The following is a 576,716-nucleotide window of genomic DNA, read 5'->3' on the forward strand; positions in this document are numbered from 1 at the left end:
CATCACATTTTAACTAAACTGCACTGTAAAATTATAAAGCAAATTAAAACACAGAGTATTTATCATCTTTGGAAAATAATAAAAAGGCAACCAAAACATAAAAAAAACCCTGACAGTCATCATCATCATTACACTTGTAAGAGAAGGTTTTTCTGATTCCTGAAGTTCATCAGGTCATAAGACTGCAAATTGCAGTGAAACATTTTATATCCTCAGCACAGCTTCTGAAACATTTTGAAGACTTTGGAGTGCTAGTAAGATATATGAGAAGACTGCGTGGTACTGTCTTGGACATAAAGTTTTTTGGAATATATTTCTTCTCAAAAAACTCACAGGATAAGTCCCTGGCAATGTTGTAGTTGTGCAAGTCATGTTTGACAGAGAAAAGTCCATTCTTCATCTACAATCATTTTTGGTCTCCATGATAGACTAGATAATCAAGCACTGGATTCACTTTTAGTTGTGGGAAAAGATTCAATGACACCAGTACTACTTCTGGCTCCATATCAGATTGCTTTAATACTACTTTAATACTATGAATGGTGTTTCTGCACATGAGTCAACTACAGTAAGGACATTTCTTCTTTGACATTTCACATGGAGATGGGAGCGGAGAGGAAAGAGACAGAGGAAAGCTTCATACAGCTTTTCTGAAAATTAATTCACTAAGAATCAGTTCACAATGGAAGGATTATGAACATCCTATACAAGAGCTCAGGATTTTAAAAAAAATAATCAGAAGTAGTATCAGAATACACAAAGTTTTTCAATTTGTTTAATGCCTTTGTACAATGTTCAGCTACTACAATTTTCACATGTGACAAGCAGAGTAAGATAACTGTTCATAATTGGCTTCTAAAGAGTTTCAAGTCAGAAGTATTAATCTACGACTTTGAGAATTATTTTATTCTTTTACCCTAAAATGGGAGGTTGGTAAGGCCATAGGGGGGGGAAGATAATTCAACTTAGCCAATTTCAAACTAAAAAATAAATTCCAGAATATTCTAATCCCCAGTAATACTCCTGTCAGTAGATTTGGGTATGCTTGCACCCAAGTGTACTCAATACAGTATACTCAAAATGAATTTCAGTATACTCAGATATTGTCAGCAGATTTGAGTACACCAAAAGCTTGTTCTTTGCATTAAGTCTCTGAACAAAATACCTTGTTGTGCACAACTCAGCTTAATGAGGGGAAAAAAAAGAAAACTCTTTCCGTCTTGTTTTTTTTCATGATGTTTTGCACAGAACAGCAAGTGATATCAACCCTCTGACTGATCAGCAGCTGTTAATGAAGTTAACACTGAATTATTTCCATATTCAGGCTCTGGAAAAAATGCTCTCTAACAAATCTGTATGGATATAATACAGTATATCTAAGCATTCAACTGTAGCTGGGTCTGAGAAAGTTTCAAAGTACAATAGCAGAAATGAATTCCTCTTTCCAGGGAGAAAAATGTTTATGTCTTTTATACCTTCATCTTGGTGCAAATTTTGTCTTCATAACATGCAATGATTTGACAGATATGTAAAATTATCCCTTTCCTCTAGCCACATCCTTCTTTTGTGGAACTGGAGTCTCCTACCTCCTCTCTTTTTCAAGGAGTATTTTAAGCAGTTGAACTTAATTTGACTTTTTCAGTTTATCACTCCTGTCAGAAATTTCTTGTGGCACACTCGCCTGAAACATACTGGTGCTTCTAGATAGCTGCAGGCCCAGGTGTTAATTAACCACACAGTAAGTGTTATGCAGCTAAGCAGTACCAACAGTATACTTATTGTAAGCCATATCTAGCTATATTTATAGCACAGAGCCACTTCAACACCTTTGCTGTGGAAGCAAAATAGTTTCTCCAACATTATTATGTGAAAAAGTACACCAAAACCTATACTAGCATTTGCTCACTTAGCAGAACTATTTTAATGTAAATAAGTTAATTCAAATAAAAGCCTGCATGGTTACCTGTAGATGTAGTGCTGTTTCCGCCTTTTGAGGCAGAGGGGTGAGATCCCTCAGGTGTGCCTGATATGCCATAGCCTTTGTTGTGTACGGATATAGATTTGGGGTTATTATGAAATTATCAATTAACGCTTTTGGAAGTCTCATCTTTCAAGTGTTAAGGGTGGGCAAGTTGCTCAACAAGGGCAGACTCCTCACTATTACTTACAAATTTTAATATATTAATTGAATCCCATTAATGACATCCTCTGAACTGTGTAACTGCTGTCTATTCCCCATGACCCAAAATTGTCCTGTTTCAAATCCATTAAATTAAATTATGTGATACAAAGGTTAATCAATCATGCACACCCAGCAGCAGAAAATCAGACATATAAACAGAGTATTGATTTTGAAGGATTCTGCTGCCACCTGAAAACATGATGGAATTACCCAGAGGTGTGTTTCATGAGTGGCAGTGATATAATTAATAATAATAAACCCTGGCCTTGGTAGTTAATTAGATCAGCTATGGAGAGCATTCTACAAAAATGGTTCCAGGAGCTCGTGCACTATTTTAAAAATGGCAAGTCATTCCCTTTTTGACATGGATACAGTTTGGAAATATCAGCCATTAACTAAGGCAAGTTGGTCATCAGACAATAGTTTCTCTTAATAGTCCAGTGTAATAAAGTTGACGTTATAAAAATTAACATGCTAAAATGGTTCTATACTACCAATGTAGCAATATCTTACACTTCCTTTTCAAAATGCAGCAGTAGTACATTGTGCTTGACACAGTATCACCACTGCCACAAAACTCTTCCTTTACCACCCTCAAACTTATCTAACCAAAGCTCTCAAAATCCTTTCCATATGCTCGTTGTAAGTTGCAAAGAAATTTGCAGCTTGCTTTCTTTAGAAACTATAAATGTGACTATGTCCTATTAAATAGTTGAAAACGTTGGTTTATATAATCATTTAACATGGTTAAGGTAACACAAGTAGGCTATGTAGTTAACATCAGTAAAGCGTGCAATTTGAACTTGCATTTTTATACATGTATATACGTATACATGTGTACAAGTTGCATTATTTAAGACCACAGGTGTTGAGGTATATTAAAATACCAGTCATACACTCTGAATTCCTTTTCATTTTATAGCCTGCATTAGGCAAGTGGAAAGACATTCATGCTGCAGAAGCCAGTATCGTCTTTTATAGTACTCTCAGAGTTACAGTAAAGTGCAATATCCATTTGCAAACACATATAAACTCAACAGCACTATGAAAATAACTGCAATTCAGACATGTACTTTAAGACCTCGGTTAAGTCAGCGCCCTATCAAAGAAAAGATAAAGATATTCAGATAGGACTGCTCTCCATTTTTAACTTTCCAAGTTTTACTTAATTCTTGGAACCTTGTACTGTAGCTGTCTATTTTTAATGTTTCACTCTTGCAAAAGAAAGGTTTTAATTTCCATTACAAGGAATTTTATCACTAAAGAAATCTTAATCACAACAATGTCCTCAATCTGCCTAGAAATAAGAAAACTTTTAATGATTTGGTACTTTTGGAATTGGTTGAGCCAGTATAGAACTATCTCATATGGACTTTAATGGAGCTTCAGAATGAGATTAATGATGTGAGATGTATCATCTGTATTGATAGCAACAGGTGTCTATAGGAATATTAAAACAGGATCATGAGTGCTACACTGTGTTCAGCCCAATTCAGTTCCACAGAGAGTTTTAAGCCTCATTTTCAATGTTCCATCTGTCTCTTCTGGATTTGTAGATGACTGGAAAAGTCTAAGCTTCACAGAAGCAAGGCCTTCAATGTGCAGATGGAAAAAATGTTCAGATAGCTGAACTTTCAATATATGGAGGAGTGTGACATTACTGGAAGTCCAAATTTGTCTTGTAAGACTTCCATAGGAAAGATAAACCTTCTGGAAAAGATATGTAATCAGGGAAATTTGAAAATGTTTAGAAATAACATAAGCCTAGGAAGCCCAGTGTTTGAATGTCTTTAACTATTACTGAAGAGAAAATAAAAATACAGGTATTCCATGATCTGTAGCAGATGCAATAACATCCAAAGTATAAAAAGAAAAGAAATGAACTCATGCATACAAACAGTCCAGGCTGCCTAGAGAAAAAAAGCCTCAAATAGCACCTGTAACAGAATTTAAGGAGAAAGTGAATTCCTTCACAAGTCTTGCTTAGTCAGCTCTAGGCTGAGAGGACCAATGCATGGACCTACATGTCCCAGCCTGTGAAGCACACAGGTTTACTTTAAGCTTCAGTTCTACTAGTCTGGAAGCAAGCAAAACTCCCAGGGCAAGCACTAAGGTGCTTGATCTTGCACAGCAGTGTTCAAGTAGTTTCACTAATAAGGAAAAATTAGTATTTTTTTCTTGCTTTTGTTAAAGTCTTTTTGTCAGGGCTGTCTTCCAGGGAGCCAGGGACCCAGCAGAGAACCTGTGTTAACCTGCAGCCATTCAAAGCTACTTACTGCACATTCAGAAAAGTGTTCTCCCTGAACTGTAGTCAGTAAGCTACTCATGGACCTGGACTACTATGCAGCCAAAAGGAAAATAACTAACTGGTTAAAAATACTCAAGTTATAAGATGTGGGCATGGGTCAGGCTCCCTGCTCCCCATGTTATCAGCTTTCTTTTTTATTCACAAACCACCGAAGAAAGCACACATAGACACAGGAATAAAAGACACTTCTGAATCTTTTCTTACCTGCCAGGCCTTAAATACTTGGCTGAAGTCACATAAAATATAGCAATGGAACAAAAAAAAAAAAAGTTACATCTTTATACACAATGGCCCGGTTTTGTCAGAGGAAAGAATTATTTTGTCAGAACAGTTTTTGTCTAGGTGTAGGAATGTCAGGATTAAAAACTCCTTTTTACTTCCCTGCCTTACACTCCAAAGGCTAAAAATGTGGGGCAAGGCTTGCAGACCAAGGTTAGAAAAGACAAGTTGGTCATGAACTAGTTAGAAGACTGACAAAAGAGTTAACAGATAAACAGAAGACTTTTTCATTGTGATTTTCAATTGAAATTTGCCTAGGTCCTACATCACAAACTTAAGACCTTTACTGGATCTAACCGCAAACCCTTTTCCCCATATTTCCCTAATAACATAAAGAAACTAACCTTTGAAGAAGGACTATGGAATGTGAAAACATGGAAGCTAGAAAAAGAGAGGAACTCTAATTCTAGGTGTCACAAAAGATTTGCCAGTAAATAAAACTAAAGAGCAGAGTTGACATGATTAACAGAAAAAAAAAAAATGAGATAAATGAGACAATACTGGGTTCCATATGCAAGCTAGAGACTCAGAGGAAAGAAAACAAGCACCTATATCACTTCACCTGCTGCATAATTGACCAACTTTCATACCTGTTTGGAAGATTAGACTAAAAGTAAAGCCTACAGCTGCCTTCTAGCTTCAAATAAAACAAAATTCTCTCTGCCAGCAACTCAGGTTATTTCTGAGACAACCATCTAGGTAGCTTTAACCTTTGTGGAAAAGCAACCTTACTCCTAAATTAAAGTTCAAAATTTAATCTCTATAGTCAAGTGACATGTCATCAGTAAAATTACAAGTTACAGCTAGTGTTCCCCAACAGAAGTCATGTACTGCAGTGGGTTCAGCACTTTGTTTGAGCTTCTCTCAGTTGAGGAAACAGACATAGCCCTAGTAATTCATGCACAGACAATCATTTACACATGTTGTTGTTTCATATGCCTCAAGTAGTTGTGGTGTTTGAGTCAGTAATGTAAAGCATTAAACCTTGTTGCTAGACAAACATCTTGCTCTTGTTTAGCATTTCTTACAAGTAGGTGTTAAAATCTACACAGCACAATTATGTAAAAGTTTATAAACATTATATAAATATCAAAATTCAAGCAAACAAACTGAATCTTATGTTTAAATAGCTTCCCAAATGAATGCAAAAACCAGAAGTGCACTCATGCAAGAAAAAGAGGTAGAAGAATACTGATTTTTAAAGTTAGCTGTTATAAGCATCACTGAAGAGGATTAGCAAAAGTTGCTAATCTGTTTTAAGGCTAGGCTTCCTACGTAATCACTGCATAAAAATCTGAAAATACTGCTCTCCCATCAGTCAACGGCAATATGGTACTCATAACACTATATCCAGCCACATCTGTCACTTTTTAATCCTGTTGATCCATTTTTTTCAGAAAAAATGCTGTTACCTACCTAAAAAAAAAAACCTTAAAATAAATAGGACAAGCACAAAAATAACCTACAAATCATGAAGCACATCTTTTACAGTGTATTAGAACCAATGTGCTAGTATTTCTCAAACTCACAGTTAACCTTTGAGACTAAGATTTTCTGTGTGCAACTTATTTTCAGAAACAATAGTTGACAATTTTGCTATTAGTGGAAGCTGTTCCCTAACTACCACAGAACAGAGTTGAAACCTATACTTAATAAAATCCACACTTCAGTTAAATAGGAAGAGATCACCTTTATCCCACAGACTCAGAAATCAGGACATCTTTAGCCTGAAAACTTCCAGATGAAATTGCTTTCTGGCAGCTGCACAAGACAGTATAAGATGGAGCTGGAGGAGAAACTGTTTGACCAATAAAGCCCAGACAACTTTGTACTCCAAGAGTTGTGTTTAAGGCTCAAATTAATTAGTTCCAAGGCTAATTTCATCACCAGCATCAGCTGCTGTTAACCGCAGTAACTGCATTGCCAGCTTCCATAGCAGTGATCAGTGGATACACCTAGCTAATACAAGATTGAACAGATCTTGAACAACAGGATTTCAGAACTTCATGGAATAATAGATTAGTGAAAAATATTTTAAATTGCCAGAGACAAAGCTCTGAAAGACTAGCTACAGCTATAACTGGCACACATCTTGGCCCAATACTAATGGCAAATGATACACTGGCCTCTATTGCTCAAGCCTCCTCAAACTGTGCAGCAGAAACAGCCAGGGAACGCAGAGGTCTGTTTCTTTCTGTGTCTGAATTCCAGATTTTCTAACCATAGCAGGAGTGAGACATAGGAATGGAATTGGTTTCTATAAGATTTTCCAGGGAAAAAAAAGCTAATGAAAAATTGCTGGTGAAAAAGAAAGGCTAAAGAGTCTGATTCTATTAAAGAATGATGCAGAGACAATAAATAGTAAACTCAATGTCAGACCTTAACTCTCTCAACGTGCTACAGCTGTTACTAGATAAGCCCTCTTGGCAAAGGGAACACACCCCCTGCAAGTCATAAGGAGGCAGAAAGCAGATGTTGTCTGTATTGATGCAACCATGCACAGCATCAGGAGGAACAGTCTTACCTGCCACCAATTCAGACTCAGGACCATATGCAAAAATGCCAGGTAGGAGGATCAGCAACACGTTTGTCCAAAGTTCGAAAAAATATTTCAGCATTAGTACCACTTGGGATGTGTACATCTACATAAAAGAATATTTTCACTTTCCTTTTGCCTTAGAATCGTCTCTAAACACAATTAATAGCACAGTATAAACTATCCTGACAATGTTCATAGTCAAAATACAAATTCCAAAGTGGCAGACCCTGAGCTTAACTTCCCTTCTCAGCAAAGAGAAAATAAATCCATTAAAAATAGTTTAGACTATTTAAAGTCTGGGGTACTGAAGTGCAAATTGACCCTGCTCCGGCAAACACTAATGGCATCCCTCTATTGAGTCTTACAACTCAATATAGTCTGTTTTTATAAGTAGCTGCTGACAGAACATAACAGCTATGAAGAGACGGGCTACACCAAACTAAAAGGGGTCAGCATCTGACCTTTGTCATAGTACTATGGCTTTGGAGAATCAATATTTTTCATTTTGTTATACATGAAAGCAAATCTCTTGCCATTCAGCCAGAGACATAAGTGTCTAGAACCTTTATTTAATTTGCTTCCTTGACACATATCTTAAGAACATTCAAGTATTTACAGGATTTATCCTTCTTTAGTAACCTAAAACAACATAGTGCAAGAAACTCGACTTTTGTTCTGTGTTCAAGAGGTGTCTTTGGTCCATATTTAAAGGAAAAGTTAATGTTTTGAAGCAACTTCTATGGCCATTATGTTATCAGAATTCAATTCTCCTTGCATTATTCATAAGTTACAAGATATAGATTAAAGTCCAGTGGCTCTGGGGATCTTTCCACCTCAAGTATTGGAGATCTTTGGGAAAACAAATTTCAGATTCAACAGCCAGTAGGATGGTAAGCACCTTTCTGTTCAATAGCGTTACATATGTCTCAGAAGTATCAGCTCAGAAGAGATGTCATATATAGAACTTGTAGTCAGAACACTTATCCCGTGAGACCCTTGAACATGTAGTTCTTCATTCAGCATGCTACTTATTCTCACGTGCCCTACACAAAAATATATTCAGGACTAAAATGGCTAAAAATCTCTTTTCAGCAAAATTTTTAAAAAGTGATAAGTATGACTGCCTGTATAGTCTGGAGAAACAAATGTACATTCTCTCCAGAGCAGTTTATCCCATTTATTTAGGGCAAAAACCTCCAGATGAATCACCCTGACAGGTCTTTATTGATTGTACAGGTATCTCAGACTAGATGGCTAAAACTGCGGCAATAGAAGAGTACGTAAGGGTCAAACCTACAAACACCTTTTCGTGTCTGGGGCAGAGGCACAATATACTTGAGTTACTTGACTCAATTTCCATAAAATGCGAAGCCAAAACCAATTGGCATGATTCTACAGACCTCATGTCTCACTGTGAAAATGGCTTTTCCTATATAGTGGGCACATATATTGCCTATTGCAACACTTTCTGCCCTTCTTTTAAATCTGCACTTCTTTCAACCAGATAACATGGCAAGGCTTGCGTATCCACTTTGGAAGTGGGTGAAGCCTAACATTTCAGGAAAAAGCAGATTCAGCATGGAATTCTGTGGGCTTTCTTTTTATTTTTAGTGCTAGATTCAATCTGGACTTTCATACTGCTCTAGGTTTGATGAATCACGGCTATTTTTACAAATAGTCAGAATTCTTTCTTCTATTTTGGTTTCCATAAGTGCAGAATAAGTGATAAATTATCACAGTGCACCCTAGAAAATCAGCATACTCCCTCAAAAAGCTATGGCTATTGAGGTAAAAATATACCAGGAAAAGTGATTCTGTACATTCCTTAAAAGATCAACAAAGCAGGAATTAAGATTTGCCTCTGTTTCTCTCATGCTGCATCAATATAACAAACTCTCTGTTTTATTTTTTCAGTTTACCTTGTGCCAAGTATCAGTCTCCTTAATACTGCAGCATCACAGCCTGGCAGGACTAATTCGGAGCCATCTCCAGAATGACAACTTTGTTCCCAGTTTATGGAAGGATTTTATTAAATGTGCCAAGGGTATTAATATAAGGCTTAACACGGCAGTGAAATTTCTCATGCCAAAATATGTACTACTGTGTTCAGATATATTTTAGTTAAACATTGCAAGTGCTTATTAGGAAAACTGCACTTCTTTGGTTCAGGCCCAAGTCACATAAGAAAACTGTTTCAATCATATATCGGTTTGATTTTTATTTTTCTTTCAAGTGTTGGCTTATAGCATTTATAATGATTCAGAAGTGGTGCTACAAATGTTCAAGAAACACCGTAATGAAAATGTTTATTCATTTCAGCAACTTTCTTGGTTTTGTAATCATCCTGCCAAAGGTTGTTGCACATTTCATTGACTACATCCATCTGATTGAAATACATTGCCAGTGTCTTTCTCTAATGCAGAAATTCAGTTTCTCTACCAAATCATGCCATTAAAACAGCGAAAATTTGAATACTAGGTAGATACTCAGGCATTGAGTATTTAGAGGGAGGAAACAGAGGGGGAAAACAACCTCATTAACTATGCTTTATTTTGCTAGAACTATTTGATACCATGGTCATAAGCGCTATCTGCAAGTGCTCACACCCAGATCCTCCAAAAATGTGTGCTCTAGCTTCTGAAGTACATAAAGATCCCGAGTAAACATTCTATTCTGACAGCCTTAACTGATGGCAAGGTGACTATTTACCCCATCTTCTGAACCCCTTTTTTTTAAGGACAGGGGGGAGGAATAATTATGGTTAAGGCACCCATCAACTAAAGTACCCAAGTCTGGTGTTACTTAGCCCTTGTTCAAGGCAACAGTACAGAGAAGAGAACCTCAAAATATATATCTTACCATGTTTATCATCAGAAACTCAGAGGGTCCATAGAGTCCATCCACCATAGAAGTTCAAAATTGAAGTAAGTCTTACAACCAATCACTAAATTGAGATGCAAAAAACATGCCCAAACTCTTACTTACACAGCAGCAGAATACTTCCTCTCACTTTGCTATGTCTGGGGCACAAAAATAGAGGGCTCATATCTCCAAGGTACCACTCTCACCATTTGCAGTTCTAAATTACTCTGGCCAGGTCACAAGTTATTAAAAAAAAAAAAAAAAAAAAAAAATCTTAAGTCAGAGATCACTTGCAAAATTATCATATGAAAATAAATATCTTATTGACATCTACCTTTTGGAGAATAGGTTACTGTCCTGGTTTGAGCTAAAACAGAACTAATTCTGTTTGGTGACGTTACTTTTCAGTTAAGTCTCTTCTAAGTAACTGCATTTTCTGAAACCATCAGCCTCTTTTTCCAGACAGTGACTGCTTCTAGCAGTGATAGAGCCTGATGTTACAGTTACTGCCAAGGAAGGGTGTGCAGAAAGGCTCTTGCTTAGACTTGCTCCTGTAGCAACCAAGGTCGCTGCTGAATCTTGTGCCCCCTGTTGGGATCCCAGAAGTGAAAGGCATCATAATGAAGCAAAAGGTCACACCTGTGGGGACAAGCAACCTGGACAGGTGACCCATACCTGACCAAGTGAGTATTCCATCCCATAGACATCATATTCAGTATAAAGCTGAGAGATCAGCTTCTTCAACAGCCAACATCCAGGAGGACTCCATCAGTTCTGTCTGTGATCCCGATCAGTGCATTCCTGAATCCAGTGCCTGAATCCAGCTCCTCTATCTGACTCCTGTCTGCCACTGAGTCCAACCTGGGACTTCCCAGCACCAGCCCTGCAGCCCCAGTGATGACTATTGTGATCAGGGGGGTTGGGTTCAGTACTGGTTTCACATATATTTGTAGCTATTTTATAATTTTCTTATTAATATTTTTATATTTTCTTTTTTATTGTTATTGTTTTATTAAAGCTATTTTAGCTTTCTTTTTCAACCTGTGAGCCTCTCTCCCTTATTCTCTTTCCCTTCCCCTTCTGTCATTAGTTAGTGGCAGGCTCAGCCCTAACCCAGGACACTTTCTTATTGTGTGGGATGCTGGGGCTTTCCACAGTGAAGTTTTCTCCTACAACACACACTGAAATTCCTTCTTACTCTCTTACCTCCTCTAGCACACAACATCCTTTCCAGCACAACCTCCTCTCTGAATCCACAGGTCTTCAGTAACACTTCAAGTAAATGTTTTCTCATCTAGTATCTGCTAGAGAGGTGAAGCATGGTCTGCCAGCAGCCCTTTCAGAGTATGAGAGACACACGTAGAGTACTTTCCTAGTTTTGATGAGGAGGGTGATGATAGGGACACAATGGAGCATCCAAGGTGGGTGACCAAGACTGGAACTGTGCCAGTATCAAAACAGTGTTTTTCGACATTGCATTCATTGAGGCTCATGACATGAAATGGTACAAACATATTGTCCATTTTTAACATAGATTTCTTCTGGTACCTTTTTTTTAACAAGCTGGCTTATGAGTCTGTATCACAAAAATAGCTTCACATATGCAGTACCATGTATTTCATTAGCTTGAAGAAAATAATCTCAAAAGTGTGAGAATGGGAAAAAGAACATTTGTTACCAAATGCATGTTCCTTCCAAATAACAACACTGAATTTTATTAAATCTATAGCATTAATTCACAGTAAGATACAAACTGTATAAGAAACACAGTTAAGTAAAACTACAAACCCACAAATCAGAACTAACCTTCATTATTCAGTCATTTTAATTACTTAACAAGAAAGAGAAGTACATTAACATGTAATAAAAACCCAAGCACTACTGCATTCCATTTCCAAAGATGAGCAGAGGGAAATGGAATGTCCCAGCAAAGTATTCAGTTCTGTCCCATTGACATTCTGAAGACCTTTGAATAAACTATTGCTTGTTTGCATATAACATCACAACATCATAACTTGCAGAATCACAGGGGTTGGAAGCGAGCTTGAAACATCATCTAGTCCAACCCCCATGCCAAAGCAGGACCACCTAGAGTGGGTCACACAAATACACAGGTTTTAAACTTCAGAGTACCTGATGAATTGATATCTTTTAAAGAGTCAATATATTTCCATCATTTAGTCAATGGAAGCATTGAAGACTGTCATTCAAATAAGTCAAATGGGATACTTAGACTGTATTAAGATTTTATACCATTTTAGAAGATATAGTGCATGGTATGAAGACCTGTCTTGACCTCAGCTGCCTTAGACTGTAATGCCACTCAATTACAACAAAATTCTTTATCACACAACTTGGTTTAGCTTAGGCTTTGTGAATACCATGTGAAGCAAACCTTGGTAGGTACCGCATAACAGAAAGGTCTTTATAGTAACCGAGATTTGGGAACAATTCTGAGCCTCTTTCAGACTTCAGCTGGAAACACACCTGCCCACAAATATAAACACACACACACACAGACTTCACAGTCTTCCAGGTAACTGGTAACTCATCATGACTTCTCAACCTACAGTCTTCTGGAAGACTGCTTACAATAAATGTAACTACAATTAATGAGACTTTCTTGTAATAATTAGATAATTTGGACTTACTTTGATTGGATTTTAAATATTTGATCAAGAAACTCCTATAAAGTCCCTTACGAAAGGGATATGCTATTTTAACCCACAAAAAGGCCCCAACAATCTCTCCCATACCAGTCATCTTGAGCTGTCCTGTTCTTATTCAGGATTGCAATTTCCACTATTCAAGTACCTGCACAGACTCACTCTCCTCCCCAAGATTCCTCCTTGCATCCTTGTTAGTGTGTTTTATTATTGTGAAGAGATTCTTTGCTTCAAGAGGATTTGCAAGTGATTTCCCCCAGTACTTTAAGGTAACAGCATAGAACATTTGAGGTGTTGTTGCTGTGTATGTATATATGAGTAGAGCTATGTTTATAGGACAGGGCATGTTGTGTTTGCTCTGTATGGTCTAAAAGCAAATGCTTACTCTCCAGTTACTTTTTTCATAACCTCGAAAAAACTTATTAAGGCTTGCACTATAAAAAGCTGAAGTCTTCAGACCTGGTACGAACACATTTTAGTGCACAAAAGGCGAAACTAGCTTTTGGACTCCTCCACTTCTGGTCTAAATAAGTAGTCAATTTCAAAGTAAGCTAAAAATTTATGTCATCAGAAACATTAACCTTTCCATTTTCAGACCTACATACAAAGTCTCTCCAACTGTACTTCCTTTTTAGGTTGATAGCACCTGGCTCTTCAGGGACTAGATCTTTAGGGACCTAGTAGCATTCTTCATCTGAAAGTAGAAAATACCAGTCTATATCAGATAGAGCCTTAGATAAAATAAGTAGCTAGTCTGTCATGTCAATAAAAAATCTTAAAGCTTTATTTTAAAATAATATGGAAATATGTAACTTTTCTATTCTTTGTGTTTACGGTTCTGTTTCATGTATGTAACTGACCAAAAAGTAGTGTTTTCATACCAGACGTGAATGAATCAACATGTATCTATCTTAATAACAAGAAGAACCGTGGTAATTAAGAATAAGCACAACTGGATAAGTTGGATGCCAGGTGCCCACCAAAGCCACTCTGTCACTCCTCCTTCTCAACTGGACAGAGGAGAGAAAATATAACGACAGGCTCGTGGGTCAAGATAAGGACAGGGAGATCACTCAGCAAATACCATCAAGGGCAAAGCAGAGTTGACTTAGGGAAAAAACTTATTATATAATGAGAAATAAAACCAAATCTTAAACCACCTTCCTCCCACCCCTCCATTCTTCCCAGGCTTAACTTTATTCCCGATTTCTCTACCTCCTCCCCACAAGCAGCACAGGGGAACAGGGAATGGGGGTTGGGGTCAATTCATCACACCTTGTCTCTGCCACTCCTTCCTTCTCAGAGTGAGGATTCCTCATACTCTTCCCCTGCCCTAGTGCGGGGTCCCTCCCACAGGAGACAGTCCTCCATGAACTTCTCCAACATCAGTCCTTCCCACGGGCTGCAGTTCTTCATGAACTGCTCCAGTGTGGATCCTTCCACAGGGTGTAGTCCTTCATGAAAAGACTGCTCTAGCATGGGTCCCCGGTGGGGTCACAAGTTCTGCCAGCAAACCTGCTTCATCATGGGCACCTCTCCACAGGGCCACAGGTCCTGCCAGGAACCTGCTCCAGCACATGTTTCCCATGGGGTCACAGCCTCTTTCAGGCCTCCACCTACTCTGCCATGGGGTACTCCAGAGGCTGCAGGTGGATATCTGCTCACTGTTAACCTCCATGGGCTGCAGGGGGACAGCCTGCATCACCATGGTCTTCATCACAGGCTGCAGGGGAATCTCTGCTCAGGTGCCTGGAGCATGTCCTCCCCTTGGTGTCTGCAGAGCTGTTACTCCCACGTATTCTGTCTCTGCTGTCCTGACTGCGGTTGCACAGCAAGTTTTTTTTCCCTTCTTAAATATGTTATCCCAGAGGCACTACCACTGTTACTGATGGGCTTGGCCTTGGCCAGCAAGAGGTCCGTCTTGGAGACGGCTGGCATTGGCTCTGTTGGACATGGGGGAATCTTCTGTCAGCTTCTCACAGAAGCCACCCCTCTAGCCCCCCTTGCTGCCAAAACCCTGCCACGTGAACCCCATACACTCCCATAAGTCATTGAATCACTGGAGCATTCTGTATGCAAAGAACCTTTTTACAATCATTGAACTCATGCATACATTGAAGTGATTCTGGTAGGAATAGTTAAAAATTTTTGTCTCTGTTTTCTGGAGCTGTGCAACATAGCAGAGATCTGAACGAGATTCTGAACAGGAGGTCATTCATTTTATTGATGGTGTGAAGTTTTTGTTCTCTTCATTAAACTTATCTCACTGTAGATCATATGGTTTCAGAAGGGCCTGATAACACCTTTTTTGTAGATATTATCAGAGCTCTGGGAGTACTTTTTCCTTACCACCTTTGCTTCACCAGCAGCATATGCTTGGTTCTCCAGAAAACTTTGATCTTAAAACACATTAAAATAATATGTTTCCTCCCTCTGTGATTATGCAAAATAGATTCAAAGTCCCAGAGCATGTCATACACAATCAGAAAATTTGACATGAGCCTGTGATATTTAATTTTTCAGTAGTCCTTGATGTGAGAGTAATCCTAAAATGTTTAGGAACCCATAGAATATTATAAAGGACCAAATTGTTTACTTTTTACCCTACACATTATGCTGAAATAACGAGGAGAAGATAGAGCTAATAAGGCTACTTTCTGCTGAAATAATGAAAAAGATAATAGGAAAATTGTTGTATATACATTTACCCATACCTACAGCTTTCCTAATGGAAGATTAGTATTATTGTTCGGAAAATATATAAGTAGGTTTAAATGAATTCTGTCAGTTCTCTTTCATCAATTTCATTTATTCTGGGTTTTTCTTTTACATATCGTCTGTAATAATTAGGAACAATCTATTACATACACTTTTTGTTTACCTTTCACTAATTACCTTGTATCAGCAGTGATATGGAAACACAAATGAGCAGTATAAATCTTCTCAAATTATCATTTAAGATAGATTTGTAAGAGCCCTGTTTATGTGAATATGAAACAAATGAGAAATATGATAAAACCTGGGAGAAAAAAAATTCATCAGAGTGAAGCAGATCTATGTGATTTCATAAGTGATACAAGAATACTCAGAGGCTGGGAAGTCAGAGATAACATCTGATTATAGATTATAAACCAAATAACCTTTCACTCCAGCAGAGCCACTGAATTTTCTGACTAAGAGTAAACAAATTTCACAAAGGAAAGCAAAGCAGAAACGATATAAACTTACCTTTTAAAATCTATGCTATCTAGAGACAGCATGAACAGTCTGTCTTAACACAGATGGAGGTTGTTTTCCAATTGCATCAAGGTATCAAATAAGAAAACCATTTTACTTACTTGTAAGAACGAGTTGCATCTTTTTTTCCTTACCAAGGCATAGCCATAATGGCCATTAGTGCAGATTCTTTTTTCCTTGGGACTAATCTTCATGTCTATAATCCTAAAAGAAGCACCAAGCTCATGGCTTGGTGATTGCCGGGCTGTGTCTGACTCTGGAAACTCAAGATTTCACTATTGTTAATTATTCAGTCCATCTTTTCCTGGAGGTCACAAGCCTTTAGCAGACTGTGCAGACTAGAACTTGTTCTTTGCTCACAGTTGCCATGATTCACAGTTCAGTGTATCAGGCTACAAATACATTACAAGGCCTTTCAGGAAAGCATCATGTTCCTGCTGAAACATTTGAGCTGGTCTCACGTTTTGCTCTTTAGTGCCTTATGGCTTACAAAGGCTGGTAACAGCATAAGCACTCATGCCTTGATCATTCAGCAAATGTGATTTCAGGTCTTAAAAAGATCAAAAATACCCATTATTTATTAGCAGTGTGTAGTTTGTTAACTTTTGTAGTTGTGGTTCACAGAGGAAAAGACAAATGGCTAACTCCAAAGTGGTCTTTACTGCAACTCTATGGATGGACTTTCTTTCCTTCTAGAGCAAGAAGTCCTAAGGCTTGCAGGCTAGAAGGTCCACCTCTTCATAGGTGCCAGTCTTTCTTAAATGTGGAGGATTGAGAAAATTTAATAAACTGAAAGAGGACCCTGTCCTTCACTAACACATTTGTGATTGTAGTACTGAACTGCGTCCCCAATTGCAGATTGTCTGAGAGCCAACAACAGGAGCACCTGTAATGCACAAGTGTGATAAAGCAAGGAACTACTTTACCCCACAAAAAGTGGCATACTCATTCCTGTGATTTGTGGAATACTCACTACATTTAACAACTAATTGGAGCTATAGTAGAATTTCATAGGGAGTGTGCAACTTCATAATATACTAAACTTTTAAACTGAAACTTTAACTAAAGTTTTTGATTCTCATGTTGAGTATTCAGAAGAACAATTTTAATATTGTTGGGAACAAATTTGTGGTTGAAGCAGAATCTTAATACCTCCTCTTAAGTTTGACGTGTTTTTTACCAGCTTTCACATATGGTGTACACATACACCTATCTTTGGGTAATGGATACGCCAGCTGCATGTGAATCGATCGAACACTGTCATTGAAGATTTATTTATTTCCATGGATTTTTTCAAGTACAAATCATCATGTACAGAAGAGATATTTACTCAGAATGTCTAATTTTGGACACCAGATAAAGAATTTAAGAGTGATGAGGTGAAGAGAATCAAAGGTAAAACACTACAGACAAACAGATCACACAGAAAACTTTGTTTAAAATTGAGAGCACAAAAAATGCGTCCAAGTAATTTCCTTCGTAAGTCTATGAACTACATATTCTCTCTGCTCCTCACTGCAGTTTCTAGTGTTTGGTCAACACGGATTTTCAAGATTACAATGTGATGGAAGGAAATTTTCAGAGAATGGTAGCATAATTGTAGAAAGTTCTTTATTTATGCCAGAAGATCTATGTTTTATAAAGGGAGAAGATTCAAGACATGATTATTAGTGAAAGCACTCAGCAAAGATGTTTTCTGGGGATTTAGAAGGACAAGTGGGCAGAAAATCAAACTGAAACTTTAGCAAAACTAAGAATAGATCTTGCTAATGAGCCTCTTGTATGAAAAGTTGCTGAAGACTGGTCAAGACAGAGTAATACGTCTCTTCCTTAAACTTGTTGACACATGGGGATCAGAAAAAGAGCAGCTGAACTGTAGAAGCAGTATTAATGAGAAAAATAACCTTCTTAAAAGAGCTGCAAAAAATCGATTCCTGAGGCAACTGTGAATAAGAATTTCAGCAACCTACCTCGTTAAACACTGATGGATATGGAGGTTGCTCCTCAGCAGTAAACTACATGAGAGAAGCACTCACTCTTGGACCCATCAAACTCATGTGGATGCTCTTACAACTCCAAGGCTGTAGTAATTCAGAAAATTAAAACAGTGGTCTGCTGCAGGACAGTCAATGAAAGAAATACACAGAATATATACTCATACTATTAGACTGTCAAATGACATTGTTAATTACCCAGCAATAACAAATAACATTATGGAGCTAAAGAGGGGGTGTGTTATATCAAAACAGAACCATGGAGCACCTTGGAGACAAGGACCACGAAGCTATTCTGTTTCTGTTCTGTCTATGGATCAGACTTCCATAGGTGTATAGGTGTATAGAAAGTGTCAAGAAATTACTATTTTACCTCTGTAACTAGAAACACAAAGGATGTAACTTCATGATAATTCATCCAAATCACTGATAAAATGATTCAGAAAAGAGTTGGTGTAAGTGAAAAGTTTTTAAAAAAAAAAAAAAATCATAAATGACAAATACTTCATTGATATCAAAAGATAAGAGAAGTGCAATAACAGCTGAAAAAAGCAAGACATGAGGAGGTGGCTGAGGATATTGATGGGAAAAGACTTAATATTACATTTTGTAAATTTTTCTTTTTAGAGAAATCAGTAATAAGCCCCTTAGAGACAGAAACAGAGGAAGAAGTGAACTGTCTGAGGCTTGAAATTAATCATAATAAGGAATCTGCTGGGATTGAAGATGGGGCATTAAGTAAAGCTGCTGTTTACAAATACGTAAAGCAGAACCAAAGACAGAAAAGACATTTTCTATCAGTGAAAGTCAAGCTGGTTGTTGGATTTTTGAAGTGAGTCATGGCAGAGACCCTGCTGTCAGAGTAAATAGCCTTATAATCAATTAAACTGTTCTAATTAACTTTGAAGAAATGGTTAATTTATTACATTTACTATTCTCAATTAATTAACATATTATCTTGCAAGTGAATTTCTTTATCAGGTTTGTTTGGCTAAGTCTTGAGTTTTGAATTTTATTTTAATTTGGCTGTATGGGTGAAAAATGTGGGCATGGAAATGTAAAACAACATAGTTTGCCATTTAAAAAAATTTACTTAAAGAAATTCAGCACCGAAAACATCGATTCATTATTTCACATTTGTAACTGAAAAAAACAGCATAGGAGTTTCTGTGCAGAATTTGAGAAGTACTTGAATGTTTTAACAGCAGGAAAACACATTACACTCTCCAGACAATATTCTCTGATTAAAATGAAGCAGTATTTCCTTTCTGGGGAACGGGAAAAAAAAAAAAAAAAAAAAAAAAAAAGTATTATAAACATTTACTCAAGAAGCACTGCTGAAAACATTGGCTTTAACACTTATTCTTTATTGCTCCCCATCTCAGGCAGTACACTTCAAGTTGTCAGGTGGCTTTCTATGCCTTGGAAACAAGGCTGCATTGCTTCATTTCAACAAACAAAAGCCTTATTTTTGCATATGGTTAAGTAATTGTGTGGCCTGGCATTCTTGGACTTCTTTTTTCCTGTTTTCTGGTGTTAATATATTGAGGATTTTTCATTCAGTGTCGTCATCTAGAAGAAAGTGATGTGGCAAATAGCTGTTCTGACACTCAGCCAAGACTACAGAAAAGCCAACTCCCTTGCCTGGCTCAGTATAGTTAACAGGATTAGGTGGTATACCTTTAGATAGTCTGTGGCCCTCTGCTGGGATTTTATAGGATAAAAATATCTGTGTATCATGGTTGAGAATATAAAATTTGAGAATTTTTTATTTTATACAGAGAGATCTTATACTATCAGCCATACCTCTTTGTCATGTATGGAACTTGGCAATAACAATAAGTTTAGTATTTGTAAACAAAGTTTCTACATCCTCTTAAAATTAGGGAGAAAATAACACTTAAGTACCAATAGGATTTTAATTTTAAGATTTTTGTTTTTTCCAGAAATATTTCACACTCTAGGGAGAGTTCCGAGCTGCAAGGGGAAAAAATGCAGAAGGGGTGGATCTGAAGAAAAGTTAAACATGTATAAGACTGAACACCAATGACCTGGCATTCCACCAGAGGGTGGAAGATAAAATTTGAGGAGAAATGTAAATTTCTGTGAGTAAAAGGAATTCTAAGGGATTCTAATTCAGTGATGTGTTCACTCAGGAGAGTATATTCAGCTTTATCATCTTATCATTTCTTTTCATATTCATTATTATCACTATACAAGAAGTTTTGGTGAGTTTTCTTGCATTTGACCTCCCCTGAAAACCATTTTCCTCTGTCAAGATCAGCCACTGTTTTGTTAAAATGGGTGGGAATTGTCCAACTGGAACAAGTGCAGAGATGATCTGCTGCCTATTTTATAAAGTATACCCTGTGACAGTGGTCATGTCTGTACTGGGAGACAGCTACCAGTTTCCCCAGAATGAACAGAGTAATGGGAAGTAACTTTAACAGAGCCCAGAGCTCTGTTGTTTCTGTTTGTACTATACTGTACTATAATATCTTTATATTTTTATGAAAGTCTGGAAAAACATTTACCATTTTTGAAACCATGTAGATCAGTCCTCTAGAGTTTTTGATGGGGATGAGAACAAGATGCTTCCCATGACTATCTTCCTTGCCTGAGAGATCACCATGAGGTTCAGTTAACCTACGGAAACTTACAGAAACCTTTACTCAAATGAACAGCAACTCGCTCCCTTTGAATCTTTCTTATTCTGATGATTTTCATTTAAAAACTGATAACAGAAGACACAGATAAATCTATTTTAGACTACCTTTCTATCTATTGATAACTTTTGTACTCCTAATTTTCCTATGAATGTGCAATGTCAATTTTTGTGTATTTAACATGAATATTTTTAAATGTAATCATGACTCAGTCTGAATCAAGGTAGAATTTTATTCATCCTTTTAAATTTACCTGATTCTTCTTGTACAGCATGAGAGGTTGTTGTCTTTCCATTTCAGTACAATGTAAAGCAAATCCCCACAGTTTCTAGCCATAATGAAAAGAAGCTGCCATCATCTTATAACTGTGGTAGTAAACTCAGTGAAGCATTGTGAGACAATCCTTAGCTTCTGTATCAACATGTAAGAGCTGAGGATAGCTGAGATAACTAGCAGCACTGAAATCCTAGACCACAGCTGTGCTACTACCGGTAAGTAATCAAATAAAAATATCCTCAGCTTCCCAGGTTCTTCTTGTATCTCAGCAATTACAGCAAGTATTTTTGTATTGATTAGAATTGACCAGAAAGAAGTAACTGAAACCTTTTTTGACGTATCATTTTGCTGCACCATAATTAAAATTTATGGTAGAAAAGTACAAATTGGTTATGAAGTTTTTGAGTTAAAGGGCTTGAAATTTCAAAACTGTTTGTTGTAATAGCCTGTTTTGATACTTTTAAAACAAAATCTGTTGTTCATGTTGACATTATTTTATTTTGAAATATGAATTTAATGACAAATAAGAAATTTAAGCAACATCTTAAAGCAAATGGTGTTCCTAACGTCTTCCAGTTACAAGACATAATACATACTTGCAATTTCAATAATCTACGTACGTAATTAGTTAAAAACACCTCCCTTTATAATTTTCTGTACATTGATGACAAAACACTTTTTCCCAGCTGTTTGTGATAATAGATCATGTTGTTAAATAAAAATATTTTATTATAGCTCAGTAATCATTCTTTCTCTGTCTCACACATACACAGTGTAGCTGAATTAACCTCTTATTTCCACTGTGTTTTAGACATTATCTGTGTTCTCATATACATTGGTAAATTCTTACCTGTTCTTTTAGACATTTATTGTCTGATTTCTTGACTTAAAAAAAACACCACCAGTGTTTTCAGTGTCACAATAGCACTTTCTTTACATATTTCAAATAATTTTGTAACTGTGCAAGCATGACATATAGCAAAGATCTAAAGCATGATCCCCTTTATGCCATTACTCATGAATGTATCTAGCTGAGGATAGGAAAGCATCACATTTGCAAGGGTCATAAAAAGTATTAAGATTATCCATCAATACAAGCAAACTGGTGTGGAGTAAGTTCTTGTTTTTAAGCTGCAAATAATATTTACTTCTACACGGAAGACCCAGCTCAAGACCTATCCACCTCTTGTATCCCATTTAAGCTTTTGAAATAGGCATAAAAACTCAGATGATGAGAAATGATCATTACTCTAAGTCACATACCCAAAATCAATAATCATTTTCAGAAGGTCTTGTCTAAAAGCCTACAAACCATGGATGCAGTTTACAACAATATTTACCCAGGGAAAACTCATTCAGTTGAATAAAAGTTGAGCTTTTTTTAAAATATAATTGCCCATAGATTCATAAGAATTATTCTCCTGGGGAAAAACAAACACAACAAACCAAAACAAATCCATCCTCTATAAGGAATTATTCTTACATCAGATTTTGCATACCCCTTTCAAGGTCAGAGCTAGCTGGAATGATTGACTGAACTCCAGGTAACAGAATGTCAGTTGTGTCTGAATCCAAACATCTAAATCTGTTTTCCCACTATTCTGAGTTCTGATTTTTGCAGAAACAACATCTTGAGAAGGGGATTTGAAACTGAAAACATGTGTTCTCTTTATACAGTTACTGTATTTGAGCAATGTCTGTGTCATAACCTTCTGCTAATGTGCAGTAATGACTGCAGCCAGCCATCATTAGTTTACCATTTCAGAAGGAAGCGGGGCTGCTGTGTTTTCAAATAGCAGAGGCAAATACTATTTTCTATGGGAAAAAAAATTGTTCCCTGCAAAAAAAAAAAAAAAAAAAGTTTAGGTTTACATCTATCTCTGTAAATTCTGCTACATATAGATTTTCCAGTATGACAGAAGAATATATTTGACATGTTACATCTTTATTTTTTTCTCCAAACTTAAATTCCTCTAGAAAATTTTATTTTAAAAATGGCTTAACCATAATTTTAAAGTTACATTTATTGCAGTTTTCAGTTATTTATTTGAACTATCTTTAAAGAAGGATGCAATTATTATTTTTCCAGGGAAGTTGCTGTCTTCTTGTGCCATGAAACAATCTTTCTCTACACGATGCAAGAGTGAGTAATTTCTCATTTGATATCTTATTATGTTAGTATGTACAGTTGTCACATTCACATTTAAAAATGTAACATTAGACTGCAGATCTAACAATACAACTCTAATCCTTATTTTAGTGGTCCAGTTTCAAAGGTACCACTAAGATTCAGTTATCCGTATGAATATGTATATCCAGCTTCGACAACAGAGAGTTTTTTTCTTATGTAAAACATTAAAAATGTTTTTTACTTTTATTGAGAAGGTTTAGCTTGTTGCAGGAATTTGATACATGGAGTCCGAGTGAAACTGAAAGGCCGATTACAGATGAGAAACTGCAAACAGATTATCCAATTGGACATTGGACTCTATAATTTTGAAAAAGATGATGTTCAAGGACACATGTAGGATACACGTACGACTGGGGAAAGCTTCAAGTTGGGGTTTCTTTCATGTTTTATGTTCAGAAATGTTTCAGGACTGCAGCGTGTCTATGACAAAGAAGTGTGTAAGTGTTTGCTATGGCTCGCTGCAGCATTCAGTGTGAAAGCATTTGTTTAGTATAAGTGTCTGCAGACTATGGCAGGAACTGCTTGTGCCTTCAAATATAGTAATATTTGTTTGGCATAACTGTTTGCTCTAGATGTAAAAATCCCATTATTTTATGTCTTTATAATAATCTTTTCCAGTACGATTTTACTGAGTCCAGAATATAGGTTGATGTTATATGGTAAATTTAGGCAACATAGGTTCTCTTTACCTATTCTGGATGTTAGAAAACAGAATGAACTGCTGGATCTGCCTCACTTCAGTGGATCTAGAAAGCAATTTTAAACACATCATTGCAATACGTCCTATATTTTGAGCATGAGAAAATATGATCCAGATCCTTGCTCTTCAGAAGGTACTTGAAATTCATCCCATCATTTCAAATCAATATTCTGACAGTAAAGTTGTCCATTTTGAGCTGAATTTCTGTTTGTTTTCATGTTGTTTATATATACAAGAAAACAACAGTGAAACCTTAGAAAGTGATTAATAACTGGTAAGGCGTAGTCATCAACCCGTCTGTAGAAGGCCAAGCTTCAATTTATAAGCCAAAACAGAGAAAACAGGATTGTGCATAACTGCCTCCATCATCATCATCAATGGAACACCCTAATGATTTAAACACAGGTCACCACATCAGTCACAGAGATGTCTAGCTGATCTATCTCTGCTGATTTTCCAAGCAATATGAGATTAGCTGAAGAATTCATAAATCAGACACTGAATTGCTTACAGTTTGGCTGCAAATTCAGTAGTATTGTAGTTAAATAGATTTAGCTATCATACAGACAAAAATATGCTGATAGTATATTTATCTATTATTCATTCATTAAAAATGTAGTCTGACTGTTCTGGTATAGGACAAATCCCAGAGCAAATAACAAAGAAATCATTGCTCCTATTGCTAAATCTCCAAAGTCTAAAAGATAACAATTTAAGTTTTTTCTTTACCTAAATAAAAAATTAATAAATTAGGTTAAAATTAAGAAAACAAAATCCTCTTTATATGTTTTTTAGTATTGCTTTCATAAATCATATTCAATACTGTACTTTAATACACTACCTGGTGCATTGTAAAAATAGTACATATATTCTCTTCAAAATGGAAGTCTCAGGGGGATCTCAATACACAAGTACTTCAAAAGTATTAATGAAGTTCTAGGTGCTCCCACTGAAAAATAAACAAACAAACAAATAAATATATAAATAACCTTTCTCCTGGAACAAATTGTTGACAAATTATTTCATTTATTATAACTTCTATCTAAAGTTAGGAGTTAAAGTTTGACTGTTGAATGAGAGACCAGTGCTTTTTATTTTCAACTTCTAGATGTGATATGAAATCTGCAGATTGTTTTAGTCAGTTCTTTTATTAATGTGTTTACATTGCTTTATTTAGTATATCATTGGCCAAATAAATATTGAGTCACAACAGATTATTGGAAATGTTACTGCTAATGTCTCTATGAAAGTCATTTTTCAGTCTCGGCCTACAGCACAGACTTTGGAGACTAAACTTACTCTTCTTATAAATAGACTTATTTCCAGTAAATCTGGGTTTACTCCAGAAATTCAATTGCAGTCACATGAGCAAAGTATAAATAGGCAGAAATAACAGCTTAAGTACATACCACATATGTCAAATTTAAGACCAAGTAATGAGTGGAAGAGAGTGTATTGCTCTTCAGGCAAATTCAGTCTCAAAAATAACAGCCTTATGAATTAACCAGCTACAAAATCCTTATATATTTTGCCAATCAATCAGTCATGACACTTTGAAATTTCCAACTCAGTTTCCTTCTTTATGGTTGACAACCCATACAATTTCTGAGATAGAGTTTTTTATAAAAATATCTATTGGGGAAGGTATTTGTCTTCTTCTATATTTTTCAGATTTCTTTTTCTCGTTAGATGTATGTTCTTCTCTTTATTAAAAATAGTTCTTTGAAAAGTATCTAATCTAAATTTAAAATATCTGATACTGCTTCAAAATTATGAGAAATAAATTAATGTTTCTTCACTATTTGAGTGCAAAACTATTAAAGTAGCATAAGAAAATAAAAGCTGATATTCAACTCAGAAAATTGTATTTGTTAAATTAAAACAAAAAAACCCAAACATCACATGTCTTGAGATTTTTGCTGTAATTTTTAAAATCAACCTTCATAATTTATATACCTCAACATGTGATATATCCTTGGCATTGTAGCTGCATTTGACTAAGTAACCTAATTGAAAACAAGGAGCTAAAGATATTTCACATTGAATTGAAACACCATGGTATTCCACTGACACTGAGTTAGGTTTTTAAATCCAATTATTAGCAAAGTGTCTTCACTTACAGCTGATGACCATTTTTTTGTAAAATAATTATCCTACTTACATTATTGCTGCCTCTGTGTGACTGAAGCTAGAATTATAGATTCATAGAATCATAGAATGCTTTGGGTTGGAAGGGACCTTAAAGATCAACTAGTTCCAAGCCCCCCTGCCATGGGCAGGCACACCTTCCACTAGACCAGGTTGCTCAAAGCCCCACCCAACCTGGCCTTGAAGACTGTCAGGGAGAGGGCAGCCACAGGTTCTCTGGGCAATCCACTCCAGCTCCCCACCACCCTCACAATGAAGAATTTCTTCCTTGTATCTAATCTAAATCCACCCACTTTCAGTTTGAAACCGTTTCCCCTTGTCCTGTCACTACACTCCCTGACAAAAAGTCCTTCCCCACCTTTTCTGTAGGACCCCTTTAAGCAGCATAAGAAAATAAAAGCTGACACTCAAAAGCTGATATTACACCGCTGTAAGTCGTCCCCAGAGCCTTCTCTTCTCCAGGCTGAACATCCTCAACTCTCAGCCTGTCCTCAGAGGGGAGGTGCTCCAGCCCCTGATCATCTTCATGGCCCTCCTCTGGACCCGCTCGAGCAGGTCCGTGTCTTTCCTGTGCTGGGCGCCCCAGAGCTTAACACAGCACTGCAGGTCGGGTCTCATCAGAGCAGAGAAGAGGGGGAGAAGCTAGAGTTTAACCTTCTGTTCTAGGAACTGAATAAAAAAACTGTCTATTAATATGAAGAAAATGTTGACACCAGGAAAATGTACTACTGCATTACAGATGAGATATGCTGCAATCCAGACTAGGTAATGAAACCAGCCTCCAAATACTCACATACCACAGTAGCCTGTATTTGTTTAGGTTCCTTAAGTAAATACCTAATTCACTTATACATCAGACAAAAGACCAGAGTAATTCAAAAGCAAGAAAATGTCTCTTTAAACTTAAAATAATAATAGTAGACGCAATTTTTTTATTGTGGAAGTGTCAAAATTTTGTCGCCTTCAGAATTAATGTAAGAAAGTGTAGTACACTTACAAACAAAATTTTTGTCACTTTGACTTTTCCACTTCCACATTTAAAAAATGTTCATGTAAGCTGCTAGTTAACTCACTTTAAAATACTACCTTACAGTTCACAGTTTACCCCAGTATATGAATATTCATACAGTGCATTCCCATTTTACACTTTTTAGAAACATTCATTTCTGATTTAAAACCTAGTCAGAGCAGAATATTTTGTTTTAAATCATTAAGCAAAAGTTTCAAATATTTTGCATTATTTGACAGAAAATAACACAGCAATTAAGAAATATGATATAATTTCTAAAGGTAGCTTGTGTCTTTAAGGTATCTAAATCTACCTCAGTCCTTGTATTATCAGTAGTAACAGTGACTAACTTGCTTATGGTTATTAATGCTGATTAAAATTATCAGGAAGTAACAAAATTTTTTGAGCTGCCCTCGTAACAACTTTAACTGATCTCTTTTTTTTTTTACAAAGTTTTGTAGAGAGTTTACAAGCTGTGAAATATATGCTGTATTTCAAACTTCCTTTCTGTTGTGTGTGTGTGTGTTGGTGGTGATGGTAGTGCAGGTAAGCACTCCACGTTTCAATAGGACGTTGGTCTAGTGTATGTGATTCCATCTCGGGTATTAGCTAGATGTTTAATTAACAGTTGATATTCTCAAGTGAGAAAAACATTTAAAGAGGACAAAGACTGTAACTTGTCAAGTAAATAAAAATGCAAATCATCCCCTTTTCCTGTAGTCATTCAGAAATTGTGTCATTAATGTTACAAATTAAACAACTGAAATATATCTTTCATACGGGCAAAAGCAACAAACCACTTATTGATGTTTTCATTTATCAGGCCAAGTTCTAGACTTTTTGAACATCTTTTGTTAGATCATAAGAACAAACTGTGAATGCAAACATTAACAAACTTAATGAGACTGTAATTTTGGATCATACGTTTATTGTTTCTTGCTGTCCATATAACCAAATTAGATATTTATTCAGCTAGAAATGTTTTCAGTAAGTATTAATTTTAAGTTTATGTAAAAAATATAGGGAAGAGACCTACACTATAGCTGGAAATCAGCTGTAGGGGGTCAAAGCAAAGGTCTGTCTTCCCCAGTGTCCTTGGTAGAGACATGTAGGTGATGCTTACAGAGGAAGAGTAAGAACAAAGGAAGAATAAGAACAAAGAAAGACCCTGTCACCCTTGGCTTCCCAGCCCTTTCGGAGCAGCCAGCCCTTCTACTCCCTGAGCTTGGACTTTGCCTCATCCCCCTTGAACAGTCCTATCTAAACACATCCTGTGCCATACCAGGTCTAGGTTCTCACCCCAGGTCTAAGTTTTCACCTCACTGGAAGATTCACTGAACTGGGACGGATGCTCATGAGGACCTGCTCTTGGCAGTGCAGGGCAGATCCCCTTCCTCTTGGTGAACAGCAAAGCAGGGAGGCTACTGGATGTTCCCGTGACAAAAATCTTCTGAACGCATTACACTGTGCTTACGTATGTACTTGATCTAACTCCATAACAATGCGTCTCTACATCTTCTGAAGGCAAATGGCATTTTCTCTACTTTGGAAATACACTTAGAACTTTAGAATTGACCTTAAGTAGCCTTTAATATATTTTCTTCTTGAAGGAGAAAAACAAAGCTAGGATTAGATAAATATGATGTATTAAGTATTCACAAGTTGGTTCTCTTGTGTGTATATATGTGGGAGGACATTTATGAAATAAGGAACATGTGACAATCCAGCCTTTCCAGAGAATCCGAGCTGGGACGTACCGGAACTGCTGAAAGCACAAACAACTTCCGGTGCAGGGGGCATGAACATCTTACAGGTGCAGGAGAAGAGACAGCCGCCATTAATGACGCAGTTTTAATTTCTTGAAGAAGATGGGTGTGAACATCTGTGAACGTGACTTGAACATGACTCGTGATGTGGCCAATCAGGTTGGACTATGGGCTGTTATTTGCGATGAAGCCAATCAGTATTTATTGGGTGTGGTCGAGGGTTACAAATTGCACTGGAAACATGGAAATAAAGGTTCACTTGTTAGATCACATTGATTGTGTCAGTGTCCTCACGCAGCTCCCGCATATATATAACTTCTCTTAATCATAATTAAATATAAATCTAAAAGCCTATATTCTTACTAGCTTACATTTTTTAGTATTACATTTTTGAGTATCTCAATCAGGCAAGAAACATTAATCTGTACATTTCAGAATGGAAAATAGCAGCACATCCTTAAAAGAAGCCCCATATAAAAAAATCCATACTCAAAGAACTACCATTGAATATTCATTACATGTATTACATTGGTACAAGTATTTTTGATTAATTCGTAGTTTAGCATTTCACTTTGATTTTGATCTTTTTGAATAACTGCATAGTTATAAATAAAAAAAAAGTCTAAAGGTAATTTTGAAACAAAAGTTTTGAAATGGTCCAAAACCCCCCTTTTTCTATTTTAGAATTGTCAGCTTTACTTCAAAACCAGTCAATGATCACTCTCAAAATGAGGTCTTCCTTGGAAAACAGATAGAAAATCTAAATTACACATGAAAATTGAACATCATATTAAACATATTACATCAGAATGTAAAATACTCTATGATTAACATGAATTTGGTTTAAAAAATTGTTATACTACTGCTAATGGACTAGTCTTAATAAGTGTCCATTCACACTGTGTTACAGATGTCAGTTCTCATTGCTGATTACCCTATTTCCTTCAAAAGTTACTTTTATCTATACATTTATATCCCCCTTCCTGAAAATCAGGTGGTTTTGCAGCCAAGTAGCACCATTTGTCATATTGTAGATATTCGTGGGTTTTCCTTTTCCATTTCACAAACTGCTTCTTCCAATGTCACTCATTGACTGCTGCTGCTTCATTCTCGCGTCTCCTGATGTACGTGACTCTTCAAACGTGCCATGCGGCAGTCTGTGAAAAAAGCTTCCAGTAACACCTGTGGTCCAGAAGAAATTATGTCAGATCAGAATGACTGAATTTATCAGACAGTATCATTTAAAGTGCAGCATGTTTAATTCATTCAATGCACACATCAAAAACCTCATCTTGACTTATCTACTTTCAGAAGTCTTTTTTTATTTTTTTTTTTATTCTTATGCTGAGCCCTCTGAGTTGAACTGTTACTTGCAGAGTGGAGCTGGCTGGGATTTAATGTAAAAGTTTTATTTGCTGAAAGTATAGCTTCTGCAAAATTGAAATTCACAGTGGAGAAAATTTTTGTTTCATGGTTCTTTCTTACACTGTGATAGATTTTTTCGAGGGCAGCATTATTTATACATGTATATGAATTTAGTAGTGTGCCTTGTTTTGGGCTTTTGGGGGTGTTTTTTTGGTAAATCAAGTTAAAACTCCTTCAGCGTTTAAGTTTTCAACCCCTCCTACTGGTGTTTTGCTCTCTTTTTCTGGAATACTCAGTCATGTAATGCAGATTAGCCTGTTCTCAAGTTATTCTTTACAAGACCATAGAACTTTACACGAAATCACTATTCAACTCTATAGAGGAAAAAAGTCAAGCTCTTAACATTTCCTACCACCTCAGGGCAAGAAAAAGACCTTTAAAACATTTTATAAATCCTGGGTTGTTCAGACAAAGATGGAATTTTAAATTAATTGGTCAGTTTCAAATTCAGCTTATGTCAGAGGGTATTGGGCTCGTACAATCTGAAATGAACTTCACGCTCCTGGTCCCCCTCTCCAACCGTGGGCTGACCCTGATGTGTTTTCTTTCCAAATCATGTTTTCAGATTTCCAGGCTATAGAAAGCAAGATTCAAAGCACTCTTCCTTCTGATGTAGAGTCCAGACAGAGTCACATTCCAGAGGCTGAAATGATTCTGTGGAACAACGCTTTTAGATGCATATAGATAAACAAGAGAAACAAAGAACATTGAAATATTTCTTCCTGTGCCCGTGTTAGAGGACAGTTGGCATGGTGTAAAGAAATCAAACTCACTAGTCCTCATACATAAATTTAGATTTTCCAAAAGCATTCATTATTCCAAAAAACACCACAGACACAAAGTTTTTCATTTATGACCTATTACTTTAGAATATTTTGAAGGCACAGGTAACCATGAAATTGACAGCAATCTTGTGATAAAGAAACTATCTTTCTATTTACAATAAGAGACTTGTAATCATTCAGGAATTACTTTTTAAAAAGCTTTCAAAGCACAGATCCTTACTTGCATCATTTCCAGCTTTTGGAACATTTAAAATGAAAATGGAAGGAGACATTAAGATGGACTATTTCCAAAGAGTGTAGATTTTTGCATTATCTCAAGTTTTTCCTTGTTTTAAAACAGAAAACACAGCAAATCAAAAATTCTGCAACATTTTCAGTGGGTGTAAAAGACAGTAAAGTGCTTCAAATGCTTTTGAGCTTCATTTTTATCTCTCTTCAAAGTACAGTATTTTATAACATAACTTCATGTTTTGTGACAGTATTAATGAAAATATCAAAAATATTCGTATAGATAGCTAGACAGAAGAAAAGGCATAAGAAAATTACTGTGTAAATGTGTAACACCTTTTAAAGATGAACTTATTAAGAGTTCTTAGGCTTATGCAAAAAAAAATGGAGCAGTGACTGCAGTGAGTTTGAATTTCAGATATTTGTAGCTGCAGCTGGACTCTTTGTCCTCAGTGTCTGAATAAACAGAAAGTGCATTATTAATGTACAAGCCACATTTCATACATATTGATATACCCAAGCATACTGCATACATGCAGAAACTTTATAAACAACAAAACTATATGCTTGGTTGTATTTGAACTGAACAGTATTTACTAGTTCATTAGTCTTCAGCCTAAATTCTGTTCAAATTCTAAAAAAAAAAAATCCCCATAATTCTTAACATAAAAAAAAAAAGGTTAAAAAAAAAAAAAAAGACCTTGTGTGACATTCAGAGCAGACATTCTCAGTTTGGATCAGTGACTCTAACATGAAATGGTTTGAGAACTGAAGCTAAAATTGGTTAACTTTACATGACTAATGCGATTCAAATTACGTGATGTATGGCAAGCAAATATGTTAAAGATCAGATACGTATTTCTGGTCCCCATTAAGATTTCAAGTCACAGCAAAGGGCAAAATAAGAATTAACAACATCAACAAAAACTTCTTTTACAATCCTTTTTGCTCACAATCCTTCTAAGAAACAGAGGATCCAGATTCAGAAAAATATTTGTATTCCCATATGATCCTAAACCTGAAGCCAGTATTTCTCTAAGATTTTTGTTCCAGTTTCCAGTGAGTGTTAGAAGACAGTATTAGTTCTCAGTTTGACTGGTAATGTATCCCAGACACTAAAGTCCTTACAGAAAGGAAGTGCTGAGCAGCTCGTGGAAAGGTAAAGCTTGACCTCGTAGGTTGCCAGAAGGTAGATGCTGGTTTGTGTTCTTCATCTCCAGCGGTACACACCCATATTTTTTTTAGTTTTCCCCACCTAAACTCTTTCTGAAGAAACTTGGGTGCATTAAATTCCAGATCACTGGGAAATCACTGATCAACAGGCTAAGGCTGCGGGGGCACAGCATACTCATAGTTCTGGCCAAAGGTGCTCAACTTTCCGTCAAAGCATGTTATTACAACCTACAATATTTTGTTAAGCAGGAAAATGGCCTAATCACTTCAAAATTGTGCTCACTTTCTCATGTTTAATTTTTCAGAATTACTATGCAACTGCTGTATGTTGAACTGCTTCAAAAAGAGAAACGAACTATATCTTTAAATACCACCTGAGAACATCTTATAAGATGGCATTTAGGGCCCTGTTCTTGCAATTGGGATCAGTGAATACAAAAGTCCTCAGGCAGAGGAGGCACCTAAGTTCAGGGCTTAAATCATGGGTAAAACTTGGGTGTTGTGTTGGAAACAAAATTCAAATTTCTGTATTTGTGCACTCAGTGCACTATTGTTCAATAGAGAGATTTGCAGCCTCAGATATTCCAGACAAGTCTCTAAGCACAGACTGCTTACACCCTTTTTTTGTTATGATTTTTTGACTGCCTACAGAGCATGTCTTCACAAAATGTGATATGACAAAAACACAGGCCAGGTAAGATTATATAAGTTTTCCATTAACACCGAACAGAAGATAAAATTAAAACAAGTAACAGATATATACATAGATTTTTGTAATTTTCCATATCTTTTTTAATAGAACTCATCTTTCAAATCTCCACAAGTTTTGACAGACCACATTCATCAATTGACAATATTGAATTCATTTGAAGATCATAACTTTAATTAAAGCTGCTCCTTCTGTTTTTCGTTACTACCTATAACAGATCCAAGTCACTCAAGTGCAGTTATATTCAACTTTGACAGGTCAGTGTATAATTATACAGATGTTACATTAGAATACTAGGTAATTGTGAACAGTAGTCTTGGAAAAAAAGCACTAAACCCAGCACTAACTGCAGATGTTTATGCACACTATGCTTGTAGAATTCCTAGTCTCTTGGGTACTGCTTTGAAAATATAGATTATGGGGTTGAAACAAAATTTTAACTTTGGTGCTTATGAAACCTAAAATTCTGATTTTTGGAGGCCAGTTAAGTTACTGATGTCAAACACAAATTCATCTACACATATATACTGTACACCATAAGATGAAAAACTCATAACTACCTTTCCTTTTTTTTTTCTTTTTAAACAGAGTGCTCCTGTATTAACGTAATAAGAACATTAGTCTGAGCATAATGCCTGATGACTTTGGGGTTAGTTGATATTATTGTACCATTATTCTACCATATACAATTCCAGAAATTTCAGGTACATTGAGAGGAATTTGGGTAAGCATAATATAAATTTGTGGGTTCTGAGTCCTTAAGACTCTTTTAAATTAACTAAGAGACAGGTCCTCGAGAGTATTTAGCTACCACTGGAATGGTATCTAAATCCACTAATCCCACTGAAATCAGAAGTTATGGGTGTATATCTCTTTGATGATATGAACCCAAGCAGAGCAAAGCTACATGGCAGCAGCTCCATTTAACAAGAACTGAATAATCCCCCTGAAGGAAGCTGAACAACACTTTGAATCAAGTGTTATTCTATTCGAACAACGATATTGTAATCTGGACCTTTTTGATTCCATCCTATTGTAAGCTATAATGAAAGCAGTAAGATACACACATTGGAATGTGATGAGAGTGCTTACAGCTGCAGTATCATTGTGTTACATACCTCACTTGATTTTCCAGGATCTCTACTGACACAAATAGAGATTCTTTCCTTCTTTTTTGAAGGCTTCATAAAATATCGAGAACAGAAATAAGATCATGAATGGACAACAAACAGACAAAATCGTAAAAGCAGTTCTGAGACTAAAAGAATACATTTTTCCAATTTTACTGTATATTTTATCTATTACTATTAGTAGTACTACACTGTAGTTACAGTGTCAAATGTAGTTATACATTTGTACAAAAAACCTACAGTTTCAATTTATTTTAAGAAAGAATACACAAATAAAAGGGTGAAATTAGTGTAAAATGTAACAAATCCTTCTCCCACTACAGGTGACAGCAACCCATGCCATTACTTTGCTTTTCATTTGGTTTCAAGACTGTGTAGAAAGCATCTGATTAAAGCCTGAAGTGAACCATAATCTTGCAGGAACATTTTATAGTCAAGCACCTCTCTTTGTCTAGACAGTGTTTTCTTTAAGGCCTTTGAAAGTGATCCAATAGCTAAATAATTTTTATGAAGCATGCATACCATATATACTTTATAACTTTTTGACAGACCTATAAAAAATTTAAGTCAATTAGTAACCTCAATAATTGTTCAGTGACCTTTAGCATGTCATAAACCTAGATCTGTTTGCCATGAGATGTGACTATCCTTTTCTGGAGCTATAACGAGTGATTAAATCACAGAAACTATTACATAGAAAATAAAAAAGTCACCAAATTTCTACGAACAGTTATTTATTATATGACTAGAATGTGTATGCGAGTATGCGAATAGTGAGATGAAGTATCTAGGGTTTTGCCATGCCTCTTAACAATACTTTGAGTTGCAAAACTACACACATTCAGAAATTTTTTAATAATTATTGATGTAAGATATCTTTACAGGTAAATGCAACACACAGAATATCTCATATTTAATGTGCTGATAGAATGATGACAAAACATACAGTTCATCTCTTCAGTATCAAAGCCAATATAATAAGTGGCAGAGATGGAATGGGAGTTACATTTCTTTCTTTCAGTTACACATCCTCTGTCATTACAGAGTCACAGAACGGCAGGAGTTGGAAGGCACCTCTGGAGATCGTCTAGTCCAACTTCCCCGCCAAAACCGGTTAGCCTAGAGCAGGTCACACAAGATAGCATCCAGACAGGCTTTGAATATCTCCAGAGAAGGAGACTCCACAACCTTCCTGGGCAGCCTGTTCCAGTGCTCTGTCACCCTCAGAGTAAAGAAGGTCCTCCTCATGTTCAAGCAGAACTTCCTGTGTTACAGCTTGTGCCCATTCCCCTTTGTCTTGGCACCACTGAGAAGAGCCTGGCCCCATCCTCTTGACACCCGCCCTTTAGATGTTTATAAGCATTGGTAAGATCCCCTCTCAGTCTTCTCCAGGCTAAAGAGCTCCAGGTTTCTCAGCCTTTCTCTCAGCCCTTCATTGATCTGGCTTCAGAAAATAGCTTTTTTTTTTTTTTAAAAGCATAATGGACATAATGGACGAAAACAGCTCTCCTGGTAGCTCTAGGAGACTCAGGAATTCACCCTGTGTATGAGTGTGAACGTCTTCTCTCCTAGGTGCAGATATGATGCTCACAAATGCTCATTTTTCTCATTTTGATCTGGCAAGGTAGAAGCAGGTGCTGTTTTGCAAATCTACACCCTTTCCCACACATATCAGTGTTTTTCCATTCCTAAAACTGAGATATCTCTCTGACATTTTGATGTTTTTCATTTTGCTAATTCCTGTCTTTTTGAGAAGAGTGTTTTTCAGGAATGACCCCTCAGCTTATCCCCAACAGAAAGATGAAAGTGTAACTCTGCCTCTAATGACATTACATATTTGAATCCCAGAGCCTGTTTCTGCGATAATAGGTCTCATTCTTCCCTCCCTTTACATTTTTTGTAAAGACTGTATTGTTTCCTTCATTATTCTAGGTCCTCAATTCTCCATCTCAGAGTGAGAATTAGACTTTTGAAAAGCTACATGATGGACTTGAAGATCACTTTCTAGCAAGGGTGGGAAGGAGTTTACAAAGTGATCCTTTGCAAAACGGCACTAGATTTGGGCAGAGGATCCAATAGTGTCTAACCCCCCCGATGTAGACACGGTAGTATGTGCACCAGCTATGTTTTATGACAGCAGGGAAAAAGCAAAGTGACAACTCCAACTGATAGAAAGAAATGCCATAATGCTACATATTGTTCTGCTGAATCTGTTCTGTCATCTTCTTCAAGCACAGACTGTCTAAGATCTGTGTTAACACAGCGTGACTGCAACGAGAATTTATTTTTGTTTAGAATTTGGACTTTTCTGCAATAGACATGTTTAATAAGGACAATCTGTAATGGGTCTGACTGAGATGCAGCCCTCACCGTGCTGTGCAGTGGTAGCTAGATAACACACTAGTGTTTTGACTACTGCTGAGCTGGGCTCACACAGCATCACGGCTGTTTCCCCAACACTTCCCCAGCAGGCTGGAGGTGGGTAAAAACTTGGGAGGGGATATAGCCAGGACAGCTGACCCAAACTGACCAAAGGGATACTCCATACCACATGAGGTCTGCTCAGCAATATAAGCTGGGGAAAACAGGAAGAAGGGGGGACATTCATTTTGCGTTTGTCTTCCAGAGCAACTGCTACGTGTACCAGAGCCCTGCTTCCCAGAAAGTGGCTGGACATCACCTGCTGATGGGAAGTAGGGAATAAGATCTTTTGTTTTGCTTTTGCTTCCGTGCGTGGCTATTTGCTTCATTAAACTGTCTTTATCTGACCCACGTGCCCATTGTTATATTTTCTCTCCTCTGTCCAGCTGAGGGGGTGAGAGTGATAGAGTGGCTTTGGTGGGTACCTGGCATCTGGCCAGGGCCAAACCACCATACAATCTCAAACCGCCTTTTGCTGTGTCTCCATGTTCAAATCTTCTGTTGACAGATTCCTCACCTGGAAATCACTCTGAAACATGATTTTCAGCTGGACTTTCAAATAAATTCATTAACATGTACTAAAATAGCAAAATCACTTGCTAATGATGAGAGTTTTTTTCTTTAGGCACAGAATTACTTTGGCAACTGCTCACCAGGTGATATCTCACAGACTTGTGATTTTGTTTTCTGGTCCTCTGATCATTTCAAAGCTTTGTTCTCATCCAGACTAATGACCTTCAAATTCTTTTGAGACTTTCCTGATTCTCTTGATTTTCCATATTAATTTGGGGTCCAGAAACAAATTCTGGCCTTTATTGTAGTCAGAGGAGTATTTATAGGGGCTGCTGAAATACAGCCACAATTTTGAATCTGTTTTACTTTCCTATTCATCTTTCTGTCCTGCTTAGGACCTGATGAATGATATATTCCATTATACTGTGGGCAGATCATAAAATGTGCACTCTTCTTTTTAATTTTTTCCTTAATATAAGGTATTCAAAACAGTGATGACACTTAACTTATTAAAGTTAATAAATGTTTATAGGTGTTTCTGAAATATAAAGTGGACGAATTTCGATCTGATTCTCAAACCCTGATTCATCAGTATGAAATGGAAAAACGTGAGAATTTTCCTTCAATATTTTATAGATGCATTTTTCAATGTAAAAGTAATTGTCCAAAGGAAGTCTTTCCAATTGGTATCTGATCTTTGGAGTAGATAAACAGAAAGCTCAGTATCTCAGAGATGGTGACAATATGTTGTTTTAATATATTTTAATATTTTAACCAAAAATATGTTATGATAGCTATAGTACCCTTTTATTGGGACAGAGTGAGAAGAAAATACGGCAAATCAATGAAGACATTTTAACCTATATATTTCTTGGATTTTCATTTAATTACTTACTTAGTTCATTTATCTTGGCTTTTATTTTATGTATCCTCTCAGAGCAAATAAAGATGAAAATAATTTTGATAACATTAAGCAAAACAAATAAGCTTTCAATATTTAGGCTGTCCTATGCCACAACACTGACAATGTAGAAGCACTAGAAAATCTAACTGTTAAGCTTCCAAGTCCTGGCTCAGCACAGGCTTTTGGAGTATGAAGACCAAGACTCTGTGAGCTCCAGATTCTCTGTCATATCCAGAAGTTTTGAAGCTCAGAATTTCATACTGATTTTTCTAATTGTGTCAGACTTTTCCTTCAGCAGAATAGTCTATTTAAATTGTCTTTAATTACTTTCATTTTTTCAGCAGTTCTTGCAAAATGAATATTCCAATACGATTTTCTTCTCCTGAGGCAATCAAAATTAAAAAAAAAAAAAAAAACAAAAAAAAACCCACAAAAAAAAAGTATTTTAACAGAACAGCCAATTAAAATAAACATTTTCAGTATTTTTGGGAATTCAAACAGTACTGAGGGCTGAACATGAAAAATTGCTTTGGTCATTGTTAGCAAAACAGTATGAAAAATTGGAAATTAAATACAAGATTTCCAACTTGGCTTCTGTTCTATCGTTCTCCAAACATAGGCAAAACTGGAAGCACTACATATTCCTCACATTCTCCCATTAAAAAATGCAATATTTTTGAAAATAGCAGACTGGGACCTGATATGAAATTTGATAGAGTTTCACACCACAGAAAGATATGCCTCCTGGGAGCTTCCAGTAATTTACTGAGTTATACTACAAAATAGTAAGAAACTGAAAGCATTTTTCAACACCTTTTGAGTCAAAGGTGAGTTTCTTACATACTTCAGAGTAAGGTAAGTGCATTTGTCACTTGTAGTTCTAACAAGTCTTTTAGAAGAGAAGTAAATTGAATTTTTGAAGTATCTTTTAGCAGCTATATCTGGAATTAATTTAAATAATAAATATGTAATTTTTCTTCCATATTTTTATCATGATCTTGTCAATGGATGCACCAAATCATATGAGGGGGTAACAGTGCTTCCTGAATGGTCTCAGAAAGAAAATAAATTCTATGTATCTGACTATCTGAAGGAACATATTGATATATCATGGTGTTTTGATTGTAGTGAGGAAAGTCAAGAGTGCCACAATATTTCATTAACTTTTAAAGTTCTACAGAGCAGAATTTATTTAGCTCCTGCAGTAGACAAGAAGAAATATTGCTTAACTTTTAGCCACATTTATAAAGTTGAAGAGAAATCACATCATAGAAAAAATACTCTTCATATTTATCCGGAAAGATTTTGACCATTTTTTTTCCTTTACTTTCCTGAGTGAAGAACCCGAGAGATCTCTGTGGCTTCGATAGAGTGCAGTGTCCTTTGTCTATGCCACAGGCCTCTCCATCAACTGCTAGAAATGTTCAGAAAACACTTAAGCATTAACATTTTCTCTCCTGTCATTGCTGTACTCCTGTGTTTCCATGCTATCCAGTCTCCGTAAGCAATTACCACCTACGTTAACTAAAGACTGAACTAAGTTCAGTATATTTAGAAGACGAGGATCAGGAATTGAGTTCATACTGAAAAGAACCAGCCGTTTTATTTTTCAACCCAAATCTACTCAGACTTCTGATACTCTAACCCCCTCAGGACCTGTGCTGAAACTCAGCAGAAGCATCAGCATAATTATGCTGTATATAGTTGACATTCAGTCTTTCATTTTCCATCTAGAAGTGCAAATCAATGTTACTGCAGTGCTATAGTGATCTAAAACATGATTTCAGACAGCCAGAATTTCTCTTTAAATAAAGAGCGGGTTACAGATAACACCAACACAGTCCCTTGTCTCTGAAAGTAATACTCAAACATGAGAGCAGAACTTTTTAATCTTCCCAGTGGAAATACTTTTTTATCAAAAACTTAGAACCAGAATCTACCACATTTGCATTAAACAGAAGTCTTACGTGAGACAGAAAAATATCATGAACAGCAGTAAGTGGGATTTGACTTCTGGGAAAAAGTAAACCAGCCTGTTTTACAATCCTGATATTATAAGTGACTGTTCAGCCTTACCCCACCACAATTCTCTTATACAAATTCAGAAAAAATTGCCATTACACGCATATTTCTTTTCAAAATCTTGTTCAGCATCGTTTGAGATTTGTGCAGAATATTTATTTCTTTTTCTGCCTTGAGCACTTTTTTCCATAATATTAATTCAATGACTTAGAGCATCAAAAAGTTTCAAAACCATCGTTAATCCAAAGAGCTGTTCTCTCTGCCTTATTCCTACCCAGGCTGCTGTAAAACTTGATAGAATATAAAAAGAAAAAAAGAAAAAAGAACCTATCACCTTTTCTCGTCCCATCACCTGAACAGTTTTGTACAAACTGGATTAAGGAAGGTTTCTTAGGTCATAAACTAAAAGTTATGGTCAAATGCAGCATTGCAAAGTTAGGTTGAACCATGCTGGAATAACTGAATAATAGTGGTAGAGTGGTAAAAAGTTCCAGGATGAAAAGCTTGATTTACTTGGGAATTTTGATCAGACTCTCTGGATTATAAAATAGAGTGGGACACAAGCATGTTACCTAAGTAAATTTTATATAACCCCTTACAGAAAAATAATAAAAATAATAAAACAAGCACTTCTCTTGGCAACTTAGAAGGTAAGTGAGGGAGTGGAATACTTACTTTTTTTTAATGGTTTTTTTTTTTTGGTGATTCAAGCTATTATTTTAGAAGTATAAAAATACATATACAGTAGTACCTGGAAAGACAGGTATTTCTAAATTATTTAGAAATATTTATTTTATTAAGATACTTTCATCCATTATAATAGAGATAACAAAGTTAACTAGGTAAAATACTGATAATAGTTCTTCATCATGTTAGGTTTCTTAGTTTTTGATTATTTTAAAGGTGGCATCAAAGTTTTATACTTCTTTGTTTTGCTTTCAGCGATGTATTATTCTGACGTCATAAGACACAATGAAACCATAAAATCATCAATCATAAAAAAGTGACTTGCCAATTCTGCCTTGAAAGACACCTTGTTATGAATGTCCTGTGCTACTGCAAAGATTTGAAAGACTAATTTAACCTTTTCTTTTTTTTTTTTTTAACAAACAGCATAATGTGTCAAAATGTCAAATTTCTCATTTCACATTTATGTAGAAACAGAATTAGATTTAGTAATTGCTCTCTTTGCACTCATTATTTTAAGAACTAATAGTAGTAGTAGTAAATATCAAAGTATTTCATTTACATGGTCATTTGTTTGGTCATAACTTATACTATCATTTTGCAAAAAAAAATTCTGTTGTTTCGCTTTTACAATACAGTTATTAAAGATTCTGTTTTCAGTAATTATTATAATGAGCTCAAAAAATAAAGCTTCATACCTATATCCTAATAAAAAATATTCAAGGACTTAACTGAATAAAATTCATTATATTTATTATGATGAAGACTTACACTTTAATTTGAAAAGCAGAAACTTTGATTTGTGTGTGAGAAGATATTTCTGACTGAATTAAGTTCTACTAGTTGAAAAAAAAAAATACTTTTTTTAAAGCTTATGCCTAATTTAATTTCTTACATAACGGTTGCAGATCCCAGATGATAAGAATACCTTCAGGTACACCCTCCATGTGGGGACTTCAGGTGTTTCTCTGTGCTTATAACATTGCTGCTAGAAATTTTGGAAAAAAGTTAAAACTGAAAATTATAATTTTGAAAAGGCAACTTCTTAAAATTTTATAAATGTAATTTTCTTCTGTGAGTCTATTTTATGTTGTATTTACACTTTTATAAGTCTCAGCAAACACATTGCCATGTCTAATAACGAAGTTTGATTCTGCACTAATTCTGCGTTTACTTCACTTAATTAGTCAGGCGTCTACTACTAGTACGCGAGGTACTCTCAGGAAATCAATATATTGGAGTGCTAGTGATTTTTTTTTTTTTTTAATATTGGTGGATTCACAACACTGTAACAGTGTTATGAATTGGTGCATCTTGTCATCACTAGTCCTGTCTCAGAGGTGTCACTCCAAGAAAACCATTTGACTTATAGCATAGTGCAAATCCTAAAAGCACACATTTCTGAAGATTGCATTGTTTTATATGTAAGTAGTCTATACATCATCTAAATATGTACGAAACCCAGCTACATTGTGAAAGGCTTAAAAAACTCCTTTTTTTTTTAAAGCTACCTCATACTACATTATACACAGCATTCAAGTACTCAGAAGTGGTCTAATGCATCTTACATTGCTGTATATATGAATGCTCACAATATATGTCTTTTGAAGCAGAATTCCTCACACTAGGATGCAAGAACCTTAATCTCCACTTTCAATGTTAATGTTGAAACAATATCAAATGTAAGCTGTCAATTAACTTTTTTTCAAAGGTTGTTTCTAACATTAGAGAAAAGATTTCAGTAGCTTTGGCAGAGCAAAAGTACAGACAAATGTTACTGATTTTAAGACAGAGCTTGACATTTATAAGTATGATTTTTAAGATGGAAGAATCTGAGGGCAAAAGTTGAACCAGCTGTTCCAGAAAAAAATCTTCCAGCCCTCTACATTTAGTACTTTTAAGCTCTAAATTGTAAGTAACGAAGTAACCTCTGTAGGAATATCAGATGCCAAAAACTTAATATTATAAAAATTTTAAGAACTCTGTACTCTTATTTTACAGTCTTTCAGATCTTCACCATTTATGTTGTCATCAATGACTAAGAAATCTAAAGTAACTAAAACAAGTTAAGGTGACACTGTTTAAAAAACAGTTCAGAAACATTTTGAAACACAATATAAAGTTGGGTCAGTGTCAATTTAAAACAAAATGATATCCAGAAAGCAAAATTACGAAGTAGATTTCCAAAAGTGTTTGAGAGATCAGGAACCTTAATTTCATTACAATGGAGGTGGATATAAATTAAAGGGATCGAATGATAAAATAGGCAAATACCTAGATTAGAAATTTTAACTTGTAAGTCCTATGTATTTTGTATGTTGATATTCCTAAACAGATTTAAAAGAATACTAATTCTCCTTTTAAAGTACGGTATTTACAGTTGATACTGTAAAATATTTTAACATATATGAAATATAATTCACAGTAGCCACTGAACACAAGAGGATTGTTGTTTGTTGTTGACTTTTTTTGTTGAGACTTCAGGGTGTAAATGAATATTCATTAGAGACAGGAAAAAGCTCGTGGAATATCTCAGTGAATACTAGCATTAGTAAAAATTTTCACATATCAAGACTTGATATGTCTTCCTTGTGTGCCCAGACCTGGAAAACCAGGTGAATGGTGGTGTTAGCATTCTCAGAAAAAAAAAAAAAAAAAAGTGGTAAGGAACCAAAACTCTCCACTGCTTTTTTTCCATTCGCAAGGTCTCATTTTGCCAATTCATCACTGGGACATTCAGCAGATTTCCGAGAGACAAAGATGGGAAAATTTGGAAGAGAAGTTACAATTTAATGGCAGGCAAATAAAACTGCAGATAATCTCAGCAGCAATGAGTGTTGGAGAGATATAAATACATTTGACCAGTTACTTGAATGCTAATTTCAAATTTATACTTGTGTAGATTTGCAGAAACACCTTTAGTTTTACTTTCAGTGAAGCAGAAATATTCAGGACTGCTTACAGAAAAATATTCAAAATAAAAGTAACATAAAGAAAAAAGACGTATGATTATTTTCTTCACATGATAGAAATTCCACAGATAAAGCAAACTAAATGAAGCCTTATAAACAGAATTTTGAATTTTTGTTGTCATGAAACACATAAAATGTACACAATCTATTTGGTGTCAGTAGGGGAAGAAAAAAATTGATACATACATCTGCAGCTTAGAATAACTACTGCAGAAAGGTATACTCCCTGTCATCTTAGAAACAAAGGTAATTTGAAATTCCCTAAAAGTGAAAACTGGTGAAATGCAATCAATCAGAAAGGTTCTTACAGTAAACATGAGGTAATCTTGGGTGAGATTACAACTATACTCCCTGCAAATTCATCTAAGCATATTTTCCAACTAAGGCAATATTTTTCTTCAACAAGGCACTTTACACTGTCTACTTACATCGTCTTTATCTCAAACCTGCTCCAATTTAGACAAGAACCTGACTTTATTTGGTAATGCAGAGAGAAAAAAAAGATTTTTAGTTGATTTAGCTTTGTTCATTTATTCCAACACTGCCTGCCGTTTTACAAAACTAAGCATAATACTTACAGAAATGTTCCAAACTACCTCATAATTACCTACCGAATACAGCATGCAATGACTATACCCTTAAGTTATTTGCATCTAAACCAGAAGTCTGTAATGTGTTGCTATTGAGTTTAAAATGAAGGTCACCATAGACACCCTCCAACTGACATTAAATTGTCTGTGAATTCATTTTTGAAGGTCATAAACAAACCCGTAAACTCAAAAAAAAAGAAAAAATTGATCATGTCCCTTACATACTAGTATAAACATACTAGATGGGAAAATCCTTAGTCTCGCTGGTAGGTACAGAAACCACTAAACTCTGCTGTACTGAAATTCCATGCCATATGTAAATGTAAAAATTAAGTTGTCTTATATTAATATTTTCTCCTTTAAACTGCCTGCATGATTCTGTCCAATGCACAAAATAGAAGCTTAGTACTTCTGAGTTAAAGCAGATAATTTTAACCTGGCTTATTCTCATATCTGTTCAATTAACCTCTCAGAGCTTTACAACAAAAGTCAGCTTGACGGGTGTCATTTGAATTGAACAAATGCCATCTAACTGTCAAAGTATTGACTTACATCAGCCACTCCAAGCCAAGAACAGGATTTGAAACAAGATGGACAAACTATGAGGCAGTGGGAGCTAATTGTTGGCATTTCAGAAACCTTACTTCATAGACTACGTGAAGCTTGGCATTTGAAAAGCTCTTCCAGCTCATTGGAAGGTATGAATCTTAATATGCTCCATGTCTTTTGCAAAACAAGTATTTTGCCATCTGTCACAGATTGCTGGGGACAGCACCTTGTTCTGGTGACTGGCATTTGTTGTTCCTAACTGGGCAGGATATTCCTTGCTTCGTGTTCAAGGCATCAGTGTGTACCAGTCAGCAGAGACATCCGACAGCAGCTTTGTGAGTTATTTTCCATTCACCAGTTTTGCCTGTGCCTATGTACCATTTCACCTGATCCAAATGAGAGCTTTTTAGCAGAAGTCAGGCAAATCCCTTCACAGTTTTGCCAACACCAGAATGTGACATTTCTCACCTCCTCCAGGGGTGAAGGCAATTGAACACAGACTTTTGTGTTCACATTTTTTCAAATATATATATGACAATCAAAAATTAATTTAGACATGCTGGTAATCAATAGTAAGGCTCATGTTTAGTCCAAGGGGACCAGAATTTCAAATTTTCTGTTTCATCACTTAAGGTTCTGGATTTTATGTGGTGTCACAAAAAGTCGTGTGTCAGACACCAAAGATGTAAGAAAATTTTCTGGAATCCCTAGATTTTTGGTGACTTTTTGCTAGGAACAAAAAGTGAGAATAACACAAACCATGGTGGATCCCCTCCAAAGTCCATCTCCAGCATGCCCAACACCACCAGTGGGCAGTATCACAACCTCTGCAGAAAGTGGTAAGAAAATCAATATGGACTTATTCTATGAGATTAATAAATAAATAAATATAGATTTAATGAGTTATTGAAGTTTCCCCCTCATTCTTATCATAATGTTTTATCTAAAAAAAAAAAATATATTTTTATGTAAATGTTAAAGTCTTATCAAGGTTGTTGTAGACAGGGAGCAGCAGGAGTGGGCTCCACCAGAGGGGAAGGCAAACTACAGGCTAAGGTGGGCAGACACAGTCCCCTTCACCAAGAAGGGGACAGTCCCACAGGATCTGAGCAAGAAAGGTAGATCATATTTAGCCATGATAACTGGAGCCAGTCAAGAGTCCAGATCACCAAACAAGCCCACAGCAATAAGCCAAGCCCAGGTCAAGCCAAGAAGTCAAGTCAGTTTGTGAAAGTCAGGATTTACTCCAGCAATAGAAACAAGGGTCAGCCAGTGTCCCCATGGCCACCAGACAAGCACCTAGTAACAAAACAAGACACAGGGTGAACCAGATAATGAAGCCCATGGTTAGGGTGAGGGTCAGTGATTACAAGATCATCCCCCAACTCTTTCTCGCACAGCTTTTTCAGAGAACCAAAGTTTCATGGCTGAGCACTTAGACAGAAGCACCCAAATCCCCAGAGCAAGTGCTGTCAAGGCCAAGACAGGTTCCAACACTCCTTCAGGACATGTAAGTTAGTAGCTCTTTCTGTGTAAAATTGAGTTGGAATGACGAAGGGATTTTCTATTTTGAAATCTGCTTTTCTTTTTATTCCACATGAAAATTATTTAGAACCAAGTGTTTAAGCTTTATTTTATATGGTTTTGACAGTATTGGGCGCCTTTTGTGTTTCTCAGATTGATCAACCAGACTGAAGCATATGGAATTGTCAATTACTTTGGTTTCTCTTCACTTGTGACCTGTAATATTACAGCTTGTAAAAATCCCATCATTTGCTACCTCTGGCAGAGAATCCATAATGCTACTATTACAGACACTGTTTATAATGATATTTTATTTATTCACCATGGGCAACAACAAAATTCTGGCTAAGGATTGTTGAATAAAGAAAAAATGAACATCCGAGTTAGTGCAAACTGTATACTATCCTAAATCACTTCTATTTTTCTATGTCCTTCCAAAGGATTGAAGAAGTTGAAATTTAAGTAAAAATAAAAGAAAAAAATTATTTTCCATTTGAAACTTCTGAAATCTTGAACTCCATATCCAGAGCTTCTCTAAATGCGTTTGTAATGGAAAATCAGTAACAGCTTCCACAACAAAACAAAAAAAAATTCTCCGCGCAGAAAATCCCAACACACTGACAATGCATCATAACAAGAAATGGCATCCTATATCTTTGTTCTGGAGTCCTGAACAAAACTTTAGATTTACTGCAGTTTCTCCTGGGAACTATATCTAGAGCTGCAGATACCACTACTACTAAATTTCAGGAAAATGTTAATGGGTTTGGGTTTTGGGTTTGGGTTTGGGTTTGGTTTCGGTTTTCTTAAAATGTCAGATCATTTTGACGTCACAGCTGTTTATAGTTTTCCTCCATAATCTAACAGTTAGACAAAATTTCAGCCTGCGAAGTTTTCCATTTCCACACTTAGAGGGCATTAGACTTCAGCTGCTTGGAGAAGTTGGAGCTTAGCTAAAGATTCAATAAAATGACAATATTAATTCAAAACTTCTATAGAAAAATACTGATAGATTTTATTAGCTAATTATTGGTGTTTTGACTTGAAGGTATACTTTGTAAAGTACCTTAGAGTATCAACATAAGTTAAAAGCTTAGTTTTACTATATTTCTAATTGTAAACTGTCATCTGTTAAAAATAAATAAATGTAGAGTAAATGATGCTTGTTAACATGAAAATTGCTGGGACTCCTTGAGGTTCATGTCTTCAGTAAGTCTGAAACTGACCTTAGAATCTATTTGTTCCACCTTGTATTACTCTGTCATCCAGGAATTTAACTTGCACCTTCTTTCCACTGAAGTGAAAAGTTACAGTCTCCATGTAAAGAAAAATGCTACCTTCCTTTCTTCTGGTTTTGAAAATACCAATGCTTCATATACATATTTGGTACAAATAGTTGCTGTTGTACAAATATTGCAAATCAAAGTGATAAGGCTTCATTAGAAAATTGTGCTAATGTTAGAAAAGTATGGAGAAAATGCAGCAATATATCATAGAATAGCACACAATTTGTATGAAATAGGACCTTGGTATAAATGCCTGTTTATTTCAAATTGTCATTAATTAATCTGGAAAGTAAACACAGGGTCATTTATAAACTGAGAGATTACTAGATTTTTTGCCATTTCTTTACAGAAGAAGCATAGAAATCCCTGAAGAGATTTCCTGTTAACATGCAGTACTCCATCTGTGTAAACAGACAAATAGAGCTTGAGAGTGTAGCATTTAATTATAAATAACAAATAAGAAGAGTCACATCCAGAGAATGAAAAATAAAAATGCCTATTTAAACAATGAGGACTTCCTGCAAAGAGAAATGCAAACCCTGTCATTAGGAATGCTTTGTTCACAGACGTTATGAGTCCTAATATTGTTTATTTCCAGCATGTTTAGAATTAAGGTACAGGTGCCATGATTTTCAAGAGGGAGGGTCACTATCTGGATTTTGTCATGAGTCCCAGTGGCAGGCAAATATGCCCAGCACACTAAGAACAGTGCAAACAGATTTGTGTCTGCAAACTGTGATTTCCTACGATTTCAACTTGGCTTGCTTAGGATATTCTTACTAATTAAAATCCATATTGATGGATTTGCTTGATCAAGCAAAGCAGTCTATAAATTAGTTTTATCCATGTATGCTATATTTTTCATATTCCTTTTTTTTCTTTCTTCCCCTTCCTCTCCACTTTAAATGTCAGCTTTCAGAACTTGGCCTTCAAATTCTGTAAGTTTTGCCACTGAGGCCATATAGGAACCCCTGGAAGAACTACAAGTTATCAATTAAGCAGGATTCATGACCGTAACCTCACCAAACAGTGTGCCTGTGTTTGAAATCACGAGTTCAAATTTTTGAGGAGAATCTGGCACTGAAACTGATAAGCAGAATGTTGCTGATGAGAACAGGGGAGGAAATTCTCTCCAGAAAAACAGCCAGTTGTTCACCAGAGATTCAAACTCTCCAAAGAAGCATCATTGTGTTTGTTGGGTTTACCACATAAGACTGCTGTTTCATTCAGGGGCATCCTTCAATGAAATCTGAAAGAAAACCAATTCAGGGTTTATGTATGAAATTGAACGTTTCATGAAAAACTCTTCCTGTGAGCTCATGGGAAATTCATTCTGTTACCAAGATCCAAGCAAACACAGCAAGGCAGAAAGTAACACTCTGGATGGAAATACCAGATTGAACCTAGGTGCAAGAACTTGTTTCATTTTATTTCTTTTTCTGTTATGGATACCTGTGGCATGCAAATGCTATAAAGAAGGTGGGAAAGAGAAGTATCAATACATGAGCAAAAGAACAAGAAAGGCTAAATTTTCTGAAGTGGCTGCTAATTTTTTACTTCTGAGTAAAAGACAGTCTCTTTCTACTTGCTTCCATGTTTTTTTTTACTTTCACAACAAAACTACTTTACTTATCTACTTTCTTGATTGATTCTTCTGCAAATATAGAAACTATTGCAAAATCAATATGAAATCTTGGCCTGTGTGAAAGATTTAAGAAACTATAGAAATCTACAAAATATAGTATATCAAAAAAAAAGAGGTTATCTAATAATAAAATTAGATTAATAGTTCCCATATCTGCAGTACAACATTTTACATCTCAATAACCATAACTTTATTACAAAAGTACAGAACAGTAAACGTATGAAGTTTCCAAATAAGATCTAAATTAACAACCTTGCCTCAAATGGGAAACACAATCACAATGAACTGAAACTCCTAACATCACTTCTGTTGCTTCTTACTCCACTGATTTCTCAACACAGTGTCAGTGCTTTCTCCTCTTCTCCTCTCACTTTTATCTCCTGTTAGCTTTAAGGTAACAGTGGTCTAAAAGACTGTTCTTACTCTGAACCTTGATGCCTTCTAAAAAGGGAAGAAGGTAGATCCCATAATACAATAACATATTTTGCTTCTGCTTAAATTATTTCACACCCCCCCAAGATAAAATTCCTGTGCATGTAAGAATAGAGATCATTCAGAAAACACAAACCCTTCTCTACTTCCTTAATCCAAACATCTACAATTTCATAATTTGTTAATTTTTTGAAAGAGTACAATTTTAACTGTTAACTGGTTCTTCAAGGGAGGTAGTTTAGTGTCATTTTTAGCTAATTAGATGCCTCTTGTGTAAGGACACTGTGGTAGAACTGGGAGATTTGGCTCACTGGCAGGTTTTTTTGAACCTGAAAAATCATTCTGCACACTAAATATGTTGTCTCCCAGGGAGGATGAAAGTTTCCAAGGAAAATTTGAGGGAAAGTCTATAGAAAAATGATACGGAGGTCTTTGGATAGTGTATTTGAGGGCTTCAAATATAGATGAGCAGTTGTGCAAAAGAATGTTAACTTTTTTTCTGAAAAATATTAAAGCTTCTGTAGTTTCTGAAATCCTTGGAAGGTGAGCTTCCAGTCTAGTTATCTCTCATGGAGTAAAATCTGTTTGTGCAATTTCAGAACGTACACCTCTAATACTGCTTTCTTACGTTGCTCTTACCCTTCCACAAAAATGACAATGTGGGGGAGAGATTTCACTAGAGACTTCTGCTTCCTTGAAGAAGGGTTTGAGTGTTCTAGCAGCACCTAATTGCTGTTTTCCTCTAAGTCTCTTTCCCCAGCTTGTGTGTGAATGTTGAGCTACGCTAAGGTACAGGAAGGGACAAGAGGAAGCCAACAAGATAATTTACTTTGCTTGTCAGTCTTGCCCTAAAATATACAATACTCCACAGTATAGACTCATATAAATGTCTTGGATGGAGGCATAGGTAAATATGCTTGTTGTTACTTGTTCTTCTTAGTTTCTTTTGCAGCTTCCGGCCCATAGCAAGTGCATATTTGTGGTAGTGGAGCCTTGGTTTAAATTGATTGCACAAAGGACATGCTCTCTGTGTGTTGTGTTAGGATGTCCTTAGTAAGGGTTAGAAAGGTTTGTTGGTGTGTGCACAACTCAGCTTCTTCTTTCCCCCAGAACAAGAGAAGGTAGAAGAGAGGGATTGCCAAAGTTTTCCATGCCCTAAAAAAATAATTTTCAATCAATGCAAAATGAATGCACAATGCAAGTTAACTTCTAACTTGTTTGTAAGATGAGGATGGGGGTGGGGACTGTAGTTAATTATTTTCTCCAGATGTCTGTAGCAGCGTTCCTTTGTAGAACTGGTGTTGCGGCACAGGAGGTCACATGTTCTGTGTAGACTGCCAGGTAAGAAGTTCTGGAATCATGAATCAAATAAATAAAATCACAAGAATGTATTTAAAGTAAAAGTTTTATATTTGACAATAATCATTTCACGTAATGGTATTTCTAAAATTGTCTGGGACAAGGTGACCAAAACGGGTCATTTGTTTCCAAGACACACATTTCCTGTAAGCATCCATGTAATAACTAATATTAAATGTTGACTTTTATCTGGCTTCACTTAGCCCTAAACTTAATCTTGCCTCCCAAGCACAAAAGCTTTTGAATCACTTTGTTAGTAGGTTTGTTAAAATAAGACTATCAAAAACACAGGCAAACATGCTGCTATTCTTGCCCAGTTTTCTATACATTCAAATGGAGATGTTGCCACAGTGCTTTGGAGACCCTAAGGAAATTTTAGGGAAGTTTTATTCCATGTGTTTCTCAATGTCACTGTACAATGGTCTGATCTGGTTGTGAACAACAAACTGTCAAAACCGTATTTTCCTGTATGTAGTTAAATTCTTTTTTTTTTAACAGTATTTTAAAGAGATTGCATTCAGTGGTAATTATCTTTTATTAGATCAGATATGTATATATCCACCAAGAGAGTTACAACAACCTTTAGGCTGCCATTCCATTCAGGCATTAAACTGCAACATTTATTCAGCCTTGACATGGATGAAAGTATGCATTCATGTCATCTCTCTTTTAATACTTTTTAGGTACACCCACTATTTTAACCCTTGTAGTGTAATTACAGCTGAACAACTCTGCAGCCATATCTGTATAAAGAAGCTTTTGTCCTTATTTGGAAAAAGAACTGGGAGAACTGAAAAATGTGTTGACGTTTTGGGTTGGGTTTGTCCATTAAATTTATCTGGCAACGATCCTCTCTGAGGCTGGACTGAAGCACAATGAGGTCTTCATAGAAATGCTGGCATTCTTCAAATTAGGATTCTAACTCAGTCACTGTAAGTTCAGAAACTGAAATTGTGACTTAATGCAATAATTACTGCATTCTAAAAACGAGTTTGCAACATCATTTTGCAAAATCGTTTTTTGCCTTTGGGAGCATTAATACAAACCTATAGTGGTGTAGATAAGAGATATCCAAAGAAATACAAGAACAATACACACACCGTGTGTGACTGTCAATAATGCTCACATACAGCTGGAATATGTATTTATGCATTTCCGTTGATTGTTTTTTATGGTTTTGGGTTCTTACGTTTCATCAACACGCCTAGCATGGTAAAAATTACTGCGTTTCTATTCCTGTCTGTCTTTTTTCTCTCTTTTTTTTTAATTTTCATTTCCATTTATGAGTTTTAGGATTCAGTTTTGGGTTTTCATGGTGCTCACACAAAGACACAGCTTCAAAGAAACCTCTGCATTTTAAGGGTTAATATTAAGCAGAAAATAATAATCTAATTTCTGTTTCAACCTGTTTTTACAGTGCACACTTTGCTGATGCTCCGCTTTGATTTCTACACAACCCCTTCACCAGTCAGTTTATTTTTACTCTAGTGCTCACAGTAATTCAGTGTTATAAAGGGCAGTTTTGTTAAGTGGAATATTTGTAAAAAATGGTTTATAAAAAGTTTATTATTAGAGAAGAGTCTCAGCTTCCTTGCTGCACAGTTTGTGCAAAAAAAATGTAGAACAATATATTCTAGTAGTTGAAGGCCTTAGTGCAGAACAGTGATAGTGGAGATAAGCCTACTCCTGTTTCTACTGGTTTTAAAACAGTTACTCTGCAAAAATAAAGGAGTACACAACATAAACTTTTTTGAAAGGGATTTCAAATCTGAGGTGGTTTGTATGGGAATACTCTTATGAACATGAATTACAAGACGTGGTAACTTCTGGAATATTTCTTCCATTTTTCTTTCCCTTTCTGAATGTTTTTAAAATGAAAACGTGAAGATATGACTGTCTCATGCATCCTCTGTCATCTCTGAATGTCTAGCTAAATGATTGGCTTTGGCGGTTCCATATGTTTGTAATAAGTTTAGGTGGCTCTGCTTGAACACACTTACATAGAACATATTCACATTATTCCTACAATGTATACATCCTTTTAATAAGCCTCTGTACACTTAAGTAAGGAGATGGAACTAGGCATACATGCACTGTAAATATAAAGCTTTTGTCTGCTTGTACATTAACAAATGTACTTTATCTTCAGATTTCCCCCCCTCAAAGCCTAATGCATTGCAATTTCAGATAGCTGATTATTTGTATTTATATGTTTTCAAATGTATCTCGGAAGACCTGACTGGTTAGCAACCTTTCTATTTTACTTGCAGCTCTAATAATTTCCTATTGGATGACCAGCTGTGATGACAATTGCAATGATAAATTGCATTATAAAAGTTTTCATGATTTTTAACAGTTAATAAAGCTATTCTTCTTCTACAGCTTTATTTAAGCAGTGCTTCCTGGGCTCACAAGCAACTTTTATCAAAGGTATGCATTAACATCTAGGGTCAGCATCTAAAAATGGAGCTCTGAAAAACCATTTTTCTTTTCCAGTCTCTCTGATCTCAATCTGCAAAGACAAGCCTGTTTTTAAGGATTTTTTATTGTACTTAAATAAGACCTTTGTGTGCAAAAAAAAAAAAGCATTTAATTGTATGAAAGCCATACTTAGAAGTAGAAACAAATAACAAGAAAAAGTCCTAGAAAGTTGCTCTGTCTTCCAACTGTTTAAAATACTTCTCTGTTGTCCCAGAAATACGCAAAACCTGGCTCCATTTCTTCACCTGAGACTGCAGAGAATGCAGATACTCAGTTCTGCATTCAGTCTTGGTCAGAAAGGGCTCTTTCATTTTCAAGGTTTGAGGTTTTTTGAGCAGCATTTTAATTGTGTGTCATTTAGCAAATGGAACGCAACTCATCTTGATGAAGTTTTGTATCCTTTGAACTCCACCTAAGCGTTATTGCACCTTGTGAATTCAGTTGCCTGAGTTAAGCCTCTCAACATTATCCAGCCAGAAATATATGCAGAGCTCAGATGATCTTCATGTTCATACTAATTGAGTTGTACTGCACACATCAACTTTACAGGGAGTCAGTGTAGAGCACTTGCATTAAATCAGAGGCAAGTTGAATATGATGTCCTATGGAGCTTGTGATTATCAACACTGCTCATATGATAATAGTGCATATTGTAGTGCTAGCTTTATCTGGGATTTACCTGGAGGTGAATAATCAATGTAGGCTTTTCTTTAAAAAAAGTATGAACGTCAGGATCCTCTTTGGCCAAATTTGAATTCAGACTTTCACTATCAAAGTGAACATACAAATAAACTACTGTGCTCACTTTTACCAATAAAGAAATCTCCTGTTTCTGGAAGGTACTTCTATGTGCACTTTCTCATTCATAAGTGGAAGAGCCCTGGATCTGTTACTCCTATTGAAAATTTATGATTTTTAACTATTTCTATTACAAAATAACACTAAAGTAACCCAAGCAATTATTTTTTTCTGGAGTTTTTGCAAACAAATCTGTTTCAAGATATGCTTGTTTCTCAAAATGCCATCGTATCATTCTGTAACCCAATGATGGTTGTACTTGCTGAGCAAAAATTCTCTTAAACGGATGATACAAGTCTAAGACAGCTGTGCATAATATATAATGGAAAAGAATAGCACCTTATTTTATTAATAAGTCAGTAGGAAAAAAAGTAGGCACTGAATTTTTATATCAGAGTAATTTTCATTTCTGATCAATTAAGCCGGTAAATGGATATGCCTGAACCTTCTAGAAATGTGTATGTCACGGAGACATGTGCATTTGAGTTTTGAGAAGCAGCATTCAGAGGAAAGGGAAAATCAAGGAAAAAGTAGGTGGTAGAAAATGGGGGATTGGTCCAATGTCTTCTTGGGGGAGGAGGTGGACAGAGTGGGAATGAAAATGCTGCGTGAATAGTTGAAGACAAAGACAAATCACTATTTGTGAAACCTTGAAAATGGCCATGCAAGACCAACAGGAATAACAACCCAGGAGTAAAGAATGTCTTCCTTCCATTCAGCTTTTCTTATCACATTTCAAGAATATGCATGATCTAGCTGGTTTACAAAGACTTAAACTAGAAGATGAACGTAATTTTTCAAACATAGAAACAAAGTCTTGAAAGGTAATTTCATTAAAAGGGGATAATAAAGTGAAGAGGGATGAGGAAAAAGGAAGGTATTTACAGATTCTGGCCAGACTAAACTAGACTTTGGGCTAAACTGGTTTATACTGAGTTAAAGGGTCTTTTACCACTTCCACCATCTGAAGAGACTAGAGTCACAATGACATCAAGTGATCTAGAGCTGGCTTCTCCTGCCTACACCTAAAGTCTGCTTAGAGAGTCTGTGCATCCTTTAAGTTTCAGTGAAATGTGGTCCATGTCACTGGAAAACTGATGGATTTCAGTTTTGTATCAATTTCTAGGCTAAATAATTTTCTGGTGGTCATGTTTCTGAACCAGTTTTAGCTTTGACAATGTGTCTGCAAATACAATCATTTGTATTGCTTTAATTGTTTAAGCAAGTCAAGCAGTTTGGAAAAAAATTGTTGAAAGTCTGGAGAGGGAAAGCATATGTAAGTATTTATGCCATTTCTTTCTAATTTGGACAACATTTTGTTGCTTACATGAAGGTAAATATTGTTCCTTTCACTAGAATCCAGATTAAGAAAGGAAGTAGATTTGAGAAATAGAATATATTTATCTTCATTGTATCTCCATAGCTAAAGGTTTAAATCAAAGCGAGCATATAATTTTGTTTGAAAAATTAATCTGCATTGTATTTATGTCCAAGTTCAGACAGCATTTTTCCTCTGCCTCTGTTCTTCTGATAGTACCCCACTACGTCTTGAATGAAGAATAAATGCTACAAAAAACTTGCCGTCATAATGTTTCTGACAACAGCAGCTGGAAAAGGGAATAGAAATCTCACAGGGTTTTATTGTGGAAAGCCTGCTGCAGCCTCTGCAAACCTTATGAACTTCAAGGAATTAGTCAGTAGTAGTTTAACATAGTGTTACATATGCTCAGCAGAGTTACATACACAGATTTTTAGATTGATGTCGTGAATTTGTATTCATAATTTAATAGACTTGTGTAAAATGAATATGGAACTATTATTATAGAAACCACTCTGCATACCTTAAAGTCTACCATTAGCTTACACAAAATGACATTTCCTATTTAATACTTACTTGTGTCAATAAACACAAAATATTTTTGTATTACTATTAATGTTGAATAATAAAAGTAACTGAATTAAAAGCAATTATCCTGAAATTTTAACTTCCGTTATAATTTCATAAGAAAATGCAACCATGTGAGATGCAATAATTATAAATAGGAATTGTTTTGATATAATAGGTCATGATTGATTAGAAAGATTTGGAATCAGAAGTTAATTAAATTCTTTGAGGATGCAACCTTGATATTTTTTTCCCAAAAGGAAAGGTATTTTCTAACATAACTGTTTGACGTTTTATTGCAAGGATGATTTACACCATTTTTGAAATTTCTACGAGACTTTTTTTCTGAAAACTATTTTTAAATCATTAAGATGTTAAATCTATGCCATGGAATATATAATGCATGAGTTTCATGGTTTTTTATTGAGGTTCCAGAACAAAAGAAGTTACAGTGTGTGGGGAACGGGAAAATGGACTTGAGGAGTATGGATGTTTGACAGAAGGGGGAGGGGAACATTTTGATCATCACAAAATAATGAATAATAAATCCTTTCACCTTGGGATCTTGGATTAAGGTCTTTACTTGTGTATTTTATTAAGGTAAAGATGGTTATAAATTTCATTATGCTGTTAACCAAAAAATGAAGTAATACAACACTGCCTTTATTAAACGTTAGTGATTGTTCCCAAGTACTGTATGTAATAAATGTAGGTTTATTTGAATATTCACAATATTTAAAATACTTTACAAAACTTTTTAATGAGTATTCCTTCTATATGGTCTCTAAAGCCATATTTGACAACATCAGACTCTTCCAGCAGAACATGGGAGTACGTAAAGCTTTACTTCACACTCAACTTTCTTTTCACTAAAATAGTTTAGGGGTTTTGATTAAATCTTATCTCCTATTAAAGTTTAACATGTGCAATCAATGCCTGGAAAAAGCTAAGAACCTCAGAAAACAATTCAGGGGAAAAAAAATATTTAATGCCTATTTAAGACTTTCAGCTCAGTAAATATCAAATTGGACATGTTTCTAGATTTACCCAAAGAAAATTTTTCACTGTGTTAGTAAACTAATCTTCAGAATTCAGTAGCTAAAAGTTTGTCTTTTACCTTTGACTGCAGATGTTCTATTCAGACGCGGTTTTCAGGATCTGAGCCTTTAGATTCAGTGATATCTGTAGGACAAACTCCTTATTCAAAGCCAAAAGTAAGTGAAGACATTGAGAAAGGAATGCATTCAGTAAATATGTTTGGTTTATTTTTTTTCTCAATTAGGTCAAAATAAGAACAAGATCAAAAAAATTCTCAGTATCAATTCCAAACGTTCAATTAGTCATTTTGAGATTCCCTTTGACACATGCAACGCAACTCCTAACTTCTACAATACAGAATTCAAGATTTCATAACTGTAGTAGCAGATATTTCAGGGGAACAGAGGTGCTGTGTCAAAACCGCAAGTTTTTGCACGGCTCTGCCCCAACTTCTAAACTGAAAAGAAAGTGCTGGAGTTTTTAATATGTCAAGTCTCATAATGGGTTTTAGTTTTCCAAGCTTTAGTTCGCATTTCTTAAGGTTAAGTCACAAGCTACCTATAAAATAAGTAATAAGTTAATCTAACTTTTATCATTGTTCCTGTATGCTGCCAATTGTTAAGTGTGCCACTATTCCTACTGTCTTCTGAATTAGAGGATTGTTGCTTCTATGTGATACATTCCTTCATTACTGTTTGCTAATTACTTACAGAAATAGGAAGAGTGTTTGGGAAATTTAAGACTAGGATTAGGAAGGGAATAAACTTGCTTTCATATCCTCTTCTATACCTTATGAAAGGATTAAAACATGTCTTTTGCTTGGCTGGTTTTAAAATTGCTTTTTCTCATCCTTTTATTGATGTAATATCTCCGTGTGCGGATCTTGCTAACATCTTTAGAGCTCAGACATGCTATTTAATGCGTGCACAGAATATTTCCAATTGTCCTTGCTCATGTTACATAAAACATCACAATATTTTAGCTAATATTTTCGCTGTCTATTCAAACCATTTCCCGAAATTCTTTAGAACTTCCGTCTTCTCAGATGTACCTGGAGTTAAAATCCATTTTGAATGAGTCCAAATAAAGTTAATGCAATATTAAAGACTGATTTTTTTCTTTACAATTACCTCTTACCTCTTTAGAGTTACCTCCTTAGACTCTAAACCTCTTCAGAGTTCAAGCTGGTGTGGCAGTGGTAAAGATGTGAACCAGAGGGAACATAAGTTATTCCCTCATTTTGTGCAGGTGAAACAAACAGTTTTTGCATCTTTAGGCATCCAAGCTTGCAGTCTGATTTTATTACTTTATTTCACATATGTGTAATGAAAAGGCTGGTATTCCTAGGCTTGAATAGAATATTTATTTAATTAATGATTTTAATATGCTGCTTCTTTCCTTCAGGAAATCTGTTATTCTCTGAATAACTGTTCAGTCTGCTGAAACAATTGGATGCAAACGTCAGCATGTAAGATGAAATAAAACAGCAAATAAAGTGCTTGCTGTTTAAAAGAAATTTCTCAACCAAACTTGTCTGCCCTCCTGCCTGCTTGGAGCATACTGATTATAATTTCAAACCATTTTAACATTTGGGTTGCCTTTAAGCCTTGCTTTTCTGCTGAATGTTTGGCCAAGTGCTGTATGTGTCTTGTTCCAACTTGGTGTACCAAACAGATGCATCATTGTAATTAATCTTAAAGCAATTGAAAGGGCAGTGTGTAGTCACAAACAACAACAAAGCATTACTTTCCTAACTGCATAATAATGAAGCAATTCCACATGTGTACCATTTCAGGTTCTGATGAGACTGATAACCCCTGATTTTTCCAGGGATAGTGAATGAATCTGTAAATGAAGGCCCATGCTGACACTGTTTACGGTTCAGAATTGCTATGTTACATTAAGCAGCATTGTGCTTTTGCTCCTTACTAATTATGGAGCCGCTCACTGATTCTATGATAGTTTTTCTTCAACAGTACTGCTATGTGGAAACAGCTTCTTTTGAAGAAACCCGTCACACTGAAAGCAGCTCATTAACTTCAGTCTTCCTCTCTGTTTGATATGACAGACTTCCCTAAATAACTTTAGATGTGAGGTAATAAAATTTTATCTCTTTTCACAGTTATTCAAGACAGTTCATCATGCACTTCACTTGCAGACAGAAAGCTGAACAGACTTGAGCACATGAAGATTCCTCTGTACATCAGAAGGCCACAAAATTCTAATTTGAATTAGGAAAATTACTTTGACCAAAATTCACAAATGCTCATGTTGTGCAGAGGTAACAGTGTTTTTCACCCCACCTCAAATCTTCTCAATTTTGAATGTCTGAAATTTCATATCCTAGATTTTTTTGCCTCTTTACATGCTCAGTTCACAAGAGGCTGGACATCTCTCTAGGAGGTGTCATGTGAGACAGACAGAAGGTCATGAAGCACTCCCCTAACTGTAAGAATAGACTATTCCCAAGGGTATAGTGTAGTGAATAACAGAAGAACAAAACAAGAAAGGAAATTTTGTATTTCTGAACAAAAAAAAAAGATTGTAGACTGAAATTAGTCTTATTTGACTGTTTCTACTAGTGACTTTTTTTTCAGAGCAGTAGTGCAGCTTTAAACAAGTCATCTTACTGATTCCATTTACTAAATGGTGTTTTGCACCTCTGTTTACTGCAGGTGAGTAGTGTTCATTTTGGAAGGAACTCAGCCAATTGTTTTGCTCCAGAAGCTCATCAAGGGCTTAGTGGAGATGCTGCTTACAGATTGACATGGTGGTCATGAGACAGCTATGCCCTCCAGAATGTATCCAACAGCATGCCTGGACAGAAGGGGCTCATCCAAAGTTCCTGTGACATCCTGCAATGGTTCTCATGCAACATGAAGGGTCAAATGTTGTGCATGTCTTTCTAGCTGCTAGTTACTATGAGAATTTAAATTGCTCTTGGACCTTTCTCCTGCTTCTTCACCTTTTATCTAGGCTTCTGGTCTTCCCTTCTTTTCTTATTCTACCTCTACTGCTGCTTTGTTTTCAGAAGTCCTTATGTGTCTTGCTGAAAGATAAATGGATTATTGGTCCTTTATTTTTCCTTTTCCTCTTTCTAACCTTATCCATGTGCCCTGGCATTAGCTATCCTTGCATTAAGAAAGAAAAGATTCAGAAATCCTGCCTGAAGACCCAAAAGGATAACACCATTCTCTAATCTCTACCACAAAAGAACTAGAAGCATCTAGGCAGGAGGATGCCTTGTTAGTAGCATCAGGAAATTTTTAAGGTTGTTGCTGATGCTTGTAGTTCTCTTGTGTTTCATGGCAATGTTTTATAAAACCTGATGTGATGAAGGTGGTGATCCTGAACTAGAGCAACAACTATGTCAGAGGAAGCATGCCAGACCTGCACCTACCATGGAGAGTTTTCAGACTGTAGAGATCTTTCAGGCAGAAGAACACTACTGAGTCAGCTTCTTGTTTAGCTTTTGGGCTTCTGTCTCTTGGTACTGATATCTCCATATGGGATAGTCTGCGATTTCACTGCAGGAGGGGACACAGTGGCAGATGCCTTCACACATTGATCTGATCTTTGTGAAGGCAGGGAATAGAGTTAAAAGTTGGACATTCCTCTGGAGAGGAAGAAGCAGCATCTCAGGACAAGGCCGCATTTCCAGGAGAAGAGGGGGAAGGGAACAGGGTTATGTGACTGTTGTCAATAGGATCTTCCAGTATGTTCAAGATGGCTGGCAGCAGTCCTGATCTAACCAAGATACGATCTGGCAGAGGCTGAGGAGCAGGAGGCTCTGGGAAACTGGCAGAACCCATGTTCCTGCAAGAGACTTCTTACCTGGCTCCAGAGTTGTCAAGCCATGTTTGTTGGCAGCCAGTAACTCGTGCAAGCCCAGTGTACACAGTCACCATCCAGTTGTCTAAGCCCCAGGATTGCAGGTGTTGTGCCTGACATGTTGACTAGGTCATGTCAGCCGTGCTAGTTCCAAAGAAGCTAATTTAGAGGCTCACAGAGCCTTTCTGTCTGTCCACATCTGTCATTTCCATGTTTTTGTAAGTTTTCAGGCTCTGATTCAGTTAAAGGTTAGGACAAAATCTCAGAAAAATCCTATTGATTTGGTGAGAATAAGTTCATCATGTTTCCTAAAGACCACTGCTCCTAAGAAAGCCCTCCTTCACAGTTTCACAAACTAATATTGGGCCACTTCCTATCTCACACCTTCCTCTGAGCATCTTGTAGAATGTGGGCCACACTGTACTTGTAAAAGACATATTTCTGTTGTTTGAATAGTTTCAGCAACCCATTTTTACTCAGCCATTCTATTAGTTTAAAATTCTTTCCTTTCATCTTCTTGGTCATTGCCTGAAAATGCACTTTTTAAGAATCAGAAGAGGAAGAAATCAGAGATCACAGGGTGTTATGGCCCTGGGTAAGGTTTCACTTGCTCCCTGAATAACACCTTATGAGGGAAGAGGTTTAGAGCAAAAACTCATATTCTAAGCACTTCTTGGTTGGGAGAGTAAAGGCAGTTTCTGAGATAGTAGAAACCCTCTCAGGTACAGAACAGTTTGCCATAGGGTGTGGCCATCATAAGGCTGCAATTTTCTGCCAACTCCGAACAAGGTGCTTGACCTCAGAATAAGGACACATGGATGGCTTACATTAAAAGCAGAAAAGAGGAGAGTTATACAGAAACTCATCAATGATTTGAGGAACAGATACAGAGAGATTTCGTGCTATGCTCAACAGTGTAAATGCAATTAAAAAATACTTTTCTGCAAAGAGAAAGTAAAAGAGAAAAGACTGAGTGACTAAAGCTAATTGTTAGCAATATTTGCTTGATGTGTCAAGACTTTGCCCTGATAATCAAAATACATATTAAGAAATATGTCAGAGGACATAGCCATGGTTTTCTTTGCATCTTACTTTGAATCTTTCAACAATGAGCCCCTTCCTGCTGGTAGATGACTGCAGCAAGTTACTGTCTTTAGAGGAAGAAGAGTCAGAACTTTTCCATTTAAAAAAAAATATTTGTCTCTAACAAATTTTAGTTAAGCAGTTTGATTTTACTTCAGTTATTTTCCTGAGGCACTAAACCTGGTTCAGAAAGGATTCCAGACACAGTTGGAATTATTTTTGTAAATAACACATGGTGCAATTTATTCTTTTTCTACCAAACTGGCATCATTACAAATTGCTGTGAGCTTTCCAAATTATGTGACAACTTTTCTGATGCTTGGAAATAAAGAGTTCTTTTCTCTTGGAATATGAAATTATCTGTATTAAGCAGAAAAATGGAGAGCTTTTACACAGGGTTAACATACGCACTACCTTGAACATAGTGTGTCATACATTTTGTCACCCTGGAGTATACACCATATACTCCAGGGTGACAAAATGTATGACACGCTGTGTTCAAATTATTGCTTGTGATCCCATTTAGCTTGGAATAGGCCTGTATGCCCTATGCCTGTGTGAAATGCCATGTTATTTTCAATCTGTTCCACTTAAAAAATTGGCATTCTGTAGGAAAGCTAGTTTGATCATTCCTTACATGATCTTAATTTGCATAAATAGGAAACGTCGCTTCGTAAGTCTTTTGAAGGGTATTGTTTTTTTCCCTGTTCATTGCTGGAATATTGTCAAGCATTATAATCCTGCACCACGTTATAAGTCTGGACTTTTATTGACTTTTCTTGCTGTTTGAATGTTTCCTTATGCTGCAAGGAAAGGAAGTCATAAATAAATACATGTTCTTAATAAAACTTTTTTTTTTTCTTTTTAAAGTATGTACAGTTGTCGTAAAATTAATCAAAATTAAAGTATCTTGCAAACAAAACAGGCATTCTTACCAATAACACAAAGCATTGTATTTCTGCATCTTTCACAAAAAATTACTATGACTTCTTTAAAATTTTGCAGTCTGGAATCATGTGACTGTATGAGAACACTTGCTTCTGAGACTGAATTAATACTGCTTTAATCTTGTTAAACTAAACTTGGAACTGGTGGTCTTCAAGCAGCAATAAATATAGTTGCAGACATTATAGGGAATGAAGTCTAAAAAAAGAAGCAAACTTTTTGTCTATGGCATAATGCCTTCTAAGAAATAAAATACTCTTTGGTTATCTTTATTGAGAGCCATAAATTGTATGGAAATTAAGTAGTATCTTGAATGTAACATGTAAACAGCAGATTGGGCAGACAACTACAGGAGGTAGAAATGTCTCAGGAGTCAGGTTCTATGACACAGAAAATGGCTACAATACAGATTCAGAAACAATTTGCATTGCTGACTTCATGTATAACAAGAGGTAACAAGGTGGAGCTAGGTACTTCAGAGTGGCATCTACTAGTGATCAACTGATGAAATGGCTACAGTATAAACATATAGGTCTTCCTCCAAAATTATGTGGAGAGAAATCTAGGAGTTCTTCACATGTTCTGGCACGCTCTTTGATATGTCCTCTGGAAATTAGACCTGGAACACATTTCTTCTTGTTCATTTTTCAGCAGAGCAGAATGGTGGGTGCTTACTGTTGTCTAAGAGATTCTCCTTACTCCCACTTGGAATTTACAAGATGGTCTACAGAAGGCTTTAACGTATATACTGCTCCATTCTGTGAAAGGTGGGGCACTCTCTTTGAAAGGATTGTGTGGAAAAGTTTTTATTTGATAGACTAGCATTAAATCTTTTTTTTTCAAGAAGTAAAAGATCTGGATTCCTCTTAATTTAAGAATGACTTCTTTTCAGCTTAATTTGAAAATACTATTTGAGCTCTTAAGCACATAGTCTCCTCCTCCACAGCCACACCATATTTAGACCAAACAAAATTATTCTTATGGGCAGGATTTAAGCATCTGTACCTGAAGGAAGGGTACTATTCTTCAACCCATGCTACCACTTGCATTGATATAAAACTAGAACGAAATAACAAAATCAGCACTGAGAGAAATGGAATTAAATTCAGTAAAATTTCTTCCCATATCATTTATCACCATTAGTAGATCCTTTTCCATTTGAGACAGCATCTTTTTGTAGTCACAGGTCTCCCTCACTCATGGAGTGCTATTGTCCCTCTGCTCAGAGAAATACCTTGGGATATAAAAGCAGGACCTAAAGGCACAAGCGGAAGCTGGGGAAGAATATGATTTTTACATGTAAGAATATGTAGGAAGCTATTTGGAGAAGCCTGTACAGATTTAACCTTATTAACTAGACGTGTGGATCCTATCTTCCCTGTTATGTTTCATGAGAGTTGCAGCTGCCATGGAAATCTTGATTACTCAGTAGCTCTACATGAAGATGTCTTGGGGGTTAACTGGGAGCAAAGTCAATGCAGACAGCTAAATGTCATCATATGAACGGCTCTGGACTCCCAGGGATCTTCCATGGTCTGTAGGCATCAAGGCAGGCCTTCTTTCAGGTCAAAAAGCAAATATTGTAGCTGAGAGGACAGAGGAAAAAGACAGAACATCTATAAGGTTGCTTGCAGGGACTGTTAGATTAAATTAATTTTTATGCAATAACTTAAAAATCTGTTTCTATTCCTTTGTTCTCTTTTTTTTTTTTTCTTTTGTTCACTTCTTTTTGGCATTTTATTTTCACTCTTCTAACATTTGGTATTTCCACCTTTTGTGCCTGGCTAAAAGCCTAAAACTTGAATTTTATTTTTTAACACCTAAGAGTTCAAAATTCTATATTTGGTGAGACCTATTTTCTAATACTCAGTTAAATCTATTTAAGATTTATAAACAGCTTTTTACCTTGCCTCCTATCCATTTCAGGATCTAGTAATTACTATAAGAGCTAAAGGAGTAGAATTAACAAATAACAAGAAATGTCCTGAGAAGGAAAGGATAAGAGGCAGATATTAAGATTCCGCATTCTATAAATAAGGTATAAACTATGTCACAGGTATATAGTAAACATACTTTTAAAAGTCCATGCAACTTTCTTGGTAAAGACCAGATATATTATTAATGAAAATTATTTTTTTACTTTTCTTCCTTGAAGGGATATAAAGCACATATATTTTGACAAATTTTGCTCAATATATGGAATATAAATACCTGCAAATCTAAGTAACTCAAATGCAAACACACAAAACATCCAATTCAATAACATAGTATTTTCAGAACTATATGTGTCACATAATTAACTCCTGCAGAAACAAACGTCTGTGACTAGGACATATTTTTTAGCCACAAACCTCTGCTCACTGTGATAGATGAATATTGAAATCATACTGATAAGTCATTAATATCTTTCAAGGAACTATTTATATTTATGCAAGTAACATCTTAATATTCTTATCATGTCAACCATATAAGTAAGATTAAACTTAGACCATTTGCAGACAGCCATACTCAATTGCCATATTTATTCAGTCACCAAACCACTAGCCACTGGTGTATGTTTAGACTTCTTTGGGTCTTCTACTGCATTTGCACAAGGTTGCAAGCCTGGAAAAGAGAACCATCATCTCAAGGCTGGAATTATATGGATATAGAACAGCTCTACCCAGCACAGATGATAAGCTACAGCGGACTGCAAATACATATTAGGCAGATTTTAGTCACCTTACATGTTTTGTCTTTCCATATAAGACAAGGTCTTACATATATATATAAGCAAGTGTATATACATATAGCAAGTCAAGGTCTTTTAACACTATGTATCTTCATAGTGCAAATAAGCAATACCCACAAGATCTCACACCATTTTAATTCTTTGGCACTTGGACACAGGTCCCATAAGCTCATTCCTTAAAAAAACCTGAAAGGAAGAAGTAAAGAAAAGGGGGAGCTGAGTTGCAGTAGTTGCAGTAGTTAAGTGAAAGGATGGAATATCCTACAATAAATAGAAAAAGACACAGGAAGTGCATACATGATGTGCAATAACTGAGAAAAGCAATTCAATCCACCAGGGAGGGGCAGTTGATGTTAAAGATCTGTTTTTGACAACAAGGGCAATTTTAAATTTCTAATGTCTTGCTTGTTTTCCATTATTACGCGTGGATTTTTATTCCTGCAAAAAATCTAAGCTGTTACAAATTTTGACGAAGTTGTTCCTACTACTTTTCGTTAACTTCAGTAAACAGAGGTCTGCTTGTACTTCCACTCTAAGTGGCAAAGGTCTGCTAATTAAAAAGCTGAAAACAGCTGTTCTGATACAAAATATCCCCGTGTAAATCAAAGACATCTGGAAATTTCTATGCAGTTCTCACAGCTTAATAGCATAATAGTATAACTATTAATAATAGCCTAATAGCGTAACTAACACATAGACTTTCACTCTGAGTTAATACCTTCTGTATCTCTGGTTCTTCAAAATTAAAAGCATAGATGTATTTGATAAGTCTCTGACCATTATTGAGTTTTCCTTTCTCTAGCTGACAGATAAGTCTAAGGCTTATAAAAGCAAAAGGTTCTTCAGGCTTGCAGTTTCGACATCATAGATCATTATTTCCAAGTATGATTATACCATACTCACAATTCTATTGCTTCAAAAAAGCAACATCTATTCCATATTGCATATGATCTTAAGCTGTTCGACAGATTAAATGGTGCTAAGGAAGCTCCATATTCTTTTACTGTAAAAACAAAGAAATTTGCTATTTTGATGTATAGTAAAATTTTCCTTTTTATTTAGATTAATTTCTTTCATTGTGAGTGGCAGCCAAGATTTTTGACTCAAGTCTCTCTCAGTTGAGCCTTATGTTGATTAACATAAATTTGAAATTCCACAGCTCTATGGATGGTGGACATAGCAAGAAGTCACTATTTTTGTCTCACTTCCTAGAAGATTAGCTATTTGTATTTTTTTAAATTTTCTTTTTCTTCCCGGGTAATCATTTAGACCGCAGTGATAGAATCTGCTGATTTCATGTCTTTGCTTTCGGAAATCCAAAGGACTTATGAAGTCTTCACAGTTCATCAGATATGTACAATTACCCATTAGCTGAAACTATTTCATTAGAAATAGTATCTGAAACATATTGTGGTATTTGATAATAATGACTATAAGTAGAAAAATTATTCGTCCTGTTTACAAAGGGTAAGTATTAAACTTCAAATTTTTCCCTCTGTATATTGAACATGCCCTGTCAATGTGCTAGGGACACCATTTTTCAAGAACTAAGCCTAGTTATTAACTTTAACTGTGACTAGGGGTACTTTGGAAGATGAGAGGAAATATTACTGCCCCTCACTCTGGGAAATTAAGTCTATTCCACTGGTTGTAAACAAAGATATGCACAGATAGTATTTTTTCACCCTGTTTGTCAGGTTATTGACTGAGTGGATGGTGGTAACATTGCTCTATCTCATTTCTCAATTATGCCTAACAGTGCGCCAAAATATTTCGTTCAGGGAAGTAGTTGGCCGAATGTTTCTCACCCAGCTGCTTTCATCTGTCAGCAATGTTGAGGTTAAACTCTAATGCTGAGCATCAGATAAGAAGCCCCAATAATAATGAAATATTCACACAGTCTGAAAAGAAAATTTGATTTCTTCAAGAGTTTCTTTCCCTTGCTGCACCTATTTAATTTTTTCATGTCTGTTGCAAATCTGTAGGAGGGAAGGGCTACCCTAACATAGTTTTAGCTTAGTGTGCAGCTACTTCAAACCTCAAAATTAAAAAAAAAATTCATAATAATAAAAAGAATACTGTGTAGCTCAACTTCTCTTTGTGACAAAATGAGTTGAAGTGAGACTTTCAATGTCAGACTTCCATTGCAGTTTTCTAAGTTCCATAGCATGACTTCTGTTGCAGAACCTGCTAAGCAGGGAAAAAAGTCACTATTATAGTAGGTGCAAAAAATACATGGACAAATATTCTCATTAAAGAGAATATACTCTCATTAAAATTTACCTTTCTCTTTTGTGGTTTTAAGAAAATATAAGTAGATATTTGGAACCATAAAATTTTTCCAGAAGATTAAATAAGATTCACAATAAGACAGTGTTTTGGCTAACATTCATCAGTGTCCTCTTTGACATTTTTATATTTAGACCCAAGCCAGGCAGTGCTGGGTTTGGACAGAGTCAAATAGTATTAAACTACTAGAAAGAAATTATGAGATGATTCAGCTAATGGGGCATTTGACTTCCTTCCTCTGTCTTGAAGAGCTGAATGTTTTGCAGACAGCCATCAAGAGAATTGCTTCTCACTGCAGTTAGGTAAACATACCCCAGCTTCCAGCTTTTTATGCTTTATACTGAGTGAAAAGGATGCTCTGCTATTGGCATGTTCTCGAGAGTCCTCCATTGTCCTGCATCACAGCACTAAAGCCTCCACAGGCATCCAGGGGAAGAGAAAAGTTCAGTTTGCATGGGAATTCATCTACTTGAATGAACTTTCAATACCATCCAAAGGCATATCCTACAGCGTTACAATTGCCTTTGGATTTCCTCAAGGGACTTTAATAACCATTTCTGCAGAGAGCTGAACCTATAGCCTTTAGATGAGGGATTTTCATGATTCACATCCTCAAAGAATTCCCCAGGCCATTTTCTCCCTTTCTAGATGGGAAACCAATGAGTTGGAAATTATGTGAGCACACCTAATTTTCAAACATTTCAACCTTGTGCTTTTTATTGCTCTGGTAATAATTTGAAGAAATTCATCATCCTCTCTCAGATCAAGATTCCTGGGCACACATCACAATCAAACTGCTCTAATCCTTCAAGCTGACCTTTCAAGTTACATATTAAAGTTGATTGCATTTTGTGTCGTGTCAAGCAAATTAATTCGGTCAAGATAAGAACCTCTTCTGAATCTTTTTTCATTGCTTCTGTGGACCCAAATCTGAAACTTGGTAGAGGAGGAGGTTCAAGGCTGAATAATGCACTTGTTAAGGTGTCTGCTTCTTGTCACACAAATCTTTCCTAACTGCATTTTGCTGTTTCTCCCTGTTTACAAAGACAGGCAGGCTGGGCTGAGATTGCACAGTGCATTAGGTGACCAACAGGGAAGTCTGAACAGCGGCAGTATGGCATACTTTAACTATTTAGACATAAAAAATAATTTGTATTTTGGTATGTTTTTTTTCCCCTAAAGGCAAAGTGTCATCTGATGCTGCATAACAAAATGTTATTCCACCAGGTGCAACCAGTCATCTCTAATTTTTCAGCTTGTCCCCATAATTGCACCAAACACCATAACCAAAAAAAAAAAAAAAAAAAAAAGGGTAACAAGGTCCAGAACCCATAAGTACTACTAAGGGTTGAAGAAAATCCCTGGGCTGAGAGGAGGAATGAAAGTGCCCAAAGATGTGGAAAAAAATCACGTATTAGGAAATAAAAGAACATGAGGATATTGAGACTTGTCTTTCAAATGTGTGTGAGCATTCAAGTTTTGCAGTACTGAAGAACTATATGATATAATTAGTATGCTATTCATCGAACATTTAACTAAGTTATAGTTACCGCATATTTTGAATTATGCAAACACAAGCATTAAAGTATTGTGTTCATCACAGATACCATTTTTATTTAATCAATACTTTTAATATATCTGTTTCAGTAATTAACAACACTAGAGCTCGAGGTCTTATCACCACCTTAACATGACAGGTACAACAAGTAAGTATTGAATAGCTACAGGCAATGTGCGGATAAATCAGTGAAGGGAATCCTTTAAGGCAGAGAGTAGAGGAACTCCCATAGCTTTGAAAGCAATTTTCCAAGGCTTTCAAGTTCTTATAAAGGACAACATATGAAATTCTCCATAGTATTAAAATGCTAAAAAGCTGAGAAGAATCAGCTGTCTTCCAGGAAGACTGAGGACCAGAACAATTCCCCAGGGAATAAGCCTGCCCAAATAGTTCATGTGTGACCATATGTATAAGCAAGTATATACATTTACATAGGAATTTAGTTTGTCTCTCATTAACTTCAGAGTTTACCATAAACAAGATTGGTTTTGCCTGATTATGTGCATGTCTCTAAATTCTAAATGGAAAGATTTCATCTTTCTTCTTGTATCTCCAGATTAATCTTCATTTTGTGGAAAGAGAGTCACAATAGTTTTACTTTGGTTAGCAGTTCTTCCTTCACCTTGTTGTCTGTGTGGTACCCTCTTTTGATAGCTATTGCAACCAGTAATGGTAGCATGAAAGCAGCATTGTCCAGGGTTTTTTTTTTCATTTATCAACTTCATATTGTCAAGTCTGAGCACTCTTTTGTTCTTCTCCCTTTTAGGCCGAAATAGGTAGTATATTTCTCAGAATAACTTTAAGATCACTAAATCTTAATGATTACTATGAATCCAAATCAGATGTTGTGTTTAACAGGAGGTTCATAGTGAAATCAGTGGAGTTTCTGTCATTAGACTGTTCTTCCTCTTCTGCATTACTTATGTTAAACGAATCAGGATCAGAAATAAAAGGAACTGAGCAGTTTGTCACAATATAAACACCAATACTCGAGAGATTTTGGGGAGTACATGAAATATCAGCAAATAATTATCCATAATTCTTGTTCACACATTGCTTGTAAATAGTCATCTGCATATTCAGCTGCTATAAATATCTACATATAGTTTAAATGATATGCAGACAACATAGTCTAAGGCATAAGTTTTTACAAATAGCAACAATTACACACTCTGCTCCCTGGATTACATTTTAATCTACTAATCATCCACAGAAATTACTACTCAAATTTGTGCTACATTACTTTGATATCTCCTTTGAGTATGTTCTTGTCAACCAGAAAACATCAATATCATTAGAAGGAAATTATTTTCAGCTGTCATTCAATTACAAGCTACTACAAAAAAAAAAAAAATCCAAAAAAAAAAATCCAAAAAAAAACCCCCAGCACAAGCTACAAATAGAATATAAATGAGTAAAAGACAAATTCACTTTATTCCCCTGTCTTTGTCACCCTCTTGGGAAGAAAAAAAGGAGAATGGCAAAGTACTGGTGAACTGAAATTTTAAACATAGTTAGTTTCTATGTAAAATAAAGCAAATTAAACTCCACCATTCACTCATTGCATTCCTCCTCTTCTACTTAATCTCTTTAGACAGAGGACTTCCCTTGGAAGTGGAACTTCTGCCTGAGGCAGCCCCACCATCAGCCTTACTGATTCTGAATGTCAGACCCTGCAAAGAGCAAAGATCTGTCCTTAGCTCACTTATAAATCAAGTTCCATTTGTACAGCAGTGCACCAGAATACCTTGAGTTACTAATTTAAATCAATTCATCTTGGTGTATATCACATTTTTACACCCATTTAATGAAATGATTGATTATTACCCATAGGTCAACGTCTCACATAGAAAAAAAAAAAAAAAAGATTAAAAATTTCTTGTGTTACTATTGATCTTTACTATTTTAAGAACTGGATGGTCACACATCAGACTGCTGCTAAAAGAAAATGGTGTAATACTTAACGAGTCTCTAAAGGACATTCTGAAATCCAGCATGAGACTGCAGTTCATTCTTCTTAGTGTAGCTGAAAGATATGACGGCTCCAAAATATTAACATACAAACTGCTTCCTGAAATGCTGAAGTCTAGCATATTAGGCAGTTTAATTTTTACTGTGAAGTCTTATTGTTTAATAGCTCAAACAAGTCTGCTGGATGGGGTTACAAACACTGAAAGGAGAAAATGATTTTAAGAGAGGTAACATTAACAAAAGAAGTAAGTCTTCACCAAGTTTGAGTACTAACCAGTATCAGATTATTCCAGTTCAGACTGTATAATAAATAAATGACCAAAAATTCATGATACTGTAGCAGTAGCTGTTTGGTGTTTAATATGATGTAACACCTTCCACCACAAACAGTGTGATTTTAGCTTTCAACATTTTTCATTCAGACAGGAAAACTTTCATCTCCTGTTAACTTGTGGATACCTCTCAATATGTTTCATTTAAGGTCTAGTCTTAACATGTTCTCAGCACTCAAATATGGCTTCCTGGCAGTAAAAAGGTAGGAAGAATATTTGATAGGAATAGCTTTACATACCATTGGGATTTGTTCTTTGAAGCATTACCATCATTTAAAAGATATTTCTGTGCTTCAGTAGGACAGTATAAATCTTACTCTCTTCTTGGCAGAAGTAGCATGTTCTTACCTTCCCAAATATTTCCCCCTGACACCTCCAATAATCTGGATAAGGAGTCACCTCCTCTGGAGCAGAGTTTTGTGGTGGCTTCAGGATTTTCTTTCTCCAGAATTTAATGTGAAACAAAGATACCAGAAAATGTTGCCTTACTGGATAGCTTATCCTTTTACAATTAAGGACTGTATTGACTCTGCTGCAAGTGGACAAACCTTTTTATATTTTGTTGTAAACTGGAAATTCAATTTAAAAGTTATCTTCAACCTTTGATGCTGAATATTCCGGAGCCAAAGAAATTTAGAACGTTTGTAAAAGCAAATTTATTCCCATAAATGTTTACGGAGGGAGAAGTAATCTCATTACTGTATTGAACCACATTGAGACAGGAACAAGGAGAAGGACAAACTTTAGACCTACATGTTACTTGTGTCAAAAAAAAAAACCTCTCATGACTGCTGATTATGGGCAGGTGAAGAGTATATTGTATTTTCATAAATTGTGTATATCTGTACTATTTAAGCTTCAGCTCCTTCATGATTCAACTTCCTCATGTTGCCCTTGCTGAGACTAAACAGATGACCATATTGGAGTCATAGGAATACAAATCTTTAGGTTTTCCCTTACACAGATATGCAAAAATGAACAGAGGCATTCAGAGAAAAGAACTCCTGAGAAATGCATCCAAAACCTGGGGGATGGTGGGGATGAGAGCAGGTATTGAGCTTTGTAGACAATACGGTAAAATGGGCAATAAAATTATTAATTTTGTCATATTTAGTCACGTAAATCAAAGCTTCAGTCAGACAAACATAGAACTTTTAGACTGCATAGAGAAAGCTGGATTTCAGATCCTGATATCCTACAGTTGCCTACAGATTCATGAAGTAAAATGCTCTGGACATACATTAGAGTTCTTAAGAAGCAAAAAATACTCCACTCTAATTAAAGGCTATGGGAACTGTAGCTGTCTTTTATAGATGAATGATCAGGCATTTACCACTTTTACAGCCACAGCAGACTTTTTTTTTTTCTTTTAATAAATGAGTACTTAATCTCTTAAATTCTTTCCTGAACTGCTGGAAACAGCTGAATACTTAACATTTTAGAAAAAACCAGACTACTCAGGTAGGTACCTTTAAAAAGAAAGATCTAGAGTCTTGATATTAAGGTCCCACTTAGAAAGGAAATCTTACATAATGTAATCAACCTGTGATTATAATATTAATAAACTACTTCTCAAGGACACACTTTACTAATGTATACATTTGAACATGAATAATCGGATTAAAAGTGCAGCTGAAAAATACACACTGTATTTTTCTAACTTTGTTGTTAAATGTTAGATGTTCTGCGATATTTCAGTTTTACTTTCAAAAAAGCCTCCTCCATAACAGATTTGGAGTCATTTTTTGCCTGGGAGAGGGAAAATTCAAACTGTAACCACTCAACAGTGGCAATTTGTGACCAAGGGTGATCTGGCATGGATAGCAAGAAGGTCTGACTGCAGAAGAGGTTACACTGGCTCGAAGCAGGGATGCCAGGGGCAAAAATCCCTGCAAGAGAGTGAAGTTTGCTGGTCAGATAAGAAATGCCACTGTGTTTTTTCATAGCAATTGATTGGGCAATAAGAACACTCAGGGACCACCTTTAGTCAGCAGAGACAGTGCTAGGGGCTGAACACAATGCTGGGCTGATGCGATTGATGCCAATGCTGACATGACTGGTGCCGGTGCAAATGTATATAAGGAATTGGCTCATGCCACATCTTCCAGATCAGCCTATTGTGGTGGACTCTGTTCAATGCATTGTATTAAGTATATAAATTACCCACCACTGGCATATACAGACTACTAGATGTCCTTGTTTCTAAGGAGACGGTGCCCAGTTGGGACTCACTTGCCTAAACTTGCCAATATCCAGTAGTGCTGAAGCAGTGAGGTTTCATACTGCTATGTATCTATCTTACAGTGATCAAATGAAGGCAGGTCCACTTGGGGACCAGATGCAGGAGATGCAGAACACGGCAACAAAAGCAATCTGAATAACACAACTGCATGAATTAGTATTTTTTTCCTGCTAAAGAGTGAAGATAAACATGGCCATGCCTTTCAGACTCCCTCTTTTCACCAGGGATAAGACAAGTACAAATAGAAGTAAATCACAACCAAAGACATTAGAAGAAGAATGTTGTGACTGAAAGTCTAGCACAGCACTGAAATGAGTTATTTGGGGAGGTGTTGTAAGATATCTGTTAATGCAGATAACTCTTAAAATCAAGTTGAAGGCATCTTCTAGGAGTTCTGGACCACCTGGCTCCACCTTGGATATTCATCTGCTCTCCACAGTCCATGTAGTACCAATATATATTTATGACCAAAGTATAAAGAGCTCTTATCTTAAAGGCAGTCTTCTGAAAAACAACAGAAAGATGCAACACAATGCTTATTGGTCCAGATTGGGGAGGAGGCAAAGAAATCCAAGTGAGAATTTTGATGCCACTGAAACAGCAACTTGATCAAATTCACACATTTGTAAGTTTTAAAAGATAATTTCCTTTGTAAAAAAAAAGAAATTACACTCAATAAACTAAAATTGTAAATAGTTTTCACATTGGTGTAGAGCAGTGGTTTTTTACATGGTTTTCAAGGATAATGTAGCAAACACTAAAGGCAGAAGAAAGAACTAAAGAACTTTCATTGTAGAGATCTCAGTCTTCGTATTACTGCAGTAAGTCATCATACTGTGATACACTCTTTGGACACAGTTCACAAAATTACATTAGAAAAACAGGTTAAATAGGCTAGGAGTTTCATTTACATAATGCATTATATTCAGAAAGCTCTTCCAATTAATTGATCACTTAAGACTTCTTGCATTGCGAAATGGCTGCCTATAAAATAGTCTTAGCTGTCAAGTATTAGCTAAGTATAATTCAATTAAAAAGTAATGAAATCGCATTATCATGTTAAATTAAATATGAAGTGCATTTTTGCCAAGGTTGCAAATTTTCATTCTTTAAAACTTCCTAGTGTGTGACTGTCAGACTTTTTTATTTTTTATTTTTTTAGTGTGGGCAACATTTCAGTAGTTTGTATCTTCCAACAGGAAATATTCTGCACACTGCTAAAGCAGCTGAACAAAGCCTAGCTGTCTACTTAAGATTCCATTTCTTAATGGCAAATTATGGCGTGGAGAGCCAGCACAAAAGCTTTCTACTGCTGCCAGTCTCACATACCAGTAAAGGCAGAACTTATGGTGGAAAGGAGTCTGTTTTCCATTCTGCTATTATAAGCTGCCAGAATGACATCTTACAGCTCAGACACCATTGCATCAATAATCACAGTTTGGAGGCTGGATGGTTTCATGCTGGGAACAGGACCAGCTTTTGCATGACTTCAGGCTCTGTTCTGCCTCTCTCTCTAATTCTGCAATGACTCTAGTTTAGGGTGTCCAAATAATTTGCCCACATTGTCCAGATATTTATGACTCTTGCATCCATTGACTCTTTGCAAAAGAGAAGTATGTTAGTTTGCTTAAAGTACACTCATTTTTAACAGAATACAGAACATAGCTCTGAAGACATTTTCCTTAGAAATTCAAATTACCTGCTTTTTCTATAGGACTTTACCACAAAAAAGTATTGTTGATGATAATTTGTATTTTAAATAGACAGTCACATGACTGTGTAAAATAGGCAAATAATTGCAAGAACAGAACATTCTGAATGCCACAGATACTAAATTAACATTTATGTCTCAGAAAGTTGTATCAGAACAATATTTAGGAGACTAAAATAATTTCTTTTTCTGCTCAGTTGCACACAACCTTTTAAAGTACATGCTGCACAGATATAGGTTTCTATATGAATTGCAAATGACCTTTTAAGAATTTAAGCTGTAGCTTATCAGTAGTACACCTGCTGTAACATCTTTGCAAAGTTTATTACTTTTGAGTATGTTTACTCCACTTTTCTTTGACTATTTGGTATTCTTTTAAAATAACAGACTTACAAATCTGTGCATTTTAGAATGTTTCTTCTGTTCTAGAAAACAGCTCATTAGAAAAAAGAATAAACATTGGATTTATTGATTATTTTTTAATTTAGTTTTAATTTTTTCATTAAAAAATAAATGCTGTTAAACAGTGCAAGACATTGCATTTATCTAGTACCTTTAGAGGGAGATTCATGTAGTTAAAAATGTTACATCCATCTTTCCAGACTCAAGAGAGCTTAAGCCAAACAATGTAATACTTAAGGGTTAATTTTGCTTTCATACAAACACTGATACAGAAATGTCTCTCTGTATTGCTTGTGGTAGTTTTGGCTGATATCAGAGTCAAGCACTTAAATATTTAAAAAATGTTTTTCATTTTAAAATTCAAGTGACTCTGCTTTAACTATGCTCACTTGACCAGGAATATATTGAAATAAATTCTTCCTCTATGCTGAGACAAATAGCTGAAAGGCCCTGGGGACTGGAATTAGTACTACTTTGAGGCTTTTCAGCTGCTGAGATTATGTCTCCTTTATGTCCCTCACTGAGGAGTTAAAACTGCACAAAGTACACAGCCTAACTCTGTCTCTCAACTATTTACCTACATTTTTTCTGCTGCGTGTTGTTAAATATGAAGCTTGGAACAAAAGCTATTGCTTAACTATGTCAAATCTTGTGGCAGACTCCATATAAAGGACCTGATCAAGAATCTTGTGCTGTTACACAAGTGGGAAAGGACTGGCACTTAATGACAAGTTTCAGGTTGCTTTCAACCATCTAAGAATGAGAGGCTGCTCAGTGTTAGCACATGTTTATAATACAACTGTGTGTATTTTTCATAAAGACACGTCTCAAAATAGCTATTCCATTTTCTTTAGACTTTCCCTGGAATGGCTAACTTTCATTAGTGAACTTAAGCTTCCTTCCAAAGTGTTTCTGAAAAGAATCATGAAGACAAGAACAGAAAGCAACAGAATACAGGGATTCTGTGCAATCTTAACCATCAAACCTGCAGTGTAGAAAGTGTTCTAGAAAGACTTTGTGCCATGCTCTAGAATGATGTTAGCACTAAGTTAACGGTCAGATGCTCTCACCTTCTTCTACGGGCATGGGATAATGTGGGTACACATTATAGATCTATGGTTAGACTTACATAAATGAAAACTTTCCATTCCGCATGAACAAGGGAAATATACTGGGGGAAAATAAAATAAAATAAAATAAAAAAATAGTAATAAGAAAAAATTGTTCTTTCTTCTGGTTCTGAAAATCTTTATCAGCTATAGCAAGAAGCAATCAAGAATCTTGTACAGCACTGTGGATAATCTACATACTACTGAGATGACTTTTGTTGAGAGTGATCCCACAATGTAGGGGAAAGGCTGTTTCATCCCTCCAAACATTCATCAATAACTACTCATGATTTAGCAAACATATCTCCTATCTCTGCTTAGTAAATTACATGATGGTCACGTCATAGCTCTTCAGTTTAGATTGTATGAAAGACCACATTTTTGTCAGGAAGATATAAAACTAAACTGTGTCTGGAATGAAAAATAAATCTCTCATTCAATGAGTACCTGCACTATTTACTAGGAAAGACATAAGAGAAATTGAGTTCAAATTTCTATATCTCTAGTCTATTCCATAATCATTTTTTTCCTGCCAAATATAAAAATATTAGCATTCAAACCACCACCAGTGCAAATAAAGCTGTGACCTGTAATCATCTTACAGAAGCAGCAAGAATGTTAAGGTGGTAAAATTCTATTTTTTTTGCCAACAAAATATCATATTCTAGTTAAATTAACTACATTAGAAGCCTGAATATCAAGTAGCTCACTAAAACATGACTTTTCCAACAGCTTTTTATATTTCCAGAAAACAAAATTAATGCCTTTATGATAATTCCATTTATTTAGCATATTTAAGTAAAGAGTGCATTTGTCATCGGCTTTAGTAATTGTGGGAAATCACATGATCTTGTTCAAAAAGGCAAAAAGCCAGACAAGATATTTCTGATCTTTAGGTTCCAGAAATAACATCAAGGCATGAAACACTGCATGGCCTATAAGCACAGGAGATAATGATTGCAATAAATCTGACCATGTGTTGAATAATTAATGTTAGCAGGGTTTATGAGGGCTTCCCCTCCTCCCTTTTTCCTGATAGATAGTCAAAGCTGTTCTCTTTCAACTGTGTAGTAAAAGCAATGCGAAAGAATAAAAGCAAAACAAAAAATAAAGCCAAGTCTCCCACATTTTATTATATCCTCTTCACATTTAATAAAAGTGTAATGAGAAAATATCTCATCCATTGTTTTATCTTTCTTTGAAGAATGTTTTCCAACTTACTACTGTGTAAGGAATTCTTACCTTGCTTTGGCATTGGAAAGAAATTATTTAGTTTCTACCATGAACTCTACAGAACATTTGTTTTCATTTGCCTTATATTCTGAGTCAACATTTCTACTGTAAAGTTGTTGTTCTCATTTGAATTTTTTAAGTCAGGATCTTCTGTCTTGTATATTTTAGCATGTTTCCACTGTGTTTACTGGTTAGTTGTCTTTTGCCTTTTTATTGGCCTTATATATGGCATCCAATTTTAATTTCTGTGTAAAATTTGTCTAGAGTAAGATTTACTTGATTTCAGAACAATAAAGAAGCTCTAAAGAATGAATGAAACTTATTTTAAGGTCACAGAAATTATAGACAGACAAGTTTTTTTACATTGGCTAGTGAATTTTCACATTTTTTTTTAAGGCAAATTAATTTTTTAGTATATTTTAAGAATATCCCCCCAGTGTGCCCTTTCTCAGAAAGTCAAATGGTCAGTTACCACTTATCAGGTGTGTTCGTTGCTCCTGTATTTCTTAAAACTCAAAATATTAAAATCTTTTTCAAACATATGACTATGAGGTCATATGTCTTCTACATCTTGTCTTAGCAGCATATTCTTCTAGCACTTGATTTGAGAATGCAGATCCCTGATCACTTGCATGCATAACGCAGCTAAGAGATGTCACACTTAAAATAACCATAATAATTTTTTCAAATTGGAGCACTTTCCTCATTCCCTCTATATTTCATTTTCCTTTTAAGATACATCTCTGTCTATATTCGCAGCTTGGAGTTTTATCACTTGGACTGACCGTTGCCATGCTCCAAATGTTGTTACTGTACCTAGTTTCTGGAGACTAGGGGAAATAATGTCCAAATTCTTAATTCATCTTCGTCGTTTTTCCAATATATAAGCATAGAGGACCTTCTTGGGAGCAGTCATCAGATATTGCAGTCAACCATGTTTTTTTCTATTCTAGAAATGAAGAAAGAGGAGTAGACTCTGTCCAATAGAAAACATAACAGCTCATAAAATTTAAAATGTATTGAGAAAACAAGCAAGAGAAGGGAAGAAGAATATATAGTGCATTAAGTAGTATTTGAGAAAGTTAGAGACTTAGTTTCACGTAGGCCAACGGCCTGGCATTTATCCTTTATAGGCAGATAAAGGCAAACACTTTATTTCTTTATGGTAGTCTGGTTTACAAAAAGAGAGCTTAAACTTATGCAAGACGCATTACACCAAGGACTTGAAAATTAAATTTTAATTGAAATCTGGTAACGACATTACCAGTGTGAAAAAAGAGTCATACACTCATACATACAAAACCAAAACAACTCTCACTCTTTAAAGTGCACATTAAAAACAAATTATGTCCTCCAAATAGGTAATATGGACCATTCTCTTTTGAGGACAAATTTGTTTTTAATGATTGTTCTTGATTTTCAGCACAACAATTTGTTGTAACATTTGTAATGAATTGTAAAATGAAAATGTCTCTCAAGAATGGGAAGTAAAGAACAGGAAGTAGAGTCTGGCTGTGAGAAGAGCTTAATTTTCATTACACTAATGCATCATATGTGCGTTATTGAGAGAGATGGATGATCTCTGTGGGGTAATATATTGCTCATTTTATTGAAAGGCTGTGAATACTGAATATTTCATGCAGATTTCTCATAAAGACGAGTCAAACCCGCTAAATTTTTGGAAACAAGATGAAACTGTGTCCCTTTTCCACATTTGGTTACAAAAAAACTCTTAGGATAACAGCACATTTCAATTTTGCACCTCATTTCTGTTCAAGTTTCATAGACTATTTTGCAAATTCATTAAGCCTTAAAACAGCCCTGTTGGAAAGGTTTTTATCTCCATTTATATGATAAACAAGTAGTAGCACTAAGAGTTTACAAAAGTAGCCTCTAAATTTTTGTACCTTAAGAACATTAAAAATGAGAACAGCTTTAAAAAAGTTGTAGTAGCTCACTTGTCTATGAGTACAGCAAAATTCATTGCAAAATCAAAACTAATGGTCGTATGACTTGTTTGTTATCCCTCAGTTTTTACCTCATCCTCATTGATACATATTGATGTTTGTTCTGGCATCTGGTGGTATGACTGTGTGACTTTTATTTTGGACAGTTAGCACCTCCAAACCTTTGTGCCACATAAGCACAAAACCATTTTTACACTTTCCTAGGAAAATGTATCTTCCTGCTAAAACATCAGAAAATTATTTGTCTTTACGGTAATTTTTCTTTTGAAATATAAAGAATATGACCTTTGTATTGTATCTGTTTTCAGTGGTGCTTTTTCCCTGAAATGGAGAACTGGAAAAGTGATGACAACTGATGTAATTCTGTTTGATCGTCTGTGCTGTAGTTCTTATGCAAATTACTGGAATATATTTTTATTGTGGCTCTCTTTATGTTCTCTTTAAAATAAACCAGCCATATCTTTTCAATCTCTCTTCAGAAGATTCTTTGTGTATTAAGTCATTCTAATCATCTTCCTCTGGATGGCTTACACTATTCTGTTGTATCTTTTCAGAGTTGGAATATACAGAATGGTATTACAGATGATGGAAAGTCACTGATTTATATTGTGACATAATTTCTGCTGTTTCCCCCTCCCTGCTCCTTAAGCATCATTACATTTTGTTTATTTTTTTTTTACTGTTGCTGTACATTGCCCAGACAACAGTGCCAATCCTGGATCATTAGACAGTTTCTCTTACAACATCATGTTCACTGTATTATACCTTCTTGATATTCCCGCAGTGTATATCTCACTTTTTGTTGTTCTTGTTTTTGTTGTTGGCATTGTCCTTCCTGTCACCAGAACAATATGGAGTAAAGAATATAATTTTCTATAATTATTTGCTAGAATCTAGTGCCTCTTTACATTCTTATTTTTGACTAGTTATATTCAAACAAATAGCAAAGCAACATCTTTAGTTTTTGTTTCTCTTATGGATTCTTATTTTAATGGATGTGTTTCATATTTTGTTTTGTGTCCCATTGTGCTTAGATGCCTAATAATTACAATATATCTACATCGTCCAACAACTGTATTTTCCAAAGGATGTGTGTCCTAGAAGTTTCTCTTCCTTTGGTATGCTTGTGAGTAAACCTATTATACAGCAGTCAAAAAAGGAAAAGGTGCAGAGCTTTCCCACATAGACCATCTGTCAATGGAGTCTGAATATTAGTTAGTGACTAATCACGTGGACTTCAAAAATAAAAAATAATTGCTCATTAGTTCATGTCCTATAGCAGAGAAGTCCATCTGGGAAATGCATTAGCTACTCTATGACCAGGACCTTGAAATGATTGCTATAGTCCCAACAAGATGAAGCAGACTGTTATGAAACAATCAGAGGAGATTATCCCTTCCATTTCAGAATGTGAGGTAGAGGACAAGGCAGAAGCAACACCTTCCCACTCTAAAATGGATTATCCTAACAGAATGAGTTGCCTGTGATGCACTTAAGGGAATATTATCCCATCAAGGATAATGGCAAAACTTTAAGTTTCATGATTTTGCAAGGAATTTCCTTTATGAAAGCTGCACTCATATTATATTCAAAGAAGAAGAGAAGAATCCTTGTTTCCAGAGCGGCACATTTCCAAATAGTAATATATTTTATATAGAAATGCACAGCAACTGTGCAAACCCCAGAATTTCTTGCCTTTTCCCTCCTCTTTTGCTAAATCTCTCTTCTGAGTTCTATGTCTCTTTCTGGAGCTGAAGATTTGCTCCTTAGTACATCTCTTTCTTGCCACCTTACTGTGAAAAATGCTAACTAGTTGCTTCATATTTGTTTGACTGTGAAACCAAATTAAATTAAAGAACAATCCATATATGAAGTCATTGAAGCATACTGATGCCTGTCTTGCCTCTGCCATCTCACAGGCAGCGCCTCAGTAAACACCTAATAAAAGACCTTGCATCTTCCTACTTGCTGCAAAGAGGTGCCTGACATTGCTGTTACTGTCACCATCCACAGAACATCCAGTTTTATAGCTAAGAGGTGCCAAAACCACTGAAGATTTTGGCAACCCAAAGTAACATTTTGCATATTTGCACTATGTTCATTGCAGTGACAGCTGCTCAGACAGATTTCTGAGTTTTTTGCACCACTAGTGCTCCATGTATTTCTATCCTTGGCAATCCTTTCAAGAGGAGAAAATACCAGCTGTTACTCCTGGCCACCAGGACAGCAACAGCCTTCTTGCCTCATCACCTCAAAACAAATAACTGAGGCAGGCAACTAAATCTAGACTGAGGAATGGCTTCTGTTTCTAAATCTTAACTTAAAGGAGCTCTGTGAGTCCTCAGTGAAAACAACAGCAAAAACAAAAAGGATGAAAACGGTTGTGGTTGAGGGTTTTGGGTTTATTGTGGTTTTTGGGGTTTTTTTTTCAAAATACTTTTGACAGCCCATATGCTTTTTCTCTCCCTCCCACTATATACTCATATAAATCACTGGTGCAACAATAACTCATATCTATAGAAGAGCTAGAAAAATGTGTTTATGCAGGATCATCCAAAAAAGTTCATTGCAATCTCAAACCTAATAGTTTCACAATTCTGCAAATGCCTGTGTCCTCCCTGCTTTATACATCAGCAGAATATATTTTCTCACCCTTTATTTTTCAGTTTTCAGGTTATACTTGCACATTAAATACACTGTAAAAGACACCTCAGAACGTCAGTCACAACACAGGCATAACTGCAGGTAAAAGTTAATTTCTGAGTCTCACCACATAGAGCTGTTAGAGAAAAGTAAACGAACATAGCTACAACTTTCCTACTTTAATTCCTCCTTGAAGGTCCCTGGTTAGTGGCTGGGAGCACAGGGAACTGTCATCACAGCCCCAATTATTTTGATTCATCAGTGACATCTGCCTACAATGGGGCTTCTGTAAATCACCCTTTTAGGACTATTACGCCCTTCTGCTCCTGGTGAATTTTAAGCTTTGGCTTCTTTTTATAAAAGCTCAGGTCTTTCAGATAGGACTTCCCATTCATGATGTGTTTGCATGGCATTTTGCTCAATAAAACCCTAACTTGCTAATTAGATTTTACAGTAGCTATTATAAATGTGCTTTACTATTTGTTTTAGTAAGTATTTATTATTGCACCAATGACTTACATAGAAGATCTTTTAAGTCAATAGCCGTACTGATTCCAGTTACTGGACAAATAGATGACAGTAATTGTGCTAAGATGTTAAACAGACTAAGGGGATAGCAGGAAAAAATAGTAAGAGTGCATTTTGTTTAGTTCAGTTAGCTACCAAAAGTAATTTTAAAAGTAAGCGAATAAACTCTAGGAATCAGCAGAACCCCTCTATATGTACCAGTAGTCGCAAGAAGCATCTCTACCAGAGAGTCCAAGGGATAGTTGGTTAATTTTAGATGTATCTGCTATTCCTGTAACTCAAAAAAAAAAAAAATCTTCTAATGCACAGAAGCTGAGTAGCAGGTTTTCTTCAGCTTGAAGTTCTGCAATTCTTCTGGGATTAGAAACTGGCCCTGAAAATAGAGCATGTCAGAAGTCTGAGTCACCGTAACCCCTTCACACATGAATAAACAATTCTTCCCCACTTTCTTCACCTCCTTTTTTTACAGCACTGTGATGTTCAGATCTTGAGTCTATCTCCTGGCATTATACCATTTACAGGTTGCAATGTTAATGCATTGACAATTCAAATTGCCACTATTTGCTAAATCTGATTTTTTTCTGTAGTACATGTAATTCTCCAGAAACAGCTCACTCAACCAGAAGTTTTGGATTGCAGGGCATGATCTTACATTCTTATGCTGCTGGTAACAGGAAGGGGAGTATACTCATCATATACGTTGAAGCTACACATTTGCAATGTTTCTGCAGTGCTATCTGTTTAAGTGAGCTTCCTATTATATCATATCATTCAGTTCTGCTTTCTGTAAAGAGCTAAAACATTGTTAAATATTACCTGTTATCTACCATTTAATAGGCATTCAGATACTGTGTGATTAAGTGGTCTACAAAACTGAACCATTTTTTCTCATCATTGGGGACTAAGAATGGCTTTGTATTATTTCCAAGACAGATGCAGGGAAACTCAAATTTTGAATGTAATTTACAGAAATAAGTTCTGACTTAAAGTATGTACACCATGTCTGCTCTAGCAAATTCGTAATACTACTATTATGAGAAAATACATATAAAAAAGAATAATTTTTAAAAGTGGCACAATCTGCTTTTTTGCACTTTAAATGTCTCTTCTGGCATTGTTTTGAAATATGTATTTTTTGTGTATCAATTTCATTTCTTAATAATATCCTATTTTAAAATATAAAAATCTATCAATCGTTGCAGTATAAGCACAGAATACAGATTCAAAATCTAACTTCCAATTTAGCTGCTGTGTATCCTAACACACAAAAAGGCCTTTTCTCTCAGGAGGTGAAATCTTGATCCATAGGTATTAACAGCTAACTTAACTAAGTTGCAGGGTTTCATTATGTCTACCTGTCTCTTGATATGCAAGGTAACAGCAACCTCAAGTGCCACATGGATAATGTGTTCTGTCAATGCTGCCAGGAGCAGGAGACTGAATTCAAGAGTAAGCAAGAAATCTTGCAGATAATGTCCTTTCCCAGCTGAGTGGATGATGTAGTTAGTATTCAATAAGGCCAGACACCCGGCAATGAAAGAATGAAGGAGAGGGATAACCAGTAGTTGCACTGATAGAATCAAGTTGGTTTTACGCAGTGACTCCATGTAAAACATATAGCCGAGGAAAGGGAAAGTCTGGTGGGCACCTGAAGGCTAGTGAGAAGTTTGATTCTTGGTTTTCATACAGGTCCAGTTCTTTTACAGGATATGGCAAACACTTTGACAGACCTAATAATTTGTTTTATTTGTCACTATTATATGTAGTGGTTTGACTGTCAGTGAATTCACTGAGATGGAAAAAGAATTGTGACTGAATTGACACAGCCCTTGTAGATGTCTTCACCTTGGTTGTTAGCTCTCAGGAACAGTTAGCTTAGAAAGAACTATAGATTTAGACCTAGAGGCAAGTTTGTCTTGCCATAACTTCAGGGTGACCATGAAGGCTAAAAGACACACCTGAGAGGGTTTCTATACTTGTAGATGTCTATGCCATAGCAGGATACAGGGTCGATTTCTAAAAATAAACTGAAGGCTTTGTAAGGCAACTTTTACACTAAATGTCCAGGTTGTACCACAGTATGAGTAATAACAGCTGTTACTTATTACTAAGTTTAGTGCTTTCCAGCTTCTCGATTAAAGCCTGGTCTGAGCTTGATTTACATTCACTGCATATCTGGATCAGGACTCCCAGTTTGCCTCAAGCAGAGGGGCAGGAATTTGCATAGATTCCTGCAGTTACTGTAATGATCCAGATTTTGACATACCACAATGAAGATCATTTTAGAAATGCAAAGTTAAGCTGAAGTTAAACACGGAACCAGAAAAGGCAACCTAAACAAAAGTGCTTGCCCCAGAAAAATCAAGAAAGATTCAAAGAATAGAAAAAAAGTGAAGTTTAATAGGTTCTTCAGAGATGTGATAATGTATATGTAAATGAGAATATCTATCTTTCTTACCTTTATGACCAAAGATATGGGGTTATTCTCACTATATTTCATTGTTTTTCACTATATTTCACAAAATAAATTTGAAATTGCATAGTATTTATACATCTTTAATGTATCTTTCACAGCTTTTGAGGGAGCAGTTTAAAGCCCAGCCTTCACATGATCTGTAGAGGTTAAAATTGTTTGGTTTCTTCTAGTGTGAAAATACATGTTCTGAAAACACATCAAGTCCAGAGACTATTTTATGACAAAACAAATCTCAGAACTCTTTGACACAAGGAGCTTTCATATTTGAAAGAATAACAGTTGTAAATTGAAAGATTTCACAGACAGGGCTTATTTTATAACAAAAATATTAATATTAATAATAATTTGATAATATTTCAAGAAACTCAATTCACCAACCAAGGTCATGCTCTTTCTACATATAGACATGCCCATGACCATTTTTAGAAGCCATAATGTCATTTTAAAATTTCTTTTTGTTAATTATATGTTATTCAACCTGTTGATTAAGTGCTGAGCTGCACTTTTGGAAACAAGAAAAAAGAATTTTTTAGTCATGAGAAACCTCTGAAGTTACTATAGCTACTAGTTTTGCTGAAGTTCTAGTCATAGGAAGATTTAATGTCGTGAACCTGTAGTTCCTCAAAAGATTTGAGTCATAATATCCATATAGCTGATTTTTTGGAAAAAAAATCAGATAGGAACTGTTTGAATACAAAGATAGCATAGAAAGTCCTCCACATACTTTTGGGCTTTCTTATACAATTATGATCCCCAAAAAACATTATAAAAGCCATTGTCTGACCACATCTAGGTGACGTAACACTAGAAATAACTCCTTCAGTTTCGGTCAGTTTGAATTTGGAGAAAATTGTTTTCTTTCTTTTCTTCTTTTTTTATTTTTTTTTTAATTTTTTTATTTGAAGATCAGCAGCGAACAGATTTGGAATGACTGCAAAAACCAGAACTGTGAGATTCATAGAAGTCCTAGCTGGTGAGCTACCACTTCTTTGGGAAAAAAAAAAAAAAAAAAAAAAAGTTGTCAAAGATCAATTAAGCTTAAGGGGAGGAGGCTTAATCAGTTAGTGTAATCCCTGTGATGCTTGAAAGAAAAAAGAGAAATTCAAACAAAGCAATATTTTTGGCACAAAATTATTTCTTTTTTTTGGCACACCGCAGTATTTCGCTGTTTATTTCTCCCAGTTTTCCTCTCTGCAGTGTTTAGAAAGGACAACTCTTGAAGCCTTATCTGTGCAACAACAGTGGTGTTTTGGTGTTGCCCCAAGCTGTAAGAAACTTCTTACAGGTGTTTCATTGTCTGGCCATGAACAATTTGTTCCCAAACTTTGGCTTCACATTGCTATTTCTCACACTGATCTTTGCAGCTTCATGCAGAAACTTGCAGATCTCTCCAGGCACTGTAAAATTGGTGGCTCCTGAATGTCAAATCAGACTTTTAATTGCAAAGTAGGAGACAATACACATATCTTTCTGACCAGAGGAATACTTTGTACCTTAAATTGTAATCAGTCAGTGAAGACACCACAGTGTAGTTCAGGACTCCATAATTTGTATGACAACGGACATGGCCCTAACCCACATATTAACCACTATTCAGAAGTAGAGAAAAGAAACGTTACTTATTATCCATATAAAAGTAATAAAATTTATTTCCCCACTCCTAAACATTTCCTGGTTTTGATATGTTGTGTCACAAACCTATGAACAGAAACAAAAACTGGTTTAGGTAGTGTCCGTTCTTCGATAAAATTTCATTATGAATTAGGTTTCTGCCTCCAGGCATCACAAATAATGACTGCCCAACAGATAATAACTGAATATTTCAGGAGAAGATTGTTATTTAACAAATATTACAGGAAAACAACACTACCACCACCCCACCATTAACAGGAACTAGTTATTCTTTTTTATTACCAAAATCACAGATCATTTTTCATCACAGAACCATAGAATGGGTTGGGTTGGAAGGGACCTTAGAGACCATCTAGTTCCAACCCCCCTGCCATGGGCAGGGACACCTTCCACTACACCAGGTTGCTCAAAGCCCCACTCAGCCTGGCCTTCAACTCTTACAAGAAGGGGACAAATAACTCAAATTTTGTGTCTACCATCACATATCAAGACCATCTCATTACAGACAAATCACTGCCTTTTGCTTTGCACACATGCAGAACAGCAACACAGCGTGACCTTGGCTTCTGGTTCCACATTACCACTATTTGACTGGATTTAAGACGATCTCTGTCCCACCCCCATCCCCTCACTCGCTGCCAGCAGCTGAGTATGAACCTCAAATTCAGATATATTCTTGCTGAAACAGAGCTTACGTCTCCTTGCCTCCCTTTATGGTTAGGCACAGAATTGGCACAGGGATCAGGAAAGATTACTGCAGAGAAGTAATAAAGAGAGCCTTCAGCTTGTTTTGTTTATGATGCAATAACCCAGACTCAAAGCATCTAAGATTAACATGACTATACCATTATAGAAGTCTGAAGGACAAAACACAGAGACACCGTAGTACCTATGTCATAAAATTCCTGCCAGATTTTTGAAAGGTATTAATTAGGAGATATAAAAAAAGAGACACACAGGAAACCAGATGTGACGAAGCACTTTGATTAAAAGAATTTTTGTTTAGCATATTTATTGCAAACTTTGGTGCCTACATGATGGCTCAATTTTAAATTAACTGTGAATGTTACTGTTTCCTCCTTCTTGTTTATCGCACCAAAAGAAAGAGGAGTAACACAGGCCAGGGAAAAGGGAGAGAAAGGAAATAAAGGCAACAGAAATGAGAACTTCTTGTGCATGTATATTTAGGATATAGGCAGTAAGGAATATGAAAGTAAGACTGACTGACAGGTTAAATCACCATTAAAAGAAAGGGCTGTGGATGACAAAACCAACACTACACTAAGCACTTCTCATTCCAGCCCTGGCCAAGATTTCTGCACCACCCAAGTCCATTAATATGCCTGCAACCTGTATTAGCAGGCTGAAAAGTCAACTGCATATGTTGCTACAGACTTCTGTTCACCTGAGCCTTAGACCTTCAGACATATCCCTGACAAATTTACAGCTTAGAAAGGGCAATTTGGCGTTCCTGGCTTTGGACAGAGGGTAATATTTAATGGGTGCTGGAGAGACAGAGGGTCTTTTACTTCTAAATCCTCAGAGGTAAACACATGTCTGAGCTATGACATGTCGGCAGGCAGGCATAAAATGATGTCACCTGTTGATTGGATTTTGTCAGGTAATTCACTTCCAAGGAACACAAGTTTCTGTGTTGTCAGCACAGAAATTATAGAGCATCTTTGCAGAAATTCTGGGAGCAGCAGACAAGTAGATTACAGCTAAAGGTGGAGAGGTACAACTGTATTAAAGAGCATGTGCACTGAACAAAATAATATTTTTTGTATTTCTCAGGCCATGAGCATGTTTTCCCCAGCAGGGTTGTGACTGACTATAATAAGTTAGAAAAGACTGGTCTGGGCATCCCTTCCTGTTATCAAAGAAGGCCTCAAGGATGGGAGAGTCAAAAGAGCAATGTTGTATAAGCACTTCTCCTCTGCCTTCAGTCAAAAATGCCTGAATTATACAGTGTATTTTGTACCTAAGAATGAGGCAAAGCTTGAGAAGTCACATTTTGAATCAGCTATTTGGTAGGAAGAAAGCAGCAATATAAATCTGAAACTGAAAATTTATAGTACATGATTGTATTACTTAAAAGAGCTACCAGCTTTCATTTGCCTTATACAGCCAGTTTGGTGGACTAGAGCTTTCAGAAGGAAAAATATGAGAGTCCCAAAACTTCAGTGAGTGAATGTGTTCCTGCAGAATACCTCTGCTTGGAAAGCTTCCTTACCTCCTCTGAAAACACCAAGTAAATCATGCAACATGAATTACATGGTTTGCACTAGACAGGATTTTCTTGAGTTTTTAGAAAATCTCAGTGATTTGCAATAAAGTTATTCATAGAAATACTAAAGTTTATGAAAACAGAATTAGAACAAAGTTTTACTGTTATTAATTATCATTTTTACTTATTTGTATTATAACACAACACTGTCCAGATAGGGAATGAAAAGATATTTGTGATCTTGATTATTTATCTCTCACTGAGGTAGTCTAATCAATCAATATCGTGTTCTTCCAGGATGTGCACAAAATAGAACTATTTTCTAATCACTGCTTTCACATCTATCTCAGTCAGGCCTACTATTACGCCTTAAATTGCTGCTGTTCTGCTGTCCCTAGGGAAGGAAGAGAAAGAAAGGGGAGGACAGTAGTTCATTAACATAGCAAAATAAGAGGTGAAAAAAATCTTCTATGTGTACACTTATCATCTACTGCATTTGCTATTAGATCCCATGCTGGGGGAAACACAACAATTCACTGGTGTTTGAGTATCAAAGAGGTGAGTAACATTACTTTTGTTGCGAACTTGGAGAAGAAAGAGCTTTGTACTGTGACAGTAACATCAGTTGAAGATCATAGGCTTGAAAGTACTTTCTTAGTAGGGATCAAATGTCCGATAAAAATCTTGACACGGTTGCAAGGAAAAAGAAACAAAACCCAAATATCTATTTGATAATGCAATAATAATAAACAAGGCATGATGAGTGAGGATAATGAATGACGGTAATGCTGAACCTATAGATGAAAGTACAAGATTGTACTGTGAAGTGTATGGTTTGTCCTTACGACTTTCGTGTATCACTTCAAGTACTGACTGGTAAAAACAGCCCTGAGTCAAAGCCCCTACATCTTCCTCTCAGCCAAGCAACTCTGTAACAATGGCAATCCTTTTAAGTAGTGTATTATAGAGAAAATGAGTGTAATTGATGACAAAAGTTATGTATAACAAGCTATTTCCTTGCACAGAGTGTGAGGTGTTACTTTCCGAATTGTCTGGTGTCCTTACACTGAATGTTCATTCATCTATCTACTTTTTTATGTTCCTATAAAATATTTTTCTCCAACAGATGTAGATGCTACCAACATTTCTTTCACTTTATTCCTCCATCAATCTCCTTTAAAAGGGAAAAAGTGGTTCCAACTGCTTCTGACATCTGACGAACTCAGCTTTCAGAAAAGGAGTTTCTAGTTCCTGCAAAGAACTTGTGGCAATGAACTACAAAAACCCATTCAGGGTAAAAACAAATACACTTAGAAGTATAAATAAATATAATGTCTTGGACTTATACAGACATTTGAAGAGTTTTAAGCCCTTTTTTTCTTATTCAGAAATAATTTGCCAAAGGGACTTCATAGGGTGCACATCAAAGGTTATGGATTTGGATTCAAATAAAAAAAACCGTCAAAATCTTAAATGTCAGAAAATATCTGCATAATTTAGTGGTCCCATTAACCTCAATGGTTAAAATATAATTGTATTGAAGCAAATGGCAGCTTTGCTATTAATTTTTTTTAAAAGCAATATAATTAATTGGGAACTAGTGCAAAAACATCTGCAGGAGATGAACAAGTTTGATCTGAATTTGAACGTCAGGTATTCATGCTTACGCACTTTGAGAAAGCAAAATGAATTGGGGGGTTTTAGACCAGTCATGTGTTCTTTTTGACAGATAGGGAGAGTGATAAAATGTATAAAATCATGTATAAAGTAGTAATACTAACAGACGACATGGATGCAATGGCAAAAAAAAAAAAAAAAAAAGAAAAAAAAAGAGTTTATGCACTGAAAAGTCTTGTCTTTGGTCTAGCAAGTAATCTACCATTTATATGTGCAATGTACTTAATGATATAGGTTTAGTCTTTGCTAACTTGTAGAAGAAATAGAAGCAAAAGGAAATGAAAAGTTTTAGTTAAAAAAAAAAAAAAAAAGTCCTGAAAATAGTCAGGGTGATAGAGGCAGAAGAGCAGGGCAATAATCCATCTCACTGTTGTTACTGTTTAACCTGTTGGTCTTCCTAAGTTCGCTTATCATTGACATGAACCTGGAAAGAATGAAGTGATCATATATGATTTTGCTCTGTCAGACAGGAAGTGCCTTTCCTTGGTAATTGCTATCAAGGGCAGCAGTTGCTCCAAGGGAATGCAAAAACCACATCACCTCCCTAGAGGTCACACTGGCAATGTGACAATTTCAGGTTTCCGGCTTACTGGTGACAGGGTGCAGCAACGCCTACTACCCTCAAGGGATTTAATGGCATGCAAACTTAGTGACAGAAGAGATATTGAAAGACAAATTCTGCAAAGTATTTTTTAAAATATAAGCAACAACACTGTTCATTATAAAGTGATTTATTTTCCTAAGTGTTCCTAGTGTGGGGTTAAGCAAGACAGATGCAATCACCTCGGAGACAAAGTTTTCAAGGAAAGTGTTCTTTGAATTAGAAATGTTTTAAGATGAATTATCTGTATTGATAGATCACAGGTTTTGGGTTTTTTCTACAGGTTAATTCTTTTCTCCCCAGCATATGTTCAAGAAGATTTTATTGTTCATGAAAGTGAAGGACACAGAGTACAGGGTCCAGCTGAACACAGCTTAGGGAAATGAGATGCATAGTAAATGGTGTGCGTAATTCCCTGAACATTTATGCTAGTGACAGAGAATCTCAGGTGCGAAAACACTCAACAACCCATCTGTTCCAAATGAAGTCCTTTCCTGCAGCAAGGGAAATAGAAGAGTAAACACGCCTTTAACTTTCAGCCCAACTTTATAGTGCCATTTTTGTTGTAGGATTTTTTAATTATGGAAACAAGTATTTGATTTGGAGCAGTATGAAATTACTAAGAGCAGCTCAGGATCCATGCTGTCTCCTCGAGGGCACTGTGCATTTAATTCTTCAAAAATTTCTAGAAGATCTCAGAAGCGGTTCTTACTATGGGAATAACACGTGTATCTGTGTGTATCTGCATTACACAGTAGGAAAGGTTTGTGCTTATTACTTCGGAAAACTTGTCCACAGAGGTCTGGAAACTAACTCAATGCCCCTTAGCCTACAATGTCTAAGTTCAAGAGAGAAAAGAGTGCTTCTGGGCTGCAGTTGTGTATTGGCAATAGACAAAGATAATTCAAGGCAACTTAAACATGCTTTTCACTAGTCTCCTCTGAACTAAGAAGCCAGATCTTATCCAAGAAATAATCTTGTATCGCGAGTAGATTGAATACCTCACTCATCTTTCTTATGAATTCGAACTCCATACTAAACACTCGTAGCTGTTTCAGGCACCATAAGTAGTATAGATGGCTCATTATGCTTACTTCAGTTCAGAGCAGACAAGTAGTAAGCAGAATGTATTGATTTTCTACCCAAAAGAACCCTCTAAAATATTAAAATTTGTGTTTGTCCTTTCACTCTATCTACAAGATTAGATTTCAGTACATTTTCTCTTACTGGGCTGTGCTTTAGAATGGATTTGTTATCTACCTCAGGGTACTCAAAAATATTTGGTTTAATCAGGTTTTCTCTTTTGGCCAAATGCTTGGCTACAAAGCATCTTTCCTCTTTAAGAGCTCAAGGCAACAATGTACACACTCAACAACCCTTCCTAAATGTTTTGTTTGCTAAATGTATCTGAACAGGGGGGTTTTACTGATACCTAACCCCAGGCTGAGTTAGTTCTTGGCAGCAGAAAAGGCTAAATCATACTTGAAGACATCTTAAGAGTTTTTTGTTTCTCAGATTAAGTGAACAGCAAGCAATTGGGTTTTAATAGTAATTTTAGAGTTGAGAATCTACAATTCTGCTGAATCTTGTATTTGGAATTTAACTTTCATTTTATTATCTGGTCCAAAATCACAACTACATTTCTTGTAACAGTCTGCAGCCTAAAAATCACCCTGTTTTTAGTAAATTTGCTTCTCTCAGGTCTTTGAATAACAAAAATATTAGGAATAAACTATGTGAGAAATCTAGCGTTTCAAATGCCCATCTATTCCTAGTTAGTGTTTTTATCTCTCTGCCAAGTGTCAGACTAGAAGAATAGCAAAGGAAAATGCATGTTAAAAGCCATGAAAGGCTTTAATCATATTTTTAAACACAACAGCAAGAAGCTGTCTCTTTCTCCCATTTCAGGTATTTACAGAGATCTTATTTACTTCTCTTAAAGATGTGTTACAATTGTTTCTACAATTCTGCTTTGTGATTTTCTCAAAGGTCCTTCAGGGTTTTTGTAAGAGAACAATGTGATATCATTTTATAGTTTCATTTTTATGAAAAAGTACTAGTAGGAGATATATATACAAACACTCAGGAGAAAACTATCCATATTCAGAATTGAAGGTGTCATAAGTTAAATTTGGAAAATCAGAAGCAAACGTCTTTTAAGTACTAGAGATACAATTGTTTTACAATTTTTAGCTTGGCTGGAAGTCTGTCAGATCTGGGAAAAGAACCCATCCATCATACGCTGCAATCCAGAGTTTAAACATAAACATTCTTTTCTCTCCCGTTTATCTTATTCATCCCACACACACACATGAATAAAGCAGGAGTCCTAGGAAGCAAAAATATGTCATCAAGTAAGAAAAGGCTGTCTGCCAAGCTGGATTAAAAATGACAAGCAAATTTCATTCTAGGATCTGAGGTCTTGCTGAATAACAGGAATCATGAACCATATTAAATTAACACCAGTGTCTAATGTATTACTTGTCCCTGACTGACCAAACTTTCTTTCGTGCATGACCACTTTTTATCAGTCACTTTACCTGGATAACATTCACAATCGTCTATGAAACCACAATCTTCAGAGCTTGTTGTAGATGAGAATATTTAGAAATAAGACAGTGCAATCACATTCTGAATTGTACTGGCAAAACTAATATAAACATTTCAAAGCTTATGACATAACTAGCCTTTATTGATTTGAATTTCTCAAAACCTAAGGTGTTCTTTTTAACTTCAAGAACATATCCTAAAAAGATTTTAAATGTCAGACAGTTTTAAGCAGCTTTTTCTTTTACTTTTTTTTTTTTTCATGTTATTTTCTTAGGAAAAATAAAAACAACTAATCTAGGCTCTGTCAGAGAGTACATACCTGTTAACATCCCTAGCAAATTTGCTATAAAAAAAACTTTTTTGATGCTCTTGAAGAGTGGAGAAAACACTTGAACATGTTACATCTCATTGATTATGTACTGCTGTGTACTAGCTGGCTACAGTCTGCAAAAAATAATCTGATTATAGGGGTGAAATTAAGTGTACCTTCTACACCTGTCTGATTACCATCAACACCTCTCTATGTCCTCTCTTGATCCACTATGATGATGACTTCAAACTATGAGGTGAAATTTTGCTGAGAACTCTTCCTAAAACAGGAAATCATCCAGCAGTCTTAAATGTAGAAATCAGTGAAACGGAAGGAACAGAAAATACAAAAATTTCGTTAAATCTTTTGAAGTCTCAACATGAGTCCCAAGGAAATAAAAAGATACGTTTCACAGATGCCTGATATAAAAGCATTCTTAGATCTTATTAACATTGCTTACATGCATGAACATGTCTATTTAAAGTAAAAATGTACATCTTTCATATTTTCTCACTGCCCAACCCGTGTAAGAAACCTATGAGCATCTAATAAAACCTTGAAATATGAATTTTGTTTTTCTTTTGTGAAAAATAGTTAATATTCCTAACTTTGGATTTTATTAATAACTTACTGTAAAAATGTCTTGGTTTTTGTGTGGGTTTTTTTTGTTAAAGTCTTCCCAAGAAGTAGCTATCTCTCAGACTGCCAGTTTCTTCTGAAAACATGGTGAATGGACATTTTGTGATTTGGAACAATTACTTGGCAGCATGCATCACTTTAATTGACGTTTGGCTTTAAACCATCTGTTCTGCCTTCTCATTACAAACACAGATACAATATAATTCAGAGTTCTATCTTATAAGTGATTTAAATCCATGATTGTTCCCTTATACAATAAATAAAATACGCCTTTGGCATATTTCTTTGCTTGTCTTTCAAAATCAAGAGAGAATTGTTTTCTAATGATATAGATAACACTTTATGATTACAAAGATTCACATTTAGGGAGTTTATTTAACTATTACTTTTGAAAACAGCTCTGCTAAACATACAAGTATCCCAAGCATGTGTTCTCTTGTTTATTTAAATGGAGAAAGCCATGTCAAGGGTCCGAACCTTTAAGGGACTGGAAGAGCTAGAGATTGGACTGGTAAAGCTTCCTTTTTGTGACTGAAAACTTTCAATAGAGAAAGAAGGAGAAGAGAAATCAAGCAAGGAAATCATAACAGACAGAACACTACAAACTGGATTTGAGTTAGACTTTTTTGGGGGGGTCTCTATAAAGTTAATGTAAAATTCTCATCAAAGATGTGGTTTTTTTGAAAAAAGGCAAAAAAAAAAAAAGGCATAACACCATCAAGTTCAGAGGTGCAGGGAAGAAGACCAGCAGGAGATATGGCCTGCTGGAAAAAGAAGGAGCAGTACATTCTCATTCTTGTAAGTACAGGCAGGAAAGGAGAGTGCTGGTTGCTCTATAAACTGCCATGCTCCAGCTCACACCATCAAGTAGAAGTTACTAACAGGACGTTGCAAACTGGCACCATGAGCACCATTATTCAGATCCTCCTGAAGCCCTTGAGTGTTAGTATTTCCCTTGGCCTGCTCCTACTTCATTTATCACCTCTAAATCCACATAAAAAAATCCTCTTCTTGTTCTTCTCTGATTTGATACACATACTATTTAAGAAGTCCTGCAATGATCAGTGATGTCTGGAAGATGGGATCCTCCATGGCACCTGCATTAACCATGCACAGAATTCAAGTCCCCAAATCACTTATGCAATATAATTGGCTTATCTTCTATGCAAATATTGGGGGAGGGGGGGTTGGCTTAAATATGTGCTAGCCTGTACTCTTTGGTATTTTGAATTAGCATTTAAGTTGCTTAGAACTGGTTTTGTAAGTGTGTACACTGATTTTTTTTTTTAAAAAAAAAAGCATAAAGACAAAATTTTCATAACTTGAACTGTCAAATGTGAATTACAAAGCCAAGATTTGCTATAAAATAGGAAAGAGTGTTGTTATTATGTACTGTCTGATGTAGTCATCATAAGACATATCCATAAGTATGTATAAACATTAATAAATAAAATGCAATACATATTTATGCACGCAAGTGTATGTACAATCTACACACAATCAAATTAACTTTAGAGCACCTAAACCAGACTCTTTCTATGGTTAATGAAGTTTATTGCTAGAAAACGCAAAATTCAAGCAGCAGCACTAGATAATATATGGCAAATCTTTACTAGAAAGATCCTTCATTTCTCATTAGAGCAATACCCACCATAATGAATATTGCCCTGAGTATTTCCATATCCTTGTATTCTGCCCAAGTACAGTACTATGATGAAATAAAATGCTAACACAGAAGCTGGGTAAAATATCCAAACAGACTTAGGGATGCAACAGCCAACATTGGACACACAAAGTAACAGGTCAGATGCTGCACTACATTGCTGCACTTCCACCAGTGCCAGTGTACTGCATACCTGGTGAGACATAGGCAGAGCTTAAAAATACAAATCTTTAATGTTCCTGCATAAATTAGCAAATATCAGAAACATGGGCTTTGTGGGAGGGAGCAGGACCTACGTATGATTGACTCACACTTCAAACACTACTTGTCTCTAACATTCAGCAGTATCTTTCAGGCTGGTTAAGGATAAAGAGGTGTTACAATTCAAACATGTCTCTTAAAAGGATAATCAGGCACACAAATAAATCTGTACTAATTTTAGTCATCTAACTGGCTAACAGAGCTTAATGATAGAGGACATTTAAATGAAGTGCGGTTTTGTAAGGATTTAAAATGTGTTTTAGCAAAAGTCAGATTTTATCCATTGGAAAATAAAAGTTTGAAAAATCAGTGGCCACTTTCATCACATTTAGAACAAAAAAGTCTGGCATCCTTCAAAGCAGGACCATTGCACTAACCCGCAATAAAGTAATCCTCAAATTTCAAGGATGAGACTATTTCTTTGTGATAGGTGATTTGAGAAAATTGCAGCAATTCATTGTGCAATTGAAAGCTCAAGGCAGTATCTCCTTGTTTTGGGGCTTTATATCCATTGTCCTCTATATCCCAGCAGAGAGCAATACCTAGACCTGTACAAAAGGGACATTGGAAGGATCAAAAAAATATCTACTTCTCTCCTGTTCCACAGAAAATCTATATGATAGACAAGGGGGTGTATTTAGCCAGCTCTTGTTGCTATAACGCATTCTAAGATAAGTAAAAAATACCCTAAGAAGCATTTTTGCTATAAGGAATTTGGTGTGTTTGAAAGTATGGGCATATTTTTTCCTAAAGGATTTGAAACTTTCTACCATTTTGTACTTAAAAATTTGTCTACACTCAGATGTCTCTTAACAAGGAACTAGAGAAGTTAAGATGTAATAGGAACTTGTTAGGGATTAAATTAATGTCGAGGCAGTGAGTAGAATAGAGTAAGAATAGGGAGCTGAAGGAAAAAAAAAAAAAAAAAAAACAACAAGAAAAGCCAATAGATGGGAAAAAAAAGAAAATGCAAAAATAAAGAAAACCGCAGCAACATCATAAGAGGCTTCCAAAATGCTGCCAACTGTCTAGGCAGATTGGAAATAAGTGATGAAATTTCTTTTTCTTTTATAGAATTTCACTTTCTCAAGTACAACAACTTTAAATCCATCTAAGTGATAAAACCCAAAACTACTACTTCAGAAAACAGAAGTATTGTGCTGGGTAGAAAGAATATCCTGTGGACAATATTGGCAATAAGAAACAACACAGAAAAAGTGAATATTGTATATGCACTTTCCCCTTTTCTTTAAACTCATATTAGCATAGAATTTTTTTTCTTTTCAGCTAATGTAAAGAAAGATGTCTGTTATTAACATCCTTTGCTGTACTTAAATGTTTCTGATATTTTCTCCTGTCAAAACCCCAAATATTCTAAAATAAGCACATAAAATACAGAATTAAAATGTATTAAAAAGATTGGCAATTTAAATGACAATGTGTAAGACATGTATGTGAAGCTTATTCAGTGTGTTTATTCAGACTACTTAGCTATTGAGTATCAACAGCAAAGTTTCTGTGGTATGTTTAGCAGTAGTTTTCAGGCTTGATATCTTTCAGAAAAAGCATTTCTTCTAACACAAAATTGTTACAAAACTCAAATTATTTACAATTTCACTTTCTCATAATAAAACCAAAATCAGCATAGAATTCCATTAATTTTTTAACCATTTTCTTCAAGACAAACTTTGTAGATTATTTTGTGTCCTGTAAACTAGCCATCCTTCAAAGCATATAGAAAATAGAAGGGAACATATGGCAAAATGGCAAAAGCAATCTGGAGGAGGGATGGATGGATGTTGAAGAGGCAGATGCCTAATCTTGTTAAGCATAATTTTTCCCCTCCTTATTTCACTACAGTTGTCTTAGGTTGTCATGTTAATGCACACCTACTATTTTTAACTAAATATCATACCTAAGTAATTGCACCCATGAACATATGATCAGCTTGACCAGGAGCCTGTCTCTCCAAATTTAATTTCAAGATTGAATCTCATTGGACATTGGGCAAATTTTGCTGTAACTCATCAAGATGTGACTAACAAAACCAGACCTCTAAAAAGCTTAAAGCATGTATCAGAATGGACGTTGTAGTTCATGTTGCAATGGATGCAATGAATCCCACTACCAGGTGCATACAAAGCAGTATGAGAAAGACACTGTCTGCATCTGTACTGTGATTCTATAGAGCAGAAAGTAGGAGGAAACCTCCCATGCTCATTCATTTTCTTAGAATTTCACACTTAATTAATTTCTTAAAATTAGAGAAATTAAGTAAACTTATAAACTTACAATGCAAATGGTAGAGCGCTGGTCAGTGGAGTGCATGATATGGTAGGTGACCTCTTTTGGGTGCACACCCACCCAGGATGCTCACACATTCCTCTGTGCATGCACACCTTTCAGCATCTTCGTTTTCCAAATTGAAACTCAGACCTAAGACACTTTCCCAAAGAAAATGCCATCAAAATGTAGTGTGATGCTGCAGACCAGCACTTTCAGCAGAGGCTGTTTCATCACAAAATTCCAAACTAGTGCTCATAAACAACCCCGTAATTGCTCACGGCATGTCAATAAGCAAAGGCTTTCATAATTTTATTTTGGCATCAAACAATAGTGAGGAATTAAGTTCATAAAACTTGACTTAATTGTGGATAAAACCCTGGCATAAAATTCTGCTACATTTCAGAAGCCAATTAAAGTGTTTACAGATTAGTCAACATCTATCCATCCAATTCACATCATCAGTATGCAGTCTGCAATGGAAATGCTAAACAGAAATAAACAAATGCCTGTAATTTATAGTTGTAGAAAGTTGTCATTTGTTTCCCTCAGCTTAGTGGTCTGTCAGGATTTCTTTTCCAAATCATCATATCAAGGAAGTTTACATATTGCCTTAGAATTTCTCTGGTCAAATATTTCTGTAAACATTATACCCTTGCAAAGGCTGGAATATCATTAGATAAAACAAAGACCTTCGCACACTTGGACTGTATTTACAATTCAAACTACGTTTTTTTAAATCTTCTTTGAGATTCCGAAGTGATCTGATAAAAACCCTTTTCGCCTGATCAATATTGAACAGCACTCAAAAGGTCAGCTAGGTCTTTCTGTTCATAACAAAAAGCAACAACTCATTCAGCAAAATTTGAAGTCCAGGAATATGAAATCACTAATAGGAAAGAACCTGTGGGGAAAAAGCATTTACTTCGCCATTAAACAGCAGTATTTGCTGGCACAAGGTAAGTTCTTGAGAATATTATATGGTTCATTTAAGGATATTTTTTAAGTTGATTAAAATAAAATATATTATAAAGATTTTAATTTACTATTATTTAAAATAAAAATTGCAAATTTTAAGTAAGATATTTTTTAGTTTGTCTTGGTTTGAGCTAAACTACAATTAATTCTGTTCAGTGGTTTTGCTTTTCAAAATTTTTTTGCTTAGTCTCTTCTAAGTAACTACACTTTCTGAAATGAAAAGCCTCTTTTTCCAGACAGTGACTGCTTCTAGCAGTGATAGCGCCTGATGTTACAGTTACTGCCAAGGAAGGGTGTGCGGAAAGCCTCTTGCTTAGACTTGCTCCTGTAGCAAATTGGGGTCCCAGAAGTGAAAAGAGTCACAAGCACATAAAAAGGTTGCAGGGAAGAGCGAGCCGGACAGGTGACCCAAACCTGACCAACAGAGTATTCCATTCCATACACGTCACACTCAGTATAAAGCTGAGTGATCATGACAGTCAAGCTCTCTCTGTTGATGGCCAGCATCTGAGGAGGACTCCGTTTGTTCTTCCGTCTGTGATCCCGATCTGTGCATTCCCAAATCCAGCTGCTGTACCCAGTTCCTGTCTACTGATCAGTCTAGCCTGGGACTTCCCCGTGCCAGCCCTGCAGCGTCAGTGATGACTTATCATTGTTAGGGGGAGGTTGGGTTCGGTATTGGTTTTGTATGTATTTCTATATATTTCATTACTTTCATATTAGTGTTATTACCTTTTCTTTTATTTTTATTGTTTCATCAAAGCTGTTTTAGCTTTCTTTTCCAATCTGTAAGGCTCTCTCCCTTATTCTCTCCCTTCCCCTCCTGGGAGGGGCAAGGGGTTAATAGAGTCTGTCGTCTGTCATTTGTTAGTGGCTGGCCCAGCCTCAACCCGTAACATAAGTACTAGAACAGTTACCTTAAACAGTGATTAGTTTATATTTTTAAGAGGAATAACATTATTTCATTTGAGGACATAAAGCAATAACTAATGGAAAATTTCTCTAATGATTAATTAAAACACAAGGAAAAATCCCAACCTGCACAGCATAAGGACTTCAGATTCTGTTTCTATGAGGACAAAAGTTGTTCTGCCCGAGGAACGTCTCATAATCAAAGCAGTGTGAGGATTCATGAAAAGTTTTAGCTTACATTTTCATTTTGTATTGAACTGAAAGCACACACTTGTATACCACATGCTGCTGTTTGTGGGAAAGCAAAAAAAAATAAAAATAAAAAGGAAACCACATAGAAAAGTGAAATATTGGCTGTTTATCAAGGTTTTTCTGTGCGGAAAAGAGTGAATGTTCCATAGGTCACCTTCTAAAGAAAACTTAAGAGGGCATGTTCTCTCTTTTTGTGAATACATATTTACACAGTAGTAGCAGCTACACTCAGAGATGTAGTATGGTAGGAGACAACTTCATCCTTTCTACACAAAGACACCATGGATGTGAGAGAGACAGTTCAGTGTCCTAGGTGACCTCTCCTCCCACTTCAACCATGCCTTGGGTGTCGTGCCTCAGTACCAGTAATAGCACGAGTTTTTAGCTTTTCACATTCGCTCCCACAGAAAACTGACACTTCCCTGGAGCTGGAAAGAAGTAGACTGCACCAGGATAGCCAGAGTGAACCCACAGGCTGGAGGGCTCACGGGGAAGTTAAGAGTTGAGGTTTTGCCCTTACAACAACAAAAATCCAGCCACTTCTGCTGCAGGGAATGATAATCAGTCACCTGGTGGCTTGATCCACTTTCTGCAAATACACAAGTTATTAATTGGTTCCAGTGGAAAACTGGATCCAGTTTAAAAATAAAGCTGATAAATCAGTTGGAGAACCAAAATGAATGGGGCTGTTTCAGGCCAGCCTTCCTACACAGCCCAGGAAATTTATCTTACCTCATCTACATTTCAGTTCTCTATTATCTCCTGAAAATAATGGTGACACTTCCTACGTTTGCATTCTGAGATCTCCAGGGCAAAGGCTCTGTTTTAGTCCAAGATTGCAGAGCATCCTACATATAGAGGCTCATTCCTGCATGGGATCTATTGATGTCACCATGAAGAGAAAAGCAGTAGAGAGCAGAGGATGGTTTTGTGGGACTTAATAAACAGCATTTGCATGCTGTTTGGGTTGAACTTCTCTTGGCATGTCTGCAAGCCCTGTAGGGACCTTGCAATTTGTTTCTGCTGACTAACTGATGCAACTGTAGCTTGTTAACTTCGCCCTGGATATTAAGAAGATAAGTAGGTTTGCTTCAGCAGAGAGAAGCGGTACAAAAAGGAATAAGAAAGAAACTACTGGTAGTTTACAAAGTATAATAATTTACAGTGGTCAATATATGGATTTGTGTACTTAAATGAAGTTGTTACCACCTCTCAAATTGCTCATTTGAAGGAATAATACAATAGGTTGATCATATAAAAAGCCCACAGGGCATTTGTATTCTACTTGGCCATAATTTACAATTTAGGAAAAAAGGGTACTAAAATGCAAAATATATGGAAATGGTTCTAACCTTGAATAATACCAAAAAAATAAGATCACAAAAAAAAACATTTGAATTGGAGATGACAAAGTAATATTGATCTAAACATGGCTATTTAAAAACAAAAACGAAAAAATAGAAGATGGATAATTCAAGAGTTTAACATACTTTGAAAAGTAACCTTTGAATCAGATCTATCTGTTGGGGATTTTTTTTCCAGTTTTTTGTTCCAGCTTTTGAACACATTCTCAGGCTTTTTATATCAAACAAAGAAATAACCAAAGGCACAGAATGTGTAAATTCTTTGAACCATTTTATAAGGAACACAATACAGTGTCCATTTCTGCAAGACAAATGGAGAGAAACTGGTAACAAATTGCCACGTCTAGAGGAAAAGACACTAGATAAGCTTATAATAATTGCTGTGTATCTCCCAAATTTGCAGAAACCTTCAGAGCTAAAGTGACCTTGATATATCTTCATGTCTTGTAAATACTAACACGAAGATTTTTAAAAATCAAGGAATGTAATTCTATAATCCTGTTTTTCTATATTAAGGGGGCAAAAAATTATTAATGCATTACAACAGAAAAGAAAATATTATATTATTAAAAAAAAAATTATTTCCAAGAAATTTTTAACTTCATTAGTCATTTAGAGTTTTTATAAGAGTAATCTCTAAAAATTACTTTACATCTGCAGATAATTTGGAAGTCAATGATTGCTATCAGGAAAAAAAAGAATTTTTTCCTTCAGGAATTAGAAGACTAAAATCTGTCCTGTGCCAGTTTCCTTCTTGAAATTCTAGATTCAGAGTTAATTTCCTGTGGGTTTTCTAATCCTTCCATTTAGAACATTCTACTAAAAACATTCTGTTCAAAAGATGCTAATAAAAGCATTCAGTAAAAAAAAAAAAAAAAAAAAAATCCTATAAAGTACACAAAGGAGTATTTGCTTGTAGGTATTTAGACAAAAAAAAAATGTTCTGGTAGGTATGTGATTATTCACACTGTAATATTTTTATTATCCCAAAATAATTGAGAATTAAAGCAAAATGTAGTATTTAGAATTGTTTAAAATCATAGCACCATATCTATTACTTCTTTGCATATTTAGCTTTCTCTAGTTACTGAAGTAACTCATGAGTACATTAAGTTTTCTGCACCTTTGGGTCATGATTAGAAGATCAACTATCGATGAAAGTAGAGTCACAGCCTGCTCTTAAATACCAAAGATGCATTTCATAAGGAGTATTACACTTGTACAGTCAATACCAAAATAACAGAGACATTGGGTAATAAAATGTCATTATCGTTCAGATTTGTGATTTATTGTTGCTTAGATGGCTGTGGTCCGATGCCTATATGCCTGGATAAATCACCAGCAGAAACAGAAATGATGCAAAAGCTTTAGGTTTAACTGAAGGGTGAGAAATAAGAACAGTATGTAAACTTTTAGACTGAAGAATGAAAAAAGTAGAGTTCACGTTAAGGTACTGTAGTTCATTTTTGGAAGACATCAAAACATTCTGTGCTGATCTTTATTGGTTGCAATAAGCTGTAAAACAGTATTTATAAGACTGCTTTTATCTATAATTGACTATAGGACATATATTTCAGGCAAATGTGTAGGATGACATACCAAAATAATAGCTGGGGTGGTGGGAGGTTTAAGCTACCCTGCTTTAAATGTTGCATAGTATAGATACTTTATTCATAAACGATGGTACAATCTCCTCATGACAATTTTCTGATGTAGTAGTTCTGTCAACTCTTAGCAAGAAGAAAGTGTTAGATTCAGTGAAATGCGTGCGAGAGTGGTTTTATAGCCTTCAGGTAGTGGCAGCTACAGGCTTCTGCACCTCGGAGGTGTCCCTTTCCCATTCAGCACACACAAGCATCTTCAGGGTAGGAATCTGACAGCACAGTGTTCGTTAAAAACAGATAAAGCTATCACTAAGTCGTAAGACTCTATTAGGCACTTCTAACCCTTCCCCAGAGAGTCTTAGTGTGAGGAAAGATTATTTTGGCTGGTGAAGTGGAATGGCAACCAACGTACTACCTTAAAGACTATAAAAGTTGCCAAAATCTCCTGTGTTAACGATGTATTTAGTGCACTCAATGCTCTTCCTGATTATTCACTAGATGTTCTCAATGCAGATCCAAAACCAATTTTTGATTCTGCAACACCTGGAAGAATTAAATTGAAAACATGTGTTCTAGCTTGTAATTTTATCATAGAAAAAGAACAATAAGTTTCTCTCTTTCGCTACTCCGTATCTTGATCCCATGTCTGTTCATCAGTTGCCAGATCTTCAGGCATGTGTATGAATATGTCAGCATATCATTAAATACAGGTAGAAAGAATAAATATTTGACAGAGGTCTGCTTTGTCACTGGAGATAAAGTCCGACTTTCAGTTCAGCTTTCATTAAAAGTGGTTTTCTTTCTGCTGATATTAATTAGTCATATAGGAATCTACTGAAGGAATCATAATTTGTAAAGCTTTCTCTTTCTTTCTAACATTTGAGGTCTGATATGGCTTTTTCTGTATCTAAGGGGTAGCTGACCTGTTAGATATGACAGTTCCTTTTATGTGAACTCCATTGCAATCACTCACATTTTACCATCCCAAAGCCTAGATTACCAACCATTCAAATACAATGTGTACAATTACCTTAACTTGACATTCTATTAATCTCTTTGAAGATTAAGTTGCATCTGTGGAGATTTATGTCAACAGATTCTGCCCTCCCATCAGTCCAAATTAAGACTCAAATTTTATTGGTAAAAAAGAGAGGTACAATACTTATTAAAGGTTCCCTCATTTGGAAAAAAAAAAAAAAAAAAAGTATTTTGAAAAAAGATAGTGGTATTATGTTATTTCAGACACTTGGTTAAAATCTGTTCTGATGAGGGATGAGCTGATTATTCAGGCAAAAAAGCTGAAGGTTTCATGTTACATAAAAACTGTACGGATCAAGATGTTAGTGATGAAGCCTAAGCAATCTGAGGCCTAATCCTCTAAAGGGTTGTTCCCTGTAATCCTTTCTTTGTTGAGTGTGACAGCATACTATTTTTCAGACCAATATGAGCTAGCAGTACCTTATATTCCAGCTCAGAGGAACTTAAATTCTGAAGGTAACTCGATCAGCAGCAGAACCTACATAAACATAGTAATGAAACAGACTTCATATATTATGCCAAAAGCTGACATCTGGCTCTTTTGGGCAAGGTTTGTTTGCACCTACTCAGAATAGTGAGCTCACATTTACTTGTTGTCTGTTGTCATGTTTTGTTATGACTCCCATAAGGTTCCGCAGCAAATGTCTTCTATAATGGTCTGCATCCTCTGATCTGTGAGAGTCCATGCTGGCTGCAGTCAAGGTGGAGAAGTAAAAAAACTGTGCCAGCTCCTGTTCTTAATGGTTGCAAGCTGCAGTTTGTTGTTTTCTTCACCATATTTCTATTTGGTTTTAGTTTTTATTACTATTACTTTTCACAAGTTTGAATGCTTCTGATAATAAATTTAAAAGAAAAATCACCCTTTCTGATAATTTGTAAAATCACTGTAGTCATTTTAGTGAAATATTTCAATATTTCCATGCCTGGAACATGTACTGAAACACGGCTAGATTGGATATTAGGAAAAAAATTATTTACTGAAAGAGTGGTTGAACATTGGAACAGGCTGCCCAGGGAGGTGGTGGAGTCACTATCCCTGGAGGTGTTCAAAAAAACACATAGATGTGTCACTTCAGGACATGATTTTGTGGGCATGGTGGTGTTAGGTCAATGGTTGGACTTGATGATCTTAAAAGTCTATTCCAGTCTTAATGATTCCATGCTTCTATATGAAGTAGATCATGATAATTCACCACCAAAATCCATTCCTGCTTCTTCTAGAGTAATTCTTTCATTCCTTGATGATGGTAAATACCAAGTAAAGACATACTCCTTGACAGACAAATTCTCATGTAATCCAAATTTAGAGGCAGTTAGTACAAGCTGAACATTTTCTACTGTTCAGAGTTATGGACATTAAGGATTTTTATATTTCACACACATATAGCTCCTATATGAACAGAGTAGCCACCTGGCAGTGTTGAGTCAGAAAAAAATAGGCAGGGATTCTTTAAGGATTTAGTGTGAGAGTACAGAAAAACTTGAGGGAATGAGAAAAGAAGGAAATTTCTGAAGCACTTGACTATTAAAAATCACTAAGCCTGAGGATACAGATGAAATTTTGTTTATGCTAATGAATTTGAGCATATTCAAGCCTGCTCCCAGGAAAAATAGGATCAAGTGTTTGTCAGATTCGATTAGTAGAAACAGTCAAAAACTCAGCATTTACTTGAAACCTTACACCATCATTCTAAGTGCCTGTTGTAAGTCCTCTTTAGATGTATATTAAATACAACCCTATGTCATGTCATATTCAAGAATAAAGACTGAACTACAGCATTTTGGGCTTTTTCAAATTATGACTGTTAATGCAGTTGAAGTTACATTTTTGCACATTTTCTGCATGTAAACGCTTTTGTTATTTCATCTAATAGTTGCTCATATTTGTACCTCTTTGCAGAGATGCAAGCTACAATATACTAGGCATTTTACACTTCTAATGAAAAAGTACAGTAATAGCATATTCTTTATCTCAACGAGCTTGCACTCAAAATGTATGGCAACAGACAATAGTGTGTATGACATGAAGGATAAAATTACAATGAAGTTATGGTGATGATTGTGGAAGGACCTAGTACAGAACCCCTGAATTGTGTTTATTTTGTTAAATTCACAGATGTCATTTCAACACACTACTATTATAATATATTTTGGCCATGAGTACATTGAGTATTTCATGATGTTTTGGCTAAGACCAGATAGGATACAACCAATTTTGTTGTGTAATGAAACAATCCAGCAAATAATATATCCATTATATTGGATGAACTGGCACCCAATGCAAAGAAATACCCTGATAAATCTTCTGCCCCAAAGTAAAATAATTTCAGTACTGCATTACTTCTCTTTTTTCATGAACTATGGATCTGTGATTGTTTCTTACTGGTGTAAATGGGTATTTTTCATCATAAAGAATTTTTCTTTCCAAGTGGTGTATTCAGAAGGAAGAAAAAAGAAGTAATACATTGAAAAGGAACATAGTGTTGGAGCAGATAATATAAATTTAAATTCTAAGCTAAAATGATATACCAAAAACAGTGAATATGATGAAAAAAAGAATGAGATAAAGGTTTAAGGCAAACTCAGGTTGAGTGAAGTTAGAGTTTATTTTCATAGCTGTTACGAAAATATATGTTAGAAAATGTGTCCTTCATGATTTCAGGAGCTAATTTCATGTTTCAGCTGATAATCAACTTTGTATATAATATCATGAAGTTACTAGTCCACAGCAAGACCTGTGATTTTATACACGAATGTGTTTTTTTCAAATGATGTCTTAAGAGTGTAGCCTTGGATGTAGGGGTGGGGAGCGCAAAAAATAGGAAATATGGCTTTGAACCTGCAAGTTCAGATAAGGGGACTCAGATGCCAGCCTTTCCATCAGGCCACAATTTCTTCTTCATAAGTTTTAAAAAAAAATAAAAATACTTCTTCATTCTTTGCATACTCACAAATGATGGGATCACCACTTCAAATCCTGTAGCAATAAGAGATTTCTAGTGTTTAGCGTCTCCTGCTGAGGGGAGCTGGGAAATATTCAGTTTAAGCAATGTACTTAAGGATCTGTGTCTGAGCTGGTGAGAGTTCTCTGAGAGTACAACCCCAAACACTACGTTTTTTTTAAAAATCTACTTATATATTCTTATTTAAGACTTTGTTGTTTATGATGGAGTGACTGCTATTATTATTAATTTTTATTTCATGCCATTCTTACTTTATCATGTTCACCTCTTGCTACTCTATGCAGCCGTCCACACTGAAGTATATTGACAAATGAGGGATTCTGACAATGGCTTCTTGGCAGTCAGAGGTTTAAATAAGTTTTTTAGTTATCTAACATGCAACTGAGTGCTAAATTTTAAGGAAACTTTTCCTCAGCTGGTAAGATTATTTAGAACCCCAAATCCACAAAGCATCGATTATAAAACTAATACAAATGGGAGTGTTGCTGTGCTTAAGTTAAGCATGTGTGTAAGCACTTTGACAGATTGGGTTCTAATCAAGAAAACAGTGAAAAGCACCATCTGTTCAATGACATTTCATGAGACAGTGAAAAAATTCTGAAGTCTAATCTTCAATGCAGATGAAAAAGAGATCTGTCCAGAGCAACAAGCTATCATAAAATTGGTTTACCAACAGAAACAAGCAACTTCTCCACAGGCGCAGCTTCTTCAGCTTCTTCATATTAATTTTGTAGATTATAAGAAAAGTAAGATAATGTATCCCTGCTGCAGTCACGTTGCTCAGTAAGGACGAGAAAGAAGAGCAATTTTGGTTTTCCCATTCCATGGCAATAGTGGTGAAAATAATCAAATATCTAATTCTATGACTAATTTGCAAGAGCCAGCTTTGTCTAAAGTGAGAATGACATCACTGTAAGTTGCTGGTTTTTCTGATTAGTGAACCTTGTTTCTGAGAAATACCCATCCCACATGCAATCAGGTCTTCTTAGGAATGAAATCTACCTCAAAAACTAAATGACTGGGAGTCGAAAAAAACTAGGTATACATCCACGTGTTGCCAGACATTGTTATGGAGCAAAATGAAATAAATAAAATTACTAGATTGGATTAATGAATTATATCAAAACCAAAAATGTTTGAATCTCAAAAATTAATATGGGATCTACTTATTATTTTAATAATAAATTAAACAACTAAAACAAATATTAAATAAATAAATATGAGTATCTACTCTTATCAAAAGAAAGACGGCAAACAATAAGTATTACTCAGTAGTCAGATGAAAAACATGCCAAGTCAGTAAAGACTGATCGACATGCTCAGGTTCAAAATCTTCCCTTGTTGGTTAGCTGCTGGCCTAAACACTTCACATTTTTGCAAAAGCGAAAAGTTTCAGCAGCCACAGAAGCAGAAAGAAACCAGCTGGAACTTGGCAGACAGTTAATTCCTGTGACTCACTGTGTCTGGCACCAGGTGCCAAATGCAGACTGGAAAAAAAAAGGAAAAGGTGTTTTTTCTGGCATTTCTAACCAACCAGGCTCACTCATAAGCCATGTGTCATTCAAGATGTCAGCATATCACTAATAAAATGAAATATGCACTGAAGTATAAAGATATTTATGACATATTATTCTTTACCTTAATGCACTGAATACCATGCTATCAGCTGGGGTAATTTTTCTGTTTCTAGGTATGCTTGGTCATCAAAGAGATAGCTGTATTTAACAGATCATCTGAAATAACTGAGATCCAGAGTTAATGACATTAATAACATCACTGGGACAATTCACACCTTGTAGTGACTGTTTCTGACTGTTTGCTTGCTCAGGTAAATACCAATGAGCCCTTTTCTTCTTCCATTCATAACACAAATGTTTTCTTTATGACTATGGCCATGAGCTGGGATACCCTTGCTGAAATCGGTGATGGTAGGATTTACAAGACTGAGTGATTTGTTCTCATTTAAATGAAGGGTTAGGTTTTGAAATGCAGGATATCAAGTGTCATGAAACCAAGACTCAATTTTCTCCTATCCCTCGCCAAAATACAAGATATTTCTGCTCAACCCGAGCTGAGGATTCCCTCAAACCATTAATACTGTGCTTTCCTTATTACATTTATCCACATAATGAGCAATATTAATCTGGAGATTGAACAGCTGATATGAAAATAATCCACATAACATCTTCACTTGTTAGCATATCAATGATCCCTCACAAATTCTATAGCTGTAGCCAGCTCGTTCAAAACTAGGCAGAAAGGAGGAAAATTATGATAGATAAAATGTCTTTCCGAGATGATGTACCTCACCTGCAAATATGACAGCAGATCTTTAGCAGTTATAAGCTAGCAAAATGCTTAAATTCAGTGGAGATCTATGCCGATTGACTCAGTTATCACAGATTTGTTACACTTGACTGGTGGAACAAAGCATCAGGGTAAGACCACTTAAGGCTAATTATTTTGTAACACCACGATTTAATGGTTTCCAGATTCCCACATTTTTCACCCTTTACTGCTGAGACTGGATTTCAGGAGTTTGGAGTGAGAGCGTTCACAGCAGCTTCCCACACCCAGGAGGGTTTTGGCTGGTATACTAGCCCTCAGAAGCCAATTTATATAGCAGCACATGTGGTACTGTCTTAAATTGTGCAGAGGGCCTGGCTCAGCACAAGACGGACTGTCTTTAACTGAACTGTGCACTCCTGAACAACCACCTCTTGTCCCTGTCCTGCCCACTTCAGCTAAAGAGATCAAATAGTTTCTCTGTCGTTGCTTAGAGAACTGCTGTTAGACTTGCTAACAAGCTATGTGTCAAGGATATTTGAATAGAGTGTCCAACTCATCAGATATCTGTCAGGAATAAATGTTTGACTAAGACAAATCAAATTGAAAATAAAAAGATTTTTAGAATATCAACTATTTGCTAACTTGATCAGCATCATGATAGTTGATAAGAATCAGCTGTAACCTTCAGCTGATTGAAAAATGTTGCAAAGCATACATAGCACAAAGAAAGATATTTAAAAATATGTTGATAATCTTTTTAGCCCATCTGGGTATCTCTAAACCAATAGGGAAGGGGAGAACTTTGGATACGGCCCTTTAATACTTCTGGTTTTCTAAATGGAAAACATAATCTAAATTCTAAGATTTTAGCAGATATTGTACACTAACATATTTAGATTTCAAAAGATTAATCTCACTGTCTTCATTTTGTAAAGCTGCTGTGTTGTCCCTGTATTAATTTTCCCCTCTGACCCAAATATCTCAAATATATGGCCCTGGAAAAACCCCACAGCCTATATTGTAGTGGCAGAACATTTTTTTTGTGATTATTACTGACTATAGCAGTGGCTATTTAGTGACAATTTTATCCCCCTCATAACAAAACTAAACTTGTTCATATGCATATGATTTTGCTTACATAAAGTTAGTGACCTCATGCAGCATATTAACATCTTCTTCTTACATAGCAATTGAACATCAGTAAACAGTTGTAAACTATTATCTACAAGAATTCAGTACTTTAAAGGTTTATGGATAAGTTAAAACATTCATATATGACAATGAAATATCTTCATCTTTTATGAAGTTCCAGGTAGAAAACCAAAATCATGAAGTATTTGTAACTTTCAAATCATGTTAGTGTTAAAGCTGACATATCTGATAGATGTGCTATATCATGAGTCAAATATGAAAAAACGCACATTTTTACTACTTTCACTCTGGTGTAAAGACAATATAAAATCAATTATGTTAGCGATGTACCTTAAAATCACACTAGTTACCGACATGTCTTTATATATTTCTAAACATAAGAAATATTTACATTCATTGTGATAGTTAGGATGCAAAAAACTTTGTTTTATATGAAAGGTGCAAGAATAGTCCTTCATGCAGGACAGAGCCTCTATGAGTTGAGAGTGTGTCTCCTTCAAAAGGGTGAAGAACAGATGAGAATGCCACCACATGACACTCTGCATTAAGTTATGACAGAGGTCAGTCACACCTGACAGTCAAATATATGGATGTACAGATCCTTTCCTTTCCCTGTAGTTTCTATTAGAAGGGAATCAGAAGGGATCGTTGCAAGCTACAGTCTTTTAGCACTATGCTATATTGTCCTTCTCCCCCTCAAAATTCTTACCAAGAGCTTTGCCCTACCTAAAAAGATGTCAAGGGTACCTCAAGCTAGGGAGGAGTGCATATGGTCTTCCCAAACAGCATGTACTGGACATTAATGGATGACAAGAGTGATAGAGTTGACAGACTAATTTTAATATTCTAGAAATATTGAAGTATTGCTTGCTGTATTGTTGCCTGCCTTGGGCTGTTTATGAAAATATTCACAAATCCTTCAGGCCGTAAGAAATATGTCATAAATTATTATCCATCCAACAGCTTACACTAAAAGCATTGATTATTTACCATTCATCTCCAGTTTAAAATCTTACAGTCCTCTAGTCCTAGGACACAATCAGTGTCACATGAGGTAAAAAATCTGCAGTTAACAATTCTAGGTAGCATATGTTTAAAGCGAACAATTTAAGGACAATCTATAAGGATGAAATGCAATGTATATTTCATAGTGCTAAATAGATGTAGATTAAATGGATCCAAAATAGTTTATTAATTACTTTTCATATCTAACATCATCATCAAAATTGTTGGTTTAAGGTCATGAATGATATTATGTATATTTCACACTAATATCTTAAAGAGCAAGCTGCATGCCCTGAGAAGATATGCTGGTTTGCGAACAGAAAGTGCATCAGTTCCCAAAATGACACAAGGACTCATCCCAAATGATATGAATGAGAAATGGGATGGGACAGCACATACGAGTATGTTTGAACTGCAGTCAGAGGTAGAGGATGAGGAATTTGGGGATTGCTCCAGTCATTGAGCATCTACAACAAAAGCAGGGGATATCTGCGTCCACAAGAAGTGGTGACATTTGTTCTCAGTCCCACCAAACAACCTCTGAGCCAATGGCAGTGACAACCGCTACCTGTACTGAAGCCCTGCTTCCCAAGAAGTGGCTGGACATCACCTGCTGATGGGAAGTAGAGAATGAATCTTTTGGTTTCCTTTCCTTCCACATGTGGCCTTTACCTTTGCTTTGTTAGACTTCCTTTATCTTGACCATCTTTCTCCCTGTCCATCCTGCTAAGGAGGCGAGTGATGAAGTAGCTTGGTGGGCATCTGGCATCCAACCAGAGTCAACCCACCACAGCAATCCATCATAAAATCAGACAACCACAAAATACCAGGTTGGAAGGGACCTCAAGGATCATCTGGTCCAATCTTTCTTGGCAAAAGCACAGTCTAGACAAGACAACCCAGCACCCTGTCCAGCCGAATCTTGAAAGTGTCCAATGTTGGGAAATCTACCACTACCCTTCCAATGGTTGACTGTTCTTACTGCGAAAGAATTGACCAGTCAGAATCTCCCCAGGAGTTACTTGTTCCCATTACACCTCCTCTTTTCCATGTGACTCCTTGTAAAAAGGGCATCTCCGTCTTCCTTGGAGCCACCCTTTGGATACTGGAACATGGTGATAAGATGTCCTCTAAGCCTTCTTTTCTCAAGGCTGAACAAACCCTGTTCTCTCAGCCTTTCCTCATACGGCAGGCTTCTCTGTTCTTTCAACATCTCTGTGGCCCTTCTCTGGACCCTCTCCAGCCTGTCCACAGCTTTTTTGCGTAGCAGGGACGGAAGCTGAATGCAGTATTCTGGGTGTGGCCTGACAAGCGCTGAGTAGAGTGGGATAATGACTTCTTTATCTCTGCTGGTGATGCCCTTCTTGGTGCAACCTAGCAGCCTGGTGGCTTTCTTTGCCACAGCAGCACATCATTCACTCATCTTAAGCTTGTTGTTCACCAGGACCCTCAGGTCCCTTTCCACAGAACTGCTCCCCAGCCAGGTATATTCGAGCCTGTGCTGCATTCCTGGATTATATTTTCTGAGGTGCAAGACTTTACACTTCTTCTTAACCCACTCTTTCACAGCCTATACAGGTCTTCCTGCAGGGTGGCTCTCCCTTCCAAAGTGTCCACTTCCCTACTCAGTTTGGCAACTTCATCAGGCTAGACTTGGTCCCATCATCCAGATGACTGATGAAGCTATTAAGCAGGGTTGGACCCAATTTCAATCCCTTGGGGACCCCACTTGTCACAGGTTGCCACTTTGAAAAGGAGCTATTTACCACCACCCTCTGGGTGTGGCCTGTCAGCCAGTTACCCATCCACCACATGGACCACTCTCTAGACCGTAACACATCAGTTTCTCTAGAAGGAGGGTGTGGGAAATCATATCGAAAACCTTGGAGAAATCTGGGTACACAGTGTCCACTGCTCGCCACACATCAACAGAGCAGGTCACTTTGTTGTGGAAGGTGATCAGGTTTGTGAAGTAGGATTTGACCTTGCTGAATCCATGCTGGCTTTCCCTAATCACATGCTTCATTTGACTTGTGATAGCCCCCAGGAGGGTTTGTTCCATAGCTTTCCAGGGACTGAAATAAGACTGATGGGCCTATAATTTCCTGGATCCTCCTTGAAGTTGTTTTGGTAGATGGCAGCAACATTAGCCTTCTTCCAGTCTCCTGAGATGTCCCGTGATCTCCACAACTTCTCAAATATTATGGAGAATGACCTCACAATGACATCAGCCAGCTGTCTCAACACCCATGAGTGGGTAACACCTGGGCCCATCGATCCATAAGGGTCAAGCTCCTGTAATAGTTCGCACACCAACTCTTCCTTCACTGACTGTGGGTCTGTGTTTGCATCGACCTGGACTTTTGTTCCTAAGGCCTAGGGCCCAAGAGCGCTGGTAAAGACAGTGTTGATAATGTGTGCCATTTCAGCATTGTTGGTGACTTACTCATCTCTCCTGTTGAACAGTGGGTCAATATTTTCCCTCTGTTTCTGTTTGTTGTTTACATACCCGAAGAACCCTTGCTTGTAGTTTTTGACATCTCTGGCCAAATTCAATTTGAGATGAGCTTTTTCTTTTCTAACTGCATCTCTGCACACCCTGGCAATGCCCTCATAGTTCTCAAGGTATTTGTCCACTTTTCCATCTCTGGTACACTTCTTTTTGGTTTTGAGTAGACTCAGAAACTCGCAGTTAAGCCAACAGGGTCTCTTGCTCCACCTCATTCCCTTGCCTTCAAAGGGGATGGACTGGGTTTGTGCTTCCAGGGGAGCATTCTTGAAAAACTCCCAGCACTTGCTAGCTCCTTTATCCTCCATGGAAGCCTCCCACACAATCCCTCTCAACTGAGATCTGAGTGCGCTCAAGTTTGCTCTTCTAAAGTCTAAAAACTTTGTCTTATCACTAACCTTCAGCATGCTCAGCAGGATCCCAAACTCCACAATAATGTGACGTCTGCAGCCAAGGCTATCACTGACCAAGACATCTCAAAGCAGGTTTTCTTGGTTTGTGAGTAGCAAGTCTAGCAGGATCTCATTCCTGGTTGGCACATCTAACACTTGCATGAGGAAGTAGTCCTCTATGCATTCCAGGAACTTGATGGATGACATGCAAGCTGCTGTATCGTTCTTCCAACGAATGTCCAAGTAGTTGAAGTCACCCATAAGAACAGGTACGTTGACCCAAAGCTTGCTCAAGTGACCCAGCTGTTATTTTTTTGGCCTTATCATCTGATTTGGAGGTCAGTAGCAGACACCTACTGTAAGATCCCCTTTGGAGGTGACGCCTCTGATCTTGACCCAGAGGCATCGAAAGGGCTTCCACAATCACCATAGTTGACTTGTATACCTTCAAGGTTCTCCTTTAACATAGAGCACCACTCCTTTTCTTCTTCTTGCCTGCCTGTCTTTAAGAAACAGCCTGTAGCCATCCATTGTGATCCTTTAGTCATGTGAGTTGTCCCACCATGTTTCAGTTATTCCCATGATATCATAACTTGTTGACCAGGCACGGAGCTCCACTTCATCCTGTTTCTTCCCCAGGCTGTGTGCATTGGTATACATACACTTGAGGTGGTTAGTCTTCTGGTTCTCATCTTGAGTGGCAGCTAAGGAGCATTTGTTGCTGCTCTGGTTGGCCTGGCTTACTCTCCATTTGGTTGCAATGACATGAGCATTGCCATTCTGGGCTCCACCTCCCGAGTCCTTCAATTTAAAGCCCTCCTTAGCAAGTTAGCCAGCCTGCTGCCCAAGATTCCCTTGCCTCTTCTAGACAGGTGGATCCCATCCCTCCCTAACAGGCTGTGGTCATTGAGGAGTGCCTCGTTGTTGTAAAAGCCGAACTCCTCACAATGGCACCAGCCATGAAGCCAGAAATTGATTTGCATTATACATCTATTTCTGGCTGCACAGTTTCCTTTAGGTGGTGAAATGGAAGAAAAGGAAACTTGGGCACCAGTACTTTTTGCTTGCACCCCCAGGGCTCTGTAGTCTTCCTTGATTCTGCCTGGGTTCCGGCTTGCCTTGTCACTCCCACCCACATGAAAGTGTAGCAATGGACAATATTCTGTGCTGTTGACAAGTTGTGGCACCTTCTCTGCAACATCTCAGACCTTAGCTCCCAGAAGGCAGTGTACCTCTCATGACTCTCTGTCAGACCAGGCGATGGGTACCTCAGTGCCCCTCAACAGAGCCACCCACTACCAACACTCGTCGCTTCTTTTCGTGGTATCCCCTGTGTGCTGCTGGTAGAGATTCTTCTTGCAGACCTTGCTCATGGATGTCTACAGCTGTTAAAGCTTTGCATCTGGTATTGATTTTAATGCTGGAGGGTGGGGACTGAAGCAGAGTCCTGCTTTTGTGGGTCACCATGGTCCAAGGTACCTCATTCTCTGTGGCGTCCGCAGCAGGAACATGGTTCGGAAACTACTTATCTGTCTCCATCTTCACTTTTTCTCATGCTGCACAGCCTTTTAACTGTTTCCTGTAACTCAGCCACCTGATGCAACAGATCATCAACCAAGCGCATCTTTTCTCCAGAAGAAGAGTCTGGGCACTTGTTGCAACCCACCATCTGTACTGAAGTCTCCTTCCTTACCAGTTCCACCAGGGTGGAAGCGTCAGACATCTCAGGGGCACTCTCTGTAGAAACACTGGTTTTATCTCCGAGGCAAATGCCCACCATCCTGGCAGAGACCTAAAGCACTTCCCTGGGCTGTGGACCTACAAGCAGGGTGCACGGCCCTTCTTGTGTAAACCGTTGCGCCCCCTCGATCGCTGTTTGCAGGCTCTGGTCACAGCACTCCTGGTCACTGGCACTCCCAAGAGCTGTTTCAGTCTGCCATGGCTGCTCCTGGTAACGCCCAAGCCGTGTCAGCCTTGCTCGTGAGAGCTGTCAGCTCCTGGCTGGGCTCTCTGCTCTGCCTCGGGTGTCACCAGCTCCAGGAACCTCCCTGTAATCTTTGATCCAGTGCCCAGCCACAGGACCGACAATTGCCACAGCTGCATGTGTCACTGGCTGAGAGAATAAGATAATGCTTAAGTCATGTTGCTTCCAAAACTAAGATAACAATGCCCGTAACTAACTGCAAAAATCCTTCCTTTTATTTTTTTCCTCTTTAAAAACATGATTTGCTTTTACAACTTTGGCATATTATTTATTTCATTAACCTTTTACACAAACTGAATTTCACACTACATATATTCTTACATTCTTAAACATATATCCACTACATGTAGAAATTATGTAGTTCATCAGCACAATTCACACCCGTTGTTCAGAATTCAAATGAATGGAGCCACTTCCAACGTTTGTTAAGGAAAACTTAGAGACAGCAAAACCCTCTGCTTCCCCTAAACAGGGAAACCACAGTTTTAGTACTTGACCATTATAACATCAAGAGCAAGTAGCCTAAATATCCTCACGGGGGATCTGAAAACAGGTTACGTAAGAATATGTTTTGAGAAAATACAGTTTAAAGGATGCTGACACCCGTATTTGTTTAGTATGTAATATAACGTGGAGGAAGTTGTAATTCCTGCTTCTCTTATCTTTGACTTTTCTTGCTTAGCTAAACCACAGCTATTGTTTATAGCTTAGGTCTGACTGACTGGGTATAAAGCAACAGGAGTGTGTTATTATGCAGAATAAGTTCCCTAGAATACGAGAAAACTAACATTTTCCTTTTTGTTTTTCATAAATCTCATAATGTCTCACAAGGAGCAGGAAGAACACAGGGTCATACGTACAAGCTTTAAGTACCCGTGAACTTGTTTAAGTTTTCTGACTATAGTAAGCATTGATTATGTAACAATTTTAGCATAAATTAAATATTAACAAACTATTGGAATTATTATTGCAAATTAAGTATTCTGTCAGGGAGAGAGTTTAGCAAGTGATATTCTAAAGCTGTTAATCCTCAAACATGCCTCCAAAAATGATTGTTTTTCTAATTAACACTGTATACCACCCTACTGAATCTATATTGTGTAGAGAAAAAGAATTGTAATAAAAAAGTGCTTTCATACACACACATATATAGGTATTTATAGATGGGTATGTATATGCATCTGGATATTTTTATCTATGTGTGGATATAAAATAAAATATAAAACCAGAGAAGCTTTCTGAAACATACAGAGTTCAGTATTGTATTTCTTGTCAATATTCACTACTGTTAAGAACTGACCTGTTATCTTCTTTTCCTCTTTTCTTAAAGAGATATACAATGAGTGACACTGTTCTTCCTGGAATCCAGCCAAGCTCTTACAAAATTACCACTTGAACTTTTGCATGAGTCTCCAGACGTCTTAGTGAGATGAGCACAGAATGCTAGAATTTTTTTAGAAACACCTCCATCCCTTTCATCAGCTGTCTAAGGTTTCATCTTAATAAGAAGAACTTTTTTTGATCATTGAGAAAATTAAGATAAAGAATTGATTTCCACATCTATATATTTATATACATATATAGACACTTACACAAAATTTGTCTTAAAATGCTCCTAAACATGAGAGAAATAAAATTTGTGCCTTGGTCTAGTTTCCCACAGACCTGGAACTCTTATTTTCCTATGGGTCTTTCCAAACAGATAATTGCACAGCTCCCATAGAATGGACTAAAGAAATACATTCTCTTCATTATGAAATACAATTTATTTAAAGAAGTTTGAGCCAGCTCATGTTTAGCTTGTTACTAGGTATAAAAAGCTCAGATTTCTGTAGATAAATTCCTTAAACAATTACCTTCTCTTGTCATTTTTACAGCTCAATACTAAGGGCTAGAATTATTGCTTAATTTTACATTTGCTCAGATATTAGTCCTTTCCAGAGAAGATTTTGTTAAGGGTAACTAAGGAAATTTCATGCAATAAAATGCCTTTTCAAAATAATATCCAGATTGCCCAAGAAATTCTACCCTGTCATTTCTGTAAATTAAGGCATGGTTAAATGGATCACAGCTCTTTTTACCAAAGGGAGTAAAAATCATTTAGGAGCTGGATGGGGTGTTAGTAGCTTACAGCTTTCCAGAGTCTCTGCTGGCACAAGTATGGAGAGTTAGGCAATTCAGTATTCTGATGGACTTGAAGCTTGTCTTCTAGACCATTGTGAAAATATACAATGAAAATCAGCAGTTTTTACCAAACATCAGCAAGATGAAACTACACGAGGTCAGGGAGCAGTGGGGGCAAGCTGCTTGGTGAAAGAGTGCAAGGCCAGCACTACAGCAAGGGTGACAGTGCCTTTTTGGTAATACACAATTTTGTCAGATGAGGAAAAATAAGGAGGAGGATTCTTCAAATGTAAGTTCAAAGAACTCGACACACAAGAGAACTTGAAAAATGCCTCTGACTGCAGGGTAGTATACTACTATCTCAGCTAGTTTTAACTAACTGACTTATGGACTAGTAGTAATAGCTATAGTACAACAGAGCTTACTCCTGTGCTACAGTAATTATTCCTCATATGGATTAGACGCATACATTTCACACATTTGGAAAATATTATCCCAATATTTTCAGTTTTCACATATATTTTTGTAGGTAAAAATAAATAACATTAAATTAATTTGCACATATGGTCTAATTTCCTCGCCATCTTCCTTGCTGTTTTTTTTTTTTTTTCCCCAAAAACTACTAGAACTAGATTCAGGAAATCGTATTTCATTTCTATAAAATAAAAAGTTCAGTGGAAAGAAATTAAATTGCTGATCAGCATACCTGTAAATAAGAATGGGTAGGAAACATAAAAGATTTGCAAATTATAGTGAACTACGTGGCAGGAGGTATAGTCTGGAACAACAACTACCTCTGTCTTTTCAGTAGTACTTCAGTATCGTTGCTCTCTCTAATCTCTATTTCACGGTATAAAGTTTTCATTCTGGTTCTTTTAGGATATAATGTATCAAGGCGATTACCAGTTTACCAGAAATTCAGTCCACAGAGAGTTTTTCAAGATATCTGGCAATACCTGACTGATTTGAGTAGGATAATGTAAGGTATATTACAAATTAATATATAGCCATGTCTAAAATTACACAGGAAATATGTATAGAGGAGCAATTAAAAATTGCCTTGATTACCTGTCAGAAAGGATACCTACATATCTGCATATGGGTGTGTGTTTTATTGGTCTGTAGGGATTTGAAAATATTTTTTCACAAAATGCTTGAAGTTTGCATCTGCCTTCATGTATTGATTCTGTCACTTTTAGTCCCCCATAGAGTGTGTCATTCCATCACTTGGCCTCAGTGTGGCTGATCTTGGAACCCTGAGGCACTCCCCAGCTCTAGATGTACACCTTAGCCTCCCCAAATTTTACTTTGGGATCTGGGTGCCCACCTGCTCAAAGCAGGAATGTTCTGCAGGATCAAGTTCACTGGGGTATGTCCACTGTTCTGGATAACATAGACACTAGAAGGTATTTTATTTGCCAGTTTTTAAATATGCACTTTCACAGGATGTTTATAAAAACATATGGCACAGTAAAGTTGCATGACACTAAATGTAAGTCAGTAGAAAAAGGCACAGCACATAACACATTCAACCGGAATTCAATGCATGCTTAAGTTGTTAAATTCTATGAGAATAGGTTTAGGGCTTCTTTTACAGTTGATTTTGACAATTCACAATGAGAAAGCTGAAAATCCACTTTCTATGCCGGGGAGGGAACAGAACTAAAACAACTATAATGTCGACAAAAAACTCTCTGTTTATTCTAAAAAGCCAGGAGTTACTGGCTTTTTAGAAATATATGTGCTAAATAATATGAAATGAGTATCACTGCAAGCATATCTCCATAAACTCTTAGGGTGTATGGATATAGGTTTAAACCTACAGGTTTATGTAGCACCCTAGACGACGTAGATGGCAATTGAGAATTGAAGAACTAACGCGGGCTGCAAGAAGCATGGAAAAGATTTTTTGTATAAGTACTTGTAGACAGACAACTAGGTTGAAGACTATATAATTGGAAGTATCTTGAATCTTATTGTTAGAGTAAACGGCTGCAGGGACTGGAAGTGCCCCACACTAGAGATAAGTTCCACAGAAATATGTATATAAAATGATCAAAGAAATGCTGGCACACAGAAAAATTTTCTGAAACATTACAGATATTTTGAGATACCTCTAAAATCTGTCAAGATCACAATTGGGGGCGGGGGTGGGATATTTTTATTTATTTCTTAAACTAACCTGAGTTTCAAAGGACTTGGACTTCTAAATATACTGGCCAGGTTTTGGAAGCGTCTGGGGTATTGAACAGGATGAAAATATCTGGACAGGAGACTCCTGGTTGCCAGATTTACAACATCTTTGTGCTGTGAAAGAATCCATTTATAAGCTTGATATTATTACAAATAGTTATTCCTGTGTTTCCTACTAACACTTAAAACTTACAATGTGCCTGTAAGAAAATATACTGACACCTATATACACTGGACAATCCTGAGATACAAAGAGCTATATAGAGAATCTTAAACATTGCAATGACTCTCTATGCTGTCAAAAATTGCCATTCCTGTTTTCTTCAGAGGTCTACTGTTTTGTAATGTTCAATTACTGCGCTTTAAATATTTCTGGTTTTAATCTCATCCTCTCTGTGAAATCTTCTTTTTGGTTACCTCTACTGTTTTTTTGTAGCATTATGTTTTTCTACTCTTTACTTCATGATGCAATGTGTTACACTTCTTTTTATGCGATTATTATAATTCTTTACTTCCCAAGGATATTTTGAGGCTAAATTCATTAATATGTATGAGGGGCTCAAACTGTAGTGATAAGCACCACTGAGGCTCTGTGTATACGTGTGTGTATATATCTCTTCAGAAACACACATCTACACACACATATTTAAATCAAGGTATTTATTGTTAACTGGTACATACAACTATGACATGAATATATAAATACTTTGCATTTCCTCGGCATTGTTTTCTCCCACTGCCTGATTAAGGAGATATGTGTGTTATTGTATTGGCCATACTGTGTTCATTACTGTTATTAAGAGGCTGCACTGCTGAAGGTTATGTCTATGCAGAAATGTGGGAGCACACTATAGTGTGGCTCATAATCTTGATTCTCAAGACATTTCCACTGGCACCAGGGCCAGAGTTTATCACGGATTTTCTCCAGCCTGCCCACCAACTCACCCAGGTTTTGTTTTGTTTTGTTTTTTCCATATTCACAAAGGCATGAGGTGCCAGCGCATGTCTAGGGTTTGTTTCAGTATGGAAACTGCTGGACTGTTTACTAGACCAAGTGTTAGGGGCACCAAAACCCATAAATTTTTCTGTAGCCTATATGTTTCATTATGTTTGGACCTTGTTTTCCTAAGATTATACAAATACAGAAATCACAAACGTCTTGGTTTGAAAGACAGGTGTCTGCGGAGGAAGGCAGGAGCCTCCCTTGAAATGGAAAGTGCAACCCCCTTCCCTCCAAATTATTATAATTTTGAAATTAACGGGCCTTCAGGCAAAGATATGGGGAATAGGAATAACAGTTCTTTACTAATATATATATATATATATATATATAACACAAGGCAGGGAAAAACAAACAACCCACTGGTTTACACTGACAGAATCAGAAATACAACCTGACACCCTGTTAGGGTGGCAGTAGCAGTCCGATAAGATGGTGGCTGCAGTCCTCCTGAAGTGATAGATGTAGTTCTGTTGAAGCAGCGATCAGGTAAAAGAGTCTGGTCTTCCTCCGAAGGTCCAGTGGTAGGTAGGTAGCTCTTGTCCTCTGGAACTCCAGTGGGGGAAAACTCCTCTGGGAATCCAGTGGAAGAAGGCTGCTAGGGTGTTCGAGATCTCAGTTTTTATTTAGCATGGACTATTTGGCTCCTTCCCCCCCCGGGCGGAGCATCTCACAATGGGATGGGGAGTCGTGAGGCAGTTCCTTGATGGGCCATTAACAGGAGACAGTCCAGGAGCGAGTTATCGATGGGTCAGGCGATAAGGCATTGTTGTGCCCATTAACAGAAGATAGTCCAGAGGGAGGAGGCAGGGAGCACCGCCCCACCTGGTCTCAACAGCTCCTGAAGATGGTAATAGAATTATTTTTTTTTCCTTTTGGCACATTTTACACTGTAACCTAGGACAACAAGATATTCACAGACTAAATAGTAAGCACAAAATGTGAAATGTGTCTGAATTTATAGTTTCTTCTTCATAGACCTGACTCCATGTTTTCGACAGTAAAATTCTTTAGATGTTAATTTTATGTATTCACTGAATTTTAGGCACAATTTCCTACTGTTTAGACCTTCAGGCATGGGCCAGGATACACTGGTCATCCAGGGCACTTTTTAGCCCTGTGTTTGAGCTGAAGTGTATGACTTTGCTCATTAGAGTGTAGGCCTGCCTGAAGTTCAGACATCTGAGCACTGTTGGTTGTTGCATTTGCCCTAAGCCACCACCACATGGCTGATACCATCCAGGCTTTTGAATTAAATCTTGGAGTTCAGGCCAACGTAGACCTCATATTCTCTGGGCATCCTAAGCCCAACTTAAATACTGATTTCTAGCCCAGAACTAGAGAAACTTCAAGCAAGGTGAGCAGAGAAGCACCTACTGACATTTAGGTCTTGTTGGGATTTGCACAACAGATATCCTCAGCTCACCATGGCTGCATCCAGGAGGCAGTGCAGGGATTTCCGATAAATCCAATGCCACATGCTCAGTGCTCTCACTGGTCATCAACCTGATTTCAGACCTGTAATTCCTCAGACAGACAGACAGAAAAACAGTTTTGCAGATATCTACCAATATCTTTCACAGCTCTGTGTTTTTTCCTGCAGAAACAGAGCCTAAGGAGTCTGAATTAAAACCTAGTTAGCTAAAACAAACTTATTCTTTGTATCTGTGCCCACACATCTCGCCCTTGTTTCCTCCAAATAACTTAGTATATATGTAAATTTAGAATTTTGACACTTATTTAGAACTTTAATAGAGAATAATTGTAATGCTACATTTTAAACAGAGAACCGTGCATATTTTAATCCTTGTTTTACAGCACTATAACTTACGATAATGGTTGAAAAGAACAGTCTGTATGGTAACATTACCAAGAATATTTTAATTACTTGTCAGGAATATACCATTTGATTTCAATCATCTGGAAAGTAATACACTCAGAAATGCTTTGCAAGGTAAGACTCTCTTTTCCAACGTTTTTTTTAAGTACAGTTATAAACTGAGGTCTGCTTTTTTCTAGCAACTTGCTTTAAACATTACACATTATACATATAATACTTAAATCCAAGTCTGTACATCAGCTGTCAAATGCAATGAACACTTTGAATGTGAGATTTTGATACTAAAAATCTGTGTTATCAAAAAAAGTGATCTGTTTATTAATAATCCAAAGGACCAGATGGACCACATTGATTTTTGTGGCTCACCTGAGGATCCAGTCTAATCTAAATTCCCACCCAAGCAAAAAGCAAGTCAGTTGACACATTAAACCCCGTGATGCTGTGTGCAAATTGAACATTTGCAGTGACCTTTATGAATGAGCAAAGACAAGAGAAGATACTGGGAAAGCTGCAGAGAGGATCTGTGAACTTTCTAGAGAAAGGTTTCCATGATAGTATATATGAAACTCTATTGAGTTTGCATAGCAAGGTTTTGATATCAAAGGGGGCTACATGGGTGGCTTCTGTGAGGACCTGCTAGACGCTTCCCCTATGTCTGATAGAGCCAATGCCAACTGGCTCCAAGACAGACCCCCACTGGACAAAGCTGAGCCCATCAGCAACTATGGTAGCACCACTGGGATAACATATTTAAGGGGAAAAAAAACAACCAAACAAACAAACTGTGAAACAGCAGCTGGAGAGATGAGAGAGAATATGTGAGTGGAACAGCTCTGCAGGCTCCAAGGTCAGTGAAAAAGGAGGGGGGGGAGATGCTCCAGGCACTGGAGCAGTGATTCCCCTGCAGCCTGTGGTAAAGACCATGGTGAGGCAGGCTGTTCCCCTGAAGCCTGTGGAGGTCCAGAGTGGAGCAGATGTCCATCTGCAGCTTCTGGAGGACCCCACGGTGGAGCAGATGGATGCTCAAAGAGGGTCATGACCCCATGGGAAGATCGCAGAGGACCAGGCTCCTGGTAGCACCTGTGGCCCCATGGAGAGAGGAGCCCACACTGGAGCAGGTTTGCTGGCAGGATTTGTGACCCCTGTGGGGGACCCACATTGGAGCAGTCCATGAAGAACTGCAGCCCATGGGAAGGACTCACTTTTGAGAATTTCATGGAGCACTGTATCACATGAGAGGGACCCCACAGTGGAGCAGGTGAAGAGTGTGAGGAGTCCTCCCCCTGAGTAATGATGGTAATTGCTTAGTGATCTCCCTGTCCTTATCTCAACTTACAAGACTGTCATCATATTTTCTCTTCCTTGTCCAGTTAAAGAGCAGCAGTGATAGAGTGGCTTTGGTGGGCACCTGGCATCCAGCCAGGGTCAACCCACCACGGAAACCATGTTAAAGCCAAGGACCCGAGAATCCAGCCTGTGACAGCACAAAAATAATTTCCATCGGTGATCTTACTACTTTTTCAGTCGCTGACTCATTAGTAGCTGAAAATATCTCACTCTATTACATTCTTTGTGAGTGAACTAGATAACCGTATCTCTAGGTAAAGCAATAGATGAAATGTTACATATGAAGCAGAAAGTCTGCTTCTGAACAGGCACTATTTGTCTCCTGAAAAAGCCTGGAGCTTTGATGAGGTTCTTTTTTTTCTGAGATTATTTGTGCTTCTAGATACTTTATGCAGCAAAACTGTACATAAGCTCTAACCTAGTCTTTTCCCAGGCATCCTACTACGTGTCATTTAAAAAGAGAAGATGCTTTACAAAGTGTTGTATTTTCAGAAAAATATACTCATCTGAGAAGGCAGCAAATTATAATTCAAGGTAGTTGCAAGATAAAGGCACTGTGTTTCATATGACTGAATTCTCAGAGGTAAATGTGGTCATAAGCAACTTAATCACATGGTTAAAGTGTTAGGTTTTTTCCAAGCAGTGTCACCAAACAGTGACAGTCAATGTTACTGAATAAGACACACCTGAAGCAACCCTTTTCCCCTGCAATGACTATGGCACAGATATCTGGAAAGGAGGATCATGCAAGTAAGACATTGGAAGAATGAACTATTGTTCCAGAAAAATTGTCTGGATCACCGAGCCTGGTCTCACTGTGCAGCAGTCAACCATAGTACATATTTTAGTCCTCAATTTATCAAGCTGCAACATAAAGCTAATTAGGGTTTTTGTAACTCTTTTTTCTATATGGGTGATCCTGAAATGTAGAATCACATTTGTTGTTTTCATCCATTGGGGTGAGCTAGAATTCACAGGGTGTTTTCTGTTCCTAATAATCTTACATTCCATAGGAAAAAAATAATAATAACAGAACTTTTTTTAGCCTCCAAGTACAAAATCTATATAAGCATTTTACTTTCTATTACTAAACACTATCCCATTTTATTCCTCCCTTTCCATGAGCATTCAAATCTTACTGTATAATTTTGCAATCCTTCTTGCATGAACAGTTCTTCCCAACCTCATGTCACTACAGTTTAGCTATAAAAACTCCAGTTTGTGTGCCAAAGTCTAAATGAAAATGGTAAATGATATCCAGTAGTTAGAATCCTTGTGAAATTTACAACGCCTTTCAGTCACGCTTTTCTTTCAACATATTCAGTTGCCAGCCCTACCTTAATTTCGTCCCTAATTCACAATTGTTGTACTAACACTTCTTTTACTCATGTTCTTTATTTCAACAAGTAATCACCCAAGTGGTTTGTAAATATCTCAGAGGTTTAAATTTCTCATAATGGCATAACTCTCTTCAATATTTATTGTCTGTTATTATTGAAATAATCAAATCAAAACTTAGAAATTAGAAGAAGATTCATACATCCCCAGTAGAAACTCTCTCACAATTCTCCCTCAAAGAGTTTTGACCCAAAATATTTAAGTTTCTGTTACCTAACTCATTCATGTATAGTGTATATAATCATCTTTACCTGGATGTATTATACATGTATTTCAAACCTAGCTGACATTTCAATACTTTTCTGTTATATTTATTCATACCTTCTACCAGGAACAAAAATGGTTTCACTTGGTTTTCCAGCCTCACACAAATATCCCATTTTTTTCCTTTGGTTTCACACACTCTGTTAGGTTGATTAGTCCCTCAGGTCTCTTAGCTATTTGCTTGCCCCCTGCTCTCATCAATAGCATATTTATTGGCCCCCCCTTGAGGGTCAGGGAAGAGTTAGTGGACGAGGATTATTGATACTCATCATCTTGCACTATATTCCATCTCTTGCTTTCTTGATGTGGTGGACCTGACAGCTCCCAGGGCACCACTGCAGCATATCTCTAGCTCCAGCTCCAGCTCCATGTCCTCCCCATGTCTCAGTGAGGGGGTCAGGGGGTATCAGTGAGTGACTGACAGAATACAGTGTATCACCCTGAGAGGCCAGAAGAGTCCTTACTTCTTGTCACGTGAGGGCTGTTTCTGCCTTAGATTATTTTCAGTGTCATTCCTTCCCCTCATCATATTGATATTAACTTCCTATTCCTGTCGTTTTAGGGGACAAGGATGTGAAATTGGTCTTACTCAAGCCGACACTTCCCTTCTAGGTCTATGATATTTCTTTCATTACTGCTGCAGGAAAGTGAGGCAAGAACAGGAAGCGGGCTTCATCTATTGCTCTGACAAGTACACAAAGTGGACTTTTTTCTTCGTAAAAAAAAAAAAAGAGAGATAAAAGAACACTGAGAGAAAAGCCTCTATATTATTGCAAAAATGTTAGTATTGTTTGAAGTGTGAAATTCATCAAAATATCTGCTTTAATAAACATGAATAATTGGGCATGTGCTTGAGCAAATTTCCACAGAAACTCCACAGCTGTGTGTGCCAGAAGATTTGGTCTGCTCGTGCATTATTTTCTTTTTTAAAAAAAATTTAATTTTAACAGAATTCATCTTCAGACAGAGGGTCTGTATTCATTCCAGTGTCAGGGAGGCGCTGCCATCTGGAAATTCTCCTGCTACCAAAGTGGATATCTGAAACTGGAGTTTAAAGTCAGAAATAATATTCTGGTCAGGTCCTGTAAGCACCATGTTTATTTTAGGGCTAGAGTACCAAACGGCAAGTACAGTTGCTGCGTCTTTCATGCCAGTAAGTGACTGTGTTATTTAGAAAGAAACTTTGTAGCTCTAGAGAAGATAATTACTGACATTTGGGGTTGGGCTAACCAAACTCTAGACTCTAATCTTTAACTCTAATTAAAACAAACTTGATGTTTCAAAATCAGATTTTGAATTCTTTGCTGCACTGCCTGACCTTGAAGACTGTGAAAAAAAAGAAACAAATTTCACTTTTGTGGAGTTCCACATTGTGAGAGATAATGATGTGTAAGGAAAGAGAAGGTATTTTTTTGACCTAAAAATTGACTATCAAATATGCAGTATTTTTAACTTAAGTTGAGCAAAGTTCCTTGTTTGGGTTTTTCCAGTGTTGATTTCAAATTTAGGTTTGGCGAGTCAACTTAAGGCATCTGTAACTGGCAGGGTCTGGGTGTTTGTCTTGAGTGACTGTCTTGCAACTTTATATGCTGTTCCAGCATCATTTTCATCATGCATAATAAAACAAAACCAGAAAATACACATAATCTCCAGCCTCTTTTCCAGAATGTGTTCGCACAAATCCAATGCTGCGAATAGGTTGAACTGAAAAAGAATTTCAGTCCATACAAATACAAACTAGTTACTTTTGATTTCTTATTTTTAAAAAATTGAATTAAACTATTTTAAAGCAGTGCATTTTATTTTCAAAGGATTTTAGAAGTGTTTGAAGTGTTGAAAATTAAACTAATGTGTCTTTTCAAGTTGGTCACATCTTTTCTGATTTGATAATGCAACCCAGGATTTTTTTTGCTTATGAATCTATTTGTAGTGCAATCATTTTGATTTATAGATTCTCTAGTTTTAGACGAGAAAATAAACCACCTAGTTTTAGTTACCTATGCCCTTATAAATAAGGATAAACTCTACTTAATGGAATATTTCCCTAGATTTTATGGCTTATATGAGGCACAAGTTTCTCCAGAATTCTGTGAAGTGGCTCAAAAATTTCAAATATACCACAATTTTTAATAGCACTTTTTCCAAGTTCTTTCCCAAAAAAAAACCCAGAGCTACCAGCTAACTTGATTTGGTTTTCCTCATTTTACTTAATATGTAAAGTAGTTTCATTTTCTGACTCAGTGCTCTAAAGTTACATAATGGGAACTAAATAAGCTCATTCTTTAAGAAGCTCTAATAAGTCCCTGTGCATGCAAGCAATGAAAGCCTAACATCTGTAACTTTCTCCATTTAAGCTACAGGTCAGCAGACAGTGGTGTTATATGGGGAATGGCAAAAATAAGTAGAAATATATTCTGCAGCAAATGGACTTACTATGCCCGCATGCCCTGTTTGCTCTTAAAGGATAGTAACAAACCTTTGCTAAAATCCAAGGGAGACATAATGCACTGAAGCTTTCATTCCTGTGGTCACATTGCTTATATATTAATTTATATTTCTTAAAATTCATGCTAAAATGGGCCCCACTGCTCCTATTAAAAAAAAAAAAAAAGAAAGAAAAAGGAACAATAAATGTAAGGTGGTATTGGTTAAATAAGAAATTCACACTCTATAGATGAGAGGAAAATGTTTTAGTTTAGTATTGAGTGGGATACAGTAAGAAAGGGAATTAAATATCCAACGGAATTGTATAGCTTGACTGCAGAATTTTTTGTCAACAGTTGCATAAGAATACATACTGGAACGGGTAACGTGAATTGCTGATATGTATCAATCAGCTCCAGTCTAAATGAAGCTTAAAAAAGGAAACACACTAATATCTCACAGAAGTTCAATTGCAACATATGTCTAGGTCATTCAGTGGAAACAGAAAAACAGTGGTACAGAGAAATACTAGAATATACAGAAAAAGCAGAATTGTGTGGTCACTGTACTAATCTGAGAGCAGCTATATTAAAGTGCAATCAAAAGTTTCCCTGAGCTTGTATATTGAATCTATCAGGGAACAACTTTAGATGCTCAAAGAAGATTGTGGAAATAGACAAAACACTCTTAAATTTTCCTAAGTCTCCAAAAATTTTAGTTTCATTGGCAACTGAGCCAGAAGACATACCACTGCATCCAACTGCAGATCTTCTAGGGTTAGGAAAGAAAGCAGTAAAATTGTAAGAAAGATTTTTCTTTCTAGGCAGAAAAATATAATAGAGAATTCAATAGTTGATTAAACAGGAGAACACAAAACAGATAAATGTTGGTCAATGAAGGATGTACAAGTCAGCTTGATAGCCATTTTCAAAACAGGACAACTAGTTTATGTTGTATGAAATGGAGAGGTAAAAATTGAGATCAAATGAAAGTGCATTACTTTAATTATACAAAAAAAACAATTAACCTGTGCCCAATTCTATGTCATAACTGAAAATGGGACTTTAAATAAAGAAATACATGGACAATACAAAGTTCAACAAAATAAACACAATAAAACAGTGCAGTTTCTCTGCTAGACCAGCACAAAGCGAGGATGCTAAAGATCTACACTACTGTATGACAAAAAGGATCACCATGGTCCTACCAGTCAAGTCAAAGGGTAGTCTCGTTAAATTCATACATATTCTGCAAGAGATATGATCCAAAAACAATGTGTGGCGTGATAGTTTTTACAGTTTTATTTAATTAGTCACATTCAAAATATATTTACATATTATACTATGTCTAAGAAAATCAGTGGCAGTTATTATATATAAATGCCAACTAAATAAGGTATATGGCAGGATATAATATATTAATATAATACAACAAGACAGGTGATATTAAAATTTTCTGATTTTCAGTAGATTCTAATAAAAAGTAGAAAGGAAGGTGATAGTTATTTTCAAGTATTTTGAAATCTTGCTATTTTAATTCACTATTACAGTTTTGCTAATTCCTAGAGCAAAATGATGAAACCGTGCAACGCATGTCTTTTCTACTTTATCAGTACTAGTGAGTCAACAACAAACGAACATACAGCATGTTTGGGCTAATAAGCTACACAGGAAAATTCAGGTTTTGCGGTCGTGGCTGTGCATCTCCACATGCTTGGCTGCAATGTACACACCTGTATTCATATTTCTGATAGAGGAGAATGGTCTCTAGTATCTTCAGAGTCTCTTGGGCTTTCAAAAGACCAAAATGACTGTTTCCTAATCTTAAGTTTTTGGACAGTACTATTAACTCCGGAGATCAAAGTGGTTGTCAATGTGACAGAAGAAAAAAAAAAAAACATAAACCTTCAGAGACAATATTTAAATATAACATTTAGATTTAGGTGAATATTCTTTTTGTAAATGAAATATTTCAACTCTGTCTAAAAGACGGTCTGTCACAGGGATGAAATCTTTTCACTTAGGGAAAAAAGGAACACATCAGAATGAATTTGTACTACTGTGTCACAATTTAAACCCAGCCAGCAACTAAGCACCATGCAGCCGCTCACTCACTTCTATCTCCCACCCTTCAATGGGATGGGGAGGAGAAAATATAACAAGGGTCAAAAAAAGGACAGGAAGGGCTCACTCACCGGTTACGGTCATGGGCAAAAAACAAAATCAACTTGGGGAAATAACATCAATTTAATATAAACACCACCACCACCATTTTACCAATCAAATCACAAAGAACCAATAATACATTATTATTTTCAATTTTGTATGAAGTTATTCATCAACTACAGTGAAAGTACTAAAGAGCTTTGATTTAGGCAGACATTCCAATATACAATGGGATATAAAAAATGCTGCCACAGTGATCAGTGAAGCCAGTGAAATCTTTATTAGCATCAGAGTTACTCTTAAATGGTTATCACATTAAAATACTAACAGAAACTTGTATTTTTTACAAATGCTTATAATTACTTAAAGTCTCCTTATATAGATTTTAAAAATATTCATTACAAATGCATACTTTTTTCCATGGGGAAAGTCATATCTTTTCTGGTTTGCTAAAATCTTGAAAATAATCTTATTTTCAGATTAAGTAGTAAGTAAATAAAACAGTATTTGTTTTGTTCCTTTTCTTTTTCAACAAAAATATTCCTATTTTTAAAAATTATTTAATTTTATGTGTAAATAATATGCATGTCTTTATTTGCATTAATAAAAATCTATGCAAATATTTTGGCATAATGCAACTATTATCGACTTAAAGCTAACAAAATGTAAATATTTTGCATGTTTTCAATGAGACTGAAAAGAGAGTGGCTTTGATAATTGTGTACTATCAAAAACAATTCCCAAAATTGAAAAAGAAAGGTTTTCTGTGTTATTCATTAGCAGCCATGTGTTCCTGCATGAATAGGATTGCCTATTGTATGACACCTTATTAATATCAGATAGAACAAAGGCTGCAGACTGTGTGGTCCACAAGAACCTGTACAGCTGGCCTTCTCAAAAGCTTGGACGCCACTGTGGCAGAATAATACAGGAGGTGAAGAACTGGATGATGTTTCCCTTCATCACTTGCATCCCATCAGAATTTTTAGTTCAGAGGTAACGGTGCTCTACAACCCTTAAATGAGATGTTCATCTCAAGTTATCAAGTAAGTTGCAGAAACTCCCCCTTTCCTGAAAAAGCTTCTAAATTACAAAAAGGGATTGCAAACTCTTTGAAGGAGTTTCAGTTATTAGGAATTATGGAGTGGAAAAAAATGAGCTTTCTGAAAGTATACTATTCATTAAGGAAGAAATTTAGTCAAAAGTAATTCGGACAGACTGTATTATTAGCAATTCTTGAGGTATTTGAGTTTAGAAAGCAATCATTTTAACATAGCCTTCTCTGATTTTCTTGTCACACCCCCTGATCACTACTTATTTTTGATAGCTCTAAAACATTCAGCTCTATGTAGCTGAGAGGAAGTTGTTCAAGATGCCTTCCACCATCCTTCCCTTTGTGTTTAATATCTCCCATTACTCTAATATGGAGCAGCATCTGTTGTGTTGGGTACCATCTAGGGAAGCAGAACATGTATGTTTTGAACCTTTTGCAGAGAAAACAAAACAGGACTTATCTGACTTAGGTGGCGGTGGAATGCTCTAACTTTTCAGCTGCTGCACAGAAAGATGCTGATCCTTTTGCCAGGAAAAGGGTAGAATCTTCCTCTCAGTTCTAAAATAAAAGAACATTTAAGAAAAGCTTCAAGCTTGCCTAACTCAAATAAAATAACTCAAACTTGGGAGACAATTGGGATTTAAGGTGCTGTAATACCTCTCCTCAGCATTCTTCACAGGTTGTCTAAGCCAGTTCTATTTCACAGTCTGTTTTTTATGATACCTGCTTTGAAGCGTCTAACTCCTCTGTGTATTGTGGAGGCAATACTTCTGAACCCTGATCCTGAAATTCCATGAAAGACCTGATTATTGATCACTTTGCTCAATATCACAAGTTGTGATAGGAGCAGGAAGCCAAGGCAGGACTTTCAAATCCCATGCTAGTACCTGAACCGCTTTCCCTTTATCTGGCTTACATGCAGCAAAACCTTTATTCACTCCAATCACAAACATAGTAATGAAAAATAACATGGAGCATGAACTGACATGCACATGCGGAAAGATCAGTGATTCTCCCTTGACTTCTGTGGGATACAGAGCACTGGTAAAGGAACAAAACTGTTAAGGTATAATTAATGGTATACACCTAGGAAGTATCATTGTGAATGCCCTTGCTTAGTTTTTTTCTCTTCATATTAGGAATGAATTACACAGGGGAGCATGAGCAAGTGAGCAGATCCATCAGCCTGCCTCATGCTTTCCCTGTCAAAGCAGTAGCTCTGCAGAGTTGTCGTCATTCATCAACACTCTTAGCACATTCTTTCATCTCCCTACATCTCTCTTAAACATACAGAAGGGAGGTGATAACCTGATCCTTTGTGCACAGGTGAATATTTAAATCTCATGTCTTATGAATATATCTCATGTATATAGCTTCATCTCTGCCATCACCTGATGCATAAATTTTGTTCATCCATTTGAGGAGGAAGTAGCCTAACCTTCCACTGCTGGTTTGTACTGCATAACTTCATTCTTTCTTGGGGTGACTTTTTCTCTCACACTGTGAAAAAGAAAGTAACTGTGTAAACTTTCAGAACAGTACAGCAAAAATACCATAATACAATGAAGCTTTCATTTATCACAAAGTTCTGGTTACACATTTGTCCACTATATGCAGCGGATTAGATCTGTGCAGTGATACAGATGACTGAGTCAGTGTGGACACCGATTTCTCACCTGAGAATCAGCCCTGAAAATAATTACTCATGTCAATGACAATTGGTGTATGTTGAAGAATGCTGCCTGTTATTTTACACAACCCTCCTTCCCACATCAGGTGGTCTATCACCTCTTCAATTTCATTCCTGTAGTTTGCAATGAATGTTTTTCTTATGTACACTTTTGGAGAGCTGGAACTTTAAAACTGAATTGCAACACCTTTATTTCTTCTATGGCTATGGTTCTTGTCACCTCTCTGTTTCAGTACAGATATATAAAAATCATGATTTTGGCTCTCAGATACTGCAGTAATAGGAGCTATGTTGGTAATTACAATGGATGTTTCATTTTTCCATGAGTGTGTTGCCACTGGAATAAACACTAAATTCAACATAAATTTCTGAATTAAATTTTGTTGCACAAAAAAATGCCCATTTTTATACCTACACTTCAGGTGATAAAATAACATAGAAAGCTATATATCATGAAACGCTGTGATTACTAAAGCAGGCTTTAATATACCTGTTGATAATAATCCCCAGATCTCTTATATAACCAGGCATAGTTAATTTCCCTTGATTACTGTCTGAAGAAGCCCAGTTTACTTCAGTCTTTGTCCTAATAGCAAAATAGGCGTTTTTGAATCACACATTTCTTGTAAGCTTGGAAGCCAGTGCCCTTTTCCAAAATGCCATATGCACCACAACTCTGTATCTCAACTGAAAGCTAATTTTACGGTCTCAATAAATAGAAACAGAATCAATAAAGAAAGGTATTTCAAATGACTGCTTTAGAATCTGTCTATGACTCGAACAAAATCAGTTACAAAGAAATGCAATGATATACACATAGATAAAAGGAATGCGCCTGTGCTCATATAAAAAGAAACAATATCACAGAAAGCAATGGCTCTGAAAGGATTCAGATCGTAGCAAGCCAACCTTCAAAGGTCCTTCTGTTTTTCTGCTGGTAGAAGTTGATATCACATATAATTAATAAGAGTAACAGAGAAGTAATTGTATCTCTATTCATGGGGAAACCGCTAGTAGATACCCTGTACATTCTGATGTGTGTGGATTTTGTTTTTAAAAAAGTGGAAAGCTGGGATAAGAACACATCACAAATATTGTTGGAGGTACTGCAGCTAGTCATGTCAAACTGCCCTGCCTAAACCAGTCCAGAGCTTTCACATTCTTCCCTCTTTGGCCTGGAGTTTTTCAACCTTAGCAACTATTCTAAGACAGGAATTTTAGCATGGAGGTGACAGTTTGACTACATGTATTACTTCATAATTTCACTAAAAGTTTTTTGGTTTTTTTTTCTGATTTTGTGTATCTGTCCTAAGTCTCTCAATCTGGACCTCAAATCCCCACCAGTGCAAGGAATATTGATTTATGAGTCCATGACAATTTATTGACAGTCTTCATTGGCCCAAAATACAACCTTAGAAGTTTCTTATAAACGTTATTTTAATTGTAGATGTGGAAGTTATATTAATTGTAGATGTGGAAGTTCTAGGATTTCTGTTCAAAGATTTCATAAAATGGCTTTTAGTCTTCCCAGTGTCCAAAGAAGACACTCTATGAAGTAGTGTTGAGAAGGATATGCATGAGTGAAAGTTCTTGAAAAAAGACATGGTACTTTTTGTTATTTTGGGACAAACTACTTATAGATGCAGTAGCTTATAAAACAGACAGGAAAATGGGCAAGAAGCTTTGCTTTTGTGAACTTTATAAAGTAATCCACAGAAACAGAAACAAATGTATGAATAATTGTAGGAAAAGAAAGAAGATTTTTCATTCTATTTTAATTGTATTTTAAAAAGCACAATAAACCTTAATAAGGTCCCCTCTGCATAGTTTCTACATATATTACATACCCATCGTTCTATATTCTCACTCAGAAGCTCACATTTTACTGTTTTTTTAAAAATTATTAATATTGTTACAGTGTGCATAGGCTAGATGCCAACAAATGCTCATTGTGAAAAATAAAACAATTCAGTATTAGCTAGAGGAATACGGAAACATCTCATGCATGTAGCTTTTTGTAGCCCTGTAAATTGAGAATGCATTTCAAAATTTGTTTAAGAAAAAAATTCCATGAATTAAAGAGACCTTTTGTGGCATGTGAAATATCAGTGTTTCTAATAGAAATGCTGACAGACTATAACATATTATGGGCCTACTGGGCAATTTTCTAACATAACTTATGTACAAATGCTGATCTTCCTGATGCCATCAAAAATTCATTTCATTTCATTTCACATTTGCTGACATTTAAAGCACATATACTCAACAATTGATTCCTTTTGGGCTTCTAAACATCTTCAAATAAAACTAGTGAAAATCGATTCTTTCTTGTCTCCTGGCATGTCAATTTAAATCCAGTTATTGAGCCAAATTCTTGAAAATTAACAGATACTTCAAGGAAAATTAAAACAAATGTTTACCTCTAGAAGTTCTAAAGCATCTTAGAACAGTAGTCTTAAAAGAATAAATAATAACACTAACTTCTGTAGTTTCAAATGCATTTATCTAATTATAAGATGCCTGTATTTAAATAGTCTTATTCTGTGACTCTTCAAGCATTTACTTTTGTTTTTCAGTTTATTCAATAACATTCTGTACTGTGTATGTTTAAATTATGGTGCATCGAAGAAACAATATCATTTCTACCGTAAAAAATGGAAAAGATGTAGCTATTGACAGAAATATGTGTTACACATATGGTTTTACTTGGTAGACTTTCTAAATGCTGTGTGTTACAATAGGAAACTGTAAGAGAAAACAGCTGGGTTTGTAATCTATTTTTACTGACTTTCTAGAAAATAATTTTAAAAGGTTTTCAAATTCATTGAGCCAAACCTAGGAGGTTTAGAAATTCTCATTCAACCATCAGGACAGTAGATGAAAGAAGACAAATTCTCTTGGTGTGTCACACATTTGCAGAGGCTGTAGAACTTGTTTCAGGTTACTCTGGCTTTGAACATACTCTTCTTCTAATCCAAGGAGAGACTCACTTTTATTTTCAATGGAAAGAAAATAAATCAAACATTTCTGTATGATACAATCAAAATTCAGCAGGACAACATGCCTTTTTTTTTTTTTTTATCTATATGGTCTAACCCTTTCTAAAATTGCCCTGTGTCCTTTGAATACTCTGAGCTCTGTCAAACAGTAACAAAATTCAAAAAGTACATATATATTGTACCTTATTGTAGAATTTTATATATTCTACTATATTGTAGAATATATACAAATATATTCTACATCTGTAGAATTTTATTAAACTACTAGAAGATAGAAGCAATACTTTAGACAGAAAAGCAAGATGTAGTTGTAAATCAGCTTTGTCTAAAATCTTGCTCCGCACTCACAGATTTTTATTTACCAAATTACAGTTACTACATTTTTTTAACACAGTAATCATAACTAAAGTTCTGTAATTTTGTTTTCAAGCAGATCTTGTTATTTTCCTTCTTGATTTCAGTCCATTTCACTTAGGATCAAATTATTTTCAAAATTCCACAGAAATAGCAGTATAAATTTTCAGCAGCCCAAAGTGGGGGGTTTTTTTGTAGGTTGCTTTATCTCATAATCAAATCTTTCCATATATAAAATACTTAATGGTGTTGGTGGGAGTAAAGAAGACAAAAGTCAATCATATCAAGGACAAGAGGCAATGGGCACAAACTGAAATATAAGAAATTCTACCAAAACATAAGAAATTTACTTTGAGGGAGAACAAATACTGAATCAGATTGTTTGTAGAGCCTGAAGAGTCTCCATTCCTGGAGATATTCAAACTCTGACTGGACATGGTCATGGACAACATGTCCTAGCTGACCCTGTTTTAGCAGGAGAGTTGGACTAAACATCTCCAGGAATGGAGACTGTATGATACAATCAAAATTCAGCAGGACAACATGCCTTTTTTTTTTTTTTTATCTATATGGTCTAACACTTTCTAAAATTGTATGATTCTAAGAATAATCCATTGACTCCTGCAAATAATTTGAGTTGTGCAGTTCTTTCAGTGAGGGAGATATCTAATCCTGTTTTAAAGATTACAAGATCTCACTTCATCCTTGGAAAGTTCTTATTTAATTAATCTTGCTCTTGTTAGCAAAAAATTTTATTCCAAACATATTGTGTAACTTAAGTACTTGATATCATAACATTTTTCAAGAGATATTAAGGTAATTTAACTATAACTGGCATTACTTTCAATGGATTCCTGATAACATTCTAGGTTTCATAAAAAGAGAGGGAAGTGTTCTCATCATTCCATAAATTCTAGATGGTTGGTGATCCAGTCCCATCAATTCATACTATGAAAGACATAAACAACCACCTCTAACTTTGTACACACAAAACATAAGCATACATGCAGAATACACACATATATTCCAAAACGTTCTGCAAGAAAATATTTTGCATTATAGGGACTCAATAGACAGCAACTTCTCCATGTAGTATACCATATACATACCCTGTCTTGGCTGAGAGGACAATTGAGTTACTCTTGTCTCCCAATGTTTTCAAAATTAGACTATCAAACTGGTTCAGTGGATAGCTTCGGAACCACTAGGCTAACTGCTACCCTAATCTCCACTGGATTTTGAATTCTCAGAGCCAAAGGCCGTCCATTCAAAGGTAACATATGTTCTGTCTCATTTCCACTCTATCAGGTTCCCTGAACTGCTTTAGGTCTGGAAATAGTAAGAAATATATCAGTAAAAAGTAGCAAGTTACAGCTTTTCCAGACCTTAGATTCCTAATGCAAATCACAAAAATTAATAAAAGGTTTGTATTTACTGTATAATGGAGACACACATAGACTATATCCTTGCATCCAAACAACTGACTGACTATATTTTGAATTTATTTTCTACACACAGATATTACACAATATTTTTGAGCATGTTAACTCACTTTTTTCAATGGTACATCTTTAATTTTCTTTTAAAGTTCATTATAAACTTAGAAATGTAATTGCCCAGGTTCTGTTACTATACAGAAATAAGCCACAAATTAAAGATAAAGTGTGTAGGACAGCACTCTAGAAAGCTATACTAACAAAACAATCTTTCTTGATGGTGCTTATAAAACTTCATTTTTTCAAATTACTGTAGAAATATTAACCAACCAGTAAAAGAGTAATTTTAAAAGCAACTCAAGGTGTGGCCATTTTAAGAAAAAAATAAAAGCTGAAATTCCATAGAAAACATTTTTAAAGATGCAGAATGAATCAGAAATGCTTTTTGTAATGAGACTGTAAGACTATAAAATATTAGTAAAAAAGCTGTACTTTCTACAGAAGTAAATTCTTGTTACTACATTCCAGTTCAGAAAAACTTCAGCTCAGTACAGCTTCAGAAGAGCTACACTTATGTACACAACAGCTGAAAAACTGCCTTGGCTTATTACATTGTCTTTTTTTCTTTTTTTCCCTCAGTCCCACGTGACTTCTCATTAAATATTATTTTCCTGCTTTGGCACTTAGCTTTGACAACATAAAAGCAATACAGATAAGAAATTCATTTGTTAAGGATGAGAGATTTGCCTAATTGGAAAGGAATAGTCCAAAGAACAATGTTTCGTTGACATGGGTTTAGTACCTGACTGGCTTGATAAGGTAAAAAAGACTCCAAAAAAATCTAAAAGCTGCCACTATGTAGGCTTCACAAAGGATATGGTTGAATTCAGCTGAAGTATATGAGATTCTATTTTTAATTTCAAGAAAAATACGATTATCCTTTAGCACATCAAATGTAAGTGGCTGTAATCCACTCAAATGCTCAAGTATTGCTATGCTATAAAAAGTATTTGCCATCATCCATAGGTCTTTTGCCCTGCAGACTTCACTGTGTTCTTAAAATATGCTGTTACAGTTATAACCAAATGGAATAGGTCAAATAAAAGAAATATACAAATACATCTTTATGGGGGGTCAATCACTTCTTGTTCTTTGACCGAAAACTGTCCAAAGAACTGTAAAACAGTATAAATTAGAAGTTAAATTGCATGAGCTGTAGGACATCTTTTAGACTGAAAGTGAGCATTGAGGTTAGAAGTTTGAATGATTGCACATGTCATGCTTGTGTGCGAAAGGAGAAGAAAACCAAAAGTAAGAAAGTGGGAAAATATGGAAGTAGGAGAAGAAGAAAATGTTAGCACACTTGGGAGGAACCCAAGAAATATAAGCTACAGTTTCATATCAAAACAGTCAGCAGCAATACCAGCTTAAAGTACCACATCTTCTTCCTTACTGTGACTGTTTCTTTGTATTTCTCTACCATACTGCCACCACACCTATAATGAAGGAGAGGAAGGGAAGAAGTATCAATTGATTCCAAAAAGTCTAATTTTTTATGCTTTATGAAATAAAAAAATAGGTTCATTTTTCCAAATGACTGACTGAAAATGAAGATTTCTTTTCTGAAGCTGTCTCCTGTTGATTTTTTTTTGTGTGTTTCAGTCAATTTAACTTCACCCAGCCTACTGCAGTGTGGAGAATACCTGTGGAACTGAGATTCAGTATATAGTCTTTCAATTTTCCACCATTATGGAATTGTCTGGTACTCTTAGTTTTTAAATGGCTTTATATGTGAAAAGACTAAGTTATTGATGGTTTGGCTACATATTTTTGAAGTTTAGCTCTAAGTTTCTTTTCAAACCTTCCTTCTTAACTAGAAATAAATTATAATTTAAAATGCTAAATGATTAAAAATGAAATTATTTTCAAAATCTTGTACTTCTTTTGTTTTAGGAATGGAAGAAACTAAGAATTTGAGCTACAAGATCTAAATACAGATTTTTAAGCATATTTCTTTTGATAATGAGCCAAGCTTTCCCACAACAAAATAAGAAAACTCAAGACATAGATGTCCACGTACAAGGACCTGATTTTTAGATCAGCATTATTAGCTGATAAGTACATATTTTAAAATGCAGGAACTTGTTTGCAGATATCTCTGGCAGAATGCGCAAAATCTTCAAACCATTGGTGAAAATAAGAGTTAGGAGGGGGAAAAGATAGATTAATAACTTCAGCAGTAAAAGAGTGTCCTATTCTATATATTCCATTAACAAGAAAATTCAATTTAACACATGCTGCTGATTAAGGTGAATGTGTTTTGTACTGAATATCTAAGGTACATCAGCTCAAGTAATACAACCACTGCACCTGAAAAGGCTTTCCATACAAGTTGTAAAACGTGGCACTACAAGCTGACATTCAGTTTTACAACATAGTTGTTTATCAATATGCTACAGTTTTGATGTGTAATAAAATTCCTGATTTAATTCACTGGAGTCACTCTGAAGACCTGTGAAAGTGATGAAACGAACACTTGTTCATCAACACAAAGTGCAGACTACAGCTGCAGAAACCAACTCTCAATAGATTGCAGGATTCAGAATTGATTGCTAGTGTTATGATTTATCCCGACATTAATGGAAAAAGCCTTCTAGAGTGGACTGAAGGACTTCTTTACTCGTAAATCCAGACCTAGAACTTAGCAAAGTATTTAATTTTTTTTTTTTTCAAAAAACAATTTTCCTCTTGGCCCAATGCTTCACTCTATTATACAATTTGAGGCTTTTTTTTTTTTTTTCAAATGGGCTAGAGTTGTAAACAGATTAACTTTCTTTCAGAGATGGGAAGTTATACTGCGTAATGATTTGAGAACTGCAGCAATAAGGAGGAAGAAGGAGAACTGAGTGTTTTCACAGGTTAATCTCAACCACAAACACATGGAGCCTCCAAAATGTCTATGGTGTCAGGGTGCATGGGTAGTCAGCTGGCATGTGGGATGTGGCCAAGCAGGGCAGGGCTGTGGCATCTCACAATATCACTGGAGCATGGGCCTGATATTGCCTCAGGCTGGGTGGGATGAAACAGGGTCCTGGACAGTGGAAGTGTCCCTGGACCTTACATATGGAGGAAGGTAAGTCCTCACAGAGAAGAATTCAAAACACCTAAATTAAGCTACTTCTCTAAATTACCAGCCAGGAAACCAAAGCTTCTCTGTGCACTGCACAAGAGTTTAAAGAGGACTCAACCACAGTGTCTAAAGTTAACCAACTATAAAATATTACAGTGTATAAAATAGTTGAATATGACAAACAGCATTAGAAACAAAAATTTGTCAGGAAGATAAGTGAACATGACACTGAATACAGACTAAAAAGGCTTCATTCTTCTTCTAAATGAAAGGCAGATATCTCAATATAAGGATGAGAGGAAAACATAATTATTTCAGACTAATTTCTTAAGTCCAGTTAAATAGTGTTGCTGATGGTACAGTATTAGTGGCTCTATGGGACTCCGCTGTAGACGTCATCTCTCCAGAGATGCCACTGAGTGAGGCAATGGGCACTGGGAGAAGGGAGTTCACAAAGCAGGTGTTCGGCAGGCTGGAGAAACACGGGTTTCCTCTGGTTTGACCACATGGCATTTTGCTTTCTGGCAAGGACCTGACAAACAAAAGCAAGTGCTTCAAAAGTGCAATGCCTTGTTCAGTCCTGATTCATCCTGCCATCAGTGACTTCTGTGCCAGTGTCTTCACCCTGAGGCCAGAGTGCAGCTTTGTGCAGAGCCCTCTAGACATGCAGATAGTACCCAGCAGAGCAGGGTGGGATCAAGATATGTGGCCATGCCATAGAGTGCTCTGAGGTTCAGCACGGAAGGCCAGGTGGACATTCCCTATTTGGTGCAACTGGTTTCACGTGGAAAGTCAGCTCAAAGTGGGATTTTGAAATTGACCCAGAGACTCTGCCACTGCTGAAAACTCTTTGTCTGCTTCAGTCTGCTTCAGACTCAGGATTTTATCTTGGTTCAAAAGAAATGAATTAAAGGTCTTTTCATGACCTTCAAAAGTATAGTAATGTTATCCTTAGATTAATAATGTGTGTAAGAAAACCTTTAAATTGAAAAAAAAAAATACATCTTTGCCTAAACAAGAAGAAAAAAAAAAAAAAAAGTGGCTTTTTGTTTTTAACTTTTTCATTTTTAACCCAGGTTATATTTACCTCTAGGTCTGTGGTGGGTTAACCCTGGCTGGACACCAGGTGCCCACCAAAGACACTCTGTCACTCCACTCCTCAGCTGGACAGGGGAAAGACAACACAATGAAAGGCTTGTGGGTCAAGATAAGGACAGGGACAGCATTAAAATCACAGGCAAAACAGACTTGACTGGGGAAATTAGTTTAATTTATTACCAATCAAACCACAGTGGAGTAATGAGAAACAAAAAGAAAACTTAAAACACCTTTCCCCCACTTCTCCCTTCTTCCCAGACTTCACTCTACTTCCCATCTTCTCTACCACCTCCTCCTCCCCAGCAGTGCAGGGGGACAGAGAATGGGGGTTATGCTCAATTCATCACATGTTGTCTCTGCCATTCCATCCTCCTCAGGGGAAGGACTCCTTACACTTTTCCCCTGCTCCACCATGGGGTCCCTCCCATGGAAGACAGTCCTCCACGAACTTCTCCAGTCTGAGTCCTTCCTATAGGCTGTAGTTCTTCATGAACTGCTCCAGCATGGGTCCCTTCCACAGGATGCAGTCCTTCAGGAACAGAGTGCTCCAATGTGGGCTCCCCATGGGGTCACAAGTTTTGCCAGCAAACCTTCTCGAGTATGGGCTCCTCTCTCCACAGTGTCACAGGTCCTGCCAGGAGCCTGCTCCAGCATGGGTTTCCCATGGGGCCACAGCCCCCTTCGGGCACCAGCCTCCTCTGGTGTGGGGTTCTCCATGGGCTGCAGGTGGATCTCTGCTCCACCGTTAAGCTCCATGCACTGCAGGGGGCCAGCCTGCCTCACCATGGTCTTCACCACAGGCTGCAGGGGAATCTCTACTCCAGTGCCTGAAGCACCTACTCTTCACTGACCTTGGTGTCTGCAGAGTTCTTCCACTCACATATTATCACTCCTTTCTCCAGCTGCTGTTTCACAGGGTTGGGGTTTTCTTTCCCCTCCTTAAATATATTAATCCAGTGGTGCTACCAAAGTTGCTGATGGGCTTAGCTTTGTCCAGCAGGGGGTCTATCTTGAAGCCAGCTGGCATTGGCTCTAATGGACATAGGGGAAGTGTCTAGCAGCTTCTCACAGAACTCACCCTTGTAGACCCCCCACTACCAACCCATTGCCACATAAACCTAATACAAGGGCCTTGAAACCGGAATCAGGGGAAGAGGCACACAGGAATGGTGTCCTCTCTGGGAATGGTATGCACTTGGAGGGGAGGGAGGGACAAGGCCAATTGTAAGGATCCTGAGAGTTGTACAACAATTGTAAGACATGGACATTGCAGATAAATTCATATTTATTACTACAACAAATTAGAGACACATCTCTCAGGTCAGCTCTGTGGAATATTCATGCTTCCTTGGCACAATGTCCTGTTCTGGAGCCAGTTCACCCTAAGAGGAATTAACGCAGAAGGTGAGTGAGGACTGCTTCAGGTTGTGGCCATATACATGAACTAGTTGAAAAATTATATTAACGCAATGCCAAACTTGGGAATTTCTTTTCTTTTTGGTTGGTTTTTTTACACTTAGTGACAGATATATCCAGAAGGCTATATTTGTAAAAATTTAAAAGTAAAATGGTAAAACAGTATGTTGTTCCCCATCTTCAAAGGCACAATGACCATATAAAAGCGTTGCACGTTTCTTCTGAGTGTTGATTTGGAGTAGGTGGCTGTCCAAATGTTAGAAGATGTGTGAGTGATCTGCGAAGATAGTAGTCTATTGAACTGGTGATTTGGGTACAGAAAAGAGTTACACTGTGTGTGTAATAAGCAGGATACCACTAAGCTGTTTGAGGGAGCACATGCACAAATTTATGAGCAAATGTGATTGTTTGAAAAGAATGGTTACACTGAAACCTAAAGAGAGAGATGCTAAACTGGCAGCAGACTAAGGCTGTCTTTTTTGGGTTTGGTTTTTTTTTTTTTTGTCTGCATATTCAAGGTGTATCTGGTTTCCCAGAATTGGTCTGTCTGCACTGGTTGTTGTTTGTTAGGGTTTCTTTACCTCTTGCTCAAGAGGTTCAATAGTACTATCAAAAGATTTCTGAAAGGTAAATCTCTTTTCCAGGAACAGGAAAGGGAAGAAGGTTGCTACTCTGTCTTTTGGCAAGGGTAATGACCACAGCTATAGTGCAGCTGTCTTAAATCACAACATTCCCTCAGCAACGGTAAATAACTACCACCTACGAAGTCCATTAGCAAAATTGTCTTTGTTTCTGTGGGACTAGAGGACAAGGCTTGGAGAAATCAGCCGTATCATAAAAAAGCATATAGCTCAACATGTGAAGAGTCATTTGACATGCTTCTTTGTAAATTAAAAGGTTTTATTTTTCCATTCTTTCCTTCTGCATGTGCAGGTTACTTTCCTGAATTGAAGGAAACCTGCCTGTTCTGTTCGTTTATATTAGTGTTATGCAGATTTTCATCCTGCTGGTGCCCTGTAAAGCTCAATGTCTTTCACTTTCAGCTGAGCAAGTGACTTGACACTAATACGAGATTCTTGCTTTTTGCAGAAATGAAGCAGCAGAACACCTGCTTATGAACAGCCAGTGTTAGTGACAGAGTTCAGTCAGGTCCCTAAGGTTCATAAATGTTCACTGAGGGCAAAGCATTAGAAAATGAATGAGTTGATGAACTTTTAGAAGTCTCCAATGCCTAATTATTTCAAATGATGTCCCTGTCATAGGCTAATACTGGAGGAAGTTAACCAAAGTTAATTAACATGTACTTTGGCAGTCTGCTCAGTTTAATTATTTCTACATTCTGTTAGGGCAGAGAATCCAGGTAGTAACAATGATAAAAACGCCTTGTAAAAGTGCTTTCTTGGCGGAGGAGCTCCATACTATGAACGACTGCTTTTGTGCCACTGCTGCTCAGTGGTGTCTTTTTTATATGTTACATGAGCAAACTCTGTTGCTAGAGCTGCAGCCAGACACTTAACATCGTGGGAAACCAGGGGGTTAAATAATATTGGGACATATGATCAGCAATCTTGCTTAACTGGGTCAGTTGAAAGAAACAAAACAACCCCTACAATATTTTGTGTGTTGTAGTCTCTTAAACTAAATGGAAGAAAGGGGTGGTGTTTTAATGACACAGTACTTTATTTAGGGTTCCAGGAGATACACCGGGCCAAGATCTTTCTCAGTTAGCATCTTTGCACCACTCAGAAGGGTCACATTTTTGGGAAAAAGCAAAAGACTACATATGGTATACTATGTGTATACAGCTTAGGGCAAGGGGCAGCTAGTATGGCTGTTAGAAGGTGATGACCAATGTAAATCATAGCTGTGATTTTTTTTTTTTTTTTTTTTATGATATAAACTGAAATCTGTCTTTTTGGTATGGCTTTTTCATGAGGGTGAGAATTCAGACCAAATGTTTTTTCTGCCAGCCTTAGAAAAAAAGCTTGCATTTTTCTTTCACTGTGAACAACCCACAGAGAATGGTTTTCAATAGTTAGCAGTAAATTACGTATGAGTATCATTTTAGTAGGCAAAAAACTTAAAATAAGGTAATTACGGTTACCCATTTTCTTCTGGATCATATTGTACAGGTTGTATTGAGCTGAGTTCCTGGTTTCATTTTTACTGATGTAAATCAAAACCCTTGACATTTCAGACATACATTCATAAGGTCAGAGAATCACGCCATGTACCTGAAAACTCCCCAGGCAGGCTCTTTCTATGCTACATCTCTTCTCAGGGCAGGCAATGTGCTCATGTATCAATTATGAATGCTTACTATCACCAGCACATGTCTATTTAGACTAAAAGATTGCAAGACTTTTGAAGAAGCTTGGTCAGCTGTAAACTTTGCCTGGCTGGATAAACACTATCAAGTTTTGAATCTCAGAGGTTCAGTGTTGATAGTAAGTGTCCTTACTTGACCACTTTTATTTTCCAGTAAGAAATGTAGAAATTTTTATTTAAAAGATGTCTTGATCAAGTACATGAGAATTTCCTCAGTCTCTCCTGACACCCAAGCTCAAGTGACAATTTTTCTTTCCTTGCTGATCCCCAAAATGAAACAAATGAGGATTGCCTGCACATGTGACTTTGCGTGCAAGATTGAGGGCAGAATGCCAAATGGTGCTAAGATAAAGCTGTTCTGTATTGTACAGCAGTAATAACGGCAGGAAGGAAGTTAAAACTTTTGCAGTTATCATGTTACTACCCTTCAGAAATTAAAAACCTGCACATTTAGGGGATGGCAAAACCGGATCCAGATCAAAGCCTAGATGGTAATGAAAACATATTCACCACTGCATGGATTTGCCTTTGTCAGATCATTTATTACCACAGTCTGCAGCCATGAAGCCCAATACAGGTTTCATGTTCTACGATCCTCAGGGAAGGACTGTGAGAGAAGTGGTCTTATGGCTGGCCAGTTGCACAGCTCAATGCTGAGGCAGGACATTACCTGAGTAACATTTGCAACTACACTTAGAAAGGCTGACAGTAGTAAAGGCATGAAGATGCTAAATTACAATGACAGATCTGAATGCAAAATTTGCTCCATCTCATACTTGCTTCCTTGTGTTTTCTTTGCCATGTGACTCTTGCTGGGCTCCCTCTGAGTGAAGGGTTCTTTCACCCCAGGGTAGGCTCACACAGGCTTTTTCTTGTTGGCAGCAGTCTCAAGACTTCTGTTGTTATTTCTGAAATGATCAAAGAAACAATAAATAACCTGACCAGCTATTGCTGAGAAGCAGTGAGTACACATGTAGTCATGACAAGTGAGGAAAAACACCGACGGTAAGCCTGCCATTTTTTATTATATCATGAAACTTTACAAAAGCAAAGCAGGCAAGGCTGTGTCTTTGGAAATCAGGGTTTCAAATCTAAAACCAGTCCATTTATAAGTTAAACATTTATTGGAGAAAGTTTTTCTCATGGTCTAAGAAATTTCTTAATTAAAATATAAAATGTTCCAAACTTTTTTTCCATTCAAAAATACTGTTTCAAAGGTCTCTCTCAGTGAAAAGATGTCTCCTTTCTGCTTTACAGAGCTCCTTGACCGACCAATCCAGCACTTAGCAGCTAAAAGGACTTCTTTTGGAACATTTCTCATTAACTAGCCTGGGGATGGTTTTTGGTTTTTTTTCTGTATTTCAGAAATGCACTGCTCAGCTCTCACACTCACCCAAAATGTTTTCCCTTTCTGAGTTTGTCCCACAAAAACTGGAATGCATTTTACTCTTCTTCATATTCAGATCCTTTTTTCCATTTGGAATCCACTGTAATCTTATTTTTCTCATTCTCCATTAATAAAATACATTAGGAAAACCTCTGAATACTTTTAGAGAACAGCATCCATTTACAAACATTAACGGGAAAAAAATTATTTCTTTCTGAGAAAATAATCTCCTCTAAGATGTCAGACTGTTTTGACCCTGGTTTGAGTGGCAACCTTCTAACAATTACATTCTAAAAAGCCTCATTGATTAAAACCTGAATCCTCCTAATTTTGATTTGGGACTGCCACACGTCTCTTATTCAGTCTTTGCAACAGAGCCATTGAAAGCCTACATAAATACCCTTGTAAGTGTAGGAAGAACATGCTTGTAAATTTCCTTTGGGTCAAAAAGATTAATTTGTTCTATTAATTATCATTCAGACCACTGAGATTTAAATACAACTTGTAGAATGCTAAGCAAAGTAGTCTACCAGGATCTAATATCTACTTTGTTCTACTTGATTAAACACAACACAAGTGCCACTGGACCTCTTGGAACTACATAATATACTTTTATACCCAGATGTCCCAGTTTCTCCTTCATTTGCATTTACTCAGACTTTTAAACTACAGTACATGCCATCAAATCTCCCATGCAGAAAGAAGTCTGAAAGAAATTAGTTCTTTTCAGCTTTTCAGTCCAGTGCTTTTTTCTTCCTTTTTTTTTTTTTTTTCCCCTTTTTTCCTTTTAATTTTTCTATCCCTCTCTTTGCGGCCTAAAGCTCGAATTGACTTCAGGGAGAACTGACAAGCTGTAGTGTGGGTTTATTTGTATCAGAAATGAAGGGTCAGATTTTGTTATGCTTATTCACTCCAAGAGTTAGTTTAACACCTCTGTAATAATAAGGGACTTTACAGGGAATAAGGTGTTATTAAGAGCAAGTGTTATATAATTTGGTTCTTAAAATACAGTTCTAAAATAGTAACTTCCAAAATGCATAGACGATGGATGTGGAACACTGCTAGGTGCTTGTATATTTATTTTTCAGAACAGAATAGTAGTTAGACCTTTTATAAAGAAGATTGAAAAGGAAGACATATCATGTTTGCATTGAAAGACTTAATATCAAACCAGTGTCATTTTAAAACGAAACACTGGAATCATGGTTTAACTGAGTAAACTTACTTTTAACCCAATATCAATCATCTCTGAGAAGAGCTGAAGTTGTAGAAATATTATTCATTAATATTCCTCAAGACCTTAAGCCTTCATACAAGTAGCAGCCCAGAAATTAATATTAATTGTATATTAAATGTAGTTGTGGCAAGTCACTAACAAACATGTTGCTAATAAGCAAGATGCAAAAGGCAGCACTATTTAGCCAAATCACAAACAAGGATAAGCAGTGTATCAAATTTTCTCTATCACTAAAAATGAGCTCCCGTGTGTTTGTTCAAAATGCTCCATCAAACAAGCAGTTGGCATATCTCTATGAGAAATACCTGAGAAGGCGGCATTATTCCATCAACACGAGAAAGGTCAACAAGTACCTAGACATGAAATAACATCATTATTATCAAACACATATGTATGAAACCTTTCAGAAGACATTCATAAAAGAAATATACTGCAGAAGTACAATGTATGATCCCAATTAAACGACTGAGTTATTGAAACCTTTTAGAAGAGATTTTTTTTTCCAAAAATAAGTGAGATAATCTTAAGAACACTGATGAGCTTTGCAAGTAGAATATAAATGTGACATGAGTTCTCTGTATCTTATTCATGATTTGAACTTTCAGCTACGAATTTTGTATTTCTTTCCTGATGAAAGGCAAGTATTCTTCTCTGTATAACAAAATAGAGAAACTGAATTGCAAATAAAGTTACAGTCATACAAGACCTGATCGATGCTAGAGATGAAAGCAAAGTATTCCATTCAACCCCATTAGCTTCTGAAGAATGTATATCTCATAGTCACAAGCTCTTCTCCCTTGCCATGCTGTAAGCGTTTTCTGCTACTGAAAATGTAGCATCAGAAGACATTTTTTTAATAGTATCTCATTAAACATTAAATAAAGTAATTTTAAACAACATATTTCCTGTTCAAAACACAATTCAAAACCCAAACATGTATGTTTGTGCATAGGGAGGGACTTATGCAGTTACTTCATCCATGCACGTAATGGAAGCCTGGTGAAAATCAAAAGTTCTGCAAAAAGCACTGTATCGTTTATGATTTAAGGGAAGCATGTTCTCTCTATAAACTGGAAGTGTATTCTGTTTCTGTACCTCCTCAGAAATAACAGCCAACATATTGCTCACCATGGAGCCAAAGAGACAAGTAATATGTCCCGGTTCTCTAAGGTTTTTTGATTAGAGTTGTGCATGTCTGCAAAATCACAAGGAAATTGTTACCATGTTCATACTAAGATAGGGACAGAAAAGCAGAATGAGACAGAAAAGAAGTGTATGGGAAGTGAAGAGATTATTGTCCTGGGTTACAGTGTAAAATGTGCCAAAAGAAAAAAAAATATATTCTATTACCATCTTCAGGAGCTGTTGAGACCAGGTGGGGCGGTGCTCCCTGCCTCCCCCCTCTGGACTATCTCCTGTTACTGGGCACAACAATGCCTTATCGCCTGACCCATCGATAACTCGCTCCTGGGCTATCTCCTGTTCATGGCCCATCAAGGAACTGCCTCACGACTCCCCATCCCATTGTGAGATGCTCCGCCCGGGGAGGGGGGGGGGGGGGGAAGGAGCCAAGCAGTCCATGCCAAATAAAAACGGAGATTTTGAACACCCTAGCCGCCTTTCTTCCACTGGATTCCCAGAGGAGCTTTTCCCCCCACTGGAGTTCCAGAGGACAAGAGCTACCTGCCGACCACTGGACCTTCGGAGGAAGACCAGACTCTTTTACCTGATTGCTGCTTCCACAGAACTACACCCATCACTTCAGGAGGACTGCAGCCAGCATCTTATCGGACTGCTACTGCCACCCTAACAGGGTGTCAGGTTGTATTCCTGACTCTTGTCAGTGTAAACCAGTGGGTTGTTTGTTTTTCCCTGCCTTGTGTTATATACATATATATATATTAGTAAAGAACTGTTATTCCTATTCCCCATATCTTTGCCTGAAGGCTCGTTAATTTCAAAATTATAATAGTTTGGAGGGAAGGGGGTTGCACTCTCCATTTCAAGGGAGGCTCCTGCCTTCCTCCGCAGACACCTGTCTTTTCAAACCAAGACAATTATTCAGCAAGGACTCTGTTGATTATAGTCTCTTCCTATTCCTCTTCATATGAGAAAGCCTTTCATTATTTTCTTTTTATTTCTTTGAAAAAAAGTCAATGTTTCACCTTCAGATTCCCCGTCTTTCATTTACATATAACATAGTCAATGACTAGTGTTCTTTACCTATTTTTTAGTTGCATGCAGCTTCTGCTTGTGAGATCAGGTAAATCCTTTTGTTTTTTTCCTCATGTTTCCAGCTGTTCTACCTACATAGCAGAAATCTCTGCCCTACTTTATTCAGATTCCTAAATCCAGAATCATCCCTTTTTAACAGTGGGTGTAGAGATCTGGACAGAAAGAATGTACTGCCATAATCCATTGTGAATGCATTCCTGGGGACACATAAAATAGGCCAAAGATATGGGGTGAACCCCATGGAAAGTAACTGAAATAACAAATTACAGAGGACTGAGCTGGTGAGAACAATCCTGTTGACAGTAAGGACCAGGGTACGACAAAAGAAGTATGTACATTTAGGAAAATTTCTGAAATCATAAAAATGTCTTGTATTTGGAGAGTGAAAAAAGACTGTCTGTTTATAAATTTGACAGATTTAGGACCTTGTAGGGTTAAAGCTGTATTTGTACATTTTCATGCTCGTATACATCTATCTGTGATGCAGAAAATATCGTCACTAATTATGTTAACTAAAAATACATTTTTTAGTTTTGGAAAACGTAACTTAAAATGTTACTGAAACAAAAATTAATTTAATATTTTTAATGGTCTAATAAAAACTGAAAGGTGAGCGTCTCATCTACTAGACACTGAACTTGTCAATGAAGGATGTAATCACCACCAAGTAATCTAGGTTTCCCATGTGTTAGAACATAGAAAAAATTTTCCTTATTTAATTAACAATTCAGTCCTGTCAGTCTGAATAGGAAGTAATTTAGAGAAAACTGTAGTGTGCATATTACATTGTTCAGTGAAACTGTCCTTGGAGATGTACTCAAAAAGGCTTAATCTTAATGTTTTACTGGTTCCTAAAGCTGAAAGATAATCTGGACAAGATCTCAGCTAGTATAAATAGGTACAGCTCTATACCATCCCACTTGTGATCCAGTTTCTGGACCTGGGAAAGTAGTATGTTGCCTTCCACAAATCAATGCTTAAACCATTATTTGTGTGATCATACACAAAAATATTATGTTCACCAAAAAACAATATCCTTTTTGGTCTTTGAGAGTCACAAACTTGCACAAAACTATTTGTTAGATGTAAGCTTTTCAAGTATAAGAAAGTGCCCTTAAAGAACATACCCATTTTTTCCAGCTGTATATATTTTCATTCCACCAATAGCAGCTCGGTTAATCTACTGATCTTTTAATTTCACTTGCTAAAGCTAGCAAAAACCGGAAAATATTTATTGATGTATTACTATAGTCACTGCAGTGACAGCTTTAGTCATACTCTATGCTGAAAGTCATTAGCCAAATGGAAATCTGAGGCCAGAAAACATTTCTGATGTTCAACGAGACAGTTTAGTTACTTGAAAAAGCGTATAGCTCATCACGAAAGTGTCAACTTCTTTCCCAGCACAATTTGTTTTCAATCAAAACTTTAAAGCCATCTACCAAAAAAAAAAAAAAAAAAACCAACCCTAGAAAGTTTTAGAAATTAAAGTAGTGCTACCTAAGTCTGCTCATTGTTTCTCCATATTGAAATGGATTATGGCAGTACATTCTTTCTGTCCAGATCTCTACATCTGCAGGCACTGCACGAGTACAAATATGTGTTGCTTGGACACTCATATCCACTGGGTTCCAGTTCCACATTCTTACATGGTTTCAAACACGTGCAAGAGCAGACAATTAGACTAAACTTTACAATCTGCTGTAATGACCAGTGAAATTATTTGGGAAGCCTGTCATTCATTTCATGAGGGTTTTTTATTTGGTTTCAATATTGTTTCTTCATGTGTTCATAAACAATATCACAAGAGCATAAACTTCAGAAGAAGCATAACTAACAATCTGTGGCACCTACTACTATGCTGTTAAATTGCACAAGACTAAAACTAATCTGAAAAAGAAACAGGCTTTTGACATACTGTGCTGATATAACTAACACACAACACCTCTTCTGAGTGGTATTGATACTAAATTAATTGCATTACTCTATTTTCTGAAAATCCAAAAAAGCCTTTTTATCCCAGTGACCCCTGCCCATCCTGTCTTCCTTTGCAAAACTGGATGTTTAAATATCACAACGTTTAATGCCAAAATCCCACCTTCCATTCATTCCAGCATTTCAATACACCTGACCTTGAATGCAGTTGCTTGATAATGGATTCTATTTAAATTTAAAAAAAAACACCCAACAACAACAACAAAAAAACACCAACCCAAAACAAAGAATCTTTTTATCAAACAGTTTCTGATTATCATTTTCCTTTAAACTTTAATTATTCCCAAACCAATATCTTTTTTTTTTCTTGTCTATGTGTAATAGATTTTAATATTTTCACTAGAAGACACTTTGTCTTTCTACTCCAAAAATGCACATACGATTTGCACATTTGTACTAAGGAAATCATTGACCATGATTCCAGTAATCTGACTACTAGAACCTGTATTTTGCTTCAAGGTTAATAAAAAACAATTCAGGAGTCTTGCATTCTCCTTCAAACTAAATGTAGCGTGTAAAGTAAAAACATCCATAGGTATTCCCTTACCAGGAATCCAAGAATGCAGAAAACAGCATCTTTAAATTGATCAAAATTACTCATGTTTTTCTTTCCCAAGTTCCCTGGTGCATCGCATTCTTCAAATATATTTTTCTTAGCTAGATATGCATCTTTTTTTACCTGTCAGGAGTAATGTAGAATCACATTATGATTATGAACTTTGCATCACAGAACCACAGAATCAGAAGGGGTTGGGGTTGGAAGGCACCTCTAGAGATCATCTAGTCCAACGCCCCTGCTAAAGCAGGTTCACCTAGAGCAGGTTGCACAGAATTGTGTCCAAGTGGGTTTTGAATATCTACAGAGAAGGAGAATCCACAACCTCCCTGGGCAGTCTGACCCAGGGCTCTGTCACCCTCAGAGTAAAGAAGTTTTTCCTCATGTTCAGGCAGAACTTCCTGTGCTTCAGTTTGTGCCCCTTGTCCTGTCACTGGTCACCACTGAGAAAAGCCTAGCCCCACCCTCTTGACACCCATCCTTTAGATATTTATAAGCGTTGATAAGGTCCCCTCTCAGTCTTCTCTTCTCCAGTCTAAAGAGCCCTAGGTCTCTCAGCCTTTCAAGTTCACTGAACTCATTGCAGATGTCATTAATTCAGGTTATAAAACCCCCAAGATTTCTGAGTTAAGAGACTAATATGTTAATCCGTTACCACACATAGACTGTGAATGGGAAAATTCTTATGAATTTTCAATACTGATGAAAAATTTCTTCCAAGGTGGCCTTCTGTCTTGTTCAGAAAATTCCAGGAACTTCATTTCAGACGCGCTCCTGGGCTTTCCATATATTTTCAAGAAGCATCATAGTATGATCTGTATAAAATATTAACATTTATATTAGACCTCCCAAGCAAAAGAGATTAAACACTAAAACATCAGCCAAAATAAGAAGCTTAGGGTCTTATCCAGTAGAAAGCAGATGTTGGTCTACAAAAGCTTAGACTCTCACACTCCCAGGGCCCACTGCTCTTTCAGACAGACTTATTGCTTTGACATTGATCATATAATACTGTACTACTAGAGACTGAAAATCATTTTTCCCCAAGCAGTTCTTCCCCATTTCACTCACTAGGTGTACACATCAATTTATACTTGTGAATGAGGTAAATAGCATATCATAATACTCTAAGCTGTAGATATATCTTGGATATCATGTATTTTTGCACTGGCATGACTTTAAATGCCTTTAATTGTGAGGCTTAATAATAACTATCACAGGTTTGCAGACACTGCTGGTGAAAATGAGAATATGTTACCATCAAACTGGGAACCTACTACTACCCATGGACACAAGACAGAAGCTCCCAAACCCACCTTACCCACCAAGACACCAGACTAGACACAAATTTTTCTTTAAATGTGAAGACCAGAAATTTAACAACAGACTTCCACATCTTCTTTTTCCTTTCCAACCTCAAAATCATGTGTAAGCACCCCTCTGGAGCAGACGACAATGCAGATAGCTACTCAGCCCAATGTGGTGTGTTGTATCCTTTTCCATATATAATCAATGGTTTATTCTTCCAGTACTGTGCCTGGTACTTCACGTCTATATTTACATACTGGTCAATGTTCATAAAATGCTATTTCTTAGATTAGTTTTTCTCTGAACTAGTTTACACAAGATCAAAGCTTTCTAAGGTGAGAATTTCCATTTTATTACTGTCATCCATTTTCATTACTGTCAATTCCGAATATAACTGAGGGAAATAACTAAGCCTAAATAACTAAAAGACCCCCAGAATGTCTTATTTACTACTTTTGTAAATACATTTTAATCATTTCATGGGAAAAGGCAATTTTTACAGACTACATTCACAAAACTTAATCAATAGCTATTTATTTACAGTAGAATAAAAATTTGTTAATTCAGTGAAACACTTACCAATTGTTAATTCACTGGTTTATGTTAGCCTGCATAATTAGTAAACATTACTTAGATTATATTAGAAAATATTTTTCATGGAATGGTGTCATTGCTGTTAAAATTTGTTGAGCGACTTATTGGAAACATGTTTCTGAAAATAAAAAAAAAAATTGCTCTGCTATTAAAATAAGTGTCAGGGTAAAATTTGGCAGACATTTTCTTTATCCATTAGTGAATTTCCTTTTAACATTCCTTATAATTGGCTTGCTTATTATACTACTTATATTTTATTAATGGTTAAAATGCTTTCATTTTCCACAACAGAAGAGGCACATAAGACTTACAAAAAGCCAAAACCACCCTCAAAGAGAAGTATGCAATCCGGCTGATTTCAGAAGTAGCTGCAAAAACAACTCAGCCAGATATTGTGAGCAAAATGAAACTTCCACATAGGAAATGAAAGAAAATTCCTAGAACCTTGGTAACAGGGTGGTAAATTGAACAAGTTTAAAAGAGAAACCCTTAGATTTTCCAGAGTATATGCTTAAATTCACTGTTCTGATACCCTTCCAGCAAAGACAGACAAGAATTCTGCTTCAGAACCACAGGATGTTCAGTATTGGGCACAGTGGCAAATTCAGTATCAAACAGAAGTCAGCTTACAGAGCTAGTATTCACACAAATCTACCTAGTTTTTTATTTCGGGTTAGATATAGTATAAGGTTGAGAGTTTTTTACATCTCTGCCTGGGGATCTACAGGGAATCTCGAAGTGCAGAGATTTATGAAAATAAAAATTAATGAGAAAAAGTTAATCAAAATATGGCAATCTCCAACAAAGGTTTGACCTAGTTGAAGAAGCGAATGTTTGGGTCAGGCCAATCAGTTTTTTCTCAGCTGTGTAGCACATTCACAGTGCTACTACTTAATCAGTCATCCCTTGACAAAGAGTATTTTGAAATCTCTAATGAGGACAGAGATACAGGGGCTGTCAAATTAACATCCATCTATTTCTGCAAAACTGTCTAAATCAGCAGCATAGCACCAAAGGATCTCAGTTTGCAAGTGTACACAATTTATACTGAAGATAAAGATTGCACATTACATACTAAGCTCCAAGAGAGCACAGAGGCATTCTGTTGACTCATTTATCCCAGTCCTGTCCAGAAAAGCAGGTTGCTGCATCTTTTGGCATGCACCTACATCCAAACGCTGATGTCCCATCCCACTGCCTTCCCCTAGGCGCACCACACAGCACTGACCCTCTCCCCAGTGTTTGTACTAATCACACAGCTAGGTGCAGTCCTGCACGAGTGCTAGGAGAAAGCAGCTAATTTGATTGGTTACAGTCTTTGTAGTACAGATCACAGAAATAACCTACCAAGCCTAAAATGTTCTGACAGAGACATCATCTCTCAGGATGGATTTGGATTTCTTAAGGAAATGTGAGAAGAGGTCAGAGACTCAAGCGCAACTTAAAAAAAGGAGGTGGAAAAATAGTCCTATGTAAAGATGCAACGCAAAATAGTGACACCTCCTGGGCTATCAACATAAGATAAGGATGCTACCCCAAAATAACACAGCTGGTCTATTCTTCCCACATTTCTCTATCTCGAATTATTTACTAAGGGCCCTAGGGATTCACAGTAAAGCCAGGAATTGTTGGAGCAGAAAGGAATCACTGTCATCTATGTTTCATTTTCCCCCTATCCATAGCCCTTATAATTATTATTGATGGAAATGACATATGAGAGCATCTGTGACAGTCTTGAATATTTAAGAACTTTGCTACATAGAGGATACACTCCTGTGCTGTAGTGGTACTGTAAACCTGCTTTTGAGAGAATATTTCAGCATACTTTACAATAACATTGTCAAAATTTGCTAGATCATCGGGTAGTTCTTCAAGGCAGAGTTCACCTAGTTTTTGAAGTTAAAACATGTTTAGCATAAGAACTTCAGTTCCCATTTGGCACTCAGTAAAGTAATAAATTTTGAAATGTTTCAGAAGAAAATAAAGACTTTCAAAGAAATACAGTTACTTAATAAAAGCTTAAGTCAAAATATAGATTCAGTTAACGAAATCAAACATCTCTTTACAATAACATATTTTTGTTAGTTTCTCTACTTTTATAAATTTTAGCACTAGTTATATATACTTGAAGCAATGTATGTGTTTACACACAATTCAGAAATTATTGCCATTTTACATCCACTATTAACAGTGCATGATTTCCTCAGTGCTTAAACAATTTCTAGGTAATCTGTTGAGAACAGATTTTATTCTCAGGAAGGGAAGAAGAGAGTGAACTGGACTGTGTTCAACAGTTTTCTGGAAGCAATAATTTTTTATAGCACTTCAATTTGACTTAAGTGTAAGCTTAAACAAGGCAAATTATTCAAAATGGACTCCACGAAAAAACATGCATGCCTTATCACAACTAAGTTCAGCAGAATGAAGATGGTGTGTCCCTCAGCCACAGACCATTTGGCATACATAAGAAACACAGATTTTCCGATAATCCTATAAGAAATACAGGGCAAGGCACATGTGACTACTTAGCTACAAGATGCTCTGGCTTTCTGCTGAATGTCACACCTTCATTAAAGGGCTTTTATGCTCAGAAGTCCAGTTTCAGGAGATTCTGCCTCCAGCAAAACAAATCACCTACCTAGCTGGAAAGACACCTCACACCTTCAAGAAGATTAATGTCTGTCCTCTTTTACCTAGACAGTTAGTTAAAAAAAAGTGCTGCACAGACTACAGAATGAGGGCCTGATCCTCTATCAGGCCTTTTATGGCAGTAAGTCTTTTGTGAGAGTAGAACTTTTCTAGTAATGATTGTGAACAAGGCTTAGCTTTATACCTTTAAGGATGTGGCAAACATGTCTCTGTCTTGTTACATGACTTCGGAAAATAAAAGAGGAAAAAAAAAATAGTAGCCCCAAAAGTTTGTCTATAAAAGTTACTGTGTCGAACAGCAAGAGAAATGTCTAACCTGGTCAAGCTGGAGAGGTAAACCCACGTGAATCTCATGAGATTCAACAAGGCCAAGTGCAAGGTGCTGGGGTAATCCTCACAATCAATACAAGTTGGAGGATGATGTGATAGTGACCAGCCCTGCCGAGAAGGACTTGGGGCTACTGGTGGATGAAAAGCTGGATATGAGCCAACAGCGCGCACTTGCAGCCCAGAAAGCAAATCGCATCCTGGGCTGTATCAAGAGAAGCGTGGCCAGTGGATCAAGAGAGGTGATTCTGCCCCTCTGCTCTGGTGAGACCCCACCTGGAGTGCTGTATCAAGCTATGGAGCCCTCAATACAAGAAGGACATGGACCTGTTGGAGCAGGTCCAGAGGAGGGCCACAAAGATGATCAGGGGCCTGGAGCACCTGCCCTATGAGGACAGGCTGAGAGAGTTGGGGTTGTTCAGCTTGGAGAAGAGAAGGCCCCAGGGAGACCTTATAGCGGCCTGCCAGTACCTGAGGGGAGCCTACAGGAAAGCTGGGGAGGGACTGTTTACAAGGGCACATAGCGATAGGAACGAGAGGCAATGGTTTTAAACTGGAAACGGGTAGATTTAGATTGGATATTAGGAAGAAGTTCTTTACCATAAGGGTGGTAAAGCACTGGAACAGCTTGCCCAGAAAGGTGGTGGAGGCCCCATCCCTGGAGACATTCAAGATCAGGCTTGATGGAGCTCTAGGCAACCTGATCTAGCTAAGGAAGTCCCTGCTCACTGCAGGGGGGTTGGACTAGATGACCTTTGGGGGTCCCTTCCAGACCAATGCATTTTATGATGCTATGATTTTATAAGCGTGCAGATGTTTTTTTTTTAATTTGCTTCTCGTCCTAAGCTTGACCTTCTTCCCTCTTCTTTCATATTGTGCTTTGTGAGACTCCTTATAGAAGCAAAGTTTTTATTACCAGCAGCGGGAGCTGGGCTTAGGCAATGGATCACAGGATATAATCCCTTGTATTGTTCAACATGTATTAAATGGAGTTTTCAAGGGTGCTCCAAATGGGCTGAATTGCGAAGTCAGTGGAACGTTTATCATTGACTTCAGCAGCAAATGCCTATACTAAACTGAATCACTATGAAAATCCCACAGCACATTAATTATACACAGTAAACTAAAAGCTTTTCTTTTTTGGACAGGGAATCTTTTTAATACGCACATGTGAACCACACATTTGGACCCTCAGGTAGTTCTTTTGGTAAAACTGTAGTGAAAATAAATGCTGCTACTAAGAACATGGTCAAGAAGTTTATATTTTCAGAAAAGAAAAAAAAAAAAAAGAAGAAGAAAAATCCTTTCAGTAGTTCTATTTAGAATGACAAGAGCGACATAAATTATCTGTAGTAGAGGAATATACTGTGCTTTAAACAGTAATAAAAAAGAAAAAAAATATCAAAACAACATCATCATCTAGTCTACAATCTTAGTTGCAGAGTTCAAAGTACCTAAAAAAGAAAGACCTAATTATGTAAGTACTGAATTCTGATTACATCCCCACACTCTGAGCTTTGTTGCTTTCTTGTATTCTTATGCATGTAAGCAGGGCGCTTTCCAAACCATATTTTTACAAAAACAGTACAAAAGAAAATCAAAGACATTTCAGATTATTTAGTTTAAATGCTAGGAAATCTAGTTTTACCTATAAAATCTGGTATAAGATTCATCCAAAGCATATCATTCTTTCTTTTAAGGAATTAAGCTTAGTTATCACTGTGTGCCACATTGTGCCAAACAAAGACCAGTTACAAGTCAAATAACTCAAAGATTTTTATTATCTTCAAGATTAACAAGCATTAAAGAAATGTATTAAGATTTTGATTCTTGGGATAATGCATAAAAATGGATATATAAAGTTTCACATGCAAAGTTATTAATTAGTTACGGTTAAAAGCTTAAAATATTTTTTTCTTTTAGTAACAGCATACCTGAAATTGGTCATTTCCTTACTTACTCTCCAGAATTTTAATATCTTGGAGAAGAATTTGAACACTAACTAAAAGTTTCATATCAGAAATCATCAAGAATATATATTCTGGATATTTAAACCATTGAAATACAGAACACAAAATTTCATCTGAATATGTATTTCTCAAAAGCATAATATTACCAGCAGACTAGCATATAGAGGAAATAAAGATACCTTGCAATAGGTGGAACTACGGTCAAATTAGCATGTTTTCCATTAGCAAATGCTATTCTGCATTGCTTAATGCATAGTATGCACAGCCTACATGACTGCTATTGCTCGGAAATTTTCCATGTGAGGACATCTCAAGCTGAGTATTTTCTTATTTCAAGAATTTATCCAAAAGTAATGATAATTTCAAACCATAAGTTTAGGCAGAAAACAAGGCTTTGCCCACAGCAGAAGTTTCTCAAGTCATCTGAACCCGAGAAACCCCATTATTTGGGTTAGAACATAGAAATTTAGCAAGATGGTTGATCCGGGCAACAGGATGTGTAGAAAAACTTTCACATGTGACCATTCTGAAAGGTTGTAGCTGTCATACATAAAGTGTGTGTGCTATATATTAATTAGTGGAAAAGAAATGAACCCCTGTGTTCAGTCTGTGCTTACAGAACCAACAGCAGTAATTGCTTAATTTGGAGCAGACTGTGTCCACACTTTCTCTGCTATCTGTACAGCAGACCTGCACAAAGAAATAAATTTAGTGGCAGGTCCCAACACACACGCTTTGTGCGAATCCACCTGCAGTGCCCATGCTACACACCTGGGTGTGACAACAGGACCTTAGCAGCTGCTACTCACAGCAGAAATGAGAGCAGTGAGCCTGTCCTTTCTTGCTTTCAATATTGTCCTGCTAAACCCAACCCTTATGAGACAGGAAGGCAAACAGGGGTGGAGGGAGTGAAAAAACATCCTCGAACTGCAAAATGTGGGAGGATGGAAGAACAGTTTCAAAGAAAGACAGTTATTGTAGTGAGTCTTGTTGCTAGTTACTGATGGAACTGGTCACCTGGGAGGAAGAAATGGGGATAGTTGAGCAAAGAGGTGAGGAGTAGCCATGCAGAAAGGACACAGAGGCAGGCGACATGAAACAAAAGACAATGCAAGACAGAATAGGTTTGACTGGACAAGATAACCCTAGGATTACAGGTAAAATGAGATGTACAAAGACTAATTTTTACTGACCTGAGACTCACCAGTGTATGTCCTACTTGTGAAATCTTCTTTCTTCTTTTAAATTACTAGAAGAAAAGTTATCATTCTGATATTTATAAGTGAGCTGAGAACAGAAGAAGGATTTCTGAGGGTGGGATAATCATGCCTAAAGCACATTAGGAACTTAATTTTTAATTTAATTCCAAGCCATTGTGCATTCATTTTAAATAAGCTGTTTCTCATGGAAGAGTATCTTGCAGAAGAAAAAATAAAACATCAGAAGTCCTAAAGCCAAATGGTTTTAATTCAGCAAAGACATCAAGAGAAAAAAATATTAATGCAAAACACTTTCAAGTAAATGTGATAGATGTTAAGTTTAACAAATATTGTTCTCACAATAAGTTAAATATCTCCAAAGTTCAGGTTTGATATTCCAAAACAATCAACCAAACCTAAAATATGAAATTTGCTAGAGTCATTAATTCCATCTTAGAAACAAAGAAAAGAATCTCAGACTCGCAGATGAGCCCAGAGAAAGGGAATTTAAGAAGGATTTTCTAGATTTTATCTTCAAGGTTTTGATTGCCTGATTAATTAGAAAGGCAGCAAGAATTCAGTAATGATATAATGACCTATTTAAAAATCTTTCAGCATTCAGCTTTCCCTTTGTAGGATGATTGTTCTTGTGGTGGGTTTTTTGTTGTTGTTTCATTTTGCCTTTTGCTTTTCCTTTTGCTTCTTCAGATACAACTTTTGGTAAACATGCAAAGTTAAAGGGATGGGGTTTTTGTTTTGGGATTCTGTCCAAAGATTTCAAAGGAAGATGTATTAAACATCTGTTGAGTCCTATTAGTTCAGAACGACTGATGCTTTTCCTTCAGAGTATATCCCAAAGTTACAGTCAGGGAGAACATTTTGAGTCTGATCTTTTCTGAGATCTCTGGGGAACTCATAAACCTCCTTGATTCCCAGCAACTGCAGAGCTGGACCATGGTTTGTTTTATAGATTATTGCACATAAATAATGTGAATGACAAAATCTCCCTGACAATAATGGGCTTTGAATAGTCCTTTTGCCTGAGATTGCTAAAACGGATTCTAAAAAAAAAAAAAAAAAAAAAAAAAAAAAAGATTTTCCTTACTAAGTGCCTTTGGCATGCATTACTGAGATGAATATCACAACTGAATTTTTAGGGACTTTGCCAACGAGGAGAAACCACTCTGTAACATAGGCACAGGTGCCCTGGAAATGGATTAATGGGAATTAGCAAGGATCTGCTTTGACTTATCGATAAGAAATAAGGAAAAGTGTACATAAGAACATAAGAACGGCCTTACTGTGTCACGTCGAATATAAAGAATAAAGCCAAGGATGAACTATAAAAATAGCTAACCAAGTATCTGTAGTGGTTTGGCCCTGGCCAGATACCAGGTGCCCACCAAAGCCACTCTATCACTCTCACCCCTCGGCTGAACAGAGGAGAGAAAATATAACAACAGGCACGTGGGTCAGAGAAAGACAGTTTAATGAAGCAAATAGCCACATGCAGAAGCAAAAGCAAAACAAAAGATCTTATTCTCTATTTCCCATCAGCAGGCAATGTCCAGCCACTTTCTGGGAAGTAGGGCTCCGGTACACGTAGCGGTTGCTCCGGACGACAGACACGAAACGAATGTCCCCCCTTCTTCCTGTTTTCCCCAGTTTATACTGCTGAGAAGACCTCATGTGGTATGGAATATCCCTCTGGTCAGTCTGGGTCAGCTGTCCTGGCTATATCCCCTCCCAAGTTTTTACCCACCCCCAGCCTGCTGGGGAAATGTTGGGGAAACAGCCTTGATGCTGTGCCAGTCCTGCTCAGCAGTAGTCAAAACACTGGTGTGTTATCTAGCTACCACTGCACAGCACGGTGAGGGCTGCATCTCAGGCAGACCCATTACAATATCCTGCCTCTGATAGTAGCCCATAAGTTTTGCTTCAGAGGAAAGCAAAATCAGGTCAGGCATACAAAGGGCTTGCCCAGCTTTCAGCAGACAATGTTTAGGTTTTTTTTAAGGCAGAGATGATACTACATCTTCGGTTTTAAATTGCTTTTAATGAAGTTTTCTGCTATATATTTGTTCATGTTTGTTTTGGTTGTAGGGGTACCATAGCAGTCTCCCTTCTTCTATTTCATCCTAGGGTTGTATGGGTCTGTTGCAGTTTGAAGAATGACATTCAAAAACAAGCAAAATGTGTGAAGCTTTAACTTAAAATTCTGTGCACTGGGACTCACAGATAGGGTGATAACCCTATTCTCTGTCTTAAGTGTAAAGTGACCTTGCCCATCAGTCAAATATCCTAAGAGTAAGAGCTTTAAAGCTTCCTATTCTGTGTCTATATGCACAGATACTTAATTTCAGCTCTCATCCCATATTTAGCAGCTAATAATCTGAAAACACCTGACAGATCAGCATTATCTCTTGAATCTTGCTGGAATTCAGGTGATGAGCTGGCCATGAGGATTTCCTTTACTATAGACGGTGAGAAAAAGGGAACAATTCATCTCATCTTTAATCTAAAAGCTCATCTAACCTAAAGTAGATCAGATGATTTAGATGACTATGTTCTGCAAGTGACTATTTCTCTTTCTTGGCTAAAAAGCAAAATGTTAGTGTCTAACACTGCAGGCTTAAGTTGTGAATGTGCTGGGGACAGTGAAGTGTGGAAGAATGATCTATATTTTTTCTAAATCATTTTATTGATAAAAAAATTGTAAAGCTGATAAAAATAATATGACCTATTGCCTTTTTCTGTCAGCAATCTTACATTTTTTCATATCTTTTTGTATTTCTGGTTTGGTAAGCAGTTGTTCCCATACGTGCATGCACACAGACACACACACGTGCCTGCGCATTCACACACACAGCTGTATATAAAAATTATTTCTGGCAAAACCCACTTGATCCTAACATTTTTTCTCTTTTTTTGTCTCTTAACTGTTACAACAGTTAGTGTATTCTGAGAATAGAGGAAGAAATATTTCCTCTTAGATAAAAATAATTCTGATGTAGTGGTTTCAACATAGAAACTTGCTAATTATTTATTTTCTGAAGAAGTAGAATAGGTTTGCTTTAGGATTATTTTAGGTTAATTTTCTTCCCTGGATAAACTTTTCTAGAGGAACACATGCTTCTAGGGCAATAATGTCCTTTAAATTTTATTAATAAATCTACTTGTTATATCTCAATTAAGAATGTTAACAATTACACTCAGGGACACTATCAACAATTACGTAAGCTAGCACAGAATTTACCAGAGCTTGCTGACTTCGTAAGCCAAAGCTCAAGTCCATGTGAAGACTTGCAGAAGTCAAGGGAGATTTTCTGCCACAGCATCGGATGTTCCAAGCTCTGCCCATTACCGTTTGGTTTATGTTTTTCTCTTAAATCTCCTCTGCCGTGTTTGATATCACCCCCGAGTCCCGGTTCTGCAGGGAGAATATTTGTTCATTTGAAAATCGCTGGGGCTTTTGGTACTGACCTTTATGGCTAGACTTCTTATAACTGACAAATTATCCAAAGTATAGCTCTACTGTGACACATCCTGTGTCCTGAAAGACAAGCAGTCAGCATCTGATAACTGAGTTTTGTTTCCCAAACCCATATATTTTGTAGGCCATTATAACTTTTTGTCACAAGTTATATTCAATTTCCTGAGCCAACTCATAAAATTAAAAGGCCAATGTCTTGAATAATCCAAATTTTATCAGCCAAACAACTTTTACAATCCTAAACCAAAGCCCACTGAAGTGGATCTGCTTTGATCTCAAAGAAGACAGAGAGGGTCATATGTGGAAGAAACAGAGCAAGAAAGAAACTTCAGACCTACAAAGACCACAGAAGAAAAAAAGTCAGAAATATTCATTTGCAATAATTAAATAATGTAACTAACTAAAAAACCCTAATTTATTTATGTAAGGTTAATTTAATAAGGAATGAGATATTTGATCCTGTAACAGACTCTTTAGCATCATGAAATACATCTTACATAAAGTATTCTTGATTATTAAGTCAGTAAAAATGTTAAAGGGAAAAATGTAGACAGAACAGTGAAGAAATAAGCATGAAAGATTTTCCATCATAAAGATTCCTGACTGTGCATAAAACAGGGTGTGCTTATAATGCACAGTGTAGGCAAATCTGCATTGCTGTAGCAGAACTGCTTGTGTTACTTAACTCGTTTGGCATTAAATCCTCTAACACTACAGCTTCAGTATATACTGCAGAAACACTCGAAAAAAAAAATCTTAATTAGGGTCTGATTTCCTAGTGACATTTTTACCTGGCATAAGCACTTCCTCCAAAAGTTTTTCATTTATTAGACAGGCAGTAACAGTAGACTCCTCAGGATCACGACATATGGTCTGATACATACAATAAGCCCCAAAACCTTCATTAGTATCACTGAAAGCTGAACTGAGATGTCGTATTACAATTTCTAGATCATAAGTTACACTGAATCAAGTGTATTTTATTTAAAGTTATATCAACTTAGGTGTTAACAGCTAAGTTAACTGAGTAAGTTTTTCTCATTTATCAGGAAACAAGCCCTCTATTATATAGTTCATATAAAAATAACGCTCTTATCTAGTATGCTGTTTGGACATTTATTTCACAAATAGTTTTCAGAATATAGTTAATATCAGAGCTATTGCAAAGGAAGACTATTTTTCGTTTTCCTTAACCTCAGGACATCCTCAGAAAGTATTTATTTTCAAAAGTTACGTTCAAAGGAAATTGAACAGGGTATTACAATATATTTGAGAGTTTATTAATAAAGTCATTCAAATTCGGTGCTAACGAAAAATTAACTTTCATAAAAAATACCTTGTTTATTTCATCTCACTTTTAAAATCCAAGTCACAGTCTGCCATGACTTTTGAAACCACATCCGGAGTCCTGCCACTATAGAACCGTATGTTTCATCTTGAGAAGTGGTCTTTCCAAAACAGGGCAGATCATGCTAAAATTGTATCTGGTAGAACTTCTACTTCATTTATAATAGCAAAAAGGGACTTTAACTTCCCGTATTGACAAGGTTTTTTATGTCGGTTGTGCTTGCAGTGCTTCTGAGAAAATGAAAAGTGCATCAAAAAAAAAGAATAAAAAGGTAAAAAGACTTATTTTTCTAGTAATATAATCTGATTAAATTAACCTCCAAGTATGAAACCTATAAGTAGGCACTAATAGTATGTTCTGGGATTTTTAGGTTGCTGAAAATACATGAAAAAACATTTATATTCCACTGCATATTGCAAATAAAAAAATGCTGAACTTGGAATTTCCTGACAGCATAAATTCATTTCAGGCTACCTTCAAAAAATACGATACTCTGTTTCAATAACTGAGTTTAAGCTTATTTGCAATTATTAAAAAATCAGCTGCTTTCAGACAAATCAAATTAAAATTAACACAGGTGTGTACGTTTAGGATGGTATACAGTCTAAACCACACCCATCTTTAAGTCTTCCCTTGTGCTTAAGATTCTCAGAAGAGATGATGCTAACTTGTAGACTTTTCAGGACTGAGAAATGGGAATGGATCTGTGCAAACCAGTTTTATTCAACATGTGTTCAAACATTGTTCTTCAAGTAGTATCCAATTTTTTTCCAACAAATTCAAGAATCTACTTTAAATACACCTCTCAACAGATATGTATACCCCAGAAATGTCAATGCACCCTATGCTTCCCTTCCAAGACCAAAATTTAACCAAGAAAAGCATGACAGACTATGCATTATAAAAGTAGCTAAACTAGTTCCAAATCCACTTGCTAAACAACTTTCCTTAAAAAAAAAAAAAACAGGTTTAAGAAAAAACAACCATTGAAGTTGTTAATAGCAAAATGCAGCATTTGTACAAAAGGCCTAATCAACTTGTTTAAAACTGTCTGGCAGCTTGCCCCATAACCAACAGTTAACACCTTGTCCTTGTGGGTCTTTGCACAATTTTTTGGACATGTGTGTCCACAATCGTCCTATCATATGTTCAATAACAGATTACAATTTCAGTTTGAAATATGTACCATATCTTAAGGGGAAACACACTTAAAACATCGATAGGCACAAAGACAATACTCCAATTAGGTTTACATGGCCAGCAAGGGGCTGATCTTGCTCAGTCATTTAATATGAAATGATCAATTACCTAGACTCTGTGTATCTATCCATACCTTTAAACATCTTTCCACTTTTAGTGTTGTCTGTCTGCGGTGAAACGGGTGATCAGCAGCTAGTAGGAGGCCCAAGATAAACACTTCTATGAATAGATCATTTTCCTAAAAGAAGCTTGGTAACCCACAGTATCCTTCTATATGTTCTTCCTAATAACCATTTTTGAAATTACCTTAGAGGTTCTCAGCAGGAAACATTTATAGCTAAAGAATTATGCTGAGATGGATCTGGCTGGGATGGAGCTAATTCTCTCAGCAGCCCGTATGGTGCTGAGTTTTGGATTTGTGATTAAAATAATGTTGATAACACATGAGTGTTTTGGTTCTCACTGAACAGTAGCTGCACAGCATCCAGGATTTCTCTGTTTAACATTATTCTCCTCCAACAAGTAGGCTAGGGGTGGGCAAGAGTCTGGGAGGGGACACAGTCCAGACAGGTGACCTTAATTGTCCAAAGCGATATTCCATCTGTATAAAGTTATGCCCAGCAATAAATACTGAGGAAGAAGTTGGCCATACATAAATCCATGGGCCCTGATGGCATGCACCCATGGATGTGCTGAGGGAGCTGGCGGAAGTCATTGCTAGACCACTCTCCAAAACCTTTGGTAAGTTGTGGGGAACAGGTGAAGTGTCTGATGACTTGAGGAAAGCAAATGTCACTCCAGTCTTCAAAAAGGACAAGAAGGAGGACCCAAGTAACTACAGACCAGTCAGCCTCACCTCCATCCCTGGAAAAGTGATGGAACAACGTATCCTTGGCACAGTCTCCGGGCATATCAAGGATAAGAGAGTCATTAGAATTAGTCAGCATGGCTTTAGCAAGAGGAAGTCAAGCTTGACCAACCTGATTGCCTTTTATGAAGACATAACCAGGGGGATGTGGCATATCTTGATTTCAGTAAAGCATTTGACACCATCTCCCACAGCATCCTCGCAGCTAAACTGAGGAAGTGCGGTCTGGATGATAGAGTAGTGAGAGGTGAATCAGTGGAAGGAAAGAAGTCAGAGAGTTGTGGTCAATGGGACAGAGTCTAGTTAGAGGCCTGTAGCTAATAGAGTGCCTCAGGGGTCGGTACTGGGACCAGTACTATTCAATATATTCATCAATGACCTGGATGAGGGAACAGAGTGCACTGTCAGCAAGTTTACTGATCACACAAAACTGGGAGGAGTGGCTGACACACCAGAAGTCTGTGCTGCCGTTCAGTGAGACCTGGACAGGCTGGAGAGCTGGGCGGGGAGAAATTTAACGAAATACAACAAGGACAAGCGTAGGGTCTTGGCTCTGGGAAAGAACAACCCCGTGTACCAGTCTAGGTTGGGGACTGAGCTGTTGGAGAGTAGCGTAGGGGAGAGGGACCTGGGGGTCCTGGTGGACAGCGGGATGGCCATGAGCCAGCAATCTGCCCTCGTGGCCAAGAAGGCCAATGGCATCCTGGGGTGTATTAGAAGCGGTGTGGTCAGTAGGTTGAGAGAGGTTCTCCTCCCCCTCTACTTTAGTCTGCCCTGGTGAGACCGCATCTGGAATAGTGTGTCCAGTTCTGGGCCCCTCAGTTCACAAAGGACAGAGAACTGCTTGAAAGAGTCCAGCGCAGAGCCACAAAGATGATGAAGTGGCTGGAACATCTCCCTTATGTTGAAAGGCTGAAGGAGCTGGGTCTCTTTAGCTTGGAAAAGAGGAGATTGAGGGGTGACTTCATTAATGTTTGTAAATACGTAAAGGGCAAGTGTCAGGAGGATGGAGCTGGGCTCTTCTCAGTGATGCCCAATGACAGGACAAGGGGCAGCGGGTGCAAGCTGGAGCATAGGAGGTTTCACAATAACATAAGGAAAATCTTAGAAGCACTGGAATAGGCTGCCCAGAGAGGTTGTGGAGTCTCCTTCTCTGGAGATGTTCAAAACACGTGTAGATGCATTCCTGTGTGACCTGCTCTAGGTGGTCCTGCTCTGGCAGCGGGTTTGGACTAGATGATCTCCAGGTCCCTTCCAATCCCAACCATTCTGTGATTCTGTGTGAAGAGTTTGGTCAGGCAGAGAGCTATTGCTCAGAGACTGGCTGGGCATCAGTCTATTTTTGGGAGGCAGTGAGTGATTGCCTTTGTATCATTTGTATAAGTTGCTAGTTTATTCTCTTTCCTTCTTCTATTAAACTGTCTTTATTGTAATCCATGAGTTTTCTTGATTTTGCTCTTCCTATTTTCTCCCCCACCCCACTTCAGAGGTAGTGAGTGAGCAGCCTTGTGGGACTCTGCTTCTGGCTGGTGTCAACCCAACACAAAGAAGAAAAACTTCATCTTTTTCTTGGCCTAAGAAGTAAAGTGAACTATGCTATTTCAGATGTTTATATGGAATCAGGTTGTGTGTCTAGCATGAACTCTGTAGCCTACATATTCAAGATCATATTTTTCTTCGTATTCATCTGTAACTATAAGCCAGAGAGTTTGGATCTAGTTCTAACTGTCAAAGGAAAGAGAGAACATTTCTTATTCTTTTTAATGCACTTTAGCACACTACGAACTTAGTCAGTTGGCTAATTAACATTTCCCATGGAAAGTAATTAAAGTTTATTGGTTACCCGCTATTTCTGCAGGCATAGGAGGGAGTGAAACGGAAAGGAAGAGAAATCCTAATACAATATACTCACTGTTTTCCAAAGCCATTCACTGGATATTGGATGGTTCTCAATTTCCACAGTCATAATGACAGTAAGAAAGATTTCTGACCCATATCAGATTTTCTGCTTCAAAACACCTCATAGCTTTTACTACTTAATTCTACCCCTTACCATGAAGATACCATTAGATCCCAAAATCAGTATAAGGACATCAGGGTATCACTGTGTGTGAATAAATGTATTCTTCTGGAGTGTACATTAGCCCAAATTAATGGTATTTTATTAGCTTGAACACTGCATCGTTTAACCCGTAGCAAGGCAGTGTGCTGTTGTTGCTGTATTGCTTTTAGTTTGGGAACTAGAGTGGTGTGTTTCTGGATCGGGCACAGTGGGATGTCCTGTGTAAAAAGTAAAATGGTCTTGTGCTCGTCACAGCATTAAAAAGCTTACTCCAATCAGAAGCCAGAGCAGGTGTATCTGGATAACATCATCCCTACTCCGGAGCTTTCTGCAAGACCTGAGGTGTCAAGATGTTAGGAAGCATCTATTGCAAAAGCTGTATGACAGTATATAAAAGAGGTTAGGACTCTGGGATATCACATAGCTAATTTCTAAAGATCATTTGAGAGGGAAAAAGAAAGAGGACTTTTTTTATTAAAAAGAACCTACTCCAATAATTTACTTCTAATTATCAAAATATGATCTAAAAAGGAACAAATGGCAAACCGAAGCTGCAAGAGACTGCCATATCTTCTCTCTGTTCAATAAGAAATAGAAAACCAACTTATAGTACCATTGTAAAACATTTAAAGTAAGTAATCATAGTGTTTTGTCACTAAGATTCTTTTCTATTATACCCTGCATCACTGAAAATACAGACCTAAATCTTTTATCATTTCTATCCAAGTGAATCAGCTAAGTATCCTAAAGATCCTAGAGGGGTAAAAACACCTTAAACAGTAAATACATATAAAATTGCTCCATAGCGACTACTGTAGTCTCAAAGAGCAAGTAGCATCTGTTGTTCCAAAGTCTTCCTCCACAGGGCAACAGGAGGAGAAAATACTGTTTGGCACTAGAAATACTAATGCATATAGTGCTACTTTCCCAAATCTCAGGAACAACCCCAAATTGCATTTTGAACTCTCAAATTAATGAACAATTCTTTCATGTGCTTGAGTAAGAGCAGTCTTTAACGTATTTGATATTCAACTTCACAATATTAGGCATTTACAGATAACCTGAAACAAAATTCACTAATAACAATTCCTTCACACTCAGAGTGCACCCTTCAACGACCCTGATCCTCAATGTTTTACTGAAAAGTGTAATTCCCTATAAAGATAGCTAAGTAATATTTCTAGGACTACAGCTAGAGATCAAGCTCTTTTCCTGCACATATAAATAGTGGTTGTTGTTTATATTTTCTTATACAGAAAAAGTAATGCCTCATTAGACTCTGACGTCAGTGAAGACAAGAAATTTCCTTATCTAAGCACTCTGAATTTTTAGAGGCCTGGGAATTGTTTTCTAACCTTAGTGATGGAAGTGTAGCTTTTAGAAAATAAGTGTGATTCTCAATGAATTATTCAACGATAGGAAGGAGCTGATAAGTTTTTCTACAGATAATTTTAAGAAAAATTCTCAGGTTTTTTTCTTATCAATGGTTTCCAGGTTGCATTAATTAGTTGCTATTAAAAGCTTCCATAATCTTTTAATGTCTTCTGCAGAGCCAGTATTTCTGCTTTTATTGAAAGGACTTAGACTTTTTTCTCTTTTTCAGCTGCAGGGGGCGTAGATGCTTTTATGTGTTTTTTGAAATTTTTTCTGCAGTTGAGGAGTTACTTAGGCTGCATCTCTCATATGGTATAAACAGCCTTATATTTTCCAGATACTCACTTTCAATTAAGCCATATCCTCGTAAAAAGTAATAACTGTTTTTCTTTCCTTTTAGGGCAAGCATAAGTCCAGTATAAGAAAAAAGCAAGTTAAAAGGCTTAACTTTCCTTGAAGGAATCCATTTCTTTGTCATCCAGAAGAAAAGTGCAAAATAGGACAACATGGAATGATAAAACTTATGAAAATAAATGGTGTGAAACGGATTCCTGTACTAAAAGTCAACATGCCTTACATTTTAGTGGTTTATATGGTCCATGGGAGCATGTGAATTTAGAAGGTGCAACTGAGGAGGGAAGGGAAAAGACAAAGGGAAGGGGAAAGGGTAAGTCCAAGCATTAAAACAAAGAGATTGAAGTGTCCTATTCTTTTTACACTAGAATATGGTAAATCTCTGCAAAACTGTGTGTCTAAAAGATGAAGAGGCAAAGTTTGATGGTTCCTTCAGTATCCCTGATGGCAAACACCCAAACTCTCTCTTCAAATAGTGGTACTTCAGGTTGCTAATTCTTACTGCATCAGAGAAGTCTAAGTAGTTCTGCTTTGTCCCACAGAAAAACTAAGTTCTTTATCCATTAAATAATGTTTGGTTTGAGGTTTTTTAAGGGGAAAAAAAAAAAAAAAGAAAAAAAAAACACAGAGAAAAGGAAGGCTGGAGGTTGGACATAAAGTAAACTGTGAGAATCTGTAGTTTGTGTTCATACGTATGTTTTCAAATAATAATTACTGAATGCCTGAAAGAAAAATGTACAGGTAGCAACTTGTCTCATCTACACTAATAAGGTGTTTTTATGTTTCTCTGTTATTCAACTTCACGATCTATAACAAAGTTTACAACAGCACTGGATAGTTGGCCAATTTGAAACACTGTATAAGATTTTATCTTTTGCTTGTCTACTTTCATGTATTTTTCCCAGAAGAAACAAAATCCTTCAGAATGAGCAAACCTAATGAAGAACTATCAGCTCAAATCTAGTGTACACAATAACATGGTGAATGGCCTGGAAGTACCAAAGCCTCTTTACTGGAAGTACTTTCCTCCATTTCATAACAACTACGATGATCTAAATAAAAGCGTCAGTATCCTGTTCTCAAACAGTCCAGACCTGACAGAGAAATCATTTTTGTGCCAAGACCGCCATCTATTTCATAGTTTAGTACAAAATTTTTGATCTTGATTAATCTTTAGTCTTGGAAGAGGCATCCAAAAAAAAAAAAAAGGCAAAGAATGTAATGTTTTAAGCCACTTTTCTTTGTAAATCATTTAATAAATTTCTTTTTCAAACAACCATTTTTAAAAGTAATAGAAAAATTTGTAGATTTCATATTTTACAACATATTATCAACAGTATTTAGTTAATGAAGAACTGTTGCATTCTCTTCTGCCATATGTTCAACAAATAATGTACAAAATCCTTAATTGTTTGTTTATACATTTCTGAAATTGTGTTTAGCATGCTGTCTGCCTACAGTTTGACAAGACATAACAATGAATCTTAGAAATCATTAACTAAAAATACCTTGGACAGAAAGAAAGGTATTGTTACTAATGCATAAATCTGTCAACATTTTCTTCTGCAAAAATAAAAGTCTCTCAAAGAGCACAGACAACCTTTTAGCAACAAGCTTCCTTCATATGTCAAAGTATGGTCCTGAGTAGTAGCATTGTGCTACTGAGTATTGTGCTAGCGATAACAAAAGATTCATGAGTTTCACTCTAAATTCAATCTATTAAGTCTATTTCAAAGAAGCCACTAACTGAGGATTAATGTTAGTCTCTCTATTTAATGTCTCATTAAATAGAAATATAGGTCCTTTTGATGTGACTTGCTAGATGATACTTTCAGTTCAATATTTGACAACACTTCCAATGTTTTTCCTCTTTCTGCATCACCCCAGTCCTCCTAATATTTTTGCAATACATATCTATGAGAATTCATTTTATGTAGCTTCTGAGAGTCTCCTATGCATCTATTACACCACAAAGATCTTTTCCTGGTCAGGAATCAATATAATCACCATTTACAAAAAAAGAAAAGATGCATAGAGGATGCATTTATTTTGTCCAGAGCAGGGTGATTTGAGAACGTGCTACAGTACACTGGTCTTTTTGACCTTTATTTTGTACTTCTGCACTTCACCATAATGTGGTCGTTTCCACTGTAACAGCCTCCAGTGACTGCAGTGTGACAAGCAGCATGTGGAGGCAGCTGCCTTGCCCAAGTCATGTGGTTAAATGATGTTCCTAGAAAGGCCTGTGGGATATGTCATATTTGACTACACTATCTGTGCATCAGGAGAGCATGTATCAGTCTCTGTGCTCAGGAGTAGCATGGCTTGAAGTGGTGTTTCTTTTTGCACCCATGGCGTACCCCAGGTAGTTAATGACTGCACCTTAGCATGCATCCAAGCAGTGCTGATCGATTACCCCATTATGTGCCTGATAAAACATCACATAGAAGCCTGGCACTACTAACATTTGTCTCCAGCTTATTTCCTAAACACTGAATCAACTCACCTGCTGGAATCAGGGTTCTCCTCTTGTAAATTACCTGTATTAGAGACAGATTCTTGTAATAAGCAGCTAGACAGAAAAACTATATACAGACTACTTCGAAGTGCAGCATTTCCAGACCTCCTGAGGGAACAGAGCATGATGCATGTATAGTTATGCAAGAGATGCAGCATTAGCATACTTTTCTCCCATGTATCCGGCCATGACAGTTTGTCAGGTATGAGGAAGGAGCAGTCTCTTAATTTCCATCATGGAAGAGACTACTAGAGGTTAGTCAGAAGGAACTGGCAGAGGAATTCGGCATGAGCAGTCTGCTTTTAACACAGATTAAACACTCCCACTTTTGGGGCAAAGCAAGTGAATCAGGTGTGAATTAGCTCTAGAAAGCTATATTACAATATATTTCAAGCCTAAAAAAACAAAAGAGAGAGACCTGGAAGAGAAATTAATTTTTTTAAGACAAAATATTTACATGGCTACATAAATGTTACCTAAAATATGTGCATTTAAAGAATGTCAGTTATGTTGTTATCTGTAGGTGCTCTGTGGTCCTTGAAGGTAGGTCTGTAATCAGGTTAATAATGGAGGAAATTGTATGATGCTATCCTGGAAACATAATAGGGAAAGACTGAGCCAGGAAGCTAAACACCCACGACCTCATCTTCTGTAAAATGTCTATGAAGAAGAAATCCTGCCTTAAAAAACAAACAAAACAACAACAAACCTCCTCAAAACACCAAATAAATAAGTAGTTTGGTAACCTAACAAAACATGAAGTTAACTTATTAGTGCTATCTAAATGATTTTCATCTAAAAGACATTCTTGTTAAATGATGGAACTGGGACAAAAACTACCTAAAGTTTTCCTTCCTGTTGATTTTAATTAAGAGCTATGCTTGAGCACTTGCAAAGGAATGCAAAAGGGTCCTGGAGACTGAAATCCCTTTATTATCGCTCCTGCCACAGCTTCCAAACAGTTAGCACCTGTGTGTCTCAGAATTTCAGATATTATGGGAGTCTGTTCTACTTCACTGTAGTATCACAGAATGACAGAATCCCAGAAGAGGCAGAGTTGGAAGGCACCTCTGGAGATCATCTAGTCCAACCCCTCCTGCTAAAGCAGGTTCACCCAGAGCAGGTCACACAAGAACATGTCCAGATGGATTTTGAATATCTCCAGAGAAGGACACTCCACAGCCTCCCTGGCAGCCTGTTTCAGTGCTCTGTCACCCTCAGAGTAAAGAAGTTTTTCCTCATGTTCAGGCGGAACTTCCTGTGCTCCAGTTTGTGCCTGTTGCCCCTTGTCCTATCACTGGGCACCACTGAAAAGAGCCTGGCCCCGTCTTCTTGACACCCACCCTTTAGATATTTATAAGTGTTGATAAGGTCCCCTCTCAGTCTTCTCTTCTCCAGGCTAAAGAGCCCCAGGTCTCCCAGCCTTTCCTCATAAGGGAGATGCTCCAGTCCCCTCATCATCTTTGTAGCCCTCCGCTGGATCTCTCCAGTAGTTCCCTGTCCCTCTTGAAGTGGGGGGCCCAGAACTGGACACAGCACTCCAGATGTGGCTTCACCAGGGCAGAGTAGAGGGGGAGGAGAACCTCCCTCCACCTGCTGGCCACACTCTTCTCCATGCACCTCAGGATGCTGTTGGCCTCCTTGGCCACAAGGACACATCACTGGCTCATCGTCCACTTGTTGTCCCCCAGGACTCCCAGGTTCTTTTCTGCAGAGCTACTCTCCAGCAGCTCAGTCCCCAGCCTGTACAGGTGCATGGGGTTATTCCTCCCCAAGTGCAGGACCCCTTGCCCATGTTGAACCTCATTAGGTTCCTCTCCATCCATCTCTCCAGCCTGTCCACATCTCACTAAATGGCAGCACAGCCTTCTGGCGTGTCAGCCCCTCCTCCCAGTGTAGTGTCATCAGCAAACTTGCTGAGGGTGCACTCTGTCCCTTGTCATTGGTCATTGATGAATATACTGAATAAGACCGGACCCAGTACTGAACCCTAGGGAGCACCACTAGCTACAGGCCTCCAGCTGGACTCAGCACCATTGATCACAACTCTCCGAGCTCTGTTCTTCACCCAGCTCTCAATCCAACTCACTGTTCATTCATCTATCCCACACTTCCTAAGCTTACCTATGAGGATGTGGTGGGAGACATTGTCAAAAGCCTTGATGAATTCAAGGCAGATAATATCCACTGCTTTCCCCTTGTTCACCCAGCCAGCGATGCCATCATAGCAGGCTTTCAGATTGGTCAAGCATGATTTCCCCTTGGTGAATCCATGCTGTCTACTGATAATCTTCTTTCCTCCACAGGCCTACAGGTAACAGCCAGAATGAGCTGTTCCATCACCTTTCCAGTGATGCAGGTGAGGCTGACTGGCTTACAGTTCCCAGGTCCTCCTTCTTGCCCTTTTTAAAGAGATACATTGAAAATGTTTTGCCAGGTAGATGGATATCTCAGATCATTTCCAGGAGCTTCACAGATATTTATTTTCTCCATATTCAGGATGACTTTTCACACATCTAAAAGCTAAAAGATTGCAATCATATTTTTTAAACAATTACATCTTCTTAGTAGCTTTTTATGAGAACTATACAGCATAAACCAATTACAATGTTTGTGGTGCTTCATGCTTCTGGGAGGAATGACTTGCATTTCTTGCTTATGTTTTCACTCATGAGTAGGATAGCCATAGCAATTGAGGAACAATTAGGTCTTAATTCGCTGCACGAGATGCCATTGTGAATTCTCTCTTTCTAAGCTGAGAAAATCTAAAGATAATTAACTCAATGTACATAAAATAAAAAAAAAAAATAGAAAAAATTACAGTGAAAGTCAAATAATTTTAAATGAACTTTAGAAATTAATTTAAGAATTCAAGAAAAAAAAAAATCCCAAATTTTAAGCACACTAGGAGAAAATTGCTGTTATGTTAAAGTGTTCTTTTTTTCTTCTTTTTTTTTTTTTAATGAACTATCAGAAACTTACAACCATTGCTGCTTCAGCTGTAGTAAAGTATTCTTAAGGTGGAACACAAAAATTGTTGCATCAGTAATTGGGTTTGATTGAGTTGGAGGTGTTCGTGATGAAGCATTGCTGGAGTTTTGTAGGTTGTTGTGGAAGGATCTTTTATTTCTAATCATAGTTGAAGACAATTAGTGTTTAAAATGACAAATAATTCTTGTGTAGGGATTGGGAGTTGATGATACATTGGAATGCAGCAGAACTGAGAGTTTATCAAGTTAGAGTTATAAGAAGCATATATCACACATACATAGGAAGCAAGTATCACACAGTGCCCCTCCCTCTTCTGAATAATCCAGTTTTTATTGAACATATTTTCTTAATCTTGTTTTTCTGTAAATTTAGTTCCTGTCTATGATGGTTTCATGGAAAAAGGGAAAATACTGGCCACTCAAAATAAAGGAGAATAAATGTGAACCTACAGGCATTGTTTTGCAAATGCTAATTAAATTTTAAAACAAATAAGATATAAGATTTCATAATGCTATGTGGTTTTATAGCAGATGTTGAAGAATGCCTTTTTCTTTTATTAATATATTCTCTGTATGTTACAAGCATCCTCAACATTGTCTAGTGGAAATGAACTACAGTTTCCCACAGTAAGTTTGTTTCTATTGCTTTTTAATTTGGTTGAGTGCTCTGCACACATATTTTAACACCATGTGTTCTCATCATTTCTGTGTGGATTAAGAGATGACAAGACACAGGCATGTTAAGAGAGGCTATCAATCAACTATCGATTGATCAACCAATCAGTCAATCAGGCTATCTTTTAAAGAACAGCAGAAATAAAAGACTGGCAAATCATAGGTTTTAGTAAACACACACTCTCTGGTCAGGGTATTCTTTACCTTAGTGCAGGACTGTAGGAAAAATTGATTTGCTGAGTTACTACATCAGTGTACATTACTCAGGCAAAATCCATTTTTTATTCTACATTACTCCAGCTAACTTCCACGGTCTTAAATGAAAAATAATCGCCTGTGTTTAAATTCCAAGAAGAAGTTTTGACATTTTGTTACTCAGATATACATCTCTCATTTAGAGGTTTGGGTTGCTTGATTATTTGTAATAACACAGATCTCTTTCTTGCAATCAGCTGTAAAAGTATTTTAAATTTCAGTAATAGGAAAAAAAGATTAAAGATACAAATACTGTTTCAGTTCAAAAAAAAACCCCCCAAAACAACAAACAAAACACTTTAATTTTTTAATCAATGTATACTGAAGATACTCAAATATATCAAAGATATCAAAGATGGGAGAAGGCTGTTCTTTCAGACAGCAAACAAACACAATAATTGCTAATGTGTATGATATTGTACACTCCGAAAGATGTTTCTTCAAAATCTTAGGAATGTCCATATGACTCCAGCTCACTAAATGGTGTTGTCAAGTGAATTCTTGTCTTGGTTTGTTTACTTGGACTGCTGCCATTAAATATTACAAAGCATTACAAATGGATTGTAAATCACACTGCTCTTTGTACATTTTTGGTGTAATAAAGTGAAATTCCTGAGGAATGATGGCTTTGTGTTCTTGTTTATGAAGTTTCAGATTTTGTGAATTAATCCCATTACTACAGTGAAAACAAGTTACAGGAACTGTTCCTTCATTCATAAGAAAGCATTTCATACTCTAGCTTCCCTTTTTCCCTGATTTGGATGAGGGCATGGTGTGCACTCTTAGTAAGTTTGCAGATGACACCAAGCTGGGCAGATGTGTCGATCTGCTTGAGGGTAGGGAAGCTCTACAGAGGGATCTAGATAGGCTGGATTGCTGGGCCAAGGCCAATTCCATGAGTTTCAAGAAGGCCCTTGGGTCACAACAACAACATGCAGCGCTACAGGCTTGGGGAGGAGTGGCTAGAGACTTGCCTGGCAGAATAGGACCTGGGGGTGCTGGTCGAAAGCCAGCTGAACATGAGCCCGCAGTGTGCCCAGGTGGCCAAGAAGGCCAACAGCATCCTGGCCTGTATCAGAAACAGCATGGCCAGCAGGAGTGCGGAAGTGATCGTGCCCTTGTACTCAGCTTTGGTGAAGCCACACCTGGAGTACTGTGTCCAGTTTTGGGCATCCCACTACAAGAAGGTCATTGAGGTGCTGGAGAGGGTACAGAGGTGGGCTACCAAGCTAGTAAAGGATTTGGAGCATGTCTCATATGAGGAATGGCTGAGGGATCTGGGGCTATTTAACCTGGAGAAGAAAAGGCTGAGGGGAGACCTCATCACTCTCTACAACTGCCTGATAGGAAGTTATAGTGAGGCACGGGTTGGTCTGCTCTCCCTAGTAACAAGGGGAAATGGCCTTAAGCTGCACAAGGGGAGGTCCAGGCTGGATATTAGGAAGAATTTCTTTATTGAAAAGGTTGTCAGGCACTGGAACAATCTGCCCAGGAAGGTGGTGGAGTCACCATTCCTGGAGGTGTTTAAGAGACAGGTAGATGTTGCACTTGGGGACATGGTTTAGTGGTGTTGATAGAGCTAGTACAAAGGCTGGACTCAATGATCTTGAAGGTCCCTTCCAACCAAAACTGTTCTATGATTCTATGATTCTCAATAAAAACATACAAAGAGGAGATACCATGTTAAAATAATGTGCTCAGTGGGTAACCTTTTGAAGTGGATGGAAACAAGAAGTGACAAAACCAAAAAAGAAGCTGCAAACTGAATATAAAAAGCATTTAAAGTTCCACCAGAACACTAACTATGGACTCTGGTAAATCCTGGTCATCTATGTTGTTACAGTAGTATCTACTATTTTTATTAGAGATGATATCACCAACTTTATGTGTAATAGTTTTAGTCTTTAAAATTGCTAGCTAAATGTGTTTCTTGCAAGTGATCAAAGTGTTAATGTCAACATTTGTTCATGGATAGCACCTTTTATTATTGTCGATAAAGGCAGAGAGAAATGTTTATTTTGCCCTTTCTACAACCAATAAATACATTTTTTTAATGTATTACATTTACATTTCCAAAGCATCTATATCAAAAAGCAATTAAAAAAAGAGTTCCTTGGTAAGCAACAGAATTAAAATTAATTAAGCCTAGTTTTCTACTTGTGTTGTAGGGTCTTTTTGTTTGTTTTGAGAAAATCTACTGCAATATCTGCATGACACTTAAACCATGATAATCTCTGCCCTCCACTATAAAGTCACACTGCAGTGCCATCAGGTCACACCCTTCTAATAATTTATTAATACTTCTACTTCACATCACAGTATTTCAGTCTCTTCCAAAAGAGTTCACGTCCTCCCTTTCATTTTCCAATATTTGATGACATGTCTAGTTACTTTCTGTGGTCTTCCACTTTAAAGGAACTTCTTCTGCTTCCTGGGCTAGTATCTCTGTATTTCTTTTCATGGAGAAAGACCTCCTCACCCTTGTACTCTGATTATCCTGCATCTTCTCATCAGTGTAAGCAATTGCTGTCTAAACAATGTGTGTCTTTCTGTCCATGGAGAGACAAAAGTGGCTTTATTTGGCAACTGATCTTCTCAACGTTTTGGGGCATGCATCCATCTTTCAAAGAGCTAGACTCTAGAAGTTATTTGAAATGGTTGAAAAGAAAAATGTTGGACTTACTGTCGGAGCATGGTCTTCCAGAAGTCTCATATTCAACAGGAAAATGGGCTAAGAAATAAGGGTCACATGCTCTTGCTCAAAAAAAACCCCAACCCCAAAGCTCTAAAGGATGGAGGAATTTTGCAGGAACTAACTTAGTTAACTCAGCTAAAAGAGTAAAGCCTTGGATGACAGGGAAGACTTCTGGGTAGGACTTGAAGCCATTGAACACCAGATTTTCTAAAACTTAACAAAGAAATTCTGTGTTTGCAATCCAAACTGAACTTACTAAACCATGCAGATTTTTTTTTTCACCAATGAAAGGAATTTCTTATTCAGATCATCATTGTTTCTAAATAAAGTAAATTTTCTTCAGGCTTAAAGGTGGTAATTTTTTTTGTATTTCAGATGCAATATTCTAGTATTAATCTGAGGACTGTAGAAGTTAATTTAAACCTTGCCTAGGCTGAAGAAGTTGTTTTGGCACAGAAAAAATTCTAAGTGTAAATGGGTCATTCTAACCTGCATGCATATATAGGTCGAAAATCTGGATTTTAATCAACAACTTGTCAAAGGTTAATGATCAAAATGTTTTTGTAAAGTGTATCCTTTGCCACTCTTATCAGTTTCTGCCTTTTTTTTCTCTCATCCTCCCATCACAAAAAGAGGAATTTTGGGACTTAATGTTCTTCTTCTCTACGGCTACAGTGTTCTGATATTGGCCATTTGATTACCAAAGCTACAAAAACTTACTGTTGAATAGATGTTAGACACCGTTACGTCTCTGGTGAATGAATATACAAGATTTGTAAAAACTACCCTAATTTGCAAGATACTAAAATAGTTGACTGCTTATATTAAAAAATAATTTGACAAATAATATGCTTCCATATTATGTCCATCCATCTTATATAATTGAATTTCATAGCAGTAATTAATCTTGCCTAGTTAGCTGACTGGAACCAAAGGACTTGAAAGAAAAATACCTTTTTGAAAACTCTAATTCTTGAGCAGCACATTTAAAAATAAATACACAGAGAAATATCACTGATCATACTCTCTGCTTTCATGTTCTTGTGTAGGGAAATCACTTAAACAGGAAGCTTTTCCAGATTGAGAAAAATGGAGGATGGAAATTGCTCTTTAAAGTGTTCTTGTTTAAGAGACAAAACTCTCAATTATGAATATTAAAAAAGTTTTTGATGTGACAAAACCACCACTCAGGTAGCACTTCAGAATACCTAAAAGTAAAAAGCAGAGAGACATACATAAAAACCTTGGAAGAAAGAAAACATTTATGTGAAATATTTATATATTTTAATGCTATTAAAATTTATCCATAGTATTAGAAACTTGTAGCCCTGATGCATTACAAATTCTGTTAAATAATATGATCAATGTGCCAATCCAGTGATGACATAAACATTTGTTTTAACGTTTGTTCTATGTGCCTATACTTAAATACATTTTTGCTTTCTAAATTTATCTTTATTTGCATTAGAGGAATAATAATACTATTAATAACAACAACTACTATTACTACTACTACTTTTACTACTACTATTACAATTGACCGCTAGTGGGGTAAAACAGTACTGCAGCAACCTTCCGCTCCAAGGAGAGATGCCCTGATTTTGAACTCAAACGAGATGAGGTTGCTGGTGCTCTGGGACCTGCATGATCCTTAAGAGTTTCCTGTGAGGATGCAGATTTCAGTCTGAGGGCTGAGGGAGGTTTTAATTTAGACAACCCAAGCCATTGTTGAATTATTTCTTTCCCGAGACCTGTATCCGAATCAATTAATACCACAAATAGAAAAATAATTGCAAATAATTTTACTGTCATAAAATATTTTATTGGTTTACTTCTTCTTTTGCCCATTCACTTTGTGGTTTTGGCTATAATCTTAAGCAGGGAATCTTTCAGAGAAAGGGCTGTTGCTGCTGCGCCTTGGCAGAGCCTCTAATGTGGTGCAGCCTCAAACCTCAGCCTCTACAACAGCTGTCTGGAAAATATGTTTTGATTGTTAATAGAGATAAAATCAAATGAGACAAAGTGAAGATTTCTCAGAATTCTCATAAGAACCAGACTACTCATTGGAAAAGTGGAATCCCTGAGGGGAAGGAAATAGTAAAGGTATTTAATTGATATACCAGAAAGCCAGATGAAGCAGCTGTTTTATCTGAATCAGAGAGTGGGTAGGAGTCTCAGTATCTTGTGTCAGGCAAGTTTTCTGGCTGCTGTATCACTAACAATCTGAAAAGAAAAGAGGATCTTGTGTCTTCTTTAGATGAGTATGCCCTTTTCCATCTTGCACAAACATGTTCTACCAGTCATAAAAAATATTACCTTTCAGAAATTTAACTGCAACTAGCACATGTCTTTTCCTCAACCTTTTTTTAAATTTTTTTTGTGATGAATATCAATTTCTATCACACATCTCTAGGCCTTACCGCAAAAAAAAAAGGAAAAAAAAAAAAAAACTATTGAAAAAAAGATTTTAAAAAAAAGAAAAAAAAATAAACCAAAGAATACTTAATTTTATATGACAATGAAAAGTTCTCATACGTTGAGACAGGATGGCTCTGTCAGTTCACTCCAGAAGCATAAAAGTATTCCTAAAATCTCTCACATTGTTAAATTCCAACCTGAATTATTTACAAATTTTTGTGACAGGCTGCCAGGTCATCAGAAGATGAAAGAAAAAGTTTTGGTTGGTTGTCTTCTTGTTTCATACAATATTTGAAATCTATTAAGTGTATGTAATGTTGATTTGAAAAGCATTCCCCCACGAGACACCATATGTCAAAAGTCTCCTGACTCTAAAAATATTCTCTTATTTTGAAATCACAAGATCCTTGGCTCAGTTTGCAGTTAAATCTCTGAAATGCAGATGGCACAACTTCATTAAATACTTTATGGTGATTTAATGGTTCCTCCCCTGGGTTCTGAAATCCAGCGTGAATGAACTGCTAAAACTAACTGTGCAATATAAGTGCTGAAAGTAAGACAAAATAATCCTAAAAATTGTGTTCCAAATCTGTTTTTCTCTCCCAGAATAAAAAATTAACAAATATTAAAAAAAAAAAAAAAAAGGGACAAACTCTTCTTATTTATTGGAACGATCTGCAACAGCACATTTAGGGGAAAGCAGCCTCACACAGTATAAGAGCTGCTTACAGTTTTAATGTTTAAAGCATATTCTTGCTAGGATGTAAATATCTTTTGTCGGCATCTAAAGAAACTCTTTCACCAAGTTCATTTGTGAGATTGTCCTTGGAATTCTAATAAGAATAGCATTAGGATGCAGACTTTGGTGTAATACATTTAACTTTGCAAAATTGCCACTTCAGCACTTATGTAGCACAAAAGCAAAAAAAAAAAACCCAACAAAAAAACCCCACCCACCATCTTGGTCATTACAGATTTAAGGTTGGAACTTCATTTTGCTTCTAAAAAGCTGTATTTGGAATGCTATCAGCTTTCTTCTACCACAGCCCTTGTGTATTTTGTAGAAATTCAGCTTCAGCCTCATTTGATCAAGTGTTAGCAACACCAGGGAACACAGATTTCGAAGACTGCAACATACATTGCATGAGAATGAATCCTTGCAGGTTCTGCAAACCCAGCTTACTGGGCTGCACTTTATAGATGCTCCTGCAGTGATTCAGGGTGCTAATAGGTCCTAATATTGAGGAATGAGACTCAATGCAAAACTTTGCTAGAGATTTCAAAGAACTGCGATAAAAGGGAGTACAAACAAGCAGGGCAGAACAATCTTCACTACTGCAAGGCAGCAGGTACGCAAGTAGAGAAAACAGGAATCGTGCACCAGTGGAGAGAGAGATAAACTCAGAAAGGAAAGAGGTGTGTGTTCACTCGGTTTCGCAAGGAACTGAGGTCTCTTCAATCAGCTGGTCTCTCTTCCTCTCATTTAAGTACACATGTTCGCAGCAGGAAGCGAGATGCAGGCCATGGAGGGCACAGAAAGATAACATCCGAGACACCAGTCAGACTCCTCCTCATTCTGGAGTGCAAAAGCATTTTATAAGCTGATGTAGGTAGCAAAGCATGGGGTTAAACAATGTCATGGACACTCTGGGTGCTCATCATCCTCTCAAGAACTGTGAGTACCCCGTGGCCCTCCAGCCGAGTGACTTGCGCTCACTTGGGAACAGTAGTCTCACAGCATCAGTGCCTGTTGATGTAGGGTCTTGAGCAGAAGGCAATTTGCACCCGCATCAGGAGACCCACTATGTACAGCTTGCTGTGAGTGACACTTCATTGGGTTGCATCTTTGCCTTGTTACCTTAACATCAGCAAATCAGAGGAGTGACATTAATGCTTAACTCAGACCCTTCTGTGTAAAAAGCAGAGGAACCACGGGGTGTTGGTGATAAACTGTCTGTAGAAGCAGTGAACAGACATATGTGCATTAGCACTCACCATATACACGTCTTACTGCTGCTGAAAGAACTGCCATTCAGCATTCCCATAAATCTAAATTGCTAACTTTCTTCCTTTCACAAGTGGGCAGGGAATAATTTCAGCTGAAATTAATTAGCATGTAGTTCCACAACTTCAGTGGTGTGCAGAAGGGTATGTAGAACAAAATGTAGGAACACCTCATTTCAGGGGTCGCTCTCACACCTTAGCCTTGCGCACGCTTCTCCTCTTTTATGTTCTCGTGCGCATTACACATTCATATTATAGGTGGCAAAGGATTCATTTTTAAACGTGCTCAGATGTTTAGCCAATGCATGGGATTCTTAAATATCTGTCCTCTGCAGAAAAGGCTTATTTCCAAGATAAAAGAAAGAGAATCAAAACCAATTGGGGCACTGATTTTGTTGCCTCCTTTCTACAAATTGTCAAAAGTGCTACAGAAGATGGGAAGAAAAAGTACTTCTTTTTTTTTTTTAAACGGATTTTGAATGTTTCCCTGTGTTGAACAGCCACTGCTCTCCCTTTCCTGTGATACAGCATTACAGGTCACTTATTTTGAACCAGAAAGATTTGCAGGATGCAGAATCTTCCATGCTTTAGGCAGCAAAACCCCACGTTGACTTACCTAGAAACCTTGCATGTTCAAGAACTAGGGGATCAGGCTCTGTTTGGGAAGAGGTAAAAGAATGAATTGTTCCCTTTTTCAGAGGCAGTGTCAACCAAAAGAATAATTCTGGCAGTGTCGTGGTGGTGGTGATAGACAGATGTAGTATCTGTTCTTTTCTCTGAGGCAAATATATGCCAACGACTTCCAGAATCAGAGTAGCAGGTTACGGTGGATGGTGAATGACAAATCCCTGACAAACAAAGTACTTTTTAGTAGAAAACATTATGGAAAGTTCTACCACTTTGTGTGCAGCAGTGGCTTTTTATAGCCCTATTTATAATTGAGGTGGCAATATAATCTCTGCCTGAACACTCTGAGCTCTGAGCTTGTCCTGGTCTCTCACTTTAAGAAGGCTCGAATCTTCACAGTGCTTCGATGGGAGCCTGCGATAAAGCTAATCTCCTAAGCAAAGCTGGTAACCAAGATACCCTAAAGGTGTTATAGGGTAATTGATGGGTTACATTTGTGTTTACTAGATGACTTCTAAAACCGGCAAGAGGTTGGCGAAGAGTAAGGATAACCTCTTACTCTTGTACTACTGCAGTGCGTGTGGGAGTTACTCGGTTCACATTTTGCGTAACAAGTATTAGACCTTAAGTCACTACTGTTAAATGTTAAGCATTATTCTATTTCTTATGCTAAAAATTTGTTCATTTTGTGCACTAATGGCTTTTTATCTGAGGGCAGCGTGGCAAATGACGTGGCTGCCTACATTTCTAATGGCTAGAATATTTTTCTGTTTAACCTACTGCAGGACTTCGAAGGGTTAATTTCAGCATTTGAGGTAGGACAGGAAATAATGCAGACAAAAGACCGAGGAAAAATAAGGTACTAATGAAAGAAGAGGAACGAAAAACAGGGACATTACCAGCTGTGGAATAGCTCTTCCCCAGCATCAAAGAAGCTGACAATGTTGTGTTTTCTCTTTGAAAGGCAGCAGTTGATCTGTTTCTCTGCTCTACCCCTTCCATTCCGGAAGATCAATAGGGATCCTTAGCCTAAGCATGGCGTGTTGCAGATTTAGACAGTTTCCACAGTCCCTATCTGGCAAACCTGTTAGGCAGAAATTCCTCATAAACAATGCTGATCATGTAGATGGAGAAGTTACAAAAAATTGGATGCAAAAGTTCTTGACCTTGAGTGACTAGTAAACAAATAAAATAAATATTTGGATATTAGAGTGCAGCTAATTAAAATTCAGCAGAAATTATCCTGAAGGGTGGAAACGATTTGGAAAATGAAAAGCTGTCTTTGTGTCCTATGTTCATGCAATAAATGGCAGAAAAAGGAAGACAGGATGAGTAAGGATTAAAATTTAGCAGCTCTTGAGCCTGTTTTGGTACTAAATCCCAGAACATGAAGCACATCATGAATTCACATGACAGTAGGAAGAATTTTGCGCTACAGATAAATATCAAAATACAAATTAAAAAACTGTAATATTTATATATTGTGTATAAACATTAAAATCACATAAAAGGCGAGAATGTCAGCTTGAGCTGCAATGGCTTGCACCATGTCAGTCCCATCTTGTCCATATTTCAGCCAAGCACCTTCACTGCTGGGAAATCATTAAGGACTTGCAGATTCGTAAGCAAATAAGGGAAACAGAACCTTTGAAATGTCTTGGGTACTGGGATTTCCCGTATGAAAATGATGTTTACATACATAGTACTTATAAATGGTAGCAGAGTCAGAAGGCAGTTTTCCCCCCTGTCAAGTGAGGCAGTTACTTCAAGAAAAGGTGCATAAAACGAATGGCAAAAGCACACCATTTCTGAACTTGAGAGGACGACGAAGCACACCAGGTCAGCCACTTCACTGAGCAGGTCAGGTTAGGCATTGGTCGCTGTAGGCAGAGAGTGGTGTGACATGCTGCAACCACAACCCCAATAACAATGCTTGTGATGTAGTGCTAAAGAATTGCAGGCCCGTAACACAACAGCACAGGGATCTTGGGTAAAACAGGCTAGCAGAGTAAATAGGTTTGGCTCATACATACCAGAAAATCCATATTGAGAAAACTTAGATGCAAATAATTACTACATTTGAGTTGGGAAGAAGGAACAGTCTGTGCCTCGGAGCCATTCTCACAGCATCAGGCGTGAGCAGGGTATTGCATTGCTCTGCGCTAAGAAAAACAAATGGGCTAGAAGGAAGGTGCTGGATGAAGGGGAACTCCTGCAGCAGCATCCCCAAGCCAGGGTCCGTCCCGAAACAGAAGGGAGCAAGCAGGGCGAAGCGGCACACGAAGAGGAGCCCAGCAGAGAGAGGCAGCAAGAAAGCTGCAGCAAAAGTCTGATTACTGGGAGATAGGTTTTGTTGAATAAAACTTATTCAAAATCTGAAAACAAAAAGTCATTGCACTTTAGGTAAGAACCAAACATAAAAGCCTTTTGTTGTTTCATCCCTTTTGGCTGAATAAACAATGCCTGGCTTTGAAGAAGCTATTTCTGTGTCATTTTTAATCAGCTGCTAGTCACAGGCTCTTGGTGGAAAAGGGCTTCCTAGTACCAAATGTAGTTAGGCCCTTTAGATTTATCCTAATTGGGGAAATAAAGGGGCTGCATTACAGGATTATTCCCTCAAGAAAAATAAAAAAAAAGGCGAGCCTGCCACTTGGGGGTGCAGGCATGCTGGGCTGCCACAGCAGCTGAAGTGCAGCTTGCCTTGTAATTATGACAGCTGGATTCTTGGTTGTAAAACAGAGATAAGCGGTAAAATTAGCACCATTGTGGAGAAAGGATGCATTAATATCAGAAGCTTTGTTAAGGCTTCCTAAATTTCCACTATCTCTGTATTGATAGTAAAGCAACCCTCGAGGAGAAATAGAAGTATTTTCTTTCCAGAGAACAGTTCTTCAGGGAGCTCTCTGGCATGGAGACTGACGCGTAAAATCCAACTTGCTGTAGAAGTAGTGATGCAATCGCAGAGTACATCTGTGCAGCAAAACGAAGGCATGACTCTAGCCTATGTGAATGCTGCTAGGTGAATTACACTAGCACACGATAGTGAAGACAGTGAAAGTTTTGGTAAATGCTACCAGCCACTGCATGTCCAGAGAGATACGCTGGACTCAAGCTCGTGCTAACATATCTTTGCTACTAGCATGGGCTTCATTGGCGTAGGGGAGATTTTTTTTCTTTATCTATCCTAACCTGCTGGATAATTTTGCAGTGCCCCGCTCCTGCGGTCTGAGTGCCACCAGAGAGGCTTGCACGTCTGTGGTGGGCGAAGTACACGCTTGGTGTGTGCACCTGTGCTCTGTATACAAGCAGAAAATGCTCTGGGATTCTGGGTGTAAAAGGCTCTTTATCAAGGCGTGTTATTTCTGGTAATTTCATAGCTTAACCAAAAAGCTTGATCCTTTTTAATTCTTTCCTGACAATGCAATGTGTTGAAACTGAAATGCTTCCAATGTCACAGAAAAATGCGATTAATTGCAAGCTCAGATGTAAAACTAGAGCTCTACGGAAGGGCTGTCAACCTGCCACTTACAGGCATTTAGTGGTAGACAAAGGGCTTGTAAAATGAAATGCTGGAAACTACTGTGAGATGCTAGCCAAAGTAGCCAACAGATCAGACGACTTAACGGGTCGTTTCCACTCTTAATGCCATGATGTCTCTCCTTGTTGTCATGCAACCAGTCCGGACATTCAGGTTGTATCAACAGAAATGCTTCTCAATAGCCTAATGCCAGTAAGCGCATTCTCCTCTCTCAGCAATTGCATTAACGTTTAATATAATATTAATATAGGCTCTTTTACTGTGAGAGCATGTAAGAGCCGATGCAAATTACAAATATAAAATACCTGAAGAGCCTTTTGACTCCATTTGGGCAATTAGTACTTATTTCACTCTTGTAGCTGAATATACAGCAGGTAGGAAAAAAAAAAACCAAACCCTGTGAGGAGTGGTCTGACATGGGACCTTCCCGTCCTCCACCTTGGACTACTGAAATGTCACCACGTCTTGCATTCTTGCTGTGATTTCCTTTCAGTGACGGGCAGGATGACACCCTGCCTGGGGAGGGAGGTGGAAGAATGGACATTTACATTTCATCTAAGTTCTATCTGGATATTCAGCAAGGATTTTAAGTCAGCAGCTGAAGCAACCCGCAGCAAAGTGCAGGGCGCAGACGACACCTACAAAGACAAAAGTTTGCGGAGGATAAAATGACCTCTGTGAACCGCGTCCGTTCCCTAAGAGCAGAGGGCAGCCACCCACGCTAGACCACGACACACCAATTTGCCGCGGAAAAGGCACTCCAGGGGTGCAGCCCTGCGCCCGCTTCCGAGACCGCGGTCCCCGCAAACAGGACCCTTGGGGGTGGGGGGAAGGCAAAGGGGCACGGAGTGGGCTTTGAGGGGGAAAGCACTGGCACTTTGTTCTACAACACCGCCGCCCCCCACATCTCCCTCCGCATCGGCGGGGGAGGTGCGGCCATGTGGCGGGGGGGGGGGGGGGAGGGGCGGAGCAGGTGCCCGGGGTGTGTCGAGCAGCACCGCCCGCCGCCGGCGCCTCCGCTCCCAAGGAGCCGCTCGGGGCGCGCAGAGCGGGAGCGCGGCGCAGGGCAGAGCGGCCGCGGTCGCGCAGCAGCAGGAGGAGGAGGAGGAGGAGGCAGCGGAGGCGGAGGCCCGCCCGCGGGACGGAGGCGGCCGGGCGGGCCATGCTGGAGGCGCGGCGGCACCTGGCGGGCGCGCAGAGGCGGCAGGCGGCGGGGCAGCCTCCTCTCCGCTGCTAGGGCGGCGGCAGCGGGAGCCGCGGCGGAGGCAGCGATCGCGCCCCCCCATTTCGGGAGGGACCTTCGTTTCGCTTCGCCTCGCCTCGCCGGGCGGAGGCGCCGCCGCCCGCCCTCAACCCCCCCACCCCCGCCCTTCCTTCGGCAGAGGCGGCGCGGCCGCGGGAGAGGAGGACGATGAGCCGAGCGGTGCTGGCCTGGCTGGTGCTCTGCGGGAGCCTGGCGGCGCCGCGCCTCGCCCGAGGTGAGGGGACGGGGGACAAGGGAGCGGAGGGGACGGGGGACGGTGGTCGGGGCGGCGCCGGAGCGCTCGCAAAGTCGGAGCCGAAGTGCGTGGGGGAGCGGGGAGGCGCGACCGGCGGGCGGCTCTCAGCCGGTTGCCTCCGTCTGGGCTTGCCTTTTATTTTGATTTTAAAAAAATATTACTTATCTCTACATTTTAAATAGAAGCCGACGAAAGATCCATCCTCAGACATGTTCTGTTTTGAAACTACGCTTAATTAGTGGAGGAAGGAAATGCCGTGAGAGCTTAAATGTAATCCAGATGAGCGGCTGGGAAGAATTAATAATAGCCGCAGAGCTGTCCACATCTCTTTTTCCCTTCCTCCCCCCGTCCCTCCCCAATCACCGGTCTTCATTTTAGTTTGAAAGCTGTTAGCTCTGAGCCGGAGATCCGGCAAACGGCTGAACAGTTTGCAAACACATTCGAGGGCTTTAGCATCTCGGCAGCAGTGAACAGCCCTTGTCAGGCGACCCTTTTCGTGCCTCCCTCTAACTAGGGCATCTCCATCTAAAACACCCAACGGCGCCTTCTCTGTGCCCCCCCCCCCCCCAAAAAAAAAAAAACCCAAACCGCAAACAACCAACAAACCCGAAACAAACCAAAACCAAACGCAGCCCTACCCCAGAAAAATAACTTAAGAGCTCCTCGAGTTTTATTTTATTATTATTTAGAATAATTATTTAGTGCAGCCTAGATAGGTTTCCCTTCCTCGCATTAAAAAAAAAAAAAAAAGTTGTCGGAGCTCACCTTGCAACGAGCCGGACGTCGTGAGATGGTGGTGGTGGGGTGTGTGCGTGTGTGTCGGAGGGGACACACGACCGGTTCCACAGCAACAGCCCTTGTGAGGGCGAGGGGGCCGGGGGTGGCCGGGCTGCCCGGGGGGAAGGCGCCGGGGCCGGTGAGATTCACCTGCCGCCCGTCCCGTCCGGTCGCGGCCGCTCTCCCCGAGGCAGCCGCAGCGCTATCGGGGACGGAGCTCAGCCCCGGGCACGCAGGGACAGCCGTGGATCCCCTCCGCACCCCACCGCTCCCTCGCCCTACAGCGCAGTGTCCCTCCGTGGGCGGCCCCCGTCCCGCCTGGGGGGCTTCCCTCTGCGCCCCTGCAAAGAGCCTTTTCGCTCTCTGCGAGCTCCAGACGTGGCCCTGTGCCGGGGCTGTTTCTGACCCCGCTCCGGGTGATACCCGGGGTGGGGGGGAAGCTCTCTCGGGGTCGAGGACCTTTTCATCGTCCTGCTTGTACCTTCCCGAAGCTTGGCAGATCGACTGTTAGCCTAACGACTAACGGAGTATTTCCATTGACTTTTAGACCCATTCCCGTCACTATTCAGATTTTTTATTTTAAAATTAAACCCATGTGTCAGTAAAATTGAATATTTTATTAGATCTTAAATTATTCAGCACGGTGGCTTCTCAAAATCCAATAACATTCACACAGTTGCAGCGAGCATGTGATAGCTTATGCAATATGCCCTTGTACCTGCAGTTTATGCCCGAAGTCTTCTAATCAAAAGATGCTGGATCTGCCACGAAATCTGGACTTGTCATAAATACTTTACATTAGGCTTCTGTGGGACTTCTTGTAGTTCACATCTGAGACATATTTTCATTTAAGTCTGTGGTCTTGCCATGTTTATAGGTGACTTAAGACCGGAGAGAACTTCACAGATTTTCTAGAAGAAGTGAAATAGGAAGGAAAAAAAATCCATTTGCTTTGTGGTTGCTTAAGCTGTAATTATTCAGTTAAAGGTTTGTCCTTGGCTTTAAAAATGAAACAAAATTATATGGAGTCTTTTCTTATGCTGAAATGGAATAAAATGCTGCTTGACAGGTCTGATATACTGGGTTAATTTTGCTCGCTGTCATAACTTTTAGTTATGTCTACTTTTAGTAGATCCTCTGAAAGTTATGATGACTGTAAGTAACTGCAACTCTTTAGAGAGCAGGTTTTGAACAGTACAAAACTTTTTGTGCTTTGTTTGAACATTACTTCCTGATGAGTCCATTTGCTTAATGGTGTATAATGAAAACCTATGGTAGTGTCATCTATCTATTTCCTTCTTTTGGGGTAAATTCCAACTGCAGATCAAAGTTAAGTCATATAATTCATTACTGACCTGTGTTTCAAGTCTAACGTTAAAGCAAAATACCAACTGTTCTGTTATTTGAGCTCTGAAAAGTAATTATGGAGATCAAAATCCTCTTTATTCATCATGTTTTAAAACCCTCTTTTGCTTTTTGTGTTTGGAACACATACGTAGTATATCAGCAAGGATTTTTTTTTTTTCTTTTTAAAAAAGAGAGAGAGAAGAGGGAGAATGAGAGAGAGAGAGAGGTGATAATAATGATGATGATGAAAAAGTCATCCCAGTGGAAGACTGGAATTTTCTTCTTTCTGGCCAGTCTGATAAATTTGCAATCTCATGCACCGTAACAGGAGCATGATCTTCAGAGATGTGTTTATATGCATGTATATGATGAAACTAGGGTGCAAGAATGCAGTGACTTCTACCCCTTAGTCTGCAAGAAATATGTAGGTGCATTTTTAGTAAGGAAAATCCTTTTATGCATATTTCAAAACAGCTGTGAGGTTTTACATTTGGTGTTGTTCCTGGTCAATGTGGGCCAATCTAATGTTCTGTTGTGGAGTGGACAGACAGTAACTACAAGAGTGACTACAGAGATTAAAAGAGATTCTTTTGAGTGGAGGAGTGCATCTCATATGTAGTAGTACAGGTTCCCGAGTTCCACTGTATATTTTTTTGGGAACAAATGAGCCAGTAGCTTTCAGAACAGTCAATGAAGATTGGAATCCAGTGAAGAGAAAACATAACTTAGAACTTGTGGCCATGTTCGTTCCCAAATTTACTTCATGGAATGGAGTAAGCTGGTCAGGTATGGTAATGGTACTGTAAGTGCATAGCAAATGGTGTATTCCATGTCTATGTGTTTGTAACAGGCTCTTCTGAAGATTTACCATTTGAGTTGTCATTACTGTGAAGCTGATCCTTAAATTGCGTCATGCTTTTTCACTTAGGTTGCTGCTGAATTTCTGTGTATGGTTTACCTAAAAATGACAGTGACATTGACAAAAACAGTCGAATCTAGTTCTTTATGACTGTGTCCTGTCAGCCTGGGATAAATATTTTGGAACTTTCAAGGAACTGTTTCAAAGATCTTGCTTTTTCTCCGTTACAGTGGGAACCTTCACTTTCTCTGGGGCTTAGAAGTTTCTATAAAGCCTCTTTCTGCAGCTGGAATGAGCTGCAAGGAGTAAAAGTGCTGAGAAACAAGAGAGGTAAACTGTAGCTTTGTTCTCATGTAACTATACCGAAAGACTGAAAAGATCACAGAGACTTTTAAAGACCAAGATTCTTCTGTTTTACTGAGTGCCTTTGCATCTTTGGACGGTATCTGCTTCTGTACAAACTGCTGACAGTGTGACCCTGCATAATGATTTTCACTGTTCTTTTAACAAATTACATTTGTATTCAAATTGATTTTCCATGACTGCTGATATAGCCTCCAGAAAGCATATAGCAGATACGCTGTTGCATCCTCTGTGTGTCTGGTCAGACTAGGACAGAATTTGATGTCAAGCCATGCATTATTATAACTGGAATTAATAGTTCTGGTGGTATTAGTTGGTTTTTAAAGTGTCCAGCTTCCTCTTTCTCTACCCTTTGTGCCTTTATCCTTTATCATGTCTTTTTTTTTCAAAGGATGTACTTCATACAAGGTTGTGTATCAGTGGTAGCATAGTGGAAAGGGGCACTGTCTTATCTTCCCTCCTCCACATTTTTCCAATTATCATCCAGTTGAAAATCAAGGAAATGATCCGTTTTGGAAGTTATTTCAAAAGACAATAGCTTTTTATTAGGAGGTTGATTTTTATGTCTTGAATTAGCTGCTTGTACAGCATATGTCCATATAGCAGTGGTGACAAACTCACAGCCTGATATCCCTCCGTCGTACACAAAGATATCTGGAGAAGTGGCATTTAAGAAACTGAAAGAGTCAGAAATAAATCTGTGTTATTCTCAATTTATTGTGAGTCACACAGGAGTTAGCATGTTGCTGTTTTCCATTTTCTAGGTTTTTATACATTTCAAACTTACGTAAGCCACAGAGCCAAGAATATTTCTGGAATCTTAAAGGACGGTCAGCGCTCTATTACAAGGGGTATTTGGTTTCTTTGTAGCATACTTGAAGCCCAGCTGCCTTGAGTGTGAAAGAATATGGGTTGAACATCAGAACAGTGTTAGTTTATTTCAACTTTCAAAATGGGTTCACAGTGAAAATATGCATTTAATTTTTCTTGTTAGACAATACATTAGAAAATAAAAGGTAAGTTAAAAGAATCAAACCCAAATAAGAACCTTAACATTTGCAAACTTAAGACCTCTGGAAAATGCTGTCTTATATTGGAGGACCTGCACACATATTCCATTTATAAAGGGAGTGAAGGGAGAATGTAGGGGGAAAGCCAACATCAGCCTAAATTCAGTATTTTGTATCAGCCCAAAGAGTAGGTGATAATGGGTCTAGGTTTCCTTCTTCAGAGGAAACGTAGATTTTATGTTAGAGGGCGAGCTACTCACTGTGTGTAGTGACGGTAGGGTATGGCTGATTTCCTAACAATATGTTGTGTAGGGGGTAAAGCAGCTTATGTGCTGTCCGTATCTCAAGACCAGAGCATGGACCTGTATGGGAACAGTAACTGCAGTTGCAGACCTGGATGCTGGATATTACTGAAAGCAGGGACTGAGCTAGCAGCTGGCGTCCCAGAAATTTGTAGGTGCAGAATTTGTGCATGCCTTTTCATAGTTTGGGATTTTATCAAATCTCAATCTTGGTGTTGTGGGAATATACTTGCGGGGTTTTTCTCTTTGTTTGTTTGTTTGTGGTTTTTTTTTTTTTCCTCTTTAATCAGTAATGTGTGCTACCTTTCATCACAGTGGGGGTGTTCTTCTATTTTAAGTTTTAGAAGCTGAGAAATGAAACAGACCATGATTATCTAATAAAGTTTCTAGCTAATTAGCTAATAATTACAGTATGCGGTGTGTAAGTGAATGCATTATGATATGAAGCACATATGAAAACAACTTAATTTTACATACACTATAGTGGCTATATGCATACATACTGTATTGTGGGTATATCCACACTTCAGATAGCACGTAGAGGAATTACTTTCATTTACGTGCACACATCTACTCTGATACTTCTTAAAATTTTGGGTAATGCTGGATAAGACTTCATCGTCCTGTGAAATCGGGATGCAGAGCTCTGTATTTCAAGTCAAGATTTTTTATATTCAACAAAAGCAATGAACGTCTAAGCCTGTTTTCTGAGACTGATGATAGTATTCCTCACTCTACCCCATGCAAACTTTTTAATAAGGGGCCATTTGTAGGCAAAGGCTTTTTATGGCTATAAGAGTTTGGCGAAGTTTGAAAATATAGAAGAAAGTACTCATTCCTCTATGCCATTCAAATGTAGAATCCTGGAGTATTTTAGCTGTACCACTTGTAGCAGCAGAACGTAAAGTTTCCGATTTTAGGAGTGAGGATTTTAACCACAATATGTAAAGCAGCAAACTCTTTTAAGTATGCAGATGACAGCAGGGAGGAGCAGCAGATGGATAAGCAGGCGTAAGAAGATCTGCTGTCCTTGCACAGAGCCCAGGCAGGAGCTTTGAGCATCCCAGTGGAAAACTAAAGATTGTCAGTGAAAGATGTGTGACTGCTTCAGTTTCATGGGTCGTGTGTGACCTTGGAGGCCACCGGGAAGAGGGAGGGGGGCCAGGACCTCCACCGGAGGAGGTGGGAAGTTCAGTCTGGGTGCTCCCTGGTATCTCTTGTCCCAGGTGGTGCATGGGAGAGCGGGGCTGGATTGGAGGCATAACCTGTCCAGCATGCAGTGACAGCATCGAGTGCTGATTCTTGATGAAAGCTATTGAGAAATTTGCCAACCAAAAATTCTTTATCAGAACACTGCAATTCTGTTCTTACAAGGGTTCAATCAGTAATCAGTCTTCCCTGTCCTATTCCGCTGTTTAGCTTGCCCACCCGGGACATGGACTGCATGGATTCAAGTTAGCTATTAAGTGGTTCAGACTGGGTTTGAATCTGAGAGTTTCAAATTTTTTTTTATTTTAATACAGAGCAGGACTTTTTCAATGTTTTGCGAACAAACTTCTTTCCTTCTTCCTGTCCCACTCCCCTTGCAACTCGTTTTTTTCATAACTGTTCTCAGTTTTAAACAGCACAGGGCATTTGTGCATAGCCAGATTATGGCCCTGCTGTAGGATAAAGCTGCAGTTTAGACACAGAGGAATTTTTTTGTGTGTCTTTGAGTATTCTCACAATAGTAACTTTTTGACAGAGATAAAAAAAAAAACTGAAAGAGATGATTGCTTTGCCAATTTTTAGCTGCAGTAATTTTATTTGCCATGCTTCTGTGTAGGGAGGCTGACAAAATTTCTACAAAAACTGCTTTTTTCCTATCATTGTCAAGATGCTGTGTCAACCTGTATAATTATGGAGAGCTGTGACAGCAGTGCGTAAATAACAGTAATTTCTGCCATCTGATTACTCATATCTTAGGTTTCTACAACAGTGAAGCTACAACAGAAATACTTTTGGGTAAGACTTACATATGCCATGTGTGAGTGTGAAAAATAGAAAATAAAAGACATTTGATTTATTTTATTTTTAACATTCACATCTTTCAGTCTGTCTCTGCCTCATGTACGACAACCTCTATCACTGCTGGATACCACTGCACACAACCAGCCTCTTTAATCCAGGCTTCCTCTCTGCTTATTCTCTGTTACAGTCCCATAGATCATACTGCTTTAATCTATTTTCCGTTTTTTTGTTTTTCTAGTTAAATGTTATGTTTGCAGACAGTGGCCTGGGCTCTGAGACTGACCTTTTTTTTTTCCCTACTCACATCCTTTGCAGCTTGTGCTTTTTGAAGTAGAGACGGAGAAAATACTATTTGCTATGTAACTTGTCAGATTCCTTACTTGTATGAAGAATTGCACAAGATTGCCTTACAAGGGCTTTTTTAGGTTAAAAATGAAGACCTAGTAGCTGATTGCTTTCAGATACTATTCCAGAACTATTTTAAAACCACAGAACATCCATTTATTTGAACAATTTTAGGGGAAGATTAGGTTAATACTGTGAATAGTCTACAGTGTGGATGGGGAAGTTATGTGCTGTTGTCGTGGGAAGTAGCTAAAATGACCTAGTAGTTCTCTTCTGTGGTACATCCTATATGTATTTCTTTAATGATGCTCTTGTCTAATTTCTGTGATGTCTTTTTTATGGCTTACCTTCTGACCTCATACAAAATGATGCATCATTTATAGGTAGTTCTTCTGGATAAAGATCGAACTCTTTAATAATGGCTTTCATTTTCCTGGGTGTGATCAAGTCCATCCTATTGTAACCTCTTGACTTTCTTCACCAGGCTTCTCTTCAACCATGTGTCGTTGATCAGGTGCATATTTTCTTTTAGAAACTTCTCTAAGAAATGCTGCATTTTTGTACTGTTGCACACTTACACGTACATTTACATTCTGGTTCCTTGCTATGGTGTTTTTACTTAACCTCAGACTCTTTTCCAAGTGTGGGTCTTGTGGTTCAGCCTGTTTCTAAAGTCATAGTAGACAACCAAAGAGCAACAAAAAAAAGATAATTGAGGCAATGTCAGACATACTTGGGAATGTAGGTGGAAAAAAATCAAAGCAACATTCTGAGTAAGAATCCTGCAATCAGCTGGAGTAAAGTGTAGTTGACTATACTGGCTCAATAGTAAGACTACATCTGTATTACTTCACACAGCAAGAGCAGTTATTACTGTAGTATGCCTTGGTATCTTTCAGTATAGTTGAATAATTATGTGCTAATATGCATTTAAAATGCTGAGTATGAGTATATCACAGGTTGAGGCTGGGCCGGCCACTAACAATTGACAGACGCTGTGTATTAACCCCTCTCCCCTCCCAAAAGGGAAAAGGAGAGAGAGAAAAAGGGAGAGAGACCTTACGGTTTGGAAAAGAAAACTAAAACAGCTTTAATGAAACAGTAACAATAAAAGAAAAGATAATAATAAGACTAAGAAAATAGTGAAGTATATACAATATGTACAAATATATACAAATAGATACAAAACCAATACTGAACCCAGCTGCCCCCACCCTGATGACAGTACGTCACCACCACACTGCAGGGCTGGCACTGGGGCAGTCCCAAGCTGGACTCGGCAGCAGATAGGAACGGGATGCAGGGGCTGGACTCAGGCTGGATTCAGGGATGCACGGATTGGGATCGACGACAGAAGAACAGAAAGAGTCCTACTGGGACGTTGGCTATGGAAGAAAAGAGCGAGACCCTCATGATCTCTCAGCTTTATACTGAATATGACGTGTATGGGATGGAATACTCTGTTGGTCAGGTTTGGGTCACCTGTCTGGTTTGCTCCTCCCTGCAGGTGCGACCTTTTACATGCTTGCGACCCTTTTCACTCCCGACACCCCAACATGGAGTACAAGGTTTAGCAGTGACCTTGGTCGCTGTAAGAACAAGTGTAAGCAAGGGCCTCTCTGCATCCCATTCCTTGGTATGAACTATGAACATCAGGCCTTATCACTGGTACAAGCAGTCACTGCCTGGAAAAACATGCTGCTGTTTCAGAAAGTGCCATTAGTTAGAGGAGACTTAACTGAAAGTTGAAGCACTAAAACAGAATTAGTTCTGGTTTAGCCCAAACCAGGACAGAGTAGAAGTAGAGTAGTAAAACGTGCAGCTCTGACCTGTGGGTCAGAGCATCTTGGCTGTTGGAGGGGTCTAGTCTGTAGGAAACTTCGAAGTCTTCATGGTTTGTTACTGCTAATCATCAGCTGAGATGAGCAACTGCCATGTGAGACTTGACAGTATGGCCGAGCCTATCTGATTGCTGCTTGACACTGACTTTTCCCTAATTTCAGCGCTGGTTTTATACAGAGCATTAGAAAGCTTAATTTCTATGCCATGCTGTTTTTCTGGTAGTTTAGCCTGTTGGGATGACTTAGTGCAGGGCCAGGCAAGCCCCAGCACTGGTGCAAGGAAGGACTGTGGGAAGAAGGAGGGAGGAGCGAGTGGCATGGGGCTGTTGGACACCAGATGTGTCCTTACCTGGTTCCTTCAGAGGGAGGTTGCAGGTACTTGGTGACAGGTTATGCATTTTTTGCCAAGAAGTATGTTTGTGGAGCAACCCCTCCAGATGGTTGCTGGATCTCAGCGTGTGAATGTCCCAAGTCTGTTTTTCATTGCCAAACAGGTGAACTTAAACCATTTTGAGCAGGGAGACAAGCTCACTTGCTCCCCCACCCTGCCCTAAGGCACGAAACACCCCATTTGTTCCTGCCTTTTGTAGAGCTATGTATCACCCACTGTGGAAACCAGGTACAGAACTCAGACCTGTGAGTATGCATTGCCTTGGTGTGACTGTAGGCAGAGGAGCAAATTCTGCATTTCTCTTGCCATCTCGCAGTCCTGAGTATCTGCATGCTGCCTCACCATCCTGGGGCTAGTCAAGTTTTGATTGACTAAGCTGCTGGTAGGTTATTTTGATGAGCAGAGATTACATTGTTTTTCTTCCCTAATTATTTTATGCCAAATTTTTATCTTATGGATAAAGATCTCTCCTTGGCCATGCAAAGCAGGTGAGTCTCAGGAGCTTCCTGTGTGCCCTCAGTAGAGCAGGAGGAGCTGCCTGCCTTAGACATTCTGCCCTGGCATGTTTCTAAGCAAGTAAACTGCTTTAAAACTACTGGTGAGTAGGTGTGGTTCTAGCTGCTCCATTCAGACCAGCTGAAGGCTGAGCAGGGAGAAAGAAGCTGCCAAAATGAGTAATTAAAATGACTACATGCTTCAGTTACTTCAGGAGGAAAAAGAGAAAACAATTCAAAATGTTGATATAAAATTTTTTTGTTATTTGTTTCACAAGGACTTCATGTGTATATGTGGGTGCTGAATCTGGCAGCTGAATTCAGTTGGACAGTGCATCTTTCAGCAAGTAAACAATCTGATCAAGAAGTGTTGTGACCTTCCCAAGTGGCAGAGTCACTTTAGCCCAGCTTCACACACCAGCCCTATGGGACCCGTGTCTCTTCCTGGGGCCTGAGACCAGGGATTGCCTAATTTTGACCTATTAGTCTGATGCTTGCTGGTTTTTTTTTGATAGACAAGTTTTGCTTATTTTTTTTTAATTTCCTGTAGAAAGCAATAAATAATTAAAAATAGATACACTGGTTTCTTTTCCATTTCCTGAACTGTGGTTATGGCATTATACTGTATCCATTATACAGAAAAATATGAATAGAATTTTAAATCCCAACTAAAAATTTCCTTTTAAGGCAGAGGAGGAAAGAAGGAATATCCTAAAACTGTGCCCCAATTTCACTCGAATAAAGATCAGTCAGATTTAATTGTAATCAGTTTTCTGAACTGGGCTTTTCCTCTTGAGCAGCACCATTTTCAGAGCTGAAGAATTGTAGCAAGAAATACAAGAATTTTTCTTCTTTTGTGTTTTTGGAGATTCAGGAAGCTTCTCCTTCACCCTATAAATGTCCTAGCCTGGCAGATAATCATAAAGTCTTGTGCTATCATCTTTCATAGCAATCTTTTGTCTCTTGTGTCACATCAAACTTTTTTTTTTTACCTCCCCCTTTCTTCTTGGAAGTATATACCTTCCAGATGATACAAAGAGCATCGCTGAAGTCTGACAACAAAGGTCGATACATCACATAGAAAGGCACCTACTTTTAAGAGAAATAATGAGTTTTGATGACTTATGTCTGCTGAAAGCTATGGTGTTAAGTCTCCTGTAGTGCAAAGTCCTGCATTACAGCATTGCAGCTGCTTGCATATAGATTTCATTGTGTGTGAGAAGTGTTAGTATACAGGTAATATATACCCAAAGAGTTGCAGGGATCTCACAAACAGGTAATCATCTGGAATTGCTGTTTCAGGAGAACTCTCAGTTAATGTTATTCAGTGTTCTCACTTCATTACTCTGTGTGCAAGAGATTCTCATTTCTTACTCATTTTCAAAATGATGTGTTAGAAGCTTTTAAAATTCACATTGCGAATGCCCAGCCTGTTTACAGCGTGGTATATGTTTTGTAGCAGTTGGAATAATTTTTAAAAGCCTTTAATATAGGATCTCAGAACAGATTTTCTGTAGAAAAAGCAGCTTCAGAAAGGGTAGAGTTTTGTTCTGCCCCATTTTCCTGTTAAGATACAGCAGTAAAATTACTGAAGATTTTAGACATATTACATCTGTTCTTTGAAAGAGAACAGCATAAAAGACATAAAATTACTGTTCTAGTAGATTACAAGCTGTAGTGTGTATCTACTGAAATTGGCTTTACGAAAGACGCTTTGTCTTGTAGTTTAAAAATAAAATACTAACTTCTTTTGAATTGTATGCTCCCTGAGCAATGGATTAACTCTGTATCACCTCTTCAGCCACATAGGCTTTTCCCACAGTTAGTGCTTTGGGGAGCAGCCTGAAGGCCACAGGAGGACATCACTTCACCAGTAACTGATGAAGGAGCAGGGTCAGTCCTATGCCATGTACTTCCTATTGCTGTCTGGGTGGAAAGGGAGAATATTTAGTCTTGACCCTCTTTAATGCATAGTAAGTCCCTTATTTTCCTGGTGGAAATGAGGATTTGGAAGAAATTGCCTCTGCATGGGGTTTGTGGTATACTGCCAGTGTTGTTCATGGAGTAGCATAGATATGTCACCACATGATCCTATCAGAGCTCATGGGTAGTCTGGTTATAAATGACAGTGGCATGAATTGTGAGAAGGATGTATTAGCTGGGGACAATGGGTCATTGCTGTACTGCCATGCAATTTTTTTGGTGGCTTTTTCTGACATCTCTGTAAGTACTAAGACAGGACAGATCTTTATATAGTATTTACGTTCAGCAATATTCACCAGAAAGTAAAGAGTGATGGTGATGTTTGTAGACAAACAGGCTTCTGCATTCAGCACAGCTATCTCAGTCTTTCCAAAAATTTTCTGGGAGCGTTTCCCTGCATTAGAAATGGCTATATTTATCCTTGGTATCTGTGTAGTGACCTAGTTTGTTTATCACTAACTACCTTGAATTTTTAGACTATAGGTACTGTTATCTGGAAAGAAGAGGTTTATTTATTTATTTATTTATAAATTATGTATGTATTTGTGTGGGAAGAGGTGCAATTCTCTTCTGTTTGGCTGGATGTTTTTGTTTCTTCAAGCCTGAGGTTTTTATGAAGTCCTACTTTCTTCCTTTGCACAAAGCTGTATGTGGAGTTTTTCTCTTTTCCTGGAACTTTCCTGATAATTGAAAGCTTTCTAATAATTCTGAAAATTAGCAGTATTACAAACTGTAATGGCCAAGAACTACAGTCAGCTGCCACTGCAGTACACTCAGGGCAGTAAACACAGACAAAAGGCTTCACAGTGTCAAACACAGTGTTATTTGAAAGTGGTTTTCAGGTTTAGGATTTATATTATACCTTAACCCACTGCTGCTTCTCTCTGGACTATTATTTCATCACTTTTCTTTTTTTAATTCGTAATGTTGAAGTGACTTGAACTTCTGGGTTTTTGATTTTTCCAAGACCAAGGGCCCTGGTAAATGTTAATCCAAATTTGATGTTGCAGTTTGCTTTTCAGATTTGAGTCTTCCAGGAGAATGGATTTTCGTGGCTTCTCTTGTTTTTAATAGCACAAAGACATCTCTTGTGAATACAGCAGAATAACTTTATACTAAAGCTTCCTCTAGATTAATGTCAGCAGCTTTGCCAAAACTATCATCTATATTGCAAGCTATCACTTCATGTCGAAACTGAGTAATTAAACCTTTAAATCAGATGTGCAGTTTTTTATTATTATAAACATACTTTAGGATTTTATGGTTTCAGAGAACCTTTGGGAAAGAGCTGTTTTACAGGTCGTTAGAGAATGGGTTAAAACCTCTCTGAAATTTTGATTTGTTATGTTACATTTTCAGATTTTTTGTCTTTCAGGCAAAAACAGAGAGAAAAACTTCCAGCGCTGCATTAGGTGTGTTTGTGCCTTAATCACTGCAGCTCTCTTTATGATCTGATCTGGGGCCCTTAGTCTGGGTTTCTTGCCAGCAGTTATATAAAACACCTATCAACTTTTTTTAATACTAAATGGTGAAGTCATCCTTTTGTTGTAAGCCAGTTGTGTAACATCATGTATGCCTGAAATGAACACCACTGTCTTGCAAATGTAGGTGTTGTAGGTGGCCGTTCACTCTTGGGAGAAGATGGTTCATTTATGTTTATGTGCCAAACGAGACTGCCTCTGGCATGGGCAACTACCCTTGTACATTAGAGACCTTGAGGGAGGATGCTGCTGCAGAGATGTTCAGGGTGGGGATGGTGATGGATGGCCTTGCCTGCCAGGGTGTGCTGCATGCCATCAGGGAGGACAAAAAGGAGACTGACAAAGTCTTGTGGGAAAGACCCCCACAAAGCCAACAGCTCAAGTGCTGCATTGCAAGGGAGGAGGGAAATCTAGAGGATCACGGCAGACAAGCTGTGGATGGAAACTTCCTTGATGGAGGAAGCTGGAAATTCATCACTTCTGACATCACATCTCAGCCCTTTTCACCTCTGATTTTACAGTTACAGGTACCAAGTGATTGAGCAAAAAAAAAAAAAAAAAAGAGGATGGTAGTTAATGGAGACTCACCTGCAGGGAACACAGGCACCTTTCTGCTGACCTGATGTCTTGTCTTGGGTTCTTAGGATTGGGATGAGGCAGAGAGACTGTGGGCAGTGATAATGTCAGGGAGGCGTAGCAAATGAAGGGTCATTGTTCAGTGGGGTGGGTGATTTGTTATGACAACAGACACAGAAGGCAGAGGAACTAAACACTAACATTGCCGCAGTCCTCCATTGCCAGTCCTGCCAGACCTCTGCACTTGGAGAGATGGTTCAAGGAGAGAAATAACTAGCAGTGGATAAGCATCAAGCTGGGGTGACTGGAGACAACTTCACTGGTGGGCCAGTGAAACAAAATGGACTGCACCTGAGGGTACGGTGAGTTGGCCAATGCCCTTGCAGGGCAAGATATCTATAAGCTCTGCGAAGTCATCAAGATCTCGGGAGGTCCCCAGTGACTGAAGAAAGGTGAATGTTGCACCGATTTTTCAAAAAGACGAGAAGGTTGGCTGAAGGGGAAACTCCAGCCTTGCTTGGTCCCTGGGAAAATCATGGAGCATCTTTCTGGGCCTGTGAAGGAGAAGGTGACTGGGAGCTGTCAGCATGGGTTTACTAGGCGTAAATCACATCTGACCCACCTGATGGTCTTCTGGAAGGAAATGATTGATGTGTGGATGGGGGGAGAGCGGTGGATGTCATGTACCTGGGCTAGAGCAAGGTTCTTGACACTGTCGCTGTTCTCACATTCAAGTTGGGCCATGATGATCTGGGTGGATGGACAGCGAGACAGATGAAAAACTGGTTGGATAATGGAACTCAGAGGGCTGTGATTGATCAGTCATATCTGCCTGTAGCTTGGTAACAAATGGAGGCATTGCTGGCCTCTTTCTGAGATCTCTCCTGTTCAGCATCTTTATCAGTGGCCTGGAGGAGGTGACAGAGTCCTTGTCCAGCAGGTGTGTAGGTTTCACCAAACCGGGGTGACCAGTGGATGCCCTCAAGGGCATGGCTGCCACCAAGAGATGCCACGCTGGGGGAACAAGCCAACAGGAGCTCTAAAAAGGGACAAACGCCGAGTCCTGCCCAGGCCAGGGAGAGCCCCTGCAAGGGCATAGGTGTTTGGGTTTTGGACCTCCAGTTCAGCAAAGACCCGGATAAGTGAGCATGAGGTCAGGGAGACTAGGCACTGGTGAGGCCGTACCTCGAATACTGTGTGCAGTTTTGGGCCCCTCACTCCAAGAAAGACATTGAGGTGCTGGAGCATGTCCAGAGAAGGGCAACGAAGATGGTGAAGGGTTTGGAGATCAAGTCTTATGAGGAGCGGCTGAGGGAACTGGAGTTGTGTAGTCTGGAGAAGAGGAGGCTGAGGGGAGACCTTATTGCTCTCTACAACTGTCTGAAAAAGGTGGTGAGGTGGGAGTCGGTCTCTTCTCCCAAGTGACAAGTGATAGGACAAGAGGAAATGGCCTCAAGTTGTGCCAGGGAAGATTTAGATTGGACATTAGGAAAAATTTCTTTACTGAAAGAGTGGTCAAACATTGGAACAGGCTGCCCAAGGAAGTGGTGGAGTCACCATCCCTGGAGGTGTTCAAAACATGTGTAGATGTGGCACTTCGGGACATGGTTTAGTGGGTGTGGTGATGTTGGGTTAATGGTTGGACTTGATCTCAGAGGTCTATTCCAGCCTAATGATTCTTTGATTCTGTGTTGGTGGGGACTGGAGCTGCTGCCCTGCAAATAGAGGGACCTGTGGTACCAGGGCTATGTCGGCAGGCACCAGTGCAGCTTCAGGAACAGAAGAGCAGCCTCTGCTGCCCGCAGGAAAGGTGATCAAGGAGACAGAGACAGAACCCTCACAGCAGTGCATGGCAGGAGAATGACAGTCATCATCTGTAAATACGACCTGTACTGTGGGGTGAACACGAAGACTCATGCCCCACGTAAGCTCTGTTCTGAGTAGCTGTGTGAGATTAAGAGTGCTGTTCAATAGCCTTCTGCTGAATAGTGTTTTTTTTTTTTTTTTTTTTTGCCTTTCAATGTAAAGAATAGGATTGTATTTTATGTAGATGGTAGCGAAAATAAAATCTAAAATACTGAGGGTACATCTGGTGTTTTTTGGTTTTGTTTGCTTGTTTACTTTGTAATTGTTGCTTATCATTAATAAAGTAGACTAAGCAACATTAAACAAGCTGTGATTTTCAATGTTAATTTTTTTGTTTTGTTTTGCAGTTTTCACTTTATAGTCTTACAGTTGTATGGGCTGGCAGTTAGAATCCAAACCCAAAGATTTATTTCCATTATTAACTTCCTTTTATGTTTGTTTATGAAATACTGGTGGAAAAAATGGGTAGCAATATGTAGAGATTTTTCTTGAACATTTTCCTCCTTGAGATGGTAATAATAGAAATGTCTGATTTCCAGAGTGTGACAGAAAACCACAGCTTTAAAACATACTGGAATGAAGTTTTGAGTCTGCATTTTAAAATGCAATCTAGATTTGGCATAAGAGATCTCAGATGAAAACCTCCTGCTGAGATAATGAGATATATAGATTTAAGATTCAGTGATTGTGCAAAGAGTTTAACAACTCTGCTGATATGAGTGTTAAGGGAAGAAATTAAAATGAACTGAATTGGTGATTCATTTTGGTTACACTCTGGGGGAAGAATAGACATCTTCTAATAATTAATTATCTAATTTAAAACCTCCCTGTTTCTTGACTGAGGTAAGAAATTAGATATTTTGTATAATATAGCAGCTGATCTTTAAAACTAATGGGAAGTGCTGTTATATTTGTCACAAAAACTATAGGCACTTCAGTTCACTGGGCTCTGCCCTAAGAAATTAGTTTCCAGCAAATTAGCCAGTAAAATGAATGTACCCTGCACTAGTTTGGTAATAAAAGTGGTGTGTAAACATAGCTGATCAGTATATGGCAATCTGCATAAGAAGAGAAAAATAAGCATAAATTAAACGGTCTTGATTACTGACCATTGATCATGAGCTATGTTTCTCTTAGTTTGGAATGAAATGTTTCTTTTACTTGAAAAATGAAGACATTTCGGTTGAATAAGCTGGTTAGTTTTCATTGCTTTGATTTCCTTCATTGCAAATTGAGAGTGCTCAATAGAATTTAGAATAAAAAAGACAGAATCTTGCAGCACTGTGGATTCTGGAAAGTGTATTCTGAGATGTATTCATTTCAGTCTTTATCACAAAAGTCATCAAATGATGATTACGTTCAAGGGTAATGTTCAGATTCCTGTATTTTCCTCTAACACTTACACAAGTGTTCTGTCCCAGCTGCAGTGTGAGAGCCCCAAATTAGGATCATGCTTTCTAGTTTTAACTGTTTCACTAGGATCCTGAAAGAGTAACAGTGTTGCTCAAGTGGCACTGGTGGCATAACGTGTGCAGGATGCTTAGATGCAGGTGGTCAGTTGCTGATACCTATTACTCCTACTTAGTAACTTGCCTGCAAGATTAATGTGACTTCTATTTTTGAGCCATTGGCCTGATGTCCAGTTGTGCAAGTATCCTGTTGCTGCTCCTGTAATTTCTGATATAGAGCATGAAATTGCTTTATGAATATTGAAAGTGATAGTTAGGATAAGTAGTGCATCTCGTATCTTTTTGTAAGAAAGTATATTGAGTTGCAGCAGAACCAGTGGTATGGCAAAAGGTTTCATGGCAAGTCTTTGAAGACCACGGTCAAGTAAATCTGACTAATTCATTTTTCACAATGTCTAGGGACATACTGGCTGGCATCACAGTGTTGTATGTAGCCAACCATAAAAAGAAAAAAAAAAGTGTCCCTGAACCTTGCAGCCTCAGGATAAGAGAAAATGCAGCTTGAACAGATGGAGCCTAATGAATTAGAGCTTGTAATGGTCAAGGTGGCTATAGTACTTGTGATCCCCTGATGTAACTAAAGGTCAGCGATATGGTGTGACAAGGAGCGTTTTAAGAGTGGGTTTAGAGAAGATGAAAGGCAGCTTTGTTGAACTTCTTAAAAATGTCTTTCCAAAGCTAAAGGGTGACGTGTGAGAGAATGAAACACAGGGTGCTTTGGTGATGAATTTTCAAATACATGGAAGGTTCAGCTGGACTTCTTGTTACTGAGTAAGTGATGATACATTAAGAGAGACCCTTTGAAGGAGCTTTGAAAATACAGAGCAGCGACATATGTTGGACATGATAGGAATGGGTGAGAGAATGGATCTATGAAAAGACAGTAATGATCTAGTTAAAGCAAAAGGCTTGTGTAATGCTCCACAATAGCATTTGGAAAGTCACTGTTCCATTTCTGAATGCATGAGTGAAAGATGACAAATGAATGCAAACTCAACCAGATGAGAACTTGGGATGATTATCTGTGCCAGTGCATAGGAAAGGCTGTGTCTTAGGAGTATAATTAAGGAAAAAATTGGCAGACCATCAGCCAGCATAGCTTCTCACTCTCACCCCTTTTAGAATCAAGTGGCAAACAAAGTAATAGTGGTCAGTATTGCAATATTACTTTTATTCCACATAACCTATCGTAGTTCAGGATCCTTCATACACTGAGAGGAAATCAAGGTCACTGAAGACTCAGAGGGAGTAGTTGGCTTGTTAGTGTGCTTCTTGGAGAAGCTGAAGATTAAGGCTGAAATCTTTGTTCTTTATTCAGATCTCTCTTTTCAGAAGTTCAGACGTGCATCAGGAAGAGCTCTTTGGTCTGCCTATGGGGTGCAAATACATGACGTAAGTGGTGAAAAGGGAAAACCTTTCCCTAACACTTTCTGAAACAACTAGTTGAATGTGTCTAGCTGATTCTAGTCAGCAGTGTTGGGAATTAAAAACTATGTTATAGCCACACTGCTTGAGCTAACAAGGAGTGAAATGGAGGTTTGAACAAGATGTGATGTATCTGTTATAAAGATCTTGGAGGAGAGACCAGATTAATTCCAGTCTTAAGATCTAGTGCGTGTTTAACTTCAAGAAAATGTTATGCAGGAGAGAGTCTCTTCTCTAAAATGAGAGATGTGGGGATCTTCCGCATTCCCAGATCCAAGTGTATGTATAAGCGTTATGCTATGCTGGGCTGAGGTCTTAGACCCCTTTGCCCTTCATGCCACCATGGCCTCTTCTTTTGCACAGGTTTCTAAGGACAGGAAATCCAGATGCCTTGATCGGGTATGCTCCGTAATTACTCCAACCTAATGTGAGTAGCTGGGGGACTAAAGTCTTGGGGCAAGTCCTGTAGTAAACTGAGAGATCACTTCAGATTTAGTTCGAAGGTCAAAGTGTAAGGTCGAAGTGTAAGTCATTTGGAAAAACGAGGTAAAAGACAAAAGTATTTTTTAGTGCTATCAATGCAAATAGTATATTACACAGAATAGAAGGGCTGGATGTACTGCTGGAGACTGTCCTCAGGAGCCCCAGACCCCTGAGGTCCCAGAGGAAGTCAGGATAAAGGAGGAGTTTGACTTGGTTGATGAAGACTGGGTTAGGGATCAGTTAAGCAAGCTGGACATACATAAATCCATAGGCTCTGATGGGATGCACCCATGGGTGCTGAGGGAGCTGGCAGAAGTCATTGCTAGACCACTCTCCGTCACCTTTGGTAAGTTGTGGGGAACAGGAGAGGTGCCTGAGGACTTGAGGAAAGCAAATGTCACTCCAGTCTTGAAAAAGGACAAGAAGGAGGACCCAAGTAACTACAGACCGTTCAGCCTCACCTCCACGCCTGGAAAAGTGATGGAACGACGTTTCCTCGGCACAGTCTCTGGGCATATCAAGGATAAGAGGGTCATTAGAAGTAGTCAGCATGGCTTTACCAAGAGGAAGTCATGCTTGACCAACCTGATTGCCTTTTATGAAGACATAACCAGGGGGATGTGGCATATCTTGATTTCAGTAAAGCATTTGACACCATCTCCCACAGCATCCTCGCAGCTAAACTGAGGAAGTGCGGTCTGGATGATAGAGTAGTAAGGTGGATTGTGAATTAGTGGAAGGAAAGAAGTCAGAGAGTTGTGGTCAATGGGACAGAGTCTAGTTAGAGGCCTGTAGCTAGTAGAGTGCCTCAGGGGTCAGTACTGGGACCAGTACTATTCAATATATTCATCAATGACCTGGATGAAGGAATAGAGTGCACTGTCAGCAAGTTTACTGATCACACAAAACTGGGAGGAGTGGCTGACAGACCAGGAGGCTGTGCTGCCGTTCAGTGAGACCTGGACAGGCTGGAGAGCTGGGCGGGGAGAAATGTAGTGAAATACAACAAGGACAAGCGTAGGGTCTTGGCTCTGGGGAAGAGCAACCCCATGTACCAGTCTAGGTTGGGGACTGAGCTGTTGGAGAGTAGCGTAGGGGAGAGGGACCTGGGGGTCCTGGTGGACAGCAGGATGGCCATGAGCCAGCAATCTGCCCTCGTGGCCAAGAAGGCCAATGGCATCCTGGGGTGTATTAGAAGCGGTGTGGTCAGTAGGTTGAGAGAGGTTCTCCTCCCCCTCTACTTTAGTCTGCCCTGGTGAGACCGCATCTGGAATAGTGTGTCCAGTTCTGGGCCCCTCAGTTCACAAAGGACAGAGAACTGCTTGAAAGAGTCCAGCGCAGAGCCACAAAGATGATGAAGTGGCTGGAACATCTCCCTTATGATGAAAGGCTGTGGGAGCTGGGTCTCTTTAGCTTGGAGAAGAGGAGACTGAGGGGTGACCTCATTAATGTTTGTAAATATGTAAAGGGCGAGTGTCAGGTGGATGGAGCTGGGCTCTTCTCAGTGATGCCCAATGACAGGACAAGGGGCAAGGGGTGCAAGCTGGAGGACAGGAGATTCCACATTAACATAAGGAAAAACTTTTTCCCTGTGAGGGTGGCAGAGCACTGGAACAGGCTGCCCAGAGAGGTTGTGGAGTCTCCTTCTCTGGAGACATTCAAAACCCGCCTGGACGTGATCCTGTGTGATCTGTGTGGTCCTGCTCTGGCGGCGGGGTTGGACTAGATGATCTTTTGAGGTCCCTTCCAACCCCTACCGTTCTGTGATTCTGTGATAGTTATTACATGCAGATCACACCAGTATCACCAGCCTTCAAAAAGCAGTCTGGTGGATGATTTAATTGAACTGACTTAGAAAATTGTTTACCTTAGGCAATGTCCATGAACGTTTTCGATGATCACGTGTAATGATTCAGTGAACTGATTGGGTACTAGAGCATGCTTCGTGGGAGAAAGAGAGAAAGGAATGTGATTTTATGTTAGGCAACATTAGTTTAGTCCTGCAAGAGGAGAAGCACATCTCTGGAATAAATCGTGATGAGCAGAAAATCTTGGTAGTTTGAGGCACTGGTCTGCTAACTTAGGCCAAATGGAGGTCGTGTGTCCCCTTCAAAGAAACCTGCTTCTTTGTTTCTTTAGTTATTATACTTACAAAACTTATTTTTCCAGCCTTAGGAAAAAAAGTTGCACAGCTCCTTTGGAACATGAAAGAAGCCGAGTACTTACTGACAGTTGAGACCATGTAGGAGCATTTTTGTGAAAATAGATCTGTGTTAATTTTCTAAGTGCAGAGTCAGAATTGCCAAGTGGGAATCCAGACATGTGAGTTAATTTGATATGGGACCCTGGCTTCTGTTGGTGCTCTATTTGCAGAATCTATGTACTACCAAAGGAAGATGAGAAACTATCCTTTTTTCCTCTAGCTCCCACTTTTGAAGTATTATAGGCATCTTATGCTTAAATAGTATTAACAAAGCTGCATGTATTAATACTTAAAAATAATGGAATATTGAGAAAGAGAGAACCTCTTTACGTTGTGTCCCCTGTCTGCACAAACTGAGGAAGGGATCGCATGTTCAAAGGACTGTACATTAATTTGCTCAATTCTTGAAACAGTTTAAATGAATTTTTGTTTCCTCTGAAAGCTAAAAATGACTGGTCTTAAGCTAGAGCTAAAAATAAAACAGATTAAAATATTTGTAATTTTCTACCTGGCTTTTTGGGGAAAGGTGGTGAGGAGACCTGACTGAAACACAGCAGTCTTTTTGTGCCTCTAGACTTTTGAAATCCCAGATTGTGAAAAGATTTTAGGTGGACATTATTTACTGTCACGGTGAAAATTGAATGAAGACAGATCTTGCATAGGTTAATGTTTTTGTTCAGTCCTACTGAAAAAATAGAATGGCAGAAGAACATCTTTGTAGAAACAGTGATAGCAGAGTCTCAGAGGAGATGTGCTATAGAGGTAAAAGTAACTTAAGGTTTTTTATGCTTTTGTCTCCATGTCTTTCAGTCAGCAGTTCATGTTTTCTGAAGGAGCCCTGCTTGCCTCTGGTTGAAAGCCAGAGCGTGGTTCTCAGGCAGTTCCGGAGCAGCTCTATTTTTCACCAGCTGAGAGTTTGGCCCCAGGTTTTTGACAGAAAAGAGCACCTTAAAGCGTCTGCTGTTCCTGTCCTCTGTTTTCTTTTATGGGCGTGAATTGTGCAGTTTTGGTTCCTACATGAGTAATGACTAGTACATGCAGGAAAGTAATGTTTTGCTAATGATTTTTTTTTTGCTAATGGCTTCCCATAGCCATTTGTGTGATGCTGCCACTTGTGAGTGTCTGTCTAGCTCATGGATAACAAAAAAATATAAACAAATACTGTGTTCAAATAATCATGTGTAACCTTAAGAAGAGAGACTGGAAATAGGGTTAATTTCTGTGGAACATCAACCAATACTATAATAAAACCAAGATGCACTTGAGTATGACGATACTATGAAGTCTTACTGTATGAGTAGTGTTTCAAGCATCTACATGTGATAATTAGTAGTATCAGCTTGCCTGCGGAGTTTCCTGCTTGGGCTGCAATCCCTGTATTTTTCTATTGACTCTCTGTATTCTTGCTTCTTACTCATTTCTAATAAGGTTATAACTGAACTTCCTGTAACTCAGGCGCTAGGATACATTTGTCTTTGTCGTTCTTAGAAATTAGCAAAGGTGGATTGTGATTTAGTAATAGATGTGAGCAAAGCTGTGGATTGTCATAAAATGCCGGTGGTTTTTTTATTATTATTTATTAAAAACTTGTTTTAATGGTAAATAGTCTCTGCTTAAAAAAAAAAAAATATCTTGTTTTTTAATCATATTTCAGGTGGATTAATGTGACTGCTTCACACTCTAATGTAGCAAGATGGAGCAACCTCTCCATACATGTCATCTATGTTTTTGAGTTCATTAAGGGTATCAGGTTACAGACTACATGATGATGGTGTGCAGACAGGACCACATCAGAATATGTCACCCTACTGCTACTGGAACACTTGTGCTCTGGTCACTGGAATGACCTTTGAGATGAAATACTAAGAAAGATTAGTGCCAGGAGGCATCTGTGGAGGTTATGAGAATGTCTGTAGAAATAGGATCCCTCTCAAGCCAAGACGAAAGTCTCTCTCCACTTTTCCTCTGTAGGACTCTAGTTTTGTTTTGACAGTGTTATTATTGTTGTTTGTTTGTTCACCTACCTTTGGTAAAGATCACAGAATCACAGAATCCCAGAATGTTCGGGGTTGGAAGGAGCCTCTGGAGTTCGTCTAGTCCAACCGCCCTGCTAAAGCACGTTCACCCAGAGCAGATCGCAGAGGCCTGAGTCCAGATGGGTTTTGAATATCTCCACGAAAGGAGACTCCACAACCTCCCAGGGCAGCCTGTTCCAGTACTCTGTCACCCTTAATGTGAAGAAGTTTTTCCTCATGTTGAGGCGGAACTTCCTGTACTCCAGTTTGTGCCCATGGCCCCTTGTCCAGTCACTGGGCACCACTGAAAAGAGCCTGGCCCTGTCTTCTTGACACCCACCCTTTAGATATTTATAAGTGTTAATAAGGTCCCCTCTCAGTCTTCTCTTCTCCAGGCTAAAGAGCCCCAGGTCTCTCAGCCTTTCCTCATAAGAGAGATGCTCCAGTCCCCTCATCATCTTCGTAGCCCTCCGCTGGACTCACTCTAGTAGTTCCCTGTCCCTCTTGAAGTGGGGGGCCCAGAACTGGACACAACACTCCAGATGTGGCCTCACCAGGGCAGAATAGAAGGAGAGGAGAACCTCCCTCGACCTGCTGGCCATACTCTTCTCCATGCACCCCAGGATTCCTGAGGGCTAGCCTTATCAGTAAAGGCTGAGGCAAAGAAGGCATCCAGTAACTCTACCTTCTCCAAATCCTCTGGCACCAGGGCACCCACCTCATTCAGCAGCGGGCCCATGTTTTCCCTGGCCTTTCTTCTGCCGCTGATGTATTTGAAGAAGGTCTTTTTGAGGCTGTGTTCTGGTCAGTCTGATTGACTAAGAATTAGGATTGTGTTTCTAAGAGTTTCGCTAAAATTATTGAAAACATGTATTTCAGTGAAGAAGAAAGAAATGTAACCTTTGACAAATCCAAAAGAAGGAGCTTTCTCCTGTTTCTTTTTGAATTTCTGGTGGTGGTTCCCACTCGCTTTCACCAAAGTTTGTAAATCCAAGTAAAACCATAAAATTTCTAGACACATAGGATAGCTTTCAGATTAGTACCTGAAGGGATTATGTCTTTATCACAAAGACCAACAGGTTTCAAATGTTTGTCCTTCAACATTAGAGTTTTTAAATATACTCCTCTGATTTCAGCTATGTTACAGTTATTTTTAAGCCATTTCCCTTTTATTTCATTAATTTCATAGCTACTGAAGGTTTTAGGATTAAGAAAGTAAATTATGCTGATTACAGGCTTGCATTAAACCGAAATAGTAATTTCTGCACTATAATTGTGGGCATTTTTTGTTTTAAAATAATTAGATGTGTATAGTGAGTCAGCTTAAAATTTGCAATTAAAACCAGTGAGTAATATAATAGAGGAAATTCTTGAAGCAAATGAATTTCCAGACTTCCATACCTGTCTTCAGATGAAAACGAATATTTGTATGTATTTTTTTAGACAAAGATGAAACTGTTTTTCTTCGTAAAAAGCAAAGAGCAAAGAAAAGATGAGGGCTTACATTGAATGCACCATAAGAATTGGATGTTTCCTGAATACAGTGGCTAGTATCAGAAATTTTATCGCCTGTCAGTAAGGTCTTCATGATTATCAAGGTATTTCAAATACTTTACAAAGTAATACAAACCTAAAGAAAATTACTAAAATCTGAGTATATTTAATCATAAAGGTGAATGCATACATTCCTTCTCACATTTGTGAAGAAACACCCAGTCATTTCAGTATTCCCTGTGTTGTTTTTTTAGATGGAAGCTGGATTTTTGGCTGCACTTCAGCAGCAGCTTATTTAACTTGACAGTCTTCCGTGTTTAGCAGTGATGTGGCCATCTGAAATGGGAATGATGTGTTTTCTTTCACTAGTGTTGCCACAAGAGGATTTAAATCATCTGGCACCGTTTCAGACAAGGACTATTCCAGGAGAAAAGCCTAAGGACAGCAGAAGAATCAAAATGATAGACTAGAATAGAGAAGGGAAAAGAGGACTTACTGGTGTAGACAATAATATTATCATCTTAGGCATTTAAAGAGTAAGTCAAATGCATTATAAGCAAATGCAGTCCTTAAAATATGTATGCTGGTTTTTTTTGACTTTATCCAGAAACAATTGTAACTGTGTGTTGCAAACATATATTGAGGATGAAACTAAACCTGTTAAGAAAAAAACTCAACACCACCAAATGAGTCTATAGATACATTTGGTAGGTTTGTACATAAGACCTTCTGTAGTACTCCACTGTAATAAAAAGTCTGTCTTCTCTGTGTTTGTTAATAGATCAGGTGCCAGCAGATGGGGCTTAAGGTTATGCGGCTTTTATAGATTTTAGGAAGACTGACATTTCTGTTGTCCAGTGTGACTGCTTATAAAAATGGACTCTTAGCTGAATAAAAGTAAACTCTAATGAAATGCTAGTTGCATTCTTGGGATGTTCCATATTTGCACTGAATTATTCAAACCAGGGTAGTTGATGAAAATGTCCCTTCCCTGGTTGAGAATTGTATGCTGGGACTCTACTGTTTGCATCTGGGAGTTCTTTTTTGGTTGTGTTTATAAAGCATTTGGCATGATGAAGACTTACTTCATGACTAGTAAACCGTTTAGACAGCTCGTTACCCAGAGCAGCAGATGTGTAGAAACCATCGTGTTGCTCCACATGGTCTGTTTAGTGACTATAGATGCATGTACTGTGCAGGTCTTTCTTGTGTACTGGTTACTTGGGGCCTAACTTTGAAGAATATGAACTCTTGGATCTACTTGTACATGTTGCATGCCTTGATCCTAGTAAGTCTGCTGCTTTGTGCAGTCCCCAGCTTCTTCTGCAGCCAGAGAAAAATTAGGTGGCTTTGAGCTAGATTGACTCAGGCTACCAGTGTAGGCATGTGGAAGTGTTAGGGGAGTAAACTTAAGTCGAAACTCTTTTCTTGAAAGACTTTGTCAAAAATCCATGCAGAAGAGGTTGACCTACATATGCTAGCAGTTTTCAGTGAAGTTGGTTAGTGCTGGCTGCCCCTGTGCAAGTTTGCATGTGCACGTGGTGTATAGGATGATGCTGTGCAGTGGTACATGCAGTCAAAACCTAGCGCCATACCAACACAATGTGCACCACTGTGTCCTTACTGCTTTCAGGGCTGCTGTGTGTTCTCTTGCCTTCAGATCTATCTGAGCAGCTCTGGGCAGCACAGACCTGCTCTAAATAGTTTTTCATGCCTGATGCATGCATGGGGTTTTTTATGTACTTGAAAAAGTTGCCTGATGAAAAGAGGAAAATAAACTGGAAGATATAAATAACGTTTGCTGGTTTTTAACTAAACATTAACTACTGGCATTATCTAGTAACACCTGGACAAATATTTGACTATATTTAGCATGCTTTTTGACTTGTGTGCAGCTTGCCTGTTAATTAGCCAATGGTACAGAAGATCACGGTTCTGCTGTAGGATCCATCATGTCTGCAAATAGTCTGTGGGGAGCAGATCATGTCTTCAGAGAGCTGAGTTGTCATGGCACACAGAGGGAAGCTTTAGAGGCAGTCAAGTTTTTCCAGTTTGTTATTGTTTTGTTTTGTTTTGTTTCTTTTTTATATCACAGTATGCGTGCACACATATGTACACTAGAGTGGTTAAGACTATGCATTACATCGATTGAGTAGGAAGACTTATCACAGCCCTGCATATGCTATGAGTGCAGAGCAAAGAGTCTGGACCTGTTTAACCCCTCTGTTTTGCACTGGTCCAGCGCTGCTAGAGCAGTGGGTGATGGTGCTCAGCACTGTTTGTGCCAAAGGCAAATTGCACATCCCTGGAGCAATGAGGCAATGCAGAGGAAACAGTCTTCTACAGGGTGTGTCATCTGCAAAAAAGCATCCCTGTGTTACTCTTACCTCGGGGTACTTCTGTACTTTCTGCTTTCTTGTCCCTTTGCTTCCTTTTTTTCCCTGGTTCCTTTTCCTTTCCTTTTTCATCACATAAACACATATATCCTTGGTTTCGTAATGAAATGCAAAGGGTGTTTACTGGGACAGAAGGAGCTGGAATAGCATCCTGGGAGGAAATTTGAAAGCTGCCCTTTGCCAAGTACTTATAAGCCGTGAATCAGCAGGAGGGAGGGACTGTCATAAAAAGATCACCAGGCTGTTTCATCTTTGTAAAATCAGAGATGCTTGTCATGTTACTGAACAGTCAAGTATCTTTTGTTAATTCCTATAGTGTTTTGCTAGGTATTCTGCACTTAGAAAACTTCCCAGAATATAAAATATCTAAATGGCACCATCCATTTCTGTGTGAAATTACCTTTTTCTTGTTCGTTTGAATTGTCCAATTAGTAACTAGTCATTTTTTCCTGTTTACAGCCATGTTTATACTTACAGAAATTAATCCTAACTGTTATTGCAGATTGGCTTCTTCATTTAGAAAAAAAAATACTTAATCTGATAGTTAGGAATTTTTGAATTATATAGTCCTTTGTAGTGGAGAAGTGATTTGTGTCTTTTGAATATGTAAGACTCGTTGTTTTATTCTTGCCTTTTCAGTAAACTGATAGTCCTGGTCACCTGAGGGTTGCAATGTCAAAAAATGAGAGGAATTTAGTAGTCTGAGTGTGCTTCTCTCACAATCCTCGTCGCTTGTGAGAGGATGTGAAGTGAATGAAGTAAATATTCAGTAAAATTTTCTACTTTTAACATGTGGGATTTTTTTTTTTAATAATAGAAATCACAAAGTGAATTTTAATTGTTCCTGCTAGTCATGTCTGAAGCAGAAGTATTATTTTAGAAATGCTGAGTAACCAATGTGTAAGTTAAAGATGTCATTTTTGGGAATGTAAACCCTGCAAGTGTTACTGTATAGGTTATGTATAGTAGTCCAGGTAGTAATAATTGACTTGATAGAGCAGTTGTATCTATTTTAGGGATTTTGGAGTTAGGCATATGGAGGGAGGTTATGGAAATGGTTTGTATAGTTTGACCACTGCATTTGATGGTAGCCTTATGTCAAGCTTCGGATAAAGTCTTTTAAAAGTCCTTCTGTGCTGAGGGCATTCTGTCACTTTGTTTGGAAAGAGTGAAATTATTCTGGGAGCTAGAATTTTAGAAAGAGTACAAAATGTTTTGATTTGAGTTGTGCTGTCATCAGTCCTTAAATTGAAAGGTTTATGTAAGCCTTGCTTGTGAGGTTTAAATAGCACACATCCTGTATCTCTCCTTCCATGGAACTGGAAAGCTAATTACTAGGTCTGCTATCCATACCAAGACTGATTGTTTATGTGCCAAAAACATAATGTGTGCCCAATGAAGACTGGGAAGGTAAAAAGTACATGTATTTCATTAGGCTGTTCACTGGATGTGCAGACTGAATATAACATAAGAGTTGTAGATACTTTGGGTAGAGTAACTCTATGTTCTCTGTGCTGTAAAATGAGGACTGTAGTACCTACATTGGATATATTTCTTATTACATGTCTACCAGTTGCCTGATTAAGTAATTTCTTTGTATCATCAGCGTCAATAAAACGGCTTGGGAGTAGAGGTTTTGAAGGCTTTTGCTCATAAAACCACAAGTGTAAGGCTGTGTTCTCTAAAACATTGGACCATAATATTGAATGCATAGTAAATATAAGTTTAAGTTTTTTGGTTCCAGATCAGAGCTTCCCAGATCTGAAGCAAAATGATGCTTTGATATAGACCTGCTCCTTTTGCTGGTGTGTGTTTGAGATAAATTATATAAAATTTACTTGATCTGACATAAGAGAAATACAGTCCTGCCTTCCCTTGATTTGGGTAAAATGTGTATTGGCCAGTAATCCAGCAATTCCTAAGTCTGGTATTAGTAATCGTTGAAGTAATACGTGAACACGTTTTCCAATTATCAGACTTTTATGTAGGACTAATTTACATACATGAGTACTTGTGTCAGTATGGATAATTCAAACATATAGGGAAAACATCAGGAAAGGTACAGTGTTATGCTTTCAGTGTTCATTTATCTAAACAGTTATTCTGAATTCTGCATGTGTGGTAAGATCTCCACTCCTCTGTGCATGCTTAAATTCACTTTTTTTAGTGGCCATGACTGTACATAATGATCCAGATGAGACATCACTGAGATCTTACAGGGAGATACTCAAGGTTTTTGCATGTCTACCAGAAATACCTCATCTAATATATCCTTAGCATGCCACTTGCCTTTTTCATAGGGTGAGAATGGTATGGATCATATGATTGATGAGGTCTTTAAGCCCAAAGCTCAGAGCGACCTGTTAACCCCTAGATATTGAGAACTGGCATGTTATTCTAGTAAATGCTATCCCACCTGTATTATTGCTTTCCATGAGTTCATCCAATTATTCCTCTGCTATACCAGTCAGCCTCAGTATTGATAACATTCCCCAGCTTTGTATCACCAGCAATATTGCTAATGGAAATACTAAAAGACGTATTCAATGACACGTTTCAGAAGCAGTGCTGCTCTTTGCTGGAGTTAGTTTTTTCAGCGTGCTCATTATCCACATGAAGTCCGTATTCACCTTACATTTCCTCTGCTAATGATGCTGACAGGAAGCCCCACTAACACTGAGTTGGTGAAGGTAACTCCTCCAGCATGTTGCATAGAGAATAGCAGTTACAATTAAATCATATGGAGAGCAAGGATATAGTTGACCTCTAACGGTATGGTGTATTTCTGAGTCTGTTGTGAAGATGCTAGTTTTAGACATGCATTAGACTCATTAAAAATTCACTGCATGGGGTCTGAGTACAGAAAAATGACACTTCTAATTAAGCTGGGAGACATGAGCAGGATGTCTGTTGTCATGAATGTTGGCATACCTGTGATAGGTGGAGCGTGCGAGGCAAAACTGAGGGTAGCTGATAACTCTGGAAGAGACAGTATCCATAACATATGGCTGTGCCTCTAGGTGTCCTATGCAATTATGGCATAAGCTTGAGAACTGTTAGGAAAAAAAGGAAAAAAGCAATGCAAACATGCCTATGAATGCTGTTGTCATCTACATTTCGGTAGGAATGGTGTCAATATGAAAGGTATTAACATAATAAAAGTTTTTCAGAAGTGGTTTTGAAGGCATGTTTGAGACAGTGATACGATAGAATATCTTTCTAATCTTCATCTCACTTTTATTTTTAGCTTTATCTATTAGTTTGTTGTTTAGAGAAGAAAAGTCATGGGTGAAGTTGTGGGAGAGAAGAGAACAATAGGGTTCCTTTTCCAAGTGAAAGAATAAAGAAATTTGTGTAGAAGGTGGTTGTGAGCACAGTGAAAGACATCAGTTTGAAAAAGTGCTTAGGAGATTGTTAGATGCTCACTGGTCCTTTAGGTAATTTTGATCTTCCTTTTTGGGCAATGATAGAATTGTAAGGTTCAATTGTATTTCATTGACAACTCTGTCTTTTGCATATCTTCACCTGCCTATCCTGAAGTGAGCCACGTGTCATTTACAGAAAGGAAAAGCAAGGCAGAAATAGCGTAGTTGCGGTGCTTGAGCTAATAAACCTATGAGAGCTCAGGGAGAGTCCCATGGGGACACACTTGTAGGCTTTTTGAATTGCAGAGGACTGGTATTTGGCAGCTTGGAGCACAAACACGGAGTTTAAATGCGTGTAAGCAAAAAATAATGTACTGTGTGGTTTAGTACACTCAAACTGTCTAAATCATGTAGAGAATGTACTGACCAGACTTTTATTAGAATGTACTATACTTACATATTAAAGAATGTACTTTAACAAAGGTTGAAATAAAGATACAGCAGAGATCACATTATTCTTTGTTAATAAGTTATGCTTAACAGGAAAAAAAGGATATTTTTAGGCCAAGGAGTCTCTGGTCCAATAATACCTATAAGACCTATGAACATATATTTGTAGGTAATTTTATTTATGCATATTTGGTTTGTGTGTGAGTTTTGGTATTTCCAAGGCCAGAGTTTTCAAAACAGTGTGCTAAGGTATTCCAGGGTTTCTTTTGCAGGATTGTAGACTCTGGCTCCCTACAGCCTCTTTGCAAACTGCAGAAAGAAATAGTTTACCGAAATAGTTTACCTTAGAAAGGCTACAACAGCAGTGAATCTGGATCTGGGTCTTTCACTTTTGATGTAAATTTTCAGCATTTTTTTTTTTTTTCCCAGCTGTTTCTGTAGATTGTACAGCATGGAGTTCAGGAAAGGTTCAGGAAACATAGTGTGAGTGAAGTAGATGAACACAGACCTTCTATCTTCTATACTCTCATTTGCTTGAGTATGCTTGAGCATACTTTTTTTTTTTTACTCTTTTTCTGGATGGTAGGCTTTTTGTTTGGCTTCTGGCTTCCTGGTGTAGGGTTTTTTTTGTAATAAACTATCATGCAGAACCCCACTCACATTACAGATTAAGCGACTAAAGTGACTGATGTAAGGTTGATAAGCATATAAGCTTGTATCTGTGCTGTCATGGATGTCAGCCCACCTGTGATGTTGATTAACTACAAAGTAGAGGGTAAAAGACATTTTTTCTTTTCCTTGTATGTGCAAGGTCCACTGTTTCCTTCTGTAGCCCTGCACATTCAGTTGCTTTAGAAATGGTGATGTTGCCTAATTCTCTCACCTAGTCACTGAATCCTTTGCTAGCCTCACCTGGGCTCACCTTTTCCTTAGTTAAAACTGGGATTAAAAAGCAAAACAACAATTAACTTGGAAACATTAGCTCAGGAATTTTACCTGCTGAAACAGAACACATTTATTCTGCTAGCTGCTCAGCTTAATCATCTGGCCCATATCACTCTCACTGTGTAGGATTGTCTTCCTGCTGAACATGTATTAGTGCTTAATGAGGTAACTAATTTTTAAAATCTAAATCATGTAGCTGCCACTGGTCTCCTTCAGACACAGTTCCAAGGCTTGTTGTCAGCAGAAGTCTTTTGATTTAGCTCTGAAAAGACTGGCAGTTAGAGAAAATCTGCTTCTGGTCATTGTAATAAAAATGAAGAGGATACTAAGAATTCCTGTACACCCCGTGACTGGTGTTTCGTAGACCATTGCCAGAGAACTACTAAGTAGTTGCAGTATTTGGTTTGAGCTTGCATAGGTTCAGTTGCTTCATTTAGACATCAACAGCATATCCACTCCCATTTAAATTGTATCATTTAAAATATAATTTTGTGAGTATTGAATGTGAATGAATTATCTCACTTTTTTCCCTCTATTTTTAACCAAGAATGCATAGTGTGCATTTCTCTGTGTTACCACTGTAAATCACACTTGACTTGTCAGAAAGGGTTCTTAGAATATTTGTTTAAGTAGTTCAGTGAAAACTTTTCTAATGATGTTTTTTGATGGTAAGAACACATTTTCGACTGTTACTGGTATTTAGCATATTTATAAAGTGGGCTGGCTGATAGCTGATGGTGGATAATTTGGCTGCATATTTGGGTGTGGGGATGGCATGGGACATGAAACAAGTTGTCTATAGCCAACTGTTTTCACAAAACTTCTAAGAAGGTAATGATCTTTGAATTTCTTAATATTCTATGAAGTGAATCGATGCACTTTAAAAAATTAATTCAATTAGATTGCATACATCTTTTGTTTAGGAAAGCAGACAAAAACAGTCCCTGGAAGTCAGAGAGATGCGGGGGTGTCTGGCCAGCCATACCAAAGGAGAGGTGTAATTTATTGCTTGGAAGGAAAATACCCAAGAGGAGTTGTAAGTCTGAGGTTTAGTTATTTCTGTGGACAAGGGAAGTTACACAAGACATGGAATGAGTTCTGTTTGCGTTCCCCTTTCCTTTGCATTTAGGCTCTTTCCTGGAAGAGGTAGCTTAAGTCTGTATAATGATAAATATGGGTCCAATTTCCTCCTTCCTTCTTTCATCCCTCAGGAAGAAGCGCTATACCTGGAAGGAATATATGGCTACAAGGGTTATTGTCAGTTTAGTCCTGGGGGAAGAGGGGTGTGGAAAGAAGAGCTGAACTCTGTAGAAAGAGAGGGCACACCTTTCTGTAGTGCACCCTGAAAAAAAAAAAAAAAAGGAAGTCAAAACTGTTGTTTTCCCCTACATATATTTGATGCAGGAAAATCATGAGAGATTCCTCCTTATGAGCAGGGAGGTGTGCCAAGTCTACCCAAATTAAAAGTTCTACCTTGGAAACTTACAGAGAAATTGTTCAATAAGGAAAAAACATTGCAAAGAGGAGACCTGGATTCAAGCCACTGCTCCATCTCAGACTTAGAACAGAATAGAATAGTTCAGTTGGAAGGGACCAACAATGATTATCCAGTCCAACTGCTGCCTTCTTCTTGGTAGCTTCCTCTGTCTTCCTCCTCTGTTCTCTATCCTCACTTTTGTATAACTCAGATAACACTGCTTACTTAGTGCATAGTGATAATAGTGCTTCTTTAAACCTCGGTATAAATAGGGTTAAGAACATTAGATGTTTTCTCTTCTGCAGTAAAGAGGAGCACAGCCACACTGGGGATAAATTCCTTCCTACATGTGTCTCGTGATGAATAATATTTCCCATTGGAATGGGAACTAGAAAAACTAATATTTGAAAGCCTGAGAATAGTTTTAACTATCCTTCTGTTAACTTGAAGTTTGCCTTCTGATACAGAATGCAATTACTTACTTTCAGCAGCTGCAGTGGGAATCAGAGTTTAGAAATTCACTTTACTATTTAAAATGGCTTTGAGCAATAGACAAAGGTTGTTTTCTCTTTCTGAACTGCTAAAGTTAATAGCAAGTGCCTTCACACAATTAGCAGATTAATAATCAAGGATTTTAAGACTACTCAAGATTAGGAATTTATCTCTAGGCCTTTCAAGTTCTCAAATGTAATCAGTTTAATTAGTCAGATGATGCCACCTTGAAGAATGTTAAAATTCATTGAGCATTGGGCTGTTCCTGCTCTCCACTTCAATTTGCTTTCCTTCAGAAATGTGTTCTCAGTTGAGTGCTTCATTCCCAGTGAGCCATACAACAACAGTAAATTGTAGAGATTATTTTAATGGTTTCTAAATATTAGTCTAAAGTTAAGTCTTACAGAAATAACTAAGTTTGGAAACTGAGGAAACTTTTCAATTGTTCTGTTCCTGGAAGAAAGCTTTGTGTTTCCTATTATTCAGTTTCCTAAATGTCTCCTCAATTTTTATAGCTATTTGTAACATCTGAATTCATATATCTGCTTTCCTGTTCATCTGCACTAACGTGTGTGCTTAGGGGGAAAAAAAAAAAGCTTGTACAGTTTGCAAAGTCAGGCAAGCACTACAGAGGAAGGAAACACAAGAATTACTGTTGTCTGAATGGCCTTTGTTTAGCCCATCTTTGGCCTGTGATATAATACATGCTTATGTGCTGTTTTCTCTTGTTCTATAAAGGCAAGACTATCATGGCATAAGGCAGTGGTGGGTGTGTTCACTTAGTAGTATCTCTGCTCTTTCAGTAGCAGATAGCTCCTCAACAGCTGTTGAGCTGTTATGCAGTGGTATTATCTCAATGGTAATGCAGAATTCTTTTGAAAAATGCAGATAACTTTATGGTGAGTTGTTGTTCATTAGTTTGTTGAAATGTTTTGTATGACAGTATTATTCGAGCCTAAAAGGACACTGTCAGAGAAGCTGAGAGAGAAGTAACACAATGTCTACACACAGAATATAAGATAAAAATCATATATATCGAGCTTACAGATACAAGCTGATATTTATTCTTCATTTTCTTTCAAATATGTGAGTCTATGTACCTGCTGTTCAGGTAAAGTCAAACTTTTTTTGTAAATTCAGGGATTAAAAAAAAAAAAAGTTACCAAATGTTCTTCCTGGATGGAAGATGATCAAAAGGTTAAGCAGGGCTTAAAGATCTGCCAATAAAGACAAGTATGTGCTAACATGACAGAGTGGATTGGGTCATCTGTGTTGTGGGTCCACACCTTGTTTCTTTGCCAGTGCTCTCAGATGAGGTGGTCTCACCGTAACGCAAATAGATGGAAGTCCTTCTTAATGCAGTGTTTTGGTACACAGTACTTTGGCATGTTTTATTGCCACAGGTTTTGCTCAGATTCAAAAAGCAATATGGGCATATTCATAGAAGAAGAGCCCTTGCAGGATTTTTCCAAGTGTGAAGGCACCTACTCTCACTTGAGAAGTCTTTAATTTTAAATTGCTGGAAACTCAAAGAGTATAGCAGTACAGGATTACTATTCACTGGTTTTGTAAACCTCTGCGGTAAACTGCTGTTGTTAATTCTGCTGAGCTCTTTGGTCTGCCCCAATATGGCTGTTCATATACTTAGTTCCCTGCTATACATGAGCAGTCATTTTTCAGCTTGATCAAGAAGCACTTCTCAGACCGCCCTTTGGACCACACTTGCTATGCAGTTCTGGTTGGCAAAGTGGGAAGATGCAAGTTCAGAGCCCAAATGTGTATGAAAGTTGTTTTCTTTCTGTTATTTATCCCAGAAAAGAGTTACAAAAGGTTCAAAGCCTGTTTGCCTTGTAATCACAGCAGAGTTGAGCATTATTTACTGCATTCTATTCAGAACCTGCTCCTGAAAGAAAATGATTAATTTGTGTTCGTCCTCGTTGTATCTTTGCAATCTTCCTGAATGTGTCTGAAAACGTTTCAATAATAACTGTCTGAAATGAGATTATATCATTGTTTTTGCAGAAATAAGAAACTGAGGCAAGACACTGTCTTGTCTATATGATACTGTCACGGTATTCTGTTTCTTTAAAGAGAACTGTAAAAATTCAGCTCGCAGGGCTAACATTTATTGTAGATTCAAGTTCTCATCACTTTCGCTTACAAAATCTGGAGTTCACAAAATGAGCAGCAGAGGTAGCAACCAGTTACGAGCAGTCTGGGTGAAACAGGAGGTACATTCCACTGTTTTATCTATGAGATCGTTTCTCTTTTTCCTGTAATGACCTGTGTCAAACTTGCAACACTTCCAGTAAATGAAAAAAAAGTGGTATTTCCAGTATCTTTCACTGTACATTCCTGATGTGACCCGTGTGAATAACTCTGTTTTGATGATCAAAATGGAGAAAAAAGTTTTTCCTCCAAACAGAAATGTTGGTGCTTGTTTCCTGAAGTAACACATTATGTGATTTTGGAGTATTTCTCACTTTGCTAAGGAAACCACAACAATCACATTTCAAAATGAAGTTTTGTTTCAAGTTACAAATTGAAAATACTTATGCTATCTTGAAAACTGTCCCGTTTTTTTTCTTTTGGGAGTCCAAAGTATTTCTGAAATTCATTTGTAATTCACAATGTTCAGCTCAAACTGTAAGTTCATGAGTGACTGATCTGTTAATACAATATAACTCAGCTCGCTCAACCATGACACAAACCAGGTCCAACCTGTATGCCTTCACTGTGGCTAAACAAACATATTTTTCACTTGCCTCATTTGTATATATGACTTAAGTATTTTCTTTCCTTAAATATTGACTGAAGTAGAAAAGCTGGAAGGCTTCAGTCTAGCAGCAAGTGAGGTTTTAAGTCTGTGGATAAGTGATTAATCTAGCCAAAGATAGCGGGATTGCTGGTTGAAGTATGTAAGCCCCTATCTAATACAGCGTATCTTTTCAGAGCTGCTGTTGATGCAGACAGTGGAGATTGCATCATACAAATGATTTTAGCATGGAGAATAATTGACTGGCACACCTTCATGCTAAGTGCTTCTGCATTTCAGTTTGCAAACAATAACTTGTTAGTGTCAGGGAATTATGGTAAAGTCACAGCATCTCACCACCTTATTCAGATTCTTCTTTCTTCCATATATATTTATGACTTGTCCTACTTAAAATCTGGACTTATTTCCTTTTAAATATTAATTATCAGTACTTACTTGGCAGAAATTAATAGTTTTTCAAGGTGTTTCCACAGACTAGAAGGCTAGAATCGGCCTTTGGACTAATGTAGTGATGAATGTTATCCACAGCTTTTAAAAGCCAGTGGTTTTATTGCTGAGATTGCTGCCTTTCTCTCCTTTTATAGTGTGTTTCCTTGTGTTACCCTGAGATACCTCTGTCAAGAATCCCACACTTTAGGTGAGAATCGACTGTCTTGACAATCCAGACTTTCAGTTAATGGCACCGTGTCTTGGAGGTACTGAGACACCTCAGTTAGTTACCCACCAGCTTCCAGATTCAGAGCGTTGCAGCACACGGACCCAAACAACTCCAGAAGGTGAGGATGCAAACTCCTGCCTTTTCAGTCAGTTCAAAATATTGAACAACTACAAAGACAAAACCCTGCTGCAAATGGCAGAGCTCCATCAAAATCTTTTATGTGAAAGGCAGTCTGTGTTGCTTCATCCAAGTACATAAATATTTTTAATTTATCTTTCCACTTACCCAGCTGAGGGAGTTGCTAAGTGTTTTGACCTTGTAGAGGCTATGATCCCATAGTTGTCTAACTCTAGTGCCAGAGCAATACTAGAAGACAAGTAATATACATTTTGATTATTTGATGGTGAATTAGCAGGAGGTATAAAAGGTTATTAAAATCTGCTCTTCTTTATGCATATTTGACTGTGATGAGGCTTTAAAGGCAGATTTTGGAAATCCGCGTATTTGATACAAATATTTTCACTCATAGTAAGCAGCTCTAGTGTCTAAATACAGAACTAAGTGTTTATTTATTGCAATATATTTTCTTTCATCTAGCTATATACGTTTATCTCTTCTAGTCAGGTAGTACCAGAAGGGAATAAACCCCTGTTTTTTGAAAGACAGAAAAAAACCATGTTTCCCATCCGTTGAAATGTTAATAAGAATGGGAGGGATAGGGGAAGAGCTAAACTGATAACTGGGGTGCTGTGAGACTGGAATCTGTGAGTTCAGATTCTTTAAAGAGAAGGACGTGTTATGTGCTTTTTTTTGTGGGTACCAGCAAGCAAAACTTTTAGAAACGTCAGTGAAAATACAAATCCTGTAAAATTGCTTGGAGACTGCTATTTCCAACCTTTTTGTTTAATTTTACTGTGTATCTTATTTTTATTTTAAGTTGTCAAATTTCATGTTAAAATACAATGGCCAAAATGAAGTAGTAAACAAAATGTATTGCATAACAGATTACTACTTCCGCTTCATCCATGTAGAAAAGGTTCTTTCCGAGACTCAAGATGGACAGATATTTATCTTAGCATCAAGGGACATGAGTGTAAGAGTACAGAGAACAGGGAAATGCTATTGTGTCTTGTCATGCTGAGGAGTTCTCTGTACGCAAACTTCTATCACAAAAACTCTTGTAAATTAATTTGAAAGGGATCAAAGTGACCATGCATGGAGTTATCTGGGAGTACCTATTACAAGTAAACTCATGTGCTACTTAATCATGATGGACTTGCAAGTGCAGACAACCTGCGAGCTGTAGCAGAACCACTGGTTATGATAAGTGATCTCTTGCAATGTGAATGTGGTCAAAATTTCAGGAAGGTGATGCACTGTGAAAAAGGAAGACAAGGGGGAATGGTTTTAAACTGGAAATGGATAGATTTAGATTGGGTATTAGGAAGAAGTTTATTACCATAAGGGTGATAAAGCACTGGAACAGCTTGCCCAGAGAGGTGGTGGTGGCCCCATCCCTGGAGACATTCAAGATCAGGCTTGATGGGGCTCTGGGCAACCTGTTCTAGCTAAAGATGTCCCTGCTCGCTGCAGGGGTGTTGGACTAGATGACCTTTGGGGGTCCCTTCCAGACCAATGCATTCTATGACTCTATGATTTAAAGTAATCGTGGGACAGTCTGGGTGCTTCATGAGTAAGTTCTAGGGATTAAAAACAAATCAAACTGCCTAAAAACTCTGTTTTATTCTCAGGTGGCAATTCAGAGTGGTGCTGTAGCTATTAGCCATTCAGATATAGGACGTGCCCCTTCATAAATAATAATAATAAAAAAGTTAGAAAATCCAAGAAGGCTCTCTGCTGAGAAGGTGCCACTTTTAGAATGAAACTTATGGAGGTCTAAGGATGTCAGCCAAGATGACTTTACTCTGTTTGACTGGTCCGAGACTCAGGATTGAAAGGATTTCTTCTATATTTGGGCACTACCACCACCACCAAAACCCTAAATTTTAGAGTCTCTGCAAGGAAAAACTTGTTTTTCCTTGCAGAAAGAAAAGATGCAAAATGTAGGGAAAAATGTAATTTGCTTAGTAGAGATAGGAAATAGGAAAAAATATTAAATATCTAGAAGTTTAAGCTGAGGTTTCCAATATAGATTTTATGATAACCTCTAAGGCAGAGGACAAGTGTTCCTTTACAAATGTACTTCTTTCTGAAAAACCCAGCAGGCAAGGGCAGAGCAAGTAATCTGAGGAAAAAGCTATGAAAGCATTTTCTCTCCCTCCAAGGATTTTACTAGTGTCTATTTCGCTCGAATTAGCTGTTTAAGGATTCAGTCAGGAGGATGGAGAGATCTTACTCTGCACTCAATATTCTTTTTTCCGTGCACTGCTGAGATCTTTTTTATCGTGCATCATTTTGTTTCTGGTGACAGGAGGTGTCCAAGCAGGAACCTAATGAGCAAAATGAGAATAAACATAGTTATTAATTTTTTAAAAATCAGGTTGCCTTGAGAACATCATCTCCATTCCATATTTCATTTTCTTTCTCCCTGTGCCTTTTTTTGTTCGTGTAAACAGCAGTTCTGCCCATCCTATCTAGTAATCCAGGAGGAGACACAGCAAGAAGCGTGGAAGCAATCTTCTTGGTGTAGCAGCAGGAATGATTTTACTTTCTTAGACTTACTCTCCAAAATGGAAGGTTTGGGTGGATCAGTGTTTGATCTATGTGGACACCTGTGTAGAAGTTTCAGAATTTGTTAGGATACAGATGTGTGGCATACAAGTGGGAATGGGGACAGGAAGCATTGCAACGGGCTACTGACTTTGAGGTGAAGCCTACTTTTTTTTCACGCCTTGAGACCGTAACAACTGCAAGGATCAACAACCACTGATCTGAGAAGCTCTTGGAGAAATTTATACTTAAGCCTTTTTTTCATCTGCCCTTAATGAATTTTTCATGGCACAGAACCAAGCGTATGACTTTAATGCAGAGAAGATTTCCAACAATATCATTATTCAGGTAACATTTTAAAAAGCAGATGTTTCAAGGTAAGTTTGTATTCTTGAAGAGCAAGCAGTGACTAAGCTATCACAGTAGGATCTTCAGAGGAAAAATGCTTATGACAAGTAGAGAGTTCTCCATGGGTGGGTACAATGGTAAGCATGCAGTTTTGACCACCACAAGACAGAGACTAGGTGTCTTTATCCTAAAACCGAAGCTTATGAGTCTTGGAAAACCTGTGTTGGAAGACAGTCAAGTTACTGCCTAGCTGAAAAGCAGTGTGATAAAAATGTATGTTAAGCATTCAACAGTTATTTAGACAAGGTTGAGTGACAAACAATAAGACCCTTTTTATGGTTTGAAACTTTTCATTTTCTTCACCACTGTCTTACTTTCAGCTGGTAACATGCAAGGAAATTGTAATTAACGGTCATATGTCCCATATTAAATGTTTGTTGCCGGGAGCGGTTAAAAACCACAGACATCAGCTACTGAGCCCAGAATTTTCTAAGCCTTGTCTGGTTGTATCTGTCTTTCTAATTTATATCCCAAAGACATAGCATTTTAGTAGCATACAGCATTGTGTAGTTCCGTCTTTCTTCAGTCTTGTGGAAAACTGTTGTTGGTGTAGTGTGAGTGACTGTTGGTATATAGTGATACTTTTGAAACTTTTAGCTAGACAGCTCTTACAATGGAAACTAGATCTGTCAGAGGACAGGATCAGTATGGGTAGCAAAACAAAACCAAGTGAAGTACATTATACAGTTTTTACCTAAAATAGACTATGGTTTCTTACAAAACTGGAAGCAACAATTGGTATTGGTCTGTCCATATTTCCGTAATCATAGAAATTAATCCACAGCACTAGCATTTTTATAATTTAATTCCTGGAAAACTGTGTAGGAGACCTAAAACATCTTGCCTGTATGGATTTAGTACCTTCATGTTAACATGCTTGGCATCAGGTTTGAAGTTTCAAAGAAAAAGCAGATAACACATGTTGCTTGTGTGTGGATCTTTTAAAAGTGTTTGAGCCTCTTACTGGTCTGCCAATCGAGGAAGATTTTTAGAACGGAGTAAAAAAACTTCAAGCTTTCAACCTTATGGAATGTTGACTGACAAACCTCAAATCATTTGACTGTTCTGTGAAGTGGTTGTTCTACTTATGCAGATCTGCACACTTCTTGTGGCTATAAGTTTACAGGGTTGGTCTTTCTCCTTCAGATCACTGGTTTACAACTCTTGCCATCTGCGTTGTCCTGCTGCCAGATTATGTCTTTCTCTTACTACAGTTTTTTAACTGATTACCCATTCTCCCTACCGCCCATTCTGATTCGCTGGGGGTTTTTTTTGTTTTTCTTTGCGTGGGACTGGTGTTGCTGCTATCAATACCAGGCCACAGACAGTAAGACCAAGGAAGAGTAAATGATTTCACCATCAAGTGGTGGACTTCTGCCCCTTGTTCAGTGGGTGTGGTGTGGACTAACCTTCTTATCTCTAAAATCGTTTCTCCCAAAGGCAGTGTGGAGCACTCCCTGGGTGGCTGCTTTTTCTCCAGGAAACAGAAATACTGTAAAATCAACTTACTTTCATTTCAGTAGTAGTTTTCTACAGAGATCCTTAACTGTACTGGAAAAAGATGTTTAGGAGAAAATTGGTGAAGTAAAGGTGAATCTGGTATTAATGTAATTCTAAAGAGACAGCAGTGGCAGAGAAACTGGGTTTAGGACATTGCTTGTAAAAATTACTTATCTGTGCAAATATGGTTGCGTTCATAATAATTTTGCATCTTTCCTGTCCGCTAGCTGTGGTCTCTGTTATATGTGCTGTTTGACTGCCTTTGGATGTTGCATGTCTGTTGAACCGAAGGTATATTTAAATTGATGTCACCAATGCATTAATAATTTTAGCTGCATGCAGTTTTAGATTATTATCTGCTTATGTCTTCATGTTTGTGTGTTTTCTTGCAAATGGCATATTGAAAGAGTAAAGTTAAATATTTAGCAAGTATCACATCAAGCTGCAGAAGTGATTTGTATTCAGCTGTACTTTGACCAATCATCTGAAGACTTAAGAAAAGTGAAGAAACATTGAAAAATATTTTATTGACATCAATGATAAAAATAACAATTCAGCAGATAAGTGTAATTTATTTATTGGCTTTGTAATAGATAGTTCCTCTAGCAAGTGCTGCAATCTCAGTGCTGTGCCTGAATGCATGGTTTGGATTTCTTACACACTGAGTCATCCACTTGCATCCAGTGGTTGTTACTAGAAGGTAGAAAAAGTTATGCTTACACTATAATCTTCAAATAAATGGATTTTGGGGTGGATTTTTTAGATAGCAGCACCTGAACGCTTATTTTGACTGGTAAAAATATCCCTGAAAAGTCAAAGCAGCGATACAATGTGGAGTGACCCAGCTCTGAATCTGTTCTCTTGAGGAAGGGCAGACGTGTCAGAATTTTATCAAATGGGAATCTGTGGCGAGAGATACATGCTTCATGCATCAATTTTGAATCTAATAGTTTTGTTTGTAGTACAACAATTTTTTTCAAGTAGACCTTTATGAGTTTCTGTTAGTAAAAGAAGATTGGTTTTGCTTGTGCAGTGAGCCCCCCACACTCTTCTGTATCAGTTATTTTAAAAAAATACGTGAACCTGGAAGCTAGGCAGACCAATGTGAGACTTAAAAGGAGGAAATCCATTTTGGAAACTTTTCAAGATGACAATGATAACAATATTTAAAACCTATACATAGCTAGACTGTATTTTCTTACGGACCTGAGAAAGTGGTTATTACCAGAGACAAGTCCTCTCAGATCTTCTGTAAGAGCTATGTAAGAAGGAGTTGGAAGGTCCTAGATTTCATTTTAAGACCTCTCCAATGTCTTCCAGACCTGTCCAATCTTTTCCACAGTCACGCTTGCCCTTGCAAGTGAAAGGATGGTGGGCAGTGGCTGGTACTGTGGAGCCAGTCCTCATCTGCTCTTCTTACCTGCAGTTTTTGGCCATGAAAGAGGAGGGCCTGGTTGTTTTGTCTCAGGCAGTGTAGTGACTTATTTCCCTGTTGTCACTGAAGGAAAGCTATCCCAAGGCTCAGTCTTTCCTGAAACAGAGTTGTTACCAACCATTTAAATTTTGATATATCCCCGAATAATGTGTACTCCCAGTAAACTCCATACAGTGCTTAGTAGGAATTGCCTTTGCACGTACGTGAGAAAACATGTGCAATTTTACCCACTTAAGTAAAATGATGTTGTGTATACATTTTAAGAATAATTGTCTATTTTTAAAGCTGAAAGATTGACACAGGATACAATCCAGCTGAGTATCTGCTAATTAAGCTGATTTATGCGGGTCTGGAAAACTCCTAGGGAGTAGTTGGTTAGAAGTTGTGGACAACTAAAAATAGAGAAGTGAGTCCAATTTCATGTGTTTAACATTGAGGTATGGACAGGCATTGGTTCCAAGTAACTTCTGAATTTTAGTATGTAATTATTATACCTCTATTTGAAATGTTCAAGCTAGTATAAATTTGCCAGATTTCCTGTTTTAAGAGCAATCTTAACGTTTGAAAACGTTTAACATAAGTACATTTTATATGCTAATTTTTGTATCTCACCTAGGAATTACTGGTGGATATATTTTAAAAATAATATATATGCAACAATTTCTTAAAATGCCTTGATGAATTTTTTCACATTAAAATAATAAAACAGTTTAGTATCTAATTAAGACCAAGTGTTCTCTTCGTTTGCCACTCATCTCGTAGAACTCTCACAAAGTTGTTGCCCAAGATTTTATCATGGATTGAGTTGTAATTGCCTGTATCCTCTTTACTTCTTTCTCACTGTTCTTCCCCAGTGGAATCTGGTCTCTTAGCGTAGAGGAAAATCTGTCAAATTTGGTTTATTCATAGATAACATGTTTTGTTCCAATTAAAGACCACAGAAGAATAAGAAATGCTTCGTTTCCCATTAAAGAAGCTGGTTAACATCAGGTCGTTCAATATATTTTTTGGAAAAAACACAGCATTTAATTTTCTCTGTTTCAATGGTGTTAGATACCTAAAATTTCAACTGTAGAGGTAGTTAATATTTACATGTTTAATATAAATCTCACATTTAATATTTAGATCTTTAGTTACTTAAACTTTTATATCTTTTTCATTTCTTAGAAACTAGAAAGCATATTCAATGCTCTAAAAAATGGCAATTAATCTGTAGTACAAAACAGCATGTACAGCTTACATGTTCAGTATTTGCCGAGGGCCTGGGACCTAATTTCACGTCTGCACAGTGTTTGTGTACATGTATGCAACTGCCCAAAGTGAGTCATACCAATGAATTTGGGGCAGCTACTTTAATAAACTTTAGTTTTGTAACTACAGAAGAAACAGGCAAAGTCGAATCAACAAGAACATTCGGTATAATCTTTCATTGTGTATGTGACAATGTAGTGATTCCAAGTTTTGATGCAATTCGTTATTGTATCTTCATAACTAAGTAATGCTTAAAAGCTCACAAAACTTCACAGCCCGTCTGTGCTCAGAGTAAATTACACTTCTTGCCAGTGTTGGCCATTTTTAAGAGAGAGGCAATCACTGCTGAAGTGCTGGACGCAGGAGGGCCGTACTCTGCAACACATGCAGCACTTCAGTTCTGCCTGTGGATTTTGAGCAAAGTGTCAGACTTGCTGTCAGTTCTGGAAGCAAATTTTTGTTCCAGCTGTTGACTGAGGATGTTAAGTCCATAAGCACACATCCCAAGTAGGACTTGATGAACTGCTGTATTATTCTTTTTTACCATAGCTGGTTCCTGCCACTCTTTACTGAGCTGGCTTATCTGCTGCCAGATAACAGGGACAACAATGTAAAAAAATGTAATACATGTTTAGTTGTTCTTTACAGTATCTGTGTTTTACTGTGAAGCTGTTTTGCTGATAATGACCTGAAGTGAATACTCACATAAAAGTTCAAGTCCAAGAGGGAGCTTGGGACCAGTGACGTGTTTGGTGAATTTCTGATCCTAGGTTTTTCTTTCTTCTGATACAATATTTAAACAATTATAAGCAAAATTGCAGAGATACTAAAAAAAGAAACAATAAGTTAAAGTAGAAAATCAGTTAAGTTTCGTAGGTGTTCTTTGTTGCGAAATTTAAGTTAGGACAGAAGATAGCCAAATGATTAGCTGTAAACATTATAGCATAGACTTTTGAGGTTAGGTGAGGTGGGTAACGTCTTAATATCACAGAATCACAGGATGGTTGGGGTTGGAAAGGACCTCTGGAGATCATCTAGTCCAGCTCCCCTGCTAAAGCACCTTCACCCAGAGCAGATCGCAGAGGCCTATGTCCAGATGGGTTTTGAGTATCTCCACGAAAGGAGACTCCACAACCTCCCAGGGCAGCCTGTTCCAGTGCTCTGTCACCCTTAATGTGAAGAAGTTTTTCCTCATGTTGAGGTGGAACTTCCTGTACTCCAGTTTGTGCCCATGGCCCCTTGTCCAGTCACTGGGCACCACTGAAAAGAGCCTGGCCCTGTCTTCTTGATACCCACCCTTTAGATATGTATAAGTGTTAATAAAGTCCCCTCTCAGTCTTCTCTTCTCCAGGCTAAAGAGCCCCAGGTCTCTCAGCCTTTCCTCATAAGAGAGATGCTCCAGTCCCCTCATCATCTTCGTAGCCCTCCGCTGGACTCACTCTAGTAGTTCCCTGTCCCTCTTGAAGTGGGGGGCCCAGAACTGGACACAACACTCCAGATGTGGCCTCACCAGGGCAGAATAGAAGGAGAGGAGAACCTCCACTGACCTGCTGGCCATACTCTCCAGCACCTCAGGATGCCGTTGGCCTCCTTGGCCACAAGGGCACATCACTTGCTCATGGTCTACTTGTTGTCCCCTGGGACTCCCAGATCCTTCTCCGCAGAGCTGCTCTCCAGCAGGTCAGTCCCCAGCCTGTACTGGTGCGTGGGGTTATTCCTCCCCAAGTGCAGGACCCTACACTTGCCCTTGTTGAACCTCATTAGGTTCCTCTCCACCCAGCTCTCCAGCCTGTCCAGGTGTCGCTGAATGGCAGCACAGCCTTCTGGCGTGTCAGCCCCTCCTCCCATTTTTGTATTGTCGGCAAACTTGATCCAGGTTGTTAGTGTGTATATTGAATAAGATCAGACCTAGTACTGACCCCTGGGGAACACCACTAGTTACAGGCCTCCAGCTGGACTCAGAACCACTGACCACAGCCCTCTAATCTCTGTCCTTCAGCTGGTTCTCAATCCACCTCACTGTCCACTCGTCTAAGCTTACCTATGAGGATGTTATGGGAGACAATGTCAAAAGCCTTGCTGAAGTCGAGGCAGACAACATCCACTGCTCTCCCCTCGTCTACCCAGCCTGTCATGCCATCATAGCAGGCTTTCAGATTGGTCAAGCATGATTTCCCCTTGGTGAATCCATGCTGATTACTCCTGATCATCTCTTCCTCCATATGGTTAGACATTAACAGCCAAAATGAGCTGTTCCATCACCTTTCTAGGGATGGAGGTGAGGCTGACTGGCCTGTAGTTTCCCATATCCTCCTTCTTACCCTTTTTGAAGATTGGAGTGACATTGGCTTTCTTCCAGTCCTCAGGCACCTCTCCTGTCCTCATGACCTGTCAAAGATGATGGAGAGCGGCCTAGAAACAGCATCTGCTGTATCCCTCAGCATGCGTGGGTACATCCCATCGGGGCCCATGGATTTGTGAGTGTCTAGTTTGCCTAAAAGATCCCTAACCAGTCCTCCTCAATGAAGGAGTAGTCTTCCTTTCTCCAGACTTCTTCCCCTACCCCTAGGTTGTGGGATTCCTGAGGGCCAACCTTAGCAGTAATGACTGAAGCAAAGAAGGCGTTCAGTAACTCTGCCTTCTCCGAATCCTCTGGCACCAGGGCACCCACCTCATTCAGCAGTGGGCCCACATTTTCCCTAGTCTTTGTTTTGCCACTGATGTATTTGAGGAAGCCCTTCTTGTAGTCTTTGACATCCCTAGCCAGATTTAATTCCAAGTGGGCCTGGCCTTAGCCTTTCTCGTTGCATCCATGCATACTCTGAGAACATTTCTCTAGTCTTCCCAAGTGGCCAGTCCCTTTCTCCACCTGCTCTAAATTTCCTTCTTCTGAATTTTTCCAGAAGTTTCTTGCTCATCCAAGGGGGCCTTCTGCCTCCTTTGCTTGATTTCTTACTCATAGGGATGCATTGGTTTTGGGTTTGGAGGAAGTGGTGGTTGAATAGCAACCGGCTCTCTTGGGCCCCGCTATCTTCTAGAGCCCTAGCCCATGGGATTCCTCCAAGTAGGTCTTTGAAGAGACTAAAGTGAGCTCTCTTTACGTCCAGGGTTGCAGTCCTGCTTATTGCACTGCTTCTTCCACGCAGGACCCTGCACTCCACCATATCATGGTCACTGCAGCCAAGGCTGCCCCCAACCTTCGTGTCTCTTACCAGTCCTTCTATTTGTTGGTACAAGGTCCAGCAGTACACCTATCCTCATTGGGTCCTCCATCACCTGTGTCAAAAAGTTACATCAATGCTCTGAAGCTACCTCTTGGACTGTGGCTGCTTGGCTGTGTTAGGGCCTGTGATTGTGCAGCTGCTTTCAGCTGTCTGTAGAAGCCTTTGCTTCCTCTTCTGATCAGGTGGTCTGTAGTAAACACCCACAATAGTGTCACCCATACTAGCCTGCCCCTTAAGTCTTACCCATGAGCTCTCAACTCATTTGTCATTGCCCCCTAGGCAGAGCTCAATACATTCCAGGTGCTCTTTTGAATAAAGAGCAACTCACCCACCTTGCCTAGTTGGACTGTCTTTCCTAAAGACCGCAGGCCATCCATGACAGCATTACAATACACAAGCTGTCCCACCATGTCTCTGTAACTGCAATGAGATCATGGCCCTGGGACCCTGCACAGATCTCTAGCTCCTCCTGTTTGTTCTCCATGCTGTGTGCATTGGTGTACAGGCATTTCAGAGGGGTAAATGAGCATGCAGGTTTCCCCATTTCCTGAATGAGGGGTGCAGGAAGATCCACCATAGCCATACACATCCTTGAGACAGTTTACCTTCTGTTTCTCTGAAGAGGGAGCTAAGGAACACTTGTTGCTCCTCTGCTTGACCTGGTTTATTCCCCAGTGATATACAGTGATATACGATGGCATGAGCATTGCCACCTTGGACCCCTCCCCCTGAGTCCTTCAGTTTAGAGCCCACCTCAACAAGTTGGCCAGCCTGTTGCCAAAGATACCTTTGCCTCTTCAAGACAGTGGATTCCATCCCTTCCTAACAGGTTATGGTCAAAGAATGACCCATCGTTGTAAAAAAGAAAACCTTCATGATGGCACCAGCCATGTAACCAGAAATTGATGTGCATTATTTGTCAATTTGTGGTTGCCTCCTTATCTCTAACTGGTAGAATGGAAGAAAAGGTAACTTGGGCACCAGAATTTTTCACTTTCAACCCCAGGGCTTTCTAGTTTTCATTGATTCTACCCAGGTTGTGACTTGTAGCATCATTCATGCCCACATGAAAGAGTAACAGTGGGTAGTAGTCCATGCTCTTAACAAGCTCAGTTATATCTTGGATCTTAGTTCTCAGGAGACAGCATACCTCCTGTCACTCTGTCGGGTGGGCAGGTGTGCCCCTCAGTGCCTTTTAACAGATAGTCACCCAGTATGAGCACTTGTCATTTCTGTTAGCTGTTGTGATAGCATGTAGAACTTTGGATAAAGTCTTCATTTTGTACAAGTACATTTAATGTCATCTTGAAAGAAGCGTGGAAGCTTTCAGATTAACTTGAGTAACTGTGGTTCTTCATTCTCCACTGAATTGGAGAACAATAGATTCTCAACAACCATTTTCTGACTTTCTTTGAACTGCTTAAATCTGTGCTTTACTGACAGTTTCAAAGCCATGATGAGACACTTCTAATTAGAAAACCTACTTAATTCTCTTATGCATTTTGAAAAATCATGAATGCTCGTACAAAAATAGCAAAAAATCACTGAGTGACGTCTGTGGATTCTACTGCATCATATTGGGCAAAGTTCTGATGTTCTGGCTGGGGCAAATTTCTTCATTCCCTTAAGGAGTATCACTGTCACATAGATGTAGCTATGTGGATTCTGATGTGCATTTCTAACCAAAATGTTTTCCTTTTAAGAAAAGCTCTGAGCTTGTTGAAGCCATGCCTCAGTATTGTGGTATGCTGAGATATGTTGGTAATATCACATTCATATGTCAATAGATCTTATTTCTGTTTTGCTGTTTGTTCTTCTTTCTTTGATTTTTTTTGGTTTTGTTTTTTGTTTTTAAAAAAGACACTTTAATAGTGAGTTAATATTAATTGCATGTTAGTTCAGTAAGTTTTTCAGATGTTTTCTCCAGAGTAATGCTCCATGTGGATTCCAGACAGTCTGTGGAAGTCTTCAGTTTGCAAAAATAATCCAAGAAGCAGTATTTACATTAGACATTTCAAAATAAATGCTGTATCATAGCATGAAATAGACAGTGTTTGTATTTGTATTTGTGAGTAAGGTAACTTCATAATTAAAGACACTGGTCCTTGAAATTTACTATAGGAAAATAGTTTTGCAAAGGGGAAGATGCAAACCTCAAAGCAAGCTGGCAAAAATTAGAATAGATAAGAACAGTCCAATTGAAATGTCTAGTGCACAATCCTAATCCAGCCTGTAAGTCTGAAGCCTTGTCAAAACCTCATTAACTTTAATGACACTTATAATACACATTTGAGGAGACAGATTGTGGGGTTGTGGCTCAAATTAATACTGAGTTGTTGTATGACAACTTACTAATAACATTAATGACCTGTTCCGACAGGTTATTTTGTGAAGAAGACAGGACTTCACATTGCTTTCACTGGAGGAATTTTTGTCCTTGCACCTGATAGCCCAGGGAAGATGCGTCAGATTAACTCCTTGGGGCTTGTGGAGTCAGTATGTGTCTGTATGTGTGTGTGTGGTTGCATGGACATGGGGGTTTCTTTCCTGGAGGACACAAAGGTGTCTTGTGCTGCCTTTATGTCCTTTGTCTGCTTTCCTACTGGTTGACTGTGCTTGCATAAGTAGCGTGCATGGTGAAAAATATGTTTTGTTTTTCGCCTTTGAAAAGGAGATTTTTTTGCCGCAGAAAATGCAGGTCATGTGAAATGAATTTCCTCCTGCTGTTTGGCGTGCTGTTAATGTTGGCTCAGTCAGCTGGAGCATTCTGCATCGTGCTTGTGTGTTTTGTTAAAAGCTAGACATGTGTTTTCAAATAAGAAATGGCACTTATAATTGGGTAGAAGCCTTTGCGTTAATTGTGTAATGTAACATGTGAAGCATGGTGATAGAATGAAGGGTTCTACTTTTGTTTTCGGTAAAGTCAGTTCTATTTTTTTTGCATAAAGTAAGTTTTGTTTTATAGAAGGTTAGTCTGCCTGATGTGTTTTAATACTGGATGTCTTTGAAAACCACTTCATGAACCATAGTCTTCCAAGAAAAGTAGTTGGAAAGGGGTCACTTCAAGTGAGGCAAGAGAGAGCAGGAACAAAACACATTACCAAAATATATTCTGGATATTCCTAAGTATATGCAAATAACAAAATTTAATTGACATAATATCCTGAGAATTTCTGGTAACATTTGCCTGATAATTGGTAGCACCATATAATCAATGCCAAGACATCCTTTGTAGCTTTAAAGCAAATATGGGCCCTTTAAGGACCATCAGTATAACACTTAGAAGTCAGGATATGATCAACTTAATAATTTTCCCAGTTTTTCTGTTGAGTTTTTATTTGGCCACTTTTGAAATCTCTGCTTCAAAATGAGAAGTGCTGACCTGAGTAACTCATCAGTGTGGCTGCCTGGGTGAAATGTGGGATTCGTCAAAGCTGCTGACTGCGAACTATAGCTTGTGAGTTAGAAAGAACAGCTAGTAATGCAAGCATTACAAGGATGATTGTCAATTATTTAATCTTAGTTCAATCATTCCCAATATGCTCTTTTTTTAAATTGCCAACCATGTTTTTGCTGGTCATTGACTACAATGATGATTATTTAGATTTTTTGATCTGAAGAGAGAAAGCAATGAGTTCTGCAGATGTATGTTGCTTTCCTGTTTCCTCTTTAATGCAGTTTCAGTAATATATTTGCACTGCCTGTTTCATGTGTTCCCTAAATTTTAAAAATTGTTATTGTAAAAAAATTAGTGGCTGGCTTGTTTTAAAGTAATTAGTAAGAAGCAGGCATGCAAGAAGGTCTCCCTGTTGTGTTTACTGCTTGCTTGTTGCTGTGACTTACTCTGTATACCATTCCCTGAAGCTGTTACTTAATGGGAGTGGATGAGCTGTTAGATAAATTATATTGTTTGCGAAGTTGATTGTTTGTTTGTCTTCTTGGACCTATGCAAACACAAGTAAATTTCCAAATTTTTTGCCCTGCAAAAAATTAATGCCTTTAATTTTAAGTTCTTGGGGTTTTTTCTGCCCCTTTGGTATATGGCTGCTGTCATACTGCTGCTTCTTTGTATGTTTAATTAGCGCCAGAGAAGTTCAGTCCATTGTACGTAATCCATTGTACATCACCAATGTTTCTGGTAAAAATTGAAATTTTAATAGAATGGTATTCTCTGCCTTAAAGTTTTTAAAAAGTCATAAATTCTTTCACATCATAACTCAAGCTTAAGCCATGAGGTGCTTTTCTCATTTTGAAAAGCAGAGTTCTTTTAATGTAGCCTTGATTCTCTTTAGTTTCTTGATTCTCTTTATGTTCATTTTTGTTCTCCAAATTCACATATGAGCTGTAAACTCAATTTTATAAAGCAAACTGCCAGACATGAGAGGTTCACCTAATTTCTTACTGGTATTGAAGTATTTCAAGAAAACACTAAAACCTGTAAAATCTGGGACATACATGCTTGGTGATGCTATGTGGGAGAGCAGTCGATAGCCACAGCATGCTTTCATTAACTTGCTTGACAAAGGATTAAGTCATACCAGTATTTCAGCTTTGTCAAAGGGTGTTTGGAAGTTGTCTTGTTTGTTTCTTTCATGATTGCATTTTCTTAGGATGTGGCTTGAGTGTGATGGGATTTTTTTTTCATCCCACAGTACCACGTTCCCGTTGTTCTGTAAAAGAAGAAAACTGTCTTAAGAGGTTTGGCTTAAAAGGAAAGTTAAGATAGGCTTATTCCAAAACTGGTGTTAAATTTTTGTTAATCATGCAAATGCTTTTAGTGGTACGATCATGTGTGTAAAAAAATACAATATAAATGTAGTGTAATATCCTTGTCTAGAAGTATATATTGAGTAAGCGAACTGAGAAGAAAAGGATATGATATTTCTATTCCAACCTGCCTTTTAGGTTGGGTGGTAGTGGGCTAACATTAAAAGAGATTACAAATTAGCATTACTAGCTCCCATACTGTATCATGGACTGCCAGTGAGAAGCATTCACATGCAATGGATAACACAGGTTAGACTATTTCATTATGCGTTCTTACTTGTCTCTTCAAAAAAATCTCAAAACCAAACCAAAATAAAATCCTAAACCAGATAGGAGCTAACATATGCAAAATTAAATAGTTTAAAGAGTTCTACACTTGTATCCTCAAATCACAATCGAGTGTGTTGTGCAGAATTTCAAGGATTGGGAGGTCATATGAAGTAGTTTGAGTGGCTTAAAAATGTAGTTAATGCTGTGCTTTCATCTCACACATCAGGCTTTCATAGCAATCCTGGAGAGTAACGAATTTCATCATAAATTACTATGATTCATCATACTAATCATATTTCATCATAAATTACTGTGATTGTTAGTTATTTCAGCTGTTCATTATTTCAGCTGTAGCTTATATGTTTTTTGGACTTCACTGGAGATGAAATTACTTACAGAATGTCTGTTGTCACCCCTTATTGTAGTAATGATAAATTAAATTTTGGAGCCATTGCAGTGATGTGTTTGTACATTGGCTACTCTTTGCAGAATTGAAATCTGGAGAAAGCTAAGGACTTGAAAGTTCCCATAGCCTAAATCAGAGCCAGATGTTTGTGTCCTCTAGGACCTTATTTGAATAGTGTAGACATAAGGCAAACATTGCTACATTCTCAAGCCACATAAATATTTAGTACTTAATTATGTCTTGCAGTGATGCTGTTTCTGGTAAAATTCTGAGGTTTTATTAATTCAAATGGTTAGTCAGTTAGTTACCTTGAAAATTAATGTAGCAATTGATTTATTTGTATTTATAATACTACTAAATCAAAAACTTTTTCATTGCTGTGACACTACATATTCTTTACATACCAAGTATGGTTTTAATTTAATGAATTTCTCAGCAAGCTGATCATCTAACTAAAATTTCTTTTTGTTTTTGTTTATTCTTATAGTAGCTCTGAATTAATAACAACATCAACACAAGTTTAGAGTGAGATATTTTTTTCCAAAACCAACATGTAGTAATGATAATTTAATGTCAAGTTTAAGGGAGAAACACTTTTCCAAATCATTTCCATGTAGGACTTCATGATGACTGTGCATGAGGTACCTGGAGCAATATTGAATTAAAAAAAAAAAAAACGTCAGCTGAATGAATATTATGTTTAGCTTTATGTTGTGTTTTAACAACATTCATATCCGTGCCAACAAGATCTCAAAACAGACTACATAATGACTTTTCCCACCAGCTTCTGTGGGAAAACTTGTAGTTTGAATTTATTTTTCTTTTTAATAATCCTCTTTGACCTTTTAAAGGAACAGAGAGAACAACACGATCTGATTGCAGAAAGCAAACACTTTGGAATCTTTCCCTAACTATGAGCCAGATAATCCTTTTTGATTTTTGCCATGGAGAGGGTGGTAACAACAGGAAAACTATTAAATGGCTGAAAATCTATTGATACTCAGAGTTTGGCTTATCTGATGTTATCTTTTACTGGCTTCTGATTTTTTTCCTCTTTTTAATTTCTGTGTGCTTGGAGAAGAATTGAGATTTGAGATAGGAGCACAGATGAAAGAGATGTATTACAACTGAAAATGATGCTGTTGGCTCATGACGTAAGAAATACACAGGGATAGTCCAAATAATGTTTATCATAGTTTAATGCTCTGGCTGGCAAGTGTTCTTGGAGGGACCGAAAAAAGTGACCAGGTGCAGGTATGGCGAGATGGCAGCATGACTGAGCTGGAATAGGAGGAATAGTCAACCAGGTAGCGAGTAGCCATGCAGAACTCCTTTCTTCCAGCAAGTCCCAAGAACTTAATAATTAAGATAGTCTGTGTTTATTTTCCTGTGTTTCTCAGCTCCCCTGTCGTGAAAACAAATACTGTTTTATGTCTGCTGCAATTCCAAAAGGGAAGCTTGGGTTGGGTCTGGATATTTGCCTTCATCTAGCTTTTTTTTTTTCATAGAAAATCAAATTCCTGTCTTACTGTAATTGTCAGAAAAAACGTCAAATGGCAGTGTGCAGTACCCATGCAGGAGGGAGTGAGTCATTTGTCTGTCATAGTAAACTGGAGTCACAACCTGGACTTTGTTACAGGTTTCTGTATTTGTCCAGGTATTGCGATTTTTTTTTTTCCACTAAATAAGTGCTTAGTTACACTAATGAACATCTTATTTTCTCTGCAAGTGTTAAGAGAATGGGCCCAATTATTTTCCTCACGTCATGTTTATTCCTGTATCAATCCAGTGACTTCGGTGAAATTTTTTCCACTTTGTATTGATACAGAGACAATAAAATCAGACAGGTGAAAAACAAGGCATTGATGTCTAGAAAGTGCATGTGTCTGTATACATTTTGAAAGAAAAAAAATGTAAGGATTTACATTGGGCTCAGAAAAGGAGTTCTCCTTAGGTTTATTGAATAAGCATCCTATTTATAACTTAGGTGAATTAATTTATCAGGCTGTGGCTTGTAGGTACCCAACTAAGGAATCACTATCGTGTCCGCGGTGTATCCCCGAAGCCTTTTTTTTATAGAATTTTTTTGATGCCTTTGACCATCAAGTGGAAAGTAAGAACGGGCTTATAAGTCTATCATGTGTAGTCAGCACTTTCTGAATGTAGTAGTAATAGTGATAATTTTTTGCCATTTAACATAAAAATATATCCCGTGATATTTACCATTATTGAAAAGAAGTCTCACAAGAGTATCATTATTAAAAAAAAAGTTTCAAGAGAGTCTCACAAACTCTCTAGTCAGATTTTTAGTCTCAGGAATAAGTAATAAAAACATAGGCACTGTCTTCTTGTTGCATTTCATATTGAGAAACTACAATTATTATGACTTCTCCCAGTTTTTTAACATGCTAATCACAAAATTCCAGGAAAGCCCTGGAGGAGAAAATGTTATTTCACACCTACTACCTCCTGCCTTGACAATGAGGAGTGACGGCATCTCTTTCACTCTGATGTGTTCCTCTGGTTGCTGGTGGCTCGACAGTATGCTGTGCATGACGCACACACTGGACTCTCTCCTTTTGTGTCCCTGCTGAAGGCCAGGCAGCAGCAGACACAGAAACAGTCACTGTGTGCAGTGTGCTTTGCTGATGTTTTTCACAGGACAATTTTGTCCGCCATTTATCACACATTTATATGGAATGTATGCTCGGATCGCTGTGTATTCACTATATGGCAATAGGGGTTTGCAAGTTAAAGATGGTCTGGAATTCTTTCACAAAAGGGAATTTCATGGGAAAATGTCAGAAATTCAAAAATAAACTCTTTGTGGAAGTACCAGTGTTTCAAAAACGTTGATGAGAGGGCAAGGTTCATACTTGTTTGATTCAGGCTTAAATCTTGCCTCAGGTTAGACATGGAACTATAGCATTTTAAATCCACTTTGTAGTATTGCAGGTGAAGTGTGTGATGTGTTGCTTTTGAGGGAGCATGCTGTTGACACAATACCTAACTGTGCTATATGGTTTTCATTTGGACTGGTGGGAGTTAAGAAAAGAAGAGCAGGACAGAGGACGAAGGATGAGAAAATGAACATGTTCTCTCTGAGCAGCTTCAGACAGGAGCAGGGAGAGATGCTCTAAATTTAGAGATACTGTAAATTACTGATCTATAATACTGCTTACCAATTTGCCATTCCAGTACTATTTTTGGTTTTATAAACCTGAGTTCAGAATACAATCTAGCTTAAAATAAGCAAAACATGTTAGCCACATGAATGTTTAAAGAAAATCTTGATACATCATGGGAGTTTTGTTTTATTTAAAAATAAAAAAGCAGGGGAAGCAGGGAAGTGAGAAAAGTAATTTGTTATTGAATATGTGTGTGCACGTTCCTATGTCCAAACAGCGGGGAAAGATACTGGCATTAGCTAAATGGCCTGAATGCCAAAATGATAAGTACTAAATTTCTGAAGAATTATGAATTTCAGAGCTAATGTTAGTCATGTGTATATGAAAGTGGTTTAAATTGGGAGTACCTGTAATCCTGGCTTCCATTTAATTTGGTGTTCAAGACCTGAAGCCCAAAGCCTGCAAGCTGCTCTACATAGGGAGGCTGCTGTGGCTTTGAAGAGCCCCTTTGATGTCCGTGGAACGGATTACACTTAAAGTCAGGTAGATCTTTGAAATGTTAGGATTATCATAACCCTTCCCATTCAGAAGATCTGGAAATGGAAGCTAATATTTAAGAATAACTTCTTTAGGGCACAGTAGCATGTTTTATGAGGTGCTGTGCAGACTTAAGGTGATTTGCAGTCTGTGTAGAACTGTTAGTACCTGTGGTTATCACAAGGGAGAGTGATGACTACTTGCCTGGTATTGTAGTTAGTCTTCAGGTAGACCAAATGGTTTTCCTTTTTATGGGTCAAACACTATGGACAGCTGCTAAGGCATCTAAACCCTTGGATCTGTGTTTCTCAAAGACTTAGTGGGATCTGAAATATCATTCTTTGAATAACCATCTAGAATTACATGTATTTGGCTGTTGCTGGTATTATTTTTAAATTTTCTGTGAATTCTTATCAATTGATAAGATCTCTCTTTTCCTACTTGGATTGTAGCCAGGCAGTAGCCTGTCTCACAGTACACTGGCATGCAGGAGAACGGGCATGGTACACTGGCTTTTAGCTCTTAACAGGTGGTGTATTTCCCCATTACGCGCCTTAGCAAAAATAAAAAAGTTATTTGCTAGTGCTGCCATGTAACAATACTCAAGTTCAGCCACCATAAGTTTAACCTAAAAGATTCAGACTTTTCCCAGGAGGAAATGAGTACACGCATAGGAGGTGTTCTCACCAGTGCCCTGTGATCTCCTTTCCTTTGGGTTAATGAGATCTTTTGGTCTTGTGTTGACCTGAGAAATGGCCTGCGTAGATTCTCTGCTGTAGTCTGTCATTGAAAAGATGAGCGTTTGATACTTTCTTCTTCTATATTATGTTTATCTGAAACCCAGACATGCATGGTATTGCTGAAGGGCAGGCAAAAAAAACAAAACAAAAAGCTGGCTAACAGAAGACATCCAGGCACTTGCCAAATTTGTTTAAAGAGCAAAAATCACAGTTAAATCTCATTAAAATCTATAGGTTTCATTATATATAGCCTGGATAACATAGCAAAAGTGCTTAATACGCTGCTAGAAGAGGAATGTAGGGAGTGTCAGTCACTTATCCCTTCACCGCAGTAGCAACAAGAAAAATTGTAGATAGAATCATCGAATAGTTTGGGTTGAAAGGGACCTTCAAAGATAAGGTAGAGAGAGAGAGGTGGGAATCCAACTCCTCATCACTACCCCTTCCCTTTTGGCCTGTTGCTGATCTCTGTATCTCCAGCAGTGGAGGACGGAAGAGCCAAGCCTTCTTGTCCTACAAGAGGATCTCTGTTTTCTCTCTTTGTCTGATGGAGTAGTTCTCATTGTTCAGATGCTGATACCAGAGGAAAGGGGATTTTTGATGTCTTCAGAACCTACATAGCTCATAATGAAACAAGTCCACCATATAGAGCCAGGAACAATCCCACAACAGCCTCAGCTGCTTAGTTCTTGATCTTCTCCTTGGCATAGCTTTGAGGTGTATCAGCTCTTGGACAATGCTTGGTACAGTGTGGAGGATGGTGGGATTTAAAGACATGGTAGTACACAGATTGGATGAGTCACCTATGGTGAAAGAGTTTTATGGGCCTCATAATGTTTTTGTGCTTGATTGTTTGTTTTTTTTAAGGTGGCCATAGGCAAATATGTGTTTATTGGTTAGAACCAACGCCATTCTAACAGTGTGTAGACACGCCGTTTTTAATAATTATGTTTTTTTCTGTTTAGTCAAATTTGTATTGCAATAAGAGCTAATCAATAAGCTTTGGACCTGATCTATTAGAAAACATCTGATTTCATTAGGACTAGTTATCTGATGGATTTATGAGGAAGGAGATGATGATGGAGGCAGTCATAATTTTCCTGTTAAAAATAGAAGCAATATAGTACCCCAGAAAATACAAATTCATGCAACTTGTATTTCGTGCTACACGATCGCTAAGCATTTTCAGCAAATGCTTACAGCTACGATTTTCAACCAGTGATTTTTAAGGTAAACAGAGTTCTCCAGCACTGATAAATACTGTGCTTTCTATGTTTTTGCTTTCTTTTAACTACTTTGTGATCATGGTTTTTACTTTATATACATGCTAATATTTGTTACCTGAGAAGATCTATTGTCTTCATTGCACTTGACATTGCACTTTGTGATACCTGCTGAATTTACTTCATATTTACTTTTATATATTTATAGCATGTTTCAAGAAAATAAAAAACGAGTGGAGGACAATAGTGTCTGGCCTTGATCTATAATTATTCAGGATGCTTTCTATTGTGGTGCCTTGTAGATTGCTTTCAATAGTTAAGCTTTTTGGACAAAGTTGTTAGGCTTGCTTGGCATCTGCTGCAAGGAACATATTCATATTACATTGTCTTCCTTTCAGTCGTCTCCCAGGGTAGATATATAAAGAAGAATCAGGTTGCAAAATGCTGAAATTGCTGTTTGAATGACTTGTCTTGAACTGTGCAATATGCTGATACTTTGAATGCAGTTTTCATAACCTAAATCACTTTATTTCTGGATAACATAGCAGGAGACTTCAGCAAATACCTTTGTCCAGAGTAATAAACTTCTGAACCCTTTTAGGCTTTTTTGTATAACACAAACGCAAATAGAGGATAAACATTTTTTATTGATTTCTCCAAATTGTCTTACATACATCTTGCATGTTTGATTTAAGCAAGACTAGCAGGAGTGATTTACAGCAATTTCTGGCTTAGTAAGCCAGCAACCAGAAACACTACTGAGGCAAAACTGATATGCCACTAGAACACACTAAAGGGCTCAAAAATTTCTAGACACTTCTTAAAATAATAGCTTTAAAGTACTTAGCAAGAAAATTGTAGCAGATAAGTAACAAGTGGAAAATCAGAAGGGGCTGTACACCAATTGAAAAGCGAACACTACCATCTGAATGAAGTTCAAATAAGAATAAATTGGGCTAAAAAAGGAAGAACTAATCAGAAACTTATGAGAAATAGAAAATATGGCTTAACCGTTGCAGGTTTAAAAAATAAATGAGACAGGAAATTGGAGGAAGGGATAGAAGCAATACTACAAGGAAATAAAATCCTAAGAAGTTGTCTTAAAAATTGTTTTGGTGGTACAATATGATTAAGCAATGGAGAAAACAATTCAAATACCGCTTCTGTTGATAATATCAAACAGGAATAATGCCATCAAATTAATGGAGTGACTTTGGACTTGCACAAGAGTGGTGCAAGTAGCATTTGCATTTAAACAGATTCTGCTGGTCTCGTTAGAAGTTGTTGTGTAACAGCTCCTGACGTAGAGATCTTGAGCACCAGCAGTTTGATCCAGCTTTTTGGAATAGTTTTGCTTTTAACTTCCCTGGGAGATTTATTAGGCCTTAAACCTGCAGGAGCGCCAAGTGTTATGCAAATAATGCTTTTATCATTCAGGATGTTCGGCACTGCTGTGTGTTATAAGCTCCTTCTCTTTGCAGGTAATGAGGCAGTATAATCCAGTGAGCATTGCCTGTGCCCTGGCTACAGGGCTTGTGTGAAACAGCAGCTTTGCCTTCAGCTCTGATGTAATTTAGAGCAGAGATAATGTCCTAGCCCCATAGTCGCAACTAACTGCGTAAGTGCCTCGTGGTCTGGGCCAACTTAGTAAAAAAAATATTTTCAGAAGGTTAGTGTGAGGTCAAGATCAAAACAAAGAAATGTCAGCAGTTAACCCGTTGCAATTCTGGTCTGTGGCATGGGTTCCTGGGCCATACAGAGGCAGGTGGACGGCTAGTGGCAATACTTTCAGTTTGGGGAGGAGAGGGATCAATAGCTGTTAAAAAAATCTAAGCCTATTCTCAGAGAAAAAAAAGAAATTAAAAGTTCCAGTGGCAAATACACAACTACAATGTGCACAAAAAAACATGTGATTCCTTTAAAGAAGCCCACAAAGAGAGGGAAAAAGAAAGGAATTCCTTGATGAGTCTCCAGGTTGCTGTTAATGGCTTCATTTGAGAAGAAATACATTGAATTTCAGACACCACTGTTATATTGTATTTATTGGTCTTTTTTATTGTAGTCCCTTTGTCTGTGAAGATTAGGCAGTAGCAGTCTACTTGTGTACCTGCAATAAGTCTTTTGTATTTCCTGTCGGTGAATAATGAGACTTCTCTAATCACCTGTTTGTGCTATAACTACTGTGTCCTTTGTCGTTGCCATAAATTGCTGGATACCAGTGGCAAATGATAAAAATTAACATTTGTAAGTTAGAGCATGGGACTGGAGTCAGGAAATGGTCTGCATTTTGTGCTTGGGGAAAGACAGAAAGAAAATAAAATGAAGTTAATTGTATGAACACATCTGAAAATAAGTTGGTGTACACAGGCAGAAAGAAGGAGATGGATAGTGATCTTGCCCTGCTGTGCAGCTCTCGCCAGTCACTGTGGATTAGCAAAATAAGCTGCATTCAGTCCTCTGGAGTTTTACACTTCTATAAAAATATGTTTTCAGTCCCCCGAAGTGTACACTCTTAGACTTAAAGCTTTATACTTTTGTATGCTTTTTCTCCTAATTTTCCGTAGGTGTCCTGGCAGAAGAATTGATGGTGACTCGGAAGAGAGTATTTTTAGGTACCTTCTATATAATAGAGATGGCATGTGAGAAAAAGCAGCTGTTCTCATTAGAAAACAAGCTTTACTTCTCAGGAGTATTCCACAAAACATTTTTGTGTCAGCAACTGTTGGTTTGTTGAAACTGCAAGGCTTCGTAGATGTGTAATACTTCATTTTCTAAATTTTGATTAAGAAGTATTTTATTACCAGTATTAGAAACTCAAATGTATCACTACAAAGAGTACTGGATTGTCTTTTAAAATAAACTTTAATTTTCAGATTTTTTTTTTTTTGTAGAAACAAATTCACTAAGATTCACCATCTGCATTCCCAACTGCAATAATTTCCATAAATAATTACTGAGAATTGAACAATAAACTCAAATGCAGTTGTGAATTGTATATTTGAAAATGTTGAACCCCCTCAAGTTCTTTCAAATAATGCTATTTCTGTATTTTACAGGTTTGAAAACCCTTTAGAGATGTTAAAAAATCTAGAAATACCATCTGTACCCTCAAATTTAAACTTGTTCTCTCAATCTGAATTATTCTTTTTTTTTTAATGTATTTATTTCCTCTGCTACAACGATCCAATGGCTTGAGCAGCCTTCCACAGTAGGATCCTAATGCTTTGTTTTTAAATGCAATAAATTTAATTTACTTTTATCTCAGACTTAATTGAGAAGTTAAATCATCATTCTTTCATCTTTTCAACTTGAAGGGCTCTGAGGTTTTGCAGAGCAAAGTGAATTTTCCGTGATTTTTTTCCATGAGAAACTGCTCGCATAAAGTCTTCCGAGTTAAAGGATACTCATGTCCATGAGTTTTTTCCATTCTCAATTCTTTATTTGTTTCTGAAGATGGTAGTGATACAGAATTTTATTTTATATACTTTACATATGGTGTACTTTTAGTATTTTATATGCATATCTATATGTGTATGTCTGCATAATACACGTGTTGTATTGGTGTAGTGCTAGCACCACACAACCACGTGTAAAGACCTTGTTCTTACTTTAAAAAAACTACAGTCTTCTATTGTGACATCCCATGTTTACAAATGATGGGAGTGTGGAAAGTGGAAAAAGATCAGAAGGCATTGATGCACAGTGGCAAATGCTTACGACTTCAGTTGTACCTATGAAACTGTAATCACTTTCTTCCCTTTGTTACTCTGCGGTTGATGAAAAAATGCTTTGTTTTTTACAGATTATATTTATTCATTATATATGTATTCATAATATTCAGTATTTTCACCTCCTTTTTATTATTTTTCCTCTTCCTTTGGTATTTGCTCTCTGCCTAGTCCTGTGTTTTTAAAGATATATGCTATACATGCAGACTCAGGACTCTGTTAAGTGCCAAAGAACAGCAATCACATTTCAAACAGGATGTTTTACATGTTAACATTACCTGGATGAAGTTAATAAAGCAAACTTGCAGATAAATTGAAAAAAACAGTTAGGCAAACCCTCCTTTTTCTTTTCCTACTAATTAAGCCAGAGTGAAAGACCAGCTTTATTTTCAGGTCTGCTTAAGACATGCTGTTGAATCTGGGATATATCTGGGATGTTGAAGGGCAGGTCAATGACTTGGGACTTAAGACTAGAAGCGATTAGAGTATGCTTCAGTTCTCCAGATCAGATACTTTGGTGGTCTTGTGATGCAAGACAAGAAAACAGTTGTTATAGGAACGTTTGTCTATGTTCAGAAGCTGAAACAGAATAGTTATTTAGCTTTATAATCAAGGATCTACATGTACCTTTATTAAGATAACAGTTAAGGTCCCTCTTACGATATGATGTCCTAAAAGCGTTGTATTCTCAGGCACTCCATTTGTGAATATCTTTCCATTTATAGTGATCTGTGCCAGTCTTTTTTCTTACTCATCGTTTTTCAATTACTATTCTTAGTTTTTCATTTTCAGATCTTACTCTATACCAAGCAACAAGCAGCAAGCGCATTCAAGCTGCTACCCATCTTTATTAGGTTTGGTTTACAATTTACACTAGAAAATAAAAATAAATTAAAAAACACTGCCAAGAATACAGTTTGTTAGTGCAGTGTGGCCATACAGAGGCAAGGTTTTGACGTAAACAAACTGTTTTCTTGTTAACATTCCCATAAACGGTCATATAGTAAAGTGGCTTTTAAAGTCTGAGACAGTCCTTGCAACATGGCTTTGAGTGCTTGGATGGCCACTGTGAGAGAAAAACTGGGGAAGGCTGCAGAGCTGTGAGGCTAGGTGGCTTAAGGTCAGGACTGTGCTGCACAAGTGAGTACAATGTGGATGTGTGTGAAGCAACTGTGACCATCAAACGATTTTATGTAATCCAAATTACCACCTTGGCTATGTTCTTGTTTTAGGTGTCTTTGTGTCACATGCTGCTGCATGGAGTAAGTGCTCTCAGAGGTTCACGCTTAGCTCTTACCTGATGCCTTTAGTTAAAATGTGCCTGGTAGATATGTTGTTTTATCTAATTTTATATTGTATTTGGGGAAAATCTAGGGCTAGAAGAAACCTCTTTTGCAAGTAACAGGAGCTATACAATCTATACAGGAGTCGTTATATGTGCAAAAGTTTCAGATTTTATTCTATTTTGGAACAAGTTTAAACAAATAAAGTAAAAATCACAACTGTTTGTCTTTCCAGAGACTCTTAGCAAAAGTTACCAAAAGGGTTTGCATCGTTCATCCACAGAGCTTGCATGTTACTGCCAGCTGCATCATCTAAAATAAATAGGCTCACTTCTTTATTGTAGCTGACAGGTGTAATGCTCTTATTATTTCAGATCTTTCACAGGAGAGACACATACCTTTATTTCCTAATTATTATTCCGAGTGCGATCAGTAACATCACCTTCCTGTAAAGTCAGAAAGAAAATGATGAAAACCAGCAATACTGTTGTATCTGTCTCCTTAGGTGACATGGCTTTATTGATGATGACAGAACTTGCATGATGATAGATTTAAATATCCGTGTGGCCAAAAAATGCATGAAATGAATGCAGTAAGATCAGCTAATTATAAAACCAGAAACTTACAGAATATTTTGTTTTATTCTCTTTAGCTGTAGGGTTTGATATAATAGAAGAGAAGAGCTCGTTGTAAAAAAAGTTCGTGTAGAAAAGTGTTCAGTGCTGGCATGTCTGTTAAAATGGTCTTCCAGTGTGTCGGTGGGCTTTGGAAGTGAATCCCTTGGTGGCGTCCACATCCTACGCTGGGTTCATTCCCAAGGACATTGGACTAGAAGCTGCAGTCAAGTGGAGACCCTGGTGGTTACTTAAAGGTCTGAACCAAAGACTGGTCATTTGGGCACCTTCAGATCACCTGGGGGGAAGCTATTAAATCTGAAACAAAATCCACAGACGTTGTGTAATGTAGATACAGAAGCCTGAGCGCTGCACGCTTAGAAATACTGGTCTGCTCATGTTGTGCCAGGCTGTTTCCTTATTTAGACGTAGCCAGTGCTGACCTACCTCACATGGCATATTTTCAAATATGTTTTGCAGTTTGGAATATTGCTTGAAAGCAGAAAATAGTCCTCCACTTTCAGTATGCATTCCAAATCCGTTGATGGAGGTGAAGGTGTGTGTATTTTTTTTATAAATGTATATACGTAGGCATACATTTAAGGGGGTTTATGTGATGCACTTGGGGTCAAAAGGATTTTTAAAATTTTGAAAAGTGAATTATAAATTTGTATGTTCCATATTTTGGATATCTGACTTGGGATATTATATGCTGCCAAATTCTTCAATAGTGTTGATACTTCTTGTAAAAAATGTGACTAAATAAAGTATTTAAGAGTGGATATCCAAAACCAGAAGTAACTAGAGATTGGTCAATACTTTTCAAAGTATAATGAGAATATGTTTAGAATTTATGTTACTTTAAAGTGATTCATTTTGGTGAAGATATCATGAAATGTAATTAGTTTTAAAAAATGTTAATGATGACTTTTTAATTGCTCAGCTTTTAAATTTGGATTTACTTAGGATGGGAAAAGATAAATTCACTAGTGCTGAGATTAATAATAGCCTAGCAACTGGAGCCTGAATATGTCCAACATACAGCAAACAAAGGGAAAACAAAATGTTTTCATTTTCATATATATAAAGTATGTATAAGTATGTAAGTATGGAGCTAAATATATGTGTGTGGGATGTGATGTGTAGATGAAAATTGGGACTCTTTATTTAAAAGTGATCATTCCACAATAATTTTTGTGGATTTTTTTGTTTATTTTGTTTGGTTGGTTGTTTTTTTTTTTAGCTATCTTGCATCACTGATGATGTGAAAGTAGAAATTGGAAAGTTAACTATGAAGACCAGTAAGAATATGTACACCTGAATGCTCTCAGTCCATAAGGAACAGAAGGAAGGAAGATGCTACTTGTGTAGAGGTCATAAACAATTCTGACTGTTTATCTTAAAGGGCACCCTTTGGGCTGTGCTGCTGATTTGACTTTCTCTCCATAGAAAGCAGGGGATGGGCAAGAGAGAAGCTGCTGTGTGTCTGACTTGTTTCCTGATCAGAGAGTTGAGGCATTTCCAGAGCTTTGGGAACCACGACTGTTTTGAAGGAAGATTTAGGAAGCACTAGTGATCCAAAGGTCAGTGTAGGTTAAGTCAAGTAAGAAATCTAGACCATCTGATTGTCATGGATATAGAAGTGGAGCCTACTAGCAGTTAGTGAAGAATCCTGCAGGAGCCCAGCTGATCTTTGACAGAAAACAGTGAAGCCTTATCAGGAGATGTGCAAAACATAGTAATTTCTATCAAGAAATGTGAATATTTTGTTAACTGAGAAATTTCAAGTGAACATACTGCTAAAAATCTCCTGATCAGCTTTAAAAACAGAGGACAAATGACTGGAAATGTTAATGTATTCCTCTCATGACTTGATATCTCTCTGAAAATTTTAATTGAACAAAACAACTTGTGGGGAGACAGTTTAGCGCCTTGTACAGAAAGTCGCAATTTGAGCTCCTATGCTTTCCTTTTTCATAAACCTCTCTCACCTCATAGATCTGAACAGGTGCAGAAATACAGGTTGATTCACATCAGTGTTAGTAAGTGGAAAATAATTGTATAAACACGGCTGGCATGAAAGACAGCTGAAATCAAAGGAGTACGTGCAGGGAGTGCCTAGGAAATTTTTGCAAGCTTTGTTGAGCATGCAGAGGGAAAAGATGTTGTGGAAGGTTATGTTGATAGGGATTAGGGCATCTTCATTAAGGGTGTTCATCAGCTGTCTTCCTGCTTGTGTAGGAGACATCATTGCTGAGGTCAGGTGCTAGGGATGGTGTGCCACTGGTACCATCAGCTGATCAGTTTGGGGGAATATATCTCTTTTCCTTTGATGAAAAAATGTCTTGACTGATGATAGCTTTCCCCAGATCCTTGTGACAGTGTGTGCATGAAATTTTTCCACAAGTCGTGAAAATATTCAGAAGTGCATTATATAACCATATTCTTCCTTTAATCACTTTTGATCCATTTTTTTACTAATAAAGATTTGAAATGACAGGAATAGTTCATCTTTTTCCCTGAAGAGCCGGTTGGCATAGAAATGAACTCTCTGCAACCTATGAAAGAGAGAAGAGTTTACTTTTAATCTGTTTTCTGTTTCTACTTGTATTTCATTTTGTCAAACATCAAATGCTTAAAAAGACTATAGCACAGCAGGCTGAAGTACAGTGACCTACTGCTCTTTCACATTCAAATGAATAAAGTAGCTCATACTGTAGACCTTTAGAAAGGGAAGAGATTATAGTTTTTTAAGGCAGAAGGGGATTTATTATGATAGAAATTAATCTCTACAGACATTACTTTAGGACTGTATTCTAACCCTGAAAGCAGGGACACACTTTTACAGTATTGTACTATTAGACTAAATCCAAAGCTTAAGTCTGCACTTCATCTTCACCCAGGATTAATGTTTCAGTCCAGCCCCAGAGTGGTATTCGAATGAGAATTCTTTGCTTAGAATAATCTGATTTTCTGTCTGTAATACCATCTCAGATTTTCAAAAATCAACTGGTGCATCCCCTCAGATTACCAGACTGGAAAAAGTTAAATTTGAATAAATGTTTTTGCCTAGTTTACACAAGTGTGTTGCAGTTCTTCTCCACAACAGGCTACAGCTTGTTTAAGTGCATACAGTCTCTTGATCCCGGAGGCTTTCAGAAGAAGAAGCAACTGCCTCAATTTTCATGAGACCTGTGATAAAATCATGAGTTGTTTATTCAGAGATTTATGTTCTCCTGTAAGTTTTCTCATCACATTCATATGTGGACATTTAGAGTTGATGATACCAGTTTATTAATTTTCTAAAACCATTTAAACAGTGTGCCATGAATATTCTAGTTAGAAAGTTAGCTAAACCTTCTACATGCATAGTAAGCAAATCAGCCTAGAAAATAAGCAGAAGGAGATGGAGAGCTATTGGTATCTAGAAACTTTAACTTCTCTTCCAAATACTAAGAGATACAAGTTAATTATGCAACTGTCTTTATACCTTAGAAAAAACAAATTAGCTACCTCACCATTAAATCTGTTAAAAACAGCTTACAAATTTCTTGGAAGAACTGCAAAGCTCATCTGTTTTCATGTTCACATTTTGCATCTCTGCACAGGTGTGTCTTCAGTATGATTTATGGTTCTGCTTCTCAGTAGTGGTTCAGCTGTGGAGAAATAGATTTGAACTTGGACACTGTACAGATGATTCTGTAAATCAGAAAACTATTAAAGCTCTTTTTCTGAAAATTGATTTTAACGTTAAACTGCTGATGGTAGCAAGTACCTTTTCAGTCTTCTTCTGAAGTTTAGTTGCTCTTCTGGGCTTCAGAACTGAGGCTCATTTTTTCTGTCCCTGGACCAAATTTCTATTGAGTGGATGTTTTCTGGGCTGTTTAATCTTTGGTGCCACCTGGAGATTTCTTCTTTGTAACAAGTTAATTCTTATGAAAAGGAATAGCTATTCATTTTATTTCTTTAGAAAGAGCGTTTAAAATAAGGAATATTTCGTGTAGCAATATAGGTGATTGCATAAAAATATAGCTGCTCTTTTAGGTAGGAACGATGGTCCGCTTCTTCCCCATCAATGGTGACACCAAATGCTTGATACAAAACGCCCGTTATGTAGCATACCAGTAAAGAGTGCTGTACCTCCCTAACAGCTTGCATGGCTAGCACCCTGAACTCGTATGTCATTATGTTTGAAACTGTTTACCTGTAGATTTTGTCATGGCTTTTGTTTCAGTCGGTGTCAGCATCTTCTTGGACTCCTGCAGTATCAGGATGTTTACCTCAGTATCAGGTTCTGCAAATTTCACTGCGTCAATATGTAATGCACACTAAATATATTTGTATTTATGTTTAATGCACATTATATAGAAGAATAAATAGGGTTGAATTTTTCTATGCATGCTTTCTATTTCACGGAATATGCTTTATTCTTAAATTATGGAAGAAAATGTGCCCAAACACCCGAATCATCTTTCTGCTATCGCTTCTTTCCTTCCAGTTTTGAAAACATGTGAATCCATGTAATTTTTTTGAAGTCATGTTTCTTTCTTTGTCATCATTTCATTGTCTCAAGCAGGTCTTACAGTAACACTTCTGCCAGAAATTGTACCAGTTATTCTAGGTGTTACAAAATAGTTGAGGGAAATTGTGTTCATTTCCATCTAATGATTTTGTGCATAGGGGCTGAAAAGTTTCTCCCGTGCCTATTTCAAGATACTGTACCTTAGCTTTTGGCAAGTATTCCTATCCCTGGAGCTATAATGTTAAAAAGTAAATAGTTTTAAGTTGGAGTAAATAATTATTTCTCTTTTTTTTTTTTTCTTTGACAAATGTTAGTGACCTGCAGATTGGTTTGCATATAGTAATGGTAGCTGGCTCGTCTATGTGATTTTACAACAAAGTGCTTTATGAAGTGGTGCGTGCGGGTGGTTGTGGATGGTACTGTTCTGTTGGCACAGTGCATCTTCTTTAGCCTTCATTTCACAAAAATTGTTTTTATAAACTCTGTGAGTTTCCTTTCTTGACAAGGATTGATGGGCTAACCCATCATGGTGTGCTGCATTATTTTTGCACAGCAATTGGGTTCCTTTTTTCAGGTTGTCCTTTGCTGTCAAGCAAAGTATTGCACTCTTAAGTCAAGAATCATGTAACATTTTGGGGGGTTTTATAGGATCAAAAACTATGCTATGTGAAAGTGTAAACTTTGACAAAGAGCAGATTTACGGTTTTTTGCCCTTCTCTCCACCATTACCCGCTTGCGAAAAGTATGGCTACGCTTGGCTTCAGAGTGGTTATGTGAAGGTATGTCAGGAGCATGATGGACTCACAGAATAGTTCCTCTCCAAGTGCTTTTAATAAAAGACATCCAGGTTCAGTGATTGAGTTATTCACTATGGACAAAACCTGTCGTAGTCTTTGAAAAAAGGCTGATTGTTACTAGGGAACAAATATATCACCATTTTATTTGAGTTTTGCTATATATTTTTTTTCTGAGTTTGGAGAAGTAGTGAGGGTTCTTAGTTAAAATCCTGATTTTGAGTATGTAGGGATCTCCACTTTAATTTTGTTCTTTTTGTCTTCCTTTTTTTATTCTTAACCAACTATGTTTTTCAAAAAGAGGATGGACAATTCACTCAAGGACTTGCTTGACTTAAGAATGTTCTGAAGAAAATAAAGATATGAGGAAAAAGAAAAATTAAAAATCCCCCAAATTTAGTATCCTCTAATCATGTAAATGTTTTGTCTGCTCCTCAGTATAGTATGGTCTGAGATAATGTGGATTATATTTGTATCCTAACTCTTCCATGCATGATGTCATGCAAACAGGAGGAAATATGTATGTTTATGTACATATATATTTTATAGATATAAAATAAGCCACATATATAACATCACTTCAAAGCAAGGATGCCCTAAAAGAGGTAAATGCAAAATGGTCATGAGTTCTGGCAATCTGGGAGGGAAGCATGTGAGTGTATCCTTTGATGATTCTGTTTCACAGATCCTTGCACCAAATCTCAATAGATTGATGCAATGAAATTTTACTGTCTGAGGATTTTCCCAAGGATGAAGTAAAGGCAGCAATAGTTGTAGTACGTATTTTATATACAATCTTGAGACATACTTTAATGCTTGAATAGGCATGTAATGAAAAGTGCAGAGTTAGTCAGACATAGTAAAGAAAAATATGAATTATTGTTTTTATTTTATTCTTGCATTGTTACTAGACTCCTTTCAGAAAATTTAAATAAAAGTGCAGTATCACTTGCCTTTTGATGTCTTTTGAAATAATGCAGTTCCTCTTAAGAGTGCTTCTTTAATTTGCAGAAATTTGACTAATTGCAGAGTCTGTTGCACAAACAGCATTATTACCTATCACTGTGGAAAGTCAGCAGCACAGAGCACTGTTCTGTAAGAGTTACTGTAAAGGATACAGTTCTTTCTTTGGGTTTATTTTACTCTTCCATTCACCATGACTCTAAGGTTAATTCTAAAACTGCTGTTGGGCTAAAAGTTGTGTCATATGCAACATAGTATTTTAATGGTAAAAAATATCTTAATCAGTTAAGACAAAGAGCACCTACATAGGCTTTTCTTATTAAGAACAGAGACTTTAAAATCAAATTCTGTTCATCAGACTCAGTACAATGTATAACAGATTTCAATATTTCAATGTGAATAGCCTCTCAGGAGGCACAAAATGTAAATGAGGGACTTATTGTTGATTCAAAGGTGATACTTATTTTGTTCTGCACAATTTCACAGACACTAATCATAAATAAGTGTGCTAACATTTTGCTATGATTTAACCCTAGCTGACAACTAAGCACCATGCAGCTACTCGCTCGCTCTGCAGTCCCCGTGAGGGGATGGGGAGAATAATCAGGAAAAAAAAGTAAAATTCGTGGATTGAGATAAGAAAGTTCAATAAATAAAAGTAAACTAAAATAAAATAGTGACAACAATAATAAAATACACTACTACTACTACTACTACTACTACTACTGAAAATTAATATAACAAAGAGAGAGAGAAATAAACCCAAGAAAAGACAAGTGATGCACAATGCAATTGCTTGCCAGCTGCTGACTGATGCCTGAGCACTGGTCCATCCCCACACCCCCCCGCCAGCTCCCTCTAGTTTATATACTAAACAAGATGTTCTGTGGTATGGAATATCCCTTTGGCTAGTTCTGGTCAGCTGTCCTGACCTTGCTCCCTGCGCAGCTTCTTGTGCACCTGCACACTAGCAAAACATGAGAAACTGAAAAATGCTTAACTGGGGTTAAGCACTACTTAGCAGCAACTAACACATCAGTGTGTTATCAACATTAGTCGCACACTAAATCCTAAATACAGCACTGTGCAAGCTGCTGGGAAGAAAATTGACTCTATCCCAGCCAAAAGCAGGACACATTTTAAGTGAGTTTTGCTAATTTAAGTATAGAAATTTGCGCAGCCTGGTATCTAGTCTTATTGCTCGCTTGTGTCTATGCAGTTGCTCATTTCTCTGACTGCATTGTATTTGATGTGATACTATGGTATTATATTAACTATTGTTGTTCAAAGTATAGATTTTCCCTCTGTAGCCCTCTTTAGCATTATGTGAATAAGACAGGCTAAGTAGTCTTTTTTTGTTGGAGCTTTTTGTCTTTTTCTCAGTTTGTTTTTTTGTTTGTTTGTTTTATTGCTTTTTTCCTGTTTCCTTTAGAGGTGTGCTGTACTCATTTTATTTCCGTGATGTGATACAATAGTGATTAAAAACTTACACTAGTGACTGATGGTAGAATTTGGGCCAAAGAGGTGGGTTGAAAAAGCGCTTTGAGCAGTTATTTTCTGAGCATGGAAAGAAGTGACTGTTGCTAGAAGACAGCAACTGCTTTATTAGTCCCAGACTGCAGGTTGGGTCACTTGAGACTGAAAAAGCCAACACAAATTTTGAGACAAGTGAAAATGCACTCTGTGGTCATAGTAGGAGATTTTCAGTTTCTGGAAACACAATGGAAAACTGGGAATGCATTCTGCTTGTCAGTCAAAAGAAAACCTACCAATGGAAACAGCATTTGTCTTTTTATCTTTCTTTTTCTTTCTTTTATTGCATAATTGAAATCAAAAGAATACTGAATCGGGAAACGTATGGTAAAAATGTCCCCTCTCATTTTAATCAGAATATTCATGGCAATTTGCATAATAAATGTTTCCACTCCAGATGCTATTTAATTTATTAATTTAATTAAAGGTATGGAATATAGTTGTCAGAGCATTCAGTTAATAGCACTTGTTCTTTCACAACCAAATGCCAAAGCCCCATGAAGTAAAAGACAAGCATCCTTTGCTACCCCAATAATTCAACAAGCACTGAAAGTGAGAAGTCTTTGTTTATTTGAATTCAGTTAGGAAGACAGATATTGTCAAGTCATTAGACAGATAATGGTTTATGTCGTAGACTCGTTTCAAATAGCTCTACTTCTCCATCAGCTGGACAATCTTCAACAGTCTTGGTTAGCTTCAAGTACTTAAGACTCATGAAGGCAGCTTAAGGCTGACAGATTAAAATCAAATAAAATTAAAAATAACCCAGCAAACTACCACACAACTAGAGTTTGTTGCAGCTAATGCACAGAATTCATAAGGCAGTTTTGTACATCAGTTCAATTTAAGCATTGATTGATAGATTGGAATTCTCACACCAGGCACTAATCTGAAGTCTATGTGCTGGAAAGGCGTTGAAAGTATTTTGAGTTCCCTTACCACCACTATAGTACAAAACATTATAGTGTCAGTACTACTGAGATAAACAAGTGGATTTCTACAACTCCTTACAATTACATATCAAAAGACTTGCAACTTTTCAATTTAAAAAAGCATACAAAATAATGTACTTATTTTTTAATAACCTATCTGCAGCTATTGCTTTAAGTTGCATTTGCAAAAAAATTTTGCAAAACTAAACTTTACTGCACAAATTAGTAGTATTTCTAAAAACGATACTGAGCAATAGAGAGCACAGATTTGTCTCATAAGATGGAGCTTGAGATAAATAAAAATACATTTAAATATATATTTAATTGTCTGAGAAAATAAATCGAAGCTCAGAGAAGCCGAGGGCATTCTTTAGTGTTGCTTCCAGTTATCGCATTGGGGACAGGTTGGAATCCTGTATTTCCATATATTTGTAGACCTGTGTGATAGGGTGGTGTTTTTAACTCAAACTGAGGAATTAAAAGAATTGAACAGACAATCTGTTCTCTCTCCTGAAGGCCATTTCACATAAGATTACGTAGCAAATCACAATAATGTGTTGCACACACGGGTAATACTGGAAACATGTTCACGTTCTGAGCATATGAAGCAGCCCTGTGGTGGATCTTTCAGAGTTTATGTCTTTCTGCTGTTGATCACCTCAGCACTAATTGACTGAATAGAGTGTCTTCAACTGCAGAGCAATTGAAGGATAAACAAAATTCTAGTTTTTATCATTATCTAGGCAGGCTGGAGCTACCCACTGTGCCGTTGCTTGCCCTGTGTCCCGGGCAGTTTTGAAGCATAGCTGGTTTTGAAGCGAAGCATAGCTTTGTTTCTAGCTGATTTGTTCTGATTCTGCAATCAAAGTGAATTATGGGAGAACTTGACAAACTCCCTTGGAACATGGAAGGAACTGTCGAGGAGCACTGAAGGACTGTGGCTGCTCAAGTCCTTTGGCCACCATCCCTACCATGATGTTGGTGGGTCTGTGGGTCACAAGTGAGCCACAGTGAAAGCCTCCCTGGGGGCGCAGTGTGGACATACAGCAGCTCTGGTCATAGGACTCTACGTCAAAAATCGTTGATTGGATGTAATCTTAGCATTAGAATTAAATTGCATAAAACACTTAAATGGCTTTAGTCTGTGCTGTCAGACTTTATTCTGGGATCACATATAATTGGTCTTCATGTGACTGACATAAAGCCAGCATAGAAGCACACTGCTGGCCTGAATGCCATGCTCTGTGTTTAGCAGAAATAAAGGTGCATGCCAATGCCTGATCTGGATCAAACCTGTGCTGTTGAGTGATTTAAGGATGTGTAAGCCTGGAGCACATGATGATGTAACCACAGCTATAGTTTTTTGCTTATGAACCAGGTGATAAGCCAATAGCCTGAATCGAAACACTGTCCACCTTTCTGTTGAAGGGAACACGGGTAAAATCCTGGGTAAATTCCTTTCCAAGTATGTATCCTGAATGACTTAAAGTGAGATAAAGCAAAAAATCATTTTTTGTTAAATTTTACTGTCTTTTGAGAGTGAATAGTTGTCAATGCGTGTAAGAGAATCACGTTTTGCTGAGTAGAAGATATGGGGAAGATGATTGCACAGAGGTGTGCTATTAAATAAATATAAAATGGAATTAGCCAAAAGGTATTCAAAGGACATAGAGGTTGTCATTCCTGTCTTTTCTTGCTTATCAGCAATCTGCCATGCTTAGACCTTGTGCATAACTTTTGGAGAGTTTTATTCGGGAATCTTTCTGCTTTAACCCACAGGGGATGTGTGTGACTCCAACCCATGCAAAAATGGTGGCATCTGTCTGCCAGGGCTGAATGATGACTTCTACTCATGCGAGTGTCCTGAAGGCTTCACAGACCCCAATTGCTCTAGTGTTGTGGAGGTTGGTAAGTGGAAACTTTAAATGCTGGAATAGTTATTTGACTATGCTGTTAGTCTGTGGCGGGCCAACCAGTGATAATGTCCACAGCATTTTGTGTAGTCCTATGGTCATTGCATTGTTCATTATTGGTTTCTTAACCTTATCTCTATATCATTCATATCTATATCGTAATTAACAGACAGTTAAAACAGCATCTGACAAGTGTATCTGCAGAACATAACCATCCAGAAAAGTTCAGTGCTCTGCTTCACAAAGAGAAAAGATTATAGTTATGACTTAAAGTGACCAATGTTTTCTCAAAGATCAGTGTAATTAGATATTTCTATATATCATTCTGTTATCAATGACCATTTTAAGCTTGGTTTCTGACAGTTTTATGCCTCGGTCCAGAGTAAAGAGTAGTTACTTAAACAAGTGAAGTTACATAAACAGTTCTAGGAGAAACTAGAATAACACATAGCAGTCATTTGTTTGAATTTCAAAACAACTACCCCGCTGGAGGCTGTAATTAATCATTATATGATTACATAGAGTGCAAGTCAAAGGTGCTGAAGTTTTGTGATGTGCATTTGACTTGGAGTAAATGTAATTATGAGTGGTAGCTCCAAAACACCCAGAAGGTCAGACTTCCATCTTAAGAAAACTTTGTAAGGAAATTAAAGTGCAAGGGAAAAGATTGTAGACAGCTCATTGTGTAGCAGGCCATCCCATCATTTTTGATGGAGCAGAAGAGCTGCAAGCTGACCGTGCTTTTACATTATCCTATAGAAGGTATAAAAGTACGTATGGTATAGCAAAACAATAAATAGACACTGCTGTTTAAATAGGTACTTTTTCTGCCTCTTTCCTAGAGTTGTGAGAGTTAGGATAGGAAGGTAAAACATACAGAAAAGCATAGACTTACAGAAGAGATGGCAGTGTTTCTTACTTTGTTCGTATTAGGAAAATGCACAGAAGTGGAGGTTCTGTGGCAGTACCTCTTATCTGAAGGCTTTGCATGCCCTGCCTGGATTTTGTCTGCTGACAGGCAAAGTATTTGAAAGCAGTACGACCCTTCAGGTATTTCATATCGTACATCTGTGTCTGTGATTCATCAATCTGGGTTGCACTAACATGCTTCAGTCTGTGACAGATGAATAGTGCTCACACATTTTGCTTTTGCCAACTGTGCTGTAGGACACCAGCCTTGGGCAGAAAGGCAATGCCACCAGCCTTGCTTTTACAGATGTCTCATTGAAACTGTCACAGCTAGGCTCAGCACCTCTCTAACACTGCAACCATCCTAATTCTCTGTGAGTTTAATTTTTTAATAAATAATAAAGGCTACACAGGCACAAACTGAATACACTGTTCTGGGCTTTAACTATACCCTGTCTATTATGAGATAAGGTGACCAGCACTTAGTCCAGGAACCCAGGATTGGGTTGATTTTGTTTTCTGTTTTTCTTTTCTGGAAACAATACTACCATTGTTCTGGGAGTGAATTCTAAGTCTCCACAATGCAATTTACAGGAATTTGGGTTGAATTTGATTTCCCTGAAGATAAGTTTTGTGCAGACAAATGAACAACTTTCTGTGAGAGAATGACCAACTTTGGTCAGACACCAACTGCATTTTTTTCTGACTGTAGAATGTCATAGTAGCTGGTTATTACCTAACATTTGAGTTGCACAAGAAACTGCTTGTTCCCTTGGTGCAGTCACACAAGAAGCTCAAGACACTTCCTCAGAATCCTGTTTTCCATCCCTTTCCGTACCGTTTTTATGCATGCTTGAAGGGTCTGAATTTATCCTGCAGCTATGTACCATGCTACCGTAAAATGGCCTTGACATGGGTTTACTGCAGGAAACTTTTGGATTTATCATGTGCTTGGTTGGCAGGAAATTGCATTAGGTATAACTGGGAGGGTGCCAATCATGAGTGAGTCTGAGATAAAAGCATATTGTGATGATTTCTGCTGTAATTTACAACTAAATATTAATAAGGCTTTAAGAAAATACACATATACTTAACTATAGCCTTCAAAAGCTTCAACAAAATCTCAGTTTGGTAAACAGAGTAAAGCATAAGGAGATAGAGACCTTGAGAATATGAGGTAATCACAGTGCTTATGCAGGCAGAATACTACATTTTTAGTTTGCAGTCCAGAGGAAGTGGTCAATATTGGTTAAGTAAAGGACTTATTAAGACTCCTGTATGAGCTAAAATCCCAAGTGTTAATTTAGTTTGTGTTTGTCTTGTAAGAACATGCTACATGTACAAATTCAGAGACTAGCCATTACTTTTTGAAAACTTCAAAAAATAGTTTTTGAAATAATATTTTACTTTTTAGTAAAGTCTGTCTGAGACTTATTCAGCATTATATTCCCATACATAGAGTCATATAAACCACTGGAAAAAATGGTATTTCAAGATAATATTTTGATTTTTCCTATGAAAATGATGAATAGTGAGCTATTAGTCAATTAGACTCCATTAATTCAAACACTGGAGTGTTTAAAGTAAAATTATCAGTTGAAAGGTGGGTCTGTGAGGACCCCAGGAGTGCAAGACCCCATATGATCACTTCTACCAAGAGTCTTTATTAGCAGATGTAAGAGTGGAGAAGGAGTGCTAACAAAGATTACTTCTCTTCTGCTTTTTAATGAGTTATTGCCCAAAAGCTATTTTTGTTAATCCTTAGTATCTCCAAAAGGTTTCTTGACAATTTCCTGTGTAGTTGAAAACACTAAGTTGGTTGAAAATTGCACATTTAGGATTTCAGGGCACTGAGTAAGAAGAAAAGAGGAGGGTAGGGGAAAAAAACAACACAGAGAAGAGCCTATGTCAATCTGTCTCCCCTCAAATGGGCTGTACAGCAAATTGTAAAAGCAATTGAGTGTTCTGTGTGGCCCTCTCATTAGATACTCCACTATTAGACTTTATTCAGTCCTGATGACAGCATACTGGTGATCTCTGGACACTAGCTGGAAAGTCACAGATTTTCAAGGAACATATCTCAGACAGGAGGGTTTTGCAGTAAAAGGTAACAGTGATTTCACTTAAGCACTCATTAAAGTGGGTAAATAAAGCCAGTGCAATACAGATAGGAAGTTACGAATTTAAGTAAAGGAAAGAAGATAGATGCATAAAGGTACGTAAAGGTAGGAAGACTAAATATTTAGGCAGAAGTCTTACCTAAGTTGATCAACGAAGACTCAAGACAGTTTGGGAACTGTATGAATAGTTCAAGGACTTAAGAATGTAACTCCCGTTATTATCTTAATATAACTAAGATGTAAAATAACCCAACATGATCATAACACCTTATTTCAGTCTAAGAAGATTCATTATTGCTGTTTTGTTTTCTAAATTTACCCATGGAAAATTCTGACTCCTCTGCCATACCTCTCCACTGTTTATGATCCTGTAACTTTGACTGTATCTGAACCTAAATTTTTGTAAAATGTTCGTAATAGTAATTTCTATATTTTAAATTACTAATCCTATTCTGATCCTACTCTTTCTCTATGGTAATCCTGCCTTATTTCCTATGACTCCTTATACTAAATACTATACATAGTCATGCTTAAAGAGTCGAGATTAGATGATAGATCAATAATACCACTGTACTTGTGTGGTCATTTCAATGTTCTGTGTATCCTAACAGATTCCAAACATCTGATAAACTGGCAGAGAATAAGATAGAGGCAAGCAGGAAAAAGTACATTGTCATTCTTTTCAGTATAGCACATTCTCCAGTGAGGTAGAAAAGGATTTAGCTAAACAGATAAGAGTAAAAGGCAGTTATATAAAGCTTCCCAAATAGCAGGATGTTTTTCCAAAGATAACAAGGACGCTATGGCCTGAGTTGCCTCTTTAGCAGACTCCTCTTTATATCTTTGGAAACATGAATTTTAGCTTAGATTGAAAAATTCACGTGTAATTAACATTGGTATTGAAATGCATTACAGACAACAAGTTGACAGACTTTCTATCATTTAAATAACTCATAAGGGATTCTCAGAAGCCGTGCAAATTACAGAAGTACCATAAACTACAACTGTTACATACAATTGACAGATAACTTTAATACATACTGTTCAGGAAAACTATTAACGTGTGTCTAATCAACGTGGGTAGCTGATGAAAGAAAGGTCACTTATCCATATACAGTGTGTGAGGGGAACAATGACAGTGTGGCTATATACACTGAAATTTCTTTTTATGTAAAAATTATCCCTGTTTTGTTTGGTGTATGCATAGGGGAAAACAGGGAGAGAAATACATGACTGAAGATAAAAGTTGAAGAAAGAGCAGCTAAGTTTAGTATGCTGTAAGGCTATCACAGTATGTACTGTGAGTGACCATGTTTTTCACGTTCGAAAAATGAGCAACTTAAAACTATCCAGTTTTGATCTTCCAAATCTGAAATTCAGTAGCTGTCTGAGAGGATAAACTGGTGAACATGTTTAGCTTATATAAGTGGAAAAATAAATGTACAATGACAGGGAGTGTAGAGGAGCCACAAGTACATTAGAGAAGAGCTGGGAACACTCTCCAAAGCTGCATTCAAATAGGCTGTTGGTACCCTTTTGGAAGGTGTCTCTACTTTTTGCGTCAGCTTTCAATACTCAGTGAGAGGAACTCATTATTGAAAAACATTGTAAAAATGTCTGTGTGCATTTTAGAAGGGTGGAAGGGCAAGTTAATGATCTTATACACATAATACAGGAAACTTGGGTCTCAGTGCAGCACAGTAGCTGAGAGAAGGGAGGAGAGCTGAAAGGAAAAAAAAGGAGATGCCAGTTTTGCATTACATCTTTATTCTGCCAAGTGACTAAGTGATTGAGGGGTTCCTTGTTTATCACGTTGCAGTGTTTTCTGTATCAGTTTAGTCTCTCCAGTATCCAGGGAAAACTATTTCTTTGACAGCTACTGTCTCTGAGCCTGGGACACAGGAATCAAACTGGTTCTTCCCTTTTCAGGGAGTTAAATAAAAATTCAGTAAGATAAATTAGACCCAGAGTGCTATGTTCTGTTGGCTTTGTGGCTTTCTTCACACAACCTGAATCTCTACCTTTGCTGTCCTGGCCTCTGCAGTGAGAGGGAAGAGCTTGTCAAAAAAAATGAGTAAGGATAAAATTTATGTCATTGTTTTCCAGTCAGTGTTACTGACACTTTTTAATGCCATGAGTGGAAGTGACTGAATGATTTCAAAGATGTTTTTATAATCCTATAATATGATTTTTTACTGAGGATTGTTTGCACCACACATTGAACATATATACTAATGGATTACCTCTCTAAGGTAGAAATAATGAAATTAATCCATTTGTACAAAAGAATTCCAATGGCTTAGTGTCATGTGTATCTAATAGGCAATTGATGTGAATGTAGCTGCCTTAGCTTGGAATTGGGTAGCCTGCAATAATGCAAATTAAAGCACTGGTGATCACAAAATCGTAGAAGTTGAGGATGGGAGGCACTTCCGGAGGTCTGTAGTCTAACCCTACTTCTCAGGGGAGGACCAGGGCCACAGGTTTATCAGGGCTGTGTCTGGCTAGGTTTTGAATATTGCCAAGGATAGAGACTTCACAGCTTCTCATGGCCATCTGTGCCAGTGTTTGATCACCTGCACAGTCAAAAACCAAGCAAACAAACAAGCTTCAAACCCGAAGGCCCCAAATATTTTTTAGTGAATTTTCTGAATTTTAGTTTAGCTCATTGTCTCTTCTGTCACTGTGTACCACTGAGAACACCCTGGCTCTATTGCCTTTATTTCTGTGAGTGACTTTTCTTTTCCAGACTTAACAGTCTCAGCTCTCTTAGGTGCTCCTCATATGTCAGATTCTCCAATCCCATAGCGATTTTAGGGAAATAATCATGTTCCTTAGCCTGCTGACAGTGCTCTACCTAATGCAATAAAGTACTCAGTGCAGATTGCCCAGGGTACTGGGAAATAGAGTCTGGACTCAAGATTTCAGCATCTGCTGTCACTGCTATATATGTAGTGTCACCCAAATTGACTATATTTATTGCTATTGTGCCAGAATCTACCTAAGTGACTTATTCACCATGTTTTCTTATAGCCAACAGGGAGATTTTATTATATGGCTGTGAGCTCTTCTTCAGTGAAGTGTCATGCTTTGCTCTTGATACTGATTTATTATTTGGAAAATTGCAAAGGAAAGGAGTGTCTGTTTGTTTATATTTTTGTTCTTGAAAATAATTTCAGTGGTTTTCTTGGTATAAAACTGAAACAGCAGAATGGTGAGTTGGGCCCATGTTTATTTGAATGTAGGAAGCAGGTTTCATGGTTGAAGGTTAGTCTCTTCTGGGAAAAGAGTGAGATGGAGTGGGAGAGGGGGGATAGAAAACAAGTTCTTCCTTCCTGGGCTTTGCCTATGATACCTGTTTGGATTCTGTTCTTTTATTTCCTTGTGGGCAAAGAAGGAAAGTGCTAGTTTTCTTGAGCAACAGCTTATTGCTGCAGGGTTCTTAATAATGTCCAGGTTTCCACTTCTGAACAATGGAAGCAGTTGTTAAGTGGAGCCCTATCAGCATGGCACCTGATTAAAATTAAGCTGATTTTGTGTGAATCAGATTTTTATTTGTGTGGTTTTAGTGGGAAATATCCCTGAGGTATTTGCTAAAATACTTGATGTGCACTCTTGTATTACTTTCCTTATGAATAGAATTTGCAGTATGAGTATGGACTACTACATTTCTTCTTAGTAAGGCTGTAGCCGTTGTATGTTCACTGTGTTGAGGGCATTTCTCAGTATTCTGTCCTGAAGTCTACAGCTTATAGTTTCACATCTCTGTTACAGCAGTGTTTTACATGGAATTCATTATAAAACAGATTTTTAAACAAGAGCTATCATGTAATCAGGGCACTTTACTCATTAGGTGACATTCTCAAAGGTTGTGGAATTCTGTTGAAAGGCAATCAATAGATACTAATAAAAATAATTTCACAAATTAAGTCTTAACCTTTAGTTTCTGGGTAGCCTGAAAAGTGCATACTGCACAGAAATCTAAATTCAGTAGACTAAATTCATGTGAGCAGAATGGCTTAATAAATGGCATTAATTGCAATGCAGAAAATGTTGTTAAGTGATCATTGTAAAATGTTTGTGCCGAAAGAATTGCCTTTGGTGTTGATTGCTAGTAAATCTGTTGTGAAAATATAGGCTTAGGTCAATATTGGTGAGAATACTGTGAATTGGTATGAATGGACAGCCTAGACAAGACAGCCCAGCACCCTGTCCAGCTGAATCTTAAAAGTATACAGTGTTGGGGAATCCAGCACTTCCCTGGGGAGATTGTTCCAGTGGCTGATTGTTATCAGTGTTAAAAATCTTCTTGTGTCCAGTCAGAATCTCCCCAGGAGTTACTTGTACCCATTACACCTCCTCTTTTCCATGTGACTCCTTGTAAAAAGGGTGTCTCCATCTCCATTGGAGCCACCCTTTAGATACTTGAACACAGTGATAAGGTCTTCCCTGAGCTTTTGCTTTTCTAACTGCATCTCTGCACACCCTGGCAATGCCCTCATAGTTCTCAAGGTATTTGTCCACTTTTCCGTCTCTGGTACACTTCTCTTTTGGTTTTGAGCAGACCCAGAAGCTCACAGTTAAGCCAAGGGGGTCTCTTGCTCCACCTCATTCCCTTGCCTTCAAAGGGGATGGACTGGATTTGTTCTTCCAGGGGAGCATTCTTGAAAAACTCCCAGCACTCGCTAGCTCCTTTATCCTCTGAGTGAGCTCAAGTTTACTCTTCTAAAAACTTTGTCTTATCACTAACCTTCAGCATGCTCAGCAGGATCCCAAACTCCACAATAATGTGACGTCTGCAGCCAAGGCTATCACTGACCAAGACATCACAAAGCAGGTTTTCTTGGTTTGTGAGTAGCAAGTCTAGCAGGATCTCATTCCTGGTTGGCACATCTAACACTTGCATGAGGAAGTAGTCCTCTATGCATTCCAGGAACTTGATGGATGACATGCAAGCTGCTGTATTGTTCTTCCAACAAATGTCCAAGTAGTTGAAGTCACCCATAAGAACAGGTCCGTTGATCCAAAGCTTGCTCAAGTGACCCAGCTGTTATTTCTTTGGCCTTATCATCTGATGTGGAGGTCAGGAGCAGATGCCTACTGTAAGATCCCCTTTGGAGGTGACCCCTCTGATCTTGACCCAGAGGCATCGAAAGGGCTTCCACAATCACCATAGTTGACTTGTATACCTTCAAGGTTCTCCTTTAACATAGAGCACCACTCCTTTTCTTCTTCTTGCCTGCCTGTCTTTAAGAAACAGCCTGCAGCCATCCATTGTGATCCTTTAGTCGTGTGAGTTGTCCCACCATGTTTCAGTTATTCCCATGATATCATAACTTGTTGACCAGGCACGGAGCTCCACTTCATCCTGTTTGTTCCCCAGGCTGTGTGCATTGGTATACATACACTTGAGGTGGTTAGTCTTCTGGTTCTCATCTTGGGAGGCAGCTAAGGAGCATTTGTTGCTGCTCTGGTTGGCCTGGCTTACTCCCCATTTGGTTGCAATGACATGAGCATTGCCATTCTGGGCTCCACCTCCCGAGTCCTTCAGTTTAAAGCCCTCCTTAGCAAGTTGGCCAGCCTGCTGCTTCAGATCCCCTTGCCTCTTCTAGACAGGTGGATCCCATCCCTCCCTAACAGGCTGTGGTTGTTGAGGAGTGCCTCATTGTCATAAAAGCCGAACTCCTCACAATGGCACCAGCCATGAAGCCAGAAATTGATTTGCATTATACATCTATTTCTGGCTGCACAGTTTCCTTTAGGTGGTGAAATGGAAGAAAAGGAAACTTGGGCACCAGTACTTTTTGCTTGCACCCCCAGGGCTCTGTAGTCTTCCTTGATTCTGCCTGGGTTCCAGCTTGTGATGTCATTTGTGCCCACATGAAAGAGTAGAAATGGCATTGAGTGATTTCCCTCAGGGGGCTGTATTGAGACCAGTTTAATACCTTCATCAATGACAGAGATGGTGGGATCGAGTGCACTCTCAGCAGGTTTGCAGACAGTACCAAGCTGAGTGGTGTGGTCAGCATGCCTGAGGGACAGGATGCCATCCAGAGGGGCCTGGACAAACTTGAAAAGTGGACCTGTATGAACCTCATGAGGTTCAAGAAGACCAAGTGCAAGGTCCTGCTCCTGGGTCAGGGCAATCCCCAATACCAATACAGGCTGGGTGATGAAGGGATTGAGAGCAGCCCTGCCGAGAAGGACTTTTGGGCGTGTGGGTGCATGAAAATCTGGATATGAGCCACAATGCGAGCTCGCAAACCAGAAGGCCAGCCGTATTCTGGACTGCATCAGAAGGGACATGGCCAGCAGGTTGAGGGAGGTGATTCTGCCCCTTTACTCTGCTCTGGTGAGACTCCACATGGAGTACTGTGTCCAGCTCTGGTGTCCTCAGCAATAGAAAGACAAGGACCTGTTGGGGTGGGTCCAGAGGAGGGCTATGAAGATGCACAGCACCTCCCCTGTGAGATAGTGGGGTTTGTTCAGCCTGGAGAAGAGAAGGCTCCGAGAAGACCTTATTGCAGCCTTTCAGTACTTAAAGGAGGCCTGTAAGAAAGATGGGGAGAGACTTTTTAGCAAGGCCTGTTGGGATAGGACAAGGAGTAATAGTTTTAAACTAAAAGAGGGTAGACTAGACATAAGGAAGAAATTTTTCAGTGAGGGTGGTGAAACGCTGGAACAAGCTGCCCAGAGAAGTGGTAGAAACCCCATCCCCGAAAACACTCAAGGTCAATTGGATGGGGCTCTGAGCAATCTGATCTTGCTAAAGGTGTTCCTGTTCACTACAGTGGGGTTGCTCTAGATGACCTTTAATGTTTCCTTCCAACCCAAGCTATTCTATTATTCTATGATTCTGTGATAGTAGTCTGTGCTGTTGACAAGTTGTGGCACCCTCTCTGCAACATCTCAGACTTTATCTCCCAGAAGTCAGCATACCTCTCATGACTCCCTGTAAAGTCAGCAGATGGGTGCCTCGGGGCTCCTCAACAGTTACCCACTATTAATACTCATCGTATCTTTTTACGGTCCTGCACTTGGGTCCCAACAATCCCATGCAGTGCTACAAGCTTGGGGAAGAGTGGCTGGAAAACTGCCCCATGGAAAAGGACCTGGGGGCATTGGTTGGCAGCCAGCCAAGTATGAGATAGCAGTGTAAAGAAGGTCAACAGCATCCTGGCCTGTATCAGAAATAGTGTGACCAGCAGGAATAGGGAGGTGATCGTACCCCTGTACTCGGCACCGATGAGGCCGCACCTTGAATCCTGTATGCCGTTTTGGGCCCTTAACTACAAGAAGGACATTGAGGTGCTGGAGCATGTCCAGAGAAGAGCAGTGAAGCTGATGAGGGGTCTAGAGCACAAGTCCTACAAGGAGTGGCTGAGGGAACTGGGGTTGTTCAGCCTGGAGAAGAGGAGGCCGAGGAGAGACCTTATTGACCTCTATAACTACTTGAAAGGAGATTGTAATGAGGTGGGTGTTGATCTCTTCTCCCGAGCAACAAGCAATAGGACAAGAGGAAATGGTCTCAGGTTACATCAGGGGACATTTAGTTTGGACATTAAGAAAAATTTCTTCACTGAAGGGGTTATCAGCGTTGGAACAGGCTGCCTGGGGAAGTGGGGGAGTGACCATCCCTGGAGATATTTGAAAGAGGTGTAGATGAGGCACTTCGGGACACGGTTTATTGGTGGACTTGGCAGTGCTAGGTTAACAGTTGGACTTGATCATCTGAAAGGTCTTTTCCAACCTAAATGATTCTATGATCCACTGCGTGCTGCTGGTACAGTTTCTCCTTGCAGATCTTACTTGTGTTTGTCTACAGCTCTTAAGGCTTTGTATCTGGTTTTGGTTTTGAGGCTGGTAGAGTGGACTGAAGCAGAGTCACCATGGTCCAAGGTGCCTCATTCTCTGTGGTGTCTGCCACAGGAGCATGGTTCTAAAACCACTCTCCGTCTCGGCCACTCTCATACTGTGCAGCCTTTTAACTGTTTCCTGTATCTCCACCACCTGATGCAACAGATCATCAACCCAGGCACATCTTTTGAAAATTATTGCCTTTTCTCCAGGAGAAGAGTCTGGGCACTCGTTGCAACCCACCGTCTGTACTGAAGTCTCCTTCCTTACCAGTTCCATCTGAGTGGAAACGTCAGACATCTCAGGGGCATTCTCTGTAGAAACACTGGTTTTATCTCCAAGGCAAATGCCCACCATCCTGGCAGAGACCTAGAGCACTTCCCTGGGCTGTGGACCTACAAGCAGGGTGCATGGCCCTTCCTGCACAAACTGCTGTGTAAACCTCTACGCCCCCTGTTTTGAATTGGAGGGATGAAGCTTTCAGTGGTAGATCATCTTTAGATTAAAAGCTCCAACAGCAATGCCAAGACTTGCATACAAAAATGTTCAGAAAAGCGTGCATGTAGGTCATGGAGAAATGTCACAAAATGATGAGGTGTGGACTCACAACCCACGTGCTGTTTAGCTGGAAATTCCAAGTATATAGAGTCTACTGAAGTCATAGTCCTCCAGAAACAGGACATGGCATGCTGCAGGTCAGACCTGCCCGGGCTATGTGTACTGGAAGGGAGGCATCTCCAATGAGCCATGTGTGTTCCTGTCTGCAGCTGACCAGGATTTTAGCCCTGCTTTAAGGGGCAAAGGAGACAGAAGAAAGAACAGAAAGTAAAGAGTGATCTCCATAGTAATGTGAAGTGTCTGTGGCCTGATAGGTTTTAAACTGGCTTCAAACAAGTAGGTAGACTAAGCCGGTTCTGTTTTGCCAGATCCGCAAGTATAACAGGCAGCACATAAAAATCTGTGGAGAGCTTATGTTAACAGGCAAGGGAAGTTGCTCTTTGGATAGGTACTCTAATGTTGTCTCGATAAAGAAGCCTGCAAGTAATTCAACCACTTTGAAAGAAAGAGATCTTGGTGGTCAACATGTGTAGATTAAGGCAGCTGAATCCTGTACATTGAGATCTAATGCAGTAAGTACTCTGGTACACAACTTCATGCACATTTCGCATCATTAGTAAAGCTGAAGTAGTCCAGGTGCCTGCAAGACTTGCTTATATTGCTGCTAGGCCATTTGTAGTCAAGTTCCATGTTCTGTTGACTTTGTTATTCAGTATTGTTTGGTTTTGGCTGGTGAGGAACAACCTGGAGACCTGCAGTTTCTATGAGGCTGTTTGGTTACAACAAAGTTGTGGTTTCTGCAGAGTCCCATGTTATGCTTGTCAGGTGCCCATCAGCTGCAGCTCAGACTTGGCCATGTCCTGGACTCCTTGGTTCTATATGAGCTCAAAGAGCTAAGTATTTAAAATAAGTCTCTCACTGCGATTTTTTCTTTTTATTTCTGTGTTTAAAAACATGCAAAACATACAAGTTTTATTTTTGAAATTACTAATAGATTGTTAGTGCCTTAAGAAAGTTCCATGCATTAGGTCATTTTTATTTGTATGCCGTTATCTTTGCCAAATATTAAATCAGAGATGTGTATGTTCTCATCCAACTCGTAAGAAATGAAAAGTTGCAGAACTTTTTATACTTTTAAAATATACCACTCATTTAGAATTATCAGTAAGGTTCAGGGATTAATTACTCTTCTGTTTTGCTATAAATGGGGTGGTAGCTTTATAGATTCACTTTCTTTTTCTTTTAGTTTATTGGCTAATATAAAGTTAGTAGTTTTGATGTTTTTGAAGAGACTAGATGACCTAATTTCCCATAAAATTTAAGAAATAAATGTTCTTAAAGTACTGCTCCTGTTTGTGCTCCTATTTTATATAATATAATGTGCTCCTGGATTTTTATGCAGAAGGATGTGACTCAACAGCATGGAAACAACTTACTAAAATAAAAATGCCAGAAGGAAGCTAATTCTTTAGCTGAAAAGGCAAATTGGTCTTTAATGAGATGATAATTCTGGCGTCCTAGGGGATTCAGATTAGAAGATTTTAGACTTCTTAGGCAAAAACGATCAGATGGCAAACCTGGTGGTGTTAATGCAAGTTCTAAATGCAGTGCAGTTCTAGAGTAAAAGAAAAAAAAATTAAAATCTGAATATTGAAACCCAGAGACAGGTGGACATTACTTTTCCCCTCTTAAGTTATTTTCCAGTTGTATTTTGCAAAACTATTATATAAAGGATTTACTAAGTGGAGCAAAATTAATCATGATTTGGAATCACATTTGCTTATCTTTTTCTTCCCATGTATATTTACTTGTGTTTAAAATAATGAATTAGGGAAACATTTTTTTGATACTATCAAGAGATGCAATAATTGATAAACCCTTTTTTTTTTCTCCAGTAATAAATATACTTATGCTCAGAACCAGAAGAATAAGATTGCCATAATATTTCTCTGACTAAATTTAATCTTCTAACTGGGATAAGTTGTATTAGTAGCACAGAAATTTATTTGAACTCTGTAACTCTGTGGGATCTGATGCCTTTATATGCTTGTTCACTTTTTATTTAAAATCTCTATGAAAGTCATTTGCTTAAGGGTGCAGGAGCTGATCATTGCTGTTCAGGACTCCATTTCAGATGGAAAATTCTCTTAAGTGTTTAAAACAATGTGGAATAATGTATCTACTCTACTTTTTTACAGTTTTTCTGTGCAGTTCCAGAATACTAGATGGACTTGTTAAGATTTAAACTGGAATATATATAGGTATTGTCTTGAACAAATATACCTTGTTCTTATTTGTATTAAAGACTGAGAACTGTTGAACTGTTGGTAGAAGTAGGCATGACTCTGAATGTAGAATCTGTGTACACCACGTGAGATTTTTATTTTACTCTTTTTGGGAAAGGAGTACCCACAGAATCCTGTTTTACGTGGGTAAGGGGAATAACTAAATGTTTTAGCTCTTAATTGGTTTGATTTGTTGTTGGGTTTTGGTTTTGGTTTGTTTGGAGGTTTTTTTTTCCAAATATAAATGTAATTACAGGAACTTCCTAATAAGTTTGTGGTTGAAAGTTTTTCCTATTAGGCTACTGAATAAATGCAGGATTTATTGCAAGGAGTAAACAAAACAGGGGAATTACATGAGATAATCTAATAAAAGGGAATTAGAATTTGAAAGACCAAAGTTCATTATCAAACTTCTATGAAAATTATCAGTCAAAATAATAGGAAGAAAAAAGTCCTTTCAGTTCTGACAAACGCTTTTCTTCGATAACCCTTCAGTGTAAGTTAATGAGATGTTGCAGTAATCTGGATAATGAATGAACTGAAATGGTGCTGCTACATCCCAGCTCTAGCTGGCTCATAAAGAGCCATCTGAGGGATGCCTCACCGTTCGTACCTCATGTCAGGGTAAAGTCAGCTTTTTATCTGGACTTGTTGCTATTTAGTCAGACATGCCTGAGCTGCACCAGCTCATGTCAGGCTGAAGGACCTCCACTGGTTCCTCTCCTCTTCCTTCGTTTACCTGGTAAATTGTCTGTGATGTATGTTTTGGGAGTGAAAAGGCATTACACACTACCAGCTCATCTTTACGTGCACCCACAGCTACTGAGTCTTGGCACACGTCAGGAGAGGTACAGCCGCTCTGGTGTGGCGCTGGGTATTATTCAGGAAAGTTTTTCACACTTCAGCTATTTAATGGTAAGACGAGTCAGGCATCATTTTTCTTTTATTTTCAGTTTGGCCTCAGAATGGATAATGAGGACTTAAGTGAACTGCTGACTGTATGAAGCATATGTATAATTTCATTTAGAGATACTGGGAATTTTTCATGTTGTATCACAGGTGTACAGCTTTCTCAATTTGCTGATGCTATAAAATAATGATTAATAATAATTCATCCGTATCTATGTTATAATATTAATGACTAAAATGATTAAGGCATGAGATTCCGTGCTAAATTATGGTTGCAGAATTAATATTTCAAATGTATTACTTGAGTTGTAATTGAGAGAGAATTGAGAATTGCCACTGCACCGTGAGTTAGGAGAGTCAATATATTATTTCCTGTATTAAAAAAAAAAGTAATCTATGAGATTAAAATTAATAGTTTCATCTGTTCCTCTCGGGCTTTGTCTGTAATACTAGAATATTAATTTGAGATATAAACTCTCCAGTCATCATCCATACCATCTTAATTTTGAATCGTGCACTGGTCTAATTCCACTGTGAACCAGGTAATTCTGAAGTCTTGAAAAGTATGTGCAAGGGAGTGACTGGGACATGAGCTTGAATTTTTGTCTCTGAAACTAAAAAGGGTGAGGTAGAACTCAAGCTATGTGATTTGGTGAAGCCACACTTCAGCTTCTTTAGTATTTATTGTGCTATTCAGTTTATGTGTCTCTTCATGCATAATTGGTTCAAATATGCATGGTTCAACTCCTCTGATCTATGCTTTCAGCAAATACCTAACTGAAATATGCATGAATGCATGCAAGTTTTTAATATTTTTTTTTAAATGGATGGGTACAGGACATGCATCTATAATCTACTTTGTTTATTTCTCCGTATGCATAAAATATCCTACACTTATTTCCTTCCCGTTTCTGAACAGACTAACAGGGATGATCAAAATAGCCTGGAGTATTTAGGTTTGCCATACAAGTATTTTCTACATAAAGAATGGGGTACAAATGCTTAGACTTCAGATCGTCATGGAGATGCTTCAAATACGGCATTTCAATTCATACACATCTCTTTCTTGCCTTTCCTCTCTACATCAGTGCATCCACACAAACATATAGTGTAGCAGAAAGATGTGTAACTGTCATCTGAGTAATGCATTTATTATTCCTTTTACCAACCAAAAAGAACATGGAAGAAGGTACAGCTTGCAGCTATTTATCCTGTGTAACATCCCTCAGTCAGGAAGATGGTGTTGGGAGCAGTGCACGTGTGCATAGATTCAGAGCTGTTGTAGAGGGAAAGTCCAGTGCCAGAGTCCTTTCTCTAAATTCCAGCCAGTATGTTTTGTAGTTCTTCATGGCTTTGAACAGCAATAACTACTTGGTTTCTGTTACTATGTTTGCTCAACTGGTCTTTCTAATTGCAGATGTAGGAAAAACTTGAGAGGAAGGAATAGCTGCTGCTGTACTAACTACCTTGAAGTTAATTTTTCTTCTAAACATACTTAACAGTTTTCATGGAGTCTGGTGCCTTTTATTGTGTAAACAGAAACAGGACAGAAGTAAAGTTGCTCTTGTGCATACAGGTATCTCTGGATCTGAGTGGAGTGACAGCCATGTTGTGCGAAGGGCTTCACTCTTCAGGTTTAAATCTGGAAGAAAAGAGTTGGCAGCACAAGGCAGACAAAGCACTAGCCAGAACTGAATTGATTCTGCTAAATAATGAGAATCTATGACAAATCAGTAAGCCAGGTATTGCTACAGTATCTTACTTGCTGGTTTCTTCACTCTATCAGAGGAGGCCTGAATTTTAACCTCAGTTGCAACACTACCAGTTCATTTAGCTGTTAGAGGTTGGCCAAGGTGTTTTCATCCAGTTAGAACTCGTTCATGCAAAGTATATTTTTCAAACACAAAGGAAAAATATTTTTTTTAAATGCAGTATAAGTCATTTCTAGTATGCATTTATTAAGCCTTTCAGAGTACAAACAATGTGAAATATGTTGAGAGTTATTAGAGATTATTAACAGAGGAAAAGGTATGAATGGTTTGTTGTGAAAAAAGAATAGAGACAGTACAGTGACATGCATGTAAAAGGTGAACAAGTCATGCAATAGAATGCTGAGTTTTGAAGATTGTGTCTCAACTCAAATTGTGAGTTCTTTCAATTCTTTCTTTTTTTAATTCTTTTTATGTTTTTAATTGACTTCTGTGTTTGTGATGCTAACCTTTAGGAATACATGCTGCCAGTGACCTGTTCTCATTTCAAAACTAGTCAGGACGCCATTAAATGCGTATTTAAGGCTAAATGAATTGCCTATGAATCAAAAATTAATGTGCTTTATTAAAACAAAACAACCAACCAACCAAAAACACCAAAGCAAGGCAAAAAAAATGATGGTTTTCCCCAGACTGTCAGATGTGGTGTAGCAAAAGCCATCAGTGGGGAAAAATATGACTAAGGTATGTTCTCATTCTCTTTTGCTTCTCTGGTCTGAGGAGTTGTGGGAGAGATTTGATCCAACCATATGAAGAAGCTGTTGCTGTGGGATCTTGGGCACAGAGAGCACTGCTTATCCAGTGAAAGAAAATGGAGGGTGTGGAGGCTGGGACTAACCAAACCAACCAATTCTTATATGTCAGGATACTTAAAAAATCCTTCATGGAAATGTTTCTTAGCTTCAGGTTTGATTTCACCAGGAAGAAAGGGCATGAACATGTTAAGTTGTGCTGTTTCAGAAGTTTATTCTGCAGAAATGCCTGTATTCCTTGATGTAACTCGCAAAGAATTAAAGCTGTAAGCAAAATTAGACTGTGTTAGCTGCGGAACTGGTCTTGTGGCCTCTGGGAGCTCGACACGTTGTCCTGTTCCCTGAGAAAGGACAGAAGAGGGACACTGCGTGTGAGGTTGCACTGGGGAGGTCAAATAAATCGTCTGCAAAGTTGTTCAGTTGCAACGTCCAGCATCCAAATGCTGCTTCCTGTTGAGTATTTTACTGTGTGGGTGTCACCAAGGCTTTTCATCCAGGTGTGGTGAACAGGCATGGGCTTTGACAGTGTGTCAGATGGTGAAAGACAGGCATGGTGATCCCAGAAATGGTATGTCATGAGATGCAATGGTGATACATGCCAAGAAAGGGCATAGCTGAGAAGAAGGTAATACATTATTAGAAATGTACCAGAACAGGAAAACTGAGATCTTTTGTGTCCAGTTCTTCTCGAACATGATAGTAACATACGTATTCATTAAAAAATTATTATTTCCTAGTTTATTTGCCAGTTGCAGTGACCAGAGGTTTAGGAAGAGTGAAAAGCTCAGTTCCAAGATGTTTATGTGGAAACCAACAAGTTGCTTTTCATGAAGGTGAAAAATTAGATTCTCAGTGAGAACCTACAGTGAGTACAAATATCAGTATTTTGGGGCTCAGTGGAATATACTTGTCTAAGTATTAATGTTGTGTAAAAGGTATCATAAAGCCCCAAACACACTATTTTCAGATATTCAAACTACTTTTTGTCTTTAGTTCTACACCCAAAACCCCTGTTCTCATAATAGGTGAATCCTTCCACTGCTTTACCCAGCTTTCTGCTGTTGGGCCAGTATGAACTGGTAACGTTCCTACAGTGGCAAAGAGAGTTATCATTGTTAGTAGGGATTCTTAGCTACATAGATATGCCTGCGAAAAGGTCTTGGAAAGTTGTGGCATCCCTGTGCTGGCACAAGATCTGCATATGCACCGCCTTATGTGTAAGGATCAAAGCTTGTAACAGAATCATGATTGCGGCTCAGGCCTTAAAGGCCTGAGAAACAAGTAAGAAAAAATTTTTAACAGCTAATACTCAGTGTATTAGATTACTATTATCTAGAAATGTGAAACACCATAACCAGTTCTGAATATGGCAAAGTGAATTTGAATTGTCATTAGGTTAAATGAAAACCGTTCTGGAAGATGCCTTCTTGGGTTTCTCCATATATAAGTAAGGTGGGGGCAGTAAGGGTGAAATAATATGAAGACAGAGATGTGCCAACTAGTTTAAGTACAAATGTATTCTTGCTGAAAGAGAGAGAGATGTGTCGATTAAAAATTCTTTTTACTTTCCTTTCCTTCTTAGGCAGGTCAACTTTGTTATCATCAGTTATATTATTAATTATGAACAGTCTAATGAGGCCAGAATTTGGTCCTGTAAGATTAATTTTTGCAGATAGGAAAACTGCATTGTCAGTGTCATTTGATTTATTCAAAAATATGACTGAATGGGCTGTAATTTATAAGGGGAACCATAATGGTCATAAAAAGAAAATATTTCATTTCAGCTTCTGCTTTTCCTGGCATGAAATAAGAAACATCTGCAGGAGTCATTAGCTCATATCTGAACAGTACTTTAGCCTAAGTCAGCAACAAAAGTAAGCAGTGGATTAATTTTGTCCTCACTAGTGGTGTCATTGGCATCAGTCTTAGTTATATTAAAACAACAGACCCTGAGCAATGTAGCATAAACAAAGTAATTAAATATATCAATCTGAATGCAAGTTGTGGATACTTCCAAAGCATCAGTACATTCATCACTTGCCCTCTCATGATGGAAGAAGGGACCTGAGCACTTTCAAAGAATCACTAATCCAAAATTAAATAGAATAATTATATTTCAAGTATTTCAACTGAATATATGAGTGCCCAAAGACCATAAAATAAAGTTTTCTAAAATAAGGAATGTGAATATTAAACTAGCAGGCTATGAATCTTGGTATTATTTAGAACTGGCATCTGTTGAGCATTTCCTTCATGCATCAGAAATACAGAAAGAATTAAATTACACAGTTCTTGTCTAGCCTTGCTGAAATCAAACTGATAGCAATACTTTTAGAGAAATATCTGACCCTTGTTTAGGATAAGAAATATTAAAGCTACGATAATCTGCTTAATTCAGAATTGAATTAAATGGTATATTTTTATATAATTTAATTTGCCACTGAATTTAATTTCATACTCTGTCTGTAACAAACACTATTGTGTCCATGTTTCTTGTAAGCTGCGTTCATTCAAAAATGGTCCATAGTAGCTGTACTGTTCTTCTTTGACTTGGCTGCCCTAAATCACAGCCATGTTTGTTGCCTACTATTTGCATTTCTTTGCAAATTTTCTAGTATGCTTCAGCTCTATAAGGCTGATTATCCTGTGAGACACATGATGTTACAAATGCCTGTAGCCTGTCCAAGAAGAAAGCTACATTTTATGTGCTGAAGTCAATTAGCTTGGTGGGACAGATCTTCCTGGAACCTGAGAAGTCTACTGGTTGAGTCAGAGAGGAGATGGGACTTGCAGGTGCAACTTAACAAATCTAGTTTGTACCTTTACAGTCTTCACTGCTATATTTGGATAGGAAGGAGACAATTTAGCTTTATAAACACAGAATTTTTTTCATGTCACTATCCAGCGTATGATACTTGAAACACAGTGGCAATGGTCTGTCTGATGAGAATTGGAGCAGCAAAGAGAATGTGATTAATAGAAAACCAGAGTACAGTACACTGAAATGTAACAGCAGTGGCCTACCTGGTGAGAACAAAGCAATGAAGGAAGCATGATTAAAAGGAATCAAACCAGCCTAGCAAAGTAGCTGAGTAGTAGCACAAGACAAGGGGAAGGAGCTGGTTCAACAGTTCAAGTAGAACTTCCAGAAAATTAAGTTTTGCTGATTAAGTGACATGTGTAATCTATAGGACCATGTCATCTGTAGGTGTATACATTTCCACTCTTTGGGAATACAGAAAGTATTCAAGAACCTGGAGAAGGGTCCTCAGACCCTTTGTCAGGGTAAAATGGTGACAGAGGAGCTGAGAATACAGATGTTGTGCTGCAGAAGTAGAAAAATATGCTCAGTTTATAGGATTGTATGGTAAATAAAATCATGCCAGACTATTTGTGTAACTACACTTACAGAAGAAAACAGTACTTTTAGTAACTGATGACTTGAGCGTTTTCCAAAGAACTGAAGCTCATTCATGGTACTTTTTTAAAGAATTTTTTTTAAATAGAAAATTTTTGATGAGTATTCAGGGTCCACTATTCAGAAGCATGCAGCTTGAATAGAATTGGATTTCTGATTGGCTATAATGATTCAGACAGACCATTAGGAAATACAGTGTGACCTCCTGTAAGTCACAGTGTGTCATCACACCCAAATATTGCTGCATGAAGTCCTGAGTCAAACTAAAGCTTTGTATTTCTCAGGAAGCTTGCAAAAGTGATATACACAGAAAGAAGAGGGGATTTCAGAGTAGGTAATTTGATGAAGTGAGAGAAGCTCAACTGATGTTGGCAGTCACTGCTCTAAAAGTAGCTGTAAAATGCCATCGTTTTGATTATGCGTATTTCAGGCTAATTTTTTTTCTTGACCGTTTACCTGAGTGTCACTGTGGTACCATATATAGTTACATCTTCATCTACAAAACTCATTTCATGTTTTGAGGTGAATGTCTCTAATTTACTGAACTTTGTTATCTTTGTCAGAACAAAGTGTTTAAAAAGAAAAGAAAAAGCTTTTCAGCATCAGATTTATCTTCTATATGTAAATGGTAGTCAGGTGCTTCTTTATTTATGTTTCCGTCACCTGAGTAACAGAACTGTCTAACCTTTCTGATTATTTGTGGTATTTCTTGTTCTGGTACCATTTCTGAGGTGTTAATTTTCTCATTCTTTGATATTTTCATGCCTTTGCTGACACATAGACTCAAGAACTTGATACCTTAATTCATATCTTTTTTAGCAGTGTTATAAGAAGCAGCAAACTAATTTTATGGAGGGATTTTTTGAAGATTTCTGGTGTCTCTGTATCCAGGAATCTTACTGTAATATTTTCTCCTGATACTAAAAAGGAGTGGGTGAGATGATGGAAAATGAAATGTGTGACACACAGCAAAGTAATTCTGTTGTCAGTGGGTAAATACAGATTGCTGATGAGAAAGTCATGGAGCAAGAAAAGTTATTAATCTGGCATGCAGTCATACAGCAGAATCATTGTCATGTAGGCAACTGGATATTGCAAGCTGTACATAGGACTGTGCAGAGTACAGTATCAACAGTGGTCCAGCTTGAAAGAGAAGGAGAGTGCAGGTGCATGCATTTGAGCAAAGAAGAAGGTTCTGTAACTCAATGTGATGAGCACCCAGAGAGAAGCTGATTGTAGAAATACAGTTGCCCATAAATATTCAAGTAATAAAGTTGATGAATGACAGGATGAGCAGTGTGAAATCCCATGTTGTTTTGAAATACACCTGAACTGTTCGGTAGCTTAGTGTCAGGGATAAACTAAGGGTTCTGCTTTTACCCTGGACAACTGCAGTAGTTATTTAAAAGCAATATTAGTACAGACTGTTACCCAGTGTATTTTCCCCTGAACATAATTGGATAAGAAATGATAAGTTCTTCTGGATTGTTCTGACCATCTTCAACACATTTTTGGAACATGGACTCTTTGTGGGTCCGGATGTATCCTTGGTTGACATAACACCAGGTACAACTGGCGTTATAGTGATGGCATTCTTACTGAAAAGATAAAGGATAATGATATGAAGTGTGGCAACATGTAGATACAATTTTATTGCAGAGCAGCAGCATATAACAGGTTCATACTTGCAAGAGGTGATGCAGACCAAAGGACTTGTATGGGATATCCTTTTGGAAGGTTTACAAAAACCTTAGTCACCCTCTGGTTTGGCATAGGAGAGCGGAGAGAAGTTTGATATATGAACAACCTAAAGAAATAGTGTCACTGACATCATAGGTTAGAAACAAATCCCCAAACCACTGTAGTAGTAATCCAAACAATTTGGGACACTTATTCATGGAATATCATACTTGAGGATGTATACAGCATATATAAAAAATGAAACAAGGAAGTTTATATCAAGTAAAAAAATCTAATTGATTTGCAAGATTTCCATCAGGAGTTGTTTTGAAAGGTAATTTTTGACTCCTATTTAAAAAAAGAAAAAAACAAACATCCCTTTTGTAAGTATGAAATGCAGAACAAACAATACAGAACACAGACAAGCCCTCTAAAGGCTTCAAGGTGACTAAGAAAGGCAAAATCATAGAATCATTAAACCATGGAATGGTTTGGGTTGGAAGGGACCTCAAAGACCATCTAGTTCCAACCCCCCTGCCATGGCAGGGACACCTCCCACTAGACAAGGCTGCTCAAAGCTCCATCCAGCCTGGCCTTGAACGCTTCCAGGGATAGAGCAGGGATGACCAGTGTCTCACCACCCTCAGGGTGAAGAGCGTCTTCCTTGTATCTAGTCTAACCTGCCTCTCAGCTTCCAACCATTACCCTTCATCATATCACTGCAGGCCCTTCTAAGTAGTCCCTCCTCAGCCTTCTTGTAGGCCGACTTCAGGTACTGGCAGGCCATGACAAGGTCTTCCTGGAACCTTCTGTTTTCCAGGCTGAACAAGCCCAACTCTCTCAGCCTGCCCTCGTAGGAAAGGTGTTCTTTTCAGTTTACCGGTTCAGTTTTTACGGATAACATTTACCATTAACTTCTTTCCTCTTTAATGTTATTAAGAAACAAACAACATCTGCCATTCCTTAGTTTTTACCAAGTCCCACCGAAGTGACTGTCACTTTTTAAGTTGCCTGATAAATCAGGTGTAAGACACTCTGAAGGAAAAGAAAGCTCATTAAATTGAACTGTCCTTTCCCCTGAGGAGCACAGAAGCTTCTGCCAGTATAAATAAAAGGGAAAATACCAAACCTCTCCTGTGACCTGATTGACCACCTTGATGCACAGTAGCCAACCACAGACCTGTAACTACTGACCTTCCCCAGACTTGTGAGGCCACGTGTGAAGGCTGAAGGTTTTTGCACTATAATATGTTGTGGAAAACAGCTAGAGCCTCATTCAGCCTCTTGCTCACTGCAGTGTGAATTTGTCGTGGACAAAATAGTAGCAAAATTTACATGATCACTTTCTGCTGGGAAAGCTTGACCTAAGTACAGAGGGATTAATTATCCTGGAATTGTGAGCTCGGATTTTGTCCTGGCTAGACTAAAGATCAGTGATTTCAGTGGAGTTTCTGGCTGCATTAATAGGTCTGAATTGTCCCTTAGTGGCGTGAGGGGCCATTAAAAAATTTCTCAAACTGTAAGACAGTACAGTAAAAGAAGCACAGCCTCTGGAAGGTAATATAAATGTGTATTTGATTGATTTATTCCAGGTCAGCAGGAGACAGTAAATTCAGTCAGTTGCTTCTACATTTATAAAGTAGATCTCATGTAAAGACCTTTGTGTGGTGCCAAAAATCAATAAGAAGATACAAAAGTGAAGGAAATTGAGACAAATATTGGGTGTTTCGCTTTAGTCATTGACTGTAGATAGTGATTGGACATTTTTCTCTATCAGCTTACAGTAGGAGGGCATGTATGTATGTATGTATTAGTGTGTGTATTTTTTTACATATATAATATGTCATTTTGTCCTTTTAATGCAGAGTCATGGCTAAAATTCACTAGGTTAAAATATGCAATATTTATGAAGTAGAAGAATTTGCTCACCAGATGAATATTTCATGACTACTATTTTTTATGTCTTTCTTGAATATATCTTGTATTTAGTCATAATAATCTTTGATGTAGAAAGCTGCAGAATGCTATGCGTAGTAATTAACATAGACGTTAAAATACATTGTTTAGTGTAAAATATAATATTCTAGCAAATTTCCTTAAGGGGGTTATTTTCTGTTCAGTGAAGTCGTCATAAAATTCCTACTGGAAAAAAGGTTTTGGAGGAAAAAGAATTTAGTTTTATTTGACAAAATATTGGGATTAGTTTTTGTCTTTTAGTTAAGTCAGTGGAATTATTTCAAATTTACATATTTCAAGTTATTAGATACTATTTCTTATTAACGTTAATAATGCTGTATAAAGTTGAGCAACTGAAAATGCAATAAAGTTGCATCTGTTAGCATTATAGGCATTTAGATTGCCCATCTTTAAACCTCAACTTTTTTTTGCATGAATATTAACTGGAAAATACCATGGGGGCCATGCAAATTATTCATGAACGTGAGTTAAATTCAGAAGGATTTTTTTTTCTTTAAAAACTAACACATATATCTTTGACCTAAAAACAAGTAGAAAAAAGTTTAGCTGAAAAACTTGGGAAGATATTCATGTAAATACATTAATGAATTGAATTTTTATTTTTATGAGACAATGTTTATTGATACGTATTTAAAAAATATGTGCAAAAAATAAAGTATTTGAAAATTGTTGGGTTTTTTATTTTGTGTCTTAAAAGGATTGAAATTAAGATGAGGTATTTCACTACAAGCATGAAAATTTTAGGCTGACCGAAATATAAAGTTTTTCATTTTTGCTTAATATGTACTAATTATTTTTTTTTTGCATTAAGTGAGGGGAAAAAAAAAACCAAACAAACAAATGAGAAAAGATTTTTCTTAAGGTTCTGTCCTGAAGAAAGCAATTAATGATGAAGAAGACAAACTAGTAATTTCTTTTCCTTAGTACACTTAACTATAATGAAAATCAATTGCATTCCAGTCAAGGTTTTCTCAGTAGTTCCTCTGAGTTGAGTATGTGACTTTGCCTGTCATTTTCCCAATTCTCTAGAAACATACACTTAGAGCACTTAAATGTATTTACCTGGAACATTAGAGATTAAGACTGAGGACGAAGTAGGGATTTTTCCATCACTGTCATTATAATTAGTCCTTTAAATGTAATGTATTTCAATAATGGTAGTATGACAGTCAACATCATGACATAAAATGCATGTTAGATTACTATGTAAAGAGACTGAAAGGTGGCAAATACTTAAAAGGAAAAAATTGAGTAGCCGTAGAAATATATTTTGTTTCTCTCCCGTTGCACAGCCCTTTTGTTAATTGTTCTTTAAACACAGTGTGATTCAGATTCACAGCAGGGTTGAGGTACAGGTTGAGGTACAAATGGACCTCTGGAGGTCCTTTGGTCCAACCCACCCTGCTAAAGCAGGACCATCTAGAGCTGGTTGCCCAGGACCATGTCAAGATGGCTCTTGGGGAGAAAGACTCCACAGCCCCTCTAGTCCTGTAAGAAAAATATGAAAATCTTACATGTTGTGAGCGCTTTGACAGCCCAAAAAAAGTGCCACATCAGCAGATAAGAGGTAGGATTATGGGTCTTATTCTCAGTGGTTCAGAGCACCATACAGCTTTTTCTGTGTATCCTGCATTTCTGTATGCCTTTTTATGAAGAACACAAGGCATTACTGAATCCAGAAGGCAAGGATCGGAGTATTGATTTAAGTTATTCTGTCCTGAACTGAGCAAGTAAAAATCATTTGCAACATCTCAAATGCTGAGAGAACAGATTGCATAAATAGTAATCCTTGTTTTTGTGATGGGCTGCAATGGTGTGCAGTGGAGACATGAGTGTGTAGAAGTGCTCCAGACCCCATCAAACATCAGTTGCAAGGGGCTAGCGCAAGGACACGTTTTGCCATCTGTTTGCAGCATGGAAGAGGGAAAATCAAAAGGAATGAAGGACAGGTTTTTAACACAGCTTGCCAAAGCCCAACAGCTCTTACTTCTCACAGGAGGAAGTGCTGGCTGGGATTGCTTTTGAAATGCAGCTGCTGGAGAAGGTGCTAAGCATCCTCTGAAAATGCAGAACTCTGCTTCTGATGGAAAGCACACGGAAAATGAATAAATCTGCTCTGAGGAATGTATGGTAAAGTAGGGGTGAGGTGGGCTTCATAAAATCCATATACTCGGGATGAAAAAAAATCTTAAAAAGTAAAACTCAGCTCAAAATCAATAGGCCTGAGTCCTACACTAATGAAAATTGAAAGGCATGGAGGAGCACCAGAGCGCTGACTGACAGCTGCTGTGAAAATGCTTCTTACAGGGTTAAAGACAGAGAGGCTGATAAACTTTTGACTTCTAGTGGCTTTATTCATTAAGATAAAAGAAAAATCAGTGGAAATTATCTTCAGTTATTCATGGGAGAAACCCTTGATTATTCAATTTTTAATTATTTCCTGAAAAATTAAAAATAGTATATAGGTGATAAAATAAGGGGAAAAAAAAAAGTATCATTTCTGAGAATAAATAAACCTGACACCAGGTGGTTTTTTTTACCTCCTATCACCGTGTTCTCTCTTGCCTTGTTTCCTTGCATATAGGAAAGTCAATGTTCATGTCAACAAAAGAGAAACACATCTGGTTTTACAGTTATATTTAAGCATGTTTCTCTTTTGGCATTTCTGTTTGTTGAAATACAGTTGTCAGCAAATAACTTCATGTACTCAGTAAAACCAGTCTAGGGCACAGTAATTTGTTCCAACTGCCCTAGATTTAAATTAAGCTTCTTTTTCACTTATATTTTGGGTCAGAACAGTGTGCTAGGTTCAAAAAGGTCCAGGTTCAATATGGCATCTGCAGATATCCTTTGGTAAATTGATTTTTTCTAAATTAGTCCTTTTCGCTGTTTTTAACATAGACATATGGTAATAAATTCTTTGAGATCTAGATGAAGGCAGTGTTTTAATGAAGCTGAATGTTATTGACACTATTTTGCCACAGTTTACATCATACATATTTTTCAACGTACATTTTTCAATATTATACAATAATGGATTTAGATATATTTACATATTTATTCTGGTTGTACTGAAGTTAAATGTAAAGCCAGTATTATCTGCAAAGGTAATAGGCTCTTCTGTTGTTTCTACCCAATCAGAAAAGTTAGAAATGAATACTGATATGTCAGCCGTTCCTTAAGCAGTATGTTCCAGTCTCCAGAATTTACCTGGGCAATCAAAATACTGTTTTATTAATTTAAAAATATCTGCTTTGCCTTTCTTGCTCCAGAACTCAAGTCTTCTATTTTCTATATCTGTATTCATGCTGTGTGGCTTTATGCTGGGGTATTTCCTGTTCCTCATTCCTGAAGTTACTGAAAAATGGTTAAAAACACATACTGCACCAAAGCAATATGTCTGCCTGCATGGGAATCCTCTAACGCCACATCCTTCATTTTAGTTGCCATCTCCTCTTTGATTTCTCCTCTTGGCACGTTACGCAGTTTACAGCTCAAATTTTCTGTGATGAAGTTTGTGTTGCATGGAAATTATCTCTTTAAAGCAGTATGTTGGCCCTCAGTCATGCTGAAAAGAGTACTGTAGTCTTGGATTTTGAAAAAAAGTTAATTCTTTGAACTGCTAACTGTATGCCCGTGGTCTTATGTGGTTTTGTTTAATGTGTTGTGGAATATTTTCTGTAGAACAGTGACTATTGAATACTTTTCATTTCATCTTGATGCAGTCTAAAGACTTTTCATATGATGATAAAATTGTGGTCTGTTTGTTGTTTTATACAGCTTCATTTCCCAGAAAAGAAGGCAGTACAATCTTGGTAACTGGCACATCAGAAAATTTGCCAAAACCCACAAAGTATTTGGGAAAGCACTGAAAATTGCAGGATACATATTTATCCTGAAGTTTTAGGGTTTGAAAGTTGTTGCGTTTTCCTGTGTGTTGATTGAACTTCCTAGTATGTATTTCAATGAGGCAAGCTGGTCAATCTGTTGGCAGCAGGCTCACTGGTTGTGGTTAGTCTGGGGTAAGAAATGGCACAATAGTGTCACAGAAAGTTCTTGCATTAATGTTGGTATCTGTTGTTACAGGATCACGTAGATTTGGGGTTTTTTTGTCTAACTGCTGTTTTCTGCTGTGTTTTGAGCATTGTTTATTGTCTTTTGAATATTTCGTCATTCTATTGGATGTTGGATATTGGATATTGTCAAGTAGTATGGCAGCATTTCTACTTTCTTATTTCTGGTAGAAGATTTAGTGATGCTCAGACTATTAAACCTTTACTTATCTCAGTTCCAATTTGTTTCAGCCTAAATTTTTTAGAAAGCCTTGCTCTCTCTCCTCCCTTGCACAGAGAGCAAGTGCCAGGAGTTCCCCAGCTTTGAGTAAACTGTTCTTAAAAACAGATCAAACCGCACTCTCAGTGAGACTCTGTCACCTGTGGATTAAGATGCCACACATTTTCAGCCCATAATACAAAGGAATGGTAAGGAATGGTGTATCTAGCATGGCACCCAGATACCTTTGACCTGGCCTGGATCAAATACTTTGGTACACATCTTCAGTGGGAGAGCTAATCCAGCCTCCTGTACTAGTCCAAAACCGTGCTCAAACACACTGTGAGCATCTGAGTGGGCTTTTATTGTGGATTGTGGTGGGTTTTTTTTCCCAAGAGGGAGAGTATCTATAAAAATTATTATCATTCTTATTTACAATGCGATATATGATATTTTAAAATTCTTCATTCACATAAGAATAGCTGGTCAAATTTCCCTTGAAACAGACAAAAGAAATGAGTGAAAAAGCTTCAGTCAAGTGACTGAAATATGAAAATCTGAAATTGTTTGGATTGGAAGGCAAAGCTTTCTGTATGTAACTACGAGGATGTACTGGATGGTTTTTGCACCAGTAGGTGTAACAGATGCTGGCAGGTACCTACTTAACCATAACTATATATTACAGGCTTTTACGGCCTTTAAAAATGGAATGTTTTAAGATTATGCATCTGGATGTTGGAGAATGCTGTTTGAAATTTAAAGAAGCAAAGACTGTGCTGATTTATGGTTTTAGTCTTAGCTATATGAGTACACTAGTTTTTGTACATAAAAGTGCTAGGGTATTTTCTGATTACATTCTTTACTTTTTTGGAAAAACACATCTTCTCAAAACTGCATATGGCAGCGTGTGTGTGTGTGTAAAATTGTGTGACATTTTAAGTCATGACAGACTACTCCTGGCTTCAGAATTACAGCTTAAATACTGTTGCGCCTTTGGCAGCACTTGAAACCTTGGCAAGAGCTACAGCTGACTAAGAACTGAATAATTGTTTTAAAACTAAATCTTTTTACACTGTTTTCCTTAAGAAGAACTTCCTGCCAAGTACTAGGCTCAGTGGTCACTCCATTGAGACTGCCTTGTTCTGCAGAGTTGTAACTGTGAAGGCGCTAACCACAAAAATCATTATCTAATCTTCTTTTCTGCAAAATACTGAATTTCACCTAAATAAATTTCAATTTAATCTTTAAATATGTTCTTGATCAGCACCAGACTCTTACGCTTAGAAAAGAAGGAGGAGTAGTGAGAATGAATTAGCCACCTTTATTGGCATTTCTAACACTGTCATTTTAAGACACTAGTATTTTAGATTTTTATAATACCTGAAATTATGCTCAGATACCTACTTTTTGTTAGAAATTTATTTCTTGAAATAAAACAATGAAGAAAGAGGAAGTTTTTCGTAGGCTTTACATGCTTAAGTGGATGCAAACCTATGAAAAGTGGTAGGTTTCCTCTATTAAGTGCCACAGGAATTTCTAGGTTTTCTTATTTAATGACTTTGTTTTCCATTTAACATCAGTCATCTAAGCCAAGTTTTATCAGTTAGTAGTGAGTTATCTCTAACATGCACTATTGAGTCACCTGGTATCTTCCTTCTTGTTTCATTTTGGTTTTTTTTTTCAAGAATAGTTGAAAACATAACTTAGCCAGCTGAAGCTAGAAGCAATTGCTGTTCTCAGGGGCTTGTCTGTGAATGGTGAAGGATGTGCTGGTGTCCCAGTACTAGAATTACAGAGAGCACACAGTAACAGAACATACCCAACCTCACTGTAAAACTGCGAGATTAAAAACCTCTTAGTCACACTAATAGATGTATCTTTGACCAACTGGCATGAATGGTGCATTTTCCAGATTCATCAGATTCACGCTTCTTGAAAACAATCTGGTTTTCTTATGATTTGCTTTTCTTCTTTGTAACTAGGGGTGACCGTTATTTATATCAGTTGTTGCAGTGGCAGTTGGTTGAGTTAGCTGGTGTGAGTTGGTGAGACAGCGTTAATCATCTGAGCTGTGTCTGGGAGGCATCCAAAAAAACCCACATTTAACCTGACGGCATGGGACAGAGCAAGGTTGGGTGCAAGGGGGGGCTTGGTGGAAACACAGCTTGTTTCAGCTCTCTGCTTCACAATGGCTTGCTTCATTAGTTGTGCTGATACTGCCCACAGGACTATGTTGAGATTGAGCCAGTTTATGGAAAAATGAACTGAAGTCTGTTGAATGGGGACTGGGTGAAGAGACAGACTTCAGGTCATTTTCAGTGCGTATTTTCAATGAAACATCTGTAGCATTAAAATCACATTCTTAATGACTGATGCCGAGTTTTTGGGAATTCAGTCAGTCAGTCTTCATAGCATGCAGTCCTCTGAGATACTGAGATTTGATGCTGAGCAGAATTTCATTTATTTTTAACATTACATTCAGAAAAATATCGTTTGCTCTCGGATCCTACTGTTCACCAGTGGTTCATTTGGGTAATTTTGTAGCTATCTTGCATAGGCTGTCTTACATAAGAGTCTTACATTTTATTTGAATGTTAAAGGGAAACGTATTTCACGTTAATATAAAATTAACATGAGTTAATGTAAACACTGAGCTGATATAATGTTTCATAATATATAATGCAGTATAGCACACTGTTACACTGAATCTGCCTTTCTCAGGTTACCTATGCTTCAAAGTTCAGATTTTTCCCAGAACTGTCAATGCTTCTACCATTGTAACAGAAATAATCAGAAGTCTGGCATAGGTATTCAGATACTATCCAAGCATTGCCTTCTTACGTTATCTCTTAAGCCAATGTATGTTGGACAATCCTTATCCTGGTATATGCTTTCCCAGTCTGCTCATGTCTTGCTGGGTTTTTTTTGCCACTAATGTCATGCAGTATTATTCACCTCTGAGGAAAACATGATTAAGTTTTCCCAAGTGAACATCAGATTTTCTATAAGAAGATAAAAGCTAGTGTTTGTGCTGCCATATGTCCTATTATATTTTGTCAGTGGTGCATTAAAAGGGGAAGAAAAATGTTCTTGAAAATTCTTTAAAGCTGCAGAGTTGCTTACAGTTTAAGGACATGCAGTGCTATTACCAGACCATGACTTGGGAATGTCCGTGACTGTTTTGGGGGCTTTTTTGTCAAATACCTGGCTCCTCTGTTAAAGTCTCGCTGCTCTGGAGTCAGAAGGAGAAGGCCACACTGATGGTTATCCACCACCCAGCATAGTGAGTCACCAGCTTGTACCAGCTCAGTTGTGCAAGGCAATTCCAGCTTCCTCCCTCTCCATCTCTCTAAAATAAGTAGAGAAAGTAAATTACAGATAATTACCATGAAGATGAGTCACTGTATAAATAGCTTTTTAAAATAACTTCAAGTTTTAAATCACTGCTGATTTAAAAAAAAAAAATGGTGTTATGTAGGAAATTTTTAGTGTGGTAATTTAGTGCATTTACTTAACAAGTGGAAAGCAAAGTGCTGACATTGTATTTGAGCCAATATGATAAAGCAAAAATAGTGTATTCTTTGAGTATTCAATAGCTTACTGAAGACTATTCTTTTAAACATGGTTTGTCAAGCTGTGGGGGGTGAAAGAAGTCCTGGCACATACCATGAGAGATTAAGTTTGCTTGATATTTGATTTTTTTTTAAAAAAGTGCGCATGAAGTACAAACAAGTTCATAGCTGCATTTTCATATCTATTTTTAATATGCATCTTAAATTTCTGTGTAGGGTTAAGCAGCACAGTATTGACAGATAAAACTAGGTCTTTTGCCTTTTACAAAAGCAGTTCTCCCTAACCTTAGTCTAACTCAGACAAGAAATGAACATAATGTGTCCCTGAAAAAGCCTAAAACAGCAAACAAATAGTCAAAATGAATTAAATAAACAGAAGAGTAATGTTATTGGCATAGCTGTCTTGACATCTGATTGATTTATTTCAGTTGAGATTTACTTGTCCTATTTTGTATAAGGTGTGTACCTAAGATGTGCAGAGTGGTCACACTGAAACAACCATCAGACTAATAACAGAATCCAGTTTTGAATTGCCAATGCTGGTATTCATCCCAGTGATTAAGAATATAATTCAAATAGTAGTCTGAAAAAAAATGGTTATTGGAATATTCTTTGTATAATTGAACAATTTTGTTTAACCAGTTTTAAAGCACAGTCACTAGTACTTTTAATAATTTGTTGCTCAAGCAGCAGTTGAGCTTGCAGCTAATACATATTTGGGGCATTTGTAAAATTCAATAACAAAACTCCCAGCTAACTTCCATGTTCTGTTCCATTTGTAAAGTCCTCTACCACTAGTTTCTTGAGAAATTACAACATACTTTATTGACTTAGTTTTTAGTTTAGTTACTTCTGCTTCTGTTGTTCTTAAGTTTTGAATACTCAGTTTCTTTTTTGTGGAATCAGCTGTCATGTTGTTATTGAACTAATGATTTATCTGAGTAGTTCAATTTAAAAACAATAGGATGGTATTGTCTTTCTTTCATTGTCTTGAAATCCGCTACTGTTACAAACACATTGTACTTAAATTCAGTAATTGTACCGTAAAAGAATATGTTACAGTAAAAATTAAAAGCTTGATGTGATCTTTACAGATACATACCTCAAAATGGGTTAATCTACTTTCAAAATACACATCTGGACACTAAATGAGGAGTTACAAAAGGGAAGGTTTAGGCTGTTAAGGACCCTGTTTAGGCTATTTTATGTTATGCATTTCATAATTTACCATTCTTGTAATGTTGCCTTCTTGAGTGTTTATCTGAACACCAAGCTACAAAATAAAAATCACCTATTTACCTCAGGAAACTTTAGTTAGAGACAAGGTGGTTGCCTGATCCTTCAGACAGTAATTAATTATTTTCTATCGACTGAATTTGACAGTCTCCAAAAGGACACCATACTACTCTGCAATTAGAAATAACTCGTGTGTCCAGTGTTAATTGTCACATACCGTGGCCTATAGAATATTATTCTGAATTGACCAGTTTAGAGTTCGTCTCAAATGCAGTTGGTGTCTGTTGACAAGGTCTCTGCTGTGTCTGATGAAGTTGCACTAAAAAAGAGGAAAGATCTTTCTGCTCCTTTCCTAATTTCTCCCAGCATAATACATGGAGTGATATTGAAGGCAGAGAAGTCAATTTACCAAGCATGGAACTGATCTTTGAGAAAATGTTTGAAAGCTTTATCCATGCCACATGCAAGCTCTGAAGCCAATAGGGTGGATCAGTGTTTGCTGTGACTGTAGGAGTGTTGCTTGTGTGGAACTGATTCTACGAGAAATCAAATAGAAGGACCTTCCATTTCAACTGGTAGAAGAGACTCCTTAAAAGACAGAAAGTAAAAGTATGGATACCTGTGTTTAATATCTTAAGAGGGTCTCTATATCATGTTTATGGAGAGTCCTGTCAGACTTCTAGGTGCTTTTAGAGTATCCAAGTGAGAAACACTTGATTGCTGATTTTTCTGTCATTGAAAACTTCACAAAACTGTGAGAAGACTGTTTTCATAATTCACGTGTGTACAAAACATACTGACTGGAAGGAGAGAAAGAACTAAGTTGCTGATGTACTTCTAAAATACAGTTTTACAGTGAATATGTCTGTTTCTTTCTTTTGAATGTATGGGTAATAACTAGTCTATAGTCAAAGGTACTTTCTGATGGCAACTTAAGGCAATTGAATGGTTAGCTATCACGAAAAGGGAAAAGTTCTAGTATGAAGATATGGATTTTTATCAGACAATATACATCTGGAATGGAGGGTTCAACAGGCAACTGCCCCCCCCCCCCCGCCCCTTACGATAAAATCAAAACCAAACCCTAAAACTGCCATTTTTGCTCCCTAATTACTTAATTTCGGTATCATTAATTCATGACTGTCCCAGCACAAAGTTGGGAAGAAACTGGATGGAACGGAAGGTGTAGAGGATAGAGATGGGAAAAAGATATGGATGGCACATCGTATTAACTGCTAACCTGCAGCTGGCTTAGCTGTGTCATTAGGCAACAGCCTTCGTTAGCTAACCAGATAAGTGGGTCCTGCAGTCAGTTTTTCGGAACACTTATCTGAAGAACAGCTCCTTTTTTAGTACTGCGACAGCTAGCTCTGGCAGTGAATTTGACTGCAGACAAGTTGACAGAAACTCTTCTGTTGAGCATTGCTCTTTCAATATTGGGCCTATCCTACTAGCTAAATTAGAGGGAAAGGTTAAGAGTGTAATGTTATATATTTAAGCTAAGAACTCATTTTAGCTTAGTTCCCCACTAAGATGAACCGTCTGTTACTCAAGTTGATCGTACTATTTAGAATAAAGTTTTTCTTTATGTCTTATCACTCATCTATTAAGAAAATGTAAAAAATATAACAGATTTTTTCACCTGTATTTTTCTCTCTCCCTTTTCTTTCCTTCCCCTTCCCCATCCCCACTTCCTCCCACCCCCGCCGCCTTTTTGCACAGCCTCAGTTGAAGAAGACCCAACTTCAGCAGGTATGAATAATTTATGATTACATCTGCATCATGGTAACCATTCCTTGTGAGCTGCCTTTTTTAAAAAATCATTTTAACTAGTTTTATTTTGGGCATAACACATGCTAAATAGCTATATCAATGTTGGGTTATTTTATCTACTGTCTGCTTCACTTCCAATTGTCTTTTTTTCCCTCAATTTAGAGTCAGTTGGAGATATGCTTCTCCAGTAGTAGTTCAAAATCTTTGCTGCTACATGTTCCTTTTTGCTTCTTCCTTGGTCAAGCTGGCACATAGGTGCTTCACACAACCAACCAGGTCAAAAGCAATCGGGAGTTAAAAAAAAATCAGTGTTTGTGCTAGTTTTTTATCTGTCTTTATGCTAGTGAAGCTCAGTCATCTGCATGAACCCCAAAACTGGCGTCCTTAAAGACAGTGCAGCCTGGGAACAAGGAATGAAAGAAGGGAGGGACAGCAGGTGCATAAACATCCTTCCCAAAGAAAATGTTCTGCAAACTATGGCCTGGGTATCTGCTTAGCAAAATTTATTTCTATTGACAGACTGCCAAGTAGTGAGAACAGTTAACAGCACAGTCATAAAAATTAGTTTAGAAGCTCCCCAAGAGACGGAATCACGTAGAGTTTATTCTATTGTGAAGATTAACTATTTCAAATTAATTGGCAACCCATTAGCTTGGGAGTATTTAAAGAAGAAGACAACATGCCAAAGAAGAATGCCGTTAAACTGCTTAACATATTTGAAATGGCATTGAGTTGTATAAACTCAGTGAGCTAAAACATTAAATGAATAGGGAGTCACTTTATAGTGGCTTGTTAAAAGAAGTAAAGGTCTCCAGAGGACCAAAAGAGAAGACGTAAGGAAAGTGAATGAAGAAAGGAAGATGGCAAGGAAGGATTGAATACTGTTTACAACACTAACCTACAACTTGGGAACAATGTAAGTAATTAGGGTACTGTGGAGAGTAATAAATGAAAGGATGGAGAACAAAGGCGAGAGTAGAATGTGAGAGAAGGAGAATAGTTAAGACTGGTACGGAATAGAGAAAGAAGCAAAAGGGAGCTTTTAACATGAAGATAATAGTGGAATGGGCAGAAAGCATGACTGAAATGAGGAAAACCACTGTGAAACAGAGAAAATAAGAGTTTAGGAATGTGGAGTACTAACACACCCCTGAGGAGTATATATTATTGTAATGAAGCATCAATCTTCAACTGTCCGTTTCTTGAAAGATCTGTTAGTCTTGAAATTTTCATGGAAAATAACTTAATAGAAACGTATTGCAGCTGTTCAACAGAAGTGCCAGTTAGAAAAGGAGATTTTTTTACATAGGAAAGAAAAAAAAGCACCCTTTTTTCACTTTACACCATTGGTTTAAGTACACACATTTTGTAGAGGTGGAGTTTACAATCATCTATGAATATGCTGTGGTAATGTTTAAGACAGTCATGCTATGGTTGTGCATTGTAAAAACCATCATTCCTGTTGCAACCAGTGGAACACCTCTTGAAGATAAGGCCTCCCTCCATTGCATTTTGAACATCACTGCTGTTTTTGTGAAAGCCCATAACTGTGAACTGACCAAACTAATGAGATACGTCAACTGAAAATGGGTAAAAGGAGAGAAGTGGAATTTACAGGACATCCACATGGGCTCCACTTCAGATATCTGTTAGACTTAGCAGCTGAAATTTTAGTAGTTTCACAAAAGCCTGCAGCTTCTACATTCAGTTCCTCAGGAGCCCTTGCCCTGTGGAGTGCCAGACAGCATTGTTTGTTTGCTTTTGTATTCGTTTAAATGGATTGTTTTTAATCACTTCTGACTGCTTTGTTTTACTGTGCAGTATCACTGCTTTGTTTATTTCTCCACATAATGCTTGTGTTCCACAAAGCGTAGCCAATGATTTAAATTTTGAGCATTGCTTCGTCATAGTGTATTCCTAAAAGATCATAATCTCCTTGAGTTCACCCATTATCAATAACTCTTTTATACCCGTACTTTTTCAAGTATTTTCCCCCAAGACTTGATCAGATATGTTTCAAACTCGAATCCTTTACTTACTTGTGGTTGGTTGAATAAGCTGCACCTAATTATTAGCCATTATTTTTATTGTTACAGTGCTTAGTGTTTCAGAGTTTGTTGGCATCTAAAAATGTGCCACAGTTGTTTGTGCAGTGATAGCTATAGTAGTGTAACTTCTATATGAAAGCTTGTAATGGAAAGACTGGTTACTTTTTCGTGTTAGTTATTCCATGAGAGGATGCTGTTTGCAGCAAGAGTATACATGAAGGAGTCACAGTGATACAGCAATGCAGATATATCTTCCCACACAGACGAATCAACAGCTAGAAGTACACAGACTTCTAGCACCAATATGTTTTTGTTCTTCGCTTTGGACAGATGAAGAAATGCCTCTGGCATAAATGGTACATGGTAGGTTTACAATACGAGACAAAACACGTATTTGTAAACATTTGTGCAAATAAATCTCAACTGCCAAGAAATTATGTTACAAGGGAACATGACTGAATACCTGCGAAAGTAAGTGAATTAATGTAACAGTAACCCTCTCTGATATTTAATCTGATTCTAGGACACTGATACCTCACATGATTAGATTCTTTGGGAATTATTTTTAAAACAATTATTTTCTTGGGAAAAATTTTGATCAACCTGAAGCTTTTTGCAGGAATTAATTGACTAAACTTCTTCAGGCACTGAATGATATTTTTTTCCTATTCAAATGAAAATTTCCACCTCTGGGAAAACAATTCTTGTCTCTGCCTTGAGTAGCAAACACTGGATCTTAAACCCTTCTGCTAGATATTACTAGAGTTTAACCGAACTCTACATTTGCATGAAATGTGACTATTATCAAAATAAGCTATATTTAAGTATAGATACTGTTTCTTAGAAAATCTGTAAGATGAAACAATTTTTTGGACAGGTGTACGCATCTTGTTTTTAATCTTCATCAGCAAAGCAGTGAAGTGCATAGTTAGTACTTAAATAGTCAGTGCGTAGTAGACATACTGTCTTTGTGAGCATGTGCAACCTGGGGGTCCTGGTGGATATCAAGCTCAAGATGAGTCAGTGGTGTGCTGCTGCGGCAAAGAAAACCAACAGAATGCTGGGTTGCATCAAGAAGGGCATCACCAGCAGAGACAAAGAAGTCACTATCCCACTCTACTCAGCGCTTGACCGCACCTGGAATACTGCGTTCAGTTTTGGTCCCTGCTATGCAAAAAAAGCTGTGGACAGGCTGGAGAGGGTCCAGAGAAGGGCCACAGAGATGATGATGAAAGGATTGGGAAGCCTGCTGTATGAGGTAAGGCTGTGAGAACCAGGTTTGTTCAGCCTCCAGACAAGAAGGCTTAGGGGAGACCTTATCACCATATTGCGGTATTCAAAGGGCAGCTCCAAAGAAGATGGAGATGCCCATTTTACAACGGGTCACATAGAGAAGAGGAGGGCTAATGGGTACAAGCTACTGCTGGGGAGATTCTGACTGGACACAAGAGGAAAATTTTTCAGTAAGAACAATCAATCATTGGAATAATCTCCCCAGGGAAGTGATGGATTTCCCAATATTGGACAATTTTTAAGATTCAGACAGGGGTGTGTCTTACCGTGCTTTTGCCAAGGAAGGTTGGATCAGATGATCCTTGAGGTCCCTTCCAACCTGCTATTATATGACTGTGTGATTCAGTGTGTTTAAGGATGTGTTTGCTAGATTAGAGTTTAAATTAGGTGCAGTGAAAGTGCAACCTGGAAGGCCAATATAAATTTTAGCAATAAAGTGTACTGTCTTGCTCCTAAGGCTGTTAAAATCAAAACCAGACTGTTGCGTTAAGGGCAGGAAAAAAAGTTTTAAATTTATTGATGAAGGGCATGCATATGAAAACGTTGTTATTTTTAAATCTTCCTTATAAAGATATTACTTGTAGCTTTTCAAGAGGAAAATCTATTAATAAAATGCAGTTGTTTTTTACCTAGCATTAATTGTATCTTAAAATTTAATAAGCAATACTAGATCTTCAAATGATTTACAACTTACAGTTTGTATTGATTTTGCTTTAAGGTATGACCAGATGTTGTTGATTTGAAAGTAACAGATTAGTGCATTCTTATGGGATTGTTTTAATACAATTTATTTCCCACATTGTATTGACATTTACAAAGCTGCGTGCTCTGCTTAAAACAGATACCTCTTGCTCAGAGTACAAAGGCAATCACGCAGTTTGAAAGATGCCGGGTCCTGAAAAATAAATAGAAACTGCATCCAAAGCCTCGAAAAGTTACCTAGAGCCTTTCACAGTAATTTCAGGGCGATGTGCCTTCTATAGGCAGAAAACAAGTTCTATCAGCTACCAGATTCTGCTCTTTTCCAAAAAAAGCAGCAAGTTTCCTCCAGTTTATGACATTTATCTTAGTAGAGTGTAATTAAACTCTTGACTCTAGTGCTTATCCAGTAAAGTTGGGGAGGAGGTATGCACAGACTTCCAGCTGCAAGGCCCAGAAGTCATCACGTAGCATTCAAAATCATTAGAAGTACCTTATGATTGTCTTCTAAACACTCTGAGGTAAGAGACTGCGTATAGTGTAGCAGTTGCAGGGGAGGAAAGATGAGATGAGTTGGAGGGCAACATAATATTTTTCCAAACAATACCTTTACTTATTGAAGAGTATGAAGCAGAATAATTTAGAGCTAATGCATTGGTTTTATAAAGATTATAAACATTGTTTAAACCTTTTATGAACATTATAAACATTTAATTGACCTGTGATCGTGATCAAAACTAGAATTTCTTTTTTTATTCAATCAAATGGATAGAACAATACTATTTTCCATACTCTGCTCTTTAGGATAGAGTCTAGCTTCTTTGACAACACCTTCCGTGATCAATAATCCTGAAATAATAAATGCCCTATGAGTATCTCTCTGTAGAAATGGTATTTCATCAAGGTTCCTTCAGTTTCAGAATGCTTCAGTCTAATGAACTGTAATTATAACTCATTAAACATATTTCATCTAAGGCAAAGCATACTTATTTTTTGCATGCTTTTTAACCAAAGCTAAAACAAGGAGTTTTTCAAATTATTTTCACAATTTTAACAAGGTTTTCCTTAGCCCTACTTCTGGATAAGCATTGATCTAGATCTCTTTTTCCATTCCAGTTAAATACCTATGATTTTATGTCCTCATAGACATCTAAACACTCTCTTATGACCCACTTCTGCATACCTGTTCATTTATTTTGAATTTCAGATCAATTAAGTAGTTTTACTTGAAGTTCCTGCATCCTATGAAAGCAATCTAGGAAAATCTCAGAACAGTTCTCTTGGACATGTGTTTCCATGTTTCTTTTCTCATCTGCACATGTGGCATGAGTCTTTTAAAGCTGTTTATTGAAGTAAGAGGAGGTTGCTTTGTTGAAAATTGTTTTTAAGCCTAAATGCATCAACTCCTGTTGGGTGTCCTGCTGTTTGAAGCTTTGCATCTCAGAAATGTTTCCCCATGGTTTTATGTATGCTCCCTCTCTGCTCAAGGAATCTGGGATAGTTTCTAAAAATATCAGAGTAGTTCTAAGACATGATGAGATGGAGTACAGCATAATATGTGGCACTTTGTTCACTTACCTTTACATTGTGACTTTGACTGAAATAATAATAAATACATGCCCTTTGAGATCACCACTTAACTGAAGCCATTCTTGGCTTTTGTCACTGCTTTTTTTAAGCCTAGTTTTTGAGGTAACTGGCATTTGTGTCTTCCATCTTTATACAATATGCAAATGTATTTAGACATTCATGACCATAAAAGCTCTTTTACAGTTTGAGTTTAATATTATTTTAATGAAATTTAGATGTTGAAGAGATAGTAGACTTCATATATGACAGAAATCCCTACAACAACAACCTTGTGGTAAAGTGTGTACATGTACAGACAGCTGCGCTGTCTGTCCGTGTGCAACTACTACAAGTGGTCTGTTTTTTCCCATGGAAAATAATATTAGTCTTCTTCAATACTCTGTGATGTTTAATCTATTCCCTTCCTTATTTAGAATTTCAACTTCTCTAAAAGCTGTTTTAGCATTTTTTTCCTAAAGAAGTAAAAAACAAGGGGAAGAAATCACTTTTGAGACACAACGAAAGTTGAATGTGCCATAGGAAGTGAAGAAGGGGACTTCTGTTGGAAAATCTCTAGAATAAAGTTTAATTCAGAAAAAGAAATTAAAGAATTACAATGGAAAAGCACAGTAGCAGAAATTCCAGGAAGAACTAGGGATAGCACTTAAGAATTAGCAAAAAATCATAGAAAATATACATCTAAAAATCTTAAGATTTGCCCATTAATCTTACCTTCTGAGCATGGTGTTAAGCAGAAACTGAAATCTGAATTGCTTCCAAATTGTGTGTTTTGTTTTCTTTCTGGTAGGAAAGCTCCAGGTTTCTCTGGCTATTAAAACTGGAGTTTTGTTTCTCCCCTGGATTTCTTGTGTTTAAGGAGCCTTTTAAAGCAGGGCACCACAGTGTATTGCCTTAGTGTTTACATTGAAACCTACCGGCAGAACAAGAAACTATGGAACAGAGATTGTGTTTGGAAAAAAAAAAAAAAAGATTGAAAAAGATTTGAAATTAAAAGTAGTTAAAAATTATTTTAACCAATAGATACTTCAATCCTAACTTGCTGGACATAGCCTAGGTACTTCTTAAGAGAGACCCTGTTTTCCTATTAGACATGCTCTAGACTTCTGTAGTAATAATGGAGTTCTGTTTTCTTTTCTACTTGTTTTTTAAAAGATTTCTCTCTTCTGTTCACATTAACATTTAGGTAAATTTGATTTAGATAAATAGCATATTAGGAAGAAGTAATTTTGCTTCCTTGAGCTCCACTACCTCCCAGGGGTTGTCCCTGGACTCAGTGAGAGCCTTTCTGTGAAGGGGGCAGTTTCTTATGGAGGTTTTTGACACAGGAGTACTTCCTTGGCATAGTGTCCCACTGCTCACACGCTGACCCTGTTCTTGTAAGGAGCGTACTGAAGTGACATGCCACAAAGCAAAGCCAGCACCTACTTTCTAGCTCATAGTGCATGATAGAGTGGAAATTAGGTACTTACTCTCATAAAAAGATGCCTGTGTCATGGGTTGGGTTTACCAAACAGGGGAAACCTGTTGACAGGAGAGAGACAATAAAGCCATATATTTAATGTGCATTTGCCAGGCATAAGTGCTAAACATTACTAATGTGTAGATTTAAAACCAGTATGCAGTCTTATATTAACTATAAGTAGAATTTCTTACCAATTTTCTGGAGTGTCCTGGTTCCTCAGAAATGAAATTTTTGATGTAGCATGATGAGTTTAAAAAAAAAAAGAGATTGGAATTTGTGATGTAAAAATGTGAGACACATTTTTGGCAAAAAATAAGCGCTTCTCCTTTTTCTAAATATCCTTGCATTAAAAAATACACTGTATTAACATTTTTCATAGATTTAAAACACTAGATGTAAAATTATTAAAACCCCAGGTTTTCACTTGTCCCAGTTTATTTTTATTTTGAGGTAAATTCACAATACCAAGTTTTTAAAGATTTTGATTTTTCGTAGCTATTTATGGTAGAAGGTATGAAGGTTCTACTCAGCACCATCTTAGAGATGGCTTTATAGTGGGTAGTTTAGAATAGTTGATACTAGATAGTTTAGAAAGCAAACAGATTTAGATTGGACGTAAGGAAGACAGTTTTTACCGTGCGGGTGGTGAGACACTGGAACAGGTCACCCAGAGCAGCTGTGGCTGCCCTCTCCCTGGAATTGTTCAAGGCCAGGCTGGATGGGGCTGGGAGCAACCCGGTCTGGTAGAAGGTGTTCTGACCCATGGCGGGGCAGGGGGGAGGTTTGGCACCAGATGATATTTAAGGTCCCTTCCAGCCCAAACCATTCTGTGATTCTATGATTCAAATATTATATATGTCTCTTGCTTGAACAGAGGAGTATCATAATCAATTTTTCATTGTATTTCCTTCCTTCATGTCAGCAAATGCTTTTGCCATTTGGTGCTGCACTGTTCATCAAAGAGTAAAAGAGATTCAGTTGGTTAAAGTGCTGGCAACATGTCACTGATTCTCAGAGAACTACATTATGAATTCAAATGAAAAACATTTGAGATTTTACTGAGATTAATTTTTACATCAGAATTATCCTTATATGTGAACTATACTATATGTTTACTTTAAAAGTACTTAACTGATTGTGGGCATGAAATTGGATTTCACAAAGGGTATCTTTTCTTCCTGAAAATAATGCTCTAATAGCCTTCTCGATTGCAAGAAGTTAAAATTGTAACTCCTTTGATGATTATCAGAAAAGAAAATACACAAATGTCCCTAGCTTATTGAATGAAACTTTCAAAAAAGTTCTTGAGGTATTTAATTTGCTTACTCTTTCATCCTCAGAACCTAAAAGATGCATCAGGTCTGGTCTCAAGCACCTCAGTTTACTGCCTGCTATACAGTAGTGTCCGAAGTGCTGTAGTTTTGTTACAGCGTGCTCTCAGGCTGTCTTTTGGGGCACAGTAATTTTGCTGTGGCATGCAAAGCTGTTCTATTTCACACATTTCAAAGAGGAAATGTGTCTTTCCATATTATTCTAAGGGAGAGGATTTGCCATTCCTCCAGGGTCTATAACAAAGATTTACTCTCTTGCTGAACTTCGTTTACACCTTTGTGACAATTCCTTTTCTTCTTGAAGTGCATATTTTATTTTTCAGTGCTGAGGCTAACTTGTTAATTACTTCTCCATATATTCCAAGCAAAATATAGACTAAATCAGAACATTATATAAAGGTCATATTGAACTGTATTCTGATGGAAATGAGGCTTATGCAGTAAAAATAGCTCTAGATGGCAGGTGGCACTGAAGGCTATTATGGTCGCCTGTCACATTTAAAAGCTGGAAATCTTGCTTAGGTCAGGAATGGAAATTAATTAGTATTTTCAGCCTATCCCTTAGTGAATGTTTGTCCATATATCATAAAAATAACTGAGTTCGGCAAAATCGCTCACTTCTTTCAGGTTTAGGCAAAAAGGGTGCTAGGAGGTTGAGAGTAGCCTGTAGTGGTGGCAGCTGTCTGAGAAATGCATAGATGGGCATTTTTGCGTAATCTGCATAGTTCTAGAGAGCGATATTTGCGGTGAGTATACAACATTCATCCCAGTGTACAAATACAAGTATCCCCTAAACTAGCTATTGCTTTATGCCGTGAACTTTTTTTTTGGTTTCTTATCACTTTCTCACCTGAACTTTGAGACAGAAGTTTTCCATGCCAGGTGTCTGCCTCAGGCTGAACTCAGCTCAAATAATTTCACTATTTCTCATAATGAGGTTAAGGAAAAAAGGGTGTTCTGCTACCCGTTTTGATTCTCAAAGCTGTTCTACTGAGAAATCTTGCTGCTCCAGTACTTTGGAGCTGAGACATGCAATTTCACAGTGCGCTATCAGAGCTTGCTTTTATTGCTGCCATGGAAGAGTCCACAGGACTCTAGGACATAGGCTTAGTTCACACTCAATTAGCAGAGACAGCTCCTAACCTAACAGACTTGAGAAGGCTGTTACAGGGAAACCAGCAGTGCATACTGCTGTCTGAAGGGGGATGAAATCCAGTTTGCCATACCAACTACCAGTGCATCTTTGCAGCGAGGAGAGCGGGGAGCTGAACTGGTGGAGATGTCACTCTGGAAGGGAAACGCAACACCTTTGTCTCAGGCTCCAGCAATGTCAGCATCGTCTGTTGGTACCAGGTCTGTATCGATAGGGTAGCTTTACTTGGGTGCTTTTATATTTGGGAAGCAATATTCCCCACGAAGAGGCTTTGCAGGTGTCTAGACCTCGCTTGGGCAGATACAAAGGGCAGAACTAGCAGTTAAGACAGGGTCGTGTGAATAAAATAGTGAAAGATTATTATTTGATACTGATTGCTTCACACTGTGAAGATGGAACAAGAACAAACAAGATGAACAAACTACTGTTCGTGTTGCTCCAGGGATCTCAGTGTACTCTGTTGCTCCTTGAGTTCTCTGTGCTTCCAAGAAGTAGAACTGAAGCGCAGGAGAAAATGTGGCAAAAGGCTAACCGTGGCAGAGAACAGATGGCAAAATCCTCTCCTGTTAGAAGAAACAGATTTTCATCTGAGAAGTGATGGAAACTGTGATGAGAAATTGCTGAGGGAGAAGGGAGCTGATAGGCAAAGAAATTAGATTAATAAATTGCGTGTGGGCACAGAGAGAGTAGGGCTGAATACGTGCATACAAAGGGAAGGGCTGCAGAAGGATGATTGAGTTGGGTTGGCTGCTGTTGGAAGAGTTGTTTCCTTCACACAGGCCATTTATTTCTGATTCCTTCTTCCAACCTACTCATGGTTTCTTGCTCTCTCCTTTATGCTTGTGCTAGCAATCATACAGCTATGTGTTTCGCTTCATCAGGTGGCTGTTCCAGCTGAAAGTAGCCTCTTCCCTAATGCAGTTTCCCCAGTAGAGTTAGTGTTCATTTGGTTCAGCTCCTTGATCTAACTTGCCGTATAGTGGCATGTGTGCTCTCAGTGGGAAGGGCAATTTGGTGGAAACATGTAGTGAAAGGTAGAATGAAGGGAAAAAACCAGTTATCTTTGGTGAGATACTGTAATTAATTTGGATTAAAGCAGTCTAAAATTCCCATCTAGGCATTAGATGTGTGGAAACGTTAAAAACAGGCAAATACTAATGAAAGCAAAACAAACAGGAGTAGTAGTTGGTTGAAGATTTGGAAGCAGGTTCACAAGCTTGATGAAAAGGACTCTGTTCAAAAGCAGCATCCCCAAGAGTCTTATTTTGTGCTTACTTTGCTTTTAAACTGTCTTGTGACCATCTTTAAAGCATTGGATTGACTGTGAGAATATGAGAGTATTGAGGAAGAAATTTTAGTCAGTTTCTGTTCAGTGAAAATTTAAGTGGTTTTTAGTTACTAAGGCTTTGTGTTACACATTCATTCAGGAGGGTGAAGAAGTATTGAATAACGACGTATTTGCAGAATGACTGGTTCTGTAGAAAGAGTACATTATAGCAGAGTTAAGGACTATAAAGTAAGTGTGCTTGTAAAGACGCCAAGTATATTTTGCATGGACAATGAACCAAACCCTTCCATGAGAGACGTTGTAACCCAAATAATATTCATTAGTGTAAGGTTTTAGTGGTGTCATGTACATTATGAGTGCTAGTTCTTGCGTACATATGAATTTGAAATCCTTACTGTTGGCAGTTGTGCTTCAGTCAGTAAATTGTGCCAAGACTGTTTGGCTAGTAGTCTTTTTGGACAGCAGTGCAGCAACAGCATAGGTAGATGTCATCTTATTCTGATTTCCTCTTGAAGAGTGAAGTGTCCAATCTAGGTCAGTCTTTGCAGTCAAAGAAAAGAAACAAACCTGTAGAGGACGAGTCATCCCAACAAGTTAGATGCTTAAAACAAAGAAAGCAGTTACTCCCGCATTTTCTCTGTGGAGGGAAGGAGTGTACATGGTTAATGTCAATTAGGAAAAAACTTTGAATTTAAGTAAATCCATTTTTCTAGTTTCTACAGGGAGGACCCACACATGCATCTTGATTTTGTGTAGCACAGTATCGTGGTGTGTGTGCATATATGAGCATGCACACATTTATGACTTTTCTCCTGAGGTTTTTAGGACCTCACATTTTATAAAGCTGTTGATTTGTTAGGTGTGTCATTTGTTTTGCTTCATATTCGTTTCTGCTATCTCCTTCCAGGATATACAGTTAACATAATGAAAGTTCTGTGCTTCAAAGATACTGAGCCTACAAAAAGCTACATCCACTGACACAAGTTTCTCAAGATCAGGCTCCAAATAATAATAGTTACATAAAATAAATAAGAGTGTCTGTGATGAGATTCTCTGAAATCTAATGAGTTTTGGTGTGAAAGTTCTACAATATTAATGCTGACTACCTCAACATAACTTTTGTAGATTCTGAGTGAAGTTAACCATTGTGAATCTTGAAAGTATCCTGTACCATTGATATGATTGTAGTGCTCCAGTGACATGTTAGAAGAAAGGTACCAAATAAGCCTTAATTTGAGAATATCATAAAATCAATAGGTAAAGAAACAATAGAAAAATTAATCAGGAATTGATTAGGAATGGAAAGGTCTAAGTATCTAAGGAAGCTCATGCTGTGTAGTGTCCAGTCCTAGCGTTGTTGGGGGCAATAAGCGTGAGAAGGAAGAGAAGCAAAAAATAGTATTTTAAGATTAAATCCAAGAACAAATTACCCCCATACATTATTATTATTGCTCCCCATGTTACTAGGTTTAACAGCAGGATGAATGGGAAATATCTTTCTCTAATAACTCTCCTGAGAATGACTCTACAGCATAATCTCTACAATTTTACAAGTTGTCTGACATGCTGAAACAGCCAAGGAAAAGCTTTAACGTTAAGTTCTATCGCGTATGTTGTATGTTTGTTGTTCTAGTAACTTTTCCTATTGCTTCATATCTCTTGTTCTTAAATAGAATCATAGAATCATAAGGTTGGAATAGACCTCTGAGATCATCAAATCTACCTGTTGACCTAATACCACCACGCCCACTAAACCATGTCCCAAAGTGCCATATATACACATTTTTTGAACACCTCCAGGGGTGGTGTCTCCACCACTTTCCTGGGCAGCCTGTTCCAATGTTTCGCTACTCTTGGGTTGGAAGGGACCTCACAGATCATCTAGTTCCAACCCCCCTGCCATGGCAGGGACATCTCTCACTAGACCTGGTTGCTCAAGGCTCCATCCAACCTGGTCTTGAACACTTCCAGGGATGGAGCATCCACAGCTTCCTTAGGCAACCTGTTCCAGTGTCTCACCACCCTCAGGGGGAAGAGCATCTTCCTTATATCTAGTCTAAACCTGCCCTCTCCCAGCTTCCAACCATTACCCCTCATGCTGTCACTGCAGGCCCTTGTAAGAAGTCCCTCCTCAGCCTTCTCGTAGGCCCCCTTCAGGTACTGAAAGGCCGCTATAAGGTTCTGTTTTCCAGGCTGAACAAACCCAGCTCTCTCAGCCTGTTCTCATAGGAGAGGTGTTCTGTCCCTCTGACCGTCTTGGTAGCCCTCCTCTGGACTCGCTCCAACAGCTCCATGTCTTTCTTGTGTTGGGGGCTCCAGAGCTGGATGCAGTATTGCAGGTGGGGTCTCAACGAGGGCAGAGTAGAGGAGCAGAATCACCCCCTTCTACCTGCTGGCCACACTCCTCTTGATGCAGGATGCAATTGGTTTCTGGGCTGCGAGTGCACATGACTGGCTCATGTCCAGCTTTTCATCCACCAGTGTGCCCAAGTCCTTCTCCCCAGGACTGCTGTCATAAATAAATACATTTCTTATGTGTAACTCTTGTTTATTAAAAAGCAAACAAATGAATAAAAACCTACTCTGATTCTTCGTAATCTGTGCTGATTCTTGCTAATATTTCACAACAAAAAAGTGTTAATTGTTACAACCAGAATCCTTGTCCTACCTTTTCAGTAATTCATATCCTATTATGTAAGGATGTTACAGAACTTACCGATGTGCCTAAGCTTAAGCAGGTTGAATAGCTGATAAAGCAAGTAAGGAAGAAGTGCCAAGGAAAGCTATCTGTCACGTAGCAAAGTAGCAGAGAGCATGGCTGAGCTGAGAGAATATGGTACTTCTGCTAATTTCAGGCTCCTTTGCGACTAATTTTATACTCGGGGAACGATGTGATATTTAGGATCATTTTCTGATGTAGGTATATAGGTTGCAGGAAGGTTATAACGAGGAAAGGTTTGTAGGTACAGGCAGCTTATTTTATTGAACCAGCTGACAGGTAAAATAGAAAGGCATTCAGACACGTGATTTTTTCTTCATGTCTGAAACAGCAGTATTTTATTGATCATGATCATGAATATGCATATGATTTGTAGTCCATCAAAGCCCAGGAAGTGTTAAAACTGACAGATACTGGAATTACCTGCAAATGAAATTAAGTGCCCTGGAGGATCAAAAGCAGGGTTTAAAATAGAGCTGATGTGGGTTGTTTTCTTCCATCTGGTCTTTCTTATTATGAATCTCTATCTCATCAGCTGCTGCTCTGATGCCCAATTCCCATCCAAATGATTTTCTTCCAGCATTGCACTGTTTACTGTTCTTCTGCCTACTACTAATCCCCCTGAAACCCCTAGCAAGTGAAAAAGCCCTGCTATCCCAAACTGTCTTGACTCTGGCTTCAGTCAGTACTATTTTCCAGTAATGGGTCAACTGGCTTGACTCTGAGTAGCTGTATCACTGAGGTGTTAAGAAGATCTTTAAGTGCGTTCACCCAGACAGGCATGTGGAGACTCCTGCATGTATGCAGCAATTTCTTAGACCATATCTTGCAATGACAAATATCTGCCACTTCATTCACATGTACGAGTTCTTGTTGCTCTTACAGATTGACTTTCCATATGCTAATGATCGTCTGCCACAGCCAAGACCACCTGTTTTTTCTTTTGTCTGAGAAATTGAATAAGTTCTTTTTTATTGTATATTCTTTTGAAGCCTTTACTACTGCAATTAAAATGCATTTAATTTTTTCCCCACTGTAAGTCTTTCAGAGAAACAGTATTTTACCTCGTGAACATGAATGTCTGTTATTAGGCTTAAAGAAAGAATGACGTGTAGTATTCAGCTATATCTTTTGCTGTGTTGTGTGATCTTATCTACGCCATTGTAGTGTTTCAAAATTTTATTTTGGAAACAACTATTTTTTTTCTCTTTTTTTTGCACTTACATAAAACTGTTGACTTCAGTAGAACTCCTTATGGGTAAATACTATGTGACTTCAAAATTGTGGCGAAATAGTTTCATAAGATCCACAGCGTTGTAAAATAATAAACTGCCAAATGAAAATTATCAGTATGACTGGAGATAAGTAAAAGAGCAGAAGCTTTCACAGTCCAGTCCAGAAGTATATATTTATTACTTATTCAAGACAAAACTTCCACTGGCTGCCATGGGAGTTGTGGTTGTATGACAACTGTTCTGATAAAAATAACAATTATGAAAATGTAACATGCTCCCATGAATTTCTAATTGTCTATTACTAAAAAATGTTAAAATTAATTGTACCTTTGTATACTTTAGAAATTGTTTTAATTGCATCAAATAAGCTGAGAAAAGACTTGAAATTCATAATGTTTTATTGAAATGACTAGGTACAATGAAGAAGCCATAGCCCAAGAACAGAAAGGTCTAGATATAGATTTATGTATTAAATTTGCCTGCAGTACCATATTTTAATATTTACTTGCAAAGTAGGAATTAATATCTACAGCATTATTACAAGTCTCTGTTACAGTTAGTCATGAATTTCATTAGTTTCAATCTTTCTGCAGTATTTCGTCCTGTTAAAACTGCGGAACAGTGTTTATTTATTAATATACACTAAAGGAAAGGGTGACAGTATTTCAATATCTGATTCTTAATCTTTCTATTTGACCTGGAATTTCTCAATTTTCCTTTTTTAATCTAGCCTTCTAGATGTGAAAACCATTCAAATAATTTTTTCTGCAGAACAGTAATACGGGACATTTTTTGAAACAAAATAAAGATCAATTATCCTGTCAGATTGGTGTTCTGCATTAGCCTCCTTTGAGCAGGGGTTGGGACAGAAGGTATAATGTAATGGGTTTGTCATCAAGTCTTGTTTCTATCTGAATTTTTGATAGCAGAATACAAGCATTATGTTGCAACTTCTTAAGAAATTCCAAATAAAGAATTTGCTTCAAACTGTTTAAGAAGTCATGTAGCTAGGGATATCCTTGATGAAAGTGCACTATGTTAGTAAAGTAGTGGATTTATTTTCATAGCGTGTCCTATTGGTCTTATTCCGTGTCGTTCAGAACATAACTGCAAAATCCACGGTTTTCAACCAGAAAACTTCCTCTGTGCTTCACTCCATTCCATCAACAGATGAGTGGTATTATGGATTCCCTTTCAGGAGCCATATCCAGCTACCAATTAGACTAGACTGTAAAGAGAATACTAACATGCAATCAGGTCATCTGTCCTGAGGTGAAGGGACGTTCATTATGTCTAGTTCATGCCCTCATCTTCTGAAGTCATTAGGATGACTATGGCCATCGTTACGCCTCTGCACAGATCTGTCAGTCTTGCAAACCAGGGGAAATTTGGATGTGTGTGATGAGCTACCCATGCCACAGCTGAAGGTGGACACCACAAAAGAGTGTGTGGCGCTAGAGGCAGTCTGCCATGCCATTCTCTAAACGAGTTTTTGGAAGTGCTGCAGCTTATGCTCCAGCTCTTGCACAAGCCTCTGCTGAGACAACTGTACTTGAACAACTGTAATGACACCTGCATTGTGTGTAACAACACCAAAAAGGAATTCTAAGTTAAAACATTGTTTATCAGAAAAGATTAATCTCCAGTATTCCTGTGCAGGAATTATGACCATTACCCACCAAAATAGGTCAGTAATTTCATCCATGTGAAAATGTGCATGTGAATCACATTAATCAAGAGTAATTAATTTGTATTTGTGCTGTGCGTGTAACTGGTGCAAAGGAAGCAGACATCCAGTGATTCTACTGTGTATCTTAAAAACTGAAGGCACGTAACTGCAAGCCTGGGTTGTGATTTTAAATTGGGATGGTTATGCAGTGTGGTTTTCCGAGTTGGGAAGAGACCAATATGAAGCAGGAATGGAATATGAGGAGAAAAGAGAACAATGATCTACCTAAGAAGTCAGTAAGAGTTGGAGAATAGTGACAGGATATGGAATTCGAAAGGATTTAGGGTAAGGTACATGAAATCGGAAGGGCTGGATGACAGCTGGAAAAAAACGCAAAGAGGAAAGAATATATTTCCTCTGTCCTACATCCTAAGGGAAATATATGACTGGAGTATAAGTCTTGTATATTTCCCTTGGTTTCTGCTGTGGACATCTTTATGCCTTTTTGGACTATATATATTTCACATTTAGTAATTCTCTTTCATCATTTTTTAATAATATTTCATGTCCTAAGGATAACCACCCTCTGAGATTCTCTTCTGCTGTTTCCATGTCATTAATGCAGCACTAGTAATTAGGACGTGATTCATACAAATATGAATAGCATAAGTTTAGGCTGTGCATTTTTTAATTCCCACTGGAATGCTGAGCAAGAGGACTAACTGGATTTTAATCTATTTGCTGTTATAATTAAGGTTCACATAATTTTTTCAGGTTTTTTCCATTTTCCCTTTTATTAGTGGAACACGGCAAAAAAAGAAATGAGAGATCCTGATCACTGGCAGTTTAAAGTACAGTGAAGCAGTGAAAGCTGACATCTTCATATATGATGACAAGAATTACTATGATAAAAATAGCACTGTTGTGCAGAAATCCCACTTGGTGGTGAGGTTCTGTGTTAGGTACCAAGCTATCTATAGTTTCTTTATTGCTGGGTATATTTGATTAAACAACAGGCCAATACAGTAAATACAGAGATGGATTTGTTTCAACTATATAGAAAATGGATTTGGAGAGTTTATTTTAATGTAGAAGCTGTAAACATTAGCATTGTCAGAACTGCACTTTTGAACTGAATCTTTCAAACATCCCAATCTGTAATAATTCCATGAGTGTTTTAACATAGAAAATTCTTCAAGTCTTTACAGTCCTCCAGCCAAATTTTTACAAAATAGAAGATCCTCTGTGTTCGCAAGGGTTTTTCTGTTTGATGTGAACCAGAACCAACTGAAAAAGAGATTTGGAAAATATTTCTAACAAGCTGGAAGATTAATCTGGATTTAACAATCATCAAAGCAAATAACAAAAAAAGGAGTGTAGCAACAGAGCCCCCACAGTTCGGTCAGCAAGAGTGGGAGAAGTCAGTGACAGAAGCAGCATTATCTAGGAAAAAGATAACAATGCTGCTGCCTGAGTGTAAAGTTAGAGGAAGAGAAGGAAAAGGGTCTGAACCTGGATTTTTTGTAAACAAAGCGAGTATTCTTTGGGAAGATAAAACTCTCCTGTGAAAGGTCATGCAGAGCTGCAGGACAGGTCTCACATGAATTTGCTGCAGTAGGTTTATGAGATAACTGGTGGGGGAAGAATACTGTGGGCTTTATTCAGAAACACTTATGTAGGTGACGAAGGGTATAACGGGCTGAAAAACAACATTGAAAATGGGGAAAGAAAGTTCTCAAGCTTGGAAGCTAAGGAGTATGAGGAGACATAAAGAGAGAGAGCTTGGGGAAAATGTCTTGTAGTGCACTGAACACTTTCTCCAGCTTTTGGAGCATTTTCAGGCTTTGCCCTGTGTAGTATCACTACGTTACCTACTACACTGACCACACCTCAAATTTGGGTATAATCTGTCATTCTCGTTTGATGGAAAGGTTAGGTGAGAAGCTTAAGACTGTTCATTAAGAAAAGGCACTGTATAGCCATCAAGTTTAAAAAGCATCTTGTCAGAAAATATTCTAGTTATTTAGTTAAAAAAAAGTTGGGAGATGGCTAGACAATCAGTTTAAATTTCTTCTCTGTAATAGAAATCCACAGAATAGTATTAGAGGGAAATGTGCAGAAATGACCTAAAGCATTTTGCACTCAAGGAGTGAACCTTAGCTTTTGCTGCATCCAGATGGAGACACCTTGATCATTATAATCAGCACGCTCCATTTGCTGCATTAAAAACAAGATAAATATTTAATCACTGTGCAATTAAGTCTGGATCAGTGCCATTAGTTTATAATGTATATATAGTTAGATAGAATCTAATACAGTACTAATTCACTTATGAGCTAGGCTAAACAGGTACGTATTTTTTAAAGCTGATATTTTTAGAATGTTAATGAGTTGAAGGTGTTTAACTGCTAATTATTTTTACTACTTTCATTCATTAACTGGAATAACATGTAGCAATCAGTTAATGTTATCAATATTCCACATAAACAGTGAATGGTGTTCTGCAATGCCAGTTCTTTTCAGGTTACAATAACCAAATAAATAACAAGCTGTAGGTATAATAAATATTCATTGATACAAAATTCATTTGTATCCTAACAGCAAAATAGAATCAACAGTTGCAAATTCCAAAAGGAAGTTGTGTGAAATACATTGATCAGCAGGAGCTATTGTGGTTTGTTTTGTTCGTTTTTTCTCTTTGTTTTACAAATATTCAAGTATGCTGGGCAAGCAAGAATTTCTTATTAAACGTTGGAAGATTTGAAGCATGAGCTAGTTCAAGATACATCAAGTTTGACTTCCATGGGTTTTAGTTAAACTGAGAGACTCCTTTATTTTCTTTGAGTCGTGATGCACCAGTATAACAGGAGTTAGATGTTTATGTAAATTTTGAACCCAGAATGACTTTTAAGGACCAAAAAAATAGTGACTAAGAAAGAGCAAACACTGGACTACAACTGAAGATGCTTCGTATTTAAATGACAGAATGCGCATGTTTACTAGAAAAAAGCATTGTCCTGATTGCAACCCCTTCTGGCAGGCCAGTGGCACATCTACTGGGAGTGCTTGTCTTCAAATGTCCTCAAAACTGCACTGCAAAGTGCAGCTGAGATGCAAGTGTAGTTTCAAGTAGTGAACATGCTGTTCTTTGGACCAAACTACATCAACAGTGTTCTTGGGAAACAGTAATTTTCTTCCAAATACAGGTGAAATCTACAAAATACTTGAGCAGAAGCTTAGTCTTAGCCAGATAGCTGGTGCATAGGCTCGAAGTACATGTCCTACTGAGAGTTAACTCATTATGCTGCATTGCTGGAATGGATATGTTGCACTCGTGTGATTGAACCTATAGATAGGCTGAGACATAAGTGCATTTCGGTATGATTTAATGATCCCTAGAACTCAGCAGATGCATGATCATTTCTGTCAAGTTGTTAAAATGGTCTCTGAAGTATCACGACTCCCACACAAACACACAGCTGGAGGCATTCAAAATCTGCCTCTGTGTCAGTTAAGCCTTGCACACTCATATTAAATTAATAGGCAAAGTAGTAAATGTGAGGAAGATCAGAGACCCTCAAAAGCCTTTGTTATATTCCTGCCCTTTTTGTGCAATAAAGCAGTTTTCTGTCAGAACCTGTAGAAACATTCCTGCTGGATTTGAATGCTCATTTGTGTGTCTCTGTGGAAGATGGTCTCTTTCGAATAGGATTATGTTATATTTTGGATTTGTGTCTGACAAACTTTGAAACCTATAAGCTCACATTTGAAGGGGCATAGCTTTCAAAAATCCATTTAATTGAGTTTTTTAAAGGATGATGAGGAAAGAAAAAGGTCAATATACTCCTGAAAAAGAGGTAGTCTCTCATGTCTGCACATATAGGTGATAGAAACATAATTTTTAGCTGTGTGGTGAAAATACACGTATTAGTTAGAAAAGAATGTCACATACAAAACTTCAGACTAAGCTCATCTCAAATATTTGTAGGATATCTGATGCAGATTTTTAATTATTCCTACTGCAGGCTTCTTCAGCTTTCTTCTCAGGTTGCAGGAACTGATGAGCAGCGGGGATAGGCTGTTGGATTACCTGGACACTGAGCCTAATTCAGTGTGGTAATCCTTAACTTCCTCATCATGGGAAGCTTGTACCATTCTGCTAGCTCCAGCAGCAAGCGTATTATTTCTTCTCTTCCCATAAAGGTGAAAGAAGTCGTATATGCGTCCAGTTTCTTTTACACATACTTGTTTCAAAATGTAAGAGCTCTTGGCAAGTGAGCTCTGTCACAGCTTATTTTGAAGGCTTGGTTTTGACAGAGAAAGCATCTGAAGTATTATGTATTATCAAAAGGAGGTGGGGGGAAGACTTCAAACTACTGATGTTAAGACTGTGTGAGAGATCTCTGATGAAGATTTCAATTTACCCAAGGGGGGAAAGAAAAAAACGTATTTGACTGACTAGTCATGTAGAGCCAAGTGAGACTTAAGAAAAGCTAGTGGTATGAAGGCAAGCAGCTAGAGATCATTTTTCTTTTACAATGAAGTGTAAATCATTTCATACCTTTTATTGGTTTGATGATAACTCCAGTATTTGTTTTGATGGGATTTTGAGCTTACTATATCATTGGAGCTTACTATATCATCAGAGTTAACATTATCTATTAGCCCTATTTCAGCAATATTCCACAAAATAAATGAAGCAATTAGCTTTGTACTAACAGTGTCTTCATCTTGATGTATATCAAGGTCAATATCTAATCTGGTATTTTTCGTTAAACTTGCATAATTTCTACATGAAGAGAAGACGGATAGATAGATAGATAGATACCATCAAATGCGTTAACATTTGTATTGCACTGCCTTTAATTTTACTTTTTTTTAAAAATGTGATTATTTGGTGTGTGTCACTCCATTGGAGTATGTTTTTCTTTTTTTTTTTTTTCCTCTTTACATTTTTCCATTATCCTCACTTAATCTTGTCTTAGTAAGAAATTATAGTTTTTGATTTTTCATCGTTTGCTAGCCAGAAAGCTAGCCGGAAGCACACTTTTGAGGATGGGGAATCAGACTTTGACGAGAATGTCACTCATGTAGAGTTCTTGTTTAACTAATGACCTGTAACAGTGTGGTATTTCTGAATGTTTTTCCCACCAAAGCATCAGCAGATTTTGTATTTGGCGAAAAATGCTTTTGCTCTTTGGTGGAACCATGAGATGTTGCTTGTTTCACGCCTGACTGTTACTGAACTGGGGAATGGTAAGGGGACTAGTCATTGAGAGGAGGCTGGTTGATTGTTTTCTCTTCCTGTTATGTCTGGTATTTCAACTGCTTTCTAATTTCTTAGATTTCGCTAAGCTAATGCTACACAACTCCACTATTAGCCATTGTACTTCAAAGGTGGCCTTTGTCACATTTTTAAGTCCTAGGTAAAGATTTATCAGAATATCTGGAAAAGCATCTATAGACTTCTTATTAATGCACCTCAATGCATTGTACAGAATGTATTCATTGTGTGACTGAACATCTGCATCGCTGCTCTTTCAGTCAGGCCTTGTGTAAAGTTGGCAGTGGCACTGCAAATGAGCTCATGTACGGCTCTTGCTGTCCTCAGCTGGGTGAGGAGTGGGAGGGCTGCAGTGCTTCATCAGCAGTGCACTGGAAACATTATATTTTTCTTTTTTTCTTCTTAAATGCTAATGCATCCTGGACACCTAGAGGGGACAGTAATTCGTGTCATACACACACATACAGATGAAGAGCCTTGACAGAGACTAGAGTTAGTCTGTCCCAGAGTAACTGCCACCCCCTTCTCAGGAAGGACAGTGTGGGCATCAGGTCTTCAGCATAAGCCCTCTGGCTCTTCAGATCCTTTCCCATTGCACTGTGTAGCTTGCTGAAGTAGATACAGCCAGTCTGTAGTTAAAATAAATAACTGAAATGAGAACCATCAGAATTTTAGGAAATTACATTCATACACACATGTTTAGATGTTCATTGCACTTGTCAATGTTTGTCGCCTTTTTTTGTTTGTTTATTTGTTTGGTTTTTTCTCAAAAGTAAAAGGCCATGAAAAATAAAGAAGCTCAAAATAAGACTAGGTATTTTAAAAAATACATTTCCTCCAGACTGTCAGGGGGAAAACCATAGAAAGGTATTTGGATGCTTCTTTCTATTACATCGGAAGAATTTGACTATTCTACAAGAGACAATGAAGTAACAGTTTTCCTAAATAGGCTGATTCACTCTTTGTGTGTATTATCACTGTAAAAAATTTCATTCTTATTGGTGAAGTGATGTTTTCCTTGCTTTCCTGGCTTTTCTTGCTATAGACCAGCTAGTGGTTTCTCTCAAGTATGTAATTACCACTTCAGTATTGCATTATACAAGGTTTTATTTTTGTGAAGTTTTAGTTGACTGTACTTGTCAAAGAAGAAAACAGATAACATAGTTCTGCCTTGAGCCCCTTTTCAACTCTACTAAAGATGCATTTGTTTGATTTGTCCATCTATAAAATCCCAGGAGTTTTAGTGAGAGCATCTAAAAAAATTCAAACCTGCTATGCTTTAATTTAACTTTCAAGAACAGCATGGGATTTCAATTGAATAACAGAATGATGTATTTTGGACTATACTTATTTTGTTGGCTAAGACCAGTGGAACTGCACAAAGAAGAACTCGAAAGAGCAGCAAAGTGAATAGATCTGTTACTTTGAGTGCACAGTTAATCTTGTTGACATTATTTTATATGAACACGGGTAAAAATGCCTGGAAAGCATACCACTGAATTCCACTGCTCATTAATATTGATGAAATGATGTTATTCTCTCTGTGTTGGAAGCCAATTAAAGATTACCTGCAAAAATATTACAGTGCTATTGATTTAAAATCCAAATCCCTGAAGTCCACTGTTTTTTGAAAATTAGTTGACAAGTTTGAGTTTTTAATTTTTGGTAAGAAAAGATCGTTTTGAACTGGCTGCTATAGATCTGAGTAACTGAGAATATTAATCAGATTGTCAGGGAATTAATTACCCAGCATTCAATACAATGTTATTGAAAAGCCTGTACATCCCTGTGGAAGTTACTTGGGACCTCTCATTGTCTGGTAGCAATGCCTAGATCTTACATACAATTTTTGGTGCTTAAATAGAATGATGACAGGACCCTTCAAGACACTGAAACCTGCATAACTTGCAGGGATCCTGTAGACTCAGTTAAAAAAAAAAAAAAAAAAAATCAAATGCTTGAAGGTTCATGCAACTTAAATATCCTGAAGATGTGTGAACTCGAGAGTGTGGTCCTCTGGAGAATTAGGAGAAACAAGGTGTGATGACATAGGCTTTTTAAAGTTTCAAACACAGATAAGTCTTAACCAATGTCCATTTTAGGAAATAAACATTAACTAGTGAAAATTAGGTGATTGTTGTTTATTGGTTTCAGTGCATTTAGAATGTTTTGTTGCTCTGAAAATAATTTTTTAACTAGCCATTTCTATTAACGAAAAAAAAAAGAAAATCCAAAGCAAAATTAACATTTAGATTGAAAATACTGCAGTTATATGTCTGTGACCAAATAACAGCTATAGTCAGGCAAAAAGAGTTATTCATATTGTTGGTGTGGTTTTTTTTTTCAGTAAGAAGGCGTCGTAGAAGACTTAGAAATACTGGCATGCAGCAGTATATTTATTACTGTGCACCTCAAATGACCTTTAAAACCTTTGTACTTTGGACTGATCTGAGAAAATGCAAAATCTAAAGAAAATCAATGAAAGTATGCTGAACATGTGCTTAACAAGCCATATGGAGAAAGCAGCAAGCAAAATGGGAAAGTAATTATTAAAAGATTTATTGTTCTTGGAAGATTAGAGATCCGCTAGCATAGAAATAATTAACATACGAGGCTACCTGCAGGTATTCCCTGAACTGCAGTGCTATGATAGAGACTTGACAAAAAATACACAGCTCATATTTATCGAGAGACCAAAGGTGCAAATTATTAAACATGTTTCTTCCCAAAGTATTAGAGAGGAGAAGTGACATGAACAGCAGCTGTCATACTTGAAAGCCATGAGTCTTCCTAGACCTGTTAAAGGAGTGATACATATTGTCTGGAATAAAGAACGTAGCATACCATTGCTTTTAAAGTGTAATGCAGAATGTGGATGGGGAAAGGCAACAGTCAGTCTCCTCCCTTTCATCTTCTTGATTTTTGTCTTTTTTTACTACTAATTGCATTTAGAATAAGCTGCTATATATTCATATCTTTTATTTATTGGGTTCAGTGAGACATATCCAATGTTTAATGATGTACACAAGCATAACTTCCACAGGATTGTATCCTGGAATAGGCTGATGACGTAAGTTGTAATATAAATGTGTACATGGATAGTTTCTCAACTTGCTATAAGCACCCAGGCAATGGTAACTGGGGAATGCGTTATGACATCCTTGTCATTCTGTTAATTTTTATGTTTTGCAAATTAATATTTTCTTAGAGAGAGCAGTTTTCACTAATGTGATGTTCTGAATGAATGCTGTTGCTGTGAACATCTGTCAAACCTTGGGTTTGTAATTGAAAACATGAACTAATAGGCAGACCCTCAAAAACATTAAACTTGTAGCTCTTTTAAGTTTAAAATCAGTCAGTTCCCAGTGCTGTCAGTAAATTATGCTGTGGAAAGAAGTTCTTTTCTTTTTTTATTTTTTCAAATGCAATTTTAATTGGGTGAATACTTACGACATTGCATTTCAATAACCGAACATTAACGCCTTTCTATGTGCATGGCAAATGTTGCAGATAGCATACTTTATATTGAACTCACAAATCTTTTCACACATGGTGTTAAATGAATAAACTTTAGACCTCAGTTCGAAAGGTGGTATTATTTAAAGGTATGTGTAGTCGTTGCAGACTAAGAAATTAGATCTCGCTGCTGAAGTTTTAGGTATCCTAGCATGTAGTTAGTTGGGGAAAAAAAAATTTAGTCAGAAGAGCTTTTTGAAATCAGCTTGAAGTGGATATGCTAAAAAGGCACTCAATGGAAAAGGAATGGTTGGTTGCTAACTGCTGGCCCAGATACTCACGTATTCATAAAGTCACCCAAAGCCCTAGCAAAGATCTCAGACTACTAACTTGACATGTAGTGATTATTCAGGGATATTGTACATGTCACTCCGTACATGATAGGCACTTTTGATTAATACATATTTCTTCAGTGGTATAAAAGTTAGAATGCCTGTTATCTTTAATAGGAGAGCATGATTTAGCTTCTCTGTCTCCTGTCTTCTCTTACATTAAAAAATAATGTTGTGATTAATGAGTAGTGACATGCTTCATATTTTTTCTTGTTCATAAAAATCTGTGCAGGCAAGTTATCTGAACTAGGTGAAGGGCATATTTTAGTGGGTTGGTGGAATATGGAGGTCTACATGAGGGATTTTATTTCTTCAGTGAACGCATATAAATGACTGAAATGATTATCGTTATTATGTATGTATATATACTTCTCTTTTTTTTTTCCGCCTCTCTCAGGACCCTGCCTTCCTAATCCATGTCATAATGGTGGGATATGTGAAATTAGTGAAGCATACCGAGGCGACACATTCATAGGATATGTTTGTAAATGTCCAGAGGGATTTAATGGGATTCACTGCCAGCACAGTAAGTTCCACATGGTAACTTTTATTGTATTTATAGATAGGAGCCTTTTTATTGCTTGTGATATTGAGGATTCATGTCGGGTCTAGTTTTCTGAAGTGTATCAGTCTTTGGCCTTCATACTGATATCAGTGAGCTGATACTACTGAATACTACTGCCACTATCAGAAAGTGACCTTACTTCTGACTTACTGGACACAATAATGCATAATTTGCTAAGCATGTTCTAGAGCATGGTAAGTAAAAGTAAGCACATTTATCATGGATTTAATGGAAAGCATGTTTGAAATAGAGGGGTCTCTTTTTATCTTGGAATTGTTTGTGGGGCTTTTTTTATTAATGCTAGACAAAAGTGGAAAGACTAACTGAAAATAAATTTGTGAATAAATACCTCTTCTACATCTTTCTTTACTATACATTTATAAATTATGAAGAAATGTTTTTGAATTACGATACTTAAATTCAAGGGCAGAAGTTCCAGACTTAAATTTGATGTACATTTAATCCTGTTTAAAGTACCGCATCTGGACCTCTTTCTAATCATTATCATTTATTTGAAGAGTTTTTCCTGGTTTTGGGTCAGATTGGGAACAGAGGCTGGTAACCTAGTCTTAGAGTGTGTGGTTACAGAATTGACAAGTATCCATATGGAAAAAAAAAATCATGAGATTTCAATATATCTCATGGAGGGATTATATAGTAAGATCTACACTTCACGAACCAAAAATTTTAAGATGTAAATAGAAGTTGCATTTTTTTGTACTCATACTGAAAATTACAGGTTGATGTTTCTCCAGTTAATGTCATCAGAAGTTCTGTGTGATTAAAACCAATTAGTAAGAGCTATGCATGTTCATCTGCAAGTGACTGATCAGGTCCTGTTCTAACCTCTAAACGTAATCTGCATTACCTATCTGTCATTTAAAAAGAAGCTGGATTTTTTCTTATGTAAAACTCATTTAATAACAACTGCTTGCCTAAGGAGGAACTCACGTGCTAAATTCGTGTTTTATTTTGTGCAAAAAGCACAGCATTGTTCTTAAAATCTCGTGTTATTGAAGCATTTGGAAGGCTGTTATTCAGTTAGAAGGTTAAAAATTCAAACAGTCAAGAATCCAGTTCCATTTGCACATAAAAGATAAATCCACTCATTCATATCAGAGTGCATAGGCACTGAATCCAGTCTACCTTAATTAAGTGCTCCATTTAGATACTTGTCTATAATTTGAAGTGTCAGAAACCAATACAGTCAAGCTCAAATAACTACTTATGTTCATTATGTCCTGTATATACTCAATGAAAAGTGTTTTCAAAGGCCTGAATATGGATACTCAATTTCGTTAACTTTGGCCACGCTGTCTCTCTCAGTTTAGGTAGGTAACATAGGCAGCCCCACTAACTTAATGTAGTTAAATTATATGTCTGCCTCTTCCACTGGGAACAATGAAATATTGGATATTATCCACTCCTTTGGGATCTGTTCCGTATAGCTGTAATTGTGGGCATGATTGTCTAGTGGTGCTGGCTGCCAGATATAGTCATACTGGCTTTCTTTTGTTTTAATGGTCATATCATTAGAGCACTCAGTCAAGACAGGGGACTGAGTTCATCATGTAATCATGATGGCAAAGGATAGACATTGCCGACGTTTAAACCATATAGCCAGGAGTTCAAGCATCTCAAGACTAGGAGAGTGGGCAAAGTTGTGTCTAGCTGTAACTTAAGATTTATACCAGCTCAAAAATTGTACCTGGGCTGAATTGTGATTCCCAACCCTGTTCCTTGTACTTGCATACATTTTACATGAGTTTGCCACCTGATAAGTGAAACAAGAGTCTTTGGAGAGTAGAAAGACAGGAAGCTGTACATTCATCCCCATGACTGCTGTAAGTGAGGGTACAGGCAAACCCCTTCTGTGTGCCATTGATGTCCAGTCATATGGAGAAGCTCATGTGAAAACATCGTCATGTGGCCTAATGTTCTCAGGCATGCTCCATCATGAGACCAGTCACGTAGTCAACGTGTGATGCAAAGTGTTTCTCCTTCCGTTAAATGTCAAAGAGGTGACCTTTGTTAAGGATGCAACACAGTGAGTACCACCACAAATTTTCATCAAGCAAAATGCCTGCTGAACATGTGCTGTCTGAAAAATGCCATCTCTTGTTACCTAATTCATGAAAAAAACATACAGTAGTGCATTATGGAGTGATTTATTGTAGTTGTTTGCTGGGTCCCCAGTATCTTCTTAAAAATATTCAGGTAAGTAACAGTTAGCTAATGATCCCGATAATCAGCACAGTGTATTCATACCAACTTCAGAATAAAGTAGAGCTCTCACACAGATGATTCAGATTCACTGTGAGGAGACTAGAACCCAAGAAGGCAGCTAAAGTGATTTGAGATCGGACGAATTTATGTGAACAGTTACTCTTTGGGGGAGAATGAAATTCAATCCTTTTCAGATAATCTGATTTAAGATGTGATTATAAATAATATACAATATGTAGGTGTTCAAAGGGTCTCTAAGGATGTCAGCTATGAGAAGCAGTGGAGGAGGTCTCTGCAGTCAGGAAGAAGTATGGGACTTCCAGTGGTAGACTTAATATTTTTATATGATATCCCTTCAGCTCAGTTCACAAAGTTCCTTTGATACAAATTCCTCTGCTTCATAAAGTTTAGCAATTCAATTCTGAACTCACTGAAAATCAAGTAAGAGGTCTGTCAAAGGTTTGAATCATAAAAAAGTAAATTAAAATGACCTTATTGCAGGGCATGTATCTTCATCTAGACTGTTAACATTTCTAAAAATCACATTGTACTTCTCTTGTATGAGGGTTGGGTTTGGTTTTTTTTTATTTCTTTCGTGTCTAATATTCTGTTGCTAAATCAATTAATCTAGGTGATTGATTTTGCAGTAGAGGTACATTCCCAGAGCTGGTATTCTGTCATTCTCATCAACAAACATCCTGTCAATATTTCTGAGATTTCTTGACCTTTTACCCATGAAAGTAATTAATATGTAAATTATAAACAAGATCATTAGCAATTTCAACTGTACATTGTGTACACAATTAGCAATAGCAATTGTTTATTCTGGACTTACTGCAAAACTGATACTAATTGGCAATGGTTGTCTGAAAAGATTCTGATTCCCCAGTGGAAAAAAAAGGAAACAAAGTTTCCCTTTTCAGGACTCATAAACTAACTGATGTTTGGATAGGGAAATCTCTGCTCAGGCAGAACCTGGACAGTTTTTTGTGGTGATACCCAAGGACAATATGTTCTTTCAATATTCCTCTGTTATTTAAGAGGCATTCACTTATCTGCTTGATATGAAGATTATTCCCAAAGACTATCCAGGTTACAATTTGTCATCCTGTTAGTGTATGGCAATCTGCCTCTCAAATGTGCTCCTTACAGTATCTAGCAACAAGGAGTGAGGAGTTGTTTGCAAGAAGTACCTTAAGGCAAGGCGAGTCCCTGTGGTCTTACAACCATGCAAAAGCAGCTCTTCCAGAGGGTAATTTAGAGCAATTAACTTCCTGAAAATAGCATATAACTCATGCCCAGGAATACTAAGGTGTACTCTGTGGCGATGATGCTCATTTATAAGAGCAGTAAATAATTTAGTTCCTTCAGGATCACTTTGACTGAAAGCTATGTAAGTACATGGCCTTGTCATTCACCAGAAAGAAGCATGTAATCATTGGGTGCGTTATAATGCCCTCTTCTTTAACCATGGATTTCAAGAAAGTCAATCTTCTGACATAGAATCATAGAACAGTTTTGGTTGGAAGGGACCTTCAGGATCAAGTCCAACCTTTGTCCTAGCTCTATCAACACCACTAAACCATGTCACTAAGTACAACACCTACCCATCTCTTAAATACCTCCAGGGATGGTGACTCCACCACCTGCCTGGGCAGGCTGTTCCAATGCCTGACATCCCTTTCAGTAAATAAATTCTTCCTAATATCCAGCCTGAACCTCCCCTGGTGCAGCTTAAGGCCATTTCCCTTTGTTCTATCGCTTGTCACTTGGGAGAAGAGACCGACCCCCGCCTCACTGCAACTTCCTTTCAGGCAATTGTAGAGGGCGATAAGGTCTCCCCTCAGCCTTCTCTTCTCTGGGCTAAACAGCCTGAGACATCTTTCCAAATTTTATTGAAAATGCCTACTGCTATTCATGAACCAGCATCTGTTGTTACACCATTATGAACCTCACTAATCACTCTTCATATGACAGGTGAAAATTCTGAACAAGTAATTGCTGTTTAGATAACTAATGCCTTCATCGACATATAGAAGGGTTATACTGTCACCTATTAAAAGAGCCCAGAAATACAGTTCTGCAGAACAAGTCAAAATCCATGGAAATAAACAGAAGATGGAAATGGACAGTATTACCATCAAAAAAAAAAAATATTCTGTGACATTGGGAGAAACAGACAATATGCATTATTGTATTTATCAGACAGAGATTGCCTGCTGAAAAATAATAGGAAACTGAGGCATTAGTAACAATATATGTCAAAGTATGGGTTACTGTATGCCACTTAACTAGCCGAAATGACACAGAGATCCAACCAGAAATAATCAAGTTTGAAACAATAAAGAGTTCAGATTTAAGGGTTTGATATCGATATGGTTTTATATTCTGGGGAACATTAGCTCTGTCATCCATAACTAAATGCCTTGCACTCCAAGAAGAGCAAAGGTTATTAATCGCATTTAACAATGTAAGCAAGCCCTTCCCAGTGTTTCTGTAGAGTTCTCTGCTTTGTGCCTCCTCGTCATAGGCAGTCTGTGGTATTCACATCTACTACATTAGTGTATTGGGAAACTGTACAGATGGGGCCATGTGGCAGAGCGTCAGCTCACATTTTGATAGTACACTGAGACATCATCCCAGCTACCCATAGGGTGGTGGCCTTTAACTGGGGTTTAGGGTGGGGCTGCAACCGGAAAGGCCAGTGACCACGCATTTCTGGCCAGTTGACATGATGCATAATCTACAGCTTTGGCTCCTCCAACGGATTCAAATCCTAGCTACTTTTCCAGATACTGTGAAGAAATATATGTGAGGAAGCTGTAGAACATCCTGTGGCATGGATTTTGTGTGTAACTGAGTGGGTCCTCTTGCTAAACCATTCCTGTCTGCAGTTTGGTGGTAGAGCGCTCCATAAACCATTCCCCGCAGGTGGTTTTCATGCAGCTGTGTTGTTTTGGAGGTGAAAGCCAATTATATCTCACACAGAATCAGCTTGTTCCAAGCCAGATGTCCCCCTAGCTGAGTGGGCAAATTTAATGTACTAGGGTACTACAGTTGCACCGTTCCAGATGTTCATCCCATGCTTCTGCTGATAAACACTATGGTTTCTCCTTTGGGGAGAAATTTCTGTTTGGGGAGTTCTAAATCTAATCCACATGTTCCTTTTTATTTTGAGGATGGATTTAATTTTAATTGAAATTAACTGTATGTGTCATTTATGCTGCTATGCTAGCAATAAGTTATATATTATGCTAGCAATAAGTTATATAATAGACTATCAATAAGCTATGTAGTATAGTAGTAGTAAGTTACATGTGTAAGTATTCTGTAGGGAGCTTATACATCTAAGCATTGCTTAGCTGAAATCTGAAAACTATTCCTATGTCCGACCGGTAGCTTAGATAAGGAATGAAGAAAGGAGGATATACCATTGCTCATTTGGAAATCTTCTAGAATTTTGCTGAATCAAAATGTAAGAGGAAGTGGTACTTTGAAAGACATCTAACAGTGATCAGCAATAAAGAATAAAAAAGAAAATAGCCAGTAAAGGCTATTGGAAGAAAAGTCAACAGAATACTGTTCCCGAAATGGAAGCTGTGTAAGGAGCAATAAAGAGGAGCACAGAAATGGCAGAACCACCAGGTGTGAGACCACAGCATATGTTTGCCTCATTCGCAGAAGTCTGAGAAAACTTTTGTGTGAAACTGCCTGGAAAAACAAATGCTTTAATAGGGTGAAAAATGATGAGTTTGTCAGTTGAAAACAGAGAAAGTGTTGATGATGAATCTTGATGTGTGGTGAGACTGAACAACAGTGAGAACAGTTTTGGGGCAGTTGGAAGAGTGGTTTTCCTTGAAATCCAAGTAAATATCTTGGTTAAAGCAGTAGGTGACTTAGCTAAGACTATCTGAAGCCCAGAGAGAAAAAGTATTAAATCTCAGATAATAGACCAACACTGGATCCCTCTCAGAAGGGATCAAGATGCCCTTTCCCTGAAAAGACGGGGCGTAAATTGCCCCCTGCTTGAAGATTTTATTTCATTCTGTAATAGCCAGAGAATGGCTTAAAATTGCAAGTAGGAAGTATAATATTCCCTCCAATTTTGTTTCACTCTTATTAGCTTTTGCTTACGTATCACTGTTTATTCTCATTCATACACTCTTCCACTGTAGCTTTTTTTTTCGTTGAATTACTGACCTTAACAATTTCCTAATGCGTTGAGTATTGTACTGTAATTATGCTGTATAGTGATAAAAATCACTTTTCAATGTCAAACCTGCTGTCTTTCAGCATCTTTGTATGTGTCTTTCTTTATATTATAAGACTAGAAGAAAAGCAGCTTTTAAGTGCCTTCTGTGTGCCACTTACTATTTTGCATACATTTGTCATGCTGCCTCTTATATTTCCTGTGCAAGCAGTTAAAATTGTTTCCTTTTCTGCTTCACATGTGGGTTTTTCCGGGACTTTTAAACCATTTCTCTGTGGCCTTCTCAAAACCTTTTGTGTTCTGTTGTATATTTTACTGTGACAGCGACCTATAGTGAATACAAAGCTGTACCATTTATTTGGTAGAAGATCCTTACAGTACTTTCTATATTCTTTATGCAGCATTTTGTGGGAAGTTTCTTTCCGATTTTTCCTGTTTTAACCAGAACTGGATGTTGACCTGAGGCTTTTATTAAGCTGCCTTCTTTGATGCCTAAGTTTCTTTGATGAGATGTCATAGTAGGAAGAAATAGGCCTTCCCGACTGCTTTGGGGTTTTATGGGGATATTGAACAGAAGGGTTGTTTTCTTATGACCTATACACTGACTGAACTATATAATGGATGGTACTTTTAAGAAGATGTGTGTTTCTGTGGTATGAAAGTCGCTTAGGTTGGCAATAGCCATTGTAAATATCTTTTGTAGGGGGGTAAATCTCACTTCCCCTAATTACTGTCTTTCTTAAGGATTAGTATTATTTTACTGCAGAAAGAAATTGAAGTTCCAAAAATACATGAATTGCTGTTTGATTGTGAAAGAAATTAAATTTGTTCATGTTCTCATTAAAAAGATAACATATGGAGATATTTTGCACATACAAGTTCCTCTTTATATTTGAATTAATAATAAATACTGAATGAAAAGTGCTCTTTAAATTCAATAATAGTTATCCCATTGTAATGTCAACATCACACATTCTGTCTTTTGTAACATAAATGTAATACGCCTTTTCAGTGGGTTTTCTTAGAATGAGAGTAACTGTTTATGTTCCTGAATCCATTACACAAAAATACTAGCAAAGACTCTTGCAAATGTTGCATGAAAACACTTTAAAAAAAAAACAAACCACAAAGATTGCCTTTCAGATGTTCAATAACTAGACTGCTTTTTTGAAAGCAGTGTGTAAATGGTCTTACATCGCTTTGTGAAATGAGAATATGGAAGAATATATCAATTATGCTGTTACATCCATTTTGTAAAAGATATATATTGTGAGAAAATTATAAGCAGTTTTAGGACTTTATGGGGTTCTTCAGTAACAGACAGGGAACTGGACACTATGATTCATCGAGTCTCTTCCAATCGTACTTTCATGGGTTGTTTAGTTCCTTAATCTGTCATAGAAAAGTCTGGAGTTTATATTTCTTACATGTAATGTCTCATACCTAAGCAGATAGAGTATTTCAGATAAAGGCATGATGGCACACTCATCATTCAAACTTGAGTTTACATCAATAGAAAATTTTATTGGATAAGAGCAGCAAAAAAAGAATTCATTATCTCTTCATATGTTACACTTATTCTTTATCACTTAATACTGCATTCTTCCATGCAGTATCTACTATATAAATATTTTCGGTTTTCTTTGAGATTATACATTCAAACAAGCAAAAGCTGTTATCTAGGACCTCAATGTCATTTTATTCTTTTGTGTTCTCCTTTTTTGGGTTCCCTTTCATACTTACCAAAAAGTACATGTTCATTTCAATTCTGTTACAAAAAGTGGTACAGGATTGTTTTCTTCATTGGAAAAGGTAGTTTTGTAAAATCTGAGTGCTATTTTTCCCTTCCCTTTTCAGAACTTGAGTCGAGAAAATAAGCATTTCTTGCTGCTTTGCTTTCTGTATTTCATTTCACAAATTCAATATTCTGGTTTTGGCACCTTTCTGGAAGTGGGACAATTGTCCATTTTCTTTTTGTTCAGTCTTAACCTTCTCCATGGGAAGGCTCTCAATAATCTCTTAGCAAGGATTTGGCATAGAAACAGACTTTAAATGGAGTAACAGTGATTGGAAGACCTGCATGCACCTTGTTTGTTAGTGTGGTCCTTTAAATAGCGTTACTGATCCTAACTCATTTCTGTTACTGTAAACTTTCACGTTTGACAAGCAATACACTTTGTGAATGAGCCTACTTTCCATCTCTTTATGTGCCTCCATCTTTCTAACGGTAAAAGAATGCTTGTTATTGAGAGCAATATCCTTGGCTTTCTGTACGGTCATAAGCCCTTTTCTTAAAGCTTTAAACATGAGTTTCTTCAACACAGCCTTGAGATGCTAAGTGACTTACAACATTGGTGTGTTCCCAAATTCTCACTTACACAATTTTTCTTCAAGAAAGTGCATCAAGAAGAAACTCTTAAGACCGTGTGTTAACCATATTATTACATCAGTATGGAATTATTCTTGTTGAATGTGGTAGTATTTGCATCTCTGACCCAGTAGATATAGATCACAGAATCATAGAATCCTAGGATGGTTTGGATTGGAATGGATCTTCAGACATCATCTAGCCCAACCCCATGACATGGGCAAGGACGTCTTTCACTGGAACAATTTGCTGAAAGCCCCAGCCAACCTGACGTTGAACACCTCCAATGGGCATCCACACCTTCTCTAGGCAACCTGCTCCAGTGTCTCACCACCTCATCATAAAAAAGTTCTTCCTCATATCTAATCCAAATCTACCCTTTTTCAGTTTAAAATGCTTGTCTCTTCTCCTGTCACTACGGACTCTGGTAAAAAGTCTTTCCCCATCTTTCTTACATCCCCCTTTATGTATTTGAAAGTCTACAGTAAGGTCTTCATGGAGCCTTCTCTTCTCCAGGCTGAACAGCCCCATCTCACTCAAGCTTCTCCATATGAGAGGTGCTCCAGTCTTCTTGACTATTCTTGTAGCCTTCATGTTGAGGAGGATCCACTCTAACAGGTCCATGTCTTTCTTGTACTGTGGACCCTAGAGCTGGATGCAGTCCTCCAGGTGATGTCTTATGAGAGTGGAGCGGGAGAATCACCTCCCTTGACCTGCTGGCCACATTTCTTTTTGTGTAGCCCAGAGTATGATTAGCTTTCTGAGCTGCCATTGCACATTGCTGGTTCATTTCCAATTTTTCGTACATGAATATCCCCAAGTCCTTCTCGACAGGGCTGCTCTCAATCCATTCGTCCCTGAGTCTGTAGTGATACAGCGTATTGCCCCGAGCCAGGTGCAGGACCTTGCACTTGGCCTTGTTCAACTTCATGAGGTTCACATGGGCCCACTACTCCAGGCTGTCAGAGTTTGTCTGGATGCCATCCCTTCCTTCAAGGGAATCAGCTGCTCCACTCAGCTTGTTGTCATCTGCAAACTTGCTGAGGGAGCACTCTATCCCACACGAGAGAACAATTGATAAACCACAATAGAATTATGGATGATTATAGCAAAAACACAGGAAAACTGGAGCTGAACAAAGCATCTGTTCTCTGTTCCATCTCCCCACTTTTTATGCCCTTTTATGTAGACACAGGAAATTACAAGACAACTTCAGCCGTTGGGATGGTTTAGGATCAACACAGCCACACTGCAGCTTTAAAGGAAGAGTTGCTTTCAGTTTTCATTATGCTCATAGATTCATTACAGATATAGCAGCACATTACTGTGAGGAAGATAATGAAGATAAATGAAATCTTGAAATGAGATATCATTATTTAATTATTTTTAGACAAAACATCATTTAGAATTTTGTCACACAGTGACACAGTCTGATCTCTGTAGGAAGCAGCTGTTTGTTAGAAAAAAAGATGAGTTTTGTAATTTAGATATTTTTCTTGGTTTTTCTTTCTGTTGTTTTGATGCTGTGACAACTACTATGTTCAACCATCCGTGTGTGTAGGTGTGTCAAGGATGCAAAATTAAAACACTTTGTTTGTGTTAGGAACTCATGCTGGAACATGGCTGTGCAGTTCTCTATTACTATGTAGAATAGTAGTATTTCCATTTTTCTTTGAGCTAGTTGAAAAATTATGTGACTGAATTTAATGTTTGGAACTTGAACAATTCACATGGCAATTTTTCTAAAAATTAAAGAAAGAAAAAAATTTAGTTGTCAGGTGTTGTTTTAATGCTACAGACCCAGTGAACAGTTTAAAGAAACCAAAGAACTTTTTAGAAGGAAGATCCAGAAATACATTTAGTAGTCTAGCTACTCCTTTGAAATTAGGAGTAGTATTTATTCATATGGATACACTTCTAGGATCAATGGGTTTATTTGTAAGTAAGCAGCATACAGAGGGAGAGAAGGATATAGAGTCAGACTCATTACCTATGTGTGCAAAACTTGAAAAAACAGTACTTGGACTTGAAGCTCAATATAATGAGATAATAGTCTAATAGTATATGCCAATCTGCATTACAAATGTCTTCCATTTATATTCATAAAATATCTCAAGCAGAACTCATGGAGCTGTCACATTTGCATATAAATACCCAGGTTATTCTTCTAGCTTGCATTTATTCTGATGTGGTAAATAACATACAATTATTTCTGTAGGGCATGTGGATGAGTGTTTTAGTTTGAATCAGGAGTTTTTTAAGATTTTAAAGAAAATCTCTTGATCATCTCAACTTGCAGTGCTTTGCTTCGTGTGACAGCAGTCTCAGAGCACAAGTACTGGATCCCTTATTCTAAAAGGGAATAGTCTGGTAGCCTAAAATTCCTTGTGTACACACTAGGAGTTGATATAAAGCATTCCAGTGGGTAAATGGGCATTCTCTCCAGCCTAGAACTTGTACAGAAAAAACGTCCCTGAGATATATATAGGGACATGCAGACATTTATCTTGCTTTTTTTATGACATGTGTGACATCACAAGAGGCAGCTGGTTTTCTGCAGTCTCATGATCTGGCCTGAATTTTGGTTCGTCTTCTGGTGTGATTACCTGATACTGCCAAAAGTGATGGTTACCGTCTTCCCTGAGAGTATATCCCCATCAGACTTCATCCTGAATCACCTCACCAGGCTTGTCTAGAAGTGTACAAACAAACCACAAGAAGGGATTTCTGGTGGGATCAGGTCATTAAATGTAGCCAGTGCTAGGTCCTTGAGAAGTGGGGAGACAGGAACATGCAGAGGTGACATGAAAGGTGGAATTGGCAGCTCTACGCTTCTAGCAGATTATATATAATGCTGAAACTCCTATACCCACTTTTCGTAACTGCTGCTAATAAAAGCATAAATACTCCTAAAGCTTTCCAGAGGAGCTTATTGGTTCTTACTGTGATACTTTTCTGCTGAAGTGCGCAGAGCTTCAGTTAGTTGCTTATCATCTCAGAAGGAATTCTTCTGTGATCTGTGCTTGACCATGAATGCGTAAAAATGATAGCATTCAGGAACTGGCCCCTTAAAACAAAGCATTAGCAGTGAATTGATGTTCTGTGGTCCATATGTATATGCATTACACCATAAAAGAGAATATAAATTGTGATTTACCTACAAATAATAGATAAGTTTTGAAATCTTGTCAGATTTCATTTTTTCCCCTACACAAGTCAGGATGGCATCTGGTTCTGAAAATTTATTCTATGTGATTCTTTAATATATTTAGCAGAGTTGTTCATGCATACAACCATTACTTTCATGTAGTTTTTAGAGTTTATTTTAAAGCAGTATTCTCTTCTATTCCAGTAGTTTTCATTGTTGGAGAGTAATTAGTCTGCTTTCTTCTCACACCTTCTATTTTCTTTGTCAGTCATACTTAATATTTAAGGGATCTTCAGAATAACACTGCAGAAGACATAAACCAAAATTAGGAAGAAACCGAAAGGTGAAAAGAACCTTTGCCTGAATCTAAAATGCGGAGTTTACAATATTTATTTCTGCCTTAATTATTTCAGTGCTCTAACAGAGGGAGAATTTTCTCCCATTTCTCACCAAAAATAAAGATCTTTTGCACGGTTTGTACCACCCATGGCCCTAAGTTATGGTACAGATTATATGTATAGACTGGAAGGCAATTCCTTAGCTGCTAAACATAGTTGTGGAAAATGCATAAATGTATTTTGATAGGTCTTATTTGATGTGATCATCAAGCAAAGGTGACATTGCCTGGCCCAGCTGCCATAAACACACGTTACAGTTCTGAGAGGTGTTTTTAGTGCAGGACATATAACTCTTTGTGAGTCATGAAGAGTGTCCAGGGTGTATGTGCCCTGAGATAATAGAGCTGTCAGTCAGATGGAGACAGAAGTCATTGCAGTAAATATTTCCCTTTCTATACTAGACAGTATTGGTGATGGGAGGAAACTACTTCATACACATTTTGCATCTTTTATGGGGAGGGAGATGTGGTCTTTCTTTTCACCTTTGCAGAAAAGAGGAGGAAATTACCATAGTCCAAAAGAAAGTGATTGGTAAGTGGTTAGCAAATAAGTGTATTTGCTACAGGTAATACATACTATATCTGTACATAGCATATATACCATATGCATAGATCACAGAGTCACAGAATTGTTTAAGTTGGAAGAGAACTCCGGAGGTCCCTTAGTCCAACCCACTCAATCATTGTCAACAAGAGCAGGTTGCCTAGGACTGTGTCCAGTCATGTTTTGAATATTTGCCCAGATGGGGACTCCACAACCTTTCTCCAGTGGTTGACCACTGTCACTATAAGAAAATGTGTTCAGATGGGGTTTCCTGTATTTTAAGTAAAGCCCATTGTCTCTTGCCTGGTTAATGGGCACCGCTGAGGAGAGTCTGGCTCTTTTGTCTTCATTCCCTCCTATCAGATACTTATACATGTAGGTGGGATCCCCCTGAGCCTCCTTTTCTGCATACTGAGCAGTCTCAGCTATCTCAGTATCGGCTTGAAGGTCAGATGCTCCAGTCCCTGACATGGCCCTGCACTGGACAGACTTCAGAAAGTCTTATGTCTTTTTTGTGCTGGAAAGCACAGCACTGGACACAGCACTCCAGATGCCCCATGACTGGAAGTTTTTAAGATTACCTGGGATGGGGCTTTGAGAAACCTGATCTAGTGAAAGATGTGCCTGCCCACGGCAAGGAAGTTGGAACTAGACGATCTTTGAAGGTCTCTTCCAACCCAAAGCATTCTATGAATCTGTGTCTCCCCAGGACCAAATAGAGAGGAAGGATCACCTTCCTCGACCTGCTGACAATGCTCTACCTAATACAGCCCAGGAGGCTGTTGGCTGCCTTTGCCATGAGGGTGCATTGCTGTCTCATGGTCAACTTGTTGACCACAAGGACCCCCAGTTCCTTGTCTGCCAAGATGCTTTCCATCTGGTCAGCTTGCCAACATGTACTGGTGCCTGGGGTTGTTCCTTCCCACGAACAGAGGCAGGACTTTGCACTTTCCTATGTTGAAAATCATGAGGTCCCTGTTCATCCCATTTCTCCAGGCTGTTGAGGTCCCTCTGTTGGCAGCACAACCCTCTGGCATGTCAGCCACTCCTCCAAGTGTTTTGTCATCAGCAAACCTGCTGAGGCTGTGCTTTTGTCCCAGTGTCTGGGTCATTAATGAAGATGTTGAACAGTATTAGCCCCTGTATTGACACCTGGTATACACCACCAGTGATTTGCCTCTAAATGGGCCTTTTACTACTGAACACCACCCTCTGGGCCCAGCCATACGACTGATTTTTAGTCCACCACACTCTCCACTTACTTAACCTGCAGACTGTGAGCCTGCCTATGAGGATATTATGGAGGCCGTGTTAACAGTCTTACTGAAGTTGAGGTATACAACATTCACTGTTCTGCCCCATCCACTGACCCAGTGACCTCATTGTAGAAGGCTATCAGCTTGGTCAAGCATGGTTTCTCCCTCATAAATCCACGGTGACTGCATTACATCACCATCTTGTCCTTCATGTGTTGGGAAATGCTTTCCAGGATGGTTCCTTCATCATTTTCCTGGGGACTGGGGTGAGACTTGCCAACTTGTAGCTCCCCAGGTCTTTCCTCTTGCTCTTACATTTCTGTACTGTAAGCAAATCTATAATCCCTATAGGGCTAACAATATACCTATGGTTATAATGAACATAGTGATTTGCTATAATGAATAACAGACACTTGGTTAATCAGGTATTAAGCCATCCATTCATTTATTAACCCTCTGTAACTTTTAATTGATTTATAAATATGCTCTTAATCTAATACGTGTCCGTGTATGTTAAATATGATAAAATGTGGTACTCCACAGCCGCTAGATGGGAGAAAAGGTTAGAGAACTGTGACAAAAGATCTAACCCATTCTCTTATTTACAGTGCTAGATTATTTCTCTGATTGAATCTAATGATAAGATTCATGAACAGTAAAACGTGCATATATTTATGAGCAACTAGGAGTATGAATTTGGAAGGTATTAGCAAAGAGTAGAAATGACCTTTACATGGTGCATTTATGTGCACTTATGCAACATAAGTGCACTGAAGTCCCAGAGACAACTTTTTATGAGAGCTTAAATGAGATGTATATAGATTGGCCATAAAGGAATACACTTCACCCCGTGTATATCAAATACAGACATGTGAACAAATATAACCATCTGTTTTAACCATTTTAGAACATCCGTCATCATATCCTCCAGGACTTGTTGGTCTAATAACATTTTTCAAAACACGTGCCATAACTGTACTTGTGTGAATAAGAATATCCCTACACTCAGTCTATTCTGAAATGCATAAACAACTGCATTTTGAAAGAATACAATTATTTTGGGATATGTGAAGGCAAGTAAGCTAATTTACTGATCTAGGATCAAACTTGCTTTGAAAATAATTGGACTTCTTGCCATGAACCCATCTACGCTGTTTTAACAAATAGTCCAGAGGCTACAGTCTTATGGTGGATAATCTAACTTTACTCATGAAGTTGAGATTTTTGGAGCATTGCTTGTAATACAAAATGATTCATAAGTTGATTCACTTTTTAATAAGTTTTCTTTCTCAACTACAGTTCAAATGATTTGTCAAATGCTTGTTATATAAATAGCCAATTATTTTAATCAGGCTTATTGGAACTGATACAAATTGTTGCCCTGAAGACATGTTTCTACAGTGTAAAATTAAATGGTAAGTTACTTAATGGGACAAAAGGTTTTCATGCCAATATACATTAAAAGTAATTAAAAATGAAAGATCTCCTTCATTTAATATGAAAAACTTTCAAAGCACCAACTCTTTTAAAAGTAATAAGAAAGGTCCTGGGAATGCTATTCAAAATTCTGTTAAATTTGAATTACTTCAGAAAAAAAGCCATTAAATATGCATTTAAACAGGTAAATAGAAGATCCAGAAATACTGACATAGTCCACTGTTGGAAGTGTGACTCCACAGATGAAATGATAATAACTTTTTAGTGGCTATAACTGAAAGTTAGAAATTTTTCAAGACAGGCAGTAGGCATCTGTGCAAATTCAAATTTCATTGTATCATCAGAGCAATAGTGAGTTTTCATATATGTTTTATGAGGGTTTTTAAAACAGAAATAGGGATAAGAAAGTATCCTCAAAATACGTGAAAAAACTATGAAAGTAAAGTGACAAATACTGCTATGAATGCAACAAAATGTATAGTTACTGTGGCAAAGATTCCTTTAGAGCCCTACCTTATTTAGAATCTGCTCAAAGTCCTCTGAAGTCAGCAGGCACCTTTATACGCCCTCTAGAAGCTCGCATTAGGCTTTTATGAAATTAATTCTGTGATCTCACCATTCTTTTATGTAGTTTCAAATAGTTTCGAAGAAAAACAACTGAAAACAACTTTCTGGACTGTAAAAATAGAGAAATAATTAATATTTGCTCTCTTGCGGGAAAACCTGCATATTATAAGGTGTGCATAGCACATAAAATGCTAGATGTCTATATTGGAGTCAATCATAGAATCACAGAATGGATTGGGTTGGAAGGGACCTCACAGATCATCTAGTTCCATCCCCCCTGCCATGGCAGGGACACCTCTCACTAGACCAGGTTGCTCAAGGCTCCATCCAACCTGGTCTTGAACACTTCCAGGGATGGAGCATCCACAGCTTCCTTAGGCAACCTGTTCCAGTGTCTCACCACGCTCAGGGAGAACAGCATCTTCCTTGTATCTAGTCTAAACCTGCCATCTCCCAGGTTCAGTGAGAGTGATACATAAAGTCTGCAGTATTCGTAGAGGTTGCCCCAGTAGGCTCCCAGCAATTCTTAAATTGACTAATAATTTTTCTTTTTTGCCGTTTTTTCTTTTCCCCGGGCTTTAATTCAGAGTGAAAAATGAACAGTTTTCCGCAAAATATTTCATTGGGTCGTGATATTTTGTTTATTATTATTTTTCTAAGAGGTCTACAGTTATTCTGAAAACTGTGGTTATAATTACTATTGTATAGAAATGTATCTGTAAATTACTTGAAAACTGTAAATTGAATTTGGAAGTTTTTGTTTAAGTGAGGGTTGTGTAAGGGAACTGCTGTTATAGAACATGAAGAAAGCTAGGAGAATGCTATATATCGTAAGTCTATATTTAAATGTGATTTTACATATAGCTGCTACAATTGATTCACTGATACTATAACAGCATTACTTTGCATGGAGGTGTAAATTATAGATGGAAAAGATAAAAGAACGAGTGAGGAAAAAAATTAGTCATAACTTAAAAATGCTGTTTTGTCAAAATTAAAGATTTTACTTGCATGTTAAATTTAAGAAAATTTTGTTAAAAAAAACCTTTGACGTATTCTTTATTTTCAGTTTCTCAGAATTCTGATTTCATTACAAATAAAAATTAATAGAATCATAGCTATGTATTTAAATTTTTCTTGAAACTAGTTGACCTAAAATTATATCAGAAACCACTAGGATGGGAAATAACGCTTGATTTTTTCCCAACCAAGGTGGCGTGAAGTCCTTTTGTTCTTTTTATTTATTTTTTTAAGAGGGCTTGTTGAGGGCAGAGACATAATGAAAAAAGTATAAATTACTCTAAATAAGCCTAAGAGGACACAAAATTGCTTTGAAAGGCAAGCCTGTTATATTAGGAAGGGTGCTTATGAAGCAGTTTCTGACAACTCTAGATAGAAGCAACTGAACTCTTCTCAAAATTGTTTTTGTTATATGTTTATATGTTAATGTATATTGCTGGTTACAAGGGTACCTCAAACATTCACTCATAGTCAAGCCAAAAGTTCTGACGTGTCTAGCCACCATTTTTATTTTCTGGTCTTTCTTACTTAGAATGCCTCTTTTGGTTTCAGAACACAACTTTACTAACTCTCTTACATGACTTACTCTCTTCTTAATAGGATAATGCTATCTGAAATAATTGTACAAGTGGTTCAGGAAAAATTCTAATAGGCAGCTCAATGATGCATTATTCTAGAGGACATTTACCACAATATGTTATACCGAATACTTGCAGGAGAAGGAAAACTTTATATAGAATAATGAGAGCAGGGGTAATATAATGCTTAGCCTCTGAGGGTGGGGGAGCAAGAGGCTTGTACTTTTTCGTGTCAAGTATAAAGCTGTTTTCTGCTTCTTTTGAAGATCAGATAATAAGGATATCTGAACAGTGAATCACTTCAGTATGACATTGTAGTTGAAGTTTCCTGCAGGTTATTTGGCACAGCATTTTTAGAACCTTCCATGGTCAGGAAGCTAGATATGAAAAAGCAATCAAACCCCTGAATTTTAACAGATGTATTTCTTGTCCTGAATATAGAGTACATCCAGCTCAGATTTAATAATACATATTAAATTCCCAAATTTCATGGGAATATGCTGCAGTTAAGAGTTTCACACCAGGATTGTGCTAGTGGTGTATTAGTGCTTGTTTTTGTATAATCCTCGTTAAATCAAGGAACAGTTACAGCTGAAGTTACGGCTTTTTTTTTTTGTTACAGCCAAAAACTTCTTCAGAAACAGGTTAGAAACTTTCTTAAGCCTATCATTAACAATAATAAAATGAATTATTATGGTAATTACTTATCTCTTCTGTGTCTTTTAACTAAAAATTGAAGGTGATCTACCTCTGCTTGCAAACTTTTTAGTGATGGTTGTTCATTCTGTTTAAATACAATTACTTTTAATTTGGCGGTTTTTAGCTTTTTAGAAGGAGACCTTTACAATTTAGGATTGTTTCAATAAACCACAGGAATATGAGGAAGAACTTATGACTTTTTTTTATTTTGTAAATATTTTACCAAAAGTCTCCTACTCTTAAAGGAGTTGTGTCCTTCTATATGTGAATTGCTGTAATCCTTCACATTTTATCACTTGACTGAGTAGCTTGCTGTTAAGATGTCCATATTAAATTCTATAGATTCTCTTGAATCAGATTCTTTAGCAAACAAAACTGATTGTCACGGGTTGATGCTAAGCTGGCCACTAACGAATGACAGATGCTGTCTATTAACTCCTCTCACCTCCAAAAAGGGAAAGGGAGAGAGAATAAGGGAGAGAGACTTTACAGTTTGGAGAAGAAAACTAAAACAGCTTTAATGAAACAATAACAATAAAAGAAAAGATAATAATAAGGAAATAATGAAGTATATACAATATGTACAAATATATATAAATAAATACAAAACCAACACCAAACCCAACTCCCCCCACCTTGATGACAATACGTCAGCACCGACGCTGCAGGGCTGGCACTGGGGCAGTCCCAAGCTGGACTCGGCAGCAGACAGGGATGGGATGCAGGGGCTGGACTCAGGCACTGGATTCAGGGATGCACGAATCGGGACAGACGACAGAAGAACAGACAGAGTCCTCCTCGGATGTCGGCCATCAAAGAAGAGAGATTGACCCTCATGATCCCTCAGCTTTATACTGAATATGACACGTATGGGATGGAACACTCTGTTGGTCAGGTTTGGGTCACCTGTCTGGTTTGCTCATCCTCGCAGGTGCGACCTTTTTCATGCTTGTGACCCTTTTCACTCCCAGCACCCCAACATGGAGTGCAAGGTTTAGCAGTGACCTTGGTCGCTACAAGAAGAAGTAAAGCAAGGGCCTCTCTGCACACCATTCCTTGGTACAAGCTATAAACACCAGGCCTTATCACTGCTAGGAGCAGTCGCTGTCTGGAAAAACATGCTGCTGTTTCAGAAAGTGCCGTTAGTTAGAGGAGACTTAACTGAAAAGTTGAAGCACTAAAACAGAATTAGTTCTGGTTTAGCCCAGACCAGGACACTGGTATAATTTTATTCTTTTCAATGGAGCTTTACCACTTATTGTCTCATAGAAAAATGTGGTGCTTGAGCAAATTGATACAAATCCATAATAACAAAAAAGAGTGGATAATCTGACTTTCATGGTATTTGTTAGGAAAGTAGTAATGAAAAGTTTTAATACCTGAAAGTTCATGTTTAAACAATAGCAGGATATTACAAAGTTCTGCAAGCAAGATCATACACTTTGTGTGGTCTTACTGATACAGTACTTATTCATGTAATTAAATCTTTCAGGATCAATATAGAGTAAAGAAAAAAAATACGGAGAATGCATTTAAAAAATCTATCAAGACCCATCAAGCAACTACCAGAAAAGCCTAGACTAGGCTTCAGCTAAAAGATAATTATTCATACTACGTGTATGCCTTACCAGTTTCCAAATGTAAAGGTATTTGAACATGTGAGTTATCAACAACTTTTATTTTGAAATAGAACTGTGTAGGGAAGTTTCTAAGTTTCCTGCTTTTCTTTAAAAAAAAAGGGGGACGGGGCGGGGAGGGTGTCATGTTTCTCAAATTCTGACTTGATCTTTATCCAGTGTATAGTTGTGGGTCTTCAGAAGCCGGTTATGATACAGAGGTTATGACCAGTTGATCATCTGTTCCCATCTGTTTTATGTATACTAAATTTGACAGTATTATGAAAAAAATACTTGCAGTATTAGTAGGGCATAACTGGATTATATCTAATTAATGCTCCTAATAAGGGACAAGTTGACTTCCAGTATGGACACTTGAACCTAGATCCTGTGGCTGTGATGGGGCAACCATTCTATCAAGATAAAAGACTGATTAAAAACATGACTTAGGGTTGAGGTGAGCAGACCAAGTGTGATCAGGAAGCCAAACTGAGTATAAAATCAAAGGATAAGGAAAGAATGTGCTTGTCAGCAGGAGGGAACTTCAGGAAGTCTGTACTGCAAAAGGTGGTCCTGTATTGGAAACAAGGGTTCAGGTGGCAGGAACCAGGAATTTGGTCTACATAAAGAACAAGTGAGCAGGGGACAGGAATAAGATACTGGTGCGCATTTGCAGCCAAAATGCAAGCTGCATTGACAAAACAACTGATTGAATTTATTAGTCCCTTCATCACAAAAAGTCAGGTTTATACCAAGTACCTTGATGAAGAACTCAAATTACTGGACGTAATAGTTAAGTTTTTTTTTATAACACTTACGTAATTTATATACTCATTTCATGTGGGGCAATTTTTCAGGAAAACGCTTGTGACTGTATTTAACAGGTAAAGTCCAAAATTAAGTTTACGTATTTTTAATTACATTATGTTTGCAAGTACAGTACTGTTTTTTATTCACATTTTATTACATACATAGAGGGTTAAAAAGATATGTATAATCCAGCAAAGGACAAAACCCCAGAACTCTGCCTCATGATAATTCTCCAAATCACTCCGTAATACAAAGAAGTTCTCTCTTACGTGCCCAGTTTCAGACAACATACTTCTGTTTCCAGGGTGCACAATGACTGTGCTTCAAACAGAAGTGTGTTTAATAGCTTTGTAGTTATGGTCTGATCTTAGGAGGTAGGAAATATAAATTTAATCATGTTCAGGATAGCCTTTACTTCCTAGTCAGCTGTCTTAGCCCTTCAAGCTATTATTCAAGGAACAATCTATTTTAAGAAAATGGTCGGTATTTCCTTGTTCTGGTGCCACTATCAATTTCAGAATCCATCTTCAGTAGAGAAATCTTGGGGGTTTGGACATGGTAGGGTTGGGTTTTATGAGTTTGGGTTTGATTGTTTGGGTGTTTATTTAGCTAACCTGGACACTATTTAGAAATACAGGCTTTTCCTGTGCTGGCCCTTAAACGTCTTCAGGACCCCATTTCACTTAATATTTAACAGTCTTACTAGGTCCCTCTGTGAGGAACTCTGAATTCTCTGGTAGTACCCAGCTGTCTGTGTTTTAGTTACTGCAATGCATAAAATTGTTTACCTGAACTGCACTTCAAAATCTGACCCAGCTTAAAACTTAAGCTTACCTGAAAAATCATGAGCAACGTACGGTGATTTTACTTTGTATTAGTTAAAAGCACATGCTTCTCACGTAGGTAGGCTGATTACATAGTCAGTGAAGAATTCATATCTGACAACAAGACAGTTTTTCTTTCGGACTTTATTGTCTTCAGGAACAACTACTCCAGAAACTCTGGCATTTTAAAGTTTCTATTCAAATTTGCTTATAATCATGACAGTATAACAGATTTTAAAAGGGAATAGATGTGTTTCAGAAGAAAGAAACACACCAGCTGGTATAAAGTTTATTAGCATAATTGGCACATCTAGGAATTTGAACAAAATCTGACCGCAGTTTGCAGGAAACACTTTTCATTGAAAATTCTACATCTGCACATTCAATCAAATGAAATAATGAATAGTAAATTAAATAATTCTGTAGAACTTATCTTCTTTTCTTTAACACAGTTCAGTTCATTATCTGTCCAACTAAATGTCTGTTCTGGTGTCAAAGATAATGCTACAATGAGCTAGTCTTTCCTCATTCATCAAATACGACATATTTGTTTGAACTGATGGGACTAAAGGTTCTCAAATTACTGGGGGAAAAAAAAAATCACTGTAGGATCCAAGTAGCAAAGATAATGATAAAAAACTTCCATCTTTCTGCACTGATCATAGCTAATTCCTCCATAAGGACAGAATATGAGGTAAGGATTGCTTTAAAAGTATCTGATACTTAAGGTTCCGTATGTTTTCTACATCATCACATAGACAATATGAAATATGCTAGAAAGCTGTGCATTTTTTCCTACATATGTCAATAGGAATGGCAAATTAGAAAAATTTAAATATATGTAGAATATATTATCTTTACACAGAAAAGCTTTTAAGAGGATCAATTACTACCTTTATTTCACCAAGTAAAAGACAATTCATATGTTCACTTAATGTTTTTTTAGTGACCTTGACATTTTTTCCCACAAATGTGTTAGCCTGTATTAGAATGGTGAATAAGCTGATGAAAACATAACATTAATAGGCTTTGCTTAAAAAGGTGACTAGGAAGCTGAAGAATCATGTTAAATTTTATAAATACATATAAAGAATTTTAATTTAGAATTGAGCAGGTCTGTTCTTTGGTCATTTCCCTTGGAAGGTTTTGGTTCTCACACACTAAGCTATTACTCCTTCCTCTTTAATAGAAATTCACTAACCCTGTGAATTTTTATTAGTATGGTATGTGATATCTTTATAGGCAACAAATAGTAAGACATGAGGGATTAAAAAGAAGCTCAGAGATCAGTAACTGTCATCAATTTTAGTACAAAACCCTGAAATTTTTCTGGTTCAAAGAACTGAAACTAACCTCTACATTTAGCTGCAGGTGTGTTCCTGCATTTCTGTTTACAGCAATGGGAAGATTATCACAGAATCACAGAAAGGTTGAGGGTAAAAAGGGAAAAAACTCTGGAGGTCATCTGGTCCACCCGTCCTACTCAAGCAGGGCGACCTGGAGCTGGTTGCCCAGGACTGTATCCAGACGGGTTTTGAATATCTCCAAGGGTGGAGTCTTCACAAATGCCCTGGGCAATCTGTGACACTGTTCAGTCACCCTCACAGTGAAAAAGTGTTTTCTGATGTTGAGGCAGAATGTCCTGTGTTTCAGTTTGTGCCCACTGCCTCTTGTCCTGTCACTGACCACCACTGAAAAGAGCCTGGCTCCATCTTGTTTGCACCATCCCATAGGTATGCCTATACATTGATGAGTTTCCTCCTCTTTTTTAAGCTAAACAGTGCCAACTCCCTTAGCCCTTCCTCATAGGTGAGGTGCTCCAGTCCCTCGATCACTTAGTAGCCCTTTGTTGGACTCTCTCCAGTATGTCCATGTCTCTGTTATGGTGGAGAACCCAGCACTAGACAGAGCACTCTAGGTGTGGCCTCACCAGTGCTCAGTAGAGGGGAAGGATCCCTCAATCTGCTGGCAATGCTCTACCTAATACAGCCCAGGAGGCTGTTGGCTGCCTTTGCCATGAGGGTGCATTGCTGTCTCATGATCAACTTGTTGACCACAAGGACCCCCAGTTCCTTCCTTGTCTGCCAAGTTGCTTTCCATCTGGTCAGCTTGCCAACATGTACTAGTGCATGGGGTTGTTCCTTCCCACGAACAGAGGCAGGACTTTGCACTTTCCCATGTTGAAAATCATGAGGTCCCTGTTCATCCCATTTCTCCAGGCTATTGAGGTCCCTCTGGGTGGCAGCAGACCCATCTGGTGTATCAGCCACTCTTGCCAGTTTTGTGTCATCAGGAAACTTTGGTGAGGGTGTACTCTGCCCCACCATCCAGATCTATAATGAAGATATTGAACAGGTTCAGACCAGTGTGGGCTCCAGGGGTACACTGATAGATACTGGCCTCCAACTAGAATTCATACCACTGACCAGCCTCTGGGCCCAGCCGTTCAGCCAGTTTTCAACTTAACTCACATACGTTGCATGCGTAACTTAAAAGCTACATGGCTTTTTAGATATGCAGAAAAGACTGGAGGTACAGACTTCTCAGGAGACATCACAAAATCAATCAGATCTAGGCAAGTTGTTTGTGTTAAAACACGAGGTTTTGTACACAGATTCCTAGTAAGCATAAAAAATTATATTAAAAGTACAAAAGTTACATATTCAACGACCACAAATCGAGCAACTTTGTTGACAGAGCTGAATTCTGTTTCTTCTGCACAAGCCTTATTGCATTGGGTTTAGTCGTTAATGTAGTATCTTTTTTAGTTTGTATATGCCAGTGCAAACTGGGTTTGCATTTTGGGAACAGAAGCAGTTTCAGCAGAGCAATGAGTATTACTTTATACGGCATTTTGCCCATCAGTGAAAGCAACTAGTTAATCTCTGTTAAGTGTCTTCTCATTTGAACTTCTTTATGTGCTATGCACATGCGCACTTTTTTAGCAACTGTATCTAAAATGACCACGCACTTAAGCAAAACTGAGTGAAGTAAAATTGTGGTACAAGCTATAGACTGCTTTTCTGTTTGCTGTTTAATGTGTCTAATGCAACAGGACTTTCACTCTTAATGAATCTCGTGAGGGTTACCATCTTTTAAATATTTAACTGTATACATTGATGCATTCCTTGGAGGGAGTGATGTGTAAAATCCATACAACTTTTCTACTATGTACAAAATAAATGCAAAGATGGAGCATTTTGATTATGAGATACCATTATCCTTCATCTGCCTATTTCTGATGACTGAAAAATGCTGTATTGCATTTGAGAAAAAGAATCTGGTATACTTGAAGGTTACTACTCTGAAAAACACAAGGGAATATTATTCTTCAGAGTTTGACAAAGTATACTGGAAAATGGAAACGCAAATAAAAATAACCACCTTTTCTATCTTTTGGATTTAATAAAATTTGCAAGCTTCTAGATCAAGCCATTAGTTTCAATTTTGCACTAACTCATGCACAGAAAGGAAATTTTTTAGGCGGTTAAACAACCTTGTCAATTCGATATTTAATGAATTGAGATGAATCAAGAGACATTCTTAAATGGCAACTGTTGATAAAGAAGTAGCTGCATTTCTTGAAGTTGCAAAGATCACTAGTGAGTACTCTGTTAGAACTAATTGAATTTGTTTGTTTAATGCCAAACTGCGACTTGTGGCCCTGATGTGCTCTGGAAGTTACAGTGAAAATCTGTGAGCAAAACTTTAAATTCTGTTGTGTGATGAGACATAGTAAAACTTCAGTAAGCATATGAAACTAGCTAAATTTATATGAGATTGCTTTGTTTTTTCCTAAAGCAGACCCTGTTTAATCACATCCTTTACTGAGCATGTTTGCTGGGCAAAAGAACGTATGTCTTCTAATGTCAATTGAATAAAAACGTTCTGTTTCAGTGCTTTAAAACATGTGCTTATTGCTTTTACAATTTCTCTTTGCTGATCCTGGCATTATCTTGTGTGCTTCCTGCAGATGTAAATGAATGTGAAGCTGAACCCTGCAAGAATGGTGGAATCTGTACAGATCTTGTTGCCAATTATTCCTGTGAATGTCCAGGTGAATTTATGGGAAGAAACTGCCAACAGAGTAAGGATTGCATGATTTTACATCTATGTTTTAAATAAAATAAAGTACTATTTTCTTTTACAGAAACAGCTATATTATACTATGCAAATATTTCTCTCCTCTACAAACATATAATGCTCAAAATGGCCATCTTATTCTTTTCAAGATAGAAGAAATTTGAGAGACAAAATCTGTCATGCATTCAAGTAAAGCATGTGATATGATGGAACATTTGCAAAATACAAAATTATTATCTAAGAGTCAAACAAGAAGGAGTAAATAGTGTAAAGCAGAAAAATACAAAAAAATGATTCATGCTAGGGGTTCATCTTGCCCAGTATCCTGTCTTCAACAGTAATTGTTAGTGGATATCAACAAGTGCAAGAGCAGGTCAAAAATATATGTCGCTTTCTCTGACGTGTCTCTAGCTTCTGACAGTTGGACCACTGGTTTACGGAGAAGCCATTAGTGGAGTTCCTCCAGGATCTGTCCTAGGAACAATCCTGCATGATCTTACCAATAATATTGACTATGAATGCACTATAAAGGTCTGATTCTTAAACTTGTAACTACAAATGAGTTCTTCAGATATGAAAGACTAGGTAATCTTTAAGACCAAAATAACAAAAATAGAATAAACTGCTATGGTACAAAATGCAATATGCGGTACAAAATGCAATATACCTTAACAGTTAATGATAGATGTTAGAGGCTCATGGATTTGAAATACTGCAGAGAAAAAATATTGGGTGTTTTAGTTGAACAAAGGATGCTAATATGTTGATGTTGTGGAAGAAGCTAGTATAGTCACAAGATGTGTCAAGCCTGGTACCTTAAGGAGAAAAATGAAAGTGTTTGTATATTAGTGTTTGTAGTATTAGATACGACGTTCAAAATACCTGAAATACTGGAATCATTCACATTCAAGAGAGGGGATTTCTGATTCAAGGAAGATCTACTATGTGTAGCAGGAAAAAAAAAAAAAAAAGGTGTTGCATGTTGAATACTAAATAAATGAAACCATAAAAAAGCTGAAGAATATGATTCATTTTTCTGTGTTCACATTGTGGATGCATGGGGAGGAACGCAGGAGAAAACAGCATGGACCAATAACCACGAATGACAAGCTGGGAATTTTTGGAAGTAGTCTCAGTGAATTCCCAGATTTATATATGCAAGAGGCAAAAGATTTGAGGTGTCCAACACAACTTGTATATAATTCCAGAGAGAAATCAAAGATTAAGATTTGCTTTGATAAATTTTACAGGCTTATATGGCTACCTGAAAGAATTTGTGAAAAATGAACATCTGTTAAAGTTTTCTGTAAAAGTTGCTGGTGAATCACATGTATTTCCTTATAAGGTGCAATTGATTTACCATTTGGAATTCTGCCAGAAATCTCATCAACCTCGTCAGCGTTTATCCCTTCTGGTGTATTGGCTGCATCATGAACATTGCTCATATTATAGATCACCTAAAACCAATCTCCTGTTTTGCTAGGAATGGGTAATCAGAGCTATTACTTGAAGTGATCATTGCATTTTCTGGATCATCATCTGTTATTTTTTCTTTCTTTTCCTTTTTATAGATGTATATGTAATTATATGTAAAAACAAACTTTGTTTGTGAAGTTGTATATATTATACTGGGTTTGGGTTTGTGTGTGTGTATATATGTACATATTTGTGGTTTGGAGAGCACGTAACAGAAAGTATATGTATACAAAAAATAGACATTTCCAACATACTGAAATAGTGAAAGAATTCTGCTAATGTCAGTAAAACATTACTGAACTGCAAAATATGCTACCTAAAGTCTGTCTTTCTGGGTCATACTTTGAGGATTTACACTGGTAAGCCAACCACCTAGTCAAGGGATCTTTCTGAAGATGCTGCTGTAGAAAAATGCTGACAACTGTGACCCCAGAGCTTCATCATCTAGCCCACAGAGAAGAACCCTAAGTTACTTGAAGGATTATTCTGTTCAGTGTTAAAGAATTTTATAATTATTATAAGGCTTTATACCACAGTCAAATTGCTTTGGTGTAGAGATCGAGGACAGTGAGTTTTAAAATGTCCTTTGCAGTAGCTATGAATTTGTCGGCTGCAAAGGGAGTGCAGGCTCAGGCAGCTAGGGTTGTTCAGCCTGGAGAAGAGGAGGCTCCAGGGAGACCTTATAGTGGTCTTCCAGTATTTAAAGGGGGCCTACAGGAAAGGTGGGGAGGGACTCTGTAATAGAGTGTAGCGATAGGCTGAGAGGTAATGGTTACAACCTGAAAGAGGGTGGATTTAGATTAGATATTAGGAAGACATTCTTCACTGTAAGGGTGGTGAGGCACTGGCACAGGCTGCCCAGAGCAGCTGTGGCTGCCCCTTCCCTGGCAGTGTTCAAGGCCAGGTTGGATGGGGCCTTGAGCAACCTGGTCTAGTGGAAGGTGTCCCTGCCCATGGCAGGGGGGTTGGAACTAGATGATCTTTAAGGTCCCTTCCAGCCCAAACCATTCTGTGAGTCTATGGTGTGGTAAATGGGCAGAGCATGGCAATGCAGCACTGGAGTGCGGTGATAAAACCTGCTGTTCTGTACTTCCTCTGGATAGGGACTCAGATCTGGAGGTACCACCAATCTGGTGTTTGCAGGACAGTATCACAGGAGGAATGTGAAATCAGATGTGCTTTGAAGACTTAAGAGAAAAGTAATGTATTACTTAAATCGGTAGGTGGAAAATGCTCCACAATGTAGATATTTGAATACTTCTGTTGTTTTACTCGAGTTATTCAGCTAAGCATAAGAAGAGTTACCAATAAATAACAGGTAGTTAAGGGAATAATATTTGTACTGACTGTAATCGTTGAGCTATCCCTGTTCAGAAAAATCGACTCATTCTTCTAGTACTATGGCACTATTCACAAACTTTTAGCATTCATCTACTTTCAAGCTAGCTTTAGCATAGCTAGCGTTAAAATGGTGACTTTTCTTTTTATAGCACCAATATAATTGTGCACTATACCAATTCCTGTAGCTGGGCTTGTAAATATCTTTTTTTTTCCAGGAGAAATTTAGTTATGTCATCATACCTAATTATGTAATTACAAGTAGTAATTACACATTCTAATTATGCCATTAGAGTTTTATACATATTTACCGTAATCACATAATTAAATACTGTTATGCTAATTATGAAGATTACTGATTGCTGTCTCAGAATTACCTCACAAAGCTCAAAGATTGCTAATCCATATCACAGAATATGTGAAATATCCTACACTGAGAACAAAGAAGGCAAAGGTACATCAAGCAGTCTGTTCTCCTGTCATTCCAAGCTTGTTCTTCAGGATGCATTTTCTAATAGCGCATCTAGTTTGGAATATCCCAATGCATGGTAATAATGACTTGTCATGCTACTCATCATCTTGAAGAAGTTTATGCCAGACTGTTTTTCCTAGTACCCAACTAAGTTATCTCTCTTTTTTTCAATTCTACCATTTAATTCCACCATAATTAATTTCTCTTAGCTAATTTCCTAAATAATTCCCTTCTGTTTTATCTTACGTGTAGCAGTTTCCAGATGTGAGACAACCCAGGTCCTGCAAGCCTTGTGGGACACCCACCCAAAATCCTTCTGACTAGTACCAAGAGCCTCTGCCAATAACTAGTGCTCCTGAAGTGAGAGGGAGAGCCTTCTCTGGAACTGAGTGCTAAAATAGCACCGAAATGCCTAATGAGCTTGGAAACATATTTGGAACACTTTGACTATCTTCTAAGACTCCTGCTGGCATGGATGAGGTTTGGAGTTGCTTTCTAAGGCCTCAGCTATGAAGTAAAGTTCTCAGAAGACATGGAGGTGATAGCTGGTGTGCTTCACACCCCAACAATGCTTCTGTTCCTTTGGGACCACCTTCTTTTTTATTTATATATCCTTCTTGTTTTGAAGCACTGGCCTGACCTCTCTTTTTTTCTGGAGATACTTAAATTCAGTCTTCTTTCTTTCTTATTAGCTATTTCTATTTTTATCCAGTCAAGCATAAACGATAATTAAACCAGCTGCTTCTCATTGCTGGAAAGCACAGGATGAGGTGAAGTCAGAGCAATGTGGAGTGCAAGAGCACTGATGGCTTCAAAACATTTGCAATTGTTCTGGAATAGGCTTATCAACCTGTTAAGAGATACTTCACTGAGCATATGGTATTTACAAAATTTGCCTGCAGATGTTTAGTAAACAGAGAATGGAAAGAGATCACCTTTTCCTATCCTCGGAAAGCAGAAGCTAAGCTATATTAATTCCATATTACTTTCCAGTTTTGTTAAGGCCTCAGCATTTCCTTGATGCAGCTGCATCTCCTTCTGTTCTTGCACTCTCTGAACCTATTTCTTGCTTCTGTGCTGAATTCAAGCTATCAGTTACGATTACCTCCATTACAGCTTTCTTTAGTCTTGGAGTCTCTGTAAGTACAGCTTCCAAGACAGATCCTCCTGGGGTTCAAGTTTTTACTTTCAGGATCGCAAAATTGTCTTGCAGGCAACAGGGAACCACTTTCATCAGTGTCACACTGTTTGCATTATTCAGTACAAATCTGTATTGTTAAAATCTCCCATGAGCAACGTGGATTGTGAATTGCAATAATTTGTGATGCGTTCCACAGGTAATTTTTGATCACCTCCTTTTTTTTTTTTATCCAGCAGATGGGACTATACATGTTACCATTTCACCATTGGGCATTTTGGAGCTGTATTTTGCTGATTGCTGAGAGTTGCTGCCATTAAAGCATATGGCAAATTTTCTTATGCTTTTTCTATAAAGATATAGATCAAATTAGCCACTGTAAATATTTTTTACTTATGCTATGGCCCCTTCACCTCCTTTTCAGTGTGTTCAACATGCCCATATGTAGGAGGACTGCATTCTGAGCAAGTGCACCAATTTAGTTTGTCTGGCATGTCAGAAATCCTACTAATCAGTGTACCTTCACATTGTTTTAATTTCTTCCCTGTGCTTTATGTTTGAGTACACTAATGTGTTTATACTGTACTTGGTTGTCTTCTGCCTTCCTCTCTGTGGAAATCAAAGTGGCATTTTTTTACTTAAATGAAAATGCCCCTTCTTTCAGTGTCATTTTTACTTAAAAATTATCTAAAGATCTGACAGATCTAGGCATAAAGACACTTGCAAGACTTCTGCTTACATGCATCATTATACTCCCAGGCTAGATGGTGTCATCCAAAGCGTTCTGATGTGCTGTGATTTTTGAATTTTCTTTCTTTCAAAATTATTCACAGGAATACAGGACACCTGCAACTTGCATGATTTGTAGCACAGGAGAAATAACTGGTTTCACAGTATCTTTTGAAGGGATTGTGTTGCTTCTTTTGGTGTCTTCGATATTTTACTTATAAGTGTGTTTTCAAGGCAGTGTCCTCACTTGTTGGACTCTTTGGGTTTGGGTGCTTGTCCTTTGAACTCCTCTTCTTGATGCTCACAGTCTTCATGAGTCTTGAGTATCTCTTGTCTTCCCCAGCTCTAGCTCTTACCAGCACTGGCTCAGCAGGATTCAAGGTTCAAAAAGGCTTCATGCTTAGCTTCAGAAAAACGCTACGCAAAACGAAGATCACAGAATGAGGGCGTAAAAAGTGCACAGGCAAAAATAAAACAATTTATGAAACAGTTAAAAGATATGTTTTTGAGCAAAAGCTTTACATCTGTCTCAATTTGTCTTCCAAGAAGTTTGTGTTTTCAAAATACGGGTAAGGATCAGAACTTAACAATTTTCTTAAATTAATAAACTTGCTAACAGGCTTTCTGGTGAATTCAGCTCATGAAAATGCCCTGTGAAAATTAAGCTGTTAAGCCCTGGCCTCTTGTTGAATGGTAACATAATCCCATTACAACCATACATCTTTTCCAGATTACCTGCTGGGGAACCTAGGTTTTAACGCATGAGATTTGTTTTTAGGCACCTCCAGTTGGCTGTATGTCGTGGCTTAAAGCTTGTAATGAGCCACTGTGAAGCACTTTACTTGACAGGAATCAACATGGACATGTGTTGCCTAAATTGCTGATTACTATTAAAATCTCTTTGAATGAGATTTAAGAGAACCTAACTTTCCCTACAGCTCAAAATACGAGTTTGACTAATTCTGTGAATAACCCAATATGAAGTTTTAAGCATATTCATGATTGTTTTGAATATCTTGACAGTTTTATGGGCTGAAATATTGGTGTTATATAAAATGTAGCAAATTTCTGTAAAACAAAACTGAATTTGTTTACTAAGAAAACATACTAATTTTTCTTTTGTGTTCTTTAAATTACTGTATAGTTCAAGATGTCAATCATTTATGTTGATATCTGCCAACCTTTCATGTTTAATTAGTTTATTGGTGTTTTCAGATTTCATTAGGGAAAAAAATGAACTATAGAAAGAACTGTACTTTCTACAAATACAGACTCCTGTATTTAGATTAAAGGCATTGTAATCATCTGCAAAGAAGAATACACATTCATCGATATGAAAATAATTTATATTTATATTGGAATTTTCCATTTTCATTTATCTTGCCAGTATGTACTGGAAATTCTGTTAAGGCACATGCTAAACCTGAGAGATTTCTAGATGACCTGTAGATTTTGATCTTAAACTGAATCAAGACAGGTTTCCTGTTGTTGTCTTTCCAGTTTACTAAATGGGTAACCTCTTTAATTGCCTTCAAAATCCAGAAATTTCCAAACAGATTTTCTATTTTTGTCAGGGATTTGTGACAAAAAGCCTCTACCCCTGTTTTTCTTTGCATCATACTGTAAAGCAACAATTCCTTGAACACTAACATAAACCAGTCCTGCTGCTGCCTGAAGGAGCCTGCTTCAGCTATTCTTTGCCCATCTTGCTGCTTTTGTTACTGCTTATTCTGGGATGCTATTTTACCCATTTAACTTGTTGTCCCAGCAAAAACTTACCCTGGAAATAAAAAGGTAATTAATGAACTTCACAGCCACACAAATACTGGGCTGGTACAAATGAGTGGCAGGGGACAGAACCTGGGCATGAAATCAGGACTTAACACGAGTTGAAAATGTTAATCAAGCCACAGTCTAATCAAGAGAGTACAAAGTTTTAATCAAGAGAGTAGAAGCTGCTCTTTAATTCATGTTTAAGGCAAAGATAAGACTTTATTTTAAATGTTGTAATTTGTAAATTTTGTTTGTTTCTCTTCAAAGATCATAAAATTTAAAAGCTAGGATTCTCAGCTCATTTGCCAAGGATACAACAAATAAAATTTTGGTAAATATATACATTTCTATTTGACATTATTTAGATCACAAGTTCAGGACTTGCATGGAAAAATTAAGATTTTATAGGTATGTATATATGCATGTGTGTTTGTAGATATATGTATACACAAATATTATTACCCTTAGAGAAATGAATTAACTTTTTTTTATGTACTCAAAGTAGTTAACTTATCGTTCATATTGTATCCTTGGTGGTTTAGGGGATAATGTGTGGTTAATCTTAGACAAAAGGAAGAATGGAAAAAAATTCTCTATTTGCATTGGACAAAACCCATCTTGAATCTCTCACTGAAACTAATCAGGTTTGCTGAAGCTCCACCGTTCTGGGAACATTGTCTGGCTAGCATTTCTGTGTAGTGTATTTGTATGAAAGTGCAAAGAGACAGAAAACATTACAGAAATGACAGCACACGTTGTTAATGTTGAAATGTTCTCCAGGCATTTCAGTGACCCAGTGAGAAATATTAATCAAACTCTAACATTTCCAACATTTGAGTCTTCAAACAACAAAGCACAGTCTGGCCCTTCTGCTGCAGACCTTCTTTGACCAGACATCCCGTGTAAGACGCAGAGGTGTGCAAAATTAGGCTCAACGGAACAGAATTGTAGTTCTTCCTTTCAACACAATAGGAAAATGAGACTGATCTGTCAGTGTTTGATGTTGAAACAAAGTCCTCAGCCCTGTGCCTTTGGCTACATTTTCATTTTGCTGCAGTTGTACTGTACAGCAATGTGTCCCTTTGAAAATTCATTTCTCAATATCTTACTTTGATTAGGCAGTAGAGAATACAATCTTTACCACCTGGCAGAAACTTCTTGTATAATATTCAGACAAGCCCTTAGGACCCAACAGGCATATTTTACACATTTAATGGTCTCTTTACTACATGAGTCATCTGTGCAGTAGTAGTTTTTGAGCTGTGTCAATAACTATAATATGTACTCAACCCTATATTCAGGCATCTACAGCTTGAATGTGTAACATCTCATTTTAGCTTATCGTGAGTTTCTTGTCATGTTTTCTTACTTAAACTTTTGGCATTGTGTCATTCTTGACTTACGCTGCCCCTCAGTTACCCTCAGTAAATAGGCAGGAAGGTCACATTTGGGTCAGGGATTCCTTCTTCTACCTAATTGCGACCTGTCTGTCCTTCCTACTAATGGAACAATATGACCCTACCTTTTCACTAACATAGATATATAGACATTCACAAAAAGTAGAGGATATGATAAATATGATCCACTGTTCCTGTGTTGGAAGAACTTTTATGTACATTTTTATGCATGGCAAAGCCTATGACAATGCATATTTCAGCATTTCTAAGCCTTAAAAGAAAATTACAGCACACCATTACTCTCAAAGTAGCCTCTAAAGCTCTTAAGTTCCTGGTCTGGTCAATAATGCACATTCTTTTTTTATGTCCTCACAGAAATGAAAAATAATTTGCAGGTAGGGAATTGGTACTATAAAAGGAATAAAAGCCAGGCTGTAGCCAGTAGAAGCAAGCTGAAAACAAATCACCAGTTATTATGACCAAAAAAACCCCTTAAAAGTATGGAAAAACACCTTCAATAAAAGCACTAATGATTATAAATATATGAAAAGAACAATTTACAGCTGCAGTAGGCTCAACAAAGTTCCCACTAGCAAAGTCACAGAACCATTTTTTCTCTTTCAGGTACTAGTCCAATGGGAAAATAAGGAACCTTATATCAAGGCTTAGTATTTATAAGATACAGGGAATTTATTTCAAAATAGATTAATTGTTGAGGGACGCTTGCCATCTGAGTGAGCCTGGTCTAGTCTGCTGCTACCCTTTGGTGGACATAGGAATGAGCAATGAGAGGAAAATCATCTTTAGAGCCATACAAACTCCTCATAATGAAACTGCATTGAGGTTTGCAGTAGTTAACAAACCAGGCACAGAGTAGAATTACAAGCGAGTGTGGCATAAACTTTGCAAAAGTTGGAGGTTTGAAAGCTGGCTCATATTTGGGAGAATCATTTGGTCTTGGAATTCAAGCCAGGCTGTGAAAGATGGAAATCCATGAGGAGTGAAGGGAAAATGGAACAAAACACGGTTACATGAGCCCTAAATGAACTAAAATCTTTAGGCTTGACACAGCTCCCACCTGCAGTTTTCAGAAGGAGAAGGAAATGTAATATGTTCCGTGATCAATTTCCCACTGAGGCAAGATTCACAGCTCCTGCTGCTTTGGACAGACGGGAGAGTCCAGCAAAGCTCCTGTTCCAGGCACTGGTGCAGTGATGTGTAAGATACGTAGGAGGGAATGGGCGATGCTAGTAGGTTACATCTATTTTAGTCCCTGACCACCACCATGCCCATTTGTTGCATTCCATTAGATGATCCAAGGACTTAAAAGGAATTCGTAATATCTCCAGCATCTTATTGTTGGTTGCGTTAGAAGGAAAAGCAGCATGTTGTTCATCACAACTTAGTCTGCTTTCTAGCCTCTTCAGGGTTCAGTACGGGAACGGCAGTCATTCATTGCCTGTCAGATCAGAGGCAAGTGGCATGCCTTCATGGCTGCAGGCACTGGCCGTTAGCCCCAGGGCCATTGCACGTGGATGCACCCCTGCAGCTTGGAGGATCAGCAGCCACAGTGTTACTTACTTAAGGGTGTCACTGCTTCAAAATAAATGAGGAAATGAACAGACATGAAAAATTCAGGGGCAGCGCAATCCTGAAAGCAAAAAGCTTTATGTCTTTCTGTTATGTTGTACATAAATTGGGACTCAGAAGAGTGTGAGTGAGTTTTTGAAATGGAGTTAAAACTTCAAACATTCACGAGTATCTTCTTTGCCAAGAAAAGCTCATGGAATTACTATTAATTCAAACCCTTTTCCTTTGTATCAGTGATTGTTTTCTAGTATTAATGCTAAATGTAATTTGGCCAGCTCTTGGTTTGGTGTAGTTACTTAGAAATTTTGGTTACAGAAAAGTATCACACAAAACTTTTACCCTTTAAATTGGTGGACAGATTAATATCCATTACTGATTGAGCAAAAGCTGTTTGATAGAGCTCATTCATAAATATGATTTTCCTTTGTTGGCAAATGTAAGTTGATGATAATGCTGCCTTCACTGAAGGTCAGTTTTAATGTGTAGTTTGTAATACTGTATATTATTATTCTAATAATAGCAAGTCTCATTTATGCTTCTGTTGCTGAAACCTAATTTCATAATTACTCTGTTCCTATTTTTATGCAATTCACTTTTACCTGTCCATGTTTTTGAAATTTCGTCCTAAGTGTAGCATAAAAAGTAACCATGTTGCAATTTAGTACATCAAAATCAGAGAAAAACAGAGATTGCTGGGAAAAATATTCCCCAGTGTTCTTTTTACTTTGAAAGCAAATTTCAATCCTTACATCCGCTGTGTGCGAATATGATTCTTTCTTTTTCTTCAGTGTTTCTAAAAAGTGTCCTTTCTCTTCTGCATAGCTTAAAATGTCCATACAGGAAGCTGAATATAGATTTTACTGTGATTACTGAAACCTCTTGCTCTTCTTTTTCTTACCTCCTCCTGGTCCTTATGCAGTTTTTCACAATACCTTTAGCTTTTCCATCAGGTGTGAATTTGAGTGAGTATTGGGTTTTGTTAATTTTTAGGCTGCTGTGGTTTGAGCCTACCCAGCTGGCTCCAAAAGCCCCACGCCGGTGCTCACTCACCCCTACCCATCCCCTGAGGGATGTGGAGGAGAAAATGCAACCAAAAGGGCTTGAGGGTCAAGACAAAGGACAGGGAGGGCTCACTCACCAGTTATGGTCACGGGCAAAAGACAGACTCAGCTTGGGAATAACACCACACATTTAATACAAAACAACCACCACCATCAAAGAGAATGAGAGATAGAACCAAGTCTTAAATACAACAGACCTTCCGACCCTCAGCCCTCCCACCTTCCCGGGCTCAGCTCTGCTCCCTCTTCCCCCCCAGCAGCGCAGGGGCAGGGAATGGGGGTCACAGTCCGTCCAGCACAAGGTGTCTCCGCTGCTCCTTCCCCCTCAGGGAGAGGGGCCCTCGCAGCCCTCCCCTGCCCCACCGCGGGGTCCCTCTCCCGGCAGACAGCCCTCCGCCCACTGCCCCAACGCGAGTCCTTCCCGCGGGGCCGCAGCTCCCCAGAACCCCCCGGGGCGGGTCCCTCCCGGGGCTGCCGCCCTCCCACCGACGGGCGGCTCCAGCGCGGGCTGCCTCAGAGCCACGGCTGCTCCGGGCCCGGCCCCTGCTCCTCCGGCCCGGGGCCCTCCGCGGGCTGCAGGGCGACCTCTGGGCCACCGCTGGGCTCCAGGGGCTGCAGGGGCTCAGCCGCCACCCCACCACGGGCCGCAGGGGAGCCTCTGCTCCGGCACAGCTCCCCCTCCCCTTCCTCACTGACCGGAGTGTCTGCAGGGCTGTCTCTCTCCCATCCCCCTTCCTCACCAACACAAACAGAACAAAGAGAGATGCAGTCAACCGCTTTTTTCACTCTTAAATAGTTATTCGCAGAGGTGCCATTGGTTTGGCCTTGCCGAGAGGCGGGTCTGAAATTGGAGCTGGTGGAGCTTCTCGAAGCCTCCTACAGGAGCTGCCTCCATAGCCCCCTCCCCCGCTACCAAAACTGTGCCAAAACCCTGCCAGACACCAAACCACCGCAAAACGTAGGAAGTTTTTTCCTTGATAAAAAAAGTGTCAGGTGGAAAATCCTCCAGAATTAAATTCCTTTCCCAAAGCGTGTGATGGAATCCATTCAGCCTCTTCTCATCTCTGCTGAAGGTGGTGCTGGGTCTCCTACTGACTTCTCTGCAGACAAGGTGGGGCACAAGTTCCATGGTGTCCTTTAAAACTGTGCATCAGTCTTAGACATACAAGTATAACTGCTGGAAGCAAAATGTGATTTATTAATGAAGTGTACTGTGTTTGTCTCCTTCACCTAAGAAGTTAAATCTCTCTAGCATTAATTGCACATTGATTAAAAGACTGAAGCACTAGTTTTTTGGTGCTATTCATTCTTAGTATTTAGTGATGGAAAATCCTAATTTCAGACACCTTAATATACTTTAAAAGTAGGGTTTCATTCAATATGGAAAGCCTAATTGGCAGTCATCATCTATCCTAGTGACATCTGTGTTGCCTTTGCTATGTCTGCAAAGAACAAGGAGAAGTACAACCCAAGCAACTCACCAAGAAAGGTTACTGGGTAAGGAGTTGCATAAATTAGCCAGTATGAAAAGTTGGGGAAAAGTGTAATTTTTATGAACAGCAAAACCTGCACCTGCCTGCAGTGTCCATGTGTTGGGGATGTAATACAGAAGTGTTTCCTCATGGGAAAGCCGAGATGTCACTGCATTGTTCGGTGACCACAGAAGGGGCCTGAGGAAAAGCAGGTTCTTCTCTGATGTATTTGGCGTCTTTTGTGCATGGTGGAGCACACCTTCAGAAGACAGTGTGAGAGTTGCAACCCATTATTCCCATACATCAGGGCTGGGGTATGAATAACATGATTTCAAATTTGATCAGATAAGGAAGGAATTCAGTTCTCTTATAAGTCAAAGGGCCGTTCATTCTTATTTGTGTTATCAGATGCAAGTGCATGCCTGTTGAAGATATACTGCAGTTAAGTGCACACATTCCTCCCTTGTTGTGAGTTTTGCATTCAGTGCTGAGATGAGTTCCTCTTGCACAAAACAAGTTCAGAAACAAATTCCCCTGCTCTGTCAATCCTGCTGCATTTAAGTTAGCAGATCAGCATCCAACATTGCAATACTGTGGTCCATGTTATGCCAAAAGGATTTCAAGTCCCAAGAAATTTTACACAGGGAGACTTAGACAAGAAAGGCATTAAGATGACTCCATGGTTATGTGAGGTTTTTGCACTGGCACTGAGGAAATAGGAAGAGGTTACTGGGAATTTAAACTGAGGTATGTGAATTTTTATAACGTGTTAAAGTTTTTTGATAGGTCATTATGGATGAATAAATAGCATAGTTCAGTGCTATTGTTACTTTATTGAATCAAAAGAATCAAACAACTTGGCAATGGTAATTGTATTGTAATTTTGTCATGTGCAACTTTATTTGGAATTTCTTAATACAGACATTGTCGGCACAGTGGAGTCTCCTGGCTCATAATCAAACATCGGAGTCTGACACATCAAGATGAATTTGTAAACAGTTGTTCTCATTTATGTATTACTGGCAGGTAACTTCCAATTTGCCTTTTGTTGTAACATTCTGTGAATAGTTCCCTTTACACAGTCGTAAGTGAAAGTTACTACGTCAGTATCTTTTCAAGCGCTCAGGCATTTTGTAAATAAGGTGAGAGGATTTTATCCACTATATGTGCAAATATTTATTTATGCTTTATTTACAAAAGGAAAATGCTAGAAAAATTGGATTTTGGTGACTGAATGACATTCTCTACGTCTTCTATCTCTTCTTTAAACAGCTGGAATGAAAAAGTCACAGCTGTCTAGTGGCTTCATTGACCGTGTTTATTTTGGAGGGATTTCAGGAAAGGGGATATTATTTTTTAGTTTGTCAGCTTAGAAATACAACACTTTTCTTGGCAATCCCATAACAAACATTTTTTCCCTTATAATATTAAATTACTGAATAACTAGTTTTCCTATAGAATACCAAGTAAAGAGCCTATAAAGAGTATTAAAAGGGGATACCTTCTGAAATAGTAGCTTTTTAAAGTCTAGTTTCTATTCTTAATTGAGCTGCTATACTTATTCATTATGTATGCAGTGTGTTTTCTTGGGGAGATGTTTTTCAAATAGACTATTTACATGGGTAACATAATGGATTCTTTGTTAAATTTCACTACCATTGTATTGGTAATTTCTTAAGAACATAAAAAAACATCACATTGGGTCGGTTAGTTCAGTAATCTGTTTGGTTTACCTTCATGTCTCTGTCTGTGGCAATGACAAACATTATTTAAGGAGAGAACGTATGCTTGAACAGTTTCTGTTGTTTGTTGCCCTCTTAACTCCTCCAGGTCTACAGCTCATGTAGGAATATTAGAGATTACACCCCTGGTCAGTCTCTTTAGTATCATCTGTGGACCTGTTATGCCTGATTGTCCAATTTCTTTTTGAACTTGTTGATACTGTGTCTGCCTCTAGAAGGCTCCAGAAGATCACTGCCCACTGTGCAAAGAAGTACTTTCTTTCACATATGTTGTGATTTTCCTGTGAATTTCAGTGAGTGCTCGCTATTTTCAGTAACATAGATGTGATGAGCAGTACTGTGTTCATCTCATCTATGTTTCTGTAAAGTTCAGTCATATCCCTGCTCAGCCTTTTCCTCTCAACTTGAAAAATTCCAGGGGTTTATTCCCTTTTCCTATGTTACCTGCTTTTTCCCTTTAATCATTTGAACTGCCATTCTCTATAGTTTCTTTAGCCCTACACCTTCTTGGGATGCAGAGACCTGAACTGCATATGTTATGTGGTCACACCAGAGTTTCATATACCTATAAAATAATACTCTGTGTCGTGTTTTCAATACCTCACTTTTTATCAGCTTTTTTGGCTGCCACTGCATTTTGAGAGAGAACTGGTGATGATGACTCTGAGGTCTCTATTTGCAGTTGTAATGACCGTTTCCAAGTTCAGTATTGTGTAGGCACATTCTAGGGTTTTTTTCAAAGATGCAATGTCTTCCATTTGTGTACATTGAGGTTCACCTGTCACCCTTTTGACCACTCATTCAATTTCCTATGTCCTTCTGGAGCTGCTCATCATCAGAGTGGCATTTGATCAAGAGAGCTTAGTAGCTTCAAAGTGGACAGTTTCCTCATTCATACTTTCCTCCAGGTCACTGATGAGTAAAACCAACTCCAGCAATTATCCTTGGGGAATCCCACTGCTGACATTTCATCCTGAAAAGCTGTTTCCTGTTCTTTAAATAGATTTCTGTCTATATTAGGGCCTTTTCCCCACTCTCTGGCAAGAGCCTTTCGTGTGGAACCTTATCAAATGCTTTCTGAAAATCCGAGTGTGCTGTTTCCACTGCATTTCCTTTATCCCTAAGCATCTTATCACCATTAAAGAACTCCATCAGGACTGCCATTTACAGAAGTCACGTGGCTCATTTCCAACAGATTGTCATTATCCAGTTAGTTGGTGATTTTAATTATAGACTTAGCAGCTTACAAGATGCCAAAGTAGACTTATCTGCCTGTAGTTCCCACAGTGCACCATAGAGCTGTTTTGTGTAGACGGGAGTAGAGCACTGGTCTATCAGTGCAGCTCTGTAGTCCCTAAATATAGCTTTTTCATCTAGGAACAATTCCTAAAATCACTACATCATGAAATCACATTACCACTGGAAAAAGCAAGTCATTATTAGGTGCTGAAAGAACCCTGAAATCCTTTTGCTTCCATTTTTTAAATCCTCAGACTATCTAAGAGTTGCCTAACTTTATTTTCAGTCTGTGTCCTCAGCACAGACCTTGTAGAACAAGTAAAAGACAAAAGTGAATTTTACAACCTTACTACAAAAGTATGAAGAGAGTATTTGGTAATGGAAGTGCATGATAGTCACTTAGCAGCAAGGACACTGTTGAGAAGAGAATGTAACATCCAATTTCTTTACATTTGATTAGTTCTGATAGCCATTGCTTACACACATGAACAGTATTGACCAGTATGATAACAGAATCCTGCACTGCTGTTGACTGAGATGCTACATCAGCATAAAAAGCATTTAATCAGTTTAGACATATCAGCAAATAGGTAGCAATTCTTCCCATTACTTTCTGAAAAGCTGTCTTCTGTTGCATGAACATAACTAATCGCTTCATTTTCGTGTCACCTGCTAGAGACTTGAAGCTTAACACAACATCATTTGAAGTGTTTGCTTGTCTGAAAGTGTCTGTGTGCTCATTAGCTGCTACTGATGTAAATTGGCAAAGATGTTGCCTTGACATACAGTATTTCATTTGAAGGCATGAAACAAGATTAATCATATTCTTCACCTCAGTGCTGCAGTACCACACTGGCTACTAACATACTTGGAATCACACTTCAGAGATTGGAGTAATAATAATTAAAATGTTAATAGGTCAAGAAAATCCATTTTGTTTTGTTTTAAACCTGTGAAGCAAACTTATGGAGATAAATGCCTTCTGTTAATAGATTTCAGAGCTGAACGGCTCGATAAACTTACCCGGCCAGGCAACAGTATGCTGTTCCGCTGTGTAGTTAGGAGTCACCTGGAAGTTATAAAACCTGTGACTTTTTTTTTTTTTTTTTATCTAGTAGTAGGTGAAAACTATATGAAATAATCACTGACTTTGTGTGTTCTCCAAGTCTACTGAAAAGCAAAATAAAATGGGGGTTTGTAAGTTCTATTTTTTTGTTTCATTTTGTGTTGCAGTGGGCTAGAAAGAGGAATGCATGATCTGTTACCTTGTCTCAGTGGAAGTGCTGGTTAAATTCCTTCACTGGAAATTAAAGCATTGATTTGGTCTTGCCCATAGGATTAGTCTTCCAAACAACAATTAACATGAGTTTCTACAACCAAGTTACTCAATATCATTCAGATCAGAACACTGGATTGTGGAAAAAACACTTGAGCTACATGGCCTAAGCAAACAATTTGATTAGCTGCAGAATGATTGAAATAGCCAGTAGCTAAAATGTGCATAGTTGAGCTTCTGGTCTGCAGCTGTGTCCTCCCTATGTTATGCTTACCATCAGTCTTCACACTCCGGTCCATGTAATGAGAGGTTGAATAGCTCAAGTCCAAAGCACTGCTGCACTTAAGCTAGAGATTTTTAGTTACAGGTAAAGGCCTGATTAGTAAAACCAGATTTGTAGCTAATGTGGATGTGGTAGTAGACCACCTCTTTTGGGCAATGGTGATTTCAATATTCATATTAGAGATCTGAAGAGTTTTAAAATTTAAAATGTCAGTGTTCCATACGCAGCTCTTGCACAACTTAGAATTCATTCCAAGTGAAAATCTGCCTCTGTGTGGGAGGGACTGTTGAGGGCTCAGGCTTTGCTTATATTTAAAAGTGGTGGTTTAAGAGATGACATAAGCAATAGCTGCCAATGTGGGGAAAAAATATCTGTCATGACCTCAAGAGCAGGTGAGGTGGCAGTAAGAATGCGCTTGACAAAAAAAGGATGGCCAATACATTAAAAATAATGGGTATGTAGGAATATACCTGCTGCGTCTGTGTGATCTCCAGCTGTACTTATACACTGTGTTCAGTGCTCTTGGGCTAGTGAAGCCAGGTATATTGAATCCAGCTGAGATGGAGTTAGTTTTCCCCCTAGCAACCCTCATGTGCTGTACTTTGCATTGGTAGCTGGAAAGGTCTTGATAACACACCACTGTTCTGGCTGCTGCTGAGCAGTGCTCGCACAGCATCAAGGCTTTCTTTCCAACACTCCAACTCTCCTCACCAGTAGGCTGGGGGTGGACAAGGGCTTGGGAGGAGACATAGCCAGGAGAGCTGACCAAAGGGATGTTCTGTACCATATGATGTCTGCTCAGCAATAAAAACTAAAAGGAAAGAGGAATAAGGGGGGACATTCATTATTACGACATTTGTCTTCTGGAGCAACTGCTATCCGTGCTGAAGCCCTGCTTCCTGGGAAGTGGCTGGACATCACCTGCTGATGGGAAGCAGAGAATTAATCTTTTGTTTTCCTTTGCTTTTGCTCACAACCTTTACTTTTGCTTTATTAAATTGTCCTTATTTTGACCCACGAGCCTTGTCTTCCCTGTCCAGCTGAGGAGGAGGAGTGATAAAGCGGCTTTGATGGGCGTCCAGCCAGGGTCAACCCACCATATGACACAATTAATCGGATAACGAGCTGGGTTATGTGACTGTCCTTCACAATACCTCCACACAATATGTTTGCTCTGTGCAAGTGTGACTGAAGTATACTGAGTGTACAAAGCCAGAGTAATTCTAGTAACTTAAAATTTTAGCTCTTCAGTCTGTCCTAGTGTGTGTTTACACATATGGTCTGCATACCTGTGCAAAGACAGCATCCTCTAGAAAATGAAAGGTCTCCTTGGGCCTCTGCTTTCTTCTGGAAATTGAGAAGTAATTGCTACAATTAGAAATTCTTTCACTTTTTAAAATATACTGACTGTCCATGCACCTAATATTTGATTTGCTATAGGAAAAAAGAGAGAATTTTTGTGTGGCAGGTATCATTCTAACAGACTGCAACTTGCTGTGACTGAAATATATTAATACTTTATCAAAAAATTTGGACTGTAAACATATTTGTATTAAGTGTTCTGGTTTTCTGAATAGCTCCCAAGAAGAAAAAAAATGCGAATGAAATAATAATAATAATAATAATAATAATAATAATAATAATAATAATAATAATAATAATAATAATAATAATAATATAAAAAAATTCATGAAGCACTTTATAATACTGGGTAAAGTGAGTTACTTCAGGGGCAAATCCTAACCCATTGTAAATCAGCACTCCAAAAACAACAGAACAATGTCAGATTATTCCTGCTCAGGAAGGGCTTCCCTGTGCTGATTTAACACTAGGATTTACCGGTCTGTGAGAACTGATTTGAAAAGAACCTGGAGTTAGAACTATTTGGAATCAGAGCATCACAGAAAGGTTGAGGTTGACAGGGTCCTCTGGAGGTCATCTGCTCCAACCTTCCTGCTCATGCAGGGCCAGCTAGAGTCAGCTGGCCAGGACTATGTCCACTCAGGTTTTTAGCATCTCCGTAGATGGGACTGGGCTACCTGTTCCAGTGTTTGACAATTCTCACAGTTTAAAAAAAAAAACCCAAACAAACATGTGTTCAAATGGAATTTCCTGTGTTTTAATTTGTTCCCATTGCCTCTTATTCTGCCAGTGAACACCACTGAGGAAAGTCTGGCTCTTTTGTATTCTTTCTCCCCCATCAGTCCTTTATACACATCAATAAGATCCCCCTGAGCCTCCTCTTCTGCGGACTGAGCAGTCTCAGCTCTCTTAGACATCTCCTTGTAGGTCAGATGCTCCAGTCCCTTAGTCACCATGGCCCTATGCTGGACTCACTCCAGTAAGTCCATGTCTTTTTTGTAGTGGGGAGCCCAGCACTGGGCACAGCACCCCAGATATATCTCTTCGGTGCTGAGTAGAGATGAAGGATCCCCTGCCTTGACTTGCTGGCAGTGCTCTGCCTAATGTAGCCCAGGAGGCTGTTGGCCATGCTGTCTCGTGGTCAATTTGTCCACCAGCATCCCCAGGTCCTTGTCTGACAAGCTACTTTCCAGCTGGTTGGCCCCAAGCACATACTGGTGCATGGGATTTTCTCCACAGAAGCAAAGCTTTGCCCTTTCCCTTGTTGAACTTCATGAGGCTCTTCAGCCCATTTCTCCAGCCTGTTGTGGTCCCTCTGGATGGCAGCACACCCATGTGGTGTATTGACCACTCCTTCCTATCCTGTATCATCTGCCAGCTTGCTGAGACTGTGCTCTTGTCCCAGTTTCTGGGTCATTAATGAAGACGTTGAACAATATTGGCCCCTGTATTGCCCCCTGAGATTCACCACCAGTCACATTAAATATAATACGGACAGAGTGAGGAGTCACTTGGTATTTCTGTGACAAATGGCTTTCTGAGGTTTTATGTGGGTATTTCAACTTGAATCACTTGATAATTCCAATTGAAAGTCACATCAACCTTTTTGTGATCATCCTTTTCAACAGAAAAATCAAAGTCAGGAAAGTTATTTATTTGCTGTTACGCTCCTCTCTTCCTTGGCATCTGTTTTTAAAAGACCTTTTTCCATAAAGCCCAAGTACATTAACTGTCTAGTAAATGTAGCTTTGCAGGAAAATATATGATGTATTTTTAAAGTAAAGTCTTTTCAGTATTTTTAAAACTCATTGGATTCAGTACACTTAATTTTAGCCTCTTAAACACAGGCACTAAGTTGAAGACAGTGCTCTAGGCTTGTTCCTTGGTTAGTAGATACAGAAAAAATGATTACATCCCCCTTAAACACTTTCTTAATAGATAATGAAATAATGTAAATCGTGGTTCTGAGTGGCTTGTTTCTTCCCACAGATGACAGTAGGAGCCTAAGCAGCTAGTTCAGAGGTAGATACATAACTTTCAGATGGACGAAGCTGGGTCATGTGGATTGCATCCCTTATGTTTGCTTTTTTGGCTAGCTATTTCTTAATATAAACACTTCAGCGTGCTGTCCTTTTTATGGTGAAAAGAGATGTCAATAAGGAAATATAAGGGGATATATAAAAAAAAAGTATATCTACAGATTTATATTTAAACTACACCATGGAAATGATCCTTTAGGTCCCTTCCAACCTGGTTTTCTGTGATTCTGTGAAATATGACATGTCATTTTACCACATCACTGTAGTAATGAAAGACTTCATTTACTGCACATATAGAAAGAATAACTTTCTGAATCTTCATTCTGAATTTTTTTCCACCTTAACAAAAGTCCATGACTTTTAAATTATTTTTGTATTTTTAACAGGCCTTCAAGCCATGATCCTTAAAGTTACTTTAAATGAATATAACGTTATACCTATATCACATGGCTTCCAGGAACCAGATCTAAGTGCCGATATCTGAATTTCCTGTTGTTAACAAGTTAGATGTGTTATAGAAGAAGGTGGAAACAGCTTAGAGACCATAAGAACTGCTGTTTCTGTGTAGTCAGACTTAAATAATGGCCATTTGGATGCAGTTTGTGTTCAGCACTGTGGATATAGCTCATATTTAGCATATCACTTCAGCAGTATGTTGTGTAGGATATTGCCTTTTTACTTATTTGTGAAGAATGTGTATTCTGCTGTAATGTAGAATTCATATTAGTGCCGCTAGTAGTTCTTAAACAATTTCAATGAATACATCTTGTAACAAGTAATATTGTCATTTCTAGGAACGGTTGCTGTTCTTATAGGGAAAAAAAAAACAACCAAACAACCAAACAAGAAAACACCAAGCCACAAAGACAGAAAGAATGTCTCTAGGCAGCAAAATAAGATTTGCCACTTGAAAAGCACATATTCTTCTCCTGGCAAGTGAACATTCTCATTGTCATGCTGGTTTGCAGGAGTGCTAATTACATCGACATTTTAATCCCACTGATTTCCACTGTAGACCTGCTAGAAAAATGCAGATTGTATTTCCCAATTTTACTTCTAAAGAGAAGGTTTGGATTTGGGCTTTTTTTGAAGTTGGTTTTTGGAACAGGCAGATTTTAAGAAGAAGCAATCATTAAGCACGTAGATACATATGTCATGAGCTACCTTCAAATTAGCAGTAGTTGGCTGGCAGTTTAAAAAAAAAAACAAACTGGTATCGGCCTCTGGTTCCTATAACCAATTCAGAGAATCAGGCAAGCTTTAGAACAGTCAGCTGGTTAGAATCCAGGTATTTCACCTCTCTTGATAGGATTTAATAAAAGTTATGAAGGAAATCAGTCAGTTTTCCTGTTCAATTAGCACCTCTGAAATTAACATTCCCACCAGCCAACAAACTGTAAGTGTGCATTTCCATCAGCGGGTCATTCCAGTTTAGAGGCAGAATATGAGCTTTCCAAGTGGTGAACCGCATTTTGCAGCACTGGTGTGAACATTGTTCAGCTGGCACTTTTTTTCCTGGGAGTGCTGACAGTTCCTGGAAATCGTAATATTACCAGTTTAAGATACATTCATCAACCCTATTTAAAAATGTCTACGTTTTTTAGTACAAATGTTGCCCTGTGACAGAAAAAAACATGTCCTTTGGAATGAACGTAGGGAGAAGAGAGGATACACTACAATATAATGCATTTGCCACATAGGTAAGTTTTTTGTCTGTGTTGCATACTCCATAGACAAAAAAAACAAAAAAACAAAAAAACAAACCAAACTGTATATCAGTTCATCTAATGTAAATATAAAACCAAAGAACTCTGGAAGAAGTTGTCCGCAGCTAATACCGTGTCTCATTAGCAAATTTCCTAACATAGCTGGAAAGCTGCTGACTTTTCTTATATTCTTTGAAGAAATATTTCTGTCAGTACCCAAGAAGTGCACAGATTGCACAGAGTTCAGCAGTAGCAAATAAAAAAGTTTATTTTTAATTGGCTGTGCTCTGTGCCACAAACATTTACAATGGAAGTAAAGGAGGTAATTAATAGATCCACAACCTCACAAGTCTCCTCCACCCACAGCTGCCCACATCCAGATCCGCCAGAATATCTTGCGATCGGTAAATAGAACTTAGAATCACTTACCATTTCATGTCATTGCAACCTAAGATAATAATAATCAATTCCTGTTACGCAGCAGTTAAGGACTACGGTTTCTGGGTCTGCCATTCCTTAAGTGTGTAAGTATGACCACACGGTAATTATTTTATAGTGCAACTTGAAAGTTCCTATGAATCTAACTTCTATAATATAAATGTAGGGTTAGCTCTTGTGAGAAGTTTTTTTAGTGTTCCTCCATAATTTCCATGTTATTCAGATTAGTTTTAGTTATGTTTAAGTGGCTGTGAGTTATGTAAAACTGGTTAATGTCACTACTCAAGCATACTAGAAACGCTGTTTTTCACAAGTGCCAACTTGAAATGTAAAAATCATTTTTCACATACAGATTAATGTATTTCTACAAGAGAGCTCAACAGAGGAGTTTGAGAAACTAAACTCCTTATTGCAATATAATTTAATCTTCTTAAAAAAAAAAATTTGTAATTGCTGCTTGAAAGCAAAATAAAATAAAGGTAGTTGTATCAGTGAATTGTTGAATGCTGTAACTTGCATAATGGCGTAAACTCAGAGGAAGCATTTGATATTTAGTAGTTAGACAATGGTGCTTGTCCTTTCTGAAATCAACATGCCATGATAGTAGTGTTCTGTTGTGGCTGTAAATTGGCCATATGGTGTGTCACGGTCAAGGTTCAGCCGATCATTTTTCTCCGTTCTAAACTCTCCCCTGGATTTTGGGTTGTGCCTCCAGTTAGTCAAATAACCCATACGGCAAGGACAGCTGTGCTTCTTCACACTTTGTGGTACACCATGTGCTTGCTATAAATTGTGATTATTTGGCACCCCCGGGTAGAAAAGAGAATAGGAGAGGAGACAGATGCACTAAAGGCTATTTCAAGAAGAGGACATTGTTGTCCATGTTCATAGAATCAGGACAAGAAATAATACATTGAATAAGAAATATTCAAGTTGGACTTCAATCAAACACCAAGGGGGATTGCTGAATGTTCATTACTGCAGCTTTTGAAAAAAGGCATTCAGCAAATATTTGTCACAAATGGAATGGCTGTAATGTAGTTGACATGTCTTGGGATAGAAACTTTTTGAGATCATTTGAAGCCATGGTTTTCTCTGATAGGAATCCACAAACAACATGTCTTGCTTCTGGAAGTCCTCTTCCTAGGCCAGTTCCATTAACAGCATGTTGAACAACCCTAGGGATGCTGTCAATAATATTAGTGTGATGAGTTCAGTACAAACATAGCAGCAACAATCATTCTGTGGAGCAATACTAAAAAAGTTATTTTTCTGATTACAGCTTTGCAGATATGAGATTTTAGACTTACCCTTCTTTTTGAGCATAAGAGTACCCATGCTTGGTCTGATGACAATCCAATAGTCCTGCCTTGGACAGTCATCAGAAGTGAATGCCTAATGAATGAGTGTAAGAAAAGGGATGAGCACGAAGTGATGGTTCTCCCATTGTATTTTTCCAGCTTCCAACAGTCTTCAGCGTAGGGAGTTTCTATATCAGAATTTGTGTCTTCCTTTAATTTTATTCCTGTTGTATAGGTCCCCTCTTCAACTGTGCTGTATGTTGCAGTTCCCCAGACGTTAATCCTTCTGCTTTTTGTAGGGAGTTTACAATCCTATCCATTTTACTCAACAAACAGAATGGAGAAATTGCCAAACTGTAACTAAGCAAATTAGTCCTGAATAACAACCCTCAATTTCAGACACAGCACTGCATAAAAAAGACCTAATCTGCTTTCAGTGTCTGAGCCATCTTCTCCATATGCTTCTGCGCTATGCTGGAAGTGTAGACTTGCTCAGTGTAGAAAATCGCTCTGGATGACCATTAGAGGAATGTGAATCCAACTCTGGGGACTGCAGGCCAGCATGGGAAAATGCTTATAGTCAGACCTGAAGTCTCTGTGTGAAAGAACAAGAAGAAATAGGAGGCTGAAGCCTCGATTGCATGGTGGGGAGCTTATGCATTACTGCAATATCAGAGGTCATCTGTAATCCCATTGTGCAATGGTGAAGTTGGCAGTTGGAGACCGTTGTGCCACTAAAACCATGAGAGGTCCACTGACACCCCTAGTAGGAAGGGAAACTGTGTCTCCGAGTCACCTCTCTGCAAATGCACTTTACATACTATTTATAAAGGAGAGAGGATTTTAGCATTATCGTGTCATGCTTTGTGAAAAAACAAGCCCTACAAGAACATCGCTTTAAACATTGCCTATGGGTGGGCGCTCTAATAGCAGACTGCTAAATGCTTGTCCAGATCCTTCTAACCAGCTCCTATAAAAACAAATTCACTGTTATATGAAGAAAGCTATCCTTCACAGAACAAACTGGGCACGGATGTGTGGGTACCGGGAGGAGCGAGAAGAAATTGGAGATGAAGCCTAGATTGTGTGGTGGGGAGCTTATGCGTGTATCAGCATTAATTACTGCAGTATCGGAGGTTGTCTGTAATCCCATTGTAGGGGTTTGTGTTCAGCACAATTACCATGCTATGCTAAGCATAGCCAGAGTAATCTCATTGCAGAAAATGAGGTGCTTGGAGAAAGACAGGATTGCAGATGTCTAAAGCAGATTTGTTTTCTGCATGCATTCAATATTACATCTGTTTGTTTTGATGATGTCAGCTAGAGACAACCCAACAGAGGAAATAAAATGGTTATATTCGTGCTGCAAAATCAGGCATGTTTCATCATCAATAACAAATCTTTTTCTTCTGTTTGCAGAGGCATAATCCTCACATTTTCAAGCAATTTTTAAACCATTTGGAGGTTTTGCTTAATTTGTGGACTAACATAAATGTAGAAATCCAAATTAAATATACTCAACTAACATGTTTACCCAGTGCTTTCTGCTTATTATCTCCTACTGTAGTAATTTTTTGTCTTAAAATGGTTTGTCTTTCTCCTGTTAAGAGGGGGAATCAGTGACATGTTTCCATATTCTAATTTACCTCTGAAGAGATACCAATGTAAAACACAGTAAGATAACTGTCATCTTCTATTTCCTTTTGCACAAATATTTGTGTTCAGCTGGAGGGATTTATTGTTGTAAGAGATAAGAATGGAAATGCAGAACTCATATTTTGCCTGGGGAACTATTTGATCCTTGTACCCTTGGTCTACAAGTGAGATCTGCACTAATGATCATTTGTTTTGTGGTGCAAAATGGTACATAACGGTTCTTATCTAGTTAAGTTTGAAATGGTAAAAGAAGCCTTCAAGGCAGTTTTATAACCATGCCATCTTCACATGAGTTGGTGGGGATTCTTAGGAGAAATGAAAAGATATAAATGAATCTTTCACTTTTCCTGTGTTGAAGACTTTTCCTATCCTTCAGTGGATCCATTCACAGTCATGTAGCTATTGATACACATTTTCATTCTGTCATCTTCACGGACAGTGGGGCATTGTGGGCGTAAGTTTGTGTTTGATGAGAACAAGAGAAGCGTCAATAAGGTTTTGTTTAATACATACCAATTGTCACCGTAGGATTAAAAACAATATTGCTTGAGTTAGTATTTTACTATTTAATGACACTAAAATAACAGCTCCAGATGACAAAATCTTGCTTATGAACCTATATCATGAACCTATCAGGCAGCTGTTTAATTGCTGTTTTATTTTTTTTACTTTCTTGCATCAAGCTGATTGTCATACCTCAGTGTGTCAGCATTAGCTAATAAAAGTGGTTTTCTGTTTAATGACTGACATCGACCAGCCTGAATTATACAGAATCACTGTAGTGATATTATTACTCCCTTGTGGACAGTTTTGCAACCTGTCAAGATTTTTGTTAAATGAACTGTGGATTTAGTAGAAGTAGATGTATAACAACAAAAGATAATACAGCATGTACTTCTTCTGCAAAATATGTATCTCCATTTTGTTTAAAAGACAGTCTTCAAAAGCTGCATTTGCTTGTTTCCTTCATTGTTAGTAGTCAATGGCATATCGCAGCTCTTAGGCGCTAGAAGAACTAACTGGTATCTTAACTTGAAAGAAAGTATTGTTTGTGTCTCAAATTGAGTATCTTGTGCAGAAGCCAGTCTGTAACCAGTCCTTTACTGGTAGAACATGTTTGATGGGACCCGAGGTAGGTTATTCAGCTGGAGTTTTCAGGCTAAGTAGATTTCTTGGGAATTTAGAGAATAATAGCCTATTAGAGCTTTTGTAAGGAGAAAGCATGACTCACAAATCTATTGGAGTATTTGGAAGAAATTAATGAGCATATGGCTAAGGGGGGTTGATTTGCTGTGTGGTATTTGACTATCCAAAAATGTGTCCAACTATTTCCTTTCAACTGATAAAAGAAAGTAAATTGAAAGGTTGTAGAATAATTCTGATTAAAAAAAAAAGATCTAAAGGGCGGGTAAATGGGCAGTTTTAGCAATGGAAGGAGCTTACTGACAGAGCCCTAGCAAAGCCTCTGCTGATGTCCTAGCTGTTCAATAAATAAGAAAGACGGAAAAATGTTCTGATAATTTAAGAAATATACTTAGCATTATTAAAATGGACTGAGGAGTTTTAAAAATACCTTGAAATATAGATGGACCTGGCTATGAAACAGAAGGTTAAATTCAATGTGGTCAAATTCAAGGTAAGACTACTCAAAAAAACCCAAAAAAAACCCTCATGATGCATGTGGAGGTATCTTATTTCTCAGGAAGAGGTAGCCTTGGGTCAGCCTGTGCCTAGAAAATTGCTTAATTCGTCAGCACTGATGTAGTCAGAGCAGGATTGCACTGCAAATTCAGTGGTTTGGACCTACAAGTAGCTCTTGAGCAGGATTAAGCTTTAGCTTAATGCTTCTTACCTCATGAGACTGATCCGGTGTCCTTCAGGGTGGTGAAAAAAGATGGTTCTCTAAAGACAGATCTTAGTCATGTGTACATATTTATTATGTTGTAAGGCTAATATTGTTTAGAAATTATTATCCAGTCTCATATTTTCTACACATCTCATGTTGTTATGCTTGAACCTAACACCAAAGTAGAAAGTATCTCTAATGTGGTAGTTTTAATTTTTAGGAGTGGTAAATTTTGTGTTTAACTCACATTGGAAAACTGACAAACATGACAAACCAAGACTGGAACTGCAATTAAATTAAGAAGCTTGTGCAATGAAGTATCTGTTCCCTGAAGGTAGAGATTTGGTTTGGATTTCAGGAATAATCCTCCTAAATCTAAGGAAGGTAAACACTTCTGACCATATATGATCATAGCTGATGAGTTAGAGTTATGTGCTGTACTTGGTAATTTAGCTGCCTTCAATTCAGAAAGGAAAATTCACCTTTCTCTTGCAAGGAATTCACACGTATTTCAAATATCACTGAGTACGTCTCAGGCACAAGAACTAACATGCCTTCGAATCAAAACGTTCCACAAAGTTCTGCACCTTAAACAGAGGTTAATAAACAAAAGAAATGGGTCATCTACATCTCTTCCCAATCTGCCATCTCTTCCAAGTCTAGGATGTCTATAGGAGATCAAGGGTCTTGGTGTCAAATACATGCTCATCTTTTGAAAACTATCTGCTAAAGCCAGATACCCTCATTCTGGACCCCACTCAAAACTGGCGCTGATACATGCTGGTGCCCTGTCCTCGTGCATACTTTTTTCCTGTTAGGTCACTGAATAACGCCGGCAGGCCTGGCAGGATCCTCATCCGTGTGCTCTGCACCATGAGGAAACAATACAGCTGCATGCTCTACATCCATATTTAAACACCTGCCATACCTCCTTTGTAAGCTTTCTTGGAAACTGCCTTCTGTTTTCTCACATCTCTATTTTTAAATAATCATCAGTCTAAGATGCCAGCTGCTAGGTTAATTTCATGGTAAGCTGGAATCAGTCCTGTATGTATGTGTGTGTGTTTGTGCGTTACACATACATATAGACACACCTATGAGTACTTTCTTTTCTATGATGAAATGGCAAGGATATCTTAGTAAGTAAATATAAGAAACTTCTGAAAATATGCAGTTTTTTTACAAAAGTAGAGTAGTTTACCTCTGGCTGGCAAGCAGATAGGGCAGTTTATACACCAAAGGAATTTATTCCGATTAGATGAAAAGATTTCAGAGGCAGAGCTAAGATTTGAATAGGTCTTTCAATTTTTAATTGATGCTTGATAACACAGTAAAGAAAATGACACTTTTCCAACATAGGTGGGTTTTTTGAATACATCCTCTATTGTGCCTGCCTATGCTGGTGACAAGGAATTTGTTTTCTTCTGGCACTACTATGCACCTGCCACAGCAGCAGGAGAGAGCTGTATTTTGGTATATTTTATACAGTGCTGAATGCACAGCCCTTATTGTTGGGTGATACAGGACACAGAAAAGTAGCACCAGGACTTTAGATTCTAGCTGAGCTTTGTGAACTGTTAAAAATGTGGATGGAATCATCATATGGTGCAAGTCGGTCATTAATTTCAATGGGACCAGGATTTCATTTAAGCACACCCTGGAAGTAATCCAATTTTTGCCTTTTAGAAGGAACACACCTGTGTGGAGGGTTTAGTTTATCTTTTCAGAGCACAAGTACGCACTTGTCCATGACCCTTGCTTTTATAAAACTGCAATTCAGTTTTATATTTGTCTCCATTATCAGTGATAGGGAGAGATTGTATTGCCAGTGACTTTCAGCACTGTCTCCCTGCCTCAGCTTCTGCCGGAGATGACCAAATTGCACTAGTCACTTTTTCTTCTCTATACCTTTAAATTAATATGGAATTAAATTATTTGTGACTTTCCACCCATGTGGTATAAGGATTTTATAGCAGTACCGTTTCAGAGTTCATTCTTGGGTACTACTTGAGGTGAAACGCTGGCAGGCTTCTGAGAAGACCTGAAGTGTAAGTAAAACGTCTGTCCTCTTACGTTCAAAATCGCTGAAGAGCGGTTGACCCACAAAGCAGATCGTTTGGGCAACTGAGCAAGGTCACCTGCTACAGTAGTTCCTGCAATTAGCTTATTTTTATACTCTGCATCAGAATTGAGTTGAGAAAGAAAAATCTCATTTACTTGAAAGTTGTTGGGGGTATTTAATAGTAGGTAGACTGCCCATCATTTGACGTATAATGAATTTTCAAAATTTTCTCTGTTTGCATAGCTCACAATAACTGAATGCTCTTGTTTCCGTACCCAAATGGACTGGCCTCAGAAAACAATGTATGCAGAAATGCCTTACTTTAAAAAAGATTACATACACAAGTTATTTCAGGTGAATAAATTAGTGATGAATACCACACATAAAATTACAAACACTTGAACGTTATAGTTAAATGCATACTTTGTGGCTTGGTAATTAAATGTGCAAGACCTTTAACTGTTTTTAATATAACCAAACAGTATCATGTGTCTAGTTTCATATTTCTAAAGAAAACTGCAATAACAATTTGTAGCTTATTGGCTAAATGCTAACCTCTATGACAAGAGCAGCAGTATGGAACTTTGCAGTAATTACAGAATTCTTTTGCTTTTAGCAATTATTTCAATATTTAAATCTAAGGATCATTTTCTTTCATTGTATCTGTAAAACCCAAGCTCATAACTCTTCAGACGGAACAAACTAAAAGAAATTGAAAGTTTAATTTCATTAATTTTGCAATGGGAATACTTATTTACAAGCAATATTTTTGTACTTTTTTTTTCCCATTTCTTCAAAGAGAAGATGCTACTCAAATGCTTTAAATCACTTCTAATAACATATTTGACATGACATTTTGGATCTATTTGTATGCTATTTGTAATTAGAACCACTTGGGACTCAGATGAGTTGATCATTTCAGTTGCATTCATTTCTGTTGTTTCCATTTGCAGGATGCTCTGGCCCACTAGGGGTAGAAGGAGGAATTGTGTCAAACCAACAGATTACTGCGTCATCCACTCATCGAGCTCTTTTTGGACTCCAGAAATGGTATCCGTATTATGCACGACTTAATAAGAAGGGTCTTGTGAATGCTTGGACTGCTGCAGAAAATGACAGATGGCCATGGATCCAGGTAACAGATGGAGCTGAGGAGGAAAAAAATCTCCTTGATTCAATTGCCAGAGTCACTTAAGAAACTGATGAAGACAAGTGGTAAACTAACAGCTAGATTTTTATTCATTGTCAGAAATGTAGCCTAGTGTAAAAGGGACTATTTACTTGCAAAACAATAATAATCTTAACTTTACAAATGCACAAATCTTTTTATTTCAAAAACGTATGTGCATGTTCCATTGTGACTCTAAACCATGGAAGAAAGTTAAAAAAGACTCTTTTCAAAGAAGCTGATTTCCACATATGTTACATTTGCTCCTAAGGTCCTTAGTAGCATTTTGTAGCAATGTCTTTTGGTAGAGATGCTTTGATACTTGCAGCCTTCCTTGGACATGGTTCTAGAGCACTTTAATGTGGTTTTGGCTGTACCAGAGACTGAAGGAATAATTTGTCATCTCTGCTGAGCTGCTCTGGGCACACAGGTTAAGCCTTGTGTGCATCATGTTGGAGGTAACAAGAACTGTTTTGATTAAGGTTGGTAGAGCTGTTAGTTCAGCCACATCCGTGGGGCAGTTTTTTCATTCCCACTCAAGGATGTTCCTGCTAGAATAATTCAAATGGCAGTGCCCTCATTGTGGACTGGATTTCTCTGCACCCAGCAAATGACCTCAGTAAAAGTCATGAAGCAGTGAAAATGAAGTCTTGTGGCTGTATTTTAATGAAGATAATGATTATCTAGTGATTGCTGTAGCTTTTCACTTTTATGGTGTTTTCATTGTATGTGAATTGAGCTAAGCTTTGGCATAGGTACTTATGGGAAAACCTTTTCCACTAATCAGTATAGTCAATATGTGAAGAGGGTGCATCCCTTGCAGTGAACCCACCACAGTAGTAGCAAAAGATGATATTTGAGCATCTTGTCTACCAGCACTAAGTTGAACTGTCCATATGTCCCTCGAGTGTGTCAGACACACTCTTCTTGAAGTTACCTTCTTGTACCTGATTTTTGTTCATCTTCAAGTTTTTGTACTAACTACAGTTGTGATTTTTCTGAGCGGTTCCCAAATATCCAGGGGTAAAGCATACAGGATTACCTGTTCATTTTTCTTGTTTAGAGAGCAGGCCCAAAGCACTGTTTGATGAAGTTTTCTGAAACTGGTGTAGTGAGAGTGCTGGATTTTGTCGGTTCTGAAAAATGAAGCCGATGTTACTGTTTATTATTCACTGCAGAGTGAAAACACAAAGGCCTTTGAATGTATCTTAGGTCAGTTTTCTTTCATAAAGACAAGGGGGGTTAGGAAGGCTGTAAAATTTATACATTGAAAGAGAACTGGGAAAAATAGTGCTAAGGGACTTGAGCAGAGTTATTTTCACAGGAGTAGAAAGCTGATGAAACTTCAATGGATAACAAAAAAGTTGGTGTTACAATAGCTTTTGGACTGCTTTAGAGTGTGGTCTTTATTAAATGAGTTGGAGAAAAAATTCAAAATCATTTAACACTGGCCCCCTAGACTTGTCTTTACTAGGAGATGGCCTGGATGGGGATGGCTAATGGTCCATTGCTTCCATGTTTGTACTTGACAAATCCACCACCCACCGTGGAGGCAGCTGTCAGGCAGTTGTGCGGGTTTCTGCCCAGATCAGAGTTATGTCCACTGTGGATTTTGCTCCCAAGGAAGTCTTCCCTTTGCTCTTACTAGGAAGGAAGGTTCGACCAATGGAGAAAATGTGTCTACAAATCTCAGCCCACGGCATCAGGTTTAAACGATTTGTTCTTTTTTTGGAGTTAATGACCTAATCTAGGTAGTGCCAATACCGTGCAGGTTATTATGAAATTTTGTCAGCCATAGTATGTAAGGACTTTCTGGAAGCTAATTAAATGATATGATTAATGTGTACTAAGCGTCTAGCATTCCTTTCATTTTCTTCTAATTTTTCTTCTAAAATAAACTTTGGTTTATAATTTTCACTAAACTTGCTGAGTATTTTAGTTCAGAGCAAAAATAAAAATAGTCTTTGTAATTTAAGAACACCAGTTTAAATCTTGAGAGGATTTTGTGAAGACTTTCCTCCTTAAAACACCTGGGAACAGCAAATCTTAATTTTTTTTTCAGGGAGATGATACTTGTAGAGATAGAAGTGCTTTTTAGTGTTCTGTAGAAACCCTGTTTTGATTTGGCAAGGGTTTAGACCTCCACAAACTCACACTTTATGCACTGCATAGCAGTTCTTTACATCAGAGCACTGTCTTGTTCTTCAAGCATGAAATACACTGTAAGAGACAGACACCGCCTGACCCTTATATGGGTGAGCAGTTTCTGTGAGAGGAGAGAAGCAGAAATCCCATCTCTTATTTTTGTGCAGCTTCTGTAATGGCTAGGGAGATACTTCGTAAGCATTTATGGAAGGTTACAAAAAGTCAGCCCACTCTTATTTGTGCTAAGTTTCTGGCTACCTTCCTTCTGGCCTTGTGGGAGAAATGCTCCCTCTAACAGCCTGCTTCGAGTTTTTGCTTTCTTTGTCATGTCACCAGCTTCTTCCCAGATCCTAATGTGATGGGTCTGTACATGGGACCTTTTCCACATTGGTCTGAGTGATGAAGCAGCTAGTCCAGAAGATGGATCCTGAAAAATGATTTAGCAGAGATTAAATGGAAAGTTACGAAACCAGAAACTCCATTTTTAGGAAATGTAAATTAACATTTAACGCAGTGAACCTGAAGCAGTAGCCTGTTACCCTTTTAGAGATTCCAATGCTAGGTAAATTCTAAAGGAAGTTGTGTACAATGGGCAAAGTCCCCCAAAGCGTAATTATGTAGAGGCCCATAGCTATTTTTGCCTTGTTCCATCATTATCAATTTTCTTTGTCATTTAATTTCTTTATTTATATGCAGCTTGGCGAATGAAAGGTTTGAGGGTTTCGCTTGTAACTCATTTGTAATGAGTGCGGAGTTTTTTTCTCTAATTTTTCAGGTGTCTGACACACATGAACTAATTACTATGCAATTTCATTTTCCTGCATTCTCCCAGTGAACTGAAAATTGAAATTGCCATTTTAAATTTACACTCTCAGCATGTAATTAGTAGTGGTGCTACAATGCTTGTAATTGGCTTGTGATTTAAAGGGTCAGTGACCATGTTTTTGAAAGCAAATTAAAGTCAGAGTAAGTCATATCTGCCTTTTAAAGTTCTGCTGACCTCTGTTTCTCCTCATGGGTTGGCTGTGATAAAATATCACCTGTGTATACTGTTGACCACTCTGTTAGTGACACTAACTTTTAATGTTTCCAGAAACAATGAGAAAAATCCCACACTTCTATTTTTCTTTGGTCATTCCTGAGATATAATCAAAATGGTCACTTTGCCTGTTCCAGTAACAAGTCTTTTTTGTCAAAACTCTTTTTTCAAGAGACCATTGGTTTCTCTTTCCCCTTTTGTCCTTTTACATTTATGGCTTTAAAATATACTGTTTCTTTTTATTCTAATTGCACTTCATCTCTACTCCTTCCTTGCACATATCTGTATTTTTTTATTCGTATATATTTTGTCAAGGCAGTGTGAATCAGAGTAGAGATGGCCATGGGCAGGGTTGTTGTTTCTATTTCTCTAACAGATCCATCCATAATGACTGCTAATCTCTAACACAAACTGTTGGTGGCAGGACCTTCTAAATGTTACTCCTCTCTAGTGATTCCTAACCTAAGGATCCATGCCTATACACTAGCATTTCTTCTCTCCCAGTTTCACCACCCAAACCTGGTATTTCTTAACTCTTTTTCCCCTATTCATGACTGGTTTCCCTTTTGCTTCCATAAAATACTAACGTTCTTTATATCACTGCGGCTATTATACCTATAATAATACATGAAGACTTCAGCCATGGTGGATGTGCCAAAAATACATAAACTGAAATGTTGTAAGCAACACTTATACAAGACAGAATAATTTAATATAACTAGCAATGTAAGGACAGGCTTACAGTACTGAAATCCTAAGTCTCACATTTAAGATGTGTAAGTAACTTTGGAAGAAGGATGAATGTTGAGAAACCATGCCTAGGGTTGAAGAGCAAGGTGAGAGAATATTGTCCCATAAGATAATAGTCTTGCTTCTTTAGTCTTATGGAGTAAGTATGGTCTTTTTATTCTGCAAATGCTATCAGTGCAGTGGGTTCTTGGTCAACAGATGAAACTTCCTGTTTCTAAATGTTAATTTGCCAAAGAACAGTAAGACATACCACCTATGTCAGGGAGCCTGGAGTGGAGAAGGAGCTCACATCAGAGCATCAGTGGCTCCTGCCACTGCATTGCAGGGCAGGCTGGGCTGGGTTGGATGGTCGATGTACCAGGGAATCCTAAGAATATCAACCTCAGAAATGCATGATAGGCTTAGAACAAAGGAAGAAAATGGGTAAAGGCGTAGAACAGGTGTAGGATAAAAGGTATCAGATTTAAGGCTAAACAGCCAAAATCTGGGTATGCAATGAAGCCTGGTAGGAAGCATTACATGGCAAAGACTGGTGTAGTTGGCGAAGATGATGTTTTGAGTCAGGAAGGGTCAGGAAAACTTTTGATTAAGGAAAGGGTGGGGTACATTTGGTGCTGCCTGTGGCCAGTTGATTAAGCAAGGAGAGGAAAAGATCAGTGCTCCTGCAGTTGCTCCTGTTGCACCATGACTGAGCTATCACATCTGAGAACAAGAGATCCCTTAATTTCTGCTTATCTCCTGAGTGTGATTGTGAAGAGGATCCCTGCCTGATGATGAAAAAATTTTAATGGTGTACAAGAGACTACCACGGGGGTTTTTTAAGTGCTTTTTGGTCTTTTGGACATAGAAATTGTTTTTCCAAGGTCAGTATTAATCCACAGCCATGAAGAGCAGATTTGAGCATACCTTATACCTGGAGAATATTAAGATAATGAACTAATTACTGTGTTTCATGCCACTGTGTAGGAGCTGTGACTGAACACCTGAACTATTGCTGGAGACTGTTGTATATATATGTAAATAGAAAAACAAAAAAGCTATTTTGTTATCCCTAGCAGAAGCTGTTTCTCCAGAGACATCAGTATGGTTACCAATTGTTTTTTAAATAAAATATTCAAATATTTAATTTTATTATTGTGGGAAGGAGGATTCATTTACAAAAGAGCTGGACTGCTCAGTTTGGTTGCAGAATCAAAAGACAGGAAATAAAGTTGTTTCAGGTTGTGTAGTTAGCTTTTTTCCCATATTTTTAATTGCACAGAAAAATATCTAAAATACTTAGTTTGAGGTTATTTCCTCTCCAAACAATTAATCTCTTTCCAGCTCTATTTCATATTTTTGTTCTTTTTTAGGGTCAATTTTTGAATGCCAAATGTGATTTCAAAATGGAAAAGCCGGAAGTGTTATTTAGAATATATAAGAGTGTTCTTTCTAGCATTTTTGTAATTTCTTCCCTAAATGGCTTTTCTGAAACTTTATGCTAAGGTTTAGATGAAACTCCGTATTTTGAGATGCAGCAGTTTCATGGAAAAGGTGCCTAATTTCTAATTGGTAATTTAAAAATATTAGTATTCTAGTCCAGAATAAAATACATTTGGTTTACTTACTTTTACCTTCTCAGTGCATCTGTTTTAAATAATACTTCTTTCTTTTTAAATAACTTTGCACAGTTTTAAGAAAATTTCTTCTTGAAACCCTCAGTAAATAGCCTTCCTGTAGAGACTCGTAATAAAAAAGGTGACCTGTGATGGAAAGGAATCTAACCTAGCGGATTCAGGGTAAAATTTTTCCCAAGCCCCTGTCTAATTTAGAATTTTAAGGTCTACTAAGTACAGTTAGAACCACAAAAATGCAGTTCTTACGAAGCTTGTACCCACAGCAGAAATCAGAGTGATTAATTAGGGACCAATACATTGGGCATCCCAGGAAATGCATGGAAGTGTCCAGTGCCTTAGAGGGTGTGCACAGAGTCAGCGTGCTGCATGGGTGATGGCAACATTGTCTGTGGATCTCACAAACTAAATCATAACTACTGTGACACACAAAAAATGTACTTATGATAAAGACTAAGTTCCACCATTCTTATCCCCAACCAGGAATCAATAAAGTGTTAGATTTTTTCCTCCAAAAAGGCAAGGAAAAAAAAATAGCAGCTTCCACATCAAGAACTTCCAAAGAGCAAGTATACACCAGGTGATAGCTATTTGCTAATAAAATGATAAAACCCAAAATACACAGAGGTCTTGCAGAACATTCATTCAAACATCTGTTAGTAAGAGCTCTAAGCAAACTACCATCTGTCAAACCATTCCTTTTGTCAAAGTTCGTTTCCTCATTCATGAGTACTGTTGTATCGGCTTCCAAAAATACCTGTCATCATAGATTAAATATTTGATATCACTTAATATAACTCTCACTTAGTATAATGTGGCCAAGTGAACCTCATGAAATACAATCTCAGAGTCATTATATAAGGTGACTCAAACTATATAGGAAGACTTAATCTGCTAAGTTGAATGCTGAAAAAAAACCCTGTTAAAGCTCTGCATTTTTTGTCAATACTCCAAAATTTGACGTAATATCATAGGAGGATTTCCTTGGTGGATATTGACAAGTGACAGTAAGTATCTAAAAGCCTTTGGCAAGGAAGAACAGAAACTAATAGCAAAAGTGCAGTTGAATTCTCTCAAAACTATCCCACGTAGGACCTTTGAACTGCAGGAATTGGAATTGATCTTCAGCTAGCCAAAGCCTTGTCATAAGTTCACTGACTTCACTGAAGTCAATACCAATGTCTGCTAGCTGCAGATCTCCCTCAACATCTATACATTTAGCTTAGAGGCTACAACTGTAATTTATGTACTCAAAACAGACAAGAAAACAAAATGACTGGGAGCCTATTTCTTAGTGTAATCATCCAGATACTCCCTTGTATCCCATATCTTAGCATCTATTTGACATCATCTTATATCTTCTAGTTTCATTCTTTGTACACACAAACACCCATGCACAGACATATTCAAACAACTTTTGATTGAGGTTTCGGATACACAAAAGCAGTCAGTTCAGAGTTAGCTTCCCCATGGCAGCTGAAACTTGATGCTATTATGAACACTACCCATAACATGCTCTGTCAGCCTGCATGCCAGCTTTCCTTAATCACTCCATGTAGTGTGACTGAATGACTGAAGTAACAGTACTTTTAAACGCATTGTTTCATGCATCTGTAACACCATCTATTTTGACTTAATGCTTTTTCACAATTACCATCATGATATTAAAAGTAATCAAACCAGCAAGTGGTGACACACCAAAATGAGCAAATGCGTGTCTGTCTGGTTTCTCACGTCACTAATAAGTTGCATGTGGAGATGCTCCAGCACCTATGTGGTGACTTGCCAACTGTAATGGAGTGATGTGTGGGCAGCATAGTCCTCCTGTGGGGAGGACAGCACCAAAATCTGTAAGATGATACTATGCTGATGTGCGATAGTCAAACAAGTCCTATTTTATGTTGTGAACACTCTTTTTCAAAACTGGCCAAATAGATGATCCACACTTACTCCTGTGCTAGGCTTGACTTCTAGAAAAAAGCTGTTTCAAGTTACTTCATTACAGATAAGATTCAAGAACGAAAGTTCAAGAAAAAGTAAAATTACATGGCAGTATATTAAGATTATTTTTTTCTGTGGCAGAGAGGCATGTATATCCCTCCGTGTCCGTGTCAGTGGCACCAGAGCAGAACGTGTATGCTGAGTTTCTATGTGTGTATGTAGGCCACAGAACTGCAGGGTGAAAATGAAGGCAAAGCCTTTGTACAGCTCTAGCTGTGGAGAAGAAAACATGCAGTCCCTGGCTGCACCTCTGTGTTTCTCTGCAATTTTACCACTGGTGGAGAAAAGTTACTAGTTTGTATAGGCTGTTGGAAGTACGGGAAGTCACCAGCACCATGGTACTACAGCAGAAAACAAGGGCTAAAGCAAATTCATATTGCTTGACCTCCCCTGAAAATGAGCATGTGTGCTTGTCACCTCAAAGACCTTCTAATTTCAGTGAACTGAAAAATAGGAGTGTGTTTTACTTTTGCACTGTTAAAACCTTATCCCATGAGTGGTTAAGAGACATTGTTCAAGTCTTGAGTCTTCCAATAAGACTTTTCAGATTTTGAGTTTTTCCTTTGTCTAAGGCAAAACCAAGCAACATTTAACATTTTTAATCATCTAATCTATTGCCTGCCAGTTTTTGTAGAAGGAAGAAGTGTTTTAAGGAAAATGATTGGAAAGTCTCACTGAAGGGTAACTTTTTGTGTTTATATATCAACTTTTTTGTCTATTGATTCATAATTTTAAGAGATAATGAAAAATATATTGAGTGTGTTTGTTGTCATTCAACCAATATTCAGTCAATTTCTTAAGGTTCAGAAGGGATTAATCGTTTGAGTCCACTTTTTGTTTTCTGTAATAGCATCTGTGGGTGGAGAAGTCATTTGAATGGCATAGTCTTCTCAGCAGTCACAAAGCCATCTGTGCCCTGTGTGCTTACTAATCTACGTCTTTACTCCACTTGTGTCCATCTAAGACCTTGGCCCACTCTGCCTACGCAACCAGTCTCATAGCAACTAACAGATTATTCTCAAAGATGACAATATGTGGGAAGCATTGCTTTCACATACTGCTGTTTTCCCATTTGTCTTTCTCCCACAAATTTTGTCATGATATGAACAGTCTAACAGTTGTCCTAATTGTGAGCAGCATTATGAGATCAGTCAGAAGTCCAAGTTACAACAGTTACAGTGTGCTTTGGGTCCTCTATAAACTGGCAACTAAAAGACTGCAGTCTAACTAGACAAGGTATTTGCAGATACATGGGAAGGACAAAAGGATGGTGTGGTCAACATGACAGGCAGCATAAAGCCAGCTGCAGCTGCCAGGCTCATTGGAACAATCATTAGGATTATCTTGACCAAGGAAGAAAGGGGTAAAGATGTATATTTTGTGATCTTTTTTACGAAAATTGAAATACTGCATTATGAGTTATTTAGCAACTGAAAACAGCATTTCATCACTGGCTGAGGAAGGGTAGCTAAAGTGTGATAGGGTGAAAAGTGGTTTCTCACCAGGCATCTGCAAGCACAGATCTGCTATGTCACTTGTTTCACATGGACTCCTTCCGAAAAACCCAGACCTTATTTGAATAGTGGGATTTGCAGCATCTCCCAAGGCTAATGTAGCCAGGATTGCATAGGAAAGGAAGTCAGCCCATTGCAGAGCCAATGACAATTGTCCAGTGGAACCACCCTTCAGGCAGACTCTTCCCCTTCCTTTACAGTAGTAATCAGTATGATCTCTTTAGATAAGCTGCATAAAAGAAAGAAGTGGTGTGCTATGGTTAAGAAGTACTCTCTGCACAGGTTGGTTTTGCACCATTTGATGACACTCTTATCACTTCCTGGGTTTATTCTGGTGGAGGAACTAAGTAGCTTTAGTTTCCTAGTGTGTTAAAATAAGGCTGGGAATGCGCAATGATCACAAAACCCCCGCAGGGATCTCCCAGTGCCAAGGAAATCTGACCTCCTGCATGTTCCCTGATATTTCAGTTTTTGCCTCAGCTCCCATCTTTCAATTGATGGCTTTAATTCCAGGTTCAGCTTGAGTATTCAAAACTAATGAAGATAATTTCTTCACCTGGGCAACAGACTTGTAATTTTCTAGTACATTTCCTTCTTACTTAAATTTCTTGGTCTGAGAAGATGCATATTACCTAGACAAAGCACACTGAAGTCAGAATAGGAACTCTTCCCAGTTGTCCTTGTTGGGCTTGAGCTGTTGGTCTTGGTCATAGTTGTTACCAGAGTTTTTTGCTAGAGTGCATCTACCAAAGTGCCTTAAAACCAAGTGGAAGGGATGCAATGGAAAGTACCTCTGATATTTGCAATTGGCACATTAAGAATTTCCCCTGAGTGTATTTTCATGGTGATTTTAATATCGTACCTTTTGAATTTACTTCTTTTCCCTAAAGAAGAGAGTTTTCATGTAGGATTAAAATAAAAGTGCATGTTTGTTTCTGTGACCTGAGTCTTAACATCGTATATTCTAACCACTACAAGATACTGACCAAAGCTGTTTTACAAGTGGAAACACATATAGATATTTTCTCTGACATTTTTATTTACACATTCTTTGACTGATACTTTAAGAAGTATTCTAGACATTTTGGGGAAGTTCTTTCTGGGAGACATTAGCATGCCAAGGACAGGAAGAGTATTCGCAAGTTCAGAGTATGTGAAGGAATTAATGATGACCATAAAAGACCTTAGTGTTTCTTAGCTAACCTTAAATTGCAGGTAGTTAATAACCATTTAATCAATACTTTGTAAAGGTGATGAAATTTTACAGAGCTACAAACCTCTGAACAATGTGAGATTGATTACATGCCTCTTCTTGAGGTGACAGTCTAAACACGCCAGTATTTGAATAATTCATATCATCCAGTTAATGGCATTTATAACAACTACCTTTGGGACTAAAATAATGACTTAATAAGAAGAAGAAACAGACCAAGCAAGTTTTTAGTCTGTCTAATTATGTAAACTCTCTGAGGCATAAAGTGAAAGTTCTCAACAAAAGCCAAATGAAGTGAGTGCTTTTTGTTAATATTCATAACATATGCTTCTCCGTATTAGCATTACATGGGCCAAACTATCCCTGTATTTATGTTTTCCATACAGGTAGGGTTTAACCTATATTGTGATCTTTTCACAGAAAGGCAAATTAAATTAGCGGGCCAACTTGCATCTCTTGATTCAGCATGCCTAACTTGAAGCATATAAATAGTCTTATTGAAGATAGTAAAGGTGATGAGTTGCTTTTAGATGGGTGGCTGGGTCTAAGACTGAAGTGAGTACAGGAAAGACCTGAGAGATGTTTGTTGTTACCATAAGGTATGTTAGACTGGCAAGGCACTCCGGAAAGAGTAGTATTGGGAAGATGAGTTTGCAGAGGATTTAATAACAAAGCTGTGAAGACACTTGGCTGGATCTGCATCCATGTAAGCAAAACAAAAAGGGTTTGGGATCAGAAATAAGATTTAATTGTCTGCAAGGTACAATCCCACAATCATATTAGAAATTATTATTTGTAAAGTGACCTGGAGCAAATGACTGTGTTAGTCCTCCTAGACTATCACTATTATAAGATAAAATATATTGGCTTTTCTCCATGTAATAAACCCCCTTCCAGAATGACAGCAACAGCTGGAGTGCTACTATGGAAAAATCACTGCATTGCCTAATCTGGATGCTAGTTAAAACACATATCACTGCTACTATGCTGACTGCATTAATGCCCTCAACTAAATCCGGAGAAGCTCTGCTGACAGTGCTGATTAGGAGAGAAACAAAAAGCCACAGACAGGAAAGATATATGAGCACCTTATGTCCGGGTGCCATCAATGCTTTGCTACAGGGAAGATAATAGTAACTGACCTGCTCCAACCTTCCTGCACCTCATCACATGCCAGGTCCTGCTCTGCAGCCCCTTGCTCTTGATGTGACATCAGGGTGAAACAGCAATGTTCAGTCATGTTCAGGGCCTCTAGTGCTTGAAGATGGAAAAGGAAACATGGGAAGGAGCTTTCAGGCTCACTAAATCTCCCAGTATTGAAGAAATCATGTCAGGTTACTCCTTTCCTGAGTTTATTACAAACATTTCCATTGACAAGTGTCCATATTTTTCATCAGAAAATGTTTCTGTGGGTGCTTTCTATCTGGCTTTATCAGAATTATGTCTCAAAAAAAAAAAAAAAAAAAAAGACAAAAAATTAAATTTCAATCCTTCAAAAACTGATGAAATCAGCAGGGAAGCGTTGCTGTAATAAATCTTTGAATGACAGTAGAACCTTGATCCCTTAGTCAACCCTATTTTTAGATGACTAATAGTGAGTATTAATAAAAATATATATATACTTTGTGCTAGAAAAGATGGAGAATTCTTTATAGCAATGCTATTGTGTCTCATAACCGAAATAGGTAAACATACAGTTCTCCATAAACTGCATTTCTGTTTATGAATGAAGGCTCATGTAAAACAACATTTACAGTCTCAAGGACTCAATGTTTTGTGAAGGCTTTAATCTGAGCATTTCTTGTAAACTTACTTTTAAGGTGTACTTCAGACAAACCTGTTCAGTTTAAAATGTTAGTGGTGTTATTGCTAATAACAAATGAGGAAAATATGGTTATGTTTTCTGGCCAGGAGCATCATATATGGTACCTTCCTAAAGTCTCTCCATCTACTCATACCTCTTCTCCTCTCCTGCATGTAATAATGTAGATGAGACAGATGCAACTGATTTTTTTATCTTTTTTGTCAAGTACATAGTCTCTGCAGCCTGAATATACTAATATTTGATCCCAAATTGAAGAGGAATATTAACTTATTCCACTGGTGCTGTCCCTAATCTCTGCTGTTACATTGACATATTCTGACTGTGAATTTAGTATTTTTTGCTACAATTCTAAGGTTGTTAAGCATACTTGGAAGTTATTTTAGTCTTTGTTGTGTGGAGCCCTTTGGACTGTTTATGGAAAACAAGCATAAAGCAGTTCCCTCCAGCGTTATGGTCGTACCTTTACTGACCCCTAAAAGTAAAGCTGCAAACAGACCATGCAAATTTGCAGGACTGGTTCTGAATTACCTTTGAAAATGGTACACTGTACAATCTAGAGGAACTCATAAAATTACCTTGTTCACATTGCCACTTTCTCTTGGGAAAATACTTTTTTTTCATTTGTTTTATTTCCTTTGTGATAGGGATTTTTTCAAGTTCCAGTAAAATCTTGATTGGCTACATCTTCATCAGTGTAGACAACTGAATGATTTAGCACCGTAAAACAAATTTGTGTGAGTCATTGCAGTCAAAAGCATTAGTATACCGGTGAAAATTGTTTAACAGATAATTGCTTCTACAGAATTAGTGCTGAGAGCAACATGGCATGCTGGTTACTTTGTCCCCTCCTGTTGAAAGAGGCCATGACTCTATACCTGCTGTGATGATAAAAGTGGTCTATTCATGGAGTCAGGATGATTGTGGTGGTTGAAAGGAACAAGGTTAAAAGAATTTTCAAGGACTGCTGGAAACTTTTTCAACTGATGGAGTCAACTTTATTCCCCAGCTCTTGGGCATACACTGGACTTAAGGGAGTATGTCTCAAATGATGTTCTTTTTCCTTCGTATTGGCTATATGACATAGTATAGAAGACACAAGTGACTGGCAATACATGAATTCAGCCGTCAACTTGCTGCACAAGTGTGTGAAGCACTGACTGAGGTATTTTGTCTTGTCCCTCTGCACTCTTAACTGGAGTTGACTGCCATGCCTGTGCTTTAGTTGAGCTTTTTGCAGTATCAGTGCGGTGACTTTGCATCATCCACTGTATATTGTGTAGACATAATCTCTTTCTTGTAGCATCAGATTTAAATGAATTGATGTCAAACTACTGGCTTTCTTTTACATGTAGTTTTACATGAGTGATTCAGTGTTCATCATTTATTCTAGCCTCAGAAAACTTCCTCATTGAAATGCAAAATCTGTTTGAGACAGATTCCGTTATCTGTAGGTGTTAAAAGGCACCTTGCCCAAGTTTCATAAAATGCTTCATGCCATGAGGATGTAGGACAACAGGCATCCTTGGATCTGCTTGTGAACGTCATAGCCAAATCCTTGATGTATGTTCGGTGAATTAGGTCCCACGGAAGTTGCTGGACCCAGGAGCCCCCTGGGTCTGGGGGTGAATGCAGCTCCATGGACATGTGTCAAGTGTGAATCCTTACTCTCAAAATTACCTTTAATTTAAGTAGGCTGGTAGAACTGATCAGTCTTTTTTTTCTTTTGCTGTAAGTAGTTTCCTCAAATTTCTATGCAAGTATCTTCTTACAAGGTCTTTACCATGCTCTAACACTTAAATTACTGGAGTAAACACTCAAAATACTATTGATCTTCTATCATCCTTGATTTTTTCCAGTTAATCTAGATGATGATAAGCGGTCCTTTATAACTGAATAATCTATTACCTTTTTTAAAAAGACGTGTTAAACTTTTGTTCTTAGCAAGGTGACTTTCACCTCTTTGTTTTAAAACACAGTCACCCATGTAATTAGAATGTCTAACATTCTGTCCTAGGTCTGAATCCACAAATCAGAGCTTCCTAAGCTGCTTTTTCTTCACAATTGTCACAGAAAATACCTTTGAAAAGGTTTTTTAGTGCTAAAAGAGCTAATTCACATCTCACATGGGGAACTTTGCTTCCTATTGAAGTACACTAAGTGAGAAAGATTTCTGCACTTGCTTCATTATAGTCATTGCACAGTTGTAATATTTTAAGTTTTGCTAAGCTTTGACTTGAAAAATTTAAAACACATAAAAGAATCCCGACACAAAAGGTCTGGAGTATCCATATGCACTGAATGGAGCTACCGCAGGCATGACATTAGCCTCATAGGGATTTTGTATGTAAGCAAGCTGCAGGGATTTGAAAGCATTTTCCCCCCTCCTCCTTCATTGAGATTTCCTGTGAACATTGACAGAATATGAAGACCTAACTGCATAACACAGTATCCTTTTTTTATTTCCTGTGTTACATCAAGCTCAATACTGCTTAAAGCCAAAGCCAAAGTTTGTGACTCAAGACTATGGATACTGATCAAGACAAGCCTCTAAAACGAAAGATTCTCTCTGTTAAAACAGAGAAGTAAATAAAATTGTATCGCTTATATGTCCAGATATCCAAATAAGGGTATAGACATGCTGGTATATAGCAGAAAAAAAGGCAGGCTTTTTACCTTCTGAAACTGAAAGAACACAAGTATTAGAGTATTTAAAAATTAAAATATTTTTGGTTCATTTTTATGACTATCTGACCAAATCTCTTAATTCAATAGCGCTTTTCTTTTTTTCAAGTTTGACTTTCAACTGTGTTATTAAACTCTTTGACAGATTACTTTTGGGTGGGTTTTTTGTCACTGTTTTGCTTCTTGAAGTGCAGTGGTTGATTTGCTGTGCATTAGAGATGGAGGCTGGGGCATGAAAAGGAGGCAGTGTGGGAATACAACATCCAGTGGTTAAAGCCATGGTTTCATTAGAAACTACTTTTTTTGAGTAAACAAAAAAATTTCTACGTAGTTCTCATCCGAAAAACCTATTATTATTATTATTATTATCTGGAAAAAGAAAATAGGAATGAATAGGAATGAAGCTGCAAATATATTAGGTAAATTCATAACTGTATCAAAGAAAATTTATTGGTGGTGCGTTTATCTTCCTTTTCCAAAACAGTGAAATGTGAAGATACTACTAGTCAGTATACACAACAGCAAATGATCAATGGCCAGTTTCTGTTTGACTGTGCTTTCTAATTTGTTTTTGGAGATGGTTTTCACTTAATTATTCACAATTTTGTAAATGTATGAAAAATTGTTTTACTCGCCTGTTCATTAATATTCTTAAATTCCATATAGAGAGTGAAATAAGAGGCTTCCAGAAACCCTTATATTTAACTGGTTAGTATTCTACATTAACTACATTTTAAAATGTAATTAGGGGCTAATAATAGTCTGTGGAGCTCTTACAAATATGATGTGTCTTCTTTTTTACTCTGGGATACCTGGAATGGGGGAAAAGAAGGTTTCTCAAGACTGTAAAAAGACTTGAATCTCTTCTAATTTATACCTGTCTAAATTCCCAGTGTGAGTCCTTTCTACCACTTGCAATTGCAAATGTACCAGAGTTTTCCTGGTATATATGAGCGAGATCCTGTAAAAAATCTGACGTTTTATAGGCAGCTTCTCTTATCTCAATGGGTCTAAACTTCTGAAATACCCATTGTTATTCTAAATGTGTATGAGTGTTTATTCAATTCTTATAGGGAGAACTGTGGTAAAACTATGCTGAAATTTCTTTTGCCTCAAGAAGGAAAATACTAGCAGCCCAGCTATTTCAGATAAACAGCAGAGAATAGCTAGACGCCCTCAAAAACTCGCAGTGAAATTCTGTCTTTCTCTACTTTCCCATTGTGTACACAGTGCGATATTGAAACGCTGAGGTTTGATCATCTTACATCCTTAATAGAGGCTAGATTACATTACCAAGTGAGAGAAAATCTTGAGACCACACTGTAAGGAATAAAGGGATTAAAGTCTTTGGACAGCAGATACCTGATCTCCCTCTGACTCACCACAGTCCTGTGCTGGGCCTGCTATCCCAAATAGCAAGGTTCACACTGGGTCACCTCCACTAACTGGGGAGCAGAGGTAAGATTCATTTGGAGGAGGCAAGTGCCAATGTATTTTAATGTATTATTTGCATTGTCCCAGTTGTTTACTCTCCAGTATTTCCATTTGTCTCCTTTTATTACACATCTGCCTGCACCTTCGTGCAATTGTCACAGTATGACGGCTCTTTGTTAAGGTTCATTTGGTGAAAAAGTTATAGACTTCAGCTGCCTACCAGCGAGAGGGTGGGAGTGCAATTGCCACAGATTGCTTCCTGATTGACTTCATTGCAGGGACGAGGCTGACAATGCTGACAATGTCTGATTTGAATATCACATTCTCAATTTTATGAGAATATAGCTGGCTTTCCCATACCATAGATGGGTAAAGAAGGCAAAATTAAGGTTGTCTGAATGTTGTTGACCTCTGCATACATCCTCATTTTGTACTTAAATGTGTTGAGGTCAACTCAGACAAGTACACAGGGGATGTTCACGTTCACTGATAGCCACTGGTATTTTGATATTGACTGTTTTGGGATTAGCATTTCAACTGTGATCTTTAGATATATGAATTTTCAGTGAGAGTCAAGGAAAGGTCTATCTGTTTGCTTTACAGAACATTCATGTGTTTTTACTTTCACAAAGAAATTTAATGTGAAGTTAACTTAGGCTCTTTTGTATGGGATTGCAAATTGGCTTTCGGTAGAACAGGAGAGTCAGCCTTTCGTAAATTATCGTACTGTTGCATTTCCGTTTTAGCAAAGAAATATATAGCAGTGATCCTATATACCACTAATATGCTATATCCCAATAGTACACCAGTAATATCCTATATATCATTAATATATCTATGTGTGTATGTGTACACATACACGTGAAGACATAAGCATAGTACGGGCTTTTGGGTCGATGTTTTTCATTTATGTGCATATGTACATGAAATGAATGAAAGATAAAGGAATTAATGCAAGTGTAAAGGTAGTAATTTGAATGCTACAGCTAAGTTTTTTCCTGTCATTTAAAAAAAAAAACCCTGAATCAAAGGAATCTAGAATCAGAATTGTGTCCCTCAGATGGTGATAACAGTGATAATACTGTACTGTTATTTCAGATAAACCTGCAGAAGAAGATGCGAGTCACTGGAGTTATAACTCAAGGCGCCAAGAGGATTGGAAGTCCAGAATATGTAAAATCTTATAAAATTGCGTACAGCAATGATGGGAAGTCATGGACAATGTACAAAGTAAAAGGCACAAATGAAGATATGGTAAGATTCAGTCAGCTGTATATGAATACATCGTATGATGTAGCAGCCTTCAGAAGAATGAGGTATCTCTAGTAGATAAGCGTAATTGCCTGACAGTATGATATAGGTTGCCTTGTTATTATTTTTCTCTGAAAAAATCCCATCCGTAAATTTGCACTTTCTGTCTGCTAAGAATTTCTTACACTTTAATTGATGGTTGTATAAATACTGTGTCCCAAGGCTAGAATAATCCTGTTTATTACATTTAACTGATTTTCATTGTAATTAGTTTGCCAGTAATTACTCATTACTCTGTTTAGAATTTAGCTTTATTACATTAGCAGATTAGTGTTAACCCTTAAAAGCATAGAACCCATTCTTCAATGCTAATTCTGTGCTGCACAAACAGTATCATCCAGAGGGAAGTATGTGTTTACAGTTTATAGTTACCACTTGTTTTTTATAGAGTTGTGCATACAAAGCAGCAAAAATCCCTTTGCTCTGTAAGTTAAGATAGAGCTAAGGCACTAAGGCAGCGATAGATGTGGTCTCTCTATTAGGAAATTAAAGTGCTGTGTGAAGATGTATATAATGAGGGAAGAGCATGAAGTACAAGCGTATCTGGTTAGAATGAGGAGTGAATAGAAAAATGCTTATACGTTTAAATCAGCTCCCCCTGCAATCAGTGGGAGGGCTACAGTGCACTTCAGTGGGAGTTGGATCAGATTCTTGAAGTAGAAGGAAAAAAAAATAAATGTCAATCAGCATATGTAATTGCAGGCTAAATTGAATTGGGACTGTTTAATGCACTAATTAGAAAAGAAGACATAATTTAGTTGCATTAGTAGCTTCAGTTTCTAGGAGTGACAAGATAGAGGTCCTGATTCAGCACAGGTGGCAAATGCATGCCAGTGCAAACCAATGGCAGTATGTTTTGCTGAAAAATGTATATGTTTGGCACTAGAAATATAAAACAGCCTCTGTTTGGGAAAAGCTTGCAGAGGAATGTGCAGGGATGGTCAGAAGAACAGCACAGATACTTTTGAGATACGGAAATTAACTGAACCTCCAGTAATCCTCCTGGCAGATTTTTATGAATATTTCATTTTATCAATATATCATTTTATCAGGTGTTTCGTGGAAACGTGGACAACAACACCCCGTACGCTAACTCCTTCACTCCTCCAATTAAGTCGCAGTACATACGGCTGTATCCTCAGGTGTGCAGAAGACACTGCACGTTGAGAATGGAACTTCTTGGCTGTGAACTGTCAGGTGGGTTTTCTGCAACCATCACCCCTCAGAAGTCAATCATTAAGCAGTGCATTTTGTGCCGAAGGTCTAAGCCATGTACAGTTTATTCCTGGTGAAATGCAGTTGCCAGGCCTGAGTTTATCCAGACAGCTACTTATCTCTTTTTATGTACATTATGTAAGCAGCAACACTTACCTAAATGATGTAACTGACAATAGTTGCTTGCAGTAGGGCAGTAATAGTAGTAAGGTAATGTGGCAACAACTTAATAACACTTCATAAATTTTTCTGTGCCTGTTGGCCTCCAATTACATGCGACCTAGAAAAGGTCATTTATAGCTGTTTCAATAAGTATCAACAGCTATCAGGACCCATAGTGTTTCATACTAAGCAGACCATGAGACAGAGAGTCTCTAACTCACAGTTACACTCAGCACAGCCTGAACGAAGCACTGAAAACGGTTTCTGAGGGCCGAGGCTGTTTGTGCAGTGCTGTACAGCAGAGTCACGGCGGAAGCAGGCATCAAAGCTGATTCGAGTAATTTCTCCTGGCTACTGGGTGACCACACCAATGTGCTGTGTGACATCCCCAGAGGAACAAGGGTGCTTCAGCTGCCATCGAGGGCCACTCAAAGCACAGTAAGATATATTTTGCTGGACTGCTTTAGTCAAGGTTTCAGTTTAGATTTGCTTTGTGGATTTCTAGCAGAAGCAGGGATTGCATCTCATGGCAACAAGTAAATGAACAAGTGGAGCCAATATAAACCCTCTTAAGGTTTGCAGTAGCAGAAGTTATATCTCATAAATGTAAAGCCTGACCTGTAGCCACTCTCTGCAAGAACCGTGTTCCCTTACAAATTCAGTAAAGCATGTAAATTTTTTTTCTTTTTCAAGAGATCAACCTTTTACTGGTGGGAGCACTCCACTGAATTCATTTAAGAATGATTTTTCTGTGGCTGCCTGCTTACTGTACTAACAATAGTCATCCAGTTCACGAATGATATATCAAAACAGCTGGAGTTAAATAATTCTCAGTCCTCTAGTGGCATCAAAACCAGATTCAGAAATGAAAAGTTAATGCATTAATCTCACTGTAGCCCTTTTCCAATATAGATAGGTTTGAGAGTAAATAGAAAATTCTGTCTAGCTGCTTTAGTCTATTAGATTCTTTTCTAGAACCATAATTTAGAGTAAGTCCTTGCCAGAATGACCAGGAATTGTTTTGCTCAAAGAACTGTGAAAGCTACTGAAGTGAATTCATTTCAATGGTCTCCTAACAGTTTCAAGGTCATCATTTCTTAAAACTGCAGGCAGCGAAGACTCAGCAGAACAATTTCAGTCTTACAGAAAGAAGTGTATAATTACAGATAACGACAGGATAATTCACTCTTAATTCCAGGTTGTCTGTCTGTCTTAGGCAGAAGAACACTTTGAGAGATCTGGCTTCTCTGACTAAAGTCCTAGAGAACAGAGGCACTGCAGAAGGGAGGGAGACTGTCTTGCAGCACCAGATCATCATAAAACTAATTCTTTCTTAGGACAAACTTCAGCGAAATATTGAATATAATCTGCTCCAGGCTCATAAATAGCTTTACTTAGCAGGACCCATGGTCAGATCTTATTGAAAACCATGATCAATGCTTGTGGAGTTGGCCATCAATAAATTAGGCATTAATTTTCATGGTCTTGTGTTCCTGCTTTACTTGTGTTTTGCTCATCTCTGTGTTGTAAATTCCCTTCCCTTCATAGAGTATTGATGTGGGGGGAGAAACAGATCACAGCTAGTGTTTATTAGATTGCCTTTATTCATTAAGCTGTTATTAATAGTAACATCAAGCTGTTGCTTTTAAAAACAAAAACTGTTCGTACAACACAGTCACTTATTCGTGCAGTTCACTCACACGCTCAAACACCTGCATATAGCAGGTTCTGCCTTCTTTCATGCAGTCCACGTCATACATTGTTGATGCTTGTGTATCTTGGTGGCTGTGTACCAATTCAGCAAATTCTTGGTGTTCTGTGTTTGTCAGTTCTTGCAGAGGGATGCTGATCCCCAGGACTTAACCATCCTAGTGAGACTCATAGCATCTTCTGAGCTTGTCATTTTCCTCTTTTTGGCACGTTATTCCCTGGTAACTATTTCTCTATCCTAACAGTACCTATAGGTACCACTCACACACAGGGGGCCTTTGTGACATCTGCATTTAATACTATACTACATTTGTCTTCAGCACTATCTAATCTGGAAAGGAATCCTGTGTTCATTAACAGGAAAAAAATTGTTTAAATCTCATGATTTTCCCAAAACAAAAATATCACAGTATTAATCAAAACAAAATCGCCTTTGCCCTCAAATAATTGGCGTATGCTGCTTTTGTCAATACTGCATAAATCCTGACCCAAGACAAGGCACGTGTAGACCTTTGCATGCAGATCCATTTGTGGTTTTGCCTCTTCTGCACTGGATATTTAATACTTCCTTTGAGGGTTTGAGCTTTCTTGAAAGAAGAAGTAGTTGAGGGCCATGGTACAGGACACAGACTGAAGAGCAAAATATTGTGCCCTCAGAAGAATCAACAGGGAATAATCTTCATGTGGATTCTTTGAATTTTCAGATGGTAATCCATACTCATCCTTATAATTCACTGCTTCTGTTTCATTGAGCTAGATCAAATAAGAAGTAACTGTAAACTTATAACTAGATAAGTTTAAACATACCAAATTATCAGATACCATTTATCACAGATAGTGATATTCAAAACATCTCAAACATTTTGATCTGAGATGCTCCACTGAGCATAGCCGTAAGTGCATCTACATCAGCTCTCACCAGCTTTAACGAGTTGTAAAAATTAGAAGGGATATTGAATCCTTTCACAGGGACATTGCAAAGCAGATTTAAAGAAGATACAGTGCAGTGAAGAGGTGTTCCAGGGAGTCATGAGCATTATTATAAATACACTTCTATAAGGGATGACTATGTACAGACACAAAGTTTTGTACTGGTTTGATGATTCTGTCCTTTGCACTCTAGTTTATAGCTCGCCTATCAAAATAAACAGTCATTATCTTCTGTCATTACAGCAGGGTGCCATAGGTTCTGGGAAGCCACTGTGTCTGCTGTTGCTCTCTGTGACACAGCACTGAGACATTGTTCTGCCACCCATGTGCATCAAGTTCGTCTATTCTGGTTCTCATTGCTCTTCTCACTTTCTCCTGTTACCTTTAACAACTGTCTTCCTCCTCCCTTTGGGGCAGTGGAGAAGGCAGGCGAGTGTAAAATCCCATTAATGCATGCACGCATGCACAGACACACAAGCAGACACATCTGTTGTTTCATAAATCAATAATAATACTGAGAAAAGATGTAACTATTTTTGATGGATTGGACCAGCACTCCAGCACTGAAAAACAGTTTTGACAACCCATGTTTCTGTGTCAGGAACCTCCTTCAGATCCTCAGATGAAACATTCTTGCTGACAGCCCTTGTGATCCTGGAGTGATACTTCAGAATTGAATAATAAGCAAAGTCCTTCTCTAAAGCAACAGATGAGGCTTTCTCATTCGTGCTATCAATTTCTCCCTCCTACTCCCAGGAAAATTGTTTTGTTGTTTTCAACTAGGTAGTTCATTCTACAGACAATACTGTGCAATTTCTACTTATGCACTGAGAATCAGTTCTGAAGGGTTGGAATTTTTTCAAAAATTAACTCTGTTTTCTGTATGTTTTTGAACTGAAACAGTATTTTAAATTTTAAATACAGCAGTTACTACATTAAAGAGCATATTATTATTATTATTATTATTATTGTCATCATCATCATCTGTGTCTGGTAATGTGCATTTGCTCCTGCGGTTAGACCCACCCCAAAGGACTTGGTCTTACCTTCCTGATTTGAAGCCCTAATAATTCTGCTTAATTCTGTGTGTTAGACCTACGGGAGAAACAGAAAGTAGAATCTGACCAAAACGTCTTTGGTAATAATATCAAAGAAACTAAAAAAGAATCAGGTCTTTAAATGTGGATAAACATACTGTGGAGGAAATGGGCTTTTAAGAAAAAGAGAACTAACTTTGATATCTAGCTCAAATAAAGTGAAAAACAAAATAAAAGCTTTGAAGGTGTTTTAAGTGGTCACACAGTGCTCTGGGTCTATCAAGAGACACCAGCTGAGTAGGGTCATGGTCTCAGCAGGAAAGCCTTCACAACTTACATGTGTGCTTTAAGAAACACAGCTGGTGACTCAGCAAAGGATTACCTGATCAGCTCAGGTAGTGTGGGATGTGAGTGTCAGGTGGAAAAACTCTGTCTTCCTAGTGATACATAAAGTCAAGGTTCTGTGCATTTGCAGCGATGATGCACTTCTTATAAAATGAGGTGAGTTAGATCCTGCGTACATTCTTATGCAGTAAGAGTATGTCAAAATACTATTGGCAGTTTAACTAAGTCAAGGCAGCTGCTGAAATGAGTAGGCTCCCTGAATTTGTGAAGTGAAGACATCATGACAACTGCACATATGCAAGTTTTTGACAGCTGGGACAGGAAGGAAATGAGAAAATGGCTTCTTTTTACGTTCCCATCTCCATCTTTTACCTTTTCCTCAACTATCAAAGATTGTTCCACCCAGACGTACATCCACCTTTCCTGGCCTCTTAGCAACCCTCTCGCTCTCAGCCACTTGACTTGCCTTTCTGTTTGTTATTTTTTTAAATCTTAAAACCATGCAGTTCATCTGCCTCCCTTGGCTTCCAGTACTGTTGTTATAGTCCTGTTATCACAGGGTGTCTCTCCTGTTGTCAGCTTGCTTATTCCCTCTTTTGGGTCCAAATGTACCTTCTGTGTACAACAGCAAGGTGGAGGAACATAGATTCACTTATTAGTTTTGTTTTTTTTTTTTTTTCTTGGACACCCAACAGAGAAAGGAGAAGCACGAGACACGTCTTTTGGTACAATCGAAATAACTCAGTGATGTGGGACATCCATCTCTTTTAAAGAAATAAGCCATTAACTCTTGATTTCTCCTAAACTATGACCTCCTGCTATTCTTCCTCCTTCACAGTTGTTTTTCTGCAGCTTCCACTCCACCAGTGAGTGTTGGGGCTTTCTAAGGTCTTGGCTAGATGTCAAGTACTTCAAAAGTGTAGAAGAGCTCAGTGCTTAACATTTTACTTCAGCAATGGGTTTAAGAAAAATTAATATTTCCTCAGTAAACGCACATGGTTGATGTGACATAGCATAAAAGCATTGGAAAATCATACTGAATAGGGGAAACAATAGCAAGCTGCTGGGCAGGATCATGAAACCAAGATAAGGAGAGACAAAAGTCATATTTTCTGTTTGCCTTCATAAATTTATTCCAGGATAAAGTACGTCAAATTCTCTATCTTGTTTTTGATTTATCCAAGGTAGTGTTGAAATAAAGTGCCTTGAATTGGCTATTTTTCATTTGTTTGTTTGCAAGTTCCTCCAACAATAACCTTGATTAAAGCCTTTTCTTCAAGAATTGGTAGTTTTCCATAACAGAAAACCTAAACCATAGTGATAAATAGTAGTGTCACAGATCTTTTTTTCCTGTTCCAGGTTGCTCTGAACCCCTGGGGATGAAATCAGGACATATACAGGACTACCAGATTACTGCCTCCAGTGTTTTCCGTACACTCAACATGGACATGTTTGCTTGGGAGCCCAGGAAAGCCCGACTGGACAAGCAAGGCAAAGTTAATGCCTGGACCTCTGGCCACAATGACCAGTCACAGTGGTTGCAGGTAAAGTTTCACATATGTTTTCCCAAATGTATATCCTCTTTGTGTTACATGTATGGGGACTGGTTTAGGATTATATTCATATTCTTCAGTTTCTGAGTGTAATCATCCTATCTCTGCCACATGTAGATGATAAATCTATGAAAGGTTTGGTCTTTGGTACCTCAGTTGCAGAAAACCCTTCTCAGGGAAACCTTCACCTCCACTAGCCGAACCTTACGAGTTGCCTAGCAGTAGTTGCCTATCTGTTTCACTGACTTCTCCTCTTTTGTTGAGAGAGATGAGTGCCCCCCTGATGCCCACCCCCCCCACCCCCCCCCCTTCTGTCTTTACAGAGCTTCCTGGAAAAGCATATTTATTTTAGCTTTGTGCATGTTAGCCAATCTGGCTTATAGAAATTATCTTTGTCTAATTGCGACTGCTCAAAATTAGCTTCCTACATTGCTCTGAAACTAGCAAGACTGTTTCAGCACATGGATTCATTATAAAGCTATGCACAGGAGTTGTTTTCAGCCTGGGAGTGATTTATACAAGTCAGTAGTATGCTAATGTGAAAGGCTGCAGTAAGTCACCAGTATGGAAGCCTATTTGACCAGTCACTGACACATTTACATTGTTTGAACTGTTGAAAGTAGCAGTGTTTTGAGTCAGCTGCCAGTTTGCAGTGTAGTTGTCAGTGAGAAGCCTCAATAGTACTAGACATGGCTAGTAACCCTCTGCAATGTTTTCACATATAAATTATGACATATTAGCTTTTTCACCTACAGTTGCTAAGCAATTAGCAAAATGATTACTATCCTTTCTCCAAGTTTAGACTCATATAGAAAGGAAGGAGCAGTTACCCTATCTATTTAACCTCTGAATAACTAGGATTCACTAGGAGATTTTTAGAGCAACTTGTTGAAACAGCAGTTAGTAACTTCTGGAGAGGAGGAAAATTTTCTTACTGTGTTTCATTGTGGAGAAGCAGATGAAAATGTTGGTCCATGTAAAAGAGAGGCAGTTGAGTCGTATTTAGCCCCGTCAGTGATACCAAGAAACCAAGGGTGTGCAGAGGCTCCACAGAAACATGTGTGTTATTGCTCCTGTGGGTGACACTGGATTTTTAATTAACTATAGATGTCTAGGGGCTGCAGAGTTAATTCTTATATTCTAAAATTTTCCATTCTGTTCTAAGTCTTGCTATATTTGAACTACCTGAACCTGTGAATTTAATCTGAGCACTCTGCAAGTCCTTGAAGTATCAGGTGTACCTTTTTTTTAACTGGTCAAGAAGAAAGTTGTGAAGAAACGTTTGTCTTTTAGGTTATTTGTCATATGACTGATACGAGTTCAGTAACTTCACAGGAATATGACCAATTTACCCTTTCCTGAAAGTCATTATTCCTACGATATTTCTCCAAAAGTGTATCAAAACATTTCTTGTTTGAAAAAAAAAAAAAAAAAAACAAAAAAACAGGAAGCATTAAAACCATTTGCTTTTTTCAGTGCTTACGCTGGTAGTTAACTTCTACTGTAGGCTGATTTTTCTGAATACAGTCCATGAGTAGAGATGGGTTCACAAGCTTCAATTGAGGTAACAATTCTGTAAGAAAGGCATGACTATCATTTAAATTCATCCATTCATTGTTGCTGTCTTTGCTGGTAGTTCTGTTCTTTCCTTAAAACAGAGTATTGTATTGTAACTTTTTAACACAGTGACTGCAATTTTACCATCATGCTGCTTTCATAGAGTTTAGTCAAAACACATATGTAAGAAAAAGCATGTGAAAGCAATTATCTGTATGTCCTTTACCCTCAGCAGTTACATGTTACAGGGAATGATCCCAGTAGTAATTCCATGCTGTCCTAAAACGGGCTTAAAGTAAGACATAGATTTCTGGATTTTGCTAAAGTAGCTGGTCTATCAATATGATATTTCACAGTGTTAGCTTTCTATGCCTTTTGAATTTTCTCCACATGCCTTACTTGGTTTATCTTTTATAATTTTCACTAGAAAGCCTATAAAATTGGGTAAAAGCCTACTAAATGCCTTTAAAAATTATTGTTGTAGTGTGTGGTGTGTAGATGACTTGAACAGGTCTGTTCTGACTTAGTTATTTTGGGGCATTCTTGCCAAAATGCCCTTGCTATCAACTGTTCCTGTGTTTAAAGCTCATGTGCTGACATACATCTCAGAGCATCTGCTGTGATAATGGTTGCTGAGAGGTGATGTTTGCATAGTGCATAAATGCTACTTGCTACTTATGGGCAGTTCACGCATTTTTGCATGAACCCTAGAAATAAATCCTTCTCCATCAGGAGCTGGGGTTGTTTTACTTGATTTTGTCTAGAAAAGGAAAATACTGAATCTTCTTTGTGTTTAAAAATGAAGCCATTAACAAGTATGCTCTTTGTTTTTAAGTGTTCTGGATTGCTACATCCATAATTTAGCTCCAGAGGCAGGAATATGAAGTATTATGTGGCTCCACACACAGACTGTGCATTTTCGGGTTCAAGAATACTACTCACCTTATGGGTGCTGCAATTGTTGAAAATCTGTTCTGATCTAGACTCTATTCTCTTACTAACTCCAGGTACCCTAAACAACACTCCTGTACACCAAACACCATCATTAGTGGTGAAAGAAAGCATTTTTGTGACATGGAGGAGAAGTTAATGAGATTAGATGATGTGGTGGGTTGACCCTGGCCAAAATGCCAGGTGCCCACCAAAGCCATTCTATCACTCCCCCTCCTTAACTGAACAGGGGAGAGGAAAAAAATAACAACAGGCTTGTGAGGTTGAGATAAGGACAGGGAGATCACTCAACATTTGCCATCACTGGCAAAACAGACTTGATTAAAGGAAAATGTAATTTATTACCAATTAACTCAGAGGAGTAATGAGAAGTAAACCCAAATCTTAAAACACCTTCCCCCCACCCCTCCTTTCTTCCTCGGGCTTAACTTTGATCCCCATTTCTCTTCCTCCTCCCCCCAAGCGGCACAGAGGGGGAAGCAGGGAAGGGGGATTGGGGTCAGTTCATCACATTGTTGTTTTCTGACTCTCCTTCCTTCTCAGGGGGAGGACTCCTCACAGGTTTCCCTTGCTCCAATGTGGGGTCCCGCTCATGAGAGAAAGTCCTCCATGACTTCTCCAGCGTGAGTCTTCCCACGGGTTCAAGTCTTTCATGAACTGCTCCAGCGTGGGTCTCCTCCATGGGGTGCAGTCCTTCAGGAACCAACTGCTCCAGCGTGAGCCCCCCTCATGGGGTCTCTGGCAGCAAACCTGCTCCAGCGTGGGCTTCTCTCTCTCCACGGGCCACAGCTCCTGCCAGGAGCCTGCTTCCCACGGGGTCACAGCCTCCTTCAGATATCCACCTACTCCGGCGTGGGGGCCCTCCATGGGGTGTAGGCAGTCATCTGCTCCACCACCCATGGGCTGCAGGGGGACAGCCTGCCTCACCGTGGTCTTCACCACAGGCCACAGGGAAATCGCTGCTCCGGCGCCTGGAGCATCTCCTCCCCTTCCTTCTGCACTGACCTTGGTGTCTGAGGGATGTTTCTCTCACATATTCTCACTCCTCTCACTCGCTGCAATTACTGCTGCGCAACAACTTTTTCACTCTCTTAAATACGTTATCACAGAGGCGAAAAACGCTGTCGCTGATTGGCTCGGCCTTGGCCAGCGGCAGGTCCGTCTTAAAGCCGGCTGGCATTGGCTGCATCTGACATAGGGGAAACTTCTAGCAGCTTCATACGGAAGCCACCCCTGTAACCCCCCCGCTACCAAAACCTTGCCATGCAGACCCGTTACAGTTTTTGCAGCTCAGTCATAATCTGGGTCTGAACTCCCCCACATGCTTGCTCAAGGGCACTCTTGTCATTCTTTTAAAGACAATGCTGCAGAAGCCATGTCAGTTACCTGGCCTAATTCATAGCAGAGGAGATTCCTTTAACTTAGGTAACCTGCCTGTTTAGTGTCTCTGTACTCATCATAGTTGAAATCTGTGCAGCTTGGTGATACAGAACAACATAGGTAGGTTTGGTATCAAGTCTAATGTGAGTAATTAATTCCAGCAGCTCTCTCTAATCCTGAGTACTTTCTTTAGGGATTCCCCTCCTTTTGGAGACACTTCTGTGAAATTATCTGCATAAAATTAAACATTAGGGGGATGTGGAAAGTGAAATGAAAAAAAAAAAAGAGTAATGGTTTGCTTCCCATAATTACATAGAAACTTAGCATAAACTAAGCGAGGTAAAGCATTTCAAGTTAATTACTGAGAAAAGAAAGAAAAGCATAAACTTGACTTTGTTTGAAGGCAGTCCCTTTCCCTCATGACTTCGATTAGCTTGTCAGCATCATTTGCTACCTTGGACCAGTTTACAGGCTTTTGCCAGGATCCCTTGCTGAACTACCATGGACAGACTGGTTTGCCAGTTTTGGGAGTGCTTCTGCTCCTCCTGGACATGATCCAGGACTGTCATTCCAGCTGGTCACCCCATTCCTTGTTTCTTCAGTTATTTGACATTAAAGGAAGTGTTAGAGAACTTTCCACTTTATGCCCAGAATGAGACACTGGACCTATAAAGATCGTTGAAAATATTTCCTACTGATCATTCACAAGCTTGGTGACTGCTCAGGTAAATAGATTTTCACTATTCTGTATCTCACATTCCTAGCTGAGACTGTCATTCAAAAGAAGTAACGTTTTCCTCAAAATCCGTTCCCACTCTACTAATAATTTTCTGCAGTTATAAATCATGAAATCAGGCCAGCAACTTAAATTCCCTTTTCTCCATTTACTGTTAGTTAAGTTTTGGTGTTTTAAGGTATTTCCTTACTTCTGCTAGATCGACAGGTGCCATATCGATCATTGTATTGATTTCCCATTCTCTCTCACTGCCCAGTAAGGACAGCAACACCATCTACTTCAATGCGTTTGACCATTTGTCCTGTGCCTGGTGCTTCAGCAAGTAATTTCTCTGATGCTGTTTCTCTGATCTAACATCCTCTGCAATATTCCTTGGAGTTGAGGCATCTCATTTCATTTGGTGTCTCCAAATAGTTAGAGCTTTCTTCCCCTCCTTCAACCATCTCCTTTGCATAAATTGTTTTGTATGTGATCCTAGTCCTAACTTTATAATTGGCATGGGTATTGGTGATATTTTATCTTAAAACTGGTAATATGCTGGGTTTTGGAAGGCCTGCTTTGCAGAGCACAGCTGGATGCGAAGGATGCCTGTCTTGGAAGCCTGCTGAGGTTCCTTTTGTATCTCCACGTTATCTGCAGGTCACCAGAAGCACTGAAGTAGCTTTATGTTTCTAGTTGTACTTGAAACTTTAAAACAGTTTATTCACTGCAAAAATTACTTTCATCAGGTTGCTTTACTTGTATTTTGCTGCAAAGCTCGTGGAAAGTTCTGCAGCTTGATGTGCACGAATGATAAACCTGATACAGTTTATCCACAGTTATTTTATATTATCTACCATTGAGCTCAGATGATTGAAGGAAATCTTCCTTCCCTTAAATAGTAGAGTGGAGCAACAAGCAATGTCTTATTTTAATGTTTCTCTTGCTGATTGTATGTGATGGAATCAGCTAAGCACTATTAGGGAGAAACAGCTGCTGATTTAAGATAGCAGATTGTTTAAAGATTGCCAGAGCAACTGTTATATATATACCTATATGTTTCTAAAATGTGATGATTGCTAGTGGTATAATTCATTTAGGTTGGGTATTTTCCTGCTAACCTGATCTCCAGTATTAGATATTATTACTGAGATTTTTCATCAACACTGTTAGAAAACAATTGGCTCAGCGCTGCAATTGACTTATTTTTTCAGTTTCATACATGACCATCTTTTTTACATCACAAAGTCTCTTGCCTGAAAACAAATGCAAAATTGTATTCCACATAATTATTCACTTTTTGATATATATGTATATATATATATATGCAAAAACATCTCTTATCTACAAAGTCTCATGCCATCATAGTGTCTACTTATATTAATTTTCTAGCATTTATTTACAGTGTTTAAGCTTCTAAGTCGTCAAATGAAAGAGTTGTTACTTAAAGGCTAAACCAGACCTTGCTTCTACTCAGTTTTTCTTATAGAGTACTCTTACAGAAAGTAGACTTTGTGCTACATTTCTCCAGTATTTACAAAACTTGACAGTGGTACATGTTGTGCTTTGCACCACCAACACAAGTCATCTGAAATTGTCTAAATACTAAGATAAATGAGGATTAAGAGAAGACAGAGGGTAACCATGCCTAATGCTGTGTCAGCTCCAGCAGCCTCATGCAGAGCACAGCTCTAGAGCCTAGAGAGACAACTCAGACTTTTTTTTTGCATTTCACCAAGTTATTGCTTATATAACCTAATGCAAAATGACTAAACCACAGCAATTTTTAATTTTACATCTTCTATATAAAAAATTTACATGTGCAATTTATAGTTATCTTAGAATTTCTGCTTCTAATTAGTTGCTTAGGCTTCTTCCACAGTCAGTGGAAAGAGGACAGTACTATCGGAGAATAATTCATCCTACCCTAAGTAAGTGTCTTAAGTTGCCTGTTACAAATCACCCTGGAGTTATGCCTTTATTCTGTTAGGCACAAAGAGAGAGAGACAATTAACTTAAACTAAAAGATTAATTTTTGAATCATGAAAGCTACATGAGGTGAATGCTTCCCTTTTTTAATATGTAAAGAGAACATTATTTTTCGTCTCGTATTGGTCAGCTGAGCTTACATTAATGTTGGTGTTCGTTTTGTCGCTAAAATAAAAAGGCAATGTTGTTTACTGTTTCTCACAGTATTTGCTGCTCGTCTATTATTATACATGCCTCGTTCTCCCCTTTCTTGTTGTATTTACCTGTTTATTTGTAATGAATTCTACAGTGGCTTTCTAGATAGGAAATCACTATACTACAGCATTTCCTAAATGCTGAAAAGAACTTACAAGGAGAAAATTATATGGGTTGTTTAACTATCTTTTGAATTGTGTTGTTGGCAAAGCAACCATTAATACGGACACTGGTTAAAGTGATTTCTGTCTGGCCACCAGCTTAAATATTTTATTTTAACACCCACACTCTGGAAAAAAAGAAAATGCTTAGCAACATCTTAGTTAAATAAGGACTTGAAAGAGCCAAAATTGCAATATGATAAAATGTTAGTTTAAGACCAACCTAGTTATTAGCATAATGAGGAAATTACATGACTTCTAGAAGGCTTAGACTGCTAAGCAGCGTGTTGTGACCGGTCTTTGAAAGATAGAGTATTCTATGGGAATTGTAAGCTTAATTATAACACATTATAAACAAAGGGCATGTATCTTTGTCTTCAACTTCAATAAACTACAACCATCACCAACAGATCAGGAAAGGAATCAATGTCCTCTACCTGTACAGCAACAAAAGGTCCTGCTCATTCTTCAGATGCAAAGTTGGTACTGTTTTTTAATTATAATTTCTCACAAGCAGAAAAGTGAGTTCTCAGACTTCAGATGGCAAAAGACAAGTTGTGCAGAGATCAACCTTTCTTCGTGCCATGCTTTTTATTGGGATACTGAAAGATATTTAGTCAATATTGGACATTTTATCTTTTCAACTCAAAGTCATCATTTTCTTTCTTGTGGTTCTTGGCAAGACAACTGTCATTTCTGCTTGAAGGACTTAACTTGGACACTCAGTTTTGGCATCTCCTTGGTCTTGTGCTTACCTTTATGAGGAGCTCCACGAGGTAGTATTCTCTTAACACAGTCTGATAGCTCACAGGATGCAGCAACATAACAAGGCGGATTGTGATTAAATTATTAATATGGATCTTACCTTTCCCACACTTTACCAGAAACTTGCTACAGGTAAATTTCCCTATAAAAAAAAGACAATGGTAGAATAAGGTAGTAATGGACAAATTGTTCCAAGTGATTTAGTCAAAGACATAAGCAGGTAAAGAGAAATACTGTCTTCTAAACTGTACACTGTTGAATTTTCCAACTTTCCACTGCCTAGACTAGTATGCCAAACAGGTCACTTTACTGACTTCTTCACTTGCCTATAAACTATGGACTTAAGTTTGCAACTAGATGATCCGTATTTGCTTTAGGACAGTGTGTAGCTCAAGATGAATAGCAAGCTTGCTTGCTTGCTTGCTTGCTTTTTTTTTCAACTGTGATCTCTTCCTATGTTACCAATGCTTTTTTATCACTACTAACGAACACTTAGCATAGAGAAACGGTATTAAGGGGTATGCCTTCATTTCCGAGTTGCTGGTACCTGGCAGCAAATATTTGATGATCATTTCAGAGGTCACTCTTTAAACCAGTTTTTCCCCCAAATCATTTCAAGTCAAATGCATTTTTCACATTAATAATGTTACTAAATTGTGTGCTTCAGCATTGCCCTTCCTAAATTGCTTTTGACTTTGCAAAGCTTTCTTCTGCAATTCATTTTATCGAAGTGTTTATAGTGGTAATTGAATTTAAGCCTTGAAATTAAATAAAGTAGCATAAAATCTTGGTTTATTTTGCCTTTTCAATGCTGTATTTAGACTGTATGTTGTCATTTAGGTAGGGAAGTCTAGAGCTTTGGTAGAATCATTGATTTTATTCTGGCCAAATACAGATTGTTAGGACAGGCAGAGGACAGAAGCTGTTTGTTGCAAGATGTCCAGGAAATATGCAACAAATAGATAAAGCATGATTATTTAACTGCTTAAAAAAATTATATGAAAGGGTGCAAACGTGTTTCTTAGTCATTCTTCTTCTTCTATAGCAGTGGTTCAAAATAGCGTCCACTTTTTCCTAATAAAACTGTTCATTGTTTTCCTAGCTACATCTGAATTAGTTTTAGACTGAAGTACAACTGGACACAGTTGTTGCTCCACAAGACTTTCAGTCTCGACAAAAAAGAAGGATGACAAAGAAGATTCAGAGAGAAATGAAGAGATCTTGACAAGGTCAAGTGTCTTTAAGCAGCAAAAAATACCTGATGTAAAAACAGAGGAGACAAAAGCCCATGCAGGTTGAAAGCAAAAGAATAGAATCATAGAGTCATAGAACAGTTTTGGCTGGAAGAGACCTTCAAGATCATCAAGTCCAAGCTCTGACCTAGCTCTGTCAACGCCACTAAACCGTGTCCCTAAGTACAACATGTGCCCATCTCTTAAACACCTCCAGGGATGGTGACTCCACCACCTCCTTGGGCAGGCTGTTCCAATGCCTGACAACCCTTTCAGTAAATAAATTCTTCCTAATATCCAGCCTGAACCTCCCCTGGTGCAGCTTAAGGCCATTTTCCCTTGTTCTGTCGCTTGTTACTAGGGAGAATAGACTGACCCCTTCCTCGTTACAACTTCCTTTCAGGCAATTGTAGAGAGTGATAAGGTCTCCCCTCAGCCTTCTCTTCTCCAGGCTAAACAGCCCCAGATCCCTCAGCCATTCCTCATATGAGAGATGCTCCAAATCCTTTACTAGCTTGGTGGCCCACCTCTGTACCCTCTCCAGCACCTCAATGTCCTTCTTGTAGAGACGGGCCCAAAACTCGATGCAGTACTCAGGGTGCGGCCTCACCAAAGCCGAGTACAGGGGCACGATCACCTCCCTAGTGCTGCTGACAACACTATTCCTGATACAGGCCAGGATGCCATTGTCCTTCTTGACCACCTGGGCACACTGCTGGCTCATGTTCAGCCGGCTGTCGACCACAACCCCCAGGTCTTTTTCTGCCGGGCAGCTTTCCAGCCACTCATCCCCAAGCCTGTAGCGCTGCATGGGGTTGTTGTGACCAAAGTGCAGGACCCAGCACTTGGCCTTATTGCGTCTCATATAATTGGCCTTGGCCCAGTAATCCAGCCTATCTAGATCCCTCTGTAGAGCTTCCCTACCCTCAAGCAGATCGACACTTCCACCCAGCTTGGTGTCATCTGCAGACTTACGAAGAGTGCACTCTGTGCCCTCGTCCAAATCATTGATAAAGATGTTAAACAGGAGTGGCCCCAGTGCTGAGCCCTGGGGGACACCCCTCGTGACCAGCCAGCAACAGGATTTAGCTTCATTGACCACAACTCTCTGGACTTGACCATCCAATGAGTTTTTCACCCAGCAAAGTATATGCCCATCCAAGCCAAGAGCAGTCTTTCTCTAGGAGAACGCCGTGGGAAACAGTGTCAAATGCCTTACTAACTTCGAGGTAGATGACGTCCACAGCCTTTCCTTCATCCAACATGCGGGTCACCCTGTCATAGAATGAGATCAGGTTTGTTAAACAGGACCTGTCCTTCATAAACCCATGCTGCCTGGGCCTGACCACCTGGTTGTCCTGCATGTGCTACATAACGGAATTCAGGGTGATCTGCTTCATCAGCTTCCCTGACACTGATGTCAAGCTGACAGGCCTGTAATTTCCCGGATCATCCTTCTGTCCATTCTTATATATAGGTGTTGTATTGGCTGACTTCCAATCTGCTGGGACCTCTCCAGTCAGCCAGGACTGCTGCTAAATGATCGACAGTGGCTTGGAAAGCACCTCTGCCAGTTCTCTCAGCACTCTAGGATGTACCCCATCCAGCCCCAGAGATTTATTCACATTGATGCAGAGCAGCAGGTCACTGACCATTTCCTCCTGGATTGGGGCGGGGGGGGAACATTTTGCTCCTGTCTCTTGGCTCCGGGGCTGACTTTCCCTGGTACAGGTGTTCCTGTTAATAAAGACTGAGGCAAAGAAGGCATTAAGCACCTCAGCCTTGTCCTCGTCTCTTAGTACCATATTACCTTCTGGATCTAGTAGGGGATGGAGGCTCTCCCTGGTCTTCCTATTGTTAATGTATTTATAGAAACTTGGTGCCCTGTACCTCCAGAGCCAGATTACCTTCTAGCTGGGCTTTGGACCTTCTAATTGCCTCTCTGCATAACCTAACAACATTCTTGTACTCATTATGAGTGGTCTGCTCCTTCTTCCAGAGGTCATAGACTCTTCTTTTTTCCCTGATTTTAAGCCAAATCTCCCTATTCAGCCAGGCCAGTCTTCTTTGCCGCCAGCTTGTCTTACAGCACGTGGAGATGGCCTGTTCCTGTGCCTTTAAGATTTCCTTCTTAAAAAGTGTCCAGCCATCTTGGACCCCTATACCCTTCAAAACTGACTCCAAGGGGTTCTATTAAGTCAAAGTCTGCCCTTCGAAAGTCCAAAGCAGCAGTTCTGTTGCCCCACCTCCTAACATCTCTAAGAATAGAGAACTTAATAGTTTTGTGGTCACTGTTCCCTAGACTGCCTCCAGCTGCTATATCCTCCACAAGACCTTCTCTGGTCACAAACAGGATGCCTTCCCTGGTCAGTTCACTTACCAGCTGTGTGAGGAAGTTATCTTCAACACATTCCAGGAACCTCCTGGATTGTTCCCTCTTTGCTGTATTGTATTTGCAGCAAATACCTGGGAAGCTGAAGTCCCCCACAAGACCAATGGCAAGTGACCGTGAGTTTTCTCCCAAGTGCTTATAGAATGTTTCATCTTCCCTACTGCTCTGATTGGAAGGTCTGTAGCAGACTCCCACAGCAATATCAGCTTTATTGGCCTTGCCCCTTGTCTTAATCCAAACACTCTGAACCCTATCATCACTATACTTAAATTCAGAGCATTCATAACAGTCCCTAACACAGAGGTCCATGCCACCGCCTCTCCTTCCCTGTCTATACCTCCTGAAGAGTTTGTAGCCATCAATTGTGGCACTCCACTTGTGTGAGGCATCCCACCACGTTTCTGTGATAGCCACTATGTCATAGTTTTGCTGCTGCATCGTGGCTTCAGGCTTCACCTGTTTGTTGCTTATAATCCTTGCATTGGTATAGATGCACTTCAGATGACCTAATGATCCCAACACCTTTTTGTGGGTGTGGGCCCCATTTCCTACAGACCCTTCTCAGGTGTTTGCATGATTTCTAAAAGGTCAACAGCCCTTGCCTCTTCGTTCCTCATTATGTGTTTATCTTTTGTCACCACTGAGAAGGCAGAGCAAGAGTCCTCATGAGCACACCATCCTATGAGCCCTGGCATGCTTCCCTTGGGCGTATTAATAACAGACCCAGTTATATCCCCTTCCCCTTCCAAAAGTAGTTTAAAGCCCTGTCAATGAGCCCTGCTAACTCCTGCCCCAGAATCCTTTTTCCCCTCTGGGACAGATGCATCTCATTTGTTGCCAGCAAGCCAGTTGTCCTGTGTATCAGCCCATGATCAAAAAACCCAAAGCCCTGCAGATAACACCAGTTCTGGATCCATTAATTAATCCGATGGCTCTTCCTGTTAATTCCCTCATTCATCCCTGCCACAAGAGGAATAGAGGAGAATACAGCTTGCACTCCTGATCCCTTAAGCAGTTGCTCCAAGGCCCTAAAATCTCTTTTATTTGATTTTGGGCTTCTGGTGGTCACTTCATCACTACCCACTTGAAACTGAGTCTACTTCTGTTTTCTGATTGCTTGGTGCTTTATTAACTGAACTGTGCTGGTTTTATTAGCCCTTTGCATTTGTTCCCAAATGTTACTTCTTGACTAAGCAAGATACTTACATTTTCTTCATGTATCTGTCAAGATCTTATGGGTAGAATACACAAAGGTCTTGGAAAGCTGTTCTTCACTGAATAGGCCTCACAATTTTGCATTCATATAATTTCAGTCTTTATGCTACTTTAAAAATGCAGTGAAGCTGTATTATGAGATTCTGTTTGATTTCAGAACATGTTTGTTCAAAATCTGCTACTCATTTTCTTACTCTGTTCCCTACAAAAAGCGTATAGGAACAGATGAGTTCCTAGCTTGGCGAATAGTAAACAGTGCTCGTATCTTTTTTGCTAAGTAAATAATCAAACTGAGACACAACCACAAGGAATAGCAGTGGCAAAGGAACCTCAATCTAAATTAGAAGACAAGAAACTACCTTGCAGCCTTCCTCAGATGAGGGGGAAACGTGCTTAACCAGGCTAACATTTACCTAGTAGAAAACAGAAAAATTAAACACTCCTATCTCAGCATGTTAAAGCATCAACTAAAGTTGATATGGATATTTCCCTTGCTGTTTCTGAACCTTGTCATCAGTTTCATCATGTATTTTTGCCTAATAACATCCCACGTACGGTTTAATGTTGGTCTCAGCAGAATACTTAATAGCTTGGCTTTTCTGGTTTTGGTCTCCATGTTAACTCGGGTGTGTCTATATGGCAATGTCTTGCGCAAGACCCTTTTTCCACTCTGCTTAATAACATTCATGCTGCTTGATCCTCAAGTAATGCAAGAGCAGTTTCCTTGTCAGAAAACATGGCACAAGAGAAAAATCTTAGCAGAAAATGTGAGAAGTGGAGAAAGAGAATTTAAAAGGGAAATCACAGTAGACACAAAAATACTGCAACTAAACAGTTCTTCAATTATCTGGGACTTGTTCAAGAGCACCTTGAGACTTGTAGTGTAGACTGTCAAAACAGGCTGTTGTCGGAATTTCCTTACTGATTTTGGGCTTGTGTCTGTGTGTACATCTACTCACAGGAGCTGAGACTTATTTAACAGGCATAAAGACAGAAATAATGGCAAATTTTCTCAGAATGGAGGCATGCTTTTTAATTGATAATTCGTCTTTACCATTGGGACAGAGCTGAGAAGATAACTGAGTTGACAGTGCTTGTACTTGGTTTGATACTTTTCTCTAAAATAAGTCAGATAATAGGTTATTTTAAAGTAATGCATGCTTTAAAAGTTAGTCCTTTGGATTATAACAACTTCCTACCTAATTATGTCCTATACATAACCAAGTCTTAATTGCTTTTGTTGTTAGAAGCTTCATGTTTAATTAACCGCATGACATATTAATCCTATTTCAACCCATCCTTTCTTTGTTGTATAATTAAGCAGAAAAATAGTCTCACAATTAGAAGCTAATTCTATATATAGGTAGTAAAAGAAGAACACCTCTGTAAAAAACGCAGATCTGTCATTTCTAATGGCAAAAGTAAAAATATTTAAAGACCTATCTTAATGGGTCATCTTTGTTAAGAGGTAATGAGAATTACAACACACCAATACTGTTTTCAGCTAAGAAGTACTAAGAAGAAAACTATCAGAATATTTTTTAAAGGCCTTCCTGCAGGTAGTTAATGATCTCCCTTTGGCAACATCAGAAATACTACAAAGGCTTGATACGGTATTTATAAATACAGGAACAGACTCTCACTGCATATTCCTTTATCTGAATTTATTTTTATTGACTTGACTTTGAGATGTTCTTCAGTTTGTCTTATTTAGACTTCAGTTACATTGAAGTCAGACACTGCTGCTATATACTAGATACACAAATATTGTGGATTCAGTGTTTTGCTACATAATGCTAAGCATCCTGAACTTTTAAAAACCTCCAGAGCACATTGGAGGAGTAGATAAGACTTGCTTTTTTTTGGAGAGGTACCATGCAGCTTCAGCTGATGTTGTTTCGTGGAGCCAAAGAATAAAAGTAAGATTTTTAGATGGTGGTTTATTGACTCACTAGCTAACTTAAATGGCAGTGATGAAACTATAAAACTCACTGATCGCTGAATTTGCAAAGCATAGATGCCTCCAAACTCAGTAAAGGCCTCAGAGCACAGCGGTCACATAGTTGAGATCAGAACACAAGTCCAACACAGAAGAAAGCCATGTTTTCAGCGTCTCTCATTGACACTTAGCCTGTGAAAGTTGTTCATCCACTAAAACAGGGTCTCTGGAAACACCATGATTTTCTTCTGTATATAAATATGTGTTGCATGCTAATACATGTACAGTTAATGGGGTGAACTTCGATCAAAGAATGTCAACATCACAACAATGATCAATCACACATTAAGAGAATGTGAGTCAAATCCAAATATGCTCCTTGGAGATAGCCTGACCATCAGTAGAGAGGTGCCAGGTGACTAACGAACGAGTGATAGATTCATTTTGCTCCTTAGACAAGCTTGCCTGTTTCCTGCCCACAGATCTGTCTCTACTGGGAGGACTGCTTTACTCAAAATAAACCTCAGAGCTGCTTTAAAACAGGTGCCAGTATAGTTATTAGTGGTTGACCATTTTTCACAACATCTGCCAGCAAACCATTTTTTCTTTTCACTTCCCCCAAATGTACACTGGTATAAATTGCATGACCACAGTAGGATTTGTTTTCTGTTCTGAAATACATCAGAGGTGTTGTTTTTATTTGATAGGAGCTTAGAAGTCTTGTTTTCCAAGGTTCACAGCAATAATGCATAGTCCTAGAAAGTCTTTTGATACTAAAAATTAAATCTCTGGTTTATGAGAATTAGGGGTTATTATCAGAGCATTTTAACATGGTTCCCTTTGTTTTCTTTATTCCCCATCCTAATGTATGTAATTTTGTGTTCCTAAGGCAACCTGACTCTGTATATAAGCAACATTTTTTTTTTTGTAATTCTAAGTAATTTTCCATTTAAAATGTACATCATAAATAAAGCACAAGAGAATAAGGGACAGGTCTTTTGAGAATTTTACATGTTACTTTATATCTCTGCAGATGCACTTGGGGACAGTGCAATCTTTCTCCTTTTTCCACTGTAATTTTTGAAATTTTCTGATTGCATTCCACTCTTCTGGTAAAATGTCATAAAATGTTATCTGGTTTTAATTCTCTTGAAACAATAATGGCACCCACTATTGGAGCAAGAGAGGATAGGTAGCAAAGGACCACAGTGTTATGTTTTTTGACCCTCTGAAAAGTCAAACCTCAAATGGAATAATAGCATTCTGGGAAAAATTGAAGCAATTGGAAATAAATGTTGTCATGTTGAGTAACATCTAGTTCAGTGATTTAAAAAGGTCTGTCATCTATAATGGAAGCTCACTTGGAAAGTGGAAATTGCAGCTAATCAATTTCCATTGCAGTCCTTCCACATTGCATGTGCCTTTCCATTTCATTTTGACTGAAACAAGAATTGAATTCTGGGAATTAAATTTTATTTCTTGCATTAAAAGATATAAGCAAGTTAAACTTTAATGCACAAGGAAATAAATGAAAACATAAAAATTAATTATTCAAATTTAATCTGTTTCTCAGTTTTACAGAAGACTGTAAATCTCTTTTTGGCATTACACTTCAACCATTTAGGCAATGTGGTCTTTAAAACTGGAATGGAGACTATGAGGAGCTTTCTAGGCAATTTGATCATCTGTTGCTTTGCATTGTATCACCCCATTATTTCACAGATTAAAGGGAAATGTGTAAAAAGAAACTCAATGCCATGATTCTAAAAAGGCATTGTTTGTAAAATGCAGATCTCTTCACTAAACAGCTTGATTTTAATCGTCATTTAGCAGGGATAAAAACAAAGGCAGGCGGTTTTGTTATTTTGTAATACTAATTTGTTTATCACACCAACTTTAGGACCACATTGCTGTATAGTGGTCCCTAAAAACCTCCCATATTTGGGAGGATTTTTACAGCTCAGGAACTGCCATTAATAACCTGTTACGGTAACGTAAAACATTTTGCTTGGTTTTTTTTTTTTTGCTGAACGGTTAATATCCAAGATAAACAGTGTCTACTTGACGCGGAAGTAGAAGTAAAAGAAGCCAGCTAGTGTATGTTCAGATATGGGTGGCAGCATGCTGATCTTCACTCTTTGAGTTAGGTTTAAGAATCGATGCTGTGATGTTTCAAAAATAAGTACCAGAAGTCTGATCCAGAATGTAAAGAAGTCAGTGTAAATGCTGGTGTTCGTTTCCATATATTTTTGCCACAGTACATACGATAATGACTGGGAGTAAACAGCGTGCACTGCAACCGCTAGTCACACACCTCTACCTTACTAGAGCAATCGCTCCTATTCAGTGCAGGATTCGTTGTCCATACCATCCTGTAAATCATTTCTAGCTCAGTTGCCTGAAGTGCTTGACAGACATTTACCAATTTGGTTTTTGGTTGCAGCGTTTTTTTTAACTTTGAGCCAACTGTTCTGAGTATTGTTTATGTAACATAACAAAAAAGGTCAGAGAAGAGTATGGAGAAAGTAGGCTGGGAATGCAATATGCCATATTTTTCACAATATAAGAATTAAGTGGGGTCACATGAGATTAGCAGGCGGCAGGTTTATACAAATAAAAGGAGGCATATCCATGTTAAGAGCTAGCATTGAGCTCACTATAGTAGTGCTATCCATACCACTAGCCACCTATAGACTCTATGGACTGAGGATTTAGGAATTCCGTGCTTTCTGCACCCTCTGTACTGCCCATATATGGATAATAAGATACTGCCTGTTGTGCCTGGATAAGGGAAGTATGTGTGACAAGAACTAGAGGACAACAACAGTGAGAGTCAGTTTGCAGGAGCTGGTTTTACACAGTGCATGATAGACCAGAGAAACTCTGACAAATGTTTTTGTGGCTATGAGAAGTTGATTTGAATTCAAGGGGAGACTGGACATGAACTCATGCAGTTCTTACAGCAAGAAACCCATTATAAATGACAAAATACACAAAACACATGAGGCTGAAGAAATTCCCTTATCTGAAAATTAATGGAGACTGCAGGTTTATTAGGCCAACATATATGTATATATTTTGCCTTTAGATTCTACTTTTGGAAGCTAAATACTGTGCCCTTGGTTTGCACCAGTACAACTTGTCCTCTTCTGTCAGTCTTCTACACAGACATTTATCATACAAGCAAAGGTATCACAGTCAAGGAAAGGGAAAAATAAACTGAACAAGAAGGTTGGGATAGCAATTGGAATTTCATTTAAATTGGTTTGGGGAGGGGCTCCAGATTTCTGTGTATTTCTGTTGGTACGAGAACTGCTTTCAGAAATTCCTGTTTCATTTAAGTGGAAGTAAATGCTGTGTTTCAAGCCAAATATGGGGCACACATTTCTGTAGTCTGACAAACAAAATAGTTTTCTCCACTGAGCTTGCATAATCTGATTGACTCAGAAATAATGTCAAAAGTCTAAATTGTGGATGCTGCTCTAATTTTATAGAACTTATAAAGTTTATTTCTGCAGAATCACGTCCTGCAGCTCTTGTTCCAGTTTACAATAGGACTTTACCTGTTTTATAATCCTGTAAGAAGACCTATTTCAGTATGATTCCTTACTTTGCACAGGTGTGTCTGTATTTTTCCTAAATATATTTAGCCGAATCTAAGCAAGTCACCGGCAGTCCATCCCTCTAGCTTCTCTTAAAGGGAGGCAAAGAGCAATTACTGCTTGTCCTGAGACTCCTGTCTGGGAGATACAGAACAAATTGTCCTCTGGAGGAGGCTGTTCTCTCCACTGACACTCCATTCACTCTTCTGAGTTGACATGGCTAGGTTTGGTTAGGAACCTACCTTGCAGAAAAAAAAGAAGTTAGTCAAGATTAAGTCTACCCCAATTTGTCATTCAGTACTTTTATTTTAAGTCATGTTAATATAGTTATCCAACTGATTTTATTTCAATAGTGCTAGGGTAATAACCTGAAATATATTCCTACACAATAATTTCAGTGCTAAGGAATGGTATTGTGCAGCATGCTGCCCCTGAAATTAATGCATGCCTTTTCCAGTTCGCCCTCATGAAATTGAGAAAATCTTGGGAGCTGGCAATCTGGTAAACCTGATTGTCTGGACAGATAGTATGAAGTATTTGGAATTTGTTTTTAGGAGATCTTCTGGTTTGATCTTATTGCTGAACTGAAAACATCCCTCAGGCACTGTCAGGTGGACAAGGAGGACTGCATTAGAAAAGGGTGATAAGTACCTGAGGTCTGCCAAGGGGCTTCCTTGTACCTTATAAATCCTCTGTGTGTATGTCTTCCTATTTAGATTTTTATGTGTTTAGTCTCTAGCACTGTGCTGTATTTCACATTATATAGCTGAAATACCTTCACCGTGGAATGAATTACCTGCATGAGCAATTAAGCAAGAAGCCAGGAGAACAACACTTTCTATGTTATTACCCAATTGTTTCATTATCAATGTTTCTAAACTCTTAAATTACCATTATGTGTGATAGTGTCAAGCAATCTTCACAATATTGTTTCTTTTATTTAGTAAAATTGCACAGGTGAGTTCACATTTCATAAAGGAACAGAAGAGCTATTGTGTAAATGGACGAAAGATGGTTTTCCACAGAAGAGTTTTGAAGTATTACTGATGGTCAATGAAAATGTAAAGGTACCTGACAGTAGCTTTGATTTGTGTAAGTGAGAATATTTTTCAGCCTGGTTAAATAAATGATTGGTGAGTAGGCAAGATGCTGATAGTGAGCTATGTACAAAAAGCCTATTTACTGCAACTTCCAAACGTGTTTGTGGCACATTGATGAGTAAGTAATCAAGGCATAGAACATAATTACCTATGTCCCCTATAAATGTTAGCAGAGGAAAAAAATAGAGATTTAAAATCTGATGACTGAAGTGTGCATGACTTAGTTTCAAAACCACCATTATTAAATGCACCTGATTTAATAGTATTTGTAAAGTGTCATTGTCAGAACACACAATACAAATAAGGATGACATGCAGAACTTAGTGTTGCATTGCAAGTATCACAGTAAGCATAGCTGGGTGAATTTAGAAGCCTGAGCACTGTAACATGTACTTAAGAGTAATTTCGTGCAGCAAGAGCTTAGTTTTTTTGGTGAGAACTCAGGAATCTCATACAGAAGCTGATTTTCACTCTGCTGTGTGTCACTCTGTTCGAGGTGAAAGCACTTTGTATTAGCTGAAGCTCACAGTAACAAAAACGTGTGATTTAATCTAAGATGTTGAGAATACAGTGAATGCTTGACACTCCATTTAACAATATAAGCTGCTGTAGTAGCTGTGGGGGCAACCTTATGGAGAGAAGAAGAGGCAGTAGGAAATCGGCATGGAAACAAGAGCTGGTCCACCCAACAAAGAACAAGCAGGTGTTTAGATATTGTCTGTTGTTGTCATCAGTTGAAGGAGAAGGAAGTGTTGCCTGCAAGACATATTTTTTCTAGGTGTTTGGGGCTTTTTTCCCTGGGATGACGGCTTTAATTTGTACAGTGGATCAATGGATATTGCATGGATGCTGCGATTTGTTTGAAGACCTGTTTAGATACGTCACTTTATAGTTCAATCTTTTCATCATATGTACTTTGTATTAATTGTTGTACAGGTTTCCAAATTAGTACATATTTGTACAAATACACGTTTTACAGATTTCAACAAATATAGAAATATTTATAAAAATATTTAACCTTTCATAATAACTTTACAATACATTTGCATTTTATTATTAATGAGTTTTATACACACTCAACAATTATTACATTGTCCATCCCACATACTGAATAATGTCTAGCAGTGACTTAGCTTTCTTATATTTTCATCTATGTACTCACAAGTCTTACTGCAACAAGCTCTGCCTTTCTGAGAGCACTTGAGCCTGAGGAGGCCACTGGCTGGAAATTCAGATTCATGCAGAATGACCTGATGAGATGCTCATAGCTCTCAGTAAAATTTGTGTAATCTGTTTTTCACCAGCTTTGCAGACTGAAGTCCTTTCTCATTCTGCTCACAACCCCTCTGCAAGAAAAATAGCTTGCCTGATTCCCTGGCCTAGAGAACTGAGTTAACAGGGTCTGAATTTCCTTTCAGAAGCGCCTAGTGTGGCTGCTGCTGGCTCCCTCTGGGAATTAGTAACACGTTGCAAGACCTAATGAGCTGTTCTTGATTAGCTGCATCACAAGGGGCGAAGTGGTGACTGTTGTTTTTGCAGAATACATCTAAAGCCTTACATGATGTTCAAATTCATTGATGTTCAAATTCATTGATCTGATGCATCATGTTAGAATAGATGATGCAGTCATGCACTGGTCACACTGCCGGAATAAAAATTTAATCAGAATTGCCAGTCTACGGTGGGGAATAATGTTGTCACTAATAGTGTCTGTATTTCTTTGCAAATTCACGGAGAGATTTTGTTCAACAGGTGTAATCCACACCTTTACACTTCTGTCTGCCATGCCAAAATTGTGGGATTTAGCAGCCAGATAAGGATATCCTGAGGTGCATATTGATTAGTAGTATGAGTGTGTCACTTACAAGACAAAAAAGGGCAGAATCTTTTAAACATTTTACCAATGAAAAATAACACAGGTGCCAGACTTACGTTAAAAGTTAAGTCAGTCTTACTACAGAAGAATCCAACGCAGCCTACCTCCTTAAAAAAATAATTCATATTAAGTTGACTAGGCTGCCTTGAAACAGCAGCAGCCTGAGTCATGTTGCCAACATACCACTTTAATTGTCTTGTGGATGTTTCATCCCCTTAAAATTAACAAAGGTTTGCATTTACACATCATTACCACCTGTCCTCTTGCATCTAGTTCCTTCATCCATCTTAGTCACGCCATTTAGTGCGGGCTCCTGATCATTGTGTTTGTCAAAGCCTGCAGGAGTGCCCATGCTGGAAGCCATGAAGGAAGGCTGGCCATCTGCCTCCTCCTCTCCATATGCCTCTGCATGTGGATTGCAACCCTAATGCAGAGGCCACCACCTTGCTGCTGGACATCTCTTTTCCAGATGGGTGTCTGATGTTTCTGTGGCATTGATGTTCTTCCACTGCAGCACTTCCCAAGTCCTTCTATTCCTTGCATGATGAATCATGAAGGTCACAGACACCTGCTTATTGAAAGCAGAAGCAGATATTTCATTTTAATAATAAAAGCTGCTGCATTATTTTGGGGCACGGTAGTTTGGAAGCAGTGCTCAAGGCATCCGCGGCAGTGGAGTCATTTGTTGCTAATTGGTACTTGTAACTGCAGCTAGCCAAACAGTCTGCAAGGTGTCAGCTCTTTTTTGCGTTTGTGCAGTCACAAAGCAACCAGATGCCAAGATTTCAAATCAGCCATGCTGCATGCATTGGAAATATTCTACATCTACTTCTTACACGTAAAAAGAGGAGCAAAATTAGGAAACTAGAGAAGTCTGAGCATTCACTAGTTCAACACAGGTAATTTGTGGAAAAAGATTTGATTCTGAGACAATCAGTTTAATGTCAGGGAAACCAATTGACAGCATGTTACATCATAACTGATTTCTCTTTTACTGCATCGAAGTTTTTTACCTTAACAGTCAAATGCAGTCATATGTATTTTGTCTCTGGTTATGTTAACATAGTTCTAATCTGTACTTAAGTGCAAGTGGGTGCTGTAATAATCAGATCTCTACAGGATGGTTTATGGCTGTGAGCTTGTTGTGAGTAACATAACAGTAAGTCAAAAACAGCAAATACTACTTTTTAAATACTTTTCTTTGAGAAGTATATCACTGGTTTTACTCCTCAGTGGGGAAAAAAATGCAGAGTTTAATTTTTAACATAATTAAGCAGATTGTAATATGCACAAAGAGGACTAGGTTGTTACCTTGGTACCTTTCATTGGTAAAACTGTTTCGAAACAAATTATGAAACAAATTGATGATCTGATGAGAATACTCCTAATTGAGCAGCTGTGGGAGCTAAACCTTTATTTTGTGCCTGTCACTGGTGCACAAAGTGCAGATACAAAGCTGCTACACCGGCTCCTAGTTTTGTGTCAGACTGTAGCAGTGCAACAAGAGACATGCAAGGTTAATCCATGTGATTTTGGCAACTGAGAGTAAGAGGCACAACATACTCCCCTTTGGAGCCCATGAAAACTACACTAATTTAAGATCGCACCTGCAAAAGGCAGAAGGTTCGTGTCTTGAATGAGCTTGCAGATAGGAGACAAACTTGCACATAGTTCATATATGTACAGTTGTGAACTGCCGCTATTTGTAGTTTGCTATGGATGAAAGAATAATTTCTTAGGATGGTCTGGCAACACATCAACTAGAGTTGGACTGTGTAGATAGCTATGAATCTTGTTTGCGTGCATGCAGAAACACACTTGGATCAATTGGGGTATAATACGGTAGAGATAAAATTATCAGCATTTAGGTAGAGAAAAATGTATGTCATATCCCTTCTTATTGATTTGATATTCAGTATAGAAAAGACTTAGCTCCTCCAGGAGTTTGTGCAGATAAAAATACATATTGCAGAGCTCTACGTTAAGTAGTACATAAAAATACTGGCAAGTCTATTCTAATTTATTTTGGTTCAGCACTTTTTCCTCAAAAGGTTGATTCTATATTTCTCCAGGATCATTACATTTCATCTGCTGTATAGAAATAAGCCTAATTTCTCTGATATGCAGCCTGAGAAACTATGAACACTATGAACAAATGAAATACAATGTTTGGTGTGCAAACAATTGTACACTTCTAAGAAGTTCACTTCTTACTGTCATAGTGGTAGATTTAAGACACACATGATGTGAGTTGTGTGTAAAATGCACTTGTAAAATGGATTAAATGCATTTTCAGTGCCCGGTAAAATTTTATGAAGTCTTTTTTGTCTTATTTTGGCCTAAATTGTTTTTTGTTGATTTTCAAGAAGTAGAAGGGATTGCATAATAAGTGCATGTAAACTGGTGCAGAAAGCAATGGTAAAAGAAGAATATTCCTACAATATTCCAAAAGTATTTGAGGAAGCTCAGATGTGTATAACAAGTGATGTATCATTTGCGTGCATCAGAATATAGATGAGACCAAGTTTGCAGAGAAAATAGATATTCCTTATGTGGCCAACTGATACATCTGCTATCATAAACAGGAAGATCAAGTTCACAATTTTGTCAGTATCTCCTACTTCCAGGGAATACTGAAACATTCCTGGTTGTAGCTAATGGGCCAGCATAGGACTAAGGGTATCCTGTTGCTCTTAGATTTGCTCTGAAGGACTTCTGTGGGCCAAAAATTAAAATCATTAATAAAATGGGAAAATAGAGCTGGACTGACAGGTGGTTGTGGTTTTCTAATAGTACTGATACTACTAGATAGAATAATTTTGTCAGGTAAGGTGTCAGCTGTCTTTTTGCTGTGTGTGCTCTCGCCAGTGGGTGCTCAGGGGTAGAAGCTGTCATCATGAAAGTTCTCCAGAAGGTGCTTTCCACAGTGACGCTCTAAGGCTTAATTATTTATCCCAGTATTGGCATATACTGGAACATGAAAAGGGCTTATGCCTGTGCGAAGTATTTATTCCTGTGTGATTTTGTGTTTTGTTTAGACCAAGACTGGCAGCTATTTTAAACCTTCTATGTGCAACTGTATTGTTTCCTGATAGTATATGGCTATGGCATCCAGAACCTACAGAAGTAAAGACTAAATGTAGACTAAATAAAAATAATGTAAATATGTGGGTTTATTGTCTCACATGGCTTTGGTGAAAAATATTAGGAACTTAATATAATCCAATATCCATGTCACTGGCACAATAATGAAAGTGAAGCTTCCTCAAGCTATAGGTGTGAGCTCTTAGCTGCAACTGCCCCAGATACAACAGCCACACAATCCCACAGAATTTTATTCCCATTTTTTCATCAGATCACCTACATTGTGTCTCCCAGTCTTTGATATCCTCTCCTTCGAGAAATCCACTTTTCCTACTTGCTTTCAGTGTTTTTTCTTTTTTAAATTTGCTTCTTCTTGCACATGTGCTTACATCTGATCACAGTTGAATTTATCATAAATAAATTAATATATCTATATACATGTATATAGATATAAAAATCCCTATATGTGTCTCCCTGGCATAGGGACATACAGTGCTACAGTAAGGCATGGTCTCAGTGGACAAATAATAATGCAGAATTCAGAATTTTGATGGAAAACTGAATTAAGGAGTATGTTGGGAATATGCCTGTGTAAGCCAAATAGCAACTGCACAGGTCAGGAAACTGTTAAACAAAAAAGCAGTACATTTTGAATGTGTACATCTATGTATATAAGTATATATATTTGTGTGTGTGTATGTATAAGTATGTGTATATACACATATATATGAGTATTTCTATAATGGGGGAACACTTTTTGGCTACAAAGGACTTTCAGCATACAAAAGAGAACTTGCCAAATGTATGCAAATGCAGCGAAAGAGTTTTCTTATTAAAAACCAAGGTCGTTTTTCAAAACTTTTGTACAAGAATTTCTTTTAGAGTTTTCAGTAGGACCTGCATGAGTCATTTGTGTAGCATCAGGAATGAATCATGTTCCTTGCTACCATGCAGGTCTGTGATGTTTTGCCATGCTCTGCTGAGCTACAGCCAGCAAGAGAGTCTCTACAGGCTGCTCCTCCCACCTGCTGTCAAGAGCTGCTGCCATCTTACAACATTTCAAATAAAAGCTCTTTCAGAATCCTCCTGGTGTAAAGACTCCAGTTGGCTTCTGAGCAATCAAAATTCAGCCAGACTTCTGCTTGCTGGTAATTTCACTACCATCTCAGTCAATGACACTGTCATGAACTGTGTGAAGTCCCAAGGAGATGGAAGGGATTTTACGGGGGTTTCTTTGTTTGCTTTCTAAGTGGCTGTTGCCCATTTCAAATGCATTATTTGAACAAGCAAAATAAAACTCCTTTTCTTTAAGGTTGTCTTTTGCATTTGAATGTGTAATCAAAAATAGAAGTAAGGAAATGCAGACAAGATAACTTTAAAAGCCCAGGCGCTCTGGTATTATTTAGCCTCTGACCTCAGTGCCCTTATGCACCAGCATAGTTGCAGACATACACACCAAGTATCTCTTTCAAAATGAAGTACAAAATGCGCTGTCACTATAGGATTGTCATCTCAACCTCAGAAATAAAATACTGAATACATGAGATAATATCAGGGTTCGTACAACCTAATTGCATTTGTAATTCTGAAAATCTGGGAATTAATATATTGTCTTTTTTGTTGTTAATTTAGGAATTATTTCCTTCACCCACAGTACTACAAGCAAAACCACTGCTGTGAACAAAGTGCCCACTTTATATTAAGAAAATCATTACTTTTTGTAGTAGATACTTTATCTTTTTTTCCGGTCTTCCCTGTTGCTCTTTTTCGGGGTAGAGTATGGACCATTTACCATGGAGAGTCACAAAGTACTTATAAATTGGAGTAACACCTGTGTTTATGTGAATCCCCTTGCCTTCTGTTCAGCAAGGTCCTTCTAAAATCCAAAGAGTGTATGGAAGTTTCATCTGCCTCGTCCATGGCTTTGCAGCTTAAAAGGGCTGAAATATCTAACCTAAATAGTCTAAGGGGATGATCTGTAGTTTTAGGGTGAGACCTCTGGCCTGTGATAGAAGAAGGTCAAGTTCACTGAGCTAGCAATTTAGTGTGAACTCAGGAGCTCTAATGCCTGTGCCTGTGTGCAGTGCCTATAGCCAAGGGTTTTATTGAAGCTTATGGAGATAAGCACATTACCAGAGAGTTAACCAGGCCCTTTTTCCTGCTCCTGGGGGGCTAAGATGAAGACGCTGTTTAATCCCAACTGAAATACAGTGCAGTGGTTGCTCCGAGCAGAATATTCTCACCCAGTTCCGCAAAGCCTTTAATCTGGTTGGTTTAACGTGACATTTGGGATAAACAGGACAGTTATATCCACTGTGGGTATAACCTTAGGAGTGTCTTTTTGACCTCATCTTGGCAAGATCTTTCTGTGAAGAGTTGCTGGGAATGACACAGTGAGGAAAAATACTTAAGATGCTGTTGCTCTAAAAAATATAAACATTCTATTAATGCCTGTGTTTTTTAAAATACAGTTTTCTGTGAGAAAAATTAACATTTTCACTATTGGATACCATAGAAGATTTGAAAATTACGTTCTTTCACTGGGTCATCTGATGTAAACACAATAATCTGTTGCAAGTTAGTACACAAATTACTGCTGATTTGTGTTATAGTAATAGAGGTGTATTTTCTGCTGCCTACAAAGCAAATAGTTAGGAAACAGTCCACTCCATGGAACCGCAGTGCATGAGTGAGATCCATCTACTTACAGTCAGTGGAGAAAATCTGTAAACGGCATAATGGTAATTTTTTTACTTAAATTCTAGGTAGAAAACTCCACTTAGCAGACAGTCTGCTGCAGTGGTAAGCCAAAGATCTTTTATTTCTGCCTACCATCCAATGTAATGCTTCTCTTTCTAGTAGAAGTTAATTTACATTAAGACATGTTTTTATCTAGACTTTTTCCTGGTCGATGCAATTGGTAGATGTTCAGGCTTATTTCTCTGATTTTATATGTTTAAAATTATTTTTTAACCACCGAAGTATCAAGGTGGATGTGTCACAACATCTCCGACATGGTTGAAGTTGACTGAAAAATTCTGGTTTTGCCAAGATTTCCACAAAGGTGCAGATTCTTTGGCTGTAAACACTGGGTTTTAGTAAATTAGGCATATACTCACCTGACAGAGCAAGGGCTGCAGGAGCCATTCGAAAGATTAGTCTTTGAGAAGGGGTCACTGGGAACACAAGGGAAAAACAAACAAAAAAAAAGGCAAGAAATATCTGATGGATCTACAAAGAAAACACATTGCCCAGAGCTGAAAATATGTTTTTTCCAGATTTCTTAAAGCTATGATTTAAGAAACTTCTCTGTGTGTTGGTGCTCAAAACTTTTGTTATGTTTTCAACTTCATTAATAATTTATCATTTCCTATCTTTCTGCTGCTTTGTGGCAGACAAGGCTTCACCCTCTGTGGTATCTGTGCGGCTCTTTCTTAGCTGTAACAGATGTCAGTAGGGGTTGTAGAATTTCGCAAATATTCTGCTTCAGGTATTACTTTCTTTGGGATCCAGCCTTGTTTACTATAGAAAACAGTTGAGTTTTTGAGAAGACTGTGTTTGTTTTCCAGCCACAGCTATATTCTTTTACTATCTTTGGTTCAAAAATAGTTGTTTTCATCCTTTTCAAAAACATTAGTTTCACTTAGTTGTCACCAAGGTACTCCTAAGGAATTTTGGCACTCTTCATATATTGAATAATGACTTAAATGCTTTTACTAACCCGCTCATGTGTGAACATGGCATAACATTTGTTGTTATCTAAATCTTTAATGCGTTAAGCATAGAAAGCAACAAGCATGATCCTTGGAACATACGTATAATTATTTATACTGGAAATGGTGGTAACATAATTTAATACTTTTAACATAGCTCCAACGTGACTTTCAAGTGTCAACTCAAAGAAATTAAGACTCTTCTTAAAGGTCTTTAACAATCATTGAGATAATTCTTTTTAGTTCAGGAGGCCTTAGAGAGGATTCGAGTGTAGGAACCTACTCCAGGTTGTGTTAAGTCATAAAAAATGTGCATGTGGTTTCTTTGTTGTTTTCTTCAGTGGAAATACTGTAGAGCATAATGAAGGTGGTGAGTTAAAAAGAAGGGTACAATGACCAAGCAGGCTCAGAAAATCTATGTGTCCCTTGCCAGGAGGTCCATTTCATCCAGTTTGACCCTTGAATAGTGTTGTTTGTGGTTACTGCCTGACCATTGGTGGCCTCTGGTGGTATCAAAAGAAGGGCTCTAACTGCAGATCCCTTTCTGTAACCCTGGAAGTGATTTGTGCAGTGTTCTTTGTGGGACGTCATCAGTTTTGAAATGGTTTACGGCCTCCACTGGCTAGATGTTAGCTTTTTTGACCTTATAAGAAATTTTTTTCAGACCCTGTTGCAGTGTTGGATGAGAGTCTGAGATGGAAATAGTTATGCGCCAACCTTCTGCATTTTGTTCTTTTTATGTTCTCAAATGCATTAGTGTGCAAAAGTAGGAGTGTTTTAATTTTATAAATCTGAAGAAAAATAATAAAATAATAATATTATTCAGAGCTAATTTGAGTTGTAGGGGCCAGTCACAGTCGGTCATTTTCCTAAGGACTATGGTCTATTAAGGCATAAGGAGAGGTAATTAATTCCAAAACAGACGTAACTTCAACCACCAAGCTTCATGTCCACAGACTTCCAGTCTCTAAAGAAAATGTGTAATTTTCATTTTCAAACTGAGAAAAGTATGGATAAGCTTAGGAAACAGTTTGTCTGCATTGATTTACCCTGTTCCTTATGCACCAAAGCGTCAGTATCCCTTTGATTAATTATTTAACAGTACAAAGGATGGAAATAGCTGTCAATTTTTTAAAAAATGAAAAAACTTTCAACAATTGAGAAGGTCTTTCCATTTTTATGAAAAGATATGGAAAACACTCTAAGTGAAAAAGCAGCATTTTATCTTTTGCTATTAAATTTAAAATATTTTGGAGTTCATATTTTTACTTTTATGCCTGTTCTTATGAAAATGAAACAACTTTATAGATAATTTTGAACTTCTTCAATAGAATTTCTATTAAAATGGGCACACTATTAAAATAGTCAAACTTTAATTTTATGAAAACTGTCATTCAAATTTCAGAGACAAATCAAATTTTTATCACTTCTGAATACTAAAACTCTATTTCCAGATCAGCTTTATTTAATATTTAATTTAATATAGTGCAGTTTGAATTAACAACCACTGCATATGTGGGTTCCAGTTTAAAATCTGGGTTTGAATTCTTTGGAAGTTCATTTAATCCAAGTTCCTTGTTGAAAATTCCTATGGTATTTCCAAGTTAGTCAGTTTTGTGGAACTTTCATCACAAAAGCTCTTGAGTGGAGTATATCGTAAAAATGGTAAAAGGTATTCGATTGTTACTTTTATGTAGAATGAGAAAGTCCATCCTCATGACCCTTGTTTTCCTTACCCGGATCAGAAACTGAAGCTGGGCCAGGGTAGCCTAATGGCCAAGATACTGATCATCTATTTCAAAAGCATGCTTGTTCGTCTTATTTCTCTCAGGATGGTTTTTTCCATTTCTGACAGTACAAAGTGATTTGTTTATTTTTTTAACTTTGGGGGAACAGCCAAATATTTTCCTGTTTAACTCCAGGCTTGGTCAACAATTTTAGCAAAGTGTTAATCCCTTAATAAGTCATGCCTTGTGCTTTCCACACACTCCGCAGTAGGTGCAGAGAGCTGATAAGCATTACGGGGTGTTTTTAAAGCCAAGAAAATATGTCTGTGTCAGATCAAAGGCAGAACTGAGTCCCAGGGTTGGATATGTCCTGCCAGTAGCCTAGTCTTATTTTGACCAGAGGTTTATTTACGAAGCTCTGTAATAGGGGCTCCAGGGTGTCCTTTTGACTAATAACAGATAATCTTTCTTATGTCCTGGAGAATGAAGATTAATAGACCTTTTAATTGTATTCAAACCAGTACATTACGAGATTATTGCCTTAAAGTGCCAAGCCATTTAGTCTAAAGGGAAAAAGAAACTTGATTTCTTATATAAACCTGGAAAAAATACTTCTCTAGCTAAAAAGCCAATTCCTACATTGCAGTGCACCAATTTTGTGTATTTCATCTGGTCGTTAACAGTGTATCACTGGAAACAAAAGCCTGTCCTATCATTTCAGGGGGGAACACACAAAAAAAAAAAAAAAAAAAGGCAGTTTACTGTTGTTTTCAAAGTCCGGTGGCACAATTTTCACATTTTTAGTTTACAGCCACAGCAGCATAGCCATTTGAAACAAGTTATGCATAATAATCCTGGCTGGCAGATGGCCAAAGTCATTATTAAAAAGAAGAGCTGAATGATGCTGTCTTGGCTGGATTTCCTATGAATATAAGAGTCATGCACTCAGGGCTTTTAAATACAAGGAGGAACTGTCACCCTAAACTCCACTCATCTTCTAGGCAGATTTAGCTTTGCTTATAGGCAGGTTCTTGTTAGTATTTCAACAGTTCAGTAGTTATATTAATTATTAGTCACTTTGCAGTATCTTGTGTGCAAGCTTATCCTCAATTTATTTGTTGATCTATAGCCGAGGTACTCGTAGATTATCGGGACAGTTTTATGTACTGCAGAAAATATTTGCAACATTATTATTCACCTGAGAAAAACACACCAGGTGAATAATGAACTTCATATTACCACCATTATTTTTCATTTTAAAAATGAAATGAGCTACTCATGCATAGGTGAGTCCATTTATGATCCCAACATTTTTACAAAGATATTTATCAGTCCTCTAATAAAAGGTGTTGCATCATCTTCCCCACTGAAAACTAAGCAGAAGTTGCAGTAATTCATTTGTGGGGAAGGATTTTGCTTTCCCAGGCTTTGCATCACCAGCCTTTGGTTTCAGTTTCAAACACATAATGTGCTGAAAACCTGAAACAAATGAAATCCAAAATACCTAGATTTCTCCTGACTGCAGTTTAAAAGCTGGCACTGTTTCAAAGTGCTGGTATAAAATTATAACTTCTTTCTTTTTCACATTTCTAGTTATCAAGTGTCATTCAGAAATTTACAGTTAATAGACCACATTTCTCCTGCTTACATTTCAAGTTTTCTCCTATCTCTGTTTGCCATTTTACTGTATTTTTACTCACTCCGTTACTTGAGATTCCCTCCAATGGTCCTTGACAGGAAACTAGGGAATCTGCACTGGGACAGGGCCCACAGCACTGGCACGCAGGAAATCTTACTGATAAATTTGCTTATCAACTTGAGATATATTTTAGTAAAATAAGGAGAGGTAACAGAATTAATTTCTTGCTCTTCTTGCAATCTAAAGAGCATGGAGCGTGCCCGTCTAGCATCTCAGGATGATCTGTTCCTTATTCGCAGATTAAAGACAAGCAGAAATGCAAATGGTCAATATTTTTTTTTAATTCAGTAATTGTTCTTTTCTGTGCTTTTGTTTTCACCTATAGTCATAGTCAAAAGTTGTCAGCATCATTATTGTTAGTACATCAATAACTGCTTTAAATTATATCTTCCAGAAATTACACTCCTGAAAGCTACTTTTTATTATCATCTAGTTTTATGCAATTTTTGCTTTTAAAGACATGTACCATTATGTAAAGAACTGAATGTAAATGAATTTTTTTTCCTATTTCGATAGCTATTCTAGCCATAACTAGGTGCTGGGATCAGCAAGTTGTACTGCATAGTCACTGCGTGCAATAGCGTTTAGCTGAAGACCTTGACAGAAAAGTAGCATAATACGCTGCCACTGTATGGTGTCATGAACTACTCATTACCATATTCATATTTTTTCCACTTTGTTTGTTGTTTTTATTTTTTTTAATGGCTCAGTATTGTCTTTTCCTTGGCTTCCCCACAAGTACTCCAACTGATTGATCTAACACAGAATGATATTACAGATTTTATCAACTCTTGAAGTGTACTGATGCAGCTCAAAAGCTTCTTCTAACTCTACCACATGTCTAAGCCTGCTTAATCACTGGTAACTTAATGGACTATTTTTTAAATCTCTTAGCATCATCAAGGACTGATAAGGTTTAAATATTACACAGAAGATAGACTATTGCTGTTTTATTAATGCTTTCTTGACTGTTGGTGACCAATGCAATCTGCTATGTCATCTGTACAAAAATCCTTTAATCACATTTACAGTAAAAATACTCCTGTACACAGATGTGAAATATTAAATGTTAGGAGAAAAGGTTATAGATTTCATTATCACTGATGTTATAATTTTGAAATACTAAATCTTTTTACTTCAGACTACGTTCAGACCTAGTCATACCAGGTACTACCATTTCCCATGAGGACATGAATACTGCCTGATAAGTTGTCGGAATTACCAACACCCATTTTGCAGTCATTCCAGTTTGCAGGATCAATATGAAAACAGTATTGTCTTGTGTGTGCTGCAGGCGGGATTTACCACTGTGCCTGCCGATAACAACTGTGGAACATCAACTGCCTTGAGTTCCCACAGGAAATGGGTAACAACTCCCTTTGGCACTTGTGAAAATCCAGATCCTAAGGCTAAAATTTGCTTTTTGCTTCTTTTTTTTTTTTTTACATTTTAGGTTTGAAATATCAATAAAATGAGATTAGTCATGGTTTAGTAAAATGAGGTTATAAAAAGTTGCTCTGTAAGAAATAGATACTGCTCTTAAATTGGCAATGCAGTTGATAATATACATCTGATTTATTTGAATTTTTACTAAGATGCTGAAAAAATTCTATAGTAATTCAGGTGGTTTTTCTCGTTTTCCTGTAATATCTATATAACAGTGGTTACTAAGTACATAAATACATTAATGATGGATTCACAAGTCTATACTCTTTAAGAAGCAGCTGCTACTTAAGGAGTTGCTCTTGGAAATGAAGTGACCTGTGAGCTTGTGTGCGTGTTTCACTTCAAAGATTTCAGAATAATGGCCTGAGGTGTATTTTTGACAGTCCGTGGCGATTTCAAGTGACAGGCCTCACACCCCATTTTCTCACTTCTAAATTGTACTGGAGACAGCTGATAGTACATGGTATTCTTTCTAACTTGTTTCTTATGTGCAGTTGCCGCAGTCATAAAGTGATTCAGAGGGAATGTGCTCTTTAAGAAGAGTAAATAAGAACATTAGAGTTGTATTTGTTATCTTAGCCTAGAGGACTACAGACATTAAAAACATAGTGGCACAATGTTAAAATAATGTTGAAGATCTAAGCTTAAATTGAAAAAGAAGCAAGTAAAACAAACCCCACATTTTTAAAGAAAAAGAATGGCACTCCAATCCTATTACATCTGAAAACAACCCATGTCTACCTGGGTTCACGAGAAAAAGTTTAATTTTAGACATGTACTAGCTAATACAGACCCAATTGAATGTAAATACATTCTATTTTGTTTATTTTATTTTATTTTATTTTATTTAGAAAGAATGACAATCCTCTGTAGTGGAATATTGAAGAAAATGCTCTGAAATTCTTCTTCCTTTCGAATTATTTTGGCTTTTTCTGCAGCATTTCCTTTTGTCTTATAACTTATTTTCTCACTGTAATTTTTTGGGGGTTTATTAATAAGTGTTTAATAGAGTATATTTAAGTGACTGTACTAAAAACACTCTGCTACATATGATGCTGCAATGGAAATTAGATTTCTCTACCAAGAGTGTACAGTTGCTTGGTTGTTTTTTCCCTCAGAGTTTTTAGATGCAATTAGGCATGATGGATTATAGTTTTAGGGTTAGATTTTTTTAATATGAGACTTTGGAAAACAGCCTAAAATGCTAAGCTTCAGAGTTTACAAACAAGAAATGCTGCTGAAATGTCATCAGAAACATATAGATATTGCACATCTGCAGCTAGTGTGCTGTACCATCACCAGTTTTCCTTTTATCACCAGTGTTTGGGCATGGTGGAGAATGCTAAGCACCTACATCTGATGCTATAAACTATGGAGAGCTGCAGTTCTGCCTTTATGCTGTAGGTGCTGCAAGCCCGTCCCTCCTTTTCTGAGGCTCGGGTGCAGATGGCAACTACCTGAGCCTGCCAGTTTACCCTGGAAAAATCACGTGAGTCACAAGGTCATAAATGAAGATTAAATAACCTGTTCAGGACACCTTAAATGCATTAGGCTGTCTTGATGGGATTCAGGCACCCAACCATGAGTCTTTAACATTACCTTGAGTTTCTAACATTACCTTAAGCATCCCAAAATATCTGAGACCTCCTTGCAAGACCAGCATATGTGGTAGGCGGATCTGTACCTTGGTGAAGTAGCAGCTGGAGACCACGCAGGCCTTCTTTTTTAATCTTTTAAGGGCAAGTACTGCCCTCACCTTGGCAATGCTTCCCTCTTACTGTCACATGCATTGGATCCAAGTGTCTTTCTTTTTGGTCCCTGGAGCTTTTAGTCCAAGGGGACTCTTCTTTGTGTAGGGCTACCCAGAAATTTATCAGCATTATGTAGCAACAAGAGATTTAAAAAAATAGTCTCCAAAAGCCACAAAGGTAGATAAAATCTGGCAGAAAAATGACATCTCAAAAATTGCAAGAAAAGCTGGGTGTAGGTTTAGCTGTACTAGTAGCAGAAACGTAGTATCTGTGTAAGGAGGCGACTAAAATGAACATTTAAAATAATTATTAAAAAGCATTATTGAACTAACCTTAATCCTTAGTACTCCTGAAATCTTCCGCCCCATCTCTCTCCTTTGCATGTTTGAATTGAAGCTGAGACTGTGTGTCCCAACACGAAGAGATGCACAGCTAAAGGTCAAGTGAGCCATCTTACCATTATCTTTGTTGTGAAATAGGATCCAGTGCCCCCTGGATTCTAAGAGTTCTTTCTTCTTTAACATTACAGTGTAGATAAGGAGTGTGTTATTTTTAAAACTGTCTTCACTTTTCATGCTTTGGTTCACATGATGGAGTATCCTCAAAAGCATGAAATGGATTCCTTTCAGATGAAATTAAGCCAAAAGACCTGCTTCAAAAGTTGTTCCAGACTAGCTGGAAGTAAAAATCCTGCAGCACCCACTGTGTAGGCGTCCTGTTCTCCATATCAGTGTGCTTTTCTTCACAGATCTGCGCCCATTGCTCTGTGCTGCTTGTCAATATAAACACAGCCTAACTGTACTTACTGGTTTCCCAATTACCAGTGCTTTGGGCAGTGTGGCTGGGTTTTCCTAGGTATCAGAGAATCACAGAATGGTTGAGGTTGTAAGGGACCTGAGGGTCATCTGGTCCAACCCCCCGCCCCCGTCAAGCAAGGCCACTCAGAGCCAGTTGACATGGATGGCCATCTAGATCCATCTCCCCTGTTAATGTCTGAGATGCTAGAGACTTCTGCAATTTGTGTCTTATTGAGGCTTGTCTTCTTGTAAAACAGAGTCGCAGTGTCTGTTTCTGTTCCAGGAGAGACTACTTGAGCAGTGTGGTTACTCAGCTTCCACGTATGATCTCATGAAAGCTACCCACTCCCTCTCCTGAGTCCTGTGCACAAGTGGCTTATCATTCATGTGCTGCCCTGCCTCCGTAATAGTCCCAGCAAATGCCTGGAACTTAATTTGTTTCCACCAAGTATTTAGAAGAGGGAAAAGGAGTGGAGAGGGGGTGTTCAGAAAGTTATGGTTGCTATTCCATGGCACATCCACTCCACTTGTATTGAGCCTCCTGATATAATGGAGACCCAAGCCAGTAGGTTGTGACAGGCAATGTATCACCATGAGGACTCTTTCGAGTCCAGAAGCAGTATAGCGCTGCTCAGACACAGTGCATGCAAATTCAGTTGTACTGCTTGCAGATCCAAACTGGTTTATGGGCAGCTGTCCCAAATGTCTAGAAGTGTCATCCTTATGTTCCTGCTCTTGGGAGAAGTGAATGTTGCCAGGTAGAAGGGCTCTGCATTATAAGTTGCGATTCTCAAGGAGTTCAGGTGCAAAGATGGCTATATGAAGATTGGACAAATGTGCATAGTCATATGCTGAGAGCTGAGCTTTATTAGCTCTGGACTACTCAGAGCAGGGACAGAGCATGGATGTGACTCTTTTCTCCTGATCAAGAAGACCTGCTTACAGTGTGAGTACTTGTCACTCCACGTTTAACTGCACACTGACACAGAGTTCATGCTGCACATCCATGCAGTGGTTCATTAAAAATGTTTTATATTCAGGTGGATTTATCCTTGTGCTTTTCTTAAATTAATTCTCCTGCAAATCATACTGAATTGTCTTTAACATCTGAAGCAAGGTGGGAAAAGGGAGTAGCTATAGCCCAAGAGAGTTCTTTCAGACACAAGATGTTAAACTGCTTTTTGATCAGCTGCTTGTAGAAATGTACATTAAACTGTAAACCATGGTTCTTCTTGTAACCAGTTAATGATCCTATCAGCTTCAGACTAATTGCCTCTACCCTGTTCTAAATTCTGATGCATTGAAAAAGCCAGAGTCACATTCTGATCCTGTTAATCACATTCAGCTTTGAAGAGTACATAGTAGTGTGTTAATTCAACTTCTCTCCCTGGTAATTTGTTTCATTGCCTGTTACTTGCAATCTGCACTAACTGAATAAATGTGTTCTGTGTCCTGATGGGAAGTTACAGCTTTAGTGTAAGCTGTTTTAATGCAGATGTTTTGCCTAGAAATTGGTGTAAATTCTTCTCACCTTTCTGCTCTAAAGTATTTTCAATAGGAAGAATGAAAAACAAGGATTTTAACCCTTTGTTGAAGGTAATAATACCAACACAGTAAAAGCTGTACTTCTTTAATGCTAGATTAATAGCAATCTTTATTGTCTGTAGGCTTTATTCATCAGCTGATGAATAAATAAGTAATTAAGATAATGAAGTATGAGAAGGAGATGCTGGTTTTATATCCTTTTATTCTTTTCCTCCATCTCCAGCAATATGTGTTGTCTGTATTGTCAGTCAAGACCTAAACCAGAGTCTGTCTATTCATTACACTTTGTTTTCATTTTTTAATATAATACATACACACGCAAATGCACAAACATATTCTACATAATGCTATGTAAGTCTTTCAGGAAAAGACTGAACATATGCCAAGTTACCTTTCAGCTTCCCGCATGATTTTTCTGAACAAGAGTACAAGGCCACTGGATATGTCCTTTAAGCACAAAACAATTATTAACAGGACATTTTTATTAACACTGGATCTGTGTGATAATAAAGATTTATTGTGATTTTACCTTTGAAATCCCCTGAATCTTAATGAGAATTTTTTGTCCCTGTTCTGAATTTCAGTGAGAAATTCTCTGAGTGTCATGGCCATGTTAAATATTTGTGAAATCCTTTCAGATTACTTGCAATATTTTAAAAATAAACAACTGATTTTATGGAGGCATTTTTTCAAGTTAACAGGAGAGACATTAACTTTTAGTATAAGAAGCATTCTCTCCTAAAAAGACGTTACACTTGTAAGATGCTAATGTCAAAATTAATTATAAACAGAATCTACAGTTGACTCTAAAATGTTTAGTTCAAATGCTGCCTGAAGTGTGGACCAATTAGTGATTCCTTACCAGATCAGCCTTTTTGAAAAACAGACTATTCATTTAAACGCCAAAATATTTGGAAGCAAGGTTTGGAGACCTGGTGTTTATTAATTCATGAAAGACTTATACTAACTAGCAGTGTTTATTCTCAGAGGCCCACTTAGGCTATGAAAGCAAGCCCCCCTGCACTCCTTACCGAACAAGTAAGCCTCTTCAAGCAGTCCATGAGAGCATCCAGAATGGACTCCTGCTCTCGGTGATCATTGATTGAGTGTCTGTCTCTCTCTTCATTGACCAAAGAGAGAACAAAAGTAGTTTTGCCTCCCAAGGGTACTTTCTTCATGTTCTGGGGTGCTCCTCTGAGCAACATTGCTGTTATCAGATGGCAATAAATTATTTGATTCTGGTAGAACCAAAACTCTTGGACCATTTGTGGGCAATGTCATTTCCATTTACTGTCATAGTATCTCAGTATTGAAGCTTTTAAGTTTTTTCTTTTCTTAAAAGGATTTGCTACTCATTATTTAGTACCTGTCTTCAAATGTTGGACCAGGGGTCTCCAGTCTTCCATGTCTGATTGCTCTAAAGAGTCATTTTTCCTCTTTTGTTACAAATGTATTTTTACACTTGTCTATGTTTTCTTCTTTATAGAGACGAAACTGTAGTGTCCATCTTTCAAAGGCATCAGCTTGGATTAGCTGACTGCTTATGCTTGTTTAATTTCCCTTCTCTTTTCATGATTAGTTTCTTATACTTTGGATCACACCTGTTTTTCTGTCTTGCCCCCACATTCCAGTCAACATCTAGCTTGCTCAGGGGGGGGCTTCAGCTTCCCAAAATCGCAAAAGTGGATCTTCAGCATTTGATCAGTCAGAGATTCTTTATTTCTTCACATTCTCTTTTTAATTTTTTGCTGTAAAAACCTATCACTTATCTTCTCATGGAGTTCAGTACTCCTCTCATTTTACTATAATATTTTTACTATTAGTCTCTCTTGCCTGATTTAACGGACAATATTAAAAATGCCAACTGCTTCACAGCCATTTATTGTTTGAAATAAATCTACCTTTTTCCTTTTTTTTTTTTTTTATTACTGGCTTGCTGCATTGCTGGAGGACACAGAATGAAGAGTCAATTTTACCTTCACATTTCAAGAAAATGTCAGTTTTGAAAGGAAATTCAACTCCTCAATTCTTCTAAACATACGTTATTAGGTCAAGTTACTTCTGTTAGTGTATTCTGTTCCTTGATCGTTTCAGTCCAAGGCATCTGGCCTGAATCTGTTATGTGCAGTGTTGAGTCCTGGTTCAAAAGGACTGATCATGGATGTGCTGACCCACATGGAAAGCCACTTGAAAGCTCAGATTTTATTAGGCTTTAAGATTCCTGCCTTGCATTTTTAAGAATCTTGTGCTAAGGTTATAAAATAAAGAACTGAAAAAAAATCAAGGAATGAAAAAGTCAAAGGATTAGAGCTAGGAAAAGAAGTAAAGGCTTAAAGAGAGAAGAAAAGTTCAGCAGGAAAAGAAGTGTGATAGCAAATATTTTTAAAGACTTAGTAAAGCACTGACTCTGTTACTGCAAAGGAAATGGAAAGGCATTTGGGGAATCAACCTCTGGCATATTGTATTATGATTTTTAGGAGCACATGTGAGCATGTTTTTGGCTACAGCGCTGTTCTGTTGGGACCATGTACGGCACCTAGCACAATGGAAAATCATATGAGAATAGCCCTGTTGTGCGTTAGGTGGTATAAACAATACGTAACAAACAGAAAACAGAAGTAAATTGAAATGGAGCTTGGAGAAGGAAAATTGCTGTCTGCGGTGGACATGGTTGCAAAGCAGTGCAAAGCCACCTCTTGGACTGGGTCCACTCTCACCACGCACTAAGGGGCTTCTTAACAACCCTGGGTTTTCCTGCCTGTGTCTGCGAACAATGTGTGATGTGCTGCACCGTTTTGCTTTGGTGTGGCATAAAGACAGACTGAAAAGAGGAAGTCTTCTAATTATGTTCTCCTGTGTTTTGTTTTATTTCTGTTTTGTTTTGTTTAGGTTGACCTGCTTGTCCCTACAAAAATCACTGGCATAATTACCCAAGGAGCTAAAGATTTTGGTCATGTGCAATTTGTGGGGTCCTACAAGCTTGCGTACAGTAATGATGGGGAACACTGGATCATATACCAAGATGAAAAACAAAAGAAGGATAAGGTAAAGCAAAAAGAAAATTGATATTTCTGTTGCATTTACAGAGGACTACATCTGTAGTAACTCCAGGGCTGGAAGCCTGTAGATTATTGCATGCTTCCTGCTTTATAGGGTTCCATGTGCGTAGGATCCCGCAGATAAAAGTCAAGGTGAATAAAAAAGAGTCGTATAACACAATGACATTCACAGTGCAGTATACCTATAAGTGCAATGCACCTGATTTAATGCTGTTAAATATGGGACATAAAACTTTACAGTTCTCCATTTATTGGAATTATTTCTTCCTTTAGCTCTAGAGGAGAAGGTATATAAATAGCGGTTTATTTGTATGTTCAAAAACGGTATCTCAGTGCGTATTTTGATAAATATGCAGTATTTCCTGTAATTTTCTCTAAAAGGACATGTTTAGTGTACCTCATTACCTAGCCATTTTGGATTGATTTTTTTTTTCTGGAAATTAATCACTACAGTTTCAAATTCCCAATGGAAAGATTATTTTTTATTACACTAGTAAATGAATACAAAACATAAAAAGTTTCACAACTTCCTTTGCAAATGTTTAATGAGAGACGTAGAGAAAGTATAGGTTTGCTGATTGATTTACCTGGAAGCATTTACCTTTTCTTTTGTTATTTAAGATATTATTCATTATACTTTTTCTTTAAACTGTGTAACACTTTTATACTGCAAATACCTGAATTCATAATATCTCCTGTTAAGAAAGAGATTACAGCAGATGTGTTGCTTAAGAGAAATGTTAACCAAGCGGACAAAATGTGAAATATTTATTAAATATCTTAGTGGTATTATGTCTGATTGAAACAGAAGATACATTAACAAAACAAAAATGCCAGATCGATGATATGTCTGATAATGCGTGTCTCAAATCTGATGTTTTTAACATCTGTATTCAGGGTTATAAATGTTCCCAATTGTACTTACTTTTCTTAGAATAAACAAAAATGCTTCAGTAAAAAATTAATAGCCTTCATATAGGTCAAATAAATTCTTTTTTTTCTGAAGCAATGAGAAAGCTTTTGATAGGTATTGATATGTGTTTTATGAGTACAGGTAGATCTATTGATGAGGGGTTAGACAACTGCATCTCTTAAATTTCACTGATTTTAAATGATTGATCAAATGTACACCTGTCTATTAGGGGAGAGTGTCCTAAATTACTGGATTAAATACGTACATAACTGTATGTGTGTCTGCATAGACATGTTACGTTTTGCATAAGTTTATTATGCAAAGATGACACTGTGAAGTCCCACTCTTAAAAGCCAAATGGCAGTTTGCTGTGGTTTTATTCTGCACTGAGATTTTCCCTCATCAAATTCTAACAGATTTTAGATGGGAAAACCAAAATGAGCTGATTTTGCCATCCAACTGAGAAGGTCACCAATGATTATGGATGTGTCTAGTATAATTGGTTGTGAGATAAAAATTGGAAGCAAACAACTCACCTTTTGTAGACATACCATAAATGCATTCAGTATAAATGCCAGATAGCCAGTTCAGTACTTTGTACACATCCCATTTTAAATCCCTGTCATTTAAAAACAGAAGCAAAAGATGTACTGTGAAAGAAATGTCTTCTCCAAGCCAAACTTCTATTAGCAAACTGTTGCATTCATTTTACTGAAAAAGAGAACACGCGTTAAATGTCCGGTTATAAACACAGTAACAGTCACAGGAAAATCTAAAAGAAAATGCACTCTCACTAAACAGCATTGTTCCACTCTACACTTGTTTATAACATTTGCCAAGGCAATTAAGTTCTTTTTGCTTTCATCATCAGCTGGATTGTTAATTGCTATGCACATATTCCAATAGCAGCAATGAAAAATTCTTAATCATTGTCTTATTAAAATTTCTCGCATCCCGTATTAATTAACATCCCTAAGAATAAATGGATGTATATTATTATGATTCTTTAACAAATCAAGAGCAATTAAAAGCACAATGTGATCAAATACACTTAGCTGAAAATTAGAAAAATCTGAATTTAAATTTGTATAAAATAAACAAGATCACTTGATACTAGTCTAGACCTCAGCCTTTAATGCACAAACATTAATCCAAAACATCTTTACTGTTTTTAATTTTTTCAATATGATAAAAGTCTGGAAAAGTCAAAAGTCTGATGGCAGAGGCTGACATTCCAGAAATGCTAGCTGTTGGTCAGTGAACTTGTCAAAACTTTATAGGAGGTAGGACGGAAAAGGATGTCAAGACAGGACCTAGTCTTGTACCTCTTAACCTATCAATCATAGAATGATTCAGGTTGGAAAAGACCTTTGAGATCATCAAGTCCAATCATCAACCCTACTCTCCCAAGTACACCCCTAAACCGTACCTCCAAGCACCACATCTGAACAACTTTTAAACAAACACATTAAGGAATGGTGGCTCAGCCACCTCCCTGGGCAGACTATTCCAATGCCTGACAACCGTTTCAGTGAAAAAATTTTTCCTAATGTCAAGCCTAAACCTACCCTGGCGCAGTTTGAGTCTGTTCCTTCTTGTTCTGTCATTAATTACCTCTAAGACGAGGTCAGCACCTTTCTTGTATTGAGGGGCCCATCCCCTACGAGGTCTTCTCAGCAGAACATGGGATTCAACAAACCCCAAATCCCTTCCTGCCACCCTAGGAGTAGGTGCAAACAGTTCATTTTTAGAACTAAGGCTTAATTAATTTACTGTCCTTCACCTCATACAATACTCATATCCTGCACCATTCTCCATCAGATTATTTTTTAATATGTTCATAGAAATAGCCAGTAATGACAAATTCTACAGTATAAGCAGTCTACTCCAGTGTTTAAATATCCTTAAAGGTGGAAAGGTTGCTTATTCCCCTCCTTGTAATATACACACACACGCTGTCCTCAGAGGACACAAAAACCCGATTTTATCTTCGTCTTTTCAGACAGTTCCTTTTGGTTGAAGTATGTTAACCTATTTCTTCTCAGTTTATTATTGGGGAAAAAATAACCTGTTCTTTCAGTCTTTCTGGAAAGGGCATGTTTTCCCAACCTCAGATCATTCTTTGCATTCTTCTTGGACCAGCTCTTCCTGAAATGTGGTTTCGCAAACACATTGTAGCGTTGCAATCTTTAGCACAGAGCTACTGCCTACTCCATCATTCTCCATATCGTAGTTGTGACATTGGTTATGACTTCCTAAGGTTTGGCTTGCTACTCGTCATTATTAAATTGCACCATTGATCTTCTGTGCATTTCTCCTGTTTGTCAAGACCACTGTGAATTTCCATCCCACCTTTCCAGATGGGAAAAGCTTGGCCACATCTGCACTTTTAACAAGCAAATCTATTTCCATCTTCCATTTCATTACTGAGAATACGTAAATTGCATTCAGCCAGACCAATGGACTGTCACCGAGTAAAATCATCCAGTTGGACACCAAACCCCTCCTTCACTGCTCCAGCTAGGTGTGTGTGTTGATGCAGCATGCTCTGATAGGATTTGCCCATTGAATGTGTATAGCAGCAGAACTACTGGCCACGCTCTGGCCTGTGTGCAATGGAACAAAAATATAAATGAAAAATAAAAACAAACGAAGAAAAAGCAATGCTGTGCCTCATCCATGGGGAGCAGAAGAGAAATAGCATCCTTGGTCCTGTCTGATAGTAACACTTTTGCACAGGATCCACAATAATTTCCTTAGCTTAAGTTAGGATACGAGATTTGGCCCAAAATGCAAGAACACTGTAGAAGAAACCGTGTTTTCACAGCAAAGTGAAGCTTTCATGAAATGTTTCTTCTGTCACCTGGAGATACAGAAGGGAGATAAAAGATAGATACTGGCAACTATCAACAGCAGGAAGCATAAATTATTAATAATTTACACTCATACATTCTTTTTATTAACTGAACATCTTGATTTCTTCTGTGAAGGACAGAATATATAGATTTCTTATTTCCTTTGCAGGTGATTTACTCATCCTGTACTGATCGTGTGATCCTTGTACAGTCATCCAATAATTTAGGAGAAAGATGGTTCCCAAAACTTTCAGGGAAAGGAAGACAGGATAAAAGAAAAATAACTACTTTTAAAATCCTAACAAAATATGTCATTTTACATTCTGGAAAAGCAAAGATAAAAAGAATGTCTCAGACAAAGAAATTATGGACATGTTGGTAGGCTGGTAGTACTGATTTCTGGATGAATATTGTGACTTTACAACACATTGAATTAAGAGATGAGGGCTTAGTCCTGTCTGGTGCTGAACATCTCACTGTTCAGCAGTTTACAGGATGAGTCCTAATGTATCAGTGGCTCTCAGTGAATATCTGAAGCTATTCACTTCTGCTTCTTCATCATTTGTGAAGTTATTTTACAAAGGAAAAAAAAAACTATTAGTATCTTGTATTCACAAGAGCACTACCTGCAGCCTGTATCTTTGATCAATCTGCAACAAATTAGTTGTTTCAAACAGAAGGAAATAAGGTGTTCACCATTTCAAATGAAAAAACTGTTCCTAGAACAGTGGCTCCTGCAGCTCCTGTTTGACTTCTGCTGTTGTAATGGCCAGTCATTCGAGTTCACATCTGTGTTGAACTTCTATGAATGCAGAGGAAAAGGTACTGGGGGGGGAAAAAAATCATGTCTTTAAAAAATGAAGCCTTTCTCATTCATTTTAAATGGTTTGAATGAGTTGCCTGGAAAATATGAAACTTTTTCCTGTTGTCTTCAAGAAGTAAAATAAATTACATTGCAGGCTGACAAGTGAGAAGAAAATATGTTTTAGAAAAAGAACCAGAGCTAATAGCTATCTTGTTTTTCTCAACTAGAGGTCAGTAGCTCACTATGCCTCCAAAGCTGAAGACATCCAAACCAAATTTGACCCTTTTTTTTTTTTTTTTTAAATCAGATTGCACATGTAATTAATAAATTGCACAGCGTGCTGTAGATAACTCAAGGCCAGCTGCAGTGTCAAATGGCATTTTAGAGGCTGTTTTTTAAAATAAGACGTGAACATTTGAAAGTAGCCTAAAGGAGTCTAGCAGTCTGCAACACTGTCAGTCATTATTAGCCATCAGCAGTACAATTAACTGCAGGTAGATAATGTTCAGTATGCAAATGGCCACTGGATTTGTGAACAAAATGACAAACTAGTTAGAAGTTATATGCTTTAAATGTCTAGTTAATAGCCAAAACACCAGAAGACAGGAACCCTCTTATAAATGAAAAGTTAGATCATGTCAGGTTAAAAACTTTTCTGCTAGATTTGCTAGTGTTTTTTTCTGTATGGTGTTTAATTATTATAATACCTGGTTTATATTGATAGGTTCAATTCCTACATATAATCTACATGCTTGGCACAGTTAAAGAACTTTTTTCAGTAATATTATTTAAATTATTATTATATAATATTATTTAAAATAATATTTCAAATCTAACAGTAATATTTTAAATTTTTTCTTCACTGGTTTAAATTATGAGTGACTTCCGTTACTCTCAGCTGAGTTAACATGATTTGTATCAGATGAAGATACAGCTATACTCATTCTAGGTTGTGTCTCCAGCACACCTCTCTTTCCCTTGTACCACAGTACGAGCTGAAGGAAGACAATATGCTCATGTTAACAGTCTCTACCTTGAATTTCTGTGAGCATTTCTGAAGGGAGGCTGGTCTTTGAAATATTTCTCATTTCGCTTGGCTTTGAACCTTCTATCATAAAGCAGGTATAAACTATGTACAGTGGAGTAAATGACCATTTTAGTAACATCAGCAGATGTACAGTGGAAAAAATAACAAGAATGTGATAATGTTTCACAAGTTTAAAAGTCTGATCTGTCTGGTATCTATTGTGAACTTGAAGAAATAAAAAAGGTCATGAAATACATATTCATTTATCACGGAGAGGGAGAAGACAGTCCTGGTACTGGTCTCCTTCACATAGCTATCCATTGCGTGCCAACCAACTGCTGACTCTTCAGCCAGTCCCATGAAAAATGCTTGGTGAAGAAGAAAGGAAGATGGCTAAGGTCAGGAGTAGAGAATTTACACCCATAGACTTTATGTATATCAACTGAAAAGAAAGAATGTCTTTTTTCTCCTCTTAATCACTCCAAAATCACATATGCATTCACACATATACATGTTTTTACATATGTATATATGCGTATTTAAAAAAAAGCCCTCCCCAGTCTTTTATAGTGGAAGGCATCTTCCAAGGGATGGAGTATGCCTGTAAACAATACTCTACTTTTAGTGAGAAATCAAGATATCTTTCACCGTCCTTTATCTAGTGTTGTTCACTTGTAACTCTTCATGGTGAAAAGATTACTCCACCAAGAGCAGAAAACCTCAAAGCAGGTAAATGGGCTGTTCAAGTCTGTGAATTCCCTCTCTTGCTTAAGCAAGTCTTCTTCAGTGAATAGTAATAAAGAAATAAAATGTTTCCCAAATAAAGGAAATGGCTGTCAAAAAGTACTTTTCATGCAGCTTGTTTTTAGATTTTAAATGAACAGTGCCCACTTCATTTGCCTGAACACCGAGATGTTCTACACTGAAGCAATCTCCAAACAGAAACCAGGTCTAGCTATTATTTTAAAATAATCCACCTCTAATATGAGCAGGATTAACTGCTCCATGACATAACATGTTTAAAATATTCTGCTCAGAAAAAAAAAAAAAAGGTGATTAAGATACAGTAGACAACATAGTGACTTCACCATCTGAGGCTTGACTATCAAAGTCCCAACTCTCAGCCATTATCATGAATAGCAGGAATAATGCTATGGCCAATGCAGACCTTTTATGTAATTTAAGTTTCTGCGAGATGTTAGATCCAGAAAGATTCTCTGTGGAGAATCAGACTACCTGAATTTTTACACTCCATGCACTGACACAGCACCACAAACCACCTTGTCTGCTGTAGCCACCTATTAGTAAGTCCTCTGGATGTGAATAGTTCGAAGGCAAGACATCCAAATTGCTTGTTGGACACAATTATAAGCAAGACTTTGTATTTCAGAACTCTTTTTGACAGAGAGTATCAGTACATATCATCCAGGTTTTCATTCTCTTTTGCATGATCTGATCATAAAATAAGTTATCATACTTAAAAGTACAACAGCATGCATTTTCTACTTTTTTATTTTAATAGCAGCTATAAGAGACTAGGCTACAGAGGAGCTACACATATGTGTGTGGGGTGTGTATGTGTAAACTTGCTGAAGCTGCTGAGTAAATGTTTTAGCAAGTTACACCTTTTAAGTATGCAGACTGACATAAATAGATATATTCACTGTAAAATGTTTAACATTCTACAACAGGATTGTGAAAAAGTAGGAGCTTCAGTCCACTTCTGTCAACAGAGGCACCTTGTAATGCGAGAGCCACTGGGCTGGGGGAGGCTGAAGCTCTCTGTCCAAGGGAGGGAGCATCCTGTAGCAGATGACTGGAGAAGAAAAATATGCAGGGCTGTTACTTTTCTCTAGTGTACTTTCCCAGCCTCCAGCTTGCTTCTGTCTGCATCATTAATAGCCACTGCTGATTTTGCCCCTACCAATTTATCTGATCTTTAAAAGTAGTTAAAGGCTGTGGAAACTACCACAGTTTAATTATGTGTTGTATGAGGAACTGTGACCTTTAGGTGTCTCGGGACAAATCTGCTATCATTCCTTGTCCCCTCGTAGCTCTGGTAAGGGGACAGTGCAATATTGCCCGCTATTGATTTTCTGCATGCCACTTACGATTTTATAGGCATGTATTACATCTCCTTTCAGGCTGAAAGAGACTTAGTCCGATTAATAATTTGCAAAAGGACATTATTCCATGCTTGTGGCCGTCTTGCTGCTTCACTTTTTATATTTGCTGTTTGAGATAAGGCAGGACCAGATCTGCACCCACCCAGAACTCAAAATGAAGATACATGCTGGCTTTATGTACTGACACATTAGTAACGTACACTCTGCTCTTTATTCCTTGATCACTAAGTAGCTTGGGTCTTAGTGTCATTGGGCATTTTTTTTCATCTGAAAAATTACATAGAGCTATGTACTGTAACTCCAACATCAGCTTCTTGAATGCTAATAAATTGTTACAGTCTTCAGAGGTGTTGTATACTGAAAGAAACCTCTCAGAAACACATGTGAGGAGTGATCGTTTATGGTATGAGGGTACCGGCTCTTCAGGAGCTTTTAATTGCTCAGGTGGTTCATTTAGTATTGACTGTTTGGGCATAATGCAACAGGTAGTTAAAGAAAAATTACTTTTGGCTACAGAAATAGCTTTTTTCTACTGGTAAGTCAGATAAACAGTTTTTGTCCTTTGTCCTCCCTGCTCTCTCCATGTTTCTTGACTTCATTAGTGAACTTAGGCTGAAGTAAAATTAAGAGTGACAAAGAATATATTTTTCCCATGAGAAATATGCCATGAGTCCACAGCAAAAACGTCCAGTAGATTTGCTCTCAGTATTATATTTCATGCAGGTCACATTTGTGGATGCTGACAAAGCTTCCTCACGTTATGATAAATTTATTTCTCTAAAATCCTTTTTCTGATCTAGCAGGTTTAGTTAATTTCCTGAAACCGGATCTTAAATTTTGAGGGAAGGTGAATTTCAGATTTGCATAAATTAACCTCTGAAACAGATGAGTTTGACTTCAGGTGTTAATGAAATCATGTATGAGTTAGAAATAAAATTTAATTCTTGTTTTCCTGCTGTAAGTAAATTATATAACCCTATCTTCTTCAGCTGTATTTGTAGCTTGATTTGCATCACATAATTTTATTTATTTTGCATAGCTATATGCGGATACGAATACTGGGGCTGTAGATGAGTTCTTATGGTAAACAACGTTTTTTTGTTCTAAACCTTCATTTAAATGTTAGCTCTGAAATGTATCTTCCATAGGAAAAATAAAATAAAGGATAAAAGAATTTTCCAATAGTTACACAGCAAGAATTGTCTGCAGTTCTGCATTGCTTATTGTCTGACTTGGTAGAAAAGATCAACAGATATATTGAATGCATGTGCAGTAAATCAAATGAAAAAAATTTACTTTTAAGTTTTCCTAGCTGCATATTGAACGTTGCAGGGTGCCAGTCCGTAATTTTAATTGTATGCTGTATTGCCACAAATGAAACTCAAATTCAGGTGCAATCTTGTTGGCCCAAGCACCAGCTAATTTATGATTACAACACTGTACTTAGGCAACAAACAATTTTTTCTGTGGTAAATACATTTTTTTCCTTAGACTCACAACACTTGTTTCTGTGGTCAGTCTTCCTGCAATTTTATCCATCTATCTTACCTCCTAGGTGCTTTAAGGCTTCCATATCTGTGTTAGTGAGATGCCAGAGGAGAAGGGAAATTTATGACTTGTGAAAGAGCATCACTTGTGGAGGATACATGTTTTGTTTGAGATGCCAAATTGATAGCACTTGAGAGGAGCTTTCAAAATTCAAAGGTGCAGCATAGAGACCAAAAAGGGAAGACTTTCATGTAATGCTTTGTAAACACGTCACAAAAGAACCAGCTTAAGGGCTAAAACAGTAGAACAGTTTCTTCTGAATTCAACCTCTGCCATTTTTCCTAAGAACTAGGAAACTTGTCATTCTGTGCTAATTCAGTTATGTATGCACTTCTTCAGGAGGTCCATATTCCTTCTCTGTATGATGCAAATGGAAACTCATTCATTTCATGTTGAAAAGCCATCAGATCCAGTTTTTACAAATGAAAAGTGAACTGGCTGACATTTGAAGAGAATTAACATTTCGCATAAAAACGGAAAATTTCTCAAGAGAATAATCTGATCATTTTGCCAAAAAGTGGTGCCGTGGCCTTTGAATTTAAGTAGTGGCTGCCAAGGGAAAAATCCAGCATTGTTTTAACACAGACAGAAATTTGGGAACTCTCTTATGGATTGGTTAACCCATACTAGTGGAAATAGCATCATAATATACACTTTACTGTGCTAGGATTTTTTAATTTGATCACAGACCAGTGTCCTTAATTCATATGCTGATTTTGTTTGACCGAAGAAGATAGTCACTAACTTGATAATCACTGACTTTACAAGGGTTTATATAGTGGCATCTAAGCTGCATTCGTAAGTGATAAAATAAAAATTCTTCTCAACTTTACTTATTAATGTTATTTTGTTGGAAACAATAACAAGATCTTCTGGGATTAATTTGACATGATACAAATGCCAAGTAAAAAGACATTTAATTTTTTAAATGTTAGTGATTTTCATGTAACTTCTAGAGCAGGGCCCTGGGTGTTCGCAGAACAGCAGATAAGGCTTTGAATCAAAGGCTAAATCTGCAGCAGGGCTGAGCATCCAACGCTTATACCCACCTCCAAGGTCCATGGCATGCAATGAAATCCTGAGGTCTTAGCAAAGGCAGGTGGTCTTTGCAGCATCAGCTGAGTGCCCAGGCAATCAAAATTCATCATGGAATGGTGCCCAGGGACATCAAGGGTGTACCACAGCTGTTCTTTAAGCTACACAGTCTTAAATCTTCTCGTTACATGCCCTTCAGGTGTTCCAGGGAAATTTTGACAACGACACGCACCGTAAGAACGTCATCGACCCTCCGATCTACGCCCGGCATGTCCGCATCCTCCCGTGGTCGTGGTATGGCAGGATCACCCTGCGGTCAGAGCTGCTGGGCTGCACAGCGGAGGACTGAGGCGGATCTCTGTTAGGCAACGCAGCTCTCGGTGTAGCTAAAAGTCCCTCCGTAGAAGAAACTGTGCAAAGCCTGTAGGATGCTGAGTGGGTTTTTCATGAATAAGTGCTCATTTTATGGTAGGCCGCTAACTGTCTTTCGCAAGGAGGTCTAAGCCTGCCCTTTAAGTGATCCAATCCAATTTTGTCCTTGAAATCTGTTAGTGTTGTCCCTTCTGCTGTGGAACTATCCTTCTAGTTTTCCTTTGAGTTGTTCACACTAGTTGAAATGTGTTAGGGAAAAACAGCAGCATCCTTTTTACAAGGGAAGAGAAATAGCATGACAAAGCTCATTTGCAGCTTTAGAAACATTGGGCTGACGAGTTCTCCATAAATCATACTGTCATCTTACTTGCAAAAAGTGATACTGCAGCTTTTAGCAATAAGTTTACTTGGGGATGACTGCGTTATAGTAATTGTGCCTATCAAACACTGTCAGTATTTATGACATATATTTTGGAAGATACTTTGTGGTACTGTAAAACACAGTACCTGTGATATTACAAGCTACCTTTCATCACATTCATCTGGACAGCAGAGTCCATGCACCTAAAGGGTTTTCCTGACTAACCCCATTTTCCTTCTCTATTTTGCATGCTATAGACATGACCTCCATCTTTTCTGTTTAGTATCACCACTAATGTTATTTTCCTTGAGAGAGGTGACCCATTTGCATATGGAGCAAAATCTGCCATCAGTATATTATGAAGTTAATGAATTTGCCAAAGTTTATTAATTCTGCTTGAGATGCGCTTTTTCAAGGAGGCTAAGATGAGATGCCAGGGTATCTCATCTTAAGTACCCACATAGGTAACGGAACTCAGCGCATCAGAAATCATGAGCCCACTTCGTGACTTGCCCAGGGGTGAGCACACAACCCTAAACGGAGCTGCCTGCCCAATTACTTTTTTCAGAAACCTCCTCAATTTCTGTAAGGAGGTAAATGTGGGATGAAGGAATTGGGTGCTAAAAGACACACAGGAGGAATGACTCCCTTACTGCCAGGAAACCCTCTTGGTAGGCTCTTCTGATGGTGGCAGTCACAGCCTTCTTCTGGGCATGAAGGCAAGAGGTGTCATAGGAGTTCATCAAAGCTGGGCCCTTCTCCATTCCCAACTATATCTTCTCAGACATATGCCAGTGAGCCATGAGGAGGCTGATTTTTATCATTCCTCATCTTCAGAACTGCTTCATATACACTATGTTGTTTTAACGATGTGACCGCCAGCAAGGACCTCAGTTTAAAAAGTAGGTTTTAGGAGGAAAAGTGGAGCAGTAGGGGACATTCTCCCCCATGCCTCAATTTCCCCTGATGATGGAGAGAAAAATACCAACCTTTGTAGAGCACTCTGAGTTTCCTTGGAATAAAGTGTTCTATGACAAGAATAGCACCTAAATCTAAAAAAATCCTGGGACAAGGAGCGAGGTGACATTTTATCTGTTACCTGAAATAACAGCATTTTGGGATTACGGTCACCCTTTTAATTTCATAACATGCTGATGTGGAGAGATATATGTACAGCTGCATGTTTTAGCAAATATCACTGACCTTATTTTTTTGTCACCGTTACATTCTCACCGAAACGCTGACGTATGAACCTGGGCACTGTTTCCCAGGCAAACAGCTAGTTGGCCCACAGTCTGCAAAGGGCAAAGTTTACTTTGGAAACAAAATGGTTTGGATTTCAAAAACCTGCATTTAATCACACATTCTCCACTACAGACGAAATATATTATCCATTGAACTGTGAAAGACTCTAGAATAGCAGCCAGGAATTTTACTTACAAGAATTGGGGATATATTGGTGGCGGTTTTCTGATAGTGTCACTTAAACTGTCACATTTTAACAAACAGAACACCCTGCCTCTATAAATTACTTAATCCTTAAACTGTATTTATACAAGTATTTATTTTATAAGGCTTAGACATTTAAAGACTTCTAAAGAAGAGTCTTGTAAAGGTAAAAGTACGTGTAAGAAATGTTGAGGTCCTGTGCAACACTGCTAAGTTTGTTCTTTATTTTTTACTTTGTGCTGCATAACAAAAGCCACTAGACTGTTACTGTCTTGTCTGTAACTGTGTTAACAGCATTCCTTAATAATGTATATATGGAGTGGTCTTCAAGCATAGTGAGTGATTTTAGAGAGAAAGTCAATCATGATGGTACTTCTAAAGAGCAAAAAAAATCTGAATAATGGAGGACAAGTGAATTGCTAAATTATCTACTGCCCATGTTTTGCACTTTAGGCTCTACAAATAAATAAATAAATTAATTAAAAAGTAATGTTTATATTTTTAGGGCACACACAATATTTAAAGAGGTACATAAACGTTTTCCTGTTGTGGGAGAGCAACTGACCCTGAATTTGATTACAGATATGAAGAATAGCATCTAGCTATTTCACTAGTTGACTATAACCAAAAAATGGAAGGCTGTTTCAGAAAATTAGGTTCCCTGGTTTACAAACTTGTTTTAATGTTCTTTTGAAGTATTTGTTCTGTGGTCTTAAGTGATTTTTTTCATGGTGCTTGTCTTTTGCAACTTCAGTTTTGGTTTTGAATTAATCTTTCTTGGGTTAGTAATTTAATTGTTGGCCATTCATCTGCATATAAAAATATCATTATCATGATACCTAGCATAGTAATTTTATTTTGTATTAGTTTAGAGGTGAGTATTTTCATCTTTATGTCCTGTGTCAGTTTTCATCTGCCAGCAGTCTTCACAATCTGCAAAGAAAACTCCATACATTGTGGTAACACTCTGTGATAATGTATAAAAGAATCATATACATAATGCCCTTACAATTTCAACCAACATACAGGGGCTTTTTCTAATGACATTATTCCTTAGCTACCCAGAAGCTTTCTTAAAATGGCATTACACAGCCATAGCACCAAATTCTGTTCCCAGTGTCAGCAGTACAAGTCTGAAATAACTCTTGATTTCTGTGGAATACTTCAGAGATTTAACAGAACAGATAAGAATCAGACTATGGTCTAGAATTACACTTTTTCTTGTTGATTTTTTTTTCTTGTCTTGATGAACACCATTGACATAGGGGACAAGTTATAAATGAACGTGACTGTATTCTCCCAGTGAAAGCAGCTGGCATCCCAAAACCAGAAATAAGTGCAGGACAGGATATGTCCCTTTAAGAGGGGATGGAGAAACACTCTGAAATGATCCTTGGCTTCTGTATTAATTGTAGCAATGGCATTGAACAAGACTGAACATGTTCTCCTAATTAAATTTCACCCTGAACCAGTTAAGTATTTGTAGGCAGACTTCACCTCTCTGTAGCTCTGTAATGTGCTATGTTTATAGCCTAGGAAATAAAGCACCGGTACAAGGCTCTGTTTTATCTGTGTTCTGTTAAGGGCTTATCACGTTAACTGCCTCTGGTTTTGAGGTTGACTTTCTCTTTTGGAATGGCTGCATACAAATTAGTGTCAGTTTTGAAGACTAAGGATACTAAATGAGTGTATCTTTGCTATACAAGAAATATGAACTACAATATTCATTGCTGGCTTCAGATGTGTCAGTACAGAAGTATCTCAGACACAATGACCTTTGCAACCTTTCAAGCTGTGTAATATTCAAATGGTTTTGTATATACTTAAATCATGTAGAACAATGTAAAACCAGTATGACCTTGTCTAGTCTTCAAACTTAACAATAAAACTTTTGAAAAATGAGGTCATTTTTGAAGCATTTATATTGCAATACCTTGAAGGAGATACAACTTATCTCATCCTCACGGGCACCAAATGCAGAGAAGAGATACGATGTGGCATTTTCCTGGATTCATTCACGGGGTCTTTGTGGTAGGTAAGTTTGTTTCTGGCAAAATCAACCATGATGCTGCACTCCCTTCAATGTGTTCCCTTTGTTCTTTCAGATAAAAAAGCAAAGGTTTGAATGAGTCTAAAAATATTTTTCTGTCTTACTGCTCTCTGAATGAGCACCAGAAATGTAAACTGACAGTTTCATTTCCTTTAAGTTAAATTTCTTGGGATATTTATCAATCCTTATCCTCTCTTCTCCACTCCTGCATAGGCAAATTAATTTCCAAAAAGATAAACAGCAGCTACAGCGCAGACCTGCTGTGAGGTTTTCAGCAGAGATGCCAAAGCAGGGCCAGTACTTGCTCATGCCCTGACCTGTCTTCACTTTATTTGCTGTACAGCCTGCTCCCCAAAATTTCTTAGTTACCTGTATTATTTCAATTTCTGAAGAAGTCTCAAGGATAAAATAGTGCATGGAAAAGCCATTTGCTCCCAATTTTAAATGAGATTTTTTAAAATGTTAAAGTTTTGTGTACTTATGAGAGATGGAGCTTCAGTGGTTTACTCCTTACTGATCCAGCATAAGCCCATAGATACATATGCTTTTGTTTCATACCCATTTCAGCTTGTGTCCTTTCACCAAAAATTGTCTTTTAGAGATAAATTCATCCATGAGCATTCACTGATGACAGAAACCTTGTCTGCCAAATGTGTGGTCTGAACACTAACAGCATATTGTCTTTCAAGAGAAAAGTCACAGAACTGATGTTGCAATTTTTTTCTGATTACATATCTCTACCAGTCATAAAAATGAGAATATAATGGTGCACACAAAAAGAGGATTACTTTTGGTGAATGATGGCTGAATACTAGCACTTCAATCATAAATTTCTGAAAATAGACATCTTGAATCTTTCTGACTTTTAATTATAAATTGCAGCTCTTTCATGAAACACAAGGGCCTGTTCCTGAAGAAATGAAAAGTGATTTTTCCCTTCATTCTTCATAATGTAGATCCCCAGGAACTCTAATGAAGACGATGACAGAAAATAATGAGTAATTCTCTTCAGAATAGCAACTATTTATCAATGTCCATCCTTCCATGCGTATTACTAATGAGCTCAAGGAATTAATACGCATATCAACACTCTACATCATTATGAAATATGTAGTCTTTGATACTTCTGTGGTAAATACAATGACACTTTCTTTGTACCTTAGATTCAAATAACAGGAGGTCAATCTGTTAGCTTACTGATCACTAAGTGACCTGTGATCACTTACCCTTATAAAATAAAATAGAACAAAATAGAAGATAATTTTACTGATCCAAACTTTCTATTTTCTTTTTTAAAATTTGCATAATTTTCTTAATCAAGAAATGTACTTTAGGATGCAAAAGTGCTTTATTTAAAGAATATAAAACGTAAAAGGCAGACTTGTGTGAGTCTTTGTTGGTAGCTATATAACTGCATTTATTGCAGATTATCTTTCAATGATACATATCAGAATAAGCATTTGGGAGATGTAAATATAGATATTTAAATGCTTCTGGACATAAGGACACAGAACATGTCTTGGTCTCACAATTTAGCTTTCTAAGAGTGCAGGAAAATATATTTTACCAATATGTTAGTGACAATACCAGTTGTGTTTTGATACAGTATATATCAATTCAGAAGTAGGCTTCACATGTATGGGAATGTATAGGAAGTACGACTAACCTAGTGAAATATTATGCACAGCAAATGGAGAGGATGGTCAGAGCACACTCTGTTCATCCTGATAATGATCCTGATGCTGCTTTCTCGCTGGTTTACAAGCTAATGAATGGTGGTTTTCTAAGTTTGCACATCAAATGGTAGGTCAGTAGGCGCATTTCTGATGGCCACATGACTAGATGAAGGGTATCAGCCCTCAAAAGATGGTAGGAAAGGTCACTAAACATTTGCATCAGACTGGAAAATAATAAGCAGACTAAACAAACATCTTGAAATAGATTGGTTTTCTGGGGTGCTGCAGGAAGTCAGTAGGAGTTGTAGAGAAATATATTGCCTTGACCACAATAAATACGATGAAGTACACTGACTGTTGGGTATAAAATATATACGCAATCCATTGAAGCGGGATCAAAGGCCCCTTCAAAAGTGGTAACAGCGTGTTCTTACGAAAGTGTCAGACAATATGATATAGACACTGTGAACCAAAACACTATGGACTTCTGTATTAGGTCTGACTGGGATGGATTCACCTTTCTTCACAGCTGGGAAAAGGCTTTAGGGAAAGATAGCCATTGCTCAGAGACTGGCAGAGCATCTGTCTGCTTGTGGGAAGCCTTTGCATCACTTGGTGGCTTTGGTGGAGGAGGACAGTCCCCTTCTTTCCTTCACTCATTAAACCGTTTTTATGTCAACCCATGAGCTTTCTCACTTTCAGTCTTCCTATTCTCTACCCTGTCCCACTGTTGGAAAAGAGTGAGCTAGCAGCTGTGTGGGGCTTAGCTGATGTTTGAAGTCAACCCACCACAACTTCAAATGCCAAACATAAATCATATCTGAATTGAACACTGAATTGTACAGAAAAATATTTTGTCTGAATCTTGTTTCCTTACTTTTTACATATGTCCTTTTTTTCTCTTGAATGGTGTTGCCTGTAATATTTTTGACTTGGAGAAATTCTTTTGTTATATATGACTCACGTTGGTGGATCACTGGAACAGGTTGCCCAGAGAGCCAGTGGAAGCCCCATCCCTGGAGACATTCAAGATCAGGTTTGATGGGGCTCTGGGCAACCTGATCTAGCCAAAGATGTCCCTGTTCACTGCAGGGGGGTTGAACTAGATGACCTTTAGAGGTCCCTTCCAACCCAATACATTCTATCATTCTATAATTTTACTATATAACAGGGTCACAGCTTTATTAGAAGAGGCACTGATGGAGAATTTTTCAATAAGCAATTAAAGCATGCATTGCTTATTTGAATATGGTGTATTACATTTTTATGTATATATATACATATAGAGATAGGATAGGCTAGAGAGAGAGGCATGTGCATTTTCTGCAGGCTGGTGTTATATATGTCATATGGGAACAGAGAGAACAAAGAGGAAGCAGAAGGGTGATTACGCTTTCCATGTTGTTGCAATACCTGTCACTAATATTTATTGAACTGCACAAATAAACCCAGTGTGCATCAGAAGACTCATTAGTGAGCCTAAGAGTTAAGTCTATTTCCAGTGAACCTTTTTATGTGGGTAAGATCAGTGATGGTTTGAGTACGTTGCCTCTTCACTCACTATTTTCTTTCATTTCTCACCGAACAGACTGGAGAAATTAGGATTTGTTGTATGGAAACCATACCTGTTAGGTCCTGTTTCTGTTTCCAGGATTTTGGGGTGTTGTATAATTAACTTCCTGTTATGTACACACAGAATCATAGAATCACAGAATGGTTTGTGTTGGAAGGTATCTTCAAACACCATTTAGCCCAACCTCCTGACATGGACACAGACTTTCAACTTTCTTTCAACTAGATTAGGTTGCTCAAAGCCTCATCCATTGAACACTTCCAATGATGGAGCATCCACAGCTTCTCTGGGCAATGTGTTCCTGTGTCTCACCACCCTCATAATGAAAAATTGTTTCCTTATGTCCAGTCTAAAACTACCCTCTTTCAGTTTAAAACCATTGCCCCTTGTCCTGTCACTGTAGGCCCTCATAAAATGTCTCTCTCCACCTTTCTTATAAGCCCTCTTTTATATATTGAAGGTTGTCTGGACCCATCTCTTCTCTGGGCTGAACAACCCCACCTCCCTCAGCCTTTATTCATATGAGAGGTGCTCCAGCCCTCTGACCATTCTCGTAGCCCTCATATGGAGGAGCATCCACTCTAACAGAGCCATGTCTTTCTTGTACTGGTGATGCCAGAGCTGGATGCAGTCCTCCAGGTGGGTCACAAGACCCATGTAGAAGAGGAGAACCACCTCTCTAAATCTGCTGGCCACGCTTCTTTTAATGCAGCCCAGGATATGATTGGCTTTCTGGGCTGTGAGCACACATTGCCAGCTCGTGTCCAGTTTTTCATCCACTACTATCTCCAAGTCCTCCTCTGCAGGGTGGCTCTCAATCCATTCATCCCTCAGTCTGTACTGATACTGGAGATTGCCCCAGTCCAGGTGCAGGACCTTGCACTTGGCATTGTTGAACTTCATAAGATTCGCACTGGCCCAGTCTCCAGGCTGTCAAGGTCCCTCTGGATGGCATCCCTTCACTCAAGCATATCAGCTGCAGTACTCAGCTTGTTGTCATCTGCAAACTTGCTGAGGGTCCACTCAGTCACACTGTCTGTATGTCATTATTGAAGACATTAAATTGGTCCCAGTATGGACCCTTGAGAGACACCACTGGTTACTGGTTTCCACTAGGACATTGAGCCATTGGACTATAACTCTTTGGATGCAGCCATCCAGCCAATTCCTTATCAAGCTAACAGTCCATCTGTCAAACCTATTTCTTCCTTGTGGCAAGAATGTTGTGGGGGGCTATATCAAAGGACTTACAGAAGTCCAGGTGGATGATACCCATAGCTCTTCCTTTGTCGACTGATGCAGTCACTCCATTGTGGAAGACCACTAGCTTGGTCAGGGATGAATTGCCCTTGATGAAGCCCGTATGGCCACCTCTGATCACCTCCCTCTTTTCCACTGGTGAGGCTGACTGGTCAGTGAACACACCCAGTACAACTTTTTCTATCTAAATGGAAGTGCAAAGCAGGACTAGTGGCACTGTTTATAGTAAATTCTCTACATCCATGTCTGTATAATTTTCCCTGAACTTTAAAAATCCAAAAACTGAAATATGCTGTGCTACTTTCTACTTTAGGCTCAAGGTGGCATTGAGCAGCCTTTGTTGCAGGGATGTGTCCCATGAAAATTACCCCATCTTTCCCGAGCATAACATAGATCGGATATATGTATACCTGCACAGTACCTTTTTCTCTTATAGTATTTCAAGATGCCTGTTTTTGCATCACTGATACAGGAAATAAATGAGCACTGCCAGGTCTATACTCCCAAGGCTGAAAAAATGCACTGGTCTATGAGCTGAAGATGAGAGCTGTTTCACAGGTACTTTCATTGAGACCCAGCCTATGCAGGGGAGAAAGTCCTTTGAGTATGGGGAGAATAAAAACTACCAAAGAGAAAGGAAAACTGCAGACTGATTAGATTAGAATGAGGAAATAATTTGGAAAAGGATAATGAGGAGGACAGGGGCTTTGTGTTAGGTGGGCTGCCTAGGACCAGATGAACAAGATTACATAAAACAGCAGTTAATGTGTATGGCCAATATTGAACTTACAGCACACTGTCCTTGGTGTTTCTCCAAATTTTTTTTTTAAGCTGACCCCTCAGCTTCTTCCTTCAGAGGATGTGAAGGAAAATAAAAACCTCGTTTCAACAAGTACAGTGTGAAATTTTGCAAAAGTCATGCTGGAAACAACCATGTCAAGAGGATGCAAGGTCCTCTGCTGCACTGTGGAAGAGACACAGTTTCTTCTAGCATAGCGCCCAAGCCTACAACCTTGGCACAACCCGTCAGTGCAGCCACTCTGTGCTTCCCTAGGCAGTCACTCACAGTGGTGTAAGGCATCCAAGCACCTCAGTAAGGGTCTGTTGATGATGCGAGGCAAGTCAATGCAAGGCCTTAGGTGAAGGTAGAGGGAGCATCTCTCTCAGGGCCTCATCCTCCCTCCTTGGCAAGCTAAAGCTAAGCACACATATTGCTGAAATGGGGTGATTTTCCTCACAGTGAAAGCCTCGATAAGCTCCCACAGACAGGCGCCTGCAAACCAGACAAGTACTTGATTTGTAGCTGTCAGTTTGTACCAGCTGTGGCTCCAGACCTGTATACTTAGCAGTGTGATTAGGGTTTTTTTTCTGATTTTCTTACTCTTTAACATTTAGAACTAGCATTCCAAGCATGCTGATTAAGTTCATAACCTAATCTAGCTGTTCATCTTATGTATGCTGATATAATTTGCTTCCATTTAAGAAAAATAAATGGGGATGGGGGAACAGTGCTTGTTTGTGGGTATTTTATTTATGTTCCTGGTTTGTTTAATTATCTTGGCTTAGAGGCTTACACAGAAACGGAGTTTTCTTCAGGTGGGAACAGGCAGCATTACTTGAAAGTCAGAAGCGCTTCCTTGTTCTAAAGCTATTTTTCCCTTTACTGAGTGATTTGCAAGTATTTTATTTAAAAAGCTGTCACTGACCAGTGACCAGAATAAGCAAGAAGGTTTTCTTGTTCACAAAGATATTCAGTTTCCAGATAGGAGTCAAAGTGGCTTCCAGAAGAATCTGACACAATATTTATATAACGTACATATATAGCACATGTCACTCACCACTTGCATTGGCTGCTCCACCTTTCCATTTCTTTCCAGTTTCTGAGCTACAACAGAAAGTGTTGTTTAGCTGTGGGAATGAGACGATCTATTCACAAATGGCTTTTCACTAAGAACATATTTAACTGTAACGGTCACATTCCCCAAATATTTCTGTGAGTCTAAAGCCAGACTTCCAAACCAGAGCAGCCCAGGAGCTAGGTGTGATGTGGTGAAGGAAAATTTGCCCAGTCCCAGTGCAACTGCTGAGCTGACTGAATGGCATGCACAGTTTTGTCTGTAAACACAGAGTGGGTAACAGGAATGGCTTGGTAAACATGTCCCAGTTAATCCCTTCGTAGTATAAAAGACTGCACTTCAACTAAAACAGTTTGGATATTTTTAAACATTTAGCCATCTTTTCCCTAGACTCTACCACAAGCATTCCTATGGCCTGCAAAAAATGCATTTGTGGTTAATCTCTTCTCCAATGGGTTACATTCTATTCAGATTAATGTCTGCAATGCATTTAGACTGCCTGCATGAACTAATATGTTCCCAAAGTCAGATAATGGACTGATAGAAGTCCATGATGAGTTGTCTGGTACTGGTCTACTATCCTCATCATAACAAGTGGAAGGGATGCTTGAGACATCCTTGATGCCAACGGCCCAGTAAATAATCATATGGGTCAACACTTTGATTTTAAGCAATGTCTTCACAGAAGTAAGGACTTGTTAAGTTGAAAGAGCATGAAATGTGCCAATAGTGTTCCAGTACAACTGGTAATGTGCTTTCCGATAGGTGCCGTGCGCCTTTCAGGCAGCCAGGCAACAGCTCAATATTACCAGGGCTCAAATGAACTCTGCTTAGTTCTTACCTGATATCTCTCATGAGTGACTGAAATCATCTTGCACTGCCTTACAAAAAATCTCCATTGGTACACTGTTAGTAAATTACTGAGGACTCTGTCAACAGCTGCCTTTTTTCTTTATTTTGAGCCCTCTGTGTATACCTGGTGATCCTTTTGGTTATATTCCAATGTCACAATGAATCAACTGAATATATATTGAAACTTTTGCAGCCCAGATCACAGAATCACAGAATGTTAGGTGTTGGAAGGGACCTCAAAAGATTATCTAGTCCAACACCATTGCCAGAGCAGGACCACCTAGAGTAGATCACACAGGAACACATCCGTTTTGAATGTCTCCGGAGAAGGACATTCCACAACCTCTCTGGGCAGCCTGTTCCAGTCCTCTGTCACCCTCACAGGGAAAAAGGTTTTCCTTATGTTAATCTGGAACCTCCTGTGCTCCAGCTTGCACCCATTGCCCCTTGTCCTGTCATTGGGCATCACCGAGAAGAGTCCGGCTCCATCCTCCTGACACTTGCCCTTTATGTATTTACAAACATTAATGAGATCACCCATCAGTCTCCTCCAAGCTAAAGAGACCCAGCTCCCACAGCCTTTCATCATAAGGGAGATGTTCCAGCCACTTCATCATCTTTGTGGCTCTGCGCTGGACTCTTTCAAGCAGTTCCCTGTCCTTCTTGAACTGAGGGGCCCAGAACTGGACACACTATTCCAGATGCGGTCTCACCAGGGCAGACTAAAGTAGAGGGGGAGGAGAACCTCTCTCAACCTACTGACCACACCACTTCTAATACACCCCAGGGTGCCATTGGCCTTCTTGGCCACAAGGGCACATCGCTGGCTCGTGGCGATCCTGCTGTCCACCAAGACCCCCCCCCCAGTCCCTTTCCCCTACGCTACTCTCCAACAGCTCAGTCCCCAACCTAGACTGGTACATGCGGTTGTTCTTTCCCAGAGCCAAGACCCTACACTTGTCCTTGTTGTATTTCATTAAATTTCTCCCCGCCCAGCTCTCCAGCCTGTCCAGGTCTCTCTGAATGGCAGCACAGCCTTCTGGTGTGTCAGCCACTCCTCCCAGCTTTGTGTGATCAGCTAACTTGCTGACAGTGCACTCTGTTCCCTCATCCAGGTCATTGATGAATATATTGAACAGTACTGGTCCCAGTACTGACCCCTGAGGCACTCTACTAGCTACAGGCCTCCAACTAGACTCTGCCCCATTGACCACAACTCTCTGACTTCTTTCCTTCCACCAATTCACAATCCACCTCACTACCCGATCATCCAGACCACACTTCCTCAGTTTAGCTGCAAGGATGCTGTGGGAGATGGTGTCAAATGCTTTACTGCAACCATGATAAACCACATTGCCTGCACTACCATCATCTATCCACCTGGTTATGTCTTCATAAAAGGCTATCAGGTTGGTCAAACATGACTTCCCCTTGGCACAGCCATGTTGACTGCTCCTAATGACCCTCTTATCCTTGATATGCCTAGAGGCAGCGCCAAGGATAAGTTGTTCCATCACTTTTCCAGGGATGGAGGTGAGGCTGACTGGTCTGTAGTTACTCAGGTCCTCCTTCTTGCCCTTTTTGAAGACTGGACTGACATTTGCTTTCCTCCAGTCCTCAGGCACCTCTCCTGTTCCCCACAACTTACCAAAGATCATCTCCTGAAATGCAGCAAAGCAGTGTTTTGACTGAAGGCAAAGAAAGGCTTATTAGCATTTATTTACTGTCTCAAGACAGCCTGGACTGGTTCTTCCTGGCCCTTGTAACATGACTTTAAACCAGAGAATATATCTTGGGCTGTGCTGGGGAGGAGCACTTTGATGAACATCCCTTTTTCCATTCATTATCCCCTCCAAATAACAGTCCTCCCGTTTAGCTCTACAGAAAAAATGTTGATGGGACCAGCCCCTAATCTCAGTGGATCTTACAGATACCTGTGCTTGCACTTCGGCACTGGAAAAAGGCAAGTCTTCAACTACATTTCCCTGGCTGCACAGCAGTAATTAAGCTCTTGTCAGTAGGACTCCTGGCCCAGTTTTTAGGACCAGGTAAGCAATGCTGGTAAAGTCATGTTGGAAGGTGACTCCAGCTCCCACTTTGCTTCTGTGTCTCTGATGCTTCCCATGGTGCTGGCTTGCCCTTCTTTCCCCAGTCCAGAGCACACAGAAACTGAAACAAAGGTGAAGGGAGAAGAGGGGACTGGGCCTGGCCGCTGCATGCAGCTATTCAACCACAATGCTCTATGAACTATGAGCATCACTGCCAGAAACCGCATAGGCAGAGCCAGCATCTCCCATTCAGAAATGGAGCTCCAAGTCTATGCAATATAGAATTTGTTTTTACAATTTTTATCCAATTTATTGTGAATATTATATTATAACTGAATATTCATTATAGAGGGACTGGAGGGGAGAAGGGTAGATCTTCATTTGAACTTACCCCTCCAGCACATCTGTGACTCTTCAGATCTTCCAGTCTGTAAAGTATCTTCTAAGCATGGTCTGGTTCTGAACAGTTGAGTTACGCTTAATTACATTAATTAACCAACCTGGTTAAAAGATTTATTGATATGACACAATTCTGGCTAAAATTATTTCAAATGCCAATGTTGTCCTAATACACATCTTAACTATTTCACAGGGGGTTCTTCATCTGTTTTCATCTTGAGAAAATCTGATTCCATGAGGTGGAATTAGTTACTTTGAGAATAGGAAAGATCATACCCATGAATACTAATCCTCACCCTTTATTAAATTGAAGCAGGGAGTGGGGGGTGGCAGGGAGAAAATCAGTACCTGAAAATGCAATCCAGAATTTCGATTTATTTGCACAATCAGGAGGAACAAAGCTTTAAGAAGTACCTTTTCTCTGTGCTCTCCTCAAGTGTAATAAGGGCAGTACAGCACCTCACGTGTACACATGTGATCAACTTTAATCGTGGGTAGATGCATAGATTTGAATGGCACTGTTACACAGGCAGTAATATCCAGAAGCAGCTGCATGACTGGCATCTTTGCGTATGTCTTCACCATAACCCTTTTCTATTCCTATTATATTAAAATCTCTTAACTGATTATACAGGAGGTCAGCCTGCTATGTGATACTGTTACCTTCAGGCATAATTGCAAATGAGACAAGAAGTCTCAGCTGTACTGCTCCTTATAATGGCATGCATTCTTTGTCCGATGTTAATTATTTCTTGCAGCTGACAATGAAACACAAAGACCAAAGAGTTAATTTTCAGTATAATGAAAAAACAGTACATGCTAATAAGTTCCATGTTACTTTGCTTATTTACCTGGAAAAGCACTATTTTGTTTTGCTCTGTGAATACTTAAAAGCCAGGCAATAAATAAAAGGTGGCAACAAAAAAATACAAAGAAAAAAAACAGATTTCTTTGCAAACCAAAGAGGACTTGCCGCAAGTTCTGCTCAGAAAAAGCCGTATCTGAGCAGAAACTTTGTAGGTTCTCTTTCCATGGCCCTACAGCTTTGATGGTGACTTCTCCTCTGTGACACAGCTCTGTTGTTTCCACCACATTATGCAGCACAGCACGTGTAGGTGTGCGACTGACCTGACAGCCAGCAGGGAGGATGGAAACAACTTCATGAGTCCCATCCTAACCCTCCCCAATAGCTGTGGCAGAGGGAAGAGGGAAGTCTGTCCTGGAGGTTGCCAACTCTCCCTTCTCACTGGAAGGTCTGCAGAGGGCTGCAAGTGAAGCACCCTAGTGACACTGAGGAGATGCAAAGGAAAACCATCAGGACTTACTGCAAAATAAGTCTCTGAGTATCAGTGAAGCTGTGAGCATATTCCAGCCCATCAGATGAGGAAGGACACATGAGTTATTTCTTGGGTGCACTGTGGTAGCTGCCTTGAGCTCATACGTATACACAAGTGAGGAGTGCAACTCATCATCTAAAACTCATCTGATTCTGCAATATAGCCAAACAGTATTTTGCACATTTGTAGTTGTCCATTATGCTTGGACTTCACCATCAAACTCAAAGGCAACAATATTCAGCCTTTATCTACTGCTACATTATTTAGCTCAGCATTTTTGCCAGACCTAGGAGTCCCTTAAAGACATAGAGGTTTTTTCCACCATCTTCTGCAGTGACTTCAGCTCTGTGTTCATCTGTCGATACAGTAGTTTAGTTTGTCCTGTTTTGTTTTCCTTTCAAATTCCATTAACATGCACAGGACTTGTGTACTGTCTCATATTCAGTATGTACTGAAGTGCTTTCATATATAGCGGTCCCTAAAAACTGTTTGTTGTTCCTGATCCAAGTAAGTGGGAAGAGAGGAAGTAGAATTACTAGGTATCACCATAACCATATTTTTTTCTGAGAATATTGCCTAGAACTGACTCATCATTCAAACGTATTAATCAAAAATTAAACATGGATCTAATTCAGATCTTCCATTTACTCTCAATGATGCATTTTTAAATTCATAAATTCTAACATTTGCTAGTCAAATATTATGCAGACATCTGACACTATTTATTCAGAGGCTGCCTCTTACAGTTTTTCGGAATGCCATATGATATTTGAGGATAAGGCTTACTCAGCCCCTCTTATTGAAGCCATACTTCTTCTTCCATCCTTCTGCAGCCATATTCTGAGAAAGAGGGAAAATTAATGTGGTAAATGCAGCAAACAATTACCATCAGGAGAGAGGTTATGCCTCATCCTCACAGCCTGAAGGAAGACAATGAATGCTGAATACCTTAGCCTTTTCATGGTTCAAGTCTCTAATCGAGGCAGTATTTTGTTCTTCATAAGATGTGTGAAATGCAGCTCATAAAATTATACTCATTATTTGGAAAAGGAAAAAAAAAGAAATAGCCTATACATGATCAAAAGCACTCAAAAGCTAGGGTCTTCTCATGCTTAATTTCTGTCGGTGTAAGTTCTGCATCACTAATAGAAGGAAACTCAGGGAAAAAACTTTTTAAAATTCAGATTATTATTTCTCCCTTCTAATTGCAATTATTAATTGTGCACATTTTCAGAGGTGTCTGAGTCTGGATATTTCACCTAAAAATACTGAAGTTTCCTTTGGAGAAAGTATTTGAAATAATGGGATGGTGATACAAGTGTGATTAATTTTTTTCTGCAGATGCCTCCATGGATTCCTCATTCTGTGGAAATTGCCCTCTAAAATTACCAATCCTGGCTAAATTTATTTCCCTGGCTTCTTACCATTGCAAGGAAGGTGAGAGTCCCATCTGACAAGTAAGATCATGACCAGATCGACACTGAGCAACTTGGATCCGTATTCTTGTCTATTTGGTAACTCTGATTCAAACTGGCATCTTAACTGGAAATATGTCGTCAGCTCACAGCTTTCTTCAGTGTAGTAATGAAAGTTTCTCTTGTGCTACGATCACTCATTGCACTTCTGCTTGAGTCTGGAATAACTATAGTGGCTTAAAACCATGTGATACGTTTTTTTAGGAACGTATTCTACCTTGTAATACCAATCCTGTTTTTGCAGGGAGTGGAGGTCTCCTATCTTAAGTTGTTATGTCTATTCTTCTTAATGTCCTCTGAGACATAACAAACAGAAGTAACCTGGGCTCTTTTTTAAAATTATTATTTAAGGACATGAAATCCCTTCTAAGAATTAAGATCAAATTTTAAAAATAGTCAATATACATTGTTTAAAAAACAGTTACTGTATATTTGTTGGGTTTATATGTCTTTGGCTTCTCAGATTTGACACAAAGAAAATCTCACAAGATTCATACATCTGAGCTGAGTTCATACAACATGAACTCTTTTCTGCTTATTTCAAATATGTTTAATATAACCAAGGGCTCTTCTGTTTCACTAAACTCAAGCTCTGCCTAAATAATCATGGAGTGTATATTTTACAGGTTTATTTTTGACTATTCACCTTCTTTTCACAATTTATTGTGCTAGAGTCACAAGAAACAAACCTCAGAAGAGAAGCTTAACCCAGGAACTGCCAGCATGTCTAATCTTCATTATTTCAAATTTTATACACTTTTCTAATGAAATATTGAAACATTCCCACATGGTCAGCTGAAAACACTTCCCTTCAAAGCTTAGAAAATGTCTAGCATCATTTGCTTAACATTTTCATGCACACTCTCACTTTCATAAATACATGCATAAACACAGGGGGAGACAGGGTCAGAAACTCGTCTGTTATAAAATGAAAAATTTGTGAATGCTGTGGGAGTCTCAGACAAACAGGGATTTATTAAGCAAACAAAACTGTAGGCTGGTCATTAGGAAAATATTCTCAGCACTGAGACTGATTAGAGCATGTGGGCATGACAAATCACAGGTATGGGGATTGGTATGTAAAACCAAAAGTGAAGTCTTTATCAGCTGTGGTATCAATCTGTTGGTTTGGATTTGGGGAGAACACAGATGTCACTCCAAGAGGAACACCAAAACTCAGCTCATACAGAGCAGACAGCTCCTTTGCTCTGCTGAATCTGCTGCAGATGTGCAGCAGCCTCAGACTCCTTTTGGTAAGAAAAATGCCATATGATCTGTTGTGCATCAGCAGACCCATTTGGTAATTTACATCGCAGGTGTAATTACTGATGAAAGGCAGTTAAGCCATTTTACTTCAGAGGATTTCATTCAAAGCTAAACCCAACAACACCCCAAAGTGACTGCCACTTCAGCCCTCTGAGTACATAAAATGGGGAGCGTGTTTCATTTTCCCAAGGCACATCACACCATCAGGCTCTCTGAAGCATAAGACAGGCTGCCATTATGCTTAGCTTGACTGGTAGTAATTAGAATGACCTAGGATTACTCAGAACTACTACATCTTAAGAAATACAGCTTTACCTCTGCTGACCTTCTCTGCAGCTGCCAGACTGAACAAGTACTATGGGACTAAAAGCATAAATTAACTTAGTGACTCCTTCAAAACAGTATTGATTCAGGAAGTGCAATAATGGACAACTGCATCCTCAAAACTTGCACTCCATTCAAGTCATTGAACAAATGTATAGGAGACTACTAATTCAGTGGGTTTCATAATGTGATTTAACTAATATAATAGAGACTTAAGCCAAGCCATTTCAAATACGGGGAATCTAGTTTGAAAAAGAGTGTTTTAAAAAATGGTGCAGAGTTGTAAATCATGTTATTGTGACACCTTTTTCTTCCTTTTTTCTTTTCTAAGAATGCAGAAGTAAATTCTTTCATTCTAAAAAAACATTTAGTACAAAAGCAAACTTTATCAAGGAAAGGGAGTGAAGAGGTTGCAAAGTCAGAAGGATAATAGAAACAGACACCAATTTATTGAGTATCACATTTGTGCAAAAGACCTGTGGATTCTAAATTTGAGAAGAGTTTGGACTGATAGACACGTGTCAACTTTGATGTGCCACCCATGAAACTGATTTTTTTTTTTTTTTTTTTTTTTTTTTTTACATAGTACTGAGGATGCAAAGGTTTAATTACTCACTCTGGCCAACTTACCTGTTTCAGACAATATTTTTCCACCTACAGGCTTTTCCTAATTATAGGAAGTTTTTGAAATGTATAGCTTCAAGGCACTTTTACCTTTATACACACTGTATTGTCCAAATACAGTTACCTACAAATGGTAAGACTATAAATCTTGTTTAAACAGGCTGTATAAAACCAGAGCAGCTCAAGGTTAGTCCCTGCAAAACAAGTATGTTTGTTCTTTACAAGACTTTCCTTCAAAAGTATCCGTATTAATATCTAGATTCATCACCTCTGCCTTTTCACACACCTTGGGTTAGCACATAGTCTTCAAAATGGCAGGCTCTGGGAGGCAAATTGTCGGGCTGATGACAACATTGTCACGCTGAACTCAGTGTCAAACCACCCCAAATTACAATGGGCTTCTACAGCACAGGCAAAAAGAAGTGACCTTCATGCATAATGCAGGATCCTGACACACATCTACTGCCTGTGTAGCTGCAAGTTTGCAGCTACATGTGGAGTTCTTAAAATATCAGCTCTAGGAACTTCTGTCAAAAGAAATAGGATATTGTAAGCGAGTTACTCTGAAAGCTGTGGGAGACTGGGACTGGTGTGTCCCTGTCAATATCCCATGGTGGCACTGCAGAGCTGCTGGCATCAGGTTAGTGAAAACTGAGCTTCTTCCTATGTTTTGAAAAAATCGATTTTGATAGTCCCTTAACTTGGATCAGTTTTACACCAGGGTCACCTGAACAGGCTTCAATTGCATTACTTTGATGTTATGCTGATACGAGCTGGGAAACCTTCTGATACTTCCCTTTTCTTGACAGGAACATCTAGATGGAAAATGTCTGTGTGGGTAGCAGAGGGAAGAACAGAGGCAGTCTTTTCTTTGTTTGCTTTTGTTTTAGTGAGATTGCATTTGTGATTTGGAAAACTGATTATTTTTGCTTTATCTTTCCCAAGTAATTCTTAGGATAATTGCTAAATATGTTTATCTTGAAAACTTTATGGTGTTAGGATTCACTCCTTTTTATACTCTCCAGTCCCTAAAGACAATGAGCTCAGGGGACATACTATGCACTATGTACTCTTTGACAAAGAAATAATGTAGCACAACTTTAAAAAGGTTACTAGAAGAGACACAATTCAAGAGATCCTTTCAATTGTCAATATGGTCTCCTTTTATATGAATATATTATGCTTTTAAAATCTTTCGGGGAGATAAGTATACAATATAGGCAACTAGAGGCAGAGACAAATAAAAATAAAGGGGATGAGGGGAATGCTGGAATTCCAGTATAGTGGGTTCGACTGACTGCACTCTCAGCAAGTCTTCCAACAACACCAAGCTGTGTGGTGCAGTCGACACACTGGAGGGAAGGGAGGCTATCCAGAGGGACCTTGACAGGCTGGAGAGGTGGGCCTGTGCCAGCCCCATGAAGTTCAATGAGGCCGAGTGCAAGGTCCTGCACCTGGGTCAAGGCAATCCCAAGCACAAGCACAGGCTGGGTGATGAGTGGATCGAGCAGAGCCCTGAGGAGAAGGACTTGAGGGTGCTGGTGGATGAAAAGTTGAACACAACCCAGCAATGTGAGCTCACAGCCTAGAAAGCCAATTGCATCCTGGGCTGCATCAAAAGAAGCGTGGCCAGCAGGTCGAGGGAGGGGATTCTGCCCCTCTGCTCTGCTCTGGTGAGACTCCATCTGGAGTACTGCGTCCTGCTCTGGGGTCCCCAGCATAAGAAGAACATGGACTTGCTTGAGTGGGTCCAGAGGAGGCCATGAAGATGAGCAGGGGGCTGAAACACTTCCTCTGTGAGGACAGGCTGAGAGAGTTGGGGTTGTTCAGCCTGGAGAAGAGAAAGCTCTGGGGAGACCTTATAGTGGCCTTCCAGTACTTAAAGGGGGGTTATAAGAAAGGTTGGGAGGGATTCCATATCAGGGAGTGTAGTAGTATGACGAGGGTGATGGTTACAATCTGAAAGAGGGTGGATTTCGATTAGATATTAAGAAGACATTCTGCCCTGTGAGGGTGGTGAGGCACTGGAACAGGTTGCCCAGAGCAGCTGTGGCTGCCCCCTCCCTGGCAGTGTCAAGGCCATGCTGGACAGGTCTTGGAGCAACCTGGTCTAGTGGCAGATGTCCCTGCCCATGGCAGAGGGTTTGGAACTAGATGGTCTTTAAGGTCCCTTCCAACCCAAACCGTTCTATGATTCTATGACCCTATGATTTTGAACACCGGTGATGATACAGATTCATTTGGATCCACGGGTTTACCACTAAAATTATACTAGAGATAACTAGGTAATTTTTGACATGAGAGTAAAATATGTGGCTCTCTAGTTCATTGATTGTCTCAGTTTACATGGCATTTACATTTTTATATTCTTTTCACATGCTTTTTATTTTCCATTATCAAAACGAGTATCTTTCTTTCAGTATTTTTTCCTGCTTGCTGGACAGCATACAAAAAATGCCAGTGTGTATTTAGCCTAAGCAATAAAAAGAGAAAGGGTCCTACATGCACAAATCAGTTGCAGTCACAAACTGTATTTATTTGTTTTGGTACAAGTCTTTTAATAAGTCATCTTCTGGAGAATTTTTTTTTAATAGATTTCATACAAAAATGTGAAGACTCTTTCCCTCTCGAGTCACAGCTTCTCATTGCATGCGAAGCACCACTCTGCTATCAGCACATAGTTTTCATATATTTGTATTTGATCTCAACTACTGACACTTTGAGATCATGGCTCCCTTGCAGAATAAGTAAGGACACTTCTGTCCTTCCCTGGGCAGCAGCATTGCCAGAGTTGACACTATAGGGCTCGCTTTTGGTAACCTCCACCTCTCATGGCAAGTACACACATAAGCCTGCTCTTTCCAGGTGCACACAGCCATGCTGACTTTGTGTGCTTAAGCAACAAGATTGTTTGTATGTCTGCACCTTTGTTCAGGTTTGCCAATAGGCAGCATGCCATCAGTCTACACTGTGTTTTGCTTGGACGCAAGTGAAGGTCATAGAGGCAGCAGCAGTATACTATTATTCCCAGCTGAAAAGGGGACTTCATAAAGGGTCAGTAAGTTCACTTACAAAACCTTGAGCACTACTATCCTAGCTGAGCTCCTTGTCCACTACAGATGAGTGACAGAAAAATACTAACTGACAGTAAGAAATGGCTGGGAAGGATTAGCAGGACAGCTTCTATTTTCTGCTGGAACTCATCATAACATGTGACATCACTTTCAGGTACAGAGGAGGACTAGGGGAGCCGAAAGATCTTGTGGGTGTTTGCTTACAGGTTCACTGCCTAGGTGAAACCTTGTGGTGTGCCAGGCTATCAAACTTCTGAAACCTACTGCAATGCTTAAGTGCGTCAATAAAAATGCCGTAAAATTTGTATAATTTCTGTAAAACTCTGTTCATCCTAGTCCTGATAAAGGATGACCGAAAAATCTAGACGTTTTAACAGCTTTCATGCATGTTAGTAAATGTTGGCATTACAAGAATAGCACATGGACCAGGCGGTGCATTTCATCCAGTGCAGGCACAGGACCTGCTTGGGAGCACAACCTCCCAACACTCCCAGTACAATGGACTGCTGAAGAGAAGGAAAAGAACTAGAGCAGTCCTACCAATAGCTTTATGGCCCTGCTGCTGCCAACAGTCAACTGTCTTCCTTGCTGTTTGCCCAGCTGCTTTAAACTATTTTCCACTGCACACTTTATTAGTAGCTTCTGCAGCAGGTCAGCGCAGAATCTGGTGTAAAGCCCCTCTATTATACTGTTGCAGCATTAAAATGAAAAGACTGCTGGCCATAATTATTTTCTACAACTTGAATATGTGGGTGAAAGAAATTTAAGAAACAGTGCTGACAGCTCCTCAGATGATGAGAAATAACCATACTTCTGTAAAATTATTCTTGGGTTTGCAGAACCCTTTCTAATTACTGGCAATGAGAACAGAAAAAAAACCTTATATTAACAAAACTGGTTACATAAGAAATTTGAGATGAAGACAGAAGTAAACATTGAATCAATAAGGTAATGATCCCGCAAGCAGCACAACAACTGCTGCTCTGCAGTGTGGGGAGACTAGATTTTGATGTCAGTCAAAACACTAGAAATGATTCACCATCCTTTTTTGTAGTTTCTTCTTTAATTAGTAGGACTTAACCTATATATAATACTCATGTGTAAATCACCTGTCTATCCATCTGTCTGAACATCCACCTAGTTCAAACCTCTTCTTCCTTTGTTATTATTAACAGCTGTCCCCAAGGGTACCATTGAAGCAGAACATCGCTGAGTAAATCGATATATATTAAGGATGAGCTTTCATGCAAGTGACACTAATTATCAGGAAATAAAAAACCTGTATCTTCAAACCACCTGACCATGTGTACTGTACTGTTTTATGTTCCATCATCCTTTGAGTGCCTCTGCTGGTTCCAGTAGGTGGGTTGTTTTTTTCATCACTGCTATGATCAGCCAAAATTAAACTGTCTCAGTCTGAGAGGAATTACAAAATCTGCAGTAACAGATAATCAGTCCTTTCAGATAGAAGCAGTAATAGGGACATTTCAAATATTGTCTTTTTTTCAGCTGTGGTGACTTCTTGTTTTACTCATGAATGAAAACAGCAAAGTGTACCTGTTTTCACATGTAATCCCATGAGATTAGAATTTTCTTAGAGGCAGATGTTTATTTTTAGCTTTATTGTCAGAGCCAAACACTTCAATATTACAAAGGATATGGTAGCCTTCACTGATGGCACTGTGCTAATTGCTGTCAAAATCATGATCTTGACAGACAGAAGTAGCTTTAGAAGGAAAATAAATGTGAAGCCAGGTCTATTGATGAATTGCTGACAAGCCCAGTGGCTTACCTTCCTTGGGCACTGGAAAAGCTTTGCAACACTCTTTGTCACAGCGACATTTGCTGAATGAAGATAGCAAAATAATTCTGTAGAAGCTTGTAAGGGAACATAGTTCATGGTTTTGTGAGGTTTGGAGCACCCTTAGAGACGTTTGACAGTCAATGAACATCCTATATTCCCAGAAGCAGGAGGAGAGAAGAGGTGTGCAAGATCAACTGCAGCTTTCAACCTCAGTGTGCCCCAGCTAAGAAAACCATGGCATTACATCCAACTACTACATTAGAAAACGTCCCTCCTTGTGTGTGATTCTCATAGCCTTGGTGAAGGCTGAGAAGCAAATAATTAGCCTACCTCTAAGAAGCACCTTGCCTTGTCTATAGTCCCTTCAGAGTTAGTCACACAAAGACATGGCTCAGCAGCCATTAACTTTGTCAAGCTCACCCCACTTGCTATCTGTTACGAGCAGGAAGATTACATGCCCTTCCCTGTGTAGACACAGGACAAGAAATGGTGGAAGACAAGAGTCTGCAGACCACACGTGCAAAAGGCAACACAGACCTTGTTATGGTCTCATTTTACAGACCATGAATATGATATAGTAACACGATGGAAGTTTCTGAGTCCAATCTTTCTTGGCAAGTCAACTATCTATTCACTGGTGTTAGCAGCGAATTGCCACACTAGTGTTCTCTTGGTGCAAATAATCTTTGTAGATTTGCAAAGCAAAACAAAACCTAAAGAAACCTCAATGACCGTCAGGAACAGCCAGTGAAATACCCAGCAGTGAGTACACTGTCAATGCACAGACTGCATCTCTGCCCTCTCTCTGCCAGCAACAGACAAAGCAGAGACAAAAGCACAGCCATCATAGCACACACATCGTGTGTGTGTGTGTATGTTTGTGTGTGTATGTATACACACAAGTGCATGTTTAGGATTTCATATGGCCTCTGCATTCAGTGTTTTGGGGATCTGAGCCATGCAGATGGCTTCAAAGCCACAGCCTTCCACATTGCCATCTTACCAGCCTGCAGAAGAAACACATACTGTGCCTGTCTGATGACTTCTGACATGCCTGTCACCTACTCATCCTCCCTTAGTTTTAGTTGTTGACAGAGGATTAGTCTTCTATAATGATATTCACCAGCAGGACGGTAAGAAAAATGGAATAAACTTTACTTTCCCTTAGAAAAGCTGGTATCTCTAACACATTAGTATGTAAAATATATACCTGGTGATGTTTGCACACTCCTCTGACACACAGGTCTAACCATAAACTGTTATTTTATGGGGTTTATGCCAGAAGGACTGACACTAAATGCTAATTCATGATCTTTAATACATTTAATAAATGTGTTTTCATATTTTTATTTCAGGCAATTAATTTAGTTATTGTATGAAACTGAACTTATTGTTAATCCTTTTGATAGCCCAACAGCAACCTTCCAACATCTTAGCACATTACTGTTTATCATGACACTTTTTAATGATCTTCTGGTAATTTTTGCTTCATGTTTTTTCCCAATTGACCTGAATTAATTTTTTCAGGTCAAATTTTATGAGCCATTATATGAAATGCTTCACTAAAATCTTTGCATACAATCATATTACACAGTTCTTTGCATTATTGAATTCTGCATTTGCTAATGCACAGACTTTCTTGCACTTGCTTGCCCATTGTCCATCTGTGAATAATCTTCCACTTCTGGGTAAGGATCAAAAAAACCCATTGTGCCTACAAGTTTCAAAAATATCAACAAAAGAACAAAATAAGTCAAGTGCAACTAGGTAATTTCCTTTTGTTTAGGAGTGACTACATGAAGTAATTTCCCTTTAATGTCATGTAGCTATCTTACAGTGCAATCAGTTAGTTGTACACTCCACCCCAGGCTTATCCGTACCCCAACTTCACATACGGTTACACCATATGCATTTTATTCTAGCAATAATGTGCAATAACAACAGGGAAAGCTGGGCAGTATGATGCCTCACATAAACTTACATTTACATACCTACTGGTTTGCAGCCCAGGCTGGAGTCCTTTTTGCTGTGTGCTCCCCCTGACTATTAGCTCCCACATGCTTAAGCACACACAGACCACTTATAGATGTTGAATCGCAGAGTAAAGTGTTAAGTGCCCTTATTTCCCACATATCTTGAAAGCTGCAGCATGTTACGGTTAGTTATGAACCCCATAAGCAGAATATCGCTGATGCTTTCCTAACTCTCCTGTAAGTCACAAGTTACATTTAATATGTCACTGCTCGTATTCTGGTCTTCAGCAAATATAACATGGTGCTGAGATTTATATTAGCTGAATAGCCAGTTACAAGTAGTGACTTCAGGTGATTGCTGTTTCCTGTGGCACAGAGTGTTATACTGAAGGACGTTCATGCTCTTCGTCCTCACAGGTAGCTGAAATTTATTTCTTGAAATATAATTGTGGGTGTAGGGCTGTACAACTCCAAAAAAGTTTTCCTGGACTGAGAAAATGCTGGAGGAGAAGACTCAGAGTACCATAAGCACCACTTGGGGAAGGGCTGCTTCTCTGCTGGAGGTTTTCATGGGGTCTGGCACTAATAACTAGATTTCATAGTCAAACAAACCAGAGATAACCATAAAAATGTTACTGACTTCCTGAATGCAGATAAGGTAATATATAACTTTTCAAAGGAAACAGTGACTGGCATCTTCATGACTTAACATTTTACACCTAGGCTGGCCAGGGCTCAGGGCAGTGCTCAGTAGGGAACAAAACTGCCACAAGAGAGAAATGAACTAAAGGTCACAACAGAAATACCTATATTTTATGCCTTGTATTTTATGCCTATAATTCTTTGTTTGTTTGGTTGGTTTTTTGTTTGTTTTTCTCATTACCCAAGTGACTGTTCTTATCTGTATCTCTAAATACAAACAAAGGACAGCTTCTTTTGGTTATTTTACCACTTTGTTTCTCTAAGCATTTCCAAAGATTATTTTACTGAGTGAACCGAACACCAACACAATATAAAGTGACCAATGTTTTCTAGGTTGTCATATACAGTTTTGAGTTCCTTGGCTCCCTGGAGGTAATTCATCACTAACAGTGTCTTACTGCGATGTGCCTGAAATTAATGTGAACTTATCACCAAGGTGATATTGCTATACTGAAAACAGCCTGAAAGATACCGCATAAATAAATATTAAACATTCCAAAGGGAATAAATGTGTGTGACACACAGCTCAGGTGGCTAGAAGTTTAAAAGCTATTACTTTCCATCATTAGTAATCCCTGGGGCTAGAGCATTCAGCTGTGAAAACTGCTTTGTACTTGCAGTGACACAAGGTCATCATAAAGAAATTATTTCCTGTGGTGCTTAGCTGGAGTATCTTCCCTCAAATGACTTCCATGGCTACAGGTAACCGTGCCCTTATCACCAGAAAACAAATACAAAACAAACAAAATAATCCAGGCCCAAACTCCTGAATCTTCGCAGAACACTGAATGTCAAGAGTTTAAACTTCTAAGAAGTACGGATTCCTGAATTTGCATTCTTCAAAAGCCACTTACAAATATTCAGTATAATGTATTTATCAGTGCATGTGAAATACTTCAGTAGAGATAAAGAAATTGCCTATTATGTACCAATTTACTAGTTCATTTCACATTAGTCTGTGATTTATACCACATAGCTTCAATGGGATGACAGAATAGAAGGAGTAAAATGATAAGATTTAAGCTTTAAAATGTATTATGAAGTGGACCAAAATGATAGTATTTAAAAGATGACTTTAAAAAAAAATCTTCTAATCTCTACGCAAAGAAAATTGAAAGACAAAAAGAAGTACAATTGTAACCTCTCATTTTTGACTTGATTTTCTTTGTTTGCATTCTCCTCCAATACCACTGCGTTCAGTTGTTATTCTCATGACAGCTAACAGTAAAAGGACTGGAAAGTTGGTATTATTATTGGCCATCGCTTAGGCAAATACAATGTCTTGACAATTCAGAGTTTTACAGAATTTCAGCTTTTGTTTTCTTTCCAATGACAGTAATTATGAAAAGCAAAGCTTTTGTTATCCTGGTGAAATTTGAAAGTGCAGGGCTGTAAATGATAATAAAAATACTGTTAATAACACCAGCCTGGAGTCTCCTAAGTGCACAGATCATTATTCTGTTCAGTCAGCATGCGAGGCTCTAGCAAAAATAATAAATCCTAATGAAGTACTATTTTATACAACTGCATGGGAATACTGGCAGGGGATGGAGCACCTGCAAAGACTGTGACCAACCTTGCAATCTTGAGAAATCAGAAATCTTTCAGTGGTCATTCAAGTTGTTATGCTGACAAAGACTCCTTGTTTCTTTGAGAATAATTACTGATTAGACACCTAGTGAGATGCTTGTGAGCAGAGCAGGAGAGGATTTGCATCGAGGCCACGCAGAGTGCTACCTGCTGACAGCAATGCACGATGTCCATGCAGAAGGGCACAGCAAGAGGAGCAGAAAGGGGTCAGAGAAATATACAAAGGGGAAAGTATAGGGCCACAGATTTTACTTTGTCCTGTTTTTCTCTTTGAGATTCTTCTTGGTCTTGACCAGCCCCATGAGACTTTCACTTTTTGACATGCCAGAGTTTTAATATTAGCACAAGTATAATGCAACCGTAAATTTGTACATGTAAATGTGATTAAGAAATGCTATTCTTTTGAAGCCACATTTTTCCTAGGTTCTTTTTCCTTTGCAAACTTGTTTACTGTAGAAAGTTGCCAGGGACACAATCCATTACACCAGTTGTTTATTCCACATTTTACCATTTTCTTATATGGTATTTTACCTCCTACACAGTCAGCAGTTACACTACATCATGTTAAATCCTGATAAACTGCTAACATCAACTGTGACAAAAAAGCATTAACAGAGGCCACTAGTGAAATCTTAGATGCTATAAAATATATCTGTGTGTATGAAAAAGTAAATGTATTGTGGTATATTTCTAACGGAATATTTCACTAAGGAATAGCCATTTGTCATACTATACTTGGGTTCTGATAAAACACTAGAAAAATGCCTATCTTTGCTAACAAGGAATTTTAAGTGTTAATAGATCTTTTCTGCTGCTGCCTTCCTCTGGCCCCAAGCTCCTACATTAACACTTTCTCTTTGGCTACAAATGTAAAGTTTTCAGGCTGAAGGAATATACCATATGATTTTAAATGCCTAGGCCATAACCAGTGGATACAGACTTCAGTCTATTTTCTACTGAGAGTATTTTTTGTTTCAGTAAGAAACACAAGGCGCAATTATTTAGAAGCATTTTGGATAGGTAATGCCATATTCACAACATACATCCACTGAAAACAAATTTCAATACTGATAAACGCCTCAGTCTTTTGATGGTCAACTCCACAGGAATGAATTTCACTCAACTCATGTGCACAGGAGAAGAATATCCTTCATTTTCTGATGCTCACTAGAGCACTCAAAATTCTTAGGAAGAAAAAAGTACACCTTACGAATATATTTAACTTGCTTTCCTCAAAGAAAGAATATGGAGGAAAAGCTCTCTTTTGCTTTTGTGGGGTCATTGAATAAAAATATAGATAATGTATCTAATACAAATTCCGATAGATAAACTTCACAATAGGAATTTAGAGTTATTATTATTAGGACTAGATAACACAAAGCAGGGAGCATCACTCTAAAAAGTTGCTTGAAGGAGTAAGTATTTTCCGTTTTGCAGCAATCATAGCAAAAATTAATTTTAATTGAATATTAAAGGTTTTTTAGAAGGGAAAACAAGAAAGGAACAAAGCTGCTATGTTTTAGCAGCCTACTTCCATTCTTCTTCTACATGAATAGAAAAGAGATAATTTTGCATTACTGGGCATTCTTCCCAAGTTTAGGAATAACCCTAGTAGTGCTGATTGGAAACCACGTGGTTTTCAAGCCCATTGCTGCAGTTACCTCAGCAGATCTGGGTGTTAAGAGTCTTCACAGGATGTGTAGCTTACACAGAAGTACATCTTAGAGAAGTTGTACAGAAAATTCTGTAAGTCCACTTCTGGGGTAAAGTTTGAATTAAATATAATTATGCCCTTCTATGCATAGAAGTAGCAGCTACTGCTTCCTGAGGCAATAATTAATATTAAATCAATGCATAATGAAAATTCATTTGTATTAATGAATGGTATATTAAGCGGGCACTAATATTATATTAATTTTAGATTTTTAAAATCAGATAATATGAAACTTAAAAATATGACCTGTCCTTTATTTCTTTATAAAGGTCTGTCATACTCTAGACAAAAAATATGCAGTAATTCCTGTTTGAGGAAGAGGTATAATCATGCCTCCAAAGGGCTCCAAGGCAATCGCAATTGACCATTACATGACAAAAAGGAAAGGAAAACTGACACAGGGTAGAATCACAACTAGAAACTGAAATAATAGTAGCATAATTAATGATAACGAATTTTTTTTTTTTTTTTTTAGCATGTACATTTTGTAAAATCTGGTTTCTAATATAGAAAGTCAAGCTGATCAAGGTGCCTGGACTGACATAATATCCCTCAACACCACTAAGGAATTTGCTATACAACAATGTGCAACAGTGTGATAAATACCTAGTCCAGTATTAAGGTAGTTTAATGGTTTAATGATAGAGCTCAGAAAACACTTTTAAAAAACAATAGTTGCCTTATCCTGCAGTGTTAGTGGAGTCCTGGAAGAATAAAATGTGGCTTAATGGAGGTGTGTATATTGGCTCATTGATAGTGGTGTGGTTACCTCAGCAGGCAGTAAGTCCTGCTCTCCAGATGAAGCAATGTGAATGGCTGTGTTGACACTCCTCACTGAGCATAGACCGTAGTATACAATCTTCTGTTTGTTACTGAGCTTTCCCCAGCCAAGGAGTTAATTTTCTTATTCCAGGCAGGAGCAGAGGATCTAACTGACTGATGGATGAGGACCATGGAAAGAAGTATCAAGGCAACTTGACCCTATAAATGCACCTAGCACCTTCAACAATACTTTAAGGAAAAAAAAAAAAAAAAAAAAAAAAAAAGAGAAAAATAAATTGGAAAGGCTCATATCAAAACAAGCGAAACAAGCGACAGCAATGGTGAAGTGGCAAATAATATATCAATGCATTTGGTCCACCTAGTGTTTTTGCACAGTGTGTATTATGTCTCCTTCAAAGGCAGGAAACTGTCTCCTGCAACAAAGTGACCCTGCAGTAGACCTGTGTAATACATTACTAACAGAACACAGCTACTGTCATTATTCTCAGAGCCCAGAGTGGCAAACAATACCCAGTCTGATGAATAAGCAAGGAGAAAATTTATACCAGAAGGAAGAAATTTCTTAGCTCTGTGTATGTGACTTTATGTTGAGATTAGCCTCACTGAAAAATAAAAGATGATTGGGGAAAATTATTGAAAATTGTGGAAAAGATTCAGATAATTAAACATGTAATATAAGGTCTGGAAAGCACATTTCAAAAGAGCTTACTGCTAAATGAAGTTTAAATGAAGGCTAAAAAGAGACTTGATCATGGTCTACATATAAAAAAGTGAAAATTATACTTTTGAAAGCAAAGGACCCATAAGTCTACTGTAGAGGAATATTTTGTTGATGAGAGAGGACAATAGGCAAATGCAAAAAGGAGAAAGGGTTACTGATGAATTTATAGTATTTAACTACTAGAAAATACAGAAATGTTACGATTCTCTTACAAAGATATATATTCAGAATATTTCTGTGGACTTCTGAAATGTTAACTGGGTCATAATCAAGCAATGTGCATAATTAAGAGAGTCCAACCTGGTCTTAGCTCTGCAAAGAAACACACAGGTCATGAAGGCAGGCCATTTGGCAAAGCAATACCACAATATGAACTGGAACAAGGATTTCAAATGTAGGGTTAGCTACGTGTTTTTTAAAAAACAAACTAGACTTGTAAGCCCTTGGAAAGCTGGGTTGAAAGTTTTTCACAGCCATAAATGGGTTAGAAGTTCATCTGACCTTCATGAGATTTAATCTTTGAAATAATTTTAAAACTCGGATGTGGGACTCCTACTCACTCTTCAGTTATTCTGAAGTACTCTACTTAAACTCTACCTAAACTCTATTTTTACAGTTACAGAATATCAATTTATTTGACTCAGACAAAATTTGCCCCGTTAAAGTTGAGGCTAGCCTTATGGAAAGGTTTTAGTGCAGCCAACCAAAAGAAACATACTTGGCTTGTAAATAACTAGTTTTTATGAAGCATAGCATGACATGACGAGGTTGCCTCCCCATCACCTGTAGCAGAATTTGAAGCACTCAATGTACCTTATCTGGTTTTAGCTGTAATGTCTCATAGTTCACCTAATTTATTTGATTTTCAAATGCAATTTTATGTCCCTTTATTAGTCCTTAAAAAAAAACCAAAAAACAAAAAAATAAATACAAAGCAGGTATAATTTTCAAATTTTCATGGAGAGATGTTTGGGGTCTCCCTCCCATCCTCCCCCCAGCCCATGGCAGAGGGACAGAAGCTTGAGCTGAGCACCAGATGAACAAGCTCCACACACACATTGCCTGCAAAATGACAGCTCTGACCATATATTCACATTTTCTAAGCCGCTCAGTGTTGGCCTCACTCAGCTTCCACTGTGGTGAGTAATAAAACTTCCGCTGAGTTCAGTGGGAGCAATCTAAGGCCAGTACTTAGTGCTTTCACAGCTTTCTTCTTTTTTTACCATGCAGATATGAAACTGTATCCTGTACAGGCTTTTATTTTCCTCCCCACATATGTCAATACAGAAGAAGTATGTAAAAATTTGCACTGCATTCTTCTAAGAAATATTTTGTAGTGTTTACCTCAGTATGACAGCTGAGATTTTTAGGCTTAGCCAAAAAAAAAAGAAAAGGCAAGGAAGTAGGAGCATTTTTTCTTGCAACTATCAATTCTATGGAATAAAAAAATTTTATAAAAATACCTTTTAAGCTACTGGAAAATAACCTGAATATATAACTTCCTCCACAAGAGACCATTCACTTAACTGAGATATTTTGCTATATTTTATACAAATAACATATGATGGTGTATTCTTCTATATTTGTAATTAAAGCTTAAGCTCACAACGGCCACATAAGTAATCAGAAAAAAATTGCAGGCAATTCTTTGAATGGCACAAATACAGTATGTTCCTTCATTACAGAATATATTTCTTAAAAAAAAAAATAATCCAAGAAACCCCAAAAAACCAACCCGTACACCAAGCAGCTAAAATAACATTAATTGAATTATGAGTCATAAGAATGTCTCTGAATTACTGAGGGGGAGATATTGTGTGGATACCACTCCCAGCTCCAGTATGGTCAGCTAACCATCTCAATATCATCACTTAAAGTCCCAGGAAAACCTTCCTTGATGTTCGTTGAAGGTAAGGCATAGAACATAAAAATCAATGAAAAATGGTTAAGTGCGTGACTTGTACTGAATTCATCAACTAACTAAAAGCTTCATTACATTACAGTGTACATGTGGGACCTCAGCTAAGACCAGATGCACTTCAATGTTTTTATTATCTTAGGAATATTTGGTTACAGGAAAAGATAACAGCACAGTGCACCTGAGGTTGGCCTTGATCTAATTACGCTGATTGGAGAGAGTTGAAAGCGATTCTGAAAAGCAGTAAAACTGCTGCATCAGTGAAAGTCTCAGTTCTGATTGCTAGTGAGGGCGATTTTGGGATCTGATTGATAGAAATATTTTCAGAAGTTACTTAAGAAATTATGTTTTCAGCTGCCGTTCCAATAACAGCTTTTCAATTTTGTAAAAAAATACCATGTTGTTATCAAAATGCTACCTGCATTTAGATATCCTCTCTGCCTTTCCAAGGCACCAAACATTAATACAGTACAGGACACTTTAAGCTGTTTGTTAATTTTAAATATCTGAAATACACTAAGTTTAGATGAACAACAAACTAATTTCCTAATGGTTGCAGCCCATGTTTTAGAAAAACTACTGTTAGTCCTGTATTTTATTTAGGAGATTGTTCTCTGCTATATTTTGAGGCATTCTCCCACCATTTACAGTAAGATGGCTAGTCACACTGTGGGAATTCAAGGACATTCAGATCTCAGTTTTTCACTCCTGCCCTCTCCCAGAGTACGACTCAGTTCTGAACTACTTGATGTCAAACCATCTATTTCATACCAGTACAATTTCTCTGTCCTTACCCTGCTTCGACTGCACAGTTTACACTAGCCTTCCAGCAGCAGTATCCCAACTATTCATCTGACACACATGACTTCTTCTTATCAAGTAAACATGTCCTTGCAATTTTGCCCTTCATAGATAAGAAGAAAATTTTATGACTTAAAGAAAAATGCACTTTGGTGGATGTGGTATTGTCTTCCAGAGGCTGCTGAGTTTGAAAGAGTCATTTCAAGACGCACGTGCATCCACTCAAGATGCAGTCCTCCACTCACCTGGAGGACTCCAGAAGCCAGAAAGTATTTTAAGAGGCAACATTATTAAGATATTTTGTTGCTGCAGATGTAGCAGTATATACATTCCCCAAAGCTTTCTATGTGCCAAAATCCTCAGCTGTCAAAATCTCCAGCTTCTCATCTGAATCCTGCTGCAATTTAACTATTTATTTGCTATCAACAGAAACTTCTGCACCATCTCACCCTTGAAACTGGAAGCAGTATGTAGGATGAACTGAGTTCAGTCTAAAAAAAATTTATTAAATGAGTTAATAACCAAAAATATGTACAAAACAAAATCATGTCGTAAGGGATGCAGTAATCGTGTACTACTGAAAATAAGAAGTCCATTTTCCTACTGAAATTGATACTACGGAATACAGATCTTTTACAATCTAAGCCTCAGTGTAATCTCTGTGATTTTAAGCATGTGCTCTGGAGCACTTAAGCTCAGGCTTAAGCCCCAGTTCAACCTGAGACTCAAGCTATATAACAGTGCTAGGTAGTGGCATCCATTGGCACTCATACACCAATTTCAAGTTTGCCACAATGTAGTTAACATACATTTTCTAGTATTGTTTCACCTCTTCCTCTTCTCTTTCTGGACTCTTTTTTTGCCTTTTTTTCCCTTTTTGCCCAAAAATGAAAAGGGGGGTGCGTAGCAGATGGAACTGTTTCATTTAATCATTGGCATGTCAGGGGAAAAGAAGCAATGTCTTTTTGCTATGAAAAAAATACAGAGTTATTCTTTGATTACTGACTGAAATCTCATAACTTTTGTGCCGTGAGGCATGAAACTCATCCTGTCAAAAGAACAGCACCTTCACTGTAGAGTTACTAAATATTTATTTCAGTGGCAATGTTCTGTAAAGCTTCTCCTGCTCAGATTGAGAGATACTCCCAGACCTTTTCCTTTTTATTGATTACATTAACACTTTTAACACTCTGCCTTCATAAATAGTCACCAGAGAACATTCATTCAACACTCAGTGAAACACTTTTGCATTGAGTAGCATTATATTTGCACATGCATAAATCAGATGAACTGTCTTTATCCAGCTGGGGTCACAGAGCGTTCAGCTCACACGCTTGATACCAGCCAGTCCCTTGAATGAACTCTTGAGGCAACAGATGTTTTTTCTGCCTTTCCTAGAGCTGTTTTAAAAGCTTTCTAAGACCCACTGAATCTCTTGTGCTAGGCCCATCAAAAAAAAAAAAAAAAAAAAAAAAAAAAAAAAAAAAAAAAGTAAAAGCAAGGATGTCGATCAAACCTTCTAGGAAAAAAATATACTCAACCCAGTTGTTTGCCAGGAAACATGCCTACTGTAAAAGGCAGGATAGTTTTGTAAGAGGTAGTTTACATACTTTCAACGTGATGAAATGTTATGGATCCAAGTCATTTCACAGCATATGAATAAGGATCACAAAGTATAAGGAAGATGGGAAAGACAGACCTCCTGAATCTGCTTTAGGGTGTGGGTTTCTCATGGTCAGATTTAGCATGAGTTCTAAGGAAAAGCTCTGCATGAACCATAGAAAGGCCTTGAGCCTGGTTTTCCCATGTCTGTGACCTGTGTCCTGATCACTAGCATGCAAGCACTTAAATTAATTTTGATCAAATACTACCAAAAAAGTACTTGTCCATCAAAAATGGACTTTTGACATAAGTTGGACCTGATTTGCTTTTTTAACAAATGCGTTGGCAAGTGGTTGATTGATCAAATGTGAAAGTAAAATAAATTCTGGGACTTTTTGAAAACTAGTATGGAGAAGCATTACCGTCCTCTATGCAGCTCAAGAACTTAATGTAGGCACTGACACAGGAGGACGTGTGTGGTTACATGAAGAAGTACAGACACAGGTTTCACCCAAGGGCTTTTGTTTAAGTAGTGTATCAGCAATTACTGAATGGGATCTGGTTTAATGCCAGAAAAATTGTGCAACATGTTACATTGTCATGCCTGTTATATTGGCGTGGTTGCCTTAGAAAACCTTAGGGCCTACAGGATTGCACTATGCCACAATAAATGCAATCATCCTGAAGATGGTAACATGAATATTGGAAAGTATGATATAGTCTCACTAGAGCAGTACAACCTCTGCTTATAATGAGAATCATTCCCACTTGTAGATACTAAAGAAGTAATTTCTTCTTGAACAGATAATGCTTTCCATTCCTCTTAGTGCTAATACATACGTTTGAATGTAATACATTTTTGGCACCTTATGTGACAGAAAATATCATTTAATGTGATAGCCCACTTTTTATCCATTGTCCTTGGCTAGCAGTGTTTAAATCAAAACAATGAGAACTTAAGGCTGTTTGTATATACATATACAAAATAAAAAGTGTCACAAGTATGGGTGATAGTTTGAAATTCTGGCAAATAGTAAATGAGGTGGCTTCTACAGCAGTCAGGATAGGCTTTTGTGCTCAAAAGGCTGGCCTACAAAGCGTACAGATTAGAGGCACTTTAGAAAACTACTTATTCCTAAAATGGCCAACTCAACCCATTTATTTATTTGTCTATAAATACAGCTTCCAAGGTCTGGTTTTTGTTCCAAAATGGACCAAAACAATTTTTCTCTGGAGCCTATTCAGATAAATCAAGCCTAATGGTAAGAATGAATTCTGAACCCTCCTTGAGAAAGTCCTCACGAATTAAATATGTCCATATAATCTCTGCACTTGTCTGGACACAAATGTGCTGCTGCTTTCATGAAGACTAGATATTTCTGGAAATGCTTAGGATGCTGCTGTTCAACACGTATTTTTATGGCTGGCCCATATCAAGATTGCTCTCCTTGAAACTTATGGCTTCTTAGATGAAACAGTTCACAATCTTTATCATTTTACAGACCATTCATAAGGGCTCATTTAGAACATCAAATGTAATTCAAGTCACTTCTAGTCAAAAATAAGGTCAGCTTCAGTTGGACCTGCACAGAGAAGGACTACCAGAACGGTAACAGGAGCACATAACTTTCCTTATGGGGATAATAAAAGTGCATCTGAAGCCCAGAAAACAGAAATTGAAAGGAGCATGATTAATCACGGAATGCTCGTAGAAATAGGTATAAACCGACCATGAATAATCTAACAACCAGAAAAGTAGTGTTTGAGTACAAATTTTAAACAGAGTATTTGAGAGCAAGAAAGAAACCTACACCATAGAAAAATGGTGTTTGATAAATTAATGTGTGTAAGTGACACCAATAAAGACATTCTGCACCTTTCAATATACTCACAATATTACTTGTAAGCTAATTGCCATTAAATATTAATATTTAAGCTTCTGTTAACTGCCTTTGGGATCATGGAACAATCCTCCCTAGGGATTTTTCACTACCAAGACCATACCTAACTTAGGATGTGTCTTTTGGATGGGCTACTTCACTTCTGCAGTTTGGGCAACTTTTCTCACATTTGATTTCTGTTCCCCACTTATGCTCTCAGAATTCAACAACTTTGTGGATTGGAAGAAATTCTCCTTATTACAATAAGCCATTTTGAACATTTTTGCCTAGTTCTGCAATATACTTCCTCTCTTTGTATCTCTCGTAGCATTACTTGGAAATTTTTGAGGCCTTCAGACTTTGTATTAGTATATATTATATATACTTTATTAGCTTTATATAGTATGGTGGTTTCAGGATATTTGTAGCAGAAAGGAGTGGGGCAGAAAGGATGTTCTTTAGAAATATTGCAATTTTATTTTTTACTTTATTACCAATTAATTATTGCCTGAAGTAATGAAGAACAGTGACATAATGCCTTTACACACTACCTTCTCCTTGGGAAAAGTCCATAACTTAATATAACATTTCTGTAGCACCAACGTACTGTTCTACTTGTCTCAGCAGCCACCCTTCACTGTTAGGACATCACTTTCCACTGGACACAATCCAGCTGGTGCATGTCTCCACATGACTCTCTTTTTAAGTTTATTGCCATTGATTAAGGTATCTTAATTGGTTTTGTTTATAAGTAGAGAGTAATTCACAAGTACTCTGTGTTTCCTCAGGTGCAATCTGTGTAGGCTAAGCAGACCAATTTATTCACATGAATGCTTTTCATTCTTTCCTGAAATCCAATCAAGTATTGCCCTCACCCAATTTTATGTTGGTTGTTTCTGTTCCCCAGCTGCTCCCTCTTATTATTTGCTAACGGAGGAAGGATTCCTAGCCATGAAACAGGACACTACAGTGCTGAGAGCTAATCGAACACTAAACAAAAAGGCAGCCTGCAAAGAAAAATTACTGTAACTTCCTATCTAGAGTATTATTACTAACCTCTGTTCATGTATGAATATCAGCATAAATTTGAGAAGAAAGTGGGTGTTCATTCAGCCATAAATCTTCACCACCTGTAGGGAAGTATTTCTCTTCACAGTTCCTAAGACTCATCAAATTCACATTCAAAAAACACCTCTGAGTTCCATTTTGGCATGTAGAGTTTTCCAAAAATCCTGGAGAAAGAAATTTCCAGAGACAGACATTCAGAAGTCCAGGTCATGTCTAAGTGGTGACTTCTCAGGTCATTCTCACACATCTCATAGCTTTGGTAAACAGCTTTCTCTAGGGAGAAGAAAGAGTGCTCTCTCTCCCATTAACTATACAAAGAACCCAACGCTGTTGGTGATGAATCATGAGTCCCTAATTAATTAATTTAGTGACTAAACTGCTGCAAAACCAACAGTTTTAAAATTTTTAACTATTGGGAAGCTGTTCAACTTCTTCCACCTCCTTCTGTTATCCTTTCTTCACCACCTCCAAGAGATCTTCTCCTCTTTCTCCCTTTCTGTTATTCTGTTAACCAAAATTTATGAGCCTTTGTAGTTGACAAGACCCAAGACCACAAAAATACAGTCACATGTATCCCTTTTTTTTGCTGATGAGCTTGCAGGGTGGGTTTCTCTAATTTTTATGTGGTTCTTCAGTCTTCAGTTCCCACCTTGCTCAACTTTTCTTTCCATTGAGCTTCTTGTCCCAAGTTTCAATACTATTAGCATCTGATTATATTTTAATGTCTTTGTCAGGGGGAAATCCAAGAAAAATGAGTTTCTGTTTACTCTTGAACTTCTTTCCTGAAAACAATTTGCATCTGCAGTGCCTTTCCTTTGTCACAGTATGAATCATGCTCTTGTTTTTACATTGTCTCATCACTATTTGTTCCCTACATCCCATCCACAGTAATCAAGCTTGAATTGAAACTAACCCTCTTTGTGTTGCTGATTAACTGGGAGGGGTAACAAAAAAAGAAAAAGAATGCAGGACATGATCTGTTCATTTGAGTAAAATGGAGGCTATATATACAAAATTACATTACTTACGTTATTCCCAGAAATGGCTATTTCCTTAAAATACACACTTCTCTCAGACAGATAGATGGTAGTTACAGGCAAAGGAAAACGCACTTCCTTAAGAGCCAGCCACTCTCTGTAGCTGAAATATTGCGGGGACGCTGGACCTGAAGCAGATTGTGGCATTGTGCACAGAGCCTAAGAACCTGGCACAGAAAATGTCAAAGCAAACAGTCTGCATACACGGCCTACATCTCTTTTCAGCTGGTGGCATTGCAATGGTCTTTCTAATCACCATAGACACCCCACTGAACCCAATCTTGGATTGAAAGAACTGGTTTCTTTCATGACAGATCGTTCATGGCTCTGGGACTCCTGGTTAGCAAGAAAAGGAATGAACCTTTTTCTTCACAATGTCTCAGTAAATCTCCCTAGTTTTCTGGCTTTTTGCAGAGCAATCCCAGAGAAGGGCAATGTTCCTACTGCCCTCTTCACTGGCGCTCTCAGGCATAACAAGATGAGAAACATGTAAGTAGGAGAAATAGAGCCTACAAGACAAGTAAATTAATATTTTCATTCTATTTTCATTCATGTTCCAATTATTCTTAAAATTACTGGTAACTATAAATACACAGAAATCTGAAGTCCATCACATGGGGCATGATTCACTTGCCATTTCTGCGAAAACAGCCAACTTCGTATGTGCGCACAAAATCTAGTCAAGATTATATCACTGATTACTGTCTGAGATATAGCTTAGATATATTACACTCAAAATTCTCTAACAGGCAAAAAAAAAATAATACAATGGTATGTAAAATCAAGAATTTATTGTCAGGATAAGTAAAATATCAATTGCCTAATCAAAGAGCTGTTATTAGTTCATATCTAATTATTATAGAAAAAGAAAAGAAAACCAGAAAATAAATAGTTACCAAAAAAATCTCAATAATAATAGTATATGTAAAATTGTTACACATTTCTAGATTCTACCCCTTTTCCAGGTGTTTTGCTCATGCTTTCAGCGCTCCCTGGTGTCCTAATGGTGAGGTCTTCAGTCTGGTGAGGAGTATAGCAAGTTGTCAGCATCCCAGATCCTTTCCTTGGAGTAGCATGATGATGGTGAGGGTTTCTTCTTCCTTACTCTAGGATCTACTTGACAGCTATTTTAAGTTTGCTAACACACTTCGGTCTTTCTTCTTTGGTCTGTAAGTCACATTACATCCAAATTTACAATATATATGGGGCCTTTTTCACATTATATACTTGTTCTTTTTTCCCTTTTTTACCCCTAAAAAGTTGACTTTACCCAGCTCCAGGTCTGCATTTGTTTAACTGATCAATAATGATCGGTTTGTTTATAGTCGTAGGCTTCCCAGTGCTGGTCTGTGCCTTGCCTCTTATCACACCATGACTGCTCCTCTACTCCACATCCTGCATCCCCACTTGTCAAGGGCTCTGCTGTCGTACCAGAACTGTATTCCTCTACAGTACATCACCATCTTAGTTATAAATATTTCATTCTATACAGAATAATGGCTTGTTGCAGCTATCTACATAAAAACTGTGGTTGTACTACACAAGACAACCAAAAGTAAAAAAATTAGATATAGCCACCTGGTCTTGAGAAAAATTACTGCTGTGGCTAAACCACGAAAAAACAAAGCTCCAGGCACTCCAAGAAAGGTTCAGACAAAATTAGCCTAAGAAGCTTCAGTCTTGAGATCTTGCAAACTCATTGTAATGCCTGTGGTGTATTAATAACCATTACAGTACTGTACTAACTGGGCTACAGAGCTACAGGTAAGTGGTAAACAAATGCCCTAATGCTTTAATTCATTAGTAAGTGTTAGTTAGTGTGCAAGTTACCAAAGACTGTACAGGACATCACAGTTATCCCACAACAAATAACTGAGTTTCCAAAATGGAGCTGTGTATCCCAACAGCACCTGACAGAGGAAATGCCATAGTGGGCTCCACCATAGCAGCCAGTTGGTGGATAGACCACTTGAGTTTTCAAGGCTGCCAGTCTTGCACTGCTCTTGAGCACTGCATCAATTCCTTTGCAAAATGCATACACTATTTTGAAGGTCATGAATGCGTAGATAATGACAGCTAATCTTGTGCCTTTTACTATTTGGAGAGAAAACATCTATTAAAAGATCTAATTATTTATTTTAGAAAAGTGGTTAGTTTATTGCACTGCAAAGATTCAGCTCTACATTTTGACTGGAAGTGTAGAACAAGTGGTAAGACACAGTTGCCACCAGAAATTAACGAAGTAGACACAAATATGCTGCAAGTGGGAAGCTTTGGGGATGTGAGGTTCCCTAGCAAAGTCAGATGCTTTCAGTAAAGCTGATGATAGCTCTTGCTTTTTCATCAGAACCTCACATAGTACCAGGTACTCTTACACTAAAGCCAAAAGAAAACTCCCACTTATTCCAAGATTAAACACGTAGTAATGAAAGACACACTGTTGCCTTGGGCAAGATTAAACAAATGAATCACAGAATCCCAGAATGGCAGGGGTTGGAAGGGACCTCTGGAGATCATCTAGTCCAACCCCCCTGCTAAAGCAGGTTTACCTAGAGCAGGTTGTACAGGACTGCATCCAGGCAGGTTTTGAATATCTCCAAGAAAGGGGAGACTCCACAACGTCCCTGGGCAGCCTTTGTAAAAATTTGCACAGAATTTAACCTCTGAAACTGAAACCCTGAAAACCTAACTGATCTCTAATTATCTTGAAGAAACCTAATGTTGGTCATGTTGGACATCATTAAGATGCAACAAACACCTACCCTCAATTAGATTGCAGACGCTGAGCATCTTCATCAGTCTCATATGTCACTCAAGACAATGAGTCTTCCTAGGGTGTGAGACAAGAGAAAACTCTCCCAGTGAAGAGGACTTTCCCCAGTGCAACTACGATGAATTTTGCTATCATTGTATTTGTCTGAAAGAGGTCAGCATAATGATGAAATAAAATACTGATTTTTAAAATTTCCAAAATTTCATAGTCAACACTTTTGTAAATTTCACTGTTTGTGGCTTTTCATTTTGAAACCAGTATTTTTTATTAAAAGGTGAACAAAACATGAGGTGAATAAAAGATACATAACCCAAACAGAAAACAACGTGCCTCTTTCTATTGAATAAAGTATTTCAGGCTGACAACGTTCATGTTTTTGTTTCTTAGTTCACCAAAAAGCTGGAAAAAGCCTGTTTTATTTTGTCAATGTGAAAGTTTTCTCAAGATTTTAAATCACTCACAAAATCTGAAAAACTAATTATTTGCTGCTTAAACTTCTCTCAAATAACAAACCATATGTGTTGTACTCTGTTTTCTGTTGTTCCCCAGTGTTTCACCTATATTTTTGTTATCCACAAAGTGTTTTGATTATAAATAATTCTGATGTGCTAGCAAAGTTAGTTACTTAAAGTCTTACAAGTTCAGATGATTCAATGCATATTCATCAACCTGTCTATTAAGAACAGCACCATTTATATGGTATTAATGCACCATCTACTCAGGCAGAGAGTGATAACACTATCTGGGAAACCCAGTATGAAGTAGTATTTCCAAAACATGTCTGTGTATCAGCAGCTAATATTACATTAGACAGATTTACATTAGCAGAAGGCTCATAAATTCAAACAGTAATCAAATTAACTATCAAGACAGTGGGTTATTGGCAATCCCCTTGGGCTATGTTCACAATCTGTAGAAGCCTTGGTGAGTAAAACAGTTCGTTAAAGACAGACTGTGTCCTAAGTCAGAGGGTCCAACTCGGGAGTGATGATGTCAGATGGGTGTGGCTCATTAGAGGAATTTGGTCCTGACTCTAACCAGCTACAAATCCATCCTGTCAGCTCTCAGGCAAACAGAGTAGAGGCAGGAAACCAAGCCAAGTACAGCTGGCTAATAAGGTATGTAATTGCCTTGTTTCTTTGCCTTCATTTTCCAAATCTAGCAACTACGCTGTTGACTTTGCACTTCAGTAGCTTAAAATTCATTTTGTTTCCATCAAATTCTTGTGTTATGTTCAGAGTGACTTAACTGAAGGCAAAACACAGACTTGTGGCCAGTGTGCCTCTTGCAGGTTCTGGTACCCATTGTCAAGGGCCTTTCTACTAAGCTGCGAGGCCTTGACACAAAGTGTTGACCATGAGTCTTAAATGGTAGAAAGGAAATTCCCTTTATTAAATGTTGGAGTCTTTGTGGCCTGCAGCAAGGCAGCAGCAAAGGAAGCTAAGTTCTCATAATTGAACATCAGCTTATGGCACTCACCCGGTCCTACTCCTATGTTCAGAGAGCCACCTGTTTCTTCTAAAACACATCTGATTAAGGAGATGATATCAGGCCTTTACTCAGTACTGAAGGAGAGGACTAACCACCCTGGCCCAAATGAAGATGAGCTGTGCTGAGCTCTACCTGATCGTCTTGCTCTCAATAGCACCTACATCTGAAAAAAGGTCAGGTTTCAGATCTGACCTGACCCCATGTACCATTAATTAGCTCCATCCAGTTTCCCTGCCCAGTAACTGTCTTGTTTGCGTTCTTTCCTGACATCTCCCCGTGAACTGCTTTGGGAACTCAGTCATTTGGGATTTCACTCTAGGCAGAAGCCACCTAAAAATTACATGTGGCAACACTCAGCACCACAGTACCTGAATCCTTCTTTAGAACATTTTTTCTTTTTATTTAATGTGCAGTATCTACCCTTCTCAGAAAAAGAAAGCAAAACGGTGGTTGCTGGTAGCAATTAATTTTTTATTGTGTTCTTTGGGAAGCAAAAGGACACCAAATATTATTGCCTTGCTAGATGTAACAAAGGTAGCAGAACAGACATGCACATCCAACCTAGTTCAATCTTTTTCTCAATTAACAATAAAATTTTTTTAATTCCGTTACATATCAAACTACATAGTTGCAAGGAAAAACTAAGAGAAATCCTTCCCCCTATAGGCTTTACTCTGAATCCACAGCAATTGCTTTTGTTCTTTGTACTTTTTCACTGTATCCACCAGCATTTGCCAAACACACTGAATTAAAAGCTTTCCTTCACTCTTCAGCCAGTAACTCCACTACAATCAAGACCTTCTTAACTGAGGACAGCAGATTCAGTCTGCTGTTGAAATAGTTAATGTGACAAGAGAATATACACTTTAAGCAAAAAAATCTGATTTGGCTGACAGTTGTGGAGTAAAGCAAATAGAATTATTGCCATTTAAATTTTATATCCCACTGGAACAACTGTTTAATGCAGAAACTGCTTCAGACATAGGGATTATTGTTTAGTTAAAAATAATTAGGGGAAGAGCTGAGAGCAAAACTAATTCCTAGGGATGGAGCGTATATTATTGTAGCCACTGTACTGATAAATATAACTCTGATAATCTTATGATTAAGATGAGCTCAAGCAGACCCTAGTAAAACAAACTGCAATAGATTTAAAGAAAATGTAGACGTAGAAAAACGTAAAAGTAAAAAATACTTTTCACAAATAAGTGCCCCATTGGAACACAAAATTAATGTATCAGCACCAGGAGCTTAGAGGAAATCACGTGGCCACTGGGTCCTGATTAATGTAAGTGCCGTGATTCCCCTATTTTTTTCCTACTTCTTTATACCTTTTTTTTTCTTTTTTCCCTGAAAGGAAAAAGAGAAACTCTCACCCAACTTCAACTAAGCTATTTCAGAGTAACATTAAAAGCTTTGACTTAGGCTGACAAACGACCTACCCATAGGGATCTGTTTCTCTGCACAAAACTGGCCATTGAAAAATATTGTAATCAGACACGGTGGCGATTTTATTGGAATAAGGTTATTCATTCCTGTTGGCTGTCAAGCAAGTTTCTGCATGAAGCATTTATCAAAAAACCAATGGAAGGCTTCTGAATATAATTTTTCTTGAAAATGTATAGAAATATCTAAGCTTCATAAATGTATTGATGTGTGTCCCTGTGTGTGTGGGTAAGTGAAATGAAACTGTGTCTGGACAATGAAAAATTATAAGAAGCTCTAAAGTTCTCTCAGATGGGGTCCCAGTGTGGCAAGGAAATCCCAAAAACACTTTTCATCAAGTGGGGACACTTTGTGGAGATCTCCCAAAGCAATGCAACAAATAAATGAGGAAAATGACTTCCAGAAATGTGAAATGTAAGGTGTGTGATAAAAAATTAATAATACTCCAAGAGAGTTTCCAAAACTTGGATTGCATCCTGCAAAAAGGGGCTTCCTCATCATGTCCTGTTCTTGATGGATTCTCTGTCTTGAGAAGCTGCTACAGACTTCCAAGAAAAGGGATATGAGATAGACAGACCTTTATTCTAATGTATTAGACTTACATGTTTTGTATATAAAACAGAAATGAAGAATTTAGATAATTTAAATATATGTTAACAAACTCCAATTGTGCAGACAGAAATAAGAAAAAAAAAAAGTTAGCATTCCTATTACATACATGTAGATAAATTTGCTCCACGAGATTCTCAGATGTTCAAAAAGGCCTATCAAAACAAAAGTTTCCATTATTTTCTTTAAGCCACCATTACTCTTCAGCAGCACAGAGCTGTCATTTCAAAGAACACAAGCATCTGTGATGTCCTATAGCTTGGTCCTACAACCATGAGCACAACAGATTTTGTCTACTGAGGAATGACTCAGTGATTAACCTATCCCACTGAAGAACTTCTGCCACTGCTCCATTTTGACAATACTTATTGTTACTTATCTGCATCTTGATGTGGAATTTACCATGAAGGAAAGTACAGGAGACCTGGTGTACGATGACCTCAGGATCAGAAATAGAAATAAATGCTAAGTCTGCTTGCATATACTCCATTATCCACTAATGTATTCAGGTTTTCCTCTAGTGCACGTACTAAGACACGTGTCAGTCCATGTAACTTTTTGTTCAGGTCACCAAAAAGTTGCTTTGGTAAAAACATATGGAAGGACACACTGTGTGTAAACAGAATAAATATACTTACATGGGCAGTGGTACCATATTTGTAACATGCAAAAACCAGGAAGGTAACTTTATACAAACATGCATGGAAAATTAGATGTGCAGAGAAAGAAAGGAGATGTCATTACATTCCCTCGTAATGATACAAGGTGTGTAGAGGAAGACTGCCTCATTTCCATGCATCTTGCAGTGTGTGCAGCCCATGGGGCAAAGCTTCACAGGAGACGTCACCTTAGGCAATGTGTGTTTTAATTCAATTTGAGGCTTCTGTTAATGTTTCAAAGACAGGAGTGGAGAGGTCTGTATCCCAGTATTCTCACCTTGCAGACTGAATTCTTTTCCATCCATGGATGATAAATGATCACAGACATTTCATTTGGTTTGCCAACTGAGAACTGTGAAATGTCGTGTGTCAGTAAGAGAGAGAACATTTCTGAAATTAAATATATTTAGATCTGCTTAAAAGACTGGAGACCTTAAAAAGAACTCTGATGTCAGTAACATTTTTTTTAAGTTTTGGCTACAATATATGAATGTAGATGAGAGGGATGGATGGAGAAAAATTGATCCCTAATTAAAATTATAAGACATAAAGATAGGTTAAAATAGCATAAAGTGATAATGTTTGGAAGTAAAGGTGGCAAAACCACAAAGTGTTAACGTGATGTAACTGTAACAAAGAATGTCAGAATAAAGCCATTTGTTTCAGTGTGACACCAATAAGACATGGAAACACACACAAAAATTAAAGAGAAAAGAAAGTTAATGAGGGGTTCAGGAAACATTTTTCATGCAAGGAATCTTAGTATTCCAGCCTGCACTCAAGAGTAAATTGTAAGACAAAAGCTGTGTGATAATTCAAAAAAGAGATATGTAAAATGTCATGCTGTTATGCTGATTACTGTCTAGATTTATGATATAAACTTTGCAAATTACAGTATATAGAGTGGAGAGGCGGAATAAATATTCTTTCTAAAACTTAATCACTTTCTAACATGAAAAAGCTACAAGATGATTCTTTAGAGACCAAAAAATGTAACTTGCAAAAGCATTTTTTTTTTTTTTTCATGGGGTGGGGGGAGAGTGTGGAAGCTTAAGCTTAATAAGAGGAAATTGGAGTATTCAAATCCATCTGAGACCACAGAAATACAGTATTAGCAAAGTAAATTACTCTCATGTTTGAGCTGCCAAAAGCAATTTAGTCTGTGTATATAGAAACAAAATCACAAGATTAAATCAATATGTTTTTCCCATGTTTGTGGAGAAAAGATAATTGATTAAAATAGCAGGTCACGTCTATACTAATGTACCAATCAGTAGCTGACATCACCTCTCTATCTTTGAAATGAACACCAGCTCATAATACTCACTTACATACCTTTTAATTGCTTTGCTTTGTGGCCAGAAAATGGGAGGCTAACTCATTAACCTTCTTTGTCTTTCAAGAAGGTGCTTTTTGCTTAATGTTAATGCCTGTTTGGACCTGCAGTTATTCCCATAGACTGCAGACATATCTATTAGCAAACCTGGTCAGCTGCAAGTTCTCTTTCATTGCTTAATATATTCAGCAATCTGTTCTTCATGATTCAAACCCATATTCCAGTCTTATCAGTAAATAGAAATTTCATAGATTATTTTGCTATTCCTAGGTGTGGAGCAGTTTTTGCAAATGCTAAAACTATTCTATAGATTGTTTTGTTGATGGCAGAGGATTGAGGAAGGATCTTATAAACAATGATATAAAACACTGATTTAAAACCGAGACATTCCACTTGTAACAAGCATTTCTCTTACTTATGAGTAATGACTCCTATTTAATGCATTGTTAATGCCTTTCTAAAGCAGAAGCAATGTGCCAGGAAGAAAAGAGAAATAGACTTCCTGGATCATTGTAGAATTCTTCAAAGTCAGGGGTACAGACCTGGATAAAGACAAAGAAACACAAATTAGAGAGGAATCATCAGAAAGTAATAATTCTGTTACCATTAGGGTGTTTTGTTTAGTTTCCTTTAAGAAAACCTAGAAAAGGGAGATAACCCTATAATATAAATATCTCTAGATAATTAAGACACCTTTGCTCCTTTCTGCGGGTTGCAGATGTGTTAAGGTTACATCACAGGCCTGAAAAACATTCAAATAATTTGAATTTGTTTCATCCTCCCCTACCCCCAAAAAGAAAAATGCATAGTCATTTAAAGGGGACCACAGAGGAGTGTGACTGCATCCAGTTTTGGTAAGAAGCTGTGATAAGCACAAGGGAACAATTCTGAACTTCAAAGGAAGGTTTAAGTGTTAATAGGTTAAAACCATCTTTGTCTAATCAGTTATTTAAATACTACTAATCATCTGGGCTATATGCCCAGCTCAACGCCTATAATTTGAGGGTCCTAAATCTTATAAAGTACAAAGCATCACCTCATACTCAGATCAGTGATTTTTACGCGCTTGCAAGTTATACAAATGGACTCCAAGAGAAGCTCACAAGTTGACACCTTACACACCTTAAAAAGGGGCTACACACTGAATACATAATTTACATGTTTATAAAATTATAATATCATATTATAAGGAAGCTAAAAAAAAAAGACAGAGGAAAGCAGCCTGAATCCAGGAATGCAGCAATTAAGGCATGTAGTAGAAATGTTCACTGAAAGTTCTTAGGCAGGAGGCCAGAAGAAAATTACCTAATTCAATGGGCATAAGGCCATGGCAGTAATTCTGCATTAGACTCTCCACCTGCCTCTTTTAACACCCATCTGCACCTTTTGCATTGTCCCCTCTGCTGAACCTGCACACCTGCTTGTACATGTGAGCAAGCCTGGCATATGGAAACTTCCTGATCTGTCAAATAACCCTTTGTTTTTATCTATCCCAAAACAAATTTTGCTGACTGATCAATTCCATGGTCTAGCTCACCATGTGACCCTACAGTTGCACAGGAGCAGAAGTTAAAGACTTCTGTTAAGTTAAGAAGTAAAAGAAGAAATGGTTTATGTTCATTCAGATATTACTGCTGCGTACCAGAACCTAAGAAATAAGGAAGATGAACTCTTATTAGGAGAGAATAAATACCTTTGTAATTTCATTCTAGTGCAGAGAAACAGCTGGAGACTGAGTGCAGCAGCACCAGTAACCACCTTTAATAAAAGCAGCAGAAAGATTTGGGTTGGGAACTGAGAGTATCTGACAGCCCTAGGGCAGTCTGCAGGAACTAATCAGCAACGCTGACAAGACAGGCAAGGCTACGGAGCCCATAAGACAGAAAGGTAAGCCTAACAGTGGTCTCTGCTGTTTTATTATCTGCAACATTCTTCTGTTTTTGTCAAACACTTTTTACAAAAAATACAGAAAGGCAAATATGGGCATTTCCTACAACTGAGCCTTCTGTGGAAGCCGCAAGAGTTTAAGGGGTAATTCACTTATATATAAGTGTATATATATATATATATATATATATAAAGAGTATATAGAGTTGTCCTGGTGTCTTGCAAGGATGAGACTCAAAGAAAAATTCCTAAACATCTGGAGATCTTATTGCTCCCTTACTGATTGTGTTATCATTACACAGTCTCACGGTGGTGTTACGCCAGACTGTCAGCAGGATGCAGGGATGAATCAATCTCAAAGCCTGAGCTCCTCAAAAGGATGTACCTAATACCCTGCAGTTTAGGCTTGGTATTTTACTGTTGCTGAAGCTGCTACAACGAAGTTTGCTATTTTCCATCATCACAGCACCATATGCAATCAAATATTAATAATTAAAATACATTGCTATTCCCAGCAGGAGTGAACCTGTGGCAATAGGTATCACAATGCTAGCCCACTCCCAAAACTGGGATGCTAGAAATTATCATAATGCAAGAATCAGTAATAATGACAACATATTCTATATCCTCGCTCAAAGTGCATCAAATGCACAGCAAATTGCTGCATGTGCTTTCTGCTCCCCTGTCTTAGCAATTTCCTTCTAGCAACTTCAGGCAAGAAGACCGTAATACTGTTCCCCAGGTGCTCAACAATCACCTCTTTAGTAGCTGCATGATGCTTTTAGGTAAAAAACTGAATGAATACTGTATGAGATTGGACCAGGAAGTCATGCTGCCAGCACACATAGACTGGGTAACAGCTTTCTTGTGATGATGACAATGGTGAACTGACATGAAATGCCAGCAGCAGTAAAAATGAACCGTGACATAAGAAAAACTAAATGTCTTACAATCTTTGGAGGGCAAAATAAGGTTCAGATCATATAACAAAACAGAAACTGACATAGATCTAACACATTAACTGGTTGGACTTTGAGAACCAGGAAAGAAATTCTATTCCACTACCAGCTAGGAATTCAAAACTCATGCCAAACAGAGACCAAAAATGCCACAGTATAGTGGCATTATCCAGGAAGGGATGAAGGAAGGGATGTTAGAAACAACAGCAGGGCCCAGTCCAAACTGGTTTTGTCATTGCAACAGTAGCTGAGTATTAAGACTCTTACTGCCAGAGTTTGGCTTAGCTGTAGCTATGTTGCATATGAAGACTGGAGAGCCTGATGATGCAACTCGTTTCATTCCTTTGACTGATGAACTTTGATTTAATTGATGACCTGGGAATTATACTAAAAGACGTTTCTGCAGTAGCCTGTAGCAAACTTCCACTCTACTGCAATAACTGCTGTAGCTTTATCCCTAGTCACAAAACAAATTCACATTCTATAATGCATCTTTGACGCAAATAGTATTTTAAAGTTTTGTCTTCTACAGGGAGGGACAAAAAGATGGAACCGAGTAACGACACTCCACTAGCATTTATTTATAAAGGATGTACCATGTATCTTTCCCTTGATTGTTTCTAGAACCAATGGCTTTGCCCAAGACCCTTGACAAGGGGCTTCTTTTTCATGGTGATATCATAATGGCCTCTCTATCCACCTGGGAGGCTCATTGCTCCTCTCTCATAGGTGCACAAGGACATGCCTCCAACCGTGTTCTGGCTCTGCTCTCACTGTATTATTCACCAACGAATAATCTAGTCATCTAGTCTACCTTCTGCTCAAAACTACTCTCTTGAGCAGGGATGTGAACGTGATTTCTTCAGCAGTCTGATTACAGTGGAGAATCCCCCCCCCCCCTGCTTTTTTTAAACTATTTCAAAAGCTACTGTGTTACAGTTATAAAACACATACGATCTTAAAGGTCTTTTCCAACCAAAATGATTCTATGATTCCATAATTTTAGCAGCTTGAACATCCATCTTGCTCTCCAACTAAACTGAATAACTTTCTCTCTGTGACTAAGCAGTAGTCAAACATTTCTGTACTTTTGTACAGAAATTCATCAGTGATGATGGCTTTGACATTAAATAATGACTGTGTTGAAAGTACTTTAGAAGACAGAATTAGAATTCAAAATTATATCAACAAAGAAGTTTTCCAAAATCTAGGAAGAAATTCAGCTTGGCAGAGGACACTGAATTCACAAATACCAGATGGAAGTTAAGCAACTACCATAAGTCAAGTGGCAGAAAAGGTCCCAGGGGTTATAGGCAGACCACAAATCTTAAATTATATTTTATATTAATACCACACTGTTTTACAAGAAGAATCAAAAAGCAATTACTCGGCTCTACAATGATTAGTAAACTCTCAGCTGGAACACTGTCTGTTGTATCATGCATTAAAGGAGAGGTAGACACATCCCAGAGCAGGAACCACTACACTATGGCAGGGAAATACCTGTTTTGGGAGGCTTCAGTAAATTCAGCTAATCTCGGCATATGGGGATAGACTGTATGTCTTCATGAACCCCTTTTCAACCCTTTTTAGGCTTGAAATTACACACTGTAAATTGAGAGAAACTAAAGGTAGAACAAAATGTTCTTAGAAACTAGTATTTTAGCCATGGCTCCACTGCTTACAGGATAAGCCCTGGCAGCTGATAAGTCTTATGGTGCTGAACAACCCATATGTGGTTTCAGAGGTGGTAAGCAAAGAGACCGCCTCCTCTCTCATGCTCCACAGCTGTAATTCATATCAGTGGAGAAGGTTCAAAATACACAAAAAGGATCTATGGACTGTCTCGTACTATAGTCCAGATAGCTCTAATGACTTAACACTTTATGTAAGGTGCCAGGTCCATCTATTTTGCCATTCACTGGGTAGTGTAGGTGCAAGGCTGGAATGAATTACCTTTTCTTGCCTTCAGTAGGGACTGTGCAACTTTTCTAAGACTGCTATAAAGAGGCCTTTTATAAATACGATGGCTGAAGCATATATTTATTTGGTGTTGGGAGATTTTCATTCACTAGGTATGTATAACTGAGTTCTGAAGAGCACAGTTTATGATATAAAATCTGAATAAATACACATTAAAAGTAGGCTGGTGTTCTGTACTAATTGAATTTTGCTGCATATTATTTAAGGAGACCCCTGACATTGAAGCAGATTTGGCCAGCCTTGGAGCACAGTGTGAGAACGAATTCATTACTGTTTAAGAGCTAGACACACACTTAGTCTTTGATAATGAAGGTCAAACACGTTTCTCAAAAAATAGAATGCTCAAGCAATGGAGGGAAAAGTGACCTCACCTTGAAAAAAAATGACAAAATCAAACTCAGAAAGTTAATCCAGAAATGTGATTGCTACAAATTTATTTCCTTATCTCTTTACCTGAAATAAGAGATGAGCTATTTAAGTATCAAAAAGAATGAGTGTTATTCCAGGCCACTATTCTCATCTTCATGCAGAAGACGCAATCGTTCAATCATAATGATAAATGTCCATTAAATACTGCAAAATCACACCACACGTTTTTTGGAAAAGTATATGACCTCTCTATGAAGTTTAAATGAATTTATTCTGATCAGCTTTAATCAACTATCAAATTAATTCATAATGTTTGGAATAGTATCACTAAGCTCCTGAAAACCAAGTTCACGGAACAATGTCACATAGTCACTACTTTCTGAAGCATAATGAAACCTAAAGTGCTAGGAAATGATCTACAGTTCTAATGGCGATAGAAGTTGACACCTCACTGAAGAAACTACCACAAATACACAAATCTCTTCTCTGTTATCTGGGAATCTTTTTCCATCACTAATGAGATTTTTTATTTTATTTAATTGCCTCCATTTGCCTGTCAGTCTGGGACCCAGCCAGTGAAGCTGCAGGAACAAGGGCTCTGACACACAGTTGAGCGACATCCCCCCGCCATCCCACCCCCATGACTGAGCCTGCAGAAGAGCAAGTGCACCTGCAGCTCAGCTGTTCCTCTCACCATAAATCCACCTTCATGGATGCTAGGTCCTTTTAGCCAGCTCTGCAATGAGGTTAGCATTTCTGGAAGACTGGTAGGGCAGGAGAGCTGAAAGCAGTAACATCCATAGCCTCTGGAGAAAGATGTTTCCTGGGAAATAAATGATAGAGGCTTTCTGTTTTCTGCTGTACCTTTCTTCCAGCCTGCGGTGTGGACCATGGGAGAAGCTTTGCGTTTACCTTCCCAGAGCAGGTAACACACATGAGCCGATCCAGCAGCACTGGTTAGTGAAGCAGGATGCTATGGCCTGCCACTAGTCACCACAAGCAGGGTACTACCAGGGCAAGGAAAGTCTAGGGAAGGCACGAAGAGCACCCTTATATTAGAAGTGATATGCAACTTCTTCTTCATGTAACCTCATCTCCTGAACTATAAGTTGATTTAAATCTGCTAGCTTAATTGTTTCATCTAAGAACAAGATCAACTGATGAGACATTAGAAAACATTCCAGAAATAATGTGTCAAAAGATGTCCCCGGGGTACTGCTGTCTTCTTATGTTTTCTAAATTTTATTATTCAAAAAACTCCTTAAGCAGCTTGCTGATTTGTTCCAGGAAACCAAAAATGAGTACTGTTTCATTGGATCTAAAAGGCTGGTGCCACATTTATTCTCTGGTTTTAGAAATAATTGGGGTTTTTTTTCACTCATTACGACACAATATTTTAGCCCTAATCAAGCACATCACCCCACCGAGCTGACTTTCCTAAAGCTGCCTTTTAGTTTACTCAGTGACTGAACAGGTTGTTAAAAGCATGCAGGACTGCCACGTCGTGAATCACAGGATAGGAAGTTTTACTGCTTAGCACAACATGGCCAGCCAGCTCTAGCTTTCCCAGTAGACTAGAAACTCAGGAACACTGTCAAGATATGACATTTTTGTCACATTTACTTTTAAAATGTCAGTTCACACTCAGATTTGAACACAGTCAAAGGGATGAGAGTTTGCTGGCCTTTTCCTTATTCTGCCTCTGTTTGATGTGAAATTATGCATTCACACATACAGCCACATGACATTTCAATATTAAATATTTTTCAGCAACATGAAAAGCAGGAAAGGTCTGAAAAGTGTCATAATTTTCTAAACTTGTCAATAGAGTGCATAGTACATCTGATATAAGACTTCGCCTTGTGCATTTGTCATGATACAAACGGCACTTCGTCCTCAGGGGACCTGCTTGGTAGGTTCTAGCCCCTTTTGCCTGGAGATGAATCAATGCATTTAAAGGAGAGCACAGAAGCTGCTTTTTGAGGCTTAGGCCTTACTTCGTTCTTGGTCGCTACTCAACTCACAGAAAGCATCATTCACACGCACAGACACTCACAGGCCCAGGTTTATGATTAATCCCACCGCAGTGTGCTCATACATGTGTAACAAAAATGGTCCTTTTGTGGAACCTGAGGGACTAAAACAAGGGAACAGTATATTCAGTCAGTTTTTTTGACTACTAGGTAAAAAGTTCATATTCAGACCAAACTGAAGGATGACTCAGGTTTCGTATTTGGCCTTCCTGAAAATTTTCTCTAAAAACAGTACATGTGAGAAAGTACACATGTACAGGAAAAAGTGATTACAGGAGATGAGGAGGTAAAGAAGGAGCATGTTCAAGAATTCATAATGCATTTGCACTACTGTTAACAAGAGCACATGAAATGTCACTTGAATTTAGCATGTAATTGTTCTTGCCTCCCCAATGTCTTGTGGGAACATTCCCTTCAGCACCTTAATTTTGTCTTCTCTAAGCTTAAAAATTTACTGGCACCCGTGATTGCCTAATCCTGTCCAGATACAATATGGTACAGTGCAGACAATAAATTAGGAGTAAAAGCTTCAAGGAAGTCGTAGATCAAGGCTGCAATAATTCTTCTCCGGTGCCACACAGAGTGTCCGGTGGAGCATCCAGAGCGCTGCTTCCCAGCCACTGCTAATGCTGATCTACAGGAGGCTGCTCTTCCTACCCCTGGCCAGGAGCTCAGCACAGTGAATTTAAACTGCTGGTAAATCACCTGGTTCCACCCCGTGCTTCTCTCCTTTCCTGCCTCTCGATGGGAGTTGTTCTGCCCTTGATGCAAGGGGAAGGCTCCCCGGGCGCCCTACATCCCCTTTCTCTCCAAACAAGGCTACAATGTGTGCATTGCAGCTCAGCTCTGGGACGGTGCTGGAAGGTGAGGCAAGATTTGTTCCACCAGTTACTTCTCATTGCAAGCCTGGATAATCAGCTGCTCAAAGATTTCAGAGATATCAGATATTGCAGTGGAACTGATGTTACTGATGGAGGAACCAACAGTAAGACAACTGTTTGGTTTACTCTACGAGGCTCATGATTGATGAGTTCAGCATTCAAACACTGTTAGATTTTGGAAATTTTAGTATTTGTTCTTGACAGCTGAAAATAGTTACTGCAGTGTGACTGCCAGGCATTGCACCCTGCTTACAAATAACTGTGGGTTTGTACATTGTGGTTTTAATTATGATGCTGAAGGGAAATGGATAATGGAAGTATTTCAGTGAATATACACGTTTGTTCATCTTCCCCAATCATTTCTCATATTGTGAACCGTCTTTGCTGAGATAATTATTGCTGTGATTAATAAGCTGCTAAACCAAGATCAGAAGTGTCAGTTCTTGAAAGAGAGAAGAACAAAACAATGACAGTGACAATTCACACTCTGATTATATTTATGAATATATAAAGTTACACTGAGAAAGAGGAAGTTGGAAAAGAAGCGGAAAATTTGTAGAAAGAAAGCAAAACAACAACATTGGATGGTGTATGGAAAACACTAAGAATCACAAAACATTCTTCAACATTGCAAAAGAACAATTAAATGCTTAAATAGTTCTTTAATGTCAGCAGAAAGTCTTTAACTTCAGTGAAGCTGCAGCAGATACTGAAAGAGATTTCTGAACTAGGAAATAAGGTGTTTTATTCACAGAAAAAGTTATTGCTAAGCATGAGTAACAAGGACTGCTTCTGAGCCTTAATTTGTATGTTCACTAAAAATAGCAGGTTGAATTTTATTCTGTTGCCCACAGAGCTCCTATAAATTCAGCGGAATGCCACAAAACGACATCAGTTTATTATTATCTGAGCACAAAGTAATTCTGTCAGTTCAGTATGTGTTTTTTGAGACATGCAGACATTGACCTGTATTAGGCTGACAGAAGACTCAGATTTACTTCTTAACGATCCTATTTTGTACCTGACTATGACAGCCTCTGTTTAGGTAACAGATTGTAAGGATCACGGCCATATCTTGCTGTTCTTTTGCATAGAAAAGTCCTGTTGAATTCAGAGGAAGGTTTGTACCTGGAAAGACTGTAGATCCTCTTTGATTAGTGTCCCATAAGCACATGCAGCCAAACCAATCTCTGTAATAACAAATGTATCCTTCCTGTTGTGTGGTTATCACACCAATTCTGTCAGGATGTCCGAAAAGCCAGTATGACTGCACCTAAAATAATTGTAACTGTTTTACTTCTTACATTTTTTGTTCCAGGACTTTCTAAGAGGAAATCCACGTGTGCCTGTCTTGGGTGGTAACTCTGCACTGCCGGTAGTGGATCGGATCCTACCGGTTTCCATGCCACTCCTTTCCAGGTTTAGCTGAGATGAAGTGCCAACAAAAAGCTGAGATGCTGCTATGTCTGTTTGACATACAATGCTGAACTGATGCTTGTAAGCTGTTCACAGCTGGCAGGAAAAACCAGTGGTCTTGAGGCCATCGTGGATATTGTGTTTTACACCTACAATCAAAGCTGACACTTGGCTACTCCAGGATTAGACCAAAAGAGGAAAAGAGGAAAAAACCACTACATACAGATATTTTTCACAACACCTGCTGAATGCACGTTAACCTTCTGTCTGGAATAAAAAATCTGTGCAGTTATATTTATATAATACAGGTTTTATCAAAAGCCCTCAGGATTTTCCACTCACCTTTCTGGAAGACAATTGTCCATAATTATTTGGATTCCTAAAAATATTAGTAAGAAGCACATAAAAGTTTCTACAAAAACTACATGCTGTTCATTTACCTTTAAAGGACTTCCAATAGGTACTAAGATAAAACTTCAGAAGCCTGAAGACCTTTGTAAGAGAGGTCATAGCCTTAAAGCAATGCCAAGGCTGTATCTCCCAAGGAGCAGCAGGTGAAGATCAGAGGAGATCAAAGTTTGTAACTAAGTGACCAATCATCTTAAGTTATCTGCCCAGGCTTCTGAATTGTTTGTGGTTACTCCTTGACTCTTTGACTCTGCAAAGAGACTTTCATTTGTTATCTATCAAAGGTCTGGGTACTTAGGCTTTTTTCTCAATTAAAGATCAATGCTCATAAGTTTTATTGATTTATGATTTTTCAGCCTTTTTTTTTTCTTTCAACTAGAAGAGGTTGAAGATATCATTCTATTATTATATATAGTGATGTGGCTAACAATTTTTTCCCTACCTATCAAAATGCATTAAGGAAACACGAAAGAAAAATATCACCATCTCTTTCTCTCTCTGTATCTGCAGCAACTTGAAAGAAAATGATGAATGGCAAAATGTAAGAGCAAAGGCTCATAAAATGAAGGAAGTGGCATGATTAGGTTCTGTATTTTAAATCAGAAATATCTGCTCTGAATACATAAGCAATCAGACATCCATTTATATCCTGGTTAGAATCTGAAGCTTCATTAATTGCAGTAGAATCACATACAAAACAAAGACTTCCTCCAAAAAGCCAGGCTTATGCAAAGTAAATCTTAATGCTTTATGATAGTATTTTCCACATTAGAGTTCTGCTCATGCCTAAATCATCATGGATAAACATACATATATTTAAATAGAGAAAGGATACACTCTTTTAGTATAAAAACTGAGCCACATAAAACCCACTAGACTGAATACTGATTATTCACATGAATCATTAGTCAAACAGAGGTGAGAACCAAAAAAATATGAGTTACTATTTCTATTTATAACGTCAAGTTTGCGTGACATTTCTAAAGGCCTTTTTGTCATACCCAGTTGCTCCATGTTGTTACAATTAGAGATGAAAACTAGATCAAAGGATAGCCTGTGTTGCTAGTACTCACCTAGTAAACATCCAGTCTCCCTTTCCCTTTCAGTCATATCCTTTTTTACACTAAATAAATCTGGCATGATTCCTGTGTTTTTACCATTTAGGTCATCACACGATTTCCACTGGAGGATGCACAAAAATGAAGATAAACATGGATGAAATACTGAATATGTCCCAAATTATGTTGAGGAAAAGTCAGTAAGCCCACTGAGACTTCCTGAAGAACTTTATCCATGCGACTGAAAGACTCAAGCCAGGAGGACTCACATACATAATGGTATATTCAGGACCATATTTTATATGAGCCACTAACAGTCATTTGTCAAAACAAAACAAAAAAATAATAGAAGCATATATTTTATCATATCATGAGAGCACCCATAATTTTTATGTCTACATTTTATAATCATTTTACAAGACTATTTCATATTAAAGAGAAACTTGCACTTATGACAAGTTATGCAGCATGATCATTGCAGTAGTTAAGCTATAGAAAAATTTGGGTTAAAAATAACAGGCATACTGCTAAACCATGTTAGCAATGAATGTGGTTTTTAACTTGAATCTTAATGGAGTACGGTATTTCTTCTTTATAATCCTGCCTGAAGTTTTCAGAGTATGATTTGTTCTCCACTTACCCACTTCTGCTGTAGTCAGTTCTTTTCCTATTATAAATCCCACATAGTTTATCCAGGAACTTGGGAGAATCTAGACAACAAATAAGCACTATGAGGAAAGACAGAAATATTAGAAACGTTGAGTTCACAGTAACCACAAAACACTCATTAAGTGACAAGGTAGACTTCTGCTATGCCTTCATTCACTCATCCACCAGTGTTGATGTCTTTCTAAATAAAAAACTGTGCATCACTAATATTCTCAACTGCAGCAAACATTTTCCTGTTTAAAAAAACTCCTTTGAGTTCCTGCTCCTTATATGCCCTTAATAAAAGCAATCTTAAAATTAACTTTCTATGGCTCTCACATTGCCCATTTTACTGTTTTGCTACCCTCTGCTGGCTTTCTTTCATCTGTCATACTAAACAGGAGCTGCTGATTTTCACTTTGAAAGCCTTTCATAAGGCCACTTCAGGAACAGTGTTTGGGTCTGGGAAAAGAGGAAGGGGTGAATCTAATCTGATGGCACTGATTTATTTCATCTCCATTGGCATGAATAGGGATTTTCACCAAGATAACTAGTTTCGATTAAATTTCTTAAAATCAAGAAATCTCAGGAATACAGCCATTACACATGCTCAGCTCTCCTATGCAAAGTCTGATGCTTAAAGATAGTAACTACGCCCATATTTCTGACCTCTTGAGTAAAAATATGAAAACCCTCAACACATTTCCACATCATTTGGATGACGTTCCGTGTGCCCTTGATCTCCACATTCCTCTGAATCATTTTTTCCCATTCATAATTTGTACAGATGTCAGGAAAAAAAAGTAACAGTGGACATCTTCCAGAGAATTAGGTAATCTTGATAGTGAAGAGACCTTCCAATGCAAAACTGCAGGGGAAAAATATAGTTTGCAGCTGCAAATACATCATACTTGAAATCACAGGTAAAACAATTTCTCTACAGTGTGTGGCTCTTCTCAGAAAACTCTGTTTAGCCCTGAGACTCTCATTATTGAGAAGAGCTGTAAATTTGAGATAGGTCAGTGCAAAGCCACTGATATGATTAAAGTGGGCTGGAGGCATTGACTTATGAAGAAAGATGAAAAGATCTAAATAAACATGGCCTGGCTGTGGAATGCTTAAAAAGCATCAAGATAACCATTAACAAATAGCTGAAGGATATGAAAACTAAGCAGAGAAGAGATATCCCAGGTAGCATAAAGGAGAATGGTCAAAAGTAATGAGATGAAAATTAAGAAAGGAAAATCTAAGCCAAGTGGCTGGATAAACTCCTAGAAGTGGAATCCGTCACACCACGGAGCACTCCCTTGGGTGTCATGGAAGTCCTATTGGCTGAGACAAATAAAGCTGGATAGACAAAACCGAAGTGGTTGTACAATGGGTTTACCCCTGCCTTTACAGAGAAGTAGGCCAAAATGTACAAATAGGTCCTTATCACCTCTAACGTCTTTGAATTACTGCTGAGATAACAGCTATTAATGCAATTCCCTTGTGAATGAACATGCTTATGACTCGCAGAAAAAGCAGGGAGCCTACAAACAGCATAGTTTCAGAACGAAAAACTCTGCAAACAAAGCTCTTACACTGCTTCCCCAGAAATGCTCATGTGTTTTGCACTGCCCGTGAATTGTTGTCCTTCAGAGGTACCAGACCTACAGGGTGTCTCCGGTGCAGATGTGTTCCCTGAGAACAAAACACTGAAGCAAACCTGACATTTTCTGAGTCTGTTATAGTTACTGCAGTGGTGATCACCAGAAGTTCTGTGTTCACTGCAGGAGGCCATGTCACGGAACAGACATGCTGTTCTGACTTGTTTAGACATTTGGAAACCTCAAACATTATTAGTCTGCACACAATCTGATTGACTTGTTAGGGCTGCCAGGCATGGAGCAATTGTGGACAAATTGATTAAGACCTTAATCTTCCTAAGCAAAATTTTCAGGAGCAAAAGAAGACGTGCCTAGAAAACGCACACCTAAGATAAGTCTTCCTGTGGCCATTAAGGAAATCTAAACCAGGACAATTTTTACTCCTCCTTCCATTCATTCCCAATAGTAAGAGAAACTTAAGCAGTCTCTGTCCACAGAGGAAGTGACAGGCATACACGACAACCAAAGAAACGTGCACTGTCTGTGCAGCAGTCTTCGATGTGGAACAGCAACATGACTTTTATCCTGTTCACACTTGAATAAGCTGAGCTTCCTCCTGCATGTATCTGATTTACCTCAATTGTGATGTGTTATTATCATCTCTCTTGTGATTCTGGGCTGCATTCCCACTTACCCGCTCTTTATTATTTGTCTGCTTGATCCTGCCGATGCCATGTCACTTGCTGTGTGCCGTGTACACTGTCACAGGTCTGAGACAATTGCTGTGATTACAGGCACAACTGTGAGCCTACCCTTGTTGTCTGAAAAGTAACTAAAAGCTACTTTTGCTTCAGTTAGGTAAACAGTCATTATTCCTTGCACAAGAGATCCACTGTCCTGGAGGAAACGTTCATCATTTCTGGTCAAACTGCAAACATATCTGAAACATAACTGAAAACATAACCGAACCTATCCAGCAGGGTGACACTAGTATTTAGAAGTAAGGCTCTGTTACTCAGATATATCACTCTGTTGCACATCTTTTGCACTGACTGCCTAGGATTTACTCCCTAAAAAATTAAAACCTTAATTATTTTTAAATAGTTCCATACTAAAAGCATAAGAAAGGAATAAGAAAATCTTTCAAGGAGAGGTAAGTTCTCTGATAAATAAAATTTATTATTGAACTTCATAATAATAACTTTCCTCAGTTGGCATTTGTGTAGAAATTTCTTTAATTGTATTACATACGTATAACATCCGTTTTGGCAAACTCTGTACATAAAATTTCAGATACAGAATATTTTTTTGTGCCAAGTCTTATCCTTTTCTATCCCATTTGCTTTAGTTCACTTTAATCCTTATTAATTACCATTTTGGCACTACATGCAGCTCAACAAAACAAAGCAATGCTCTCCCCCAAACACAGAGCTTCTGGAATTAGGCAAGAATTAGCATGAAAGATATAGAATCATAGAGTGGTGCGAGTTGAACAGACCTTTAAGGAGCATCTAATCCAACCCCCTTCTGCCATGGGCAGGAACACCTTCCACTAGACCAGGTTGCTCAAAGCCCCATCCAATCTGGCCTTGAACACTTCCAACGGTGGGGCATCCACAGCTTCTCTGGGCAATCTGCTCCAGTGTCTCACCACCCCCATCATAAAAAATTTCTTCCTAATGTTCAGTCTAAATCTACCGTCTTTCAGTTAAAACTTGTACTGTCACTTCAGACCTTTGTAAAAAGTCTTTCTCCGTCTTTCTTATAACCCCCCTTTAAGCACTGGCAGGCCGCTATAAGGTCTCCCTGGAGCCTTCTCTTCTCCAGGCTGAACAACCCCAGCTCTGTCAGCCTGTCCTCACAGGGGAGGTGCTCCAGCCCCCTCATCATCTTCGTGGCCTCCTCTGGACCCACTCAAGCAGGTCCACATCTTTCTTACACTGGGAACCCTACAGCTGGACACAGCTCTTGAGGTGGAGTCTCATCAGAGTGGAGTGGAGGGGAAGAATCATCTCCCCAGGATACAGTTGGTCTTCTGGGCTGTGAATGCACATTAACAGCTTATGTCCAACTTTTCACCCACCAGTATCCCCAGTCCTTCTCTGCAGGGCTGCTCTCAATCCATTCATCCCCCAGTCTGTACTGGTATTGGGAATTTCCCTGAGCCAGATGCAGGACCTTGAACCTGGCATCGCTGAACATCATGAGATTCACATTGGCTCAACTCCTCAAGCCTGTCAAGGTCCCTCTGGATGGCATCCCTTCCCTCAAGCATATCAGCTGCACCACTCATCTTGTTATCTGCAAAATTCCTGAGGGCGCACTCAATCCCACTATCTATGTCATTGATGAAGATGCTAAATAGTTTTGATCCCAGTATGGACCCTTGAAGGACACCTCTCATTACTGGTTTCCACTTGGACACCGAGCTGTAACTCTCTGGACAGGGCCATCCAGCCAATTCCTTATCTGTCTAACAGTGCACCCATCAAATTAATTTCTCTCCAATTTAGGGGTAAAAATGCTGTGGCTTTACTATAAATGTGAATCTCATTACCTGTTAACCTTACAACTCCCCAAATTGTATTTAATGTCTTTACCTTATGAACACTACTGAAAATATTATACATTTTTCAGGGTTTAGAAATACAGGAAGATTAAGACCTGTTTTTTATAGAGGGCCTGGGAACAATCTCTCCCCCAACATCCTTCCCTGGGTTCTAGCTGCCTGTGTTCAAGTTGCCTCCAATACAGCACAGACGCATAACCTGGGATCAGGCTGCTACGAAAACAGCTGTGCTGGAAGACAGCCTTTTGGGACACCCCCTCTGGGGCCAGCACCCTTGGCAGGAGTTGCAGCTAAGCTCAGACCTCCGCGTTTGGTCCCTGCTGGTGCCCAGCCTTCTGCCTCACGTCCTCACCTTGCTCATGGGACTTCCCAACTTTATCTCGGACTGGCCCCACAGCTACAGACCAGTCTGTATGAAAATCATGGATCCCCAGTGGTTAGCACACTGCCTGGCCTTGCTGTTTCCTGCCTTGCTAATGATGCTGTCTGCTACTAGCTTAATGGGAAGAATTACGGTATTTCTCAAGACATAGATTCAATTGCTGCCCTACTGGTCACTTCAGTGGAAACAATGGACAGATCACAAAACTCTTTTGCTTAAAGAGCATTTGTTATTTTTGGGGCACTTGGACACAAATCCTCAGAGGTATGTAGAAGCTTAACTCCCCAGTGTTTTCAGTTGGCTTAAGCCCTTAGAAAAGCCTGACCTACGTGAACTGCGTAAGCTCAGGTGTTCAGTCTCTTCCAGAGTGAGAATTTGAAACTGAATCTCCCATGTCCTAACCCCCTGATGTAGCCACTAGACTTCCCTGTCTTTAAAATGGAAGATTATCTTGATCTGAGTCTCGAAATGTTCAGATCAGTTTCCTTGTACACACTACAACTCAAATTAAATTTTTAAAAACAATGTGAGATGAATCATAGCCTCCTAATTACAGTCAATGACCCTTTGTGCTCCGATTAGCTAGATGCCTACTCACTTTTTGATAGGGTATCTGTTTTGGAAGCAACATGCTTCAAATGCAGAATCACAGAACCAAAGGGGAAAGGGGAAGATGGCACCCTGCCAGCTCAAAAAAAAAAAAAAAATCCCTTATCTATTATATACTGAAGTCATTAACTATTTTACAGCTATAAAAAGTACGTTAAAATGTCCCAGCATGCTCCTAGCAGGGTCATGATTTGTGTTTGCCTGAGAGGCCAGCACAGTGCAGTTTGACAGGTGTTTAGGTCAGCATGAAATACGACATCCGTGCTCCCACTCAAGAGCTGGTACCAGTTCTGAATGATTTGCCAAATGAAGATCTATTTTGAAGGTTTCAGTTTGACAGATAAATAGCCCTTCCAAGATTTTTCAGTGCTAAGGCATCCAAAAGATTGCCCCATTTATGGCGTTTTGTGCAACCTACAGGCATTTTAATCAGCTTTACTGGCATTTTAACAAACTCAGTTTGCCTTCAGTATCTCAGATACCAAGATCTGTACACATCTTCAAAGTAGAGTGCAAGAAGAGGAAAGAAAAGACAAAATGCAGAGTACTGCAAATTTTCCACTGAAATGAAGTTATGCACAATGAAACTATCCCAAAGTAAAAGGCAGAAAAAAGGTAATGAGATCCTGTAAAAACCAAGAAATTCATTAAAATTGTATATGTTCAGTACAGAAGTTTGGTCCTGGTGCACCTATGTTCATAAAGTCTATTTCCATCATACTGGCTGATCAGACTCCCAGTTATGCCCCTGTCACCTGCCCCTTAAATGTGACACTGAATGAAAGACGGAAAGCTTTAAAAAACATAAAGCATCGTTCAGATTAGAAAGTACAGAATTCAACACTTCGCTGAAACCCACAACTAAGCAGTTGAAACTGAATATAGATTACCTGTTGCTAGAGTACAGCATGTACATGAAATGAAGCTTTCTCTCTATTCTTACAGGAACTAGCCTGATAATAAGAAAAAGATGATAATTCTAATGACACAGGGTCATTTGCCGTCATGTCGGGGCATTGATCTCTTCCTGAAAGAGGAAATTACCAGCCACGGAAGATAGCCCTGCTTTGAATTTTTTTTTTTTTTTTTTTTTTTTAATTTAAGAATTTCAAAGTAGATATGAGGCTTAAGCTTACTCTCTAAGCTTTCTGTGAAGAACAACCCACAGAGGATTTTTTTCATCTCTGCTTCCATTTGGAATTATTGGTAGATGACCTGTCAATAAACTCAAATGTCTACTCAAGAAAAATCACATTAAGTCCAGTGTATTACATACCTCAGTTACACTAGCAGAGTTAGAAAAAAGGGATCAGTTCTCAGTTGTGATCTTGATTTTTATTTTAGGGACTTACAGATTCTGTATTGTCTCATCCTCCCTGTTCGCTGCCGTCTGAAAACTTGATGGGCAAGGACTCTGCAATCTCCTCCAGGCCACTCATACAGATATGTATTAGTTTGGGCTGTGATACACTTAATAGTCTTCATAGTTGTCCTGGGTTACAGTGTAAAATGTGCCAAAAGAAAAAAATATTCTATTACCATCTTCAGGAGCTGTTGAGACCAGGTGGGGCGGTGCTCCCTGCCTCCCCCCTCTGGACTATCTCCTGTTAATGGGCACAACAATGCCTTATCGCCTGACCCATCGATAACTCGCTCCTGGACTATCTCCTGTTCATGGCCCATCAAGGAACTGCCTCACGACTCCCCATCCCATTGTGAGATGCTCCGCCCGGGGAGGGGGGGGAGGGGGAAGGAGCCAAGCAGTCCATGCCAAATAAAAACGGAGATTTTGAACACCCTAGCCGCCTTTCTTCCACTGGATTCCCAGAGGAGCTTTTCCCCCACTGGAGTTCCAGAGGACAAGAGCTACCTACCTACCACTGGACCTTCGGAGGAAGACCAGACTCTTTTACCTGATAGCTACTTCAACAGAACTACATCCATCGCTTCAGGAGGACTGCAGCCACCATCTTATCGGACTGCTACTGCCACCCTAACAGGGTGTCAGGTTGTATTTCTGACTCTGTCAGGGTAAACCAGTGGGTTGTTTGTTTTTCCCTGCCTTGTGTTATATATATATATGTTAGTAAAGAACTGTTATTCCTATTCCCCATATCTTTGCCTGAAGGCCCGTTAATTTCAAAATTATAATAATTTGGAGGGAAGGGGGTTGCACTTTCCATTTCAAGGGAGGCTCCTGCCTTCCTCCACAGACACCTGTCTTTTCAAACCAAGACAATAGTACCTTGTATGGTTTAGCGGCCTATGTATGTAGCTATGTTTTGGATTTATGATAAAAGCAGTGTTGATAACATAGGGATGTTTCAGATATGGATGAACATGATTACACAGCACCAAGGCCTTTTCTATTTCTTATGCTACCCCGCCAATGAGGAGGCTGGGGGTGCACAAAAAGCTGGGAGGGCACATACCTGGGACAGCTGACCCCAACTGACCAAAGGGATGCCCCATACCATGTGATGTCATGGTCAGCAATATAACCTGGAAGGAAGAATGAGGAAGGGGTGATGTTCAGAGTTATGGCATTTGTCTTCCCAAGTCCCCATTACACATGATGGAACTCTGCTTTCCTGGAGATGGCTGAACACCTGCCTCCGATGGAAAGTGATGAATGAATTTCTTGGTTTGTTTTGTTTGTGTGCACAGCTTTTGCTTTACCTATTAAACCATCTCTGTCTCACCTCACAAGTTTTCTGACTTTTACCCTCCAATTCTCTCACTCATCTCACTGCAGGGACTGGGCGAGCAGCTGGGTTGGGCTGAGCTGCTGGCCACTGTTAAACCACGATAGAAGTTAAACAAGAGAGGTCCCAGACAGACCCCAGCAATGCCCCACTTGTTACCAGGCCAATATGACCCATCAGCCACAGCCCTCTGAGTCCCATCATCCAATCATTTTTTAATCTGTCTCACTGTCCAACCACCCAGATCATCACGGCCCAACTTGGATGTGAGAACAGAGATAGTGTCAAGAGCCTTGCTACAGCCCAGGTACATGATATCCACCGCTCTCCCCCCATCCACGCACCAATCACTTCTTCCCAGAAGCCCATCATGTGGGTCCGGTGTGATTTACGCCTGGTAAATCCATGCTAACAGCTCCCAATCATCTTATCCTCCATATGCCCACAAATATGTTCTATGGTTTTCCCAGGGACTGAAGCAAAGCTGACCAGTGCAGTTTCCCAAATCATCCTTACTGCCTTTCTGGAAGATGGACGCAACATTTTTCTTTAGTCACTGAGGACTCCCTGAATCTCCATGACCTCCCAGAGGTTACAGAGGCAAGGACACTGGCCAGCTCTCAGCACCCTCAGGTGCAGTCTGACTTATCCCATTGACCCACGAGCGAGGTCATCTCCAGCCACCCCAGCTTGATGCTCACCCAGTGATGGTTATTTCTCTCCTTGACCTGTCTCTCCAAGCACAGAGGCCTGGCTGGGGAGAAGTGAGGCAAAGGCAGAATTTAGTACCTCTGCCTTCTGTGCCTGTTGTCACACTAAATCAATTAACACCTTAATCACAGCATCAATAACTTATACAGAACAAATAGGACCACAGCATGTTTACTTCTCCCTCAGAAACAGAAATTAATAATAATTAAAATATTTCTTAATTAAGAAAACACTGATTTTGGAATGGAAGCATGTTAGTCTCTTTATTAGAAGCAGATATACAGCAACAGTAGAAACATACCCACTAAAACCACTAAATGGAGAAAATACAGATCTGAGTAAATTCTGAACAATTTTAATCTTCAGTTTACTGTATTTTGCAACATCTGGGAAGATATTCCTTAACTATTGTTCTTGCATATTTGTCATACTCTCACCGATTGCTCCATTATGGAGCAAATCTGCCTGAGCCTGGTAGGAACCACAGGATCTGTGCACACCAAAAGCACTGCCTCAGGTACCACCAAAATCATTTTATAAACTTCTCACTTCAGAACACAGCTGATACCTAGTCTGGCTAAGCAAACTGAGATTATTTCTGAACTGATTTCATTGATCTTCCTGTATACTGACAGCTGGGTTGCTGCATACAAAGCTGAGCAATCAGCCAATTCTGACCGAAATTAGTGTCATACTTATGCAGCACATCCAAAGCACGCATCTCTGACATGCTGGAGTTGGAAGCTTACACAGGTCTGGAGAATCTTGGCCTTTCTGTTTAGATCTTGACTGAATAACGAGCAGATAAAATCAGGGGGTCATGAAGAGAACATATCAATTAGATTCCTTTGCTATTATAAAAAACAGCATTCATCAATCGTTAACTTACATTTCATGAACTTTTTTTTACTGTAAAAGCTCAGGCATACTGACTATTTGGAATCTTTGACCTTTCTTCCTAATTCATGATCCAGAGTAAACTTTAGCTTTCACCTCAAGTGAGGCAATATTAATATCATACCTTTTCTAGTTAATGATAGTTTGGGACAGGTAACACACTGCATATATAGCTTTTTTCATTGATTCAATTTTAAAATACACTTTGCCTTTGAAATAGAACTTAAGTAGTCTTACTAGTCTCATTTAGTTTCCTCCACTGTAACAACTAAACCCTCCTAAAACCCTTTTATAAACTGAAAACCACATTTTTTCATGGAAAATAAGCCTTCATATACACAGGAGAGGAGCTTAGTGACGTCATTTCATATCACTTGATTTTTTTGAACACAGATTTTTCAGTATTGTAAACATTCTCAAACTTACAGGCTAGCAGTACTTTCAATGTCATCCTGGCATGCCAAGTTCAAAGTAACTGAACTTGTTGCATCTAACAGTTAGCGTGATACCACATTTGCCATGATGTGTCAGTACTACTTCATCTGCCCAAGAAAGCTTCTGATCTTCAGATTACAGTAGTTGCTTCTTACAATTGATACAATTGTCTTCCATGCACAACCTACCCTGTACAATCCAATAAACGTTTATAAATACGAATTTCATCCTTCCTTTTTTCAGGGCTGTTTGTTTAAAATATATAAAGGTGTAACAAACTTGTCTCAATATGATCACTTAATGTTCATAAAATCATACAATATTTTGGTGTGAAGGACAGTCTGATTTTTTTTCCCTTAAAACAACCTGTTTTGCAGATTTTATGCATGTGTCTTGAACAAACCCGGCTGACAGTGCAAGTTTATGTATTAGCCCTAAAAACAGCCTGCTTTGCAGTACAGCCTGCTCCAGAGAGGGAAGAAGCACCCTGGAGTGGTGCTCCCTCCTCAGAGATAAGAGAGTGATGCGGTGCTCCCTTCTCAGAGACAGAAGGGGTGGAGCAGTGTTCTCCCTTCAGAAACTTTACTCGGGGTGATTGATAAAGAGGGGGCCTCAGCTGGAGTGGCTACCCAACCTCCCCTATCCAAACAGACAAACCCTGCAGAAGAGGGGTGTTTCTGGACTTGGGGAGGCCCGCTCCCTTATCTACAGGTATACACTGGACTTGAGGAGGTCCACTCCCTTTTCCGTAGTGGACAGAACCCCCTTGGACCCCCCATAAAATGCTGCATAATGTGCCTGCGTCCTAATCAGCATGAAAAGCAAGAAGAGGAGTGGATAACATGAATAAAATTCAAGAATATTAATTGAAAGGGACAATTAAAATACCAATAATCAAGACACAGGTGTGCACCCACCACGAAGAACCAAAGATCAGACTGGACCTGCATGACATTGCTGGACCCCAGGAGTGGTGATCTTCCTTCCTACCTTCCTTCCTTCCTTTCCTTCCTTCCTTCCTTCCTTTCTCTCTTTTGTCTTTCTGGCTTTCTTTTCTTTCTTGTTTGCTCACTTGCTTGCTTGCTTGTTTGCTTGTCTGCTTTCTTGCTTGCTTTCCTTTTCTTCCTTTCTTCCTTTCCTTTTCTTGCTTTCTTCCTTTAATTTTCTTTCTTGCTTTCTCTCTTTCTTTTTCTTTCTTTCTTTCTCTTTTTCACTCCTTTTTTTTTTTTTTGTTTTCTTCTCTCTCCATATTATTAGACAGAATTAGGGAAAGCTGTACCTTTATCCAATCTGTGAAGCATTATTTTATCTGATCTGTGAAATATTATTACTATTAAAATGTGTTATTGCTGCCAATCTACTGACAAAAGAGGGTTATTAACATTCTACCTTTGCCAAGCAAAGGGTCTCTGCTGTGCAGAGGAAAACCCCTTTTAAAAGAGAGGAAACAGAAGATTCACCTGCCCAGAAATCCACTGAGTGGGACAGGACAATTGGAAGGGACCTTAAAGAATGCTGATTTCTTTAATAACTCTGAAACATCAAAGAAACATTTTGCCCCTTTCCAACCTCCTCCCTGCCCCCAGGTCTTTATCTGTTATCTTCATTAGGATCTCTTTGGTTCCTGACAGCACTGGCAAGAAAAGATATGTTGCCACTACTCTATGAGGTCTTCTAGAGAGTATCAAGTACATTGTGATGCTGCAAAGCCAAACTGGAGTCTTCACTGAGCTTCTAATTTTTTTTCACTTGGGAAACTGAGACCATAGAACTTCAGCTGCATATTAGTCAGAAGTCTTTCAGAAAGAAAGTATACTATCTTCTCAACAACAGGTCACTGAAAATCACTGGATTAGGAGAAACAGCAGAAAGCAACCTTCTCTCCCCCTCCACCCCACCAAGATACATGCAATGCAAGGAATTTGTGTAACATTAAGAGTTCCAGAAATGTAAGCAACAGCAGATATCTGGCTTTTGTTTCCTTCTGCAATGAAGATGGAGCAAGTCCAAAGCTACAACCAGCTGAGGTGGATTCAGCTCCCACAGGGTGTGCAATTTCCACCTCCCATCCTTGCCAATACCTGTTTGTATGGCAGAGATGCATAAATTTAAGGGAAAGAACAAAGCTCTCCCTGGCCAGATAAAAAAAAAAGCTCATGATTATAGACAGTCATCTTCACCATAATGGGATGCTCCTGAATGGTACACAAGGGAACAGTTTACACTTTTCCTTTCTATATTGACAAGTAATTACTTACAAATTTAGCTTTTATCCTCAGTATATAAGTACGCAATTCTGCCACACCTGTTACCTGCAATATTACTCTTCCTCCCCTTGCTAGCGCAGGCCCCAAGTGAAGTATTCAGTGCCTTTCAATGGCCAACTCTTGATAACATAGGTTGGACTTGTTGATCTTAAAGGTCCTTCCCAACCTAAATGATTCTGTGACTCCATTCTATGAATGGTTTCCAAGGAATTAACTGTGTGTAGAAATATCCTTTTAAGTGTGATGCAGAAGTTTTGAGCAACAGAATAGTCTTTGTTCAAATCACCTGTTTAAGCATCTTGCCAATATTCCAGGTAATATGCTAGCAACAAAACATATATTACGATATAGACACAAACACATGCAAAGAAATAGCCCCAAAACAAGCACTCAGTAATAAGTACCATGGAAAACATCATGCACCCTATATCTAAATACCGTAACGTTCAGCTTTGTTACGGCTGAGGATGGATAATCCTCATAAACATTCTGAAAAGCAGTATAAATATTTCTCATTATCCCTAGGTTTGACATTACTTTTTATTAGTAGCAAGAGCCTTATTAAGCTGAATCTCCTTTACTTTTTCTGAGACATTCACCACTATAAAAACAGCAGGAAGGGAACTGTATTCCCTGAAAGTCTAAACACTGTGTATAGAGTTAACAGGAAACAAGGGACAGCAGAGAGAGCTTTAGGAGCTAACTCACTCCCTTTCATGTGGACCACATCATCAGTCAAATGTCAGGTCGTTCTGATTTCCCTGCTCCGAGGAAAGTAAGACATTTACCAAGAAAAAGCTCTTCTTTCATTTTAGGCAAACACCGGCTGTTTCTGTTTTTATTAATGTATTTTCCTGTGTGCATTATAAAAATTTTTCCTTCTAAAAAAAAAAAAAAAAAAAGAGAAGACTGACTCATGAGCAGATGCCGTTCTGTGCACTCCAGCAGTCTCATGCACTGAGATCTCCTGACAACACCGGAAACCCGGGGAGGAATTAGAGAGTCCTGGGCAGGCAGCAGAGTAGAGGCATTAACGTCTTTAGCCCTTCTGCAGACTCTTTACAAAAACCTGGAGGACCACCTTGCCTGTCACAAGCGCCACTTCACCACTGCCTGCCAACACTGTGGTAGGTGAGTTTCAAAGCTCAGAATGATGGGGAGGGGGCGTAAAAGGGCTTCCTATAACATTTTGGCGTTTGTCATCTTTTCATTTCACTGAGCATCCCTCAGTCCTCCTAAAAGAGCAGAAAAGAGCCTGAGCTCTCTCCATTGCTCCATCTCCTGTTTTTTCGTACTATGGCCACCACTCCTCTTCACATTTAATAATGCAAACTTTTCCCATTGTTTCAAGCTTTCTTCATAAGAAAAATCCTCTTATAACACAAATAATATGCTTTGTACTTGAATCTTTATTTAAGGCAGGATGACCTTAATATATAGATTTTCTCTCACTTTTATTTATGATAGTGCTATGGGAGTAAACACTTGCTCAAGCTTTAAGCACTATTTTTATGTAATAAAAACAAGGGTATACATAAAAATAAAACTAGCTGTCATCTCTCACCTTAAAACCACAGCTAGTCAGTACCAAGCCTGTATACCTATATTTCCTGAAATACTGGAAGTCCTGAAGCATTAAAATTCCTGAAGCATTAAGCACAGAAATAAAGATAATACATTTATACATGTAACAGTAATATTGCAATCTCAGTATCATTCTATATATTTTCCCTAATATAACCTGCTATCTTCTTTACTTCTTTGACCACCATGGCACATTGAGCAGATGTTCTTCTTCAGCTTTCCCCTGTGAGGCACAGGTCTTACTCCAGAGTGATCACAGCTAATTTATAACCCATCAAGGTATATGAAAAATTCAGATGGTTCCTCCCAGTGGTAAGAGAACTTCCAGAAGCAATGCTTTTGGAATTCATCTGAGAACAGAACTGGGATTATCTGATATTTCAGTACCACGTTGCTGGCAGCTGTTTAGTATTTTCATACAAGCCATTCGCCCTCGCTAGAGCAGCAAGCTTACACTTTGCTGGTCTAATTACACAGACGTATATTCTGCTTTTTTAATTTCTCAAGGTCAGTCATTCTCCCATAGGATCTGTTCAATCTACTACTAAACTTATGTCACTTCAGTACCTATCTACAGAGAGAAACTAAAACTGAGCTATTTAAAGTGCTGATAGTCCTGTAACTAAATTTTAAGTAATTTTGAAGAAAGAAACCAAAATATTTAGTTTCTGGTACATGAGTGCAGATTGTTCTTCTGATGCTGTAATGCTTCTCTTTTCCATAAAATACTTAAAACAGTTAGTGAGAACAGACAAGTGACTGTGTCAGCGGTGGTGAGAGCACTTGCCTGAGAGGTGTGAAAGCTTAATTATTTATTCAAAGCAGTAGCGTTTCAATGGGAGACCTGAGAAGACTCTTCTCCCACTTCTTTCTTCCCTCTTCAAAGCACCCTACAGACATCCATCAGAGAAATGTTGTTCAGGAAATAAGAGAAGTCCATTTGAGCAGTTCCTCTAACTCAGCAGCAATTGTGTTATAAGTCACATCTCCACCTGTAGACTTCAACCCGCATTTCATTTCCTTTCTTATTTTTGTAAGTAATGTTTGCACCGAATAAAATTATTTTGGAAGGGTGGAGCTGTTTTCTCCCAGAAAAATCCAACAAATTATGGTTTCATCCACCTTCACTTATTTTTTGCTCAGATACCCATCTGAGTCAAATTCAACCCTGCCACTGCTCATTCCTCTTCCACTCTCCCCCATTAAAATAGCAAAGAAGGCTTCAGATTTATTAGTCAAAACTAAAATCTGCTAACATACCTGCTCTACAATTTACAAATTTTTAATTGAATCAGGGTAGCTAAATAAGACTGGTTTTGAACTTCATGTTATCTACACGAAGCAGATGAACAACACAGAGCAATCAGTGAATGTTTTGAGTTCAGCTGACAAAGTAAGCGGAAAAAAGTGGGCCCAGTACGAAAACCATTCCGAGTAACTGCAAAGCAGACTTCCAGGAACTGCAGAAAAGGTCACGGATGATGCGTGTGCAGAGCCCCAATGTATGCAAACATTAAATAACATCTTTTAAGGCAATATACAAGAAGCAGTCCTTCTGTTCAATCTGCAAACAAAATGTTAGTAAAGTGGCAGTGAATGTTGTGCATCTTCAGTAATTCCAGTAACACTGAGCCTGAAAAAAACTTCAGGACTTTATTACTTTGAAGGGAAATCAGCAGAGAGAAATGGCCCAGGAAAGATTAAGACTGGTGATCCAGCAAGACCTACACATATTTGAAGTGAACATATGTCCTAAAAGGGAGTGACTACTTAAGGGAACAAAACAGAGAAAGGGAAAAGGTAGGAAAATCATTCTGACTGATAGTGAAATGTATCAGGTTGCTCACGAGTACTTCTCAGCATGCCCTTCAGGGTAGAACCCAAGTCAGCACCCAAACTTTGAAAAGTCTTAAACTTTACTGTCTAAAATTTGCTACATAACACAAAGCAGGAGCTTAACTGCAGCTTGGAAGTTCTCACAGGACACAGGAGCACTGTCAGGCACTGGTATTACACACTTGTTACAAGGTAATTATGCCTCTTGTTCAACCTTACATCCTTCCAAATGTTGTCCACCCACAGTACATACACATGCCATCAGCAGATGGGCAATGATGCACTATCTGCACTGTCTCAGAATGCACTCATTTAGATGCTGGAAAAAGTCTAAACACAGAGCTCTCTCCAAAGTATAATTACCTCCACAACTTAAGAGATTGTTTAGACAGCTATTTCCTAGTTAACAATGACTAGCTCAACTATCAATGACTACTTAGAAGGACTAGCTCAACGAACTTCCCACCGTACTGCAGCATGGCTGCACCACCATATTCATTGATGCTCAGAAGTTCAGAAAGTGGTACTTAATTTTACTCACTGCAAATGCAGACTTTCAGCTTTTGAGTGAGAGATACTCATTTACTTCATGCTCCCTCTTGAATTTTTCACAATGCATTATTTCATAAGAATTAACTCCACTAACATCCATCAAAAGAAAGTCACGGAACTGAAATGCAACAGGCAATTCTGATTAACAATATCTCACTATTCACTAAGAAATGTCATCCTCAGGCAAAGTTTATTGAGAAAATATCTCTCCTGTTAGGAAGTCTGTACAGGCTTTCAGCTGTAGCATCCAGCCCTCCTTTGATCTTTCATTTTTTAAATCAAGTAACTCTTAATTTCTTACCTATAGCCTGTAAGTTTCTCATAGCACATGGTCAAGACCAGATAATGTCAGTAGGACAAATATTTTATGATATGCAAAGATATTAGATTATTTTTTTTTAACTAATGTGTGAATTTGGTAATTTTTTTTTAAAGTGCATTTAAGTCCACACATTGAAAACTTTATTCAGACTGAATTTGTCTTATTCTGTGAAAACACTAAGTTCATTTGCTTGTGAAAAGGTCTTTTGGCATCAATACAACTTTCAGAATGTGAACCTATGTATTCAGCAAGAAAGGTGGATCCCACCAAAAAAATGTGAATACCAATCTAATCTTAGTCATCCTGTACCAATTGCTCTTTTTGTCCTGAAAGCCTGGCACCAAAATTGCAACGTTTTTATAAACTTAGGTTCCATAATATTTATCAGATATTCAAAAATAACAACAGCAGTTTGGCCACCACCTTAAAAAAACCCCACCATGTGAACAGGGGATACTTTAATCAGGATTAGATGGTAAAGGTAAGTTCCAAACCAACGTTGTAGGTACAAAAATAAAATACAGGTTAAATGTAGGCAGCTAAATTCAAATCCAGATGCCCTAGATGACTAATTCTATTTTCTTGTACCACCATGCTCATGCCAGTACCCTCATTCTGACTTTCTGTTGCCTAATTTAAGTAGCCTGAAGGATGCCTCTCTAGGTCACACCATGAAACATATCATTACATCTATTTAGGGTGCATGTCAATGGTTGTGTATTCCCAGGTTTCTACTTGGCAGCACAAACGGCTACCTCTCTCTTTACTATGAATCAGCACCAAACATTGAATAGATACATATACATTCTTGTATATTCTACATTATACTTACCTAAGTGTACTGTAAAAGAAGTTACAGTGGCTTCAAAAGTATAAATTTTCTTTAATGAAGAAACAGTTACCTACATCTGCAGAAAATACAGAAATATTAGATTACGTGTGTAAAAATACCGAATTTTTTCACTGCTTGTGATCTGATCTGCCTATAAACTTCAATAATCCTGCTGCACCCAACACCTCATAAACACCTCTTTGTTAAACAATATAATTTTCTGGTTCTCTAAAATGGAAATTAATAAACAACTCCCTTGGTAACCTAGGAATTTTTTTTCATTAAGGCTCTTTCCATGTAGTTCTTAATATCGGAAAGCTGCCACCAAGATCAGCAGGTATTCTGCCTAAGGAAGGCAGGAGAAATTATTTTTATTTTATTGTTATATTAAACGAATATGGAGAATCCAAAATTCAATATCCAGAAGCCTACTTCTTTCAAACTGAGTTTCTGTGCAGTGGATTGCACAGATGCCTTAATCTGCATGGCTCAAAAGTCTGCTGATTAAGAAGAAAATAACATAATTTAAATGACATTCACCAAATACTTACAAATGATGTTGCCTTCATTATTTATCCTTGTTCTAAGAGTTTACTGTGACCATGAATTTTTTTCGCTGCTGAAAAGAAGGATAATTCTTTCCACAAATTACTTCAGTAACGCTCTCCTGTTGCAACAGTGCACACAGAAAATGCTCAGAGGACTGAAAACCACATTATTTCATCTCTGTTTGTATTATGCAATAAAATCATGCACAAAGAACTGGACAAAAAAATAATATTAGCTTCACCTGAAAATTATTATATGACACAGCAAAGGACTAAAGAAGTTTCTTTTATTGACTATGGCATGTTTGGAAGAATTTGTCACTGGTGAGAACAGAAATACTGGCAGATTTAAAAAAAGACATGCACACACGATACATTATACATAGCAATTATTTTTAAAAGTACAAATGAAATAAAAAGTAAAAATGCCTTTTTAGGTATTTTAGGAGTGCAAAATATTTGTGAAGCTATGAAAACATCACTGTGATTATTCATGCACTTTTCAACATAAAATAGTATATGACCAACTTTTTTTTTTTTTTTTTTTTTTTTTTTAAGAAAACTAAGCAGGTATTACAGCTTATCCTAACCAGTCAGTTAAGCCAGTTATTTGCCTAGTGCTCGTGGTGAATGGTTAGTGGTTAAGCTTGAAAAGAGCAAAGGCTCTGAAGATAGGAAACCCTTTTCAAATACCTTGATCCTCTTTATAGATTGGGGTAAGGGTCCAATACCCTGAATTGCTATTTTAATTTAAATCCTCAACAAATTATAGAAACCCTCTATTCATTCTGTCTTTTGGCCAGCAAGTCTGCATCAGATTTTTTTCTTTCACCATTTTTCATTTACTTCTGCTTCCATTCTCCTAGCTCCTCTACCAAAAGCAGTAATGTACGTTTAAATCAGATATATTCTCCTGTTGCTAAGGTTGTATTTGAATTTGTCACAAAAATATGGGGAAAGCTGGGCTAAACTGAAAGACTGTTACTATGTAAGGCTCAATTTTTAGTAATGTGGCATAGCTGACAACTATAAAACTTCAGCATTCCAAAAACATTTCGCTCTCCTTCTCGTATGAATGCTTTCATAGATTATTATTCAGAACTTATGCAGGTGAAGTTAATTTCAACCCTGGTGAATAAGATTTTTCTCCAATTTAAATTGTTTTTCTTAAATATCCATCCTCATTAAAAAAGCAGAAAATCTTTGAATCTGGTCTCTTTAAGACTCTGTTTCTGACTACGCTTAGAAGACGAATTTCCATATGAAAAGCTAAATCAACGTTTTCTTATTATATTGATTTTCCACTTACAGTAACTGTGAAGATTTTCAGTCCTCCTAAAAAGAAAAAAGAAGGATCAAAGTCAACACAATTTTATAACCTGATGAATATTTTCCACATTGAATCATTCAGCAAATGAAAAATAACAGTCTGTAACATTTAAAATCAGGTTGAGAATACACTTCAATGTACAACTTCTGCACTTTAAAATATTTAACATTATTAAGTTCTCAGCAGCGATATCTTATGTGCTTATACGTGTAACATATATACACTGACAGAGATTCCACTTTAAAATGCTCCACCCCAATAAGAATCAAAAGACAGTGTAATAAATTATTCACTGGATCTTGTCACAAGTTAGATGATGTTTTGTCCCTTCTGGCAATTTCTCCAAGGATAAGTAAAGTGGAAACGAGAATACATCCAGCTTTCCCTCTTGCATTAGCAGGTACAGCTACACTGATGAAGCCCTACACAGAGGACTAGTAAAATTCTCTGTGTGGGCACATACATTGAAATGAGTATTAATTCTAGCACTTTCAAAAAATACTATGAAAACCACACATACGGGTAAAAATACTGCTATCAAAAAGGAGTATGATATTACAACAAAACAGCAGGACAGAGAACTTCCTGCAGAAAATGACTTAATAGACTCAAAAGACAAAGTGAGTAATTTCTTTGTAGAGAATGACGCAATCCATAACTTTCCAATAGAACCACAAATAACTTCCACAGACTGCTGTGCATGACAACTGATAACTGAATTGCCTGAAAAGCTCAACAAGTCATTGGTATACAATTACCCCAGAACTGTTGCCTATACAAACTGCCCCAAGACAATTCTTTAAAACAGAGAAACAAATCTCTGTCACCTTTTCTCTTTCACCAGCTCATGGCTACCCATCAAACTGTTTGCAGAAAATATGCCTTGATAGGACACAAAAGTGTTAGTAGACTTCTAGACAATAATCAAAAGTAGATACAGACTTCTAAACTATGCAAATCGTGAAACCTTTCAAATAGCTTTATCTCTCACAAAATATTTTTCAAATATTAACACCTCTCATTTGAGGCATGTCCCATAAGAAACCACAAAGCAGTACTTAAAGAAATAAGAAAGGGATATCAGAGCTTTGCATGGTTATTAAAAGATATCCTAGCTATTATTAAAGCCAGGGAGCTACAATCAAGATGATCCTTATTAAAATAAACTAATGAGATTTGCCAGAATATGAATTTAAGCCTAAATACCAACAATGTCATGCTGCCAGCAAACGAAATATATTAACTGAAAACTGTTGCATTTGATTTAAGGCCCTATCATGCAAAATGAGAAAAGAGGTCACCCTGGACCTTCAGGGAATCTGTTCTTACGGAAATTTTAATTTTGTTTGTGACCCCTGGGAGGCAAAAATAATGAATTGCCTTGCTCAGAGATGTAAAAGGTGTACCAGTCACACACTGACAGCATTACAGTTCATATTACTTCATTTACCTACACTACCTAAAATAGCAATAATAACTGGGGCTAGATAGTACACTCCTTTACTTACACTAGAAATCTCACTTCAATTGAACTGCCAATCTGAGCAAGTGTTAATAATTTCCCAGAATAAGTCGTATAGCATGTCTGCCTCTTGTTTCAGTCAGATGCAGAAAGAATGGCTTTTGTATGTTCTAAGTGTAAAACAATAGCTCCTTACATAGCATGGAAACCGTAAAATAAGGCAGAGCGAGCCATACATTCTTTAAAGAAGGACTCTTTGGGTCCGTTACTGACAGCAACTTGTAAATGTAGACACCTAAGCCTGTGCAGTTTTGGATGACAAAAATATTCACCCATCCAAACCTCAGACTGCATCTGCGAATTCAGGGAACGACATGTGCAAATAAAAAGTGACCCAAAACTGTGCGACACAGGTTCATTCACACATATTTCTAGGCCAGTTGGGCTCAGAGTGTGAGCCAGCCAGCTTGAAGGCTTAGCACTCTGCCTCTGGATAGCAGCTGGTCTTTTGCCCAGGTGTCCACAGGCAAACGCAGTGTGCTGTATCCGCTGCTTCTTGGACAGCCAAGTGGCTATGGCTACTGGCTCCTGCATGGACTTCATGATCCGAACTCTCCTAACACTAAAATTTTTAGGAGGCTCTATTATTTGAAGTTAACTACAATTTCCCACATTTCCAAATGCCTCAGAAAACATGACAAATGCACTGCGAACTTGCAACTCCTACAGCACAATCCTAACCCGGAGGTACAGAGCAGGTCACAACACAAGTCAGGACTAGGCACCAGTTATCCAAGCTCACTAGCACGCTCACTACAGCAAAACAGACACTTGAAAATAGGCCATTGAAAAGCTAAGCTGTCTCTTTTTATGTAGGTACAAGAGGCTGCTTAAAAGCTGTACTGAGATTGCTCAGCGGACATTCTGGAGGCTGGCCAAAATCTTCTCTTTGGCACTTCAATTCTGGTAATTTGGGAGGACGTGCAACAGCAAAACCTATTGCTAGCAGCTTGGACTGCCTAGTAGTTCAGTAATAAAAAGTGTTTTTTCCTGTTCAAATGGCTTGAAAGATGATAGGACAATCAGGAATGGTGCTTCAGTTTAGCAACATTTTGTTGATATTGGTCCAGCACTGAGTGAAAACCGCCTTAGTTTTCCATATGAGAAAGCCAGTATTTGGACTAACTTCTTTTAGTTTTGAAAACACCACAACTGCTTGAAATAATCTCTTTCATAATATCAAATACCAAAATCATACTCATACAGATTGAAAAAATGTTACCTAGTTTCTGTGGGGGGAGTATCTGTAATCTTTCTGGCATGAAACATTAATCACACAGAGAAATAGTGACTTTGTAACAGTCACAGTGGACATTCATTGACTATTTCTGAGAGACAATTGACATTGCAGTCATATGAACTACTTTTAAAAAAAGTGTAGTTTTTAAAAGCAAATCAAGTAACACACAGGTACTAATGATTTTTTTCATTTTAATGGCTATCTGAGAAATCAGCATTTAAGACAACTGAAGCTGGTAGCTTAAAGAGTCTTATCCACTACTGAACTTGCAATTCAAAGATTACCTTCAATATTTTCCTTATCACCAAAGATTACCTCCAATACTTTCCTTATCACTTCCTAAGACGTATTTCAAGGGTCGGTTTTCTTCTATCTAATGGAATAAAATCTGCTTATTTCTGGGGTGTGCAGTGCATAAACACTTGTGAGACCTTTGAGATAAATTTGTAGGAGGTACAGTGTAAGTGTAAAGTATTTTGCTAAATTACCTGCTGACAGGAGAAAGTTTCCTGCTTCTGCCTATACACGACATTACAAAGTCTTTCTTCTTGTTTTAATTCTTTCCTTCCTTCCTTCTTTGCTTCTTGATCACACTTCCATCTCAGCAACTCATCTTCAGGGTCTCCCAGGAAAAGAGAAACATAATTAAGAACAAAATGTACAGAGCTTACAGAAGATGAGAAGAAAAAACGTAACTCATCTGGTGTGTTGAAGACGCACAACTACTTGTGAGATACAGTATTAATATTAAAAAGAGTTCTCAGAAAAGCCTGGAGCTGGCCCAAGTTTATAATAAGTCCAATCAAATTACAAGGCAAAGATAACATAGATCAGAAGACAAAATCAATGCATATTCTGGAGGGAAATGTGTAAAGATTGTGTGATGAAGTGCTAAGTCGAAAGTGTATTTATATGAAAATGATTCTCCTGATACTATCAGGCAAAATGAAGACCATGTAAATTCCTTTTACGAAGCCTATAGATCTATCTCCAGAGCAACTGATTTTAAGTGATACAATCTGTATTTTTTTCATGAACATTTTTGGTGCTCCATTTCTTAAGCAGTACAGATGAGAATACTGTGAAAAGGAAAAGATTACCCAGCCAGGAGTATTAAATAGCTATGAATGTCTATACCTCAGTCTCATCAAAACCTGACAATTAGTTTGAAGAAAACAACCTCACACTGTAAAAAAGACTACCTTGTGAAAAGAAAGACAAAACACTGTAGTCTGAAAAAGGATAAATAATCTCAAATGGAAAGCTGGCTGTTCAGCTGGCATAAAATAATTTTCTTTATTTTCAGTCATTTTGGAAAATTAGTGCTTTAATATATTGCCTTTTGATTATAATTTTATTTTTTATGGATGTTTCTTGATTTCTCCCTATATTTCTATTTCTCTTCAGTGCTTTTTCTGTTTTTTTTTTTTTTTCAGTAATATAGCCTTTGTTTTAAAATCAGTATGTTCCATGGCTTTTTTTCCTGTAGATTTCTGTAGCTTTATACCGTGAGTCATAGTGTCTATCCTGCTGAATTTCCCAAACAGAGGAAGTACATAACCTGCATTTTTTTCACCATATTATTAGCTTTTACCTTATGTCTTCCTCCTCAGTAGGATCAAGTGTGCTTCATCTTTGCTGTCAAGCAGGCTCCTTAGCAGCTTTCTCCTTTTCCGGCTTAAGGCTGAACATCTCACTGTGTGGGAGTATATTATCAAAAGATAATCACTGCTAAGCTAAAACTGCAGTTAGAACAGCTAGCTTTGAACTCAGTGAGAATTGACGACAATAGCTAAGGTAAACAGAAAATTTTTTTAAGCACACCAAGTTCATGTAAATCTTGTCAGGTCACTCCACTGAGTATTGTAGCACAGGATTAGTTGCCAGAGCCCTGGAGTTTCACCTAGCTGTTTATTATTCTCTAAAGAAAGTGAATCATGGTTATTAAGAGTGTCTAACAAAAGAAGATCACTGTCACATGAACTGGGAAGTGAATGAACAGCTGCAAATGAAAATCATGGTGAACGGCAGTAAACAGAACTGAGGGAGCGTCTGAAGGTGGTAGTGTCTGCAGTGCCTTGGGACCAGTGTCATCTAGCAGATCCATTACTGATCAGGAAGATATGTGTAAGCAGAATGATACCGAAATTTAAAGAAGACTGTAAACAAAGGAGCATGAAGAACAAAACCCAGTTGGGTAAGAAGAATGGGGTATACATTTCTTGTAGGACAACAATCTTCTTGCAGGACGATGTGCTTGGCAACGTTTGCTAACATCTGATCTTTTGGCAAATCCTAAATGGACTACATTGCAACACTGAGGAACTCTAATTTTTGTATCAGCTGTGTATGTTTATGGTTGCAACCCCCTCTTCCCCTCAAAAAACCAGACAGGCACCAACTACTGTGATTTGAAAACTTGCAGGAAGAATTTTAGGATGGCAGGACTTCTACGTGGTCTAAAAGCGGGTAACTAAAGAACTGATCAACCCAAAATCAAGCAAGCTTAAGAAGTCGTAAACCTATTAAAAAAAAAAATAAAAACCAAACCAAACTCAAACCCTGAAACTCTTCCTCTCTTGCTCTTTTGGTTTATCAGGGAGTCTACGTCTCAGCTGCTGTTTTCCCAGTAAGCTTCTCAAATCCTGAAAAATAAGTCAATTTCAAGTGGTACCAGTGGGAACTTCCAAGTTCTTTACAGAAGTGGTCCAATGCAGCATGAATCACAATACTCGCTTTCGCAGAAAATGCCCTCTACATCCATATTGAAAGGGAAAATTAAAAAATCATTGGTACAATGATACTGAACATTAATTTTCTGAGTTGTTGCCACGTCTGAGGTGCTATAAATAATAATCATCAGGTCTATGAAGTTGCCCAACATGACAGCACTCCTAGGTGAAAGCAGACATAATATCCGTTCATCTTATCTGGGCTGGGTTTAAGCAAACAGCTTTCATTCTGCATGCTTTCGTGGCCAGATACTAGAGGGGAAAAAAAATCTAAACTATGCTTGGATGAAAGGAAATGCAACATCTTTCATCACCTATTATAGATATGATCCTGTGGTTACTTACACCTCCCAAACATGATGAATGCGCACAGAGCAGTGATCTGCATGTGGAACTGCTCTTCAGCTGGAGTTAACTGAACACCTCTCTAAAACCCTTTACCGTATTTATACAGAAACATCACAATCAAGGTATTCAGACTGGCCTCCAAATGTGCCAGAACAATATGAAATCACTTTTTTTTTTACCTTTGTCAAGTGCCAATCAGGTAAGCACATTTGAGACAGTGCACTGTAGCTCACACTGTGCTGTGCAAAGATTCTTAACTCAAGACTCCTGGAATATCATGACTGCCTTCATAATCGAAGCTTATAATTAACATTATGCTTATTTGAACCTACGTCTTTGCTCAACAACATAACATCTTGCTAGAACATGAAAACATTCATACCGTCTTAAAGCATTGTTCATCTAGCCCCGCACCTTGATCACAAATATCTAGTAGTGGGGGCCTGAAGCATGACTATGAAAAAGACAGCAAGGAAAAAATGAGCCTTCTACTGATACATCCTTCTGGTATCCAGCAACCAGCTGCGTAGCGACTTCCTCAACCACAGATTGCTTCTGAGTAAACACTCTGCACTAGACTTTCAGCTGCATGTCTAGCTGTGATCATAAAGCCCCTAAATCCAATATAGCATTGCACATGTATTTCCAAGTTTTAAAAATGGCATAAAATAAAACAAACTAATGGAATTTTATAAGCTAATTCACTCATTTCCGTTTGTTGCAAATGTACGTACTGAGTGAATACATTTTCATCAAAGATTCAGGGAAGGAAAAAAAGACTACTTTAATTCAGTACTAACTCAGGGAATGCTATGGTCTCCCCTAAGGATGCAGCTGGGAGGAATTTCCACATGCCACTGCTTTCTTTCCACTTCCCCATCTATTAGCAAAAGAAGGAGAGGTATTTCGCTCATGCTGCTTGTGGGTTTTGTACAACATCCCAGCATTCTTTTCATATGCTTTTAGATGCTCAGAGACATAGCATTTTAGCCTCACTCAGCCCATGGTCTGCACAAGAACAGCTTACTGCCTTCGTAACTTATAAAACCCCATGTTGTATTGATAATATTTAACACTCCACTCCATTAGCAAGTCTTCAAACTCCATACTATGCTAGGATTATTTTTAAGATATACTAGAAGGTGTTACGTTAAGACTTTGTGGTGTTTCATCCTCTAGTTACATGCACCTGATACATAATTCAAAAATACAGTGAAAATCTATACAGGTTCACTTTCCAGGGCATTTTTGTTGTTTCTTTTGCTTTACTACTGCCCCATAATTCAAAAACAGGGCCTCTAAAAGACTCACTGACATAAACCCCACAGCATAGGCACTAGATTGGGGCACCCCAATGGTGTAAATTAGTGGCAGTCTATCACCTCCCGGAAGCCAGACCCGTCTAATTGCGGTAGCTTTCCCCAGACATTTCAATTTCTCAGGCTCTCTTCCAGTGCTACAGCTGACATGACCCTTTTCAGCCTTCAAAGTATTTTGACTATTCCGACGAGGAAAAATAAAAAAGGGCTGCCATTGTGCACTAAAAATAGAACAACAAACCACCCCAAAACCCCAGAAGTAAAACAAACAACCTGATGGAGAGGGTTGGGGAGGGAAACACCTTGAGAAATTACGGCACCGGAAAAACTGGGCGAATGCCCCTTTCGGGTCACTTTCGCAGCGCTGCCTGCAGCCAGGTCCCGCCGGGGACCCGCGCCTCGCCGCACGGCCCCGCGGAACAGCAACGGAGCCAAGCTGGGGGGCGGAGTGGGGGGGCGCGCCTCTGCCCGACACCTTCCCCGGGCAGTCACGCCACGATGCGGAGGGACAGAAGGGGAGAAACCCAGGGACGAGAGCGCCGAAGAAAGCGACAGGCGGAGGCCGCCCCGCTCGCCGCCGCGCCCCCAGACCCGCCGCTGCTACCGCGGCGGCCACCGCGGCGGCCACCGCGGCGGCCACGTATCCCTCCGCGCTACGGCCCCGGGGCGCGGCTCGGGCGGGAAGGCGGCGGCCCGCCCCAGGGCGCCGGCGGCCTCCTCCCGCCCCTCGCCCCGCCGCCGCCGGAGGTGTGTTTTCGCGCCGTGCCCCATCAAAGCCTCCTCTGTTACTGAAATATGAGGCCGCTTCCTCCCCGCCGGAGGCCGCTGGCGGGAGGCGGGGATTGGCGGGGTGGTACAGTCACCCGCCGCCGTGAAGAAACGTCTCTTTGTTCGGGCGGGAGGGACCGGGCCGGTCCCACCTCAGGCCGGGGCGCCCCCCGGCCTCCCCAGCCGGGTCTGCGAGACACCCCTTCAGCTCTGACACCGGCCCCGAGGTGGGCCGAGGGATGAGGGCGGCCGCGGCCCGGCGCCCGGGGTGTCCCCGCCCGAAGGGAGCGCGGGTGCCGCTGTCCGTCCCAGGGTGCCGCCTCGGGCCGAGGATGCGGCTGGGTGAGACGGCGGAGGGGACCCAGCCCCCAGCCTCATCCGTGCATCCTTGGCACCCGAAATGCCTCGCTTATGGCCGTCTGTACCTAATTATTTTACACCGGAGAAATGCATTGCGCCTCTTTTTTGTTTTCCCTCTCAGTAATAACCACAAACCAATACCCTGATATTTCTAGGCAGAGTCCTGTTTTATTTATTTGGTTGTTTTGGTTTGTTTTGGTTTTGTTTTGGTTTTTCTTCCAGTGGGATCGGCCATGAAGTAGCTGATGAGACACAGCAGTGGCTGACCCCTGCTTGGTGACTGGTAAAACCGATGTCTTCAGATGTGCTTTTGCACCAGGCTGTGTTACGTTCTGGCATTTCCTGATCAAGTAGGATTGATGAGCTGCAGCCTCTTTTGATGGTGCAGGCTGAGAGTTTTGACACCCACAATGATAAAAGCTTAGCAGAGTCCAGGCTGAAAAATGATGTTGGAGAGTTGCAGTGGATGTGACACAGTTACATTATTCTGTTTAGCATTGGACAGGGCGGGGGAGGGGAGGGGAGGGAAGAGGATAAAATGAATCTGCAAGACCAAGTTGCCTGGGTTACCTGCATTTTCTAATCTAGCAGAATTTAGAGGTTGGGGATTCAGGCATACATTTCCTACCACTGTTGGGAGATCAGGCATCCTTATTCTTTTCAAGTGGAAGAAGAGCAACTACACCTGCTTTCAATTCAGATAATATTGTTATTTTGCCAACGTGTAGTACATCATCAAGACTTGGTGCTTTTTTTTTTTTTTCTTTTTTTCCTTTTTGCTTTCTTCTCTGTTTGATTTTGGTTTTTTGTTTGCTTGTTTGTTTGTTTAAATAACATACACATTTAGAGATACAACAGTGGCAGCACCTTTTGTCTGCAGTTGTAAAAGGCGAGCTTTAGTATGTATGCTTTTCCTGCCATGGGATTTAGGGGGTTAAAGCCACATACTACGTGGATTAAAGCAGACTGCTTTGGGGGTCTGTGTCTCCTGATGTGAAATGCACCATAATCCAGAGATTTTCGGTGCTGAAGGAGCACTTTGGCCCAAGGTGGTGTTTAGAAATTGCATAGAGTTGGGGCCAACAGTTGCTTGACTATAGGGTTTTGTGATGCCGGTGTGATGAGCAAGGCATGTTCTGTATTTGGGGTGTGATGAGAGAAGCTGAGCTTGTTTCCTGGATTAATAATTCAATTGGAAGTTGGAGTAAAATAAAAACACAACGGGATCCTGTTAGGTCCAGCTGTTTCCACCCCACTACACACTTCCCGCCTTTCATGCATCACTTTCTCCCCATCTGAAACCACGTTCCCACCCTCAGAGTTAATGGTAGGGTGGGGGGTAAATAAGAAGTGGGGGCTGGGAGCAAGCAGAGGCAAGTGGTCAGAAGTATCACGTTTCTCAGGGTGTCACACACCCTAAATCCCTAAATTCAATGATCCCTTCACAAGAAACACTACCGACTTTTTTTTTTTTTTCCAAGCCCCGTGTAGTTTTTAGCTCGGGATTCGTGTGCATTCTGAGAGGCTTTTTTAGGTGCGGATTTGGGAGGGCTGGACCTAAGGGGCGAGGACAGGGACCTGGAGGGACGGAGCAGTGTGCTGGGACGGGGTGGGTGGGTGTGAGTGTGTGTGAGAGAGAAACCGCATGTGTGGGTTTATTTTTTCCTCTCATTCCTGGGGTCTGAATGGAAAGCACGTTGAGCTGTAATTAAGACATCTTGGAGGCGTACTTAACTCATGACGTGTTGCTTTTCTTTTCCTCTCGGTGAGAAAGTGGCTCTCTCTTCCCTGAATCAGGTCCTCTGCCACCCAGAGCCACAAAGAGACATTCGGGACGTAGGCACACACACACACACACACGCTGACTTAAGGTGAGCACCAAAAACTTCCTCCGCGCTTCGCTGTCCTGTGTTTCAAACTGCCGGAGAGTTCTGAGAGCATCTCAACTCGGGAGCTCTGCGCAAGGTAAAAAAAAAATAAAAAAAAAAAATCAGACTTTTGGGAAAGGTTTTTACTCCTTTATTTCTCTAAGTTGGTTGGGGATCCAGCAAGTAATGTCTGTGGTATCAGCTCCAGGGCTGCACTGAAGGGATTTTCAAGCGATCTAATTTGGCAGCTGAGGTGGGGGGTGAGGGCGAAAGACGGATTGAAACTGGCTAACTTCAATGTGTTTGACTTTAAGTGCTCTGTGTTACCAAAGGAGAGATCATATTGCAACTGCAGATTCCGCCTGAAAGACAAAAGTCGTATACTTCTTCTCTGTGGCTTCCTCCTATGGGATTATATAGTTCACAGAGATTTGTCTTTCTTGAGGGATTTCTCCGTCCAGTCAGATGCTTTTAGAAGTTTTTAAAAAAGGACATAGGGAAAGGAGGATGGTAGACCTAGCAAGCATTTCAAGGGCTGGAAGTAGATTTGCATAAAGCACTGACCATCCAGTTAGAAGGAAAAAGATTTTGATAAGATGTGTTAAGTTACATACCGATGTGATGTCATATTTATCTATTTGTTGTCAGAGAAAGCCTAAATAACATTTGGCACAGTTTTCCATATTGTCTCCACTCACCAAGAAAGTTAGGATGCCACAGCATTTTGAATGTGTAGCTGCACATTAGCTGGTCCATGGCCGTGATAACTGTATTGTTTCACTGGCTGTTTATTTGGGTTTTTGGGGTCAAATACATATAAAGGTGTACGTTCAAAATGTTTTCTATGGCAAAACTACTGTGGTAGGTTTAGCTATAAAAGGTTGGGAAGCATTTGCATGTTTGAATTAAGAAGGTTAATTGCTATGTGTGCATCCTTAGAAAGGGGATTCATTACTGCTAGGATCTTTCAGGGCAGAAAATGTTGCCATATAGGTTGCTGTGTGATGTCATGTAACTGATATAACACCTTCAGGAGACTCTGGGAACCTGGCAATGTGTACAAGAGAATCATGTAGATTATTAACAGCAGTGAGTTTATATTAATGGCTGGCAAGACTCTTTTAGTGCCTCAACGTGGAAAGAAGCAATCTGGAAATATTCCTATTGTTAGGAATATGTATGATGTGGTAGTTGAAAATGTGGATGCAATGAGGCTGTGTGAGTATGGATACACACCCTCCCAATAAACACTGTTTCCAGAGACAGAGAATTTTCAGCACAGTGAAGAAAAGTACCATAACAGGAAAATTATTATTGACTCCTATGGAGAGGGATCCAGGAGTCACAAGTCTCATGCCAAGGCGTGTCACGCAGAATGCCAGATCCTCATGCTACAAAGAGACAGCTCATGTTTCCTTGGTTTTTCCTGTCTGATGGAGGCAGGTCTTCAACTCCTGCAAAGCACAGCTGAGTGGCGTTGCTCTGAACACGTTATCTGAGACTCTAACCTGTGCGTACTTACCTGTATTACACTCAGTGAAAAGGGGAAAGGGAAGAAGGAAGAATGCATGAAGGAAGAGAAAGAAAGAAAGAACACATTAATTTGTGATACTTTTCAACATAACAGTTAAAGCAAAATGGGAAAAATAATTTTGTAAAGAGCTGCTTTCCATAGTATTTTTGTAGAGAGTAGTCAATGTAATAATCAAGACGCTGCTGCTCTGCACTGAAATTGTGCCAAAAGGCCTGTCTTCCTAATCAGATTCCTGAATCTATAAGCATATTCCAACACTGTGTCATTATGAAGAAAAGAGTTATCCACAGCAATGTCCTCTTCAGAGAAGTGACTGACAGTGTAATTCACAGCAAAGCATCCTTTCATTATAAACCTAGCAGGTTCAGTTTCCTCTCATTTTCAGTTAGCATGATTAAAACAACTAGCAGCTGCTAAAAAACACCCTAAAGTAGTACAAAGGCTGGGGGCTGCAGAAAAGTGTGGAGGGTTTCTGTGGCATGCTGCAGAGCACTTTTGTTTTTAGAGTTTGAGAAATGAGAAGAGCATTTTCTACTGCACGTCCCCAGCCTCTCTGATTTTGTGCTGATATGTGACCAAAAGAAATATTTTTGTCTATTATTGGTCATGGTCTGGAGCCAAAAGGGCTGTTATCAATACTTACTTAATCAAGTCGCTTAACCTACTTGCCCGTCAGTAAAAATCTGGAAATAATACTGACCAACATTTTAAAAGTGTTTTGAGACCTTCAAGTGAAGAGAGACTTTTCAATTGCTTATATTTAAACATATTCAAATGTTTTCAATTCACTTCTGGGATTAAAGTGTGAGAACTGAAATTAGTATTTTCTGCTTTTCATTTGCCTTTTCGTTGAAGCAGTAGTTAAACTATGCTTAAAGTTGAAATATTTTGCATTTCTGTTTCATTGTAAACCTGACAGTGTATTTCATTACTTAAAACTCTCTGAAAATGAAAAGTTTTGGAAAAAAAAAAATTCATATGACAAGCTGCTTCTGTTGCGAGGAAGTATTAGACACTCTGTCTCCACTGTTAGTAACCGTAGCATACAGTACTGCATTTGAAAAGGTAGCTTGTAACTTGTAGGTAACAAAATGTTCTTTGGGTTAAAAAAAATTCTGAATATACTTGGGATTTCAATCAATGGTGTTTAAGGAGGATTAGAGGAAACAGCTGGCTAAACAAATATTAGGTGTAGAGTGGATGCAGTGGTATCAATTAATAATGCAGTTCTTTATCTGCTGTATGAATGGGAGGTTTTGTGGAGATAAGACAAGCTAAACGTGGTCACTGTGTGCCACCTAGTGGAGCTGCAAAGAGTGTTTCAAAAGATTGATCTTTATTCAGAACATCTGTAACTAATCCAGGTGCAACTTAACTGTAAGTGGTTAGGTTTTTTCGGTTTTACCTTTAAAAGCTATCAGCTAACTTTTTTTTTTTTTTTTTAATCGCTTTTAAGGGGAGGTTCTTTCTGCTTTTTAAGTGCCTATTATCTCTGATAAAAAATCAGTTCAGCTTTTGTTTAATGTAATTTGCCACTCATATCTATTTCCAAAGACTTGCTAAATCATTCAGTAACAAATAGCCACAGATGAAAATTTAGTTTGACGTACTGAGAGCTGTTACTGTAAAAGTGAAGAAATTTCTGTACAAATATTGTGGCAAGAGAAGCTATGTTCAGCAGTAACAATTTCAAAGCTCCTTTCTAAACTCCTTCATCGTGTAGGATGTGCTTTTGTCAAACCTCTGTTTGTTTTGTCCCTGAATATTTTGTCAATGATAGGCATAGACAAATAACATGTCAGATTATTTCTGATGGCTAATAGAAGGTCATAAACCCTCTCCATCTTCTTTTTCTGTGCATGTTATTTATCTCTGCCTTCCTCAGACCCCACACACGGTTATTGCTTGGACTGTCCTTTCTCTTTACTAGGGAAAGGAAAACTGGTTTTTGGTTCACAGGGTTGTTCATTCAGTGGTAGATGTTCAGGTGCTGTCAGTTCTCATAGCTCTAAAGGATCCTGTGAAATCACAAGGTTGTGAGCAGGCATACATTAATCTGGATAGACTTTGTGAATGTTTTTATGCTACGTGACAAGCTTACATGCTTCTACTTCCTAAGCTTTTTTAAAATTTCACCGTCATCACAGCTTCCACTGCAATCATCTCCTAGGCACTTAAATGAAGTGATGAATCCATGGTTCTGATCCTACATTTTTCCAATAAGTGCTACGGTGGCTACTAGAGCAAAGAAGTATTAAAATACTTGGCAAAGTCAAGCTCCCTGTGCTTTGCTTCCCCCTGATTTTCAACACTGTCTGCACAGTAAATCAAATTGCAACATCACACTTAGCAGAACAAACAATTTCCATGTCCTTCTCATTCACTTAGCTTTGAACATTTTTTTTGTTTCCTTTTGATTAGTACAACAGAATGGAAATCTTGAACATGATCAATGGCTCTGAAAACAAACATTTAAAACACTCATTAAGAAGTCACAAAGCAGTAATTGGCACTGACTACTTCAAAAACTTTTCTCAAGAGTTATGTGAAATGTTACCATAGGAGGTGGTTAACATGATGCATGAGTTAATGGCTAAAGTGAGAAGGAAATCTACCTTTCCATTAGTCAGGCAAAGTTTACAGATGAAAGTCTAGGAAGGTAAAATACCACAGCAGCAAATGGTCTAATTGAATTGATGCTATGCTTCATAGGTGGCTACCTTTCTTTTTAGCTCTGCCCAGCCTGGTACTGTGAATCACAAGAGCAGCTAATGGAATCAGACCTAAACTGTATTAATGAGAGTCTTTGCAAGGCCGCAGAGTCTCTCCTGGGACAAAGCTTTCCAGTGGTGTCACTGGCACACAAAGTGACCGCCATTTTCTAGAGCTGGGCATGCCAGATACCATGGTAGAATCCACGTTGTTAATTGTCTTGTAGAATGGAAAAAAACCCTGTGAGACTAGAAGAATGTCCCTGGATATATGCTTCAAAAAATGTCATCTTGGCATTTGTCTAATAGCAGAAGACCATTATCTTGAGACAGCTTTCCATTAATAGTATCTCTTAATTTTTTCAAATGCCTGCAGCCTACAAGGAACATATGGGCAATGGAGACAGGTTAGATTAGAAATGTGTTTGGCAGAAATCTATGTAGTAGAAAACAAATGTTTCAAACTACTCCAGGGAAAGAAAGAAGGAAAAGTTACTTAGAGGTAGTTCAGTTTTGGGCTTGATCACTTTCAGTTTGTACCTTTGCAAGTAGACCTATTAAGTTTGGGTTTGTTTGGGGTTTTATTTGTGAGTCTCATGTTAATTTACACTGCTTAAGTCATGGTACCCGGTAACTCATCATCTAAAATGTGTCAATAAGTATTAGTGCATTACACCATGAGGTATACCATGATCTATTGTGATTAACATTTCTTTACATGCAGAATTCCTTTCCTACAATAATGCCTATGCACATAGAGAAGAGGTGGTCTGTGTGCATCTATGCGTATGTGTATGTATGTACATAAATGAATATATATATTTATATGCTTACATGCCTTCTTAGAATTCTTAAGTGATTTTTTGGAGTCTAGTGGCTGAAAATCAATTGTGTAAAATGGCATGCTGCTGTTGATTTGTAGGTTTTAGCATACAGACTATTACCCTCCATTGTTTTAAAACTGGTGATTCATTGTTCCACTACTTAGTGGCTAGTGCTGCTTGGCACTTGCATTTTCAAAGATCGTATACACAAAAGGCATGGTACAATATCACTGCGTTGTGAGATTCTGATCTAGCAAAACAATATATAAGCAACTTACATTAGTAATTCAGTGAAATCAATGGAAACTCAGACAGGACTCAGTGAATAAAACCATTCATCTGTTTGCAGAATAGCATCCGTAATATCACACACGGCTGATCAAAAAGCAGTACATAAAGCTCCTAACCTGCAGATCTGTTTAGCTTTATAGACAAAAGCACCTCAGTGATGTCAATAAAGTGTTAAGTAAAACTGTGCACATTTACAACGATCAGGGGAATAAAGACCTGCACCTATGGAATCTCTGTAAAAGCAGTACCTGTTTAATGCAGGGAAAAAAAATTTCATCGCTACAAAAAGTTCCCAAATTGTCCAATTGCAAACAACTACCTATGTATTTATCAATATTTAAGAAAATGCACGCTACCCCCAAAAATATCTATGCGGTGGTTGCTTTTTTTCCATAAACATATTTTCATGCAAAAGAAAAACCCAGCCCTGAGTCACATACAAAAATCCTGCTGAGAAATGGGGAAAGCACATTGCAAATTCTCCTGTTCTGTAATAGCTATGAAAACGTTATAGTGCAGGGCCCAACCAAGATATTTCTACGAACTATATCAAAGAAAAATAATGTTACAGTAGCTGCAGGTACTTCTTTTACTGAAATTGCAGTGAAATGTGTGTTGCAACTAGAGCAGACCATAATGGTGCTGCCACCTTCTGATACGCGCTGCTTGTTGCCTAAGGTATTTGCTCCCGTTTTCTAACACCCGACGTGCTGTACATGCAGCACTGAAGCTCTGTGTTTTTAATTTCGTGAAGAACCTGAAAGATTAATGAGCACACTGTTATTATCAAATAAACTGTATTTCCAGATTTCCAAATGTCTGAAGCAAAATGTCAAGTTTTGCTGAGTCTTTGTAACTTGTTTCTTTAATAGCTTTGATTACATAATTTAAAATAGATGTGCAAAGTGTGATTTAGCTTTTATTAGCAAGTCAAGCAGGCAGGCAGATTTTCTTGTTTGTTTGTTTTTTTGTGCAGATGTTGCTGTATCATTCTTTGATTGGTTTGATTAGAATACATTTTCACTGATGTACTGAAATAAACTATAGTTGGACTCTTAAAAGATCTTAAAGGTCTTTTCCAACCTAAATGATTCTAAAAACTGGATTAATGCAGTGACTGTGTATTTGTCTGGTTGTGCGTGTGGTGTCATATCTGGTCACATATATTACGTCATGATGCTTTCATGTACTCTGAGGACTTAATGGTCATCTCTGTGAGCCAAGAACCAATGAGAGACAGTAAAGATGTTGATCTCGCAAACATTTTCCGGATTTTGGCAGGCTGAAATGCTCAATAGAGAGGATGGTAGTTCAGCTGTTATTTGGTAAAGATGACTACAGACTACTCTTTTTACTCTTAAATATTGATGAAAAGGCTTGGTAAACCAGATTATAGTCTGGCCACTTTGTACTGCAAATCTATTCTCTCAAATGTTGTTGCAAAAAGACACAGAAATTGATAGATCAGCTTTAGCTTTCGCTAAAGAAGTAGGCTATCAACATGTTTGAGTGCCAGGGTAAAAGACGCCACGTTCAGAGTCATTTACCCAGTGACTGGTGCCTGGTATGGCATACTGATGTGACTGCTCACGGTGCTGGTTTGAAGTGACTTGGTCCCTTACGCCCCATGCATAAGGAAGCTCATAGTAGGACTCAGATAGAAGCCCATGACTGCTGCAGGGGTTATGTGTCTTTCAACACAGCTCCTTTGAGCCTGTAAACCATGTGCCAGACAAAATCCAGTTGCACTCCAGATGTGTGACATGCTGGTCACATTCTGACAACATAAATTATGAAAAGCAGAAAAGAGCAGGTAGAAGTAGAATGTCTGCACAGGAGCCAAAGGTGCTGTGCAATTAAATAAACAATGATATGTCCTGGGAAATCCAGGAGGAAAAAAAATGCAATTTTTAACCAGGAATCTCTCAGAGTAGATCAAAAGAACAATAAAACATTTTGATGTGTCTGAATTGTTCTCTTTAAAACCAACATCTGGTCTTTTACCCAATGAATGGGTTGTTGCATCCAATTTCCAGGCATTTCATTCTGTTTTCTCCCCTGAGCAGGCTAAAAGAAGCATGCAACTATTACATTTTTCCAAAGCAACCTCCATATCTGATTGCATCTGCGTTTTAATGTATGTTCCACTCTGATCAAATCAGACAATAAGAAAAACTTTCAAATCCAGTAGGGCATTCCCCAGTAGGATGGGAGAATGGTAGTGGTGTGTATAATGTCTTCATCAGCAAGCTAGGAAGATATTGTCTTGGTAAAACTAGTGTGACACGTTTTCAAAACTGGTCAGGAAATCAATAGCTTACTGTGAAGACAGAAGCACATATCAAATGGGATTTTGCCAGGGCTAATCAGCTTTGGTACTCTCCAGTATTTTCATTAGTAACTTGGATAATGGAGTAGAAAATATGCTTAAGAGTTTCAAAATGCAAAATAGGGAGAGATTGGATTATTTTGGAAGCTATGCTTTGAAGCTGAGATGTTCTTGCCTAACTGGAGAAAAAAAAAATGAAAAAAAAAATTTTGACAAGTAGAATGTCATAAACTGAGGCAGAAAGAAAACAATCTACGAAGATCAGTAAGCTTTAAGGTCTCACTCGAGCTTGTGCTGGTGCTAGGTACTGCATTTAGAGAAATGTATAGACCAGCTAAAAAAATCATAAAGAAAATAAAAATTATAATTGAGGAAGCATGAGTTGGAAAAAAACAACTGAAAAACCTAACCTAGCCTAGCCTAAGGTTGAATACACTGAAGAACAGGCATAATTATAGTCTTTAAATTGTAAAAAGGTGCTACAGGGATAAAGTCAGTCATCTGCTCCCTATGTCTATAGCAGAGAAAAGGAAAAGTATTGGGTGCATATTGCAGGAAGAAAGGAGAAAGAGATTTCTAAAAGATGAGAAAGCTCAGTCACAGGTTGCCTGGAAAGCCTGTGAAGTCTTATTGTTTCTTTTTTCAATACCACCTTAGACAAAAATGGATGGAAGTGTGAAGGTGGTGACTCCTTTTGGTTCTTTGTTGGACAATGTTTCTACAATTCTACTGAATTATATAGGGTTTTTTTCTGAGAAATACTTTTGAAAATTATGACTTGCTTCAGCGTCTAAACAAGCAGAAGTGTATTTAACAAAATCTACAGATGTTAATGGGTTTTCACAGGTTGTGCCTCATGAAGATAACTATTCTTGAATGTAGTAATTCAAATCCATGATCTTTGCAGATACAGTTGATTTGAATCTGGCTTCAAATCTCATCTGGGTAAATGGAGCTTAAGAATTACTTTTTTTTTAATCATGTACTGCAAATCTGAGACAAAAGAAGCATCCTTACCTATACATATTACTGCACCGAGTGATTCATTTTAGGTACCAAGTTGATAGAAACCTCAGATTTACTCTTTTTCAAGAAATATCCAGCAGCAAAAAATATGCAGACAATTATGAGATAATGTCACTTGAATCGAACATTGCCAAGGAGTAATGGTCATCTATCAGAAAATTAAAGCTACCACATTTATGGAAAACACTCTAATTATCAAGGGAAAGCACAAATGTATATTTCCAGACCAGGTGACATAGATCTGTCAAGTCATATTGTGAGGGTGACTTGTTTTTGATGCATCTGATGATTGATGCTGGTTCTATTATTTTATCTGCAGAATGTTCGTTCAGGACTGCACCATTACTGAATTACTGCAATTTGTTTGTTTGGACTTCAGCCTTCTCCTGACATTATACTGGGAAAATATGACTTTTATTTCTAGCTGATTATGACTTTCAGCAAATCTATATTTATTTCTGTGACTTGCAGTGTGCAAAATAGTCATTTCAGAAAACAACCCTTCTTCTGCAGAGAATGATATTCGTTGATTTATTTTTATATTTTTTATTACTCCAGAAAGTGCCACGGAACTATGATTTACAGGTTTTATGCTTTTTTAGATATATATATATTAGTAACAACTGTCCAGTTTACATTGAGTTTCTCACATAAATGTTAAATCTTACAGATGTAGTGTAATAATGGAGACCACATGTTGGAGGGCAAGAGCTCAGCTAACATATATCTAAAGAGGGGGAGATGGGGATCTCCAATGTGGAAGCACACTGTCTTTGTGTTCCTTTGACACCAAATAGCCAATTTAGCATATTTCCTACGTCAGGCTTGAATATGCCCTAAACTATGACCCAAAGTCATTAGAAATCCAGGATCTTGGTTCAATAAATTTTCTGTTTCTGTCTTCTAAGTCCACAGAAATGCCACCTATGAGCAATGGTTCTTTTGGCAAGGGAGTCACAGTCCCATTGTGTCTACTTCAGGGAAATTTATAGATAGTCTTTGTAGTCTGAAGGAAAACCAGAAGCAAGCATACGCCTCTTCTTTTACAATTGAAGGTTTGCAAGTTCAGTTACTGTGCAATGTGCAAATAAATATGAACAAAAGGACAAATTAAACACTGTGCTGGTCAACAGCTGAAACTTTTTATTCCCATGTTTTTAGGATGTGTGTTGTCATTTTAGGAGATCTTGCAGATCTGAAACAAATGTAAAAGGCAATTCTGGTTCTCTATAGGTACATAAGCTCTTCCCAGTCTTCAGTAAGGATAATACAGCACAAAGAAAATACATATGGGCTTACCTCAAGGAGAATTAATTTGTATTTCTCTGTCATGGAAGCTTAAATGTGGCAGATAGCCTAGAAAGCATAACAGTCTACTCTTGCAATTCTCATAACATTTTGAGGGTTTGTTTTATTAGGTCATCAGGTTTAGAGTCATAATATTAGATAAGAGTCTTGACTCCCACTAAGGAAAGTTTTTTTGGCCTTTGCGCTTACAATGGAAAGCTTGAATATGTGAACTGCAGAAGTAAATTAGAGAGTCCTAACCACATGATTTGGTTTAGCAATTCTCCATATCACTGGGTTCAGTGAGACTAAAAGGGGCATTCTCATCTCAATGGTGCCCAGTGACAAGAATAGGAGGTAAGGGGCACACATAGAAATACTACACATTCTGTTTAAACATAAGAGAAAGCTGTAAGGATGATTCAACACTGGAACAGATTACCCTGAGATGTTGGAAGTGTCTCCATTCTTGGACACAGTCCAAACTCAACAGGGCACAGACCTGAACAACCTGCTCTACCTGTCCCTGCTGTGAGCAGGGGGTGTTGGACTAGGTAGGCTCCAGAGGCATCTTCCAACCTCATCTAATCTCTGATTCTCCTACAGGCAAATTCGTAGTTGCTCGTGTATCATCTAGACTTACAGTACTGAAGAGAAAAAAGACATTGATTTTAGCTAAAAAGGGTTCTTTCTTGGCTGTGTGGATGTACAAAAGCAGAAGAATAAAGAAGCATGAGGTACCGCAAAATGATGCCAAACCTCCACTCTAGCAGCATTTTCCAATGCCGTTCAAGGAAAGAGGAGGAATGGCAAAAATAGTGGGAAAGAAAGAGTAAAAAATATCAAAATTGTAATATTGCTTTTCGTTAAACAGGAATAGAGGCGTGAGAAGGAAGCTTGCTCCTTCTGTGCTTGGTAACTACTACGGTCAATTGTTGAACACTCCTCTCAAAACTGTTTTTAACTGAATCTAGAGAAGGAAGCAAAAAAAAACAGTGTACAGAAGACATGAGGCTCATTTACACTATATTTTGCAACTGACTCTTCAATTTCCTGTCATGCAGCCCTTAATTGCTCTTATCTTTGACCTTTAATGCAATTCTGCAGCACTAAACTGATCAGCATCTCTAGATTGACTCAGGAAGCTATGGGTACTTCATGGTTGATTCAGTGCTAAAAGAGCCTTTTGAAGTGTTATCTTTCATCTCGAAGTGACTTCAAATATATTCCATATAGTGTATTGCTTGGACAGTGAGGAATGAACGAACAGATTTGCCTATGATGCTGACCTTTACTTTCCTCCTTCTGAAATAAAATCATAGTAGAGGACAGTCAAAGGTCCACAGGCACAAAATAGACCATTAGGGATAAGTTAGTGCTTGCTGTATCCTTCTAATATAGTTTATCATCTCACTGCTGCAAGGATTCTAGTATGATTACAAGTCAGGCAGCTTTATTGAAAAGCTGAAGACCAGCACCTTATGGCTTATATGTCCCTGCCACTGAGACAGAGAATTTCTTGGTGCACTATGGAGTGCCCACAAAGGACTTGCAGGGAATCATTATTGCCATCTTAACTGCTTGCTGTTTGAGGGGAAGAACTGTGGTTGCTGTACCAGAGAGAAAGTAACACGATATCAATTTGAGATTCAGGCATTTGAAAACAGATACTAATTTTTATCAGTTAATTATGTATTACTTGCAATAGGGAAGAAAGTATTATTGACTAGTTAAGACATTTTACTGTAAAAGATATTTTACTGTTACTTGAGGACCATAGTTTCAGTTCAGTTCAGTGCTCAGACTTAAATTCCTTCATGACCTTGAATAAATTTGCAGCTTTTAGTCCTTCAGTCCTCCATCTATAAAAGCGGGATGATAAAACTTCCCCTCTTCACAGGGATGGTATGAAGATACAAGTATTCATGTAGGCAACCTCATCAGAGCCACCTAGAAAATGTGTCTGTGCAACCAGTTCAGTCAAGCGAGGCATATTATTACATCCAGCTGAGTGCCATATGTATTTCTTCTTGTGACATTATCCCAGAAAGTGTGTATCTGCCTTCATGTAAGCCAATCTGACTATCTCCAATGGCTTTGTGAGGGATTATAATGAAGGAAATACAGAGGAACTGCATGGAGAGCACATCTATATCATTGCCCATTTGACACCACATCATGGTTTTAATGGTGAACTCATGGTTCCAAAGGGGTTTATGAGCTTTTGTGCAACACTAAATCACAGCAAGCTAGTCACTGAGCCCAAAACAATTCCTCTAGAAACTAGAATAATTCTCAGAACTCCTATTGCTTGGGGCTGACATCTTCTATAGTACTTCAGATAGCCATTAGTCCAAATAAAGAAGAGATGCCTGCATGTTAAAGACTACAAGAAAGTAAGAAGATGAAAATGGGAGTGTAGGTAAAGAATAGAATTCAGACAGCCTGAGAGTACTGAGAGTTTTATAGTTGTTTTTTTTTTTAAAAAAAAAAAAGGTAATTTTCTGCCCCAGAAACTTTTCAGTTTGCTTCTAGGAAATATACAACAAACTACACACAGAAGATGTGGAAACACCAGCAAAAAAAAAAAAACTACAAAAAGATCATACATCTTGTCACTAATATCTATGCACATTTTAATAATCAAAGTTAAAACTAAAAAAATACATATAATAATAGAAATTATATATGGAAATCCATGTACCATTTTCAATGCCAGGGAACCCCCATTATTCGCCTTGTTTAAGACATATTGTATGTATTTACTTTACGAAGATATAAATGTCTACATGAGCAGAAGGCAAATAAAAATCTAGTCAAAATGCTTTAAGCAGTGAGATTATTGTTCCATATGAAGAAGACAAAAAAGGCAGTTCTGGCTCATGCTTTGTTGAAAATAGTCATGTCACTTTCCATTGTTTACTTTTCCAAAGGTTAATACAGCAGCTTGAAAAATGTTAAATAATTACAGTGAAGATAGCATATCCTAATATCTTCTGGCTCATTGACTCAGAGGCCAATAATATTCCTTTTAATTTTCTGACTTCATTCTCCCTTTAAAGTATATATAGCTTCTGAAATGATTAATTTATAAATCCATAGACTTAATGGGAATACTTTTAGGTATTTCTTACTGCATTTTCAAAGCAGGTAAAAATTATTTCATATTCTGGCCAATAACAATCCATCATGTCAATGTGTCTTGTATTCCGTTCTAGCTCCTTGAGTTAGATGGAATGCTACTGTTGTAAAGGTTTTATTCCTCCAAGATTCAGTTATCAAAGTATGTGATCTTCACTGTGTCAAGGCATTGGAAGGTGGCTAATTCAAGTCTGAGAAAGCTATACTTGGGAAGACAACCTTCCTATTGCACTGATAAGTCCTTGTCTAGCCATGCTACTTCTTAGGCAATTTCAGGCTGCAGACCCCACACTGACCTCTAGCCTTGGACAGGACTGTGCCATCAGTCTTCTCAAGCAGTGTTCCCTTCACAAAACCTCTTTGGCAAACAGTGCCGTCGATCTGACCGGCTAACAAATGTTCAGGCCCTTGGGTTGACTCTCAGCCAACGTGTCAATCCTTGCTCTGCTGATTTCCTGATTATATTTCTGTGGGTATGTTCTTGATAAACATGTCACAAAGTAAGGTTCACATTTTGGTTCCTGGCGTGTTAGTCTTGAAGGTTTACTGCCACAAAGGAGACAATGAATTTTGTCGTTCCAAGGAGGACAGTTCAGACCTTTTCTTTGTCAAGCACCTTTTGCCACAGGGAAAGGGTGGGAGACAGAGCTGCAACAGAGAGCAGAGGGAGGGAGGCATGGAGATGTCTCCCCCATCACTGAATGGAAAGCAGCAATAGGGAGAACAGCTACTGTGCCTGGGCAGGTGCAGCTGTCCTTGCTCCAGTAACATCCACTGTTCCACTCACCCTCTGAAGTGGAGACAGTATCGTCCTTTCTCTTGGGTTCTGACACAAGCAAACAACACAGTAAGACCATGTCTATTCCAATATTCATATCAACTGCCTATTTGCACAAGCTTCCCTGAGCCATCTTTGATAGCATACATATTAAAGAGGCTTGACTCTTTAACCACTGCGTTAAAAAAAAAATCTCACGTCACCTATGTCAAATCTTCCTCTATTTTCCCCTTACTTAGCCCAATCAGTGCAGTGTGTCTTGTGTGTATTTATTTCATACGGAACATTGAGCCAGGGCAGGATTTTTCACACCATCAAGTGTACTCCCAAGATACTTTGATATTAAAACCGGTTTCTATACACCATGCTCACATTTTAAGCTAAGTATTTATTGCATCAGAAGATATCAGGGATTTTAGATAATTTAGGGTATTCAAGATTTTAGCACATGGGAGAGAACATTTACAATTTTGGAGTTTCAGGAAAGCCGACATGAACTTGGGGAAACAGTAGTAAATGATGCTTTAAGAAGTGTAATGTCTAATCCTGTCTCCATTGTTGGTAGATACGATACATGCCATAGCAACGTGGCACATGGAAGGACCAGAGGTTTAACCCTGTATCTCTCAGCAGTTTGTATATGTCCATCCACCTGTTTGCAGTAATTGACTTAGGTGAACTAGCTGAGTATTTCTGCTAAAGCTATTACCCATGAAAGCATTGATTGTGTTGTATTTAAATAGTAATTTCTACACTTCTGACACTATACTTTTACTTCTTTGAAGCAAATAGGAGCTGTGGGCCCCTCCGAGAGATACTGTAGAATACTGCAGGTTCAGCTAGGAGCCATGGAGCTGCTTGCCAGGAGCTCATATTCAGGTTTTCTTCAGAACCATGAAAATAATACTTCACAAATCACTTTTCATCCCTGGGTCTTAAATTGCATTACAAAGACAGCAACTAGCATTAAATCATTTGATGAAAGTGAAGGTGAAGTTAAAATTATTTTTTATTCTTTTAAGTAAAAACTTCAGTTCTGGAGCACATTTAGCAGTTTCAAAGCAAAGAGAAATCTTACACCTTTTGCTTGTTTGTACACACCGTTATGCAGAGAATCCTAAATACACCAATATATACTGACAGTGACAAAGTCCATTTACAGTGTCTATGCAATGACTACTTCCTGTGCACTGCTCAGTGATATTGTACAGCGTCACCAGCAACAGACCAGCAAGGAACACTTTGCCAGAAAATATTTTCAGGTCAGGATATTGCCTCAGCTAGTTTGCACTGCTGAAAATGTTTACTGAATTTATAGTACATCACTACAGTAAGCTGTGGATGTTTCTTGTGAAATTAGTAACCTTTGATTCAGTGACCAAGAAGTATAGACAGCGTTTAACCACTGCTCTTGCATGCTAAAAACCAAACAGTATTTGCCTTTCACAGTACACACTACTCTGTTTTGCCAGACCCAAGAAGTTAGATCACTTTTCCTTTTTTCTGATGGCCAGCAAAGTGGAAGAAGTGCCTACACAGCTATTTTTGTCTTTTCCTTTATTCTTGTAAAACATTAAAACACAGCAGTGTTAAATACCTTCATACACTGTAGAAAGGTTTACTTTAGTTTTTTTGTTCATTTAATTAATTTTTCATAGGTTTTCCTTTTTTTCCCAAGTAGCAGCATTGTTCTAGGAGGATCTGTTTCTAGATGTCCTAGGGAACTCTAGGCAGTTAGATTTTATTCTCTTATTTTCTTACAATGTAAACACAAGAAAGGAGAATTTTTAAGCTGGAAGTGAACACGCAGCTGAAAGCACAGTGGAAAACAGTTAAAACTTTTAATGAAAGAAAAGACAGTTCTGAGGAAAGGTAAAAAAGAATTACTTTGGATAAAATCAGAATTGACTGCCAAAGTGGAGGTGCTTAACAGCCACAAAAGTTTGAAGTAAGCACAGAGAGGCTGGATGTTAAATGGAGGTATACTGGACTGTAGTCCTCGATGTTCTTTCTTCCTGGGATTTACTGCTTGTTATGCCATGGCACAGTGAGGAACTGCACTGTATTGCTCACTGAGCAGCAAGTGTGAAGCCTTTCACTGCAAATGCATCTTTTGTTTCCTGTCTGAACAGTATTATGGAAAAAGTTTCTTACAAAATTTTATTAACGTGTAAATAAATAGTAAATAAATGGTAGAAGTGATGAAGAATTATGAAAAAAAGAAATCAGCTAAAGTCCAGATATTGTTTCTGAAATGAAAGCACACAGTGAAAGTCTATGTTGTAGTCAAGGTGCTATTTATAGCTTGTATGTTCAGAGTTTACACTAGAAATGAGTTTATAACGGAAAGTATGTCAGGTTATGAGTGTGCCAGTATCTTTTTTCCAACAAAATCTAATTTGAGACATTTAAACAGAAGTGTTTGCATGAGAGGACTTGAAGGCTTTTTTTTTTTTCTTTTCTTTTCTTATGACCAATTTGAATCCTTCATAAAATAGGTGTGCCAGTCCTTTTATAGTAAAAATGAAGGGAATTTCTCAGCTCTTAAATAGTATCTGGCTTTACAGCCTTTGATGTCCCAGTTGTAAAATCCAGGTCACCAGCTAACTCACACAGTAACTGCAAGGAACTGTGCACAGCCACAGCACATTCTTGGTTCTTTCTCTGGCTTGGTTTTCTCCTTTTGCTCTCATGCTGCTCCCAAGAGACGCAACCTGTTGCAACCACCCTCTGCTTTTTGCAGAATGGTCGGTTGATTTGCAATTTGTGGGTGTGAATATTAGACTTGACTCGGTTTCCACTCCTGTTCCCCTACTTGTTTCAGCAGGGAGCCTGGAGTCCTTCCTGCAGTTGTACTTTTGACCTTACTGCCAAAGTCTAGACTACAATCTGCTTTGCTTAGTATAGCATTTATGCATTTAGAGCTGCGTTACAGCTGAGGGAGAGCTGTGCTCCCTTGGGTGACCCATGTAATGCACATGTAGAATTGAAGCTCCAGTCAGAGACTCAGCCAAAGGATGTTCCTCCCCTCTCCCCCGGTTCCTTACCCACATTCTTGGAGAAAAAACTTATGTTGCTGCAATTTCTCTCCCCTTCCCATAGAAGAGAAAGTGTCACATTTCTTTAATTGTTTTTTGCTGCAGCAGATCTGAGACGCTGTGACTCCCTGAGAGTAAACTGCCTCTGGTATCTAACGGCAGGAATTGTTCCATCCTGACACCAACAAAGATTAAATCTAAATGCTACAAGTTAGTCTAGAAGTGCAAGGAAAATGGTCCTTACTCTACATCTATATAAAACAGATCTGTGACTATACCTCAAAAGACGTGTCATGTAAATTTCAGATGAAAATAGCAGGGTTCAAAGGCATTAATTCTATGTAGTGTAATCTTTTAATGGCATATTGAAGGTGTGAAATTATTCTTCATTAAATACATGCTTTATATGCATGCTTTTATGCCTATGTCAGATTTAATTAGAGCAATGGCCTGGTTTTTTAGAAATAGATTTCTACTGTCTACAGCGTTTTCAGTGAGACTAGATTATTAAAAAGCTCATTTATTATATTTATGTTTTTCAGATTGTTTCATTTTGAGGCTCATGAAAGTACTTTTAGTACTAGGTGTGGTGCCTAAACGGACAAACTCTTCTCCCCTTGGATGTGCAGTCCCTTCAAGAATGTTAAAATAGCTGTTGTACATGAATAACCCACTTTAGAAACAGATTAACCATTAAACAAGTATGAAGGAGGGGTAGGCGTGGAGGTTGCATCCGGGACCTGCTTGGGTCTATCCTGTCAATTTCCAGTCCCAGAGAACAGCAAGTTAATAGTTTGTGAATAAGTATTCAATTTCTGCCTGGGATCCATAATAGCTGTGTAAGTAGTCGTTCTTTTTTCAGAGAAGTTAATCATGTGTCTTGATGCTTCAAGAGTAAAAAAGAGATGAACTGTTTTATTGCAGATTTTGTGTTTGCTAATGTCTCAAGTAGAGAGAAAGAGGACAACAAAATTCCTGCATGCTGGCTTATTTTATCAGCTTTTACTGGTGCAGTCATGTCAGCCAGAAGTATATCTTGCTTTATCAGAGTATGTTCAACAGCTGAAGTTTGAATGGTGATCCATACATATATATGTATACATACACTTGTACATGTACATATATGTGTGGGCATATATGTTTCATTGTATATATACAATGGGCGACCTAAAGTGGGTTTCACCTTTTTTCCAGTTGTGGCTCAGGCAGAGAGTCTGCCCTCCAGTTCACAGTAATAGCAGCTACTGTAGCAGCGAATACCCCACCGTGGCCAAAATAGGGGCAAGTTGCTGAGCTGGTTCAAGCCTGCAAACCGTACACTTTCTGCAAGGTAGCCATGGGCACAGGAGAGCAGGAGTCGGGGTCTGTAGTTGCTCCACAGATCACTTGACCACTGTGCCGTGCACCACTGATGCAGTTGCACAAGCATGAGAAACCTGTGCTTTCTATAATATAGTTCACTTTGCTTACCAGCTGCTATCAATTATGCTCTTGGAGGCTTTTTTCCCCTTACAGCTATGCCTGCATTAGGACTGACCTGTCAGCATTGCTCTACCTATCTAGCTAAATCAACAGACCTTCTCTAGTGTAGATTAAACTTAATTAGGGATTAGCACAGCTCCCAGTCTCTTGTTTGGCAGCCCTCAGGCTGGGAGGTGGAGCTCTGCTAGGGTTGGTGTATGGAGGCCCTCACAGGGATAGGTTTGAGTGTTTTGGGCATTTTTTTAACCCCTGCTATTTGACTCTTTAAAAACCCTGTCCCCACAAAACAGCCTGCAGAATGGCATTTAGACTACGAACACTGAAGTTTGGATGTAAGTGAATCTGTGCATTTGGCCTCTGAGAAAGAAATGAAACTGAGCAGACCTGACAAGATTGAAACTACTGGTAAGTGAGAGATCCTAGAACAGTATCCCACACACTGTGTTCTCTGCAGTTTATGTAGCTTGTGAAATTTCTACAAGTCACTGAGGTGAAAGCTCGTTTAAGTAGAAGCCAGTATCTCAGTTTATTTGATAATTTATGATCCTAGTTGAAAATCACAACCCTAACTTCTAAAAGCAATAAGGAAATGGTAAACCTTGCTGATGCTTCGCACAGATCTCTCTTGTGGTCTGAAAATTCTTAAGGCAGGTGATGTTCATGTGGTGTGGAGAAAAATTACAATTACTCCATAATACAGACTGTGGAACTTCTGAGAAGAAATGTTCAGAAATACCAGCTTTCCAGGACAATCTTTAGTAGATCCCCCTTTTTTCTCCTCTTCCCTGTGGGCAATGGAGGCCAGTGGCAACAAACCATGCCATTAGCACACCAAAGGGAAGACCAATCGTTTTTCCACTAGCAGTGCTCTGGGGCAGGGAGTCTCCACTCAGACAGTTTTGGAGAGGAGTAATGCATTATTTCCATCGCTTTTCAGTTTTTCACCCCAGGCCACAGTTTTCACACCACTGTTTGCAGTGAGTGGAGCTTACTATGGAAATTTTCCTGTTGTCATCACAAGCAATTTGTCACTCTAGTCTCTGGGACAGGCACTTGGTGTCCAAGTATCAGTGAAGCTTTGGTAACTGAAAAAAAAAAGAGCACGAGAAGGGCTATACTGTGTCAAGGCAAAAGTCAACCTTACCCAATGATCACCTGAAGAAGTTGCTTGGGGAAATAATATATATTCCAAAAAATTGGCAGGAATAGTGCAGATCTTCTCTGGCTCGTGTTTCCAACATCATTGTAAGAGATCCCTATCTGTAGCATATGACTGTTCCTAGGATTGCCACCATACTTCACAATGTGATAAACCTTGCCTCAAGCAGAGCTTCACTTCAGATGTGAGGTTGTGGATTGGGTAACACTGGTTGGAGGGTGTTCAAAGACTTGACAAGTACTATTCAAAAACTGGGGTGAAGTTGAAACAACCTGCATAATCCTGAGGACATTAAAGCACAAACAAAAGCCTTGCATTTATTCTGGATGACTGTAGAAATGCTGATCCCTGTAATTAACTTGATTGAGTGGCACTTGCAAAGAGTATGTGAATCCTACCTGTTTGCCATCTATTTAACCTGGATATCCTACTTATGTAACTTGGAAAACCCATTCATTTTCAGCCTACTAGTGTTGCAGGTATTCTTATTATTGAATAACAAGGATATGGCCTTGTCTGGCATAATCCCAATCAATGCGATTTCCTTGTTAAATGAGTTTTTTAATTCAGAGGTGTTGTCAAGAAAACCTGTTATTTGGTGTATGTTGTGGTTTTTTTTCTGAAGTCTGCACAGGTTTACTTTACCTGAAGGACTGACCAAAAGCCAGCAGATATTGCTGGCAGCCAAGATAAATGTCAGAACAGTTTAATTAACAATGTCATTGATGGTTTTTTAAGATGTCTTCTGTTTCATGTCATCTGTCAACAAATTAAACCCCATCCTTAGGCTTTTGTTAAACTCAGACTAATTAAATTCAACTCTGTGATGTCTGTGTCTTTCCACACATTCTTTTTCTTAATATATGCTTAAATGTTACTCAGTTTTGTAACGCAGAATGTAGGTGTTTCATGGATGTAGATAGGTATTCTTCAGTCACGTCTTCCTACTTCAGAATATATCTGAATCTAAAAATATGATGTACTTTTGTTCTTGTGCTAGGTGCACTGAACTGCATACTCTGCAAGGTGTTTTACTTACATAGCTTAAGAGAGTTTTATTTACCGTTATATGTTCTGCATTATGGTTTTATAAAACAATTGCAAATTATTCAGTTAATTCTATATTTTTTACATTTTCTGAAATTTACTGAAACCACTGTACTATTTCCTTATGAGGATGTTAAACCAGGATAGTGTGTTCGGAGGAGCTCCTGCATTCTTTTTTGTGTTACATCTTTGATTTACATGTATTGAAATTATCTTTCTTTTCTCAACTTAATATCCCGAGTCATTCTTCTTAGTGGTCCAAAGTGTAAATGGAGCTACCATTTTCCTTTATTTTTATATCATCCTAAATCGCAAAAACATCACAACTAAAATGCATTGCCCTACCACACCTCCGGAACCCACAAACTGTCTTCTTCACGTTTTGCACGTAACCACTGCAGCAGACAGAGGCAAACCTTCCATATGACTGAGCATTGCAAAAGTCAGGCCATTAAGCCAGCCACACGTGTCTCCATTTCATTTAATTTTATTTAATGATCTGTATCAGGGACAACAGCATTGTTATGTAAAGCATAGAGTCTGCTTAGGGAATTACAGGAGTCAGACACCAAGTCGGAATATTAAAAGCTACTTTGAGAGATCTCTCTTAAGAAGTCCCAATGATAAGAAGGGTGCTTTGCTGCCAGTGCTGACTATTACTGAGAACATGTTTGAGCTGTATGTGGAACGATAGGAAGGCCTGTCTGAGTATATTGGATCATATCAGTAATAGCAGTGGCCAAGAGAGTTCAGACCTGTCATAAAAGGAAAGAAAAAATTTCTGCTTGGAATAGGAATTGATTAACCTACTTAAATTGAAGCCTTTGCCAAAAGTTAGGTATACAAGAACAAATGAAAGGGATCCCCTACGTCATAACCTAGACCTCTTCTGTCCACATTCCCTTTCATCCCAGGCAGTTTTTAATAGAGCAAGGAAAGTTCTGATTTAAAACTAGCTGTGTTTCTTTCCTCCCTGCTAAAATGTCTTCAGGAAGACTGTGGTGTTTTTCTACAGTTTGAAATAATTTAATTTCCGGTTTAAAATTATTTATGGCCTCACTTGTTCTGTTTCTAAATTTTAGCTGAAATGTTCTTTTTCTTTTCTGGCATTTATTCTGTGATATGTTTATAGAAAGCAATTACATCTTTTCTCAGTTGTGTTTTGCCAGAATAACCAAGACAAGCTCTTTTGGTCTTTTATAAAACAGATTTTCCTTTCTTCTGATTGCCCCAATAAACCCTTGCCTGCATGTGTCTCATTTTAAGTTACTACTTCCTAATCTAATGGCACCAGGGGTGCAGGCAGTACATCTGAAGGTTTTGCCAGTGGTACAGAGTTGGAAAAAACAGTGCCAAGGCGGTCAGTCTAGCTCTGCAGTGCTCCCTGGCAGCTCCGTTGCCAAAACTTCCGGTTTCTATTGCAGCACTCAGCTAACCATCCACTTAATCTGGTACCATGTGCTGATTCTGCTCCATACAGGCAATGCCTTTGACATCTTTTCATCCACAGGTTAAATTGGTATGTATCTACTTTCTGTGCCAGCTCATTAATTAACATACTCCATATAAAAAATCTGGCGCTGAGATGCTCCTCGAACTCACCTGGTAGTGCCCTGTAGCAAATTTTGGGGTTTAGCACAACTATAGTATCATCTACCTTTTTTCAAATTCTTTGCCTCCTTATACTAGTCTCTTCCTTCTCTATCTTAAATAGCAATTTCCCATGTTGAGTCACAGCCAATGTGTTGATGCTTTCCTGGAAACCAAGTAGCACAATGGAATCAAGCTCTTGTCTATACACAGAACTAGTCTGGTGTTATCTACCTGTAGCAAAGCTTTTCATTAGCACAATGTTTTCTATTTACTCATCACAAAGAACCATTGCAGCTTCTCAAATGTATTTCTTCAGGACTGTCAGTTCACGACTGCAGTTTTAAATTTATTGTCTTTTCCTCTTGAATCCAATAAATTATTTTCCTATTTCTTTCTAGTGTTGCTGTTAACTTACTTAGTTCAAAGCGCAGAACTGTAATCACTATTAGTCAATATCTGCAACTGGTATGTATACAGAGTCTGGACTTTTGAATAAAGACTGATCTTTGGCATCTTTCTTACATCTGAGTGATCAAGGGTGTATGTGCAAGTCTCTGTTATCATTGCTGTAAACAAGCAAAAAATATTTTTTTAAATAATTGAGTCATGCAGTTTTTTGACTCAAAATAAAAAGCAATTTTCAGACCATAGTTTGAATTTGCGATATTCTTGCTATCGTTGATTGTTTTGTAAACCAAAACAAAAAAAAAAGTGTATCTGTAATATTGAGGTGACACAGGTGACACTGTTTAGCAATAAAGTTTGAAAGTGTTGCCTTTATTTAGATAAATTGTCTTACAAACATCCATGATCTTAAAAATGTTTATTATTTATTTTCAATAGAATTTAACTAGCAAGTAGTTAACTAAACAATCATATGACTCATGTTTTTCCAGTACTCTCAGGCTTAAGATATTGCAATGAAAAGATATTTAAGAAAAGCAGGGGAAACCAGTATAGGTAGACATCTGCATATTTGCCTGCCTATATACGTATGGTCAGCTTTCACACAGTGCTTCAGCATGTGAAAGTGTGTAGTGTTTGTAAATGGTTCCCTTATGAAGAAGTCCCCTTCTGTTTGAGGTACTGACATGTCTCATTGCAGCAGTGTGAGAGCTCCTTCTAACTGTAAATATCTTCACTTCCACAATACCTTCTGAGCAACAGAAAATACTGTTATGCTGTGTCACAGGTAGTTAGCTAAGATAACAAAAACTAATCCTCCCCACCGCTTCCACATTCCCCAAGGTCCTACATGAAGGGTAGAGGAGGCAGAGTTGAACTCATGTCCTCCGAAGTCTGAACTCATGCCCTAACCTCTAGACCTTCCTCCTTTTTAGAATAACTGATCTCAGTAGAAAGTATGTTTTGCCATTGATTGCTGATTAATTCAATTAAAAAATTGTTGAAAGAATTGTGCTTTTACAAGTGATCTCCTTATGGCTTTGATCTGGCTGCCCCCACAACTAATTCTTCATGACCGAATATCCAAAGAAAACTTATGTATCGTTGCAGTGAGACGCAGACGTTTGATGAAAACAGTGCTATTGTAAAATAAATTGTTTACCTTCTTAGAAGTGATAATTCAATGGGGACTTGCACTGGCAATGTGTAACAGCAATCTAAAAAATATGCAGTGCATTATATCAGTTATTATTTCTTTAGGAAACTGAGTGGCTTGTTAAAGTCATTCTCAATGACATTGAGAGTGCAGACAGTGCAATTCTCAGACTACAAAACAGAGGGAGGACAGGACTAAGCACTCATGGTTGGCTGGACAAGGAGTCCCATTTTGTGCTTTACACCAGGACCTATGCCAAAAATGGATACTGCTATTAATTCCTTACGGCAGGCTGGCACCAGGCTCCTAGCCAGTGAGTCTGGCAGTGCATCGGTTCTCTCACATAGCGAGATCCTTCAAGGATGTGAAAGCACTGTTAATATTTTTAATTTTTATGTTTGTGTTGCTAGTACAGTCAGCTTATGTGGGGAAAAGGAATGAGAACTCCATTGAATTAAGTGTAGGACAGTCAGAATAGAGATGTTACACCTCCCTTAGATAAGCAGGTAGGATCTGGCTTATTTGCATTTCACAAGGTCTTATTGTTACATGGACTGTTTCCTAACTTTACCATTCCAATAACTTTCACAGTATTTTCTGAGCAAAAAATATAAGATGAAGTTTTAAGTTGTGACTTAGATCATTTGGCTTAAGTGGTTTATCAAAAGTTTGAATGAGTTTAGAAGGCTGCTGTCTATAGTGACACAGATTTTTTTATATACACTATCAGCATGTGATTTTTCTGCCTTCTCTTGAATTCATTCGTTTTTGCCATATTTCCAGAAAAGAAACTTCTTTTCTTTCTCCTTATAAGGGGGTTGTGTTTGGTGCTCGTTTTGTTTTTAATATGTAATAAGAGCTTTTTCCCCAAGTTTACACTTGTGCTTGGTGGAAACTAGAGAAGTCTTTAGGTTGTGTAAATACATCTTACAGGTCTGCTTTAAAACATCAGCAGTTTTTAGGTGTCTAAGAGCACAGGACTCTTGGGAAAGACCTGGCACAGGTAAGCAACCGTTCACCATAGAAAACTATGAAATGAGACTAGTATTTAGAAAACTAGTTTCTTGTCATCCTGAGTCCTGTGCCTGGCAGAGCTTAGTGGCCAGGCAACAGTTAGTAGTGCTGCTTTGGTGGTCAGTAACCTGAACATTACCAATAGGAACTAACAGTCCTTGAGTATCCCTACTCAAATGTCCCAAATATAATGGTAATTAATTAAATCTCAGAATGTCCACTCACTTGAATGGGCTTTGGGTAGAATTCTTTGCTTTTCACTGGACACAAAATCTTTCAAAATTCAGTCCATGGATTGGACTAAACATTCAGTTTAAGGCATGAAATCTTGCACTGCAAGTTTAGGTGCAGAAAGGCAGTTCGAATTCCCAAAGACAGACATTAAAATAATAATTAATAATATAATCACATTATTATTTACTATTATAAACAGGTCAAAAGAACAGTTTGCAAGAACCTGTCTAATGATATATCATATATGAGATTTTCTTAATGATCCAAAGAAGATAGGCATCTATCTTTCATTCACATTGGACAGGCGAACAGAGCACTAGAAACTTAAGTCATTTATGCCTCTGTAAAAATCCAAGCATTCAAAAAAGAACTGGCAGAATTGGAGGTAACAATAGCATTGGAGGTTATAGAAGCTGAAAAAACTCTGACAGAACTTTCCAAAATAAGTGGCCTTGCAGAAGATATGCAGGCAACTGGGAAGTATCTGCAACCAAGAAAGCACCTTGAAGAAGAGCTGTAAGTAATAGGAGGGGACCTGGGATGCAGTGAGGGCTTGATGAAAGGCTAGCTTTGTAAAAATGACTAAGAGGCAAGAAAACTGAGGGAGAGAGATCAAGTTTTCTTTCTGACCTCAAGTGACATCTAGGCTTGCATGTTCAAGCCTAAAAGAGGTTTTTGATGAAGAAGATGTCAGAATATGAGCACAATCTGGTTGGAAAGCCAGCTCTCGAGCTGGATTGCAAAAAATCTTTGCAGACTGCTGATATGTTGAGATTGCCATAAGTACTTTCTTTGAAGGAAGGGACTGCAAACAAGTAAATTTGCTTTATAAAGGAACAAGTGGAATTACCTTTCTATGGCATCACGCTATGTGTTATCAAACAACATCCCGTTGCCATACTTCAATCAAAAACATTCAGGTCCCTGAACTAAAGGCATATTTATATAGTCCATTGTAAACAACAAGAAAGAAAACTACTCAAAGCACAAAGTCACCAGTATTCCCCCAATGATAGA

General features: G+C 38.1%; 1 protein-coding gene across 2 annotated transcripts; it reads left to right on the forward strand.

Moving 5' to 3' along the window:
• Window positions 1-194,013: 194,013 nt before the first annotated feature.
• Window positions 194,014-462,129, forward strand: EDIL3 (EGF like and discoidin domains 3). 2 transcript variants are annotated; one of them, XM_086479350.1, is made up of 12 exons: window positions 194,014-194,066; window positions 194,256-194,329; window positions 269,351-269,479; window positions 304,521-304,550; window positions 330,588-330,716; window positions 356,429-356,542; window positions 386,888-387,069; window positions 404,417-404,572; window positions 405,682-405,826; window positions 411,388-411,572; window positions 451,302-451,457; window positions 461,980-462,129. In XM_086479350.1, the coding sequence occupies exons 1-12, from the start codon at window positions 194,014-194,016 to the stop codon at window positions 462,127-462,129; spliced, it is 1,503 nt and encodes a 500-aa protein (XP_086335476.1). The 2 variants fall into 2 exon arrangements, with proteins under 2 accessions (XP_086335476.1, XP_086335477.1); XM_086479351.1 differs by lacking the exons at window positions 194,014-194,066; window positions 304,521-304,550 and having other exon boundaries at window positions 194,263-194,329.
• Window positions 462,130-576,716: the final 114,587 nt, after the last annotated feature.

This window comes from Leptosomus discolor, chromosome Z (genome assembly GCF_034619465.1).
Source record: "Leptosomus discolor isolate bLepDis1 chromosome Z, bLepDis1.hap2, whole genome shotgun sequence".
NCBI classification, from domain to species: domain Eukaryota; kingdom Metazoa; phylum Chordata; class Aves; order Leptosomiformes; family Leptosomidae; genus Leptosomus; species Leptosomus discolor.

What these genes read in the sequence shown, in the direction of transcription:
- EDIL3 (XM_086479350.1), top strand. Translation starts at nt 194,014, where the DNA reads ATGCTGGAGGCGCGGCGGCACCTGGCGGGCGCGCAGAGGCGGCAGGCG. An exon ending in CAGAGGCGGCAGGCGGCGGG is followed by an intron (nt 194,067 to 194,255) that starts GCAGCCTCCTCT and finishes GCCGCGGGAGAG; the next exon opens with GAGGACGATGAGCCGAGCGG. An exon ending in TGGGATTCACTGCCAGCACA is followed by an intron (nt 330,717 to 356,428) that starts GTAAGTTCCACA and finishes TGCTTCCTGCAG; the next exon opens with ATGTAAATGAATGTGAAGCT.